At 42.4% G+C, this 576,716-nt stretch overlaps 6 protein-coding genes, 1 long non-coding RNA gene, 1 other non-coding gene and 4 pseudogenes across 14 annotated transcripts; 4 read left to right on the forward strand and 8 right to left on the reverse strand.

Moving 5' to 3' along the window:
- Window positions 1-21,350: 21,350 nt before the first annotated feature.
- VTCN1 (V-set domain containing T cell activation inhibitor 1) lies at window positions 21,351-105,859 on the forward strand. Its single transcript, XM_077119764.1, has 6 exons — window positions 21,351-21,725; window positions 77,069-77,133; window positions 94,704-95,051; window positions 98,213-98,491; window positions 101,963-102,132; window positions 104,240-105,859. Exons 1-5 carry the CDS (start codon window positions 21,694-21,696, stop codon window positions 102,085-102,087), a joined length of 849 nt encoding a protein of 282 aa, XP_076975879.1. The 5' UTR covers window positions 21,351-21,693; the 3' UTR covers window positions 102,088-102,132; window positions 104,240-105,859.
- Window positions 45,630-46,679, reverse strand: LOC143649357 (alpha-ketoglutarate dehydrogenase component 4-like; annotated as a pseudogene).
- LOC143650902 (pro-neuregulin-1, membrane-bound isoform pseudogene) lies at window positions 75,189-82,478 on the reverse strand (annotated as a pseudogene).
- On the reverse strand, window positions 99,860-147,668 carry LOC143649794 (uncharacterized). Its single transcript, XR_013159189.1, has 3 exons — window positions 146,738-147,668; window positions 132,663-132,795; window positions 99,860-109,228 (listed from the first exon to the last, which is right to left on the reverse strand). It is a non-coding gene; the product is annotated as an uncharacterized LOC143649794 (long non-coding RNA).
- TRIM45 (tripartite motif containing 45) lies at window positions 147,065-162,681 on the forward strand. Of its 6 annotated transcripts, none has more exons than XM_077119759.1 (7): window positions 147,592-147,706; window positions 148,318-148,853; window positions 150,316-151,049; window positions 152,380-152,509; window positions 153,151-153,265; window positions 155,383-155,509; window positions 162,394-162,681. In XM_077119759.1, the coding sequence occupies exons 2-7, from the start codon at window positions 148,363-148,365 to the stop codon at window positions 162,540-162,542; spliced, it is 1,746 nt and encodes a 581-aa protein (XP_076975874.1). In that variant the 5' UTR covers window positions 147,592-147,706; window positions 148,318-148,362; the 3' UTR covers window positions 162,543-162,681. The 6 variants fall into 6 exon arrangements, with proteins under 6 accessions (XP_076975876.1, XP_076975874.1, XP_076975873.1 ...); XM_077119758.1 differs by lacking the exon at window positions 147,592-147,706 and adding an exon at window positions 147,771-147,851; XM_077119760.1 differs by lacking the exon at window positions 147,592-147,706 and having other exon boundaries at window positions 147,978-148,650; window positions 148,738-148,853.
- Window positions 162,682-170,766: 8,085 nt separating this feature from the next.
- TTF2 (transcription termination factor 2) lies at window positions 170,767-217,564 on the reverse strand. Of its 2 annotated transcripts, none has more exons than XM_077119767.1 (23): window positions 217,497-217,564; window positions 217,311-217,413; window positions 215,223-215,309; window positions 200,254-200,320; window positions 198,090-199,061; window positions 197,657-197,771; window positions 196,739-196,921; window positions 194,697-194,824; window positions 193,248-193,329; window positions 190,938-191,054; window positions 189,592-189,742; window positions 187,305-187,410; window positions 185,421-185,602; window positions 184,548-184,701; window positions 184,156-184,247; window positions 183,356-183,438; window positions 182,719-182,852; window positions 181,726-181,896; window positions 178,168-178,226; window positions 177,223-177,376; window positions 176,472-176,554; window positions 175,017-175,091; window positions 170,767-171,965 (listed from the first exon to the last, which is right to left on the reverse strand). In XM_077119767.1, the coding sequence occupies exons 1-23, from the start codon at window positions 217,522-217,524 to the stop codon at window positions 171,821-171,823; spliced, it is 3,471 nt and encodes a 1,156-aa protein (XP_076975882.1). In that variant the 5' UTR covers window positions 217,525-217,564; the 3' UTR covers window positions 170,767-171,820. The 2 variants fall into 2 exon arrangements, with proteins under 2 accessions (XP_076975882.1, XP_076975881.1); XM_077119766.1 differs by having other exon boundaries at window positions 170,768-171,965; window positions 198,090-199,064.
- Window positions 217,565-234,791: 17,227 nt separating this feature from the next.
- Window positions 234,792-278,917, reverse strand: CD101 (CD101 molecule). Its single transcript, XM_077119768.1, has 9 exons — window positions 277,961-278,917; window positions 269,358-269,738; window positions 267,606-268,022; window positions 264,124-264,516; window positions 257,959-258,342; window positions 256,885-257,289; window positions 253,003-253,413; window positions 250,039-250,434; window positions 234,792-239,450 (listed from the first exon to the last, which is right to left on the reverse strand). The coding sequence occupies exons 1-9, from the start codon at window positions 278,001-278,003 to the stop codon at window positions 239,209-239,211; spliced, it is 3,072 nt and encodes a 1,023-aa protein (XP_076975883.1). The 5' UTR covers window positions 278,004-278,917; the 3' UTR covers window positions 234,792-239,208.
- On the forward strand, window positions 242,538-242,643 carry LOC143651034 (U6 spliceosomal RNA). The gene has a single exon (XR_013159780.1). It is a non-coding gene; the product is annotated as a U6 spliceosomal RNA (small nuclear RNA).
- A 7,582-nt stretch (window positions 278,918-286,499) lies between the features above and the next one.
- On the reverse strand, window positions 286,500-372,886 carry PTGFRN (prostaglandin F2 receptor inhibitor). The gene is made up of 9 exons (XM_077119769.1): window positions 372,481-372,886; window positions 337,785-338,153; window positions 334,867-335,280; window positions 329,681-330,061; window positions 313,604-314,029; window positions 307,233-307,652; window positions 297,228-297,335; window positions 291,512-291,817; window positions 286,500-290,081 (listed from the first exon to the last, which is right to left on the reverse strand). The coding sequence occupies exons 1-9, from the start codon at window positions 372,527-372,529 to the stop codon at window positions 289,915-289,917; spliced, it is 2,640 nt and encodes an 879-aa protein (XP_076975884.1). The 5' UTR covers window positions 372,530-372,886; the 3' UTR covers window positions 286,500-289,914.
- Window positions 314,938-322,179, forward strand: LOC143650903 (double homeobox protein A-like; annotated as a pseudogene).
- A 103,730-nt stretch (window positions 372,887-476,616) lies between the features above and the next one.
- Window positions 476,617-477,340, reverse strand: LOC143649358 (large ribosomal subunit protein eL37-like; annotated as a pseudogene).
- A 50,214-nt stretch (window positions 477,341-527,554) lies between these two features.
- CD2 (CD2 molecule) lies at window positions 527,555-541,774 on the reverse strand. The gene is made up of 5 exons (XM_077119770.1): window positions 541,574-541,774; window positions 541,140-541,430; window positions 535,783-536,016; window positions 531,578-531,700; window positions 527,555-528,335 (listed from the first exon to the last, which is right to left on the reverse strand). Exons 1-5 carry the CDS (start codon window positions 541,632-541,634, stop codon window positions 528,031-528,033), a joined length of 1,014 nt encoding a protein of 337 aa, XP_076975885.1. The 5' UTR covers window positions 541,635-541,774; the 3' UTR covers window positions 527,555-528,030.
- Window positions 541,775-576,716: the final 34,942 nt, after the last annotated feature.

Here is a 576,716-nt window from a genome sequence, read left to right on the forward strand (position 1 = left end):
TTCCCCCACATTAGACTAGGAATAGATCCAGTATTTCTTAAGGAACTCAATCCCTTTGATTGCTCAATCACAATTTTCTCAGACTTGGAATGTGTAGGGTATCTGGTTAGTAGACAAGGAACTAAGATGAAGATTAGGTCCCAGCAATGGTCACTGTTCGATCAGCCTGAAAATCAACCAAACCATAATGGTAAATGTACTGGTTTGAATCTGTGGTGGGCCCCAGAAAAGCCACGTCCTTTAATCCTCATTCGATATTGCTGGGTGGGAGCATTTTGATTGTTCCCATGGAGATGCGACCCACACAATTGTGGGTGGTAACTTTTGATTAGATGATTTCCATGGAGGTGTGTCTCCACCCACTGAGGGTGGAGTTGCTTACTGGAATCCTTTTAAAAGAGGAAACATTTTGGAGAGAGTCCCTTTTGTAGATCCAGGAGACAGCCAGCAGATGCTGCCATATTCACCATGTGCCCTTCCAGCTGAGAGAGAAACATTGAACATCACTGCCCTTCTTGAACCAAGGTATCTTTCCCTGGGTAGCTTAAATTGGACATTTCTATAGACTTGTTTTAACTGGGACATTTTCTCAGCCTTAGAACTGTAAACTAGCAACTTATTAAATTCCTCTTTTTAAAAGCCATTCCATTCCTGGTATATTGCATTCAGGCAGCTAGCAAACTAGAACAGTAAAGGACACAATTAGAGATTAGCCTGAAAGGTCTGATAAGCCCATATGTGAAATTATACAAAGTATGATCCCAGGCTTCAAGAAAATTAGAGAATCAGGTAAAGGACATAAGAGAGGAAAGCCCTACAACCCTAATGAGAAATGTTTACTATTTATTTCAAATGTAACAGCTAATTAACTAGTGCAGAGGGTCTTAGTTTTTTCTCATTAATAGACCACATATCATAAGTCCCTGGGTGTGGGCCCTATACATTTTTATTCATAGTTATTGGAAATTCGAATGGTCCAAGCATGGCCTAAAAGTTCTGACAGGGACCAAGTCCAATAGATAACTTGTTCATATCTATGATTCGATTTTCCAGGATTCTCCATATACCCAGTTTCAAGATGAAATTGGGGTTAGATGAAATATTAAAGAATTGCATTGTTTCATTCATAAATATTAATGGGAAAAAGCCAGTTAGTGTTAGAGCAGGCAACAAGCAGTCACACAGCTGTTAGTGATGGAAATTATTAGACAGATTTGCCCTACTAGATTGAACTTTAGATAATGAATAAAAATACTTTTGTTTTCCCAGAGTCTTAAGCTTGCTATTCCCAGGCTATATTTTGGAGGCTAGAGAATCGGGGTTTCACATGTCAATCATCAACCCCTCCAATTTCCATTCTTCCCTGTCATTTACTTCTTTACACCTGACTTTTGTCAAATTATCTTGTTCAAAGATGTATTAGCCAGGCAAGTGGCTTGGCCCTTTCTATAAAATAAGTATTTATTTCTATAGTTTTCTTCCTGGCTATAAACTTGTTCAATTTAATCATTTCTTAATATTCAGATTCAACTAAGATGTGCTATGATGATGGTGGCAGCAGTGATGTCTGTGTGTAATATATATTGACTTACTTCATCCTAGAAACCATCACATTATTCCCATTTTACAGACACGGAAATGAGAGGCCACTATGAATTACACTGGTAGGCATTCAGCAGATGAATGCAGAGTTCAGAGACAATGATAGTCCAGTTGCAATGGGAAACTATTGAAGGGTTCCCAGCAGAGAAGTGACATAATCTGATTTTTGCTTTCGATCACTCTGTTTGCTGCTGTGTGAATAACAGACACAGGGGCAAGATGGCAGCAGGGGGTCTGAGAGGGTTCTTTGGGAGAGAACTGATGGCTTGCAGTTGCTAAATGCTACTCTTCCTTCAGCCTGAGAGTGCTACAGAGAAAGTTCTGATGCTGCTTGGGTTAGCTATATGCCAGTTCTTCACCCACATCTCCTCCATCAATTTCTGTCCACCCCAGGGTTGCAGTGGTTGGAAGCAGAGTCAACAGGACCACCTGCTGCTGACCTCTCTTCCCTTCCAGACCTTGGTGACACTGACAGCACCTCCTAGAGTAACCCCTGGGCTAAATATGTCCCTCCCAGCTGAGTTGCTATATAGCCTGCTGTTTTAAGGGTAGGGTGATGGGGTACTGGAGAGGGATGTGGAAAGTGGCGTGTTGGGAGCCAAACTGGGGTAAGAGTTAATTGTTGAACAGTGGAAAAGAGGAGAAGAGAACGGAAGAAGTCACAGCGAGGGCCCAAATCTACCAAATATTCTCATAATGCCTCCAGTTCAGGAACTGTGAAAACAATATAAAGATGGCTTGGGGCTTCACCCTATTTTCCTAAGTCTTTGGGCTGGTAGATCGTGCTTTATCAAAGAAGGCTGCCAAGCTACACTCCAACTCCTATTTGCCTTCATTTCTCCCTCTCTCCCTTCTTTCAGCCTGAGCAGCTTTTGATAAGCAGTGCACCTGATTTTAGGAAAACTATTTTTTTTTAATTTGTATAACTCACTTTCCAACTACACTGGACCTTCCTGAGGGCAGCGACCGACTCTTACAGTTGTAACCCATGAAGGGCTTGGTGCATGGTATATAGATGCTTGATAACCCCCTAAATGATGCCAAGTCTTCCCATCTATAACATGGGGATGGTCGTTCTGACCTTAAGGCTAATTTGGAACATTAACTTAAATAGCATTTTGAGAATCTCTGACACACAGTAGAACTCATTCAATCAGTTTATGAACCTGAATTCACAGGGGTCTCTCCACAACTGCTGGGCTACACGTGCTGTAAATTACTTGGGTTAGCTAGATGTGGCTGCAGTCAACTATTCCCAAAACTCTCCTCTGGGAAGTAGGTACATTGCTAGTTATTGTAGGCCATGGCAGAATGGGACAGCCTGGTTTTCTGTAGGGCCATTGTGCCTGTTTGAAAGGAAGTTTGTGCCCTAGAAAAGCCATGTTTGAATCCCATTTTGTAAAGGCAGCCATTTCTTCTCATTTCTATTTGGTATTGTATGTTTGGGACTTTAGTTAGATCTTCTCCCTGGAGATGTGACTCAATCAAGAGTAGTTGTTAAAAACTGGATTAGATGGAGACGTGTCTCCACGCATTCTAGATGGGTCTTGATTACTTTATTGGAACCCTGTAAAGGGAGATTCAGAGAGAGCAGAGAGGAATGACAGAGCCACGAGAAAGCCACAGCAGAGGACGCTGTAGAACCACAAAGCAGGGAGTCCACCAGCCAGTGACTTTTAGGGAAAACGCCTCCCAGGGAGCTGGAGAGGAAGCTAGCAGATGATGCCTTGTTCACCATGTGCCCTTCCAGCCAAGAGAAGAACCCTGACTATGTTTGTCATGTGCCTTTTCACTTGAGAGAGAAACCCTGAACGTCACTGGCCTTCTTGAACCAAGGTATCTTTCCCTGGATGCCTTAGATTAGACATTTCTATAGACTTGTTTTAATTGGGACATTTTCTCAGCCTTAGAACTGTAAACTAGAAACTTATTAAATTCCCCTTCTAAAAAGCCATCTTGTTTCTGGTTTATTGCATTCAGGCAGCTAGCAAACCAGAACAGCCATGAACTCTGGAATTGATAACATGGGGCCAGAACTTCTTAATCCTGCTAACTGCCTGTCTCTTCCCTGGATGTTTAGAGCCTTACCCCTAACCCTTTACCTCCCCCCAACCCCCACATGGGCTCTTAGGATGACTATACTTAATTAGCAATCATTTGTGGAACAGATAACCAGGAATAAGGTATTTTCTCTGGAACTGTGAGGGAGACCCAAATAATCACTAACTCCTGAGTATTTCCCATGCACCAAGCCTGAGCTCGGCCTTTTATATGCTTTAATCCATTTCCAAAGATGAATAAGGCTCTGACTTTGACCATAAGGAACCAGACATCATTTAAGAAAAGCAAGACATACACATTCAAAAAGACAACACACTATCCTGATGTAAGGTACCTAAAAATCAAGACATTAAGGGCAGTGAGAATTTAGAGAAAGGAGAGGTCACTGCTCAGATGGTAGCCATGAAAGGCTGCAGTGGGAAGGATGGATTTGAAATGGGCCTTGAAGGATGAGCTACATTTGGGCAGGGAGAGAAAAGAGGAGACCACCCACTAAGGGAATTGCATGAGCAAATCCAAACATGGGAATGAAACCCAGGCGTGTCCATTTAGACAGTAGGGACAGGACAGTGGTCCTGTCCAATCACTGAGAGGAAACTGCCTCAGTTCCAGACAAACTTGGGTTCAAATCCCACTTCTGTCACTCACTAACTAAAATTAATAAACCTCTCTGAGCCTCAATGTCCTCATCCCTAAAATGGGAATAAACTACTACTCGCCCAGAGTTGTCCAAGAGAATCAGATGAAATGATAAATTTTATAAAGGATCTAGCCCTTCACACTGGCAATTGCAAGACCAGAAAAACAGCTGTACAGCACCTGGTATATGGAAATCAATTGAGCTTTCCTGGTTGGAGCCCTCGGTGGTTTGCAAAGCATTCCCACAAACACAAACTCAGCCAGGTGAGCCTCCGAATAATCCTGCGGGTAGGCAGGGGAGGCAGTACTGTGATTCCCATTTTACTGCTGGGCAAACTTCAGTTCAGAGAAGCCGTAACTGTCCTCAGTTCCTAACTTTAGAGTCAGAAAGCTCCAAACCCAGAACCTGGCTCTGCCTCCTTCTAGCTGGGGCCCATTTAAACACTTGATCTCTCTGATTCTCCGCTTCTCCATATTCTTTGGTCAACAGTTAACGTCTACATCTAAATTCTTTCTGAGATATTTAAGTTGCTTTTTTAGATTTTTGAATAGATAATGCTTTAAAAGGTTCAAAAGATTTTTAAAGTACGAAAAGCTGTTCAACAAAAAGTCTCGTTACCATCCTTTCCTCCATCCACCCTGCTCCACCACACCCAGTAGGAAACCTGAGTGTATCCTCAGTGTTTCCCGTGTATCCTTTCCCCATTATCTTTATGCACATAGAAGCAAATCCACATGTGTATGTATGTATTTCTGCATCTTGCTTTGTTATTTATTTTCTCATAATATATTTTGGGTATTTTTCATATTAGTGTATGTCACCTTCCTTATTCTTTATTGCAGTTGCTTATTATCCATTGCAGGAATGTACTATAGTTCATTCAACCAGTTTTCTATTGACAGACTTTTAGTTGTTGCCAGATGTTCTAGCTTGTTAGCTGCTGGAATGCAATATGCCAGAAATGGAATGGCTTTTAAAAAGGGGAATTTAGTAAGTTGCTAGTTTACAGTTCTAAGGCCATGTAAATGTCCCAATTAAAGCAAGTCTATAAAAATGTCCAAATTAAGGCACCAACAAGAGGTTACCTTCACTCAAGAAGGGCTGATGAAGTTCAGGGTTTCTCTCTCAAGTGGAAAGGCACGTGGCAAACATGGCAACGTCTTCTAGCTTCCTCTCCAGGCCTCTTGCTTCATGAAACTCCAGGGGCGTTCTCCTTCATCTCCAAAGGTTGCTGGCTGATGGACTTTGTAGTCCTTGTGTCTCTTCTGCTCTCGTCATTCTCAAGCTTTCTCCAAAATGCTCCCTCTTTTAAAGGATTCCAGCAAAGTAAGCAAGACCCACCTGGAATGGGTGGAGTCACATCTCCCTCTATTCAAAAGTTAATACCCTAATTGGGGAGTCACATCTCCATGGATGTGACTAATCAAGTTTCCAATCTATAGTACTGAAATGGTTGCTCCCACAAGATTGATTAGGATTAAAACATGGCTTTTCTAGGATACATAAATCCTTTCAAACCGGCACACCAGTCCTTTGCTATTACAAACAATACTGCAGTGAATAACCTTGTATATCGTCATTTGTGTGTGAATACATTCATAGGATAAATTCCCAGAAGTAAAATTACTGGGTCAAACAATTTGTGCATTTGTAATGTTCATAGGTATTGCCAAATTGTCCTCCATCAGGTTATGCTCCCACCTGCAGTATACGAGTGCCTGTTACCCATTCTCTTGTCAGCACAGTGTGCTATCAAAACCTTGTATTTTTGCCAATCTGATAGGTGGAAATAATTATGTCAATGCAGTTTTTTTATTTGTTCCCCCTATTATTTATTTATTTTTAATCCATATGTTTTACTTGTCCATTGATAAGGTAGACAAAAGGAGCATCAGACACAAGGTTGTCACAACCACACAGTCACACTGCAACAGCCATATCATCATACAATTATCTTCAAGAAACATGGCTACCAGAGCACAGGTCCACATTTTCAGGCAGTTCCCTCCAGCCTCTCCATTACACCTTAACTAAACAGGTGATATCTATTTAATGCGTAAGAATAACCTCCAGGATAACCTCTCAACTCTGTTTGGAATCTCTCAGCCATTGACACTTTATTTGGTTTCATTTCACTCTTCCTCCTTTTGGTTGAGAAGATTTTCTCAATCCCTTGATGCTGAGTTCCAGCTCATTCTAGGATTTCTGTCCCACTTTGCCAGGAAGATCCACACCCCTGGGAGTCATGTCCCACTAGAGAGGGGGAGGGCAGTGAGTTTGCTTGCTGTGTCGGCCAAGAGAGAGAGGCCACATCTGAGCAACAGAAGAGGTTCTCTTGTGGGTGACTCTTAGGTCTAATTTTAAGTAGGCTTAGCCTATACTTTGTGGGATTAAGTTTCATATGAACAAATGCCAAGGTTGGATGTTCAGCCTATTGCTTTGGCTGTCCCCACTGCCTGTGAGAATATCAAGAATTCTCTACTTGGGGAAATTGAATTTTCCCCCTTTCTCACCCTTCCCTGGAGGGACTCTGCAAATACTTCCCTTTTCACTGTTCAAATCACTCTGGGATTTATCTGGGCATCACTTTGGACAAACCTACAAAATCTCATGCCCTGCACGAGGTTCCAAGTACTATGGTGTTCGATTAAGCTGTCTACATAAGTTATATTAGTAAATGCACTAGTCGAAATGTAAATTTTGTACCAGATGTAAATTTTGTACCAGATAATCATTTTTTGCTTATCTCACACATACGTTAAAGTTTTAAAATATTAATTACAATCTATTTTCAACACCCTGCATTATTGACATTCCTTTGTTCTTCCTCATGCAGAAACATTTTAAAATTTGCACATTTAGTCACTATCATTATACACTCTAGGCATTCCTAGATTATACCATCTCAGTTTTTATCGTCTATCTTTCCTTCTGATTTCATTTGTGCCCCCAGCCCTCCTCCCTCTATCGTTCTCACATTCAGCTTCACTCAGTGTTCTAACATTATTGTATCACCATTAGGTAGTATTGTGCTATCCATTTCTGAATTTTTACAATCAGTCCTTTTGCATAATCTGTATCCCTTCAGCTCCAATTATCCAATATCTACCCTATTTCTATCTCCTGATAGTCTCTATTACCACTTGAAATTCTCCAAGTTCATTCACTAACATCAGTTCATATCAGTGAGACCATACAGTACTTATCCTTTTGTTTCTGGCTAATCTCACTCAGCATAATGTCCTTAAGTTCCATCCATGCTGTTACATACTTCATGACTTTATTCTGTCTTAAAGCTGCATAATAGTCCATTGTGTGTATAAACCACAGTTTGTTTAGCTACTCGTCTGTTGATGGACATTTTGGCTGTTTCCATCTCTTCAAAATTGTAAATAACGCTGCTGTAAACATTGGTGTGCAAATGTCCATTTGTGTTCTTGCCCTCATGTCCTCTGAGTAGATACCTAGCAATGGAATTGCCGGATCATATGGTATTTCTATACTTAGCTTCCTGAGGAACCACTACACTGCTGTCCACAGCGGTTGTACCATTTGACATTCCCACCAACAGTGGATAAGTGTGCCTCTTTCTCCACATCTTCTCCAGCACCTGTTGTTTTCTGTTTTATTGATAATGGCCATTCTGGTGGGTGTGAGATGATATCTCATTGTGGTTTTGATTTGCATTTCCCTAATAGCCAGGGAAGTTGAGGCACTTTTCATGTGCCTTTTGGCCATTTGTATTTCTTCTTCTGAGAAGTGTCCGTTCATGTCTTTTGCCCATTTTGTAATTGGGTTGTCGGTCTTTTTGTTGTTGAATTGAACAATCTCTTTATATATTCTGGATTTTAGACCTTTATCTGATATATTGTTTCCAAATATTGTCTCCCATTGTGTAGGCTGTATTTTTACTTTCTTGACGAAGATCTTTGATGCACAAAAGTGTTTAATTTTGAGGAGTTCCCATTTATTTATTTATTTCTTCGATGTTCATGCTTTGGGTGTAAGGTCTAGGAAACCACCTCCTATTATAAGATTGATAAGTTATTTCCCTGCATTTTCTTCTAAAAGTTTTATGGTCTTAGATCTATTGTTTAGGGCTTTGATCTATTTTGAGTTAATTTTTGTATAGGGTGTGAGATATGAATCCTCTTTCATTCTTTTGCATGTGGATATCCAGTTCTCTAGGCATCATTTATTGAACAGACTGTTCTGTCCCAGGTGAATTGGCTTGACTGCCTTATCAAAGATCAATTTTCCATAGATGAGAGGATCTATATCTGAACACTCTATTTGATTCCACTGGTCAGTATATTTATCTTTATGCCAGTATTATGCTGTTTTGACCACTGTAATTCATAACACACCTTAAAGTCAGATAGCATGAGGCCTCTATCATGGTTGGGGGCATATGTCAACTTGACCAAGTGGTGGTACCAGTTTATCTGATTGGGCAAGTGCTGGCCTGTCTGTTGCAATGAGGACATTTCATAGGATTAGGTCATGATCACGTCAGCTGCATCCACAGCTGATTCCATTTGTGGTCAGCCAGAGGGAGTGTCTTCTACAATGAACGATGCTTAATCTAATCACAGGAAGCCTTTTAAGGGGGACTCAGAGGGACAGATTCCATTCCTGCTTCGGCTGGTGAGCCTCTCCTGTGGAGTTCATCCAGACCATCCACTGGAGTCGTCAGCTTCACAGACTGCCCTGTGGATTTTGGACTCTGCGTTCCTGCGGTCATGTGAGACATTTTTATAAATTTTATATTTGCAAGTGTTCCTTGTTGATTCTGTTTCTCTAGAGAACCCTGACTAATACAGGCTCCAACTACATTTTTCTTTCTCAGGATACTTTTAGCTATTCGGGGTACCCTGCCCCTCCAGATAAATTTGGTTATTGGTTTTTCTATTTCCGAAAAATAAGTTTTGGGGATTTTAATTGGTATTGCATTGAATCTGTAAATCAATTTAGGTAGAATTGACATCTTAACTATATTTAGTCTTCCACTCCATGAACATGGTATGCCCTTCCATCTGTTTAGGTCTTCTGTGATTTCTTTTGACAATTTCTTGTAATTTTATTTGTATAGGTCTTTTGTATCCTCAGTTAAATTTATTCCAAAATATTTTATTCTTTTGGTTGCAATTGTAAATGGAATTCTTTTCTTGATTTCCCCCTCAGATTGTTCGTTACTAGCATATAGAAACACTACAGATTTTTGAGTGTTGATCTTGTAACCTGCCACTTTGCTGTACTCATTTGTTAGCTCTAGTAGTTTTGCTGTGGATTTTTCAGCGTTTTCAACATATAATATCATATCATCTGCAATCAGTGAGAGTTTTATGTCTTCCTTTCCAATTTTGATGCCTTGTATTTCTTTTTCTTATCCAATTGCTCTGGCTAGAACTTCCAACACAATGTTGAATAACAATGGTGATAGTGGACATCTTGTCTTGTTTCTGATCTTAGGGGGAGGTTTTCCCCACTGAGGATGATGTTAGCTGTGGGTTTTTCATATATTCCCTTCATTATATTGAGGAAGTTCCGTTCTATTCCTATCCTTTGAAGTGTTTTCTACAAGAAAGGATGTTGAATTTTGTCAAATGCCTTTTCTGCATCAATCGAGATGATCATGTGGTTTTCTGCTTTGATTTGTTGATATGGTGTATTATATTAACTGATTTTCTTATGTTGAACCATCCTTGCATACCTTGGATGAATCTTACTTGGTCATGGTGTATAATTTTTTTAATGTACTCCCGGATTCAATTTGCTAGAATTTTGGTGAGGATTTTTGCATCTATACTCATTAGAGAGATTGGTCTGTGGTTTTCTTTTCTTGTAATATCTTTGTCTAGCTTTGCTATGAGGGTGATGTTGGCTTCATAGAATGAGTTAGGTAGCTTTTCTTCCTCTTCAATTTTTTTGAATAGTTTGAGCAGTATTTGTAATAATTTTTTCTTGAATGTTTGGTAGAATTCATATGTGAAGCCATCTGGTCCTGGATTTTTCTTTTTGGGGAGCTTCTTAATGACTGATTCAATTTCTTTACTTGTGTTTGGTTGGTTGAGGTCATCTATTTCTTCTCGAGTCAATGTTGGTTGTTCATGCCTTTCTAGGAAGTTATCCATTTCATCTACATTGTTGAGTTTATTCGCATAAAGTTGTTCGTAGTAGCTTCTCATTAATTCCTTTATTTCTGTGGGGTGAGTAGTAATGTCTCCTCTTCCATTTCTCATTTTATTTATTTGCATCCTCTCTCTTCTTTTTATCAACCTTGCAAAGTCCATCAATCTTATTGATTTTCTCATAGAACCAATGTCTGGTTTTGTTGATATTCTTGATTGTTTTCATACTCTTAATTTCATTTATTTCTGCTCTAATCTTCATTATTTTTTTCCTTTTGCTTACTTCAGGGTTAGTTTGCTGTTCTTTCTCTCATTCTTCCAAGTGGACAGTTAATTCCTTGATTTTTACTCTTTCTTCTTTTTTGATATAGGTATTTAGGGCAATAAATTTAGCACTGCCTTTGCTGCATCTCATAAATTTTGATATTTTATCTTTTCATTTTCATTTGCCTCAAGATATTTACTGACTTCTCTTGTAATTTCTTCCTTTATCCACTGGTTGTTTAAGAGTGTATTGTTGAGCCTCCATATATTTGTGAATTTTTGGCACTTTGCCTATTATTGATTTCCAGTTTCATTCCTTTATGAACTGAGAAAGTGTTTTGTATTATCTCAATCTTTTTAAATTTATTGAGACTTGCTTTGTGACCTAGCATATGGTCTGTCCTTGAGAAAGATCCATGAGCACTTGAGAAAAGTTATATCCTGCTATTGTGGGGTGTAATATTCCATATATGTCTGTTAAGTCTAGCTTATTTGTTGTATTATTCAAATTCTGTTTCTTTATTGATCCTCTGTCTAGATGTTCTGTCCATTGATGAGAGTGGGAATTGAAGTTTCCAACTATTATGGTAGATGTGTTTATTTCTCTTTTCAGTGTTTCCAGTGTTTGTCTCATGTATTTTGGAGCATTCTGGCTCAATGCATAAATATTTATGATTGTTATGTCTTCCTGTTGAATTGTTCCTTTTATTAAAACATAGTGTCCTTTTTTGTCTCTTTTAACTGTTTTACATTTGAAGTCTAATTTGTTGGATGTTAGTATAGCTACTCCTGCTCTTTTCTGATTGTTATTTGTATGGAATATCTTTTCCCAACCTTACACTTTCAACCTATGTTTATCCTTGGGTCTAAGATGCATTTCCTGTAGACAGCATGTAGATGGGTCCTATTTTTTTAATCCATTCTGCCAGTCTGTGTCTTTTGATTGAGGAGTTTAATCCATTAACATTTAGTGTTATCACTGTAGGGCAGTATTTTCTGCTACCATTTTGCCTTTTGGATTTTATATGTCATATCTCATTTTTCTTCTTTTTACTTTTACTGATTGTCTTCATTTCTATACTCTTCTCCACACCTCTCTCTCCTGTCTTTTCTTATCTGTCTTTAGTGCTCCCTTTAGTATTTCTTGCAGAGCCAGTGTCTTGGTCACAAATTCTGTCAGTGATTTTTTGTCTGAAAATGTTTTAATTTCCCCCTCAGTTTTGAAGGACAGTTTTGCTGGATATAGAATTCCTGGTTGGCAATTTTTCTCTTTTAATATCTTAAATATACCATTCCACTGTCTTCTTGCCTCCATGGTTTCTGCTGAGAAATCTACACATAGTCTTATTGGCTTCCCTTGTATGTGATGGATTGTTTTTCTCTTGCTGCTTCAAGATTCTTTCTCTTTGACCTCTGACATTCTGATTAGTAAGTGTCTTGGAGTACGTCTATTTGGATGTATTCTGTCTGGGGTACACTGCGCTTCTTGGATCTGTAATTTTAAGTCTTTCATAAGAGTTGGGAATTTTTCATTGATAATTTCCTGCATTAGTTTTTCTCCTCCTTTTTCCTTCTCTTCTTCTTCTGGGACACCCACAACATGTATATTCATGCACTTCATGTTGTTATTCATTTCCCTGAATTCCTACTCATATTTTTCCATTCTTTTCCTTATATATTTTTTGCTTGTGGGACTTCAGATGTCCCATCTTCCAGTTCACTAATCCTATCTTCTGCCTCTTGATATCTGACATTGTAGATTTCCATTGTTTTTTTCATCTCTTCTACTGTGTCTTTCATTCCCATAAGTTCTGTGATTTGTTTTTTCAGAATTTCAATTTCTTCTTTTGGTTCATTGCTTGCCTTCTTTATATTCTCCCTCAATTCATTGATTTGATTTTTGATGAGGTTTTCCATGTCTGTTCAAACCTTCTGAATTAATTGTCTCAACTCCTGTATCTCATTTGAATTGTTGATTTGTTCCTTTGACTGGGCCATTTCTTCAATTTTCCTAGTGTGATTTTCTGTTTTTTGCTGGCATCTAGATATTTAACTACCTTAATTAGTTTATTCTGGAGATTGTTTTCACTTTTTTCCCCCTAGGATTTTCTTGCTGGATGACTTTGTTGTCTACCTGTTCTTTGACATTCAGTTCAACTTATTCTAGACCTCTAGCTTAGGTTTTGTTTAATAGATCAGAATTTTTCAGTTCTTGTTTTCTTGTATCTTGCCCTGCTTGTATGGTGCCTTTTCCCCCCAACCTTTTGGAGGGTCTACTTAGGTATTATAGACCCCAGTCATATTTTCCCAGACCAAACTGGCCTCCTGTCAGCAGGAAAGAGTCACCTGCATCAGGTTTCCCTGAGGGTGAGTCCCAGCAGGTTGAAAGACTTTCCAGTGAAGTCTCTGGACTCTGTTTTTCTTATCCTGCCCTGTGTGTGGTACTTGTCTGACTGCAGGTCCCACCAGCATAAGATGATGCGGTACCTTTAACTTTGGCAGACTCTCCTTGCTGGGGACGTGGTGGAGACAGAGGAGAGGTTGTAGGCTGGTTTTAATTGCTTCAGTTTTCCAGACCCTGGGGTCTGAACTCCTTGAGGGAAGGATTCCTCCTGAGCTGGGCCCCAACCCTCTCCTGGGGAAGGCACAGGCCCCAGACAAACACTTAAAGAAGTTCAATTCTGCCTATGCCTGGGGCAGTGAAGCCAGAGAAGCCTTGCAACTGTATCCAAAGAGTAATCAATCTGTAGAAACAAAGCCACAAAAGAGAAAAAGATAAATCCTTTTCAGAGCAGGACCACATTCCTCAGGTTTGCCAATCAAGAGCTTATGTTGGTACGTTGCTCTGTATATCTCCAGGTCCTATGTGCCCCCTCCTTTCCTGCAGGGCCCAGACCTTTTCAGAGCCAAAAATCCTCTATTTCTTTTTTACTTTCTTTTTTTTTTTTTTTTCTGTTAGCCCTGCCCCCTCTGCACCAGGGCAAAAACCAGCAACCTCCACTTTGACTTGAGGTTCAGTTGAGCTGGGGGCCAATTTTTAGTAGTCAGAATTTGTGAATTAATTCCACAATTGGTGTTTGGTTGTGCTCAACCCGTGCTGCTGGTAAAGTCCCTTTCCTTTCCCCTCTGGGAAGCAGCCTGTGGGGGAGGGGCACTGGCTTCTGCCACTTGGGGAACTCACGGTTCTGGGGGGCTCGCAGCTGGCCCAGCTGGTCCAGAATTGGGTACGCTGTGTGTCCGGTCACTGACGTGGCTCCAGGAGCTGTTCTGTACTGTTTCTGGTTATTTACTAACTGCTCTGGAGGACGAACTAAATCCCACACCTTGCTAACCATCTTGGCTCACTCCCTGTCAATGTAGTTTTAATTTGAATTTGTCACGTAATGAATGAGATTAAATGTGCTTTCATTTATTTAAAAAGCTATCTGTATTTTCTTTTCTGAGAACTACATGTTCACACCCTTAGTCTTTTTTTAATTGGGTTTTGATACTTCATTTTTATTCATTTGTTGTAAAATTTTATATTAGAAACATTAGCCCTTTGTGTCTGATATGAGTTGCAATAACTTCATCAACCTGTAATTTGTCTTTTGATTTTGTTTATTGCAACAGTTTGCTGTTTTTTTTATTTTTTTTTCAGTACAGCAAACCACCCCAAAACTTAGGGGCTTGAAATAACAACCATTCATTTGCTTTTTTTGGTCAACTTTTTTTATTGTATAATATATATACAAAGCAAAGAAATAAAAAACCAATAGTTTTCAAAGCACTCTTCAACAAGTGGTTACAGGACAGATCCCAGAGTTTGTCATGGGCTACGATACGTTCCTCTCAGATTTGTCCTTCTAGCTGCTCCAGAATATAGGAGGCTAGAGGGCTTAAATACTTTTTTATCATCACAATTGACTTTTTTCCTTCTTCTTTTTTGTGAAAAATAACATATATACAAGAAAGCTATGAATTTCAAAGCACAGCAGCACAATTAGTTATAGAACATATTTCAGACTTTGACATGGGTTGCAATTTCACAATTTTAGGTTTTTACTTCTAGGTGCTCTAAAATACTAGAGACTGAAAGAGATATCAATTTCATGATTCAGCATTCATATTCATTTCTTAAATCCTATCTTCTATGTATAATTTCAGTCACCTTTGATCTTTCCATACCTCTCATTGGGGTTGTTTGGGCTATGGAAATTCTAAATTTTTCCTATTGTCACTAATATGGGGTAGGGAGATGGAACTATCTGATGTTCTGGAGAGGCTGGGCTAGGTTTCAGGACTTATCTGGACCAGGGACCCATCTGGAGGTTGTAGGTTTCTGGGAAGTTACTCTAGTGCCTGGAACCCTTGTGGAATCTTATATAATGCCCTAGGTGTTCTTTAGGATTGGCTGGAATGGTCCTGGCTGGGGGTTGTCAGGTTATGATAGGTCGCAAGGTCTACCTGAAGCTTGTGTATGAGCAACCCCCAGAGTAGCCTCGCGACTCTATTTGAACTCTCTCTGCCACTGATACTTTATTAATTACACTTCTTCATTTATTTTCTTTTGACTGCATTGCCTGGGCTCAGCTGTGACATTTCATTTCTTTTCCACGAGGTGTCAGTGGGTCTCACTCACGCGTTTACAGTCAGCTGTGGTGGGTGGCCCCACCCTCGTGTCTGGTGGTTGGTCACCTGGCAGTACAGGACACCCGTGTGTCACTCATCACCCAGGAGGCCTGTCCGGGCTTCTTCACGTGGTGGTTATAGGTTCCAAATTAAAAAAAATAAAATGGCAAGAGAGCAAGCACCAATATGCAAGTGCTTTTAAGCCTCTGCTTGCATCACATTTGTTATTGTCTCAGTGGCCACAGCAAGTGACATGACTAAGAGCAGAGTCTGGGCAGGAAGGGAACAGCGCCTGGTAGGAGGGAAGGGAATTTATGGCCGTTTTTTTTGCAAATGGTCTACTATACTTACATTTGTTTGGTTTTAGTTTGCCTTTGGTGTTGTCGTTAGTTTGCTTTGCTGCGCAGTTTTTATTTTTATATAATAAGATTTGTCAATCTCTTCTTTCATAGATTCCAGATTTTGGGTCACAATTAGAACGCCTTTTCCCAGTCTAAGTTTATAAAGGAAATTTTTGCATTCTTCTAGTATTTTTATGGGTCCATTTATTACATTTAAATCTTTCATCAACTTGGAATTTTTCCTTGTCTTTGCGCCTCCTCTTTTTTTTCACACCACACTTATATTCTTAAGTCGATCTCGTCCTCCTCCCTGTGGGTGGGTTGTTATATTTGTCAGGACAGACCAAAATATGTCACAATAGCAAATAATCTCAAAATCTTAGTAGTTTTTAACAAAGAAGGTTTATCTTAAGCTCATACCACATGTCCAGCATGGTTTGGCCAAAGCTCTGCTGTATGTCCCCCTCACTCCAAGAGCAGTTTCCACTCTGGAACACTGCCAGAGGAAAGGAGCGTGGTCCGGCATATGCTGTTTCTGATAGCTCCTCTCAGAAGTAAAACATGTCCCCACCACACACATCTTGTTGGCTAAAGCAGGTCACACAATCTACCCTGACATGGATGGGATGGGGGTGCATCATCCTCCCCTAGGGAGGGGCAGCAATTTTGGGGGGTGATAATTCAGCCCTCCATCATTGTCCTTTCTGCTGACGGCTAACTTCAGGAAAGGACACACACGGGTTGGGGACCCCATCTAAACAGCCAGGCCCCGGACCTGTGCTTATACATGTCAGAACCATATTAACCCCACACTCAAATCTTCTTCCCCAGCTCTTGTGTCCTGTTCAGAGCAGAGGGTATGTCATTCTGGAGCATCAGGTGGTTGAAAGGGAGGAATTGTGGGCCTCATCTAGGACATATTGTCGTATGCGTGCATGTGTGCATGTATTTGTGTGTATGTGGTGTGTGTACCATGTTTGTAGCACAGCGAGTGCTCCATGGAACACCTTTCCAATTTGAAAGCATGATATCACTCTTGCTACACATATTAGGGTTGACTTAGCAGGCCCAACAGTAGTTTTAATGGTGAGATATCATCTCACATGGCTTTAGAAGCAGTGTCCATCAGAGAAATATGGAACAGAATAAGATGAAAGGACAGTGTATCAGTTATCTGTATGTAATAAACCACTCCAAAATTTAATGGCTTAACTTGGCCACTATTTTATTTTGCTTATGATTATGTGGGTCAGTAGTTTGGGCTGAGCTCAGCTGGGTGGTTCTTCTATTTCTCCCACATGGGGGTTAAATGTATGACCCCATCTATGGCCACAATCAGCAGGCAGGTTTGGCTGGGGGCAGGTTGATAGAAGGGAGCTCACCTGGGACATCTCATCTCTGTTTCACAGGTTTTTTCCCACATTGTGGTAGGAGACTTCTCAGAAGTGAAAGGGCAACCCAAATGCAAGCTGCTGCTTGCATCATATTTGCTAATGTTCTAATGACCAAGCCCAGATTCAACAGTGGGAGAGAATTACGCGAAGACATAGAAACAGGATGTCATAATTCACTGGGGGACATCAATAATCTCCACAGTTCATTTTTCTGAGAACCTTTGTAATAGGCCCAGGGATTCCCAAAGACAAAACTTGCAGGTGAGCTGGAAATTCTGCCTTCAAAGGTGGGCTTAAGAACTAGTGAAATCTTTCTTATTTTCATTACTATGACCCCAATTGCATACTCAGGCAAGAAAGACCTGAGGAAATTCAAATTAGTCAACCTTGAGTAAATGCTTTGACCTCTCTGAGACCCAGTTTCCCATTTACAAAGGTCACCTCATAGGGTAATGATAAGGTCAGATGAGCTCATGGCCTTTTGTGAAGAGTGTGAACCCCCCGTATATGCGGGTGCTCTTCTGTCACTTCGAGGAGCTAGTGCCCAGGAAAGCGTGCAGGTGCAGAGTGGAAAAGCTGGGAGAACTCCAGGGGACTGCGCTGTTCAAAGAACTTCTTTCTAAATCATGAAAAGACCTTCTGGTTCCAGATACATCAAGCTTCATCTCCTTCTTTCTCTCTGCCCCCCAAGATCAATGAGGAAAAAACAGATACTGTGTTTATTTTACATACCTGCTTTACTTTTGTCCTAACCACAAATTGTTTCTCCATTTCAGATGCAATGTGTTCTCTCTTGCGCCTGATAGTGTCAACCCAGCTCACAAGACATTTCCTCCAGAAAGCGTTTGATTAATCACACCCAAGTTGATCGCTGCTCATCCATTCATCAAATGATACCCAGTCCTTTCTATGTGGCTGGCATGGTGGGCCTGGTGACACAAAGATGAATGAGGCATAGCCTTTTTTCCCTCTAGTAGCTCATGGACTAGTGATAAGATAGATGTATAAACAGTAAATAGCATTAATATTGGGTTCTGTGAAAGAAAAATGCATGTTCATTCAACAGACATTTAATGATCACTTACTTTGTGTGCGTCTTATACTGCTGTGAAATACAAAGATGAATAGGACACTTTTCTATTTTGAAGGAGTGTCTAGGAAAGGAGACAGATAAACCAACAGTCATAATTTAGGAGCAGAATTAGGCATGAGTTTCATTGGGTTGCCCAGAGCTGGGGTGCCAGCCAGATTGAACCGGGAGGACAAAATTTCCTATAGGATTTATACAAAATAAGAAAAACGGCAGAGGGTGGATTCCCATCAGAGAGAGCAACAGTTGCAAAGACAGAGTAGCTTGGGTGAGCGTGAGCATGGTGTTTTGGGGAAACTAAAAGCAATGGAGCATGGTTGGCACACAGAGTGAGAAGAGAGAAGACATGAGAGAAACCTGGAAAGGTGAGCAGAGACCAGAGGCCCTGGGGAAACACTGATGGTTTAAGCAAGAAAGTGGCCTGATCAGATTTATGGTTTAGAAAGATGAGCCCAGCAGCAGTGGGGAGAATGATTGTCACAGATGGGGGCAAACTGAGGGCAGGAAAATGAAACAGGAGACTTCCATCATTTGACTCATGTGGGAAATGATGGCGCAATAGACTTAAGATACAGTAGTGGGGATAAAGAGAAGGATACGGATTTGAGAGGCAGAAAGGAAGAAGTACCAGTAGGACTTGGTGAGTGCCAGGATGCAGGGAGTGAGGGGAGGAGAGAGTAAAGGTTGACCTTTAGCTTTCTGGTTGGAGCAGTCTGGTGTATACTGCTGCTGTTTTCCAAAAACTGTAACCTACAGCAGCAGCAGGGCTACGGATAGAAGATGATGAGTTCCAGTTTGGACATGTTCGGTTTTGTGATCCCTACAGGACAGTCTGGTGGAGATGTCCACTAAATAGTTGGATGTATGGGGCTAGAATTCAGTCAAGAGACAGGCTGTGGATGAAGACATTGGGATCTTCAGATACAGGGGCAGTTGAAGCAGTCCTCAAGAAACTCAAGAGAGGATCACAGGGCAGGCCACAGTGGATCAGCAGGCAGAGTTCTCACCTGCCATGCTGGAGACCCGGGTTCGAGTCCCAGTGCTTGCTTATGCAAGAAAAAAAAAAGAGAGAGAGAGGCTCTCAAATGCTAAAGAGAGAAATATTTCACAGTTTCACTCTTCTCTCTGAATAGATATAGATACAGTCAATCATTATTTGCAGAATCTGTTTCTGTGAATTCACCTACTTGCTAAAATGTACTTGTAACTCCAATATCATACACAGACATTCACAGAACAGCAAAATTTTGAGCTGTCCAACATACACATTTCTAGCTAAGGTGAAACAAGAGCTTTTTGTTTCAGTGCTCATACTGAAACAAGTGTCCTTTTCAAGCTCTAGTTTGTGCCACGTTTTTTTTTCATATCTTTATGTTTTTTGTTGGTGATTTTGCTATTTAAAATGGCCCCAAGTGCAATGCTGAAGTGCTGTCTAATATTCCTAAGTGCAAGATGGCAGTGAAATGATTTTTGGAAAATAATATGTGTTAGGGAAGCATCACGCAAAGTACTATTTGCAATGAGTTCAATGTTAAGGAATTAGCAATATATATCCAATAAGGTGTTTTTAGGCAGAAACACACATAAAACAAGTTTATATACTGATAGGTGGATGGAAACTTTGTGGTGAGAGGCTGGCAGGAACCTAACCCTTTATTTTCCCTTGGGGCAATTGTTCGGTATTTTCCAATTCAGTGTTTGTGACTTTATGGAACATAACTACTGCAAATCAAAAGAACCAACTGTTGTGTATGTTTGTGTGTTGTGTGTGTGTGTGCATGCGTGTGTGTCCATACCTACACACATACAGGTACACACATGCGAGTTTATAATATCCTACCATTTTGCGATACTGGTCTATTGGTTTGCAATGACTTTCCCCATCCTTTTACGTGTATTGATCTTCAGGTTTTGGACTGAGAAGCACAGCAAAGTCTGTTTGTTTTTCCAGAGGCAGCAGAATGTTTTTGAGCTTTATACTCCTGCCAGATAGTACTGCTGCAGCCATCTTCTCGACAGAAGCTGTCGCCTGGTCACTTTATCTTTAACTCTGAGAATTCTCTGCTGTGTTATCTTGGTTTTCCCTCCAGAGCTTTTCTTAGACCCATCACTCAGTGAGCTCTGTGTTTCTACTCCAGGCAGTATGAGATGGGGCCGCCTCTTTAGACTCATTGAGGGGTTGCACAGAAACTCTGTGCCCTTGGGGTGGGGTCAGAATGTATAGGAAATACGGGAATAACTGCTTCCACTTCCCTCAGCCTTCCCAAACTCGGGATCCAGTTATCTCAGGCACTTCATAGGTTCCTTGTTCTGGGAAAAGGGGAGGGATGTGGACCCCCTCTTATTTACTGCTTACTCAGAAAGGCTTTTAAAAAAAGATTAAGTAATTTCCCCAAAGCCACATCACTTAAAGGATCTAAGATTTTGACTCTAGAGATCTTTCTACTATTGTCTTCTCTCTCCACCTCCCAGTTCTTTCTTCCATTTGCCAGCTCAATTCCATGCTTGCTCCAGAAACCCATGTACCAACACTGGAATAATTCTGCCCCAATCCTGGAGCACCTTTCCCCCCAAATAAATGTAGTTTGGTTGGCTCATAGCCAGTCAATCAATCAATGGAGGTTTACCATCGAAGGCACTCTTCTGGGGAATAGAGGGTATGGAGTAAACAATGCTGAAAGAGTGAGCTTGGTGCCTTAATAGTTTCCTGTCTGGTTGGAAACCTGAGGGCTGGATGAAATGCCAGAGATCATTCTTTCTAACCCACTCACCTTCAACAGTAATAGCTGCTATGTAGTGCACATTAAGTGCATTTTGGGGGTGCATTTATTGTCTTTCGGGAGTCTCAGAAAAATTGTGAGGGGAGCAGGGTGGCCATTTCACCCCTTCCCACTGAAATGAAACCAGAAGATGGTTTTCCACTCAGCTGTGCAGTCTCAGGGGCCCAAAGCAAGCTGTCTTGAGTGACAAACTCAGCCCTTCTGTCACTTCAGCAAACGGCCCTTCCGAGGTCCCCCAGCATGAATCTTCACCAATGACCTCACCAGTGATGGTTCAGCCTCTCTGAACCTACCAGCGGGAATCAGCTGGGAACTCCCAGCCTCCCAGTTTCCCGGCACAGCCCTGACACTTTGAACTATTCCCAGTTTCCCGGCACAGCCCTGACTATTCCAGTCCTTTCTTAGTTCGAGATTAAATCTCTCCCTGGAGCTCCCTTCCACAGATTCAGGAGGAAAAGACTTGTGCTGCATATCAGCCTCCAAGCAGGAGGACTGGGAAGCTTTCCCTTTTCACCCTCTCAACCACAGTCAAGCTAGAAAGACAACTCTGAGCCCTGGTCTCACCAGCTTGCTGGGAGCAGGCAGCCACTGCGCCTGCAGGGAATTGTGTGCAGCAGCCCTGTTTCCTCATACCTGAGCCGTCCACCAGCCCCAGCGCACTATTTAAGGCCAGCACACCTGAGCCGGCAGTGAGTCACGTCACCTGTGAGGGAGGGCAGCGGCAGCTCCATTCACGCCCGCACCCAGCCGCGCCGTGGGAAGAGACCCTTCCCCTCGCCATGGCTTCCCTGGGACAGATCATCTTCTGGAGGTATGCTGCTCCTCCTTTTATCCTGCCAGGTGAAGGGACCAAGGGAAAAGTCTTTCGGGGCTGCTGAGGGTTGTTGGGTTGTCCCCAAGGGGCCCCACCTTTACCCTTATCTGATCCAGCATTGAGCTGGACAGACAAGATCCTAACTAGACTCACCTTGGCATTACACACTGGGTGCTTGCGGCACTCTTTCAGGATGTGGGATGTTTTCAGGTGGTGGCCTGGCATGGAGGGTCAGCACCTGTGGGCACAGCTCTGGACCCAGAAGACTGAGTGCCAGGCTGGAACTCCACAGAGACACGGAGGCTCTTGAGGGACTGAGCAAGGTGGCATGGGGTCTGCTTGGTGGGTGGAAGGGAACCAGGGACTGATGATGTTCTGCCTCTCCCAGGTGGGATTCAGGGGGCTCTCTGTGCAGCCCCCAGGGTGAAGGAGGTGAGCATGCTCTGGTCCTGCGTTGGTGTGGTCCCTCGGTACTGCTGAGTAATTCATTCCAACGCCTCCGCCCAGACACACACAGCTGGATGGACTCTCGTTTTCCTGGGGGCTTCTTGGGGAGGGCACTCTTGGCACTGCTGCTATTGCTGCTGAGGATAAAAAATATATATACCTTTACTGAAGGCTAGAGCCTGCCCACGTGGGGCTGGGCTGGGAAGGGCGGTAGAGATCCCTACGGAAACAACAGGAGAAGCAGGAGCAAGCAAACTGGTATAAAATGCTGCTGTTCAAAACTATTGACTAGAATCAAATTAGGAGAGTTAAAAGCTGAGAGCAGGATGTTTTACAGGACTAGTCTAACTCCCCAGAGGTGAAGAAAGACGTCCCCTCCTCTACCTTTGACTCTTCTCAGGCATATTCTAGTTGTCTTTTATTTTTTTCTGAAGGCATCATTTGTCTTTCTGAAAGGAAAGAGTTGAAAAGTGAAGGAGCTTCTCGAGGTGGTTGACAATTCAATGTCAGTCACAATTCATGATGGTGTTTCTGAAAACTGGCACTTGTTGGTTCCAAGGGTTGTTTGAGGGACTGAGCCTCTAACTTCTAGGTGTGGTTTCCGACAAAAGAAAGAAACGAAGGGAAGGAGGAAGAGAGGGAAGGAAACCTCAGATTAGCAGTGAAAAGTTTGTGAAGACTCAGTAACAACATTGCTTCCCCAGAGGCAGCCGAGAAAATTCTCTCCCTTAAAATATAATCTCAGCTCCGTCACTCACGCTCATCTGAAGTCACCAGTCTCGAGCAGAAGCAGAGGGACGGGGACTGCTTGGGCAGCCCTCCCCTTCCTGGGCCTGGCAAGGACACTGTCAGCTCCCTGGAGAAGCAGCAGGTGGGGTCAGGGGCTGGGAGCGACCTCCACTAGGAAGACACAGCTAGTCCTCTGTCGAGGAGCTGGTGTTTTGCCTTCTATCTACCATGCTCCATGTGAGGTGCTTTACACCTTTAATCCTCACCACAACCCTGGGTGGTCTCATTATCACCCCAGAGAAGCTAAGCCCTGTGCTTAAGGCCACACAAAGTGTAAGGAGCAGGGCGGCATTTCAGCCCACTCTAGCTGCCTCTGAAACCCCACGCTCTCTCCACCGGGTCATGCGGGCCCCACTCCCTGCAGCAGCCCTAGCTCCCCTGACCCGCATTCCTCCAGCTTGTTTCTTGGATGTGAAACAGACCTCATGCAACAAATGCCTCTGTTGTTCCAAGGATGGACGTGTGGGCTTTCTAATAATACATTACAACCAGACTGACTGGTTTTGCTGGAGGATTAGAAGGAGGTGGGTGTTCAAAATGTGGATTCCCCCACCCTTTGAAGACCCACTGGAATGAACAGAGGCTCCTCTTGTTGGCCCAGCATGCCTCATTAGCTATTCATGCTCTGTAGTTGCAACAGCAGTGACAAGCCACTTGTGGGGCAGATCTTTGTGCCAAAAGGCCACCAGGAAGAGGGTCAGTGGCCAGCCTTGGTGGGTAGTAGGCTGTGGAGGGTTTGTCCCAGGGTTGCAGGTGTAGCTCACTTGAGGGGGACATTGTGTCCATTCTTGGTCCTAACAAGCCTTCTTTCTTAGCCATAATTTACTTAATTAATGACATTACCTCTTACTGATGGTTGGTGATATGGGAGAGCTTGTGAGAGAGTCTGCCATCCTCAGCATATGCTGTGAGATATTCTCTTAATTACCAGAGAGCTTAATACTCTCAAATGTCACCCTCCAAATGCATGCTGTTCAGGGATGGAGTGCTGTTGGGCAGCTCCTACCATGCCTGGCATCTTTGGCACCTCTAGAAGCTGTGAGACCAGAACTCTCCCCTTCTCTTCCCATCATGGCACTTGATGGCTGAAGCAGTCATCCCTAGAACATTTCTCGAGTGCCTGCTATGAACCAGGGGCTAGGAGTCCAAGGACAGAAAAATCACAATCAAGCACTGGGAGGGGGAATATTCTGTCCAACAATACTAACTAACTGAGCACCTACTATGTGTTGGGTATTGCACAAGGCACTAGGACAAAAGTCGCTAAGAGACTGACAAGACCATAGTCTAATGGGGGAGAAAGACTCCTAAACAGACAATTCCAACATGGCGCCCATATCCTGTGACCATGACACAGAATGCAATGGGAGCACTTCCCTAACCTGAGGTTTTGGGGAAGACTTCCTCAGCCTGCTGATGTCTGGGTTGAGTCTTTGAAGGGTGAATTGGTGTGAGCCAAGTGAAAAAGAGTTGGAAAGCCACTCAAGGCAGAGAAAACAGAAAAAATAAATCATCAAACAAACTCATAAGGGAGCACGGTGTATTGGAGAGCGGCAAGCTGCTCTGTGGCATTGCTCTCCTTCCTCCCTTCCGTCCTGTGTCTTGGATGGCTCATCTGCCCCATTCAGCTCTTCCATATGAAAAGAGCTCTCTGGAGCATTTAAGTTTTGGGGAAATCACCAGAGACTATGGATTGTGAAGACATGTCAAAGGAGGGAAGTAGTTGAAATCTTTTACTGGAGGAGGGTGGATGAAACAGAATGAAGGAGGCTGGAGCAAAGGAGGTTCAGAGAGCTTTATCTGGAGTCTTGGTTTCCCACTGCCACCACGTTTTCCAGCTGGTGCACAGCTCAGACATCCCAGATATGGAGGAGAATGTAGTGGTTAGCAGCACCACGAAAGCTGCATGGCAAGAAAACCTTACTGACGAGCACCTGACCTAGGGAGGATCCTGGTCACAGGGAACGTTTGCACTTCAAACCCCACTGAGATGTGAAAGGATGGGCCAACTACCAGATTTCCTGAGCCTGTAAAATCAAAGGCTGCAGGAGAACAGAGCCCATCCCCATGAACAGGACAGAAATCTGGAAGACGAAATAAATTGCATGCTGGAATAAAAGGCTTAAACAGGTGTCAAGTGTCTTCCTGCTCCCTCAGAGCTACCTTCTCTTTTGAGCATGATGCTGTTTATGCATCTCTACCTGTTGAAATGCTGCTTTTTCCTTTCAACGTTCAGCCCAAATGCTGCTTCCACTTTGGAGTCTATCTGGATCTTTCTAGTTGCAATTAATTGCTCCTTCTTGTATGTTCGCAGATGACGAATGTCTGTTCCTGGTACCTATCTGAGTCTCTCCCTGGCGTTAGCTCCTTGGGGGCTGGGCTTTGCTTTGCATCCTATGTGGGGAAGCAGGAAGCGTAATGGTTACACACTGGGGCCCTGGAGTCGGGCTGCCTGGGTTCAAAACCTCCTGGGACCCTATCTCCTCACCCCTATGAGCCTCAATTTCCCTGCCTATAAAACGCGTTGACCTAACCTTTAGGGTCATGTCAGTGACATATGATAACCATTTGCCTTGCAATATAGACTAAGAACTCCATAAATGTGAGCTATTGCTATAATCATTGAATCATTATTTGCAACTTCCACCACAGTACCCTGGGCATGGCGAATTCTGTTAAGCTCCACCTCACGGCTCCTGTTTCTGAAGCGGGCATTCCAGTGAGTGTACACCCTGGACAGACTGGCCTGCACCCGCTCAAAGACGGTGAACTCTAACAGAGCTACAGAGAATGTTCATAGAGTCTAGATTCTTGTTTTGAAAAAAAAAATCACTCCCCTCCACTTTTGTTGTCTATGAATCTGGGACAACATCCGTCTCTAGGCCTGAGGATGACCAGGGTTTAGAATCCTCATTAAATGTCTGGCTCTGACAGTATAGAGCATTAAAGGACATGGTGAAGGACTTCAAAGAAGGTGAGGCAAGTCTGAGCTCCTGGTGTGCATGACCTCAGCATCTAGATCTTTCTGATGACACACTGCCGACGTAATGAGCAACAACTTTTAGCAGGCAGTTGGAGCTACAGGCCCGTGACCAAGCACTGGGTAATGGTTAATTAGTCAAACCACCTCACACTCTTAGTTACCTCCATTTCACAGATGCAAATGTTGAGGCCAGATGACTCGTGCAGGGTCTCCAGGCTAGCCCATGGCAACCCCAGAGACAACCAAGTTCCTACCTAGTCCTCTATTTAGGACCAAGTTCCTACCTAGCCCTCTATTTAGACCTCTTATTAGAAACTTACCTTTCTTATCAGCTCAACCTCATCTCCTGCCCCTTAAAGCAGACTGCCACTCGTTACTAGCAAATGTTCACTTCCTCGGTGAACCAGGACAGGCTGGAGCCGTGGATGAGAGCACCCCTGTTGTTTCAGGATGAGTGCAGGAGTAAGAAATGACTGAAACTCAGGGAGAACTATATACTTTAAGAGTTAGAAGGAGTTTCAGAAATTCACACAGCCCCTCATCTTATTGATGGGGTAATCAAAATAAACTGTGCAACCTGTCCAAGGTCATACAGCTGAAAAAAAATGATAGAACCATTTCAATTATCCTAAATTGCTCAGTGACCCCATCTAAAAACTGAAAGGCAAACTCAGCAAACTCACCAGGAATGAGGCAGGGGACAAAGGATTTCAGGCAAACGCTTTATTTCAGGGAGAAACAGAGCTGCCCAGGCAGCATTTCAAGAGAGAGAAACAGCTGCCCCAAGGTGGTGGGGGATGGGTTTTTTAAGGCTTAGGGAGCTGGGGAGTGTTCAAGTTTGCTAGCTGCTGGAATGCAATATACTGGAAACAGAATGGCTTTTAAAAAGGCAAATTTAGTAAATTACAAGTTTACATCTCTAAGACCATGAAAATGTCCTAATTAAAGCAAGTCTATAGAAATGTCCAGTCTAAGGCATGCATCTTGATTCAAGAGGGCCGATGAAGTTCAGGGTTTCTTTCTCAAGTGGGAAGGGACATGGCAGGCATGGTTAGGGTTTCGCTCTCATCTGGAAAGCATGGGGCGAACATGGCGTCATCAGCTACCTTTCTCTCCTGGCTTCCTGGTTCATGAAGCTCCCCAGGAGGGGTTTTCCTTCCCTTCTCCAAAGGTTGCAGGCTGGTGGACTCTCTGCTTCTTGTGGTTTTGACATTCTCAAGCCTTCTCCAAAATACTTCTTCTTTTATAGGATTCCAGTAAACTAATTAGACCCACCTGGATGGGTGGAGACATGTCTCCATGGAGATAATCTAACCAAGTTTCCAGCATACAGTGTTAAATAGGGTTTAAGAGAGACAGTTGCCCCCACAAGATTGGATTAGGATTAGAGAATGACTTTTCTAGGGTACATGAGTCCTTTCAAATCAGCGCAGGGAGCAAGGGTTAGGCAGGTCTCTACTGGCTAGTTTTCAGAAATGGGGGCTAAGTTAGGAGTTGGCAGCTTTCCACTGGTAAAGTTTAAAATTGAAATGCTGCCTTAGGCACACAGGGTTGTAAATGCCAGAGGGCGGACAGTGTATAAGGGGAGTTTACACAAGAGTGTATTTGCACCTCTGTATAGCTCATTTGAACAAATGAAACACAGGAAGTACAGAATAAGAAAGAGGTCCTTTAATCCTGTATAGATTATTCTAATGCCTGGAAACAATACAGTATATTAAGCAGATAATCAAAAAGTATTGGCAAAGTCCCCTGAGAGAGGGGAGAAAGACTAAGGAACTATTAAACATCAGGGAATCCCCTGATACTGTGTCAAATTTAAGGGACACCCAAATCAATAGGCCAAGCCCTTGATCATGAGGTTTACTCTTGTGAAGCTTATGTAGGGAGTGGAGAAGCTTAGACTACCTATAGGTATACCTAAGAGTTACTTCTGGAGGACCTCTGTTGTTGTTCAGATGTGGCCTCAGTCTCTCTAAGCCCAACTCTGCAAGTGAAATCATTGCCCTTCCCCCTACGTCAGACATGACATCCAGGGGTGAAAGTCTCCCTGGCGACGTGGGAGATGACTCCCACGGATGAATCCAGACCTGGCACTGTGGGATCAACAATTCCATCCTGACCAAAAGGGGGAAAAGAAGTGTAATTAATGAAGTATCAGTGACAGAGAGAGTTCAAACACTGTCGAGAGGCTACTCTGGAGGTTGCTCTTATGCCAACTTCAGGTAGACCTTGCTACCTATCACAACCTGCCAACCCCCAACCAGGACCATTCCAGCCAATCCTAAAGAACACCTAGGGCAATAAGATTCCACAGGGGTTCCAGGCACTAGAATAACTTTCCAGAAACCTACAACTTCCAGATGGGCCCTGGTCCAGATAAGTCCTGAAACCTAGCCCAGCCTCTCCAGAACATCAGATAGTTTCATCTCCTTACCCCATATTAGTGACAGACCCTTCCAATATCAAAAATTTGGAATTGCCATAGCCCAAATAACCCCAATGAGAGGTATGGAAAGATCAAAGGTGACTGTGAAATTATACATAGAAGATAGGACTTAACAAATGAATATGAATAGTGAATCATTAAATTGATACCTCTTTTAGTCTATAGTATTTTAGAGCAACTAGAAGTAAAAACCTAAAATTGTGAAACTGTAACCCATGTCAAACTCTGAAATATGTTCTACAACTGATTGTGGTGCTGTGCTTGGAAATTTATAGCTTTTTTGTATATATGTTATTTTTCACAGAAAAAAGAAGGAAAGAAGTCAATTGGGATGATAAAAATGTATTTAAGCCCTCTACTCTCCTATATTCTGGAGCAGCTAGAAGGGAAAATCTGAGAGGATGGTATGGTAGCCCATGACAAACTCTGGGATCTGTCCTTTAACTACTTGTTGAAGAGAACTTTGAAAACTATTGCTTTTTTCTTTCTTTGCTTTGTATATATGTTATACATACAATAAAAAAAGTTAAGAAATATATATATATATATCACAAAACAATAAAAAAAAAAGAGTGCATTTGCCAGAGAGTGGGAAGCTGAGTAATGGGAGGTTATCTCAGGAGGGCAGCTGATGGAGGGTGAAGGAGACATCAGGCTGGTGCAGTTTGGGGTAAGAGAGACTTTCTGAGATATTTGCCAGGGGTAGGTTATATCCTGGGGCGAAAGAATCCTGTCTTCCAGGCCTACTGAAAACTGTTGGATTTCCATTGGCCATGTTTTATCCAAGTACCAAAAAGCCCCAAATCTGAGAGATCAAAGCCTCAACCAGTTGTTGCCTTTTGACATATGAAGAAATGGAAATCATTAGGATTCTGGAGTTAGTCTGACCTGTGTTCAAATTGCAACCTCTGTTTCCTAGCTGTGTGACCTTGAGTAAGTTACTTAAGATCTCTGTTCCTCCATTTCCTTCTCAGTAAATTGGGGGTTGATAATAGTACCTACCTATAGGTTTGTTGTGAAGACTCATTAATACATGTAAAGAGCTTACTTAGAGCAGTACCTAGCGTATATTTAGCCCTTAATGTGCTAATTACTTTTAAGTTATTCCCTCCCTTTGTTTTTACACAATAGCAGAATGACTTGGAGGGAGGGAGAGGAATGATAAAAAGTCCAAGAAGAGCAGCTGGATTTAAGGAACCTTTGTATCAGGAACCTTCTGGGATTTTAGTGCACTCAAAAGATGTGTCATTCTGTAAGACAGAAATCCTCAAGCACCCCCCCCCCACCACCGCCGAAGTGGCACCAGCACTCACCTAGTCACTTAATGTGACTGTGGACCAGCAGCTTTAGAATCACCGGAATGCTTCTTAGTAAGGGAGAACCTCAGGCCCCACCCCAGAGCTGCTGAGTCAGAATCCGCATTTTCACCAGTTCCTGGGTAATTCACATGCACATTAAAGTCTGAGAAGAGCCTTGGAGCAGTGGTTCTGGAAGTATGGTCCCCAGATCGGCAGCATTGGCGTCACCCGGAAATCTGTTGGCAATACAAATTCTCAGGCCCCGCTCCAGACCTACTGAATCAAAAACTCTAGGAGTGGGGACCAGCAGGCTGTTTTAACGAACCCCACCAGGTTATTGTGATACATACTCAAGTTTGAGAAGTTTTCTCTGGGCCCATTGATTCTTCAGAGAAAGCATTAAGGATTTTATCCAGATAGATACACATTTTACTCGGGACCATTCATCATTCTGCCTTCCTCCTTAAGGAATTTTCTAAAGAGTAGCAGATGGACTTTGATGAGAAAAGGGAAAAAACATCAAATTTCTAGAGGAAAGAAACTCAGGTTATATTTCTCTTTGTATGAGCTTTCCACGATCCCAAACCATATGCCTGGAATGCTTCAGATTTACTATCACATCACTTCAAATGTATTTCTGCGACTCCCAGCACAGCAGTAATGTGAGAAAGGGCAGACAGTTTTTCCTACTTCTTTTTCTGCAGATTTAGAATGAAAAATCTCATAGAATAAAAACCATGAAAGATATGAGAAACAGAGAGCATCCATAAAATTTAGAGGTTTAGAATAGTCTCTTTCGGCTTCAGATCTTGGCTCCCCATCGTGACTCCTCACCCCCTGCAGAATGGCCCTGCCACACCTCTCTTCAATCCTCTTTCCGTTCCTCCCTCCTTCCCCAGTCTCAGATGATTATCTTGCTTCAAACTTCACTGAGAGAGAAGTCAGCAGATGGATGCTCCTTCCTCTTCTCACCTCTGCAGATAAACACCTGCCACGCTCATCTGGGTCCTTGCTCTCTGCCTCCTGTCCTGGCACTGAGAAGGACGGGCCCAGCTCCTATCACAGATCACTCCGAACCCAGTGCCCTGGACCAGCTCCTGCCTAGGAAGTCCTCCTGCGAGCCGGCACCATGCCCACCATCTGTCCCTTCTCTCCACAGTTACCCACATCCCAGGACCCATAGACAACTTTTCCAGCTACCACCACATTTCCCAGCAAACTTGTTGAAAGAACTGTGGATTTACTGATCTTGCTGATTTACAGGCATTGCAGAGGGAGTGTAATTTTGTGGTTCTGAGCACAGATTGGAGCCAGGTTGTTTTGGTTTGCTAAAGCTGCTGGGAAGTAATATACCAGAAATGAAATGGCTTTTTCAAGTTTATGGGTCTAAGGCCATAGAAATGTCCAAACTAAGGTATCCAGAGACAGATGCCTGAACTCCAAAGAAAGGCCCATGCTGTCGTAGGAAGGCATGTGACTGGCGTGTGCTGGTCCTTGTTCCCAGTTCCATAGCTTCCAGCTTCTGATGCCAGTGCTTTCCTCTCTAAGCATCTGTGGGCCATCACTTAGCTTCTCCAGGACACAACTCTGGATTCTGGCTTGCTTACTGTCTCATGGGAAGTCATGTGGCGACATCTGTTGGGCTCTGTATTTTCAAACATCTGGGTCTTGTGTTGCCTCTGTAGGCTCTGCTCTCTAAGCGTCTGCATCTGAGGTTTCTCCAAAATGTTTCCCTTCTAGAGGACTCAAGTAAACTAATCAAAACCCACTTTGCATGGGTAGAGTCATATCTCCATCTAACCCAAAGCTCACACCAACAACCAGGTGTGTCACACATCCAGGGAAACAATCCAATCAAAGTTTCCCACCCTAAACAATAGGGCTGGCCCCACGAGATTGGATCACGATTCAGACATGCGTTTTCTGGGGTACATAATAGTTTCAAACCAGCACACAGGCCACCTGGGTTCCCAGACCAGCTCTGTCACTTTGTAGCTGTGTGGCCTTGGACAAGTTATTTATTCTCTTTATGCTTGGGTTCCTAATCTATAAAATAGGGATGACATTAGAATCTACATCATAAGGTTACACTGAGGCTATGTGAATTAATACACATATACATAGGCACTTATTGTTAATCAGGTATTGTATTAGTACTTTCTCTTCAGCTCACTCCAGTTGGATTTTGTTCCCACAATACCAAAGGTATTACTCCTGTCAATGTCTCTGATGGCCTCCATATTGGTAAATTTAATGTTACTTCTCTGAGGAATTGCCTCAGGCAATGACAACTCGCCCTTCACCGACAGACTGCTGAGGGGCTGTTGGGCAGCATCCTGTGCTAGATTAAGAGAGCATTTTCCCATGGACACAGCTTAATAAATTGGAGCTGGATTCCAAAGTTAGCCCACATAAGTCTGTGCATTTTCTCTTGAAAAATATTCTAGACACATCTTTCAATTTGTAATGAAGCTACCTAGGTAAATAAATATAAGTTTTAAGTGGTCAAATATCTTTATCTACAGAGAATAAGTACAAGACTCCAGTTACATAAGTAAAAGTGCAAAGGTGCTAAGGGAGATTTATTACTACTAATAAAAAAAAAAGTCTATGCAAACCATACCTTAGCAGAAAGTGTGTTTATAACAGGAATGTTTTCTGTTTTCATTATAAATGTACATTATTTCTGAAGCATTAGGATTCAATAGGCTTTTGAGGCCTTACTGAGAAAATGAATCATCATGTATAAATAATGTTGCTATAGGGAGGGTTCTGTTCAAAACTTCAAATAACCAACTGTTCTAGTTTGTTAGCTGCCGGAATGCAATGTACCAGAAACAGAATGGCTTTTTAGAAGGGGAATTTAATAAGTTGCTAGTTTACAGTTCTACGGCTGAGAAAATGTCCCAATTAAAGCAAGTCTATAGAAATGTCCAATCAAAGGCATCCAGGGAATGATATCTTGGTTCAAGAAGGCCAATGAAGTTCAGGGTTCCTCTCTCATCTGGAAGGGCGCATGGCGAACACGGCATCATCTGCTAGCTTCTTCTCCTGGCTTCCTGCTTCATGAAGCTCCCCAGGAGGCATGTTCTTTCTTCTCCAGAGGTCGCTGGCTGGTGGTCTCTGCTTCTTATGGCTACGTCATCCTGCTCTGCTCTCTCTAAATCTCTTTCATTCTCCAAAATGTTTCCTCTTTTATAGGACTTCAAAAACTAATCAAGACCCACCCAAATGGATGGAGACACACCTCCAGCTAATCCAGCTTAACCACTCTTGATTAATCTCATCTCCAGGGAGATGAACAAATTGCAGTTTTAAGCATACAGTGCTGAATAGGGATTAGAAGCAGCAGCTGCCTTTACAAAATGGGATTAGGATTAAAACATGGCTTTTCTAGGGGACACACATCATTTCAAACCAGCATACCAACTTAGATGCAGATCTTTGGAAAGTAGATATGGGTGTTGGGAATGCCTGTAGGTTTGGGGATCTGTTTAGATAGGAGAGTCCTTCATTTGGGTGGGGGAGTCAGAGTGCTTCACAAGTCCCTTAGGTCTTTGAAGAGATGGCCGGAGAGATGTAATTTACCAAAGTGCTGGCTACTTGTGTTCAACTTCTCCTTGACACCTCTCTCCCACCTGGAAGGAATGGTGGGAGGTGGATAGGGGGTGTATACATTGGAATTTTCCCAGAGGACATTCTGGTGTGGACTTTAGGGAGTGTTCTAGTTTACTAGCTGCCGGAATGCAGCATACCAGAAATGGAATGGCTTTTAGAAGGGGAATTTAATAAGTTGCTTATTTACAGTTCTAAGGCTGAGAAAATGTCCCAAGAAAAACAAGTCTATATAAATGTCCAATCTAAGGCATCCAGGAAAGTTACCTTGGTTCAAGATGACATTCAGTATTTCTCTCTCAGCTGGAGGGGCACATGGCAAACATGGCAGCATCTGCTGGCTTTCTCTCCAGGCCTCTTCTTTCAGGAAGCTCCCCAGGAGGCATTTTCCTTCTTCATCTCCAAAAGTCACTGGCTGGTGGACTCTCTGCTTTGTGGTTCTGTAGTGTTCTCGCACTCTTCTCTGCTCTCTCTGAATTTCCAGCTTTCTCCAAAACGTTCCTCTTTATAGGATTCTAGTAAACTAATCAAGACCTACCTGAATGGGTGGAGTCACATCTCCATCTAATCAAGTTTAATACCCACAATTGAGTCATATCTCTGTGGAGATAACCTAATAAAGCTTCCAACCTATAGTGCTGAATAGGGATTAGAAGAAACTGTTGCTCCCACAAGATTGATTAGGATTAAAATATGATTTTTCTAGGATATATAAATCCTTCCAAACTGGCACAAGGAGTAACTGGTATGGTTTTTAATCGAGAAAAAAGTATATTAACACTTAAGGAAATTTTGAAAAGAGAAAACAAAAAGTCACCCATGGTTCCATCATTGTAAGTAACTATTTTATTTTTGTTGCTGCCCTTTTCAAGTCTGTAACCAAACACAAGTGATTTTTACATAGTTATTAATATGGCATATTCCCTTTTGCAGTCTACTTTTTCCATTGAATATTTGTATAGTAAAACCAAATGTTTATATGACTTTATAGTGTTAAAAAATCCTTTCACCTTAGCACTGCAAAATTTGTAACTTTATATAGTAATCTGCATTTGTGCACTTTTATTGGGTTGGGAAATGCCATATTGGGCCAACTCTTCTTGGAAACGCAGCCCTGAGGCTGGGTGGGCTTCCACCATCTGCCTTCAGGAAGACCTCCCCCTCTGCTCTCCCATTGTCTTCGCATCATCAGGGTCCCAAGCCACATGAGTAGGTCCAAGCACCTAACAGTTTTTAAGTACCCAAGATATTCGTTCTCAAAGTGAGTTCTAAGGACACAGATCATACAAGAAAGTGTCCCCAAGAATTCTCTAGTCAAGCAAGCTTGGAAGTGCTGAAATAATATTAGGTGGGATCATATGAAATTGCCAATGTTCAAGTGTTTCTGGCCTTTGTAAACAGTAATTTCAAATGATTCACTATACATATTAGTACAGTAAAGACTTTGAAAAGTCCAATATAGTTAAAGGAATCTTTTTCTGTGATTAATCCATTGTTATGAAAATGTATTTGACCACATAAGCCTTTTTAAAATAATACTCGTTAGCCTACATCAGGACATGCTTTGGGAAACAAGGGGCTAGAGTAATTACAAAAGAATCTAAGACACGACTGACTAGGAGAAAACCACACTTGTGTGGGAGCCTGGTGAAGCTCGAAGCCCTGATCTCTCCATTGAAACTGGACACAGGTGGTTGACTGAGCAGAAGCCCAGAGGCTAAGGCCAGGCTGATATTTCATTTCTCAGGAATGCCCACCATCCTTGACATCCAAAGTCATCACATTCTTCAGATCTTCCCCTTTTACAGTAATTCCTTTTTTTTAATGTTAAAACATATTATATTTGAAAAATGTTTTCCAGGAATTGTAGTGCTATCAAACTTCACCATACATCAATCGTAGCATCAATTAAATGACAGTAGTTAGACCAAAAGGAGAAAAACAGAAATTGCTTTTAAGGAGAGAAAGCTTGGGTAGATGTCTTCCTACGGTTGTGGATGTCGTGGGCAAAGGCTGTAAAGTTGAGTCAAACTTTCAAGTCCATGCAGGTGGCAGTAGTGAGAGCAGGAGCAAAAGGTTGACCTAAGAGGACCTTGGTCCAGCAGGAAAACTTGGGGTTGTGCCTCCACGGGACATGAGGACATTCGAGATCACCTTTCCATAGGGAGGTGATTTACAGAGTCTCAGTGAATACCAAGGGCAATATATATGACTAAAAAATGAAAAAGCAAACATAGAAGACCCTCGGTTCTTATGTAAAGCTGATTTTTAGTCTCAGTGCAAACCTGGGTAAGCAACTGAAGGAAAGCCCAGCAAAGAGACAAACTTCAAAGACTGGCGAGGTGTTTTTGTTTGATTCATCTATTAGTAATTCTTTCTTGATTAAACTTGGTCTGAATTGGCTTTTTCCTATCTGCCCTTTCTGCCTTCACCTCCCTCATGAAAGAGCAGGGAGGATTCAAGAGATGGCATCAATAGCTTGCCTCATGTTCCTCAACTGACAATATTAAATGCTCATGGCATGTTATTTTGTTCTCCCCTTCTCATTATTATAATTATTTAGTTCATCTTTTCAGGGTATTGTTATCATCCCAGTTTATAGGTGCTATCTAATTTGCTTCCACTTGTGAGTTGAGCTAAGCTAACCTGGATGCAGGAGAGAGAGCACTGGGCACTGGTGCCTCCGGGGCGCATCTCCCAAAGGTCACACAATGTACAGCAGGGATGCTGGGGCACAGAGAGCCAGGATTTGATTTTTTTTTTTTTTTTTCCTTTCAGCAACCAGAGCTAAAGGTCTAAGACAGAGAAAGGAATTCTTGGCTGGGGTAGATTCGGAAAGTGTACAGTGAAATAGGGGCCTGGCTACAACTAAATCCTCAGTGGTTCCACTTTTTTTTTTTTCCCTCCACTGTCCCACTGTCTCCAACCCTCCCTGTGAGAGAGCCTTTAACAGGGTTGTCTGTCTTTCACACACTACTGAATGGTCATCTGTACAAACTATCTGTGGGCATTTTGACATCTCTCTGCAGATCTGGTCCTCCAGCAGCTGTGAACTGTGTTAGCAGCAATTATTGTAATACCTGGGGAAGCAGAAGAGAGTGGAAAAGCCGGGTGTTGCTTCCCTACGAGAGCCCAGAGTTAATTTAACAAAGCGGTTAATTGTAGCTGGGTGGGGTTAAATGACTTTAAATTGGGCTCTGACCGCTTTAGGCCCCTACATAGAAAGCACTACCCGGACTGTGCCTGTAAAAGAAATCCTTGGGCTCTCAAGGGCATTGCCTCAAACAAGCAATCACCATGAAGAGGGAAAAACAAGCCTTTTTTACTTGTCCTCATGAAGGGAAACTAAAATGTTCAACCTAGAAGACTCACTGAAAGGGTGAACACCAGTGAAACCTGAATGGGTCACGTCATCTTTCAGATCCTCGGTCTCATTTACCCTGCAGCCGTACAACTGCAATAATCTTAATAATATGCACCGAGTGTTCTGAGAACAAAGGAAAGGTAGTGGTGGGGGGGGAGGGGGAGGGTGGGCGTTGCTACTTGTATTCAGCTGCACCATAGATGGGAAAAGGATGGGATTTGGAACCAGAGAGGCCTGGTCCAGTGTCCTCCCCAAATTTGCTGTGTGTCATCTGAACCTTTCTTCTGTTAAATAAGGACAGTGAATGGACATCCTGGAACTACTGTGAGGGTTAAAGATGATGAAGGGCAAAAGATGATCATAACGGTGGCATCAATGGCTCTCTTGCATTGCCAGACTTGCCTATTTTTAAATTGAGAAACTGTTCTTTTTAAAACAATGTTTTTATTGCAACATCTTCTCACACATCCAGTCCCTCCACAGTATACAATCAGTGGCTCACAATGTCATCACATAGTTGTGTCTTCATCACCATGATCATTTGCATCACTCCAGAAAAAGAAATAAAAAGAAAATACACATATATCCCATACCCTTACTCTTCCCTGTCATTGGCCACTAGTATATTTCAATCTAGCCAATATTATTTTTCACCCCTTATCCCTTCTTCCTATTAATTTATTTATTTCTCCTTATTTTTTCACTCATCTGTCCATACGCTGGCTAAAAGGAGCATTGGACACAAGGTTTTCACAATCACAGACAGATAAACACTCAATTACAGTTTGGTGGAATGAGTGTCTCCATAGGGCAACTTCAGAATGCTTTGCCATCACTTCTAACCCCATTCTGGTGGTGGTGATGGTGGCGGGACGGTTGTGGTTAGAGAGCCTTTCTGTAGGAGATGGCTTCTTATCGGAGTTGGAATTGGCGAAGTAAGGACACCTTGGAAGAACATGCAGTCAGACGGAGATGCCTATCAGGTGGGGTATGGATGGGAAGAGAAAGGCAAAGCAGTGACCCGAAGTTGGAGCTGGGGAGATATGCACGAACCTGTTTTAACTTCTCAGCGACTGAATGGGGTGGGTTTAGCGTCCCATTTTTCAGCTGGAAAAGCCTTAAATTAAGGCTTTAACTGAAATGAAAAAGAGAAAAGGAATGATTAGAAAGACAAGTCGGAAGTTGTGCAAAACCAACAGATGACATCAAATTGCTTTTAAGAACCATTTTCAAATGAGCATGAAGTAGAGATACTTCTAGACACCATAACATTTGTATGTGGTTAATGGCAGCACTCTGCTTGGCACACAGTTCCCTCTACTTGTAATTTTCTCCCAGGGACCATCAGCTTCACTGTCAGTGTGTTACAGCAAGTTTAATACAATTCATAGAAAGGGAATAAAAAATAAAGTCTAGGTCTGTCTACATATAAAAGTAGTCGTAATAAACTATTAATTTGCCCATTATATCAGCACCTGTGAATATTTGACTAGCGCCATTCTCTCATGGCTTGATGCTGATCTTAGCATAATTTTCTTAATGTGTTCTGTTGCTTCTGCTTCTGTTGGACTATTCGCGCAACTGTCAAAAATAATACTTCATAGCCACAGTTTCATCAAGGTATTAGCAGCATCTCCAGCAGAGGACCAGGTACCTGTTTTTATTGCTGCTAAATTTGGTAAGGGTTACCTTAATTTCCAGGCCCCCTAGTGCCCTATTTTCCCCCAAAGTTCTAAGTCTCATTAGATATTTTCCTCATTGTGTTAATTCATAGCCTGTTAATGGCACATTATATCCCCCTTTGGACCATAGATTTACTGGTGTTTCAGCTGTTTCTCCATTTTGTGAGAATTCTTGCCTTAACTGTATGATCTCTTGTCTGGTGCATGCCCTTTGCTGTTACTGCAATAGGATCATCGTCATTACTGTTCTTGGTTGTTTTAACTACAGCCCTGGGTCTCACTGCCCATCCGTGTGGGTTGTGACCTTCATCTGGACAGTTGTCACTGCCGGGCAAGGGACCCGGGCCAAGCACTTGGAGCGAATGGGCCGGGATTCGGGGTTGGCCTTTTAGATCTCCCGGCCGCATTGTGCCCTTTATTTCTATCTTTGTCTGTGTTGCTTATTGCTGCTGATCATAAAGAAGTTATTTGTTCTTCTTAGCACTTTCAACTATAGGCTGTCAATCTTGGGGGGAGTGATTAGACCGACATCTGGAGCATCTTCTAATACTAAGTTTTTGTCTTGTGAGGTGCTCTATTGTCTCATTTTTTAACCCATTGTTTTGCCTTTTTTAGTTGTTTAAAAAGATTTTCCCACACCTTGGGTATTCTCCAACCTCTTGCTCAGGGTCCCCACCCCCCTCCCAAATGAATGAATGAAGAACATGCAACATTCCAAATAGGTTGCGAGAATTGGTCTGAATAAGAATTCTACATCCCACTGATTGATTCAGGTGTGATGCTGCTAGTTGTACCCTTCACGGGATTCTTCTTTATACTCTAATAGCACCTCCATCCAGATTGTGACCAGGGTCCCTTTCACAGGATTCCTCATTAAACTGCCATGCACCCTTGGTGGCGTGTGTGCACAACCTGTGACCAGATTTACTGTTGGCCGGGAGACCAACTAATTATCACCTCCCATGAGGTTTTTATTTTTAGAATTTAAAAAACATATTGTAGTCGTGGTGCCCCAACGAGGCATTTGCCTTAGTACTGGAATCCACCCAACTATGCCAATTGCCGTATAAATGTAGTTGTCCTAAGAAACTGAAAGTAAATCAAATCAAAACTAGAGATAGAACATGAAAGTGGACCCAAAACAACTCTAGTTTGAATGCTCAATGCAATTTATTTGCATGCTTTATCGCAAGCTGCCGATAAAACCAAAGCAAATAGCCAGGTCAAGGACACCAGCATGTTTAAAGGTAGAGGAAACCAGAGTCTCCCAAGCCTGTCAGCCTGAGGTGCCAATAGAAAGCAAGCATACCTTTAACAAGGGTTCTCGGGAGCCATGCGGCGCTCAGCAGACAGCAGGAGGCTCTGGTCTGCTCGCAGTGCATCAGTGAGAACCACAGCAAGTCTTGCAGCGAAGCACAGGCATTGGAGCAGTCAGAGGGACTGGATGCCAGCTGGCCCCGAACTGATGCTTACTGAAGCGGTGCCTGCACTGGATCTTATAGGAAGTGCTCCTATGCTGGCATCACTTGTAACAAAAACATGTTTCCTCTGCCCATACCAAACTCTGAAATCTGTTCTACAACTACAACGACAACAACACGTTTTTCTCAGTTTGTTTACATTCTGATTGTGGTCAACCCATTTACAGGTTTGGGCTTTTTTGGGGGGAAGGGATTCAAGTTCATTAATATCAGTCTAATACACAACAGGTCTGCCTCCAAAAATCTATGTTCTTAGGTTACTTTCTGGTTTAGGAAAAACAAATATTTTCAGTAATAAGATTAAGTATTTGGAGTAGCTGGAGAAATTGGGGTTCCTGAGCTGGACACATGTTTGATCTTATAAGGCAAATCTTAGGTCCAAGGGCTTGATAGTTGCACTTTGTCCTGAGCCTAGGAGCCTGGCTTCCAGGGGTCTCAGTGCCAACAGCCCAAAGTGCCATGTTCCACACCTTTCTTCAAAAGCCTTTAGAAATGAAACACTGAAATGTAAGCAGAGAGGAATATTGGTAGGAGAAAGAAGGTGTTTTGATATTACAAAGCTGCCAAGATCTTGGCGCTTTTGAGTAACCAGGAAAGGCTTTTTTTTCCTTAAAAAGTCCCCCCTTGAACATCTGTGCTTATGCTGTAAGATAAGACAAAAACTTTGAAAGCTTTAGGATAAAGCCACAACTTCAAAAAAATAGATAGATTCTGGCTCTGTCTTTCCCCACCCCCCATTTCTAGATTCACATCTTCTATTAGACAAATTACTAGACCAACATTTATAGATTTAGCAAATAAGTAATTATAGTTTCACTAATATTGACACCAACATATTCCATTTATTCTAGTAAATGTTTTGTCTGGATGCAGATACTCATTTTCTGGGGCAGAAAGGATGATATCCACAAGAGAATCTATCTGTGATGTGTAGAGGATCCTGCTGGCGTCACAGTTTTCTATCCTTAAGGCAAATCAGAGGTAAAGAATTGAGTTGCAAGATGGGGGCTTTCGTTAGATTTCCAAAAGGTGCCAAACTGTGGAGGAAGTGTTCTGTTTATCTGAATATTCTGGGGGCTCCTGTCGGCGCTCACCTGAACTCCCCGGAACTGAGGCTGCTTTCTAATCATTGCCGGGGCAGTGTTGTGAGCAGCTTATGGAGTTATATGAAAATACCACTTCACTCATTTAAATGAACAAAACAAATGATGTATAATTTCTAGCACACATTCACTTGGGTACAGGCTCTTACTGCGAGAGGGCTACTGAGAGTGCAAACCATTCACCCAGGCAGCAGTGTAAGCTAACAGATTCATGGAAGCAACACATTGAAAGATGCCCACACACCCGCCATCTAAGAGAGCGTTAGGTCAGACCTAAAGAAATTAATGTTTATTTTTTAAAATGTGTTTTTCTTTTTGTTTTACAAAGTAATATGTGTGGAAACTGGAAAAACAGAAAAGAATATATAAAAATCTATATCATCCCTAATCCAGGGACAACTACCCTTAATATTCCCTTCTAGTCTTTTCTCTTTGCATGCATATTTCATAAAATGGGATCATACAGTACATATTATTTTAGAACCTACTTCATCTATCAGTTTTGTACTTTTAAAATTCTCATGGTAATAAAAATTCTTCCATGATTTAATTTTTTATGACTGGGTAGTAATGCCTTGTATTATAAACCTTAATTTACTCACTCAGTTCTCTCATGGTACACATTTAGTTACTTCCAATTATTTGCCCATAATTATTATGTTAATTATAATCATTATAATTAACATCCTTATAAATGTATTCTGTTGGTTCTTTAGAATGAATTCTTAGAAGTGGAATTACCAGCTCACAGTGCATACACTGTAAACCTTCTGATATGTGCAGCCACATTGTTCCCCACGTGAAGTTAGCAGCAACTCGAACTCCTACTAACCATCTAGACTTCCCAAAGCAGTGATTTCTACTTAAACCTTTTTCCAGGACCAACACTAACCCCAGCTGACGTTTTGGAGAAAAAAAGAATGACAAATTTTATATCTAATGTTTCCACCGCTCCTGTTTGTATCTTTTTTAATTTTTCTTCTCATATCTTAGCCTTCTTCTTTTTAATTTACCGTCCAAACCTATTTTCAGGAAAGTAGCAAAAACGCTCATTTACACCCAAGTATCAATGACTAATGACTATATGTATTATAATATACACTTTAATAAGGAAAAAAAAGGAATAAATTTCTTATAATCAAGCCATAGATAGGAGTTATTGTGGGGTGCAGAGAGGTCCCCTCTGCCAGGGGCCCAGAGGTAGTCATACACAGGTCAGTTACTCTTGCCAACTCGTCTTTGCAAAGTCTCCTGTTTAAGTAGTGACATACAATGAAAATATTCACAGACCCTTTCTTTTCTCGCTGGCTCCTTAGGAAAACCTGGTATTTTCTATTAATCTTCCCCACCCTCCAACTTGTGATTATGAGTTCAGTGGAACAAACCAGGCAGAGAGGACTGAAAGAGGTACAGGAAAAAAGAGAGAGAAAGTGGGTTGCTGATAAGAGTGGGAAAAATGAATTTTAGGCAGCCAGGGAAGCTATGAGGGAGAGGAGACTGAAAAGTGGATTTCAGAGAGAGTTTTGGGGAAATTTCCAGAAGGAAAAAGTTTGGAGACCTAATGAAAGGGATAGAAGCTGGAAGAGGATTTTTTTGAAAAGGGGTTTTGCTGCGTAGTATCCATGTAATAACACCTTTTGACATTTTCCTAGGTATCTACTAGTCTCTGTTAAACTTTCCTAACAAATTGACTTTTCTTTGCCTGTGACTTTACCAAAATCTGGACTGTAAGACATCTGGGCTTTATATGGCTGACAATAGGATCATATCTCTGGGGCTTGAAAACTATTCTCTTTCTACTTATTTATAATAAGAGCTAGTTCCTAAATGTGTATTTATATTTAGTTAACTTCAATTATTCACATAAAACTTGTCCCAAAGTGTAATTTAATGAGACGTAACCCTGAAATAAGAATATGGATTGCCATTCAGTTGGGCTGTCTCATGGATATGTTTTGGTACTGTAGTAGACTATGTTACAAAATCAGGTCAGCTCAACTCAACATTTATCAAGTGCCTAGGATGAGTCAGGCCCTCTGTTGGATACTTAGGGAAATAAATGTGACTAATGTATTGATTCAGCATACCCATAGGTTATGAACATAGCAACATCTTAGATTTATCTCCTCCTGACATTTATAATTATATTCAGTAGGGAAATACATGGTGAAACTTGGACTCTCATGAAAACCTGGCATCTCTTTCATCTGCTTGGTATCTTCAGAGTTCCTGGTTCCCCAAAGGTCCACTTCACACGTGACGGTCACTGCTCAGGCCCCTTCTCTCAGGTAGCCCTTCTGGTAAGGACCCAGCATGGCTCTAGGATATCTGGTCTACTGGAAAACACACGCGTTCCTGCACCCATATAAGAGCTGTGGTGTCCTAAGTTCAACTCTACAGTCTCTTTCTCTCTCTGTCTAGTTCTAGACCACATTAAGTTTCTCAAGCATGATTTAGGCTCAAGTTCATGGTGTCCCCCACCTTACCCCAGCAGGGACCACATAACCAGCTCTTCAAAGTTAAACTTTGTATTCATGTGTTGTGGGTAGTGGTAAATGTCCTCATAGTGCAGGAAAAAGAATATTCAAAGAAATATCTTCACAAATCCTCTCCCCTTACCCTGAGCCCTTTTTATATCCCTGATCTAACTGAAGTGACTAAAAATCATGTCAAAATTCTCCTCCTAAGCTCTGCATATTATAGGGACCTCACTAGGGCATTTGGCATCTATCATATCTTAGAGGTTCAGCTGAAACTTTTAATTTAATATCCTATTACCCGAAGATAAACAGATACATCCCCATTCTTAGAAATCTAGAGGAGACACAACTGTGTACACAGATCATTTCAGTACAATGCGGCAAGCATGAGGGAGAAACCCACTAGGCACAACGAGGACAGAGCCAGTCTGTGAGCACAGTGCCATGAGTTTCTTCCTAGAGTGAAGGCCTACAGTAAAGGCCGACAAGCTCAGTCCTTACAAGTGAGCTGAAAGGATGTGAGATCTTTTGGGAACTTCATACTTCAGAACAAATGCTATCAATTTGTCCACCCGATTTAAGTGCCTGGAGGAATTACTAAATTCAGATTCATGGTGTTCTAGTTTGCTAGCTGCCAAAAGGCAACACACCAGAGATAGATTGGCTTTTAATAAAGGGGGATTTATTTAGTTAAAAATATATAGTTCTTCAGAGGAAAGGCAGCCAACTTTCAACTGAGGTTCTTTCTTACGTGGGAAGGTACAGTGTGATCTCTGCTGGCCTTCTCTCCAGGCCTCTGGGTTCCAACAACTTTCCCTGGGGTGATTCCTTTCTGCATCTCCAAAGGCCTGGGCTGAGCTGCGAGTGCTGAGATGAGGTATGCTGAGCTGCTTAGGCTGTGCTACATTGAGCTCTCTTCATTTAAGCACCAGCCAATTAAATCAAACGTCATTCCTTGCAGCAGGCACGCCTCCTAGTCAACTGCAGATGATGTTCATATGCCATTGACTCATGTCCACTTGGTAATACTGTAAATTGTAAAAGTGGTTAAAAGGGATAGGAAAAGGATCCTTTTTAAAGCATTTGAAGGAGGCCCAGAAATCCTGGCAGCCAAATGTAAAAGTAGTAATCTTCTCTGAATTTGCTCTGAGGTATTAGGAACATGGCCAGCCCGGGGCCTAAAGGATTCTAATGTATTAAGGACAATGCTCTGGGCTTCTCAGATACCAGGGAATGTATAGAAAATATGTGGGCAGACAGAGCCCCAGATATCTGAAGAGGAGAGGGAAAATAAGGGGGCCCATCCACTACTCCCAGCTCTCATTCTCTGCAGTCCTCCTCCTCTCCAGTTCTTCTCCTCTGCAATACATATCTCTTTTCACTTTCCAAACCCCCAGATCCAATATAAAATGTGGCATTAAAGTATCTCATAGAAAATGCAGAAAAAGTCTAAGAATGAGCTAACTCCTCTAAACACTACCAAGGCAGGGAAGGATGAAGCTGTGACCAGTAAGGGCCTTGATTGAAGTTGTGCTGTTGAGCCCCAGAAATCTAGAGGTGTTTCCTTTGGCTGCCCAAACTGGTTCCATCCACTTTACTGAGACAAAATGCCTGCTTGAGGGTCCGAGCATCCCATGGTGTACCTCAGATTTAGCAAAAGTGTGCTAATTTCCGTTATTTTACCTACTGTCCCTCCAGGACATCAGAATATTCCAGAAATTCAAATAATTGTGAAGCCAAACTACACCTTTCAGATCTCTAATACCTGGGAGTACATGTGACCATTGTCAAACCACATTTCCCCATTTTGGGAGAATATAGCTCCTATAACCAGGGACCACATTTCAGAGCAATGAAGGAGAATTTCACATAAAAAGCCATTTTGGCCCAATGCAGCTTGATTCTGATTCTGATGACAGTCCTCAGAAACTTTCTCTGGGAGAACGTGGTTGACCTTCATGAAGTAGCAGGAAAATTACCCTGGTAGGAAAGGACCAATATTCCCCGTTGTTCCTGCCTCTTTTTTTCCTAGGACTCCCTACTCTGTACTGCCCCCACCCCACTGGGGCTTTCTGGGTTTCTTAGCTCTAGTAACCACCAAACCGTTATATCTGAAATGTGGGGGAAAAAAAAGCCTTTCTGTCCTTTGGGGAAGATCTATCTGGACTACTTTTTTCTTTCAGTTTTACAGAATATTTTATTAAGGTTGTTTAAAGTATAATAGCTCATTTGTCATTTGGAAATCCCTTTATTGTAATGATCATTCTTTTGCCTGATGCTAAACAGCAGCCCTATCAGTGATTATTCTGGACCTCTGTGTTGGATATTTTTTATTTCTTCTTGAGATGTAGGTTTCTTTCTGTATTTCTGAGGTAATCGTATTTTTTCTGCAGTCTCTGGAGGACTCTGATGCATCAGCAAATCTGGTGATTTACTTCCAGAGAACGTTATGAAATTGCAGAAGTGTGACATGGTATCCTGCTGTTCTAGTTTGCTGGCTGCTGGAATGCAATTTACCAGAAACAGAGTGGCTTTTAACAAGGGGAATTTAGTAAGTTGCTAGTTTAATGTCCCAATTAAAGCAAGTCTATAGAAATGTCCAACCTAAGGCATCCAGGGAAAATACCTTGGTTCAAGAAGGCTGATGAAGTTCAGGGTTTCTCTCTTAAGTGAGAAGGCACATGGCGAACACAGTCAGGGCTTCTCTCTCAGCTGGAAGGGCACATGGTGAACATGCTGTCATCTGCTAGCTTTCTCTCCTGGCTTCTAGTTTCATGAAACTCCCCAGGAGGCATTTTCCTTCTTCATCTTTGAAGGCTGCTGGCTTGTGGACTCTCTGCTTTGTGGTGCTGCAGCATTCTCTGCTCTCTCCAAATCTTTCATTCTCCAAAATGTTTCCTCTTTTATAGGACTCCAGTAAACCAGTCAAGATCCACCCAAATGGGTGGAGACACACCTCCCCTAATCCAGTTTAACAACCACTCTTGATTGGGTTGCATCTCCAGGGAGATGATCTAATCACAAATTCAAACATACAGTATTGAATAGGGATTATTCTGCCTTTACGAAATGGGATTTTAATTAAAACATAGCTTTTCTAGGGTTCATACATCCTTTCAAACCAGCACACCTGCTGCTCTCAAAGCTTCTGATACATTGAGTTTAGGGTTGTCTCTTCGGTCAGGAAATCTTATTAATGGAGTATGTGGCTTGACTGCCTGAACGACCCTGCTGGTAGATGTCGTCTTGCTGCCTATCATAACCTCTGACGAAGCAGCAGCTCTTTCATACCATTTTTAAAGGTGTATCTCCTTGACTCGACCCTTGCCTGTTTATTGCAATCCTTTAACTGTTTTCTGGATTTTGGAGGAAGATGACTGAAATTTTTTGCTAGTTGTTCAAATATTCTGAAGGGGAATGGCACTCTGGAGCATCTTATGCTCCTCTTGGTCAACCAGACTTCTCAAACATCCTTGTTTCAGTTTGCTAAAGATGCCAGAATGCAATATACCAGGAATGGATTGGTTTTTACAAAGGAAATTTAACAGGTTAAAAATTTACTGTTCTAAGGCCATGAAAATGCCTGAATGAAAGCATCCACAGAGGATAACTTTACTCAGGAAAGGCCGATCACAACTGGGGTTTCTCTGTCACAGGGGAAGGCACACGGCAGCACGTGCTGGCCCTTCTCTCCTGGGTTGGTCTTCAAAATGGCTCTTTAAGCTCCTGTGGGTCCTTCATTCCTGGGCTGTCTCTCTTTTTTTTTTTCCCCCTTATAAACGTTTCTGACTTTCTTTCATAAAGGGCTCTAGGAAGGGATCAAGATACACCTTGAATGGGTGTGGTTATCTCTCCAAGGAAACCTAATCAAAAGTTGCACCAAATAATGTGTCTGCCCTCACAAGATTGGATTAAAAGAACATGGATTTTTTGAGGTACATGACAGTTTCAAACCAGCCTCTGGACCTCAAAAAGACATGTTCTTTCCATATACAAAATTCATTCATTCTAATACAAAATCACAAAAGTGTCAAACCATTTCAGTAACAACACAAATACAATACGAAGTCAAAAAGTTCAATGTTTCATCAAAATCAGCTACAGACATGGTCTGTCCTAAGGCAAACTTCTCCTCTGGCTATAAACCTGTGAAAATTAGAAGTTATCTGCTTCCAAATGGACAGACATAGGATAAATGTTCCTATTTCCATAGGGAGAAATTGGAAGGAAAACAGGGGTCACAGGACCCAAACAGACCTAAGAAAACCTGAGGGGCATACTTCATTAGATTTTTTTTTATTGTGCTATTTTTTTAATGGGAAAAATAATATATATACAAAAAGCAATAAATTTCAAAGTACATTTTAACAGTCATACAACAGATTTTTTCATGTCTGGCTGGGTTGGGTCAGAGGCAAAGCTAAGTTCGTTTCGAGACCAAGGGAAAATTGGAAAGGAATTGCTTCCAGGCTTTGTGGAATTCTCAGTACCTAAAAGAATCTGCCTCTAAGCGTCTCTGGATGAGATTCCCTTCCCACCTTCACTCCCACCCCTTCAGTTCTGAAATTCAACACACTTTGTATCTATAATCACACTGGTTTTTGCTGGGTGCCTTAGCCTCTTAGTGGCAGGAAAGGGAACTAACATTTTCAGTGCATTTGCTACATGCCAGGCACCATCCTACAACTATAACATATGTCATGAAGAAAGGTAGCCAGGAAAGAAGGAAGTTCCTTCCCTGGTCCTCAAGCATTTCTCTGCTTAGGAAAGATGTCTAGACATTAAAAAAAAAAAAAAAGTGATAGCAGGAGTGCCCACCAATGCCTCTACCACCAGCATGTAATTCAAAGTATAAACAAAATGCTAAACCATAAAATAATATATACACAAATTAAAATTAAAAACAAAACAAAACAAAAACACCTTGTTTTCCTGATTGTACACTTCTAGATAAGTTCATTGAAACTTAACTTTTCATCCTGGCCTCCTGCTGTGCTAATGCCGGTATTGTGGAAGGGAACGGCATATCCCTGCTTTGCTAATGTAAGCACAAGCTTAGTTTTCCTAGTCTATTTCCTGGTGCAGCCTGGGCTTCAGGTCACCTAAGCTGGTAGTGACTGCTTACTTTCACCCCCTTTGAAGCTCCTGATAGTGTCAAACCCTCCATGGCAAAGCTTTGTCTTTGACTTGTTTCTCCAACTTGTTCAAAATGCCTGGAACAAATTTTCTAATTCACCGTTGAAGCGGATTCTACCATGTCGTGAAGGTATGGAACTAAACTTCCAGCTTTTTATAGCAGCATCTAGTAGTAGCCTTAATGGATATATGAGGCCTTAGCAGTGGGTACCATAGTCTCTCTGTATCATATCAGTGCTTGTAATACTGCTGAGTACTTTACACCTTTGATTCTTTTAGCTGGTAAGTCTAATTGCCACTCCTTTCTGGGTAATCTGTCTTTACTCTTTTGCTGCATTTCAGATCTTGGCAGTCTTTGTTCTCAATTTTACCAGGCAATTTCTGGAAGTTTTCTTATCGATCTTGTTTGAATTCCTTGGCGTTTCCTAAAGCTGAAGATTGGAGTCTTTTATAAATAATGGAAAATAGTCTTGATCTCTGAATATTGCCTCTCCCCCATTCTCTCCTTCTGGAATGCTAATATATATTCAGATGTCTCACTTTGGTCTTCACATGTTTTGCTCTGTCTTTTACATCTTTAAACTGTGTGTTTCTCTGTGCTGTACCGTGTAATTTCTTTGACACTTCTGCTTATTGAATTCTCTCTTCCAGTTGTATCTAATTTACCACTTCTGATGGTCAATGAATTTTCAAATTCAATTATTTTATTTTTTTCATATCTAAATGCTCTGTTTGGATCTTTTTCAAATCCACTTGGTCAGTTTTTTTGTTTTGTTTTGTTTTTTTGCATGGGCAGGTACCGGGAATTGTACCCAGGTCTCCGGCATGGCAGGTGAGAACTCTGCCTGCTGAGCCAACGTGGCCCGCCCTGGTCAGTTTTTAAAATCTCTCATTCCTACTCAACTTTTCATTCCCTTGTTCATTTATTTTAACATACTAAAATGGCTTATTTTATATTCTTCATCCGATGGTTTCAACGTTTGATTTTTTTAAAATCTCCTAATCTGCCTCTTGTTTCTATCAACTCTTGCTTATGTTACTGTTCTCTTGTATACGTTGTGATTTTTATGATTAGCTCATATTTGGGGGGATTTTCTTCACTGAAATTCTATGAGGCCTGGGTTGTGAGTACATTCCTTCAGAGAATGGTTGCTTTTACTTCTGTCAAGCACTAGAACTTAACCAAGTACAGGCAACTTTAGACTGAATTCTCAGCTTAGGGTAATTTGGGGCTGAAGGCAGTGTGAATGTAAAACTGCGTGATGACTGGCTTGGATTTATGAAATCCCAGGAGAGTAATTTTTTTACCTTTTCAACCAGAACCAAGAAAAAATTACCGTTATTGTTGTTTCGAGGGGGAGGGTGTCCCGGTGTCTGTGAGTCTTTAATTAGAGTTTCCAGGTTTGTCCCTAGAATCTTGCATGCCCTTAAGACAGAATACATATTCTATGCATGCAGCATCATCTACCTGTCTGGATTCATATTTTTGCTTCATTTTTAGCCTTTTGCAAATCTCCCTTATTTTCTTGCCTGTAAAACCAAGTATTCAAAATATGTGTATGTGTGTGGTTTGGATTTGTTTTTATTCAGCATTTTAGATGTTTTTTAGTGAGTTTTTTTAAAAGATATTTAGTATGTACTGTTGCTAGAAATGTAAATCTTCATTCCCTTTTGCGTCAACTACAAAGTTCCTTTTACTTTAAGAGAGACTTCTCTGTTTAGTTTAGTTTTGTTTTTTTAACAAGTTATTTATATATAATAAGTTTTTTCTGCACAGGTGTTATCAATGTACTTCCTTCTCCAAGTTTCCTTTATGAGCCCAACCAGGTCTTAACCTATTCCCAGCCCTCTAAGGCATGCTGCTATAATTTAATAGCATCAATAAGATTTCACACACACCAGTTAAAACACACACACAATTCTTTTCCCTTAGGGAGAAAGATAAATTATAATTTTTTCCACAAATGGCCATTCAAAAGCTGAGCGTGTATTGGTTTCTCTTAATAGCACAGTATGGTTATTTATTTATTCATTAATTCAACAGGCTTTAAACACTATGCACTAGACACTGCTAGGATTTGAAAATACAACAGGGAAAACTTCCTTTTCTCAAATAGTGTAAACTCTAGTAGAGGAAACAAACCAAACATAAAAATGAATAGTTATGTGAGGAGAGCAGTCCCTAAGGTGGAACATTTATTTGATAAACATTTATTAAGCTCTAACCATGTTCCAAGAACTGGAAAAATCACCACGAACAAAGGCACAGAAGCAAGACATGCTGGCATGTTTCGGGAAGTGAAGTCGTTTAAAACAGATGGACCACGGAGATGAGGAACCAGAAATGGGACAAGAAATGTGACAAAGCATCCACGGGTCTATGTAACCTCTTCTTGAGGTTCTGTTGGAGCTTGGATGTTTTAACCTTTCGGGATTAGTATGCATTCTTACATTCTTATGCTCAAATCAATACTTTGTATTTCGATCTTAAGCTTTTGCTAAAAAGTGGTATCTAAAGGCATAGAAGTCTTCATCAGAAGATAAAACTAAAATAGTGTGTTTCATAATAGTCTTGTAACCATTTCCTGGGTTGGTGCCAGGCCCTGGGCTGCAGTGGGTTGGGTGGCCCCGGATGGGAGCTACAGGTGGATTCAGGAAGGCATAGCAGGGCTTTCGGACACATGGCATCAGGCAGGGAAAAAAGGGGAACCCTGACTCTATAAGAGAGAACTGAGATCTGTGCCCGGAGGTCAGGCTGGACCACAGGGAACAGACCAAACAGTCTGAGGTCACAAAATCAGGGTCTGTACCCAGAGGTCCCGCAGGAATGAGCGGAGTCTGAACTCACAGGGAGGACCCTGGGTTCAAGCCCTGCTCCGGAGGAGAGGCAGGCTATAGATTCCAGACAAGAAGGCTATAGATTCCAAGGAAGATTCCGTTGTGTCTGCTACAGAGTGACAGGGCCACGGAAGAGTTCAATTCAAGGACAGCTATCCGAGCTGGGCCAGGGAGTGCCTGCCCCTGCCGTGGGTTTCGGAACCTTCCTTGGTGTGCGTAGGCAAGGGCTGTCACTGCAGACAGGGTGGTCCTGGTGCCTGTGCTGGTGACTGAGGCTCAGGCAGGCCAGGCCCCAGAGGGATGGGTCTGGTGGCCTGATTTCCACCCCTTGGGTCTCACAAGCTTTGCCTGGCAATGCTTCCAGAACCATGTCCAAGTCTATACATGAGACTGTGTGGAGGTCTTGGCAGGTTAGGATTTGCAGGTGAACTCCTTGGTAGGACTTTAGGAAGGCATGAAAATATATCTACCATGGGTTTCCAAGACGCAGTGGACTGCCCTTCATTGGAAAGATTTACTGGCATTACAAAAATAGAGTGAAGGACAGAAGCCTTGGAGCATATAAATATAACATGGTCTTCTATTTCAGGAAGTGGGATAATCAAACTCCCTAAGACCAATGTAAGTTCTTTGGCAGAGAAAAGCTCCAGGGGTGATAGATATGCTTGTTTCCAGCTTTATTTATGGTAAACAGACTGATCCCAGGACTAGGCTTTGTGAGAGGGGACTAACCCAAGTACTCTTCTGAATGTTTTCAGTGGCAGGCCCAGGTTTCTTGAAGGAACAAAAAGTCAAAATAGCCACCGTGGCCTTAGGATATTGCAAAGGTAGTCAAGTTACAGAGATTACAGATCACTCATTATCAGGCCATCGATATTCCTGAGGCCCAGATTGGGGTGCACATGCTAAATGGAAACACACTCCTCCCAGAGGGAGCCTGCCTGGTCCTTTCCCCCCAGACTTTCTCGTTCCAGCTCCCACCCTCCCGACCTAAACCCCAGTGCCTGCCCCAAGACCACCCAGGGCAACTGCCCTTCCAACTTCTCCTTTCCCACAGGCTCAACCTTCTGAGGTGCACCTTCCCGTCCCACTCCCTTAAACCCATTAAGGAAAGAGAAGAGAGGGTGTGCTCTGGGCCGGACTTTCTGGAAGGTTACCAGAGAAGTCAGATCTGAGCTGGGCTTTGCATGGGATCTGCTTTTGTTGGAGGCAGAGGAGAACAGGGGGCAAGATCAGAACAGTTTGACGAGAATGCCCAAGTCCAGGAGAAAAGGGTTAGAAAAACAGTTTGGGGCATTTTAGGAAAGATTTTTAAATTCTAGGCTCAGTTTGAATTTTAATCTGTAAGCAACTGGAAGTCACTTAAATCTGGGAGTGGGGAGAAGAGGTAAAAATAAGAATAACTTTTAATTAACAGCTAATCCTTACTTACACTTTACAAAGCATGGTTTGTGTCTTTGGGCCCTCACAGCAATCCAGTGGGGAGCAGCAGTGTTTAATCTAGATGCAGGGAGAGGATGGATTGCAGCATTTCTAGAGTTTTACGTGTCTGGTGGACAGGGTTTAATCTAGATGCAGGGAGAGGATGGATTGCAGCATTTCTAGAGTTTTACGTTTCTGGTGGACAGGGTCTCCAGCTGCCATCAAGCCTTCGATTAGGAAAAGAATGATAAGTTCTCTGCGAAGGTGATAGTAGGAAAGGGATTTGTGTCACTCATTTCAGAAACAGTTGGAGTATGGATGAGCGCTGTTGCTGTCTTTCTCTATTGCTGGGTGGGAAGTGGGGAGGGGTGGAGGTACAGGAGGAGGCCAGAGGTGAAGAGAAGAGCAGCCAGGACAAAGCAGACACCCATGAAAAGGAAGCGTTTATTAGCAGCTAAACCTCAATCTATGTGCTGTGAGTGCCTCTGGAGATCTCTCCTAAACTCCAGTTTGGAAGTCTTTACCAATAGACTGTTTTATTTGGACACCCAGCTTTCCTAACCCTACACACACTTTCTGGGAGGGTCATAAGAGGTTTGAAGTGTGTTTGTTATCAAACACAATAGGATCAGTTATACTGCTGAAAGAATCTTCTGGATTCTCTGCAGTGACAACAAGGAGGAACAGGAAATACAGGTATTATTACTAAGCAAGGGCTCACCACCCAATACACACAGGAGCCAATTCTATGACATTGGGATTTTGAGAAAAGAAAGAGCTTTATTGCAAGGTCAGTCAGCAGAGAGAGAAGGCAAGGCTCAAATCTGTCTCCCTAACAGGAGGGCTAAGGGAGAGTTTATGGGAGTGGAAGGTGGGTGGTGGTTGTGGTTTGATTGGCTAGACATAGATTTGTCCAGATATATATATTAAGGCAGAATTTCCACCAGATTTTCCTTGTTGAAGCATCTGTCAAATTGGATTTGCCTGGTGTTCCAGTTTGCTAGCTGCTGAAATGTAATATAGCTGAAGTGCGATATACCAGAAATGGAATGGCTTTTAAAAAGGGGGATTTAATAAGTCGCTAGTTTACAGTTCTAAGGCCAAGAGAATGTCCCAATTAAAACAAGTCTACAGAAATGTCCAATCTAAAGCATCCAGGGAAAGATAACTTGGTTCAAGAAGACCGATGAAGTTCAGGGTTTCTCTCTCTAGTGAGAAGGCACATGGCGAACAGTCAGGGTTCCTCTCTCATCTGGAAAGGCACGTGGCAAACACAGCTTCATCTGCTAGCTTTCTCTCCTGGCTTCTTATTTCCTGAAGCTCCCCGGGAAGCATTTTCTTTCTCCATCTCCAAGGGCTGCTGGCTGGTGGACTCTCTGCTTCTCTTGGCTGCGTCATTCTGCTCTCTCAGAATCTCTCTTTCCTAGGATTCCAGTAAAGTAATCAAGACCCACCCAAATGGGTGGAGACATGTCTCCACCTAATCCAGCTTAACAACCACTCTTGATTGAGTCACCTCTCCAGGGAGATGATCTAATTACAGTTTCAAACATACAGTACTGAATAGGGATTAGAAGAAATGGCTGCCTTTACAAAATGGGATTAGGATTAAAACATGGCTTTTCTAGGGTACAAACTTCCTTTCAAACCGGCACACCCTGGGGTCTCGGAGGTCATCCAGGGATTTCAGTCTGGGTTTCTGCACATGCTCAGGTTACATCAGCCTGTAAAACAAGCTCAAAAGGAGAAGAAGCTGAAGAGGAGTTAAAGAGTAGCTAACAGGTTTTGGGCAGTTTTACTGTGATTAGGAAAAGGACTAGTAATCAACCTTGTATTGACTTTTGTCTTGCTCTGGTTGTGCCACTGGAAAGCAGTAAGCACAAGATGATGAAATGCTAATTCGAGCTTCATGGGCAATCAGGGGGACAGTTATAAATAGAGCAGTTTAGGAATAAAACAGGATGGTTTTGCTGTAAGCTCAAATATTGTTAAGGGAAAGGAATTCATTTAGTAACGTACTGAAATTTTCCATCTGATTTCCCCTTCCTATTTTCCTTCCAGAGCCACAGACAAAAGATACCTCTGAGGGGCATGAAGTTTTCTGTTCTGTGTAAATCTGTACAAATGGTCATCCTTTAGGTCACAACTGTTTGATATAATACATGAACTTTTTTGATTTGAACCCTGGTGTTTATGGAAGTTTGGGTTTATGTAAAATGCAGAATAATAATTAAGACCATGGTCAAGAAAGTCCAGACCTGAATCTAATCCTGTTCTAATTTCTCATTTCTCAGGGAGAGTTCATAGTGGAATTACTTAACACTGGACCTCAGTTTCCTCATTTGTATAGCAAGGATAAAATTGTACCCACCTCATGGGGTTCTTGTGGGGATTAAGTGAGATACATGAAGCAAGAAACTTGCTAAATATGAGCTGTCACTTTAACAAAGGTCTCAGGAGGCCTTACCACATAATTGTAGTAAGGTCAAGGTCAGACCAAATCTCAGGGGATAAGCATCATTTAATAACTATTTGAAAGGGATTTTCAAAATTGTTCCCTTATCTGGTGCTAGAAACCCTTCCCTACACCTAACTTCCCATAAGTGGTTGCCCAGCCCCAGCTTGTACATCGTGTCCAGTGACCGGGAACCCCACAGGCTCAGCTCATCCCAGAGAGCTGGCTCTGTTGGAGGTTTTCTCTATACAGAGTCTACATCTGACCTTCTAGAACTTTCATCCACTGGCTTCACTGTTTCTTCCTGAGTCACTCTATTGGGTTATGAACCAAGTAATATGTTTGTCGGAACTTTATTTACTCAAATATTCTACTTAGTATGTTTAATCCAAAAGTCGAATTATTTCACATTAATAGCCAATTTGCTAACCTAGCTTCCAGAGTTTTAAACACTGGTTAATTACACCAGCAGAGCTAAACTGCTGATCTATACAGAATGCAGTGGCCCTCGGCTTTGTCATTATTTGAGGAGGCAGAAACTCGAGAACATAGAAACTATTAACGCTTGAGCAAAACAGAGAGCATTTTGTTTTCCAGACTGAGCACTCTCTACCCTGTAAGGCAGATCCAGAGAAGCCCTTGTTGTCAGAAAGGGAGCTCAGGAGAATAGCTGGGTGGGGATGAGAGGAGCCTTCCCAACCTGTACCCTCCTGCCACTTGGGACTTCATCTAAGAAGTATGGCATGCACTCTCAAGACAGGTTGGAAACCTGGCTCTCCTGCTTTCTAGCTGTGAGCGCTGGGCCAGTTTCTTGACTTGTCTATGCCTCAGTTTTCCTATATGTGAAAAATTAATAATGTTCCCTTATAGGATTATTGTAAGGATTGAATGAGATGCAATATGTTTAGGATTGGACATTGAGAACATGCCCCAAAAGCTTTAGTTATTGTTTTATCACTCTCACAGACTTCCGATACAGTGAAAGTTGCCCTTGATAGATCTCTTCTCTAGTTTATTTCTTGGCGTGTAATACCGTTTGTTTGCTGCAATATGAGTTTCTACAGCACCAGTGACCTCATATGTGCAGAGGGGAATGATGGCAATGTAACACGGAAATTGTGTTGGTTCATATGCATTTCTTCTGAAGGAAGGGGAGTTGAAATATTTATTGTAGAATGACAACTTCAGCAAGAGAGAGGCGACCTCAATGTGGCTTTCAGCTTTATATATATATATTTTAAATTTAAATGAACACCTATCCTCGGGTTCCCTCCCACAGAGAAGCCTTGCACAGAAACAGGTTGGACTTCCTCCTGTGCCCATTTTCACAGCAACCCCACTGGCTCACACGTTTCCCTCAGGCTGAGCTCTCCAGCCACACTGCGCCATCATGTATCCCCTACAAGCCAGAGTTTCACTCTATTGTTTTTGTGCATTTTTAATACCCCTTTAGGTAGCTTCTGGCTCCACTGAACCACCTGCCTTGACTGTCCAAATTATCTTCCAAAGTACCAATTGCAAGATTGCATAGATTTTGACTGGTCTACCCTTAACCTGTTACTTTCACTGCGAGATTGAATAGAATGTGAGAATTTTCAGGAGCATGCATATCATGTTTTAGCAGAAATGTTTAATTTCTTACAAACGATGCAGAAGGTAGCAGCAGCTGAAGAAAAGACATGTAAAGGAACTGAATGAGGCTAAGAGAGGTTTTGCCATTCTCAGGTAGGATGGATGTGTTTGGCAGAATGCCAGGCTGCAGAGCCAGCTCCTTACCTGGAAGGCTCTGAGTTCTGCAGCATCTGGAAGCACAATCCCATCCCAGAGCATAACAGGGAGATGCTGAGCCACAGACCCAGTATAGCGCAGTGTAAACAAAGTATCTCTGTTTCTTCAGAATGAGAAGGTACAGCAGCATGAACTAGCTAAATATAGTTCTTAATAAGGTCTTTCTTTGAAATTTGTCTGTGGAAATGCACTTTGATTCCCCTCCCCACCCCACCCCCACCCCCAGACTTAAATATGTCCTACATCCCTAGAATTCCCATGAGAATTTATTCCTCCCTGTACTGAAGCCATCACCACATTCTGCCTTCTATTATTAGTAATGTGTGTGTGCGCTCATGTATATTTTATCTCAATTAGAATAAAAGCTCCTTGAGGTCAGGGATTTTGTTTACTTCATCTCAACTTCTTCAATATTGCCTGACCCGGTGTCTTTCATAGAGTAAACACGTAACAGATGTTTACTGAATGAATGAATTTTCCAAAGGAGTTGATTTGTACCTGAGCCCTTTTGTAAGGAGGGTCTAATAAAAGTGGACTGTGAATTCCAATGCAGGGATCAGAATAGATGGCTTTGCACTGAAAAGTTCCGGTAGCATAATTGTTGGAAATTATTTTTCTTTTTTGGGGGGGAGATCAGAAATCAATGTAAGAATAGCTTGACATATTCATATTAAAAAAAAATTAATAACCAGCAGACAGGAATTGCTTAACTTGGCTCTCCTGATGGTTCCTGTTGCTCTTTTCAAGGCTCTGGAGGTTGAGTCATTTCCCAAGGGAACAGCAGTTCAGAACAAACCTCAGGGTGATTCCTGCGTAGATAGGAAAGCTGCTGACAGATGGCAGGGGCACTTGGCATGGCAAGGGACCCTTGTGGGCCTGGAGGTAACATTGATGGGCTCAGCTGCTTTGACCGAAACACACAATCTTCAGTGTCTTCTTCTCTTTGGTGAGCATCCAAATATCTGTTCAGTCTCTTTTTTGTCCAGGCCCCTCCTTTTAGTGAGTAGGGAGCAGCATATTTGATGGCCTGTAGCAGTGGAGGAGACATGGTGGCTCCGTGTGGCTACAGAGCACGGTCCGAGGGGAAGTGTGGCGAAAGGGAAGCCTGAAGAGAGAGAACAAGACTCTTTTTGAAATGAATCAGGTCAGAGTTGGAATTTCCATCATCAGGGAAATGGGAAGCACTTTTAAGTGGTCTTTTATGAGCCATTTTTCAATCAGTCTTACCAATAGCTTAGTAGCTGAGCCAAGGAGTGCTCCCACACTAAGTCCCATCAGTACCCCAAGGAAACACAGATGCTCAGTTAGAAACATGTCCTTGTTATATAACTGTGGCAGAAAAACAAGAATGAGAATAGCTAATATTTATTGCAGCTTTCTATGTTTCAGGCACTATTCCAAGTGAACTTTTTCAATGTGTTAACTCCTTCACTCTTCACCTCCTTCACAAGGAAAGTAAACTTGAGGTCATACAGCTAGTAAGTGGTGATGTTGGGATACAAACCTATGCAGTCTGGACCTAGAAGCCATGTTTGCATCCACAGCATTATACTGCTTCCCAGGACTACCCCAACCTCTGCTTTCATCTAGGAAGCAGGCCCTAAATCCCTCATCTGTAGAAATCCTGAAGTCACCACTGATTCTGGAAGTGGGAAGAATGGATTAGAGAGGTCCAGACCAGGGGTAGCAACAACTGTTAGGGAAGGGTTGCAATAATGCTGATGAGACCTGATAATGACCAGGGCCAGTGGAGACAGAAAGAAATGGAGGAATTTGAGATAAATTTATGACATAATGAACAGGACTTGGTGATTTAGGCAACTGAGCTTGCAAATGCCGAGCACTTAGCACCAAGCATGGTACACGGTACTTTATTTTTTATTTTCACTGAGATATCTTCATGTACCATTGAGTACATCAACAGTATACAATCAGTGGCTCACAATATCATCACATAGTTGTGTATTCATCACCATGATCATTTGTAGAACATTTGCATCACTCCAGAAAAAGAGATAAAAAGAAAAAAGAACACCAAACATCTGCTATTCTTTACCCCTCCCTATCATTGATCACTAATATTGCAGTCTACCCAATTTTTTACCCCTCACCCAACATTATTTATTTAATTTTTTGCCCTTATTTTTTACTCATTTCTCCATACCCTGGATAAAGGGAGTGTCAGGCACAGGTTTTCACAATCACATAGTCACACTGTAAAAGCTATATAGTTATACAATCACCTTCAAGAATCAAGGCTACCGGAATAAAGCTCAGCAATTTCAGATGTTTCCTTCTACTATTCTAATACACTAAAAACTAAAAAGGGATATCTATATATTGCATAAAATAACCTCCAGAATAACCTCTTAACTCTATTTAAAATCATTCAGCCACTGAAGCTTTATTTTGCCTCATTTCTCTCTCCCCTCTTTTGGTCTAGAAGGCTTTCTCAATCCCATAATGCTGGGTCTCAACTCATATCTAGGAGTCCTGGCCCACGCTGCCAGGGAGATTTGCACCCCTGGGAGTCATGTCCCACGTAGGGGGGCAGGCAGTGAGTTCACCTGCCAAGTTGACTTTGAGAAAGAGGTCACATCTGGGCAACAAAAGAGGTTCTCTGGGGGTGACTTTTAGGCGTAATAGTAAATAGGCTTAGCTCTCCTTTGCAGAAATAAATTTCATAGGGCAAGCCCCAAGATCAAGGGCTCAGCTTATTAAGTTGGTTTTCCCTACTGCTAGCAAGAATGTCAGGAATTCCCCAGGGTGGTGGGGGGAAGTTTAATATTTCCTCCTTTCTCCCCAGTCCCTCAAGGGGACTTTGCAAATACTTTTTTATTCTCTATCCAAATTACTCTGGGATGTATCAAGGCATCACACTGACCTATACAAATCAGCAAGGTCTCACTCCTATTCAAGATTCTATGTAATTATGGTACTCAAATAAACTGACCAAACTAGTTAAATTAGATAGTGTACTACCAAGAATATAAATTTTGCACCAAATAAACTTCATAGAAGGTGAAGTTTTAAAATGTAGATAATATCATTCTTTACCCAGTATTCTGTTTTATCTTAGTCCTATCCAGATCAGCTTCATTCGTATCTCTAGTTGAAGTTTGATCACTTTTTCAACTTTTTTAACAGTTGCTGTATGGGGTATGGCTGACTTTCATAGCTTCAGTGCACTAACTCTTGAATCTCAGGTGTCACACAAATATCTGAATTTCCAGGGAACAACGAGGTTTTAAACGAATAGCTCAGCATCTTAGAATTTAGAAATAACAATTATAACTTCAGAATAGATGTGACTGTTGTAAGAGCTTACAGCCTAGGAACCTTTACAATAGGCCTTAACCTGATAACCCATGCTCTCAATTTCAATTCTTGGAGTAAGTATACTATAGTTAGTCCATAGGAGTGAGGCATGATAATATTTGTTTTTTCGTTTCTGACTTATTTCATTCAACATACTGTCCTCAAGGTTCATTCACCTCATTTCAAGCATCACAACTTTATTCCTTCTTACAGTCACTCAATAGTCTCTTGCATGTATACCCCACAGTTCCCCTTTCCACTCCTCAGTACTTGCACCCTTAGGCCACCTCCATCCATTGAGAATTGTGAACTCTGCTGCCATAAACACCAGTGTGCAAATGCCCATTTGTGTCCCCACTCTCAGTTCCTCCACCTATACACCTAGCAACTGGGTTGTAAAGTCATATGGCAGCCCCACCCCTAGCCTCCTGTGGAGCCAGCACTCTGCTTCCCTACCAATAGTGACCAGGTGCATCTCTCTCTCCATATTTTCTCCAGCACTTGTATCTCTCTTGTTCATGTTTAAACAGTTTTATTCGCACATCATACAATCCAACCTCAGTAAAGAATCATTGGTTCCTCGTATAATCACACAGCCATGTTACATGGTACTTACGATGAACAAAAATACTATGATATTTTAATTATTACCAGTTGGATCATTCTCTGGGCTTAAGTCAGTTTTTAATAGAAAACTTACAGCAAATAAGTATAGGTAAACTTTATTTATAGTAAAAAGCAATCTATGATATATATAATACAAAAGGCAAAATGGTAGAGGAAAGTATTACCCAAATAGTAATAACACTAAATGTTAATGGACTGAATTCCCCAATCAAAAGACATAGACTGGCAGAATGGATTAAAAAACAGGATCCTTCTATATGCTGTCTACAGGAAACACATCTTAGACCCAAAGATAAACATAGGTTGAAAGTGAAAGGTTGGACAAAGATATTTCATGCAAATAACAACCAGAAAAGAGCAGGAGTAGCTATACTAATATCCAACAAATTAGACTTTAAATGTAAAACAGTTAAAAGAGACAAAGAAGGATACTATCTACTAATAAAAGGAACAATTAAACAAGAAGACATAACAATCATAAATATTTATGCACCGAACCAGAATGCCCCAAAATACATGAGGAATACACTGCAAATACTGAAAAGGGAAATAGACACATCTACCATAATAGTTGGAGACTTCAATTCCCCACTCTCATCAATGGACAGAACATCTAGACAGAGGATCAATAAAGAAACAGAGAATTTGAATATTACAATAAATGAGCTAGACTTAACAGACATTTATAGGACATTACACCCCACAACAGCAGGATACACCTTTTTCTCAAGTGCTCATGGATCATTCTCAAAGATAGACCATATGCTGGGTCACAAAGCAAGTCTCAACAAATTTAAAAAGATTGAAATCATACAAAACACTTTCTCAGATCATAAAGGAATAAAGTCGGAAATCAGTAATAGGCAGAGTGCCAGAAAATTCACAAACACGTGGAGGCTCAACAACACACTCTTAAACAACCAGTGGGTCAAGAAAGAAATTACAAGAGAAATCAGTAATTATCTCGAGGTGAATGAAAATGAAAACACAACATATAAAAACTTATGGGATGCAGCAAAGGCAGTGCTAAGAGGGAAATTTATTGCCCTAAATGCCTATATCAAAAAAGAAGAAAGGGCAAAAATTCGGGAATTAATTATCCACTTGGAAGAACTGGAGAAAGAACAGCAAACTAACCCCAAAGCAAGCAAAAGGAAAGAAATAACAAAGATTAGAGCAGAAATAAATGAAATTGAAAACATGAAAACAATAGAGAAAATCAATAAGACCAGAAGTTGGTTCTATGAGAAAATCAACAAGATTGATGGGTCCTTAGCAAGACTGACAAAAAGAAGAACAGAGAGGATGCAAATAAATAAGATCAGAAATGGAAGAGGAGACATAACCACTGACCCCACAGAAATAAAGGAGGTAATAACAGGATACTATGAACAACTTTATGCTAATAAATACAACAATGTAGATGAAATTGATAAGTTCCTAGAAAGGCATGAAAAACCAACTTTGACTCAAGAAGAAATAGATGACCTCAACAAACCAATCACAAGTAAAGAAATAGAATCAGTCATTCAAAAGCTTCCTAAAAAGAAAAGTCCAGGACCAGACGGCTTCACATGTGAATTCTACCAAACATTCCAGAAAGAATTAGTAGCAACCCTGCTCAAACTCTTCAAAAAAATTGAAGTGGAGGGAAAGCTACCTAATTCATTCTATGAAGCCAACATCACCCTCATACCCAAACCAGGCAAATATATTACAAAAAAAGAAAATTACAGACCAATCTCTCTAATGAATATAGATGGAAAAATCCTCAACAAAATTCTAGCAAATCGAATCCAGCAACACATTAAAAGAATTATACATCATGACCAAGTAGGATTCATCCCAGGTATGCAAGGATGGTTCAACATAAGAAAATCAATTAATGTAATACACCATATCAACAAATTAAAGCAGAAAAATCACATGATCATCTCAATTGATGCAGAGAAGGCATTTGACAAGATTCAACATCCTTTCCTGTTGAAAACACTTCAAAGGATAGGAATACAAGGGAACTTCCTTAAAATGATAGAGGGAATATATGAAAAACCCACAGCTAATATCATCCTCAATGGGGAAAAATTGAAAAATTTCCCCCTAAGATCAGGAACAAGACAAGGATGTCCATTATCACCACTGTTATTCAACATCGTGTTGGAGGTTCTAGCCAGAGCAATTAGACAAGAAAAAGAAATACAAGGCATCAAAATTGGAAAGGAAGAAGTAAAACTATCACTGTTTGCAGATGATATGATACTATACATCGAAAACCCTGAAAAATCCACAGCAAAACTACTAGAGCTAATAAATGAGTACAGCAAAGTAGCAGGTTACAAGATGAACATTCAAAAATCTGTAGTGTTTCTATACACTAACAATGAACAAGCTGAGGGGGCAATCAAGAAACGAATTCCATTTACAATCGCAACTAAAAGAATAAAGTACTTAGGAATAAATTTAACTAAAGAGACAAAAGACCTATACAAAGAAAACTGCAAAAAACTGTTAAAAGAAATCACAGAAGACCTAAATAGATGGAAGGGCATACAGTGTTCATGGACTGGAAGACTAAATATAGTTAAGATGTCAATCCTACCTAAATTGATTTACAGATTCAACACAATACCAATCAAAATCCCAACTTATTTTATTTTTTTTTATTAATTAAAAAAAAATTAACTAACACAACATTTAGAAATCATTCCATTCTACATATGCAATCAGTAATTCTTAATATCATCACATAGATGTATGATCATCATTTCTTAGTACATATGCATCGATTTAGAAAAAGAAATAGCAAGACAACAGAAAAAGAAATAAAATGATAATATAGAGAAAAAATAAAAATAAAAATAAAAAATACGAAAATATATAGAAAAAAAACTATAGCTCAGATGCAGCTTCATTCAGTGTTTTAACATAATTACATTACAATTAGGTAGTATTGTGTTGTCCATTTTTTTTTTTTTTAGAAATCATACCATTCTACATATGCAATCAGTAATTCTTAACATCATCACATAGATGCATGATCATCGTTTCTTAGTACATTTGCATCAGTTTAGAAGAACTAGCAATATAACCGAAAAAGATATAGAATGTTAATATAGAGAAAAAAAATAAAAGTAATAATAGTAAGAACAAAACAAAACAAAACAAAACAAAACAAAAACCTATAGCTCGGATGCAGCTTCATTCAGTGTTTTAACATGATTACTTTACAATTAGGTATTATTGTGCTGTCCATTTTTGAGTTTTTGTATCTAGTCCTATTGCACAGTCTGTATCCCATCAGCTCCAATTACCCATTATCTTACCCTGTTTCTAACTCCTGCTGAACTCTTTTACCAATGACATATTCCAAGTTTATTCTCGAGTGTCGATTCACATCATTGGGACCATACAGTATTTGTCTTTTAGTTTTTGGCTTGACTCACTCAGCATAATGTTCTCTAGGCCCATCCATGTTATTACATGCTTCATAAGTTTATCCTGCCTTAAAGCTGCATAATATTCCATCGTATGTATATACCACAGTTTGTTTAGCCACTCGTCTGTTGATGGACATTTTGGCTGTTTCCATCTCTTTGCAATTGTAAATAACGCTGCTATAAACATTGGTGTGCAAATGTCCGTTTGAATTTTTGCCCTTAATTCCTTTGAGTAGATTCCCAGCAATGGTATTGCTGGGTCGTATGGCAATTCTATATTCAGCTTTTTGAGGAACCACCAAACTGCCTTCCACAGTGGTTGCACCATTTGACATTCCCACCAACAGTGGATAAGTGTGCCTCTTTCACCGCATCCTCTCCAGCACTTGTCATTTCCTGTGTTGTTGATAATGGCCATTCTGGTGGGTGTGAGATGATATCTCATTGTGGTTTTGATTTGCATTTCTCTAATGGCCAGGGACATTGAGCATCTCTTCATGTGTCTTTTGGCCATTTGTATTTCTTCCTCTGAGAGGTATCTATTCAAGTCTTTTTCCCATTTTGTAATTGGGTTGGCTGTCTTTTTGTTGTTGAGTTGAACAATCTCATTATAAATTCTGGATACTAGACCTTTATCTGATATGTCGTTTCCAAATATTGATTCCCATTGTGTAGGCTGTCTTTCTACTTTCTTGATGAAGTTTTTTGATGCACAAAAGTGTTTAATTTTGAGGAGTTCCCATTTATTTATTTCCTTCTTCAGTGCTCTTGCTTTAGGTGTAAGGTCCATAAAACCGCCTCCAATTGTAAGATTCATAAGATATCTCCCTACATTTTCCTCTAACTGTTTTATGGTCTTAGACCTAATGTTTATATCTTTGATCCATTTTGAGTTAACTTTTGTGTAGGGTGTGAGATATGGGTCTTCTTTCATTCTTTTGCATATGGATATCCAGTTCTCTAGGCACCATTTATTGAAGAGACTGTTCTGTCCCAGGTGAGTTGGCTTGACTGCCTTATCAAAGATCAAATGTCCATAGATGAGAGGGTCTATATCTGAGCACTCTATTCGATTCCATTGGTCGATGTATCTATCTTTATGCCAATACCATGCTGTTTTGACCACTGTGGCTTCATAATATGCCTTAAAGTCAGGCAGTGCAAGACCTCCCGCTTCGTTTTTTTTCCTCAAGATGTTTTTAGCAATTCGGGGCACCCTGCCCTTCCAGATAAATTTGCTTATTGGTTTTTCTATTTCTGAAAAATAAGTTGTTGGGATTTTGATTGGTATTGCATTGAATCTGTAAATCAATTTAGGTAGGATTGACATCTTAACTATATTTAGTCTTCCAATCCATGAACACGGTATGCCCTTCCATCTGTTTAGGTCTTCTGTGATTTCTTTTAGCAGTTTTTTGTAGTTTTCTTTATATAGGTTTTTTGTCTCTTTAGTTAAATTTATTCCTAGGTATTTTATTCTTTTAGTTGCAATTGTAAATGGGATTCGTTTCTTGATTTCCCCCTCCGCTTGTTCATTGCTAGTGTATAGAAATGCTACAGATTTTTTAATGTTCATCTTGTAACCTGCTACTTTGCTGTACTCATTTATTAGCTCTAGTAGTTTTGTTGTGGATTTTTCCGGGTTTTTGACGTATAGTATCATATCGTCTGCAAACAGTGATAGTTTTACTTCTTCCTTTCCAATTTTGATGCCTTGTATTTCTTTTTCTTGTCTAATTGCTCTGGCTAGAACCTCCAACACAATGTTGAATAATAGTGGTGATAGTGGACATCCTTGTCTTGTTCCTGATCTTAGGGGGAAAGTTTTCAATTTTTCCCCATTAAGGATGATATTAGCTGTGGGTTTTTCATATATTCCCTCTATCATTTTAAGGAAGTTCCCTTGTATTCCTATCCTTTGAAGTGTTTTCAACAGGAAAGGATGTTGAATCTTGTCAAATGCCTTCTCTGCATCAATTGAGATGATCATGTGATTTTTCTGCTTTAATTTGTTGATATGGTGTATTACATTAATTGATTTTCTTATGTTGAACCATCCTTGCATACCTGGGATGAATCCTACTTGGTCATGATGTATAATTCTTTTAATGTGTTGCTGGATACGATTTGCTAGAATTTTATTGAGGATTTTTGCATCTATATTCATTAGAGAGATCGGCCTGTAGTTTTCTTTTCTTGTAATATCTTTGCCTGGTTTTGGTATGAGGGTAATGTTGGCTTCATAGAATGAATTAGGTAGTTTTCCCTCCGCTTCAATTTTTTTGAAGAGTTTGAGGAGAGTTGGTACTAATTCTTTCTGGAATGTTTGGTAGAATTCACATGTGAAGCCGTCTGGTCCTGGACTTTTCTTTTTAGGAAGCTTTTGAATGACTGATTCTATTTCTTTACTTGTGATTGGTTTGTTGAGGTCGTCTATGTCTTCTTGAGTCAAAGTTGGTTGTTCATGTCTTTCCAGGAACCCGTCCATTTCCTCTAAATTGTTGTATTTATTTGCGTAAAGTTGTTCATAGTATCCTGTTATTACCTCCTTTATTTCTGTGAGGTCAGTAGTTATGTCTCCTCTTCCATTTCTGATCTTATTTATTTGCATCCTCTCTCTTCTTCTTTTTGTCAATCTTGCTAAGGGCCCATCAATCTTATTGATTTTCTCATAGAACCAACTTCTGGCCTTATTGATTTTCTCTATTGTTTTCATGTTTTCAATTTCATTTATTTGTGCTCTAATCTTTGTTATTTCTTTCCTTTTGCTTGCTTTGGGGTTAGCTTGCTGTTCTTTCTCCAGTTCTTCCAAATGGATAGTTAATTCCTGAATTTTTGCCTTTTCTTCTTTTCTGATATAGGCATTTAGAGCAATAAATTTCCCTCTTAGCACTGCCTTTGCTGCGTCCCATAAGTTTTGATATTTTGTGTTTCATTTTCATTTGCCTCGAGGTATTTGCTAATTTCTCTAGCAATTTCTTCTTTGACCCACTCGTTGTTTAGGACTGTGTTGTTGAGCCTCCACGTATTTGTGAATTTTCTGGCACTCCGCCTATTATTGATTTCCAACTTCATTCCTTTATGATCCGCGAAAGTGTTGTGTATGATTTCAATCTTTTTAAATTTGTTAAGACTTGCTTTGTGACCCAGCATATGGTCTATCTTTGAGAATGATCCATGAGCACTTGAGAAAAAGGTGTATCCTGCTGTTGTGGGATGTAATGTCCTATAAATGTCTGTTAAGTCTAGCTCATTTATAGTAATATTCAGATTCTCTATTTCTTTATTGATCCTCTGTCTAGATGTTCTGTCCATTGATGAGAGTGGTGAATTGAAGTCTCCAACTATTATGGTATATGAGTCTATTTCCCTTTTCAGTGTTTGCAGTGTATTCCTCACATATTTTGGGGCATTCTGGTTCGGTGCGTAAATATTTATGATTGTTATGTCTTCTTGTTTAATTGTTCCTTTTATTAGTATATAGTGTCCTTCTTTGTCTCTTTTAACTGTTTTACATTTGAAGTCTAATTTGTTGGATATTAGTATAGCTCCTCCTGCTCTTTTCTGCTTGTTATTTGCATGAAATATCTTTTCCCAACCTTTCACTTTCAACCTATGTTTATCTTTGGGTCTAAGATGTGTTTCCTGTAGACAGCATATAGAAGGATCCTGTTTTTTAATCCATTCTGCCAATCTATGTCTTTTGATTGGGGAATTCAGTCCATTGACATTTAGTGTTATTACTGTTTGGATAATATTTTCCTCTAACATTTTGCCTTTTGTATTATATATATCATATCTGATTTTCCTTATTTCTACACTCTTCTCCATACCTCTCTCTTCTGTCTTTTTGTATCTGACTCTAGTGCTCCCTTTAGTATTTCTTGCAGAGCTGGTCTCTTGGTCACAAATTCTCTCAGTGACTTTTTGTCTGAGAATGTTTTAATTTCTCCCTCATTTTTGAAGGATAATTTTGCTGGATATAGGAGTCTTGGTTGGCAGTTTTTCTCTTTTAGTATTTTAAATATATCATCCCACTGTCTTCTAGCTTCCATGGTTTCTGCTGAGAAATCTACACATAGTCTTATTGGGTTTCCCTTGTGTGTGATGGATTGTTTTTCTCTTGCTGCTTTCAAGATCCTCTCTTTCTCTTTGACCTCTGACATTCTAACTAGTAAGTGTCTTGGAGAACACCTATTTGGGTCTAATCTCTTTGGGGTGCGCTGCACTTCTTGGGTCTGTAATTTTAGGTCTTTCATAAGAGTTGGGAAATTTTCAGTGATAATTTCTTCCATTAGTTTTTCTCCTCCTTTTCCCTTCTCTTCTCCTTCTGGGACACCCACAACACGTATATTTGTGCGGTTCATATTGTCCTTGAGTTCCCTGATACCCTGTTCAAATTTTTCCATTCTTTTCCCGATAGTTTCTGTTTCTTTTTGGAATTCAGATGTTCCATCCTCCAAATCACTAATTCTATCTTCTGTCTCTTTAAATCTATCATTGTAGGTATCCATTATTTTTTCCATCTTTGCTACTTTATCCTTCACTTCCATAAGTTCTGCGATTTGTTTTTTCAGTTTTTCTATTTCTTCTTTATGTTCAGCCCATGTCCTCTTCATGTCCTCCCTCAATTTATCGATTTCATTTTTGAAGAGTTTTTCCATTTCTGTTCGTATGTTCAGCATTAGTTGTCTCAGCTCTTGTATCTCATTTGAGCTATTGGTTTGTTCCTTTGACTGGGCCATATTCTCAATCTTTTGAACGTGGACAGTTATGTTCTGCTGCTGGCGTCTGGGCATTTATTCAGCTTTCTCTGGGTGTCGGACCCAGCAAGGTTGTAAGATTTTTCTGTGAAATCTCTGGGATCTGTTTTTCTTATCTTGCCCAGTAGGTGGCGCACGTGGCACACGTTTGTCTCAAGTGTTTGGAATGGGTCTCCCCCGGTCACCGATCTCCGCGGCCTGGGGGTTTCCGATCCAATTCTCTCCGTTGGTTCAGGGGCCGCGCGTGGTGGGGGCGTCAGCTGCCGCGGCTTGAGGGAACCCTGTGGCTGGTCGCGGGCCACAGCGGGCCTGGGGGATTCCCCACCGGACAAGGAAGCCTCTCGCGGGGGGGGGGGGGCACCGCGGCTTGGATAGCCCTCTGATCCGAGACTCGTAGCCGCGGACTCGAAGTCGAGACTCGAAGCCGCCTGCAAAAGAGGGGCGCCAGCCGCCTGGCTTGGGAAACTTGCCTCTCTGAGACTCTCAGCTGGCCCGGGAAGGAGGGAGGAAGTAGCTCCAACCGCCGCCACTGCCACTGCTCGGGAAATCGCGCGCCGCTCGGGGGTCTCACCGCAGCCGAGTCTCGCAGTCAGACTAGGCAGTCCAGACTTTGGATAGCCCTCTGATCCGAGACTCGTAGCTGCGGGCTCGAAGCCGAGACTCGAAGCCTCCCGCAAAAGAGGGGCGCCGGTTGCCTCTGCTTGGGAAACTTGCCTCTCCGATACTCTCAGCCGGCCCGGGAAGGAGGGAGGGAGTAGCTCCAACCGCCACAGCTACCGCTGCTCGGGAAATCGCGCGCCGCTCGGGGGTCTCACCACAGCTGAGTCTCGCAGTCAGACTAGCCAGTCCAGGCTTTGGATGGCCCTCTGATCCGAGACTCGTAGCCGCGGACTCGAAGCCGAGACTCGAAGCCGCCCGCAAAAGAGGGGTGCCGGTCGCCTTGGCTTGGGAAACTTGTCTCCCCAACTTATTTTTCAGAAATAGAAAAACCAATAAGCAAATTTATCAGGAAGGACAGGGTGCCCCGAATTGCTAAAAGTATCTTGAGGAAACAAAAGGAAGCTGGAGGTCTCACGCTGCCTGACTTTAAGGCATATTATGAAGCCACAGTGGTCAAAACAGCATGGTACTGGCATAAGGATAGATATATCAACCAATGGAATCGAGTAGAGTGCTCAGATATAGACCCTCTCATCTATGGACATTTGATCTTTGATAAGGCAGTCAAGCCAACTCACCTGGGACAGAACAGTCTCTTCAATAAATGGTGCTTAGAGAACCGGGTATCCATATGCAAAAGAATGAAAGAGGACCCATATCTCACACCCTATACAAAAGTTAACTCAAAATGGATCAAAGATCTAAACATTAGGTCTAAGACCATAAAACAGTTAGAGGAAAATGTAGGGAGATATCTTATGAACCTTACAACTGGAGGCGGTTTTATGGACCTTACACCTAAAGCAAGAGCACTGAAGAAGGAAATAAATAAATGGGAACTCCTCAAAATTAAACACTTTTGTGCATCAAAAAACTTCATCAAGAAAGTAGAAAGACAGCCTACACAATGGGAGACAATATTTGGAAACGACATATCAGATAAAGGTCTAGTATCCAGAATTTATAATGAGATTGTTCAACTCAACAACAAAAAGACAGCCAACCCAATTACAAAATGGGAAAAAGACTTGAATAGACACCTCTCAGAGGAAGAAATACAAATGGCCAAAAGACACATGAAGAGATGCTCAATGTCCCTGGCCATTAGAGAAATGCAAATCAAAACCACAATGAGATATCATCTCACACCCACCAGAATGGCCATTATCAACAACACAGGAAATGACAAGTGCTGGAGAGGATGCGGAGAAAGAGGCACACTTATCCACTGTTGGTGGGAATGTCAAATGGCGCAACCACTGTGGAAGGCAGTTTGGCGGTTCCTCAAAAACCTGAATATAGAATTGCCATATGACCCAGCAATACCATTGCTAGGTATCTACTCAGAGGACTTAAGGGCAAAGACACAAACGGACATTTGCACACCAATGTTTATAGCAGCATTATTTACAATTGCAAAGAGATGGAAACAGCCAAAATGTCCATCAACAGACGAGTGGCTAAAGAAACTATGGTATATACATACGATGGAATATTATGCAGCTTTAAGACAGGATAAACTTATGAAGCATGTAATAACATGGATGGACCTAGAGAACATTATGCTGAGTGAGACTAGCCAAAAACTAAAAGACAAATACTGTATGGTCCCACTGATGTGAACCGACATTAGAGAATAAACTTGGAATATGTCATTGGTAACAGAGACCATCAGGAGATAGAAACAGGGTAAGATAATGGGTAATTGGAGCTGAAGGGATACAGACTGTGCAACAAGATTGGATACAAAAACTCAGAAATGGACAACACAATACTACCTAATCGTAATGTAATTATGTTAAAACACCGAATGAAGCTGCATCTGAGGTATAGTTTTTTTTTATTATTATTATTTTTTATTTTTTAAAAATTTTTTTAAAAATTTTTTCTCTATTATCGTTTTATTTCTTTTTCTGTTGTCTTTCTTTTTCTAAATCGATGCAAATGTACTAAGAAATGTGACTATGCATCTATGTGATGATATTAAGAATTACTGATTGTATATGTAGAATGGAATGATTTCTAAATGTTGTGTTAGTTAATTTTTTTTAATTAATAAAAAAAAAGTAAAAAAAAGCAATCTATGAAGAGCCCTTTACGGATGATGCCACACTCTTTTTCTAATGTAAGGTTAAAACAACCCATTATAGTAGGTAAAGCAGGAATTACTCTTGCTTTTGCATTTTACAGTTGAAGAAACTTAATTTCAGAGAGGTGAAGTAAAAACCCTGGGTCACAAATGCAAGTCTACTCTATGGCACTGCGTCACAGAATGCCAAACTGGGCCTCTTCTTTCAGTGTGTCCAGCTGCTCATCAGTTTGCCCAGGTGTTTTCACATTTGGACCAGAAGAAAGCACCGAGGTGTGTACAGAGAGGGGAAATATCAAATGTCATCTCCTCTTGGAAATAACTCTGCAGATGGAAAGTTTTCCTTGCTGCCTCTACCGCTGCATCTTTGGAGAACTTGGCTCCCAGGGACCTGTGTACTCAAAGTGTTTCTTCTAAGTCTGTTGTTTCTCTCTGGTGGGCCCATCCCTGAGCCAAGGGGAGTTGGGTACAATGAGACTATTCACAGCAGAAAGTAAGGCACCCTGTGTACGCTTCCTTTTTCTCTCTATAGCATCACTCTTTGCCTCCCAGTGGCTTTCTTTTGTCCTGCCTATTGAGAAACATCAGCGTGGGCGTGGATAGTGTGTGACTTGTCAGCATGACAGAGTGTGGCCGAGGACACCTGCCTGGTGCTGTGTGCCCCAGAGCAGCAGCAGTGGGCAAGCTGCCCAGAAACTGCTTTGCCAGCACGTTGGCCCCGCCTGCGTCTCTATTCTGCCTGAGCCACTCTCACCAGCTAACGCTCGTACCCCGCAAAGGGCTCCCGTGGGCAGAGAGACGGGACCCATCCCATTTGTGAGCCCCCACCTTGGGAGGCACTGGAGAGAAGTAGTGCTGAGTCTGGAGAAAGGTTCTAATCCCAGTTCTGCCACTCACCAACTGTATGACTTTAGGAAAGTTACTTAACCTCCTTGTGTCACTTCCTCATCCATAAGATGGAGATGATAAATCTAGTTACTGCATAAGTTTATTGAAAGGCTAAATTATATAATCCATAGATGGTGCGTGGAACCTCATGCCTGGCACATAGCAGTAGCACTCAGTGAATGTAAGCAATTGTTGCTATTTATTTGTTTAGCCGTTTGTTTATTTATGGTATCCCTTAAATGTCACTTGCTAATTTGTTAATTAAAAACTGGCCGGAGAGGAATAGAGAGAGGTTTCTGCTTCTTTTGGGAGACAGACTTTTGCTGTTGTTTTTTTTGTGGAAAGGAAAAGAACATATCTCTGATAAAGTAATGGGAAATAATTGCAAACTAAGATTCACTTCATAAGGAACTTGGCACTACAGTTCATATCGAGCTCATTCAAAAGGAATCGTGTCCGCATCAAAAGTGAGGATGAATGGAGGATAGCATAACTTGTAGAATTAAGTAGCCTTTATTTTCCCGTTGAATGACTAGAGCTTTCTTTTTGTCTAAAATGCTTACACGTTGGGAGTGATTCCAATGTTTTAGAAGTGGGTAGCGGTGATGGTAGCACAACATTGTGAATGTAATTAAACACCACTGAGTTTTATATTTAAAAGTGGTTAAAATAGGAAATTTTATGTTGTATACATATTAGCACAATGAAAATTTAAAAAAAATACCTATGGAACTGTGCAACATAAAGAGTGAGACCTATTGTAAGCAATGGACTTAATATAATTACAACTGGTTCATCAGTTGTAACAAAGATATCAAACTACTGCAAAATGTCAATAATAAAAATGTGTGAAGGGGCATATAGAAACTCTGCATATTATGCATAATTTTTCTGTAAACCTTCAACTTTCTAAAAGTAAAATCTATTAAAAATTGTTTTAAATGATTAAAAAAAAAAAAGAATGAAGGGAGACCCCTCTCTGACATCATATACAAAAATAGACTCAAAATGGATCAAAGACCTGCATATAAGAACCAGGACCATAAAACCCCTAGAAGAAAGCATAGGGCCCCAACTTCAGAGTCTCGTGTCTGGCGATGGTTTCTTAGACCTTACAGCAAAAGCATGAGCAACAAAGGGAAAACACAGATAAATGGGACCTCATCAAAATTAAAAACTTCTGTACATCAAAGGATTCATCATTAAAGGAAAAAGACAACCTGAAGAATGGGAGAAAATATTTGGAAACCAAATATCTGATAAGGGTTTAATATCCAGAATTTATAAAGAAATCCTACAATTCAACAACCAAAATGACAAACAACCCAATTTAAAAATGGGTCAAGATTTGAATAGACAGTTCCAAAAAAAGAAGATATTCAAGCATGTATGTTCAACATCATTAGCCATTAAAAGAAATGCCAATTAAAACCACAGTGAGATACCACTTCATATCTACTAGGATGGCTATTACAAATGTCGGTGAGTATGTTGAAAATTAAGAGCCTTTATTTGAATGTAATGTATTGTGAATGTAATTGTGAATGTTTTCCACAGTGCACCCACTGTGGAAAACAGTTCGGTGGTTCCTCAGAAAGTTAAACATAGAGTTACCAGATGGCCTGGAAATTCCATTTCTAGGTGCCCCAGAGAATTGAAAGTAGGGATTCGGGAGATATTTTCACACCAGTGTTCATCACAGCATTATTAAGTAGCCAACCCAAGTGTCCCAAGTAGAAGCAACCCAAGCATCCATCAACAGATGAAAGGATAAACAAAATGTAGTATATCCATTCAATGAAATATTAATTAGCAATAAAAAGTGAAATTCTGATACTGCATCATGGATGACCCTTAAAGACATCATGCTGAGTGAAATAAGCCCACCACAAAAGGAAAAGTATGAAATGCAATGGGCAAACTCATGAAGACAGAAAGCAGAACAATGGTTATCAGAGATGGTGGGGGAGGGAATGGGGAATTGTTACTATTACCACATGAGCATGACTTTTGTTTGGGGATGATGAAAATAGTCTGGAAATAGTGGTAAAAGTCTACAGTACTGTCGATGTTCTTAATGTGAAAGAATTTTCCACTTAAAATGGTTAAAATGGAAATAAAATTCTAAGTAGAGAATAATGAAATATTTTGCAAATTTGTAATTCAAAGAAGGCATTTCAAGAAAAAAATTAAAAAGAGACATTTCATATGGGGAAAGCCAAAAAGTAAAAGGGAAACATTTGAAAATAAATGAAATACTTTAGCTTTTACATTAAAAATTTATAATGAAATTACTTCTTAAAATGAAATTGTGTGTGTGTGTGTGTTTGTATGTGTGAGTAGGGGCAGGGGATTGGGAAGGGCACAAGAGAGCTTAGTGGGAAGTGCAATTGTTCCCCATTTTTCTAGATAGGGTGACTCAGGGGAATACCTATGTAAACAGTTAAGGGGCGGGGTTGGGTACAAGGGTGGCTCAGTAGTAGAATTCTCGCTGGCCATGCAGGAGACCCGGGTTCAATTCCTGGCCCATACACTTCCCCAAGCAAACCAACAAATGAACAACGACAATAAAAACAAAAATATTCACATGGAAAAAGAATGAAATGTGACCCCGCCATACAGCATACAAAAAAGAAAGCTAATGAGCAGTTCATATAAGAGCTGTGTACTTCTCTGCATGTGTGTTATACCTCAATTAAATACAAGAAATCTTTACCAAGATAATGCAAGTCAGTTGGCCAAAGATGAGGCAGCACCTGTTATTAAAAATGGATTTGAGGGCAGGCCACGGGGGCTCAGTGGCAGAGTCCTCACCTACCATGCTGGAGGCCCAGGCTCGATTCCTGGCGCCTACCCATGCAAAAGAAACAGTAGATTTGAGGCCCAGATGATTCTCAAGGTAGTGATGGCCCCTCGTGAGCCATTGGTGGTGTTTGCTGACGACCACATCAAACTCCTTACAGACTGCAGTGCAGAAACCTTCCAGACGACACTGGACATGGAGGGCTGAAGAGGAGAGAGCCGAGCATGAGCTGGAACTCTTCCGCCAGAGGCTCCCCCCTGCCTTCAGGGCCAGAAGACTCTAGCTCCCTGTCCCTCACGGATCCAACTTGTGAGTGGGAATCATCTCGCATCGGAAACTGAGAAAAACGAATTGAAAAGGGACCGTAGGAGCATAGGAAGGACACTTTTCTCCCCCTGGCAGATGACCCTCAGCATCCAGCTCCCTGGAAGCCCTCTGACTTCTCCTGTCCTCCCCACGACTCTTACAGACTGTCAGTCCCCAAATTTCCTGCGACATTTGGGTTGTTAATGTTATCTTTAAAAAAAAAATGGATTTGATGTTGTTTTTTTAAAGTCTTGAAAATTGTATTATGGTTGCGTTTTCATAAAAGAGTCCATATGTTGTAAAGATGCATGCAGATATATCTACAGGTGATTTGGATTTGTTTAAAAATCATCCCAGAAGGAGTGGTTAGGGCATATAGAGATGACCCACGATTGTCCATACATTGATAATTGTTGAAGTTGGGTGATAGTTACATGGAGATATGTTATACTATCCCCTCCACTTTTGTGTATTTGAAAATTTTACAAAATAAAAAAACAATCTGCGGATAAAAAAAAAAACTGGCAGAAGGTGGTGCGATGGTGGCTCAGTAGCAGAATTCTCACCTGCCATGCCAGAGACCCAGGTTCAATTTCCAGAGCTTGCTCATGCAAAAAAAAAAAACAAAACAAAAACAAAAAAACTGGCAGATACATATTAGGAAGTTAATAGTGGTTGTATCTGGATGACAGAATTACAGGTGATGCTATTTTCCTATTTTCTGAATTTCCCACTGCCTTTCTTGGAGTTTAATGTCTACCGAGGAAGACAAGACAGGCAGACAAATGATACAGGAGGGATGCACAGCAATACTTAGGGTGGGCTGAGTATGGAACAGGGTCCCCTCAAGTGGCACCTGGCAATTCAAAGATGTCAGCCTGTATGTGACCTTCCCTGATCTGGAAATAGAAAGGTAAGGTGACACACAGTTAGAGGAGAGGCCTCTCCAGCACCCCAGAAGAGCCGAGGTTTCTTTCTCAGGTTCCTATTTGGAAGGGGCTTATAGCGAAGAAAACATTGAGATGCCTTATTAACACTTGTACATGACCAGATCACAAAACTGCATTTCCAGATGGAATGAAAAAGTAATATCCTGTTTCTTTATATCTCTCTCCATAGCATCATTAGCATCATAATTATTCTGGCTGGAGCGACTGCACTCATCATTGGCTTTGGTATTTCAGGTATGTGATTTCTTCTTTCTCTCTTTCTCTCTCTCTTTCTTTCATTGCGGTGAAGTTTACATAACATAAAATTAACTTGTCTTACCACCATCCAGTGACCCCTCACCATTAAGCTCCCAACTCCCCAGTCTGATGGCATGGAATAAGCCCAGGGCTTGGAGCCAGAAGACTTCAGAGTAGAACACTGGTTCTTCTACTTGTGTTCTCATGTTCATCATTTAGCTCCACTGGCTTCAGTTTCCTAATTTATAGAGTGGAAAAACAGCGCCCACATCACTGGTAGTTGAAAGAATCAAATAGGATGTGTTACAAAGTGGTCTATATACCAGGCAGTGCTGAAGATATCATTCTGGGATTATGGGTAGATGTGGCAGCTAAGCTATTCTGTCAGTGGTTGATCGGGTTAGTGAATTATTTGCAATGAAACGTCAACTGAAATCTTTAAGGCTATCAAGTCTTCATACACAGGGGGCTCAGGTAAAGAGAAGACTGACCATGACTGCTGTACCACACAGGAAGCAGATGACCATGTAGAATGGATGGTTAATTTCTGAATGCAGCCAACCAATGTCAGTTGCAGGAATCCTCTGCCCTGTAGGCCCTTTCTCTGAAGCATCTATTATATCCGTCACTTTAATTATGGCATGAGCAGCTGTCTTCTGTGAGGCAAGGTGTTTGCTCTTTTCCCTTAAACTGCTGGACTTGGGCCAACACATTTATTTTAACTTAGTCTGACCAAAGCTGTCACTTCATAACATTAGTTTTTATAGTTTCAGAACACAAGAAGCTGGCTTTTTTTTCTGTCACTCCTCCAATGTGGTTGCGCTGCCACTAAAAACTGCTGGTCACAGGACTAAATTAAGGAAATTAGCTGTAGGTGTGTTTGCCTAGAAAAGAGGTTAGCATACTTCCCCTCTTTCTTTTACCACCAAAAAAATTTTTTTCTCATGTTCATTTTTCTCTTGGTTTGTCTGTCTTTTTCTTTTTGATCTGAAGGAGTATTTATATATTCTGGATGTGAGTTGGTTATATGTGTTGCAAAATATCTTCTCTTCTATTGCTTGCTTTTTCACTTTCTTAATGATGTCTTTCAATGAGCAGTTATTAATATATTCAATTTATCCATCTTTTCCTTTATCCTCAGAACTTTTTGTAACCTACTTACAAAATAGTGGTTAATCCCAGGACTATGAAGATTTTCTCCTATGCTCTCTTCTAGAAACTTTACCATTTTACCTTTCACACTTATATTTTATAAGCCTGCTAGATTGTTTTGTACATGGTACAAGATAGGCGTGCTGCTTTGAAACTGCTATGTACCTCAGAAAAACCATGTTCTTTTACTCCTGATCCAGTATTGGAGGTTGGGACCTCTTGATTAAGTTGTTCCCATGGAAATGTGACACACTCAATTGTGGGTGTGACATTTTGATTAAGTGGAGATGTGATCCTGCCTATTCAAGGTGTGTCTTAATTAGTTTACTGGAATCCTTAAAAGAGCCAACACAAAGAAGCATTTTAAAGAAAGCAGATACAGACATTTGGAGATGTTTCAAGACAGACAGAAGCTCAAGAGGAGGCCACTGGAACCAAGAGCTGAAAGCAATAAAACCTGGGAGCAAAGGGCCAGTAGGCATCACCATATGATTTTCCATGTGACAGAATCCCTGGATGGAAACCAGCCTTTCTTGAGTGAAGGTATCCTCTTGTTGAGACCTTAATTTAGACATGTTTAAAGCCTTAGAACTGTAAACTTGTAACCTAATAAATCCCCTTTATAAAAGCCAATCCATTTCTGGTATACTGCATTCCAGTAGCATTAGCAAACTAAAATATATTTTGGTCCCAGAGAAGTGGGGTGCTGCAACTTGCAAATACCAAACATGGTGGTTTGCTTTTTACATGGATAAGGGGAAGATTCTAGAAGAATTGTGGGGAGGTGAATAGAAAGGCCTGAATTGCTTTGAAGAGATTGTTCGTAGAAAGATGGATGCTAAAGTTTCTTTTCACAAGGCCTTAGACAGAAATGATGAATGTGTCATTGCAAACTGTAATGAAGGTGACTCTTGTTTTAAAGTGGCAGAGAATTTGGCAAAATTGAGTACTGGTATTAGATGGAAGGCAGAAATTGAAGGTGATGAATTGGGAAAATTAGCTGAGGAAATTTCCGAACTAAATGTTGAAAATACAGCCTGGTTTCCCCTTATATCTTAAAGTAAAATGCAATAGGAAAGGGATAAGTTGAGAACTGAATTCTTGGGTACAAAGAAACCAAGAGTAGCCTCCAAAATAGCCTCTTGTCTCTGTTTGAACTCAGCCGCTGATACTTTGTTTTGTTACATTTCATTTTCCCCCTTTAAGTCAAAAATGTGTTGTTGATTTCATGGTGCCAGGGCCAGGTTTGTCCCTGAGAGTCATGTCCTACATTACCAGAGAGACTTTCCCCCCTGAATGCCATGTCTCAGGCATATAAGGGGGAGGGTAAAGATTGTACTTGCAGAGTTGGGCTCAGAGGAAGAGAAGCCACATCTGAGCAACAAAAGAGGTTATCTGGAAGTGATAACTATGAGGCATAATCACAGGTAGGCTTAGGTTCTCCACTACAGAAATAAGATTAATGAAAGCAAGCTTTAAGATCAAAGGCTTGACCCACTGACTTGGGTCAAGCCTAATTTTTGAGACAGTACCAGGGGTTTCCCAGGTGGTAAAGCTTAATAGTTCCATTTTTTTTCCTCCTGTTCCTCAAGGACTTTGCCAATACTTTTTTTTTTCTTGTAATACATGGGCAGGCACGGGGAACCAAATCTGGGTCCCCGGCATGGCAGGTGAGAATTCTGCCACTGGAGCACCACTGCACCTACCAATATTTTTTAATTAGCTGCCCAACATACTCTGGGATAGTATTCAGGTATTAACCTTAAGCTATACAGAACTACAAGTAATGTTTCCCATTCTGGGCTCTATGTGTTCGGGTTGTTTAATAGGCTATCCAGAGAGGTTAAGTTAGATTACATGCTACATAAAATTTAGATTTTGGAAAAAATAAAGCTTTCTTCCTTTATATACAGTAGGCAAAGTTCTAAAATACAGACAATATCATCCTTTACCCCTGTATTCTGATTCACCTTAGTACTGACCCAATTGACTAAGTTCTTATCTCTAATTGAAGCCTGATTTTTTTTAACAGTTGTTGTATGTAGCAGTACTGACTTTCAGAGCTGCAAAAATCCAACTCTGAGTCTTAGGTATCACACAAGTAGTCAAAGTTCTAGGGAGATAGCAGGTCATACATATATAACACAGCATCTCAAAATCTAGAAATAACATTAACAGTTCTGGAGTAAATGTGACTGCCATAAGAACTTACAATCTAGGCCCCAATTTTCTTATAGTTATTTTCTAAAACAGACCATCAAATATTTGTTCTTTTGTTTCTGGCTTATTTTGTACCATATAATGTCCCCAAGGTTCATTAACCTTGATGTATGCTTCAAGACTTTGTTCCTTTCTGTAGTCACACAACATTTCATTATATGTATATATCACAGCTCACCATTCTACTTCTCAGCATACCCTTCAGCCACCTCCATCCACTGGGCATCACGTATAGTACCCAAAGTCAACAATCCATGCCCCACATTATCCTCTTGTAGCTGTACAATCACTCTCTCATTTTTAGACAGTGTTCTAATAAATTGACCATACAAGCTAAATCAGATAATGCACTACCCAAAATATATTTTTTGCACAAAATAAACAACTCTTCCTTTGCCCTCACACAGAAGTTGAAGTTTTAAAATTGGACCATATCATCCTATACCCTGTATTCTGATTTACCTTAGTCCTATCCATGTCAACTTCATTCATATCTCTAGTCGAAGTCTGATCACTTTTTCAACTTTTTTTAACAGTTGCTATATGGGGTAATGCTGACTTTTATAGCTTTAGAGCTCTAACTCTGAGTCTCAGGTGTCACACAAATATCCAAAGTTTCAGGGAATGACCAAGTCATACACAAATATCTCAGTATCTCAGAATTTAGAAATAAAAGCTACAACTCCAGAATATATGTAACTTCTGTAAGAGCTTACAACCTAGGAACCTTTCCAATAGGCCCCAACCTGATAAACCATGCTCTCAACTTCAATTCTTTGACTTTGTGTATTATAGCTAGTAATCCATATGAGTGAGGCATGATAATATTTGTCTTTTGTTTCTGCCATTTCATTCAACACACTGTCCTCAAGTTTCATTCACCCAGTTGCATGCCTCATCCTTTCACTTTCAATCTATTTTTATCCCTGGTTAAGATGAGTCTCTTGTAAGCAGCATATGGATGGGTCATATTTCTTAATCCATTCTGCCAGTCTGTATCTTTTAATTGGTGAGGTTTGTCCAAATAACATTCAAAGTTATTACTGTAAAGGCATTTCTTGAATCTATCATCTTATCCTTTGCTTTTGTTTGCATATTTGTTTTTTGAGACTTTTTAATGCCCTTAACATAATTTCACTGCTTGATGTTGACTCTATCATTTTGTATCACATAATTCAATATCAACTTCATAAACATCTGGAGCCTCACCCACCCATTAGTATTCAGAACCAACTAGTCATAAACAGAGGAAGTGATACAATTGCTTGTGTTAGTGCTCTCATGAGACAGCCAGAGGCAGTCAATATTAGACGTGGTAAAGCACATCTTGCTCTAGGTGGAAGCTGAGGGGAGAGGCAGCAACAAGAAAGCAGCACCAACTATACATGCTCCTATTCGGGCAGCGACAGAAAGGGAGCTGAGGTCCTGAAGAAGCTGGCCATTATGTAGTTTTGGCAGCCATCACCAGTAAACTCATGTGGGCACTTGCATAAGTATCTTGAAGGGTTTGAAAGGTCTTTCACCATGAAGCACTTGCCTCCATTCACACAGGAAGTTTTCTCCTTCTCTGCACATTTTACAAGCTGGCTTGTCCAGGGTAGATGTAGACGTAGATGAAGAAGTATTCATTCCTTCTGTTGACATTGAAACTCTAATGCTGGGCTCTAAAGACACATATGCTCTTTCAGTTGAGGCTGGCATGCTAGCAATGATCTCATCTGAATCCACAATGGTGATATTGGCAGAGGTATGGTCATTTCCTAATTTGCTGATCACTTTGCACATATATTAGAATCAGCCAGTGACACTTTGTTAATGCGAAGTTCTGACTTCCCTGGCTTTTTTTGTATCTTGATGTTTTGTGGTCTGTGTCTTCTGTTTAATTCATTCCCATTTTTGAACCATTTGAATATGATAGAGGAGTATTCTGAACTGGTCTCACACCGCAGCACTTGTTTGGAGCCGGCTTTTTACCTCTTTCAACCTGGGGGTGTTCTAGTTTGCTAGCTGTCAGAATGCCGGAAATGGAATAGCTTTTAAAAAGTGGAATTTAATAAGTTGCTAGTTTACAGTTCTAAGACCCAATTAAAACAAGTCTATAGAAATGTTCAATCAAAGGCATCCAGGGAAAGATACCTTGGTTCAAGAAGGCCGATGAAGTTCAGGGTTTCTCTCTCAAGTGGAAGGGCACATGGTGAACATGGTCAGGGTTCCTCTCTCATCTGGAAGGGCACATGGCGAACACAGCGTCATCTGTTAGCTTCTTCTCCTGGCTCCCTGTTTTGTGAAGCTGCTTCATCTCCAAAGGTCGCTGGCTGGTGGTCTCTGCTTCTCATGGCTATGTCGTTCTGCTCTGCTCTCTATGAATCTCCTATTCTCCAAAATGTTTCTTCTTTTATAGGACTCCAGAAATTTATCAAGACCCACCCAAATGGGTGGAGACATGTCATCACCTAATCCAGCTTAACAACCACTCTTGATTAAATCACATCTCCAGGGAGATGATCTAATTACAGTTTCATACATAAAATACTAAATAGGAATTAGAAGAAATGGCCGCCTTTACAAAATGGGATTAGGATTAAAACATAGCTTTTCTAGGGGACATAAATAATTTCAAACCAGCACAGGGGGGTAAGGCTGGGCTTCTTGCCAAGAATCGCGGTCCTTCGTCTTGCCTTTGTGCTCGGACGTCTCGCTGGAGAAGTGCACACTCTACACTGACAGCTCCTGAGAAACCAGGTCTGAGGGCCTGCTCCAGGTTTGGGGAAAGTTTGTCCCTCAACGGGGAGGGTGAGCACTGGGCTGCAGCGCATCCCCCCTCGCCTGGCCGGAGCTGTGCGGGCACGGCGTGCGCTCCCGGCCACCAGAGACTGCCGGGTGCTCTGTCCTCCGGGCGCCTTCGCGCCTGGGGTGGCTCCTGTCACCCAGGGGAAGTCCTCGGGCTCTCGCCGCGCTGGGCCCCGCTGCTGCCAGCTCCTGCCGGGGCTTCTGTCCCACGTCGTCACAACGAGAGGAGGAGAGGCGGTCACCGGCCTGCCCAACCCCCATCACCAGGCCCCTGCCGCCTTTCTGCTTCTCTACCCTCTGGGTTTATTTGTCAGGTCGATGCATTCTTCTTCCTCTTCTCTTTTTATTCTTCAAGTTACCTTTATGTTACTCTTCAATTCTGTTCCCTCCTCCAGACCTCCCTCTCCTGTCTTTTGTTTTTGAGCTGACAGAATTCCCTTTAGTACTTCTTGTAGGGCTGATTTCTTGTTGACAAATTCTCTCAGCCTTCGTCTGTGACAGTTTTAATCTCTCCCTCACTCTTTTTTATAACTGAGAAATCTTCACACACATACATTCTATATAATCGATGGCTCACAATATCATCACATAGTTGTATATTCATTACCATGATCATTTTTAGAGGATTTGCATCACACAAGAAAAAAAAAGAAAATGAAAAAACTCATACATACCATATACCTTATGCCTCCCTTTCATTGACCACTAGTGTTTCCAGCTACCAAATTTATTTTATCCTTTGTCCCCCTATTATTTATTTATTTACCCATATTTTTCACTCATCTGTCCATGCCCTGGATATAAGGAGCATCAGACACAAGGTTTTCACAATCACACTATCACATTGTAAATGTTTTATCTTTATACAATCGTCTTCAAGAATCAAGGCTACTGGAACACAGCTCAATAGTTTCAGGTACTTCCCTCCAGCCACTCCAATACACCATAAACTGAAAAGGGCTATCTATACAGTGCATAAGAATAACCTCCAGGATAACCTCTCTACTCTGTTTGAAATCTCTCAGCCACTGAAACTTTACTTTTGTCTCTTTTCTCTCTTATCCTTTTTGTCAAGAAGGCTTTCTCAATCCCTTTATGCCAGGTCCAGGCTCAACCCTGGATTATTGTCCCATGCTGCCAGGGAGAATTTACATCCCTAGGAGTCATGTCCCACATTGGAGGGAGAGCAGTGAGTTCAGTTGCTGAGTTGGCTCAGAGAGGCCACATCTGAACAACAAAAGAGGTTCTCTGGGGGTGACTCTTAGGCCTAATTTCAAGTAGGCTTAGCCTATCCTTTGCAGGAGTGAGTTTCATAGGGATGAACCCCAAGATTGAGGGCTCACCCTATTAATTTGGTTGTCCCCACTGCTTGTGAGAATATCAGAAATTCTCCAAATAGGGAAGTTAAATATTCCTCCTTTCTTCTCATTCCCCCAAGAAGACTTTGCAAATACCTCTTTATTCATTGCCCAAACCACTCTTCTCCCTCACTTTTGAAGGACAACTTGGCTGGATAAAGAATTCTTGGCTGGAAATTTTTCTCTTTCAGGACATGAAATATATCATGCCATTGCTTCTCATCTCCATGGGGCCTGTTGAGTAGTCTGAACTCAGTCTTATGTGGTTTCCCTTGTATGTGGTGAGTTGCTTTTCTCTTGCCACTTTCAGGACTTTCTGCATCTCTTCAACATTTGACAGACTGATTAATATGTCTTGGAGTAGTCCTATTTGGGATTCTTTGGGGCTCTTCGATTTACATATTTATGTCTTTTATAAGTATTGGGAAGTTTTCTCTCATTATCTCCTCAACTAATCTTCTTAGCCCTTTACTCTTCTCTTTCTGGAAAATTGATGATTCTTTTAGTTGCATGCTTCATGTTGTTCATCATTTCCCCGAGATCTATTTAAAATTTTTCCATCTTTTTCACCTTTTGTTTTTTTGTGTGTTTGATTTAAAAAATTACTTAATCTTTCTTCTGCCTCTTCAAATCTGTTATGTTTCTCTAGAATATTTCTAATTTGGTCTACAGTATCTTTCATCTCTGTGATATCTACTATTTTTCTACTTATTCTTTCAAATTCTTCTTCATACTCTTCTAATGTCTTCTTGAAATCCTTTATGTCATTAGCCAACCCATTGAATTTATTTAGGAGAGTTGTATGAACATCTTTGATTAGTTGTTCCAAAGCATGCATCTCCTCCAGTATTTTAATTTGGTCATTTGGTTGGGCCGTATCTGCCTGCATCTTCATAAGCTTTGTCGTTTTCTGTTGGCTTCAAGGCATTTGATTACCTTGAAAGGGTTATTTGAAAGTTGATTTCCCTCAGTCATCTAAAGTTTTGTATTTGCTTGGGTTTGCATTGAAGGTCTCCATTTACCCTTGGTTTTCCAGTAATTTCCCACCAAACTAAGGCTGGACATCATGCAAGGGATGCAACTCTACTTGAGGATCTGCTTAAAGCTAGACAGGCAGTTTGTCAGGCTGCACGTTCCATCACTTCCCAGCAGATGGTGTTCTAGGTCCCCTTCTTCCCCTCAGGCCCACCTCTCTCCAACTATAGGAGCTGGATGAGCTGGACGAGCTGGACAATTCCAGTACAATTCCAGGCAGGTCCGCTGGTCCTACTGCACACTGAAGGCCACCAACCCAGGGCTAGAGGTTGGGAAATGTGCAACTCAGCAGAGATTCTGCTTGTTGGCCTGATGGGACTGGTGGCCCCCAGTCTCCTGCTTGGAATGACCTTGAGCTGTAGGACTGGGTATATTAGCTGCCTCTATTCAAAATCATCTTGAAATACCTACCAGCTAGGTGTGGTAGAGTTTGTACATGGAATGGGGACACAAAGATACAGAGTGTGGGGAGTGGGGGTGCAGGATGTGGTGTGGCATAGGGTGTAGCACAGGTGCTGGGGCACAGGGCATGGGATGTGGGGGTATAGGGCAGTGTGCCGCATGGAGTGGTCACGGGGTGGGAGGCAGCATGGTGGCATGAAGAAAGAAAATGCAGATATTTGAAGATGGTTGGAGACAAACAGAGGCAGGGCATGTGGAGCAGGTATGCAGGGATGCAATATGCAGTGTGAGGGCATGGGACAAGGGGGTGGCTTGGCTTGCTTCTTTGCCCTGGCCTTTCTGTCCATGTACTCCTAGGGCTCTTGGCCTCCATATGGAGAGGGGAGCGGTATGTTCTATGCAGTAGCTGGATGGACTCTATGAGCAGGGAAAGCAGGTTTACTAGCTTCTGGGTTCCTCAAGGGAGCTGTAGGGTGCAGAGCTGAGGAGGCTGATCTCCTGAACTAGCTGTGGGGACAGGCACTTTCCTGGGCCTGCTATCCCTGGTGGAATCCCAATGGAGCCCACTTACCCTGTTCTCTGCTACCCAATGCTTCATGCTTTTCATCCAGGACCTCCCTCTATAGTGTAAAAGGCCTTCTCATGTCACTTGCACCCTGGAACTGCTGTCTGGTCATTTTTTTCTCTAATTGTTCTTTGTAATAGGGGTAAACTCAGCTTATCCTATTCTGTCATCCTCCTGGAAGTCCTGAACGTATTTTGCCTATGGAAAGAACATGTCTTTTAGGGATCCGGAGGGTGGAATGTGCTGGTTTGAAACTATTATGTACCCCAGAAAAGCCATGGTTGTTTTGATCCTAATCCAATCTTGTGGGGGTAGAGCTTTGTTTAGGGTGGGACCTCTTGATTAGGTTATTCCCATGGAGATGGGACACACCCAATTATGTGTGACATTTTGATTAGGTGGGGATATGACCCTGCCCATTCAAGGTGCCTTAATTAGATTACTGAAGTCCTTAAAAGAGCCAACACGAAGAAAGAAAATGCAGATATTTGAAGATGGTTGGAGACAAAGAGAGGCTCAGAGAGGTGGCCACTGGCATCAGGAGCTGAAAGAAACAAAATCCAGGACAAAGGGCCAGCAGATGTAGCCATGTGCCTTCCTGTTTGACAGAGAAACTCTGTGTGGGAATCAGCTTTTCCTAAATGAAGGAAAAGCTTCATTTATTGAAACCTTAATATGGACATGTTTAAGGCCTTAGAACTGTAAACTTGTAACTTGATAAACCCCCTTTATAAAAGCCAGTTCATTTTAAGGAATTCAGTAATCTAATTAAGGCACCTTGAATGGGCAGGGTCATATCTCCATTTAATCAAAATGTCACACTCACAATTGGGTGTGTCCCATATTTGTGGTATATTGCATTCTAGCAGCTTTAGCAAACTAAAACAATAGGGGGTCAAGATTTACATTTTTACATGTGAATACCCAGTTGACCCAGCACCATTTATTGAAAATACTGTCCTTACCTTACTTCTCTCCATTGCCATCTTTATCATAAGCCAAATGTGTGTATCTGTTTCTGAACTCATTATTCATTCTAATATTATTTTCTAATTTGTTTTATCTTTTTTAGTGTTATTTTATCTCTTTTCTCATTCCTAATCATTGGCATTTTGCCTTTCTCTTTCTCTCTCACTCTTTCCCTGTCTTGAAATTGGCTTACAAGGTATTCTTAGCTTTACAGTATTTTCAACACACTTTTGGTTTTATTTATACTTTCTCTGATTTGTTTTCATTAATTTTGGCTTTCATCCTCATTAATTTCCTTCTTCTTACTTTATTTTTTTTTTTGTCTTTAATTCTTTTTCTAATATCTTACCACAAGCCTGTCACAAAAGAGTCTGTCCAAAAGCCAATACATAGCTTGTAGTAGATACTGCCCTTGTAGTAGATACTGCCCTTGTAGGAGACACTGCCCTTGTAGGAGACACTGCCCTTGTAGGAGACACTGCCCTTGTAGTAGATACTGCCCTTGTAGGAGATACTGCCCTTCAGTTTTCTGGAGTCATTCACCAGTTTGTCCTTCACTGGAAGCAAATGAGATCCAAGAGTCACATCTTCACCAGCATTGGATATTGCGGAATCTTGTTGTGGTGTTTGTTTGTTTGTTTGTTTGTTTTTGGGGGTGCATGGTCCAGGAATCGAACCCGGATTTCCTGCATGGAAGGCTGGTATTCTATCACTGAACCATATTCTATCACTAAACCACTGGTGCACCCTGTGGTTTTAATTTATATTTCCTAATGACTGAGGAGGTTGAGTACATTTTCATATGAAAAACAATGTTATGACAGAGCCAAATGCAAAAAGCGTACATCCTTTATATTCCATTTCTGTAAAGTTCCCAAAACAAGCATATAGATCTCTCCTGCTAGAAGGTAGAATAGTGGTTATTATCTGTGGGGGAAAAGGAGGAGGTATTAGGAGATTTCTGGGGGCTGGTAAAGTTCTATTTCTTGGTGTGGTGGTGGTTACATTGGATGAATTTGTAGCAGTTCTTTAAGAGGTGCGGTTTTGATGCATGCGCTTTTATGTGTGTATGTATACTTCAATACAAACATGTATATAAACAAACATATACATATATGCATTCTTCATAAGAAAGTAAATATTTATTGGTGAAGCAAATATTTTGGAATAACTTTTTTTTTTTTTTTTACATGGGCAGGCACGGGGAATAAAATAACTTAAAGATATTAATGCTAAGGTACATTTTGGTGCCTTCCTCACTAGTACGTAACTCTTGTTTATTCCTAATGTATCTTATACCTAATCTTATGCATCACTTTGAATGGAGCCCTAATGTTTGTCCCTCAGTCTAAGTCTTGGCGGTTAAACCCTCTTGGGCATAGGGATAACTGGCTTGGCATTAGAGCCCTTATAGAGTTGTTCATCTTTTGGTTGAAAGTGGAACTATCCTAGTGAGAATTCGTTTTATCATGGCTTCCCTGTGGCAATCAACATTTTCACTACTTATACCTTTTCCTGTTGCATATCTAGAGTGAAAAAAACTGAAGGTTTTGTGAATTCTGAGGGTGCTCCTTTAATGCTTTTGGAATGAACACATGGATGGATGCATGGGGAAATGAATAAATAAAAGACACTTTCTACTCAATCCAGTAATGGACCACCAATAATATTAAACTCCTACTACCTTATTGGTAGTATTATTGAAGAGGTTTTATGCCTCCTTCCTATTTCACAAAGTGAAAGCTGGTTATTTTGGATAAAATGGGATGTTTATTAATTTAATCCTATTTAGTTGTATGTTTTTAACTGCCTCTATTAAGAGTACCATAACCCTCATCAGAGAATATTGTATTATCACACATCAAATAGATTCAATGAATGTTACTTGGTTTACAAGACAATAAGATTAGGCAAAAAGTTTTAAGTTGATGATAATAAGTAACGTATTTTGAATCCTTTCTGTGTGTGCCTCACTGTACTAACTTTACATTACTTGATTACTACACATTATTTGATTTACTATTCACAACAACACAGGAGGTAGATAGTATTATGTTCATTTTCAGATAAGAAACTTGTCCTATCTGACAAGAAACATACACAGCTTGCGTGTGGGTAGAGCAGGTATAGCCATATTTCAAGAGCTGATAATTTTCTTCCAGCACTCACACTCCTACCCACCAAACTTTACTGATTATAACATTCATATAGCAGTATGGTGGAGAAGAATGTCTTCTGGTTTGCCTTACAGGCATTATTCCTGAGGCTAGAGCTTTTAAAAATTTAAAAATACCCCCAAATACAAACAAAAAATTCAATTTCTTTGTAACTCTCCTGAGTTCACCTGTGCCACATCCTTATAGCCCTCCTACTCTTTACCAGTTGTAAATGTGAACTTACAAAGCATAAATGCACACCCCCTGGTCATAGGACAGACTTCTTGGATGGCCCTTCCAGAAGGCAGGAGATAGAGTAGAAAGACTCCTGACTATGTTTAGCCCAGTCCTGAGCTCGGTGACTTTGAGCAGCTCAAAGTGGAAGTGCTTTGGAATCAGACCGAGATGCTCCAGTCTCAAGTCTTATATCATCCATCGGTATGTCCTTTGGAATGTCACTTAACTTTCTAAAATCAGTTTCCTCACTGGTAAAATAGGCAGAGTCGTTGTGAGAATTAAATGAGAAGAAAGTGTTTTGTCTTTGATTTTTTGCATGAGCAGGCACCGGGAATCGAACCCAGGTCTCTGGCACGGCAGCACGGCAGGCGAGAACTCTGCCATCGAGCCACTGTCATACCTCCAGAAGAAAGTGTTTTTAAAGTGCCTGGGATATATATGTAACAAATGACTGTCATTGTTATTTATAGTGATACCATCCATGTTATGCATAGTAATTTACTGTGAATAATGCATTCATATAGCACTTTGTATCAGGCCCTGGACAATTTCCTGGCTTTACAAGGGAAGGCCTCCTTGGAAATATGGAGGTTCATGACAGGAAGCAACAGGACGCTGCCTCCTGATAATGTTTCATCTTCGGACACATCATTTCAGGACTGGACAAACCAACAAGTGGATGAGGCCTGGGCCTATGGCACCAAAACAGGAGCATGGGCACAAATCGTTTGGAAAGAATTTGATATTAAAAAAAATTGTAGTCATCCCAGAAAATTAACCAAATAGCTGTTGCCCTTTCTTACATTTATTTTATGGTTTTTAATTGCTTTTATTTTTAAGTGAGGTGGGGAGATCTTTGTTGGGGGTAGGCTCTCAAAACCTCTCCATCTGGCCCTGGATATCAGCAAATTGTAGTAGGAAGGGCATGGGGTTGGTGTCCAACAGTCTTGGGTTTGATCCTTGTTTGCTGCTTGCTAGATATGGGCATCATTAGGAAAAGTCATTTAACCTTATGGAGCCTCTTTGTCTTCATTCATAAGATGGGTACAATAGTAACTCTTACTTCTCATGGTTGTTATGCTTAAAATGAGCCCCTCTAAGTAAAGCATTTAGCAAAGCATCCCTTTCCTTACCTGCTGGGTCCTGATCAGCACTACCTTTCCAAATGATTCCAGTCAATGTTGGTAATCACTGATCACTTATTTAAGGCTTAATGTAACAAGTTAGGTATTACATTATGCTCTTCACCTGCATTGAGTCATTTGGTCCTTTCAGAGATCCAATGAGGTAGCTACTATTATTAGCATCCCTATTTTACTGATAAAGAGGTTTGAAAACTTGCCCAGCATCACATATCCCATAAGTGGCAGAGTGGGCTTTAAACCCAGACACCTCATACCATGTTCCCAACCCCCTGCTCTGCTACTTCTCTTCGTTGCTCCTTAATCTGACCTACTCCAGCCTCCTTTCTAATTTCTTCTCACAGGAGCAACTGCTACCCTGAACCCCACCGTCTTCTCTGGCAAGAGTCACATTCACAGGTGCTACCTAGACCCTAAGTTTAAGCTCATGTGCTTCCACCTTTAAGCCATGGCTATGGTGCCCATCTGGACAGCTGGGTTTCAGCAGACACTGTGTGATCTTCTGCTCAACTCTTCTAGTATACTCTCCACTCTACTGGAATTAGTCTTACTGACTCATTTCAAAGGGCAGTTCATTTTCTAGGGTTTCTTCCTGTCATGTTGGGCACCCCAGAGCGATAATTTCTGTTAAGAAGCCATAACTCCATGCTTCACTATATTCCTGCTTCTACAACGGAGGGCCTAACTGAACAGCATTGGCCCCATGTGAAAACAGAGCTGCTCACATTTTAGGTTGCTTTTCCCTTTGATGGATGCCTTTTCCTTATGCAGACCAGAGCTGTGGGAGTAATTAATTAGCCCTCACAAGCTAGGTAATTTATTTTCAGTAAGTGGCTGGGCCTTCCAACTTTAAAGGAGGCTGATGGAATCTCAAAGGTCAACGAAATCCTTAGCACCTGTGCCTTTTAAAATTAACAGAATTATATATTAATAGATAGCCACCACTAACTCATCTCATAGGGCCCTTTCACCCTCTGGCTCACTAAATAGCACAAGGGCTCCTGCTGGTCATTAGGTCTGGAGGGTTATATCAAGCCAGACTGCATTCCTTAGATCGTATCTCCTTGAATCAATATTTGTTTCCAAGTTATAACACAGGTTCCTTTTGAGAGAAGTAATATTTTTCTAATCATTACATTTGTATATGCTGTTACTTGCAAATTAATTTTCATTTTATCATTTTTAATCTTCACTTATTCACTCAGCAAACTCTCATTTATCAAATACTTCCTGCACAAAGCAATGGCTAGATCCTCGTGGTTTTTAAAGTTTTCACTGGCTATTATTCCTCCTATTGTTATGCTATTGTGGAGGAGGGATTTAGTCAACATTACACTCATCCCGTCTGTCACACCATTAATGAAACCTTAAGTGCGCTGGAGCCTACAGCCCGTCCTTATGGCACTCCACAGCTGCCACATTTAAACATCAAGTTCTCTAGGAGATATTTCAACTGATTTCCTACCTATGGGCTCAAGGCCAACACATTTAAATTAATTCAGCAACATAATTACTGAACTAAGATATGTCATTACCAGTTCATTCTCTCCATATACTGTGCTAACCTTGTATTTTTCTAAAAAGTAACTTTTCAATTAAACTTTAATGGCATTTTATAAACTACAAATTTATCCCTGCCGTAACATAGTTAAAATTTTTCCATGATTTTATTTTACTTTATTGAATCTCTGTGGATTTTTATTGCCTTCTCTTTCACTTGCTTTCATTTTTCCAAAATTTAGGTCAGGTAACTTGTCAATGTTTCTCAGTCCTAAGATCATTTTGGGTAGAACCATTATCTCAAGCACTGCCTTAATTTCTACTCATTTCTCTCCATTCATTCATTTACTCAACAAATATTTTTCTCTGTAGATTTACAGCATTAGGCACTATAGGAATTACAGATATAATTATGGCAGTTTCTGCCCTTGAAAAGCTTACAAATTAGTGCCAGATGTAAATGTGAGGTATATGACTATTACAATAAAGGCACAGCAAAACGTTAAGGGGGAGTAGAGAGAGAAGCTACTAAAGAAAGTTTCACAGAAGTGCTGACATCTGAACAGCCTTGAATAAAGTAGAATGTGGATATCTGGTGATAAGGGAGAGGAGGGTACTCTGAACTATTGGTGCAGGGTGAACAGGGATGTAAAATGCATAGTGCAATTCTATAACCTGTGCTAGCCTGAGAGGCTGTAGAAATCAGTTTGTCATATAAAAATACTTGAAAAGCATATTACATCTTTGAAGTGGTTTTCAAGAAAAATGCCAAGGCAGGGGTGTGTTGTAATCATACACAGGGGTGTGTTGTACTCATAATACACAGCAAAACTTGATATCATTCTAATTCCTCTCCCAAATGTCCCACATGGATGGCTATGCATGGCAGCTGCCTGCAAAGTCTCTTCTCCCATGCTCTAAAGCCTCCAAAACATCGTCCCAACCCAGCCTAGACCCATGATTTCCTAGCTATAATTTTTCTTCCATAAGGAGCTCTCTGCTCTACTTAGTGTCTCCTGGTCCATTCTCTCATCCATTACTTTCATCTACTGTATAACAGCCAGGAGTCAATTAGATAAGACAAAATTCTTCCTAATAGGCTGAAAGAGAAGAGAAGCCTCTCCTGGATTTCATATCCAAATGCCAGGAGCCTCTCAAGAAGATTTGGTTAATTAAATCACCCTTGTAGGCCTGCCCAATCAGCAGCCTCCACTGCACCAAGAACAGCTGATGGCTCCTTCCCTGGAGAGCGGCTATAAGCTGGGCAATTGGAGAAGGACAGTTGGATATGGCTGGTACCATAATTAACATTTCAACTAATGGTATGTTTGGAGAGGAGGGGGTGGCTTCTATCTTAGGCCAAAATTCAATTGAATTAAGTACCATTTTTCATTATGTCAAAGCCAGCACTGTAACCTTGACCACGTCACATCTCCAAGCCTTAGTTTTGTCATCTTTTGAATGGAGATGAAAAGAATAACAACCTTGTAGAAAAACACTTCAGAAGCACTAGCCACATTTAGTTAACATGAAGTTTCACTTCAGTGCCACTTCTGCCTATCTAAGATAACAACACCTTCTGTGTGTAATTAGTTTGCAAATCAAGTTCACATCCATTATTTATTGGATTCTCATAAGAACCCTTTAAGGTAGGTAAGACAGATATTATTACCTCCATGTTCCTGAGATCGAGAGAGGTTACATGTTTTATTCAAGGTCACACAACTATTAATGACAAAGCCAGTACCTGAACTTTCTCGTTCTCAGACCATAAGTCTAATATGTTCTCCTGCTACTTCTCACAGCTTGTGCTGCTTGGTCTCATCAAAGCCATTATGTATGGCAGATCTGCTGTAGATACCAAAATCATTGTCTTCCTGTTTGTTCCATTCTTCTTAGCTCTTCACTTTTCTTATGCTTCTCCTGTCCTAAATTTCTCTTTTGTTTCAGAAGTTTCTGCTCTGACTTTTATTAATGAAAGGCATGGTTGTGGAAGTTCCAAGTCTTCCCTTGGCATTGATCCTTGTTTCCTGAATTGCAGGGAAACACTCCATTGCAGTCACTACTCTCACTTCAGCTGGAAACATCGGGGAGGATGGAATATTGAGCTGCACTTTTGAACCTGACATCAAGCTTTCTGATATTGTGATAAAGTGGCTGAAGGAAGGTGTTATGGGTTTGGTCCATGAGTTCAAAGAAGGCAAAGATGACCTGTCAGACCAGGATGAAATGTTCAGGGGCCGGACAGCAGTGTTCAATGATCAAGTAATAGTTGGCAATGCCTCTCTGAGGCTGAAAAACGTGCAACTCAAAGATGCTGGCACCTACAAATGTTACATCATCACCTCTAAGGGAAAGGGGAATGCTAACCTGGAGTATAAAACTGGAGGTGAGTTTAACTTTTGGAGAGAGGAAAAGAAAGCACCAAAAGATATTTGAAGCCAAAGGGCAAGAAATGATGATGAAATATTCTGGTATATTCATGAGTGACCAATATCAGACAAAGATCCTCCCAGCTCTGCTAGCAGCCAGCCTCGCCATTCTATGGCCGAGACAGGCACCAAAGTATCTCACCACGATCCTAGGTCTTGAAATCTTTTGTTTTGGGCTCTAACATCTTACGATTTTTTAGGTCCATTCTCTGAAATAGTTTGCCAAAATAAATATAGTCTCTTTATTTTAATCCCTGGTATTTCTGATAAAAGAACTCTATAATCTGGCCTGGAACTTTTCTATGGGTCCTAGCCTAAGGACTGAAATCAGTTCCTCCAGGGACTCATGACAATGCGACCTATTTTAGGAGAAGTTTAAATAGAAGTCATCAAAATAATATTAATCCTCTCCCAGCAAAATATGCCCTTCCTTGCCAAACCAATTTAACACATATTTTCTGACTTTATGAGCAAGAGACTCATCTAGATACTGTGAGGAATACAAAGATGATTAAGGAAATAAAGATTATTGCTCCTTCTCTTACAGAGCTTATAGTGTAGCACTTATAGAATTGAGAGTCATGGTAGGGATAAGAAAATTACATAAATCCTGAAATAATTGGTAAAGTGTAACAAATGCTTTAAGAGAAATCTAAATAGAGTGATTTTGGAATTCAGAGGAAGAGAGAGAACATCCAGATGCATAGGGAGGGAAGAGATAAGAAAGGCCCCATGGAGAAGTTGGTATCTCAGAGGAGCTCAAAGGATAGGTAGAAAGTGTCCAGAACCCTCCTAGCCTAAGTTGGCCCATTCAGTCTTCTCTTGGACTCCTCATAACGTGTAGTGTAATGGGTAAAAGCACAGACCTGAACAAGTACAATAGCCTGGGCAAGGCAACCTCTCTGAATCCCAATTTCTTCATCTTAAAATGGGGATAAATAGGGTCATAAAAAAAGGGACATAGACGCCAACTGACAGAGCGTTTGATGGGAAAGCTGCAACAACTTGAGTAACAAAATCACATCATGTTGAATTATAATTCCAAGTACAAAATATACATGAGACCACAGTGATATGTGGGAGAAGAAACATCTTTACAGAATAACTTCAAACAATTTTTGTAGTTACCTCCCCTTCCAGGAGGGGGCGCTTAGTACCACCTACCCCCTACCCTGAGGTGAAGACTAACTTCCAAAGGAACCTGGCAATCATGACTACGGCCAGGTGATCAAGGCTAACATGACAGTTAACTTCAGTGAGAAGTCATGTTGATAGTCTGTCTCATGTGATGGGAAGGGTGCTTTGCCACTGTAGTTTTCCTCTCCAAAACCCATTACCCCAGTTTAATAATAAGAAAACAGACCAATTCAAATTGAGGGATAATTTACAAAACATCTGACCAGTATTCCTCAAAACTGTCAAAATCATGAAAAACAGAAAAACTGATAGTGTCGTAGATGAGAAGAGCCTAAGGAGACATGACGACTTGATGCAGTGCGGTATCCTGAATGGCATCCTGGAACAGAAAAAGACATCAGTGGAAAAACCCTGGTGCTTATATAACAATCATGTGCTAATGATGGTTTCTCCGTTTTGACAAAAGCACCGTGATTCTTTAAGACGTTGCCAGTAGGGAAATTTGGGCTAAGGAAAAATGGGAGTTCTCTGTACTCTCTCTGCCAGTTTTCTGTAAATCTACAATTATTTCAAAGAAAAAAAATTATTTAAAAAATAGGGATAATAATACATATCCCTAGGATTGTTGTGAGGACCAAATGATGCCTGGCAGGTATCCCTACATAGTACCTGGCACAGTATACTTTCCATAAATGGTGTTCCATTGTCATGTAGAGCTTGTGCCCTAACTGCTCCAAACCTCTTGTCTCCCCGTTAGATTATAGGCTCATTAAGGCTCATCTTCAAAAGAAGATGGTAAATAAATTAATAAATATACCTTATTTTGGCATAAGCATTCTACAGTCAAAAGTCCAGACCTTACTGTTTTCCTACAAGTGTCTCTCTGTCTAGATACAGGAGAAAATTAGTCTTAATTTCAAACTACAGGCCTCTTCCAAAGTGAAGAATTATCTCAGAAGAAAATAAATGCCTGTATTTATCCCTGGATGCAAGGACTGGGCATTCTCCACCCAAATGAATTCCTAATCCCAGTGATGATGAGGCTTGTGTGGTGGTTTGAAATGCTTTGTAACCCAGAAAAACATGTTCTCAAATATAACCCATTCCATGGGTGTGAACCCATTGAGAGTAGGGTCTTTTGATGGTTTACTTCCCTTAAGAAGGTATGGCCCACCTCAATCAAGGTAGCCTTAATCCTTTATAAGCAAAGTGAAATTCAGACACAGAAAAAAAAGCCACAGGAAGTAGGAAGCTGAAATCAACAAAACCTGTAAGAGAACAGAGAGGCCAAAAGAGCCTGCCATGTGCCTTGCCACGTGACAAGCTGGGGAACAGGAATCACGAGCAGCCAGTCCCAGAGTGCCATTGTCTTCGAGGAGAAATCCTCACCTTGATGATGCCTTGATTTGGACTTTCTTTTAGCCTCAAAATCGTAAGCTAATAAATTCCCATTGTTGAACCCAACCCATTTCATGGTATTTGCTTGAGCAGCCTAGAAAACTAAAACAGTTGCGTTTGGAATTTCTGTGGATGACAGGTGAATGCTGTTTATTTGTTCCTTTTCCCTCTCCCTCTCCAATCTAACTTTATCCTCCTGGCAAAAAAAGCATATAAAATCCTGAGGCTTCAACAGGTCCCTTAGAAAATATACAATGTCTGTCTGTGATAAAGCTTTTTTGTGATCACCAAAGATCCTCTTACTTTGGGAGAATGTTTGTTTTGACAATAATATATCTAGAACTTAGGTCCCTGGGTTTGTGATCTTACCCAAAGGGTTGTGATGTATGACAATATCATAAGCAAATCATTATTTGCATCTACTACACAATGGGTCATACACAGACAGTCCTCTGGGGAAGAGCTGAGTCACCTCAGTGGTGGAACTGTTTACTTTTAAGGCCAAACACTTCAAAGTTTGTATTGTCTTTATCTGTCTTACCTTGACAACTACCCTTTTTTTTCCTGACCTTTGGCTCTGTAGCTTTCAGCATCCCAGAGGTGAATGTGGACTATAATGCCAGTTCAGAGAGCTTGCGGTGTGAAGCTCCCCGATGGTTCCCCCAACCCACAGTGGTCTGGGCATCCCAAGTTGACCAGGGAGCCAACTTCTCAGAAGTCTCCAACACCAGTTTTGAGCTGAACTCTGAGAATGTGACCATGAAGGTGGTATCTGTGCTCTACAATGTCACGATCAACAACACATACTCCTGTATGATTGAGAACGATATTGCCAAAGCCACAGGTGATATAAAAGTAACAGGTGGGTTCTGCCAGGCTTTTTGTGTGGGTTTATTGTAGCAGAGAATCAAATCTAAACTAAAATCCAATGTCTTTAACAGACATGTTATAAACCAGGGCACAAAAAACTATACAGTTCTCTCTCGGTGAGACATTGATCACAATTCCAGTTGGGATTGCATACCTAAGAGGAAGCCTAACATAAAACAATGTTTATAGCATATAGATCAAAGATGACAAGTAGACTTCATCTTGCATGCCTTCACATTGATTGGGCATTTTGTTGTGGAGAGGGCAGTATTTAGGAATTCTAATGCTTCATGTGACTCAGTAGGAAGGACTGCTTTAGTGGAATGAGTAGTGGAGAAGTGGTAATCATTTGACATCTCGATTATATTCAGTTGGTGGTCAGTGTCTCAAGACCCCCAAAACTGGATTAGTTTTAGCCTACCTTTGGGAAGTCTTTAAATCTGAAGATTAGAGGTCTTGGAGTATGATTTAATCTTATTTAGCTCTCACAGGGCAGGCTCATGAGCCCACTAATATCGGCCTAGGATTAATTTGAAAGCTCTAGATTTCACTGAATTCCCAGAGCCCAGAAGCTCAGTCTGGTCTCCTTGCAGTGCTTAAGTGCATATAAGGTCTAAGGTTGAGCTAATGCCAGGAAACTGTATGGACTGAATTAAGACTTTTAAGACCAACATCCTTCCTGGGGCTGTATTGGATTCACAGTGTAGTGGAAGGAGTACATCAGGACAACTGTTCTCTATTAGCAAGTCTAGTATGAGAGAAAGAGAATTCTTCCAACATCTTGACAGACAAACTGGTGACTGTATAGTTTTGTACTCTCTTAGTTGTATCCCTAACAGAAATCAATTCAAACCTAAGCTTAAAAGGGCACCAGAATGTCTCATACAACCAAATCAATGGCAGGGCAAGCAATTTGATTTTTGGATCAGCTGGAATCCATTGGGATTTTTTGCCTCTCACTTCTACTTTACTCTCTTTTGCTTCAGACTGGCTTTCTATGCTTCTTAGTCTATCTGGCAGAATGTGGTTACCAAGTGTTCCTAAGTGGTTACCAAGTGTTCCTAAGCTGCAAACATCTTTCACTCAAGAGACTAGCCAAGTTGAACTGTAATCTTTCAGTCGTCCCATTCTACATTCACAGGAAGGACAATAATTGGCTCAACTTGGGTCAGCTGCTTACACCGAGATCAATGAGGCAATACCTGATGGGAAGGAAAGGCATTTTCCAGAGAAGAGGTGAATGAGGGACTGCTATTTAAAACAATGGGTACTGACAGTATCTCAGTTCAAGTCTGAATGAAAACCTCCAAACTGCATAACTAATGCTTCTAATAGAAAGGGCAGTAACTGACTAAACCACAGACACCAAACACACCTTTTATTTAGTAAGCAGATTTTTTTTTCATATGTGATTATACATCAGAACAACTGGTTCAGGTATCAGTACTAAGTTAATTGCAAATTTTGGTAGCTTAACACACTCAAAATTAAGAAAACAGAATTCCTTCATGCCTTACAAAAAGTGTTACATACATGTTTTTAAAACATTGAATGAGGCCATGGGGTTTATTTACATCCTGTGTTCTCTGACTATACTGCTAATTTTGGTCATTCATTCAATAAGCATATAATCAGATACATATAGAGCACTCTTTTAAGTCCCATGAGATACTGAGATAAATAGCACAAGTATCATGAGAAGTTAATCACGCTATAGATTTGGTGCCTAGGGGAAAGAGTTGTTAATTATGACTGGAATGAATAAGCAGATAAGGTAGAATTCAAGCTGGGTTTTGAAGGAGGATGGTTTTGATAGAACAGGAAGCCAAGAAGTCAGGAGTCTATGGCAATAGTCCAGGGGAGAAATTATGAGGGTCTTAATCGGGCCAGAGGCAATGGAAAATAAGTGAAAAGAATTAAAACTTACTTGAAGAAAATAATCTACAAGCTTTGGTGATACAAATATGAGGACAAGAGAAGAACAAGTCAAAATCAGTCTAATACTTCTACCCAGGATGCTTAGGAGGTTTACATGAAAACACAGGAGAAGCAACATGTTTGGGGAAAAGATGAGGGTTTTAGAGATGTTGACTTTGATATACCCACCGGTAGATGTATCCAATGCTTAGCACATCACCTAGAATATTACCTAAGCCACATATAACCTTCTATGGGAAGGGAGCCCACCAATAAAACCCTTCTAATCTTTCTCCCTCTTGCACCCCTTCCCAGGGGAGGAGGAATTAGCCAGAGGAGGAATTAGTTTATCTGATTAGGGAGTTTAACAGAAGTTGAGCATAAGTTGCTCAGCTCCTTCTTTCCCTTTTCTCTCTAGCTGCACTTGGGACATACATTCTACTCTGCTCCTCCAAGCCATCAGCTTTTCAGGGGTAGAATCTGCCTTTGCAGGGTGTAGCCTGTCCCAATCTGATGCTACCTGTAACTGGTCAAGTTGGATGCAGCCCACTTGCCTGCATACAAAGCTTCATCTTTTATTATCAGAATTATCTGTATTATCAGATCTATCCATAGTAAAGTGATATTTTGGTCTTCTGGTTGCCTTTATCTTGCTGCTTTATGAGTTCAGAGCTCAGCTGGAGAAGATGGGTGTTGTTAGACTCTTTGAACCCCAACAATATATTATGTTTTTAGTTGAGATAGCCACTAGTAACTTTAAATTCAGATGTTCTCAGGAAAGAGTTCAGATTAATGAGGTAGATTTGGAAGTAATCAGCATGGAAATAATACTTATAGACTTGAGTGTGGCTACTGTTGTTTTTATAGCTAATACTTGAGTACTTATGTGTCAGGCACTGTCCTAGGCACTTTACATGTATTAACTCATTAATCCTCATAAGAACCCTATGAAGTGGGTTATTAACTCTATTTTATGGATAAAACCGAGGCACATATAGATTAACTTGCCTAGAGCCACACAGTAGTAAATGCTGGAATTGAACTCAATGAAATTATCTAGGAAGAAAATAAAGCAAAAGAAGAGTGAGTGATTTCATTTCTCTTCACTTCCACTTTTCTATACTTTAAAATGAGAACAATATTTTCTTATCACTTTCTAGTGCTGTACTGAAAGCTGAAGACATAGAACGTGTAAAGGTCCCTGCCTGGAGGAAAAATATGTCTGAACCCAAGGACTGGCTATGGCTGTTTGTTTAACCTATTTTTTGGTAAACAATAATAATGTTATTGATATAGCTTTTCATTTGGCTCAGTGCTCTGGAGTGGCTCACAGAATGAAACTTCTTTTGAAGAAAGGGAAAGCTCTGCTTTTAAACTAGTTACAAGAAAGTACAGAATGAGGTAACAAATTGCCTGTATTAGGAACAACTTATTCTGTTTTTCAGGTACTTTTTTTTTTTTTTTTTTACCTTTTTTGCTAACCAGCCATGTGAAGAAGAATCCAGCTTCTCCTCCATAACTCAACGTTTTTTCTCTCCCTTTTCAGACTCTGAGATCAAAAGGCGGAGTCATTTACAGCTGCTGAACTCAGAGGCTTCCCTGTGTGTCTCCTCTTTCTGTACCATCATTTGGATACTTCTGCCTCTCTCCCCTTATTTGATGCTAAAATAATGTGTCTGGGCCACACAGAAATATGCAAAGTCATTGGTATGACAGGTGAGAAGAATCACAAATGGTTTGGGAGACAAGTTTTTTGTGCGTTTGTGCTCCTAACAAGAGTCAAGTAGCCCCCAGCATCAGCCTCAGAGAGAAACATTTAATAATGCCAGGACATCGGGAACTCTTTCCATTGATATTGTGAAAGGTAATAATTTGTTAGCTTAACAAAGAGCATATACTTCATTGACAGACTTATAGGAAAAACATCTCTATATCATGCAAATATTTGTATAAATTCAACCACCTTTTCACTTAGAGTCAGCAATTAAGGCAAAAAAATAATAATCTTTTTTTGAAAAAGAACTGTTAATCCCTGACTAGTTACTTTGGATTTCACTGTTATTTATGAAGCACTGTGACATGCACATAATCACTCGTACAAGTGATCTGCCCCAACAAGGCCCCTATTGACAGATTTGGCAGATGACTCACAAACTAGCCCCCTTCTACCAAGACTTTCATTCTCATTTTAGTCTTCTGGCTCCAGTTATTGGCAGGACATTGCCTTCTGAATATTCTTTGGCATATGAAATTTGTGAACATGGAGCTCATGAGATTTGAGTCAACATCTCCCACATTATTCAATGGCATCCCCACCAAGCCTCCAGGCTCACAACATTTGATATACTTTTGTCTCCCTCTGTCTTTCATGTCAATCTGTTATAAAGCTCTGAATTTTTTCCTCTGTGTTCTCTCTCAGATTGACCCTAATCCAGCCTTCATCATCTCACATGGAGACTGGCTTTAGAACCTTGTACTTGGACTCCTCCTTCTCTCTGAGAGGAAATAAGGTGCCAGAATAAAATTTTTCAAATACTGTTTTCATCACAACACTCCTTTGCTCCGGAACCTAAAGTGGTTCCCTCGGTACTATTATAACAAAGTTAAAGTCTTCAGCTATGCAGTCACAGCCCTCTTCCTGAACTTCCTTTTTCCCACAACTACTACCTCTTTCTCTACTGCTCTCTGGCCTTGCTTGCCCTCTCACAGCCTCTGCCTGGAAGTCTTCTCTACTGCAAGATCATTTCATATCTACCACTTCCTTCATCCATTTCAATGAAGTACTTCCTAGCATCTAGCACCCTTTCTTGATGGTCTTTTTTTTTTCATATCTCCTTGGCATGCATGTGTAATTTATATATTATGTACTATAGTCACCTAATTTCTGTGCCTAGATTAAGTTCTTGAGAGTGGAAGAGCTGCTCATCTGTGACTACTCACTCTTCCTCCTGTTCTACAAACTCTTACTGCAGTACAATGTATAAAATAGGTTCTTTGAGAAGGCCAAGGAAATCTGACAGCTCCCATCATTTCCAATACTTCATTGTTGACAATCTACAGATTTCTCTGAAGAATTTCCCTTGGGGATCTCACTAGTAGAAGAAAGGACACTTTCTTTTTTCCTTAGTACCCTACAACACTGTAAATGAGGCTTTAATAACCTACAACTAGATAATCTGACCTACATAATATAGCTTATTTATCTTTGTCATGTAATTTGCAGGCTTTTTTTCCTAAAGCCATGACACATATGTAACAGATGATGCTCACAGGCAGTACACAGTGGGTTACATGCTGTTACCAAGCTGCAACTCCACCTCTTTCTCCCTAGAGATCACATGGGGATAACTTTAAATCAAGTCATTTGTTTTAAAGTAAATGAACAGACACACCTCATAAGTGAGCATGACATTTTAGGTATCACACTCCCTTTTGAGAAATGAAGCAGAAATCATTTTTCCACTTCTACCCAGGAGCAACCTCAAGCACATCTATATGTCTGCACTTCCAGACCCAAGGTGTGGGGCAGAGATAAGTGTTTCTTCTCATGACTTCCCAGAGTTCATCTCTCAGTTCCTGTTTGCTCTCTGAGGGCCTGTCCTTTCCCTGAGACTGTCACTAGGATGACAGTGAGTGGAGATTCAAGCCATCTCTTCTACCCTAGCAACCCATAAGACCATGTGGCCTCAACAGAACATAAAAATGCAGAAAAATAGGCCCCATTTTTGAACAGAAGATACACTCATATAGTGGCAGGGAGACTCAGTTCTCAATAATGCTTGCTGAATGGATATGATGGCATTTTATTGTTGTTATTTTTCAGAATCCCAGGAATCTGCAGAATTTCACCACAAGATATGACCTAGTTTTGCATTTCTGTGGAGAAATGAATTCATATCTAGAACTCTGGAGTGAACAAATAAGATCAAGCAAAAATAAGCCAAGACTCTCAGAAGACTCCAATATGAACAAGATAAATTTTCAAAGACATATTAAAATTTGAGAAAATAATTCCTCTGAACTAGAGAAATGCATTAAGACTGCTATGTAAAATGCATGTTGAAGACAAGTATGTCCCCATATCTCAGGGAACTCCCCTTACCTATAAACTCCTGGGGAGTGAGAGGATAGAATATTGCATCTCCCTTATCTCAGAATCCTTAGTTTTATGTGCTGTAATGTTGCTCTTAGTAAGTTCCTAGAAAAATTTCCATTGCACTATAAATACACCTTATATTCTACAAATTTAACTGCAGAGAATTCCATAAGAAGCTGCTAATCACTTGTCTCTTCACAATTCAGAGGTGTCTGCATTTTGAGGGTCAAATGAGTTATTTTACGATGATATTTCCAAAAGTGCCTTGGCTTCTCCTCCCAACTAACAAATGCCAAAGAAATGTGAAAAACAATCATAATTTTAATGTAAAAGTAGTTGGGTCACACTAATCTTCTAAATAACCCAAGTACATTCTTTTTAAAATAAATGCTATTTTATTTCTCAGTTGATTTCACTCTTAAATGGTCCAGGGAAGGACCTCTCACCCTTACTATATGGGACAGTATGTCATCCCAAGATTTCAGAGGCTTCTACTTTCTATTCTGCAAGGACAGCTATGACCTCAGCCTTCAACAGCATCTATCTAGAGCAGCAGGACTCAAGGGGGGATGACTTTGCCCCCCAGGGGACATTTGGTAATGTCTGGAGACAGTTTTGGTTGTCACAGCTTGGGGTGTAGTATGCCACTGGCATCTAATGGATAGAGCCCAAGGATGCTGCTCGACACTCTACAATACAAAGGACATTCCCCATAACGAAGTAGCATCCAGCCCAAAATATCAATAGCGCCGAGGTTAAGAAACTCTGATTTAGAGTAGAAAAGGATGTAGAAAAGAGGGGAGCAAACAAATTTGTTAGCTTCCTAACAGTGAGCATTAGCCTCTGTCTCTTTGCTACCTCAGCACAAAGAATCAGAACTCTGATGTTAAGCAGCCAACATAACATTTTGCAGTGAACAGTGTGGACAAGGCCTGTGGGGAACCCTTGATGGGATTATCTATAGCTAGTTGAGCTTCTAAATTACTTTTACTTTATTTTACCCTACCAACCAACCAAGCATGTTCCATCACAAATGTCCTCAAGTTGAATCTAGGTCTCAGAACCCTGACTAACCAAAATTTAAATTAAGACAACAAAGATGTACCTTCCTTGAAACATAGAGACTTCTAAAAGCAGGGGCATGAATCATTTGAAACAAAACCCTGAGGAGTGAAGCTTTGCTAGAAAAGAACAGTGTGTTTTCAGCCCCTTTCCTATACCACTTTCTTCACACGTTGCCACTGTCTCCTTGGCACTTTGTACCCACCATGACTGTTTTACATTTTGTTATAGAAAACTTGATGTCAGCATTATGACCATTCAAGAGAATGATTAAATATACATTTCCCACACGGCTGTCTGCCTGATTTGTCACAGAAAGTGAGTGAAAGGGAAGAAGAGTAAAAAGTCATAGACCATGTTCTAAAGAGGACCACCAGGCACATAACAGGTGTTCAATAAACGCGTGCTGGATGAATGGATAAACGGATGGAGGAAATGTGTGGACTGGGCGGCTGGGTCCAGTTTCTTAAGGGACTTTCCTCAGCTTGTCCAAGCCTGGCATGCCTGGTAGGACACTGGTGGCTGTACTAGTCTGGTTCTACCTGGGAAAACAGTGCCGGCAGCAGGCGGGAGGAGGATCAATGTGGGAAAATAAATACAGGTTGACAAACTGATCACTCTATGTAAAAAAATCCAACTTTTGCTACTGAGGAATTATGAAATTCTCAAATATTAGTGCTAGAAAAACCTAAAAAATAATCTCTTTTAGTCCTTTCATTTTTCAGAATGAAGACCCAGGGGCCCAGGGTAAAGTGTGGGTCGTTACCTATCCTTAGATTATATAGCATGCCACAGATAACACGGGTGTTGATGGAGGGATGAAATCTACTGAAAATTTAATTAACAGAAGAGAAATTCTCAGGAGCTTTCAGAACAACTCTGCACTACTGCATTCCCATCTTGGTTTCAGAAGACCTTTTGCAAAAAGAGACCAATGTTGAACTAAACTGAGAAAACAAACTGTGAAAGCATAAATACTCCCAACCCAGATTCTTTCACTTTGTCCATGAGCGCACAAAGGCTGCATGGGACAAGACGTGCCCATATCGGCTCAACTGCAAGGGCCAGAGCAATGTGGGTTACACCACAAACATTGGGGGAAGCCCAAACCTACATGACAAAGGCTAAAACATTGTAGAAGTATTAACACATCTGAGGGTACAAACATATCAAACTTCAAAGTGAAGTGTGGATTATCAGCTACTCCTAGGTATGAATACTTGTTTTAAGTGCACAGTAACCTCAGTCTGTTCATTGTTAGTTGAGGAAGCAGGACAAGGGGTCCTTACTGAGTAATAAGGCTTCTGTCCTATAGAATAGGTTGTGTGCTTTGGGTCTATTGATAAAACTTGTAAATCCCAGTCTCCTTTCAGCTGGTGAAGTTTCCATACATCCAACTGTGTGCTCCCATACAGACTGTCTTAGTATGTGCCTGAGCTGCTTGCTCCTTCCAGCCTCGGCTTATTTCCTCTTTCACATAGGCCATTCCCCTTACTCCCTCCCAGGATTTTCAATATGGGCCAACAGTGAAAATTAAGTCAGAGAAACGGGCTACTCTTCCTGTCTTTCTTTAAATTCTACTCACCCTTGAGGCCCAGCAAAAATTCTGCTTTCCCCATGAAGCGGTCTCCAAGTGGTACAAACTACCATTAGCTTATTCTCTTCTTTAGTCTGTACATGCAATTCAACACAAAATAATACTGTTTTGTATGCTTTTTTCCCCTATTACTGTGCACTCGGACTCCCCTGAAGATAATTACAAAATAAGGATGGGGACCCAAGCAGCTCTTTGAAGTTTGCTCTGTGTAATAGTTGGTCAAGTAGATACTTCCCAGGAAACCTTGTTTACTAAAAGGTATCTGCTAGGCCAAAGCGGTTAAGTCACAGCCTGGAAGGGGGATCTGTAGTTATCATCCTTCTAACAATCACTCTAGGAGCCCCTGTATACTAGAAGGCATGGTTCCCCTAAATCATGGTATGCCTGACTCTTATCAAAGTCATAGCTTTGAATTTCAGAATTATATTTTCAGTCCAAATCTAATTAATTGCCTGGCCTAAGAAGTATTCTTAGCATTTTAAATTATAAGGCTTCTTACCCAAAACTCTAAACATTATTTTAAATAAGAACTTTATGGACACCTTGGTCCTATATCCCTTCCTTAGAACAAGCCAAATTTATGCCTAGTTAATCTAGTCTGTGATCTATTGAAAGGAAAAGGACCATTTCCTCTCTCCCTTGTCTTCTACATTTGCAGTTACCAAACTCTATTTATAACCATTCATGAATCATTACAGGGAAAATTATTTAGGTTTTAACAGGTAAAATTCTAGGACCTTATGGTACTTAATATGACCTTGATAAGATGGGTCAGTAGTCATATAAGATTCACGGGGTAGGTCCAGATCTAATACCTGGGAGAGGTAAGACTGGAAGTGTGACAAGGTTATGATATAAAGATAGTTTATGCCAGAACATTTCTATTGCAAGGCAATAAGTGCCCAAGAGAGGTCAAGACACAGCCTACTAAATGGGGCTCTATGAAAAAAATGACATTTATCTTCAGTTCCTCTCATTTTCCCTTTTAATCTTCTTCCATATAATCCAATCAATTTTTCTCTAGATTCTGAATACTCTCAACCGCTCCACCATTCTTTTCATCAAAACTCCCTCCCCCCATAAAAAACCTCCCTTGTATCTAACTACAAGAGAAAAGGTAGTTTATTGCCTATGTTTTTCCATCAGCTTAATACATTGCCTTCCCATGGAGGCAAACCCTTACTTCATGGAAATAAAGCTATAGGAGTAGAGCATCAGGTAACACAAAAATATCAAGCTAGTCAGAGATACCATGTAGACTAGTGATTCTCAGCAAGCGGGTAGAGAGTACTTTTTTAATAATACAGCCACCACTACTTCTATCCCCACTAATTGCTGGGATTAAGAATTACTCAGTAACATAAGACACGTTCGAAGAGAGATGTTACCTCCATAAATATGTAACTATTATGAGACTTGAGGTGCACTGATACAAATACCTACTTTTATAGAAAGAAACTGAGTATCTCTGATGTGTCAAACATCATTTGCTTTGTTCAATCCAATCCTGTAAGGTGGGTATCACTGTGACCCCAGCACCGCTACCATCACCATTTCAGAGGAGAAAACAGGTCCTGGGAGGGCCTCACAGTCAGGATCACATAGCCAACAGGTTGGACCAGAAGCCACAATCCAAATCTATCATCACAACCCACACTATTTCTGAAAGGCATGTAGGAAAGTACTATACAATCTTTAAAACATTATGTAAATATTGGCTATTACATTATTTGTATTAAAGTATGATTCATTAGGCGCTTTCAGCTTCATTGCTCACGACGATCTTCAGCTGCTTGTGAGGCTTCCTGGAGAGGGCTGTTACGCTTCCTCAGCATTTTCCACCCCAACCCTTCCCTGACTCACAAAGGAGTCGGCAGTAAAACTGTAAGCCTCCTCCTAAGTTGCTCCATAGTTACCATCTAGTTTTCCCAGCAGTTCCTGTCTCCAAGACTTCAGAAGATGTTTGCAATCTACTGAGGTGGGTATCTTTGCCAAATGCTCCAGAAAGCCTCCTGAGACCGGCTTATATGTTCCTTGCTGTTCAACCCCAAGGATACCTGGAAAAAAACAGATTCAATTATTGTAAAATCCTCCTTGAATCCACTGATGTGAGGAATGGGTCATATATGGTCTCATCCACTCTGCCATGCCCAACCATATTGTCTTTATGTTGTCAGATGTATCAACGTTTCCATTTTTATTTCTTCCTTCAGTATTCATGTTTACTTATGTTTGTACATGCCTTCTGCAGTCCTAGATTATATATATAAAACCCATCATTATATTTTAATACTTCCATGCTTCTTTTTAAACATTTAAATCTTTATTCTATCTGAAATTAATTTTTGGTATATTTTGTGAGGTAAGGATGTTAACTATTGCCTTTTCAAGTGATTCCTCAATACTACTTTTTAGTAAACTAATCCCTACCCCACTGATTTTTAAAAAAATATTTTATGTTATTTTATATACTTAGTTCTTATTTATACTTATGCTCTTATATATACTTAGTCTGTTTCTAAACTTCTGGTAACCTTTGAGACCTATAATTTTAGCCAGCATATACAGGAAAGGACAAAATAGCTATATGCAAATATAGTCACTCAGCTATTCCCTAGAAATGGGTAATAAAGGGACTAAAATAATGGATAAACTAGAAATTAATAGTGAATGATTAGACAGGAGTTATTAGTTCAATAAGTAACTTGTATGAACTTGCCCTGGTATAAATTAGGGTATTGCCATTCTCTTTTAATGTAATGGGCAAAAAGTAAACACAGGTGGACATAATCTGGGTAAGGATCTACACAAGTGGGGATAAATGCTTAGTTCAGTTTAATTCCTCACCCTACCTACTTACCCACTTTCAGGGTACACTTGAGCATGCTCTGAATGGAGCTACTGCCCTGGGACAAACTTACATTGGGGGCCCCTGTCTCAACATTACCCATCTCATTTGGTTATTGTGACAATTAAATGAGATAATCCATTAAAAGCAGTTGTTACATTACTGGACATATTTGACAAAACTAAAATAATTAGTTATTATTAAGTGCATATGTTGAGCAGGGAAAGTGAATATCAAGGCTTCCATAACAATAAAGAGATGAACAATTTTGCTTTTTCCATCTATTTGACCAAGAATAGATTTTTAATGTTTGAACAGTTGGGACACAATAGAAAACTCTGTCCAAACAGCTACTGATTCAAACAAGGTCAAAGTACACTTGAAGACTGAAGCACAACGGCTCAGCAGGTGGATGCTGTTAAGGGAACTGAATTGGCTAATGGTGTCCCTAAACCACAGGTTACTATTTTAAAACTTACAAAGGACCATAGAGCATGAAAAGATGAGAAATAAAACCAGTGTGGGTCTAATCTTCAAAGAAGAACAAGTGAGTGATAAGGGGAGTTTGGCTCCAGGTACCTAAATTGCTAAATACAAGGGCTGTCTCGATAGAAACTGTTTTTTCTTTCTGTTCTAGTTTGCTAGCTGCCGGAGTGCAATATACCAGAAACAGAACGGCTTTTAAAAAGGGGAATTTAATAAGTTGCTAGTTTACAGTTCTAAGGCCAAGAAAATGTCGCAATTAAAACAAGTCTATAGAAATGTCCAATCAAAGGCATCCATCCAGGGAAAGATACCTTGGTTCAAGAAGGCCGATGAAGTTCAGGGTTTCTCTCTCAAGTGAGAAGGCACAAGGTGAACAAGTCAGGGTTCCTCTCTCAGCTGGAACGGCACATGGTGAACACGGCATCATCAGCTAGCTTCCTCTCCTGGCTTCTGGTTTCATGAAGCTCCCCGGGAGGCATTTTCCTTCTTCATCTCCAAAGGTCGCTGGCTCGTGGACTCTTTGCTTCATGGCGCTGCAGCATTCTCTGCTCTCTCTGAATCTCTTATTCTCCAAAATGTTTCCTCTTTTATAGGACTCCAGAAACTTACCAAGACCCACCCAAATGGGTGGAGACATGCTGTCACCTAATCCAGCTTAACAATTACTCTTGATTAAATCACATCTCCAGGGAAATGATCTAATTACAGATTCAAACATACAGTATTGAATAGGGATTATTCTGCCTTTATGAAATGGGATTTTGATTAAAACATGACTTTTCTAGGGGACATACATCCTTTCAAACCAGCACACCTTCCTTCTCACTAAACTTTTTATGGTCCTTAGACACGTGTTAGTCAAAGTCATGCAAAAGGGGCACAGAAGACACACTTATCACTAGTACTATATAGTATAAACATAAAAGAGGGCTTATTTGGGGGAAAATTTGCAAGTAGATTTGAAAGAGTAGGCGATCTTCTAAACTTTCGTTAGAGTGGTACGCTTAGGTTGGGCATAGCTGCACTGGACTCATCAGGGCCAAGTGTTCCAGTAGGGGTGACCCCTTCCTGCAGGAATGCTCTACATATTTGTAGGAAAAGAAGAACAAACAAGTGTGACACTGTGGAAGCCCCCATTTGAGGAAATGGCATTGTTAGAAAAGGGGTGGGGTAAGCTCAGCAGCTGGTATTTGGTTGTTCTTCCAAGAAAAAAATCAGCTTCCAGAGCACTCCAGATGTGTTATCTGCCTTGTCAAGGATAAGGTATAATCAGGTGATCACCCATCAATCAGCTACTACAGGGAGGGGCAGGCAATCCTCACTATATATAAATGTCACTGGACTAATGGTCAATTGTAATGGCAGCACAAAAGATGACAAATTTTCTTTAAGAGCTCTCATAGGAGCGTGGCCACAATGCAGAGTGTGGGAAGAGGATTCTGTCTGATTAGCAATACGACCTGAGGTCTGATTTAAAAAAAAAAACAAATAAAAAAACAGGAAAGAGAGTCCTTTAACTTTGCCCTCTGGAGTTATACTGTCAGAAAGGACCTTGAAAGAGGATCTCTAAGTTCTTTTTCAGTTTGACAACCACCCACATCTCTAAATCCATTCATAGAATACAGCACCTGAGTTCACTAAATAATCAAGCCTTTCTCTTGAGCTTACCTCTCTGCATCAAGTACTCACTTGCTCTCAGGATGAATGGTTGTCCAGAATTCTATCATTAACAGTATTTGAAAACAGTAAAAACGTCTCATATATATATTATGGGACAGATGTAATTGACACGAAGGGAAGGGGGTCACTTAGACACAAGGATTGCATACATTTTTGGTAGTTATAAAAAACACTGATGATTCCCACATTTTCATCTCCAGTCTTTATCTCTCTCTTCAGATTCAGACATGTTTCCAACTACCTATCAGGCACCTCCATCCTTATTATTATTTGAATAAAGTTATCTTATTCAAAACATGTCCAAACAAATAATTTTTGTGAATTGTATTATCTACTCACATTATCCAAGCTAAAGCTTTGAGAGTCATCTTCTTTTCTTTTTTTTTTTTGGCATGTAAGTACCTGGTTTCTTTTATTATTATTATTATTTGCATTTTTTACTGTGAAAAATAACATACAAAAAAGCAAAAAATTTAAAGCACACTGGAACAATTAGTTGTAGAACAGATTTCAGAGTTTGGTATGGGTTACAATTCCCCAATTTTAGATTTTTACTTCTAGTTACTCCAAGACAGTAGAAGAAATATCATTATAATGATTCAGCAGTCATATTCATTTGTTAAATCCTATCATCTCTGTATTACTCCACCATCTCCTTTGGTCTTTCTCCCAATCTTTAGGGATATTTGGGCTATGCCCATTCTAACTTATTCATGTTGTAAAGGGCTGTCAATAGCATGGAATGGGGCATGGAACTAATTAATGTTTTGGAGGGGCTGGCCACTCTGGATTTCAGGACTTATCTGGCCTAAGAGCCCATCTGGAGGTTGTAGATTTCTGGAACGTAATCATAGTGCATGGAACTGTTGTAGAACCTCAGATAAACCCCTAGGTGTTCTTTAAGGTTAGCAGGAATGGCTTTGGTTAGGGGAGAGTCATCTTTGGCCCCTAACATTTCCTAATTAATTGGTCCTCAAATCTTATCAATCATATTGCAAAAATGCCTCCAGAATCTATTTACTCCTCTTCATGGTTATTGTTCCTTCCTTAATTCAAGTGTGCACTTTCATTCAAGTGAAAATTGCCCAAGGTTCTCAACTAGTATCCTGCCTCCAATTTCATTTTGATTTTTGATCCAAGAGTCACCCTTTGAGTCCACAGTGGGAATCCAAGCTTGACCTCTCCTGGACAAAGTAGTTATTTTCTTCAGGAGAGAAAAGCAAGAATTCATTAGGCTTGATTCACAACAGAAAAAATCACGAGGCTGAGAAACAGAGGAACATGTCTTTCCTCAGTGAGGCACAATGCTATGTTCTGATCCAGTCATTCTGGTGGAGTCCTGTTCTTGTTCTTGAGAGGAAAAGTAAAGCCAGAAGGTAAATGGCTACCCAACTAGCAGGGTAAGTACGACGAGCATCTATTAGGACTCAAGATGGTGAACTCTCAAATTTCCTTAATTAATTTATAAAAGAACATGGGTATGTAATACTCTAAAATAATTATTGAAAAATTTTAATTTATAGAGGAAAACTTAGTCCTAAGTCTACTATTCTTATAATGATTATCATGTCTGTGCATGACATTACAGTCCTTGTCCAATTGCACACGTATTTTATATAACTGCAATCACAAACTTGACCTAAGTAAATATGTAAAATTATGTACCTAAAGACATGTTAAATTAGAAAGACAATTGATTTTACCTAATCCCACATACCACATTTAAGGAATTTTCAATCTTGAATATATCATTCATTAGACAATGGTTACTGCTGATGAAAGATGATGTTGCAGCCTGGACTGTAGACGCACAACTTTATATGAAGGAGGAAGCATGGGATTTGGTAAGGAGATGTAGATTTTAAAACGGTAGACCCCAAATATAGGGAAAATGCCTAACGTCTAGAGAACAACAACGAAAAAAGAATCTTTTACTTTCATAGATATTCTGGCTTATATTAACAGCAGGCTTTAAATGGGGACAATAATTCCTACTACACAGAGACTTTGTGAAGGCTAAATATGTGAATTGCATTGTAAACCTATAAAAAACACACAATACAAATGTAAGAAAAAGCTACTAGTATCACTCACAAGTTCAATTCTCTCACTAAACTCTGAACTCCTGAAAAACAATACCGTTGCTTCTTATCTTCGTATCTCTCATTTCATCCTCCAGAGGGCTATACAGAGGCAGAAACAGCTCTGTTGGAGCTAAGAGAAGCAATCAACCAATTTTTCTGAGATTGTCAGAGGTGTTTCATCAAGGGTTTTAATAAGGGTAATGATGGGTATCTAGGAACTACTTTTAATATTTCTAAAAATCTAACTTGAAATTATACAGTTATTAACAATAAAGCTTAACAAGCTAAATAAAACATTAGGGCTTTGCTTTGTTTTTTTCCCTTTTGAATGGAATTATATAAAACAAATACGCATCTCACAGAAAAATTACATTGTATAAGGCCCTGTTGTAGCTGCAGAGGACAAAGAGGTGAATAAACAGGCCATAATCCCTGCCTTTAAGGACCTCACACTTCAGTGAAGACAGACAAGTTTAACGTGCAGGTATAATATTGTATGACAAGTACAATAAGGACAATCATAGGGTGCAAAGGGGTCTATATATAGGGCTGTTAACGTAGACTTGTGTGGGGCTGAATGGTTACAGAAGGCTTCTTGGAGGAAGCAAAACCTTAAAAGACTTCTGGGAGATTTCCAGGTGTGCTGGTTTGAAAGGATTTATGTACCCTAGAAAAGCCATGTTTTAATCCTAATCAATCTTGTGGGAGGAACAGTCTCTTCTAATCTCTATTCAGTACTATAGGCTGGAAACCTGATTAGGTTATCTCCATGGAGATGTGACTCAATCAACAGTGGGTATTAAACTTGATTAGATGGAGATGTGTCTCCACCCATTTTAAGTAGGTCCTGATTAGTTTACTGGAGTCCTATAAAAGAAGCATTTTGGAAAAAGCTTCAGAATGCCACAGAACTATGAAACGGGGGGTCCACCAGCCAGCAACTTTCAGAGATGAAGAAGGAAAACGCCTCCCAGGGAGCTTCTTGAACCAAGAAGCTGGAGGAGAAAGCTAGCAGGCTTTGCCATGTGCCCCTCCAGCCAAGAGAGAAACCATGAACGTCATTGGCCTTCTTGAATCTAAGTATCTTTCCCTGGATGTCTTAGCTTGTACATTTCTAAAGACTTGTTTTAATTGGGACATTTTCTTGGCCTTAGAACTGTAAACTAGCAATTTATTAAATCCCCCTTTTTGATTTTCTGTTCCTGGTATATTGTATTCTGGCAGCTAGCAAACTAGAACACCAGGCAAAGGCTGTGTGTGGAGGAAGAAGGAGGAGACCAGAGGTATGCTCCAGGCAGAAGAAGCAGCATGTGCAAAAAGACCAGAGGTAAGAGAAGACAATTTACAGAGAAACTGGAGTTGACCAGGGCCCCAGTATAGAACTGGGGTTCAGGCATGGGTGGAGAAGGATGTCATTTTACCTCAGAGTAATTTACACCTCGAGAACATCTGAAAAAATAATACAATGAACATCTATATACACTTCAACTAGATTACACACACACACACCCAGGCAGCACTTCAACCAGATCACACACACACATATACACCCAGGCAGCACTTCAACTAGATTACACACACACACACACACACACAGGCAGCACTTCAACTAGATCACACACACACACACACCCAGGCAGCACTTCAACTAGATTACACACACACACACACCCAGGCAGCACTTCAACCAGATTACACACACACATATACAACCAGGCAGCACTTCAACTAGATTACACACACACACACACACCCAGGCAGCACTTCAACCAGATTACACACACACATATACAACCAGGCAGCACTTCAACCAGATTACACACACACATATACAACCAGGCAGCACTTCAACTAGATTACACACACACACACACCCAGGCAGCACTTCAACCAGATCACACACACACACACACACCCAGGCAGCACTTCAACCAGATCACACACACACACACACACCCAGGCAGCACTTCAACTAGATTACACACACACACACACAGGCAGCACTTCAACTAGATTACACACACACACACACACCCACCCAGGCAGCACTTCAACTAGATTACACACACACACATATATACACCCAGGCAGCACTTCAACTAGATTACACACACACACACACACACAGGCAGCACTTCAACCAGATTACACACACACACACACCCAGGCAGCACTTCAACTAGATCACACACACACACACACCCAGGCAGCACTTCAACTAGATTACACACACACACATATATACACCCAGGCAGCACTTCAACTAGATTACACACACACACACACACACAGGCAGCACTTCAACCAGATTACACACACACACACACCCAGGCAGCACTTCAACTAGATCACACACACACACACCCAGGCAGCACTTCAACTAGATTACACAACACACATATATATACACAGGCAGCACTTCAACTAGATTACACACACACACACACCCAGGCAGCACTTCAACCAGATCACACACACACATATACACCCAGGCAGCACTTCAACTAGATTACACACACACACACACACACACACCCAGGCAGCACTTCAACTAGATTACACACACACACACACAGGCAGCACTTCAATCAGATCACACACACACACACACACACACACACACACACAGGCAGCACTTCAACTAGATTACACACACACATATACACCCAGGCAGCACTTCAACTAGATTACACACACACACACCCAGGCAGCACTTCAACCAGATCACACACACACATATACACCCAGGCAGCACTTCAACTAGATTACACACACACACACACACCCCCACCCAGGCAGCACTTCAACTAGATTACACACACACACACACACACACAGGCAGCACTTCAACTAGATTACACACACACACACACCCAGGCAGCACTTCAACCAGATTACACACACACACACACCCAGGCAGCACTTCAACTAGATTACACACACACACCCACCCAGGCAGCACTTCAACCAGATCACACACACACACACACCCAGGCAGCACTTCAACTAGATTACACACACACACACACACACACACCCAGGCAGCACTTCAACTAGATTACACACACACACACCCAGGCAGCACTTCAACTAGATTACACACACACACACACACACACACCCAGGCACCACTTCAACTAGATTACACACACACATATACACCCAGGCAGCACTTCAACTAGATTACACACACACACACCCAGGCAGCACTTCAACCAGATCACACACACACATATACACCCAGGCAGCACTTCAACTAGATTACACACACACACACACACACACACACACACCCAGGCAGCACTTCAACTAGATTACACACACACACACACCCAGGCAGCACTTCAACCAGATCACACACACACACCCACCCAGGCAGCACTTCAACTAGATTACACACACACACACACACACACACCCAGGCAGCACTTCAACTAGATTACACACACACACATATATACACCCAGGCAGCACTTCAACTAGATTACACACACACACACACCCAGGCAGCACTTCAACCAGATTACACACACACACACACCCAGGCAGCACTTCAACCAGATCACACACACACACACACCCAGGCAGCACTTCAACTAGATTACACACACACACACACACACACACCCAGGCAGCACTTCAACTAGATTACACACACACACACCCAGGCAGCACTTCAACTAGATTACACACACACACACACACACACCCAGGCAGCACTTCAACCAGATCACACACACACATATACACCCAGGCAGCACTTCAACTAGATTACACACACACACACCCCCACCCAGGCAGCACTTCAACTAGATTACACACACACACACACACACACAGGCAGCACTTCAACTAGATTACACACACACACACACCCAGGCAGCACTTCAACCAGATTACACACACACACACACCCAGGCAGCACTTCAACTAGATTACACACACACACCCACCCAGGCAGCACTTCAACCAGATCACACACACACACACACCCAGGCAGCACTTCAACTAGATTACACACACACACACACACACACACCCAGGCAGCACTTCAACTAGATTACACACACACACACCCAGGCAGCACTTCAACTAGATTACACACACACACACACACACACACCCAGGCACCACTTCAACTAGATTACACACACACACACACCCAGGCAGCACTTCAACTAGATTACACACACACACACACACACACACAGGCAGCACTTCAACTAGATTACACACACACACACACACCCAGGCAGCACTTCAACTAGATTACACACACACACACACACACACCCAGGCAGCACTTCAACTAGATTACACACACACACACACACACCCAGGCAGCACTTCAACTAGATTACACACACACATATACACCCAGGCAGCACTTCAACTAGATTACACACACACACACACACCCCCACCCAGGCAGCACTTCAACTAGATTACACACACACACACACACACACAGGCAGCACTTCAACTAGATTACACACACACACACACCCAGGCAGCACTTCAACCAGATTACACACACACACACACCCAGGCAGCACTTCAACTAGATTACACACACACACCCACCCAGGCAGCACTTCAACCAGATCACACACACACACACACCCAGGCAGCACTTCAACTAGATTACACACACACACACACACACACACCCAGGCAGCACTTCAACTAGATTACACACACACACACCCAGGCAGCACTTCAACTAGATTACACACACACACACACACACCCAGGCAGCACTTCAACTAGATTACACACACACACACACCCAGGCAGCACTTCAACTAGATTACACACACACACACACACACACCCAGGCAGCACTTCAACTAGATTACACACACACACACACACCCAGGCAGCACTTCAACTAGATTACACACACACACACACACAGGCAGCACTTCAACTAGATTACACACACACACACACCCAGGCAGCACTTCAACTAGATCACACACACACACACCCAGGCAGCACTTCAACTAGATTACACACACACACATATATACACCCAGGCAGCACTTCAACTAGATTACACACACACACACACCCAGGCAGCACTTCAACCAGATCACACACACACATATACACCCAGGCAGCACTTCAACTAGATTACACACCCACACACACACACACACAGGCAGCACTTCAACTAGATTACACACACACACACACAGGCAGCACTTCAACCAGATCACACACACACACACACACACACACACACACCCAGGCAGCACTTCAACTAGATTACACACACACACACACACAGGCAGCACTTCAACCAGATTACACACACACACACACCCAGGCAGCACTTCAACTAGATCACACACACACACACCCAGGCAGCACTTCAACTAGATTACACACACACACATATATACACCCAGGCAGCACTTCAACTAGATTACACACACACACACACCCAGGCAGCACTTCAACCAGATCACACACACACATATACACCCAGGCAGCACTTCAACTAGATTACACACCCACACACACACACACCCAGGCAGCACTTCAACTAGATCACACACACACATATACACCCAGGCAGCACTTCAACTAGATTACACACACACACACACACACACACCCAGGCAGCACTTCAACTAGATTACACACACACACCCACCCAGGCAGCACTTCAACCAGATCACACACACACACACACCCAGGCAGCACTTCAACTAGATTACACACACACACACACACACACACACAGGCAGCACTTCAACTAGATTACACACACACACACACCCAGGCAGCACTTCAACCAGATTACACACACACACACACCCAGGCAGCACTTCAACTAGATTACACACACACACCCACCCAGGCAGCACTTCAACCAGATCACACACACACACACACCCAGGCAGCACTTCAACTAGATTACACACACACACACACACACACACCCAGGCAGCACTTCAACTAGATTACACACACACACACACCCAGGCAGCACTTCAACCAGATTACACACACACACACACCCAGGCACCACTTCAACTAGATTACACACACACACCCACCCAGGCAGCACTTCAACCAGATCACACACACACACCCACCCAGGCAGCACTTCAACTAGATTACACACACACACACACACACACACCCAGGCAGCACTTCAACTAGATTACACACACACACATATATACACCCAGGCAGCACTTCAACTAGATTACACACACACACACACCCAGGCAGCACTTCAACCAGATTACACACACACACACACCCAGGCAGCACTTCAACCAGATCACACACACACACACACCCAGGCAGCACTTCAACTAGATTACACACACACACACACACACACACCCAGGCAGCACTTCAACTAGATTACACACACACACACCCAGGCAGCACTTCAACTAGATTACACACACACACACACACACACCCAGGCAGCACTTCAACCAGATCACACACACACATATACACCCAGGCAGCACTTCAACTAGATTACACACACACACACCCCCACCCAGGCAGCACTTCAACTAGATTACACACACACACACACACACACAGGCAGCACTTCAACTAGATTACACACACACACACACCCAGGCAGCACTTCAACCAGATTACACACACACACACACCCAGGCAGCACTTCAACTAGATTACACACACACACCCACCCAGGCAGCACTTCAACCAGATCACACACACACACACACCCAGGCAGCACTTCAACTAGATTACACACACACACACACACACACACCCAGGCAGCACTTCAACTAGATTACACACACACACACCCAGGCAGCACTTCAACTAGATTACACACACACACACACACACACCCAGGCACCACTTCAACTAGATTACACACACACACACACCCAGGCAGCACTTCAACTAGATTACACACACACACACACACACACACAGGCAGCACTTCAACTAGATTACACACACACACACACACCCAGGCAGCACTTCAACTAGATTACACACACACACACACACACCCAGGCAGCACTTCAACTAGATTACACACACACACACACACACCCAGGCAGCACTTCAACTAGATTACACACACACATATACACCCAGGCAGCACTTCAACTAGATTACACACACACACACACACCCCCACCCAGGCAGCACTTCAACTAGATTACACACACACACACACACACACAGGCAGCACTTCAACTAGATTACACACACACACACACCCAGGCAGCACTTCAACCAGATTACACACACACACACACCCAGGCAGCACTTCAACTAGATTACACACACACACCCACCCAGGCAGCACTTCAACCAGATCACACACACACACACACCCAGGCAGCACTTCAACTAGATTACACACACACACACACACACACACCCAGGCAGCACTTCAACTAGATTACACACACACACACCCAGGCAGCACTTCAACTAGATTACACACACACACACACACACCCAGGCACCACTTCAACTAGATTACACACACACACACACCCAGGCAGCACTTCAACTAGATTACACACACACACACACACACACCCAGGCAGCACTTCAACTAGATTACACACACACACACACACCCAGGCAGCACTTCAACTAGATTACACACACACACACACACAGGCAGCACTTCAACCAGATTACACACACACACACACCCAGGCAGCACTTCAACTAGATCACACACACACACACCCAGGCAGCACTTCAACTAGATTACACACACACACATATATACACCCAGGCAGCACTTCAACTAGATTACACACACACACACACCCAGGCAGCACTTCAACCAGATCACACACACACATATACACCCAGGCAGCACTTCAACTAGATTACACACCCACACACACACACACACAGGCAGCACTTCAACTAGATTACACACACACACACACAGGCAGCACTTCAACCAGATCACACACACACACACACACACACACACACACCCAGGCAGCACTTCAACTAGATTACACACACACACACACACAGGCAGCACTTCAACCAGATTACACACACACACACACCCAGGCAGCACTTCAACTAGATCACACACACACACACCCAGGCAGCACTTCAACTAGATTACACACACACACATATATACACCCAGGCAGCACTTCAACTAGATTACACACACACACACACCCAGGCAGCACTTCAACCAGATCACACACACACATATACACCCAGGCAGCACTTCAACTAGATTACACACCCACACACACACACACCCAGGCAGCACTTCAACTAGATCACACACACACATATACACCCAGGCAGCACTTCAACTAGATTACACACACACACACACACACACACCCAGGCAGCACTTCAACTAGATTACACACACACACCCACCCAGGCAGCACTTCAACCAGATCACACACACACACACACCCAGGCAGCACTTCAACTAGATTACACACACACACACACACACACACACAGGCAGCACTTCAACTAGATTACACACACACACACACCCAGGCAGCACTTCAACCAGATTACACACACACACACACCCAGGCAGCACTTCAACTAGATTACACACACACACCCACCCAGGCAGCACTTCAACCAGATCACACACACACACACACCCAGGCAGCACTTCAACTAGATTACACACACACACACACACACACACCCAGGCAGCACTTCAACTAGATTACACACACACACACACCCAGGCAGCACTTCAACCAGATTACACACACACACACACCCAGGCACCACTTCAACTAGATTACACACACACACCCACCCAGGCAGCACTTCAACCAGATCACACACACACACACACCCAGGCAGCACTTCAACTAGATTACACACACACACACACACCCAGGCAGCACTTCAACTAGATTACACACACACACACACACACACACCCAGGCAGCACTTCAACTAGATTACACACACACACACACCCAGGCAGCACTTCAACCAGATCACACACACACACACACAGGCAGCACTTCAACTAGATTACACACACACATATACACCCAGGCAGCACTTCAACTAGATTACACACACACACACCCAGGCAGCACTTCAACCAGATCACACACACACATATACACCCAGGCAGCACTTCAACTAGATTACACACACACACACACACACACCCAGGCAGCACTTCAACTAGATTACACACACACACACACACACCCAGGCACCACTTCAACTAGATTACACACACACACACACCCAGGCAGCACTTCAACTAGATTACACACACACACACACACACACCCAGGCAGCACTTCAACTAGATTACACACACACACACACACCCAGGCAGCACTTCAACTAGATTACACACACACACACACACACACCCAGGCAGCACTTCAACTAGATTACACACACACACACACACACCCAGGCAGCACTTCAACTAGATTACACACACACATATACACCCAGGCAGCACTTCAACTAGATTACACACACACACACACACCCCCACCCAGGCAGCACTTCAACTAGATTACACACACACACACACACACACAGGCAGCACTTCAACTAGATTACACACACACACACACCCAGGCAGCACTTCAACCAGATTACACACACACACACACCCAGGCAGCACTTCAACTAGATTACACACACACACCCACCCAGGCAGCACTTCAACCAGATCACACACACACACACACCCAGGCAGCACTTCAACTAGATTACACACACACACACACACACCCAGGCAGCACTTCAACTAGATTACACACACACACACCCAGGCAGCACTTCAACTAGATTACACACACACACACACACACCCAGGCACCACTTCAACTAGATTACACACACACACACACCCAGGCAGCACTTCAACTAGATTACACACACACACACACACACACCCAGGCAGCACTTCAACTAGATTACACACACACACACACACCCAGGCAGCACTTCAACTAGATTACACACACACACACACACAGGCAGCACTTCAACCAGATTACACACACACACACACCCAGGCAGCACTTCAACTAGATCACACACACACACACCCAGGCAGCACTTCAACTAGATTACACACACACACATATATACACCCAGGCAGCACTTCAACTAGATTACACACACACACACACCCAGGCAGCACTTCAACCAGATCACACACACACATATACACCCAGGCAGCACTTCAACTAGATTACACACCCACACACACACACACACAGGCAGCACTTCAACTAGATTACACACACACACACACAGGCAGCACTTCAACCAGATCACACACACACACACACACACACACACACACCCAGGCAGCACTTCAACTAGATTACACACACACACACACACAGGCAGCACTTCAACCAGATTACACACACACACACACCCAGGCAGCACTTCAACTAGATCACACACACACACACCCAGGCAGCACTTCAACTAGATTACACACACACACATATATACACCCAGGCAGCACTTCAACTAGATTACACACACACACACACCCAGGCAGCACTTCAACCAGATCACACACACACATATACACCCAGGCAGCACTTCAACTAGATTACACACCCACACACACACACACCCAGGCAGCACTTCAACTAGATCACACACACACATATACACCCAGGCAGCACTTCAACTAGATTACACACACACACACACACACACACCCAGGCAGCACTTCAACTAGATTACACACACACACCCACCCAGGCAGCACTTCAACCAGATCACACACACACACACACCCAGGCAGCACTTCAACTAGATTACACACACACACACACACACACACACAGGCAGCACTTCAACTAGATTACACACACACACACACCCAGGCAGCACTTCAACCAGATTACACACACACACACACCCAGGCAGCACTTCAACTAGATTACACACACACACCCACCCAGGCAGCACTTCAACCAGATCACACACACACACACACCCAGGCAGCACTTCAACTAGATTACACACACACACACACACACACACCCAGGCAGCACTTCAACTAGATTACACACACACACACACCCAGGCAGCACTTCAACCAGATTACACACACACACACACCCAGGCACCACTTCAACTAGATTACACACACACACCCACCCAGGCAGCACTTCAACCAGATCACACACACACACACACCCAGGCAGCACTTCAACTAGATTACACACACACACACACACCCAGGCAGCACTTCAACTAGATTACACACACACACACACACACACCCAGGCAGCACTTCAACTAGATTACACACACACACACACCCAGGCAGCACTTCAACCAGATCACACACACACACACACAGGCAGCACTTCAACTAGATTACACACACACATATACACCCAGGCAGCACTTCAACTAGATTACACACACACACACCCAGGCAGCACTTCAACCAGATCACACACACACATATACACCCAGGCAGCACTTCAACTAGATTACACACACACACACACACACACCCAGGCAGCACTTCAACTAGATTACACACACACACACACACCCAGGCAGCACTTCAACTAGATTACACACACACACATATATACACCCAGGCAGCACTTCAACTAGATTACACACACACACACACCCAGGCAGCACTTCAACCAGATCACACACACACATATACACCCAGGCAGCACTTCAACTAGATTACACACACACACACACACCCACCCAGGCAGCACTTCAACTAGATTACACACACACACACACCCAGGCAGCACTTCAACCAGATCACACACACACATATACACCCAGGCAGCACTTCAACTAGATTACACACACACACACACACCCACCCAGGCAGCACTTCAACTAGATTACACACACACACACACCCAGGCAGCACTTCAACCAGATTACACACACACATATACTCCCAGGCAGCACTTCAACTAGATTACACACACACACACACCCAGGCAGCACTTCAACTAGATCACACACACACACACCCAGGCAGCACTTCAACTAGATTACACACACACACACACACCCACCCAGGCAGCACTTCAACTAGATTACACACACACACACACCCAGGCAGCACTTCAACCAGATTACACACACACATATACTCCCAGGCAGCACTTCAACTAGATTACACACACACACACACCCAGGCAGCACTTCAACTAGATTACACACACACACACACACCCACCCAGGCAGCACTTCAACTAGATTACACACACACACACCCAGGCAGCACTTCAACCAGATTACACACACACATATACTCCCAGGCAGCACTTCAACCAGATCACACACACACACACCCACCCAGGCAGCACTTCAACTAGATTACACACACACACACACCCAGGCAGCACTTCAACTAGATCACACACACACACATATATACACCCAGGCAGCACTTCAACTAGATTACACACACACACACACACACACAGGCAGCACTTCAACTAGATCACACACACACACACACAGGCAGCACTTCAACCAGATTACACACACACACACACACCCAGGCAGCACTTCAACTAGATTACACACACACACACACACCCAGGCAGCACTTCAACCAGATCACAGACACACACACCCAGGCAGCACTTCAACTAGATCACACACACACACACACCCAGGCAGCACTTCAACCAGATTACACACACACACACACCCAGGCAGCACTTCAACTAGATTACACACACACATATACTCCCAGGCAGCACTTCAACCAGATTACACACACACACACACCCAGACAGCACTTCAACCAGATTACACACACACACACACACACCCAGGCAGCACTTCAACCAGATTACACACACACACACACCCAGGCAGCACTTCAACCAGATTACACACACACACACACACCCAGGCAGCACTTCAACTAGATTACACACACATATACACCCAGGCAGCACTTCAACTAGATTACACACACACACACACACCCAGGCAGCACTTCAACTAGATTACACACACACACACACCCAGGCAGCACTTCAACTAGATTACACACACACACACACCCAGGCAGCACTTCAACTAGATTACACACACACACACACCCAGGCAGCACTTCAACTAGATTACACACACACACACACACAGGCAGCACTTCAACTAGATTACACACACACACACCCCCAGGCAGCACTTCAACCAGATTACACACACACACACCCAGGCAGCACTTCAACTAGATTACACACACACACACACCCAGGCAGCACTTCAACTAGATTACACACACACACACACACAGGCAGCACTTCAACTAGATTACACACACACACACACCCAGGCAGGAGGGTGAGAGAGGGAAGGAGGGAAGGAAAGACTTTGGCAAAATGTTAACAATTGGTGATCTAGATTATTTGGTTTTAGAGATTTCTAACATTCCTCAAAATGTTCTTTCTCACAATCTGTAACTGCAACTATATATCTTTCTTCTATTTCTGCCTCCTTTCCCTCGTTGGGAGATTAACTGATAGTAAAAGACATTCTGTTGTTATGTGTACAGTGTAGATATATCTAGTCTGGATAAACTGGTTTCCTAATCTGTTTTTCATTACCATCCACCTAAGGAAACCTTAAAGTCATTTTTTCCTATTCACCCCAGTCCATGAAATGTTAATACCACATATACACTATATATCTGTTTTTGTACTGTATGTACATCTGTACTTCATACATTAAAAGAGTAATATTTTTTGTTCATCCCAAAAAGCAATTTTTGCTGCCTTAGGGGCAATAGCAACCCTATTGAGAATGCATGAGATAAGGGATCCAACACAAAAGAGGAATAAATTAGATTATAATAGAACTCATTCCCATTCCAATCACTTTTTAGAAACAATATTAATATGTTAATCACTTAAACAGTTGTGAAGATAAATTCTAAGACTTCTAAAATAATTTTATTTAAGTCCTAAAGCTTTGTTTTGGTTTGACTAAGAAAAACTTTCCTGTTACAAACAACTTAGGCACAGAGATCATTTTTATAGGCCCTCAGAGAACCTAGTAAAAGTGGTAAGGCACCTAATTAAATTAGTCATTTGTTATTTGATCCTGACAAAAATTACTTAAATGATTGTGCTGGTTTGAAAGGATGTATGGACCCTAGAAAAGCCATGTTTTAATCAAAATCCCATTTCGTAAAGTCAGAATAATCCCTATTCAATACTATATATTTGAATCTGTAATTAGATCATCTCCCTGGAGATCTAACCCAATGAAGAGTGGTTGTTAAACTGGATTAAGTGGAGGTGTGTCTCCATCCATTTGTGTGGTCTTGATTGGTTTACTGGAATCCTATAAAAGAGGAAACATTTTGGAGAATGGGAGATTCAGAGGGAGCAGAGAATGACATAGCCACAAGAAGCAGAGTCCACCAGCCAGCGAACTTTGGAGATAAAGAAGGAAAACGCTACCCAGGGAGCTTCATGAAACCGGAAGCCAGGAGAAGAAGCTAGCAGATGATGCCGTGTTCGCCACGTGCCCTTCCAGCTCAGAGAGAAACCCTGACTGTGTTTGCCATGTGCCTTCTCACTTGAGAGAGAAACCCTGAACTTCATTGGCCTTCTTGAACCAAAGTATCTTTCCCCGGATGCCTTAGATTGGGCATTTCTATAGACTTGTTTTAATTGGGACATTTTCTCAGCCTTAGAACTGTAAACTAGCAACTTATTAAATTCCTCTTTTAAAAAGCCATTTTGTTCCTGGTATACTGCATTCTGGCAGCTAGCAAACAAGAACAATGATACAAGTATCAGTTGGGGGGTGGGGTGGAAGCACATGGTAAGGCCAAGTATTGGGCACTGCAAATCAAATCAAGGCAGGCAAGTCCTGGAGAGGGAGAATGCCCATTGCAGGATAGAGCAAAAAGCAGATATGGTTTGGAATGGGAAGACCGTACTGAAGATAAACTACTAATAGTGCTATTTTGCCAAGGTCTAGAGCAATTTTTATAATTTTAAATTTTCCAGTGGCTACATTAAAAAAGTAAAAGACCAACAGAGGTAAGCTAAAATAGCATCACTTCAACATATAATCAAAATAAAACATTATTAATGAAATATCTTACATTCTTTTTTTTTCGTATGTTTTTGAAAAGAAGTGCTTATTTTACACTTACAGCACTTCTCAATTCAGAGTAGCCACATTTCAAGTGCTGAAAAGGCACAGGTGATTAGTGGCTACCTTACTGGACAGCACAGGACTAGAGCAGTGGTCAAAGGTGGTTTGGGAAGGGCTTTATTTACCCTCTATTTTTTCTATCTCAGCATTAGATACACATATAAGGAAAAAGTGTTTTTGCTATAACACTTGCAGCTTCCAAATAAGTCTCTTAACCTTCCTTCTACCCAGAATGCTGCCTCACAGTTCCTCACATATAGATATCCAGGAGCATCCTTCCTGCCTCCCCCACCAGCTCTCAGGCCAGAGCTCCAGAAACATCACTCCAAAAACATTCTTAATGGGATTCTGTCTAAATGAGGGGTATAAACACTGGAGAATAGATAAGTTTTATCACACCACAACTTCCTGAAAATACCATTTATCCATCACCAATAACAAGAGAAAAAGCCTTAAGGTCGTGCATACTGTGCATTAAAATGCAGTGAATTAAATGCTACCTAGAAAAACAGGTACTTAAGAAAAAATAGTTTCTGTCAATATAGAAGCAAATAACTAGGCTTTGTCTTAGTTGATAGGGATTACTCATATTTCCCTGCAACGAGGAACATTATTTATTTATATTTCCTAGCAACATTCCTGGAACTAATGTATAGGCCATGATATATTATAATCTATTTATGCTCTAAATGCTATTACCAGGATGTGGGTGCACTTTAGATCAGGAATCTTAGCTGTAGTTTGGATTAGAAAAGGCATAACGTTAAATCATATTCTGCCCTTTTATATTACTCGTTTTCAGGTCTTGTCACTCAAAGAAGGAAGAAAAAGCCCTTTATTTGCTATCATTTTCAACATTTCTTCCCAAAGAAGGGAAAGGAAAAAAAAAAGAAAGTAGACTTAACTATAAAACAAAAAGATATGCAGTCCCACAGAATCTCGCAAAGAAAACAGCATAACATGAAGCGAGATGCATACATAAAAACTTTATGTCACAAAATCACCATCTGAAGTCGTCTTTGAAACAAAGGAAGAAATTAAAATATTAAATAAACAAAATTGGTATTTGTTCTAGTTTGCTAGCTGTCAGAATGCAATATCCCAGAAACAGAATGGTTTTTAAAAAGGGGGGCTCAATCAGATGCTAGTTTACAGTTCTAAGGCCCAGAAAATGTCCCAATTAAAACAAATCTATGGAAATGTCCAATCAAAGGCATCCAGGGAAAGATACCTTGGTTCAAGAAGGCTGATGAAGTTCAGGGTTTCTCTCTCAAGTGGAAAGGCACATGGCAAACACAGTCAGAGTTTCTCTCTCATCTGGAAAGGCACATGGTGAACATGGTCAGGGTTCCTCTCTCATCTGGAAGGGCACATGGTGAACACGGCATCATCTGCTAGCTTCTTCTCCTGGCCTCCTGTTTCATGAAGCCCCCCAGGAGGCATTTTCCTTTTTCATCTCCAAAGGTTGCTGGCTGGTGGTCTCTGCTTCTCATGGCTATGTCATTCTACTCTGCTCTCTATGAATCTCCTATTCTCCAAAATGTTTCTTCTTTTATAGGACTCCAGAAACTTATCAAGACCCACCCAAATGGGTGGAGACATGTCATCACCTAATCCAGCTTAACAACCTCTCTTGATTTAATCACATCTCCAGGGAGATGCTCTGATTATAGTTTCAAACATACAGTATTGAATAGGGATTATTCTCCCTTTACAAAATGGGATTTTGATTAAAACATGGCTTTTCTAGGGGACATACATCCTTTCAAACCAGCAGAGTATTTAACTGTATATGTCATTTTTTTAAATTAAGAGGTCTTCACTGAAATGTCAAAGTATTTCCCATTTTTAGCCTTAAACTTTTACAAATAAGTATCTTATATATAACTGTCTACAGAAAAATTACATGATGCCTGGGATTTGTTTTAAAATACCCCAGTAAAGAAAAATAAAAGTAAAATTGGGGAAATATATTAAACAAGTAAGGCAAAATTGCTGTTAACTGGTGATGAGTACTTGACAGTTCATTATAACATTCACACCACTTGTATATATTTTATACCTAATGTTTTTCAAATAAGCAAGTTTAAAAATTGTTGATTATATGTTTTAAAATACATATTTTTTAAAACAAAAAAATGTTAATTGATCGTCTCTGACTCAGGGTATAGCATGAGAGATTAACTTATATTCTTTTAAGTTGTTTTGACTCTGTATCAAACATTTTCTCAATTAAATACATACACATATATATATACATTACATATAATAATATATGCGTATGTATTAGATTTTGCTAAGTTTAGAGCACTTATTTCCTAAAAATACTGGTTATGCATTTAGCTCTGTACCTTATTAGTTATATGTACCTGGACAAGTCATTCTTATATAAGGATAACATTTAAATGAGATAATGATTTGAAATATACCTAGTAAAGTGTCTGACACAATAGAGATGTTCACTTAGTACTGGTTTAAATAAAACTACATAAGTGAGGAGAACTAGATTTATTATGAGACAGGCCCACTGCTGATATTTGAGGGGCCATGAGCAAGAGGATAGAGGCACCCAGCCCATAGCCTAGTCTCCCTCTCTTTCCATTCTGCCCAGCGGCCTCACACACATGTGTGTGGACACCCCAACTGGCTTGATCAAGCACCACCACCCCCCAACAGCTGCCCTTTGACCATTCTTAAGATCTAGGTGTGTATACCCTTATCCTATAGTCCACATCTGGGAAAACACAGGTAGACTCCTGGTTATATGTCAGGGAATTTTAGCATCCCAGGTAGCTAGAACCTAGTCTAGAAGGGGGAAGGCAGGGAAGGGATGAGTGGGATGGGGGGAAAGAGATGGACTCCTGAAGAGTATGTACCCTTAGTTTTGGAACTCTTTGGCTGATGGGAAGAGATGTTTCTGGAGAAGTGCCAGTGTGGGTCCTTTCAAAGCAAAGGGCTCAGGACAGAGCTCCAGGCACGTGGATCTAAAAGCAATGCTCACCAGACGCAAAGTGTTAGGATGACCCATTCAGTGGAGGAGGGGTCATGGAATCTTGCCACAGTTCCGGCGGTAACTTCATGAATGACCTTAGGCCAATGTCTTTACCTCACTGTGCCTTAGCTTTCTCCTAAACGTTTATTGACCTACAATTATGAGCCAAGTATGCATCTAGATAACGAATATACAAAATTCAACAGGCAAAATCCTTATTCTCAAAGACTTACCATTCTGGTAGAGAACAGTCATGAAGATATCCAGGACAAACATATTCCAAACAAAGGGACACTTCTAAATAAAAATTTTCATGATTATTCTTGAAAGTTGACATGTTCATTAAATTTAAGTAGTGAAAGACTCCTAAAAGGAAACAATAGCATATAATATAATAGCATATGTTACATTATACAAAGCACAAAAATGCCTTTTATGATTCATTCTCTAATACAACAGTATGAGCACTCCATAACTGCTGCTTTAATTTTTATCACAAGCATTATCACCATATGCAGCAGAAATCCAATCTCAAAATGTGTCATTTTCTATATATGATTACCCATTTTATTTAATTAAACACATCCATTTTTAAAAATAAAGTACATTAATATAATATTTCAGGTGCTTCACAAAACATTTATTTCAAAAAAGATTTCTACTGATATACACAGAAAAGAGAATTCACAGAAAGAGATGAATAAACTGTGCAATAAAGGGTAAAATAGTCTAAGAACTACTTATGTTTATACCAAACCAATTAAGACTGTATGCCACTCCCAGACTACATCAATTATAATGTAGTCAGGGTCACGCCAGATCATTTGGTCAAAAAACTAGGGGTCAAATGAGAAGAGCTACAAAATCTTGTGTAAGACAGGGGAGAATTTTTTCTGAGACGGTAGTTGGGTTATATAGAACTGATGTCCCATGTAGTTCCTGAAGCCAGTCTGCCCTAAAAGCAGAAACACAAAAGGGCTCCAAAGTTCAGATCATTTCAGCCATTTCATCCTGTACTTTCTCAAAGTTGAAGAACTGTAAAATATCAGTTATCTCACAATTAGATCCAGCTTAGGTACAGTGAATTTCTAGATAAAATCAAAGCACCCATATTCAGTGTGTGCTGGAGACTATACAGCCAGTCATCCCTTCTCTTTTCAGTTCAAAACAAACAAAATAGAACCCAAGACTGCACTGTCCAAGCTTTATGAGTATAGCTTTTTTTCACAGCTATCTCCACTAGATGGCACTAAACACACTCTGTGTTTTAGGAATTGGTCCCATTTAAAAAAGGAACTAAAAAAGACAAAAATGGTCTATCTGAAACAAGAAATAATCAGTTTCCTGGGTCATCTGACTTGTCAATACGGTCATTCTCTTAAAAATAGAACATGAATCTTGGCCATTTATTCACCCATCAAACATTTATTGAACCATAATATGTTTTGGATCTTGTGCCCAGCAGTGAGGCAGTAATAAGATGTGGTCCCTTGTCCTCTTAAGGACAAGGGAGGGAAGGAGTATAATGACGCCAGCGGGCAAAATCAGAAAAGCGATAGAAACCTGAAATGCAGAATGTTGAAGACTTGATAGAGGCCGTCCCAGGGCACCACAGATAGCCCATAAGAGAGGTTCATAATGAAGACTTGGTCAATGGAGGCTTTTTAGATGAGTTAATGTCTGGACTGAGTTTTGAAGAATAAGTAGGAACTAACTAGGTAAAGAGTGTGTATGACAAGCAAACTCATTTCCCTCCGCCTGTCTACATGGGACATGATTCCCAGGGGTGTGGACCTTCCTGGCAACGTGGGACAGAGATCCTAGAATGAGCTGAGACTCAGCATCAGGGGACTGAGAAAACCTTCTCGACCAAAAGGGGGAAGAGAGAAAAAATGAGACAAAATAAAATGTCAGTGGCTGAGAGAGTTCAAACAGTCGAGAGGTTATTCTGGAGGATATTCTTACACATTAAATAATATCACCTTTTTTGTTAAGGTGTAATGCCTGAAAATGTAGAGCTGTGTTCCAGTAGCCACGTTTCTTGAAGATGATTGTATAATGACATAGCTTTCACAATGTAACTGTGTGACTGTGAGGACCTTGTGTCTGATGCTCCTTTTAACTACCTTATCAATGGACGAGTAAAACATATGGATTAAAAATAAATAAATAATGGAGGAACAAACATTAAAATAAATTTAGTAGATTGAAATGCTATTGATCAATGAAAGGGAGAGGTAAGGGGTATGGTATGTACGAATTTTTTTCTGTTTTCTTTTTATTTCTTTTTCTGAATTGATGCAAATGTTCTAAGAAATGATCATGATGATGAATATACAACTATGTGATGATATTGTGACTTACTGATTATATATCAAGAATGGAATGGTCATATGGTAAGAATGTTTGTGTTTGTATGTGGTTATGATTAATAAATTAATTAATTAAAAAAAAAAAGAACAGTGTGCAGGTTTTCCTAAGCAGAGCAAGTAGAACGTTCAGTCATCAAAGAAGGATAAAGCACTGGGTGAATGCTAGGGTAGGGTAGCGTAAGAAATGAGGCTGGGCAGACAAGCAGAGGTGGGGTCATGAGAAGTCTTACATATATATATCACTCTAAGATATGTGGAGTTTTCTCCTGAAGGCACCTCCTACGACTTTACCCCTTGTTCCTGCTGCTCTAGCCACACTGGCCTGCAAGCTCGTGCTCAAACATGCTAGGCATGCTGCTGTCTTAGTAAGCGCTGGCTATTCCTGCAACTGAACCACCTGTGCCCCAAACATCTGCTTGCATCATTCCTTCATCTCTGCAAGTCTTTGCTAAAATATCACCTTCTCCATGATATCTACCCTGATCAATCCATTAAATATGCAACACTCCTTCCCCACACTACTACTGCTCCTCACTCTGCTTAATTTTTCTCCATAGCACTTCTCATATTCTAACATACTATTTTACTTAGTTATTACGTTTACTGTTTATTATTTCTCCTACTAGAAGACAAGTTCCATGAGAGCAGGGATTTCTGCTGGTTCTGCACAGTGATGCCTCCCAGTGCCTGGGGCATAGCCAAAAGTTCCTGTCCTCATGGAAATTACCATTCTAGTGGGGAGGAAGTCAAAAAAATATCTGGGGAGAACATCTTCCAGGTGCTCAAAGAATATTTTGATAAATAAATGTACTTAAGAGCCAACGAAGACCATAATTGAATTGGAATTTCAGAAAGATCACTAACAGTAATATTAGAGAATAGACTGGAAATAGAAAACTGATTAGTAATCCAGGCAAAATATGATAAGAACTTGAGTTTATCAAGCAGGAATCATGGGGATGGAATTGAGGTAGTAAATTTGAGAAACATGACATAGGTTACAATGATGACAGTAACAGGAGCCACCATGTACCAAGTGGACTGGTGCTTTACATAAATTCCCTTCAACCCCCACAACGACCAGAGAAGGATGAAGAGTGAGGAGGAAAAAGAGGACTAAGGACCCTGGGGAATAGCTGACATTTAAAAGCCAGCTGGAAGAAGTGGTACTCTGTAGGAAGAAAAAGGAGTGTCAGAGGAACAAGAGGTAGAAGGAAAAGGAATAGTGTTATGGAAACCAAGGGAAAAGAAAGTTTTAAGGAGATGTACCAAAAGCTAAATTCGATTCAGACAGACAAGAACTGAGAAGTATCCTTTGATTTAGGAAGTAAGAAGTAATTGGTGACTTTGGCAAAAGCAATTTCAGAGGAATGGTTAAGAGCAAAAACCAAACTGCACTGCATTCAGGAGTAAATAAGAGATGCAAATGTAGACTATTCCTTTCAAAAGGCTTAACTAGAAAGAGGGAGAGAGAAGTCAGGAGTTAGACAGGGGTGTAGGGTAGAGAGAGACTTAAGTATGGTTATGAGCTGAAAGACTGATCCATCAGAAAGGAAGGGCTGATGACAGAGGGGTGAGAGGAAAGCAGGAGGAAGTGGAGGCGGGTAGGGCTGGGCTTCAGAGCACAGGTCTTAGGAGAAAAATTTTTCTTCCTTTTAAATAAGGGAGGAGGAAAGATAGTGACTGATGGAGAGAGGTATGATGGTGAAAGATAAGTCTGACACAGCTCTCTGGTTCCCCCTCCATATATTCACTCGCTGTCTAGTTGTCCTGATCAAGGAAAATGTCCAGTTGAGACCTGCCTGATCTTTCGATGGACCATCCCCCTTTCCTTAACTGCCTTCTTCTTACACAGCAAGGATAGGCTGATGCTCTTTACCTCTTGATGAGCCCTGGTGGCTTTCATCAGCCCTGTTCCTCTCATCGAGGACTTCCGCAGTTCCCTGTAACCACCCGCTGCCTGGAGTTCCCAAAAAATGTAGCAGTGGGTGAGCAGAGAACAAACGGTAAACTAATTCTGGGAAAGGAGCACCCTTAACAAGTTCTCTCTCGACCTGTGATCTCATCCCATAGTGTTTATGGTCTGTACTATCCACAACATTCTCGATTCTATGTAGTCCTGTACTGTTCTCTCATCATTTGAGATCACCATTCTCTGCCTCATTAATAATAAGCCTTTATTAGAAGCCTAAGAAACACAGAAGATAGACAGACACACATACATACACGCATATATACATATATACACATAAGAAATAGAACACAACAATAGTACAAGGCAGAACTCCAAAGTGAGTAGTATAGACAAGAGCTACTGAGTCTCAAACAAGGAACCTTGAAGTAACAGGGAAAGTGCAAGGTAGCAGTGTGAAGCAGGTCTGATGAGGAAGGAAAGGTAGATTTAAACAATAAAGAAAAGAGAATGTGGACAAACTGGTAAAGATCAAGAAACGTACTTATCAATGTTTATGACATGACTAAAAGGCCAATTTTAAGGAATCTAGATTTTATCCTATGGAGATAAGAGTTTTTAGAGTGGACATTGACTTGTACAGAACCACGTTTTTACAACTTATCTGGAAGAAGTATGTAGGGTGCATTGAAAGAAAAAAGTGGGAGGGTAAGGAATAGTTTAGAATACTTGAGGCAAGGGTGATAAAGACCTATCTCATTCTGAAAATACAATGCAGTAAGGTACTGGCAGTGGGAGTGGAAAGAAAGAAATTGGTGCTTGCTTGGATGTGGAAAAAGAGAATGCAGGCCAGGAGCACTATACAGTTTCAGGTTAGAGGGAAGTGAGAATAATGATACCTTCAAGAAAATGCATTAGGAAAATTCAAATAGCACAGTTTAGTGAACAAAGAAGTTTAAGCTATGTGGGGCTTGAGGTGAAAGAGACATATTCGGTGCACAGATATAGAAGATGGCTGTGAATAAAGCTGAGGGAAAAGATTGGTACTGGAAGTACACAGATCGAGGAATTATCTGCAGAAGAAGGAATGCCAAGAGAAAAAGTAGGGAATAAAGCGAATGAAGGAGAACCAATGAAGAAAGAGAATATGAGAAGCAGCCCAAGAGATTAGACAGCCTGGGAACATTTCATAAGTTAAGGATGAAGCAAGTTTTAAGGATGAGGAAGACACAGAAATGGTGAATACTAAAGTGATTGTGTATTGGTTTGATCATTAGAAGGTCACTCGTGATCTACAAGAGAGTCAAAAGCCAGTTTATATGGGGGAGGAATATATGGGTGGTGAGAGTTGCAAAGTTCAATAACTTGAAGGGAGCTAGGTCAAGGGAGGGTTTATTGATTTAAAATGTGGGAGGAGCAAGGTTTCTAGGATGCAGGAGATACTAGGATAAAGAGTAAACGTATTGGGGGAGGGGCCAAGATGGCGGCTTAGCAATGTGCGCGTTTTAGTTCGTCTTCCAGAACAACTACTAAATAACCAGAAACAGTACAGAACAGCTCCCGGAGCTACGATAGTGACCAGACACACAGCGTACCCCAGTCTGGACCAGCTGGACCGGCTGTGAGTCTCCGGAACAGTGAGTTCCCCAAGTTGCAGCGGCCGGCGCCCGGCGCCCCTCTCCCAAAGGCGGCTTCCCAGAGGGAAACAAAAGACACTCTAACAGTAGCAGGGACTGAGTCCAACCAAATACCAATTGTGGCATTAATAAACAAATTCTGACTACGAAAAATAGGCCCCCAGTTCAGGCGAAACTGGTCACAGCAGAGGTCGCTTATTGGGCTAACCCATAAAAGAGGAAAGGGGACGAAACAGGTTTTTGTGGCTGTTTCTATGGAAGCTTGGCTGCTTCTGAATTCAGCTGTGGGACTACTCGGGCTGCAACTGCCCCAGACATAGGCAGAAACAGACTGCTTTCAGGGCTGTCTCCCGCCTGTTCCCCAGGGGAGGGGTGAAGCCCAACTCAGGTGGAATCCCTCTCTCAAGGAATTCAGACCCCAGGGCTTGGCAATTTGAAGCCATTAAAACCAGCCTACAAGCTCTCCTCTGTCTCCACCATGCCTCCAGCAGGGAGAGCCTTCCAAAGTTAAAGGAGCCACAACATCTTTTGCTGGTGGGACCCGCAGACAGACAAGCACCACATACTGGGCAGGATAAGAAAAACAGAGCCCAGAGACTTCACAGGAAAGTCTTTCAACCTGCTGGGTCTCACCCTCAGGGAAAACTGATGCAGGTGCATCTTTCTGCCTAATAGGAGGCCAGTTTAGTCCGGGAAAACCCAGTTGGAGTCTGTAATACCTATGTAGACCCTCCTAAGGGAGGGGAGGAAAAAGGCATCTTACAAGTAGGACAAGAAACAAGAAAACAAGAACTGAAAAATTACCCTCTGTTAAACAAAACTTAAGCTAGAGGCCCAGAAAAAGCTGAACTGAAGGTCAAAGAACAGATAGATAACAAACTCATCTAGCAAGAAAACCCTACGTAAGATAAGTGAAAGCAATCTCCAGAATAAACTAATTAAGGTAATTAAATGTCTAGACGCCAGCAAAAAAATAACAAATCACACCAGGAAAACTGAAGATATGGCCCAGTCAAAGGAACAAACGAATAGTTCAAATGAGATACAGGAGCTGAAACAAGTAATTCAGAATATACGAACAGAAATGGAAAACCTCATCAAAAACCAAATCAATGAATTGAGGGAGGACATGAAGAAGGCAAGGAATGAACAAAAAGAAGAAATGGAAAGTCTGAAAAAACAAATCACAGAACTTATGGGAATGAAAGATACAGTAGAAGAGATGAAAAAAAACAATGGAAACCTACAATGGTAGATTTCAAGAGACAGAGGTTAGGATTAGTGAACTGGAGGATGGAACATCTGAAATCCAAAAAGAAACAGAAACTATAGGGAAAAGAATGGAAAAATATGAGCAGGGACTCAGGGAACTGAATGATAATATGAAGTACACAAATATACATGTTGTGGGTGTCCCAGAAGGAGAAGAGAAGGGAAAAGGAGGAGAAAAACTAATGGAAGAAATTATCACTGAAAATTTCCCAACTCTTATGAAAGACCTAAAATTACAGATCCAAGAAGTGCAGCACACCCCAAAGAGAATAGATCCAAATAGACATTCTCCAAGACACTTACTAGTCATAATGTCAGAGGTCAGAAAAAGAGAGGATCTTGAAAGCAGCAAGAGAAAAGCAATCCATCACATACAAGGGAAACCCAATAAGACTATGTGTAGATTTCTCAGCAGAAACCATGGAGGTGAGAAGACAGTGGGATGATATATATTTAAATTACTAAAAGAGAAAAACTGCCAACCAAGAATTCTATACCCAGCAAAATTATCCTTCAAAAATGAGGGAGAAATTAAAACATTTTCAGACAAAAGTCACTGAGAGAATTTGTGACCAGCTCTGCAAGAAATACTAAAGGGAGCACTAGAGATAGATATGAAAAGACAGAAGAGAGAGGTGTGGAGAAGAGTGTAGAAAGAAGGAAAATTAGATATGACATATAAAATACAAAAGGCAAAATGGTAGAGGAAAGTACTACCCAAACAGTAATAACACTAAATGTTAATGGACTGAACTCCCCAATCAAAAGATATAGACTGGAAGAATGGATTAAAAAGCAGGATCCTTCTATATGCTGTCTACAGGAAACACATCTTAGACCCAAAGATAAACATAGGTTGAAAGTGAAACGTTGGACAAAGATATTTCATGCAAATAACAACCAGAAAAGAGCAGGAGTAGCTATACTAATATCCAACAAATTAAACTTCAAATGTAAAACAGTTAAAAGAGACAAAGAAGGATACTATCTACTAATAAAAGGAACAATTAAACAAGAAGACATAACAATCACAAATATTTATGCACCGAACCAGAATGCCCCAAAATGCGTGAGGCAAACACTGCAAATACTGAAAAGGGAAATAGACACATCTACCATAATAGATGGAGACTTCAATCCCCCACTCTCATCAATGGACAGAACATCTAGACAGAGGATCAATAAAGAAACAGAGAATTTGAATATTACAATAAATGAGCTAGACTTAACAGACATTTATAGGACATTACACCCCACAACAGCAGGATACACCTTTTTCTCAAGTGCTCATGGATCATTCTCAAAGATAGAAAGCAAGTCTCAACAAATTTAAAAAGATTGAAATCATACAAAACACTTTCTCAGATCATAAAGGAATGAAGTCGGAAATCAATAATAGGCAGAGTGCCAGAAAATTCACAAATACATGGAGGCTCAACAACACACTCTTAAACAACCAGTGGGTCAAGGAAGAAATTACAAGAGAAATCAGAAAATATCTTGAGGTGAATGAAAATGAAAACACAACATATAAAAACTTATGGGACGCAGCAAAGGCAGTGCTAAGAGGGAAATTTATTACCCTAAATGCCTATATAAAAAAGAAGAAAGGGCAAAAATTCGGGAATTAACTGTCCACTTGGAAGAACTGGAGAAAGAACAGCAAACTAACCCCAAAGCAAGCAAAAGGAAAGAAATAACAAAGATTAAAGCAGAAATAAATGAAATTGAGAACATGAAAACAATAGAGAAAATCAATAAGACCAGAAGTTGGTTCTATAAGAAAATCACTAAGATTGATGGGCCCTTAGCAAGATTGACAAAAAGAAGAAGAGAGAGGACACAAATAAATAAGATCAGAAATGGAAGAGGAGACATAACCACTGACCCCACAGAAATAAAGGAGGTAATAATAGGATACTATGAACAACTTTATGCTAATAAATACAACAATGTAGATGAAATGGACAAGTTCCTAGAAAGGCATGAAAAACCAACTTTGACTCAAGAAGAAATAAATGACCTCAACAAACCAATCACAAGTAAAGAAACTGAATCAGTCATTCAAAAGCTTCCTAAAAAGAAAAGTCCAGGACCAGACGGCTTCACATGTGAATTCTACCAAACATTCCAGAAAGAATTAGTAGCAACCCTGCTCAAACTCTTCAAAAAAATTGAAGTGGAGGGAAAGCTACCTAATTCATTCTATGAAGCCAACATCACCCTCATACCCAAACCAGGCAAAGATATTACAAAAAAAGAAAACTACAGACCAATCTCTCTAATGAATATAGATGCAAAAATCCTCAACAAAATTCTAGCAAATCGAATCCAGCAACACATTAAAAGAATTATACATCATGACCAAGTAGGATTCATCCCAGGTAGGCAAGGATGGTTCAACATAAGAAAATCAATTAATGTAATACACCGTATCAACAAATGAAAGCAGAAAAATCACATGATCATCTCAATTGATGCAGAGAAGGCATTTGACAAGATTCAACATCCTTTCCTGCTGAAAACACTTCAAAGGATAGGAATACAAAGGAACGTCCTTAAAATGATAAAGGGAATATATGAAAAACCCACAGCTAATATCATCCTCAATGGGGAAAAATTGAAAACTTTCCCCCTAAGATCAGGAACAAGACAAGGATGTCCACTATCACCACTGTTATTCAACATTGGTTTGGATGTTTTAGCCAGAGCATTAGGCAAGAAAAAGAAATACAAGGCATCAAAATTGGAAAGGAAGAAGTAAAACTATCACTGTTTGCAGATGATATGATACTTTACGTCGAAAACCCTGAAAAATCCACAGCAAAACTACTAGAGCTAATAAACGAGTACAGCAAAGTGGCAGGTTACAAGATCAACATTCAAAAATCTGCAGTTTTTCTATACACTAGTAATGAACAAGCTGAGGGGGAATTCAAGAAACGAATTCCATTTACAATTGCAACTAAAAGAATAAAATACTTAGGAATAAATTTAACCAAAGAGACAAAAGACCTATACAAAGAAAACCACAAGAAACTGTTAAAAGAAATCACAGAAGACCTAAATACATGGAAGGGCATACCATGTCCATGGATTGGAAGACTAAATATAGTTAAGATGTCAATTCTACCTAAATTGATTTACAGATTCAATGCAATACCAATCAAAATCCCAACAACTTACTTTTCAGAAACAGAAAAACCAATAAGCAAATTTATCTGGAAGGGCAGGGTGCCCCGAATTGCTAAAAGTATCTTGAGGAAAAAAAATGAAGCTGGAGGTCTCATGCTGCCCAACTTTAAGGCATATTATGAAGCCACAGTGGTCAAAACAGCATGGTACTGGCATAAAGATAGATAAATTGACCAATGGAATAGAATAGAGTGCTCAGATATAGACCCTCTCATCTATGGACATTTGATCTTTGATAAGGCAGTCAAGCCAACTCATTTGGGACAGAATAGTCTCTTCAATAAATGGTGCCTAGAGAACTGGATATCTATATGCAAAAGAATGAAAGAGGACCCGTATCTCACACCCTATACAAAAGTTAACTCAAAATGGATCAAAGATCTAAACATTAGGTCTAAGACCATAAAACAGTTAGAGGAAAATGTAGGGAGATATCTTATGAATCTTATAATTGGAGGCGGTTTTATGGATCTTACCCCTAAAGCAAGAGCACTGAAGAAAGAAAGAAATGGGAGCTCCTCAAAATTAAACACTTTTGTGCATCAAAGAACTTCATCAAGAAAGTAAAAAGACAGCCTACACAACGGGAGACAATATTTGGAAACGACATATCAGATAAAGGTCTAGTATCCAGAATTTATAAAGAGATTGTTCAACTCAACAACAAAAAGACAGCCAACCCAATTACAAAATGGGAAAAAGACTTGAACAGACACTTCTCAGAAGAGGAAATACAAATGGACAAAAGGTACATGAAGAGATGCTCAATGTCCCTGGCCATTAGAGAAATGCAAATCAAAACCACAATGACATATCATCTCACACCCACCAGAATGGCCATTATCAACAAAACAGAAAATGACAAGTGCTGGAGAGGATGTGGAGAAAGAGGCATACTTATCCACTGTTGGTGGGAATGTCAAATGGTGCAAGCACTGTGGAAGGCAGTTTGGCAGTTCCTCAAAAAGCTGAATATAGAATTGCCATATGACCCAGCAATACCACTGCTAGGTATCTACTCAGAGGACTTAAGGGCAAAGACACAAATGGACATCTGCACACCAATGTTTATAGCAGCATTATTTACAATTGCAAGGAGATGGAAACAGCCAAAATGTTCATCAACAGACGAGTGGCTAAACAAACTGTGGTATATGATGGAATATTATGCAGCTCTAAGACAGAATAAACTTATGAAGTATGTAACAACATGGATGGACCTAGAGAACATTATGCTGAGTGAGACTAGCCAAAAACTAAAAGACAAATACTGTATGGTCTCAATGATAAAAACCGATATTAGTGAATAAACTTGGAATATGTCATTGGCAACAGAGACCATTAGGAGATAGAAATAGGGTAAGATAGTGGGTAATTGGAGCTGAAGGGATACAGACTGTGCAACAGGACTGGATACAAAAACTCAGAAATGGACAGCACAATACTACCTAACTGTAATGTAATTATGTTAAAACACTGAATGAAGCTGCATGTGAGAATGATAGAGTGAGGAGGGTGGGGACATAAATGAAATCAGAAAGAAAGATAGATGTTAAAGATCGAGATGGTATAATCTAAGAATGCCTAGAGTGTATAATAATAGTGAAATGTACAATGTACAAACTTTAAAAATGTTTTTGCATGAGGAAGAACAAAGGGATGTCATTATTGCAGGGTGCTGAAAATAGATGATAATTAATATTTTAAAATGTCACCTCATGTGTGAGACAAAAGCAAAAAATGTTTATTTGTTACAAAATTTAGATTTTGACTAGAGCATTTCCTAATATAACTCATGTAGATAGTTTGATTGAATGTCATGAGTACTTGGAATCTCAGGTAGCACATGAGATTTTGTTGGTTTGTCCAGAGTGATTCCCCGATGAATCCCAGAATGATTTGATCAGTGACTGGAAAAGTATTTGCAAGCCCCGTTCGGGGAATGGTGAGAGCGGGGAGAAATTTAACTTCCCCAAGTTGAATTCTTGATATTCTCACAAGCAGTGTGGACAACCAAAGCTATAGGCTGAGCCCCCAGTCTTGGGGTTTGTTCACATGAAACTTAACCCCACAAAGGATAGGTCATGTCTACTTAAAATTTAGGCCTAACAGTCACCCCCAAGAGAGCCTCTTTTGTTGCTCAGATGTGGCCCCTCTCTCTAGCCAATAAGATGAGCAGTCTCACCATCCTCCCCCTCTCTGCGTGGGACATGACTCCCAGGGGTGTGGACCTTACTGGCAACGTGGGACAGAGATCCTGGAGTGAGCTGAGACTCAGCATCAAGGGACTGAGAAAAACCCTAGAATGAGCTGAGAATTAACACCAAGGGATTGAGAGAAACTTCTCGCCCAAAAGGAGGAAGAGTCAAATGAGACAAAGTGTCAATGGCTGAGAGATTCCAAACAGAGTTGAGAGGTTATCCTGGAGGTTATTCTTACGCATTAAGTAGATATCACCTTGTTGTTCAAGATGTAGTGGAGAGGCTGGAGGGAATTGCCTGAAAATGTAGTGCTGTGTTCCAGTAGCCATGTTTCTTGATGATGACTGAACAATGATACAGCTTTCACAATGAGATTCTGTGAATGTGAAAACCTTATGTCTGAGGTTCCTTTTAGCTACTGTATCAACAGAAGAGTAGAACATATGGAATAAAAATAAATAATAGGGGGAACAAATTTTAAAATAAATTCAGTCTGAAATAGTGGTAAATGAAAGCAAGGGGTAAGGGATATGGCACGTATAGTTTTTTTTGTCTATTATCATTTTATTTCTTTTTCTGTTGTCTTTTTATTTCTTTTTCTAAATCGATGCAAATGTACTAAAAAATGATGAATATGCAACTATGTGATGATATTAAGAATTACTGATTGTATATGTAGAATGGAATGCTATCTAAATGTTTTGTTTGTTAATTTTTTTTAATTAATAAAAAAAGAGTAAATGTATTTTGGGTTTAACTTTGGAATAGGAGACGGTTGGGACAGGTATAATGTGTGAAGAATCACAGAGTTTTAAATAGAAAGGTGAGGGAGTTCTCTAGATAGCCTGGTTTTTCTCACCTGCATAGTGGCAGTAATCTGCTCAGTATGTGAGGGATTCTGTGCTTAGATGGGAAAGGAGGGGTTGGGGTGTCTGGTGTAGAATGCTAGACCTGGCATCATAAGATTGAGTTCAAGTTCCAGATTTGTTACTTTGGGCTGGCCCCCAGGCTTTTGAGACCCAGTCTCCCCGCCCCCCCCCACCATAAAATATGGACACTGCTTACTTCACAAAGCTGTTAGAAGATTAAATGATTAAATGATAACGCACATGTAAATTATAAAGCTCTTCTTAAACAAGATAAGCTTGGAACAGCTCCATGGGGAATGTGACAGAGCATGAATAAGAGATGAAACAAAACATCCCCAACACCAGGGAGCAGCAAGGTGAAGTTCAGAGCAAGAATATACAGCAAACCCAAAGCCACACAGTTGTGACTTTCTCCATGACCGATCCGGAGAAAGCAGATTCTGAGTCAGGGTAGGTATGGAAAAGGACTGGAGGCTGAAGAAATGTACGTAAGGGTTTTTTAAGATCCTTGTAAGCAAGCTGACTTTTGGAAACTGAATTTAATTTGTATGTAAAGATTAAGTGCCATTATACTCATTGGCCTATTATATTTGGGAAACAGTCAAACCTTCATTTTTAAGATTATATTGTTTTCTTTTCCTATTTTGGAGTCAACTTTTTTTTTTAGGGCACCTTTTTTTTAAAAGCTTAGGTTCTAGGCCCTGTGCCTGTAGCATGAAATGGATAATGAAGACATCCATGAAATCTGACTATTGGATCCAAACCAAGTAGGGAAGGTCCCGAACAAAGAAGGCAGTGGGTGAGCTCCCCCTGCTAGAAAGACCGAAGGCACCGAAGATAAAGGAATTACCTTTTACTGGGCTCCTGGAGACGCGGCTCCCAGGTCACAGATGCAATGGGCCCCTGCGTGGGCGACTCGGGAGACTCCTGGAAAGACCCCTTCCGCTAGGGAGGCGAACAAACTGCGACGTGCAGGGCCACCGTGTTCCTCTTCCCCGCTGGTCTGTGAACCCACAAAGGGCTGATCCCTCCTTGACGTCCTCCACTGTCCTACTGTGACCGGTCCGGCGCCGACAGCAAGGCCTCCTTGAACGACTGATAAAAAGAGGCCAAACCTGCTCCGTTCTGGTACGTAACCGGTGAAATGCGGGTGACGCACTCTTCACCCCTGCGGCCACCTGCTCCGGCACCGCGTCCCCCCGCCCCGCACGGGTGCAGTCACGGGTCCCAAGCCCTGGGGGTCGAGAGCTGAGCTCCTGCCAGCGTCCAGTCCAGGCCTCGCTTCAACCCACGGCCTCCCTCACTGACCCCCAAACCAGAGCCTGAGGGGTCCTGACCCCGGAAAATGCCAGGAACGAGCGAGGAGCGAGCAGCAGGAGGACGCCTTGCAACCAGCACGCTGGGCCTGAGGAATTCCTGAACAAATATCAGCTCGCATGCCAAGTCAAACCGTCGCGCGTGGACACCAGCGTGGGAGAGACAGCACTGTGGGATCCCGGGTGAGGGCGGCGCCTACAACTCCCAGAAAGCTCTGGGCGAAGACGAGCAACTGACAATGCCCCCCGCCAATGGGAGGGCCCGGTCCTGGGGCTCGTGGGCCAATCCGAGAGCGGAAAGGAGGCTGTCCCTGGGAGGAAGCGCCGCGTTTTAAGGGGACCGGAGGCCTCTCTGGTCGCCACAGAGACAGAGAGCGGCGCCGTCTTCATAAAAATGATGACGCTCGTTTCACCACACACCTCACCCTCAACCTTGCTCTTTTCCTCGCGAGGGAACTGAGCCGCCCCGCCTTAGCCCGCAGCTCGGTCCCTCCCCCTCTCACGTGAGTGGACAGCGAAGATGTGGAGTCTCCAAAGCTTATTGGCTGGCGGTGCTGTCACTCTGGGGGGCGGCGGGGTCCGAAGCAGCAAAGGCTGCCGGTCTCGGACGGTGATTGGAGTCGCCCGAGTAGATCCGGGCAGGGTTTGGTGCGAAGAAGGGCGGGAGCTTTCGGGCACCTCGGGCGGCGGGAGGCGGGCGGCGGGGCCTCTGAGGAGTCGCGGGCTCTCGGGGAGCCCTCGTTCCGCGCGTGTGCTCCGCGGAGGGGCGGGTCGAGGGAGGGAGAAGGAGGCCCCCCACCTCCTCGCGCGGGGAACGCGGCGGGGGAGGCCGCGGCCACGAGCGGGGAGTGTCGGGGTCCAGGCGTCGGCAGCAGGGCCAGCTCGGGGCTTGCGCCTCAGGGAGAGCCGCCTCGGGGCAGAGGAGGGCGTGGCGCGCCTGGTATGGGATGCCATGGAGAGGAGGGGACTCTCCTGAGTAGATCTGAGGGTGGTTTCTTGGAGGAACCCTCTCTTTTGCTTTTTCATTTGCCGACGAGGGAGTCCCTATGGCCTCTCTTGAAGTCCTGCAATCTTTCCCTTTGGGTGGGCTTAATCACCTACTACTTTATTGTAGAGCTGTCCAGGACCTCTTGTGATCCTGGGCACAAACGTGGGGAATATGTCAGGAAACAAGAAGCATCCGCTGCCGGGCTTCGTGAGCAAACCCTCCAGCGGGACTGCACTTGGGAACTCAGGCAAGACCCACTGCCCTTTGTGCATGGGGCTTTTCAAAGCCCCCAGGCTCTTGCCTTGTTTGCACACGGTTTGCACCACTTGTCTGGAGCAGCTGGAACCCTTCTCAGTTGTGGACCTCCGTGGGGGAGACTCTGACACAAGCTCAGAGGGGTCAGTGTTCCAGGATCTGAAGCCACGCAGTCTGCAGCCGCAGATCGGCATCCTCTGTCCGGTATGTGATGCTCAGGTGGACCTGCCCATGGGTGGAGTGAAGGCTTTAACCATAGACCACCTGGCCATGAATGATGTGATGCTCCAGAGTCTGCGTGGAGAAGGCCAGGGCCTGGCGTGTGACCTGTGCAGTGACAGGGAAGTGGAGAAGAGGTGTCAGACCTGCAAAGCCAATCTCTGCCACTTCTGCTGCCAGGCGCATAGGTAAAAATGGGATTCCCCACCTGATGTGGCTAAGAGAGGAGTACAGAGGTGTCAAGGCAGAGCTGGAAAAGAAAGCTTTCTCAAATAGCATTGACGGTCAAAGAGCAGTATAGCATGCAATAGCAATTACTCTAGAATAGTAAATCCCTGCAGCTTGATATCGTGCCTATAGTAATAATAGCAGTCAAGGTTTGCATAGACCTTTTCACTTTACAAAGCGCATTGACAGTTTCCTTCATCATTTGTATAGTGAGTAATTATACTAGTTGTTGGAATTCACAGGAGAATGAATAGCATAGCCCCTGCCCTAGATCTCATTTGATCCCTGCAACTCTTTTGGAAAAGCAGGCACTGTTATTATTGAGGAAGCAGGTACTGTTATTATTATCAGCAATGAGTGATTTGCCAAGGTCTCACAGCTGCTAGGTAAGTATAACAGAGTTGAGTTTTGGATCCAGATCTTCTGACTGCATTCTCTGCCCTTTTTTCTAATCCATGCTGCCTTCCCAGTGTAGATGTTGATTGGCTAGACCCCATGTTAGCCTTTGCCTTGTGCCCTAGGAGTCTTAGGATTAATCTAAATTAGTTTATAAGTCCTTCCTTCCATTTGTTTTCTGGTCTGACCAACAGAACAAATTAGTAGTCTTTGGCCTTTCCTTTCTATTTTTAGCATGCAATTATAAAATAGTCCCTGTGGCTGTCTTGCTGCCAGCTAAACAGCTGACAGAACATTCTCTATGAGCACTCTTCTGGTGCCGGAATAGGGATATGAGTTTCAGGTTGACATAATGCTAAAGGGGGAACTTGAATAGTCACCATCATTTCCTATAGGTGTCACTGAATCTCTAGAGGCTAGAGAAAAGGGTATTAAAAGAGAGCTTTGATTCTAAAGACCATTGATTTCATTCTTTTTTATAATACTGATGATTCTTGAGGAAGAGTTTAGCCTGCTTCTTTTGATGATATAGGTGCCAGTCAAAGGAAAGGCCTTACCAGAGTCTTAGAGAAGAGCTAGATGGGGCTTTTTCTCAGGGCTGACTACTTTTTAATTCCCTGGGGTTTATTGCTGTGCAATCAGACACCATTTTTGTCTCTTGGTGCTGGGTTTCCACTGTGCTGTCAGCTTTAGGAGCAGGCTGTGACTCCTGTCTAAACTTGGCCACATTAACTCTTTGGGAATAGTCTTAGTGTTGCAACCTTTTCCAAATTACGTCCCAATCCAGGGCTGTAGACTACCTTCATTTTATTCCATTCAGCAACCCTTTCACCTAGATATTATCCCTGTTGTACAGATGAGGAACTGGAATCAGAGAGGGTCATGCACTTGGGAAGAGGTTAGGGCAAGGATTCAAACTCAGACTTGTTTGATTTCAAAGCCTGTGCTCTTAAAAGCTCTCTGCCAAACTATTTCCCAACTAGAGTTGTTCCCTAATTTCCTGTTCTTGACTCTACTTGCCTCTAGGCGGCAGAAGAAAACGACTTACCATACCATGGTGGACCTAAAAGACTTGAAAGGCTACAGTCGAATTGGAAAACCCATCCTGTGTCCTGCTCACCCTGCAGAGGAGCTGAAGCTGTTTTGTGAGCTCTGCGACCAGCCTGTGTGCCGAGATTGCGTGGTGGGGGAGCACCGGGAGCACCCCTACAACTTCACCAGCAATGTTATCCATAAGCATGGGGACGCCATGCGGGAGCTCCTCAAGGACACCCAGCCCCACGTAGAAGCCTTGGAGGAAGCCCTGGCTCAGATCAAAGGGATGAACAGTTCCCTGCAGGAGCGAGTGGAGTCTGTGGCAGCTGATGTTCGAAAATTCTCAGAGGGCTACATCAGGGCCATTGAGGAGCATTGTGACAAGCTGCTGAAGCAGCTGGAAGACATTCGGGTCCAGAAGGAAAACTCTCTGCAGCTGCAGAAGGCACAGCTGGAGCAGCTGCTGGCAGACATGCGGACCGGAGTGGAGTTCACTGAACATTTGCTGACCAGCGGCTCAGACTTGGAGATCCTCATCACCAAGGGGGTGGTGGTGGAAAGGCTCACAAAGCTGAACAAAGTCGAATACAGTGCCCGTCCCAGTGTAAATGATAAGATATGCTTCTCTCCTCAGGAGAAGGCAGGCCGGTGTCATGGCTATGAAGTTTTTGGGGCCATCAGTGCCAAAGAGGTCGATCCAGCCAAGTGTGTTCTTCAGGGAGAAGGTAGGATGGTATTTCCCTTTGGTGTCGAGAGGGCATTAGACAGAGCGACATGATGTTTAAAGATTTGTGGCTTGTGGGCCTTCATTCAGCCAGGAAAAGCTCCCCTACTGACCATTTTCTAAGGCAGAGGGCAGTGGGAACTACCCCTCCAACCCCTTACCCTTTTCTTTCTGATTTATCCTGGTCAGGAGTTGGAGGGTTTATTTAATACCAATACTAGGCTGAGGCTTGACCCTATTCCAGCTGAGAAAAGTAATAACTACCAAGGAACTCAGGGATCATACTTTGTTTCTGTCAAATGAGAGAAGAGAGACAGTGTCTATAAGAGATTACAGCATTGACTTTAGAGCGGGGCAGATTCTTCCTAGATCAGAAAGGATCATGGTAGGCCCAGATTGCTTGGTCAAGTTCTGAAGGGCATTCCAGAGGAGTAAGGGAGATGAGATTATGGTTTGCTTTTGTCTGTGTCCTCTTTGGATCACATAAATCACTTATATCATTGGCATTTAGGAAAGAGATATGGTAGATATTTCATCCTGTAGGGGAAATACTGTTTCTTTTGACCACAGTGTTCTATTCCAAAAGGAAGCATGTTATTCAGACATATATTTCATGGATCCATCTGGACAGGAAGATTGTATCTTGGATGCATCCTGATTCTGGCATGGAAATTCCTAACCGTTTGAAAGTCAGATCCCTTTGAGAATGATCTTTCCCCCAGAAACATCTACTAACGGCATATGATTTCACAAGATTCCTAGAGTCTTCAGAAGCCTCTCCGTAAACCAACTAGTTGTTCAGGAACCCCTGTTAAAAAACCCACTTTCATCTGAATCCTGGCCTAAGGGCTGTAGCTATTGGTTGTTCCCCCCAACACCTTGGCATGAGCCACCAAGCTATGGAGGGTCTCAGACAACATAAAGAGTCCAAACTGGTCAACTGTACCTCCAGCCTAATCCAGCAGTATCTGGAGCTTGGGGAGGTTTTGCGGTCACCTGCCTCTTTCCCAGGGTCTGGAGGTTTTCTTCTCTGAACACTTAGATCAATACTGAGAATTTGTAAAGGTTCCTTCAGACTGAAGTTAAGGTCCAGGATCCACTGTGACAAGGAGCAGCTGCTGCTAAGAGATACCATGGGTCAGGAGGGTCTCCCAAGAGAGACGGTCTGGGAGTCAGAAGGGGAAGAAGAGAAAGGGCGTGGGAGGTTACAGTGGACAGGAAGCATAGTTTTTTTTTTGTTCCAAGAAGAAAAAGGAAGATGGTATCTGGTTTTGGGATGTAGCCACTGCAATTTGTCTTTGAGGTGGGTATTGAGTGTTTATCTTTTGCAGATCTCCACAGAGCCCGAGAGAAACAGACAGCCTCTTTCACCCTGCTTTGTAAGGATGCAGCAGGAGAGAGCATGGGCAGGGGAGGAGACAACATTCGAGTCGCTGTTGTCCCTAAAGATAGGAAAGACTGGTTCGTATTACATAATTAGGTGCCATGAGTAATAAGCAGTGATCAAACTGAAAACTGAGGTCCCTTTCAGTATTAGAGCTCTAACTGCAGTGGTTACAGCTTACCTACCCATGATGCTATTAAAATAATGTGATACAACCAAGTGGACCAGATATGTTTTTTGTGTGTGGGTTTTATACCTATTTTCAGTTCTTTCTCTCAGAGGTATTATCTGCCCCTCACATTTTTTTTCATTCCAAGCTTTGAATAGATGGAAAAGTCTTCTGTGGAAGATTGAATGGTACCCTTCTCAAAATTTAACCTCATTTTGCTGCTAAATTGTTTTGGAAATATATTTTATATTTTTCTGGAACTGGAGTGGAAAGGTAGGAGGGCGAAGAACAGAAGAATAAATTGATGCCCATCGAGGAGAACACAATAGTATTTTCAGGGACTCCATCTGAATATTAGATTATATTAGGATTTATGTTGCTTACCTGATTGTAAAATTTACTTCTGAGTCAAGTGGAAAAAGCATCCTGCTTGGGGGACGTTTAAAATTAATATTGAAGGGACTGGCATAGAATTTACATCCTAAGACCATAGGCCCCAGAGGCACACTTAGGAGAATGAATGCTTTTTGAATTCTTGTCTCCATCTAGTCCAGTCAGAACAGTGGTCCAAGATAACAAGGATGGAACATACTGTGTCTCCTACACCCCCAAGGAACCCGGGGTCTACACCGTGTGGGTCTGTGTTAAAGAGCAGCACGTGCAGGTGAGTGAGATTTGTGTGCCTGCTTCACCTTGGCCACACTGGGTTCTGTCTTAGGAAGTGAGACATTCCTCATGGGATCAGCTGTATTGAGGGGCTGAATAGGATTCTCATCTCGTCTTCTTTCTTTTTCCCCTTCACTTTTTTTTTTTTTGAATAATTCAAATGAATTTATTGTAAAAACATACACAAAAAAGAAAACGAAACATATTTAGTCTTCAGGATAAAGAATATAAAGGGAAAATGAAATTCTTGTTCATGTTTTGGAAAAAGTTGCAATGTCTAGCGAAACTTGTAGCTCCGCTGGGTCTGACAAATGGACAGAGGCATGAAGGAGAGTGAGAAAGCCAGATGGAGTGAGAGCCTTTTGGGCAGAAAAGACACCTTGATTTTTTTTTTTCTCCTTCACTTTTAAAGTGGCCCACATTTTGCTATTCTTATTCTCACTAGAAGGTGCTGCTGACCATAAGAACTCTCTCCTGTTTCACCTCCTGTAGTTATGCTTGTATTTTATCACTCTCAGTTTATTTGAATTTTTCATTTTGGGAAAATGCATTGTTCATAGGGGGGCAGGCAAACATATACGTTTAAGAAAAATAATCTAGTTCAGAATTTCCCAGCTTTGTTCAGACTATGATCAGACATGGACTTGGTGGGATGCAATTGGGGAGCTTGTGACCCCTCCTTTCAGCTGAGCATTCACCTGTCTAACCATCTGTCCATGTAATCTTCTCCTCTGCTTTATGTGTGTGCTCATCCATTACCATGATTACTTTACCACCTCCACCAAGCAAGTATAATGCTTTGTTATTTAGAGATTATGAATTTTTAAAAGTTGCATCATACATGTCAAACAGAACGTCTCTGCTGACATTCCAATAGTAAGAGTTTCCCTCAGCCAGAAATCAACACTGACAAAGCCAATAAAACTCCATGTAGTGTTGTGATACGTTAGGCCTATAGTCTGGGCACTAGGAAGACTCATATTTGATGGCTGTTTCTTGCTTACCTGTGTACCTAAGCCAGGCACTGGGTTAGGTATTTTTGCTTATTTTATTTCACTTCACAACTACCGTGGGGCATAAGGATCATCTGCATCTTACCAACTACACTGAAAACAAAAAAAAGTGCCGTAAGTCACAGTCTGCGTGTGACAGAATTAGAATTTGAACCCATTTCTTTGAATTCCAAATCCTCTTGTTAGTGAATTTTAACTCTTTAACAAAAGGACAACTTAAGCTTTGAAAGGTTTCCAAGCTGCCAGGCTCTCTACTTTGTGTTTCTCAGGCTATGTGGCTTTAACAAAGAAATAGGCACATAACACTGTTCATATATTTATTTTTTAACATAGAACAAAAATTGGTGAATGGAAGTAACCCTTGAAGGAAAGGGGGCAAGTGGGGGAATTACTAATTCAAAAATTACTAGCCACACACAGTTAACTTCTTCTTTCTATAGGTCTACACAGCTGCAGAATAAGTAGGTGGTAAGCAGATATGATAAGAGTGGAGGGCTGGAAGGAAAGGGGCTAGCTTGGTATGCGAGGAGAGGAGATATGTGGCTCAGAAATTGGAGAAAGGATCACAAGATGCCCTCGCCTGGTGGTCATGGCATTTCACAACTTGCGAGATTGCTCAAGAATTGAGAAGATGAGACAGAAGTCAGTCCCATAAAAGCACAAATTGTGCAGCGCTCTGCATGCTTCCACACTGCAAGGCAGAATAAAGTATAATCCATGAGGAGAAACTGTGCTGTGGACTTCTGCTTTTTCTCCCAGTTTTCCAGAACAAGCCCCAGGTGACACGGGTGTCATTGACCATGGTGTTGATTCTGTGTGACATTAGTGTTCCCCCACACGGAGATCAGTGCCTATGGCAAGTTCTTAGCATCTGGGATGAAGTACATGCTAGAAATGCCTCAGTTCTTTGAGTGCATTTGTATCTCTCCTCCCCTGCTGAGACCAAGGTTAGTTTGTGGCCCCCTAGTCTGTTTCTCTGGTGCTGTCCTTGCCCCTTCAAAGGCAGGCCGTGTGACTGGCACTTTTCTTAGCACAGAAAGATGCTCAGCACATCCCTCTTAACTCATAAGGCTGTTCTTTGCTCTTGGTCTGAACACTGAAGGGCTCACCATTCACTGTGACTGTGAGAAAAAAGAGCCGCCCACACCATGGTGTGTTTCACTGCTGCGCATTCTGCTCCAGCGGAGGCCAGAAAACTGCTCGCTGTGCCTGTGGCAGCACAATGCCAGGTAAGGAGTGCCAGGCCCTCTTGAAAGTCACTGTGCTCTGGGCTTGTCCCCCAGCAGTGGGCATCCAATGATGACCCCTCCACTGCCTCCTAGGATCCTCAGATCTAGGCTTAGTCTCTAGGAAGTACAGTCTGTGCATATAAACATACCACTGTGCTCAAAGTGTCGTTTAAAGCTTCTTTGTTACGAAAATTGCAATTGAAGTCTTAAAAGTTGTAAGTTCTTTTCACTTTGATACAGCTCACCAAATCTGTGAGCCCTGTACTCCTGTGGGATTCTTGATTTCAGTCTGTACCCTTTCCAGCAGCCTGAGCAATGTGAAAAATGTAAACCCATTCTACACCTTTTTTTTTTTTTGTAAGCTATATGGTGGGGTTTCATTCTACCATTTGTTGATTTTTTTTTTTTTTGAGTGGGGAGGTACACAGGCAGAGAATCTCAGGTCTCCCTCGTGGCAGGTGAGAACTCTACCACTGAACTACCCTTGCACCACCGACCCCCATACTTTTTTTTTTTTTTAAACACAGACAGGCACTGGGAACTGAACCCAGGTCTCTGGCATGGCAGGCAAGAACTCTGCTACTGAGCCACTGTTGCACGCCCCCCCCCCCCCCATGCTTTTTAAAACATTAAAGAATTGAAACAATTGAACCAGATCTGTTTTTTCTTTTTCTTTTGACAGCTTAGACAAAAGATCTAGTTTTTTTTAATGATTCTGTTGTACCCTTTTATGGGCCATAAAATAAGCTTTTGAACTCTTTCTCTTAAACACTTAAAGATCCACCTTCTCCCTTGTTACCACTCTCCCAATCTATCACTCTCTCTTTTTTTCATTTATTGTTTTAAATTGTGGTAGCATATATAGCATAAAATTTTCCATTTAAACCATTTAAAAGTGTATGGTTCGGTGGCATTAATTATATTCACAATGTTGTGCTCCCACCACCACCATCTGTTACCAAAACTTTCCTCTCCCGGAACAGAAATTCTGTGCCCTTTAAGCAGTGGTTCCCCATTCTCCTCTCCCTCTAGCCCCGGAAGCCTCTAACCTTTCTGTCTCTCTACCATTCTTTTTATTTCAGTCATTTTCAGGTAAACTCCAAATCAGTTCTTCTTTAGTTGGGAAATTGGAACACTATCCATAGAACTTTGGCTACATTAATTGAGTTGCTGTGATCAGTATTGAGAGACTGCATTATACAGGAATCAGCTTGTTCTTCTTGCCAGGTTTTTCTTAAGATATTTTCTCTTCCAGAATGTTGCCAGGACATTTCATTTCCATTGCACCTGCTGGATTCCCTTTTTTTATTTGATGCACAAATGCTTGTTTTATTTATTTTTCTTTAACTTTTTTATTGTATGATATAACATTCATACAAAGTAAAGAAAGGAAAAAGCAATGGTTTTCAAAGCAGTCTTCAACAGGTAGTTACAAGACAGATCCCAGAGTTTGTCATGGGCTGCCATACGATCCTCTCAGATTTTTCCTTCTAGCTGCTCTAGGATATAGGAGGCTAGAAGGTTTAAATTTTTTTTTATCATCACAATCGACTTTTTTTCCTTCTTTTTTTTCTGGAAAATAACATACATACAAAAAAGCTATAAATTTCAAAACACAATGCCACAATTAGTTGTAGAACATATTTCAGAGTTTGAGGTGGGTTACAATTTCACAATTTTAGGTTTTTACTTCTACGTGCTCTAAAATACTAGAGACTGAAAGAGCTATCAATTTGATGATTCAGCATTCATATTCATTTCTTAAATCCTGTCTTCTATGTATAACTCCACCATCACCTTTGATCTTTCCATCCCTCTCTTTAGGGGTGTTTGGGCTATGACAGTTCTAAATTTTACATATGGGAAGGGTCTGTCACTAATATGAGAAAAGGGAGATGAACTATTTGATGTTCTGGAGAGACTGGGCTAGGTTTCAGGACTTATCTGGGCCAGGGGCCCATCTGGAGGTTGTAGGTTTCTGAAAAGTTACCCTAGTGCCTGGAACCCTGGTGGAATCTTATATATTGCCCTAGGTATTCGTTAGGATTGGCTGGAATGGTGCTGGTTGGGGGTTGGCAGGTTATGATAGGTCACAAGGTCTACCTGAAGCTTGTGTATGAGCAACCCCCAGAGTAGCCTCGCGACTCTATTTGAACTCTCTCTGCCACTGATACTTTATTAGTTAGGCTTCTTTTCCCCCTTTTGCACAGGATGGAGTTGTTGATCCCACAGTGCCAGGTCTGGATTCATCCCTGGGAGTCATCTCCCACGTCACCAGGGAGACTTTCACCCCTGGATGTCATGTCCCACAGAGTAGGGAGGGCAATGATTTCACTTGCAGAGCTGGGCTTAGAGAGACTGAGGCTACATCTGAACAACAGAGGTCCTCCAGAAGTAACTTTTAGGCATGCCTATAGGTAGTCTAAGCTTCTCCACTACCTACATAAGCTTCACAAGAGTAAGCCTTCTGATTGAGGGCATGCATTGATTTGGGTGTCCCTACAGTTTGACACAGTATCAGAGGATTCCCTGATGGTAAGGTTTAATAGTTCCATATTCCTTCTCCCCTACCTCAGGGGACTTTGCCAAGACTCTGATTATCTGCTTAATATACTCTAGGATATTTCCAGGCATTACAATAATCTTTACAGGATTAAAAGACCTCTTTTTCTGTGCTCCCTGTGTTTCATTTGTTCACATGAGTATACAGATAGGTTGAATTTGATTATGCACTACAGAAAATTTCAGTTCCAGATCAAATAAAATTTTCTTCCATTGGTCTCAAAGAGTGTGTGTGGTTCTAAAATATAGACACTGTTTTCCTTACCCCTATGTTGTGAATTACTTTAACCCCAACCTGTTTGGCTTTGTTCTTACATCTAAATATCACGTTATAAATATAAAACAGCCTCTCAGAATCCAGAAATAATAATCGCCACTCCAGGCTTAATATGTCTACTCTAAAAGCTTACCATCTAGGCCCCTGTTTTCTTATAATCATTTTCTAAAGGTGACTATACCATTGTTGTTCTTTTGTTTCTGGCTTATTTTGTCTTACTAAATGTCCCACATGTTCATTCATATCATTGCATGCTACGACTTTGTTCCTTTTTGTAGTAGCACAACCTTCATTCATAAGTTTACACCATTGTTCGCCAATCTACTTCTCCGCCAGTGCATCCTTCAGCCACCTGCATTCATTGGGCATCATGTAGAGGGCCCAAAGTCCACAGTCCATCAACATTCTCAATTTTAGATAATTAATTATTCTCAAGAGAAATAAAACCAATAAACACACCCTTGCCAAATAGGAAATCTAAACCTCCTAACTCTTGTCCCTGACCCCATTATTTATCTCTGCTGTTGCTGTGTTAGTGCTGAAGGTTTCTTTTTGAACATAGCTCATAGCATGCAATAGCAGTTTTCCCCGTGTACCCTGGACTTAAACACTCTTTATACAAGAATCATATCTTTGATGTAATTCTTACAAGAACTAATTCATATTCTAGTGTTAATCAGTGGGACACGTAGGTCTGTACAACCCCTTTCAATCTTGTTCATCTTCAATGTGGTAATATTACTTATATACCCACTAGAGAATCACCTTTGCTCCTATCCCCTTCATTGGAGTTCAACCTCATTAGCTAACAGTTCACCCAACTCTAGCTTCTATGTATGTCTAAGTCCCCTATATTCTGTATTATAAGCCTCTGATTATACCTTTATGCTGGTCATAAAAGTGGAGTCATACAGTATCTGTCCTTTTGAGTGGTTAATTTCACTCAGCATTATGTCCTCAGGGCTCATCCATCTTGTCATGTGCTTCAGGACGTCATTTTGTCTTACTGCTGCATAATATTCTATCATGTATATACCACATTTTGTTGATCTACTTGTTTGTTGATGGGCAGCTGGTTTGTTTCCATCTTTTGGCGATTGTGAATAATGCTGCTATGAACATCAGTGTGCAAATGTCTGTTTGTGTCGTTGCTTTCAGCTCTTCTGGGTATATACCAAGTCGTGCTATTGCTGGGTCAACTTGATATTTAGTTTCCTAAGGAACCACCAAACAGTTCCATAGTGGTTGCACCATTATACATTCCCACCAGCAGTACATAAGTGTCCCAGTTTCTCCACATCCTCTCCAACATTTATAGTTTCCTGTTTGTTTAATAGCAGCCATTCTTATAGGTATAAGGTGGTATCTCATTGTAGTCTTGATGTGCATTTCCCCCCCTTATAGCCATTGAAAATGAACATCTCTTCATATACTTTTGAGCCATCTGTATTTACTCTTCAGAAAAATGCCTATTCATATCTTTAGCCCATTTTGTAATTGGGTTGTTTGTTCTTTTGTTGTTGAGTTGTATGATTTCTTTGTATATACAGAAAATCAAATCTTTGTCTGATATATGATTTCCAAATATTTTCTCCCATTGAGTTGGCTGGCTCTTCACCTTTTTGACAAAGTCTTTGGAGGTGCAGAAGCATTTGATTTTGAGGAGTTCCCATTTATTTTTTTGTTGTTGTTGCTTGTGCTTTGAGTGTAAAGTTTAGGAAGCTACCTCCTATTACTAGGTCTTGAAGATGTTTCCCCACATTTTCATCTAGAAGTTTTATGGTGCTAGTTCTTATATTTAGATGTTTGATCCACATCAAAAATTTGTTAATTTTTGTGTAGGGTATAAGATAGGGGTGCTCTTTCATTGTCTTGGCTATTGATATCGAGTTCTTCCCTGCCCAATTATTGAAAAGACTATTTTGTCCCAGTTCAGAGGATTTGAGAGACTTGTCAAAAATCAGTTGACCATAGATTTGATGGTCTATTTCTGCACTCTTGATTAAATTCCATTGCTCAGTGCTTCTATCTATGTGTTAGTACCATGCTGTTTTGACCACTGTGGCTTTATAATGGGTTTTAAAGTCGGGGTGTTAATCTTCCCACTTCGTTCTCCTTTTTTAAGTTGCTTTTAGCTATTTGGGGCCTCTTTCCCTTCCAGATGAATTTGGTAGCTAGCTTTTCCAAATCTTTAAAATAGGTTGTTGGAAGTTTGATTGGTACTGTGTTGAATCAGTACATCAATTTGGGGAGAATTGACATCTTAACTATATTAGCCTTCCTATCTATGAGCAGGGAGTCTTTCCCAACCTATTTAGATCTCCTTTGATTTCTTTTAGCAGTATTATGAAGTTCTCTGTTTACAAGTCCTTTACGTCCCTAGTTAAGTTTATTCCTAAGTATTTGATTCTTTTAGATGCTATTTTGAATGAAATTTTTTTCCTTAACTGACTCCTCAGCTAGGTCATTGCTTGTGTATAGAAATATTACAGATTTTTGCACATGAATTTTATACCCCGTCACCTTGCTGAATTTATTTATTAGCTCAAGTAACTTTGCTGTAGATTTCTCAAGATCTTCCGAGTATAGTATCATATCATCTGCAAATAATGAGAGTTTTACTTCTTCCTTTCCAATTTGGATGCCTTTTATTCTTTGTCCCACCTGATTGCTCTTGCTAGAACCTCTAGTACAATGTTGAATAGTAGTGGTGACAGTGTGTATCCTTGTCTTGTACCTGATCTTATGTGGAAAGCTTTCAGTCTCTTTCCGTTGAGTACAATGTTGGCTATCATTTTTTCATATATTCCCTTCATCATATTGAGGTAGTTAACCTTTGAGTCCTATCTTTTGGAGTTTTTTTATCAGAAGAGGATGCTGAATTTTGTCAAATGCTTTTTCAGCATCACTTGAGATGATCATGTGATTTTTCCCTTTCTATTTGTTAATGTGCTGTATTACATTAATTGATTTTCTTGTGTTGACCCATCCTTGCATTTCTGGTATAAACCCCACTTGGTCATGCTGTATAATTATTTTAATGTGTTGTGGGATTTGATTTGCTAATACTGTAGTGAGAATTTTGGGGTCTACATTCATGGGAGATGGCCTGTAGTTTTCCTTTCTTGTAGCATCTTTCCCAGTTTTGGTATTAACATACTAGCTTCATAAAATGAGGTAGGCAGAGTTCCTCTTCCCTCAATTTTTTGGAAAAGTTTGAGCAGAATTGGTGTTAGTTCTTTATGGAATATTTGATAAAATTTCCCTGTGAAGCCATCTGGCCCTGGGCTTTTCTTTGTAGGAATATTTTTGATGACTGATTGACTCTCTTTACTTGTGAATGGTTTGTTGAGATCTTCTATTTCTTCCAGAGTCATTGTAGCTTGTCTGTGTGTTTCCAAGAATCTGTCCATTTCATCTAAGTTGTCTAGTTTGTTGGCATATAGTTGTTCATAGTATCCTCTTATGATTTCTTTTATTTCTTCAGGGTCTGTGGTAACCCATCCCTTCTCATTTCTGATTTTGTTTATTTGCATCCTCTCTCTTTTTTTTTTTGTCAGCTTTGCTAGTGGTCCATCAATTTTATTGCTTTTCTCAAAGAACCAACTTTTGGTTTTATTGGTTCTTTCTACTGTTCTTTTGTTCTCCCATTCATTTATCTCTGCTTTAATCTTTGTTAATTCTCTTTTCCTATTTGTTTTGGAGTTAGTTTGTTATTCTTTCTCAAGTTCCTCCAGGTATGCTATTAAGTCCTCAATGTTTGCTCTTTCTTGTTTTTTAATATAGGCATTTAAGGCAATAAGTTTCTCTCTTAGCAAGTCTTTACCACATCCCATAAGTTCTGATAAGTTGTATTCTCATTTTCATTCATCTCCAGATGGCTACTGATTTCCCTAGCAATTTCTTCTTTGACCTACTGGTTGTTTAAGAGTGTGTTATATAATCTCTGTATATTTGTGAATGTTCTTGTTCTTTGGTGGGATTCCATTTTTTTTTTATCCTATTTTAATGGTAATTTTTTCCCTTTTCTCCTTGTACCATGCAGGTGGATATCTAGGCTGTGGCCATGGACACAAAGGCCACCCAGGCCGTCCCCACTGGTCTTGTTGTGGAAAGTTTACTGAGAAATCTGAATGCACGTGGACAAGTGGGCAGAGCACATCAAGGAGTCTACTCAGGACTGTGGCACTCTGACGGTTTTCTGGACGCAAGGTCAGCCTGTTAAAAGCTACAACCAACATGGCTTCAGATCACCACAAGAACCCAGGCCTTAATTAATTCTAGCTAATTCTGAAGAAACTGGTAGAATTAAAAGCAAAGTGCCTTGTCTTAACATTCTAGTTTGAGCTTTTTTTGTGAGTTGCTCACTGACTGTGCATATGGCTGATTCAGCATAAGAGACCACAATTACATATCTCCTAGAGGTGGGTTGGCAATGTTCTTTCCATACCAAGGGAGGCTCCTTTCTATTTTGTACAGGTTTGGAGATATCTCTGCTGTTGGAACTTAGAAATTATGGGGTTGTTTATTCCCTACTTTCTGACACATTAAAACCTTTTTTTGTGGGGGGGTGCATGGTCCAGGAATCAAACCAGTAATTCTAACCACTAAACTACCCAACACCTTTTTATTTAGATATTTCCCTCAGAGAATTTTTTAATCCTGTCCACTTATGCTAGTACACTCTAAGTGGATTGACCTATATGTGTTTTATGACCATTATAATGTGATCTCTCTGTTTAGGAGGGCATACACCCTCTCCTCTGTCTGTACCGTGTTCATCCTGTGTCCCAAAGCCTGGAAGATGACTATGTCGTCAAGGGCATACACTTAGTAACTTCATAAAGGTGAAAGGTGTTGAAATAGAACCTCATGCATTTGTTGCAGTTCTACACCATCAGCCCTCTCCGTTTTTTAATAAGTAGTCTTTACTTTTGCATATATGCCTAAGAACTTAATTAGAAACTTTGGCTCTGATAACATGACCTTTTAGCTGTTAGAGGCTGAAGAGAATTTTTGAGAGAGGAAGTACAAAGCACTGGTGTCTCAGCCTGCCAAGGTCCTCACGTCTATAATTTTGTGTGCTCATCTGGGAATCTTTATTTCCTATATAGCAGTAAACTCAGCATGTATTAAATATAATTATTGGAATCTGCACTGTAATATCCCTTAAGAAGTAGATGACTCATTTGAGTGGTGAATTGAGTCAGGCAAAGAAAATGAAGTCATTAAATGAAACACATTGACTGTCAGGTCATCAAGGACTAGATTTCCTCCTTGATACTGATTGAAATGGGCTACATTGTAGCAGTAAATACTAAGATATTTGTGTATCTTATTATAATTCCTATATTCTTGCCCTTTTCTGAAAATGTTCTCTTTAACCTCTTTCTCTAACCAAATCTGACCTTCTCAGAAGACATTGCTTACCCTGTAGCCTTGTAAATTATTAGCTATTTGATTTTGCCCTTCAGGGAACGTTGGAGAAATGTCTGGAGACATTTTTGGTTGCCACAACTGGGGGCAGGGTGCTGCTGGGATCTACATCCTATAATGCACAGGACAGCCCCTTTTACCTCACCCCACCCCAGCATACACAACAATGTCCATAGTGCGAGGTTTGAGATATCCTATTCTACACTGATATCCCTCCTTCCTTTCGAAAAATGGCCATTTCCCCTCAGTCAAAGATTTTATCATCCTTACTGTCATTCCTTTACTACTCCTCATAAACCTTGGTGGATTCTGTATCCACACAGATTTCTTAGTTGGTTCTTCACCAGTTCGCCAATGTTCTTTTTTTTTTTTTTTTTTAACCTACCTTAGCCATTTAGTCCTGCAGTAGTACCTGAAACCTTTATTCCATTTTCACCCTCTACATAACCTCAGTCTTAAGCATCCACGGCTATGACCCCTCATCTTTCCAGCTCACTCACTGTAGCTCACACACTCATGGTTGTAATTTGATTCCCATAATTCTTCTACCTCACTGGACTCACAATGCAATGCTTCTGCCACCTTCTCACCGTCCCTCTTGCCCTCCTTATGTCCTCTCCTTCATTTGTCATTACTCCCCTTAGATTATATACTTCGCTCTAATCACTCCCTTGTAGGTAGTCTTTCTTCCTCTATCATTCATGCTTGAAAAAATTCCTACCCTGTTTTTATTCAGCTCTCCATCTAATCCAACTGAATGATCCTGGAGAAAAACTCAAACACATGTTGACTAGTCCTACTTTAAATTTACAAGTACTAATCTCAGTGGACCCTTAGCATTGCCCAATACTCCAACTACATTTTCCTAGTCTATTTACTCTTATATTCTCATAGAGAGTTATTTCATACTTTCTTTTCCTCAAATCCAACTTATATCCTATTACTGAAGTCCTTGGTTCCTATTCAGCCAAGAAAATAGGATTAAGATGAGAACTTCTCCACCCTCCTACCACATCTACAAATCTACCTGTATTCCTAGCAAAAGCCAACTTCTCCACATATGTACTAGGTCCTATCCCATTTTACCACTCAAGAACATTGCTCTAGTAGTTTCACCCTCTACTGGGTTGCTCATTTTAAACGTTAACATGCTATAAATCTGTTTCCCCACCTTAAAACACAGATTTCCCTTGATTTCTCATTCCCCTTCAATGGTCATTCTATTCTCTACTTCCTTTTAAAAAGACCTCAAAGTATTATTTGCTATCTCTGCTTCCTCTCCTTCTATTCTGTCTTGAATCTGATCCAGTCTTTTATCCTAATCACTCCACTGAAACGGCTCTTGTCAGAATCACCAATAATATCCATGTTACCAAATCCAGAGTTACTTCTTGATCTTTATCCTTTTTGACCTGTTAGCAGTGTAGTTCATAGAAACACTTTCTATGAGACACTTTCTTCATTTGGTTTATAGGGTATCACTTCTCTTAATTCTCCTTGTAGCTCACTGGTTGTTCCTTCTCAGTCTTTACTAATTCTTCTTTATATCCCCGAAAACACTTGAGACCCCGAAGGTTCAGTTTTGTGGGGTTTTTTTTTTTACTTTTTTTATTGTATAATATAACATATATACAAAGCAAAGAAAGAAAAAAGCAATAGTTTTCAAAGCACTCTTCAACAAGTAGTTAAAGGACAGATCCCAGAGTTTGTCATGGGCTACCATACCATCCTCTCAGATTTTCCCTTCTAGCTACTCCAGAATATAGGAGGCTAGAAGGAATACTTTTTTTTTATCATCATAATCGACTTTTTCAAGGGTCAGTTCTTGTATATCTTTCTATATTCCCCACTCTCTTGATGATCTCATCCTCTCATGACTTCAAATACTATTTATACATTGATGACTCCCAAATTTATCTCCAGTACAAGCTCTTTACAGTTATATCCAATAGCTTATTAACATGCATTTGGATGTAGAATAGATGCTTCAAATTTAAGAGTTCCAAAACTCAACTCCCAATTTCCAATTCCCACCAACTATTACCACCAGACTGCTTCTCTTACAGGTTTCATCACTTTAAATGGAAAGTTCAAGTCCGGCCTTACAGTTCATTGAGCCAATAGCCTTGGAGTCATCCTTAGTTTCTCTCTCACACCCTACATTCAATCCACTGGTAAATCCTATTAGCTCAACCTTCAAAATACACCCGTGCACACTGCTGTCCACCTCCACTACTACCGTCCTGCTCTATGATACTATAATTTCTCACCTAGAGTTGTGTAACAGCCTTCTAATTGATCTCTGATTCCATTCTTACCCTTTTGTAGTTTATCTTGTACCAAGCAACAAGAGAGATCCTTTTAAAATAGATTATGCCATTCTTCTGTCCACTCTCCAAATGACCTCCCATCTTACTCAGACTAAAGGTCAGTCTTTACATCAGCATGTAAGATCCTGTGTGATCTGGACCCCTGTTCTTCTCTCATTTCCTCCCCATTCACCCATCCCTTCATGACTATTCTGGCCAAACTGGCTTCTGCTGCTCCTCAAACCCTCCAGATATTCTCTGGCTTGGGGTTTTCACAATCACTGCCCCACCAACTGGACTGCTCTTCTCATGGATACCTACATTACTCACTCCTTCATCTGCAGGTTTCTGCTCCCATGTCAAGAATCACCTGATTAGAGGTCCCTAACTACCCTATATAAAAGAGCAGTGCCCAGCCCAGTACTCCCTATTCCTTCACCTGGCTTTATTTTCTTCCATAGCACTTGTCACCATTGAACATATATATTCAATTTGTTGATTGACCTTTCATACTAGACTGTAAGCTCTCTCAGAGCAGGGGTTTGGCATTTATTAACTACTATACTGTCCCTATGTAGAACAGTTCCTGGCACATAGTAGAAGCTTAATATTTTGTTGATTTAAGTAAATGAATAAATATCCAGTTGGTAGACTTTTTACTTTGGACCTTAGTGCCCACTTCTGCAAGGTAAGTTTCCCTTCATCCTTTGACATTTAGCTAAATATCATTCTGAAAAAATCTTGGCCTTCTCTGAAACCAGTTGGATAAAATATTTGTGCCTTAGGGACCAGCTTTGAATTTTCCAATTACCTCAGACAACTAGGGAATTGCTTGCTGTGAAGAAGACTGTTACATTACATCATTTTTTCCCCTTTCCATGTGGCTTTTAATGAATCAGATTTCAGAACTGAGGATAAAAAAGAAAAGCTTAGCATTTATTTTAGTTGGAGAAGGGTCTTGGTAATTGGACATCTTTGCTGTAGATGAATTTATATTGCAACAGAAACTCTCTATAAGACATCTAGGTTCTGGCTAATACCTTTATCCTTTACGTAATATTAATGATAATTCTGTTACAGATATTTTTAAAGTGTGCATGTGTTTTGGAGGAGGAGCAGGAGTGTTCCTTGGCCTGTGCTGTAATGGAGTATAAACTTAATTCAGTTGCCCTACCACATGGAAGACCCAGCAAAGTAAGAGTGATCTGCAGACAGCAAGACTCCAAGGTGAGGGAAAAAAGGGAGTTTGAGGATTTAGAAATTGTCTCCAATGTAATAAAGTACTTTGGAAATTATTTTTGAGTTGTGAGCACTGAAGCATCAACAAGTTGCAGCATTATGATGTAAGTTATACCTCTGGTGTTGCAGGTAATAACCACAAATTAGAGCTTCAGTTCTCTGGGGTATTGTAACAGGATAAACATCTTGGTGTCTTGGATAACAAGCACACATATACCTGTCAGCTCTTCCATTCTCTAATTCTAAAATGCAATAATCACTTGATTTTATTTCAGAGGATGTCTACATGAGTGCTTGCCCCAACTAAGAGGTGGTTGGGTGAAGTAAATGGTAATTAAAATAACACAGGAAGAGCTCTTCATGAAGACGGTGCTGAAAGCAAAGCAGGAAGCCCCTGCCCCTCCCAAAACAGAAGCCAAAGCAGTGGGTTTGAAGGCCAGTAAAGCAGAACTGAAAGGCATCCACAACCACAGCACACACAAGAAAGAAACTTCCCGCAGCCTGAGACAGCCCATATATTCTCAGAAGAGCACCCCAGGAGAAACAAGCTTGACCACTGTGTCATCAAGTTCCCCTTGAGCTCTCAGTCAGCCAAGAGGATAGGGACCACTTTTGCTTTGCTTTCCATTGTATTTCCAGTATTCAGCAGTACCAGGCACATTATATGTTCAATATATATATTTAAATTGTGTAAATAATTAAGCAATGAAAGTATTCTTTCCAGGCGGGCCACGGCAGCTCAGCAGGCAGAGTTCTCATCTGCCATGCCAGAGACCTGGGTTTGATTCCCAGTGCCTGCCCATGCAAAAAAAAAAAAAAAAAAAGTATTCTTTCCATCCCTCATTTTATACGTAGGGGTTATGTTGCTTTTTTATTTCTGTCTTTATATCTTAGCTACTGACTCCTGCTATATACCCTAATTTCTATAAGAGTCTTGATTCCTAATATAATTCTCTTTGGACCTGCAGCTTTAAAAAGTTTTCTGCCTTTTATTAGGGCTAGACACTATGTTACAAGTAGCAGCACAACATCTCACTTTGCAAACCCAATTCTCTCAAGGTATCATGGCAGATATCAGGATTCAGACAACCAGAGGCCATGCTTAGCACTGACATTACAATGATTATCCTATTAATGCAGGATAATCTGGCTTCCCCTCTGAGCCTTACTGAAAGCCGATCCATTAGGTAGCACAATTAGAGGAAACAACCCAGCATACAAAAATACTCATACTAAATCACTACATAAATTGCTAGAGAAGGGCCATATCCCATGAAGATACTGCTGTTCATGATTGCATGGCAATATAAGTCCTTGACAGGGTCTTTGAAAGGCCTGGGATCCCATCCACCTATGGCGTGTTTGATAAAAACTGCTAAAGAAAACTAAAACTATAAACATTGTCTGAAGGCAATTCTGCTACAAAAGAAATAGCTTATAGATTTGGTGCTCAGAAATGTTGAGTGTAGGTGACAGATGTTCACCGTCTGGTTTTCACCTGTAGCCATGCTGCCATTTTATTCCCTTTTTGCCAGACCTGGTCCCATAGCAGTGATCCTCTGACATTTGTATGGTGCATCACTTTATTACGTCATTTCATCCTTGCTCAAGTCTGGTGAGGTTTTAGGCTCCTAAAACAAATCTGGAAGGAACAGTGGTCACATAGAAGGGAGGGAAGGACTTGTAGAACCTCAAGGCAGCACCTCAGTGAAGTCACTACATTGCAGAATGTTGCTCATTGCTAGAGGTTCCGAAGGCCCACCTTGCCATGCCCAGACCTGAAGAAACTGACATTAACTAAAATGCATGTGAACCTGAGATAAACATCTGAATGTCAATTATATTAATTCATGAGAAACTTCCATTTGGGGACTAGACATTTTTTTTTTTTTTTTTTTTTTTTTTTTTAAGGAAAGACAGAGAGAAGGAAGGAAGGATAGAAGGAAGGAAGGAAGGAAGAAAGGGAAACATCTTTAAACATTTTCTTGTTTTATTGTATTCTGTTTCTCCGTTTTTTGTTACATGGGCTGGGGCCGGGAATCGAACCGAGGTCCTCCGGCATAGCAGGCAAGCACTTTGCCCGCTGAGCCACCGCGGCCCACCCGGGACTAGACATTTTAAGAGGACATGTTTAATACATTTGGTATATCCCATTAGGACAGTATTTGCAGTTTTTCCTGCAGTCACATCAGTAGCATTTCCCTGTTATAGGAATACTCACCCAAGACATTAGTGGCTTTGCTAGCTTAGAATCAGAACCAGGAAAACTGGAGTGTTTATGATACCAGGAAGAATCTATTTTATGACAGATGATATTTGTCACTGGGTTATGAGTATCAGAGGACTGCATTCATTTCCAAATTAAAAGCAAGAATGCTTGAAGCCAGAACAGCTCCTGAACAGTGCGTGGGACGGACACTATGTTCATCTAATACCGCTTCCGACAAGACCAAGTAATGTGTATCATCGTTTTTAGCCAAGCAGGTTGGAGTAGGTATATTTGTTAAATTCCTGGTGGAGCATAAAGGGGTATGTGCTAATCTACACATTTTACAGATGAAAACTGAGCTCGCCAGGCAATCTGTAACCAGCCTAACCTAATGTCAGTAAGCAAACGGCAGAGCCAGGGTTTGCGTATTTTTGCTGGCCTGGGAGCCCCGGCTCGGGCGACACTATCTTTGCCCTGACATGTTGCTCTTATAGCATAACTCCCTAAGGGGGATCTTATTTCTCTCATTTTTCTGGCTTTTAGTCAGGGAACTCATTGTAGCTACTTAATTCTGAAAACCATGCCCACCCTACAAATGAGGAAACCAAATTATAAAGAAGTTGATTTTCTTTTCAAGGTTACAAACCCAAAGGTGAATACTATGGTGAACCTGGTATTAGAGTTAAGTCCAAGTTCTAGACTAGAACTTTTCCCACCAGGCCACCCTGTCTTGTTGGCCTTTAGACCTTGTCCTCGGAGGACACCCTTGTCCTTGATCCAAACTGTGACTGAGCTAACACTGGGTTCCATCTCCTAATCCTAACTCCAAGGAGAACTACAATTCTTTCTAGCAGACATTAAGAGAATGTTTTGGAAAAGACTTCTAAATGGAAAGAAGGAAACATGAATAGCTTCTGAAGTATAAAACTCAAGTGTTTTTATCAGTCAGGGAACTAACTGCCATGTAAACAACCCCAAAACCTAGTGGCTTGAAAAAAGTTTATTTCTTGCACATGTCGTGGTTCAACGTAGGTGATCCAGGGCAAGGAGGGAGAGGCACATGGGGAAAGAGGTCTGTTCCACACTCAGGGGCCCAGGGACTAGACTGCCGAAAGTGTCCATGGCACAAAAACAAAAAACTCAGAACTCCTGGACCTTGTGGCTTTGCCACTCCCTAGGGCTCTGCAGTCTTCCATCAGTTCCTCCATCAGTTCCTCCAGCAAGCCCACGAGGGAAGAAATGCACAAAGAATCACTTAGAAAGTTCAGAGGATAACCTAGATATGACTTACTAACTTCTCTTCACATTCCATTGAATAGAACCATGTAATATGGCCCCATCTAACTGCGGTGAAGACTGGGAAACACAGTGTCTCTGTCCAGAAGGAAAAGAAAATGAAGTCTGGCAAACACATAGCATTAATATATCTGCTACACTGCTATAGCATCACTAGGCACATTTATTAGATGATATCAATGATAGCATAAATACTAAATGATACAGTAGAAATACCAAATGATACAATATACAAAATGATACAACTGCTGTGAAGCTTATAAAAAATACAAAAATTTGTCAAATTAAGTACTGCAAACAATGATATTACAAATACCAAATACAAGTACTAGATGATGCAATACAAATACTAAATGATATGACAGAAATGCTAAAAAAAACTAAAAGAACTATTAAATGATACAATGATGCAAATAATAAATTATACAATATCAAATGATACTATGATAAGAATGCTAAACAACTGTTTATGTACAAAGCATCTCCCTGATCTTAAGGCTGAGAGGCAGAACTGCCAGAACTGAGACAACGGCAGAGAAGCTGCTGCAGGGAGCTGCATTCTGCTCCACGCATAGCAACGGTGACAAAAGCAGCCTCAGTAGCAAGAAGCAATGGAGAGATGGGACACAGCCTAGGTAATGGCACTGGCTCTCTGATCAGGTAAGAGAAAGGCCAGCATAGGGCCTTTTGAGCTTTTACGAAAGTTTATGTACCAGAGTTGTTGTCCAAAATCATCTATCCCCAGGGCATTTTCTTATATCTGAAATTATTGGTTTCTAAACCACTCAATCATTAAATCACTCAACCACTTCATTAACATGATATCCAATCCTCAATTTGGGGGCAAGATTATGTCTCATTTTGAGGAGGACGTATGGCTTGACAATGAAATGGAATGCCAAGAACAGAGTTCATGGATGGCTTATTATTTTCAGAACCTGATTCAAACCAACAGTGGCATAATTCTGAGCCCGTTAAGCAGGTTAGATGCCAAAAAGAACTTTGAGGTCAGCCAAGGTGAGCTTGGTGACAGATTCTCCAGTTCCTGAGAGGACCTGCTTGGCCAAATCTTTCTTTTTTTCTTGGAGCTGTAAGATCTTCTCTTCCACTGTTCCCTCGCAAACAAATCTAAAAAATAAACAATCAAAATCTCAAAGCAGTGTACCTAATAACCTATTTAAACTTCTACTATGTTTAGTTTTTAAATGAGATTTCTTCCTTTGTTCAGGTTTTCTTAGGTTCTGTTAAGAACCCTCTGTTCAGAGGATCCAAACAGCCATGTTTAACTATATGTCCATTTAAAATGATAACACTCAAATTGACTATTTCTTTCTGAAGCTAAGATAACTGGGGAAGGCCAAAATCAACAAAATATATCCCTTATCTGAAAAAAATAAGCAATCCAGCTTTTACCCAAAAACTCCTTAATAAGGTCTGAAGACCTGAAAGCTTACCAAATGTATGCTAAACATTTTGTGTTGGTTTAAGTACAGTGTCCTATTTCTTGGCTAATACACATGAAAACAAGGTTTTCAAACTTAGGAAATGCCACTGTGTTCATTCATTCCTGCATTATTAGGTATTTATTAAAGATTCACTGTACACTACATTAGGTGTGGGTATGGAGAAATGAATATAATCTTGCCCTCAAGATAACAGGAAAGCAAAACAAATAAATAATAACAATAATTATATAACTCAGTAAGTGTATGTTCAGTGTACAAAAAGGGCAGAAGAAAATCTGTCGTTCGATTCCCGGTGCCTGCACATGCAAAAAAAAAATCTGTCCGGAGTAGTCAAGGAAGGCTCCATTGAAGACTTCACTCTTACTGTGCGACTTGTAGGATGAGCAAGGGTTTGCCAGATACAAAAATGGGGAGGGCATCTGAGGAAATGGGAACAATGTGTACAGCCATGGAGGGGTTTTAGAGTAAGGTACGTTTGAGGAAGATCTAACCCATCAGTTCAGCCATGGCAAAAGTCACAAAGACGCAACTACGCTGGAGCACAACGGCAGAAACTCAGGGATCTGGCAGGGCCAGATGATGGGTAGTTTTATGTCAAAACCTAGAGGTAGTTTACTTGTTAAAATCCATATTTTACCCTATAACTACTTATAGCTACTGAAGAATCTGAGTAGAATAGCAGTCACATTTATTAGTTAAGAAGAGCCCTCTGGTGGTGTGCTGGTTTCTGAAGCTGTTATGTACCCCAGAAAATGCTACATGCTTTTAATCCATCCCTGTGGGTGCAGATCTATTGTGGTTGGGACCTACCGCTTAGATCATTTCTTTTGAGATGTGACCCACCTTGTATGAGGTGGGTCTTAATCCTTTTTATTGGAGTCCTTTATGAGAGGATAAAGGACAGAAGAAGCTGAGAGAGTGTAGAAAAAAGCCCCAGAGAAGCAAGCAAGGACCCACAGAAGCTGAAAGCAACAAAACCAGGAAAAAAGTACCAGCAGACGCCGACCATGTGCCTTCCCACGTGACTCGTGTGCCAGAGGCCAGACTTTCCTTAGAGAAGGTATCCTCCTGTTGATGACTTAATTTGGATATTTTCATGGCTTTAGATCATAACTTGCAAACTAACACGCCCCCCTTGTTAAAATCCAGTCCACTTCTGGTATATTGCATTTTGGCAGTTTTAGCAATAATGAAGTACAAGACGGCAGGAGTACGTGAGGAAAGGGTTAGGAGACTTGGTTACTAAAAGAGAAAAGGTGAGAAACAAGAGCTTGAAAGAAGAAAGTGGCGGTAGGAATGACAAAGAAAGGATGGTTATGAGAAACGTTTTGAAAATAAACTTAAAGGACTCTATGAAAAGTGAGAAAAAGGGAGGAATCCAATTTCTGGCTATGATTAGATGAATGGTGATACTGGTCATAAGGACAAGGAATCCAGAAGAATAGATTTGAAGTGATGGGAAAAAAGAAGCAAGTTTAGTTTGTGACACTTGAGTTCCTGGAACATGCAACAGTACTTGCTATGCAGTGGTTGCTCAATGGGTATTTTGTGAATGAGTTGAATGAAATAAATGAATGAATAATGGATGTGTATGCAAACACATATAAAGATACCTAGCAGGAATTTGGATATGCAGGTCTGAGGTTTAAGAGACCTTGGAACTGAAGATAACAGATTCTGGACTTACTAGAGTGGACGGGAGTATTAAGGAAAGGACATACAGAATGAGCTGAGAAGAGGGCTAAAGACGGAGGAAAACTAATATAATCACCATATTTGGCAAATCTGGGGAGTCCCTGGTGTCCCTTTCAGTGGAGCAATGCAGAGAGGTTAAGGTAAGTAAGTAAAGACAGTGATCTGTAATTCTTCAGGCAAATTTCCCATGAAAGGAAAGGGAAATACAGCATTGTAGCTGAAGTGGATTACATACAGCATTAAGGCAGATTTTGTAATCTGCCTTACAAACAGGTGGTGTTTAAACAGGAAGATCCCAATCAGAGGGACATTCTACAAAATAACTATCCTATAGTCTTTAAAATTGTCAATGTCACGAAACACAAAGAAAGACTGAGGTCCTATCTCAGATAAAAGGAGACTGGAGAGTGTGACAACTGCATGCTGGGCAGGATCTGGGGTTTGCATCTGCTATGGAGGACATCACTGGGAGAACTGGCAAAATCTGAATATTGTAGAGCAGCTAACACTATTACACCGATATTAACATCCTAATTTTGATAATATTACTGTGGTTAAATAAGAGAATACTTATTTTTAGGAAATAGACCAATATTTGGGGGTAAAGGAGTATATTGTCTGCATCTTATATATACATATACATTTATCCATCTCTTTGAGGAGTTTATAGGAATTTCCTGGTGCTGTTCTCACCAACTATAATGAAGTATGAGGTAACTCTGAAATTGTGTCAAAATAGAAATTAAAGGAAAAAAATAAAGGAGAACCTTTTCACAGGCAACCTTGACTGAGAAACGCATCACCATTATACACAAGCTTATTTTTCTTCTCAAGGACCAATTCCAAGGCTTTCCCCAAACTGCTTCTGTTCCTTTCTCAACTCTGAGTACCCAAGGTGTGCCTCAGGAGACTCCCACAAAACTGAACACCGAATAATGTCCTCTGAAACGCTGCTGGAGAAAGACTGACGAAAGCAGAAATTGGGAAGGCTTCTGGGTGCTGGGAGGCCTTTTCTTACCTGTGTATGACGACATCCTTCTGCTGCCCGACTCGATAAATCCGGTCACACGCTTGATCTTCAAGGGATGGGTTCCTGTTAGAGGAGAGGGAGAGCCCAAAGGGGTTGGCATCTAGATCAGGGGCTGGCAAATGACAGCATGGACCAAGTCCAGCCCACAGCCTATATGGCTTGTGAGCTAAAAATGGTAGTTCTATTTTTAAGGGGGTTGTTAAGAAAAAAAAAAAAGGAAACAAAAGAATATGTAACAGAGAGAATATTTTGCAGAGAACTGCAAAGCCTAAAGTATTTACAGGAAAAGTTTGGGGACCTCTGTTCTAGGTTATACTGGCCTATTCCAGTATAGTACCAGACATCTGCTTGCCCTCTAATGAAAAACTGGGGTCAGATTGCTAATGACACAATCATCAATTGATGACTATATGTTATCGAGGTGAATCATACACTCAAATTCAGTCTCAAACTGGATGACCATGGGCAAGTCATTTAACCTCAAGTCTCCAGATAGGAAGTTGGAAAATACAGGGCCTGGCTAAATGATCTTGAATACCTTTTTCAACTTTAATAGTCATTGACTCAACTAAGGAGACTACATTTTTCTTCCTATAAATGCTCATTAAAACTTCAAACTATTTTCTCATCTTACCTCTTAAAAATCTTGGATAATGTTCTCCATTTCAGAAAACAGCATAATTTCCACTGTAGAGTCCCAATATGCTTTCCTTACTAACATGGCAGGGAGGCCCAAGAACGGGAAGGCCTGAGCACAACCTCCCAGAAGGTAACAGGTTGGCCTGTTTGTACATCTGGGCCGCATGGAAAACTAGGCAAACAGCAATCTTATCAGCATGCCTGGTTCAGTGATCCCCGACTGGCAAAACTGGAAACCGAAATATCGGGACTAATTATGAGACTGTCTCCTAGCAACACAATAACTCTTTTGTATCTAGAAAGGATGCTGCTTTGCTCCTGGTGTTGACATGCAGCAAGTCCAGAGGTGATGTGTTAAGTGTAACATAATTAGATCTTTATTTGCCTTTTTCTTTAGGAGTAATGTTTCCTCTTCTTTTCCAAGGTTGAGATTTTCTTGGCTCTCAACAAATGTGTTTCCAGAATGTGGTATTCTGGAGAAGAGGTAAAACTTAGAGGTGTTAGCTCTTAGCTAGGAGGAAAAGCTGTGCTCCCAGTTTCCATGGAAACAAATGTGAGATTAAAAATAAAGTGAGAGGACTATTTTAAATAGTCATTTGAAGCCGTGCTTGCACAGGAATTCAGGGAAGTCAGCTAGCCCTACAGCCTGTTTAGATCTGTGGCTAGACAAATAGATGTGTGGAACCATCTCTATGAGAAAAAAAAAAAAGAAGTGCACACGACTTAAGTAGTAAGTCTTACTGCCCCTCTAACCCACTGGTCTCCCAACTGTGCTGGGATAGTGTAAAAATCCAGAATAGTTACCAGTGCATGTCCAGAAGAAAAAGATGGTTTCCTCCAGTCAAGTTCAGACCAACACCTCCAGCCAAGAGAGAGATCAGCATAACCTCCGAAAGGAAGCACCCCATTAACTTTATACAGACTTGGTCTCATAAAGCAGCTCCCCTTCTGTCTCAGGTGAAGCCCATACTCAATACAGACAAAGCACCGAGTTCCTATTACATTTCCTTCTGCTGTAAACACATGCCTCATCTTTGAGAAAATTCTTCCTTTTTTGTGTGTGTGAGTCAACCTCAAAAAAGTAATTGTGTCCTTGCCAAAATATACAAATACTATAATTTAGAGCTCTGAGCGCAGTTAGCTTGATAAACTTTGTTAACCAGATTATGTCTATCCCATCAGTCCTCCCCCCACATTGCGATAATGATACTCCTGCCTATCACTTTACTAATCCTTTCCAAATTCTTGTTATCCATGATTTCCCTCTGTATAATTCATATCAAGACCGCACCTATCCTTCAAGTCTTAACTCGAACGCTGCCTCCTTCACAAAGACCTTCCTGACCCTAACCAGCTCTGATTTACTCCCCTTAGAGCCCTCATAATTTCATTCTTTTCAGAATATTTGTACATTTTGATATGTGCTCCAATAAATGTCTAATAAATTATGAACCCTTGGAGGGGTCAAGACTCTAAATATTTAAAATGAGTTCTCTCTCTAGAATCAAGACCAGTTTGCTCTTTGTTACATAGCTCCAATGTGAACAGCTTGTACCTGGGGGCCCCTGGATTTGCTGTTGAATGCCTCTACCAAGTCCATCCTCTGCTTGGGGTTGACGGAACCATCAATGGTGGCATAAGTCAGCCCATGCCGCTTAAGGTGCAATGCCACCACTCTCAGCATGCAGGTCCACTGGGAAACAATGACACTGGACGGAAGAGTCAAATGAAAATCCAGACACCACCAAAATAGATTAAACTAAACTCATCTGCAGGGCTTCAATGTCCCTGCTAATCTTGAGATTCAATCATCAAATGTAGGGGAGGGAAGATTTTCTGCTAAGGGAAAAAGGCACATTGGTCACATTATGAGACTAAACTGCTTCCAGTTATTTCCAGCTCCATTTTACAACCTATCTTGTGCTAAATGAAGTCAGAATAAAGTGATGGCCAGGCTAAAGTAATGACTTTATTATTTGGGGATATAGTGCTCATTCAGAGATGACCTGTGCTCCTGCAGTAAAGGGACACAGGCCACCCTCCACCTTGTGAGCCTGAACACCATGCTGTGTGGTTTCTCTACTCCTCCTGGTAGGTTTTAATTAGAGTTTAAAATTTGTTTTAGATTTAAATCTATCATATATACAAATACAGGTGTACAGCCGATATGTAAGGTGTAACAAATAAAATGAAATTCCTTGCATCATGCATGCAGCGTAAAAACATCACCAGCACTGCTAGAGCTCCCTGATTAACCACACTTTCTCCCTCCCTTTTGCATTTGTCATTCCCTTGCTTTTCTTTATATACTTCTTTACTTTTAAATGTATACAATATTGTAATTAGCAATCATTGGGAATTTGTGATATAACCTCAGTGCTTTCTGCTGAGCACAGCTCAAGACCCATGATACAAAAAGCTGAGATTTATGACTATCAGTAATAGCAAATTTTCTTGCTTAATTACAACCATTATTTAGAGAATGAAGTAACACATTTACCTCTTCTGGGAGCCTGAATTTCTTTGGATTGCCTCCAGTTCTGCCAACAGAGACGATATCTGGGAAAGTATTACATTAAAATATGTAGGTTTAAGCAAATTCACTTTTTTGCATCTTCTCTTACCCGAAACACCACTGTAGTCTCCTGGATGTCTGTTTCTAGTCTTACCCTTTCTATTTCCACTCTCCTCTATGTGGCCCCAGGGCCATTTCTACAATGTAAGTGTCATTTCATTTCCTGGGCAGAAGCCCCTTCAGTGGCTTCCCATTGAGCATAAAGTCTAAACTCCTTAAAATGACCTACTGGGTCCTTGCTGCTCTGGCCTCTGCTTGCTTCTGTAGATTCGTGTCTCCCTGTGCCCTCCTCAAACTCTACGCTCTAATCATGCCAAAATCCTTCCTCCAATGAGCCACACCCTCATCTATGTCCAGATTGTTCCCTCTGCCTAGGGTGCCCTTACCTGCCAGCTAACACCACTTCTCCTTGGAGGTCGTCTCCAACCCCAGAGTGTGGACGAGGAGCCCCTGTCTACGCGCTACTTCAGCACCTGTCGTTGCTACTACCGTGGTCTTCACCACACTGTGCACTGACCGCTTATTAATCATCTCCTGGTTCCACTGAGGTGCTCCAAGAGGCGGGACAGTGCATTCTGGGTTCATTTCTGTACTCCTAGCACAGCACTAGAAAAGAGAAGGTACTACCCTATCATTTGCAGGAGATGAAAGCACCTTACCAACTTTAAGGCCTCCTCCCAGTGTTGTTGAAAAGGACCTGTCCATTCTGAGGAACACTTCCTAAAACTCCCAAACAAGCCCTCTTTGTATCTACCAAAGCTCCTCAGGGCACATGTGAGTCCATATAGTAAGAGACAGTAGGAACAAGGGGGGAATGACTTGGGAGAGAAACTGGTTTCTTTCTTCTGAACCACTGACGTGAAAGACTATCCGAAGCCTGTAAAAGCCTTACTTCATCCCCAGAATGTAGGCGGAGGAAGAAAATTGGATAGGGAATCAAGAGGTGATTATAGTTCTCGCTCTGTCATCAAATGGTGGTACCACCTCGGAATCCCAGTTAAAGCTCAGAGCAGTAAGCAGGCAGGCGTGGACCAGATGAACCAGGAGTGCCCTCGGCTCGGACATTCTACAAGTCTGCTGGTACAACCGCAATCTGCGGGCACCGTGCACTATGCGTGAGGCTGCTTTTCCATCATGACACACATTCTGAAGCCTGGGTCGGAAGGGAGTCAAAGGACGCTACTGTTTTCAGTTAGGAGGGAGAAAAGTAGGTAGACTTGTTTTTTAGGTTTTTGGTTTTTTTTTTTCTTTTAGTTTAGAGAACAGAGACACTGAATTTCCTGGTGTCTTGGCAATTCTAGGTGGTGGAAGGTATATCGATTCAAAGCTAAAGCTCATGAAAAAGCCAGCAATAGGTATCTTGAGAAAACTGTAAGGTGGGAGGGTTGGAACCATGGTCCAGGAACTGGGTTGACCCCAGAATGTTACTACACCCCAGTTCCAGTTCCATGCTACGTGAGTTTAGCTTGGTGCTCCCCAAGGAGACTTTCTTCCCCACATCAAACAATTGTGAGTGGTTTGAACGACTACTAATAGGCTTACATTAAGAAGCTTTGTGAATTGATATTATCTGAGTATAACAAACACAAATTATTAAGAATATAAGTTTTGCCAAAAACTAAAGGACAAATACCGTATGGTCCCACTGATGTGAACCGACATTAGAGAATAAACTTGGAATATGTCATTGGTAACAGAGACCATCAGGAGTTAGAAATAGGGTAAGATAATGGGTAATTGGAGCTGAAGGGATACAGACTGTGCAACAGGACTAGATACAAAAACTCAAAAATGGACAGCACAATACTACCTAATTGCAATGTAATTATGTTAAAACACTGAATGACGCTGCATCTGAGCTATAGTTTTTTTTGTTTGTTGGTTGGTTCTGTTTTTTTTATATATATTTTTTGTATTTTTTATTTTTATTTTTTTCTCTATATTATCATTGTATTTCTTTTTCTGTTGTCTTGCTATTTCTTTTTCTAAATCGATGCAAATGTACTAAGAAATGATGATCATACATCTATGTGATGATATTAAGAATTACTGATTGCATATGTAGAATGGAATGATTTCTAAATGTTGTGTTAGTTAATTTTTTTTTAATTAATAAAAAAAAAAAAGTTGAAGGACTCACACTTCCTGATTTCAAAAGTTATTACAAAGGTATAGTAACCAAAAGAGTGTGGTATTGGCAAAATCACAGACATATAGTCCAATGAAATAGAATTGAGAGCACAGAAACAAAACCACACATACATGGCCAGTTGATTTCAACAAGGGTGTCAACTCCATTCAGTGGGAAAGAACCCAGAACACCCGCAAGCAACCCAAATGTCCATAGACAGATGAATGAAGAAACAAAATGTGATATATATATATATATATATATATATATTGTTCAGACTTAAAATGAAGTAAAAAGCTTAAAGTAAATGAAGATACATATTACAACATGGATGAACTTTGAATACATCATGGTGATGTAATAAGTCTGGCACAAAAGGACAGTTATTGTAAAAAAAAGAATATACGTTTTAACCCAATACCTGACATGATTCTAGCCACACGATACCCCTCTTATGCGTCTCTCTCAGTTCTTGGTGGTAAAGACCTAGGTAAATGTGTTAACATTTTAATGTAGGGGGATGCAAGGGTAGAATCCTCGCTTCCCATGTGGGAGACCAGGTTCAATTCCCGGCCCATGCAGCTCCCTGGCCCCCCCAAAGAATTAATTTAAAGGCAACAATTCATTTCTCTTCTTAAATAACATCACTTCATTGGCTGTGACCTCCTGTCAAGTTACAATTTTTTTTTAAAAGAAGAGAGAGCTTGAGACTAGGAATGACAACTTACGTTAGCTGCAGAGAGTAATAAGCTATACTTTCAGGGTAAGAAAGACGATGGCGCACATGCCAAGCCAGCTAATAGAAAGACAAGGTTCAACTTACAGCATATCTCCCCCTTCTCTAGCAGAATTCTTTAGCCTTAGAAAGCTTCAGTGAATTTAGAACAAAATGATAAATGAAGATAGAAGGGTATGTAAGAAGCATTATTTGACGATGGGAGACTTTCAGCAAGTTAAAGCAGCTGGTTCTCAGATGTGTTATAGTCTCTGTGGACAGGACTTTGTCGCTTTCCTTTAAGCTTTTCCTAAACAAACCGCTCACTTGCTTGAGCCCTGTCCACAGCATAAACCTGAAATGTTTCTTTTCCACCAATCCACAACAGAAAGCCTGCCTCAATGCTGCAGCTGTTCCAAATCACTCTCTGCAAACCCACTATATTAGGGTTTTGGCTTTAATTGTGAAATAAAATGAGACCTTATGATTGGCAGGAGAATCTGACCAGCTGAAATCTAATAGCTCTTCCTGCTCTGGCATCAAGATGGCTCTATCAGTTTGGACAAGTGAGGTTCTCTTGTACAGGAAAACATGTGAAGAATCTAAATTGCTACCAGAAGGGAGGAGACAAAAATACCTTAGTGCTCTTTCTTGTATCTTCGAAAAGCTCCACCTTGAAGCATGTGCCATTAAGGGAAACAGTGGAAGAGGACTCTGAGCTCTGGAGTTCAGACAGTGTCAAAGCGCTGAGCTGCTCTTCCAGGGAAAGGACGAGCCCTTCACTCTTCAGTTCCGTGGGGTCCAGGGCCTGACAGAATAAAGATGGGACAGGAACAGAAAAGGTTTCAGGCAGCTGAGACAGCCACGTTACCAGCTAAGGCAGTGTTAACTGCTTAACACTTCACACGGCAAAATGTTTTGTAATTTATCATGAGTTACTCCGCAGAGAAACTGATTAAAGTGTTATTTTTCAAGTTTTATTTCTTACCAGATTAATGAGAAATCAAATGCTGGAACTTTTTTCTATTAATTTTTTATTTTTGGCCTGGGCAGGCTCCGGGAATCGAACCTGGGTCTCCATCATGGCAGGTGAGAACTCTGCCACTGAGCCACCATGGCCCACCCCAAATGCTGGAACTTTTTAAAGACTTCCCAAACAGATTACATGATTGTTCTATTGCTGGAGCAATACTTAATTAGATAAGTGATAATCAAAATAAAGTAGCATAGCTCCCCCCAAAGAGTAGCATACTCTCTTAATTATGGATGGGCCTCTATCCAATGTAAAGATATCTTTTCAAATTGTATTAATATCTGAGTTTTCATACCTAAACTTAAAAGTCTCAATACTGCCTGAAAGCAGATAGCACCAATATCTAAATTAGCTTTATGACATTCTGAAATACCAAAGCATTCATAAATGATATCCTTTTGAACAACAGGCAAAAAAAAAATACTGACCAAGCCACTATGGGACTATCAAGATTAATAGAAAACAAACTAAACAAGCCCCTTCCTCCTTCTCTCCACCAAAAACCACACCACCATTTTCTCTGACCCAGCAGATGAGATCACAGTAGCAGAGCGAAAGGAGCTGCTCAGATGACAAGGCGCTGAGGGCTCTTCTCACCGACTTAAGTAAAGAAAGATGACAGCAACACTGGCGGAGTCTCAGCAGCTGTGACAGGATGTGGGCAGTGCTGGATCTCTGAGAGTCTGAGGTCACTGGGTATCCAGGCCCACTGGGTCCAAATTCCTGTGCCACTTCCAAGAGGGCAAACAAACCACAAAGAACAGTACAGGATTTTAGAAAGAGAAAAATGGAGAAGAATCAGGAAGTAAATGAGCCTGTTCTACTGTTTGGTCTGAGATTCAACAACACAGTTATAACTCACTTCTAGGCCAACAAAGAATTAAGTCAAATGAAAGGCTGGTTTTCTTCATAGGCCTAACTACATTCTTTTTTTGGCATGGGCAGGCACTGGGAATCAAACCCGCGTCTCTGGCATGGCAGGCGAGAACTCTGCTACTGAACCACCTTCGCACACCTCCAATTGCATTTTAAGAAAGAAGATTTAGAAAACAATTAAAAAGTTTAGATCACCAGGTTTGGTGCTGGCAAATCACTGTAGTTTACTTTGTTTTGAGGTGCCTAAGGTCAAGCCTCTGATACCAAGAATTTCATAATTGCCCAGTTCTGTTATTTTACTGAATCTGAATGCCCGTTTTCATTAGTTACATGTATTTATAAGTATCTCACTGCTTACCTCTACTGAATGGATTACTGGGGCTTTGTCCAGATTGGTTGTATCCATTTGTATGTCTTTTTAGATAGGACTGCAGAGCTGACCTGCCTCAGATGAAAAAGAAAATGCATATATTAGACCAAATAAGTTTTACAGTGGTTACTGCTTAACTGTGCTTGCAGTAGGACCTTGGTAAATTATAGAAGTGAACCTGTTAAACAATGCTAAAATCATAGCAAGCATTGGCCAAAGGCGATGAAAAAGTTATTAAAAAAATCATAATGAGCCAGTAATAAAGAGGTACAAAAAGAGAAAAATGTGTTCACATTGGAAATGAGAAGCACCAAGCAGTGGAGTCAATCTGCAATTCAGAGAAGGGAAGGATTTCTAAAGATAGTGCAAAGTACACATGACACAAAGGATTATAGAATCTTTTTGTTCTTTTTTTTTTTTTTTAAGTTCCAATGAGGTGCCAAAGAACACAAATTAAGTGGCAGGACAAAGACATGCCATTTCCCAATAAAACTCCACAAGGACCAAACAGGTCCAGTCTACAGTGACCACACCCTAGGACTTCTATGCAAGGAAGCCCATGAAAAGAACAGGTCCAGGAGCCTTCAGTATGTACCTGAGCTAGAGAGGGGTACACAGGAAGGGGACATGGAGAAGGGGACAAAAACAAAAAAGGAATGCAGATAACCCAACTAATCAATAATACCATAAATACAGTTAGAGGAAACTTGACCCTCAACTCACTCCCAAGCAAGGAGAGGGATAAAACCAACAATGCAAGTGAGGAGACACTTATTCATTGCATATACCTTGATCTGGCATAAAAGACATTATAAACAGACTCTTCATCTTCTGAAAGCTTTAAATGGTGCAACTGGAATTTACGCTGGGGCAGCATCACCTTGAAGAATAAAAGAAAAAAGAAGCTTGCATGGAGCTATCCAAATAAACTGAATATTACAGAGCTAATTCCCCAAGGTTGACACTGGAAATCTGGTCAACCCCTGAACAGCAGCGTCCACCCTTCCCTAAGAAAAGGATGTAACACATGGCAGGGACAGCGACCCTAGGGCTTCCCCTTGAGGAAAATGGATCACTCAGAGGTTCCTAAAGCGAAGGAGATGGCTGCTCAACACAAGACAAGGCCAAGGCCATCAGCCTTCCCAGGTCTCCCCCAGGGACACACTACAAAGGAGATTACCAATGGTTTGCCAGTAGGGTCCAGCTGGTCTTTCGTTCTCCTCAGCAAAAGGCTCCTGATTAAAATGCTGAGCCTTTCTCCACCTTTCTTTGTACCGTTGTCAACTTGACTCTTCCACAGATTGAAGTCATCAAATGGAGAACAACGGAGAAATCTTTTTTTCGGTCAGGAAAGAAAGGCAGAATGGAGGAAAGGGAAGGTACAGGAGGATGGAGCAAAGGTGCAAATAAGACGTAAGGTGAAAAAACAAACCAGATTTTCTGTTGCATCTGTCACCCGATCATTTTTAAAAGTGAATTTCATAGTAAAGCTCTGCTAGACAGATCAAAAGGATCCAAGTCAGGAATGAAAACCACATTGTACAAATGTGAATTTCTCCACTAACAATATCTACAACAGGTAAATTATGTCACAACAAGACATAGGACCAATAGCTAGAGTTTATTCCTAAAGCTTCAAAGGCTAAGCAAAGAAATTTTGTATCTTCTTATCTGATTAGGATAAAAGGATAAAGGAAGCATTTTAAAATCAGCATTCTTTTCTGTTTGCTTCAAATAAAATTGGAGTCCTGCCCCCCCCTCCCCAGGGCATATGTTTGGAAGCAGAAGTAGCTCAAAACATTTCATCCGACCTGCCCTCTATTTCTGCACAAGTACAGGCTAATGCAATCAAATCAAAGTTCTGTACCAGCCAATTGATCAACAGAACTTTTCTCATAAATATTCATTCTTTTGTTCTCTACAGGTTGACAGGCTCATCCTCTGCTATAGAAGAAAATCTGGCGCACCCTGGGGCTTTACCATGAGATGTGAAACAATTATGAAGGGTTACCAAAAGGATTCACATTGACATAATCTCCAAGGGTTTACTCACTTCAGCAGCGAATACATGTCCAGCAAGTTGTTTTGAATGGGGGTTCCCGTGACAGCCCAGCGGGCACGGGCTTGCAGCTTACAGGCAGCTATGGAGGTCTGCACTCGGGGATTCTTAATATTGTGAGCTTCGTCTAATACGATTCGAGCCCAAACTATTCGAAGCAAAGGTGTTGAGATGCTCTGAAAGAAACACAAGTGCAATCCAACAGTGTGGGGAAATTACATGTCCTCAAGAAGAGAAGGGGAAATAAACCAATATTGAGAACCTACTCTCATCTTCAAATTTGAGGGCTGAAATAAAAGTTTAAGAAATCCTCAACAAGTACAAATAAACAATTCCACTTCAGGGTTCAAGTGCTTGTGCTTAAGGAGCCTAACGTTTTCTAATTTTAGTTTTCATGTATTCTTTCAACATACTTTTGAGCAGTGTCTGTGGGCTAAGTCCATATTAGGTGTTCAGCCTACAAATGCAATCATTTAATAAAATATTTATTAGATTTTACTCACATACTAATTTTACTAAAATTCACCAAAAATATACCAAAAGTCTACTTTTATAAGTGATACTAAGCCAGAAATAAAGGAGAGTTTCTACCCTAAGGGACTCATCTTCTAGTTGGGGAGACAAGTATAAAGATAATTATAACATGGTGCATGTCTGTTAGTCCCACTGGGTTATTTAATATATAACAGTAGAGCAGTCCATCTTAAATCCTCTAACGCTTATGATAGCATCTGGTATGCAGCAGATACTCAGTACTGGCTGAATAAATGAAGTGCTATGACCTAAGTAAACAGAAGGTGCTACAAGTGGCATTCAAACAAATGGAGAGAAAATGGGAAGGGAGCGGTCCGGGAAGAATCCTTGGAGCAGGGGATGGGGTGGGAAGCAACCTGGGGAAAGGAGTAGAGGGCAAGCCTTTCATTCAGAGAGAACAAAAGTACAACGTTGTGACCAGGCGGCAGGAAACTCCAACTCCCTTGGCTTGACTAAGCTTGAGGTGCCATAGTATGGGATGGAGTATATGGGTGAAAAGGAACTTGCAGGTAAGGCAAGATTATACAAAGCCTAAGATATCAATCATATAAAGGAATCTGGATTTTATCCCAAAAGTAAGGGGGAACCACTGAGAAACATGAGAAGTTTATCTACAAGAAGTCCAACTTGCTCATAAGATGGAAAAATGTTCTAGAGAGGCCTACAAATACAGAAATCTGTGAATATCCTGGTATTCTAAAAACAAAAACATATGCAAAAGATTAGGTCTTAGAGCACTGCATTTTTAGGTGGCAAAAACCCCACAAAATTATGCAATAAGACCTCCACACTATAAACCAAAATTACCCTGGGTCCACTGAGGACGGACCCACTAAGTGATTTCCCATGGTTGTCACTTAGCTCCTGGCCCATCTGCAGCCCTGGTATCTGTAACTGCTTTTTCTGAGGGGTAAAAGGGGATGTGGAGAGTGGGGAAAGGAGATGGGGAGGGATGGATTAATACCAAAATGTCATTACTAAAAACTTATCTGCATGCGAACTATAAAAAATACCATAAAAGTGTACCTCCAAATATTCTAAAATAAAATTGCAACAAATGCGCTCTTCCTATTCTCATGTGATTACTGCAACTGCAACGTGACTATCTTTAGTCCTAAAAATCAACTAAAGCTTGTGCCAAATCTCAGCCTTTATCACAGAGGTGGTGGCTGGAATTAACAAGAGATGCAAGAGAGGACCGAGCTCTTCATTTTGACAGGTGGAACATTCGGGGCATTTCTGACCTCACAGGAAAGCATCTTTGCTATTTCTAATCCTGTAAAAATATTCCCATAAAATGATGAGTGGAGCAAATCTATCGCCAGGGCAGTCCCCAAGCCTCACCTCCACAGTGAGGTTTGCTCCTGGGATCTCTCCCTCTTGCTTTTTTGTGGGAATCTCCTTGGCCACGAGGCTATAGGTTGTGATCACGATGTCATATCTGGAAAGTCTGCATAAATAGAAAACAAAGCAAACAGTAAAAGATCCCGCTTTGGACTCTGATAATGCAGAGAAGCAGAGTTGATCTCGTTATAAAAATGCTACGGCTAGGGCAAGGAGCAGAATTCATTAACTCAGGTCCTTCATCTACACACAATTTTGGAGGGGTAAATCTCTTTTTTTTAAATTAAAAATATATAACAGCAAAAAAACATAAACATCTTAACTTATGATCATTCCGTTTTACATATATAATCAGTAATTCACAATATCTTCACATAGTTGCATATTCATCTTCATGATCATTTCTTAGAACATTTGCATCAATTCAGAAAAAGAAATAAAAAGACAACAAAACAAAATTCATACATACCATACCTTTTACTCCTCCCTTTCATTGATCACTAGCATTTCAATCTAAATTTATTTTAACTTTTGTTCCCATTATTTACTTTTATTCCATATTTTTTACTCATCTGTCCATAAGGTAGATAAAAGGAGCATCAGACACAAGGTTTTCACAATCATACAGTCACATTGTGAAAGCTATATCATTATACAATCATCTTCAAGAAACATGGCTACTGGGGCACAGCTCTACATTTTCAGGCAGTTCCCTCCAGCCTTGGAGAGGTAAATTTTATTCACTTGGTTTCTTCCTTTTACCGCATGGGCAGGCAGGCACCAGGACTCGAACCAGGTCTTCAGCATTACAGGTGAGAACTCTATGTGCTGAGCCACTGTGGCCCGCCCAGTGAATTAACATTTAATAATGTGAGATGGATGATGTTAAAGTTCCAGGGAAGCAACAAATCCTCGACACGTGTTTGCATCAAGGATGTTTCCGCCCGCCCCTCCTCTCCACTGTGTAATGTATTTGTGAAAATCCATTAATCTAGCTCCAATGGGTATAAAAAATATGATGTGCTGTGAGTTTTGTTCATCTTGCCTACATGTATTCCATGTGGAGAATTTTAATGAAATATTAAGTTCCCTGTGGAGCTTAAGATTGTGTACCTGAAAGAATTTCAATAAATGTTTTTGATAAAAATATTATGCCTAATTCAGAAAAGCAGCAAGTCCACATGCTGCCTTAACATCATATAAAGATGTATAGTTGAGAATGATATTCCAGTTAGTCTGTTAATACACTCTGAATACCAAACCAGGTAAGATCGAGGTACAAATCAAGTGACGCCCTTATTATTTCTGAATAACAATCTGGAACAAAGGCAGGCAACATAAAATATTCTATACCAGAGAAGTCAGGCAGGTCAGCTTCTGCTGCCCTGATATTGTCACCCCACTGCTGTGACAGTCATGAGATCTGGTGTGTTATAAGACTGAGGGTCACCAGTTTGGCAATTCATTCCAGAAAACTGCAGCCTCGTACTTATAGGAGATAAAATATCCAGTACCGGAGGTCGGGGAAAGAGAATGCGTGGAAGCAGATATAACTTTGTTCTCATCTTGGGATAGATCAGCAGCATTCAACCCAGATCTTCCTGTCACAATTAGAACTGGAACAATTTCTTTAAAAACCAAAAGACAAAGACTAGGACTAAAATATTACCATCTGGGGGAGTATCCTCATTCCTCTTTCCTAAGCCTCCCCCTTCAGGAATATATTACACTTAAATCTAGTCTTCTTAAACTCTTGAGTCTAAAACTTCTTAGATACTTCATCTATGAAATATACAGCCATGAAAATATAATGAGCCATTTTCAACTAATCAATGCTTTATATTGTATGCTTTGTAAGCCTGGACTGGTTCCACTGATAATAAGAGAAGACAAACATGAAGCTGGAATCAGAAATTCAGCAACCAGGAAATACTGTGGCTTAGCTTCTTTTGCCAGGGGAATGCTGCCGCCACCTGGTAGACAACTCAGGTACTTCGGGCCTTCACGCACAGCAGCTTTTGTTGGACAGTGGCAAGGATACATCGAGAGAACACCCATCTCTCTCAGGATGTATCTCTTAGTACAGGGTAAAGGCTGTTGGTGTTGAGAATGAAAATCTGCCTGTGGTCTTCAAAAATAGCATGAGTCCTGAGTAAATGAAATTTCAGGAAGAGGAGGTAGGTTCTGGGTGGTTTTCATTCCTTCCTATCCCTACCAATGAAGCTCAGTTTGGTTCCTAAAGCCAAGAAGATGAGCATCTGCAAGATGTGACGATTTCTGCACTTACGCTTCCGCGTGCTGGTGCCGGTTTGGCCCGTGATAGAGGTAAACCCTTAGTCTGCTGTTGCTCACGTGCCTCTCCACCTCCTTCTTCCAATGGTGGATTAGGGAAGCCGGGCAAATAATGAGCGTTCCATGGGAAGCCACGTCAGAGGACACTTGAGGGGAGAGAAAAATAAAGACCTCGTTATATTCCTTAAATAGCCTTTAGACTTCCTTAAAGGCATTAAGTCTTTCTCCTGACTGGCTTCATTACTCCTTCAATCAATATTTCAACAGCTGTCGCTCTTATTTCCTCACACAGCCTACAGCAGAGCAGGAGCTAGAAGAGATGGTCTTTCAAAGCAAACCACTTAATTATTTATTTTCCCTTATGAAAGTGCCAGACGGAGAGACAACAGGCTAAAGAGGGAGAAGGAAGAGTCTAGTGGACGACCTCAGTCTAAAAAAAATAAAGCAATGCATTTTCACAGGGTGCAGAAGGCAGAAGCCGGCTTGTTTCTGAGCTAACACATTCTGAGCGGATCTATTATAGGCTGGAACAATTTTTTTTTCTGAAAAGCGTAAGTTAATCTATATCCACACTAAACTATAAGTACAAAAACCCTTTCATAAGATAGGCAAACATTGTTGTACTGCCAGTTATGGACAGATTACTTGCCCCGTGCCCCTCCATTACACGCGTGTACACCCACACACACTGTCCTTGGGCACAACAACACGCGACACAGCCACAACAGCGTCCAGTAGAGGCCCAGAGAGCAGACGCCACAGACTGATGCTGTAGCTACTTAACGGAGAACGTGTTTGCACACAGGACAACCTCACATATGGTGTGTCTACACATAACACACAACAGCTTTATAAAGCATAAATACAATTACTACATTTTAAAAATTTAGACGGAAATGGTCTATAACCTTTCAGATAATCTTCTTTTCACAGCTGATAATGGAAAACAACTTCTGTCGTGGTGGCCAAAATCTGAACTTGTGATAGATCTTCCTTAAAAATAATACCTTAACTATTTTGGATCTACCATTGTAGTTATAGCCTCAATATTAAACAAAATAATCATTATTATGCTTAAACAAAGTCTTCTACAGTCTTAACTTTCTTCATAAGTTTTTTTCTAATTTCAGGTCAAACTAAATTTATATTAAAGGGGAAGAAATATCACTCTAATTAGCATACTCAGCATCAGAAATGATACCATAGGAAAGTTATCTAACACTGATTTTCTACTAAATTAATTACATACAACCCAAGGTGGTCTTCTCCAGCTTAAAAAATTCCCCATCAGGGGGCTCAAATGATTTAGGAAATGGTAGACTATTAATGCACTTCTTATACCATCTTTGGAAAGCCATGTAACTGAGTTTTTGTCCTTTTCTTTGTTTTTCTCTTGATTCTTCTGAGTCAAGATGAGAGCAATCATTGTCAGGGTTTTTCCTAAGCCCATATCATCCGCTGGAAAGCAAAGATGGGAGAGTTAATTACTTAAGACAAAGAAGCACTCAACTTCAAAAGAAGAAAACCACTGCCAAAAACAGTAATCCCAAGGCGGGGAGATAAGAGGTAAACAAAAATTGGGTAGATTAAAATACTTGTGGTCAGTGAGAGGGAGGGGAAAGGGGTATGGTGTGTACGAGTTTTTCCTTCTTATTTCTTTTTCTGGAGTGATGCAAATGTTCTAAAAATGATCATGGTGATGAATATACAACTATGTGATGATATTGTGAGCCACTGACTGCATACTGTGGATGGACTGTATATATATATATACGTGAAGATTTCTCAACAAAAATATTTTTTAAAAAATCAAACATTTATCCCTTGTTCTCTTTGCCGCCAGTCGCTATTCTTTACCTATAGTGAGGATTCCTTCATCTTCCATACTAACATGAACCTTAGCTACTGCTATTTATTTTGAGATCTGGGTTAAAGACATTTATTGCAACTCTACTAAATTTTAAATTACTTGGATCTCTCTCCAGGCTCCATGTCATACTGTTATCTATCTCAGTTTGATGATTTTTTTTATGTTATCCTCAAAGCGAAAAGGTCTGTTAGGTATATATCCTACTACCTACTTTACTGTGTTATCACATTCCTGGAAATGGAGTAACTCGAAACAGCTCTCTACTCCCTTAATTTACCCTCCTTGGACCAATCCATCACAGAGGGGTGTGTATTAACATATCTTGGGTACTCTCATCATGCTAATCACTGAGCTCGTTTCATTTACTATACATGCTATTATCATCTTAACAGATTAAGAAACAGACTGCCATCAGGCTACTACATTCATTCAAAATAATCACGCTGAGAGAGCACAGGTAAAGCAACCAGAGTATAGGCTATGGTTCAAATTCTGGCTCTGCCACTGTGCAAAAGAGTAAACGTGGGGCAGGCCACGGTGGCTCAGCAGGCAGAGTTCTCGCCTGCCATTCCGGGGACCCGGGTTCGATTACCAGCGCCTGCCCATGCAAAAAAAAAAAAAAAGGGAAACATGGCAGGCCTGATTTCTAGCCTTTCAAAGGCTTGCTCTCAAGATTGGCCTTGACTGGTGTCTGGGAACTTGGGATTCTGGTAGGGTTCCCACCATTTCCAGAACTGAGAAGAGTGGCTCACTGTACCTAAAACAATGTGGTTAATGCTAAACACCTGCTTTCCTTCTGGGAGTCTGGAATTTTGGTGTATGCCACACGTGGGTTCCCCACATGACCAGCCCCAGTAAAAACTCTGGGCACGGGGTCTCTCACAAGCTTTCCTGGGTGGTAACATTTCACACCAGTTGCTGCAGCAACTCTCTGTTGGGGGAATTAAGCACGTCCTGTGTGACTCCACTGGCAGAGAACTCTGGAAGCTCATACATGGTTTTCCCCAAACTTCACCCTTTGCTGATTTTGCTTTGTGTCCTCTAGCCATAACAAATCATCGTCATGAGTGCCTATATGCTGTAAGTCTTGGGAGTTAATCATCAAAACTGGGAGTGGTCCCAGGGACCCCTGACAGCCATTTACTAGCCATAGTGGACATCCGCCATGTTTTCCTGAAGTTGAGCACCTTTGAAAATTTTAACTTGATGAGTCCCCAAGGCAGAGCCTGGAAAACTTGTTTTCTAACCTCTTTTGCATCTAAGGTCCAGGCAACATGACCTGGCTCTACACCCCACATGTATTCACATTGGGCTTCATTTCAGATGTAATCAATTTGAGAGGCTTCCTATGGAATCCTTTCTACAGGAAGAAATGGAAACAAGCATCTTGCTTTCCAGGGGCAGTGCTTTCCCCTTGTGTCTGGTGGAACAAAGCAGCAGGGATAGTTTCCACAGCACACTCAGTTTGAGACTTGGCTCTGGCCACTGCTCTGGAAGTCTGGCCTCTGGTGTGGCTCTCCACATCTCCCAGAGCTTCTGGGGGAACAGACTCCACGCCTGTTTAATCAGGCAGAGTCAGCTTCACTGCCCGCCACCAGGACCTCCAGGTGTTCCTCTGCTGTGCACTTTAGAAACTGCTTACCTTTCTATACCTGTTTCCTCCTCTATAAAATGGGGATTATAGTACCTGCACCTATAAGGTTGTTGTGAGCCTCAAACAAGACAATACAAAGTAAGACATTTAGCGTAACGCCTAGGCATTCAATAAGTACTAAACTTACCCAGAATTCCTCCTCGCGGTTTCTGACTTTCCCGCCACAGTAACCAGGCTAATGCTTGCTTTTGGTGCAGTAGCAGAGGGACCTAATAAAGGTGATAACCAAATGTTATACAAATTGTCTGATGAGAGCCTATGCTGGTTCCTGGCTACATGGACTTAGCGCTTTTATTTTCTAATCTTCCTTTGTAATTGATACCTCCAATACTCTAGTTGTTGTTATATAAGCTGCTCATTTCACCTTGAAGTATTCTCTCTTTTACCTGGGGTGGTCACACATGCTGGCCTGCCCAGGATGGCTCTGGTTTATGCCTTTGTCCAGCGTTACTATGGAGAGCGCCCTCTTCCACTCTCATGGGATGCTCTGCCTGCTGAACTGACCAAAGTCCGTGTCTACTGTTCATGAACAAGGCCCTCCTCCTTTCACCAGCCATTCCATTGGATCTTTCTCATTCTCTCTTAAATTGGGCTCTCCCACTGTAGCCAATGTTCCAAATCACACTGCTAGTCATAAACTTAATAGCCTTTCAGTTGGAGCCCCCTTTCTTCCTCCAGTTTATCTTGTACTCTGTGACAAAAAAGTCTTCATAAAAACAGCCCTGCTCAAAAGTCTACAGTCATTCCATACTATCTCTTGAGCGATTTCAATCTAAGTCCCTCTGTCAGTGTCAGGTTCCACAGCCGGCAATTCTTCCTATCAATTACACCCCTGCCACTCCCCAGCTCAGGGACTGTTGACAATTGATCATCATTTATTAATACCAATCTCTAGATCTTCTGTCTCACCACTACTCGCTCTAATGGGACTGTTTTATTTCTATCTTCTCTGCTATCTTTACGTTTGCAATTTCTTTCTAAGCATAAAGTAGGCAGACAAAAGTAATTATTGACCTTATTGACCCAGAGACTTCCTTTTTTTTTAATCTCTTGTGTACCTCATATAGAAGTACCTTGTATACACTGTAATAGAGTTACAAAGCCCCTTTATTGTCTTAAAGTCATTCTCCAATTGTTTTATGTCTTTCGCCCCACCTAATAGCGCAACAATTGCTTTGCAGTCTCATGGCACCTACTAAAACTCAATAAACAAATCATTTACTATTATATAGAAGTAGGTAGCTTTACAACTTAAAATTTTTTTTCCACTGCTAAGCATAAAAGGAGAAAATACAGCAAGAGAAGCCACTAAAGCATCTCCCTGTAGAACAGATAAGCTGAAAGACAGATAGAATAAAATATATGTGGCAAAAGGTTTAAAGTCAGTAAAACTGAGTATCTGGGTAGGAGGTATGCTGGGCTTTTCTGCATTTTTTAAAAAATTATTTTGCCATTTATGTTTGAAATTATTTCAAAGTAAAAGTTAAAAAAAATTATTTTTGGAATAGTGCTTTGCCAGGGAGTCTCCTAGTGGGTGCTGCTTCCCAATCTGCCCTGGGAGTCTTCGCTGGCTCACCTTCAACTCAGCTGGACCTTCTGCCACTGCTGTCTCACTAGGACACGACTCAAGTGATCGATGCAGCTCATCAATGGCGTCACTTATGATCTTCCACTTTGCATTAAAATGACTGTGGTCTGTATGGCCTGCACACAAATAGGTGTTACCTAAGTGCCACAAGTTCTATGTCCTGGCTAAAGCTGCAACTGCTTGCCAGGTGATGTACTATGTACTGATTAGAAATTCTTGCCTCCAGAATTGCCTGAAAATGTAGAGCTGTGTTCCAGTAGCCATGTTTCTTGAAGATGATTATATAATGATGTAGCTTTCACAATGTGACTGTGTGAATGTGAAAACCTTGTGTCTGATGCTCCTTTTATTTACCTTGTCAACAGATGAGTAGAACATATGGAATAAAAATAAATAATAGGGGGAACGAATGTTAAAATAAATTTAGTTTGAAATGCTAGTGATCAATGAAAGGGAGGGGTAAGGGGTATGGTATGTATAAATTTTTTTTTCCATTTCGTTTTATTTCTTTTTCTGAATAGATGCAAATGTTCCAAGCAATGATCATGATGATGAATATGCAACTATGTGAAGATATTGTGAATTACTGATTATATATGTAGAATGGAATGGTTAAAATAGGAATGTTTGCATTTGTTTGTTTGGTGTTTTTTGGTATTTAAAAAAATAAAATTAAAAAATTAAAAAAAAAAAGAAATTCTTGCCTCCATATTCACCTAGCCTCACTGTTCTCCATCGTATTCTCTGTTCTTTTATCATATGAACAATTATTATACCAAAGTACAAAAGAATAGAAAGTACAATAAAATGTAAGAGAATAAAAAAATACTTTCAACAGTTGTTTTTTCAGCTGTGAAGAGGTGGCAGAGAAGGCAGGTGACACCTTAGGTATTTTAGGGGAAAGAAGAGCCCTGAGTCGGAGTTGGAAGGAGAATCAGCAAGAAAAAGGCCAGGCAAGAGGGAGTCTGTTGAAGTTTAGGCAGACAGGGAAGGACAGCCACCAAAGTACTGGGAAACACTTCAGTACCGCGCGCCCACTTGTCCAACATAAGTTTTACAAAAGTTAGTTAATAAAGAGGGCACCTCAGCTGTTTGAAATGTTAGCAATGAAGTGTTCCCAATAAGACATTTCCCGACAAGTGAAAATTAGCCATCTAAATGTCATGTTCTCAAATGAAAAACTCCTTTGATGGACTTCTTCCTGAAACACCTTACATACCTTCTTATCTTAATAATCAGGCTAACATAATCTATGTTTTCCTAGGGGACTCAGGCTTCAATGTTCTCAAAAGGTCCTTCTCAGCACCCAAGTCTGTCAGGCTACTGTTCCCTTCAGAGTGAGCCTCAGCTCTGAGTGTGTCTATTCCTTGTCCCCACCCCCGTTAACAACTATTCTGCCTTTCTGATCTTCCTTTTCTCAGGTTTCCTTTCTTCCCTCCTTCTTCCTTTCTATATCTCTGGCAGCTCTCTACTGCGAGAAAACTGGCTTTAGCTTTCCTAGTTGCTGCCAGTCAACCCGAGCTTGTCTCCTCATCACCTAACTGATCGTGTTACATATTGAATGCTCCACTCGGGATCTTCACTCCGCAGTCACTTCTGAATTCAAAGCTCTTCTGGAAAGTGCATGCTAGAAACACAGCGAAATAAGGTGTCACTGCTTGCGTGGGTGTATTCGTAGGTCTTCACTCGTGACGCTCCTCTGCTCTGCCTTCACACACTCACACTCAGGAAGAAATAATAATGTACCGGTCGGTCCACCTACCTCATGATGATGTGAGTTAGTGCCTTGACGCACAGCATGCACTAGGCCTGGCCGCCGCGTGCCGGGCACCAATCCGACTAATGAGTACACAGTGGACAACTAAATAACACTGTGCCAAGCCCCACTGAGCATCACAATCTTTATTATATGGGCAGCTTACCACGGAAGAATGACTTCTCCGTTCACACGGGCACCGAGCCCTCTGTGAGGGAGCATTTAACTTGCAGAGCGCAGCAGTGTGGGTCAGGGCCAGCCCCTTGGATCTCACCTCCATTGCGATGACTGGATCCCGCAGCAGGGACCTGGCAGGCGGCTTGCAGCCCTAGAGAACTCTGAGGCTGAAGCTCCTGAGGATGCAGGGCTTTGGGCGGCACCAAGCGAGGTGGCTCGCTGGTAGTTTTGATGACGCTACACTGTTGTGGAGCTTGTGCATCACTCTCCGCATTAGTTCCTGCTCAAAAAATAAAATAAAGTAAAACAATAAGCGAAGAACAGATTAAAGTTGAGAAAAATAAGGACTAGAACTGTATGTACGGAGATGATGTCAGGAGAGGGTGGACCACCCCCGTTGCAGTAGGTGGGGAAGGCTTCCTAGAGAACGCAGGGTCGGGTTTTTTTTGTCGTTTGTTTGTTTTGTTTATTTTTTACATGGGCAGGCACCGGGAATCAAACCCCAGTCCTCTGGCAAGGGAGGCAAGCATTCTTGCCTGCTGAGCCACCGTGGCCCACCCAGGGTCGTTTTTTTTTTTTGTAAGTTGTACAGCACGGTCACATTTCATTATCTTTCCATGTGAGTATCCCGTTATTTGCAGCACCACTTGTTGAATTTCGGCGGGTTTGTATTTTTGGGTTTGTTTTGCTTCCTTGCTTGTTTTGGGGGAAGGGCATGGACTGGGACTCGAACCCCGGTCTCCCGCATGGCAGGTGACAATTCTACCATTGAACGACCCTTGCACTCCCCGAGAACACAGGGTTTTTAATAGTTGTTGAAACAATGGGAAAGAGAGTTAACATGAAATAGGAGAAAAAGCTTTCTAGAAATAAAAAGGTACAATTTAAAAGAAAACTCAAAAGCAGATAATAAAGGGAAAGCAGAATGAAGAACCATATACTTTATCGATATGGCTTCCCAGATATCTCCTAAAATCCACAGAAACTCTGCATTCTGGGGCTATAACCTTTTTACCTTGGTCTGGGCAGAGGGTGAGAGCGCTGAGTGCATCCTCCAACACCTGAATTTGCTTGAACAACTTCTGCCCTTTATCTGGGAGAGCCTGGATGTTCACCGACGCCAGTGTGGTCTGAAAAACAGAGTGTGTGAAATTCATCCCTCTCCCTGTCAGAAGGATAGTTTCATATTAAAAGATTCTAAAGTGCTAAAACTCTGAAATGATGGTCTGTTAACTTGGACTTTTAATTTCTTTAACCCAGCTGATTTCCCAATCCTGAAAATAGAAACAGAAGGAAAGACAGAAGGGAACACCCACCCACAATTAAACTACTAAAAACTGTTAAAACCTGTCTCACATGAACGTATTTGACTCATTTATGGGATCCCCTATCTGTCCAAAGCCAAGTGAGGCTCTGACTTTAGAAACTCAATACAAGTCAAGAGCTACCTTCTTTTGTTTCAGTTGGGTTGTCAGGTATGCACGGTGGGCTGCCGAGTCTGAAGATTCTTCCTTTTTGGAAACACCCGAGGCAGAAGTTACTTCTCTCTGCCCACTCTGAGTGGGTAATTTAAGGCTCTCCTTCTGTGAACCCAGAGTCAGGCCAGAGGCAACAAAAACAACATCCTCCTCCTTACTGTCCTCACTGCTCGCAGCAGCTCCTCGCCGCTCTCCTAGGGCAGGTCCTGCGGCTGGAGGCGCAGACTGCGGGGCTGGTCCCTTGGGAGCCACCATCCCATCGGGAGGTTCTAACTGCGCCTGGAAACTCAGCGGGGGCAGCTTCTCCTGGACGGCCTGTGTGCCCGGGCCATCCACTGCCGGGGGTTCTCTAGTCTCCCAGTTCTTGGGATGCTGCGTGCTGACTTGTCCCTCTTTCTGGTGCTTGCTTATTGGGTTCTGACTGTGAACATTCAGAGGCAACAGCTTGGTCTCCTTTTCTCTTCGAGGCTCTGATTCTTTGGGGATATCACGACTCTCACCATTTGCTTTCTCCTTAGGAGACACAGATGGTTTTCTCAGCTCATTGCCATGGCACTGTGCCGGTGTAGTTCCAGGGAGGTCTCTGCTGTGTGTGCCTTCAGCCTCCTTTGCCTCACCCCGCGGCTCTGTTCTCCCCGCTTGCTCCTTCTCTTGGATTGTCGACTGTTTGCTCTTTATCAACACGTGGGATGGGAGCCCTTTCTCCTTCCAGGGTTTAGATTCAGGCTTCCGTTCCTTCTTTTGTTCGGAGAGCTGATCTTCCCTTTCCTCCTTATCAGCCGTCTTTTCCTCCCCTTCTCCTTTGATGAACTGTTTCCAGAGAGAGAGCTCTTGATTCTTGTCCAGAACCTTGAATGGGTTTCTCGGCCGGTTGGAAGGATGGTGAAATGGCTCAGGTGCATCCTGCAACTTGGTGGTTATAAAATGTTCTTTGGAATCGGGCTCCTCAAGGACAAAGACAATAATTGATCTTAACATATAATATAAAATATTAATCAATGTTTATATCTAGAATGCCTTTCTATCTCAAAGGAAACTGAAACACAGTAAAAGCAGCCTACCATTCCTGAACATTCCTGGGCTAATTTCTGCCTTTAGAAAAGTCTACATGCCAAACTCACAAAGGAATAGTTTCTTAAGGAAACTTCCAATGCTCGGTTCCTTTAATTTAAATGATCACTGCATTTCTAGGCCTCAAGGAAACATAGTGAACAAAGCAAAAAAAAAAAAGATAAAGCTGCACTAAGATGAAAGCTCTTTAAAATGAGCTGTCTTTAAATGCCAGGTAAGATAGCCCTTCCTCAGGGCGACTCAGTTTTGGCACTATTAACGTCCCTGCTGGATGACTCCTTGCGGTGGCGGGCTGTCCTGTAAACCACAGGATGGTTAGCAACACCCCGGCCTCTTTCCCTAGAAGCCAACAGCATTCCCACCCCCAAGCTGTGCCAACCCAAAACTACTCCAGACGTCACCAAGTACCTGGAGTGGGAGATGGTGAAGAACTGCTACCAGTTGAGAGCCACCACTCTACAGACATGAAGTCATTGACCAAAATCGTTTAGACGTGGCAGCATGGCTCACATTCACAACAATATACACTTTTCAGGAAAAACTGTTCTTTCGATTGCACTTTTCCCCAAACCTCAACAAGCTCCTTCTCAGCCATGCCTAGGCCGGAACTAATCAGGTCAACTCCCAAGGTCCTCACTGAGATGAGAGCCTCACCCCGGATGACTGTGCGACCTCTCCTAGTCCTAGCTGGGCGCTTCCTGTTCTACTCATCCATACCAATGCCAGTACACGTCAGTCTACAAGGAAATGTCGACATTTGTCAACTACACATAAACTTGTCATAAACAGGAGAATACTGACTGCATGCAATTCCCTGAAAAATACTTACTTAAGTGAAATAGGAAGCAAGAAGCAAATGATTAATTCTTGAATATAATCAAATGCCCTTTGAACTAAAAGTCCCAACAGAAATTACCTCATTTAAAGAAAAGAGCTCTTTCTTTCAGAGACAGTTTGATGAAGACCAACCAGTCTATCCTGGGACTTCAAGGTCTTTTTAGATTATGTTCCAGATTAAGCAGACTTGACATAGCAGGTTTAAAAGCAGACGAATAATTCTTACCTGCCATGGAATATTTCCACACCAGTGCTTCCCCTCTGCCTTACTTCTTGTGCATCTGAAAAACAATCTAACAGAATACAAAACACAAATAATCGAGGTGGTAAAAATCCATTAAAATAAGACAAATTTGTTTTTTAATATATATATCTGGGGTGCGGGGGTGCATGGGTCTCCTGCATGGAAGGCGAGCATTCTACCACTGAACCACCTGTACAACTGTAAAGTCTTATTTTACTTTATTTTATTTTACTAATTTTTTTTTTGCATGGGCAGGCTCTGGGAATCGAACCCGGGTCTCCAGCTCAGCAGGCAAGAATTCTTGTCACTGAGCCACCACTGCACCGCCCATAAATTTGTTTTTGGTTTTTTTTTTCGCATGGGCAGGCACTGGGAATCAAATCCGGGTCTCTAGCATGGCAGGTGAGAACTGTGTCTCCTGAGCCACCGTGGCCCATCCCCCATAAATTTGTTTTTAATACAAGGAAATATCTTGCAACTATCTGACACTAGCTTTGGAAGGTCATTTGAAACCAATTATTTTAATATGTACATTAAAAATCATTTGCTGACAGGGGCCTAGATTGTAACCTTTTAGAGCAGACACATTAAGTCTGGAGTGGTGATTATTATTTCTGGATTATGACAGGTTGTTTTATATATATAACTTGATATTTAGAGATAAGCATGAAGCCAAACAGGTTGGGGTTAAAGTAATTCAGAACATAGGGGTAAGGAAGACAGCGTCTATATTTTAGAACCACACATACTCTTTGAGACCACGGAAGAAAGGTTTATTTGCTCTGGAACTGAAATTTTCTGTAGTGCATAATCTAATTCAACCTATCTGTATAGCTCATTTGAACAACTGAGACACAGGAAGAACAGACTAAGAACGAGGTCCTTTAATCTGGTATAGATTATTGTAATGCCTGGAAACATCCTAGAGTATATGAAGCAGATAATCAGAAAGTACTGGCAAAGTCCCCTGAGGGAGGGGAAAAAGACTACGGAACTATTAAACCTTACCATCAGGGAATTCCCTGATAGTGTTTCAAACTTTAGGGAAACCCAAATCAATAGGCCATGCCCTTAATTAAGAGGCTTACTCTTGTGAAGCTTATGTAGGTTGCACAGAAGCTCAGACTGCCTATAGGCATGCCTAAGAGTTACTTCTGGAGGATCTCTGTTCTTGCTCAGATGCAGCCTCAGTCTCTTTAAGCCTAAGTGTGCAAGTGAAATCACTGCCCTCCCCACTAAGTGGGGCATGACATCCAGGGGTAAATATCTCCCTGGCGACGTGGGAGAGGACTTCCAGGGATGAATCCAGACCTGGCACCGTGGGATCAACAAATACATTTTGACCAAAAGGCGGAAAAGAAGTGTAATTAATAAAGTATCAGTGGCAGAGAAAGTTCAAATAGGTCAAGAGGCTACTCCCGAGGTTGCTCTATACAAGCTTCAGGTAGACCTTGCTACCTATCATAACCTACCAACCCCCAACCAGGACCATTCCAGCCAATCCTAAAGAACACCTAGGGCAATCTATAAGATTCCACCAGGGTTCCATACACTAGAGTAACTTGCCAGAAACCTACAACTCCCAGATACATCCCTGGTCCAGATAAGTCCTGAGACCTAGCTCAGCCTCTCCAGAACATCAGGTAGTTTCATCTCCTTACCCCATATTAGTGACAGATCCTTCCAATATGAAAAATTTCGAATGGCCATAGCCAAACACCCCTAAAGAGAGGTATGGAAAGATCAAAGGTGTTGGTGGAGTTATACAGAGAAGATAGGATTTAACAAATGAATGTGAATGCTGAATCATTAAATTGATATCTCTTTTAGTCTACAATATTTTAGAACAGCTAGAAGTGAAAACCTAAAATTGTGGAATTGTAACCCATGTCAAACTTTGAAATATGTTCTACAACTAATTGTGGTGCTGTGCTTTGAAATTTCTAGCTCTTTTGTACATATGTTACTTTTCATATGGAAAAAGAAGGAAAAAAGTCAACTGTGATGATGAAAAAGTATTAAGCCCTCTTGTCTCCTATATTCTGGAGCAGCTAGAAGGAAAAATTTGAGAGGATCATATGGTAGCCCATGACAAACTCTGGGATCTGTCTTGTAACTACTTGTTGAAGAGTGCTTTGAAAACCACTCCTTTTTTATTTCTTTGCTTTGTACATATGTTATATTATACAATAAAAAAAGTTAGAAAAAAATCATTTGCTGAGAAAAAATAAAGTCTCAGTGGCTGAGAGATTTCAAACAGTCGAGAGGTTATCCTGGAGGTTCTTCTTATGCATTATATAGAAATCCCTTTTCAGTTTAATGGTGTATTTGAGTGGCTAAAGGGAAGTACCTGAAACTGTAGAGCTGTGTTCCAGTAGCCTTGTTTCTTGAAGATGATTGCATGAAGATATAATGTTTAAAATATCACTGTGTAATTGTGAAAACCTTATGTCTAGTGCTCCCTTTATCTAGGGTATGGACAGATGAATAAAAATTATGGATATAAAAATAAATAGTAGGGGGAACAAAGGTTAGAATATATTGGATAGATGGAAATACCTAGTGGTCAATGAGAGGGACGGATGAAGGTTATGGCATGTACAAGTTTTTTTTTTTCTTTTTATTTCTTTTTCTGGAGTGATACAAATGTTCTAAAAAATGATCATGGTGATGAATAAACAACTATGTGATGATATTGTGGGCCACTGATTGTACACCATGTATGAACTGTTTGTATGTTAAGAACGTTCGTGTTTGTATATTGTTTATCAATAAAAATGCTTTAAAATATCGCAATCAGAGAAAAAAATCATTTGCATATGGTCTTAATGTTTCAGAATTTAAAAAGAACTTTTAAAATATAACAACAAAAAGATAAACAACCTAAGTAAAAAACAGGCAAAGGTCTCACATTTCTCCAAAGAAGATATACAAATGGCCAATCAGAACAAGAAAAGGTGTTCAATATCAGTAGTCACCAGGGAAATGTCAATCAAAACCACGATGAGATACCACTTCACACCCACAAGAATGGCGATTCTTACAGAAATAGAATATAACAAGCATAGGAGAGGATGGAGAGAAATTGGCACTCTAGTGCATTGTTGGTGGGAACGTAAAATGGCACAGCCACTGCAGAGAGCAGTATGGCAGTCCTCAAATATTTAAATATGGAATTACCATATGGCCCTGAAAATTCCATTTCTAGGTATATAACTAAAGAAACTGAAGACAAGGCCTCAGATGCTTGTACATCAATGTTCGCAGCAGCATTATTCACAATAGCCAAAGGGTGGAAACAACCTAGTGTCCATCAACAAACAGTGGATAAACAAAATGTGGTGCAGACACACAACAGAATTCACCTATTCTATTTCACCATAAGAAAGAATGACGTTACGAGGCATGCTGCAACATGGAAGAAACTTGAAAACATTATGCTCAGTGAAATAAGCAAGACACACAAGGTCAAATATTATATACCACTTAAAAGAGATGACTAAAAATAGCAAATTCAGAGATAAAAAGCAGCTTAGGTGCTGGGGTATGGGTGGAGGGGGGAAAGAGTACTGCACACTACACTTATAAGAGCTAGGAAGTAAAAGAATAAGGAGGGCACAGCAACCAAAGGTCACGCGCAGGCTCACTCCTTTACTCTGTAAAGCATGGCGGCATCGTTCTTCACAGGCAATGAAAATCAGAAAAAGAGACAACAAGACAACGTTTGTCCTTGACGAGAAACCACAATACCACGTACAGTGGATGTTGCAAAAACACTAAACCAAAACAAAACACAATTTTAAAAAGCACAACAAAACAAAACATAAAGCTAATCTGAATCTGGTCTAACTTCTAGATCCACTTACCCATTTACAAGAAATGCAAAGGCCATGGGGATGTAATCAGCAAAATCTCATAGTGGGAAAAACAACCTGAATCCTTCAACAAATTAATGATAAGGGGGAAAAAAAAAAAAGATGGAGAGGAAACTTAAGAGACAAATGACACATGAGTCAATTCCAACTTATGATCTTATTATTTGGGTCATGATATCAACTAATAAACAAAAACATCTCAAAAAGAAGTAACCAGACATTAATGAGTCCATTGGAAATTTGTATACCAACTGGATTTTTAATGATAAAGAAATATTATTAACTTCTTTAGGTATAGTACTGAATTGTGATTATGCTAAAAAAAAAAAAAAAAAGACTTCACATCGTGTAGAGTTGCATACCAAAATATTTTCAGATGAAATATGCTATGTGGGTTTTGCTTCTAAATAATATGGCCGGGAGTGCACTGGTGGCTCAGTGATAGAATGTTTGCCAGCCATGTGGTTGACTCAGGTTCAATCCCCAACTCATGCACCCCCTAAAAATATATAATAAAAATAACAATAATAAGGCAGGAGCTGGGGGGTTAGAGTGGGAAAAAAATTAGCCATGAGTTAATCTTCACTAGCCATGAGTTGGCAAATGTTGATGTGGAGCATTATTATATTGTGCCTACTTTTGCATTTATTTGAAATCTTCCATTAAAATAAAACAAGACAATAGAGACTTCCATGCCAGTGCAAGGCAGTCCCCGCACACCCAAACAGCCCACCCTCCAGCTACACTAGCGATGTCGGCATTGCTCCCTTCCCGAGTTAAACCATGCACTCTCCATCCCACCAAGACTTTGTACAGGTACTTACCTTCAACGTAAGGATGTCCTCTTTATCCCTATTTGCCCACCATCTCCTCCATCTCTATCCGTCAGAGTCCTACCTGTCCTAAAAGGCCCAGCTCAAGGGACCTCCTATGCAAGGTTTTCCTGCATCACCCCCTCCCATTCATCCATTGTCTTGTATCTGAATAGTTGCTGTATTTTCCATTTGTCTTACACTTGTAGATGCCTGTCTGCCCGACTGCACTGTCAGCAACTACAGGACAGTAACTACACACGATCTCTTTATTTCCATTCCACAGAGCATGACTATGCTTTGTCTTTTGTGCCTAACCATTTAGTGATGGTGAATGAAATAGAACTGAGGGATTTGTTTTTAATTACCTAAAACGACTCCCTGAAAAATTTTAATCCATTAAATAAGAGCTTTTAAAACTACGCACTTTATTTAACTGTGTAAATAGTTACATAGGTCACATTCAAGTCCTAACTCTTGTGATTGTTAATTTATTTGTAAATAAGGTCTTTGAAGATGTTATGAGTTAAAATGACGCCAAACTGGACAACTGTGGGACCAAATCCAGTAAGGCTGATGTCCTTGTAAGGAGAGGAAATTTAGGCATACAGAGATGGAGACAAAGAGACAGCCAAGTGACAGAGGCAGTCAAGTGACAGAGGCAGCCAAATGCCAGAGGCAGTCAAGTGACAGAGGCAGTCAAGTGACAGAGGCAGTCAAGTGACAGAGGCAGTCAAGTGACAGAGGCAGCCAAATGCCAGAGGCAGTCATGTGACAGAGGCAGCCAAATGCCAGAGGCAGCCAAATGCCAGAGGCAGCCAAATGACAGAGGCAGTCATGGGACAGAGGCAGAGATTGAATTATGTGACCACAAAGTCAAGAAACACCATGGAACTTGCTAGTTATTACCAGAAGCCAGAAGAACCATGGAATAGAATCGCGCCTTTAAGAGGGAAGATGGTCCTGCCAACATCTTAATTTTGGACATCCAGCCTCCAGAAGGTTGAGACAATAAATTTCTGTTATTTAACCCAATTAGACTGTGGTACTTTGTGGCAACTAAGACTGTGAGGCACTCAATCAAAATATAAAAACTTAATGAAAAGTACCTCCCCACTATTTTCCCAGCTTCCATCCCTTCCAAGAAGTCATCACTGTTATTAGCTTTTTGTTTGCCTTTCCAGAGATTATATACCAGATTCAAGTCAATATAAGTATATATTCTTTATTTCTTCTTTTTCTACACAAATGGGTCCAGCCCTTCTTGTACAAGTTTACAATTTTCCCACATGAGCTCACACTACTTTTTTTTAAATTTATTTATTAATTAAAAAAATAAAGAAACAAAATAAAACATACATAATCAGTAATTCACAATATCATCACTTAGTTGCACATTCATCATTTCTTAGAACATTTGCATTAATTCAGAAAAAGAAATAAAACGAACACAGGAAAGAAAAAAAAAAAGATTATACCTACCATACCCCTTACCCCCTGCTTTCATTGATCACTAGCATTTCAAACTAAATTTATTTTAACATTTGTTCCCCCTATTATTTATTTTTATTCCACATGTTTTACTCGTCTGTTGATAAGGTAGATAAAAGGAGCATCAGACACAAGGTTTTCACAATCACACAGTCACATTGTGAAAGCTATGTCATTATTCAATCATCCTCAAGAAACATGGCTACTGGAACACAGCTCTACATTTTCAGGCAGTTCCCTCCAGCCTCTCCATTATATCTTGAATAACAAGGTGATATCTACTTAATACATAAGAATAACCTCCAGGATAACCTCTCGACTCTGTTTGGAATCTCTCAGCCATTGACACTGTCTCATTCTCCCTCTTTCCCCTTTTGGTCGAGAAGGTTTTCTCAATCCCTTGATGCTAAGTCTCAGCTCATTCTAGGATTTTTCTCAATCCCTTGATGCTGTCTCCATTTATTCCAAGATCTCTGTCCCACGTTGCCAGGAAGGGAGCTCACACTTCTTAAAATGTACTGGTCCCTTAAGTTTTCCAAAGAGTTAATAATGTAACATGTGCAATAAAATTTCGGAAATGCTTTGATGTGTACATAAATTCAAATTACTGTCTATTATTAGAACTGCTACCTATAAAAATGACTCTAGAATAAATTGATGCTTGTTTAAAGCGTATCATAGGGTGCACGGGTAGTTCAGTGGTAGAATGCTCGCCTTACATGCGGTAGACCCGGGTTCGATTCCCAGACCATGCACACACACAAAAAAAACCACAAAGATTTTTGGGGCGGTACAACGGTGGCTCAGTGGCAGAATTCTCGCCTGCCATGCTGGAGACCCGGGTTTGATTTCTGGAACTTGCCCACGCCCCCTAAAAAAGGTGAATTTAAAGCGTTTCAAGTACTTGAAATCTTTACTGAAGGAATTTTTCATAAATAGTAGCTATTTTAAAACCCAAGCCATGGGGACTCTTAGGAGAAGGCACAGTGCTAACAGCTTCTATTTAATATTGTTAATTGGAATCAATCTGAATGGGTTTCTTTATTCTTAGGATAGAAAGCTTCTGTTTGTTACATTTATTAAGTAACAACAAAGAAGGCAGTGGAAATAAAGTCCCACGCAAAAAGCAAAGATTGATTCCACTGTGCTGAGGCAAGACATAAACTGGGCAGAGTATCAACGAACCGCTTTCCAGGAAAATAGGTGTGCTGGTTTGAAAGGAATTATGTCCCCTAAGAAAAGCCATGTTTTGATATAAATCACATTTCTTAAAGGTAGAATACTCCCTATTCAATACTGTATATTTGAAACTGTAATGAGATCATCTCCCTGGATGATGTGATTTAGTCAAGAATGGTTGTTTAACTGGATTAGGGGATGACATGTCTCCACCCATTTGAGTGGGTCTTGATTGGTTTATTGGAGTCCTATAAAAGAGGAAATATTTTGAGAGATTCAGAGAGACTCAGAGAGAGCAGAGAATGCTGTAGCACCACAAAGCAGAGAGTCCATGAGCCAGCAACCTTTGGAGATGAAGAAGGGAAACGCCTCCCGGGGAGCTTCATGAAACCAGAAGCCAGGAGAGTAAGCTAGCAGATGACGCTGTGTCTGCCATGTGCCCTTCCAGCTGAGAGAGAAGCCCTGACTGCGTTCGCCATGTGCCTTTCCAGATGAGTGAGAAACCCTGAACTTCATCGGCCTTCTTGAACCAAGGTATCTTTCCCCGGATGCCTTTGATTGGACATTTCTATAGACTTGTTTTAATTGGGACATTTTCTCGGCCTTAGAACTGTAAACTAGTAACTTATTAAATTCCCCTTTTAAAAAGCCATTCTATTTCTGGTATATTGCATTCTGGCAGCTAGCAAACTAGAACAATAGGTTACAAACAGCAATGAGGAATCCAGCTCCAGGGAGTCAGCCCTGTTCAATCCTGTCTTCTCCAGAAGTCAAACCCTCCCTTCTTACTAAATGCAGCCATCCACTCAGGATCGCGTGTCACAGCACATTCACTGCAGCCAGGCTGGGATCCTCTCGGGCTCTGGAAGCTTCTCCTCATGCTCGGAATCCCAGCCTTTAACTCACACAGCAGACATCTGACCCGATTGCCCCTGTAGCAGTTTTCTCTTCTGTAATACCGTAGCAAAAACAGCAGAGCCTACCTCATACGGTCATTGTGAAGATGAAATGTGCTCATTCACGGAAAGATAAAAAACAATCAGAGCAAAACCTGAGCCACATTAAGGACTCAGAAAATATCAGCCATCATTACTTCACCCTTGCCAACCAGCTGGCTGATTCCTCTATCTATACTTGAGCTTATATTGCTCTGCCCAAAACACTTCCTTGTCCTTCGCTCTTTCTAAAATGTAAAGGTCATTCAAGGCCAAGTTCAAGTTCAAGTCCCAACTCCTCTCGACTTTCTCAGCAATCCTCTTCAGCCTTAATCCTTCACTGTAGGTTTTATAGTCAAAGACCCGTCTGGTATTTGAACACCTTCAATTCAGCTCCGAGGGCTTGCCACTCTTCATATGCTTAACTCTTATCCCAGTTCCCTCCTGGGGCCCTTAGGAGTGTAACTTCACTTCTTTATATTCTGCAGCACTGGGGCACACTATACAGGTCGGTGGGGCCTGAGGTCCTTCTGCATGGATCTGTGTGCTGGCCTGAGACTATTACGTACCCCAGAAAAGACATGTTCCTCTAACCCAGTCGTGTGGGTGCAGACCTACTGTGGGTGGGACCTTTTGATTAGGTTGTTTCCATGGAGGTGTGAGCTACCCAGTTCACGGTGGGGCTGGATCCTTTATTGGAGTCCTTTATGAGAGGACACAGATTGCCCAGAGATATTCAGACAGAGAAAGACAACACCCCGGGAGAAACAAGCAAGGACCCAAAGGGGCTGAGAGAGAAAGAAACACCCAGGGGCACTTCAGAGACAGCTACTGAAACCAGAACCAGAGAGAAGGGCCGAGAGACGTCACCATGTGCCTTCCCCTGTGCCAGACAGGCCACCCACCGGCCTTTCCTCAGACAAGTATCATCCTGCTGATGCCTTAATTAGGACATTTTTATGGCCTTAGAAATGAAAACTCGTAACTTAATAAATCTCCTTTGTAAAAGCCAACCCATTTCTAGTATACTGCATTCCAGCAGCTTTAGCAAACCATAACAATCTAGTCCATACTCAAATACCTCCCTATCATCAGCCTGTCAATTTTATTATAACTAGATAAAAGGCATGCAAATTTCACCCAATAACTAACTAAGTACACAAGGAGTGGTCCAGACCTGCAAAGACTCAAGAGTTTTTAAAAACATTTTGAACATTCCACTACAATCACTTATTTAAAAAAACTACAGGGCTGGCCACGTGACTCAGTGGCACAGTTCTTGCCTGCCATGCCAGAGACCCGGGTTCGATTCCCGGTGCCAGTCCATGCGGGGAAAAAAAGAATGGAAATACTCCTTTGCCTTAAATGGCTAAAATAAGTTGTAGTTTTTTGGCTTGGGCAGGCACAGGGAATCGAACCTGGGGCTCTGGCATGGCAGGCAAGAGCTCTGCCTGCTGAGCCACCATGGCCCCCCCTATTTCCGTCTATTTTGACCCTCTGCGGGACAGAGGGAATGAGCATGAACTCAGGGACTAGATGCCAATGTTCATCATCTGTATGTCATCAACATCGTTCTTGTCAGGGCAAGATTTCTTCCCTTTGATTCTACTGAGATACTATCCAGGTTTTGTTCTACGGTCTGAAAACAGAGGGCGTGGCTGAAGGCCAGGCAACTGCTGGTGAGTGGTGCCATCTGGTGTCTAAATTGGAGAACTGCACACAAATGCAGTTAAACTCCAAGGTATAAAAAGCGGAAATCTTCCCCTCTGCTCACACCCCTCCTCTATTACTGGGCAGCACCTGTCTCCTAGCTATGTTAAGCTTTAAACACAATAGCATTAGTTAGATGTAAAGTGCCTTAAGTTCTTGAAAAGAAAACTCAGTTTGTGGGAAGGAAATCTGTATCCCACAGCAGGAGGCCCAGCTAACCGGCAGTACTGCTAAGGAAGCCTTCCTCATGCATTTATTCATTTCTGCTTTAAGTTTCAGCCTTACCACTTATCCCGGCAACTGCTTTTTAAATTTGTTGTGCGTTTAGAACTGTGTTTTATTTGTCCTAAAACAACCTTTTCAAGTACTATTAAGTGTCTACTAATAATAGTGTTCTAGAGTTGGGCTGGAATACATTTGGCATACTTTGATTGATTGATCACTATTTTAAAATAATGACAACCTTTCAGCCTCATCTACCTAGTTTGAGAGATGTTAACCAGAAAATTTTAAAATTCTATCTTTAGCCCAGATCTTTCTCCAGAGCCATACACTCAACTTTTCTGGCTCTTTTTACATATACATATGGCATGCCTATGTCTAAAGCTGTATGGATTAGCCACACACCCGAATCTCCACTGAGGTTACTTTTCCTCCCTTGCCCTGTTTAATGGTAAGTTCGTAGCCCACAAACCCCGCTTAGCACAACATGCCCAGTATCAGACAAAATGCACCACACAAGGCATCTCACAGAATCCTCACATCCCAGGGCAGCTGGGACTTCCAGGATCACCGTTCATATAATAAAATGGAAGGAACACTCTCAGCAAGTTTCTTCCAGTTTAACCACACCCAGCTCCGGCGCTGCTGCCTCCTCAATTCAAGCCCATCATCTTTCCCTTACAGAAAGCTGGTGTGTCTGGAATCAGTCAGACCTAGGCTGGCATCCCAGCAATGCCACTTAATACTATGGGACCTCAGATTCTTCTCCTAACCTCTCTAAATCTTAGTTGTTGGGTTTTTTTAACCCTCTAACACAGAGATACTGAAACCTGTCACAAAAAAAATTATACGAGGAGTAAATAAACATGCAATGCAGTAGGCATTCAATGGAAGCTATTATTTCAGCAGTCTCCTCACCTCCACTCTTCACTTTCTAATCTATTTGTGTTGGCTTGAAAGGATGTATGTCCCCTAGAAAAGCCATGTTTTAATCTAAATCTCATTTCATCAAGGCAGAATAATCCCTATTCAATAGTGTATGTTTGAAACTGTAATCAGATCATCTCCCTGGAAATGTGATTAAATCAAAAGTGGTTGTTAAACTTAGGTGACGACATGTCTCCACCCATTTGGGTGGGTCTTGATAAGTTTCTGGAGCCCTATAAAAGAGGAAGCATTTTGGAGAATGAAGGAGATTCGGGAGAGCAGAGAATGCTGCAGCAGCATGAAGTAGAGAGTCCACCAGCCAGCGACCTTTGGAGATGAAGAAGGAAAACGCCTCCCAGGGAGCTGCATGAAACAGGAAGCCAGGAGAGGAAGCTAGCAGATGATGCCATTTCGCCATGTGCCCTTCCAGATGAGAGAGGAACTGAACTTCATCGGCCTTCTTGAACAAAGGTATCTTTCGCTGGATGCCTTTGATTGGACATTTCTATAGACTTGTTTTAATTGGGACATTTTCTCAGCCTTAGAACTGTAAACAAGCATCTGATTATATTCCCCTTTTTAAAAGCTATTCCATTTCTGGTATATTGCATTCTGGCAGCTAGCAAACTAGAACACTATTCTCCACAGTTCTCCTTTTAATGGAAATGGAATCCAAAATCCTTTAGTGGCTTCTCACCACCTAGGGCAGAGTTCCTGTATGGTAGACAGTCCCCAGTAGTATATAAATGATTTTCAGTGTCAGGAGGACATCCTGACCTCAAGCACTAGAGGCTTCTCAGCTCTACTCTAACAGCAGAAAATAACCGAAAAATGAATTTCTTTAATTCCACTTATAATAGCATTAAAAAACATAAGTACTGAAGAATACATTTTACAGAAGGGGTATAAGATCTCTATAATATAAACTACTAAACAATGCTAAGAAAAATTTTTAAGTCGTAAATAAATGCACCATGCTCATGGATTGGAAGACTCAAAACTGATTAGATGTTAATTCTCCCCAAATTGATCTATATAGATTTGATGCAATCCCAATATAGTTTTCTGTGGAAATTAACAAGTTGATTCTACATTTTATATAGAAAGGCAGAGGATCTAGAGCAGCTAACAAAGTCTTGAAACAAAAAAATGAAGTTGAAGACCCACATTATTTTCTCTAAGTAATTGCACAAAGTCAGGAAAATGGATCAATGGAAAGGATTAGCAAGACCAGAAACAGACTCACGCATATACGGCTATCTGATTTTTTTAATGGCGCTAAGGCATTTCAATAGGGAAAGTAAAGTCTTCAAAAAAACAGTGCTGAAACAACTGAATAAAATAGGGGAAAATAAATGAACTTGTACTCCTATCACATATGATATATGAAATTAATTCAAGCTAAATCTCAGAGCTAAATGAAAAAGGTACAAAAAAAATAGAAGGCTTCTAGAAAAAAACATTGTGAACTTGGGGTAGGCAAATACTTTTTAGAGAGAAAGCAAAAAATCATATATAAAAAATGATAAAAACTGAACGTCATAAAAATTAAAAACATCTACTATTTAAAAAAGCAATTAAAATGCTCAGTGGGTACAGAGTTTCTGTTTAGGGTGATGGAAAAGTTTTACTAATGGATGGTGATTGCGGTATCACAACACTGTGAATGTAATTAACATCACTGAACTGTACACTTGAAAACAGTTAAAATAGGGAGCTCTCATGTTATGCATATGTTCCCATGATAAATATTTTTTAAAAATGAAAACCACAGACTGGGAGAAAATATTCACAATATGTATCTTTGCCAAAGGACCTGTATAGAAAATATACCTCATTTTATTGCACTTTGCAGATAATTGCGGTTTTTACAAATTGAAGGTTTGTGGCAATCGTGTGTCAAGCAAACCTATCAGCATGATTTTTCAAATAGCATGTGCTCACTTCGAGTCTCGCACATTTTAATTCAGGTATGTACACTGTTTTTCTAGATATAATGCTACTGCACAGACTACAGTTTATGTAAACATGACTTTTATATGCACTGGGAAACCAAAAATTCCGTGTGACTTGCTTCATTGTGGTGGTCTGAAACCTAAAAACTGCAATACTTCCAATGTGTGTCCACACCCAAAGAACACTTGCAACTCAATACTAAAAGGACAGACAACACGATTTTAAAAATAGAAAAATAAATCCCCAAAGTTACACCCCATGATTCCATTCATGTGACATTTCTGAAATGACAACATATTACAAATGGAGGATAGATGCTTGACTACGGATGGGGTTGGGAGAAAGGGATGGCAGGGAAGGGTGGATGAAGTAAGGAGGTGGATGTGGTTACAAAAGGGCGACTCCAGAGAATCGGTGGTGATGGAAACTGTTTCAGAATCTTGATTGTGGTAGAGATACACGAAACTACAAGTGGAATAAAACCGTATAGAACTAAATACACACACATACAAATTAGTACAAAACTATCTTTGCAAATAAGATCAGTGGGTTGTATCAATGTGTTTTGCAAAATGTTCCACTGGGGGAACATGTTCAGGGGATCTCTCTGTGTTATTTCTTATAATTGCATGTGCAGCTACAATAATCTCAATAAAAATTTCGATTAAAAAAATAGGCAAAAGATTTAAACAGATATTTCACGAAAGAAGATAAACAGATGGCAAGTCAACATGTGAAATGCACTGTGGTACATTCATAAAATGGAAATCGACTCGGCAATAAAGAAGAATGTACTACTGAAACACATGATATGAACGGATCTTACACACTGTTAAGTAATAAGTAAAAGAAGGCAGACACAAAAGAATATATACAATACGATTTCATTTACATGAAGTTCAGAAACAAGCAATGCAAATGTATAGTGATAAAAACCAGAACAGTGGCTGCTGCCTACGGGGGGAGGGCTGACTGGAAGGGTCCTGATGGCACTCACTGGGGGACAGCCACCTTCTACATTTTGACTGGGGTCTCAGTTTTATGGGTGGGCGTATATTTCTCCAAACTCAATCGGTTGAACACCTGAGATCTATGCATCTTACTATATGCAGAAATCAACTGAGAATAACAGTAGCAGCAACAGTATTTAGGTATGCAAAAATTGCAAAGATGGTACTCAGATGCCGGTAGCTTTGGAAAAAAAAAATTATCTAGAATATATACATCTCGAATTGCACAAAAAAAATCATATAAAAACCTTTACATCCTGGCTCGTGTCCTTCTGGCCAGCCTTATCTCCTGAAGTCTGTGCTTAAACATATACTAAACTATTACCAAGTCAAATGCTTGCAATTTTCTGAAGATGCCACATAACCTCTGTATCCTAAGGCAGGGCATTAATCCATCAAATGGGACGCCTCTCTTACCCCTCCCTACCCGGCCTCTGAATTCCTAAAAAAGAGGGAAAACTAACACTTATTGCATACCTAACATACGCTCAATATTTTTACACATTACCTCATTCTGTTACTGGAATGAGGAGATCAAGAGTTCAAATTAGTGATAGCTGGTGGGTAGATGTTACCAGCTACTTAGAGGTGGAGAGGGACAATGGTAGAGCAATTTATCCTGAAATCAACCAGAGGCCAGGCTTCTAAGATTAACCAGCTGCTTGGCAATTAATTAGGGAATCATCATAGCCCAGAGATATTCAATAAATACAGAAATAATTTTTTTTTCCAAAATGATTTTTAAAGAAGTCTATCTTAAGAAAACATATTTGGCTGCAACTCTTTCAGGAAAAAAAAAACAAGTACATTTAGATGTTTCTTTTGGACACTTACTTGTATTCTTTCGTGCCTTGAGGTGAAAACAAACCCTGAAGCTCTACCACAAAGTCTTCGTGCAATAAACAATGAGAAACAGGAATGCTAGAGGAAAAAAATTGAAAATTTTTTGTTTCAGGAGGCAAGAAAAAGAGTCAACGTCAGATCCGAACTATGGGTTTTTAACTGGAGTCCAGGTATGTCTTCCACTGAGTTTGTAATGCCCACTCATTTATATATCTGTGTGCATTCGTCTGGGGAAAGGGTCCATAGCTTTCATCTCTTTCCAATCCCTCAAAGCATGGCACTAAATTCATCTTTTCCCTGATGATTCCAAAGCTTAAAATTTACTGGGCTAGGTGAACTCGATACTGTGATACCCCAGGAATGACTGAGGTATCTCAGGCTGGCTGGGAGGCCCTAGGCGAATTTTCCCCAGGTCCTGCCATCATCCTTTTTCTAATAACCTATTAGTTGTCACCTAGTGGTATTTACTTGTTTGCGTTTAACACACTACCAATTTGATTCATGTTGTTGTAAATAAGTTTTTAAACCCCTCAACTTATTACAACTTATTAAAAAAAGTAAATATATAACATTTGAGAGAAAATAGGCCTCAAGTACTTTTATATGAGCTGTGGCATTTTTTTTCCCTCGTATTCTGGTTACCAGACATATTCCAAATAGGTGTCTACCAAATAATTGTCCTCAGGTCAAGTATTATTTTACTAGCAGTATATATGCATAAATGGCACTCTGCATATAAAGGTGTGTTTCTTTTAATATAAAACCAAGTCTTATGCCACCATTCGTACTTAAGTCCTGTGAGTAAGAACATGCTTTCGTGTCTCGTGAAACTTGAGCTGGGTACTGAACCTAAGAAGCTCAGTAAACTCAGAAATGAGAAATAGAAAACCCTGGTATCATGGCATGTTAATCCAGATAACTGGGGCACTGTAGATTGGTCCCTCCTATCTTAACATTTGATACTTTTACTCAAAATCTCAATAATTTCTTTCAAATAAGGAAAAAAAACTTATTAGAGGGCTTAGAAAATAATGTCTGTAAGAATTTATTTTCCAGGGCAGTGTGACAGTGGCTCAGAGGCAGAATTCTCGCCTGCCATGCAAGAGGCCCGGATTCCATTCCCGGTATCTGCCCGTGCCGATAAATAAACAAGTAAATAAAAAATTATTTTGTAAACCCGAAAAACAACGCGAAGCCTTTCATTTAGTTTCAAAGCATAACAAAGACACGAATCATCTAAATCACTTAAGTGAAGCATGAGAAGTTAATACACATGTTGAAAGGACACTTTATTTTCTAGAATCGATATTCGTGTGCCTTACATATGCTAGGGAAAACCTCTGTCAAGTTCAGTTAAATAGAGAGCAAGAAAAAAATTGCTTAATGACCTGGCAGTTGCAAAATGTGCATAGAGAATGTATGCAGTGAAATGGGTGGTACCTGTTATTGTGAAAGCAATAACTGGTGAGGTCAGCATCAACTTTGATCCCTTTAGAAGAGATGCTTTAGGTTTCTGGGCTTCAGCTTTGAATTCTGTGAAACCAGAAGGCTAGATCAGATGTTTCTCTCAGCGCTAATTCCTAAAGCAGAAGTTCCTAGGTATTATGAACCTCACCACTCAGATGCACAGAATCCTAGTAACTCAAAAAGGGAATAAATAAATAAAAAGGCTGACGCTCGGACCACCAGAGCGTTCCAGCCAGCGTGAAACAGCAAGTGAACTCCCCTAGGCCTGGGGGCCGTAAACGGGAGGGCCAGTCTGGTTAAGAAATGGGAGTGATCAAAACCTGCCATGTGAACTGTGACTCAGGGCTGGAAGGGACTGGAAGGATCCCGACCCTCCATGATACGGAAGGGGGTTGGCGGCCCGGACAGGGGGAAATGACCAGCCTCGGGCCAGGCCGCCAGCAACGCCGGAGCCGGGGTCCCACGTCCAGCACCGCTTCCCTGGCCAGTGCTCGAAGGGCTGCCCTGGCTCCTCAGATCCATCACCCCTGGGCCCTGCAGCAGGGGCCAGCGTGGAGCCGGCCTCTCCTCCGGAGGCCCCAGGGACGCGCGCCCGCCTCGCGATCTACTCACTCGGCCGTCCGCACGAAGCCGCACGCGTCCGCCCGGCACACATAGAAACTCCTTCCTTTACTGGGGCCATCGCGAACGCCGGTCTTCAGAAAGCAGAGGCTTCCTGAGGAGACATGGAGGTCAGCAACGACTGCGCCGCCGGCCGACCGACCGACCCTGGGGAACGCAAACGCGCCGGCGCCTTACCGTGCTGCGGGCACCGAACTCGTTCCATCGCGCCCTTCCTCCCTTCTTCCACCCAGCAGGCTCCCCAGGGCCTGCTTCCGCCTTTGGCCCCGCCCTCCTCACGCAGAAACCAATCACCATTCGTCTCCTGCGAGCTTAGCCCCTCCCCGCGAATTCGCTGGCCGCCTAGCTCACTATCAGCCAATCATAGAGGAAGCGTCGCTCGCTTATAACCAATCAAAGTCGCCGTCACGCTTGGCGCGCGCCGAGAAGAAAAGTTAGTGGGCGTGAGAACCTGGCAGGGGCGGGCGATCGGACAGCTCTGGAGGACTCTCTGGGGCCCCGCCGCGGCTCCTTGGTTTGCCCAGCCCCTGTAGACCCGGCCCAACAAGCAGGTGAGATGTGCAGCATCCCGTGGACTCCTGGACGTGGGGTCACCCTCCCGAGGCCACAGAGTGAGCGAGCAGCAGGTCTGCGGGCAGGTGCACAGGTGTGCTCTCCAGGTCAGCACCGACTGGACCTCGCAGCTGCGTCCTGGGGCGTGTTCTCCAGGCACGCGCCTTGAAAGCCCCGACTTGGAAGTGTCGAGGTGGAAACCACAGGGGATAAAATACATTGCCTTGGGCGAAGGGGAATTTCGCTCTGTACGTTTTAGATCTTCTAAAGTTTTCTACCAGCGTGCCTTTGTAACTTTAAAAATCCAGGATGAAGTTAAATAAAAGAAAGGGGACTATTTGAAATCGTCATCAAATCTATTAACTAAAAAGGGCATGGAGATAGAAATCGGAGATTTATTGCAATGGAGATGGCTTCCTATTACAGCTAATGAGGACCATATGCCCAGACATATGGAGCGGCATGTGCAGCTGTACTTACGGGGGCAGTAGGAGAGAAAACTGGAAGTCTTGGAAATCTCAGCTACGTGATAAATGTGAATGTCACGGAGGGTTTGGAGGAGAGGGGACAAAACAAGTATGTATTAAATAGGTTTTCTGTGTTCCAACTGTGGACTAGGTGCTTTAGGAATGTAAAATTAATGTATTCACACACACACACAGGAAAGTTTAACACAACTGTTCTAACCACAAGGAACTTACTCAATAGCAGAAGACATGGCATTTAAATAACAATATAAAATACTATTTAAATACCAAGATGAGTGGAGTTAGCAGTAAACTCTGTAGGACTAGAAAAAGATGAGACTGGTGTTTCCAAAGTAGAGTTAGTTTATGCCTAACTATCCCTCTGAAGCCCCTATAAATAAATTTAAAGATCAGACAGGAACAAAAGACAAATCAACAAATGGAGAGGCAGTTTCAATATCTCCAGGTTATAATACTTTCGTGGAAATATTTTATATACATTTTAATTAATTAATTAATTAATTAATTTTGGCATGGGCAGGCACCGGGAATCAAACCCGGGTCTCGGGCATGGCAGGAGAGAACTCTCCCTGCTGAGCCACTGTGGCCCGCCCTATACTTTTTTTTTTTTTGGCTTTTAAAAAGTGGAATTTTATAAGCTGCTAATTAACAGTTCTAAGGCCGAGAAAATGTCCCAATTAAACAAGTCTACAGAAATGTCCAATCACAGGCATCCAGGGAAAGATACCTTGATTCAAGTAGGCCGATGAAGTTCAGGGTTTCTCTCTCAAGTGAGAAGGCACATGGTGAACACAGGGCTTCTCTCTCATCTGGAAAGGCTTATGGCAAACATGGCATCATCTGATAGCGTTCTCTCCTGGCTTCCAGTTTCATGAATCTCCCCAGGAGGCATTTTCCTTTTTCATCTCCAAAGGTCACTGGCTCATGGACTCTCTGCTTCGTGGTGCTGCAGCATTCTCTGCTCTCTCTGAATCTCTTTTCTCCAAAATGTTTCCACTTTTATTGGACTCCAATAAACCAATCAAGACCCACCCAAATGGGTGGAGACATGTCGTCACCTAATCCAGTTTAACAACCAGTCTTGACTAAATCACATCATCCAGGGAGATGATCTGATTACAGTTTCAAACACACAGTATTGAATAGGGATTATTCTACCTTTATGAAATGGGATTTTGATAAAACATGGCTTTTCTAGGGGGCATACTTCCTTTGAAACCCAGCACATTCCACCCTCTGGCCCCTAAAAAAGGCATGTTTTTCCCATATACAAAATACATTAATTTCATAACAATATCAGAAATCCTTAAACCTTTCCTGTAACATTTCAAATACAAGATTAAAATCAGTATAAAGTCTCATCAAAGTTAGTTAAAGGCATGGACAGTCGAAGGCAAAATTATCCTGTCTTGAACCTTTGAAAACTCATAACAAGTTATTTGCTGCCAACATACAAAGGAGGAACAGTCATAGGATGCATATACACATTTCCATAGGGAAGAAGGAACACAGGGGTCACTGGACCCATAGTTTCGAAAACCCTCAGGGCAAAGTCCATTAGATTTCAAAGTCTGAGAATCATTTATCCTCTGGGCTTCTGAAAGCGGCAGTCCCACCCTTTCCAAGGGCCTATGCAGAGGCCTGCCTCTCTTCGAATTCAACCTTGGGGGGCACTGGGGAGACCACCTTTTTCTAGGCTCCACCCTCTCCAAGCATCAGGGCTGCACCTGGGCTCTCTGCCATCTCTGGGGCATATGCTCAACCCCTCCATGTGGGCAGCCAGGCTCTCCCCAAACCCCAAGGAATGTGCTTCACCCTCTCCAAGGCCTGAGGCAGCATGACTCTTCCACTGAAACCAGGTGAAAGGCCCATTCTCTGCCTTTGGGGCAAACTCACCCTCTCCACGGGCTTGGGTGGGTCCACTCTCCTGGCCCGAGGCTTCTTGACTTCAGACCTCAGCCTCCGCGGTTTTGCCTCTGCAGTTATTTTTCCTCCAATGAGTCCCTTCTCTGAACCCCCCAATCCAGACTGGCAGCGGCTCTGTTTATACAGGTCCCACAGCATTCTCGCTGACTTTCTATGCAGTAGCCTTGAATCATGACCATCAGACATAAGGAGTTGCCACAAATCCTTCCTGGATAACTCCATGTCTGATCCTGGCTTTCTCTGAGATGGCTGACAGTTTCCACATCTGGTTAAATCCTCATGTAGAGCACTGTTCTCTAGTGTCTCCCTTCCAGGAAGCCCAGAATTCTCCAGAACATCAACTTCTGGTTTCTTTGTACCCAAGAGTTCAATTCTCAGTTTATCTCTTTCCTGTCACATTTTACTATAAGCTGTGAGGAGAAACCAGGCTGCACTTTCCAGACCTAATTTGGAGATCTCTTCTGCTAAATATCCAAGTTCATGGCTTTTAAAATCTGCCTTCCAGCCAAAGCCACTAGTCAATTTTGCCAGATTATCTGCCATTTTAAAACCAGGCTTGCTTTCCTTCCAGTCTATAATAACACGTGCCTCATCTCTGTCTAAAGCCTGGTCAGAGGTATCTTTAGAGTCCACATTTCTACCAACAGTCTCTTCAAAGCATTCTAGGCCTTCTCTATGAAACTTCTCACAACTCTTTCAGAATCTGCCCTTCATCCATTTAAAAAGCCGTTCCAACATGTTTGATATTTGCAAACCACAGCAGCACCCCACTCTTTGTTGATTGTAGATGTAATCACCCACAGATGCAATGAATTCATGGATGATTTAAGTCCATGAAATAACCTCACAGTTACAGTGAGGCCAGTGCTTGTTTGACTGGACAACTGTACATCATCAACTAACCAGTTGACACATGCACCTAATCACCACAATGCCGACAATATGTCCACAGAAAAACTTGTACACTGATATAACAGCATTATTCATGATAGCCCCAAAGTGGAAACAATCCAAATGTCCATCAATTGATGAATGAATTAAGCCACAAAATGTGGTGGTATAGCCATACAATGGAATATTATTCAGCCACAAAAAGGAGGGAAGTACTGATACATATTACAATGTGGATGAACCTGAAGAACCTAATTGTTCTAGTTTGCTAGCTACCGGAATGCAATATACCAGAAACAGAAAGGCTTTTTTTTTTATATGGGCATGGCAGGCAAGCACTCTTACCTGCTGAGCCACCGTGGCCCACCCTAGAAAGGCTTTTTAAAAGGGGAATTTAATAAGTTGCAATTTTACAGTTCTAAGGCCGAGAAAATGTCCCAGTTAAAACAAGTCTATAGAAATGTCTAATCAAAGGTATCCAGGGAAAGATACCTTGGTTCAGGAAGGCCGATGAAGTTCAGGGTTTCTCTCTCATCTGGAAGGGCACATGGCGAACACAGTCAGGGTTTCTCTTACATCTGGAAGGGCACATGGGGGAACATGGTGTCATCTGCTAGCTTCTTCTCCTGGCTTCCTGTTTCATGAAGCTCCCTGGGAGGCGTTTTCCTTCTTCATCTCCAAAGGTCGCTGGCTGGTGGACTCTGCTTCTTGTGGCTATGTCATTCTGCTCTGCTCTCTCTGAACCTCTCGCCCTATACATTTTTAATAAATGCTATGCTGGAAGAAGTAGAATATGAATACTGAATTTGCAGGAATAGAGGGGCATGGTAATTTAATTCTCTCTTGAATAACCTCTGTTTGGAACAATTAAGACAAAATCAGGTCCTTTTAGATATCTTCCTCTGCAAGCACCTAAGTCAATATTTCAAGTCCAAACCCATCTATGTGTGCACAGCCAAATCACAGAAAAGGGGACTATTCCCCAGTGAATTTGGCCTATGCTTAGACCTTGCATGGCCCATCCCATCTAATCATATTCATAATAGTTAATAAAACAAATAGGTTGATGTTGCTTTTCTTTGTCACAATTGGAAACATTTTTTAAATTAATTTTTATGCCTGTTTGGCAAAAGTTACAATGAATATACAATATACACTTTTCAAAAGTGCACATGTATTTGTTTTCATTTATATTAGCCTGCAGATCATTGGAGAGACAGACCTTCAGAGAATGTGCTGTATCGACCTCTATTTTAAGTCAAGTGGAGAGGGGAGTTTGAGCTTGTTTTTCTTTAAAGCTTAATTTATTCCAAATGAATACCTAGGCCACGTCCTAGAGCCAAATGGTTTAAATTCACTGGTTAATGGTCTGATAAATTATTTCAGTATGGGGCTGGTCAAAATCAAAGTATATGGTGGAATTATTCTAAAACTGGATTGTTGTAATGGTTATGCAGTCATATAAATTTACTAAAACTCATAGAACTGTACATTTTAAATAGGTGAATTTTAAATTGTATAAATTATGACTTGTAAGGTGGTGCTGAGGGGATCACCTATGATCCCTTAACGTGGCTGTCACCATCAGTTTAGTTTTTAAATAGCCAATGATTCAAAGTTTTCTGTTATTTGTAAACATCCAGCTTTTATGCAGCCTTTATCATTGACTCACTATTTCAAAAAATTAAATTTCTAAATGTGTGTTTAAATCAGCTGGCTATTCAAAGAATCATATTTTGTTTTCTGAATTTATATCCCTCTGGATTTTTTGCTTGTTGTTTGGAGGAGGTAGCTCATTTTCAATGGCAGATAAAGGGTTTTTCACCCATGAGACACAGTATTAGACACCCATGAGACACACAAATCCTAACTTTCTCTGAAATAACTGCTTTTGCATGCATTGTCACATTTAATTCTCAAACTACCCTGGCAGTGGGTATTCTTTTGTCCCTTAAAGCAGTTAAGGAGCTTGCCCAAAGGCAAACTTCCTAGAACTTTAGAACGAGTCTGGACAGATCAAGGACTGGAAGCCATTTCTCGAAACTTCCAATCTAGTTCTTTCCCCACATGTATTTTCATGAGGCATAAATCATCCAGTGATTCATTCAGAAATTTAACTTACACATAGCCAAGTAGATATTTGTTGTGGTATAAAAAGACGGGGCTCAACAAATCCAAGACAAACACAAAACCAACAAAACATACCAAGTTCTGTCATTTTATAAATGATCACTAGGTGGCAGTGTATCAACATAAAAACCACAGACATCTTGCCCTCTACCGCGGTTTCATTCCCTCTGCTGAAAGATACGAAATGATAATTCAATTTCATTTCATTTTATGCCTTTCAAATGTATGACTATTTTTAACTCATCCTTTGACAAAGACACAGTCAGGATATTATTATAATGAGCACCAATCTGGTTATGATTTCAAAAGCCAAGACACTTTACACGTTCTTTTGATGTACCTGTATTTTGTAGTATTAGATTCTGAATTCCACTGGTTTAAAAATAGTATGCCAAGAGTGGTCAAAAACAGGGTCTTCATCTTCTTTTTGAAAGTGAACAGTTCAATAACCTTTTAGTAAATGTACAGAGATGTGCAACCATTACCACAATCCAGTTTCAGAACATTTCTGTCACCCTCCAGAAAAAAATTTCCTGAAGGCTGTGTATATTAATCCAGCAACCACCCCCAGCCTCAGGCAATCACTGATCTCTTTGCTGTCTCTCTATGTTTTCCTTTTTGGAAAGTTTCATCTAAATGGAATCATAAAACATGTAGTCTTTTACCTCTGGTTTCTTTCACTTAGCATAATGCTTTGGAGTTTTGACCATGTTGTAGCATGCATCAGTCTTTCACTCCAACTGCTGAATTGTATTCCATTGCATCCATTCACCAGTTGATGGACATTTGAATTGTTTCCTGTGGGGTTATTATGAATGATGTTGTTATGAATATTAATACAATTCTTTACATAACTATTTGATTTCATTCCTTTTGGGTAGATATCTAGGAGTGAAATTGCTTGGGCTGTATGGAGAGGTGTAAGAAACTGCCAAACTTTTCCATAGTGGCTGTAGCTTTTGCGTTCTCACCAGCAATTGTGAGGGTTCCCTTTTTCCCACGTCCTTAGGAGTTGTTAGTCTCTGTTATTATTATTAGTGACATTCTAGTGGGTGTGAAATGGTTTCTCACTTCGGTTTTAATTTGCATTTCCCTAGTGACAATTGGGGCTTATGAAGCCATCATCTTCCTCTTTTTAAGTGGACATGAAAAGGCTTTTTCCCTGAAAGCTTGGAGGGAACTTACACCAAAATTTAAGTTAAAAAAAAAATGACATTTTATTGTTACTTATCCAAGAAGATCAAAGAAATGTTAATGGCTGCGTAATATTAAGAAACAAAATTGTACAGATACTATGGTTACAGTTATTATGTCAAGACTAAATTTAACTACAACAAATGATTAACTATTAGGACTACATATCATATGATTCCATTTGTATACCTCTGGGAGATTGAGTTGGGAGATAAAATTGAGTTATGATTTTCATTTTCTATAAGAATGCACCGAAATGCTAATAATGCTAATTGAAGATGGTAGATTATTGGTGCTTTTTTCTTTTCCCCTACTTTCCTATAAAATGTGCAATGTCATTATACCATCAGCTGTAGAGTGACCGTACGATCACCGTCTCCACATTTCACCATAGTACCTCTTCTTACACTTGCTTAGTTCCCAACTTGGCTATTTAATCCTGACTTTCTTCCTGTAGTTACTCCTCTGTTAAAAAGTCTTCGGTGGCTTTTGATTCAATTTAGAATAAAAGTTTTGGTGTCAAATTTCAAAATTTATACCAAGCGATCATTTTCACTTTTACCTTAACCCTACACTAATTATTTCGTTTACTTCTAAACTTCACCTTAACTCCAATTCCAAATATTACTAGACAGCAAAGACACTTCACATATGTTCCCTAAAAACCTTTCCTCTTGACAAATTCCAGATGACTATGTGCTTATTTTCCAGCAACAGCCCTGGGGACCATTTCTTCCATTAGGCAACAAATGGCCCTAGGTAAATTCTGGGTCCTGGAAGTTGCAAATGAATGCACTGCCCAGCGCTCCAAAGGTTTGTGCCATGGTGCTGCACCTCCTTAGATGCTGGGATCCCAGACCTGGGAAAACTCCAGCAGATTCTAGATAGTTCTCTCTGTATTTCCTTTCTAAGTTAGCTGAGTTGCTGAAGCAGAGCAGCCTGTTTTGTGCCACCAATTTTCAGTCTGAAAAACTCAACCTTTTGAAAGCATGAATCGGATTCTGTTACTCCTCTGCTTGAAACTCTTCTGTGGCTTTTGATAGAATTTAGAATAAGGTGTTAATCCTTACCTTGGTCCAGACAAGGCGCTATATGACCTGGCCTCAACTTCTGCCGCCTCCCATCCCCCCCACCTTCTGCCATCTGTCATGGTCAGGTTCATGTGTCAACTTGGCCAAGTGGTGGTGCCTGTTTGTCTGGTTGGGCAAGTGCTGGTCTGTCTGTTGCGATGAGGACATTTCATAGAATTAAATCATGATCATGTCAGCTGCTTCCACAGCTGATTCCATTTGTAATCAGCCAAGGGGAGTGTCTTCTGCAATGAATGATGCTCAATGTAATCATGGGAAGCCTTTTAAGGAGCATTCAGAAGAGACAGGCTCTCTTCCTGCTTCAGCTGGTGAACCTCTCCTGTGGAGTTTGTCCAGACCCTCCATCGGAGTCGTCTGCTTCACAGTCTGCCCTGCCGATTTTGGACTCTGCATTCCTGCAGTCACATGAGACACTTTTATGAATTTTATATTTGCGAGTGTTCCCTGTTGATTCTGTTTCTCTAGAGAACCCTAACTAATACACCCTCCTACTTGTTGCTTATTTTGTCCCAGCCACGCTGACCTGCATCTGCTCCTCAGTGTGTCCCAAGCATTGTCTCACCCTAGGACTTCGCTTATTTTGTGCGTAACCCCCATCAACTCTCAGGTCTCAGCTGAATTATCCCTCAGTGAGACTCTCCCTGGCTCTTCTATCTATCGAGGTCCTTCCTTGTCATTCTCTGTCTCAGCACCCTGTTTGCCTCCTGCAAAGCATTTCGTTTGTAGTAGTAAGTTTTCGTCTGCTTGCTCGTCCATTGCCTGTCTCCTCCATAGACTGCGTGTAAGTTCCAAGAGAGCAGGGAACTTCTGTTCTGTTCACCACTCACTGTATGAACTCACTCAGTACACGCCTATGTGAAATGAGTGAAACCACAGAGTGCAAGGGACCCTAAAGTCATCTAGTGTATCTTCCCAACTGATGAAGTTGTCCCTTCCCCATCATCCCTAAGGGGTTCAGCACGGGAACTCCCGGTCGTGGGAAATTCTCTGTTTGGGTGTCTCAGAATGTCGGTTAACTCGAATGTACATTGAGTAGAAATCTGTCTCTCTATCTGAAGCTTACCCTTGTCAACTTCAGTTACATGGGATACCTAATCCTTTTCAACCTTACAAATATTTAAATATGGCGATCTCCTCTCTCCACCCTCTGTGTGCTCTATTTTCCCAGAGAAACAGCTCCAACTGCTTCAATTATTTTCTCCCCTCCAACCCCCCTCACTAGTATTATTCAGTGAATATTTTTGTTTAATTTGGGGCATCTCAAAGGAACTGTAAAGGGGGGTGCAAGGGTATGCAAGAGACCCGGGTTCTATTCCTGGCCCATGCATTTCCCAAATAAGCAAACAAGCATACAAATGAAAAAACCAACCAAACAAAAATTCATCAAATGATGCTGCAATAAGGGGATACTCACACTGAAAAAGAATGAAATGTGACCCCTGCTTTATAGCATACAAAAAAAATAGAATGCAATGTGAAAAATAGAGTAGGGTAATTATCCTCTTTACTTTGGAAGAGGCCACTTTGTATACGCAATATAAAGCTGCAAATCTTGTTTCTTTCTCTCTTTTAACAAATATGTCATGCTAGTAATTCATATGCAGTGTGCAATCAGGCAAAACCACTACTTCCATTTTCCACACATGAACTCAAGGCTCCTTTACCTTGTGCATCTCATCGCTTGACTTTTACTATGGGATTCTGTATTTTCAGCCATCATTCTATCCTTCTAGATCTCTTTGAATCTTGTTCCTATCAGCTGACCTATTAATAGTATCTCCTGACTCTGGGTCAGCTGAACCCTGGGCAAGCCTGCCCTCTTCGCCTTCACCCAAGTTGCCAGTAAAGATGCTAAACAAAGCAGACCAGAGCGCTTTAACACAACCTAGAGACCCCCTACAGGGAAATGTGATCCATCAGTCACCAAGCTTTGGGCATGGTCGTTCCCTCAGATATGGTGCCACATAAATGCCCACCTTTCTCACTCTTGTCCAAATGCCTTGCTGTCGTTCATGCAAGCTGTACGGCTGTCCCTTGACTTACCACACTGCAAAGCATGGCAGAAAAGGAAGTGAGGTCAACCTGATGTGGCTTATTCTCGGTGACTAGCACAGGAAGCAGCCCAGAGGCCACAGGCGGATGTGGTTCTTTAGGACAAATGCTCTTGCTCGGCACCGACGGGTCGGTGGTTCATGCAGTCACGCCATTTCCCTGCTCATCTGGCAATGTCTGTCACTTCTCACTTAATACTCTCCTGCCTCCTTCCTCTGCCTTTGGTCGTCTCTCCATTTGGAAGAAGTCTAGGGAGTCTCTAAACTGTATGTGAGGGGTTTGCTGTGATCCTACACTGAGAGGAGGAATAGTTTGACTCCTTTGATGGGGATCTGAGGCTGCCTCCCTGGGTCGCACATTAAGAAGCCCAGGACAACTCTTTCAAAAGGTCTGGCTCTTTCTAGCTCTCCAGTTCCTCCTTAGTACTTTCTCACCCTCCCTTTCCTGGACTGAACTTCCACCTTACTTTAAGCAGAGGCCTACAGGCATATTTCCACACTCAGTAGACAGAACTTACTCTGTTCCATTGTACCACAGAGGTCTGCCTGGGTGCTATGGGATATGCTGTCTCATCTCCCCTGGTGTCTAAAGGACTTCCTCAGCAAGCATGCAGCCTTCTTATTTCTCACAGTTGGCGAGGTCCATCAGACAGGGCCAACACAGCTTGTGCGGGCCATCAGAGAGACCCACTTGAGCCCAAGAGAAGAGTTTGGGTGCGGTGGGAGCTGTGGGGTTCTTTCTGTGGTTGGCTGGCTTTTATTTCTGCTTTCTCACTGTTATATGCTAAAGGCTCTTGCTTCTTCTCTCCTATTCCTCTTTTTTCTTGCTTTCCTCACTACTCCCTCCCCACAACCCTGGACACTTCTCCTTGGGGCCGGGGGAGCCAAAAACAACAGTACTGGTTGTGGTCAAGGAATCATCCAGGTTCTTTGTAGTCCCACCCAGAGTTCAGCATGCATGCTTAAGCAATCCCTTTTCATCCTGCCCCTTCAGGAATCGCCTGCCTCTGATAGAAGAGCTAGAGCAGGGCTGAGTGGCAGGTAGGGAAATTTTGCTCAGTTCACTTGGCTGGTTTTGCTTTTACGTTGTTTACACCTCCCCAAGTGTGTGTACATGCACAGTAAAAACACCAAACATGCAGCACTCACATAACTCACTCCACCTGCACCATGCTGGTGGGCACGAGGAGTGCACCTTGGACGAGTACAGGGCAAACTACCCTTCAATCCATCACTTGTGCTATCAGTTCCCAAGCTGATTATTTGCTATCGGCCAAAACAAACGTTTTCCAAATGTGCCATTTCACTCAAGTCTACAGGCAAACTGAATTGCTTAATTAACACACGTATAAAGTAAGTCAGGGTAGACATCTCTGGTGACTCCATTTCCCATTCACTTCCCGGATATTTATAGATATGCACTTGGAGCTCCTGGGTTAAATTACCCTGGATCCTCATTTAACAGCAAAGCACTCAAACAATTTTATCCAAGTGTTCCTCTGTCTACACTGTCTTGATATCCTGACTCTTTCCCCAAACTTGACTCTTAAGCTATCCTTAAATTAGTGTCTCGAGGTGAGAATGGGGTTCACCTTCCACTCCCCTGCCCTGTTCTCTCCTCCAGCCTATTGAGAATTAGGAAGCAAAACTCAGGTAGCTGGTTTCTCTTCCAGAGGTGGCAAGAAGACTTAGAATCACTAGCCTGTCAATGATGATAACGATGATGCCTAATATTTCTGAGCTTTAAGTCCTTTACATGTACCATCTCATTTAATCCTCCCAATAACTTTATGAAATAATAGGCATTATCCCATTTTATGGATGAGGAAAGTGAGGCAAAGAGAGATTGACTGCCAAAGATGACACAGCCAGTGGATGGTGTGGTCAGGATTTGAACCCCAAACGTTTAAATCTAGTTCCCACATTCCTGACTATGAAGTTGCCAAAGTATTCATTGGGCATGCCATCTAAGAGGGGCACGAAGTAAAAGGGAAGACCCTAGAAGTGAGTAATTATCAGCCACAGTTTTATCCTGCTGAACTTTATGAAGGCTTATATGTTTACTAGTTCTTTTGTGCAGAAGGATTACTATGAACAGTTGCCATTTAGCCATCTGTTGCCAGGTGGAAAATCTTCCAGTTTATTGCATTTGAATAATCCACATTTAACCCTGCAGGGAACATCTTTTCTCCATCAAGAAAATGGTTTCAAAGAAGGTCGTTAGAGATCTGCGCGTGTTAGGAGCTGATGTTGGATGGAGCCTGTAACCTTCTTTCAATATTGAAGCTAAGCCTAGCCACTTCAGACTCCTGGTAATACCACTGAATGCTCTGCTTCAGTAGTGATGCTTTTTGCACATAGTATCCCCCATTCGTTAATTTTAGGGTTAGAAAGTATTTGGTCCGCATTTAAGGGATAAAAGCCATTCTGACATGGGCCCCCTTTTATTGGGCTGGTTACATCTTGGCTATTGAGAAAAGAAGCCTCGAAACAATTTCCTGCTACCAGCTTGGAGGTGCAAATAACTGCTGTTGGACAGACCATTAAACAATACGGAGATTCCCTAAAGACAGACTTCAGAACTTGTAGCATCTGTCTCCAGGAATGGGAGGCCATTGCAAAACATGTTTTCCTGTGCCTATTTGAACAGCATCATAAGGCAGCATGGAGTAGCCATTCAGTCAATATGCATCTGCCTGAAAAGAAATCCGTGGGAACCAGGGGTTTGGGGGACAGTGTGTCTCCTATCCAAATTCACCCTCCCCCTTTTCAGAGCAAACAGACACTTAGAGATCATGTGCAAAACAGGCACTTATCATCATTTTCTGTCCCACGTGTCCTCTCAACACCTTTTTGCAACTGGAGGATGCATACTGTGATGGAAAGAGAATTGCTCTGGAGTCAATAGACCTTGGCTTAAATGCTACCTCTACCAACGGATCAGCATGAACTTAGGCACGAAACCTAACTGGTGCTCCCTGATTAATGGTTAATCTCAGCGTCTTCACGTGGTCATTCCAAAGATTCCGTCCTTAGAACACGTGATAGCTGCTCAAGAGTTAATGTTAACCCCATTTTACTTTCCTCTTTGAGGGAAGCGATTATGTTGGTTACTTCTGCATGCCTCATTCCCAGCATATGTCTTTGCACATTCTAAACATCAGCAACATTCCTGCTATATAAATAAAACTTGTAATTTCTCTTGTGTATTATCATTCCTAGCTCAGTACTAATCATCTAGTTGGTTGTCAAATCTTTTTTCATAGAAAACAAGAGATGCTTTAAAAAAACCATTATCTCATTTCTGTTACTATGAATAGTTTTGCTGGTTCTTGAACTTCAAATAAATGGAATCATACTGTACAAACCTTTTTTGTGTCAGACTTTTTTCACTCAACCTAATGCTGAGAGGTTCATCCATATGGACATGTATAACAATGGTTTGCTCATTTTAAATTACTGTATAGTATTCCATTCTACGAATGAATGAATAAAGTACAATTTATCCATTCTCCTGTTGAAGGACATTGGTTTTCCCCCCAGTTTTAGCAATGATAAGTAAAGGTACTGTGAATATTCTTTTACATATATTTTGGTAGACATAGGCATCATTTCTCTTGGGTACATATCTAGGACTGGAGTTGCTGGTTCACAGGGTAGGGGTATGTTTAACTTTATTGGAAACTACCAGATTATTTTACAAAATATTTGAACAAATTTACCCTCCCACCAGCAACATATTAGGATTTCGGTTACTCCAAATCCTTATCCGTAATTGATACAGTCAGTTTTGAAGCACCTGAGCTGACATCTAAGCTTATTGGCTGTTCGGATATATCATTTGGTGAAATTATGGTATTTTGCCAACTTTTAAATTGGGTTTTGTGCCCTTGTTTTTTTACTGATTTCTATACGTTCTAGACATAAGTCTGTCAGATACATTTTGTGAATATCTTTCCCATAGTCTGTGCTTGTGCAATCACTTTCTTAATGATGTATTTTGATGAACATAAATGTTTTATTTTAATCATATCCAATTTATTAATTTTTTCATTTTATGACCTAAAATATATGGTGCAGGTCAAGACACATTTTTTTAAAATACAATTATCCAATTGCACCAAAATCATTTATTAAAAGAGACCATCCATCCTTTCCTCACTGCAGCGGCATCTAAGCGTACGTTAGGTGAAGGTATACATGTGGATGCATTTCTGGGCTTGTATTCTGTTGCCTGGTTTCACTGTCCCACACTGTCTTAATTATTAGCTTTATAGAAAGTTGTGGAATCTGACAGTGCAATTCCTCCAATGTCTTCTTGAATATTGATCTATCATGGATAATTTGTATTTTCAATTAATATTAGAACGAACTTGCCAATTTCTAAAAATACATGGGATTTGGACTTGGATTGCATTAAATTAAACTTTCTCAACCTTGGCACTACTGAAGCTTTGGACCAGACAATCCTTCGTTTTGTGGGAGGGACTTGTCCTGTGCATCATAGGGTGTTTCATAGCATCCCGGTTTCCACCCGTTAAATGCCAGTAGCATCTCTTCCCCTGCGCCCCCACCCCAAGTGTAATGATAAAACATATCTTCATACGTTGCCAAATTTCCCCTGGGGAGAAAAATTGCCCTCTTCTCCCTGCATTAAATCTATAGAGAAATTTGGAGAAAACTGACATCAGAACAATGTTAAACTTTCAATTCATCTCTCTGTTTAGTTAGGTCTTCCTTATGACAACAATGTTTTGTAGTTTTCAATATAGAGCTCTTGTACATCTTTTGGTGAATTATTTCCAAGACATTTCTATGTCTTTATGCTATCATAAATGGTCATCTTCATACTTAATTTTCCAATGGTTTATTTTTAATATATAAAAATATAATTCTTTTATACTGATCTTCCAGCTGGCAATATTGTTTGAAGGTACTTTGGATTTACTACACATGTAATCATATCTTTTGCAGGTAGACCACTTAATTTCTGCCATGCCAATCTTTTTACCAGTGATTTCTTTTTCTTCTCTTTTAGCATTGGCCAGGACCTCCAGGACAGAGTTCAATAGATACAGTTATAATTGGCATCCTCATCTTATTCCTAACTTCATGGGGAAAGCATTCAATAGTCCATCATTGAGTATGATATTCTTTCTCAAATTTAGAAGGTTCCCCTCTATTACCAGTTCAGAGAAATATCATCATCAATAATGTGGAACATTATTAAATGCTTTTCTACATCTATTGAGATGATCAGGATTTTTTTTCTTCTTTATTCTCTTAATAGAGTGAATGACATAGATTGATCCTCAAATGTTAAGCCAAATCTGCATTACTGTAATAAGTTCCATTTGATCATGATTTAATATATCCACGGAACTCTATTGAAGATTGGCAAGGATTTATTAAGTTGTGCATAAAAATATATACAGTCACTTCATTTACATTATGGATGCCAGTGCAGTGGGGAAAGGATGCATTTTATAAAAAATAAATGGTACTGGAGCAATTGCATAATCATATGAAGCAAAATGAAACTGTACCTCTACCTCACATTTTATGCAAAGAATTAATTTAAGATGTATCTCTACCTCCCATTTTATGCAAAGAATTAATTTGAGATGTATCATGGACACTTTTGAATGGTTAGACAGTGAGGCTGCAGAAGAAAACACAGGCAAATAGTTTCCTGACCTTGAGACAGGCATAATCTTGCAATGCTATCTTTTTTTTTCGCATGTGCAGGCACCGGGAATCGAACCTGGGTCTCAGGCATGGCCGGCAAGAACTCTGCCACTGAGCCACCATGACCTGCCCTTGTGATGCTATCTTGATGTCAGAGTTTATAGTTTCTGTTGGTGGATTTGGGATCTGATGCACGTATTACACAAGACAGAATTCCTCCTCCAATGTGTTTAGTCTCTTGCACCGTGTCTTAAATGTTGCATTAGATAAATACACCTGCTCCAATTGTGCTAGCTGCCCTCACTTCCTAAGAACTTTCCCCAGATTGATTAATTTTCTCTTATTTGACTTGCCTGGATCTTGAAGACATTTAATTTTCTGATCCCTGGTTTATATTATTATTGAACTCGAAGAACTATTACTGATCTGTTTTAATTAGGGACCCACTGCATATATACATATGCATTTTATCAAAGGATATTTATTGCTATTACCAGAGCATGCCTCTGTTCTATCGGCCTGGGCTCTCTGTGAATCCTATTATAATTATGACAGTGTGGCTGAAGACCCCTCATTCTGAAGAGGTATTACTAATTTTGTACATCATAAAAGTAAGGTAGGAGGCTTTAAACTTGCACTGGTGAGATATAGCAGGCTTCATATAACCCTGTCTCTCCATGCGTGTGGCGTGCACACACAAGTCAGGGAGCAGTGCCTCCCAGCAGAGCGTGCTCTGGAAGACTGGACCCAAAGAAAATCAGAAAACTTGTAATACTATAGCTATCAAAGGGCATGGGGTGAAGATAGGGGGACTTCTGAGATTTTGGCTTGCATTACAACACTCTCCACATGAACACGATCTAGTCCAGTGCAAACAAATCAAAGACACTTGGGTTTTCATATACTAGTTATTTTCAACATGTGCACTTAGTAATCAGTGTGCTTATCCAATGTTGTCTTTCATCTCAGAAAATGGTTTAATGTGATAATTATGCTTCTAGTCAAAACATCTCCACTTGGCAGTCAGAGCTGGTCCGGAATGCGCCTTGGATTCAGAGGTGATATGGTACAACTTCGAATTTTTTAATGAGCAGATTTGATTTAAAAGAAAGCATGAAAAAGATAGAGTAAACACAGAGCGGCAGTTAAGATAGTGAAAGGATGTAACTCTTATCTTTACACTCATCTGTAGGAAATTAGGTTAACAAGTACTTATTAAACCAATAAAGTATCTTATGTATCATTGTGTTTAACTAGAACATATTAGCTACCTCTATGACCTTGATGAGATGCCTAATCAAATATCATGTTTCTGATCATTTTATTCAATCCTCAGAGCACTCACAAAATTGGTATTACCACCATACTGCAAATTGGAAAAGTGAAAATAATTTCTCAGCTGGCTGCCTGGCCTAAACTTGATACCACTACAACCCTCACCCCATCATTTATTCTGCCCCTAAAGCACAGCTATCCCCTCACTACAAAATAACATTCAGTGGCTCACCATTGTCTGCCAAATAGAGTCCAAGTCCTTACGCTGCGTTCGGGATGTGTCCCCTGTCCCTTTCCCAGCAGTCTTGCTCTCCCTACCTTCCTAGACTTCTCTCTTATTGTTCCCCTCCATAGGTCTAACACTGCACATCAAACCAACTTATTCTCTGCACTGTGCTTTTCATGGGGCTCCCTCTGCTCCAAGAATTGTTCTCCCGTCTTCTGTCCTGACTTTCCAATCCCAGTTCAAATGACATCTTCTTTGTGAAGATGTCTTGGGTCTCAAGATGCCCACAGTACTTTGCTGCATTAGAGTTAAAAATTAACAGCCAGGGTAACAGAAGTCCCAGCGAAGCCTAAAGGGAACGTAGACTTCTCTGGACCTGTCTGTGGCAAGTGGCAGAGCCTCCCCGAAAGCACAATTTGCATGGCCCACGTGCAGCAAAGAAAGGGGCCTGTGAGAAAGAAGTCAGTGCCGAGGTCCCAGGGAGCAGAAAATGGGACAGGCTGGTGTCTGCACCCTATGGACAAAGGAGATTCTGGGCAGGAACTGATGGAGCTGTTTTCATAAAGGAATCTAGAGATACAGGGGCACAAACAATCTTGGATTCTAACCAAATAACACAGTGTAGCACCAAGAGAGAAGGAAAGCAGGGCGCTTCTCCTTGCTGAACCCTGAGTACCACCCAGCCTGGCATCTTATGTGCTCTGATGTCCCTGCCACAGTAGGGCTCACAGAGCTGAACACACAAGCAGGGAAACATGTGGGAGTCGAATCATTTGTGAGCTCATATGAAATCACAAGATCCTGGGCAATTCCTGGAAATATTTGAAGGATGCTTTAAATGGCCAAAATTCTGCAGAATTTTGATTATTACTATTCATTTAATTTCATTTATGTGCACAGACATAAACAAAAAAGGAGAAGCCTGGAAAAAATTGGGCTATACATATATTTATCTATTACTTGAATGGTTTAAAACTTGCTCACACGAAGCCTCTGATTTGGTTATCATACTAACCACGTGTACTAGCTAGGGTTCTCTAGAGAAGCAGAATCAGCAGGAGATATCTGTCAATATAAAATTTATAAAAGTGTCTCACATAACCATGGGGATGTAGAGTCCAAGGTCTGTAGGGCAGGCCACAAGCTGGCAGCTCCGATGAAGGTTCTAAATGAACTCCACAGGAGAGGCTGGCTGGCTGAAGCAGGAAGAGTGACTGTCTCTTCTGAAGCCTCCTTAAAAAGCCTTCTGGTGATAAGATCAAGCATCACTCACTGCAGAAGACACTCCTCTTAGCTGATTGCTATCAGCTGTGGATGCAGCCAACATGGTCATGATTTAAGTCCATGAAATGTCCTCACAGCAACACACAAGCCAGCGCTTGCCCGATCAGACAACAGGGCACCACCATCTGGCCAAGTTGACACATGAACCTGACCATGACACCATATGAGGTTGTTATTATTATTATTATTGCCAGATTTTCCTTCCACCAATGGATTTGAGCAGGATGCTTTTATTGTGGAAAGAAACCAGGACTTGCTGTCAACAGACCAAAATTTGATCTCTAATTCTTCTGCATATGACTGGGTGATCCCAGATACATTCCAACCTCTCTGAGCTTTGGTTCTTAGAAGGGGGATAACAATCCCTTTTGCATGGGACCAAAAGGATGAACAGATTTTATACACTTATAAGGAGTTACTATATCACATCACTTTTTACCAATGCATTCACCTGCTGCCACAAATAGTTATTCCTGTTCGTGTCTGAATAGACTGAGAATAACGAGGGGAAAGACCAGGGCTTATTCTCAGCGTCAACTTGTCATGCACAGAGTAGGCACTTACTCCGATGGACTAGAATACCGTAAACATGATGAGTTTCCTACCTATGGTACAAGGGTGGTAGAGGGCATTCAAACTTCAGAAGACCTTAGACTAGACATTGATCCTGAGAGCCTAAGATTGTTGATCGATCAGATAGAACAGATTCTGATAGGTCAAATCATGTTTCCCAGGAACATGAGACAGACAGAACATTCACTATTAAAATAAAGCAGAGGTCAGCAATTTTTCCTGTCAAAGGCTAGATCATAAATATTTTAAGTTCTGGGGGCCATGTGGTCTGAGTGACAACCTCTCAGCTCCTCCACTTAACTGTAAAAGCAGTCATAGACAGTGCGTGAGTGGGCATGGCCGTGTTCCAATAAAGCTGTATTTACAAAAACAGGCAGTGGTCAGGATATGGCCCAGGGGTCAACCCTTGACATAGAGGTTTGTCCTATTGCCAAAGAGGATTTATAACACCAACAGTTGAAACTAAAACCAGGTGGTAACATAGAATGGGGAAGTTGAAATCAATGAGCAAAAAAAAATAAAAGTCCTCCACTAAGTTTCAAAAAACTAACATGGACAAGTACATAATTGGAGAGTCAGTTTAATGTAAAATGCTTGCTGAATCAAATTAGAACAAAGCTTATTCTAGAAGTTTAAAAAAAGGAAGAAAAGAAGACACGGGGGTTTTAATTGCATGAAAACTCATTATGCACAAAATAGTGTGCTGTGGTTGCCTGGAAAGCCTGAGGTGCTCCAGGTTCCATCAGCAGGACACTCAGAGCAAACACGCCAATGATCCCAGAAGAGCGAGGCTGTGTCTCATCAAATCACAACGGAACCCTTGCATTACCTAGTGTCTGATGCACAGGGTGAGAATGATTCCCATGTTTTGTCTTGGTTGAAGAGTCTGATATCTGAGTGCCTCCTCTGAGCAATCTCTGTGCCAGATTCGCATGGGAAGTAGGGCCTGAGCTAAGAGCTGGAAGGGGTAGAGAGAGGTTGAGGGTTTGGGGGAAAGGACTCCAGGCAGTGGGGGACAGCACCAAAATCTACTCTACAAATTGCTGATAGGGGCTGTGGTTCCTTTCTCTGCAAAATCCCAATTAAAACATACATCTCTAAAAAGTGGGTGGCGGTGGGGGAGGGCAACCTACTTTCCTAAAAAGCCTTAACTTTAGTTTTGTTATCTATAAAATATGCCCCCTTGCCTGGAGGGAAGAAACCCATGTGTTGACATATTTAAGGAAACATTGGGAGTCTTTCAAATGAGGCTATAAAAGGGAGATGGTAGGTCTATAGAGGAAGCACTCACAGCCACCAACAAAATCCCCTTGCAGAGGAACTAATTACATTTGGAGAAGACGTATGTGCCTGATACAATCATTTAAAATAAACTGCTCTCTTCGGAAATGCAAATTACCGGGTGTTAAAGCAAAACTTTTGGTCACACAGACCATAAATAGATGTGTCTTCTCGAGTCTGTTGGCTGGCACTGATTGACTTCTAATTCTGGTTATGATGGGACCTGAGCAGCTTTTGAGATGAAAGCGAGGGAACCTCAAGCCCAGTGGGGACAGTTGTTGAAAGCCTTAGACCACGATGCTCCCCGGGTCTCGCTCTGACTTAGGGGACCCTGAGGAGCAGACTTGACCCGCCACTTTCCCTGGCACTCCTTAGTCCCTGCTAGGGCCTCCCCCCAAGAACTATCACAATAGCCTTTTCAGGATCCAGCACTGTCAGGTCAAAGAGAAGGCCCTGGCTTCACAGCAGCCAGGTGGGCCTTTGGTAGGGGGAGAGAGGGGTGAGCCATGAGGCCTAGGATGGGGGGGGCTGGCTGGAGCACTGCTGCATGAGATAAAAACAAGTTTTCCCTCAGCACTGACACAATAGATGAGAGAGGGCAAAGACGTTCAGGCTACAAAATGTTTCATCATTTTTGTCAAAGAACTCGATTAAGCACCTACTATGCAGAGCTCACTCTTGAATGGGCATTTGTGGATGGGATGGGGAAGAAAATGGGATTTCTGCCTTCAAGGAAGGGACATTCTCGTTGGGGAGGCAGATTTTACATAAACAGTGTGTGTGTTTTCAACTCTTTCTGCCTTGCTGACGTCAGGCCATTTCTTATACCTCTTATTGAGAGGAAAAAGATGAGCTCGAGCCTTTGTGACTGGACCATTCCTGGAGAAACAGAGGCATAAGAGAGGGGGAGAGGAGAGGGAAGCCCCCTCCAGGGCTTTGCTGGATAAACTACTTTCATCCTCACCGGGCTGTGCAAGGAGGTACTTCCAGAAGGTGTGGGCGATGTAAAATGGGGTGCTGCTGCTACCATCCATCACATGGGGGAGATGCAAGGGGTAGAGGAGGCGATGCACAGAGTAACACCCATCAGTGTTCACTGTTCACTCTGATGCTTAGCTGACCTGTTCAAGGCTGCAAACAAGGTAAAGCACAGAAGCAGGAGTTATCCACTTCCTGGTCAGGACTGTACAAAAACCTGCATGGCCCGCTTTCCATCTGGCTACAGGCGCCTCCCGGGATTCAGCTGCCTTCATCTCCATCTTCTTCTCCGCTCCTCTTTGAGATCCCGTCTCCAAGTTCTTTCATGTCCACCCAGAGATCCTTTTCTTTCCGTGCATTTAAACTCAGTGTTTGCAGCTTCCTGGCCTTCCAGAACAGGCAGAGGAGGGAAATGAACAGAAGAATCAACATCACGAAGGGGCAGATGAACAGGAAATAGAGGAGAGGCACCGAGGAGCAGATCCTGGATGGAAATGTGGGCTCTGCAACCAAAAGGAGACACATAAAAGAGAATAATTAGCTTCCAACTGATTTGCACTAATCACTCATAAACAGCTCTTGGGATTTATTTTTACAGGCAAATACACGTGTGAAAAATGAGGTCACACAGCAGTAGTCGCCTTAAATCACATGAGGGGAGCAAAGGAAACACAGTGCTGGGAGAAAAGAAGTCCATCTTCCCGGAAGGGTGCTCTTTCCATGGACCCTACCCCACGCCCAGCAGTGTCCAGCCACTGGAGGTCCCAGTGACCTACTTAAAATGAACAGTCACAAAACAAAACAGAACAGAGCAAAACCTCTCCTTTAATCTTCTTTCCTCAGAAAAGAGATCTGGAATTCAACCCTGGTTCTCAGGCATGTGGCCAGTCCTGAATTTTTACATCATTCCCACAGCTGCTTCTGAACCAAACCAAACCAACCCACTGCACTGGCCTCATCCTGCAACTGCAGCCACTAGGGAACACCTTCCCTTCCTAACCCCAGCCCGCCTCTCCCCATTGATTGCCCAGTCCCCAAGGACCCTTCATTTCTGCTCCTTCCCTGCGTTGCTCCCACTGTCACCATTACCTGACCTGCTGCTCCCTGAGCCCTGATCCTCCACATCCTTTGGGATCTAGTCCAACTCACACTCCCTCCCTGAGGTCTTCCTATCTCACCCCAGGTCCCATTTTCCCCTTCTCCCCCACTTCTCAGGCAGCAGCCTGTTGCTTTGACCTCCTTCCTTCCTGCTGAACCATCTCCCTTGTTGCATTGTAGTTTCTCAGAATGGATCATACGCCTTTCGTCTCTGTGGCCTCCACAGTGCCTGGCACATGTGCTCCATAATTTTTGCTGATTGGAATTAAATTGGATTGACTGCAACCACGTGGGCAAAAGAGACCATATAAAGGCATGTGGAAGCGTAGGATGAACCAGCAGCTGCAATCCACCAGCAAGCACTATCAGATACATGGGGCACACACAAGCAGTCCCAAAGTGGTTCCCACCCACACAGTCGGGGAAGTGAAGGTGGAGGGCTGCAGACACCACCAGAACCAGGAAACAGCATCATTAGCCATTGGCCAAAGGACTGAGTTTATGGTATCTTAATGCAGAAAGGCATATGCTTAAGGGGACACCAACCACTCAACATAGTCTTCTAATGACATTTATTTATGATAGGATATTTTTAAATTCAGAGCTGTTCTGAAAAATCTGTTGCTAATAGTAGCTGTGCTTCTGTGGCCAAATTGTAATGACATAAGCAATTTCCTTTTCAAAGATTAACATACAGGATTCACAGGATTATAGACTCTTAGAGATGAACACGGGTTTAGAGATCATGATGGCCAACCTCCTGCCACAGGTAAGAATTCCAATTTTGGCATTGCTTTGATTCATTTTACACCTTGATGAATGTCTCTGTGATGGAAGTTAAGAACTAATCTGGACATTCGTTGAACTCTTGAATTGTAAGGTCTTGAGGGTAGGGCGTGTAGTCATGCACCTTTTTACTTTGTGCAGTGTGTGGTCCACAGAGCCTCAATGGAGACTAATGAAAGAAATGCACAATTGAATTCTACACATGGGAACCCAGAGGTCACAGCCACCGTGTTACACAAACTAAAGATCATCCCTGAATATTAGGCTGGCAGCTCCAAGCAGGACTGGCAAAGATCTGCAGGGGTTGTTGTCTGGATTTTCTGTGGTTTCGTTTGTATTCTCCATCCTCAATTTTTTGTTGTTGTTGCTGTTCCTGAAAGGGTGAGCAATAACACTAGATTTCTTTCTCGTCTTCTCTCCATAGCTATGTAACACTTCTCCCAAAAGGCCCTTCTTAACTACAGTAATTCTCCCAGGTCTTATCTAAAGGTGTGTGGTTAAGAAGGAGGCATATAGACTGTAATGCTGAAAGAATGGAGCTGTAGACTCCAGTGATGAAGAGCAAAGAGTAATGAATGTGTCTCAACTATGTCTCAAGGACTGAGCTCAAACACTGACTCTTCAACTTACTAATAGTGACACTGGGCAAGTTTTACTTCTCCTCATCAAGCAAATGGGGATAATAATAATTTCTAGAGTCATGATGAGCTAACGCATAATAAAACACTTAACATAGTATCTAGCACATTTGTTGAATCAGCAAACAATGATAGTAGCTAGAATGCTACTGAGAAACCTAGGAAAATCACAGGCAACCTTTTCTTGAGAGACCAGGCAGTAGATAAGGCTAGCACCTGCTGATTTCTCAGGCTAGGGCAACTGGCTTGACCATGTTTCTCCGCAGACCACGTTGCCCCCTTAGATCTCTGACAGTCCCAAGGACTGGATGACATTCAACCAAAAGTCACGTGACTACTTGGGAGGCTTTGGCTTTCTTTTCCAGACATGGGAGCTAGAGAGATACTAGATCAGATCAATGACACATTTCTGGTGTCATTGTTAGGATGGTGGGGTGATGATGGGGAAGTTGGGGGTGGGAAGAAATCTGGTACCTGGCTTTTGTGGCACCCAGACTCTAACACTCAGCATGAAGATACTGCCACTAGCTTTGGCTATCTTAGAGAGGAGGAGCTCCTCTGCTTTAGAGTGATCTGCTATCAAAGGATGACAAAGTACAATGCTGATTTGGCCAAACCCTAGGAAATTTCTAAATTACCTCTTTTGGGAGGGCAGTGTTTGCTCAGGATCCCACAATTACCATTCCCTACCATCTGCTTCTTACACATAGCTGGATTAGAATTGGTGACATTCAAACCATTAAGGTTTGGCATTTTGATTCAATCCAAGTAAGTGCCCAGTGCTTAAAGTGAAAGCCCTGCAAAACAGAGCCAAAACTCTAATGAGGTCACTTCATCAGGAGAATTAGTTTCTAACTTGCTTTCACCTACTGCCAAACAATCATGAAGTGTACTCCTTTTTTATATGACCTCAGATATACTGATAAGTGACAGACTACAGAAGAGGAGAGGTATGGGATGATAAGGGGGCTACCAACTCCTCCCAACCCCCAAGCCCCCAAAATGGGCAACTGACTATGCCATGTGTAGCCATGTGGCAGAGTTGACTCCTATCAAAAAATGAAAGCAGTGCTCACTTCGGCAGCACATATACTAAAATTGGAATGATACAGAGAAGATTAGCATGGCTCTGCACAAGGATGACACGCAAATTCGTGAAGCGTTCCATATTTAAAAAAAAAAAAAAGAAAGCAGATTAAGGTAATCTGCTGCAAGTTACTCTACAACAAGTGAACCCCTGACAGCATTCTGTTCAATCCAATTAAAGACCTGCTTGGTCATTCTTTCATCAAATATTTATTGAGTTCTATGTGCCAGGCCTTACTGGGGGCACTGGGGAAGCACAAATAAATGGGAGAGTCTCTCTAGAATCTCCAATGTGGCAGGACACGTCTCCTCTGAGGACTCATTTTCTAGTTAGACCCTCACTCAACAAAAGCTGGGAAATAGTAACAAATTCCACATAACTCCAAATAATTAGTTACCTGAAAACCTTACCACTTGGCCTATTATTTAGTCACACAGAATTTTCTAGGAGAAGACATTTTTTATCTGGGATCTAAGGCTGAGGTAAGAAACACTTAGGCGGCTGTAGTCATTGGTAAGGAAGCAAGAAGGAGAAGGAAATGCAAGGTCCATACCCCCAGTGAAATGCTCAACTTTTCTACCTTCACTTGAACCATGTGCTCCACCACCCTACTATGCATCCTGTCATGGTCAGGTTCATGTGTCAACTTGGCCAAGTGGTGGGACCTGTTTGTCTGGTTGGGCAAGTGCTGGCCTGTCTGCTGTGATGAGGACATGTCATAGAATTAAATCATGATCATGTCAGCTGTATCACAGCTGATTCCATTTGTAATCAGCCAAGGGGAGTGTCTTCTGCAATGAGTGATGCTTACTCTAATCATGACAAGCCTTTTAAGGAGGATTCAGAAAAGACAGGCTCTCTTCCTGCTTTGGCTGGTGAGCCTCTCCTGTGGAGTTCATCCAGACCCTCCATTGGAATCGTCAGCTTCACAGCCTGCCCTGCAAATCTTGGACTCTGCTTCCCATGGTCACCTGAGATACTTTTATAAATTTTATGTTTGAAAGTGTTCTCTGTTGATTCTGTTTCTCTAGAGAACCCTAACTAATACAACTTGGTACCAGGAGTAGTTCTTAAGAAACAGAATCTTAAAAATGGGTTTTTATGAATGGTTTTCTTCATAAAAAGAAGAAAACTGGACTCAAAGGCACAAGTAAATTACATAAAGAAGTGGTCCAAATGCCTGTGGTCTCCACTCCTGCCACATTACCTTCTCTTTCCCAGACCAGAGTCATGGCTTCTTGGGGAGTTCCTTACAGTGAATTGACTGAGGAAGAGAAAACTCGGGCCTGGTTTACAGATGGTTCAGCACGATATGCAGGTACCACCCGAACGTGGACAGCTGCAGCATTACAACCCCTTTCTGGGGTGTTCTTGAAGGACAGTGGTGAGAGGAAATCCTCCCAGTGGGCAGAACTTCGAGCAGTGCACCTGGTTGTTCATTTTGCTTGGAAGGAGAACTGGTCAGAGGTGCATTTGTATACTGACTCATGGTCTGTTGCTAATGGTTTGGCTGGATGGTCAGGGACTTGGAAAGACCATAATCGGAAAATTGGTGACAAAGAGGTCTGAGGAAGGAGTATGTGGATAGACCTTTCTGAGTGGCTAAAAACATGAACATATTTGTGTCCCATGTGAATGCGCACCAGAGGGTGACTTCAGCAGAAGAAGGTTTTAATAATCAAGTGGATAAGATGACCCGTTCTGTGGATACCAGTCAGCCTCTTTCCCCAGCATCTCCTGTCATTGCCCAATGGGCTCATGGACAAAGTGGTCATGGTGGTAGGGATGGAGGTTATGCATGGGCTCAGCAACATGGACTTCCACTTACCAAAGCTGACTTGGCTACAGCCACTGTTGAGTGCCCAATCTGCCGGCAGCAGAGACCCACACTCAGCCCCCGATATGACACCATTCCCCGAGGTGACCAGCCAGCTACATGGTGGCAGGTTGATTACATTGGACCACTCCCTTCATGGAAGGGGCAGTTATTTGTTCTAACTGGAATAGACACATACTCTGGATATGAATTTGCTTTCCCTGCATGCAATGCTTCTTCCAAAACTACCATCTGTGGGCTACAGAATGCCTTATCCATCATCATGGATTCCACACAGCATTGCTTCTGATCAAGGAACACACTTCACAGCAAATGAAGTGTGAGAATGGGCACATGCTCATGGAATTCTCTGGTCTTAATATGTTCCCCATCATTCAGAAGCAGCTGTATTGATAGAATGGTGGAATGACCCTTTCAAAACTCAATTATGGTGCCAACTAGGTGGCAATACCTTGAAAGTCTGAGGTAATGTTCTCCAGGAAGCTGTATATGCTCTGAACCAGTGCCAGCTGTATGGTGCTGTTTCTCTCATAGTCAGGATCCATGAGTCCAGGAACCAATGGGGAGGGGGGAATACCACTCACTATTACTCCTAGTGACCCATTAGGAAAATTTTTGCTCCCTGTCCCTGCGACCCTGATCTCTGCTGGTCTGCAGGTTTTAGTTGAAAAGGGGGAGTGCTTCCCCCAGGAGAAACAACAATGATTCCATTGAACTGGAATCTAAGATTACCACCTGGTCACTTTGGGCTACTCATGCCCCTGGATCAACAAGCCAAGAAGGAGATTATATTATTGTCTGGGGTGATTGACCCTGACTATCAGGGGGAAATAGGACTTCAACTACACAATGGAGGTAAAGAAGAGTTTTCTTGGAATATAGGAGATCCCCTAGGGCGTCTTTTAGTACTACCATGCCCTGTGATTAAAATCAATGGAAAACTGCAACAACCCAATCCAGGCAGGACTACCAATGACTCTGAAACTTCAGGAATGAAGGTTTGGGTCACCCCACCAGGCAAAGAACCATGGCAAGCTGCAGTGCTTGCTGAGGGTAAAGGGAACATGGAATGGGTAGTGGAAGAAGGTAGTAGTAAATATGAACTATGACCACATGATCAATTACAGAAACGAGGATTGTAATGCTGTTTTGTTCATGTTATACTATTCAAGTTTTAAGATATCAAGTTTAAGAATGAATATTACCCAAGGATTTGCACCCTATTCTGGAGAGATTTAATGTGTTTCCAGTTATGTGCATGACAATTGAGTATTGTTAGGTGAAAGAAAAAAATGTGTGTTTTATTGTTTTTTATTTAGAAATTAGGTATGGTTTAAGGTGATATGTATAGCTGCCAAGTTGACAAGGGGTGGACTGTCATGGTCAGGTTCATGTGTCAACTTGGCCAAGGGGTGGTACCTGTTTGTCTGGTTGGACAAGTGCTGGCCTGTCTGTTACAATAAGGACATTTCATAGAATTAAATCATGATCATGTCAGCTGTATCACAGCTGATTCCATTTGTAATCAGCCAAGGGGAGTGTCTTCTGCAATGAGTGATGCTTAATCTAATCACTGGAAGCCTTTTAAGGAGGATTCAGAGGAGAAAGGCTCTCTTCCTGCTTTGGCTGGTGAGTGTCTCCTGTGGAGTTCGTCCAGACCCTCCATCAGAATCTTCAGCTTCACAGCCTGCCCTGAGGATCTTGGACTCTGCTTTCCACGGTCATGTGAGACACTTTTATAAATTTTGTATTTGCGAGTGTTCCCTGTTGATTTTGTTTCTCTAGAGAACCCTAACTAATACACAGCCCTAAAACTAACCCAGCCTTGGAATAGTCAAATAGAGGTGGTGAAAAAACATTTGAGAGGCAAGAATTGGTAGTATGTTATTGTTGGCCTGGCTTTTGTTAATGCACAGAACTGTTCTCACCAGCAGTGTAGTTACACTGTGATTCAATAAATATTGAGCATCTTCTATTCCAGGAGCTGTGCTAGTATGCTGGGAACAGACATTCAGTCTCTGCCTTCTCAGAGTGTATAGGCTAGGAGTAGTGATGGATGCTAAACAGGTTGCGGCAGATGTGAAGACTAAGAGAATAAGGTAAGCCATTGATGAAGTGATAGTTAATTAGTAGATGTTAATCAGGTAAAGATGACAGGAAAGAACATTCTTTTAAGGAGGTAGCATGTTCACAGCAAGATATTAGATGGTCAGTTGTATCTACTCTCGTCTGCCCTTCATCTGCTTCTCCACTAGCTCTCTTCCCTATAATGTAAATGTACCCAAGTCTCTACCATCCTCAAACCAAAACAGAGCAAAACAAAACTAAGCATTTTCATTGATACCTCTTGACATCTATTTATTGTTCCCTCTCTTTCTGGATACATCAAAGCTCTTTAAAGAGTAATCTGAATTTGATGTGTCCACCTTCTCACTCAACCCACTGCCAAATGACTTCTACCATTACTTTTCCTGAAATTTCCCTCTATTATCAAGTTCAAAGGATACTTTCCCATTCTTATCTTATTTGACCTCTTTGCAGTATTTGACTTTCTTGACTCTTCCTTCCTTCTTGATATCCTCTGCTCCTTTCAGTCTCATTCACAGGCTCCTCTTCTCCACTTCCCAGCTAAATGGAGGTGCATCTCAGGTCCCTCCTTGGGTATCTGCTGTCTACAGTCTACATTTCCTTGATGACCTCTTCTGAACTATTGGCTATAGGTCAGATTCCTGATTTGCTACTCTGGTACAGATCCCATTTGAAAGTCCAGATGTCTGGATTACTGAACAGATATCCCAAGGATTCCAGTTCAACTTTCCCAAAACTTATTAAAAATTGAATTATCTCCCCCAAACCTTTCTCCTATATTTCCTCTCTTGGTGAATGGCCCCACTATTCACGTAAACCAGAAACCAGATAATTAATTACCCTTGATTTTCCCCTTCTGCTCATTCACTCCCTACCTCTATCTAATCAGTCTCTAAGCCCTGCAGATTATTCCTCCAGATACGCATCCCTTTCTTCTCCCAGTCCTCACTGACACTGCCTGATTTCAGCCTTTCATCCTGTCTCACATGGATCCCTAGAATCAGTGTCAAATAGTTCCCCCTGCTCCAGGTCTGTCTCTCCTCCAATTCACCTTTAATCCTGCTCCCAGTGGGAGCATTCTAAAATGCAAATTGGAGGTTGTCGCTCGCCTGCTTGAAATTGTTCAGTGATAAAGTTCACCTTCCTTAGCTTCGTATAAAAGACACATTTGAGATCTGAACACACCTCCCCACCTCACTAGCCTCATCTCATGTCATACTTCATCTCATGTCGTGCTTTTGTCATCCCCAACTCCTGGAAGTTCCCTGACTATAACATGAGGTTTCACATCTTATTATCATCCCACATGCCATATCCTTTTCCTAAAATAGGCTTTCTCCTTTTCATAGGCCCTACACTCTGGGAAACCTTCTCAGAGCTTCACTCCACCACCCTTTATCCCAACCCTGCCTCTGATGCTCCCCTAGCATCCTGTGAATACTTCTTTCATGGCACTGATCACACTGGATTTGATTATCCCCACGAGACTCTGACTTCTGTGGGAACAGACTCTGTCATACACATTTTTGTATCCTCAGAATCTCAGTAAACACTTATTGGTTAAATTAAACATCTATTACATAGACAGATGTGTGTGTGTGTGTGTGTGTGTGTGTGTGTGTGTGTAGCATGCTTGTAGGCATAAGGGAAAAGGGAGTTGTTAACCTTTGCTGAACACTTACAATGTGTAAGGAACTGTGCTAAATACTTCATATGCATTTAAAATATTATATCCTCATTTATGAGAAAGCTGAGGCTCATAGAGGTTAAGTAACCAGAAGGTGATCCCATCCTACTAGGTGGTCCAATTTAAGCCCAGGCTTATCTTCCCCCAAACCCTGGATCTTTTTTATCTCACCACACTAAAGGAACCTGGATGTTTTATTACAGGGATTTCCTTGGGAGTTCTTGACTTTAGTTACAATGAAAAGAAGCCTGGTCAACCTTCAGGTCATGGCACAAGGCTTTGAGTGTCTTCAATTCTGCAGGATACAAATGCAACTCAATTTTTAATGATTTCTTCCCAGAATTCATCTTTTTAAAACCTTACACCTGTTTTACAAGAACTCCACAAGGATTAACAGTATATGTGTGCTGTAATGGAGCCTGACTGCCTCAGAGGAGAATATGTCACAGAATATACACTTTTTACAATTACTATCCATTTGCTCAACTGAAAAAAAAAACTTCCAATTCTACAGAGCCTGTGAATTCCAGTGAGAATACACACACACACACACACACACACACATATGCTCAGGGTATGGGACTTCCTCTAATTGTTGGAATGGAAGAAAGGTTGATAAGAAAAAAAAATTTCTGCTTGGACACTTGGGAGGAAGGTAGAATGGATAGGGGAATAGGACAATGAGATTCCAGGGACCAAATCAGGTCATTTTTGACTTCTACTCTAGAAGCATTGCTAGGGCAAGGAGGAAGCTGTCCCTACTTCTGAGAGGTTGCCATATAATTTCTATAGCACTGTTACCTTTCTAAGGAGACCCACCAAAGCTAGCCACTGTCTTAGGGATGTCACCTTTATTGATTATTTTCATTTATCTTTGCTGGTGAGGGGCACCAAGGTCCCAACCTATCTCTCCATTGACCTTTTCCACAGTAAGTTAGAGTTTACAGTTCACGTCTCACCTTCTCCTTAAACCCCACCAGGGAAGTGGCTAAGAGAATGATCTGGTTGTAACCTCTGCCAGCTCCTTGAACACCAGGAACATTTCAGCTGATCTGGCTGGAGAAATTTTTACTTTAACAATTGCTTAATGAAGGCCTATCATGTGCCTGTAGTAGGGTGGAAAGATGCCCTCTCTTCTTTCATGGCCTCTTGTACCATATCCCTCCAGAAGCCCTGCAATCCAGTTCACTGGGATGACCTTCCCATAGAAAGAAAGGTTACCCTTTGGCCAATGATTTAGCTGTCCGTCTGGCTGGGGCCTGGAAACAAGTTATGTTTGGATACACTTCCTTGTCTGATGCTGTTCGAGGTGCAATGGCAGAGGCACACCAAGTGGCCATTGTCATCAAGTCCTTGTTTGCTGAACACATAGAGTGATAAAGGAGCTTGGCACTAATTCATTGAAAAGGGCTTTTTGACTCGGAGCATTTAGATGTTGCTGCTTTTGGTTCAATTAGATCAAATATAAAGTAGCCCCAGCCACCTCCCTATCTCTCATTCCATTCCACCCCACACCCCACCTCCCACCCCAGATCAGCATTTTCAAAGTAGAGGGTCAACCAAGAGATAACAATTTCTACTTTGCACATTATTTGGTTATTTTAAAGGGCACAATGCTTTTTTTTGTTTGGGAGAGGAGGGAGGGAGCAGATCAGATGCCCCTGACATTTAAATGGCTATTCCCAAACCTCAGGTATATCTTGTTTATTCAAACGAGTTACTATGGAGAGAAATGGCAAAGTCATCCTCTTTAGGGAGTCTTTAAATCACCTTCAGACTGAAGAAGTAGAAAATAGCATGGAAGGAAGGCATGAAGAGGGGAACCAAGATTCTCCTGACATACGAGCTGGGTTTGTTAACCCCTAGTTACCTGAAGGCAGTACTGTGAGTACCATCTGCCCCGATTCATCTGATTCTTGGCTGACCCACTTGCTTGGGCTTCCAAGTAGCTGCCATTCTTTCACCCTGCACCTGTAGACTCCAGCATCCTTCATTTCCACCCGATGGAGCTTCAGGACAAAATCTTTAGGGGATGAACGATAACAGTGCAGGTGCTTTCTGAGCCCCTCTTCGCCATACTCCAGCAAGCCATCGTGCTGCAGGTGCACCAGCAATTTATTCACGGAATTTTCTCTGCTCCAGAGCCACATCACAGAGAACAGGGAAGCCGTGCCAACTAAACTCTCCAGGCTGCAGTGGAGGGCCACCTCTCCATGCTCAGTAGTATTTTCTATACTATCCACTTTGGAGACGCCTATTTTACTTCCTATGAAACAAAATGGCAGTAAGTTAGGAAAGAACCCAAACTTTCAGACTGGGAAATTTAGTTCTTTTTGGGAAGACCCCATCTTATATTCTTTAGACATCCAGTCCTTCTTCATCTTTAACACTTTCCCTTGACCCCTTGTTCTTCTTTCATATTTGCATAGAGAATTCTCTGCTATGAATCAGTCTAGCCAATTGGCTTCTCTAATCCTACCTCCTGTCAGCAGGGCTCTGCCACTGAAAACAACTCAGCTTCAACTGGGCCCCCTGCCCTGATGCTTTTACTTCTTCCTGGTCAATGCCCTCTTGTCCTCCCCAGAGGGACTATTCAAAACTTTCAGTCCTCCCTTCATTTTTAGCAAATTATCCCCCTCCCATCTACCCATATATCATCTCAGGCAGAGACACTTGGAAAAGGAAGCTATCCAGGCAGTTGAACATTTTTATACAAGTGTTTGAATATTAAGGAGATCATTTAAATGGTTGAATCAGACAAGTTTCAAACAGATTTTGACATTTATTCATTACTTTCCCTCATGCTAACCAGCAGGTAAGGACTTGAAAGGAAGACCAGAGCAATTACAAACGAAATAAAGAAATTGTGGTGTATGTTTAAATTTTTTATTCTACTCGAAACATTTATTAGTTCATCTTTGAAAAAACAACTTTCTCCAATCCTGGATTCTTTTTCAGTCACCAACCTTACTCTCTCCTTCCCTTTATAGTGAAACAGGGGAAATATTAATTTATAAGATACTGTCTTTGCTCCCTCGCCACAAATTACTCCGTCCTTTACTGAAATCCAGCTTCCAACCCCATCTGTTAACGGTCCTAAGCAAAGGGGCCCAATTTCCCAGTCTAAGGACCCTCTCATCTTCTGTGTCCTCGCTGTGGTTTTGTCACTGAAGTTCATTATCTGCTTGAATCTCTCTCCCCTTTTGTCTTAGAGAAAATTTCCCTCCTACAATTCTGACCAGTCTTCTCAGCATCTTTCCCTGCTGTCTCTTCTTTAACTCACTCTTTAAACTAAAGTTCATAACTGGCAAGCTACAGCCAAACCCAGCCCACAGGTATGTTTTGTTTAACCTACCTGATATTATAAAAGGATGTGAATTTGTTGTGAATATTCTCAAATTGGGAGATGTCACAAAAAGGGATTCTAGGCATCTCTTGGTATACTAAATGTTCTGATGATACCAAACCCTCATTTCTACGTGGGAAGCACTGGCTTAAGCTAGAAGTTGTTGCCCTCTTTAAAAAGGCACATACATACTATCAATATTTTGTCTTGGACAATTGAGGGACAGTGATGCCGGTCACACAAATGGGGAATTCAGTTGTAGGAATGAGTTTTGCGGGATGACAGAGATGAGGGAAAATGCAATTTCATTTAGGTTGAGTTTGAGGATCTATGGGGTATCCAAGTGCAAATGTAGAGCTGACATTGGGTAGGAAGGCCTGAAGCTCAGTATATCTGGGCTAAACATAAAGGCTTAGCATTATCAAATTGAAGGCAGTGGCTTACACCAGGGCAATATTTTAAAAGGTCTGGGGAGAGCAGAGAATAATAATAATAATAAAGACCAGATATTAGTCCCCGAGGAAATTCCACATTTAGCAAGGAGAGGAAGAGGAGATCTGAAGAACGTGGGGAAGGCAGACCAGAGGGACAAAAATGTGATCCTCCCTCTGAGCTACTTATTTTGTCCCTGATGTCCCAATAGAATGTAAGCACTTAAGGGCAAGAACTGTGCCTTATTTATCTTTACAGTCCCAGTGCCTAATGCATAGTAATGTTCAATTATAATCTTATTTTTTGAGGTTCCATTGAAAATAGAATATTAAGTACCAAGCCAGATCAATTTATTTGCATTGTGCTCTTGGACCCAGGCCAGTTGCTGAAATTTAGCTGTGACATTCATTTAATTTTAATCAACATTGGAGGTGACCTAACTAATGCTGAGAGACCTAATCAACCCTGCCCACATTTAGACAGCAGCACTCTTAGACCTATGCAAATGGATGGAACTTCTATTACATTTTTAACGATCTCCTGAGGAAGAGGAGATTCCCTCAGTAAGCCATTCCAACAGTTAACTACTCTTCTTTGCCTTATGTTTAGGCAGCCAAATGTTGAAAAGCAATTTCTCCACACATCCCTATAGAGTTGTACAGTTTCTGTTCACAGTGGGAGAAATATGCTTCGTATTACTCTTTTTCTGCCAAATTACAGTAGAGCCCCACTGGAATGACACAGCTTGTTATTATAGAGATCTGGAGATACGATACCCCAGGTAGCCGCACAGACGAGGCGGCCAAGCTGATAAACAAGCCAATCAAAGGTGCCTTGCTCCCATCCCAGCTCCTTGAAACCTCATAGCAATTCACTTGCAGTGACCTCCCGTCCTCAGGTGGGCCACCAAGTTCTGCAGTCATTGCTTAAGTGGATGCTATTCCTATGACTCTATGTTGTATTTTTAGCCCCACTTAGTCACTTCATAGAACAACTGCCCGAGAGAAGCTGAGAACCCTACAGAAAGCTGTGGGAGAATACATTCACAAGACTTACCCGTGGGTCTGAGTTTCAACTCTGTTGGTCCAGATTTCTCTTCTCCAAGCTTGTGCCAAGTGCCGTTTGTAGACAAGAGCCATTCTTCCACGGTGCAGTGATATCTGCCCTGATCGCTATGATCCACATTTAGAATATGCAGCTGAAACAAGTCTTGGGAAACTTTTTCAGTGTGAAATTTTTTCTTTGTCTTTGGAGTATGAAATTCATCCCCATATTTAATAACATTGGTTTGATCCATTTCCAGGATCCTCAGCCAGGATGCATTAGTGGAAATGGGGGAATAGTACCAAATAATGGCTAACTGGAAGTTTCCTGTGGACCGGGACAAGATGCTACAGTCTATTTCGGTGTTGGAGCTGACGGGGATCTCTTGAACTTGGTTGCGTGAATTCACTTTTAGTCTGCTCTCTAAATGAAAAGAATGGAAAAGGTTACTTTTGCTACTTTGCTAGAAAATAAAGTTTTAAGATAGGAGGGACATTAGAGGTCAATGAGGGCAATACCTCCTATGTCGCATTGTATGTGTGAATTCCCTCCACAATAGTCCCACTGACTATTCACTCAGCCTTTGAACAACTCACTATCTGACAAAGCAATCTATTCCATCTTTGGTAAGCTCTGCCACTAGAGACTTCTTTCTGATATAAAGCTGAATTTGTTCTCTCCAGAACTTCATCCATTGCTCCTAGTTCTACTCTGGAAGGGTGGGAGACGGGTCCTAAAGAAAAGCCCAGTCTCTTTCCACATAATAACCCAATATTTAAGCACAGACATCTCTTCTGTAGCATTTTTAAGAATCAAATTGAGAGAAAGTGGCCCTTTCAATGCTTAGTGTGTTCACACTCCAGAATATCTCTGGATTCACAATTTGCCAAAATCCAGACACATCTGCCTTCAGACATAGGTAAACAAAAGGAAGTGCCATGTGGGCTATTAAAATTGTGTTTCTCTTTGCAGCCACTCAACTCTGGACATTTATGTGGAATTATAGTCAACTACCCTCTAACCCCAGCAGTTTTTCTGCTTTGTCAGAAAAACGAGTGATAAAAATTTGTTTCTAAATCTTATTCTAACTTCTTGCTGACATCACCGATTCTACTTTTGTAACCGCTTGTTGATGTTGCCGTTTGCTAAGCACCTACGATGTTATGTGTCAGAATATTTTAGATTCTTTGGCTACTCACCTCCCATGGGTTCACAGTTTAGAGGGAGCGCCAGGTACAGGGGCAAAGGCTTAGAGATTACAGCACAGCGTCACACATGTGGGACAAAGATAGCCGCGGTGACTATTACAGCACACGGGAGGACCACCCACCCAGATACCGGAGGGAGAGAAAGTTTCTGGAAGGGGGTAACTCTGAGCTAAGTCTTAAGGGTAAGGAAGAATTAGGCCAATGGAAATTAGGTTAAGGAATTCCAGGCAGAAGAAGCAACTTGAACAAGGACTTTGAAAGGGAGAGAGAATGTGAATTATTGAGGAGCTATAAGTAGTTCAGTGTGGTTGGAACTCAAATTCAAGATTGAAAATACAAGGAGATGATACTGGAAAGACATAAAGGCACTAGAATATAAATGACCTTGCATGCCATGCTTTATTTGGACATGAGGTGAACATGGAGGAGCAGAAGGGAGGAACTGTGGATGATCCAGTACAGTAAATTGAATTATACACCCTAATTTTGATGTTTTAAATCTTAATCCTCATTCATGAGGGTGTGAACCCATTGCAAACAGGATCTGTTGAAGATTTTATTTTCAATTAATAAAATGTGGCCCAACTAAATGAGGTTGGATCATAAGTCAGATTACTGTAGGTCTTATAAAGAGAAAGAAACAGAAACAGGGACCAGGAAAGCAAGCTGGGGGCACAAAGTCAGTGGGAACCCAAAAGAGAAAGGAGAGGACATTGCCATGTGACAGGAAATCCTAAGAAACCAAGGATTATCAGCCAACCAGAATGCTACTAACCCTGAGAGAAAACAAGCCTTTAGCTTCCAAAACCATGAGACAATAAATTCCCATTGTGTAATCCAACCAATTTTGTGGTATTTGTCATAGCAGCCAGGCAAATGAAGACATTCAGTCTTCCAAGTTGGGTCACTGGTGAATGATGGAGACATAGAGAACAATTGAGGAGGAGTAGCTTGGAGGGATAATAGCAATGGATTATTATTTTGATATGTTGAATATGGACATGACCTGGAGGCAGTTGGATATATGAGTCTGGAGAGAAGGAGAGAAGGCTTTGCAGGATAATGGATTGGGAGTTGTCAACAAATAGTTATATCCATTGGTAGGTAGGGATGAGTTCATGTCAGGAAAGCGTTTAGAATGAGAAGAATGCAAATGGAAGATGAAACCCAAAGGAACATTGGGGAAAAAAAAAAACAATCAGTGGAGGAGAAGGATTCTGCAAATGAGAATGAGAAGTAGTCAGAGTATTAGGAAGAAATGGGGGTTGTCATAGGTTGAATCATATTGCCCCAAAAATATGTTGAAGTCCTTACCCCTAGTACTTCAGAATTTGACCTTCTTTGGAAATAGGGTCTTTGTGGATGTAATTAAGTTAAAATGAGGTCATCCCGGAGTAGGGCAATCCCAAATGACTGGTGTTTTTATAAGAAGAGGAGAAGAGACCCAACTATAGACAGGAGAAGGCCAAGTGAAGACGGCAGCAGAGAATGGAGTGTGGATGCCTCCCCAAGCAAAGGAGCACCAAGGATTGTGAACAAATACCAGAAGCCAGAAGAGGAAAGGAAGGATTCTTTTCTACAGGAATCAGAAGGAGAATGGCCCTGCCAACAACTTGATTTTGGACTTGCAGCCTCCCGAACTGTGAGACATTTCTGTTGCTTTAAGCTACCATGTTAGTGGTAATTTGTTATGGCAGCCTTAGAAAACTAATACAAGGGCCAAGAAAAAAAAAGAAGTTTCAAGAAGCAAAAATTGAGCCAACAATTTTAAATATCACAGAAAGGAAAATAAAGTAAGGCATAAATTAATCAATAGGAGGTCATTACTATCACTGGGCAGCAGAGAGAACAATGATGCTGCCATGTTGGAACATGGCTCAGTGGGCCAGGCATGGCCATAGGCACAGTATTACGTGTCACCACCTTTTTTGTGGCATGAGCAGGCTCCGGGAAATGATCCCGGTGTCACCACCTTTAAATGGCACATGAGTAATTTATAGACGAGGTAACTAAGATTTGGAGAGATTATGTAATTTGTCCAAAGCATGCTGATATCAAGTGCTTGCCAGATCTAAATGACTTCAAAGTCCCTTGAAACTCTTCCTGTCCTAACAGAAAACAAGTTATGAGAGAGAAAAAAACGACACAGCAGAAGTCTGCCTAGATGTATCTTACTTATAATCTTCACGTTGTATTACCAGTTGGCAAGGTATACCATATTTGACTATATTCATAACTTCTCTATCTCTTATATTCATTAACACATTAAAAATAAGTAGGTAAATACCACTAGGGGACAGAGTCCAAACATTTATTAACTGGTGAGGCCCAGGCAATGACCAACCAGAAAGGAAGACTTGCCTCGAGCTGGGTCCTAGGGGCCCCCCTACTGTGCCACAACCCTTTAGTTGCTGGGTTGTGGGAACTTATGGGGAGGCAGGAAAGGGACATGAAGCAATGGTTATTACTTGCCAGGGCAGAAGTATTTCAATGTTTCAACAACCAGTTTGGCTATTTCATGCAAATGAACTCAGCAGTACCCTGGAAATCACTCTTCATATGGTACTTACTTATACACTACATACATGGGAGTGGGTATTTTATGTTCTATTTCTATAACATACCCAAAATTGAAGAACTCCTAATAAAAAAAAAAAAGCAAGGATTAATTTCCAATGGAGCTTACCTGGTAAAGTAACGGCTATTCTCAATGGGTGAGAGGTGGCAGATGCCTTCACGGGACTGTTTGTGCATAAGGAATTTCTGTCATAAACTTGTACTTCACACTGATACACTCCAGCCTCTTCTTCAGTGGCATCATGAATTAGGAGTTGAGAGTAAAATGAAGAGCATGAAACCTTCATCTTCCTTTGGAAGTAGGACAGGAGTTCTCCCCATTCAATGGTGCCATTGTAGGTGATTCGAACAAGCTGATGAAAGACTTGAGACTCAGCTGGCTGGAACTGCCATGTCACAGTGAGTGGGACATTGAGGTCAGAGTAGCCAGCTGTCACTACGCAGGACAGGTCAAAGGTGCCCGTTAACTTCACCTGTGGTTGACGGCTCATCAGACTAACTCGTAAACTTGAATCTGCAGACAGAAATGCAAGATACAATTTCTAAGATGTTTACCAAATTATAGTACAGCACTTTCGAGTTTTCCTAGATGCCACTTCTTCACATTGAACCATGTATTTGTAAATTTGGAGTGTCATATATTTTGGGGGTAGAAATTGATTCAAAGTATAGTCTGTCCTGAATTCTGACCTCAATTTTCCAAAGTTGACCCTTTTCTGAGACTGTTCTCACCAGCGACAACAAATAGGCAGTGTTTCTCGAGTCTTTTGCTTGGACAGCTGCAGCTGAATGGGTGAAGCACTCCCAGCCCCAGGGGTCTGGCCTCCTTCCCTTACCCCCGCTCATGGGTTCAGTATCTGATCCTTTCGCACATGCTACAAGAGACTCTGCAATTTCAGGGCTGCAGCTGTCAAAAGCCAGAATGTGGAGAGCTTAGCTACAAAACACACCCGGCCTGTCATTTCTATGTCACCTCCAATTCACAGGACTGTGTCTTTAGTCAAATACAAATTGTATTCTAAAGATGATCTTTATGATGAATAATCTTTAGGGAGTAATTGATAGATGTGGTAGCCAGAGACTCTGCTCTGTGTCCTGGGGTGCACATATTCAGGATGATGACAAACAAAATCACAATTCCCTTGCAAAATCAGGTTCAGAAAGGGATTTCTCTGTCACTTACCCAGAGGTTTTACAGCGACTGAAATCTTCTGAGTCCAGCTCCGATCTCCTGCCTGGTTCCGGGTCTTCTCGGACACTCTGCATTCATATGTCCCGCTGTCTGTAACGGCGGTGGAAGTGATCTCCAGCTGGAAGGTGGCCCAGTCCACTTTCTCCAGCCTTATGTTGGCATTGTTTCTGGGCCCTCGGTAGGAGGCTCCCAGCTGCATGGTGCCATCCTGTCCCATGCTAGCCACAAACTCTAGCTGCGTTTGATTCTGCGGGATGTGCCACCAGCTGACAGATAGAGGACTTTCAGTTCCCCCTGCCCTGCAGAGAAGGGTCAGTGCCTCTCCTTCCCACACTGCTTGCTGCTTGGTCTTGGTAGACACATCTACATGTCTTGCTGTGGATTATAGAATTCGGGGAAAAAGGTATTTCAATTAAATGAAAATTTTTCTAAAATATAGCTAATTCTCCTTAATAAAGATTTGATTAGTTTGTGATGAATCAGGTCAGGCTATTACCTCTCTACCACTCCCAGCAAGAAGTGCTCACAAGACAGCAGGAAGAATATCCAGAGAAATTGTTTACCCTTAAAGAACTTATACTTAGCATCTATTTATATAGATTTGTTAAATCAGCCCCCTTAAGAACATCTGGTTGGCCCAACAAAGAAAAGCCCAGGACCAGATGATTTTCCTGGTGCATTTTACCAAACATTCCATGAAGAATTAACACCAATCCTGTCAAATGCTTCCCAAAAAACTGAAGAGGAGGGAACACCTTCTAACTCAATCTATGAGGCCGACATCACCCTGATACTAAACCAAAGATACTACAAGTTCACGGTTTCTCTCTTAAGTGGAAGGGCACATGGGGAACACAGAGTTTCTCTCTCATCTAGAAAGGCACATGATAAACACGGTGTAATCTGCTAGCTTCTTCTCCTAGCTTCCTGTTTCATGAAGCTCCTGGGGAGGCATTTTCCTTCTTCATCTCCAAAGGTCGCTGGTAGGAGACTCTGCTTCTCATGGTTATATTGTTCTGCCCTGCTCTCTCTGAATCTCTTTCATTCTCCCAAATGTTTCCTCTTTTATAGGACTCCAGAAACTTATCAAGATCTGCCCAAATGGGTGGAGACATGTCATCACCTAATCCAGCTTAACAACCACTCTTGACTAAATCACATCCTCAGGGAGATGATCTGATTACAGTTTCAAACATACGGTACTGAATAGGGATTATTCTGCCTTTACGAAATGGGATTTAGATTAAAACATGGCTATTCTAGGGGACATATATCCTTTCAAACCAGCACAAATGGCTGTGATTAAAAACTGAAAAATAAAAAGTGCTGTAGAGGATCTGAAGAAATAGGAACACTTGTTCATTGTTGGTGGGAATATTAAATAGTATAGCCGCTGTTGAAAACAGTTTGTTGGTTCCTCAGAAAGTTATATATACAATTACCACATGGCCCAGCAATCCCACTTCTAGGTATATACCCAAAAGCACGAAAGCAGGTACTTGAATAAATATTTACACAATGATGTGCATAGTAGCAAAAGATGGAAGTAACCCAAGTGTCCATCAACAGATAAATGGATAAGCAAAATATGGTACATACATTCAATGGAATTTATTCAGCCATAGAAAGGAATGATGTTCTGATACATATGACAACATGGATGAACCTCAAAGATATCACACTGAGTGAACTAAGCAAAAGGACAAATATTCTATGACCTCCCTTACATGAAATAATCAGAATCTGCAAATTTGGAGAGTCAGAAACTAGAATACAGGTTACCAGGGACTGGGATGGGGGTAGGAGATGGGGAGTTAATGCTTAATGGTACAGAGTTTCTGCTTGGGGTGATGGAAAAGTTTTGGTAATGGATGGTGGTGATGGTTGCACAACATTGTGCAAGTATTAAACACTACTTGAATTGTATATCTGAATGTGGTTAGCATAAGGAAGTTTGGATGGTGTCTATGGCACTAGAATACGCATTTTAACCAGTCATGGAACCTTACAACACAAACTGTGAACCCTAATGTAAACTATGGACTATAGGTAATAGTGCAATGATAATAATATTGCTTCATCAATTGTAACAAAGTTCCAACACTAATGCGAAGTGTTAATAACAGGGAACCTGTGTATGGAAGGGCGGGAGTACCTAGGAACTCTCCACTTTCTGCATGAGTTTTCCATAAACCTTCAACTTCCCTGATAAAAAAAAAGAACATCTATTTGGGAAAACATCTGGTAATATTTTGCTAGATTAATTAGAGTGGGTGTATGAACTTGAAAGTAATGAAGCTGTATTTATACACATTTTTAGTTCTTTAAAATTCAGACTTTCACAGTTCAAAATGACCTTCTTCTCCCTACTTACATTTCCCTAATCAATCTAAATTAGTATGTGTTTTGAACAATGAAGAAACGTTGTTAATTAGATCTGTTCACAGTATTATCATAAAAGACAATTACTTGGGATGGATATATATTTATATGTTGGCTGAAGGGAGGTTCTTCCTAGATCTGAAATACAGTGTGTGGGAGCCTGAATTATGTACCCCAACAAAAGAAATGTTCTTCTTAACCTGCTTTCCTGTGGATTTGGACCCATTTGTAAATAGAACATTTTGAAATGTTGTTATTAGTTAAGGTGTGCCAACAGAATCAGGGTGGGTCTTCAATCCATGTCACTGGAGGCCTTATAAAGAGGAGCTGGAAGACAGAAGTCATCAGAAGCCAGGAGAGCAGACGCAAGGAGGGAGAGAGCTAGCTATGTGATGGGAGGCAGATGCCAGCCAAGAAACCCCAAGGATTGTAGCCAGCTAGCACCAGAATGTCACAGACTTTGGGGGAAAAAACACTGTCTTGCCCTCACTTTGATTTTGGACTTCTAGCTTCCAGAACCAGAAGACAATAAATTCCTGCTAGGAGATTTCCCAGACAGGAATTCAAGAGGTGTAGAAATGCGAACATTCAGTCAACAAAACACTTACGGTGCAAGGCCTTGTCCTGGATGCCTTATGGGTGATGCAAAGATCAATCAGGTCTCATGTGTCCTAGGCAGCATGGCACCAGGTTTAAGCTCTAAGCCTCCAAAGTCAGAATGACCCTGGATAACACATCTGTTCTCTTTGAGCTTCACTTTTCTTTCCTGCAAAAATGTGGGCCATACATGCCTAACAGTTACTTCTGGAGGACCTCTTTTGTTGCTCAGATGTGGTCTCACTCTGTCTAAGCCCAACTGCAAGTGAAATCATTGCCGTTACGCCTATGTGGGACATGACATCCAGGGGTGAAAGTCTCCCTGGTGACATGGGCAATGACTCCCAGGGATGAATCTGGCCCTGACACATTGGGATTAACAATTACGTCCTGACCAAAATGGGGGAAAGAAGTGTAACTAACAAGGTATCAGTGGCTGAGAGAGTTAAAATAGAGTTAAGAGGCTACTCTGGAGGTTTCTCTTACATAAGCTTCAATTAGACATTGCTACCTATCATAACTTGCCAAACCCCAACCAGGACCATTCCAGCCAATGCTAAACAACACCTAGGGCAATATATAAGGGTTCCATGCACTAGAGTGACTTTCCAGAAACCTACAACCCCTAGATGGGTCCCTGGTCCAGACAAGTCCTGAAACCTAGCCCAGCCTCTCCAGAACATCAGATAGTTCCATCTCCCTACCCCATATTAGTAACAGCCCCTTCCAATATCAAAAATTTAGAATTGCCATAGCCCAAACACCCCTAAAAAGAGGTATGGAAAGATCAGAGGTGATGGTGGAGTTATACAGAGAAGATAGGATTTAACAAATGAATATGAATGCTGAATTATTACATTGATATCTCTTTTAGTCTCCAGTATTTTAGAACAGCTAGAAGTAAAAACATAAAATTGTAGAAGTGTAACCCATGTCAAACTCTGAAATATGTTCAACTAATTGTGGTGCTGTGCTTTGAAATTTATAGCTTTTTTGTATATATGTTATTTTTCACAAAAAAAGAAGGAAAAAAGTCAATTGTGATGATAAAAATTATTTAAGCCCTCTAGCCTACTATATTCTGGAGCAGCTAGAAGGAAAAATCTGAGAGGATGGTATAGTAGCCCATGACAAACTCTGGGGTCTATCCTATAACTACTTGTTGAAGAGTGCTTTGAAAACTATTGCTTTTTTCTTTCTTTCTTTGTATATATGTTATACTATACAATAAAAAAAGTAAAAAATAAAAGTGGGCCCTAATAGAACCCACCTTATTGCACTGCTGAGGGGAGAAATGAATGACACATGCAAAAGGCTTAGCCTGGCTGGTTACAGGGAAAGAACTCAGTGGAGGTTAGCTAGTAGCATTAGTGCTTAAAGATGGGCATTACTGAAAGTAGAGGTACTTCTATGCCACAAAAGAAAAGCAAAATAAAAGAATAATAAAAAAGAAAAGAAAAGAAAAGTAAAATACAACTGGCATTAGAAATCTAAATAAGATCTAAATGAATTTGCAAATTGTTCTTCCCTGCTGAGGAAGGTGTTTAGTCTTTAACTTTTTTATATACACAAATACACACATTACAAAGACAGGACAAAGGCTAATGTCTGCAAATAGGGACAAAAGAAATATTAGCAAATCTGCTTCCAAGTTTTGGATGTTCAAGGCATGATTATGCTTTAAAAAAAAGATTTTTTTATCAAGATAAAAATAGACCCACATAACTGGAGTTTAGAAATTAGAGGAAAAAATTATTACTCACAATCCAGCCATATTAACATAATCATTATGATTAGTCTCAATTAACACCATTACAAAAATCAGTTTCTTCAGTTCATTGTGCTTGTTACTGCCTCCTGGTAAGAAGTAATAAACTTACCAAGTGTGTGTAATGTATCCATTCATACTGGTGGTGGGTACTACCTTCTGTTAAAATATTCATAGAATGAAAAAATCTGCTCATGCTTTAAGTAATGGTTTGACTTTTCAAAGAGAATGCTGAGCAGGACCCTTAATAAATTTGGTGATAACTTTTCCTGTTTCTACATATTAGGTTGAGTCTGGGCTCCAGCCTCTGCAGAGAATCGCTTTCAGTTTTGGAAGATGACCTTCCTGATGGGCTTATGCTCAGAGCACTGTGTGGCATTCCTTAGGCACAATTTCCCACATATTGTGCTTAAGAAAGATTGTAGCAATGTTCCAGGAGAGACTGAGATACATGAAGCAGAGGTTTTTCTCTGCGTAAATATGTAAACACGCCTACACAGTTTTTTCTGAATCCTGGAACGTTCCGCCAAACGTACAGTGTGAAAAACAAACACCAACACACTTCTGAGTCTGCTACTCTGGGCCAAAGCTCGTGCATCTTCATTTCTGGCAAGCAGTGGATGGAAAAGAGTATGAAAGGGAAATTTCAGAGATGCCTCCAATAAGCAAGAGCAACAAGGATTTCTTTATATTTTGTCTTTTTTTTTCTACTTTTGGGCAATTCATCTTTATAGACTGACTTTAATTAACACCAAGCCCAGAAAATCCTAATATTAATTGTGGATTTGTTTGTTTTCTCTCTCACAAAACCAATGACTATACAAACATATTTAAGAACAACCAACCTTATCAAACTAAAGGACAGCTGAGTGGCTTTCCCACTTATGCACTGGCATGGTCAGGTCCATGTGTCAACTTGGCCAGGTGGTGGTGCCTAGTTGTCTGGTCGGGCAAACACTGGCCTGTCTTTTGCTATGAGGACATTTCATGGACTTAAATCATGATCACATTGGTGGCATCCACAGCTGATCAATCAGTTAAGAGGAGTGTCTTCTGTAATGGGTGATGCTAAATCTAATCACCAGAAGACTTTTAAGGGAGACTCAGAAGAGACAATCTCCCCTCCTGCTTCAGCCAGCCAGCCTCTCCTGGGAGTTTGTTGAGGACCGTCATGGAGCTGCCAGCTTGTGGCCTGCCCTACAGACCTTGGACTCTACATCCCCATGGTTATGTGAGACACTTTTATAAGTTTTATATTTACAGATATCTCTTGCTGGCTCTGTTTCTCTAGAGAACCCTAGCTAATACACATGCATATGAAATTTCAGAAACATATGGACAGGCATCTCACCATATCACAGCAAAATCTGAAAGCAGTACGATTCGTGTCTGGTCCCGACGCCACCTACCTGCTGGCTTCCTCAGCTTCACGTGGCTGTCTAGTGACCGTCTTCTCTGAAGAGCCTGCCAGGAGCCCCTCTGAGCTCTCATCATCTCAGTGACTTCACATCTGTAGGTCCCTTCATCCTCTGGGCCTGCGGAGAAGATCTTGAGAGTGAAAGCCTTGGGGCTTAACTTAGAAACCTGGAGCTGCCCTTGACTCGCTCTCTCCTGGTAGTCCTTCTTCAGGCTCAGTGTTCCACCAGCACCAACACGGGCAACTTCAGTGTCATTGAAGAACCAAACTCCCTGAAGCTGTGGCTGCTGATCCCGGCTGCTGCCCACCACCAGGCAAAGCAGTTCTAAAGGGGTCCCTTCAGCGAATGTACTTTCAGCCGTAAGGTTGACTTGAAACTCTATCCCTGGGAAACCAAAATAAGGCAGGTGTTTAGAGAGATCACTTCATCTGTCCTTTCAAGAACAGAGAGAGAGAGAGATGATACCTCTGTAAGGCTACTACAGGGAATTACATTTCATGTGGGAGTTCACTTCTGAAGAGGCAGGTAAGCCAAAAAAAAAAATATATATATATATATGCACTGAGTAAAAATGCCCTGGATTGGTCTTTAAAGCACCTAGGAAGAACAAATACATAGTTTTCCAAATGCAACCCTATTAAGCAATGTGCATACACAGATATGTAAAGTGCGAAGTCATGTACAATCTTTCATTGAAAAAATATCAAATATTTTTCACTATGTTAAATTACTATAAATTGTGATTTTTTTCTTTTGGCTGAAGATATTCAGTGGAAGTTTCCCAAGTTAAAAGCAAATGTGAGGGTGGGCCACGGTGTCTCAGCAGGTGGAGTTCTCACCTGCCATGCCGGAGACTCGGGTTTGATTCCCGGTGCCTGCCCATGCAAAAACCAAAAAACGAAAAAAAAAAAAAGCACATGTGATACGTCTCTACAGGACTCACTGAGTTGTATCTTGGGCACTTGAGGCCAACAGGACAATTTAAAAAAATTTCTTTTATTAGAGAAGTTGTGGGTTTACAGAACATACATGCTTAAAATACAGGATTACCATACACCACCCCATCACCGACACTTGCATCGGTGTGGAAAAGTTGTCACAATTGACGATAGCACTTTTTTTGTAATTCTATTTTTCTTAACAGTAGTTACATTTGTTAACAATTGATGAAAGATTATCAAAGTAGTACTATAACTATGATCCCTAGTTTACATAGGGGTATTTCCCCCCCATATTCCTGACCTATAATTATTATTACTTTTTCAGGCGTGTCTCCGTTTTATTGCCTATTTCCCCATACACTCAATAAAGGGAGTGTCAGTTACAAGGTATTTACAATCACATGGCCACATGATAAAGGCTATATAGTTATACATCATTAGCAAAGATCAAGGGTACTGGATTATCGCTTAACAATTTCAGATATTTCCTTCTGGCTATTCTGATACACTAGAAACTAAAAAGAAATATCTACATAATGATTCAGTGGTCATAATCATTTGTTAAATCCTAATTTCCCAATTATACCTCCTCCTTCTCATTTGATCATCCTTTCCATCTTCAGGGATATCTGGACAATGAACATTTTAGCTTCTTCATGCTGGAAAGTGGTCTCAACCTTAAGGGGTAGAGGAATGAAATTATTTGATGTTCTTGGAGAGATGGTACCTCTGCATTTCAGAGCTTATCTGGCCCAGGAACAAGCTGGAGGCCTTAAGCTTCTGAAAGAATAAACTTACTAAGTAAAAATGTATACAGTCTTAGATAAAGCCCGGGGTATTCTTTAGGGTTTGCAGGAATCCTGTTGGTTGGGGTTTGGAATACTGTGGCGATTTGCAATATCTGGCTGAAGTTTGCACAAAAGTAAACTCCAGAATGACCTCTCAACTCTGTTTGAAATCTCTTAGCAACTGAAACCTTATTTTGTTTCATTTCTTCAAGAAGGTACTCTCAATCCCACGAAGTCAGGGATGACAGGGCTCATCCTGGGAGTCATGTCCTATGTGCCAGGGAGAATTACTCCTCTGGGAGTCATGTCCCATGTAGGGGGAAGGGTAGTGGGTTTATTTGCTGACTTGGCTTAAGGAGAGAGAGAGGCCACATCTGAGCAACAAAAGAGGTTCTCTGGGGATAACTCTTAAGCATAATTACAGGTAGGCTTAGCTTTGCCATTGCAGAAATAAGTTTCATAAGGGGAAGACCAAGGACTTGGTTTATGAAATTGGGGGTCCCTAATGTTCGAGAGAATGCCAGGAATTTCAAGTTTTAATGGAACAGGAAAATACTCTTCTTAAAAAAGAAAGAAAATGATCCACCGTCTATGTGCCTTTAGTACGTCCTGATTGGACTAATGCCTGCGTGCTGACACCAAGAATCACAGCTGAGGCCTTTTTGCTTACTTTGACGGAATGCCAATGGATTGTGAAGAATGACATCTTTCTGAGTTGGAAAAGGGGTCCGATGGAGGGAAACATCAGCACTTGACAAAATGTCAAGTTGGAAACCTGAGCTCTTTTGAGGGCCTGATGTCTGCAGTGAGTGGGCTTTCCAGAGAGAGGACCAGCTCCACCACTCACCAGCTGGGAGAGCCTCGGCAGGGCCTTGAGCGTGTGCGGCTCAGGTTTCTTTTTAAAACGGTAAGTCGGCTACTTGCCTTATCAGGTGGCTGTAAGGACTGGAGTCAATAATACTGATGAAGCATGTTTTAAACAGAGCCTGATGAGAAGAGGGACAAAATTCACTTCCGTCGCTGACTTTGGAATCTACTAACCATTCAATAGAACTTACCCCTGTAAAGCCTCCCATGGAGGTGAGTCCCATGGACAACAGAAAAGTTTTGGTAATGGATGATGGTGATGGTAGCACTGCATTGTGAACTTAATTAACAACACTGAGTTATATATTTGAATGTGGTTAAAGGGGAAATTTTAGATTGAATATATATATATTAGAATGATTTTTTAAAAAATCCATGGCACTGCACAACACAATGAAACCCCTAAGTTAAATCACAGACAACAGTTAGCAGCAAAACTATAAAAATGTGCTTTCAGGGCGGGCCATGGTGGCTCAGCAGGCAGAGTTCTTGCCTGCCATGCCAGAGACCCGAGTTCGATTCCCAGTGCTTGCCCATGCAAAAAAACAAAAAAAAGTGCTTTCATCAATTGTAACAAATGTACACACCAATGCAAGGTATTAACAATAGGGTGGCACATGGGAAGCCTCTGTTTTATGCGCAAATGCTCTGTAAACATATAACTTCTCTAATCTAAAAAACAAACAAAAAACCTCCCATAGACAGGGTCAAAACTGAATGTCCTTCTTCTTACTGATATTGCCAAAGTGGCAAAAACAAAACTTACTCAAATTTTCCAGACAATTATTTAGAGCCAACAGAATATTAGAAGAAAAAATAATATCCCATAAATACCCAGCTACTAGCCTATTAATGAATTTCATGAGAAGATAATCACCTGCAGACTGAACGCCCAGAGTTGTTTGATTTGTCCGCTTCTTAGTGATAAAAGTCCAGGTTGCATCCGGGTCCTGGATCCATTCAGTTGCCTCACAGAACAGCTGGCCTTGATCTGAGGACTGGAGGCTCGCTATGGAGAGCCTGAAGGAAGTGGCACCAATCCTGTCAAGCCGCACATCGCCTGTGGCAAACCTCTCTGTGAACAAGGGCCCAGGAATCAACATAAAATCTCTGGAGAAGGAGATAATGTCGGTGGCTTCGCTTCCTCGTCCATCTTGCATCAGGTACCAGGTGACCGAGAGGTGGGTATGTTGAGTTGTGGCTTTGGAGACCTCACAGGTAAGTTCCAGTGGCTCCCCCTTCTCTTTCCTGAGAGTCTGGGACATCATGGTGGCCGAGAGTGTATCTGGAATAACTGGCGACAAAGGAATGATGATAATCTGGCTGGCAAAGGACTAACCAGACTAGCATATACTTTCAGTTAGTTTTCTGCTAGACATATGTTTTCCTACCCATATGCTTTCCCCATCACCAATGGGGAAATTGACATCTATTTACAGTCTATGGACTTCATCAAAGCTAATGACTCACTGATATATTGATCTTGACTTTATTTCATTAACCTGCACTGTATCCAATTTAGCTAATGAGACACAGAGTGTCTGCAAAGCACTGGGAGCCCGAAGAGCTAGATTCTAATCCTAAATCTGTTTCTATCGGACTACATAAACTTAAGTTTTCTGGCAAGTCTCTTAACCTTCCTAGGCCTTATCCTGCTTCTTTATAAAATAAAGTTCATAAATAATCCATTATAATCTATCACAGCCAAAAATACAATTTTTACCAAAGGTTTGGTAACCTACCAATCTCTCCTTCCTCCACTGAAACCACAGAGCCCAGGCTTATGTTAAAGAAATACTTGGAGTCAGTCAATGAACATTTACTGAGCACCTAATCAGTGGTAGGCACTTTGCTAGGAGCTGAGATAAGCTCTCAAAAGCTCAGGGTTTGGTAAGAGAGAGGTATATAAATAGCCAGTTACCATATACCTGGATGAGTGCTAATAGTGGTGTGAGTGGAACAGTAAGAGGAAACAAAGGAGGGAATGCTGTCTGAGACAGTCAGGACAGGTTCCTCACAGAAAGGTAATATCTAAACTGGGTTCTGAAGTATACATAGGAGTTTGCTAGCCTGAAAAAAGGGTGATAGATATTTGAGGTAGAGGAATAAAATGACAGCAGGAAGGACCCTGGCCCTCTTCTAGGGCTATACTTATTATAGCATACATAGGTAAACATGCTATAAAAGGGTTGTCTGAGAATGACCATTTCCAAGTGAATGACTTATTGTCTAGGTCTCTCATTGAGTCAATATTCAGCTCCTAAGAACAGACAATGTGGGAAAACCCTCAAAACTTCCTCTAATGCGGTTGCCATTATCAGTCTGTCAGCTGTGAATAAGGCCTCGGGAAGAGTACACACCACCCAAATCTCCATGGCAAAGATGACTGGTAAAAATAACATGACACAGTCACATGGAAAAAGAATGAAATGTGACATACAGCATACAAAAAAAAAGTGACAGTTTTGCAATCTATGCGATACCTATTTGTAACAGATCTCCAAAATATACAGAGGGGTCTATGGGCTCTTTTATCAAAGCACATGGGATGATATAAAGTCACATCCCATGGCAAAGTATCGTGACAGCAGAAACTCTGGCTTCTCAGGGAAAAGGGCAAACCGCTTACCAATTAGATCAGTCTTCGCACTGTAACTCCCATAGTACCTTTCATCCGTGCTTGGTGTGTGACACTCATACTTGCCCGCGTCCTTCATCTGGAGCTCTGAGATGTGCAAAAAGACTGAGTCTCCCTGGACCCTCTGCACGTAGATTTCCTTCCTTCGCACCCGTGGTGCATACATTGCATAAGAGAAGGTGGCGTCCTTGGTGCTGACAATCTGGATTTCCTGTGCCGGCACCGGCGGCAGGTAAACGGACCACTGGAAGTCCTGCTCCGAGGGGCCCTGGTGGCCAGTTACATTGCAGCCGATGCTGACGGGGTAACCTTTGGCTCTAAACAGCGGTCCTTTCTGAATCGTTACTTGTCTTTGGCCAAGGCTGAGCTCAGCTTGCAAGTAGGAGAGAAAAGAAAGAGGAATAAAAATAGATAATATAGCACACCCGTTCCCAATGTAGCACAGTCTGTATTTCCCTTGTATTACAATTCTGGTAAATGAGATAGCAGGTTATCAGCCATCGCCAGCTCAGAGGGCCAGTGGCTTCTTTAGGCTGAGCAGTATGCAAGGGCTTGATGAGTTCATTGTTCTTTTTTATAGCTTTATCTTTCATAGTAATCGCTAGTCTCTTAGAAAAAAAAAGCTCAGCTTTGTCAATGTATCAAGCCTGCTTCCATAGAATATAGCTGTTTATCTAAGTGGCTGGATTTTCATGTAAATTCAATGCATTCAAGTTTACCTTGTACATTACTTTTAGAGTGGGAAAGTTCAACATATACTTCCTCAAACCTCAAATTCCAGGGTACCTGGCATCGGGGCTGTTTTACAGAAGTCATTGCTAGAGAGGGAAAGTCTTTCGTTCTCCTCCTGTGCCTCTCCACGGTTGGTTGGAAGTCTTTGTAGCCCTTGGCCAGGTCTGACGTGGGACTAGTTAAAATTAGCATCTGAAGAGGCAGCGGGTACTTCCTTTCTATATATTGGAGGGGTTTTTTTTGGTTTTGTTTGTCATTTTAAAAAGAGAGACGGCAGCTTTACTAAAAAGCTTCATCTTAAATTGTTAAGTCCAACAGGATCTGGAAGCAGAACTTATTTTAGCTTTTCTCTTACCAAAAGTTTTCATTGGGGACCGCTGTGGGATGCTTTGTGTTGGAGCACATTTTAAGGGTTATATCTAAAGGAGGAAACACTGATGAAAGGCTGACATGGCCAAAGTATTCAAAAGCAAGCATTCTTCAGAAATAAAACAGGATATGCTAAAACAACAACGACAAAGTATATGTTTATTCAGCATGATTAATATTGAAAGCTAGTTTATTTTGTGTAGCAGAAAGAACAAAGAACAAATGGCAGAGATCTTTTTCTGGAGGCCTGGGGCCCACGGAAAGGGAGCGTGGAGTTGAGAGACATCAGGAGGGCTCAGGCGGGAGGGGCCTGTGTGGAATGAATGGAGTCGAGTTCACAAGAAGACAGGAGAGACACAGAACATCTGCTAAATTTGGTGAATCCACGTAGACGAAAACTAAAGTTGACCAGAGCAGGGGAAAAAAAAGTGAGGGAAAGAAAAACAATTCTGAGATGAAATTGGATGAAAACAATTCTGAGAACTAGAAGAGGGTCGTCAGAAGAGGGCAGAAAGGACCAACAGTTTCCCGATGGAGTCAACTAAAACTCACATATGTGTATGCTCAATCGAAATTGGTAAAATGGACAAGCACCCAAATTACCGATGAACCAACCAGCAATAGTATAGAATATTCTAATTTTTCATGAACTGCAGTTAATGGGCTATATTTATATTATGCTCTTCTGTAATATACTTCTATTACAAAAAATCAATAGAAGAACAATAGTTAGACTGCTTTAGAAAAGTTTAAATTATTATCTACTTTGGTGATTGGGAGCTGTTATGTACCCCAGAAAAACATATTCTTGAATCTAATCCACTCCTGTGGCTGTGAATCCATTGTAAGTAGGACTGTCTGATGAGGTTACTGTGGCTAAGGTATGGCCCACCTCAGTCAGGTTGGGTTTAATCCTATTTCTGAAGTTCTTTATGTGGATGAAATTCAGAAAGAGAGAAAGCCACAGAAGGAGCAGCCAGAAACCACCACCAGCAGAATCCAGCAGTGAAGGGAGAGACCAGGAGACGCTGCCTTATGACAGGCTAAGCAGTGAGGATCATTGTCAGCCAGCCCCACAGTGACAGGGAGAAAGCATCGTCTTGATGACACCTTGATTTGGATTTTCTCGTGGCCTCAAAATCGTGATAATAAATTCCCATTGTTGAAGCTGAACCATTGCGTGGTATTTGTTTGAGAAGTCAAAGGAAACTAAAACTGCCAGGGCAGTTGAAGACACTTTCAGTGATGCTGACATATGTCTTAGAAATATAACCCTTTGAGAAACGTGCACTGCATACTAGGAAAGTGTTCAGAGCAGCGCAGCTCAGTACTGTCCCAAACCAGAGGTAGTCCATATGTCCATCAACAGTAAAATGGACAATGCTGGTATAGTCATCAGATGGAATACTATGCAGAAATAAAAATGGCTGAATTTCACCTACTTGCAGTAACATGGCTAATGAAGCTTAATGAAAGATGCAAAACCCCTTTGAATCCCTTTGACTATATACAGAATGGATCTACCCTTTAGAAAATTTTAAAACAGACAAAATCACACGGGATTGTTTGGGGGACACACATACAAGGGGCAGAGCCGAAGAAAAACAAAGAAGCAGTTATCAGGAAAGTGACTGTGTGTGGGGCAAGAGGGAGTTTGTGATGTGGCGAGGGCACATGGCACCAGGTGGGAGGTGCTTTCAGGTCCTGGCAACGTTCTATTTCTCGACTTGACCAGTGATTACACCCATTTTACTTTGCACTCATTTGCCAAACTGTACACTTATGTTTTATTAATTTTTCCTTACATTTTATATTACAAAACAAAAAAACTTTTTTTAAGGATATGGTCTCTAAGGTACCACTAAGCCTGTCTCTCAGGGCGTGTTTCCCCAAACGATATTATTTTGGGTGGGTTGGCAATACTTCCTTTTTTCCATCACTTTTCAGAGAGATGGTGGGCACATCTGAAAAAAAGTTAAAAACCAACACTTCATTTTAGACGTTTTATTTGCCAATTCAATAAATAATTATTCAAAATTTTATGACGTTTTTTGGTGCTTGGAAATTTTCTGATCTAGTAAAGCAGAGATGGTAGTTATCGCTGTCTGAGAGAGAGAGAATAAAGGGGCTGTGAGGAATCGGATGAAAGGAGAGGTCACATCTGTTCGGGAGGTTGGGAGAGGTCTATGGAGGACAGCACCGGAGGTGGGCTTTGAAGGACTGGAAAGATAACGGAAGGGCGAGAAGAGGCTTCTTGACTGACTGTGTGGGTAGAGAATCAAAAGATTGGTGAAGAAATAGGTGATGGCTTGGACTCGGGGAGGGATGGATGAAGGCTAACAGAAGGAGATAAGACAGGATAGGAGATTTGAATCAGAGCATGAAGGACCTGATTTTTCATGTTTAAGTGTTTGGACTTGATTCATTAGGCAATGGGAAAACCATTGGAAGTTTTTGAGCAGGGAAATTAATTAATCTGTAAGATGATGGAAATCAGAAATGGGGGGTGACAAAATCAATAGGGATGTAAAGAAAGGACTACAATTTAAAAGCCACTGTGGAAATAAAATTTATAGGATTTTGCAGGGTCTTAGATGTCTGGAGGTTGTATGGATGGATGGAGAGGCAGCAATACACACCTGGCAATAAATATGTCTTCATCTTTGTCTGTCTGCCTCTATCTATCATCTATCTATATTGTAAAAGTAAATACAAATCTAAAAAGAAAAAAAAAGACTTAATTTTCCCTGGTGCAAAAAGAGGGAGTCTTCTCTCCTGCTCCCATTCCTTTCAGCATTTACCTTAGAAAACTTGTAAGTTCTTTCTCTGTCCCTTTGAAATGCATGAAAATCTTTTTTAAAGGTTAAATAAGCCTTTTGCAAATTTCACCACCAGAGAAGTTTTCCTCAAGGAAGGAAGTCATTACTTTGAGATCAGGAAAATATCTCCCGGTTTCCTGGGAAGAGATGAGGACAGCACCAGAGACATCCTAGCTCCAAACTGCAAACCAGCTTCCAGCCCTAAAGCTGTGAGAAATATCTTGAGAACACGCATGTCAATTGGCTGTATCTGCTTAGCAACACAAAAGGGGGAACTTTCTGTTTCCGCCTTCTCTTTAGCAGATTGCCTGCGATGCATCACATTCTGGTTTAATGCTTAGTCAATAATAAGATGCGGTTTTCTGTCTGTTCTACCTTTTTTGGAGAGATGTTCTGGGTTGTGGGAAGATTTGGGGATTTTCTTTTGTTTTGTTTTTTTTTTTTACATGGGCAGGCACTGGGAATCGAACCCAGGACTCCAGCATGGCAGGTGAGAATTCTGCCTGCTGAGCCACCGTGGCCCGCCCAAGATTTTTTGTTTTAAATACCAAAAAACACCAAACAAGCACAAACATTCTTAACTTTTGATCATTCTGTTCTACATATATAATCAGTAATTCACAGTATCATCACATAGTTGCATATTCATCATCATGATCATTTCTTGGAACATTTGCATCTACTCAGAAAAAGAAATAAAAAGGAAACAGAAAAAATTCATACATACCATACCCCCCACCCCTCCCCCTCACCGATCACCAGCATTTCAATCTGAATTTATTTTAACATTTGTTCCCCCTATTATTCACCAAGATTTTGTTCTTGATTGTATTTCCTCAGTAGTACTTAAACATCTACTCAACTCTGAAAACATTTGTGACCTGACCCTCTCAAGAACTCTGTGATGTTCCCATCTTTAGCAATGTCAAAACTCCTAAGTGGCTGACCCAGACTTGAACCCAGATCTGAAACTGTCAAGTACACGGTCGTCCTCCTTGTTTCTCATCGCCTCCTGTAAACGCCTGTTTGCAGGGGGAGCTCTGCACGCTAGAGGTAGATCGGGTCAGTTATATGTAACTGTTGGGAAGTGTCAGGACCTAAGGAAGAGGGCTAGGAAGGGATTACTAGAGAATCTCTGTATCTAAGGGACAGCTCGAGGAAGAAAACCCAGGAAAGGAAGAGGAAGGAAAGTGGGAGGGCAGCCAGAACAGCGGCTTAAAAACCAAGGGAAGCAAACGTTCCAAGAAGAAAGGGCTTGTCACAGCACTGCCAGATGCGGCTAAGGGGTTAAGAGGTCAAGGACCCCAATGGCAGAGGAGAACCCATTTAGTTTGATGACGGAGATGTTTGTAAAAGAGATTTCAATAGAAGAGAAGCGGGAAGTTTCGGGGGTAAGAAGCAGCGGCAGGAAGTGTCAACTACATTGAGAAGTTTCAGGGAGAAAGGAAAAAGAAGAATGAGATGGAAGCAGGAGAGACTAGCTGGATGGAGAGAAGCAGCAGAGGCCGAGGATAGGGCACTGCGGCGTGTTTATAGGTGGAATGAAGGCAGAGGTAGAGGAGTAGACGTGGCTGAAGCCAGAGAGGGGATGATTACTGGAGTCAGGTCTCAGTAGAGGCATAGGGTCAAAAACATGGTGGGGAGAGCAGTGCTTTCTCAGAATAGTGAAAGAAATGTTCACTAGCCTTTCCATAGGTGGAAAGGATTTTTTTTTTTTTTTTTTTTTTTTTTTTGAGGTGGAAAGGAATAATGACAGACAGAGGTTGATTCAAATGGCCATACACTGGGATCCCACAATGAAGCATTCTACTATAAATCTATTCTACCAATTGTTTCAAGTACATATCTCTCCAATTCCTAAAGAGTAAAACACCTCGGAGGGCAGTCCCACTGCTTTTTCTCTGAAGGACATAGGGTTAATTACCTTTCTTTGCACAACAGCTCAAATTTTCGTTGACTGGCATACAGCTCAGCACTCGCATACTAGCATTGCGGTCATGCTTTTGAAACACTAAAAATTCCTTGATGGTTCGGGCTTTCTTAAAAATATATCATTGGAATTGTCAAATTTACCATTTCAGTGTTATTTGAATGGAAGCTATTACGTTGAATCATACAAAAGGGCCAATATCTGACCATTCTTCATACACAAAAGCAGCAATTTCAAAACCTACCTGGCAGACAGCAAGCATAGTAAGCAACTTCTCTTCCTTTACACATTCAAAAACCCTAGATACGGCCACAGTGGCTCAGCAGGCAGAGTTCTCACCTGCCATGCCAGAGACCCAGGTTTGATTCCCATGTGCCTGCCCATGTAAAAAATAAAAATAAAAAAATCCTGGATAGTTGGAGGATAAGCCAAGCTTCCATTCACAATTAAATGGAATCTTTTTATTTTTTTCCGAGAATTTTTTTCCCCTCCCATGTTAACAGCCTTTATTCGTAAGGCAGCTGGTCAGGCTGTGGGGTGACTGATCAAGCAGGCAAAGCTGAACCCCAAAGCTGATTTACCTTTGGCCTTGACCTCATCAGCCTCATATCCTCATCAGCATCAGCTTCTTATAGGATTAATCAGTCTTTATATATATATATTTTTAATGAGACTAGGACAAAGAATGCATCTGCTAAACAGTGTAATTTATCAGTTGGGCATCATTTAATTAATTTCCTTCATTTCCCCTCTGTATTTGTCATGCCAAATAGCAGGCTTCCAAAGCTTTCCTAGATTACTTCCTGATTTATGTAACCGCCACATTAAAAACTGTGGTTCTATACAAGATTAGCGCTCAGAATAAGTCAGAATTTGGAAGAAATAAATAAACAGTTACCAGTTTAGGTAACTGTTCAAATGGGTTAAGGAAAAGCTTCCAACTTCCTCTTTTGGCACCTTAGTGGCTAAGGTTCCTTCCCCTTAGGCCTTCCAGCCTGCTCGCCAAAAAAAAAAAATGGAGAGAGAGAGAATTTTTAATTCTCTTATTGCATAATTTTAAGTCCACAGGCAAATACAGAGTCTGAAAGCAAGAAGCACAAACCCTTTAGAATCACACTCAGACCGCAGGACAAACAGAAACATGCCAGCCGCCCCGGATACCCCACCAGTCCACCCATCTGTCAGAACCTGCCAAACCTGTCCGGTGGCACCGGTCTGCCAGCCGCAGGCCGAGGAACTTCCTCTGCAGGGAGCTCTCCCCACCCAAGGCCCTTTCAGAATCTGATCCTTACTTCCAACTATCCGAAGTCCCTTGAGACCTGAACCCAGTTTAACTCAACCAGTGTTTACTAAGCAACCCCTTCGTGTCAAGTGCTGTACTGCTTACTTTTGCTTCTTTAGCTACAGCCCTGGTCAATGCTGATTACAGTTTATTTACTTCCTTTATTGTCCCAGCTATTCAAGTCTCTGCACAGACTCAACCCCGTCTCTGCAAAGCGGGGGTTCAGAATCTGGGGTCCGCACATAAGATCAAAGTGTACATGAACGCGAACGAAAAAAATCACGCTTATTTTCACTAACCTCTAACGAAAATTTCCTTCAGTATGAATGCAGACAACAAACCCAAGTATTAGGAGCAATGCCTGTGTCTTTGCCACCAATAGCAATCACAGATGTTTTCACATCCCATTACAGCAGTTGCAGATATCTTGAAATGCTGTTCCTATGCATCATTACTTTGAAATTTGTTAATGAAGAGACCCACCTTTAGAGCTTTTCTAATGCACAGAGAAACCCACACATTTATAAAATATTTATTTTAAAGTATTTTGTTAACTGCAGTTCAATCATTTATTTCCTCTGTAGTCTTACATATTCTGTGCATTTAAGAAATTATTCTGGGGTGGTGCACAGTGGCTCAGTGGCAGAATTCTCACCTGCTATGCTGGAGACCCAGGTTCATTTCCCGGCACCTGCCCATGCCCCCCACCCCCCCAAAAAATTATTCTGAAATATTATCCATAACCGTCATCGGATGCCAAAGGAATCTATAGCACACACAAAAAAGCTCCTACTACTTGCTCTGGAACTATTTCATTCCCTGAACAGTTCATCTGATTCTCCAGTCCACCTCCAAAACTTCCTCCACCCTATTCTAAAACGTGTAAATGCCTCCACTTAAACGCTGTGTCATGTGCCCCTCAGCACAGCCAAATGGATCTTCCTGCCAGCTTATGAATCCTCGAGTAGTCAATTCCCACGTCAGCCAACAGGGGAAGTCCAGACCTTTTAGCTTAGCCTAAAACCAATTAAGTCCTCTTGTAACCTTTCCTTATACTCAGCCACATCCCCAGAGAACACCCTAACATCAAGCAAACCTTAAAATCTTCTCTCAGTCTGGGAAGCAAAGCCTCTCACTCTCTCTTAGGATGGGTTATCCAAGGAAGATGGGGTCAAAGGAGGGTAAGACAAAAATTGGTGAATATTCATAACTACATGTTCAAAAAACAAACAGTGGATCAGGTGCCTGGAACCTCTATAAAGCAATTTTGCCTCCCTGGAACTCAAGGACATCTAGGCAAGCCAAGAACCATGATCATTAAAAGTAAACAATTATTACCAACAGCAGAAATGTGTTGGTATAGTTTCTCCTATAGAGACCAAATTGTCTTGCTCCATCACCCAACCACCTCTAGGGAACTAGCTCCAGTGATAATTGAAACATGCAGAATTATGAAACTTACTCAGAAAGAGAATGAAAGGTGCCACACATCGGATGCAGGCCATTTGGACCAGTACAGACTTTCCTGGCAGCGCCACTGAAGTTGCCTAGAAGCTCATGACAAATGCTATGTTCTTGCTACAAAGTCAAAGAGGAAGCAGCGGTGTGGTTTTCAGCCCATTGAGAAAGAGAAATGGCTGCCAAAAGCAAAACTATTTGCTTTATATGGCTCTTTGCTAATCATTCAAGTTGGGTAGGAAAAAATTATCTTTGTGGTCAGGTAGGCATATAATAGACACAAAAGAAAAGACGAGCCTCATCCTGGCTAAATATGTATCGTTAGGCAATCATGGGGGAATTAAACTGAATAAATAAAAAAGTGAACAGAAATGTTCTCTTCTTGGCCCTTACCTCTCCTTCTGTCTTAGGATGGAAATGAGAGAAGGGAATCTGGAAAACAGGAACATGGGATGACACAAGGGAAGTGGTTAAGACAACAGGTCCCATAGTCAGATTTCCTGGGTTTGCACACAGACTCTACTTTCAGTCTCTGTGTGACCCTAGAAGTTAATGAACCTTTCCTAACCCTCAGCTGTAAGTGGGGATACTAATAGGATGTATCCAGAAGACTGCTGGTGTGCGGAAGAGAGAGTTCATTTAAAGCACTGAGAACAATATATGAGCACTGAGAAGTGCTCGGTGAGTACCAGCTACCATCATCCCCATCACGGGACATTTAGGTAACTCTTCATCTGCAAAGAATGGGTCTGTGACATCAAGGATGGAGAGGGGATGGCACCTAAATGCAGCAGTTGGTCCTGAACACATGCCAACCTAAACCTATTCTATTCCTAGGAGACAAGACCATGCAGGGGATGAGCTCACTGAGGACAACAGCTCTCTAGGTCAAGTCTGGATCTAGATAGGTCAGTAACAAACTGGTCTGTTTTAGGCCGATTACGGGCAGATCCTGCTTCACCCATCCATCCATCCATCCATCCATCCACCCATCCATCCATCCATCCATCCATCCATCTATGTGCTGGGTGTTGTGGCAGTTATTGCACATAGAGACACGTCTACAACCTGGTCCTTCTTCTCAGGAAGCTTCTGCTTAATCAGATAATCACAGTCATACAGTGTGGCAAGTCCAGCAATCAGTGTGGCATCTAAAAGGGTTGGGGGACGTTGGTAGCTAAGGAGGGAAGATTAGGATGGATTAGACTGGGCCAAATGAGACAATAAAGGAGGAAGGTGGCTGTTCTAGTGTGCTAGCTGCTAGAATGCAACACACCAGAGACAGATTGGCTTTTAATAAAAGGGGATTTATTTCCTTAGTTCTTCAGAGGAAAGGCAGCTAACTTTCCACTGAGGTTCTTTCTTACGTGGGAAGGCAGAGGATGGTCTCTGCTGGCCTTCTCTCCAGGCCCCTGGGTTCCAACAACTTTCCCCGGGGTGATTCCTTTCTGCATCTCCAAAGGCCTGGGCTGAGCTGCGAGTGCTGGGATGAGGTATGCTGAGCTGCTTGGGCTGTGCTACGTTGGGCTCTCTCATTTAAGCACCAGCCAATTAAGTCAAACTTCATTCATTGCAGCAGACACGCCTCCTAGCCAACTGCAGATGTAAATCAGCAACAGATGAGGTTCACGGTACTGTTGGCTCATGTCCACAGCAACAGAACTAGGTGCCTTCACCTGGCCAAGTTGACACCTGAATCTACCACAGTGGCCAAAGTTCAATCTAGCACAGAGAGTGACATAAGGCAGTTCCCTCCCATTGGAGCAGATAAAAATGTGCGGCTGGAGTGAAGGGAGTAGGGTCTGTAGAGTAGCTTTGACTGTATCTTAGTGGACCTTGCATGCCAGGCCTAAAGTCTTGGCATCTATCCAATAAGAGCTAGTAACAAGACCACGGCCTGGCTAACAGGTGGTCATGAGAAACAGGGCTAGAACTGATAAGGCCAGTTACAATGTTTGCAGTTATCTGAGCAATGATGAGGTCCTGAATTTGGAGGGATAGGTGAAGAAATAATAAATTATTTACTAAACACCCCTTTATGAAAAATACCCTCCCGAGTACTAGAGATCTATACATAATTATGGTATCTGACCTTAAGGAACTTGCTTGTGATGATACGGCAGGGTAGAGATAAGCAGGAAACAAATAAGAACATGTGAGGGTGTCACACAAGGTGAAACAGGTGAGGTCCCCTGGGAGAAGTACAAGTACTGTCAAGGAGATGGATATTTGGAGGAGGGAGAGAGCTTGCCTTAATACAGGGGGAACAGGAAGTCAGAATCATCTTCAGGGGAAAGGTGGCATTTTAACATAGAACTTATTTTTGGGGTGGGAATGGGAGTGAAGTGGGGTTACATTGTACAAACTCAGGTCTGGAAGTCTCTAAGGTCTATCCTTTTAATTTTCCTTTCTTTTTCTATGGTTTTAGTCACTTGCAATTACACTTCATCTTGGGCTCCAAGGTCAGTCCACCTACAAATATTAATCCCTCTAGTGAAAGGCCCTGCATTTCCCTTTCCAAGGTACAATGCAAGATTTGAGGGATAACAGAAGTGTGAAAAGGGGCCCTCTGCTCCAGGAACTTGGAATCTACTTTAATAAACAACTGAACATAAGAAACAGCAGCCATGTAAGGCAGCAGGTATCAGGTATCCAATTCATTGGCTTAGGCAAGAAATATTCTAAGAATCGGTAGGCTGGAGAGACCAATGTGGGCAGGGACAGCTCTGCATCCGCTTCAGAAGAAGCTGGTTTTACATCCTTGGAGACCAGCTGTGACTCAAGCAGAGAGGAGAAGGACATCCGGAAAGGAGAAACTAAACGTACAAAGGCCCAGAGAAAAGGATGCGGGGGTTGCATTTAGGGAACAATAAAAGTGAAGCTTTATTTGAATGGGACCTTCAAACTACCTCTCCACGCTGTCAGCTCTAAAACCAGTGGGACCCGAGGTAAAGGAATGTGTTCACATTTCAGATGGAAAAGTTATGGCTCACTCCCCTACACCAACATTTTTGGCAAATGGACTGTATCAGTTAGTTATTGCTGTATAATAAACCACCACAAAACTTCAGTGGCTTGCAACAATAAACATTTATTTTTGTTCATGAGCCTGTAGGTCAGCTGGGCACTTCTGCTAATCTGGATGGGCTGGCTCATTTTACTGTGGTCAGCTCAGGCCAGCAGGATGGTCAAGGCTGTCTTTAGCTTGGACGACTTGGCTCTCTCCCTCATGTCCCCCACCTCTCTCTAGCAGGCTGGTGTGAGCACAATTTCATGGGGGTATCAGGGGTCCAAAAGAACTAGTGGAAACACAGCAGCACTTTATAAAGCTCCTACTTGAATCATGATTGCTAACATCCCACAGGCCAAAGCCAAGGCAAATCCAAGAGATGGGGAAATAGAACCCACCTCTTTCATGAGGGGAAACAGCTAAGTAAGAAGGCAACGGGAGAGGGAAAGAGCGGGGCCATCAATACAATCAATCTACCAGAGGCACTGAAAAGAGAATTATTTTAGAAAAAATGCTGGCTATCATTGCCAGTAATGCAGAGAGTCCTGCATGCGTGGAATGCTGTGCAACCTCTCATTCCTGCCTGTTGTCAAAATATATATATTCTTTCTTTCCATTTTAGCGGCTCCATTTCTGCCAGAATTCAACATTGATGGGGTGATGCTGCTTCTTTTCTGGAGAATGAAAAAAAGAAGCTTTCTGTTTTCAAGGAAAAAAAAAAGAAAGAAAAAACAGAGCCAGCAAAAGAGACAGTTATTCAATTACCTTGGGAATTGCAATTGTACCTGTTGAAAGGAATGTAAAAATGTATTTCCTGGTTCAGTTGGAAGTAGAGTGCCAGTACTGGACAAAGCAACAAAAGAAATGTACTAAAGGAAAAATTTTGTTCCAGCTCCTGAAAGAGTAATGAAAAGAGATGTATTTTTTCTAGGTTTGACATACTTGAATATTAGTTCCACAGAATCATAGGAATTGCTGGTTTTGTGGACATCTATATAAGCATTCACGCCCCCAAAATATTTAACTGGGATCTTTACCAATCATGATCTGTGTAAGACATCTCCAACATACAATTTAATCAAATAAGTCACATTCCTGTGTGGTAGTTATTACTAATTCCATTTTACAGATGAGAAAACTGAGGCTCAGAGTTATCAACTAACTTATTCATATGGCTAGAAAAGCGGCTGGATTCTAAGCCAGCCTTCTTATTTTTGATTCAGTGTTTTATTACACCTTCTAGATTGTCACTCATAATTTCCAGAAGGCACTGTGTAGTTGGGGAAAGGGTTAAAAAAAAAAAAAAATCCCAAGGGGTTAACAGGAAGCAAATCATTATTTTGTCCTTTCTCCACTTGGGTCTTACAATTCAGGTCAAACTGAGGCCCTGAGACTCATATCTGTATGTAAAGAACACCAAGGAGTCATAGCGGAAGAGGCGAACAGTATCTCAGTCAGCTCCTTTATCTAAGAGAGGAGGGAACTGAGGTCTCCCACAGGGAAGCAAACTGGCCTGGGGACAGAGAGTGACACCCAGGTCTCAACTCACAGCCCCCACACTCTTCCTTCCCACTGGCCGGCTTCACCAGGTGACAATCCCCAGGAACTGACAGCAAACCAAGGCTACAGAGGTTTAAGCATGACCTCCGTTTCTAAGGACAGAGGCCAAGGCCAAGGCACGGGGCACTGGGGAGGATGGGATTAGGGAGCAGGGAACAGGAGATGTGTTTCCTGGTAACAGAAAAGAAAAAGCAACAGACAAGATTCCTAGGTTTATAAAGGAATACTCCCGGGGGAGGTCTATTTATTAAATTTCCTACCAGGGATTAGCTGACAACCATCAACGATTGATTGATGATGATGATGATGATGATGATGATGATGATGATGATGATGATGATGATGATGATGATGATGATGATGATGATGATGATGATGATGATGATTGATGATGATGATGATGATGATGATGATGATGATGATGATGATGATGATGATAACAACAATAAAGGTACAGAGTCGGCCCCGAGGAGAGAGAGAGAAAGAAGGTATGGGAACAGAGCCCTTTTCCTGGCCTCTGAGTCCCTACTACCCCTCTTAGAGAAAGACACCCATTCACTGCTCAACTGACCTGTAAAGAGACCCAAGTGTCTCCTATGCTCCTGAATAGTCTTCTATATACCATAGCTCCAAACCACCACGCCTTCCCTCTGCTCTGCAAACTCTTGTCTGCGTCACCTAGTGTTCTGCATTCTTTGGTTGAAAGCTACTCATAGGCACACGGGTTCTCCCAAATCTGGGTTTGGCTCCACTCAAACTTCCAGGGTCACGACAGCGGCCACCACCTGGTCCTCAACGGACCCAGCTTTGCTGCGGCATCAGGTATGGCTGGCCACTGGGACACCTGCTGGAATTCTTTCTACTTCCTGATACCACCCAGCATTTTCCCCTCACCCCTTTGGAAGTTTCTTCCCAATCTCCTTACCGGAGCGTCTCCTCGAGGCTGTCCCTTAAGTTAAGGGCTTTTCCAGGGCTCTGTCTTTGGCCCTTCTCGCCTCAAAGTCCTGCCTCTCAAACCCCACCTCACAGATATACCTCCAACCCCAATCACCCTTAAATCCTGGCTCCAGACCAGTGATCTAGCCGGCATGGAACACCTCCTCTTGATTGTCTCCAGGACTCTCAAACTCAAGTCTAAAACTGAAACCACTGTATTTTCTGTCACTGGCATTGTCCTTCATAGTTGAATGTGCCAATATCCACCACAGTTCCACAGCTGACCTCCAAGCTGACTTCTAAAGTCCCATCAGTTCTTCCTAAAGTCTTTGGTGAATTCGTTCTATCTGTTGCTGTTACAACTGAGAGCCTCAATTTTTCACCTGGACTAACACAGTCCAATCAATCCTCCAGCCTTGTCATGCCTCACCTCCAGAGTAACCTAAAACTCAAATACATCCATGCGCTTCTTGATTAAATTCTTAAATGCCTTCCCCTAACTATTTCTAGAGGATCAAGTCCAAACTCCCTGCCACGACCTTGATGAGCTGATCCTCGTGAACTCTCCCATGACCCCTGTCCTTTGACTTCTAACCTTCAGAACCGCTTGTATTTCTCTGAATGTGTCTTACTGAAGTCTCCTTTTTTAATTTTGCAAATGCTGTCCCCTCTACTTAGAATCTCGCTCCATCTCCACCTGGTAAATGCCTATACACCTTAAAGTTCTAAACTCCAGGTTTGCATTTCCTATCTGACACCTTGAAGGCGCTTGTTTAATTTTACTTATTATATGGCAATAACATGAATTCTTTAAATCCCTACCTCTCCTACAGAACCATGAATTTCATAAGGGAAGGGTCCAGTTCTTACTCAGCTTTCTATCTATTCAATAAATACTGAATGAATGCCCAAACTGTCCAGGTACCAGGGCCGGTGTAGTGATTTAGAATATGCATAGGCTTTCAGAAAGATCTGGGTTCAAATCTTGAGCAAATCATTTAATTTATTTAAGTCTCAGTTTCCCCATCTGTTAAGAATGGAGACAGTAACAGGAGAGACCCTCTTATTGGACATTTAGGGCTGTTAGTGTATCAAACAGAAAATGTCAGGTAAAGTAGGGAATCATATATACACATACGGATATTCTTCCCCCATCCTGCCCCGCATGGGCAGGCATTGGCAACCGAACCCGGGTCTCCGGCATGGCAGGCGAGAACTCTACCTGCTGAGCCACTGGGGCCCACCCTACATACAGATCTTAAACTCTTTATTTTCACTTACACCACGTCCATTGAGTCACCCATCTCTTGACACAGGCCCACGTCTTTCCTCAGAGAATGGGTCCTGGAGTCCTCTAACGCTTCTCTTGCATAAACCAAACTTACAATGTCTTCTCTACATCTTCCAGGTTTGCCATCTTTCAAATGGAGTAAGAACTTACAAAATATCTGTGAGACCAACTGAGTGCAGAATCCGTCCATGTTTTTGTGATTCTTTTCCCCTTCAGTCTTTCACAGTTGTCTTGCCTGTACCTAAATTAATAGCATTTTTTTAAAAGCAATTTGCCTCTATTGAGTCTTTCCAGAGAATTTGCCTTAGTTTTTATTGACACGTCTTTTTTTGGCACACACATCTCACTGTTTTGAGCACGATTCAATTAACTTATGGCCTCACAGTAACAACTACTGCAGCATAAATAAGCTGCAGAATAAACGGAACGGGAGGGCTCACCTCCCTGCGGAAAGGGACGGGCAAAGGAGCAGAGCGACCCAGGTATGTCAGGGCCACCTGCAAGCCCAAGGTGGTGACTTTGGTCTTTGGATTAGAAGAAATGGAACGACTGTTATTTGGCAGGGCCAGGTCCACGGTGAATGGTAACAGTCTTTGCAGAGCCACCTCGGGGTGACCTGAGGATTGTGGTAACATCTATAAGGCAGTCCCAGTGAATGCAATGCTGGCTGTCACCCCGGTCAGGCACTGGGGCCACAGGTGGCGAACAGACCCTCCCTGCACAGCACGCTCAGACCATCAGAGCATCTCTTGGCGGGGAGCTTTGCCTAGGCCTAGCCTAGAACAACCTAAACGGTAAGCAGGAGTTAGATAAGTGGAAAGAAGTTTCTAGCCAAGCCAACAGCATGTGCTGAGGTCTACGGTCAAGTAAGAGGCACGTTTATGTGTGCTGAGCACGAGGCCTGGCGTGCCCAGTAGGCATGCAAGGTGTGTAAATTTGTCTTGTTTGAAATTTACATTGAGGCAGGCAAGCGGTCAGGAATAAGTAGAGACGCGCTAAAGACCACCTCTGACTATGCCAGCGTGCGGACGTGAGCAGAACCCTCCTGCCAAGCTGAGGACCACGCAGAGGTAGGTCAATCCCACCACTCGTCAACCCCAGGACTTCCTCCAGGCCGGGTACAGAGCCAATCACTGGGCAGTGTAGTGACCGGGACACAGACCCAGCCCTCGAAGAGGTCACAACGTGGGGAGGTCCCTGCTCAGGACGCAGAAGGCACAAGAGCCTGGACGAGGCGAACGGGAGGGGCCCGCAGAGGCTCTGCGACGGCTCCAGCCAGCCCGCCTGGTCAGGGCGGGGGGACCTGATCGGGGTGGGGGGACTTGTAATAGCACAGGGGCTGGTCCCCCTGGACTGTAATGGACAGGGTCATGAGTCAGCAAAGCCGCTCTGTTCCATCACTATCTGGCCACAGAACTTCCATGTGTGTTTCTCCTTCCGCAGAGAGGAACGACATCTAACTTCTCTTTCCTGGCAGGACACCTGTAAGGTCACGAGAATTCACTGAAAGCCCGAGAGAACTTCCATACACAATAAGATTGCAGACCTCACCTTTCCACTTGGTGGAAACGTCAACGGACATCCATCCCCAAGAAATCTACCTGTTCTTTTATCTGTAGTGAAAACCTGCAATGCATTTATAGGGCTCAAAGAGAGCTAAAGGTGCAGGTGAACGCTCACAGACCTTCATGGAGAACTGAAAGAGCGATAACAGAAGCCGATACCAAGTTCCTCACACAACTTCCATTTAAATTAAACTTCCTTTAATGAAACAAAAAAAACAAAAACAAAAACAAATGGTGCATTGCATAATATTGGTGGTCACAGTATAAAACAATACAATTAGTTCATATAACATTGGATATGGACAAAAATACACAAGACCCTTTCTCTGTCTACGTAAAATTCTCCAGATTCACATGTGCCACGCTGTAAAAGGAAAGAAGTCAACTTTTTTCTCCTAGCGACCTGCACGCGATTATTTATCACTGAGAATTCGGTCAAACAGCAGAGAACTTACCCAAATCCCAGTTCCCCTCTTCCTCTGCTGTCACTGGCGAAGCTAAAAAAAAAAATTTTCTGAAAGTAGCAAGTCGTGTAGTATTGCTTTTTATTCTTGCCTAAAAGGCTCAGTCTTTGGCTCACAGATGTCAGTGGCAGAAATCATGGCTGCAGGCAGTCTGCAAAGCAAGAAGCAAGAGCCACCAGGGAAAACAGACACGGGACTGGGCAGGAGGGGCCTCCTTACCAGGATGGCAGAGGAGGGAGAAAAACACGTGAATAAATACACCCCTAAATTAAGATTTAATTCCAAGTCGGTGAGTCCGAGTTCCACTGTCCCGTGCAAAATCTGAAAAGGTGTTAAAAACAGAGTTCGCCTTTCTTCTTCTTTTTTTAAAAAAGGGAAAAGTTCATGTAAACATTACAAAGTAAACAAGTGAAAGCAATTTCGAGGCTTCTATGTCAACACAGGTTAGGCTCCTGCTGGGGGATATTTTTATGAGTAGGAAAAAAAGCCAAACGTTTATCAAGTTTCCTTTTGCTAAGAAGTGCGATTCCACCCGTGTGAACGGGGCCACCATTCACACCAGCGCCTCTGGCAAGGAACATCTTCCAGGAGAGCACTTTGTGGGGAGCCCCATTTGGTACAACCAGATAGTGTATCTTACACTTTAAAAAGACACAAACTCCAGGCAAGTTCATTTTCCTGGAAGAACCAGATCATCGGTGAAACGCCCTGGACCCTCTACTCTAACTCCCTCTTCCTCCCAGCTCCCAGGTGACTTGCAGTTTTGACCAGGCCAGTGGACTTAGAATGGGGTTGCGGGGAAGATGACCTAACAATTCCAGCCACGGGCAGCAGGGATCAGCTTGAAGGAATAAGGTGCTGACAGGGTGCTGAGCACGTGAGCTCGTCAACTCTACCACCATCAAATGCTCAGCGTGCCCCAGTTCATGGCTTTACATCCAGCTGGGGCCAACCTGATCACACCCAAAGCTAAGTACCTTTTCTCCTCCTGGGAAGGGACTGTGCCACAACCATCCAGAATCTTCTTTTAATAAAATGCGGTAACTGCGAGAGTTCAAAGGGCACTGGCTGTCGTTAACACAGCACCTGTTTATATGCGTTCTCTTCAATTCCCATTTGTACCATGACCTCTGACCCGCCTCCTCTGAAATAGTGCACGCGGGAAATGACACGGGGAAAATACCAAAACCTAATGCTGTCAGGATGCCCTCCTCTTCCCTTAGCCGTCCACTGTCCGGTGGGCATTCCTGCTGCCAGTCTCCTGGTCACAGACCGGACCTGGAATTCTTCTGTGCCGTAGTTGGCACAGAATCTGGAGCTTGTGTCACATGAGCAGTCCCCGTCGGTGGACCAAATGAAAGGGGGGGACTCCGCGCCAATCTGCCTCCTGGGAGCAACTTGGTGAAATGCACAGAACTAGTGGCAGGCAGCAGAGGGAGGAAAACGAGCGGGGAGCAAGGGCTCATCCGGCCAGTCATGACAAAAAGCTGCACATGGATGGCCATCATTTTGTATGACTTTATTGCTCAAAACACAAGAATCCTTTTCCCCTTTGGAAGACAGAGCAGTATTAGATCCTTCAGAGCCAGGATAAAAGCACAGACGGCTGCAGTGGGGGGCGCTGAGTCACCAGCAAGCCTCAGGGAGCCCCTGGAGAATGCTCCCGGAAGGCTGGTGCTGTGCAGCGAGATTCAGGGGCAATTCGGGGAGCAGGAGGCTCCAAGGGGAGCAGCTGGCAAAGCAGAAGAAGCCAGGGACAGGGAAAGCTCTCCTTCTGCCCGCTGTCCTATTTCCCGATAGGAGCAGCCAGGTGAAACAGATTGTCCCCAAGTCTACTTCGTAGGCTGTTCACACGGCGACACATCGCTAGGTTTCATTCATGTTCCTAATAAGAAAGCAAACACACCACAAAACATACCCTTTCTCACTAACCCCCTGCAGGGAGTCTTTATAGGACCTGAAGGACTGAAAAGGTCATAGGAAATGTGTGGTTCTGCTACGCGATTTCTGATCCCCTGAAATTAAGTCAGTCTTGCAAGCGCCCAAGCAGCACATGAAGGAAGTGGGGTACCCGTGGGCCCTCCTGGAAGTCCCCTCGTGGCCAATGCCTTTGCCTTCCAGAAAGGACAGCAGAGGGGAATGGAGGTGTTTTCCTCGCCCACCAGTGCCCCAGACACCACTGATATATGCCTGCCATGACCTGCATAAATCCAACTTCCCAGAATCACTCTTCTGCCCTCCCTGGGGTTCCCTGAGGCACAGGAGCCTCGGAACCATCGGGGTGGACATCTGTCCCTCTCCTTGTCCTCAACCTCCTTTTCCTTCCAGACCTTCTCACTGCCCTGGACAGAGGCGGCTGTGTATTTTCTTTGTATTCATTCTTAAGGCTAAGGTGGCAAGATAAGGTGCTTGGTGGAGAGCCAACTTTCAGATTCCAGGGCCGCCATTTCAGCACTCTCACATAAAACAAAGAAGGAAGAAATGGAAAGGGGGCCCAAAAAGAAAAAGCATTTGGGCTCAATAAGAAGTTACACACTGCAAGTTTAGATTTCAAATGTAGTCTAAACCCCTGAAAATAGGGGTGGAGTAGGGTAATCAAAGCCACAAATGAGCCTTTGGCATAGGCCTATGTTGTGTCTGGGCTGGGTAGAGTCGCCCTCAGCAGCTTTCTTAACACGGTGGCCCCCTGCAACATCGAAGCCGGCTCTGGAGCAGGCAGTGACCTTCTCACCCGACACAAAAGAACTCCGAATGCCATCACCCCTTCCTCACCACAACCCCTTGAAACCAGAAGATATAAACACACAGAAATCAGAGGGTCTATAAACCAGTCGGAGGGAAAAAAAAAAAATTAGACCCAGGTTAACCATTAAGAAGCGGCAGTTGGGAAAACACACACTCGGTTGTTATCTAAGAAAGTGCCGTGGGAAGAAGAGCTGTGTGTGCTGGTAAACGCATCCGCCCTCAGTACGTGACATGCAGCAAAGGGAGAGCGCCAAGTCCCACCTGAGATTAGAGAGGACTGGGTTTAGTGTAACACACTTCGCTTTAGAAAAACCAATCACTGTCCTCTTCTCGCCCCCACTGCTCCTAGAACGTCCCCCTGCCGTGCCTGGCCCCCGGCCCTGGGCCTTAGTCCATCTCCATCGACATCAGCCGGCGGCGCTCACGCCTGGTCTCCTGCACTTCCTTCTTACAGCACCAGTGGGAGCTGCAGTATCCGATGAGGCAGGACAGGAGCCCAATGGCCGTGGACAGACCAACTCCGATCAGCAGCGGGTACTTGAAGGCATTCAGCACTGGGCGGGGGAAATCAGAGGGGAAGAGATGTTAGTGTGGCCGCGGGTGGCCTCAGGCTAAACCCCTGCCTCCTGGCCCCACTGGAGCGGGAACTCCCAAAGGATTGAGGCTCATCCGCCCTGCATTCAGGGTCTAGCCCAGCACTGCAGACAGGAGAAGTTCACCCGTATGTTGGGAAAAGGAGCAACTATCTCTCCTGCCAGTTCTGTGGGGATGGGGGAAAAAAACCCAAACAAACACAGAATAGATTTCATGTGATGCTTTCAAATGCCAACTTGCTTTTTGGGGTTTTTGGCAAGAGAATGATTTTTAAAAGTCAGTACAAGGGTGTGGCACATTCAGCTGCAGATGCATCCTTAAAAAAAAAAAATTGATTCTACGCATCCAACAACTGAAGTGTACTGGGGAGCTATTTTAAGGAACACTATAGTAAATTAGCAAGCAGAGTGAATAATCACCCGCTTACTTGTTTGGTAAATCTGGGTCTTCATAAGGAGTTACTTCAAGTGAGAAATTTCTAAGACATGCGTAAGTATCAGAAACCTACCCACACCATTTAGAGCTCACAACCCACAAATCCCATCTCCCATTCCCTCTAAACACTGACACTCCTGTGGCTGGAAGCCGGGCCCTGTGCTAGGTGTGGTTTAATTTGCACACCAGCCTCCCAAGAGATTATTATCCCTGCCTTACAAGAGAGGATCTAAGGCTCAGAAAAGCTAAGACATCTGTGGAAGAGCTGGGGTTCTAACTCGGGTCTCCTCTAAAACCTATTTATCATGAGCAAACCAAACTAAATATTCTACTAATCTTAGCTGGCATCATTGCAGAGGAGAGATGTTTCTTGTTAACCAAGGAACTACTGCCCCCCTCTGGGATGCTCAGGGAAAAGAGGGATGAAGATGACACTGGTGGTCAGAGTGGGCCAGTGAGGCAGGAAGTACACTCACCATCTCAGGGCTTTATGAAGTATCTACTCTATGCCAGTCACTAAAGGACAAGCCTCCCTCTTCCAAGCAGCAAAGCAACAGGCATATAAGAGTGACAAACACTCATTCTACAGCCTTGCCTGGAGGCCTGAACCCTTTCTCTCAACCTTCTCTCCGCCTCTGCCTGACAGAATCCATGCCAGCCTGAGCACACAGCAGAGTGGGTTTGCATAGAACTTACAGAAGAGGCAAGGCCTCAAAGAGTTTTCCAGTAAATCTTGAAAGATCATTTCCTGATGATGCCAACAGAACACAAAGCCAAAGCAAAGGATGCCTGCACTGTTTCTGGGACCAGGTCCAGGCCAGGTCTAGAGAGAAAGCAGGACACACTGTGGCAAAATTCCTCAAACTGCGGAAACCTGGATCCTATTAGCTGCGGCGAAAGGCAGAGAGAAAACGTTTTCCAAACAGCGAGGGAAACATTTGTGTGTCGCTCTTACCGTCCATCTTCACAGTTATAAAGACGGGCTTGGAGTGGATCTCTGCCTCCTCCTGCCAGGACCCGGTCGGCGCCTTCACCCACGGCGTCACGGCGCAGTGGTAATTGCCGAAGTCCTGGTCCTCGGCGCCATGCACGCGCAGCAGGAATTCCAGCACCCCCACGCGCTCCAGGCTGAGGTCGCTCCTCCTGTCCCTCTGGGCTGTGGTCACAATCCCCTTCCGATCCAGGCAGGACAGGAAGACGGGGGGTTTGTCCAAGCCAAAGGAGTGCACTGCAAACCAGGACACGTCGAAGCCCATGTTGTCTGCAAAAGACACGTAAACCCAAACCCTGAGATCAGCGCAACTTTGTGGGTGCCTGGTCCTCACTGCGGGCCAACGCGGCCCCCTAGGCCTTAGGTTTACATTCCATCCTCACAACAATCCCGTGGGGGTTGGGGAGGGACAATCAGAACTCCCGCTCTACGGCGAGATTAAATGTCTTGCTCAAGATCACGCAGCTGGGAAGTGGCCGAGTGAGGAGCTTACCCCAGGGAGGCCAACTGCAGTGTTTGCCCACCTAACCACTTGGTGGCTGCCACCCCGCCTAAGGAACCACAGAAGGAAGGAGCAGAGCCAAGCAGAGTCTCCTACAGGTAACACGGTACGTCAGGCGGGCCCGTGGCGGCATCGCCTGCCCTGCTTCTCAAAGAAAGCAGGGTCGTTTGACGTTTCAGGAAGAACCCAAGACTAGAAGGAGACAATCCTAAAGAACAAAATGTAAATAAAATGAATTGTACAGAATTTTAGGAATTATAAACAGTTTAGGTTTTATTGCTCACTGCGGTTTTTTTCTTCCCCCTGCAGAAGTGCTTAAGTTCGAAACAAGAGGAAAACAACATCAAGCTGAGAAAATTGAACACAGTTTAACAGTCCCGGAGAGCGACGCTGCTGAGTCGTAAAGTACTCTGCAAAATTAAGGTTCTAACAGTCTCAAATAAATATGGGCATGAGAGAAAGAAGGCTTTGGTGCAACTGGTAATTTCCACAGAAAATAAAAATACATCAGGAGCTTCTTGACCTCTTCTCTTTGCCGGCACCGACGGACAATAGTTGTGTCAGGCCTGAGATACAGCCAGCAGCCAAGGAAGGATTATGGGGTCCAAAACATTGTTTTATCTTAAATTCCCTTGCCGGAGCTTTTCATGTGAATGTTAAACTACACAATTCTTATTAAACAAACAAAAACAATTTATTCACTTAGTAAAAATACACTAATAACCTCAAAAAGCATATTGCAAGGCCAAAACATCATCTTCAGATGCTTAGTATTAAAAAAAGAATGTCCGTAAAAGTAACAGCAAGAATCTTGAGCTAAATCACCTAAATGATTCCTTTTTAGCTTACTCTAAAGACATGAAAGGCCACAGGCAAATTTCCACATCGCTGATGAGATGACTATTCTCTACTCTGATGCTCAAGACATCTTATTTTTCTCCCCATCAACCCGCAGCACGTAGCATTTGATTTGTACCACTGTGGCACCCGAGCATAAAATTTTATTGTCCCTAGTGTGTAAGTCCTCTCTCTCCAAGAAGACAAACTCCCAGGGGCAGAGGGTGCGCTGTAAAGGACTTTGTGTGCTCACGGTGCCAGGCCACCTGACCACTCTCATGTAACTCTGCAAAACCCCTAGATCGGTGCGGCTGTCACCTCCTTGTGCCTGGCACAAGGAGGAATGGAAGAAGTCACAACTGGGCTTCCTGTGACTTGTGCCCAGGCTCTAACCCCCTGATCCCCACTGGGCTGCAGAGTGTAACAGGGCCAGACTGCCTGGGCATTCCCGTGCTACCACTTACTGGCTGTGGGACCTGGGCGAGTCACACGAGTTCATGGGAATTTAGTTTCCTTACCTGTAAAATGGAAATAGCAACAGTATCCATGATTAAATTGACTCTATTCATAAAATGCTTAGAATGGCACCTGGAAAGCAGGACATGCTCAGGAAATGTTGGTTGCCACGGTTCACCTACCTTCCCTCTGCAAATAGATGCTGCTAGCAGGAAGGGAATCACCTCCTGCAGCAGACGCTCTTGGTGCCCGCCCAGACCAGCTGGGGTGCTGAGCCCCAGCACTGACAGGTGTAGTTGCTGTGTTCATTTGAAGCTGTTATGCACTCCAGAAAAGGTCATGCTCTTTTAATCCATTCCTGTGGGGGCAGACCTATTGTGGGTGGGACCTTCTGGGTAGGTTATTTGAACTGAGATGTGACCCATCCCATTCAAGGTAGTAGGTCTTAATCCTTTTACTGGAGTCCTTTATGAGAGGATAAAAGGCACACCAGAGGGCTCAGAGGAGCTCTACAAGAGCTAATAGGCAAGGTCACACCTGCAGAAACTTGAGTGAGGAAGCCAAAGCTGAAAGTCACAAAACCCAGTAAAGAAGGGCCAGCGGACACTGGCTGTGTGCCTTCCTAGTGACAGAGGCATCCCAGATGCCAGCAGCCTTTCTTCAGAGAGGGTATCATCCCTTTGATGCCATCATTTGGACATTTTCATGGTCTTAGAATTGTAACTTGCAAGCTAATAAATCCCCATTGTAAAAGTCAACCCATTTCTGGTATCTTTCATTTTGGCAACTTTAGCAAACCAAAGCCACTGCTAACACACCCACCCCCTGCACCCTACTCTAGAGGCTAGCCTTAGCTGACAAACCTGGAGGTTACAGAACTCCTGTGGCTAATGGCTGATAAATGTGGGGATATATAAGCCCAGCCCTCTTGCCTCAAGGTGAGTGTTGTACTTGGAAAGCTGCCAGAATACTACAAACCAGAAATAGAATGGCTTTTTAAAAAGGGGAATTTATTGCAAGTTTACAGGTCTAAGGCTGTGAAAATGTCCAAATTAAGGCACCAACAAGAGGTTACCTTCACTCAAGAAAGGCCAATGAAGTTTGGGGTTTCTCTCTCAACTGGAAGGGCACATGGCGACATCTGCTAGCTTTCTTTCTCTCCCAGCTTTTTGTTTCATGAAGCTACTCCGGGGGGCATTTTCTTTCTTCATCTCCAAAGGTCTCTGGCTGTGTGATCGCTAAAGCTTTTTCTAAAATGGTGCTCTCTTAAAGGACTCCAGTAAGCTACCCACCCTGAATGGGTGGAGACACATCTCCATGGAAACCATCTAATCAAAAGTTACCACCCACAACTGGGTGGGTCACATCTCCATGGGAGCAATCAAAAAGGTCCCACCCAGCAATACTGAACGGAGATTAAAGGACATGGCTTTCCTGGGGTCCACCACAGATTCAAACAGGCACAGTCGAACGTCCTCGGTGGTACAATTACCCTCCAACACTCCCCGTGGGAATGAGACTTGCTTTGAACTCCCACTTCTGTCTGACTTTCTGTTCCCTTGCCGTCCTCTGGTTCTCTCACCCCCTGGAGCACACACCCTCCATTAATCACAGGCCTGCCTGTCTCAGGCTGTGCTTCTAGAGAAGTCAGCCCGAGGCACCTCCTAAAAAGGGCTATGCCCCACCCCCACCCCTCCACACTCTGGCACAGAAGTGCCCTGGCACTCGGCCCTCTTATGCAATATGTCCCTTCAAAGGGAGAATTCCCTCACAGCCCCTAGGATGCGCGAGGAAAAACAAATTTACAATTTGTTTTTAATTATTCAGAACCTCCCACGCACACAGTCCAAGAGTGCAAAGTTCTGGAAAATTGTGACTCCCAAGATAAAAGCTACCTATAGCTTTTGCAATTCCACTGGAGGAAAAGACTTTTATATTAAGGCCAAATTGGTGACCCATTAATTTACTGAGAAAGAACTTTTAAAGGATTTATTTTGGTATATATCATAAAGGAGCTTTAAAGGTAAAAATGCTATTACACTATTCCAACTTTTTAAAGGAATGTCCCTCCCTATTCCCGGCAGCCTCCTCTCCTTTTACCTTCATTTTCACTTCTGAAACCGGCTCTGCGTCCTCATCCTTCACATGGCAGGCACAATGTCTGGGGTTCATTCAAGACCTGGGGCCCTCATTCCCTATGCTACCACCAGAGCTGAACAACCAAGTGTTTGGATGTCTTTCTTTCCCTTTTCTTACATCTTCCCAAAACCCTTCTCTGTTTTCCTACCTCTAAAACTCATCCATGTTCAGCTTCACCAAGAGAGCCAATTTTGAATCAATCAACTAGCCTGGCAGTTGGCAAACTAAGGTCTGCAGGCCAAACCCAACTCACTGCCCACTTCTGTAAATAAAGTTTTATTGGAAGACAGTCATGCCCACTTATTTTCATATCATCTGCAGCTGTTTTCACATTATACAACTGCAGAGTTTAGTTGCCACAGAGACTGTGTGGCCGGCAAAGCCAGAACTAATTTCCCACCTGGAAACATTTGCCATCCTCAAACCAGTCACCACCTGAACTGCTTCCCCTCACTTGTGACCTTCACTGAAGGTTCTGTGGGAACCAGGCTTTGGCGGCAGTCATTCTAGTCTCTGCTCCCAAGACAGCAGCTCTGTCCAGTCCCCTGCTCACAGGGCTCACCTGGGCTTCACTGCAGGACACCCCAACTTTGCTTTCTAACCATACAGACTGAAAGCCTGCTTCTAGTTGCTTCCCCAGAGCCATACTTCCAGCCCTCTGCCCGCAGAATTTTGTGAACTCTGCCAGATTTGGCCTTTTCAAGATATGAATCTGTGAGAAGCCACAGTTGTGCTTGTTATGGGGTGGGGCAGTGAGAAGAGAGTCCAGGATCAAAGCACACAGAGGAGAGACGGGTAGTCTCGAGAGAATGAGTTGGGGTCTTCACGGGGACTTGGGAAAAGGCAGAGATGGTGCAGTCCTGCTCAGCAACAGAGACACACTATTTTTGCTCCTGCATTTCCTTTACCCTTCTCTGATGACAATGACAGTCTCGTGAAAACACTAAGTGCATCAAATGGTCTTCAAGCCCTAAAAGTCGAAGGGCATAAGACTGATGACTCCACAACTGTCGGCATCCCACTGGCATGCTAACCTTTTATGCAAAGAAAAGATTTACTTACAAGAACTTTCTAAGAATTCTAATTACAACAGCACCCCCCGGTCACTTGCTACTCCTTTACTCTATTCTGCATTTCTTCAGAGCATTTATCACCATAAAACATATTTTATAGTGATTTATTTCTCTTCTGTCTTACTATATTGCAAGCTCCACATGGACAGACATTTTAAATGTTTTGCTCACTCCTCTATTCCCAGCATCTAGAGCAGTCTAGAGCAGCACCTGCACATAAAAGGAATTCAATCAATATTTGAGTGAATAAGGAATGAATGAAAGGAACTAGTGAGGACGGTGTGATAGTGGCTCGGTAGCAGAATTCTCACCTGCCATGCTGGAGACCCGGGTTCAATTCCCGGTGCCTGCCCATGCCAAAAAAAAGAAAAAGAAACAAGTGAAAATGCTGACTCTCCTGGTGGGTTCCAAACCAGCTTCTATCAGCCCCTGAGTCTGTCCACTGATCACCCTGACAACTGAGATTCAAATGTTTGGACATGTGCCCAAATCATCTGACAGAGAGATGCATCCATTCGACAAGTAGCTATTAAACACCTACTGAGTAGAAAGCACTGAGCTACGCAGTTTGGGGGTAAACGGACAATCCAAAGCCTGTATCTATGTAACACAGTGGGGGATGGAAGTATTTATGAAAAGCAACATGGGAATGAAAAAGGATGGAGAAAAGTACCTGGATCCAGTGCTGCTCCCTCAACAGTGATGATACAGAACAATTTGATCTGCTCTCCCCGGATAACTGATGGTGTATCCGAATGCACAGAGGCATTAAATATAGGACCTGCAAGAAAGTAACGTCAGCTTCATTATTCTCTTTCACAATTTTGTTCAATATTCCCTTCTTCTCGGCACTCTAATAGACATGTAAATGTGGCTCCCTTTCCTCAAAACTGATCAGGCAACTCATAAAATAGAAGGTGTTCTACTGCCTGGAACACTGATGCAACAGCTGGAGTTCCATTCACTATCTTGGGCCATGAGGACAAGGACCACGTTGTAGGAATGGGAGAGCAGAAAGCTGGAAGGATCTGGGTCCCTGATTATTGTGTTATTACCATACCAGTTCCAGGCTGCCTACCTCCGAATTTCATAAATGAAGTAAAAATGTGAGAAAATAAGCCTCTATCTTACTTAAAAAAAAAAAAGGTATTCTAAGGTGGTCTTTTCTTCTGTTTAGAGAGACATGCATTAGGTATATCTAAATGAGGTTCATGTTAAAATTATAACCAAATAAAATTATATCCAAAATAGAAGTGTTTCAGAACAGTTACAAGAGTTATTTTTGCTTCTGCATTTCCTTTACCCTTCTCTGATGACAATGACAGTCTCATGTGAAAACACCCCCCACCCCGACCCTGGCCATACAGCTGAGGGGGCTTCTAGCTCAGGGTGGCTCACTAGGAGATCAGACAGAGCGGGACTGAACCAAGGATGCCTCCAGTCCCGATGGAGTGAGTGACCTCAGTGTGCGCTGCTAGGTGCTGGCCACAGGATCCCTGCTGTAAAACTGCTGAAATACAATAAGGAAACAGACACACTAAACCTAACAGCTCTTTCCATAAAGTGTGGTGGGAACACCGAAGGCATGGCTCTAGTATGCAATGGGGAGATCAAGGCAGCCTGGGTATTCCCTAAAAAAACTATCCTGGGCAGTGTGATGGTGGCTCAGTGGCAGAATTCTTACCTGCCATGCCAGAGACATGGGTTCGATTCCTGGTGCCTGCCCATGTTAAAAAAAAAAATCCAGCAGGCATCTTCAGGCAATGATTTCTTAGACTTTACACCCAAAGCATAAGCAATGAGAAAAAAGTAGAGAAATGGGATCTCATCAAAAGTTTTAAACTTTTAGGCATCTAAGGACTTTATCATGAAAGTGTAACAACTTATACAGTGGGAGAAAATATGTGGAAACCACGTATCTGGTAAGGGTTTAATGTCCAGAATATATAAAGAAATTCTACAACTCAATAAAAAAAAGATACAAACCGTTTACAAAAATAGGCAACAGACTCCAACAGATATTTCTCCAAAGAAGAATACCCCTAAAAGCCCATGAAAAGATGCTCAACATCATTAGCCATTAGGGAAATACAAATCAAAACCACAGTGAGACACCATTTCACACCCACTAGAATGGCTACTATTAAAAAAAATGGAAAACTACAAGTGCTGAAGAGAACACACAGAAATAGGAACACTCACTGTTGGTGGGAATATAAAATGGTGCAGCTGTTGGGCAAAATATGCTTACCTTTCCGAGGAACAGAAAGCTTAGTATAGAATTACCAATGGCCCAGCAATCCCACTTCTAGGCATGCACCCAAAAGAACTGAAGACAGGAGCTAGCACAGAAACTTGCACACCAGTGTTCATGGTGGCATTATTCACAATTGCCAAAAGAGGGAAGCAACCCTGTGTCCATCAACCGATGGATGGATAAACAATATAGGGTATATACACATAATGGAATATGTTTTTAGCCATAAAAAGGAATAAAGTTCTGATACATGAACATGCATAAACCTCGAAGATGTGATGTTAAGTGAAATAAGCCAGACGCAAAAGGACAAACACTGTATGATCTCACTGACAGGAAATAATTAGAATAAGCAAACTCATTCAATCAGAACTTATAATATAGGTTACCAGAGGCCAGGGGCGAGGGCGGGAAACAGGGAGCTATGTGTAAATTGTCCAGCTGCTATTGGGGATGATGGAAAAGCTTTGGTCAAGGATGGCGGTGGTAGGAGCACAACACTGTGAATGCTAATTCACAAACTGAATTATACAATTGAACATGGTTAAAAGGGGAAATTTTAGGTTGCGTTACTAGTAATTTATAAATTACCAGAATAAATTTTTTAAAAAATCCATGGAACTAACTCTGCAAGTGAAATCACTGCTTTCCCCCCTGTAAGGGACGTGACATCCCATGGATGAATGTCTCCCTGGCAGTGTGGGAGAGGACTCCCAGGGATGAGCCTGGCCCTGGCACCGTGGGATCAACGATTCCATCCTGACCAAAAGGGGGAAAAGAAGTGTAACAAATAAGGCATCAAGGCTGAGAGAGTCAAGAGGTCACTCTTACGTAAGCTTCAATTAGACATTGTCATCATAACTTGCCAAACCCCAACCAAAACCATTCCTGCCAATCTTAAAGAACATCTAGGGTATTACATAAGATTCTACAAAGGTTCCATGCACTAGAGTAACTTTCCAGGAACCTATAACCCCCAGATGGGCCCCTGGACCAGATAAGTCCTAAAATGCAGAGGGGTCAACCTCTCCAGAATGTCAACTTATCCCATATTATCGACAGTCCTTCCAATATGAAAACATTGGAAGGGGCATAGCTCAAATACCACTAAAGAGTGGGAGAAAGATCAAAGGTGATGGTGGAGTTATACAGAGAAGGTAGGGTCTAATAGATGAGTATGAGTGCTAAATCAGTATAGTGACATTTCTTTTAGTCTCCAGTACCTTACAGCAGCTAGAAATAAAAATATACAATTGTGGAACTGTAACCCATACAAAACTCTGAAATCTGTTCTACAACTAAATGTTGCGATGCTCTTTGAAATTTATTGCTCTTTTGTATATATGCTATTTTTCACAAAAAGAAAAAGTTTATTTTGCTGATAAATGCACAGATATATGATGATATTGTGAACCACTAATTGTACTCTCTGGGTGATTATATGGTATGTGATTATATAATATACATCAATAAATAAATAAATAAATAAAAATCCATTGAACTGTACAATACCATGACCCGTAAGTTAAATCATGGACTACGGTTAATAGTATAATTATAAAAATGTACTTTCATCAATTGTAACAAATATACACACCAATGCAAGGTGTCAGTAACAGGATGGTATCTGGGAACCCTGTATTTTATGCACGAATTTTCTATAACTCCCAACTTCTCCAATTAAAAAACTAACCCAAAACAAAAACCTACCCAGCTAGATTTGTCCGGCACACTGCCCTGAGAACACCCTCCCCAATACCCAGTTTAACTTTCAGAAAATACCTCTTTCCTTTTTCCAAAGGCCAAAAAATGTTTCTACCCAGTCCTCACTGTATCCCCATTGCGAGGAAGAGATGCTCCTTCTAAGGTTTTGAGTTGTAAGGTAATGAGCATACATGTAACAACAAAATGTGGGGTATGAAGATTGAACACACGGAGAATTTAGGATTAGAATTTGATAATATTTACCATACAGCAGATCATATGCATTGGACCACAGGCATAATTATCGTACTATCTGATCACAAGACCTGTTAAACTAAAAAAACAATAGTACGTCTTACATGAAAGGCATCTGAGGCTCCTATCTCCTTCCAACTGAGGAGGGCCTAAGCACTGCTGTTTTGTTTGTTTGTTTGTTTGGCATGGGCAGGCTCCAGGAATCCAACCCGGGTCTCTGGCTCGGCAGGTGAGAACTCTGTCACTGAACCACCACCCCACTGTACTGCCCCCTTTTTTTTTTTTAGCCCCCTAAGACCCCTTTTAGGTGAGAGTGTTACACAGCATCAGGCCAAGCTGATTCTAAGGGCTCAATGTTTACCTTTCCCAGTGCCTTATATCTAGGAAGCAGCAAACCTGGAAAAAGCAGTTTCCAAAATACCAATGCGATGGGATTTCCCTTGGGTTTCTTAGGAAGCAAAGATACCCGGCTCTGGACACTGATTCTGAACCTCGTTAGGTGAGAACAGAAGTGTTAATAACTTCTTAATTAGGTAGTCAAAAAGTACCCCAAAGGCCTTTTAAAAAATATCCAGAAGAAAAAATGATCACGTGAAAAAGACTAAAAGGTCATGCAACCAATGAGGCAAAGAACTGAAATGCCTGTTTGGTAGATTGTATCATGTCTCCCCAAAAACATGGTCAAGTCCTAACCCTTGGTCCGTTGCATGGACTCATTTGTGAATAAAATCCTCCAAGATCCTATTTAGATGAGGCCAAATGAATCAGGGTGGGCCTTGGTCCACACGACTGGAGTCCTTATAAGAACAGGAAATTTAGACACTGCCAGTCAGCAGAAGCCAGAGAGGGAGACAGAAAGTGACAGGCGACCCGTGACAAAGGCAGAGACTGAGCCGCCAGCAGGAAACTATAGACCCCGGAGGAACCTCGGCTTGCCAAGACCCTTACTGTTGGACTCCTAAGCTCCAAACCTGAGAGACAATAAATTCCTGTTGTTTGAGCCAACCCATTCTGTGGCATTTGTCATAGCAACCCTGGCAAATTAAGACAGCTATTTTCATTTCAACATGATGACGAATAAGACGAACTCACTAAATTGCTTTGGTAGAGCCAAGCATACCAATAATCTGTGTGTTTTTTAAATTTAATTTAGTTTGTACTATCAAAGCAAAACCACATACAAACATTCCGTGTATGCTATACAATCAATGGCTCACAATGTCATCAAACAGTAGCTTATTCGTCACCATTATCCTTATCTAGAACATTTGCATCACTCCAGAAAAAGATAAAAAAAGAAAAAAGAAAAAAACTCACACATACCATACTCCTTACCCCTCCCTCTCCCAATCAACTGTGATCTGCTGAGAGAAGAGTGAAGGAGGGTGGTAGAGCATGGACTATTAAAGGGCTTAGGTAGGCAGGGTGGTGATTAGTTCTAATTAGTCAGAACGGTAGGAGGCACTTAATTCTACAGGGACAGAGACCATTAAGGAATGGCAGTCTCATGGAATGGGGCCAGGGACGAAAGGAAAGAGGACAAGGGAACTTCACCTTTTGGGCAGCCCTCCCTTCAGCGGCCTCGGCTCTCAGCCACAGTTCCCTCAAAAGTTCTTACGACCCTGGATTCGCTCTCCCTGTGGCAGTGGGGTGGGCAAGGAGGGAGCCGGGTGTTCCACACTGGAATCTATGCCTTCTACAGCCATCTATGGGCACAGGTCAGCAGCACCCATGGAGAGGAATGGAGAACACGCTTCTTTTCTTTGACTAGGAATCTTATGGTAAAAACAAGTAGACTAGAGGCTTTCTTTTTGGGGGGGGGGGGGTGCATGGCTGGGAATCGAACCCGGGTCTCGTGCACGGCAGGCAAGCAGTCTACCTTGGAGCTACAAGTGCGCCCCAAACTTGGGGCTTTCTTAAAGTGCTCAGCCCCCTTCTAGTAGAAAACCAAATGGCAGAAAGTAAGAAATCCTCAAACTGGATTTGCGTTTCTTCTTCTGAATTTGAAATGGTAAAGAAAGACAACTAATTTGGACAAATTTCACTGTCTCTCCTAGTTCCAAAGGAAAGCCCTACTGCTCCCTGGGTCTCCAGTTACACATTTCTCTTCTCCCCTATTGGCCCCAGCTGTGGGAAACAACAGGGCATTTATGTCGTGGCTCACAGGCAGGACAAGGACTGGACAGAAAGACCTTCTTGTGGGCAGTGATCCACAGGAGTGGGTTTCCTGCTAATGAAATCAACAGCACGCTGTTAAATATGGGTCATTATCCCAGGCTTGGAAATATTTTCATTACGGTCAATTTCTGCGGTAATGCTGCTTTTGTGAGGAGATTGATCTGGTTAACATCACAGATGACAGACCATGGCACAGAGAATTTAAGTGAACAGCCAGAGTCACTAGGGCACCCAATTTCTAGTCTGAAAGAGCACACGGCCCACTTAGCTTTTAAATAAAAACATTGACGCAAACCATGCCCCAATCCCAATCGCTGAAAAAGGTCATCAATTGCGGTGTTTTTTGAAAGCAACTCCACATCCATCGATATGATTAACAGGTAAACGGAATTCTAGTGCATACCATCATTAGAGTTGGTATTTATCTCAAGTTTGTGGTAACGTGGCCAACGCTCATAGTATCATTTTAAGGGTGGGGGGAAAGCAGGTCTTCAACTTGTATACACAGCCTGATCTCAGTGTCAAGAAGAAAACACGCAAAGGAAGACAAACCACACAAATTAACAGCCTAGCTGTTAGGATTATAGATAATTCTCTTTTCTTTCTTTTCATTTTGCTGTGTTTTCAAATTTCTATATTAAGGAGAAAATAATTTAGTATTTTTTTTTAAAAAGCTGGAAAACCACACTTCATCACATTTTAAACCATCTTTTTCCCACTGACACTTTTGAGTCAATAAAAACTAAGACTCGGTGGGCCCCGTCCCGGGAAATACCAAAAGGAAAGGGTGTGAAATCAGAGGACAGGAAGGCGGACACCAGCCAAGGACCTCTTTTTAATATGTATCTTGAAGTCTGCTGCTGGTTTTTAGGAAGGAAAGGTCCCTCCATTTCAAGTCATTCCAAAAGTTTCAAAATAAAATAAATAAAAAATCATAATGAAATGTTAAAGAAAAAACCTCTTTATCAGGTTAAGGAAATTCTTTTTATTTCTAGTTTATTAAAGTTTTTTAAAAAATCATAAACCGGTACTGAATTTTATTGAATGCATTTCTAACAATTATACCACTGAGATAATGATATAATTTTCTCCTTTAATTGATGTATATGATGTATCATATCATTAAATTGTCTAATATTAAACTCAATTTGCATTACTGAGATAACCTCCCCTCCAAAAACAAAAAACAAAAACAAAAAAAACTACAAGCCATTGTGGATTGGGTGTTACTCAGAGTGTAATGCTGAGGACTGGATTCAATGACAGGTTCTTCTAATTAAATTGTGAACTGGCCCTAACAGCTCTTGTTGGTTAAATAAAATTTAAACCTCAGACCTTCTGTTCATTTCTCACCCAAAAATACATACAAAAGATTTTGTCTCCCCTCTTCCACAGAGTTTAAAGGGAACATCAAATACCAAATGTAAAATACAATGGAACGTATTCCTACAGGCAGAAAACAGCCAAATAAAGGATAAAAAACACATGGTAATCTAATCTCAATAAACAGAAAAGGCATTTGACAAAAGGCAATTCCTCTTCATGATGAAGCACACTCAATAAACTCAGCCTGACCAAAGGCACATACGAAAAACCCATAGCCAACATCATACTTAATGCTGGAAGAATGAAAGCTTCTCCCTAAGGTCAGGAACTGGACAAGGATGCCTCCTTGTACAATTTCTATTCAGCACTGCACTGCAGGGTTCTAGCCTGGGCAAGTAGGCAAGAAAAAGAAATAAAAGGTATTCAGTTTGGAAAGGAAGAAGTAAAACTACCTCTCTGCACAGACGACATGCCCTTCCATTTTAAAAATCCTAAGGAACCCATGAAAAGACTATTAGAACTAATAAGTTCAGCAAGTTTACAGGATATAAGATCTATAATTTAAAAAGACACAGTAACAGGCATTGGCCAGTATGAGGAGAAACTGGACCCCTCATACACTGCTACAGGGAGCAGTAAAATGGTGCATCCACTTTGGAAAACAGTCTGGCAGTTCCTGAAAATGCTATACATTTGCCATATACGACCCAGCAATTCCTCCTCTAGGCACATATCCAAGAGAACTGAAAACATGTCCATGCAAAAACTTGGACGCTAATGTTCATAGCACAATTATCCATAATAGCCAAAAAAGTGGAGGCATCCAAATGGCTCTCACTTCATCAGCAGATAAACAAAACGTGGTATATGCATACAATGGAATATTATAAAACCATAAAAATGAATGAACTATTGACACCTGCTAAAACATTTATGAACCCTGAAAAATTTTTGCTAAGTGAAAGAAGGCTGATACAAAAAGTATTATAAGAAATGTCGAGAATAGGCAAATTCATAAAGACCAAAAGTAGATTACTGGTTGCCAGGGGCTGGGAGAAGAGGGGGACAGAGAGTCACATGAATAGGTACGGGGTTTCTTTTTCAGGAGACGAAAATTTTCTGGAATTAGATAGTGGTAATGACTGCATACTCTGTAAAAATATTAAAAACCAGTGAATTGCAAAAGGGGAATTTTATGGTATGTGAATTATATCTCAATAAAGCTGTTATTAAATATTTAAAAAACCCAGACTTACCAAAAAAAAGAGTCTTGTACTTTCTCTGCTCTTTCTAAATCTAAGGGTTTAAATCAGTATTTATCATTTATTAACTTTAAGATTAAAAGATTCTAGATTATTTCACTATGTATTACTGAAAGGTTATAGTAATTCAAAATGCTATTCATAGGAAACAAACTTTATTAGAGTATAATTGACCTTTATTATAAATGCTAACAATTTAATTCAACAAATATCTTGCATTCATTATACTGATTAAATTGATTCTTGAATTTTTGCTGGTGAGTATTCAGTAATTTCTAGCTGGAACCTAGAAAAGACCTAATGAAAACATCTGGTATTAAACTTACAAATAATAACATTTCACAATGATATTCTAAGTAAGATCGAGGATTCTAAATTTTTTAATCATCTCGTTGGGGAAACACACAAACCAGACATACACACATGGAACTTTATCAAAGGATCTTAATGAATCATGTGGATGAATAAGAAATAGTTCTATTCGAGATGATGTACCTTGTTTCTACAGCATTAAAAAAAAAGTGGCTCTTTCTTCCTTATAGCATAAAAGAACCTGTTTCCCAAAGATAAAATCAATTCAAAATAGGCACAAAAATGTCCTTGTTTTAATGAACTTTCCCCTAGATAAGCATTTGCTAGTAACTATTTAACAAACACAGGCATCTATACCATGCAGCTCTGGGGATGTGACGAATTTATAAGAAATCTTTTTCCAATCCAAAAGCAGGGTGAGGAACAGGGATGGGATGGAAATACGGTTCTGATAAGCTGGGCTAAGAATAGCAGCATCTCCTTCAGCTCTGGATTCCACTAAGAGTGGTATGTCACAGGGTTGGACAGACTTAAGTCCTATCTCTTCCCCTTTTGGCAGTCCATCTAACCCTCCAGAAGCTTGATTACCTCCTGTCTTTATTTATTTATACCCCACCATGTTCCCTAAAGGAGCTGAAGAAGTGAATTTCAGTTCATTTATTAGGAAAAAAAAAAAAAGAGAGCAAAAATGAAAACAGATGTTCATGCAAAAACTTGTATAAAAATATTCACAGGAGCATTATTCATAATAGCCAGAAAGTGGGAGTATGCAAAGATGACTGGATAAACAAAATATGGTAGATAAATATAATGGAATACTATTCAGCCATAAAAATGAATGACGTACTGGGCGGTGTGATGGTAGCTCAGTGGCAGAATTCTCACCTGCCATGCTAGAGACCCAGGTTCAATTTCCAGAGCCCTGCCCATGTCAAAGAAAAAAAATGAAGTACTGATACACGCTACAACAATGGATGAACTCTGAAAACGTTATGCTAAGTGAAAGAAGCCAGTTACAAGGACCACATACTGTAGGAAACAGAGTAGGCCAACCTGTAGAGACGGAAAGTAGAATAGTGGTTCCTGGAGCGTGAGAGGTGGGAGGTGAGGGGTGGCCTGTGGGGAGGGCATGGTGGGGGTGACAGATGAGGGATACAGCGTTTCTTTGGGCGATAATGAAAATGTTCTAAAGTTGACTGTGGTGATGGTTGCCCAATTCCGAGAAAGCACTAAAAGCCACTGATTTATATCCTTTAAATGGATAAATTGTATGGCGTGTGAATCATATCTCAATAAAGCTGTTAAGAAAAAGAGGAGGATAGCGGCTCAAAACCCTAAGGGGTCTTCTACCCCAATCCAGCCTTCCTTGTGGCTCCCTGCTCACCTGAGGTCTGGAAGTCGATCTCAATAGGATTGGAGAGACTGGTGGCTGCTTCTCGCCACAGGCTGCCCCCGACAGGGGACCAGGCCGTCACCACGCAGCGGTACAGCCCAGCATCCGAGACCTGCGTCTGGTACATGCGATAGCGAAATTCATCCTCCTGCACTTTCTCCAGCACAACGCCATCCACCCGCGAAGCGTCTGTCCAATTCTCCAGCTTCACCACAGAATCCTGGTCCAGGGAGATGATATATTTGGTCTCGTTGGGACTGGAGACACCTCCAACAGGCTTCTCAGCCGTGATGAGAACGGAGTAGCGAGGCGATTTAATGTTCTTGGAAGACACCTTGCAAGTCATCTCAAAAGTATTTCCTGCAGCAAAGAAAGGCTTTGGCTGCCTCGCCTTCACCACGAGCACAGAATCTGGAAGGAAGTACCAAAAGGAGGTGATTTCCAATGGGATTAGTGAAAATGGATGCACTTCTAAAAGGAACATGCCAAGAAAAGAGTAATTTATTTGCAAATTGCCACATGACAGCACTTAAGAAAATCTGGAAAACAGAAAAAAAAAAAAAAGCATTTGTATTCGTAAGCAGGCTGAAAGCTACCGCACTGGATTAAGCAGAGTATCTGAAATGACTTAACAGGTGCAAGGAAGGAAGGAATCGATGGGTTGAGCAACTGGGAACTACAGGTTTCCCTGAGGTGCAAGCTTGAGCCTACTCTAAGTGAGGTGGGGAAGATACGGTTGAACATGACGCTGATGCCAGCTTCCGGATGAGTCCACCTGGCTCTCCTATTCCATGGTTCTGCTGGGCAAAGGGAAAGGCGCTCCCAGCTAAACTAGCCTGCTGGGAGGAGCAGAGCGAAGGAGAAATGGGTTCTTTCTGTTTAATCATACGATGGTTGCATTACAGAACAGGTTTATTACTGAAATGATTGGAGTATATGCATTTGTAGAATCTGCTCATTTCCATTCGGTTTTACCTTTAATTTCAGAGATGCCATTTTAACACCTTGAGCAAGTGTTTACAGCTGCACCAACTGTAGGATTAAGTGTGCTACTCCCTATTTCTCTTTCAAAAAATAATCCCTAAGCATATACACAATAAGATTCATCCATATTATAAAAGCACAATGTCAGGAACTTGGAAGGTACTTAAATATTTGTGCAATAGACAAGTAAATAAATTAGACACATTCTATTCTTCAATAAAATGATGAACCCTTATAATCTACTCAATTATAAAATGAGATTTTTTTATGCTGGGTTTTCTTGAATACTTGTTCTACCAAACCCATTAGCAGAGCACATATGTTAGTTACACTGCCTCTCCCGAATCACTTATTCCTGAGGTTCCATTGAGCTACCTATACTCTTTCTTGATTCTATATGTTTGGTCATCCATTCATTATTGAAACAAGTAGTTACTGAGAATCTTCCATATTTTCAGGTACTGAGAATATAACAGTGAACAAAATAAACAGAAATCTCTGTCTTTATGGGTTAGTGAAGGAAGGCAAACAAAATGAGTAAACTATTTAGTATCTTAAGAGAAAGTAAAGCAGAGAAGGAACTGAGGCAGAGAGAGTGTGTGCATGTGTATGTAGTGGGGGGAAGGAAACAATTTTATATTGACTGTCCAGGGACAACCTCAGTGAAAAGGTAACACTCTTGAAATAAAGACTTGAAAGGGGTAAAGGAGTGAGCCCCGTATCCACCTGGGGGAAAGGCATTCTAGGCAGATGGAGCAGCAAGTAAAAGCCTTAAAGTAGAAGATGCTGATATTTGAACAACTGTGGGAAGGGCTGAGTGGCTGAAACGGAGTGAGTGTTGGGGAGAGTGGCAGGAGAGGTCAGAGGGTAACAGGGTCAATTGGCACAGGGCATCCCAGTCCGCTGAGAGGACTCTGGGTTTTGCTGTGAGTGAGAATGGGAGGCTCTGTAAGGTCAGAGCAGAGGAGCTTCATGATTTACATTTTAATGACTTTATCCTGTCTGCTGTACTCAAGGGCGAAAGTGGAGAGGTAACGTATTACAGGTAAGAGATGACAGTGGCTTGGAAACAGTTCCATGTGAGAAATGGTTAGATGTTTAATAAACTTTGAAGAATGAGGAGTCAAGGACGACTTGCAGATTTCTGATGTGAGCAAGTAAACCGCGGAGCCAGAGAAGCTTGAGAGAAGGAAGGTTTGGCAGACAAGACCAGAAGGCCCATTTTGATAAGAAGTGTGAGATGCCCAGAGATGCACAGAAATGTCAAGGAAGCAAGAGAATACTGAGTAAGGAGTTCAAGAAAGAGCTACGGGCAGGAAATGTAAACTTGGGAGTCACTGGTGCATCTATGGCAGCTAAATTCACTAGAGAATAGAAAGAGATCACCAAGAGAGATTAAATAGGAAAGACGTCCAAGGGCTGAGTCTGGAGGCAGTCTAATGTTTGGATGTCCAGAAAATGAACAGGAATCAGCAAAGGAGGCTGAGAAGGAACAACTAGTTGAGTTGGAAGAAATCCCCAAGAGGGTGGGGTCCCAGAAGCCAAGTAACAAAATGCTTCCAGGAAGAGGGAATGATCAATTGTGCTAAATCCTGCTAAGCCAAGTAAGATTCTGCTAATTGGATTTAACAGTGTGTTAGCTGCTGGTAATCTTAACATAAGCAGTGGGGGCAAAAGCCTCATTGGAGGAAGTGCCAGAGAAAATGGAAGGGGAGAAAGTAGAGACATCAAGTATGGATAAATTTAAGAAGTACTTTGGCTACAGAAGGAAAGAGAGTAATTAGGTGGACAAGGGAGAGTGGAGAACAGATAAATTGGGGGGGGGGGCAGGGTTGTAAGTGAGATCAAGATAAGTTTGGCATTTATTATTTTATTATTATTATTTTAATATAGGAGATCTAACAGCATGTTTATATGCAGAGGGGGAAAATCCAGTGGAGAGGAAATCCTGACAATGAGAGGAGAATGGCTGCAGCCCTGTGCCTGAACAGTGAGACGAGTTGACCTCTGCTAAATGATATGGTCAAGTAATGTAAGCTCAGTAGAAGGATAGAACATGTGAGAATTCTCCTCTGACAGTTTCTATTTTCTCAGGGAAAAAGGAGGCAGGACCAACAGCTGAGAGGGAGGCTGGGGAAGGAGGTGTTAGAGATTCTTTTTTTATTAAAAAAGGACTAAATCTTATTGACAAACTACTGCAGACATTTGGACATAAGTTTAAGCTACCTAGTTCGGCAGACTCTCACTTGTAGCATTTAATCTTCAAGAACAAAATGGAAGGATGGTACAAATCCAATTAGGGCTTTAACTTCTGCACAAAAAGGATTTTGATTCCTTTTCCATTCAGCTGCAGTGCCCCTTTCTATATCATGCTAGTGTTGACATGTACTTGACTATCTTGGAACAGTTCAATATCGACAACCAACTCATGAAAATCATCAGCTTTTGGCTCCAGTGTCCAAGTGGGCTTTTCATCAAGTGCAGAACCTCAGATGGACACGATACGTTGCTTTCTCTTTTTAAATACTGAAATTTTCGTTATTAGAACTATTACTTAAAGACTGTTTTCTTGGCTAAAAAGCTCTGCATTCAATTCAATTCAGGTGGCCCATCCCTCTCTCCTAATCAACCTCTTACAAACCAGTTCTCCCTCTACATCTAAGTATCTCTCAACACTCTGTCTGGGGCAAGATTTCAAAACCCACATCACGAAAAACTCAGTTTTACAGACCTCATTTTGTTTTTGTTGTTGTTTTTAAATCAATTAATGTTAAAAATTGCATCAGCTATTTAATTCATGAGGATTTTTCATATTAAAATTTAACCTTGAGATTCAACGGCCATGTGCTTTTAAAGGAAACATTTTGTTGAGAGTCTGAGCTCACTTCTGCATGGTGGTGCCTACTGCTGTTTGTTTAAGTTTGTGATTTAAAATCTTAAACAGGCCTGAATTTTGAAAGGGAGCCTAGTTTGGGATTTTGCAACTACAACGTTATGGGATACCTCAAATCAAAACTAAGAGAAAGTTAACAAGCCTTAAATTAACTTCAGAACTTTTAAGAAAGCAATGTCACTTTTGAAACTAACAGATTTGTGTTGTTTTTTTTTTACTCAAATTCTTTTTTTTATTATAAAAGGTACATTTCTGTTTATATTTAACCAACAAAGAGAAAAGCACCTGTGCGCTTTAAAAATTAATGGAATAGTCCTAAATCTATGTTAATGCACTGTAAAATGCTACACAGGAGGCCAGAATGCAGCGTAAGGATGGAGTAGGAGGAGTAAAAGAAGGCGAGTATGAAGGAAAACACTTGGACAATTACTTGCCTGTTGTGGGTAAAGCAACAGAAATCCTGGGAGATGGTGCAGAGATTTGCAGAGAACAAAGAAGGTTAGAAATAATCATTTAGAGAGAGGTGGGACGTAAATAGGTGATGGAGATGCAGAATGATTCCCAAGTAGTACTGAGTCCCCACGTGGGTCAGTGATCGCGGATGTAGAGGAAGGCCAGTCAATATGTTGGAATGTTTTTCTACAACCACAGTTAGCTCAGCAGATGCAGGTAGGCAGGGAAGAGAGAGCTGGATTTAAGTGAACTGTGATTGAGTCGATGAGTATTACAAGGAAAAAAAAAGAAGGGGCAAGGGAGGGTAGAATGTAAGTGAGGGAGTGATTTATGATGGACTCAACACAGGCAACATAACAGGAGAGGGATAACACAATTTATCCCCACTCCCCTCCGGACATACCTGAGAATGAAAGAGGACACTATTAAGAATTTATACCTGGACAACAGGTATACCTATAAATAGACTACCCTGGGCAAACTAAAGATGAGATGGGAGGAAAGGACACAGGGGGCTTTGCTACAGCCCCATGGTGGGGGAATCCACCTGGCCTTGGCTGGTATGGGTGGAAATGGGGACACAGTTATTTCGGTGAGTTTGGCTGAATAAAGTAGTAATTGTCTAAAAGTGCTCTGTCCCTTCCTGGTCCTTTGGCTTGAGAGAACGGGCATAGTTATGTTGTTCCTTGGCATGTAAGATGGTGGACTGCTGGACTGAGGTCCTGGTAAGGCTGAAGGGTTGTTAATGGAGTACGAGAGGGAGTGATGGAGAAAGAAGATTCGGATGCTTGAAATTAAGATTATGGAGGGGTTTCAGGGATCAGAAGTGAGATGATCTAGAATGGCCAATAAGAATGGGAAAACAACCAAAACAGGATGGAGGTCATGGCGGCTGGAAACAGGAGGGCAAGGAACCGAAAACAAGAAGATGGTCTACATTAGGGTTCTCAACCTTGACTGCACGTAAGAATCACCTCAGGAGCACTCAAAGATTCCAATGCCCTAACGGCACAGACCTCAGACCAACGAAAACCTAATCACTGAGTGAGACCCAAGCATCAGTACTTTTTCAATGTTTCTCAGGCGATGCCAATCGCCAAGGTAAGAACCAGTGCCAGACACGGAGAGTAAAGTGAGTAAGACAGGAGCAGAAGCGGGGAGAGCGACCATGAAACAAATGCTGCCATCTTCCAAGAATGAAAGGGGAGAACCTAGGAGCCAATAGGCGACGCCAATGAAAAGAGGCGGCGAGCTTGGAGACATGAGATCCACGCTGGGCATCTTTAGGGGGGAGGGGAAAGGTCTGGAAGCTGCGGTGAGAAACAAGGAGGGCACCTGCCCTACCTCTCGGTCCAGTGATGAGGGAGCACAGGAAGGAAAATGCCACCACTTCCAAAGGTTCTAGGGGTGAGGGAGGCCGGGCACGTCTAATGCCAGACAGATAAAGGCATATTCAGAGCTGAGGTTCAGGGTACAGACGTTCCTGGTGACCCTGAGCGCTACAGGGCGCTATTTAGGGTTGGGATGTACAAGGGGGGTGGCAGTGGGTCAAAACAGGTGTGGACGATCATGTGGTACTCGGTGGCCGAGGCACGAAGGAGAACTGAGGAGTCCTCGGGCTTCAAACGGTGAAGGGCACAACCAAAGTAAAAGACTTGACGAGACTGGCCTGGCTCCCAGGGCAGTTGTTTCCTTTGAGTTCTTGTCACCTCACCTAGAAATAACCTCTCCAGATTAACGACTCTGTGGTGTCCAGTGGGAACTCACAGACACTGTCATACACCAAGAGCCTGTGCAAGGCTTTGCTAAGACACCCCCCCCACCCCAGCCGGGCACTCAAGTGTCAGAGGCTCAGCCTCTGCTAATACAGATAAAAGTCATCATCATGAGCACCCACTCCTGAGAACGCATTCTTGGATCCCCAGCGTTAAGTGGAAAGCTTGCAGGGTGCCGGTACCTCTGAAAACACCCGGTGAGATGACAGAAGCAAAACAAATGAGAAACAGCTAGAGAGCAAGAAAAAGGCTCCCACCTTCTGATGCCCAAAAAATGTTGACAGGCTTGGAGAGGACATCCTTGCTCTTTGCCCAGCTGTTGTTCTGCTGTCTGGTCCAGGCAGACACAGCGCAGTAGTAACTGCCTCTGTCTTCCTCCGTAGTCCTTTGGATTCGAAAACTGAATGTGTCTGTGTGCTCCTTCGAGAAAATAAAGTCTCCAGTCTGGGCCCGTGGCTTGCTCCTCTCGCCGTACCTGAGCGTCCAGTCCCCATTCATGGCGGCCAGGAGCTCGCTGGTGGCCGTGTCGTCGCTGCGCCGGTGGACTCTGTAGTACCACGACACCGTAAAACGGACGTTGGCCTCTGTGCCCTTTGCACCCACGATCCAGCATTCCAGCTCCGTGGGGTCGTCCGAAAACTCAGGGACCTTGGAAGCATTCAGGTACACTTGATAATTTGGTTCTGAGCAAGAGACAGAAGTGAGAAGAAAAAGTCAGAACATCATCACGAGTTTGCAAAAAAGAAGGAAACACTCCTCTTGGTCTGACAACTAAATGCCTATCCCACCGACCACAGTGATAGAAATGAGTCTTTGCAATGGATGGGAAGGATCCTGTAAGAGACGTTTTTGCCAGACTTGTCAAACAAACAGTTCCTCCCACTTCCCGGGACTCCCCAAGGAAACCTCCCAAGACCAGAAGCCAAATTTCCTTGATCAGAAGTCTCAGAGTCATGATCATTCCACAATATTGGAGATAGCTGTTGGTTTCCCACTCGTTCTTTAATGCCACTTCCTCTGGGCAGCAGTCTTCCTGGATGCCCAGGGTAAGGCACACTTTCTCTGTTCCCCCCTATGCCACGTATGTTCTCCTACACAGCAATTACTGTGCTGTTATTACGCCTTGTTTGAGTCTCATCTCCACCCACCAAATACAGTGCCTTGGATGCAGCAGGCACTCAATAAATGGGTACTGCACTTATGCTAAAGCCTAATTTTCCTTCTGCAGAGCATCAGCTTCCAAGAGAAAAACAATTCCACCTAAACAGAACTATCCATTGGCCAACACTAACTTTATTCGCATCACCTGATCAAAAGGTTTAGTTTTATTTAACATTGCTTTTATGTATGACTCACACAGATTGTAAACTGCGAGGGTCAAGGAACTGTTCTTTTGTGATTTACACTCCTGATGAAATTTATAACATCATGACTTCTCCAAGACTGAGTCAGTGGCCAGGAAATGGAAAGAACTCAAAATCCTCATTCCCTCAAATGTCATCTTCTTCACAAGCATTTAATTGCAAGTGAGGATGGGCTCTGCGCCATACAAAGTTAAACCAACGTGGCTCCCGCTCGCCCTGTGGTGCACATGCTACGGTAACGTGGACTCTTTGGAAGAGGGCCACACACAGGGAGATGTCAGAGCTGGAAAGGTCCATCCGGCCCCTCCCTTAGCATACCAGTAGGCTCGGGTCACACAGCTGGGAGATTTCCTGCATCCTGGGCAGAGAGGGCGAGCACACCACACCCCCTCTCCAGCAATGCCTGACTGTGGAACGAATACAATGGAAATGTACTAACAGCATAACAGGCCTAAGAAAAGCAAGTCACAAATCACCCCGTGCCCAAGGTTTCCGACTTCTTCTCCTGTCAGTCTCTGAAACTTATTTATTTTTTATTGATACATAGTATATATTCACATACCATGTGATCATCCAAAGTGTGCAGTGATTCACAATATCATCATATACCTGTGCACTGATCATCACAATCAACTTTTTTCTTTTTTTGTGAAAAAATGACATACAAAAAAGCGATAAATTTCAAAGCACATCGCAACAATTAGTTGTAGAACAGATTTCAGAGTTTGGTATGGGTTACAATTCCACAATTTTAGGTTTTTACTTCTAGCTGCTCTAAGATACTGGAGACTAAAAGAAATCTCAGTACACTGATTCAGCACTCATACCTGTTTGTTAAACCCTACCTTCTCTGTATAACTCCACCACCACCTCTGATGGCTCACCTCCCACTCTTTAGGGGTATTTGGGCTAGCTCATGTCAATTTTTGGCCAGGCAACCGTGTGCACACAAGGCCAGCTAAGTTCATTTAATGTGGGAAGGACAGATTGGAAATGCACCGTCCTGTCAAGACTGACCCCAGAACATCACAACAACAGTCCCTCCCCACGAGAGGCGGCTGTTGCTTACGGAGCCCCAGCTCCATTTCCAGCACAGTGTGGAAGACCCTTCACCTGTCATCACGTTAACCAGAACAACAAACTGTGGCATATTACCAAGCAGTGGGAAAGAGCCAGGGGTCTGCAGCCAGACTAAGAAGGTTCAAATACCGGCTCTGCCGTTTACTTGCTGTGCCATGTTGGGAAGATTACTTAACTGCTCTGGTGCCTCATTTATAAAAACAGAGATAATAACAGTAACTACTTCACTGTGTTATTGAGAGGGTTAAAAGTTAAAATGTACATAAATGTGCTAATACTGAGTCCTGGTGCATGGTATTGACACATGTGTGCACGTGTATACCCAGACACATGCACACACATCTGTGCGTGTACATAAATGTATATATTTGTAAACTGCTATTCATAACTCCCATTTCCATTTGAAGAGATGGAAGTTTAAAGAGGTTAATAACTTGCCCACAGAGCTCAAAAGTGGCAGATTTGTATGCTTTCTACCACCTTTCAACGTACATATTCATCTCTTCAATGAGCCAAACTTACTATCTTCTAAAACTTTGTATTTTTCCAAGCACCACAGACTGAGACGATGATTCTCAGGAAAACTGAATGCCAACACTAGCAATAGCATTGCTAAGTCCCTGCCACAGGGAATGAGAACCAGGAAGAGAGTTTCTCTATCTAGGGCCATCATTTTCATCTAACCGACCAGTGCAATTTAAAAGGCTACAATGGGCTCAGTGGCAGAGTTCTTGCCTGACATGCTGGAGACCCGGGTTCGATTCCTGGAGCCCGCCCATGCCAAAAAAACAAAAGGCTACGACACTACCAGTGGGGCCTGTCTTCGGTCTCCTATGTGATCACAGGCTCTAAAAACAAACCCTACATGCCTTCACGGTCACGTCCATCCCTTGAGCATACTCTTCCCAAGTGGTCTCTCTTCAAAGGCCGCTGGATGGAAGACGTTTGAGACGCAGTGGTCTGACGGAGCTGGTCAGGGAAGCAGTGGTCTGACGGAGCTGGTCAGGGAAGCAGTGGTCTGACCCGTGGATAGGGAAGCAGCGGTCTGACGGAGCTGGTCAGGGAAGCAGTGGTCTGACCCGTGGATAGGGAAGCAGTGGTCTGACGGAACCGGTCAGGGAAGCAGTGGTCTGACGGAGCTGGTCAGGGAAGCAGTGGTCTGACGGAACTGGCCAGGGAAGCAGTGGTCTGACGGAACCGGTCAGGGAAGCAGTGGTCTGACCCGTGGATAGGGAAGCAGTGGTCTGACGGAGCTGGTCAGGGAAGCAGTGGTCTGACGGAACTGGTCACGTTCTGACCCGTGGATAGGGAAGCGGTGGCCAGCACTAGCTCCTGCACTGACCAGCAGCAGCTCTGTCCCTCTCCTCCGACCTCCTGGCCTGGCCACCGCACCCCATAGCTCACCCACCTGGATATCAGAACCCAGCTACGCGCCTGGTCTGGCCCCAAACACTGGTTCAGAGCTGTGCTCTGGGCATCTCAGCTGGATATCTCTAGAGCATCCCAACCTAATTCATCTCGCTCCCCAACCCCCTCTGCCAACAGATACACACACGCACACTCACAGTCACACAAAATCCCCACTCCAAACAAACACAACCAGCTCCTCCGAACCAATTACCGCTCCTGTGATCACACTCCAGCACTCATTCCCCCATCACCTTAGCTTGAAACGTGTGTCATCTCCTCTTCCTTTCCCTTACCCCCTCCACTCTGAGGACCTAAACCCCACACATTCTACCTTCTTAGAGTCTCTTCCTTTTTTCCCCTGGCACACAGGTGCCCCACACATGTCTGGGGTTGAATAAAAGCGAGAAAACATACAAATGTAACACTCTCATCCTGGCCCTCGCTGCCTCCAGCCAAGGTTATTAATTTGCTAATCCTACTTCCAGGAGGAGCAAACTATCGCGTCATCGGTTTGATAAACCTTCCATGGTTTTCTCCTCTCACCCTGAGTCAAGCACACACCCCCCAGCCCGGCCTCACCACAGTGGGAGTCCAGCATGCTTGTGCACAGTCTAGACCCCATTCCAACAGCAGCTCTCGCCATTCCCTAAATGCCCCCTCTGTTCCTAGTTCCGTGGCCCCTTCTTCCTGCAGTTCCCTCTGCCTCTGCATTTTTGGTACGCTGCTGAATAAATGATTGGGTGGACTCTCCCATTCTACTCCGCTCCCCACCCTGAAATCTCATACGGCAAACACAGAGAACTGAGTGCCCAGGGCAGTTGGAGGATGGTCCATCAACTGGTAGGCACCCCAGGCTGACATGAGAGAAAATCCCTTCTCTGACCTGCTTGGTCTCCTCACTCTTCCTTAAAAGTAAACCTTAGACTTCAGAAAAGGCGGCATCAGCCCACATGCCATGTCAAACAAAAACAAGCGGATTCTTGGCTTGTGGGCTTCAAAGTTCACGTTCTCAGGATGTAAAGGCTGTTTAAAGGTCAGGGGAACTGCCTACCAGCTTTGTAGTCCACTTCAGGCCTGAACTCCTCAACACAGGTTTCCACTATGCTAGAATGGTAGAACAGATGGGTTCTTGTTTCTTCTTGGTTTTTGGTGCATGTGTAGACATTTTCCTGCAATGTTGGTTTGTTTGCTTTTCATATGCCATATGGCAGAGTCACATTTCATTATTTTTCCAAGTGAGTATCCCGTTATTGCAGCACCAGTTGTTGAATCCTTTGGTTTGCTTGTTTGTCTGTTTTGTTCTGGGGGAAGTGCATGGACCAGGAATCGAACCTGGGTTTCCAGCGTGGCAGGCAAGAAGTCTGCCTGCTGAGCCACCGTGGACCGCCCTGTAATGTCGTGTTACAATTAAAAAATTGTTTATAGAGATCGTAGACCTGTTTCTCAAGGCCTATCATACACATGCCTATCTGTGTAGCTTCTCCTACTTTGAACTCACTCAGCATCACAAATGTCCACAGAACTCTACCACCCGCCAGCCTCACTGCTCTCTTAAGATTTTATTGAAACTGTGCTTTGCACTTTGACTCTTCCCAGGGTCAAGGATTACATACCTCCTCATTTGGATGTGCTACCCTACCCATGCAGCGCATCATATGTCAAAGATACTGACAGACTTGCTGAATTGAACTAAATTGACTGTTTTGCATAAAAATGCTCATTTTGACATAAGCCTTCCACAACTGATTACTGCTACATTTTGTTTTATTGCATCAAGAAATCAGCTAAAGATGCAATAGCAGTTATGTTTTAAAAATGCTTATAATTCAAGATGCATACTAAAGCACTTACCGGTGAGATGAAATGATGTCTGGGCTATGCTTTAGATTCCTCCAGAAGAAAAAGGTGTGTGTGTGTGTGTGTGTGTGTGTGTGTGTGTGTGTGTGTGTGTGTGTGTGAGTGTGTGTGGTGTGTCTGGGGGAGGGAAGAGACATGAAACCTAGTTGGCAAAACTTCAGTAATTATTGAAATAGGATGGTTCTTTCTATTTCTGTGTATGTTTGAACATTCTCATTCAAAAGTTAAAAAAAAAAAAAATCACCGACCCCCACTGTGAGCCCTTTCTCAGAATCCTGGGGCTGGCCCAAGCACAGCAAGGCCAAATTCTGAAGAGCAGGGCGGCATTCCCTAACCTGGCTCCCAGGCTCGTGTCTGCTCGTGTGGGTACCACCTCCCGAGCTTCAGACTCCAATAAAAAGACTTTGTTCTTTGAATACAGGTTATAACACTCCTTTGTTACAACTTCCAAAACCACGAAAAGCTTTCAGAATCATTGGCTAATATGACAAAAAAAACATTGTGCCCACTGCATGTAGGGACCTGACGGGAAACCTTCACACAGTTCACCTTCTTTTGCTCTCACATCAGTTCATTGAGGAAGGTATTATGATCCCCATTCTACAAAAAGGAATAAGGATAACGAATTTACTGAGAGGCTTCCATATGCCAGCCACCATGCTACTCATTTTCCTTGCATTCTTGCTGAATCTTCAGAACAACCTATGAGATAGCTACCCCTTTCATCTATGTTTCCCAAATAAAAAAGAAAGACAAAGCGCAGGAGCTCAGTTAGAAGACTAAGGTCTTGCACAGCGTGTGTGAGCAGAATCACACAAGAGGCTTTGGCTTCACGGCCTGGCCCAGCCACAGACCAAATGCATGACCTCGTTACTCACCCAGGTCATTAACGCTTTCTCAAAGCCTGCTACATCCAAGACAAGAGTGATGCAAACTGAGGGCACTAATCATGAACCGTGTAACATGTTCTAATAACCCCTTTGAAACTTGGTTAACTTGGTACAGCTAATGAGATGAATGTACCACGTGTGCAAGTTGGAGGACACAGGAAAAGAAGTGTCCCTTCCCTGCTGAGGACTCGGTTTTATTTCGTGAATTGTGGATGTACTTTTGAGGCACCTGAACATGCTAATTGTCAAAAAGATTTGCCACTTTGACAAGCTTAGCCTACCTATAGGTATGTCTAAGAGTCATCTCCAGAGGACCTCTTTTGTTGCTCAGGTGTAACCTCTCTCTCTCTCTAAGCCCAACTCTCCAAGTGAAACCATTGCCCTCCCCTCTATGTGGGACATGATATCCAGGGGTGGGTGAAAGTCTCCCAGGGATGAGTCTGGCCCTGGCACCATGGGATCAACAATTTCATCCTGATCAAAAGGGGGAACAGAAGTGTAACAAATAAGGTATCAGTGGCTGAGAGAGTTCAGAGTCAAGAGGTTTCTCTGGAGGTCACTCTTATGCAAGCTTCAGTTAGACACTGTTACTATCATAACTTACCAACCCCAACCAAAACCATTCCTGCCAGTCCTAAAGAATACGTAGGGCATTATATAAGATTCTACAAAGGCTCCATGAACTACAGTAACTTTCCAACCTTCAGATGGGTCCCTGGACCAGATAAGTCCTAAAACCTAAGGGCCCAGCCTCTCCAGAACATCAGCTAGTTTCATCTCCCTACCCCATATTTTTGACAGCCCCTTCCAACATGAAAAAGTTAGAATTGCCATAGCCCAAATAACCCTAAACAGTGGGATAGAAAGATCGAAGGTGATGGTGGAGTTATACAGAGAAGGTTGGATTAAACAAATGAGTATTGGTGCTAAAGCAGTATACTGATATTTCTTTTAATCTCCAGTAGCTTAGAACAGTTAGAAGTATAAAAACCTAAAATTGTGGAGTTGTATTCCATACCAAACTCTGAAATCTGTTCTACAACTAATTGTTGCAATGTACTTTGAAATTGATTGCTTTTTGTATACATGCTATTTTTATCCAAAAAAAGGGGGGAAAAAAGAGAAGGAAGAGTATAATAGGAAAGATAGAATTTAATAATGACTATGACTGCTGAATCAATATATTGATATTCCTTTTGGTCTCTGGTGTCTTGGAGCAGCTAGAAGAAAAACTAAAAAATTGTGGAACTGTAGCCCATACCAAACTTCAAAATCTGCTGTATAATTTCTTGTTAAAATGTACTTGGAAATTTATTGCTTTTTTGTATATATGTTATTTTTCACAATTGAAAAAAAATTAAAAAAAAGTAAAAGGACAAAAGAAACAGAGACAATGAAGAGAGGGTCCTGTTTTTAGCTCTGGACACTGATGATGCAACCATCTTTCAACCCAAGGAAGCTAACCTGTGTGCTGAGGAAGGAAGAGCAAAATCAGTGAAAGAAGCTGGACCCTTGATGTCAATGAACTGCTGAACCAATCAACCTTCTCAATGGATTTTTTACGTGATAATAAATTCATTACAACTAAGAAAAAAAAAGATTTGCCACTATGACCATTTATTTAACAAATATTTTTTAACATTTAAAAAGAGAGAGTTCGACTCCTGGTCACATGTTTGAAAAGCCAGGACTCTCTTTCAACATGGCCCATATTCTCTGCAACAGGATCATCACTGCACATCAAAGGAGCAGCTGCACCAAATTCACAGGGGATCAGCTGGAAATCCTCATCGACACCTTCAACCAAAAATCTTAACTGGGGTTATGCTACCAAACAAAAACTTGCTTTAGAAATTAACACCGAGGAGTCCAGGATCCAGATGTGGTTTTAGAATCAAACATTTAGACACTCATTCTGGAGAACAGAACCTGGGCAGATCTTAGAATCAAACCAAATCCACAGGCAAGATCCTTCTGCAGAGATTCAAGTTAGAGAAGCCAGACGGTGCTGTAGCTCCTATATCTCTTCCCAATTATGAACTCTCATGAAAGCATTCAAGAAAAACCCTTACCCTGGAATTGACTCCAGAGAACTACTTGCTAAAGAATCTGGGTTCAGAGTCAAGAGTCCAAATTTGGTTTCCAAATCAGAGATCTATATTCCATGTTCAGAGAAAAAGAGAACCGGGTGAAATCTCAGAACAAATACGAGACAAGGCACAAGATCTTTGAGATGAGAGAGTTCAAGGCTTAGAAGCTACACAAAATATCACCAAACTCACTGGCAACTGTTTTATTTCTCTGGAGCCAGAATGTGGGGGCATAGAACAAGTTCAATGTATCTGATATCATCACCCTCAGCCCCCAAATCTATCTCACTCTTCCTGGGAATGAGCTCTTCCTCTGCGACTGCAAGTTGAACACTGTGGAATGTGGAAATGGAGGCAAGATTTCAGGAGGCAGAGACAGGCTCAAGAGGCACTCCACAGTGCTACTTACCTAGCCTGGATTTAGAGTTCAGCAGAGCTTAAGGAACAGTGAAAATAAAAGTAACACATATCATTTTAATCATCATGGTAATAACTGATTCAGGCAAAAATCATCAGTGCATGTAAAGCCCTCCAAGTGAACGTTTTATGAAGAACAAGGTATGCATTATCTCAAAAAATTACTTATTAATTACAAAAGGAAAACTGGTAAATTTGTATTGGAAAGACCTGACAGACTCCACCTTAACCAAGTACTCGAAATCTGCTTTGCCAACAGTAACAAGGACTGACGAGGTGCCTCCTGATATGAAGCATCTAAGAAAGATGCAATATCCCTTCTGTGGCACTGCTGCCAAAAGTGCATGCTGAATTTAATCATAAGGAAACACCAGACAAGCAAAACTGAGTGAAATTCTACAAAGTAAGAGACCTGTACTTTTCAACAATGGACGGAATCATTGCAACAAAGATAGAGCAATAGTACACTAACCCAGGAAGTTTCCTGAAGAGTTGCCTTCTACTTGTAGAATGTGTTACCATTTATGTGGGGAATGGACACAAATTCAGAGACATGTTTATACCTACAACTTCTCTCCAAAGATGCTCAAGAAACTGGTAAGACCAGTTATCTCTTTTTTTTAATAAATGTAATTTTGTTGAGATATATTCACACACCATCCAGTCTATCCAAGATATACAATTGATGGTTCACAGTGTCATCACATGGTTGTGCATTCATCACCACAATCATTTTGGGGACACTGGCATTACTCCAGGGAGAGAAAGAAAAAGAAAAAAAGAAGACCCCAGACATCCCATGCCTCTCACCCGTCCCTCCTATTGACCACTAGTGTTGCACCGTACCCAATTTTGAGACTTAAAATATGGGAAGGTTAACTAAGAGTGTAGTACTGTCAGATATATATATATATATATATGACAGACACCCAATGATATCATTATAATATATATATCAGTGGAACAGAACAAAACATTCAGAAGTAGATCCATGCAAACATAGGTAATTGACTATTTCTTCTGCAGACTATTGTACATCATTATCAAGGGTCAGGACCACTGAAATACAGTTCAGCAGCCTAAACCACCAGATGCTAAAAAGAAACATCTATATAATGAGGCAGAAGTCACAGTCATTTATTAAATTCTAATTTCTCAGTTATACCTCCTCCCTCTCACTTTAGTTACCTCTTGGGAAGAGAGGTGGAAAGTTGAAAATAGAAATTTTTTTTACTTTACTCTTTCTTTAAACTTTTCATTGTCATACCAAATATACAACTCAAAATTTCTCATTTTAACCCCTTTCAAGTGCACAATTCAGTGGCATTAATTCTATTCACAGTATTGTGCTGCCATTGCTAGTATCCAGGCCTCAACTTTTTCATCATTTCAGACAGAAACTCTGTACCCATTAGGCAATAACCCCCCTTTTGCCACACCTACTATCCCTCTCCACCGCCATGGCCGCTGATAACCTGTAATCTGTCTATCTCTATGACGTTTGCTTATTATATGTATTTGCTTATCATATGTATTTCATATAAATGAGATCATACAGTGATAAAAAAAAGAGAGAGAGAGTGAGAGAGAAGTCTACATTGAAGACATCAAGTTGAGTCAAATAAGCCACACACAAAGGCACAAAATGCTGTCTGATCTCACTGACATATAGATATTATTAGAATAGGCAAATTCAGAGAGCCAGAAACTAGAATACAGGTTACCAGGGACAGGGTGTGGAGTAGGGAATGGAGGGTATAATGTTAATTGGTACAGAATTTCTGCTTTGGTTAAGGATTACGGCGATGGTGGCATAACATCGTGAGTTACATATTTGAACGTGGTTAACAGGTGGACATTTTAGGCTGCATATGTCACTAGAGTAAAAATTTCAAAAACAACAACAGAGGACTGTACGACAACAGTAAACCCTAGTGTAAAGTATGGACATCAGCTAATGGAACAGTAATAATAATATTCTTTTACGAATTATAACAAAAGGACCTGAGTAATTCCCAGTGTCAATAACAGGGAAAACTGCATGTGTGCGGCAGGTATACAGGAACTCTGTACTTTTTGCATTATTTTTCTGTAAACATACAACTTCCTTCATAAAAATCCATAGGGCGGTACAACGGTGGCTCAGTAGCAGAGTTCTTGCCTGCCATGCCGGAGACCCGGGTTCAATTCCCAGAGCCTGCCCATGAGAAAAAAAACAAAAACAAAAAGAAAGAAAAACCATACAATTTTTAAAAGAGAGAGGCAATAAATAAAAAGCTATCGTTTCCGGAGGCACTTATTCCCCTCCCCCCCCACACTTGGTGGGACCACCATTATGAGGGTATATTTAGCATTAGCTGATTCAGAGCAACAAAAATAATATCATTAGAGTGGAACACCCATGCCCCACACTCAAGGTAACCCTGATGGTGTCTCACTTCATCCACACTCATTCTTCCCCCAGAGAAGGAAGAGTGAATTACCAGATTTGGGGGCAGGGGCAGGAAAAGAGCTGGGTGAGGTCCTTTCAACCCCCTTTCCTTGTTCTCCTTAGGGATAGCATCTTCAAGGACACACAGATTCCTAGTCCCTCCAGCCTGGGCTCCTCTGTGCCCTGCGGCAGACTCCGTAGGTCTCGAATGTTTAAGAAGAGGATGGTACCCATTCACTCCCTCAAACACCACTAAATCACCATCACTACCACAAAAATAGAAGAAGCACTTAGTGCCAGGCACTGCGCTAAGCACTCTACATGCATTACCCCATTAAACCAGGAAAACCACAGCTCACAATCTTCCGGCGACAGAGCCAAGATCACATCCCTGTGAGGCAGTGGAGCAGGCCTCCAAGCCTGTGCTCTTAACCGCATGCTCTTCCTTCCGCCTTCAGAAATAATCCTGGACAGATTGCTCGTAAGAGTTCCCCTTAAAATTCTACAGATCTAGAGCGGGCCAGGGTGGCTCAGTGGTGGAGTTCTCGCCTGCCATGCCAGAGACCAGCGTTTGATTCCCAGCGCCTGCCCATGCAAAAAGAAAATTTACAGATCTAAATCTCATCATCCTATAGATAGTACAGAATCCGAAGTTTCTACCAAATACTTAGCAGATTAACAACTCCTTTAAAGAAAAAGAATGAGCCTGCTCACTGGCAAGCTGCTGGAAGAGGGGCCACCTTGCAGTAGGGAAGAATGCAAATCAGGTTCTTAAGCCTTAGGGCAGAACTCAGCTCTGCCTCCCCTCCTGCAGTGTCAGAAGCCCGTGGAACCCACTCCAATTAACGCCACAGAAGTCCAGCACTGCAGGCAGAGAGCTCAACCAGGAACTGATTATTATCCAACTCTTGCCAAAGGCTCATTTAAGACATTTGATAATGGGGAGAGATGGCTTAATGGGCAGATTAACTAGCCATTTCTCTAGATTCTCTAAGTTTTAGCCACATACTAAATCAGATCAACACAAAGCAACATTTGTCCCCCACAGTAATTCAGCTTCTTACAGAAACTCCTTCACACACTTAAGATTTATGCCCTCAGCTTTTATAGAGGGTGGATATAAGAAACATCCATTTAAACAATCATTTAGGGCCTTTTGTAAAAGAACAGTGAAAGCCCTGTCCATTACATTATTCAAAGCCCCTTAAATGAAAAAGTGCAGGATGAATCCAGTGCCAAGAAAAAGTTTGTCTTTCGTAATGAGTTTATATGTTTTCTTTCATCAGATGAGAACTGTATAATCAAATCTTTTTGCCTCAACTCTTCAAAAATTTGGAGACAAATTCAAGGCTCAAATACAGTAACTAATTCAGCCCAACCACCTTGTAATATCTGTTCTTTGATTTTTTTTCTTTTGCCCCTTTTGATCCTGATTTTATTTTCATATCTCCGGATTTAAACTGGGCTTCATTTTGCAAGCTAACTTGAATCTGTTCCCCACCTCCCCCTTCAAACGAGGGCAAAAATCCTAAGTAAAGGAGGCTTTTCCTTACCCTTTAAAAAGCAAAGTGGTTCTCCCAACTACTGCAAGCAGTCTGAGACTTGAGAGCCCAGTCACCTCACTGCCCTGACCTCTGGCTAACATGATGGAGCAGGAGGAGACCCCAGCTGGCTTCAACCCATCCAACCACCTCAGTGCCCCAACCCCTAGCTAAGAGGACAACTTTTAGGATTCTAAAGTTTCAAGCGTAAAGTTTATCCCCAAGGTCAAAATGTTTCCATGTAAGAAGATGACAATACTCGGGACAAACTCGACTCTGAACCATAATTGTCTCTAAGCCAACAGGAACATCTCTTTTGAAAATTAAGATCAAAGAAATAAGCATTAACCACTGTGGGAGATTCTGTTTTCCAAAAATAGCCACCATAAATTCCCCATCCTTCATGACCCTTCTGCAATGTGAACTTGCTACTCTCTCATTAAGAGATGGGAATCTATTTCTTCACTCCCTTGGATTTGGGCAAGTGATGACTTTGACCAATAGAAAACAGTAGAAATGACAGTGTGTCAACCCTGGAAATCAGCAGCCCTGTAACACAGGTGAGAAGACCATACTGTGAGAAGCCCAAGACATGTGGTGATGTCATGGAGAACAAGATGTCATGCAGTGAGGGAGAGGTCCAGGGACATCAAGCCGTGTGTGAGGAAGCCTTCTGGGACGTGAGAGTCCAGCCCTGGCCACCCTAGCTATTGCCCTGCGGATCAGAGATTAACTCCAGTTGAGTCCTTCCCTAATTCCTAACCCTCAAAACCATAAGCCAAATAAAAACTCTTCCGGGGCAACAGCATTCCATACTCGCACACAAGATGAACTATATAGATAAAGTTCTTGGCACGTCCCCTGTCTTCTAGACTTTTTTGGCCACTTCTCGGTGACTTCAAACAGGTCCAGCCCCAAGCTGTAATTGGTAGGATAGCCACATATACATAAGCAGATCTAGAGACAACCATACAGTGTGAGGCAAGACCCACAGATTTCTGGGCAGACAACCCAACTGGGGAGGTCCTGGAGAAAAGATCTGCTGCTGTACTTGTGCCCGATTCGCCTCCTGACAGCTGCCCAAGCAGCTGTAATGGAGTGAGTCACAGGCAGGGAAGGCGAAGGCTGAACAGGAAGAAAGGAGAAGGATGCAGTTGTTTTCATTCTACTTATACTCCCAGTAGGTTTATTCACGTGGGCATGTCGGCAAGAATATTCTGAATGGAACATTATCGCTCTCTTTGCAATACTCACTTTTTCCATGCACATATTTTAATGTAATCCATGTTCTGGTGCTGGATTATTGATCCAATCAACCCGTATTTACTGAGTGCCTACTTTGTGCAAAGTGCTATGCAAAGTGGAGTTATACACACTTTCTCATCTGTCAGAGAAGAGCATGAGGATGATTTTCACGGCAATGGTCCTGGTGTTTCACAGGAAAACAAATGACAGGCTCTTTAGGATAATAACCGCGCCTTTTTCACAATTTAGTCTCTTCACTATTTCTCAGTCTCGGGAGAACACAGCCACCAACAAATCCCTTTCAGTTAAAAGAGCCCATTTCCTCCCACTTTCTGACAGTCCCTGCATCTTCCCCAGGATATGCCAGGATCAATGCATCACTACTTCAAAGAGGCCCTGCAATTGGAGTGCAGGCAGCACTTTCTAAAAAACAAAAAAAAAGGCTCGAGCTGTGATTCAGAAGTTGGGGGCAGGGGACACCCGGAGTCTGTGCTGGGATTTGACAGCACCACACAATGCACCGAGGATCCGAGCTGGGAAACAAATTCAGCTCCAGAGATGAAAAATCTTCCTTTGGTGTTGACAACATCTGTTTTATTTTGAAGGTTGCTAAGGAGCATTCTAGCTGGGCCAACATTGTTCCAGCACAGTACTTCATAGCAAGCCCCTCGCACGAGTTCAGAAGGCAGGAATGAAAACTCGCCAGATAAGCTGTGATCCTTTGCTTTCAGACGTCAAAGAACTGCTTTGCTAGCAGGGATGACTATCACCCTGCCTGGTCCCAATCTGAAGGGGACCATACCTCCTGCTTGCTCCCTTATTACTGTCCTTCTCCCTGTCCCTCCCTTTCCCCCTTGCCAACTCCCTTAAACGCTAGTTAGGGAGAAACAGTGAACACCCACTAACCCAAAAGAAGGCGAGGAGGAGCTGTGGGTCAGAGTGGGAAGATCAGCATCATACAAAATGGGAAATTATTTCCTGGCCTTTAAAGAGCTGTTTTATCTCCTCGTGATCACAGCACTGCAGAACACGAGAGCTCAAAACACTCATGGAGGGCGGTGCAACAGTGGCTCAATGGCAGGGTTCTCGCCTGCCACACCGGAGACCCGGGTTCGATTCCTGGACCCTATCCATGCCAAAAAACACCCAACAAAACAACTCATGGGACAGTAGAGAGATCAAGCTCCAAATAGAGAAGAAATTGACTGGTCGGCCCATCACCCATCCCATCTTTATGATAAGGGAGGTGGGAAGCAAAGCACGCCACACCCCACTTGTCCCCATCCTGCCTGAGTTCACTTGCAAATACAAGAGACTGACAAAAAGTTAGGGTCAATTTTTCCCAGAGGGGAAAAAAAGAGCTCGGGGAAGATGAGGACATGACAAAGACCTTCGCCTATATGCCAAGTTGCTATGAAATGGATGACAAGGCAGGAAACACCTGTTCCTCCACCCAGGGAACTGCACCTGGTAGGGGAGAGCTCTCCAAAAGAGACAGGGGAAGTGGGATGGTTCCTGCCTTTAACTGGTACCTACAAATGAAATCATTTGGGGATTCCAGGGCATTCGGTGAAAAAGAACGCCTTCTGTTAACTGAAGGAATTTCCTCTCTCTGAGCTGCGCTTTGGAAAAAACACCAGCTCCTGCTAGAGAAGACCTGGGGGTCTAGGAAAAGGGCGGGACGAGTGGCAGCTTCTCCCTCCAACGAGGACCGTTTCAAAGAGCCATTCAGCTGTGCTCCTGTGCGGCAAATCTTCACAAAAGCAAACTATGTCCCCTCAAACGAGGGTATTGAGACAACTGAGGCCACATTATTTAAACGTTTCCCTTGTCTGCCAGATTCTCTTTCAGCCAGTTTTGCCTGCAACCCCCAGCTTGGGATCTATCCAGGCTAAAGTGCACTTGTGCCTTATAAGATAAAGAAAGCCAGAATAATGCAAAATACACAGCGCCCTGAGCTCCTCCAGACATTCCAGAGGAGGGATGAGGCCAATGCCCCAACCACTCACCTAGCCATGTCACATCCACGGCACAGGGGGAAGACGTGCCCTCGGCCACCTTGTGCCAACTCCTGTTGTGCCCGGGTACCCAGAGTGCCACGTGGCAGAAATAGTAGCCGGAGTTCTCTCTGCTAATGTCTCGAACCAGCAAATGGTAGGCGCGTGCATCCACATGACTCAAAGCGACGTGAGGAGAGCTGTGCACCAGACTGTCGCGGTCCAACCGGGCCAACACGTGGAGGCCGGGCGCAGTGCTGTCGGGCGTCCTGCCGAAGTACCACATCACCTCGGGCCGGATGTCGTCCGCTCGGTCCGTGGTGACGTTGCAGGTCAGGTCCAGGTCCTTCCCTTTAGCCACAGACACATTCCTGGCCACAGATGCTCTTAGAACTGGAAAATGAAAAACAAATACATCTTAGGAGTCTGGATTCTGTTGTTCCTTCCACATCCTTTCCTTTAGATCACCTCCTTTTCGGGTCTTAATGGAAATAAACTCAGAAGCCTAAACAGCTGTAAGTGTGTGAGAAATATTTATTGGATAAATTAATGAAGCTCATGGCACTTCTTTTTATTTCATAAAAATAATAAGAGCAGCAAATAATTATACATACTTAGTACAGGCCAGCCACTGTTTCAAGTGTTTCATAGACACTAATCTTCAAGATAAACCCTAGGAGATAGGTTCCATTAGTATCCCTTTTACTTATGAGAAATTTGAAGCAGAGAAGTTAAATAACTTGCCCAAGGTCACACAGCCAATAGATGACAAAGCAGGGATTCATATCAAAGCTGTCTATTTTTAACTGCTACCTTATAGTTTAATAGGAAGTCTGTTAAGCATCCCCAAACCAAAAGCATACATTTTCTATGTGACTTGGGAGATTTTACAGAGAAAGGACAGCTCAATTCTAACAGGTATATATTGCGAGTTAGGGGTTGGGGACTGGAGGCTAGGAGGTGGGAGTTAAAACCGCCTCCAGGAGAATTTCTGATATTCTCGCAAGCAGTGGGGACAACCAAATCAACAGGCCGAGCCCTTGACCTTGGTTTTCGCCCCTATGAAACATATTCCTGCAAAGGAAAGGCTGAGCCTACTTAAAATTAGACCTAAGAGTCATCCCCAGAGAACCTCTTTTGTTGCTCAGATGTGGCCTCTCTCTCTTCAATCCAACTAGGCAGGTGAATTCACTTCCCTCCCTCCTATGTAGGACATGACTCCCGGGGTGTAAATCTCCCTAGCATTGTGGGACAGAAATACCAGGATGAGCTGGGACCTGGCATCAAGGGATTGAGAAGGTTTTCTTGACCAAAAGGGGGAAGGGTGAAATGAGACAAAAGAAAGTGTCAGTGGCTGAGAGATTTCAAACAGAGTTGAGAGGTTATCCTGGAGGTTATTCTTATGCATTGTATAGATAGCCCTTTTCAGTTTATGGTGTATTGGAGTGGGTGGAGGGAAGTACCTGAAACTGCTGAGCTGTGTTCCAGTAGCCTAGATTCTTGAAGATGTTTATATAAAGATATAACATTTACAATGTGACTGTGTGACTGTGAAAATCTTGTGTCTGATACTCCTAACATCCAGGGCATGTACAGATGAGTTTAAAAAAAAAAATGAATAAAATACCAAATAAATAATAGGGGGGACAAAGGGTAAAATAAATTGGTTAGATGGAAATACTAGTGATCAATGAGAGGGTGGGGTAAAGGGTATGGTATGTATGAGTTTTCTCTTTTTCTGGAGTGATGCAAATGTTCTAAAAAATAATCATGGTGATGAATACACAACCACGTGATGATATTGTGAGCCACTGATTGTACACCATGTATGGAATATATGTGTGTGAAGGTTTCTCAATTTGAAAGACAAAACAAAACAAAACAAAAAACTACCTCCAGGGTAAAAGAGGGGAAAATGCTAATCAGAAGGAACAGGAAAGTGAAACCAGATAATTTTCCCAAACTGAGCCAAGTCTTCGAAATATAATGTACTTAGAGCATCACTTATTCCATTAGACATACCCACCTTAAAATCCAGTGTAAAAGATACACTCTAAAACTAGACACAATGGTTTTTGGATTATCCATGTACTGCCCCACCTCATTAGTGGATAATGAAATGCTGCTATATTTAGAAGTGGCATTGAAGTATTTCATGTTACAGTCCCAAGACAGATCTAGTTTCAAGCACTCTCCTGCCAAGGTTCTCTACGTAGAAATATTTTACTCTATTCAGGGGATTTTTAAAAAGCAGCTGGACATCTGTAACCAGAGTAGAAAAACATTCAACTCGTGGCAATGCTCTCGGCACAGTTACTTAGGTGATACAAAACTAACATCTCCCCGGGAATTCAGACGGAGGGACAGCCCTGAACTTCTCAGAAACAGTCGCTCAGCATCAACTACAGCCCGCAGTAAGCTCAGCAAGAAAGGTGAGTGCCTGGTTCAGAAAAGATCCAAACCAATTCGGAGTAGATCACTTTCATATGAAGAGTTTCAAAGCCTGGCAACATGTGAAACAAGCATTTCAGGCCAAGTTCAAGATCCATCTTTACCGAAGACAGACGATTAGGTAGGCACGGAATTAGAAGAAAGAATTTAAAAGCCTAGTTTCTTACCTCCACCCACCCTCCAAATTCTTCCTCCTCCCTAACCCCTTTGCAAGGGCCAAAATTCACTGAGGGTATCATTTGAGAGGATTCAGTATAGAAACTGCTGCCCTTAGCCGGGCTCTGCAGGTTGAGCTCTCGGTCAGAGACTTCACAACACTGCTCTCTGTCAGCCAGCCAGCCGTCTACTGGATGTGGAAAGAGGCTCTAGGGGCAGCCAGGTCAGTGAAGAAATGGTCGATACACTGCTGTGGACTACGCTTAAGGAGAATGTGGATTCTTTGGTACTAGAAATATTGGCAGGGTTGCTTCTTCAATTGCATAGTTCCCTTTGTAATTTTCCTCTCTGCAAGTGGATCGATATCTTGTCACATCACTGACCGCAGGTCCCACATGGCCAACCTCCTCTTCTCCTACACTTCTGGACTTGGGTTAGGGGGTCGCGGGGGGAACAGGATAGAGCAAGATGAAGGGGAAAAAAACAACCAGCTCTAAGGATGTGCAACGTAAGAGGGGACCTCAGACACGGCCTTGGGTGGTGCAGGCTTCCTCCTACCGGATATAACTGAACCCATAAATTAGACGCCAAGAACTGCATCAACTGGACCACTCCTATCGTAAGGGAAGAATGTTTCTGTACTCGTAATACAGCTGCATTGTTGAAATTGCTTTATGCCATTCATCATAACAATGCGATAAGAATATAAATAAGAAGCCAGCTGTGGAGAGTGCAGGTGTTGACAAGAACTAAAAGAAAATCCCAAAATTCAGTATCTCCCGCCATTATGGAAGTAAGTAACAAATCAGGGTTGTATGGCATAGGCCTTTGCCCCCAACAGAAATGAAAGATATTTCACATCACGTTATGGTTGTTGCAGTTATCTTGAAAGAGCATCTACATTCACAGCCACTTAGAAATTATAGTAGATGTTAGAGCTACCACTAGAGCTTAGTATTTAATGCATTAAGAAAGAAGCACAATTATCACGGCATAACAAATATTTTAGAAATATTTTGAAACTTCAATATGGCTGTTTTCCTTTTCCTTCTATGTATTGTATTTTGTGCATTAAAGCATGTTAATTCTGAGAAAGGGCCTGTGGGCTTCACCAGACGGACAAAGAAGCCTGTGACACAAAAAAATCATGAACCTCCATGACAGTGAGACCCAGATAAAAAAATTGCCTGCCTATTGGGCTCTGAGTATTCAGGTCTTATAACAAGATATAATGGGATTCCTGGCTTGTTTGACATATATATATATATATATATATATATACACACACACACCTTTGTTTAAAAATTCTGAAGACAAAGGAAACTTGCTGCAAATCTGAAACTCTTAACTCTCCTGCCCCATAAGAATAATTGTTTGATGCAAGTTGAATATCTGCAGGTTTCTCAGGACAACTTCTAGGCAGATCAGTTCTGATGAAGAAGGTGGCCTGAGTTCATCCGGTGAGCGATTTCCGTAGCCCAGGGAACCAAGACTGCCCAGGAGGGGTCAGCCCCTCTGCTGCAAGAGCAGCTCCCACCTCATTGATGGTCACAGCTTGAAAAGCAAGAAGCAGCTGCAATGGCAGCAAAGTACTCTGGGGCTGACGTTAGACTTCCATAAAACCGAACACGTCCATCCATCCACAGCTACTCCATCACCCTGAAATGGTATCTACACTTTGCTGCTGCTGAAGCTGAAAACTCCACAGGGCCCGGGAAATACCCTCCACCCCCACCCCATCTCTGACCCCAGGACCCAGTACAGAGCTGAGCACCTGGGATGTTTTCTGTCGGTTCTGACCGAGCAGTGAGTCAACAATGGCTTGGTTTCCTTTCTTGTTAATTTTTTTATTTTGTATGTCTATGGGTTTTTTTAAAGATACTTTATATATTCTTAATTACCTGTATAATTGGAATAGTTTTCTGTTTGCTTTTAAAGGTCATGATTCACACATGACAAGAAGAAGGGCTTTCCATATAGGAAAGCAAGAAGATGCTCAGTCCTAGAGAATGTTTCCCCTAACAGTGAATGGTGGACCTGAGGGGAGCTGAGAGGCAGGCCTAGAGGATCCAACCGCCATGGGGTCGAGAAAGGCAGAGCCAGGGATTCAAGAAACGCTACCCAAGCTAAAGCTCAGGGAGCAGGATGTGGGCAGCTCCACCCCAAATCCCCTCTGACCGCCAGGCCTGGCCTCATGCCAGCGCAGGATGGCTGCAGGTAACCTTCCGGTGAAAGCACTGTCTTAGCACTACAGGCATGCTGCAGCTCCCCATGAGTACACATTCAGATAAGAAGAAGCTGCAAAGCAAAACTACAGGTACTGGGTGGGCCACGGTGGCTCAGCAGGCAGAGTTCTGGCCTGCCATGACGGAGACTTGGGTTCGATTCTGGTGCCTGCCCGTGCAAAAAAAAAAGGTACTGCTCCCCAAACTACCACCCTTCTCCCACACCCCCAAATGGTCAGGCTTCACACGAGGGGCAGAAATTATTCTTATCCGAGAACGATGGGGACCCCAGATGTCGTTCTTTCCAAACCCCAATGGTCAGAAAATAAGACACAGTCTAAAATCTGTGCCCTCCAGAAAACTCACGGGTTGGCTGGATCACGAGGGTAGCAACCTCCACCGCTTTTTCTTGGATTTCTTGCCAGTTGCCCTGATCACCGATCCACTCACTGACCACACACTTGTAGGAGCCCTGGTCGGCGGACAGGGCTCTGGACACGGAGAGGCGGTACCCGTCGCCGCCCACGGTGTCCAGGCGCACGTCTCCGCTGCGGTAGCGAGCCTCATACCCAGGGCCCGCGCGGAACCGGCTCTCGTGGGTGAGGGTCAGGACGGTCCTCCGGCTGGGGCCGCGGGCTAGCTCCCACTGCACGGCCAGGTGCGTGTGCACCGGGGAGGCCGTGGCCGCCGAGCAGCGCAGCTCGAAGGGCTCCCCCTCCCGCAGGCTCAGGGGCGCGGAGGGCTGCGGGCCGGCGCTCACGTGCAGGGCATCCGGCAGCACTGCAGAGAGAAAACAGCTGTTCAGCCACACTGTCCACGGTCGTCCGGACCCGTTCGGCAGCTTCCTAGGACTTTCTGACCTTGGACCCCCGCCCCTGCTGCTGCTGCTACCAGAGACGATTTCCCTCTCCCTTTCCCTGTCCTAGTGCCTAGTTGGCACCTTTTCTCGTTTTGATTCATCGACAATTGCAATTGACCCTCTGACTTAAAAGAGGAGATCAACGTCGAGGCTAATAAAACTCCTGCTGGAAATGCGAGGATAATGCGAGGATCTGTTCCCAGTGCATCGGGGAAGTGCCCCTGCCATTCTTAGACAAATTACTCTGCCCCTCTCTGCCTCAGTTTCCTCACTCCTTAAAAAAAGGGAGTGAAGCAGGGACCTAGCTCACCGGGTTGAGCCAGTGAGATGGGGAAAGTGCCCAACACAGTGCCTGACACTTCGCAATCACTAAAAATGATCTGCTTCTGTTAACCGGCACTCATTGGGGTGGGGTGCAGAAAGGGAAGCCAGCAAGGCCTGTGGGGAAAGGAGGGCATGAGCTGCCTGCGGTCTGAGGCCTGGGAAATGCCCAGGAATGAGTAGGACGACCAGAGTGTATCCACAGGACGGAAGTGTACCAAAGAGAGCTGACGCCGGAAGAAGCCGGGGCCTTCTACTAAGCTTAGGAAAGGGGCTTCTGCAATGAGGGCTGCTTAGGAAGACAAGGTATAAGGAACAAGCCCTGGAACACTGGTTACCTGAGAGAGGACCTCTGCCAATGGGTGGGGAAAATCTATTCAGGCTCTCCTATGGGCTGGATGAGAAAATCCTCCAGCACCACTATGTACCATCTCCTTGGTTTTCCCCACAATCACACTCCCAGAAATGAAGTCAGCGTTCTCGAGGAGGGATTATTACTCTGGGTAACAGAAAAGACAGACTCCATCCTTAGGAGGATTCAAGACCCATCCCTACTGAAAAATGACTGCAATGCCACTCCAGTATATATACATATTCCAGTCTGTGAGTGTGACTAACGTGATTCAATTCTCAAGGCCAGCTCATCCATCAGGGCGCAGATCAACAGTTCAGGACTTGTGGAGCTGAGGCCAGGGGGACTGTGGACCATGTGTGGGACCAACCAGGGTCCAGCTGAGCTGCCAGCTAGTCCCTTGCTCTCCTGGGCACCCATCTGCTTTCTGGACCCAAGGAGAGCCGCCCCTTAATCCGCCTTCCAAAGACTGGAGAAGAAACAAAAAGGCACGGGCAGGTGGGGGGCAGCTACCCTACCTCTTCAAGATGAGAATTCTAAGGGGAAACAAGGGTACATGTTTCATCTAACCTGCGTGGGAGGAATACAAAAGTATCACATTATTCAACTCAAATGCAACAGTGTCTTATATGGGACCGGCTTTAAGAGAACATATTTGGGATTGTCTATGTGAGTAAGGAAGAAGTAACGGAACAAGCAGAAATTTGATGTTTTAATATCTACATAATGGACATGGTTCTTTTCTCCCCCCATCCCCATGAATCTATGAGACAACGATATCTGACATACAGTTTCCACCTCTACTCCTCTAGGTCACCATTACACCTTTAAATACATTCGTCCCCTCATGTAACCTTTTTGGGAAAAAGGCATGATACAAATAAGTATATAATTAAGTAGCAATAATAATAGCAGCAATAACAATGTTTCTATTTGGTTAACCCCAAACTAAAATGGCTTGTTCCTGCTGCCCTACTAATTAACTTTTTTAGGCGAGTAATTAACCTATGCGCTTCTATTTCTCCATGTGTAAATTGGGGAACTACCTTGTCCTATCTTCTTCACTGGGTTCAAATAATAGAATGTGCGAAAAAATCTGGATGAACTTGGAAAACTAAAACAAAACACAACATTCCAGACATAAGTGCACAGCTGGGTCAATTTTGTGTCCCATCATAAGCAAGCAGTGACCAAATCATTCCTTCTCTTCACAGAATCCATAACCACTTCCGATACAAACAGTCACTTAAGTCGTGAGAGGCACACAAAAAGATGTGTGCTTTAAAGTATCTCTTCTTCCCATGAATGTGAACATTATCATCACGTCCATCCCCTTCTCATCACTAACCCTCACTGAGGGGTCACTATGGCACTGTCCTGAGGCTTTGCACATATGTTCCCAACATTTAAGGGAGGTGCAGGGGGGGACTGTGCAACGTGCCCATGGCTGCACAGCTGCAGGAGAGCAGAGCTGGGGATGTTCCCAATTGAACTCAGCCACCTGGCTCCAGAGCTGGGCTCTCTACACCACCCACGCTGCCTCCAACTCACAGGCTCACAATTACGCCCGAGTGAATCGGGAGGACCCCACCCCACCCCCCAAGAGGCACCCAGCCCAACCTCTGCCTTTCACCAGGTGAGCAATGACGACCCCCTTGGACAGGTGAAGGGAGCCTGACCAGGTCTACCCACAGCTGAGTGGCAGAGGAAGGCCGGGCCTCCTGGCCTGGCAACCCCACGTGGGGACGGTACCTTTAACCTGCACGGTGTCTTCGTAGTTGCCCTGGACGGTGGCGTCGGTGCTGGGGGTTGAGCATTTGTAGCGTCCTTCATCCGCCGGCTGGACGTTCTTGATGTGGAGCTCCACGGCATCGTTGGCCGTGCGCCTCAACAGGATGTCGCCGCTCTGCAGCCGCTCGCGGTACGGCTGGGCTGCGAAGCCCGCCTCCCAGGTGCTGGCCAGCTCCACGAAGCTGCCCCCTGAGGTCGAGACGCTCCAGTCGAAGTTCTGCTCGCTGGGGCCGTCGTAGTCGCTGACGTTGCAGGGAATGACCAGCTCGGTGCCCGCCACCCGGACCAGGGTCCCCGCGGGGACTCTCACCACACGGCCCCAACAGAGAGCTGCAACAGCGAGACGGGAGAGGCGGCTCTTTACTTACAGACGGGCTTTCCGGCCTAAGTGAGGCCAGCCCCACATTTGCACCAGCCCAGGGGCAACGAGGCAGAAACAACGACCTGAGGACCAGCAGGGAAGCGGTGTCCGACCTGGGTCTCTGCAGGAGGTTGAGCCCATGCCCAGAACTCGCCCACTGGACCCCTAACACGATTGCTTCTCACACAGCCAGCGCCCCAGGATTGGCAGGGAGGAAGAAAAGTATTAAAAGTTGGCTAACCATAGACCTGCATAGCTTCTTCTCGTGTATGACTATGCAACAGACCATTATCACCCAACGTGATGCAGAAATAGTTTAGGTTTCCCGTGAAAGAAAAGGACTCAGCTAATCAAGTATTTACATTTCTGCCCAGCCCGTATCACCCCTCATCCCAAGAGACCATTCCCTGGGGCTCCTGGGACCTGACTTACAATGACGGATGCCAATTTTTAAATCCTAGAGCAGCCTGCTGATAAAATGATTCAACTCTGGTTATCTGACATCGCCTATAAATTAATTTTAAAATATGACGACTCTACAAGTATTAATTTTCTATTTTCTGGCTCATTTCCTTCTCTCTACTCTTCGCCCTGATCTAAATTCAGAATGAGGATGGGGAAGCAAAAAAGGAGAAAGTGCTTTTATCTGGCTAGTTGCTGGGTCTTGTTAAGAATGCAGCAGCTTGCTACAGGGGAAGCCAGCACAGAAGGAAGCCCACTGTATTCCTTTCCCTCCGGGCACGCAACTCATTGGTCCCGGGGAGGGCCCTTGGAGACCCTCACCTGTGAATTTTGCCCTTTAAGAAGTCTTCACTGCAATAAACCTCAGCACAATTTTGGAGTGCATTCACCACCTGTAAATGCACTCAGCATTTCAGTTCAGGCCAAGTGAACTTATATGGCCAGTTCTTGATGTTCTATGAATAAAAGCAATAAGGCATAACAGGAAAAAGCATGGCCTCTGAAATCAAGAAGACCAAAGCTTAAATCCAAGAAATTTCCCTTAGCTTTGGTTTCCCCACATATAAAATAGGGCAGGAGAGAGTCAATGAGTTAATGAAATAAAATGCCTCACTGAGAGTCTGCCATGTAGTAAGGGATCAGTAAAATAGGAACTTCTATTATTTATTTTCAATTTTGTATTGCTCATTTTTCACTGGTTTAATTTGTGCTTTTCAAACTCTGGGTTGCCATGCATTAGTGGATTGGAAAATGAATTTAGAGTGTTTATGACAAATGTGTGTTTTTTGTTTTTTTTTTTTAATGAAATTAAAGGTGTTTTCATGTCAGGTTATGATGAAAAGCATACCTTAATTTGGGCCAGGGTCAAAAAAAGTTGAGAAACATTTTTTTCAAAGCTATCTCTTGCTTTCTCCACCCTTTATCATTTACTTTTTTGGGGGGGGAGGTGAGGTGCATGGGCTGGGAATTGAACCCGGGTCTTTCACATGGCAGGCAAGCACCTAATCATTTACTTTTAAAAGGGAAAAAGGAAGCAATCATATGAGAAGTATTGCCAGCACAGTGTGGGATCTGAGCAGGGAGCTAAATGCCTTCCCCTAACAGTAGAAGAGATGGAGGGCAGTGCAGGAAGCAGAGGTGAGAAAACATGCCTTAGTGACCTGGTGGCATCACCAGAGCCTCTGGACCTGGCCTCACCTTGAGTTATACACACACAGGCATACACACACACACACACTCTCTCTCTCTCTCTCTCTCCACACACACACACACACACACACAAACACGCATACACAGTCCTTCCCCTGGACATTTCAGTTTCTTGCAATTCCGCTCACCCCCACTTACATTTCTTAAGACAATTTCTATCACTGGCAATTCATAGGTGTTGACTTCATAACATAAGTACCCAGCAGTGACCAGCTCTCTGAGGCCATCATGACCACAGCTTGAAAAAGGAAATAGGTGGTCCGTTTTTTACATTTCATTTTAGAGACTAACCAGATCATTCTGACTCTCCCGATGAGACTTTTCGAAGGGAGTGGCAGGTGGAGGCTCCGGAGAGGCAACCAACACTAGCACTCACCTTCTTCGTGCCGCGCGTCCTCACCGACAAAGCGGGGCTGACAGCCACCACACCCCTTAGAACCCTGGTAAGGGTCACATGAATTGATGCATCTACAGCACTTGTGACAATGCCTGGCACAAGGTAAGGTCGTGCCACTATCACTATGCAGGCTGCCTCTACAACACACCTGGCCATGCGCATTCATTCCCCTTGCTTCCTTGCAAAGTGCATGAAGGAATTCCCAAAGCTGCAAATCTTTTCAATGCCTATCCCTCGACAAGAAGTTGGCCGGGACTGACAACCTGCCACAAGGGTCTTCGGGCACGACACCGCATCCCTTGTAAGGCCTCCTCTGTCTTTACCCTAGTGGTCAGGGCTCTGGAAACCAGTCCCACTCCTTGTCTTGTCTCTCCAGTCCTTCTTTCATAAGGCTTCCACAATAATCCTTTCAACATACAAATCATGCCACTTCTCTGATGAAAACCCTTTAATGGTTCCTCATCACCCACAGGATAAAATCTAACCTCCAAAGCCCAACTCTGCAAGTGAAATCATTGCCTTTCCCTCTACGTGGGACATGACATCCAGGGGTAAAAGTCTCCCTGGCTGTGTGGGAGAGGACTCCCAGGGATGAATCCGGCCCTGGCACTGTGGGATCAACAATTCCATCCTGACCAAAAGGGGGAAAAGAAGTGTAACAAATAAGGTCTCAGTGGCAGAGAGAGTTCAAATAGAATCAAGAGGCTACTCTGGAAGTTGCTGTTATGCAAGCTTCAGGTAGACCTTGCTACCTGTCATAACCTGCCAACCCCCAACCAGGACCATTCCAGTCAATCCTAAAGAACACCTGGGGTAATACATAAGATTCCAAAAGGGTTCCAGGCACTAGGGTGACTTTCCAGAAACCTACAACCTCCAGATGGGTCCCTAGACCAGATAAGTCCTGACACTGCAAAGGCCAAGCCTCTCCAGAACTAACAGACCCTTCCAACATGAAAAAGTTAGAATGGGCATAGTCCAAATACTCCTGAAGAGAGGGACAGAAAGACCAAAGGTGATGGTGGAGTTATACAGAGAAGATAGGATTTAACAAATGAATGTGAATGCTGAATCATTAAATTGATATCTCTTTTAGTCTCTGGTATTTTAGAACAGCTAGAAGTAAAAATCTAAAATTGTGGAGTTGTGACCCATGTCAAACTCTGAAATATGTTCTACAACTAATTGTGGTGCTGTGCTTTGAAATTTATACCTTTTTGGTATATATGTTATTTTTCACACACAAAAAAAGAAAAAAGTCAATTGTGGTGATAAAGATAGATTTAAGCCTTCTAGACTCCTATATTCTGGAGCAGCTAGAAGGAAAAATCTGAGAGGATCGTATGGTAGCCCATGACAAACTCTGGGATGTGTCCTGTAACCACTTGTTGAAGAGTGCTTCAAAAATTATTGCTTTTTTCTTTCTTCGCTTTGTATATGCATCATCCCCTCATCCCCTCTCAGCAGGCTCCTAACTGGTCTCCTGGCTCTACTCTCGCCTCCTATTCTCAATGCAGCAGCCAAAGGGATCTTTTAAATATTTATATTGGATTACTCTGCTCAATATTCTCCGTCACCCCATCTCACTGAGCTAAAAGTTGAAATCCTTGTGCTGGCATCAGGCTCCACAGGATCTGGCCCCTTCGCTTCTGGGACCTCATCTCCTCTTGCTCTGGCTCCCTCCACTTGACTCCAGCCATGCTCTGCTCCTGATGTCCCCTTGAACAAACCAGACCCCTTCAAACCTCAGGGCCTTTACACACACCTCAGCACAGAACACTCAGATATTTACACTGCTGGCTCCTTCACCAGCTTCAACCTTTATTCCAGTGTGCTGGTCTGAAATGATGCATGTACCCTAGAAAAGCCATGTTTTAATCCTAATCCCATTCTGTAAAGGTAGCCGTTTCTTCTAATCCCTATTCAGCATTGTTATGTTTGAAACTGTAATCAGATCATCTCCCTGGAGATGAGATTTAATCAAGAGTGGTTGTTAAACTGGATTAGGTGGAGGCATGTCTCCATCCATTTGGGTGGGTCTTGATTAGTTTCTGAAGTCCTATAAAAGAGGAAACACTTTGGAGAACAGGAGATTCAGAGAGAGTAGAGAATGCTACAGCACCATACCAAAAATCATGGATTCAGAGAATCCATGAGCCAGTGACCTTTGGAGATGAAGAAGGAAAACGCCTCCCAGGGAGCTGCATGAAACCAGAAGCCAGGAGAGAAAGCTAGCAGATGATGCCTTGTTTGCCATGTGCCCTTCCAGATGAGAGAGAAACCCTGACTGTGTTCACCATGTGCCTTTCTCACTAGAGAAAAAAACCTTGAACTTCATGGCATTCTTGAACCAAGGTATCTTTCTCTGGATGCCTTGGATTGGACATTTCTATAGACTTGATTTAACTGGGACATTGTCTCAGCCTTAGAACTGTAAAGCAGTAACTCATTAAATTTCCCTTTTAAAGAGCTATTCTGTTCCTGGTATATTGCATTCCGGCAGCTAGCAAACTAGAACACCTTCACAGTGAAGCCTCCCTGACTACCCTAAAACTGCAACCCCTTCCTTGATCCTGCCAAGTTTTCTTCTTAAGACTTCTCACTAATATACTTTGTATGTGTATTTATATTTTCAATAATATTTATTGTCCAGCTCTTCCCAATACCATGTAAAGTCCCATATAAGCAGTCATTTTTGTCTGTTTTGCTCAATGCTGAATTGTCAGTGCCTGGAACAAAGCCTGGTACATAGTAGTTGCTCAATAAATAGCTGCAGAATAAATAACATACAAAGTATTTGTGATCTGGCTGAGGTCTACCAGTCCAACGTCATCTCCTACCATTCTCTCCCTCTCCCCAATGTCTATACTCCAATGAAACAAACCACCCTTAGTTTTCTGAAAATGCCCTGCTCTCCTGGGCTCCACTACCTCTGCTACATGCTTCCTTCAGTTGCAATGTCCTCCCAGCAATCTCAGATGAGAGCAACACTGGCAAGAAGAGCTCCAGCACTACCTCCTCTGGGCAGCCTTCCCCCATCTCCCCTTGTGATCATTTAGGCACTCCTTCTTCCATGTTCCAACTCAACCTGTGAGCGTACCTTCAACATCAGCTATGTTATCATGCCACTGGGAAAAGCAACGCAGATATAAGCAGATGCTTGCAAGATCGAATTCTAATCGGAAAAGATACAAACCCGAGCAAAATCTTGCATGCAGAGCTGGGATGGCCCCTCATCCGTGCAAATCAAGATTTCAAACTGTGGTTACAGAATTTCAACTTGCCACCAGCAATCTGGTATTTAGCAAAGATTGCCTTTAATATTGTTAAATAACAGCTAATGATATTTAAAAATAAGTATAACTTGTAAAAAGTAAAGCATATGGCTCTTTTCAAATAAAAAAGAGTATCTACATAGCCACGCATTGCCAATTTTTTGTCAAAAGCTCTCACTGTAACAGTTGATAACTGAGGATAAAAAGAACAAAATTTTCCTCTGGTTTTCCAAGTTTCCAAGTGTTTCAAATTCGAGTCTCAAACACTTCTGTGCCTGAACTGTATTAGTTTAGCGCTCCATAAAAATGTCTTTACTAAACCATACCTTAAAATTATGACTTCATTTTTTTTCAAGGGTCAATATAGAAACCTTCATATGAAAAAACATTTCATTATTAGCCTTTAAAAGTACTATTGAGGATACTATTGTGCTGCTCAGTGATATAAGAAGCTATACGATAAAAATTCCCTTAAAATTTAGTATCAGAAAAAAATGCCTGTTGATGGATCACTATGAGTTCTTTCCCCAGAAAATAACCACAGCCCCAGAGTGCCTTGGATGCATTAAATATCTTTTTACAGAGTTATTACAGTTTCTATGCCAAACCATTAGTAATCCCAATTACTAATGTTGCAATGCCGTGATTAGATCAGATACCTTCTTAAAAACAAGTCTCTACCCTCTACCCTCTACCCACATTACCTCCTGTAATGGTAAATTTCATGTGTCAACTTGACTAGGTTATGGTGTCCATATGATTGTGACTGATTGTTACTGTGTGGATATTGCAGGGATTTTAATCATTACTCAGTTGACTGCATCTATGGCTGACTGCATCTACAATCAACAAAGGGCTGCCCTAAGCAATGTGAGAACTGTTCTTCTTGTCCAATCAGTTGGACGTCTTAAAGGCAAAACTGAGGATTCAACAGTAAAAAGAGGAATTTCTAGCTCTACTTCAGACAACCTAGTCTAATCAGGGCATTGCAACATGGTGCTGGAACAATTAGTAATCGGGATTACTAATGGTTTGGCATAGAAGCTGTAATAACACTGCACAAAGATGGTAATAAAGTACACTTATTTAAAAATGGTGAACTCAATATCACCTTCACTGAGTTTCCAACTTTCAACCTATCCTATGGAATTCAGACTTGCCAATCCCCATGGTCACATGAGCCAATTGCTATAATAAATCTCATCCTATCAGTTCTGTTTCTCTGGAGAACCTAATACACTTACCAACACCCCTTTTTAAAAATTTCTAGGCAGGCCATGGTGGCTCAGCAGGCAGAATTCTTGCCTGCCATGCTGGAGACCCGGGTTCGATTCCCAGTACCTGCGCATGCAAAAAATTAAAAAAATTTGCCTAAGCCTTCAAAGAAAAAAATCTAATACACTTGTTAATGCTAACTTCACCTCTCTTTTCTCCCATCCCAGCTTCTGAGACCTTCTTTCCTTAACATATATAAAATTCATGTTTCCTTTTATGCCTTGGCTTCAAGAAAGTTCCATGCTGAATCAATTGTGGCAATCATCCATAGTTTAAGTTTCTAAGAATTATCTCCTCTCTCTACCTCTTCACCTTCCTCTGCTATTCCTCTAGTCCTTGCACTTTTGATCTTTCCTCCTCATTTTAAGGTTTTCATTGCACGGGGATGTATATTTCATTGTAAATTGCCTGAAATACTTTGTGGGAGGTGGGGTAGAATTGAGTAGGGTATACATTTCAAAAGACCCAGAGAACTGAGAGTTCCACTCCCAGGAGACTTTTGCTTTCTGTTGTCACAAGAGTTTCCCCCACCCCTGCTCCCACCTAGAGCAATGACAAAAGACGGAAGAATGTAAGAAAGAGCTCAATGAAGGCACTGAGGAGCAATTCAGGCAGCCAGACTCAAGAAGACAAGATCATGAAACATACTGATGTGGGCCCTACACCGTCCATTGCTTTTTCTAGAGACAATCGCAAATTTTTACGTGGTGTAGGCCAGAAGCTAAGTAGAAATTAGTAGCTCAGAGCTTTCAGCAGCTTGTGAGACCAAGGAGACAACAAGCAAACAGGACAAAAAGTGAGAGTGTAGGTGGGATAGATGGAGCTGCAATGTTCTAGGTCTTGTGTTATGCAGGAAGTGGAAAAAGTACTAACTTGCAAACAGCAATAAGTGGACACTGCATGTTCTAATCACAAGATGACCGCACCAATGAGCGAATGCTTTAATAGCAAACTAATGGGGATGTGGAATAATAAAAAACACTTGATGAATCAAAGAACCCATCATTTCAGCTAGAACTATATAAGCATTTCTCAAATATTTATTCTGTAATGTATTTACTTTGCTTGATTAGCAGATCTTCAGATTTCTCTCAACAACAAGACTGAGATTCCTAAGAGTGAGAATAACAGCACGCCACGTACCTACTCCATGGCATGCACTGAGCTAGGCATATTCATAAAGCGTCTTAATCCACAGAACAGAACCAGGAGACCTATTTTATCATAGATACTCTATACTTTCTGCAAAAGTTTTCTGTAAACAAACAGCTTCTCTAATAAAACAAAACACACACATAATACACTATGCAAATACGAGAAAACTAAGACCGAGAAAAGCTGAGCTGAAGGTCATTCCAACTATGTGTGAAGGACCCAAGCACAGGTTTCTCTGGCCCCCGCACTGTGCTGTCAAGCCAAGGAGGGCTGGGTTGGTTCGCCTTCAACTGCTTTGTGGCTGCATCCACTTTCTGTTGTTGTTTTCTTCTTTTCATTTATTCTGAGTAGGAAGAAGAAACAGCTTGCGAGTCTCTACAAAATACTGCAAATCCTCCCAGGGAAATAGGAAGCAGACAGGGAGCAGAGTAACATAAAAGTGTTCACTTAGAACAAAAATATGACATTTCCTCAATATGAAGCAGAGAAACAGAAGAAATGGTTGCTAAAAATAATTTCCAGTTTCTTCAAAAAAATCTTCTGGCATAACTACCTTCATTATTTTAAGTGATACCAACTCTCACATCACACACATGCATACTCAAAAAAAAAAAGGTAAGGTGAACATTATTCTAAAATTATATGGCAGGTGCAGGGGTGGTTCAGTGGTAGAATGCTCGCCTTCCATGCGGGAGACCGGGGTTTGATTCCTGGATCATATACCCCCCCAAAAAGAAAAACTTATATGGAAAGGACTTCTGGAAGCACTGTGACCAACTTCTCAGTTAGACAGACAACTAACTCAGACAGATAACTAACAACCAAGAGTTAACTATTTCCAGATTACTATTTCCTCTCCCTTGGAGGACTCAGAGAAGGTTCAACTTTCTTCTATCCATGTGGAATGAATGATGGGAAAGTCAGGCAGGTTTTTTGAGGTAAACAGAGAGACACCCCACCAGTAACGACTACACTTTATTTACCAACCCTCTTCTACCTCCACATGCTATCCATGGGAAACAGATTTTATTTCTCAGGTTATCATCACCATTTTTAGAAATCAAGTCTGCAGAGTAGAGCATATCTGCAAAGGATTTTGGTAATTGTTTCTATGACTGCTCAAATGTGATCTCACAAGCTGCCTGGAAGTAAATCATCTGACTTTCCAACCTGAACCATTTTTAGGATAAGTACCAGTAGTTACTGAACCCAGCGGTACAGGTAGAATTGAGATACTGAAACTAAAAAACTTATGGTGTTTCAGTTTGCTTTCTAAATGGACTCCCAAATCCCTCTTCCTGGTTTCTTACAAGGTCTTTAAGAGAAGCTACGGGCTGTGGGTTTCCACATGGAATTCCCAGCCCATACGTGAGCTTGCTCTACTATGAAAGAAATCCACACACTGAAGCTCAAGCATGTAAACTCTTACAGAGCCTTTACTGAACTGCCTGACTCAACAAATTCGAAAAACCTTTGTCCCCTCAGGTCTGCCACTGAGCGATCTGGAAGGAAGGGAGCGGGCTAAGCTTTCATCTAGACAGTCCCTAAGTGACAAAAATGCAGCAATGTACACATTAAAGAAGTTACAGCCAGCAGAGAATGTGTAATGAAGTCACATATGGCACCACTGCAATTCCATCTGAAAGCAAATAGGTTCTGCCAGAGAAGCCCTCATAATAATTAAAAAAAAAAAACTGTGTTCAGCTAAGACCTCACCAAGATACATTAGACAAATATAAGATGATGTTACTCACTCAGCACGTATTGTGCAAGACGCCCCTGTGCTGAGCAGTATGTGAGAAAAGTAAACTAGTCTCTGGATGTTCTTTTAAGGCATTTATGGATTAGGAGTCATAGGTATACAGGCAAACTGTTCTAGAAAGAAGGATCTAAGTAACCAGAGAAGATTCTGGTCTCGTGGTCTAACGCTGTGCATTTGCATTTAGTGCGAGAATGTTAATTATACCAAGTAGAAGAAATGTCTCCTTGCCAAACTAGTCCTTAGAACTTTAAACAACAAAACAGTTCCCACTTTGGCAATGATGTCACAGCACTAGAGCCTTTTACAAGGAAGACAGTTAGAGCGTGTGGTGTGCCAAAACATTGATTTGTTTTGGCATCCGGAGACTTTTGAGGGCTTTTTTGTTGTTATTTTTTCCTATTTAATTTATTTTGTATTATCAAACCAAAACAACATACAAACATGAAAATTCTTAGCATAGAAACATTCCAGGTACAGTGTACAATGAATGGCTCACAATATCATCACATGGTTGTGTATTCATCATCACGATCATGCTTTAAAACATTCGCATCATTCTAGAAAAAGAAATAAAAAGAAGAAAAAACTCACACATACCACACCCCTCACCCCTCCCTCTCACTGACCACTAGTCTTTCCAACTACTCAACAGATTTTAACCTTTGTTCCCCCTAGATTTTTTTATACCCCTCACCACTCCCTTTCATTGTTCACTAGTATTCCAATCTACTCAATTTATTTTGACATCTGCTCCCCCTACTATTTTATTTATTTATTTATTTACTATCTTTTTTTCCTTGCAAGGGCAGCACTGAGAAACAAACCGGGTCTCCAGCATGACAGGCAAGAACTCTGCCTGCTGAGCCACCATGGCCCGCCCTACGTATTTATTTTTAATTCATATTTTTTACTCATCTGTCAATATCATAGATAAAAGGAGCATCAGACACAAGGTTTTCACAATCACACAGTCACACTGTGAAAGCTGTATCATTATACAATCATCTTCAAGACACATGGCCACTGGAACACAGCTCTACAGTTTCAGGCACTTCCCTCTAGCCTCTCTAATACACCTTAAACTAAAAAGGGAATATCTATATAATACATAAGAATAACCTCCAGGATAACCTCTTGACTCTGTCTGAAATCTCTCAGCCACTGACACTTTATTTTGTCTCATTTCTTTCTTCCCCCTTTAGATCAAGAAGGTTTCCTCAATCCCTTGATGCTGAGTCCCAGCTCATTCTAGGATTTCTGTCCCACATTGCCAGGGAGGTTTACACCCCTGGGAGACTTTTGAGTTTTAAACAGTGTGAATATATTCAAAGTTGAAAGGCTGCATTTGAGGTTATGATCATTTAATATATTCATACTGCAAAAACTATTATACTAGAAGTAGTTTCTTTTCTCATTATAAATGCTTAATTTTACATAGGCAGTTATTTGATGTGATTTTTAACCCTTAAAAAAGAAAAGGTGGAGATGTATACAATTATAACAATGCCATGAAAGCATTTCAGTGCTCCTAACAAAAAAGTGAATTTCTTATCAGAAAATCTGGCTGGTTCTGTAATTTAAATTAGAATAAAATTTGGTGAAACAAAAACAAAGAATTTCCATCCAAAGGGATTAGTGAAAGCTCCCTGCAGTTTCAAAAATGGAGCCTTTGAAAGATGGTGAAACCAGAGGGGTTGGAGAGGGGACACCGAGGAAGAAGGTGTTTAGAGATGGAGGGAAGCCATAGGAGGGGATATGTGCAAACAGAGGTGGGGAGTTGTAAAAACTTGGGTTATGAAAGCAGAGTGTCTAGAAGACTGGAGCAGAGATTACGGGAGGCCCAAGAACCAGGTGTGGAACCTTCTATGAGATGACAAGTAAGAATCGAAACAAGTGTGCTATCAGGAATAGAAAGATAGCACGTTTGAGGGTCCTGCTTGAGAAAACACAGGTATGCGAGGTGAGGTGAGAGAAAAGTCAAAGGAAGGCTAACAGCTGATAAGGGAACTTGGGGGAAAAGCATAGTTGGTGAGATTCAGACACGTTGAAATGTCTACCAGGCAGCTGGGATGTAAGCTCCCAAAATGAATGTGGAGTCACATGCGTAGAGGGCAATGGATGAAGAGAACCACCTAAAAGTGAAGTTGTGGGACCTGACTAGGTCACTGAGGGATAATGAGAAGAGAGGTGGGGACTAAAACCACAGAATTCCTGAATTGAAGGTACAAGCAGAAGAAAAAGAGTTAGCAAGCAAAACAGGAAAGGAAGTAGCCACTTAGGAAGAAAACCAGAAAATTCTTATGTCTTTGCAGCTTGGAATTATGAGAATTTCAAGAAGGAAAGGGTGACACCTGCTTCTCTTGGTAGGCTGAGCTCCTGTGAGGCAGGTCCTGCTTCGTACTCATATCTGCATCTACAACGTCTACAGCAGATTCTCAACATATGTTTCCGGTTGAAAAAAAGGAATCAGCAGGTGTCAAACCTGCAGGGAAGTCAAGGACCTCAGGTGCTAATGAAGTAATGGCTAAATGATCACCAGTCACCTTCACAGAAGGGCACTTTCATCAAGTGGAAAGGAAGAGCCTGGAAAAGGGGGCGTCCAAAGGTGTGAGGAAGAGAGGACAGAAGAGTCACAGAAAAGATCTCAAAGCAGACAAGAGGAGATGAAGGGCACAAACGAGAGGTTTATCCTGGAAAGCCAGCTGGTCAATCCCTCTGAGCACCTTCTAGGCACTCGGGACACGTGGCCAAGAGTCACTGCTCATAAAGGACTTGCCTTTTATTAAGAAGTAAGTGGGCTGATGATATTGTGAATTACTGATTATATATGTTTTGTTTTAGTAAACAAAAAAATAAATTTGTTTATTTTTAAATAAATTTTAAAAATAAGGATATAAAAAAAAGAAGTAAGTGAACACTGATAAATGCTATCAAGATAAACTATGACAATATGGTAGTGACAGGGGTGAGGTGGGGTGGGTAGGGCTGCTTTAGCCAGCATGGTAAGGAAAAGTCTCTCCTGTTTGAGTTCAGAATCAGAATGAGGAGGAGGTAATGGTTATAAATTCTGGGATAAGACTGTTCCAGGAAAAGAGAATGGCGAATGCAAAGGCACTAAGATGGCGCAAGCTTGGTGTGTCCAAGGGACAGGAAAATGGTTAGCGCTGTTGGTTATAATGAATAAGGGAGAGAAAGGAGGGGCACACGTTAGAAAGACATGCCAGACCTTTGCGTTCTGGTTGAAAAGGGAGGCACATAAAACTGAGGAAAGATAGAGCCTGATTTATTTTTAGAAAGTTGAGCCTGGTTGCTATGTGGACGATGGACCACCACGGGGCCAGTATGGAGGCAAGGACACCAGGATGGAGCAAAGTTACGGTTGACCAAGCAAAAAGATGATAAAGCCTGGCCTCGGACTGCAGTGGTGGTGATTCTCAGAAGAAGTCCGATTCAGGATCTGTCTTGTACAGAAAAGGAAGGGCTCACTGCCATTTTTAAAGTGGAGAGTAAGACAGAAAGGAATCAAGGGTGACCCAGGCTTCTGGTTTATATCTGGGTGAGTGGTGACACAATATACTGAGCTAGGGAAGTAACTAGAGGAAAGCAAATTTGTATCAGGCAAAGCTAGAATTCTCTTTTGGCCATTTGAAGCCTGAGGTGTCCACTGGACATCTAAGTGGAAGTGCAATAGAACAGGGAGTTGATACACAAGTCTGAACCTCAAGGGAGGAGGTCCAAGCTGGAGATATTTAATGAAGAGTCATCAGTACACATAAAATAATAAATTTTGTGTGATTCCACTTTATGAACTATCCCAAATAAGAAAATTCAAAGAGAAAGAAAGTAGATTAGAAGCTACCAGGGAGTGGGGAGAGTGGGAAGTAGGGAGTCATGGTTTAATGGGTACAGAGTTTCTGTTTGGGGTGACGAGAAAGTTTTGGTAATCGATGGTGGGGATAGCGACACAACACTGTGAATATAATTAATATCACTGAATAGTACACGTAAAAATGGTTAAAATGGGAAAATTCATCTTATCTATAAGTTACCAGAATACAAATTTTAAAAAATCATCGGCACAGAGGTGGTATTTAAAGTTATGTGTTGCATGGGGCCACATAGGCATATACATATAGAGGAGAAAAGAGCCCAAGATAGAGCCCTACCCCTCACTTTTCTCAGAGATTAGAAGGAAAAAAGGATGGATGAAAATAGAGAAAAGTTCTCAGATGAAAAGCTAGAAGACCCTCATGTAGATTGGTCTCCACTGTCTTGGTAATGTGGCAGAGAAGATTCTGAAGATCGTGGAAAAGGTCAGATAAGCATTAGAGGGAATACAACCAGCAACTATCACAAAATGAACACAGAGTGCCGAGACACTGAGAACATCACAACCTTGTTGGAGACTCAGGTGGGCAGGTTTAGAGATTTCCTTCAGCAAGATTAGAAAACTCAGGCTCAGAGACTGAAGTAGGTGAGGATTACTCACATATACTCCAAGGACTGGCAAAGCAAACCTGCAAAGGGTCCTCAGATGTCAACAAGCTCACTTCTGAAATGCTGACCCCCGGGGTCTATGCTGGATTCAGACCAAGTAAGGTGAGGTTGGCCTGGGGGGCTGGAAAAGGAGGCAAAGCTCAAAATCAAGGACGAGTAGGTTCAACAGAGATGAGGGAATGTGAAAGGAGTAAAGGGAAGAGGCTGTGATCACAGAGGGAAATATCAGAGTTGACAATCAAAAAGTTGAAAGGATACAGAATACAGAATACAGCACAAAGGATGATATTGACTTTATTTTAAAACTTCGACTTCTGGATGAGACCATTATATCTCACGATATCTGTTCTTTTTCCCAGGGGCAAAGATCACCATAGAAGGCACTTCCCAAGTCCCAGCTGCCCTGTGGCTGGCTGTAGAAACACGAAAGAGTGGTGAGATAACTAACAACAGGAAGTGGCAGGCCACAGGGTTCACCAAGGGCAGGTCCAGTGATTTAAACTATGCTCTCAATTAACATTTAAATGACAGTTTCTACCTCTAATGTCATCTGGAATCATTTATACACAGTGTGGTAGTTAGATTCAGGTGTCAACTAGGCCAGGTGAAGGCACCTAGTTCTGTTGCTGTGGACATGAGCCAATGGTACGTGAACCTCATCTGTTGCTCATTACATCTGCAGTTGGGCTAAGGGGCATGCCTGCTGCAATGAATGATGTTTGATTTAATTGGCTGGAAGCTTAAATGAGAGAGTACAAGGTAGCACAGCCCAAGCAGCTCAGCACACCTCATCTCAGCACTCACAGCTCAGCCCAGGCCTTTGAAGATGCAGAAAGAAGTCACCCTGGGGAAAGCTGTTGGAACCCAGAGGTCTGGAGAGAAGACCAGCAGAGATCACCCTGTGCCTTCCCACATAAGAAAGAACCTCAGTTGAAAGTTAGCTGCCTTTCTTCTGAAGAACTAACGAAATAAACCCCCTTTTATTAAAAGCCAATCCGTCTCTGATGTGTTGCATTATAGCAGCTAGCAAACTAGAACATCCAGTAATCTCCCTTCAGCTGTCATACAGGGGTAAGAAGAAGGGAAGTATCTGTGCTCCTCAAATCAAACAAGAACTTGGCGATAGAAAGGAGATTCTGCACTCCAGTGGAACCGAACGGCTCTTCGTGACCTATGCAACTCTATTTAGCTTTTGCTGCCAAGATAACCCTTACCTCCCACACTCTAGACAGGTATGGCAAGGATGACAGGAGGAGATGCAATGTCACCAGCACCTGAGGAATACAGCCACAGGTCACTTCCTAAAGACCGGGTCATTATCTAACCGAGCACCTTCTTACAGTGAAGTGCTAGATCATATAACCATGACTTCATAGCCACTTCTGTGACCTTTGAGATGTCCTGAGAAGCCAGAGCCAGGCTGTATTAGCTAGGGTTCTCTAGAGAAACGGAATCGGCAGGAGGTATCTGTAAATATAAAATTTATAGAAGTGTCTCATGTGACCGTGGGGATGTAGGGTCCAAGGTCTGCAGGGCAGGCTGCGAGCTGGCAGCTCCGATGAAGGTCCACAACGAACTCTCAGGAGAGGCTGGCTGGCTGAAGCAGCAAGAGTGATTGTCTCTTCTGAATCCTTCTTAAAAGCCTTCTGGCTTCTGAAGCCTCCTTAAAAGCATCACTCATGCAGAAGACACTCCCCTTAGCTGAAATGCAATCAGCTGTGGATGCAGCCCGACATGGTCATGATTTAAGTCCGTGAAATGTCCACACAGGAACAGACAGGCCAGCGCTTGCCCGACCAGACAAACAGGTACCACCATCTGGCCAAGTTGACACATGAACCTGACCAGGACGCATGCCAAATCTATAATTCTACACTACGGAATTGTGGGATTTGTACTGCCAACTTGGCTAAGAGGAACTAAATTCCCCAGAATCCTATTCCCTGTACAGTTCTGGATTAGACTTGGACAAAACAGAAAGTCATGTGAGATTTGGGAGATGGAAGTGAAGGAGCAGACATTTCTACTCTGGAGGTCATCATAGTTAAAGGTGATGAGAGACAGATGCAGAGGTGCTAGCGGGTATCAGTCTGTCCTCACTTTTCTTTATGTTCCTGTTTTCCTCCTTACTGATCAACATGACCCCCAAGACCACCAGAGGTTTGACTACAGACTCAGAGATGGTAGGTAAGAAGAGGCAGTTACCCTTCCATAGAACCTACACCAGCCTCCCTTTGCAGTCTCTCTCTGCCTGGTTTCCAGATTCCTCTCCACACTCAGACTTGTCCATCCCCACCATCCTCAGGACAGCCTTTCCCTGATTCTCCAACTCCTCATTTTAGACCTTCACTTCCTCAGCTCCTCCCATAATTGTGTAAAGTCTAATTCCTCTAAGAAATTTCTTATTCCATAATATCTATAGTGGTTCTAATTCTCAGATGGAACCCTGATACAGTAAACTAAATATCATGCAGACAACTACGCCCACAATGACTCAGTAATTGACAAAAAGGACCCTTACATTTATAGTTTCACTTTATGTTTCAAAAACCACGTTCACATGATTTAATACATAACCTTGAGAGGATTAAATAAGGAAACGGAGGTTCCAAGAAGTGATACAACCAAACAACAATAAAAAAGAGATGCAAAAACCACTTTGAGGCAATCTGTACTGACGACTGGCCAAAACAACGCAATAACCATGAAACAATTCAAACAATCCTCTGTCCAAGGACCAGCGACAGAAAAAGCTGAGGCAAGATCTATCTACAAGGCTTATTTTAGAGCAATCTATAAAATTAACAGCTGCTAGAGGCTCAAGCACTGCCCAGCATCCCTCGCTACTTAGCCATTTTCTATCCTCTCCATGTTATATTGGCCAACACAGTCTGCCAAGTTCTGTGTGAACACCTGGTCCTCCTTTAAGCTTCTAGTTTAAAGAGAATAGGGAGGGGGAAAAACAACTTGGTAAATAGATTAAAATTGGCTTTAAACTCACATATGGGCATGACAGGCATCTGAGATATCTGCTGGTGAAATTCTCCCCCACTTCCCATCTTGGACAGCTTTGTCATTTCTCCCTTATCTTCCTGTTTCCTAGAGCCATTTTCTGTTCTTCCTTTTCCTCAAACATCCCTCTTCCCCAATGGTGCGTTCAGCCTGCCCTTGACATTTGCAGGCATTGCCAGTTACCATGGTGGCATAGAGTATGTGCTCAGCTTTCCCAATGGGGCTCACTTGCACTCAGTAAAGGGTACAACCTGATAGAGTTTGACTTGCAAGGAACTGAACAGAAAAAAGCTCTGGGTCCACATGCTTTTTGAGGAAAAATTTTTATATCAACCTGACATTTCATTCCTGCAATCAGCAAGCCTTTATTGGACAACTACTGTGTGCAGGACCACATCGTCAGGTAAAGGTGAGGAGGCAACTCCTAGCAAAGTGCCAAATGGATGAGAATGCATAAGCTTGGCCACTTCATTGAAAAGCTGGAAGGAAATTTGGGGAATCTCCTAAACCACCATTAAAGGAAATAAGGCATTTAAGAATATTCCAGACTCAGAGTTAGAGCACTGAAGCTATGAAAGTCAGCATTACCCCATATAGCAACTGTTTAAAAAGTTGGAAAAGTGATCAGACTTCAAGTAGAGATATGAATGAAGCTAATCTGGATAGGACTAAGATAAATCAGAATACAGGGTAGAGGATGATCTTGACTTTATTTTAAAACTTCGACTTCTGGGTGAGACCAAAGGAAGAGATGCAACATTTGCATTTTTGGCAGCACATGATCTAATTTAATTTGTATGGTCAGTTTATTCAAATACCATAATTACATTTAATCTTGAATAGGGAGTGAAATCTTGTTGTTTTGTACAAGTTAGTGTGATGCCCCAATACGTCGCACAGTAATCTGAGCAGAGAATTAAAAAGTATTTGCAAAGTAAACTTGGGGAGCTGGGGAGAAAGGAGGAAATAGTAAGTTTCTCCATCTGGGAAATTCCCCATATTCTTGCAATCAGTGGGGACAACCAATGCAATAGGCTGAGCCCTTGAGTTTGGGGTTCACCCCCATAAAACTTATTCCTTCAAAGGAGAAGCTAAGCATACTTGTGATTATGTCTAAGAATCACCCACAGAGAATTTCTGGTTGCTCAGATGTGGCCTCCCTCTCTAAGCCAACTCAGCAGATGAAATCCCACCTATGTGGGGCATGACTCCCAGGGATGAGCTGGAATCTGACATCAAGGGATTGACAAAGACTTCCTGACCAAAAGGGTGAAGAGAGAAATGAGACAAAAGAAAGTTTCAGTGGCTGAGTGATTTCAAACACAGTCAAGAAGTTATCCTGGAGGTTAGTCTCATGCATTATATAGACATCCCCTTTTTAGTTTATGGTGTATTGATTGGAGTAGCTGGAGGGAAGTACCTAAAACTGTTGAGCTGTGTCCCAGTAGCCTTAATTCTTGAAGACAATCATATAACTATACAGCTTTTACAATGTGACTGTGTGATTGTGAAAACCTTGTCTGATGCTCCCTTTATCCAGAGTATCAACAGATAAGTACAAAAATAAGGATAAAACATAAATAATAGTAAATGTTCTAAAAGTGATGATGGTGATGAATGCACAACTATGTGATGATATTATAAGCCACTGATTACATACCATTTATAGACTGCATGTGTGTGAAGATTTGTCAATAAAAATAGTTTTTTAAATTAATAAATAATGGGGGTAAAGGGTATAAAAAATTGGGTAGATTGCAACACTGGTAGTCAATGAAAGGGAGGGTATGGGACGTACAGGTTTTTTCTTTTGTCTTTTTCTGGAGATGCAAATGTTCTAAAAATGATCATGATGGAAAATACACGACTATGTGATATTGTGAGCCACTGATTTTACTTTGGATGGACTGTATGGTGCATGAAGATATCTCAATCAGAGTTTAAAAAAAATATTCCAGAGAAAGTAGACCAGAAAATAATACACAAATTCACTTACCATGTGAGACTTAAATTCCTCAGGTGATATTCAAAGGCATTCACAGTCTTAGAACTTCCTCTCTAGCCTCAACCCTTTCCTTCTAAAGTTCAAGCAACTCAACCCTCCACTCCAGCCAAAAGCAAGTTATCTTTGTTTCTCAAAGACCATCTGTGGCAGTTAGGTCCAGGTGTCAACTTGGCCAGGTGAAGACACCTAGTTCTGTTGTTGCGGACATGAGCCAATGGTACATGAACTTCATCTGTTGCTCATTACATCTGCAGTTGGCTAGGAGGTATGTCTGCTGCAATGAATGATGTTTGATTTAATTGGCTGGTGCTTAAATGAGAGAGCTAAGGTAGTACAGCCCAAGCAGTTCAGCATACCTCATCTCAGCACTCGCAGCTCAGCCCAGGCCTTTGGAGATGCAGAAAGGAAATCACCCCGGGGAAAGCTGTTGGAACCCAGAGGCCTGGAGAGAAGGCCGGCAGAGACCACCCTGTGCCTTCCCATGTAAGAAAGAACCTCAGTTGAAAATTAGCTGCCTTTCCTCTGAAGAACTAACGAAATAAATGCCCTTTTATTCAAAGCTAACCCGTCTCTGGTACATTGCATTTCTGCAGCTAGCAAACTAGAACCCCATCATATTTTCATAATTTTATATTTCTCTAGCCGTGCTGCTCTCTCTGCTTGAAACAAATTACCCACTCCTTCTCTGCCAGACCTTCCCACCAGCCCAGGTCCCAACCCCAAGTCAGAGTGTGCACCCCAAGGGTCCATGTCACAGCCCTGATCACCCTGAGCTGCCCGGCGTGTCCATCTCCCTCACTGGGCTGTGAACCCCTTGTGGGGACAGACTGCATCCCACCACCCCGCACCGCTCACTCAGTACATGGTGATGTGATGACTGCGGACTCCACAGGCCTCTGCAAACTGGAATTTTAGAACTGCTATCGATCTTCAGATCACCATCTAGGTGGGTTAACAGGAGTCACTTACTCTCACTTATTTCAAAAAATGCCCCTTCATCAAGTTCCCTGTACCTCGGGAAGTGACACGACCCCAAGAGTACCAACCCCGAATACTGCCACAACAATTTTTGCTACCATTAGACTTTGCAGTTAGAGAAAGCCAACTACCTGAGTGTTTTGGGTCCTCACAAAAGGTTTCTAATCCAGACATGGCACCAAAGCCTTTAAAGATACTGAAACAGATAGAGAGGAGACACAGAAAGGTACAGCAGAGCACATCAGTTGTCTTACCTTTTCTGCAAAAGCCCCTCTGCCTGAACTAGCCAGAATGCTCTCCCCTTGCTCTAAACCCTCAGTATTTTTTTGCATGTGTTTCCCTAACATTTGTTGGGTACTTCTCCCACGCTACACCTCTCCTCCTGTGCATATGTCATACCTCCACGCCTAGGGTGCAAGCTATGGGAGTCGGGAGAGTGTGTCAACATCTCCACGTGCCCAGAGCTCTAAACGCATAGCTGACACCGGGAAGACTGTACATACGCCTCTGAACGGGGCAGACAGCGTGAAGAGGCACATGCTATGGGCAGCAGCTCCTTCCAGACATGGGTCAGAGCGTGCTGCCTGCTAGAACAGCAGCGACAAGAGACATCTGGGGTTTGAACTAAGCCAGCTACCCCAAGGCGCCCGAAACATGCATTGGAATTGAAGAAATGTGCTTTTCTATAACATGGACACCCAAGATGACTCCCAGGAAGGGAGAGGATGCCAGCTTGGGATGGGAGAGGTTGTATCAGCCCACAAAGAGAGGAAAGGGTGGAGGGACTGAGAGACAATAATGAGAACCCACGAATCGTCTGTTTTCCACACTAGTTGCCAAGGGGAAAAAAAAATAAACGAAGAAAATCCACATGAGGAAGCACAGAGACTTTCTCATTCCTTCTTTTGGTGTGTGCAGACTCTGTTTTCTCCTAACTTACCCCCCAAACCTCGGTCTCAGAAACGAAGTCACAAGGAATTCTTTTTGACATGCTGGGATGGTCATTAGAAAAGAAAGCACATGTGCAGTCAAGGCCAGCGCACACACAGACAACATCAGCCCCTTTCTGATTTAAGGTCCAGAGGACAGATTTCAGACGCATACGTCACATACGTGTCGTACATGTGTGTGTGTGTGTGTACGTATGTACATGTATACATCCTCACACAGGTTTTCCAAGCACATAAATTCATCACTCACAGACGGGATCGCATACACGCTGGGGCAGGTAAGCAAGAACATGCCCCGCTTGCAGGGTGAGAAAGACAATCAAATATGCATCCTAACAAACAGATCATAAAAGGGAAAAGGGAAAGGAATGTGGCTCGGTGACAGCTGACGACAAAGGAACTGACCCAGGCTGGCCCCATGCAGGCAGCTGCACCTGGGGGCCAGTGCGTTCCTCACCTCTCCAGGGAAGTGGCGCTTGACTTGACAGCAACAAGAGCAAACGGTAGGGAATGATGCCATGGAAAAACAGAAACAAGTGAGGCAAGGGACAGGCCTCGGTGGCTCAGCAGGCAGAGTTCTCACCTGCCATGCTGGAGACCCAGGTTCGATTCCCAGTGCCCACGCCAAAAAAAGATAAAAATTAAGAAGTGAGGCAAGGTGAGTAAAGGTTATAGATGTCATGTCTAAGGGCACAGAGTGAGGGATGCTGGGGAAAACCTCACAAAAGAGGAGCTATCCAAACTCGATCACGGGCTCCATTTTCACAAAGTGTTTAGAGGCCCAAATGCCTTCAATACACACATTTAACAGAACCCAGAGCTTGCACTGTGATGGCCATTTTCGTAGGCCGGCACCCACATCCTGCAGAGTAATCACCGCCCTTAGGCCTGTGGGTAAGTTAACTGGGTCTCAGCACATGGTTCGCTGAGGATACAAACGGCAGCAGATGCCACCTTTTGCTACACGTGCGACACTCCAGGGACGCAGGTGGCAGCGACTACCTAGCGACTACCTTCCCCAGCCACTCACAGGCCAGGTACGCGCCACGCTCCCTGGAACTCACACTCACGTTTCAGATGAAGCTTATTTGCCAGCTAAATTGCTATTAAAGCGGGACTCTGATGAGTAGGCCACATGATGGCTTATAACCACGTTTCCATGGGAAACCAGCTAAGAATCCCCATCCTTCCCCTAAAACTGGTCTGCAGCTCCTATGGGGGATCGTCCTTTGAAGAAACGTTCCAATAAACTACCTAAGGGGAGCATCAGTAATTGTTCTGTGAGCTGTTTTCCTTGGAAACTCACAGTCAGAACTGGGATTATGGCCTGAGTATCTCCTAATTCCGCAGGCGGACCCCACCATGGCATCCCAGCATGCACGCTCTTAGCAGCTCTGTGGGATCTGAGGAGGCTGCCCACAGCACTGAAGGCAACCTGCTCACACTCTTCCTCTCCAGCAACCTCCCTCCCCAGAGTCTAACATGCATATCCCCAGAGGCCCCTCTCTGTCTTTCCCGGCTCAAGCCAGCTAATCCCCACACAGGGAAACAACCCCAACCCATCACGCAACTTCATCTTCCCCCATCACTGAGAAACTGGGCCAGTCGTTTTCAAACCTGAACTGCCTTTCCTGCTCCTTGGCTAAAGACGCTCTCCTGTCCCACCCGCTCCATGGAGCTTCCCCATAACAACAGTTCCTGGCCACAATTTCCTGTAATTCCAGCAGTGCCCATCTGAACAGCCATCTCATAATTCATCCGCTCAGACCTTTACACAGCACCTACAGTCCATTCTGCTGTGCGGTTACAGCTGGTTCTGCTCCCACTTTGGACTCGATCTCCTAATCCCTCTGGACCCTCCCAGAGTGCAGGGAACACAGTAAATATTCCCTGAATGTGATGCTGAGTTAACAAAAGATGAGACCAGAAGGAAAAGTGGGGATGTTTTTGTCTTGCAGGGTAAGGTAGCAATTGGGCACAAATTATTCAGTCCTTCGAGAATCACAGCCTTGTTCACTTTGCCTAACATTACAAAGCACCTACCATGTGCCAGAATCTGTGCTGGGCACTGTGGTTTTTTTTTTCCTTCCTGCTGTGGCTTTTCTATGCCTGCAATAATAAGTATATTCTATTTCTTGTTCCCTCAACTTCAGCTCTATCTCTTGACTCAATATTATGTAAGATGGCGATGATAATAAGATGGTGATGATAATACCTGCATCGTTCCTCTGCTCTCCTCTCTCTCACCCTTCCTCCAACTCCAGAAGCTATCTTTTATTCCACACTCACATTTTGTTCTGTAAGTGCAATTAAGTCATCTACAGATTGACTCTAAAGCCAATCAAGAGTTTTGTGTTTTTGTTTTTTTTTTTAAACCACATAAGTATTGACCATTGGGGACCAAAGAAGGGCGCTAGATTATAATTCCTTTTTTGTAAATTCAATGTTATAATCCCTGGCCACTCGGACGGCAGTGTTCGGCCCTGTGTGCTTAACTTGGAAATCACTGTATGGATTTCTCAATTAAAGATGATGGGCTATAATGTCTTCTAATAAATAAGAAAACATCTGGATGTGCCAGGCTTCAGTAAATGGAAAAATGAATATCTGTGCCAAAAGCTGTGTGTTTTTTGTTTTGTTTTGTTTTTTTACTTCCCACTGCAATATAAGTAAAGTTGCAGTAGCAGCATACTGGACAAGCACTAAATTCGCTAACATTCTGCCCTCAGTACATCCTAGAGAGGGAATGCATTTATGAGGCATTGCTATCACTCTTTTACCTCCAGAATAGCATAAGATAGGAAGCTCTTTCAAATGCAGCCCAGAAGTCACTCCTAGAGGATTTTATGTTAAGCCTCAAAGATACAAGCATCCAAGACAAGGGAGATAACATCGCTGGGCTCAGCAGAAGCCTTGGTAGCAGCACCTCAAGGCGCCATGGAGAGCTGGGCAGCAGCCAACATGCATTGAGGACTGAGGTTGTAAATACAGACGCCTACCAACCATTTGTAGGTTTTCCAGAATGTGTCCTTTTAGCTGGTATTGTACACAACATCAATTCAAACTTCCCCTTTCAGACTAAAAGGAATGAAAGGAAAGGAAGTCCCCAAACACTGGGAATGCATTTCGTAGTCAATAAAGGCTATTGATCAGAGATATGTGAATTTCAACTTGCTCAGCCTTGAGGAACGGTGTAAAATCCAAAGTCATGTCAATATTTGGACACAGATATCTGTGCCTCTTCTTGCTGTGCTCTGGAGTGTTTAGGAAAAGCTGAACCTGTGGCACAGAACCATCTACGAGGCTCTTCCCTAGACTTAAAGGCTAAATGTGGAAGAAGCCATGAGCCGTATTTCTGAGGATTGAGACCTGATTACTTAGCTCTAACTTTCTTGAGGCTGACATCCTCAATCTAAACGTGCAAACACAGCCTGTCAACTAGCAATGCTTTATTGGTTTTACTGTTTCTGTGGGACCCTGACTTTTTTCAAAAATCTGTCTAAAAGCCCAGTTAGCCTGGTATGGAGGACATGTACCAGATTCAAGTATATACCCAAAAGTCACGTCCTTCCCAGAACCTGTAATGTAAACGTATTTGGAAATAGGGTCTTTACAGATATAAGTAATTAAGATGAGGTCATACCAGATTTATAGTGGGCCCTAAATCCAATAACTGGTGTCCTTATAAGAGAAGAAGAGGATGCACAGAAATGCGCACATATGGGAAATGCCATGAGAAGGCGGAGGCAGAAGTGATACAGCTACAAGCCAAGGGTCACCAAGGATTGCCAGCAACCACAAGCAGCCAGGAAAAGGCAAGGAAGGATTCTTTCCTACGGCCTTCAGAGGGAACATGGCCCCACTTACATTCTGATTTCAGGCTTCTAGCTTCCCAGAACTGCGAGAGAATGAATTTCTGTTGTTTTAAGCCACCCACTTTTGGGTACTTTGGGATAGGGCTCTAGGAAACTAATACAGGATACTCCCACAACCTGGAGAGCTGTGGGGGAAACGCTCCCATTTCCCAGCACAGGAAATGAGCTGGAATGAGGAAGTAGTTGGTGATACAGTAACAGAATGAACACTTCCCAGAGCCCTCTGTGCACCAACCACTTGGTGGGAGAGAAGTGTCAGGCAGGTGAAAGAGAGCGGAGAGGGGGCTGCAGATAGGAAGAGTGCTCGAGAAAATGGGCGAGAAGCCAGGGAAGCCAGGGCTGGATGGAGCAGCCCATATGGCCAACAGCAGGGGGTCAGCATGGACTCAAAGAATTCTGGAGATGGAAGGGGGCCTTTGGGATCAGCGAATCCAACTCCTTATTTTTACAGGGGCTAAGAGCTACTCGGCAACTTGCTCAAGGTCACAAAACCTTGAGTGGAATAGCTAGGGCTAGAATCCAAGCCTCCTTCTTAAAAGACAAGGGAACCAATGTTACCACATTTTTTGCTAATTTGTATCAATTTCCTTCCATGCTTTCAAAAGATACATTTTGACACTGAATGATCTGGATCAACACAGGCAGAATAGTTTGTGTGGTTAAGAGCCCAGACTATAGAGCCAGACAGTCTGGATTTGACTCCCAGCAGCTCTGCCCCTTACTGTGTGACCCTGAGCAAGTTATTAACCTTTCCGTGACTCAGTTTTCTCTTCTATCAAATGGGGGTAATACCAGGACCTGTATCATGGGGTTATGAGGCCCTCTAAATGAGTCAATCTGTGGAAAGTGAGATGCCTGGCATCAAATAAATGCTGTTACAGGTTGCTATTACTGAGGGAGGAAATAACTCCCCCAGTTTGCCACCTTCCCAGCATACTTGTCCCCCAAACCCCAAGTCACTTTAGTCACGGGTTACTACCGATTTCCTGAAACACCTGGGACTAATGCTTCTTAAAAGTCTCCCTGTCGTCTCCTAATCCTCTCAGGCCCACCCTAAACAGATGTCATGGCTAAATTTGCCAAATGGCAGAAGAGGCAGAAGAAAACTCTGGTTTCCCCCACCCCCAGCCCTGATTTCACCTTCCAAGAAGTCAGAAGTTATGCCTTTTGAATATAATCACTTACTTTTTTCTAGCTTACTCATTCCCATGTCCCTTTGGATCTGACTTTTGACTCTTCATGTCCTCTAGTCCTTCAACCCTCCAGGTTCATCAACCCCATGGCTTCACTCATTCCTCCTCACCTGCCTATCCCACCGGGACTCCTTGGCCAACTTCTCTGTGACGGTCTCACCAGCACCTTAAATTCCTTTGTCCCCTATCCTCCCACCTTCGTCCCATGGAGATACGACACCATGTCCCTCCCTCTGCTCCCAGGCTGCCAAACTTGGTAGGCTAAAGTCACAGGACGGGCAGACTGGTTCCACTGGACCTGTGCCATCCCCAGTGTTTCATCGCTAACTGAACACCTGCCATATTCCCACGGTGCACTCCTCTAGCTCTCACTCTGCCCACGGCACCTGCCTCAGAGGCCTCTGGGAAAGCCTGGGACGCCGGCAAACCTCTGCGCCTAGCACCCTTCCACACGAGGACTTCTCACACTTCAGTGTGCATTCCCACCCCAGGGATGCTGTTAGAACGCAGACTCTGAGTTCAGGTGGTTGGACTGGGCCCTGACATTCTCCCAGGGGCTGCCAATGCCGCTGGTCCCCAGGCTGCACACTGAGAAGCAAAGTTCTAGGAACTTAACGTACATTATTTTTAGTGAGAACAAATTTCTGTTTTTCTAGACTGATGTTTTTAATTTTCACAACAAAATCTACAAAAGAGACATTATTTCAATTTCACAGATGTAGAAACTGAGGTTCGGAGAAGTTAAGAAATGTGTCCAATAAACAAAATGTGCTGTATACACACACTGGCAAAGTACTTGGCTGCAAAAAGGAGTGAAGTTCTGATACCTGTTACTCTATGGATGAACCACGCAGGTATCAAAATTGAGTGAAATAAGCCAGACACAAAGAACAAATATTGTTATGATTTCACTTATACGGAATACTAGAATATGTAAATTCGTAGAGACAGAAAGGAGATTAGAGGTTATCAAGGGCTTGGAAGGTGAGTGAACAATGAGGAAATATTGCTTATCAGGGACAGAGTTTCTGTCCAGTGTGAAGAAGAAGTGCTGGCAATGGATGGTGGGGACAGTAACACAATATGGTGAATGTAACTAATACCACCGAACTGTACACGAGAGTGGTTTAAAATGAGAAATTTTATATTGTGCATATATGGGAGGGAGGAAGGAAGGAGGTGAGAGAGGAATGAGGCCAGGTGCCCCAGGTTTCCACCGCTCAGAGACAGGATTCAAACGGAGGGTTGGTGTCAGAGCCTGAACCCTATTTTTTTTTCCCAACACAGTGATTTTCAATTCCAGGTTCGGTGTGGGGAGGGTATGGAAAGCCCAGTTTTAAAACACATGCAATGGTTTATTATAATTCAAACTATTGAAATCATGCAATGGTTTATTATAATTCAAACGACTGAAATCTTAGCTGAAGCGGGTGGGAGAAATGTAGGCTCTAAAAAGGTCACAAAATCCCTGCACTAGAGACTCCTGACAGCTGAAGACTGAGAAACGGCTCTTCGGATGCAGGTTAATTCCACATCGACATAGAAGAAGTATCCAGAGGAACACAGGGGAAACTTTAAATGTGTGCGGAGAATGAAAAGGAATACACAGATGACCTTGAACTGGCGTCCAGCGACTCTGGGATCACTCTTGGGGCTGAAGACACTTGAGAGCCCTACAGCGACTGCTTACCATCCCCCCCCCACCCACACATGCTCCCCTCCGCATCCTTCCCCCTCTCCCTCCTCTCCTCTCTCAGGAGAGGGCTCAGCGCTCATACTCGCCAAGGCCAGCCACTCCATCTGAGCTGCAACCACACTGTGGCACCTTCATCTCAATCACCCAAGTGGGGCTGGACTTTCTGAGCACTGTCCCATCCACAGCATCTAACGTATCCTTGGAGGGCAGAGCTGAGCCTGCTTCATTCACTGCTGAACCCTCAGCACTTCTGGCATGTAGCAGTGTGCACTGGCTCAACAGGTGAATGAATGAATGAGCCACTCATTCTGTCAACTGAGCTTCTCAAGCTTCCATCTCCAAATAGTTCATTCCAAAGCTGGGGGGAAGGGCTATGATTCAGCAGGTGAAAAATGGGACTGCCAACCTTCATCAAACCACAACCTACACGAGAAACGATAGTACCAGTCGGGGTCTCTGGGTAAACAGGGCTTCTGGTTTAGAGGCAGCGCCTGGCTTGTGAGCCCAATACCCAGGGGCCGAGGGCATCAATTTGGTAACATTTGTACAACCCACCCAAATTCAAAGCGGGTCCCCACTGGGAAGTGCTGGTGTGGTCCAGCTCTAAACAAGGACAAGGAAGAGCCATGAGCAGGACATTCTTGGCTCAGTCTCACTTTTAAGGTCGGAGAAGCAATCCATCTGTCCACACACTGCCTCTAGTTCATTAGGATTCAAAGGTAGCACCCATTCTGAAATGCGTCCTGAACCCCTAAGCACAATTCTGTTCTTCACGCTTCTAAGTCGAATTCATCCTAGACAGAGTAACACCAGCCACGCACGGTACTTCTCCACCCCCCTAAAATATCCTGAGTGATGTAAATGCCTTCACGTTCCAGCTGCTTATCAAGGTGTGAAACAGGATGCAATTAAAGTCCCAGAACATCATACTTAAACTTGAATCATGCTGCTTAGTGACTCCATAATCCAGCACAAACACTTAGGGAGTATTGTGGAAAAATCAGCATTCAGAGAACACAAACGGATGCACGGTGCCATTATCTGTAGACTACTGGATGCCACGCTCCTGCCACACCACAGCACTGACTACTTGGTATAATGCTCTCGCTTCCCAAAGGCTACCGTTGGTGTGGGGAAAAATATTCCAAGATCAAAAAACCACTGACTGTGCCAACTGCAGCACTTCACCTTTTCCATAAGATAAACTGCAAAGAATTTTTGCCAGTCCGAGCTATTTTCCCAAAGCAGAGAGTCAAATGGCCTTGCTGCCCTGCCTTTAAGAAACCAATGCAATTAAACTGAATAGCTATGAACTGCACTGACAGCTTCCCCCACACACACCCAAACTTCATTTGAAAAAGTGAGACACAGACAGACAAGCACACACCTTATTTAACTGCCAGACACAGCGCCAATATGAAAATGTGCATTCGGTCTATGGAGGAAACATAGGCTCAGCAGGTCGTCACTGAAACAAAATAGTCATATAAACGCCGACCAGCCCTACTGCCTTGTAAGGGATGCTCGCTGACAACTAGAGTTCCTATTCAGCAGGCTAATAAGAATAATTATAGCCAGGGCAGGCATTAATCAGCTTGGCAGCTACAGGAATTCTGTTAACAAGGCTAAAATGAGTGCCAAGGAATCTCTGAAGGCCACAGCACTTCAAAGGCCGTTAAGCCGGATGGATTCACGAGGGTTCCGCCTGGGAGCCCACCTCCTCCTTCCTTGCTTTCTGGAGAAGGCTGCATTCCGCCCCTGTCCCCAGGGCTGACATGGTGAGGAACCCCGAGCAGGGCTGCTAGGGCTGCGGAGCTGCTGCTTCTCCAAGAAGCATCCGGCAGGGCTGTCCCTTCAGGAAATACAATTAGACTGTGGTCCCCTCAGACCCTCCTCTTTAGAACTGTGCTTTTGCCTTCAAACCACTATAACCGCTTCCCTCCTAAACTGCTCTGAAGCAGCACATAGGATAACGTTATGGCAAGCAGCACTCAACAGTTCCTCAGTAGAAGCAAAATGGAATCCTGGAAACAAATCCTGGCTCTGCTATGGATTAGCTATATGATACTGGATAAGTCATTTAACTTTTCTGGGCATCAGTTTCCACATCTGAGAGAGTAACAGTCCTTTCTCCAAGGGTTACTGTGAGGATTAAATCAGAGACAATGTATAAGAGCCTGTCATTCCAGATGCACTCTATAAATAGTAGCTATTATTACTCCATACCTACCAGGTACAGAACCCTGTGTAGAAGTTATGAGGAAAGAACAAACAAAATATTCAGTATACAGACACATGCTCGTTGCATATGAATGGCGATGCCTGGGAAGTGGGAGGGTGGGGGGCATTTTTCTTTTTACCTTATATCCTCCATCGCTGACACAGAGACTGCTGGCTGTCAACCCAATTCTTCCCTTCTTCAAAGCAGCTGGCACATGGCTGCCTGGCTCCTCTGCTTCCCCTGTGGTTAGTGTGGCATGGGGGCCAAACTCTCTCCAGCACAGCGTGTGCAAAAATGATGCATGCCACTTCCAAGCTTGGTCCACGAAACCTGCCACATAATTTCCCCTATGCTCCTGCTCCCTTCTTGGGGTTGTAAGATGACAACCAAATGGTCTTGGAAGACACAGGTTGAAGCCAGCAGAGCTAAGCCTGGGAGCCCGGATGAGCCTGGGAAGCACGGTTCCCACCCAAAACTTCATCTGAAACAATCCCTGGGGACTGTTGCCAAGACTCCTATTCTTTGAATCACTATACTTTGAGTCTATTAAAACAGTTTAGCCTCCACAATTAATACAATACCCTTTTACAGTATCATAATTTAAAAATAAAGATGCAAGACTTTCGTAATTTAAAAATTATGGTGAACGATTTGCAAAAATAAAGAAGAGACACAGATTAAAAGAACATCTTACTCTCTTTGCCATCTCCATAACATCTACTCTCCAATTCATGTTTTACACTAGCACCAAAGCTGTCCTCCTCAATTTAGCCTCCACAATTAATACAATACCCTTTTACAGTATCATAATTTAAAAATAAAGATGCAAGACTTTTGTAATTTAAAAATTATGATGAGTCACAGTGTCATGTTAACCTCTGCTCCCCTGGAAACTTTCAGTGGCTACCTATTGCTCACAGATAAAAGAATGTATACTTATTTAATCAGCCGGCCAATATTTATCAAACACCTATTACGGGCCAAGCATCTTATTAGTAATAGGGATACTATCGTAAGACCAACATAGTCCCTGCACCAAGAGGATATAATCTGGGTGGGGATTTAAATGAGGGAACAGACAATTATAATACATTGAGATAAAGAAATACCATGATGGGAGAAGCCCAGACTGCCTGCAATACCCGCAGAGCCAGCAAACCCAGCTCTCAGGTTCAGACTTCTCAGCACAACACACAGAGCCTTCAGATCCACCCCAAACCCACATTTCCAGTTTGCACTCACTGTATCCTTCTCTTCCCACCTCCAGTTACAAGAACATAACTACCATGTCTGAATAAACCATGTACTTTCAATACTCCATGCTTTATGTCATTCCCCAGAGCCCGGAATACTTTCTCATTCTTCCTTTCAAAATTCTAATTATTTTCAAGGTCCAGCTCAGAAGTCACCTCTTCAGCAGAACCAATCTCAATCTTCAAGTCAAAATGAGCCATCCTCTTCTTCACTTCCTACCCAAACTTGGTTTCTAAGTCAGGTATTTCCTTCTGTCTCACAGTCAGCTGTTTCATTATCCACCCACTCAGTGGGATATTGTGTCCTGGTCACTTGTCTAAGACTCCCAGTACTGAACACACTCTTACAGAGAAAGTGGACACTTGAGAAATACTGTATTGGATGGATGGACCAGACAGGGCAGGCACAGGAAATAGAAGTGAAAACCTGCTCTATGAAGCTGGAGTGGGTACTAGAGTGATTTTAGTAGGCAGACTTAAGAAAGCTTCATGGAGGAAATGAATTTTAGGGAACAAAAGAAATGCACAGACAAGAATAGAGAAGGAGGAGGGAGTATGCCAAGACCACGGGAAATGGAAAGGCCAGGAGGTACAAGTATATTCTATGTAAAGGATAGTAAACCTAAATGAAGCATCTAAACCAGAGAGAAGGATGGGAGTGGCAGAGAGAACACAACGAGCAGCATTCCTTGGAAGAAAAACCTAAGGAACCAATGAACAAAAGTGGAACCCCCTTTAGAAAAATGATGAACTTAAAAAACACCAACCAGGAAGATGGCAGAAATTATCTGCGTAGGGAACCACAAGGACCTCGGCTGGGGCGGTAGCTGTGGAAATGGAAAGGGAGGGAAGAAGCATGAGCATTGCTCGGAGAAAACCCGCAGCTCTGAGGGACTGCGTGAACATGGTAATCGAAGGACGCAGTGACACCAAGATTACGCCCAAGTTGCAATACAGGAGGAAAGATGATCTTGTTTATCAACATATTAAGTTTCAGGAATCAGTACAGTGCTGGAGGGGTGTAAAGTAAGAAGGGCTTCCTAGAGGTCAACTTAGAGTCATATCGAGTGAGATTCTATGGGGGCAGTTATTACATGCAACATCCAATTCAGAAAACAGTTGAAGGAAAAGGCATCCGCTAGCTGGTTGACACTACAGAAATTCCTTGTGTGCGGTTAACCTGAGACATCTAGCCAGGGCAGGACACACTGGTGTACAACCAATACTTCCCCAAGCTGTGACTGCCTCACTTCTGTTTTGCTTTTTCCAGTTTCTCTTTGCTCCTGTTCCCTTTTCTTTCTTACCACAGTTATTCAAGAGTATTCTTTCCAAACTTCTACCTCACCCCACACTACACCAGTTGCAAACTGCACAACTCTAGGGGAATCATTCACACAGGCCGCTCCAAGATTTGTGCAGTGTACAACTTGTACAGCCACAGGCTGTGGCCCTTCTTGGTTGAGATGCCTAAGTTCATTAATGGGTGTGGACTATCTCCAGCAGTGTGCAAAAGACAAACTTACAAGGGGTCTGGGATGAAAGGGGAAGATTAAAAGCGCTAGGGTTAGAGGGCAGGCAACGGTGGCTCAGGGGCAGAATTCTCTCCTGCTGTGCCAAGAGACCCAGGTCCGATTCCTGGAGACTGCCCATGCTGAAAAAAAAACCACTAGGGCCAGAGACCTTAGAAGAGATAGTACAAAATTAAGTGAAAGATCTGGATGCTTTCTGCACACAGGTTGCAGGTGAAGGAATGTGGCTAGATGAGATTTTAGGGAGTGAGTGCAAGAAATATCCTCAGAAGTGAAGGAAGAAAACACAGTTGCAGCTAGAAAGGCTGGTACACCAGCAGCAGGACTCACAGGAATTGGGACACCGTGGGCCTGGGGTCCAGAAGGAGGAAAGTGGCCATGGAAAGCCTCCACTGGGCCCCTATGGCCATTAAGTGGAAACAGTCATTTACCCTGGGCCCAGCTGTGGCCTGCCTGGAGTGGACACCAGGCACCATGCAATCTGTAAAAGATTCAGATCTGCCTTCCCTGGGGCTGGAAAGAGAACCTGAGGTCAGTTCAACCAGCACTCATTTTGTCCTGGCTGACACCAACCAAAAGGGTCCATGAGTGTCAAAGCAATTAAAGGTCAGCCCTCAAATACCATGCTGGCACTCAATAAATGGATGTATTTCTGTGGCTGATTAAGATAATCTTAATATCCACATGCATGGAGTGAGATGGAAACGGAAAAAAAAAAAGACACGAAAGATTCCTTGGGTTGGGAGAAGGGCACTGGGCCACATTATCGAGTGGGCACCAAGGGTTTCAGAGCTCGACAGACAAGGGACGATAAGGGAGGAAAAGTAACAGGTAGAAAAAGTTGGAGGAGGCAAGGCTCTCAGGTCTTTGTGTGTAAATTTGCAGCCAGGCAGCTTCAAGCACAGCTATTCTTACGGCAGAAGATCCAGCCACAATCTGAACGTGGGGGCCCGGGCATCCCGATTTTTATGGCAACGCTCTGGGGACACCCCGTGACCTTTGCAGAAGGAAGTTGGTGGATTCCCTCGCTTCCCTGGAAAGGCAACTCAGAGTGGGCTGACGTGTATGCAGAGAGGGTCGGTCAGTGGCGGTGATGGCGGGCAGGGCAAAGGCTCCCGTTTCCGCTCTCAGGCTGGGGACGCCGACCAGGAACCGCAGGCACCTACTGGGCCGCGAGTTCAAGGTGAGCCGCGTCCCCGGCGGCCAACAGGTAGCGGGGGGGGGGCTGGAGGGAGCCACGCGCGGGCCCCTCCCCCTCCGCCACCAACCCCCCCCCCCGCCCCGGTGCACGCGGGCGGCGAGGCTCGGCCTTGCAGAGCGGCGACTGGCACCCCGCGCGCGGGGGTCGGGGCGGGTTCGCGCCCCGCTCAGGACAGCCTCGCGGCCGTCCCCACCCCGCCGCGCCGCCCAGCCCAGCCGAGGCCGAGGCCCCCCCACCCCGGGGAGCGGCCCGGGCACCCTCGGCGCTCCAGGCCGCGCGCTGCAGCCGCACCCCGCCGGTCGCCTCCAACCCCCCCTCCCCGGGGCCCTGCCGAGCCCCGCGCGCACTCACCCAGCCACAGGAGCGCCAGCAGCAGCGGCCTCGGCGCCCGGCGCCCCATGCTGGCCGCGCGGGCGCGACTCTCGCCGTCCTCCTCCTCCTCCTCCTCCTCCTCCTTCCCCGCCGCCTCTCCTCGTCCTCCTCCTCGTCCTCCTCCAGCTCCGACTGCTCCGGAGACCGCGCTCCTCCGCCTGGGCCGCGCGCCTGCTCCGCTGTCTTCTGGAGCCGAGGAATCCCAGCGCTGGGGCCGACGTGCGCCCCTTTTCTCCGTTTGCCCCCTCCCTCCCTCCCTCCCCCTTCCCTCCCTCCAGCCGCCCGGGACGGGGATCCGGGCTCCGGAGCCGGCCCGGCGGACCCGAACGTGCAGCCCCGACCGCTTCCCGAAAGCAAAAGGGAAGAACCGCAGCGCCCGCCCGCCCGCGCCTCCCACCCGGCGCTTTGCCAGCAACAAACACAAACTTTCCCAAGCCCCTCCCCGCTCCAGGTAACGGAGGAGGCGCCCGGCCACCCGCTTAAAGGGGAGGAGGCGTCGGATCCCACCCTGCTCTCCCGTTGGGGCCCCCACCCCACGATAAACTCTCCTCCGACCTTTAAAAGTTGGCCTTGGAAAGACTTGTCTGGAAATCCCACCCGCTCAGTGCGGTCCCGGGACGCCCCTTTGGAGTCATCGACAAATCCCGCAGCCAACTCCCCACCGCCTCACCCTCTCCTGCTCGAGCTAAGCACCCCACCATCCAGCCATCGGGTTCTCACGAAGAGTTGCTTAGACAGCACTGAAAGGAAAATACTTTCAAGGCCGTGGATTCCAGCTTCTTTATCTGAAAGGGGCCTAAAGTGCTCCCCAGTGCTTCGCAGCAAAGTGGCAGGACCAAACCAAGGATCTCATTGACACTTTTCACTGCCTGGTGTCTGGGTGGGCCTCCCCTCCCCGCTTCCCACTATGCACTCATTTTCTTGGGGCTATGGAACGGATTAGACCAGCTTCCCACAAATGCACTCATTTTTTAAAGCCCTAAGTGTATTAATAGCTACAGGACTTCATGTGGGTGTACCCTTAAGATTCTACATGCATTGCTTCAAGTGGCCACAACTGGTTGCCAATAAAAACTGTCAGCCCCCCCACACGCCGCCCCCAAGCCCCGCCATAGGGTTTTGTGCTTTTGATTTGAATACAGAAGATCGCACAGCATTGGGAAAATAGTTGGTGTTCATTGTCTGAAATTTCACGAGCATGATTCATACATACAGAGAGCTGCCCTCACCCCCAGTGCCCCCTCACCACAACTTTTCATTAATATGTGCAAAACAAATCACAGATGTGACTGGGGAAGCTACCCAGATGAGGGGAGAGCAACACTGCTTCTGCTCTGAAGCATCATTATTTCCACTCACAGACATGTGATTTAGCCAGGTGTGAACCCCTCTGAAAGAAACTTAGAGTTCATTCCGGCCTTCCAGCTTTCAGTCATGCTATTTACCCGCCCTGCACCCCTTTCCCCTCCCATCCCAATCCTTCCCTAGAACTTCTCTATGAAGTTTTTCAGTTTTACTTAACCAACTTTGAGGGCAAGCCTAATGCTAGACCCTGAAAGGTGCTGGAGCTACAGAGCCCAGTAAGGCCTGGCTCCCACAGGAGCTCAGATTTCAGCTCATCCCCATCATTTCCCTGTCTTCAGCCCACACAGTGGCTTCAAGTCTGAACCACACATTTTGGCCCTTGATTGTGTTCGCTTTAGTAGCACATGGGCACTGTGTGCTCCCATCCCTGTCTAATAATGGAAGGGCCTTAGAGATTGTCCCATCCGCTTGTATCCCCAGTGTTCTAATGGTCCTTGCTATAAATTCTCGTTTAACACACAAGTGCAAGTCTGGGAGCACGCCAGGCATGTAGTAGGGCGTCAATAAGTATTTACAGCATGAATTGATACGGGGCATTGGGCTAGACCTGGGACTACAGAGAACTAAGACAGTACCTGCCCTCAAGGTAATTACAGTCTAGAGGGAGGAGGGTGGGAAGTGTGTAAAATCAATTAAGTACATCACAACTTAACGTGTAACAGCATGTCCAAGGTACAACGGTGACCAAACAAGGGAGTGGTGAGTCCCGGGGAAGGTTGTCAGAAAAAGCTTCGAGGACGTGATAACTTTAAAGTGAGCCCTGAAAGATTAGCAGGTCTGTTGCTGGGAGGTGTAGAGGTGAGCCTTACGTCATCGTCTAAGGAGATGTGTGTCCTTAATCGGACGGGCTTCCCCAGGTGTTATTAAATTAAGTAGGTGCATCTTAGAATCTTGGAAATAACCGCTAGTGGTTGCGATGGAAAGAATAAATAAGACTGTTGAGGATGAAAAGAGGAAGAAGGATTGGAGCGGAGAGTCTGTTGGTGGTGGGCAGTCAACTGGGTCACAAAAGTCAACCAGAGAGAGCCGTTCTTTAGAGCAGAAAATGAGTGTCAGTTAGTAATTACAGACAGTTGGCCGTAACCACCACTCCCTTTACCTGGGTCTGACTATTAAAGCATAAAATCTTTCTCTGGCACCCCCAGCAGAGCCCAGCACAATTTGTTCACTCATGACTCTGCAACCTGATCATGCTTTTGTTATGAAAGATATTTATTTGCCAGAGTGAGTAACCTCCTATTTGCTAAGGCTTTTGCCCCAAACCAGTTGTTCTCTCTTTGGTTAATCTGTGTGGCCAGCCTGGGGCAGGAAGACTCACTCTCTAGCAATCCTAACCCATCCCCACCTCCAAGGAGCGCCAATCCCCTCTGCGGTTTTCTTTACCTAATCACCATGTCACTCAGGAGTGATGGTCACAAGTCCTCATCTCTGGATGGGTGTTTTGTGGCACTGCCCCTGACAACACAATAAGGGTGTACATGCCCCCTCACTCAAACAAGCTTTCCTGCTGAGGTTAGGCAAAAACACCTTATTATTTAACATCAAGAATGAAAATGTTAAAAAGGCTCCCAATGACTGAATGGTTGATTATCCTGATATTCGCCCAGGCTTGCTGTGTTGGCTCTGCCACCTCTACCACCCCATACACGAAAAGGCAGAGGCACGAACTGACCTTGACCCCTCCTCCTTCAGTGGAGTCATGGGGGAAGGTGTGGGCTCAACAGCAAAGTTCGTTCCATTTTCTTCTTTTCTTTCATTCACTATATTCCCTCTTTTGTGTCCAGATATATATTTCCCCCATTGAAGTTAAACAAGGGACTATTAATCAAAAAGAAACTTAAGATTTAACAATAGAATTGGAGAATGAAATTGAGTTAAAGGGGAAGAGAAAGGGAACATTTATTTTCCAATAAGTGGGAGTCATTCAGTATTGGGGGGCAGGGGGCCACCGGAAAGTCATGAGGGGCTTTGGTGAGGAGCTGCAACACCCACGGGGGGTCTCATCCATCTGGAATGGGTTGAACACTCACTCTCTGTGACCTCCCAAAGCGCTTTCCTTCCTAGAAGGCTGAAACAGGACATAGGAGAGAAAGTGTTCTCAGAGGACTTAGAACTCTACCGGACTCCACTTCCGCCGGCCCTGACTGTCTCCTGGCACCCACCCCGCGGAGACTTTACTTCTACAAAGGACACCCAGGTGGAGGGGTGTGAGGAGAAAAGAAGAAAATGGAACGAGCTGGGGCTTTTGCAGCGACAGCTCACCACAACAGGGAGGGCATTATTATTTTGTTAAGAGTATACAAGACCTTTTTTCTGGAAGAGCTTGTAAGCTAATTTAATGTATCAAAAGACCTCAAATGCTGGCGAACGATGGGGAGAAGATTGACGCCAACAGAGCAAAGGAAATCAAAAGGAAGGTTAGTAGATAAGAGAGGTACAAGCCATTATGTGTAGCGTTCTGCAAATATGCCATCATCTGAGCTGAAAATGTCTCCTAAAATGAATAGAGACAGCAGAGTCTACTGTGAAAGTATTAGCAATAGTTGGAGGAAACTGCAGGGTGTAGATGGAGTAGATTCTTTACTGTGGGTCAGGAACACCCCAGGTGGTAACACCCACAGGTGTTTGTCTGGACTGACTTTCCCTTATCCAGTCTTGTGCCCTGGCACAGAGCTGGGTGTGCTAGTGGGAGGGGCTCTGATGCCAAACGGGAAGGCACATTACCCCTGTCTTCGCACACTTACGTGCTTGGTCTCCTCTTCCCTTCCCTCTACCATTTCCCCACCAGCCTTTCTCACCGTACTTGAGCTCTATTTCTGTATTCAACAGTAATATTATCTTAAGTTCTAGGCACTACATTTTCAAATGCATCCAGAGTAAGTTGCTAGTTAAAAATACAGGACGCCCAGTTACGTTTGAATTTCAAATAGATGGCGAATAATTTTGAAAAATTACTCACTGTTTATCTGAAATTCAGAGTTGGCTGGGTATCCTGTATTTTTATTTGCTAAATCTGGCAACCCTCATCCAGAGAGGAGCTAGCCTATCTGAAAATAGTTTCTTCTGGAAGAGTCAGAGAAGACAACAGGGAGAGCTGAGTAGTTATCTTCAGATATTTTTGGAAGTTTTGCATTTTAAACAAGAATAGACTTGCCTTGGGGTGTTACTTTGAGCCACTGCATAAAAATTGCCAAGAGACAGAGTTGGCCTTATTTGTAATAAATAGAGTTAGCTCAGTGATGAGGGGCATGCCATTTTATAAGGGTGGTACTGCTCCTCTCTGAAAAGCATTCAGTCAGAGCTTAGATGTCTCCCTATTTACTGCATTAGGTGGGGCCTGGACAAGCTGATCTCTGATGAAAGACCTTTCCAACCTCAAGAGCGTGTGATTTATCAGAGTCCAGACAACTCTCTTAGCTAGCTGCACTTTCCAGTTTCCTTGTCCCCGCTGCTCCTACCTGTTCTCTAACTTCTGTTCAGTGAGTGGATACCCCTTTGGGCTGGGCTGGATGTGTATGTGTACGACCACAGGCTGTGGCCCTTCTTGGCTGAGATGCCTAAGTTCATTAATGGGTGTAGACTATCTCCAGCAGTGGGCAAAGTAAGCAAGTACAGTACAAGTTCCTTCTACTGGAAGGAAGGACAGGTCAATCTTTCTAAAATCTAAGTCATCATGCCCCTCATCACTGAGCTAACTCTATTTATTACAAATGAGGCCAACTCTGTCTCTTGGCAATTTTTATCCAGTGGCTCAAAGCAACACCAGGGAACTTTCATCTCCAGGGAACATGGTTTTATTACAAAAACCTAGGATGGGGGGCAGGGGTGCAAGTTCTGTAGTAGAATTCTCGCCTGCCATGCAGGAGACCCGGGTTCGATTGCCAGCCCATGCACTTCCCAAAAACCAACAAACAAGCAAACAAAGAAAAAACAAACAAACAAACAAAAATTCTGCAAATGGTGCTGCAATAACAGGATACTCACATGGAAAAAGAATGAGGTGTGACCCCAGGCATATAGCACACACACAAAAAAAACCTAGGACAGCTATCTCTTCCTATCTACTTACTCTACTGGAAGGAAGGACAGATCAATTTTTCTAAAATCCAAGTCATCACTTTTGAGACATTGCCCAATTTCTAACCACTTTGTAGTTTATAATCCCCCTAACAAGCCACTTAGGGAAATAGTATATTTTGCAACTTCGTATTTGTTGGACGGTACACAGGGAATGGTGCTAGCAGGTTTGTCACACCTGCTTTAATTTTTTTCCTAGGCTAAAATCATTGTGTCCATGCTTTATGACGAAGTTCACCCATTTACCTGAGTTAGAAAGAATTACTTTTGTTTTTTACTTTTTAGTTTGAAATAATTTCAAACACAGTATAGTTGCAAAAATAATACAAACCCCATACAGAGAACTCAAACATACTCCCACTCCACCCGAGATACCCAAATCTACCAATTTAACAATTTGCCACTTTTGCCATATCATTCTGTCTACCATCTATTTTTTTTTTTTTTTTTTTTTTTGGCATGGGCAGGCTCGGGGAATCGAACCCAGGTCTCCGGAATGGCAGGCGAGAACTCTGACACTGAGCCACCGTGGTCCTGTAATTGACTTTTGAGAGCAGGTTGCATATATTATACTCTGTGTACACGTGCTGCTTGTACATTTCCTACAAACAAAAGATATTCACTTATGTAGTTAGCTTAAATGCAATTGTCAATTAAATGCGGAAATTTAACATTGACATAAAGCTTACAGTTTCTATTCCAATTTTTTCTTATGTCCCCATAATATCCTTCAGAGCCTTTTCTTCTCTATGCTTGGATCCCATCCAATATCATGTATTACATTTAATTGTCATTATTTCTTTAGTCTCTCTGTCTTTTTTTTTAATTGTGGAAACATATATACAACATAAATCTTTCCATCCCAGTACCTTCCAAGCATAACGTTCATAATGTTACAGTACCCTAACCACCATCCTTTACTAGAACTTTCCCTTCACCCCAGACAGAACGCTGTATTTTCATTTTGCATCACCTCACCCATTGCCCTCCCTCTCCACCTCTGGCAACCTGTACCGTACTTGCTGTGTGCAGGGGTTTGCATACTCTCTGATATTTTCTCTGTGGTTACCATGAGGCTTAAATTTAACATCCTAAATCTGTAACAATTTTGTTTGCTTTGATACCAATTTAACTTCAATAACCTATAGAAATTATGATCCTTTAATTCTCCATCCTTCCCCCCTCTAGGTAGTATGTTTACACATTGTGAGTCCAGAACCATTGACTAACGCTACACTTTTTAACATTTGCCTTTTAGATCCTGTAGGAAATGAAAAGTGGAGTTACAAATCAAAAGTACAATACAGTGCCTGCCCATGCAAAAGGGAAAAAAAAGTATAACAGTTCAGGCATTAATATTTACCACATCTTCACCAGACATGTTTGGTTCTTCGTGTGGCTTCAGTCTTTTGTCTAGTATTTTCCTTTCCTTTCAACTTGCAGAACTTCCTTTAGTATTTCTTGTAGGGCAGGTCTAGTGTGACAGAGTCCCTCAGCTTTTGTTTCCCTGGGAATGTCTAATCCCTCCCTCATTTTGAAAGAAAGTAATGCTGGATTCAGAATTCTTGGTTGGTAATTTTTTTTGCCGTACCTTCCCACTGCCTTCATGCCGCCGTGGTTTCTGTGCCAGTTTGAAAGGATGCGTGTCCCCTAGAAAAGCCATGTTTTCATCCTAATCCCATTTTGTAAAGGCGGCCATTTCTTCTAATACCTATTCAGTACTGTATGTTTGAATCTGTAATAAGATCATCTCCTTGGAGATATGACTCAATCAAGAGTGGTTGTTAAACTGTATTAGGTGGAGACGTGTTTCCAACTATTTGGGTGGGTCTTGATTACTTTACTGGAATCCTATAAAAGAGGAAACATTTTGGAGAAAGGTGGAGATTCTGAGAGCAGAACAATGTAGCCACAAGAAGCCGAGACTCTACCAGCTATGACCTTTGGAGATGAAGAAGGAAAATGCCTCCCGGGGAGCTTCATGAAACTGGAAGCCAGGAGAGAAAGCTAGCAGGTTATGCCGTGTTCGCCATGTGCCCTTCCAGATGAGAGAGGAACCCTGACTGTGTTCGCCATGTGCCCTTCCACTTGAGAGAGAAACCCTGAACTTCATCAGCCTTCTTGAACCAAGGTATCTTTCCCTGGATGCCTTAGATTGGACATTTCTATAGACTTGCCTTAATTGGGACATTTCCTCAGCCTTAGAACTGTAAACTAGCAACTTATTAAATTCCCTTTTTAAAGCCATTCTGTTTCAGGTATATCGCATTCTGGCAGCGAGCAAACTAGAATAGTTTCCACTGAGAAATGGCACTTAACCTTATTGAGGCTCCCTTGGATATGTGACACATTGCTTATGTTTTGCACCTTTCAGGATTTTCTCTTTACCTTTGACATTCAACAGTTTGATTATAACATGGGGTGATTTATGTCTATTTGGGTTTATCCTGTCCTGTTTAGAATTCATTGAGCATCTCAGATGTGTATTTGCATGTCTTTCATTAAATTTGGGGAAATTTCAACCATTATTTGTTTGAACATCTCTCTGCCCCTTTCTCTCTTTCTTCTTCATTTGGGGCTCCCACAATGCATATGCTGGTATATTTAATGGTTCCCACAGTTTCCTCAGACTCTGTTTACTTTTCTTTATTGTTTTTCTTTCCGTTTTTCACACTGGATGATTTCAGTGGTCTTATCTTCAAGTTTCAGTGATTCTTCCTTCTGCCAGCTCTAATCTGCTGTGGAATCCCTCTAGGGAATTTTTAATTTCTCTTACAGTGGTGTTCAGCTCTGTTTGGCTCCTTTTATAATTTTCATCTGTAGTTTTCCTGATTTCCTTTTGTTCTTTGTCCATGTTTTCCTTTAGCTCTTTGAACATATTTAGGATCATTTAAAAAAATATTTGTGTAGAATTTCCCAGGTCTGATCTTATGATGGTTTCTAAAGTTTTAATTTTCTCCTTTGCTTGGGCTTTTGCCTGTTTCTTTGTATGTTTTGTAATCCTTTATTAGAATCTGGGCATTTTAAAGTCCTCCTGGGGAGAAAATATTAAAACTTCCTCATCTGAGAAATTCCTGGTATTCTCACAAGCAGTGAGGACAACCAATTCAATAGGCTGAGCCCTTGATCTTGAGTTTCACCCCTATGAGACTTACTCTTACAAAGGAGAAACTAAGCCTACTTATCATTATGCCTAAAAGTCACTCCCCAGAGAACTTCTTTTGTTGCTCAGATGTGGCCTCTCTCTCTAAGCCAACTCAGCATGTGAACTCACTGCCTTCCCACCTACATGGGACATGACTCTAGGGGCGCAAACCTCCCAGGCAACATGGGAGATGACTCTCAAGGGGGATGCCATCATGGGATTGAGAAAGTCTTCTTGACCAAAAGGAGTAAGAGAAAAATGAGACAAAATAAAGTGTCAGTGGCTGAGAGATTTCAAACAGAGTTGAGCGGTTATCCTGGAGGTTGTTCTTAGGCATTATATAGATATCCCTTTTTAGTTTATGGTAGATTGAAGTGGCTGGAGGGAAGTACCTGAAACTGTTGAACAGTGTTCCACTAGCCTTAATTCTTGAAGACGAATGTATAACTATATAGCTTTTACAATGTGATCATGTGATTATGAAAACCTTGTGTCTGATGCTTCTTATATCCAGGGTATGAACAGATGAGAAAAAAAAGGATAAAAATAAATAAATAATGGGGGGGGATAAGAGGCTAAAAAAATTGTGTAGATTGCAATACTAGTGATCAATGAGAGGGAGGAGTAAGAGATATGGGGTGTATGAGTTTTATCTTTTTTCTTTTTATTTATTTTTCTGGAGTGATGCAAATGTTCTAAAAATGATCATAGTAATAACACAATTATGTGATAATATTGTGTGTATACTATAGAGGGACTGTATGTCTGTGAAGATTTCTCAATAAAAATCTGGCATTTTGCTATTTTAATGTGTTATCATTGGAATTTACACTCCTAGGTGTTTATTCTTTAAGCTTGTTTCCAACTGGTATTATGACAGAGCTTTTCTTGAGTGCCAGGAGCTCACCAAATAAAAGGAGAAAAATAGAACACCTTTTCCTGGCTTTGCAGATTGACTTGTGTGAGTGCTACCCTGCAGAGCTATTCATACAATGAGTTTGAAGAATAGCTCCAGGCCAAAGCACAGGGTCCTCCCTGGTCCTTTCTGTGCATGTGTCCTGTCTGGGGCATGAATGTTCGGACCTAGGAATCCCCTGTTTACACAGTTCTGAATGTCCCTTCTACACCAGGACAGCTTTCTCCCAGTCCCAGGCACTGCAACGTGTGTAGTACAGCCAGCAATCCCTTGCCCTAGATGGCCACTCGACTGCTCTCCACAGTGTTCTTTAAGATAGCTCTGTGAGATGCCTTCTACACCCAGGGCAAGTTCTGGAACAGCAAGTCCCTCAGGCCACCACTAGACAGATTGGGCCAGACACTGATGTTCCTAGTATATGCACAAGGGTTACTCTGCTCCCTCCAGAACCAGCACCAGGGATCTGCACTGACATCACACCAAGCCAGTGACGGGTGGGGAAGGGGCCAGCCAGAGGGCCACAAGATCCTTTGACTTTCAAGTAGGCTTTTCCTTGATGCGGTGCTCACTCTGTTACTGTAATCTTCTGACTGTCTTCTTGAAAAAGATGTATCTGCCAATTCTTGCTGGTTGTTCAAAGCTTCTGTGGGGCAACAGAGCCCTGAAACTTCTTATCACACCATTTTGATCCCACAAGTTTTGAGGAGAGTGGTGGGCCCCCTGTCTATGAAAACACTGGAGTCCCATTTCTGAGCAGCAGTGGCTGTCTCAGTGTGGTTCCAGCATCTTCACTGGAAGATATCAGACCTGCCCCAGCTGGGCTGATCGATTCCTAGAGCAAGTGGTTTTGTGCGTAACCAGCCACCTCAAACAGATAATTTCAGATGATAATTTCAAACATACTGCCCCACAATATTTGTTAGAAGCTCAGCCAAGGGAAACGATATTTATGGAAGACTACCTGAAGTAAATGCACTCTATACATTCTTCTAGGTACCCTAAGGTCTATCTATGAATTATGAATTAAGTAAGCCATCAGTGGGCTTGATACCTAGATATATCATATCGGTCTCCCCATGAGTGGCTTTTACTGAAGTGCATTTTGTCATGATGCCATCAGCCCACATTGAAGCATGTCCTAAAAAATAGCTGTACTCGCTTTGTCATTGTGTTCATTAGAAAGATGGGTTTACAGGTACTGTTCATTATATCAGGAAACATCCTCTCCATTTAGGACCCATGAAACAATTTTACTCTGGTCTCAGTACTGTAGATGGTTGTGCTTTTCCTTAGCAACTGGTTTGTGTTTACCTATCAATTCTGTAAATACTCTAACTGGCAGTGCTTTCCTTTTCATCTCAGTGATTGAAAAGCTTAAAGTTGAATCTGTGGCCTTCCTCATGCAAATGAACAGGACTTAACAGCGCGAATGTTGTGCAACCTCACTCCTAGCTCCTTTGCACCTTGTCACCGTTATTTTCTCTTTGCCGCGGTTTGCTTTTTTCACTTTCATTTCTTTTATTACATCCATGCAGTTTCACAACACTGGAACCATTTTTCCTACAGTCCCTACTGTAAAATTCTAGTCCATACCTCCTGCCCTTCAAGAGACATTTTAAATGCTAACTCCTCATTTGCAGATTAAGTAGAATGAGGTAATAATCACAATGAGCTCCACTTCCAGGGAAAGGCTGGAATGTCATTAGGCTGTGTCAGCTGCCCTAGACCACGAGGCCTAGCAGGATGGGAGGGTGCTGTGACCCACCAGTCCCACAAGCTCCCGAGAAAAGCTCCTCAGCAGTGGGGACTGCCTTTCCTCCCTTCCCCCGGGGAAAGTGCACTCAGCCTGCACTGGATTAGCAAATAAGAGAAAGAGTTTGCTTTCTGCGAGCACACAATGGTTGATGGGTTGGAGTGGGCTGAGAGTGTCTTGGGGAGTTTGGAAATCTGAGATGGATGGTTGTTTACCCCCCATTCTCCAGTCAGTCAACAAGCTCACATCTTACAGTCCAGCCAGCCCTGACTGCTTAGCACTCTCACATTCTCTCTGTTGCTACTCACTTTGGGGCATCTGCTCCCATTCAACGGCATCCTGCTCTCTGAAATGCCATTCTCACTGGCCCATACAGAACTACTCTCTCCCTTTCGGTTGTCTTGGAAGCAAACTTGGGTGTAGTCATTTATTCAGGAAGTCATCTGAGAAAATAGGGATGACAGAACCAGGGAGATCAAGTCAGGGAATGAGAGACAACCAGTAAAGGGCAGGTTGCCAAGGTGGGCACCACTTTGGGCAAACTGTAGAAGGTGCATTAAAATAATCCTCAGGGGATAGGAGGTTCAGGCATTTACCTCTGATTCTCCTACCTTAACAGTTTTATTGGCTCCCACACCTCCAGTCTGCACTTGCCCGAGCCTAGTGCCCCAATGCAGACAAATGGAGAGACACAGGTGAGCTCAGGGTGGGCCACTGACAACACACACCCAGCTATCGACTGAGGCTGTGCAGAAGCTCCAGCCCTCCAGAGCCTCCCCTGTTCTCCCGACAGTGGCGTCCCGCCATGTCCCATGCATTTCCCCATCTCTGCATCTAATGTGTGTGTCGCACAGTTGTGCATCTGTCTTGCACCTGTGTATTTATCTCCCCCACTAGAGGATGAGCAGAGGCTGTGTTCTACTCAGCTTTGTACTCCCACCACCCAGCACAGTGCCCTGCACACAGTAGGTCTGCTCAACAACTGTTTCAGCAACAGATAGAGCACTTCTGCATTTCTCTCTTTTATACACTGGAGTACCTTGTAAAGTTTTATTTCGGGATGAAATAGTCCCAAACCACTAGTCCAACCCCCCCACTTTACAGATGAGGCATCCGAGGCCCAGAGAGCCTAAGTAACTTGGCCAAGATGACACAGTATATTAAAGTGATTGTGGAATATTAAAATGACTCCACAAAGTATGCCAAATGCAGGCAAGGGAGCAGATTGGAGTTACAATGTGAATCATTAGCACTTCAAATGGTGGGTATGACCACCTCTGTGCTGCATTTCAGTAGGAAATTGCTTAAAATAAATTAAGTTGGAAAGTTCTTGAGCTCTGATTAAAGAGGTGAATGGCTTGAGCGAGGCTCTCTCTACGAGGGGAAGAAATTCACTCTGTAAACACATTTTCAGGTAATATAGCAAAGACTTTGAATGAGAATGAGCTCATTTGGCATCCTCTTTTTCCAATCTGTTCAGTTTATAATGGCAGCTATAAGTGAGAGTGGCGTTTTTGCTTTTAATTTTAAAAAGGAGGTGTGGATTACACTATTATATTAAATTGTAAAAGCCCTCTCCCAGCACTCCCCTCTTCTGGGTTCCCCTCCTGCCTCTGTACTACCCTCCTGCTATAATCTTTGGTATAGGTGTGGTACACAGAATGCCAGGGACAGCCAGCGATACATGCAACGACAAAAACAAAATAAATAACGAAATAAACATTTCCACCTTCACTGCATGCTAGGATGAAAAACCAGAGAAACATTTTATATTTTTGGAGGGAGGGGGTTTGTCATGTGAGTCATGGGAATTAGTCATTCCTGGCAAATGAGAGAGTTTAGGTTTTATTTGAACACACATACTAAACTGTTTTTATTTGCCCAGACATGGGTCAACATTACTCAGGAAAAGAGGGGCTGGAATAGCATTTCCATGAACCATGATACTGTGACAATAAAACACTTGGAGAGTGTGAGGCAGACAGACACCTGCATCTCATCTGTATGGCCCCTTTCACAAAAGGCGTCCCTCTGGTACTTGCTGGAGCCAGAAGCCCCAAAGTCAAGTGATGAACAAGGGCTCAAGCTTTAGCTCAGGTAATTTAGAATAAAGGTCACGAGAACCAGGTGTAACGTCACACTGCCAGGGCATGCCTCTGGCTCTGCCACTTGAAAAACCTACCTGACCTTGAGCAAATGATTTAATCTCTCTAGGTCTCAGTTTCCATCTCTATAAAATGGGCACAATAATAATATTTATGGAAAAGCATTGTTTGGGGATAACTGAGAAAGACCAAATAAATCATTTATGTAGTAGATGCTGTTGGTTTGTCATTCAATATTTAGTACTCCTGCTTCCATCCCCACCCCTGACACAAAGCCAGGGCTCTAGAAAAATGAGTGTTTCATTGCACAGTATGCAGTTATCACTGGGAGTCAGCACTCCTGCCAGGCCCTGTGTTTTCAGCTCCCTTCCCATCTAGATGTGACCACATGACTGGTCCTTGTCGGTGAGTGTGAGCAGAAAAAACAAGTATAATTTGAAAGAGATGGGTTAATACACAGTGTGTGCTGATGTTTGTAGGGGAGTGTCCCCAATTTACAACAGATGGAGGTGGCCTAAGGGCACATCAACTGAGGGATGGAAGGGGGAACTGTGGGGTAGACACACAATGGATACTGAGTAGCTGCAAGAAAGAAAGAAGTTTTGAGGCATACGATTAGGTGAATGAACATTGAAGGCAGTACGTTGAATGAAATGTCAGAAACAAAAAAGACAAATATTATCATGTCTCACTCACATGGACTAACTATAATATACAAACTCAGAGAATTGAAGTCAAGAGCATGAGTTTTCAGGTTGGGGCTTATTGAAAAGGTTCCTAGATTATTAGCTCTTTCAGCAGTCACATCTATTCCTGAGTTGTAACTGGTATTTCTAAATTCTGAGATGCAGGTTGTTCCCTGGAACTTCGGATATTTGTGTGAAACCTGAGACTCAGAGTTAGAGCTCTGAAGCTGTGAAAGTCAGCGCTACCCATACAGCAACTGTTCAAAAAAGTTGAAAAAATGATCAGACTTCAACTAGAGATATGAATGAAGCTGATCTCGACAGGACTAAAGTAAACCAGAATACAGGGTAAAGGATGATATGGTCTATATTTTAAAATTTTAACTTCTGTGTGAGACCAAAGGAAGAAATGTTTATTTGCTGCAAAATTTATGTTTTGGGTAGTGCACTATCTTGTTTGGCTTGTATGGTCAGTTTGTTAGAACACCATGATTTCATGGGTCTTGTTGGTTTGTACAGGTTAGTGTGATGCCCAAACACATCCCAGAGTACTTTGGGCAGAGAATAAAAAGTATTTGCAAAGTCCCCTTGGGGGACTGGGGAGAAAGGAGGAAATATTAAATTCCCCACATGGGAAATTCTTGATATTCTTGCAAGCAGTGGGGACGACAAATTCAATAGGAGCCCTTAATCTTAGGGTCACCCCAATAAAATTTATTTCTTCAAAGGAGAAGCTAAGCCTATTTATGATTATGCCTCAGAGTCACCCCCAGAGAACCTCTTTTGTTGCTCAGATGTGGCCTCTCTTTAAGTGAACTCGGCAGTTGAGCTCACTGTCCTCCCCTCTACATAGGACATGACTCCAAGGGGCATAAATCTCCCTGGCAATGTGGGACAGAAATCCCAGGATGAGCTGGGACACAGCGTCAGGGATTGAGAAAACCTTCTTGACCAAAAGGGGGAAGAGAGAAATGAGACAATATAAAGTGTCAGTGGCTGAGAGATTTCAAACAGAGTTGAGAGGTTATCCTGGAGGTTACCCTTATACATTATATAGAAATCCCCTTTTTCAGTTTATGATGTATTGGAGTGGCTAGAGGGAAGTACCTGAAACTGTTGAACTGTGTTCCAATAGCCTTGATCCTTGAAGACAATTGTGTAACTATATAGCTTTTACAGTGTGACTGTGTGATTGTGAAAGCCTGTCTGATGCTCCTTTCATCCAGGGTATGGACAGATGAATAAAAAAATAATGACAAAATAATTAAATAATGAGGAGGTGTAAGGGGTGAAAAAGAATTCGGTAGATTGCAATACTGGTGGCCAATGGGAGCGAGGGGTAAGGAGTATGGGATGTATGAGTTTCTTCTTTTTGTTTATTTTTCTGGAGTGATGCAAGTGTTTTGAAAATGATCATGTTGATGAGTACACAACTGTGTGATGATAGAAAAAATGAATGGTGGTGATGAGCTATGTGATGATGCTATGAGCCTCCAATTGTATACTTTGGACAGATTGTATACTGTGTGAGTGCAATAAAATTGCATTAAAAAAAGAAATAGTGTGTGTTAAGTAGAAGTGTGGCTGCTTTGCATTCTCTTCCCCCGTCTGGTCACTGGAGGTGAAGACTAAGATGATGGAGCTGCAAGATGGGGGAGAAACATGAGTCCCAAATCCCCACGGGGTAAGAGCAGCCCCCACTCAGGAACACCTGCCTGTCCTGAGAGGGAGAAGTACAACCAGGCACCTTGAGGGAGCTGCCAGCATCCCGGTCCCAGTAAGTGATTTCTCGTTGCTGTAAGCATGAGCTCTCTAAAGCTCCAACTCTAGCCTATGTAAGTTTCCTTCTCTCGTCAGAGATTCATTTAAGCATGAACATGTGAGGAAATTCTGACCAATGAGATGTGAGGGAAAGCCTGCTGGGAGGCGTTTTGGGAAAAACTTCCTCTTTCTTAAATTAATATAACCACGAGAGTTTCCTTATGATTAGTGGTGGTTTTTGGTTTGGGGGTTTTGTGGGATTTTTGGCATTTTTAAAGCTTTCTTGCAATATCATTTTCATATAATAAAATTCACCAATTTCACATGTACAGTTTGATAAGTTTTGACAAATATATGCAGTCATGTAACCACCAACACAATCAAGATAGAGAATATTTCCATCTCCCCCCAAGATTCTCTTGTTCTTCTTTGGGTCCATCCTCTTCCTCTACATTCACACCTCTCCAATACCGATCTGCTTTCTATCACAAAAGCTTTGTCTTTCCTAAAGTTTTGTATAATTGGAATACAGATACAGATACTGATATCTGACTTCTTTCACTTAGTGTAATGTTTCTGAGATTGCCATGTTGTTGTGTGTACCAGAAGTTGGTTTCTTTTTATTGCTGAGTAGTGATAGTCCATTGCATGCCACCATTTGTCCACTCATCAGTTGATGGCCATCTGAATTCTCTCCAGGTTTTGCTTATTATGAATAAAGGTACTATGAACACTGAAAAGCAAGATTTGCATGGACATATGCTTTCATTTCCCCTGGGAAAATAACTGGGTGTGAAATTGTTGGATCAAATGGTAGGTTTAGGTTTAAATTTATAAGGACCTGCCAAATTGCTTTCCAAAGTAACATTTTGGAGTATATTATTTTTGTATTCCTACCACAAACATGGGAGAATTCAGTTCCTCCACATCCCTGTAACACTTGATGTTGTCAGATTTCTAAATTTTAGCATTCTAGTGGGTGTGTGGTGGTATCTCATTATATTTTTAATTTGCAATTCCCTAATGACTAATGAAGTAGAACATCTTTTCATGTGCATATTTGCCAGAGGTATTTCTTTTTTGGTGAAGCTTACATTCAAATATTTTGCCCATTTTTATTAATGAGTTGTAAGAGTCCATTTTATATTTAGAAAACAATTCCCTTATCAGACACATCTTTTGCTGACATTTGTCTAGACTTGTGGTTGATATTTGTATGGTATTTTTTTTCTCATACTTTTACTTTTCTCAGTGGTAACTTTATATTTTAGCAGACATTATATAGTCTATAGAATTATCGAGTATCCATTTTAACTACCTTGACGTAATGGGGTATTGGAAACATTTACATTTAATATAATTGCAACATGATTGAATTTAAGTTTACCATACTATTTTTCTTTTCATTTCATCTGTTTTTTCCCTCACTTTGTAAAAAATTAATGTTTTGTTTTATCTTGTTTTTTAGTATTCCATTTTATCTTTTCTTTTGGCTTTTAGTTTTACCTCTTTTCTACTCTTTCTTTTATTGGTTTCTCTGTGATTATAATCCGCATCTTTAACTTGTACTTCAAGTCATATTATGCCAGGTCACGGGTAAAGGCCTCTTGAGGCTCTGTTTCCATTTCCCCTTTCCCGCCTTTGTGCTACTGTCTTCATACATTTTGCTCTACATAAATTATAAATATCAGCACATTATTGTTATTTTTCCTTTAAACAATCACTTACCTTTTAAAGATATTTTAAAATAAGAAAAGAATGCCTTTTATCTTTACCCACATGCTTACCATTTCTGGCATACTTCGTGTGTGTGTGTAGATCCCAATTTCCAACTGTATTATTTTCCTTCCACTTGAAGAATTTCTTTAATATTTCTCATAGTGTAGGTCTGCTGGCAGTAATTTCTCTAGGCTTGTGTTTGTCTAATATTGTCTCTATTTTGCCTTCATTTTTGAAGGATATTATTTACCCTGAATTTAGATTCTATGGTGTGAGGCTTTTTTTCTTTCATTCTTTCTTTAAGCACTTTAAAGATATCCTTTCGCTATATTTTGGCATACGTGTTTTTTGATGAGATATCAGTCTTTTATGCAATGTGTGACTTTCTCTGGATGCTTTTACAATTTCCTTTTTATCACTGTTGTTTACCAGCCTTATGATGATGCGTTTTATTGTGATTTTCTTTGTATTTATCCTGTCTGAGATTTAGTAAAATTTTAAGTTCTGTGAGTTTATAGTTTTAATCAAATTTTTAAAGTTTTTGGCTATTATTTCTTCAGTGTTTTTCTGCCCCCGCTCTCCTTTTTCTCTTCCTGGGACTCTGATTACGCGCATGTTAGCCCACTCGATGTTATTCCACAGGTCATTTCATCTCTGTCCATTGTTTCTCAGTCTTTTTTTTCCCCTATCTGCTTCAATTTGGACAGTTTTTATTACTATATCTTTGAGGTCACTGATATTTTCTTCTGCAGTATTTAATATGCTGTTAAGTCCATCCAGTGAAATTTTCATTTCAAGTATTGTATTTTTTCAGCCCTGGAAGTTCATTTCATTATTGTTTATAGTTGACATTTATCATTATTTTCATGTTTACCTTGAATTATTGAGCATATTTATAATAGCTATTTATGTCTCTTCTTTGATGATTCCACCTTGGCTGACTTTTTAGCCTGTTTACATTGATGATTTGTCTCCTTGTTACAGGTCACATTTTCCTGTTTCACATGTTCACTAATTTTTTTATTGGATTCTAAGAATTATAAATGTTACCTTGTTGAGTATCAGGATTTTGTTGTCTTCCTTTAAAGAGTGATGGGTTTTGTGTGGGAGGCAGTTAACTTACCTGCAGATAAACTTGATTTTGTGAGTGCGATTGTTTTTAAGCTTTGTTAAGGCAGGTAGCCTTTACTCTGGGGTTAGTCTAAGCTTATCTTCTAAGACATGACCTTTTTAAGGTCTCTATTTGCTGTGATTTGGCGCTATGGGCCCCAGAAAAAAACACCCTTTTAAACTTAATCCATTCCTATGGGCATGAACTCGTGTAAATAGGACCTATTGATGAGGTTACTTCATTTAAGATGTGGCCGAGTTTAGGATAGGTCTTAATCCCATTACTGAAGGCCTTACAGGAAAGGACACACACAGTGAAATCCAGAGAAAGCAGCCGGAAGTTGAACGTCAATGAACCTAGAAGAGAAGGGAGAAGCCAGGAGAGGCTGCCAAGTGCACTGCAGGTGCCAAAGACCGAGGATCACTGGCAGCCAGCCCCACAGTGCCACCGTCTTCTGGAAGAGCACATAACCTTGACGATGCCTTGATTTTGGACATCTCCTAGACTCAAGACCCTGAGCCAATAAATTCCTTTTGTTTAAGCCAACCATTGCATGGTATTTGCGTTAGCAGCCAGTAAGCCAAAGCATTATTGAAGGCCTAGGAATTCAGTAAAGACTCTCCACTCTGATGGTTGGAAAAAAAAACTCATTCCTGTGTGAGTGCTAGGTATTGTTCAGCTTAACAGGTCTTCAGAAGTTGTTTTATTGCTTGGTTTATGGAGTTTTACTCTGAACTTACATAGTTTAATATTCAGCCAAAGACTTAAAAGTTCCCCTCATATCCACTGCTGAGGATTCTTTCTCTGTGTTGCTTTCTCCTTTCTGGTACTCTGCTCTAAAAATTCCAACCTTCACCCCCCACCCACCCAAACTCTGATCTCTGCCTCCTAATCTAAGACAGACTGCCATGCTCTGCTGGGGTCCCCTTCCTGCCCTGTGATCCAGAAAGTTTCTCCACGCAGAAAGCTAGGACAATTGTAGGACTCGCCTTATTTCTTTCACTTCTTTCAGGGATCATCCTGCATTACCTGTGTACAATGCTGGAAAATACTCATTTCACAGAGTTTGTCCAGTTTCCCAGTTATTTGTGATAGGGGGGCTAGTCTGAAACCAGCTACTATTTCTGACCAGAAAGTCTCTTTTTCCTTAAAAAGACACATACTCATGGTGTCTTGTTCTTTTGGATGCTGTTGTGACTTGTTGCAAGTTGATTATATGTGATCATTTTATACACATGAGGGGAAACGACTTGTAGACAAAACTAACATGACCAGAATGACAAGGAACAAAGACAGAAGTAACTTGGGTCCTTAGTGACACTGTTAATCCACTGAGCTAAACAAGCCAGAAACCACATTTCCTTGGGAACTTATTGCTATGAGAAAAAAAACATTTTTTTAAAGCAGTCAAATTAGGGGCTTTTGTTAACTGCAGTCAAAAGCACAAAATCAGTTGTTCAGTGGTAGAATGCTTGCGTTCATGCAGGAGACCAGGGTTTTATTCTTGGAACATGTACCTCCCCACCCCACCCCCCAAAAAACAATCAATACCAATTAGTCTGCTAGTACAATAGCAAGTGTTAGTAATTGTTCAGTAACTTAGTAATTATTAGCAAGTAATTTAAAAATACACTTGTAGAGCATATATGTCACATAGCGTGCTAAGAGTTTTATATATACATATATAAGCTAATTTAATATATATGTTATCTCATTTAAAATCATAGCAAACCTAGGAGGTAGATTGTATTAACCCCATTTTAGAGGTGCAGAACTTGAGGCTGAGACAACAGCACTTTTTCCAAGTTGACTAAATTTAATCTATGGCACAGCCAGAATTCAGTCATGAGACTATCTAACTTCAAAGTTAAGCTGTTATTTCACCTTCACTGGACTTAATCTAGACGCTACTTCTTTACACTTAGAAGGATAAAATGATGGATGAATTTTTAAAAAATTGAGTTTGACAAGAAATCTGAATGAGAGTCCAGTCTTTGTGGGAAGAGGGGACATACTAATCCCCGCCTCTGCCTCTTTCCGAGGTGAGAGGTTTGCACACTGTCTGCTAAGTCATCATGCCAGCTTACTCATAATAAAGAATACCTCTATGAAAAACCTATGCAGGCGAGCAACTGGGAACTAAGACCCCAGAATCAAGAAATCCAGATGTGGGGCAAGGTTGAAATAGCAGCTGAGAAGTAACATCAAGGCCACCTGACCTGAAAGATGTTTTCCAGTCTGAGTTAGTGGCAAGGAGTTGGGAAGCAAGAGCAGCTGGAAAAAGCCTCCAAGACCACATCATGGTCTTGCTATTTTAAAGGTTGCTGGAAAGAACTCACAATTCCTGAAACCTTACGTCTCTGCTTGGAAAGCCACAATCATGGTGTTACGACTTTAAGAGATGTAAAAATGGAAGTACGTAATGGTGGTAAACAAACACTATAAATCCTTTAAACCCTTACCTTAGTCAGTTAGTTTAAAGTGAAGTTCCTGAGATCTATTATCAGCGGAGAGGAAGGGAGGAGAGAGAACTCAGGAGAAGGAAGAGGGGCATGTTGAAGTAAGGCAAAACGGGCAGCAGAGCTCATGTTCCAGAAGATAAGCATCACTTAGTAACCGTTTTGCAATGATCACCTCTAGTTAGAGCAAGACAGGAAGGAGCATAAGGCTGAAAAACGACATTTCTTCTCCCAGTTGGTCTCTTTCCTGTAGATGTGGACAAGAAACCTGGAGTGAGTGTGGAGTTAGAAAAAGTGAGTGACCATGGAGTGAGTCAGTGAATGAGTGAAAACTCATCACCAACAAAGAGAAGCACCAGGAAGATGTTACCAGACAAAGGCCACGGAGTTTTTGTTATTAAATAAGATAATAACCAATTCCTGAGACACCAGGGTTTCAAAGAGAGAAAGAATTTATTACTAAGTGTATTGTAGGAGAGCAGATAGCCTAGCGGCCCCAAATCTGTCTCCCGAACTACAATAATTCTAATAGTTTTATTAGAGAAAAGACGGGCAGACTTTAGGATAATGAGTACGGTGGCCCCAGTTGATGTAATTTGAGGTGATCTGATTATTGAGCATGTGCAGGGTGATTCCATGCTTAGAGAACATATGTAAGCAAATGGCAGAATGAGGTCTAGGTAACTTGTAGGTTAAAATCAAAGCTACTGCACATGTCAGGCTGGCCCACTTTGGTTAGATCCAGTCTTGGTCATCAAGATAACTTTAGATTTGGGGTGGGTTAGTTCTGGGCTGACCCCAAGACCCTTCATTAATAAACATTAGGGGCTGTCTTTGGTGATTACTGGACTCCAAAGTTGAAAAACTGGATAACTGGGTACAAATGAAGGTTAGTCACAAGGTTTTTACAATCACAGGGGCAGAAGATAAAGGTTATAAAATCATTATCAGAGATCAAGGAAGCTGGGTTACAGTTTAGAGATTTCAGGAATTTCCATTTGTCTACTCCAATATACCAGAAAGCAAAAAGGAGTAGCTAAATAATGATTTAGTAATCAAAATCATGCCTTAAGTCCTGATTTCCAGGTTACAAAGGTGTCGAGGTATGCACTGGAGTTATGGTGAGCAAAGAGACAGAGGGAGGGAAGGTTCATCTTCTCCTCACCAATCCCAGAAACATAAAAATGGCAATTAATTTGGTAGAACCCGCTTCTTGAAGTGGGAAGGAGACAAGAGAAATCCAACCATTTCTGATGGAGTAAAAAGAGCAACACAAATTGCATTAGATATGGACGAGAACATGGAAAAATGAAAACAGTGAATTTGATAGCGTTAGATAGTGGATGACTTTTTTTAAGTCTTTTACTTCAATAAATAGCTTTTAAAAAGACATCCTGTTGTCGAAAGTCAGAATTCTGTCTTGATATTCTAGAGTTCCCCCTTTCCTGGGATTTAACTCCCTGCCCTAGGGGCTGGTAGCACTTTAAATTGATCCTGAGAACACAGAAGTAAGACTTGGCCACATTTTAATGGCCTCCAGCTGCCAGGCCAGTCCCTCCCTGGCCTTAGCTGCACCCTGGGAACGCTCAGCTTTGGGGCTGCCTGTGCTCCCAAGCTTTGGCTGCCTCCTAATTAGATCAGCCCTCTGGAAAATGTTACTGCAAGTGTCGCCATACGTAGAAACCATCCATGCCTTTGCCTGAGGAGCCCGCTGACTTTGCTCTACCCAGGTTTGCCTGCCGGGAGGAAGCCACGAGCTGACTTGGGGCCTTCTCTCTTTTCTGCAGCTGCCGGGTCAGCAGAGACTTCACTGAGAGGTCTAGACTAACTGGCCAGGAAACTCAAAGACCTGGTGGTCCCCTGGCCAGATTTTCCATGTGGGGGTGGATGAAACGATGGGACACACAGCCCTCCACCCCCACCCATCATCTCCCTGCCAGCTTCACCCTCACAATGTCCCGCGGGGATTGGGAGGACGGTCACAGAAAGGATGGCCCATTTCATACATCACCAGATTGGAAGATCAGTTTCCCCTCCTCCCCACGGGGGAAATCGAGAGGCTTCAATTGCTTACCTCCTGTAATTATAAATTAAAGTTTTAAAGATTTAATTGAAATGAAATGTAATAAGTAATTGAGTAACTCATTCAGTGGACAGCATGTATGGAGGACTGATATGTCAACACTATACTAGGTAGAATCCAAAGATGAGTAAAAAACAATACTACTGCTTCCTGAAAGATCACCCTCCTAAGTCCTAATACAGTCTTACCAGCCTAGTATTTCTTTCCTAGACAGAAATCCACAGATTTTTGCCTGAACTTTTTGTTTAAAAAATAATTCTTTAACTACTCTACTTAGTCCCCTTTCCCTCTGTTCTTATAGACATTTATATGTGCCTTTATTAACATTTACAGCCTTGTAATGTGATCACTTGCCTGTATATTTATCTCCTCTTCTAGACTCTGAGCTTCCTGATTTACCATTATCCCTAGACTTCGAGGCAGCGGATGCCGTGTTTGTGTGCCAGATGGAGGATGTGGGGTGAAGCCTCACTCCTCAGATTGTAGTATGAGGAGCAGTGATAAAACATCACCTAGAAGCTTCTTAGCTGTGCAGACTCTCAGATCTATTTAATCGGAATCTGCGTTCTAACAGATCCCCAGGTGATTTTCATGCACATTCAAATCCGAGAAGCCCTGGATTAGAAGCCCATATAAATGGATGGTGAGCACATGTGTGTGTGTGTGTGTGTGTGTTCACACACACTTCTTATGGAGTCTGACCACCCCCCAGAGGAGGGCTTAAATGCCCTCTGGAAACATCCTCGCTGAACTCTCACTCTGGCTCTAAACAACTTTCCTCCAGAATGGTGGCTGAACAGGGCTTATATAAGGAGAAGAAAATGAGCTGTAATAAAGAGGGGATTCCAGCCGGCTTGGGTATGGCTCCGTTGAGGACAATGCTCTCTCCTCAGATCAAATCTTGTTACCACAGCAAAATCGTTGTGGCAGAATCCTTCTGCATAGTAAAGATTTCTAAATTCTGGCTGCCTGTCTACTTCTTTCAAAGAAGAGTCTCGAAGAGTCGTATGACTTTAAAGGTACCAAGTTAACAAATATTTGCTAAGCTTCTACTTCAATTCCTTCATTTCACAGAGCAAACCAGGACCCAGTGGGGCTGGAGGGACATTTCTCACTATACATAGAATGGTGGACTTGACCCAGAATAGCTCCGCTGTTAAAGACTGAAGCTACCAGCCACAGAGCAGCAGGAGGCTTTTTATAGACATTAGTGGGCAGCAGGGGGACATGGCTGGGACCAGGGAAGGAGAGGGGAAGGACAGGATGTCACGTGGCCACTGAAAGGCCATGCTCGCGAGCACACATGAGTCCTCTTCTGGGCGAACAAAAATAGGGAGAGACTTTGAGGCTGACTGAGAATCAATACCACTATCCGGTTATTCTGTTTATATCCTAAAGCTGGTTTGTTCTGATGGAATGAACAATAAACTAGGAGGAAGGACCTCTGCTCTTTCCAAGTTGAGTGACCCTTGGCAAGTCAGTAAACCTCTCTGAGCCATAGATTGTTCATATGTAAAACATGGCAATAATACTGCCTAACCTCTTAGAAGAGTGTATTTCAAGTGATAAAAAATACTTGAAAGTGCTTTGTGAACTATAAGTGAGAATAAGGTATTACTATTAAATAGAAAAAATGCCAACTCCCAAGGTCAGAGCCTAAAAGGGGATGTCGAATAGGAGGAAAGAAACAAATAAGAAACCAATATTAGAGATTTTACATCTGTGGCAAAAGAGTTAAGAAACAAGGTGAGACAGTCGACTGTTAAGTTGCTCCTTGAACAGCCATTTGTGAATGGCGCCCCCTGGAGTTGAGCAACATGGCAGCTCAGGTTCTTTGTAGGTCCACATTTCTTCATATTTTACTATAACTAGATTGTGGGTTTGAATCACCTGTACTAGACTGTACTGGGCAGTACTGTAAATGGGGAAACCTATTGGGTGGAGAGAACTAAGGAAGGCTTGGAAACCATGGCACTGTCTGTGAGCGGAAATATCTTAACCTTTTCATTACCCTGGGTAGCGGCAGAAAAAGTTTAACCCACGATCTCCCAGACCAGTATGTCATATCCTGTCTAGAGGAAGCCTTTCCCAGGCAGGGAGGAGACCCATCAGCATCCTGAATATCACTGTCATTACATCATAGTGTTGAATTTTTTTATCACAGGCAGGTAACCCATGAACAGGTTGTGGCATGCGGTGCATCAGCAGGTCTGGACACACCCACCGAGGTGGAGCCTGGGGTGCCAGAAACCCTTCTGTGGGAAACTAGAGTGGCCTCGGCTATGCTACAAATTGCTGTTAGCCTCACCTTAGTGGATCTCATCAAAATGGAAACTTGGGGTGTTTTCCCAACCCATATGGGGTGTGCATTCCTTGAGAAGGACTATGACTGAATGCTGTACTCATCACAATTGGACAAAAAAATATTGCAGATATTTCCTTATTCCATACAGAAATCCTGAGTAGCTAAACCAGAAAATGCAGTCTTGGCAGGGACTGCATGGGGTTCCTGGAAAGTCATTCAGTGCAGACACCGTGGGTCAGATCCTTTGAGCACCAAAGAGGTATTCCCTGCTTCTGGAAGCCAGTGGCAGCTGCTTTGGGAGCCACTCCCCAGGGTCCTAAATGGCTCAGTTTTCAATCAAGCAGTCTTCAGCCACTCATCAAGGTCCCTTTCAGCTCCAAATTTCTATGAGTAACTCATCAAATATGCATTGAGCAGCTAAGTATTCAAGGCACTATCCCTGGCACTGTGGAAGTTATGTGGTTGCTTCTTCCCCTCCCCCGACCCCAAGAGTTTATCTATTTCAGAAGCCAATGAAAAAGCTAGAGAACAACACTCTCATTTATTTAACATCTTCTACAAAGCACAACAAGCAAACTATTTTTCCAGATAACTGAAGCTTACTCTATCAGGTGCCAAGATTTTACTGGAATCTGTTTTGATGGAAATCTTTTCAAAATGTATTATGCAGGTCTCTGTTTTCTTAAAGTGGTACTACTGAACATTCTGTAACCTTTCTTTAATGTTTTAGGGTTACTATTTGTATTAGTCAGTGTTCTCTAGAGAAACAGAATCGATAGGAGATATCTGTAAATATGAGATTTATAAAGGTGTGTCATGCAACCATGGGAATGGAAGAGTCCAAAATCTGTAGGGCAGGCTGTGAGGCTGGCAGCTCTGATGAAGGGTCCTGATGAACTCCACAGGAGGGATTTGCTAGCTGAAAAAACAGTGAAAAAATCTTCTTCCTTGAAAGTCTTCAACTGATTAGATTATCTCATCGGTGGGAGACACACCTTGGTTGATTGCAGATATAATCAGCTACAGATACAATCAACTAACCGATGATTTAAAACACAAGCCTTCTGGTTTATCAACTGGCCTCAAAATATCCTCGCAAGCAATGGTTAGGCCAGTGCTTTCCTGACCAGACAACTGGGCATCATCACTTGGCCAAGTTGACACCAGAATCTAACCATCACAGTCCACCCCTTGTCAACTTGGCAGCTGTACACACCACCTTGAAACAAACGTAATTTCCTCATAGAATGTAATCACACGCATATATTTTGCCTAACAATACTCAACCGTCCTGTCCTGTGTACAACTGAAACACACTGCATCTCTCCAGAATAGGGTACAAGTCTTTAGATAACATGCACTCTTAAACTTCATGTCCTATGACTTAACTACTATAACATGAACAATACAACTTATGTCACATGATAAGAGGAAAAAAATATTTGCTTATATACAAATGCAAACATACTCATAACAAAACAGGGAGGAAATATTCATACAATCACAGTCCTCATTTCTGTAACTGGCCACATAGTTGTCATTTATATTTATTACTACCTTCTTCTACTCCCCATTCCATGTTCCCTTTGCCCTTAGCAAGCACTTCAGCCGGCCATGGTTCTTTGCCAAGTGGGGTGACACAAACATTCATTCCTGAAGTTTCTGGGCCATGGGTAGTCCTGCCTGGATTGGGTTGTTGCAGTTTTCCATTGACTTTAATCAGAGGGCATGGTAGTATTAAGAGATGCCCTAGAGGATCACCTGGACTCCAAGAAAGCTCTTCTTTACCTCTGTTGTGTAGTTACAGTCCTATTTCCCCTTGATAGTCAGGAAGAATCACCACAGACAGAACAGTAATCCCTTTCATGCCTGTTGATTCAATGGTATGAGAAGCCCAAAATGGCCAGGCAGCAGTCTTAACTACCAGTTCAATGGAATCATTGTTGTGTCTCCTGGTAGGAGCACTCCTCCTTTTGGAACTAACCTACAGACAAACAAAGCTTAAGGTTTCAGGAACAGGAAGCAAAAATTTCCCTAGTGGATCAATAGGGGTAATAATGAGTGGTGCCAGTCTCATTTCCACCCCTTGATTCCTGGACCCATGAATCCTGGCTATGGGAGACACAGCACCATAGAGTGAACGCTGATTCAGAGCATACACAGTCTCCTGGAGAACATTGCCCCACCCTGCAAGCTATTGCCTCCAAGTCAGCATCATAACTGGGTCTTCAGAAGGCCATTCCAGTGAAACCTATGTATGTAGCGTAGAAGCTCAGCCTACCTATAGGTACGCTTAAGAGTCACCTCCAGATTCTTCCATTGCACAGATGTGGCCTTTCACTCTCTAAGCCCAACTCTGCAAGTGAAAACATTGCCTTCCTCCCTACATGGGACATGACATCCAGGTATGAAAGTCTCCCTGGTAGCATGGTAGATGACCTCCAGGGATGAGCCTGGTCCTGGCACCATGAGATTAACAATGCCATCCTAACCAAAAAGGGGAAAAGAAGTGTAACAAATAAGGTATCAATGGCTGAGAGAGTTCAAATAGTCGAGAGGCTACACTGGAGGTCACGCTTATGCATGCTTCAGTTAGACATTGCTACCTATCATAACTTGCCAAACCCCAAGCAAAACCATTCCTGTCAATCCTAAAGAATACCTAGGGTATTATACAAGATTCTACAAAGGTTCCATGTGCTAGGGTAACTCTCCAAAACCTGCAACCTCCAGTTGGTCCTTAGCCAGGTAAATCCTGAAACGCAGAGGAACCAGCCCTTCCAGAACATCGACTAGATCCATCCCCCATCCCATTTTATCAACAGCCCTTTCCAATATGAAAAAATTAGAATGGGAATAACCCAAATACCCCTAAAGAGTGGGAGAGAGATCAAAGGTTATGGTGGAGTTATACAGAGAAGGTAGTGTCTAACAAATGGGTATGAATGCTGAATCATTATATGGGTATTTCTTTCAGCCTCCAGTACCTACAGCTAGAAGTAAAAACCTAAAATTATGGAATTGTAACCCATACCAAACTCTGAAATCTGTTCTACAACTAACTGTTGTGATATACTTTGAAATTTATTGCTTTATGTATATATGTTATTTAAAGAGAAGGAGGAATATAATAGAGAAGATAGGATTTAACAAATGAGTGTGACTGCTGAATCATTATATTAATATTTCTGTTGGTCTGCAGTGTTTTGAAGCAGCTAGAAGAAAAAACAAAAAGTCATGGAAGTGTAACCCCCATACTAAACTTTAAAATTTGTTCTATAACTACTTACTAAGAAGTACTTGGAAATATATTGATTTTTTGCATATATGTTATACTTCACAATAAAGAAGAAGTTACAAAAAAATGAAATGTTCTATCAACCCAGCAGCTCTGGATGAGACCAGAGAATGGTCAGACCAGAGAATTCCATGAGTATGTGCCAATTCCTGCACTTCTTTTGCTGTGAAGTGGATGTTCCTTGATCAGAAGCAATGCTATGTGGAATACCATGACAGTGGTTAAGGCATTCTGTAAGTCCACGGATGGTAGTTTCGGTGGAAGAACTGAGTGAGAGATTGCAAACCTATATCTGGAGTATGTGCCTATTCCAGTTAAAACAAATTGCTGCCCCTTCCATATGGGAGTGGTCCAATGTAATCAACCTGCCACCAGGTAGCAAGCTTGTCACATCAGGGAATAGTCCCATATCAGGGACTGAGTGTGGTTCTCTGCTGCTGGCAGATTGGGCACTCAGCAGTGGCTGTGGACAGGTCAGCCTTCGTGAGTGGAAGTACATGTTTCTGAGTCCATGCATAATCTCCATCCCTATCACCATGACCACTTTGTTCATGAGCCCATTGGGCAATGGCAGCAGTGGCCAAGGAAAGAGGATGACTTGAATCCACAGGACAGGTCATCTTATCCACTTGATTATTAAAATCTTCCTCTGCTGAAGTCACCCTCTGGTGAACATTCACGTGGAATGCAAATATCTTCATGTTCTTTGCCCACTCAAGGTCTATTCACATACCTCTTGCCCAGACCTCTTTGTCACCAATTTTCCAATCATGCTCCATCCAATCCTTTGACCATCCAGCCAAACCATTACCAATAATCCAGGAGTCAGTATTCAAACACACCTCTAGCCAGTTCTTCTTTCAAGCAAAATGCACAACTAGGTGCACTGCTCAAAGTTCTGCCCACTGGGAGGATTTCCCCTCAGCACTGTCCTTTGAGGACATCCCAGATAGGGATTGTGGTGCTGCAGCTGTCCACTTCTGGGTGGTCCCTGCATACTGTGCAGAGCCATCTGTAAGCCAGGCCCCATGTTTTCTCTTTCTCAGTCAACTGACTTTAAAGAACTCTCCAAAAGGCCATGGCTCTGGTCTGGGAAAGAGAAAGCAGTGTGCAGAAGTGGGGACCACGGACATTTGGGCCACTTCCTCATGTAACTTACCTGTGCCTTCAGGACCTGCTCAAGCCCTATCTTTATATACCATTTCCATTCTATGATGGAGTGCTGCTGTACACACCGGTTTATCAACTAGCCACAAAATATCCTTGCAGCAACAGTCACGCCAGTGTTTGCCTGACCATCATTCCAAGTTGACACCAGAACCTAACCATCACACATTCATTTGCAATCATTTGTTCAACAAGTGTTTATTGAGGTATTATTTTGGGTTGGACTTTTAACCACCAGAAATACAATGGTAAACTGTAGATAAATCCAGCCCTCCAGAGCTTCTAGAGAAATTAGCATGCAATTTTTTTTTAATTTCTTAATTTTATTTTTTAAATACCAAAAAACACCAAACAAATGCAAACATTCCTATTTTGATCATTCCGTTCTACATATATAATCAGTAATTCACAATATCATTACATAGTTGCATATTCATCATCATAATAATTTCTTGGAACATTTTCATCTATTCAGAAAAATAAATAAAATGAAAATAGAAAAAAAATTTATACATACCATACCCCTTATCCCTCCCTTTCATTGATCACTAGCATTTCAAACTAAATTTATTTTAACATTTGTTCCCCCAATTATTTATTTTTATTCCATATGTTCTATTCGTCTGTTGACAAGGTAGATAAAAGGAGAATGAGACACAAGGTTTTCACAATCACACAGTCACATTGTGAAAGCTATGTTATTATTCAATCATCCTCAAGAAACATGGCTACTGGAACACAGCTCTACATTTTCAGGCAGTTCCCTCCAGCCTCTCTGTTACATCCTGAATAACAAGGTGATATCTACTTAATGCATAAAAATAACCTCCAGGATAACTTCTTGACTCTGTTTGGAATCTCTCAGCCATTGACACTTTGTCTCATTTCACTCTTCACCCTTTTGGTCGAGAAGTTTCTCTCAATCCCTTGATACTGAGTCTCAGCTCATTCTAGGTTTTTTCTCAATCCCTTGGTGCTCATTCCAGGATTTCTGTCCCATGTTGCCAGGAAGGTCCACACCCCTGGGAGTCATGTCCCATGTAGACAGGGGGAGGGTGGTGAGTTTGCTTGTTGTGTTGGCTGGAGAGAAAGGCCACATCTGAGTAACAAAAGAGGCTCTCTTGGGGGTGACTCTTAGGCCTAATTTTAAGTAGGCTTGACATATCCTATGTGGGGTTAAGTTTCGTATGAACAAACCCCAAGACTGGGGGCTCAGCCTATAGCTTTGGTTGTCCACACTGCTTGTAAGAATATCAAGAATTCAACTTGAGGAACTTGAATTTTCCCCCGTTCTCACCATTCCCCGAAGGGGACTTTGCAAATACATTTTTATTCACTGTTCAACTCACTCTGGGATTTATCAGGGTGCCACTCTGGACAAACCAACAAAATCTCATGTCCTACTCAAGGTTCCACGTACGTATGGTGTTCAGTTGAGATTAGCATGCAATTTGCCCTGTGATAAGCTACTGCCATAAAAGGATAAGCAGAAGAGGGTGATTTATCTAGTCTTGAGGTCAGGAAAGGCTTCCAAAGGGGCGCCCTCCAGTCTAAGTACCGAAGAACAAGTAAAAATCAATTGAAAGGGGGAATAAGAAATTGAAGGGAATCCTCAAAGCTGAGGAAACTGTAGAAGGAAAGGCCGAGAGGCAATGCAGAGTGTGAGGAAAGGTTCAGAGAAGATCGGGGCAGCAGGCGGATGGGCGAAGGAGGTGTGGTGGCATGCACAGGGCAACCGGTAAAACAAGACTTGAGGCTGGAGACATTATGGACACAGAATAGGAAGACCCTTCTAGGCTGTTTGATACAAACTGGATCTTTTATTTTTAATGCAATTTCATTCTTGTATTATGTATTCACCTACCATATAATCATCTAAATTGTACAATCAGGGCAGGCCATGGTGGCTCAGCAGGCAGAGTTCTCGCCTGTGATGCCAGAAACCCAGGTTCAATTCCCAGTGCCTGCCCATGCCAAAAAAATTTAAAAAATAAAATAAATTGTACAATCAGTGGTTCACAGTATCATCAAATAGCTGTGCATTTGTCATGACAATAGATTTTTATAACATTTTAATTACGCTATAAAAAAGTATAAAAGTAAAAATAAAAGTAAAAAACAACACCCAAAACATCCCATAACCCCACTCCCCCATTTGTTTGATTAATTTTTGCTTTTTTTTTTTTTTTTAACTTATCTGTCCATGCACTGGATAAAGGGAGTGCCAGGCACAAGGTTTTCACAGTCACACAGTCACATCTTAGAAGCTCTATAGTTATTCAGTCATCTTCAGGAATCAAGGCTATTGGATCACAGTTCAACAGTTTCAGGTATTTCGCTCTAGCTCTCCAGTACCCCCAAAACTAAAAAGGGATACCTATATAATGCATAAGAATAACCTCCAGAATGACCTCTCAACTTTGTTTGAAATTTCTCAGCCACTGAAATTTATTTTGTCTCATTTCTTTCTTCCCCTTTTTGGTCAAGAAGTCTTTTTCAATCCCATGAGAAGATAATCTCATCCCAGGAGATCCGTCCCACGTTGCCACGGAGGTTTACACCGCTGAGAGTGATGTCTCATGCCAGGGGTGGGGGAGGGCAGTTCAGTGACATCAACTGCCAAGTTGGCTTAGAGAGAGAGGCCATTTCTGAGCAAGAAAAGAGGCTCTCTGGGGTTGACTCTTAGGCATAATCATAAAGAGGCTTAGCTTAGTTTCTCATTTGCAGGAATAAATTTCATAAGGGCGAGCCCCAAGATCCAGGGCCTGGCCCATCAAATGGGCTGTCACCAACGCTTGCGAGAATATCAGGTCTTCCCCAAGTGGGGAAATTTTAAAGTTCCACCTGTGCTGGTTTGAAAGGAAGCATGCCCCCTAAGAAAAGCCATGTTTTAACATAAATCCCATTTCATAAAGGTAGAATGATCTCTATTCAATACTGTATGTTTGAAACTGTAATAAGATCATCTCCTTGGATGATGTGATTTAGTCAAGAATGGTTGTTAAACTGGATTAGGGGATGACATGTCTCCACCCATTTGGGTGGGTCTTGATTGGCTTATAGGAATCCTATAAAAGAGGAAAATTTTTGGAGAATGAGAGATTCAGAGAGAGCAACACTACGAAGCAGAGAGTCCACCAGCCAGCAGCCTTTGGAGATGAAGAAGGAAAACGCCTCCCAGGGAGCTTCATGAAACCTGAAGCCAGGAGAAGAAGCTAGCAGATGATGCCATGTTTGCCATGTGCCCTTCCAGATGAGAGAGAGAAGCCCTGACTGTGCTTGCCATGTGCCATTCCACTTGATAGAGAAACCCTGAACTTCAACCCTTCAAACCCTGAACCCCGGCCTTCTTGAACCAAGGTATCTTTCCCTGGATGCCTTTGATGGGACATTTTGTAGACTTGTTTTAATTGGGGCATTTTCTTGACCTTAGAACTGTAAAGCAGCAACTCATTAAATTCCCCCTTTTAAAAGCTGTTCTGTTTCTGATGTATTGCATTCTGGCAGCTAGCAAACTAGCATACCACCTTTGTCCCCAGTCCCTCAAGGGGACTTTGCAAATACTGTTTAAACTTCTGCTCAGATTACTCTGGGATATATGGGGGCATCACAACCAACCTGTCCAAACCAACAAGATATCACTACCTGCAATTATGGTGTTTGAAAACACTGACCATACAAATTATATTAGATACTGTGCTACAGAAAATCTAGATTTTCACCCAATAACTTCCTTTGGTCTCACACAGAAGTTGAAGTTTTAACATATGATCAATACCATCCTTTACCCATTAGTTTGATTTACATTAGTCCTACCCAGATAAGCTTCATTCATTACTCTAATTGAAGTCTGATCTCTTTTTCAGCTTTTTAAATAGTGGCTGTATGGCTTAATGCTGACTTTCACAGCAGCAGAACTCTATCTCTGAGTTTCAGGTGTCCCACACATATCCAGAGTTCCAGGGAATGACCAGGTTATAGACAAATAGCTCACCATTTGAAAATAACAGTTACAACTTGGGAAGAGATGAGACTTCTGTAACAGTTTACAATCTAGGAACCTTTACAGTAAGCTTTCCCCTGATAACCTATGCTCTTGAATTCAATTCTCAGAGATGCACACTATAGTTAGTCCATATTAAATTGTGCATTATAATATCTATCTTTTTGTTTCTAGCTTATTTCATTCAACATACTGTCCTCCAGATTCATTCACCTAGTTGAATGCCCCACAACTGTCATCCCTTTTCAATAGTCCATTGTCTGTATATGCCAGAGTTCCCCTTCCGTTCTTCAGTCAAGGTACCCTTAGGTCACCTCCATCCACTGTAAATCCTAAACTCTGCCACCATAAACACCAGTGTGCTAATGTCCACTCCTGCTTCTGCTCTTAGCTCCTCCAAGTATTCCCCTAACTACAGGGTTGCCTTAGCCTATGACAACCCCACCCCTAGGGTCCTGTGCAGCCACCCCACTGCCTTCCAGAGGGGCTGTACCACTCAGCTTCCCTACCAACAGTGAATATGTACATCTCTCCACATTTTGTCCAGCACTTGTTTCTCTCTGTTCAGTTTTAGTCACACATCATACAATCCAACCTAAGTGAAAAATCAGTGATTCCAGGTAAAATCACATAGCCAAGCCTTCACCACCACAGTCTATATGAGGACATTTCCATTTCTTCCACAAAGAATCCTTTATCCCTCGCCCATACCCCCCACTTTTTTTTTGATATTTAGCTTTGGCATATCACCTTTGTTACATTCAATGGAAGCATACCACAATGTCACTGTTAAGTACTTTGCGTTGATTGTATTCCCCCACCCCATACCATCCCATTTTCAACATTTTGCAATGTTGACATTCATTTGTTCTTCCTCATTCAAAAACATTACAAATGTATACATTTTATACATTTAATCATTATCCTTGTCCATGCTAGGCATCACTACATCCCAGTCCTTATCTTCTGTCTTTCCTTCTATCTTCATACACGCCTCCAGTCTTCCTCCCTCAACCATGCTCACTCCCAGCTTCATTCAGTGTACTAACAATATCGTGCTACCATCGGGTAGTTTTGTGCTGTCCATTTCTAGATCTTCACAATCACTCCTGCTAAATATTCTGTATTCCTTCAACATCAAATGCCCAATCTCTACCCACTTTTTATCTACTGATATAACCTGTGTTCTAAACTTTAATTCTCAAAGTTCACTCGTTAATGTTAGTTCATATTAGTGAGACCATACAGTATTTGTCCTTTTGTTTCTGGCTAATTTCACTCAGCATAATGTCCTCAAGTTTCTTCCACATTGTTACATGCTTTGTGACTTTATTCTGTCTTACAACTGTGCAATATTCCATCATATGTAAATGCTTGTTTAGTCACTTACGCATTGATGGACATTTGGGCTGTTTTCATCTCTTGGCAATCATGAATAATGCAGCTATAAACATAAGTGTGCAAATTTCTGTTTGTGTCCTTGCTTTCAGTTCCTCTGAATTTATTACTACTAATGGGATTGCTGGATCATACAGAAATTCCATACTTGGCTTCCTGAGAAGCCACCAAACTGCCTTCCAGAGTAGTTGCACCAGTCTACATCCCCACCAACAGTGAATAAGTGTGCCTCTTTCTCCATATCATTTCCAGCACTTGTAGTTTTCTGTTTTTTTTTTTATAATGGTCATTTTAATAGGTGTGAGATGGTATCTCATTGTGGTTTTGTTTTACATTTCCCTAAAAGCCAGTGAGGTTGAGCATGTTTTCATGTTTTTGAGCCATTTGTATTTCCTCCTGTGAGAAATGTCTGTCCATGTTTTTTGCACATTTTTAAATTGGATTGTTTGTCTTTTTGTTGTTGAGTTGTAGAATCTTTTTATATATTCTGGATATTGAATTCTTATCTAATATGTGGTTTCTAAATATTGTCTCCCAATGTGGAGACTGCCTTTTAACATTCCTGACAAAGTCCTTTAGGGCACAAAAGTGTTTAATTTTGAGGAGATTCCATTCATCTATTTCTTTTTTTATTGTTCACACATTGGGTGTAAGGTCCAGGAAACCACCTTCTATAACAAGATCTATAAGCTATTTCCCTACATTTTCATCTAAAAGTTTTATGGTCTTAGCTCTAATGTTTAGGTCTTTGATCCATTTTGAGTTAATTTTTGTATCAGGGGTGAAATATGGGTCCTCTTTCATTTTTCTGGCTATGGATATCCAGTTCTCCAAGCACTATTTATTGAAGAAGCTGCTCTATCTCAGTTGACCACCTTCTCAAAGATCAATTATCCATAGATGAGAGGGCCTATTTCTGAATACTCAATTTTATTCCATTGAACAGTATATCTGTCTTTATGCCAGTACAATGCTGTCTTACCACTGTAACTTTGTAATATGTTTTAAAGTGAGGCAGTGTGAGACCTCCCACTTCATTCCTCTTTCTCAAGAAATTTTTAGCTATTGGGGTACGCTGCCCTTCCAAATAAATTTGGTTATTAGTTTTTCTAATTTTGCAAAGTAAGTTGCTGGGATTTTAATTTGTATTGCACTATATCTATAAATTAGTTTGGGTTGAATTGACATCCTAGCTATATCTAGTTTTCCAATCCATGAACATGATATGTCTTTCCATTTATTTAGTTCTTCTTTGATTTCTTTCAGTAATTTCTTGTAGTTTGTGTCTTTTGTGGCCTTGGTTAAGTTTATTCCTAAATATTTGATTCTTTTGGTTGCTATCATAAATGGAATTTTTTTTCCTGATTTCCTCCTCAGATTGCTTATTATTAATGTATGGAAACACTACTGATTTGGGGTGTTTATCCTGTACCCTGCCACTTTGCCATAGTTCTTTATTAACTCTAGTAACTTAGCTATAGATTTTTCAGGATTTTTGACATATAGTATCATGTCATCTGCAGACAGTGAAAGTTTTACTTCTTTTCAGTTTGGAACGCATTTTTCTTCTTGTCTAATTGCTCTAGCTAGTACTTGTAGCACTAACAGTGGTGAGAGTGGGCATTCTTGTTTTTGTTCCTGATCTCAGAGGGAAAGCTTTCAGACTTTCCCCATTGAGTATGATGTTAGCTGTAGGTTTTTCACATATTCCTTTCATTATGTTGAGGAAGTTTCCTTCTATGCCTATCTTTTGGGGTGTCTTCATCAGGAGAGGATGTTGAATTATGTCAGATGCCTTTTCTGCAACCATTGAGATGATCATGTGGTTTTTCCACTTTGATTTATTGATATGGTGTATTAATTGATTTTCTTGTGTTGGACCAGCCTTGCATACCTGGAATAAATCCCATTTGGTTATGGTCTATAATTATTTTAATGTGCTGCTGGATTCAATTTGTGAGTATGTTGTTGAGGATTTTTGTATCTATAATCATTAATAAGATTGGTCTGTAATTTTCTTGTCTTGTAGTATCTTTGTCTGGCTTTGGTATTAGGGTGATGTTGGCTTCGCAGAATGAGTTCGGCAGCTTTCCCTCCTCATCAATTTTTATGAAGAATTTAGGTGGGCTTCATACTAGTTCTTTCTTGAACACTTAGTAGAATTCACAGGTGAAGCCATCTGGTCCTGGACTTTTCCTTTTTTGGGAGCTTCTTGATGACTGATTCAATCTCTTTACTTGTGATTGGTTTACTGAGGCACTTTATGTCTTCTCAAGTCAATGTTGGTTGTTCATGTATTTTTAGGAAGTTGTCCATTTCATCTACATTGTCTAGTTATTAGCATACAGTTGCTCATAGTACCCTCTCATTATCTCCTTTATTTCTGCAGGGTCAGTAGTTATGTCCCCTCTCCCATCAGCCTAGCTAAGGGTCCATCGATTTTATTGATTTTCTTAAAAAAACAGTTTCTGGTTTTGTTGATATTCTCTATGATTTTCATATTTTCAATTTCATTTATTTCTGCTCTATTCTTCATTATTTCTTCCCTTTTGTTTGCTCTGGGGTTAGTTTTCTATTCTTTCTCTAGTTCTTCTAGGTGAACAGTTAAATCCTCAATTTTTGCTCTTTCTTTTTTTAAAATAAAGGCATTTAGGATAATAAATTTCCCTCTCAGCACCACTTTTGCTGCATCACATAAGTTTTGATATGTTGCCTTTCCATATTCATTTGCCTCAAGATATTTACTGATTTCTCTTGTAATTTCTTCCTTAGCTTACTCGTTGTTTAAAGTGTGTCGTTTAGCCTCCATATATTTGTGAATTTTCCACCTTTCCACCTGTCATTGATTTCCAATTTCATTCCATTATGATCCAAAAAAAATGTTTTAATTTATTGAGCCTGCTTCGTGACCCAACATGTGGTATATATTGGAGCATGATCCATAAGCACTTGAGAAAAACGTGTATCTGCTGTTGTGGGATATAATGTTCTGTGTATGTCTGTTAAGTCTAGTTCATTTATCATATTATTCAAAATCTCTGTTACCTTATTGATCCTCTGTCTAAATGTTCTATCCATTGATAAGAGCTGAAGTCTCCAACTGTTATTGTAGAATAGTTCTCCTTTTAGTGTTGTAGTATGTGCATCATGTATTTTGGAGCACTCTGGCTCAGTGCATAAATATTCACGATTGTTAAGTCTTCTTGATGAATTGTTCCTTTTATTAATATAGTTTCCTTCTTTGTCTCTTTTAATTGCTTTACACTTCAATTCCAAGTTGGATATTAGTATAGCTACTGTCACTCATTTCTGATTGCAGTTGGTGTGAAATATCTTTTTCCAAACTTTCACTTTTGTTTTGTCCTTGTGTCTAAATTTAGTCTCCTATAGATGGCATATAGATGGATCCTGTCTTTTAATCCATTCTGCCAGTCTGTGTCTTTTGACTGGGAGTTTAAACCATTAACATTTAAAATAAAGGCAGTACCTTCTTCTACCATTTTGTCTTTTGGATTTTATATGTCATATCTTTTTTTCTCTCTCTCTTTTTACCCTTACTGATAGTCTTCATTTCTCTACTCTTCTCTAGAATTCTCTCTCCTGTCTTTTCTACCTGCCTGTAGTGCTCCCTTTAGTATTTCTTGTAGAGCAAGTCTCTTCATCATAAACTCTCTCAGTGTCTATTATTTTGAGTATATTTAAATTCTCCCTCATTTCTCAAGGACAGTTTTGCTGGGCATAGAATTCTTGGTTGGCAGTTTTTCTCTTTAAGAATCCATTTCAGCACCGTGTTTTGGAAACTTTAATTAGATTATCTCCATGAAGATATGACTCAATCAAGTGCAGCTTTTAAACTTGTCCCATTCAGGTGAGACTTGATTAGTTTACTGGAATCCTATAAAAAATGAAACATTTTGGAGAAAGTGGGAGATTCTGAGAGAGCAGAGAAAGATGACAGAATGCCACAGAATGATGAAGCAGAGAGTCTACCAGCCAGCAACTTTTGGAGATGAAGGAAAACGCCTGCCAGGGAGCTTCATGAAACAAGAGGCCTGGAGAGAAAGCTAGCAGATACTGTCATGTTTGCCATGTGCCCTTCCAGCTGAGAGAGAAATACTGAATGTCATCGGCCTTCTTGAACCAAGGTATTTTTGCCTGGATGCCTTAGATTAGACATTTCTATAGACTTGTTTAAATTGAGACATTTTCTCAACCTTAGAACTGTAAACTAGCAACTTTTTAAATTCCCCTTCTTAAAAGCTGTTCCATTTCTGGTATATCGCATTCCAGCAGCTAGCAAACTAGAACAAGGACTAATTAAATTCCACACCTCCTTATGCCACCATCTTGCTCCACCTCCTGCTCAGCCACCAGCCAAATTGGATCTTTATCTACTTTTCAGGCTGTGTAAATCACAATTTGATTAATCAATAGGCAAATATTTAATGACCACCTACCAAATGACAGGTAGTGATAATAATATATAACATATATTAAGTGCTTACTATATTAAGTGCTTACATACTGTATATATAAGTGATTACACTAATCATGTACCTTACTCAATCCTCACCATGAGTCTATGAAGTAGGCATCAATATTATCCCCATTCTATGGATGAGATAACTGAGGCTCCAAGAGCTTGGGTAGCTTGTCCACACTCACACAGCTGGTATATAATGTACGCTGTGCAAGGTGCCATGGATGATGAAGCCCTTTCTGGGGAGATCCTCATAGATATGCATGATATTTTTATGACCTAGCTTCAGAAGTCACATACCATCATTTCTGCCATAGTCTATTGACTGAAGCAATCCAAGATCCAAACAAGTTTAGAGAGAAGACGTTCTTCTTCCCTTGATGAGAAGAACGTCAACATCATATCATTAGAAAAGCATGCAGGATGGGAGGTATTGTGGAAAACACAACCTGCCTTGGAGTATCGTGGAAAAAGATCAGTAGGTGGAAAGTTTGGCCCTCTGCCTGTACCTTTGAGCAGCGCACAAGCTTCAAGAACACATGCAGTAGCCTCGGTTCCAGTAGTTTTGCATTGGGAAACCATGAGTGTTTTCTGGATTACCATACCATACCTCCTGGAGTCATCTTTGTCTTGCTTTGTCAAGGTCAACAGCACCAAAGGTGGCTGGGTATACAGCTAGTAATAATCCCAATGATGTTGATGGACTCTAGCCCACCAAGCAGTGGCAGCAGCTGGGTGCTGGGGATGGTGGGCAGTTGCAGTGGTAGATGTCTGGCTGTGAGTGCAGGAGGCAGTAGCTGTAGTATTTGTCCATGAGAGTTGATTGCATCTGAGTCACCATCTTTCCCTGCCAGACAGCAGTAGGCTGTGTTTTAATGAAAATTACAAACATGGTGTGGTTACCCCTGAAGAGCTTATTTAGGAAAGGGTACCCTGGCAAGGACTGGGATTTCTGCTAGTAAAGTAACTGGAGGCTAAATATATTCAGCTAGAAGTTGACTTCTTTTGCTTTTCTCATTTGCTGGTGTTCTACCAAAGACTCAGAAGCGAGAAGGTATGAAAAAAAGAGCAATCGCTGGATGACCAGGTCCGTATTATCACAGGGGTGGCCTGAGAGCGAAATAGTAGAAGAGGAGGTTAACTTGGGAAATTGCAGAGGACCTCAAACATACAACTAAAGGATTTCACTTTCTTGCTTGGACCTGTGGCTTCCAAATATTTTTGATCATGCAATCCAGTGGTATGAAATTCTTGAGCACAATGCAATCCATTGGTATAAATTTTTTAATATTAAAACATATTCACTACTAGAAATTAAAGCAGATGCAGTCATAATTTTTAAAGAAAATTCTAATATTTTTTCCTGTACCCCTGTAGATCAGTGTGCATACAGCCAATGTTGTAGACCCCTTGCTCAGAAAACGAGAAAGCTTTGTAAGTTCTTGCTCCTGGGAGAGGCAAGCTCAAAGTGGCACATGAGGAAAATGAAGCTGCTGGAGGCTGAACAAAGGGTTCCTCGGTATCTCTTGACCTGGGCAGGCCTACCTCTCTCTGTAGTTTTGTTGCCAAGAGAATCTATTATTCAAGTGTGAACTTAACCTGGCTCCCTCCTCATTTTTCACATCTCTCTCCTTTCCCAGCTATTTGTGTTTGGAACACACCTTGCATTGTATCATATACTGAACAAATTGCACCGAGATCTGTAGACCTGCAATGCTTCAAATAAAAGAAAATCATGACTCATTCTGTCAAAGCTTTTTCTTGATCCAGCTTGAAAAGACACCCCGTCTGCCGATCTCTGTTACCAAGTGCTACAATTTCTCTCATCACCCAAATCTCGATAGCTCCCTTTCTCTGGCGGCTTGTGTTGGAACCTCGTGAATCACTCGATGGGCCAATACTGCCGGTCCACACAGGAGAATGTCTGATAATATTGTGTAATATGCACTCAGCAGTGTGAACACGCACAGCTGTTGAATGTTAATTCTCTCGGCAGGCTTAAAAACACAAGCGTCGGTCCAGTCTGAAATTTTGGTTTGGTTGTCCTGTCTTTTTGTTTGTTGACGAAGCCCTCATTGGCGGTGGGTTGGAGCACACCTTCAATGGATGCTGTGGGCTTGTCCCCTGCCATTACTGCCTCCTTTTAGAGTGCACGTGGCCCATTGGTTTTGCGTGCCGAGGTTGGGGCCCCAGGTGTAACTCGTTATTCAGAGTTTGATGGGTGGGGGACCTTGAGAAGGGCGGCCACAATCACGTCTTGCTTGTGACGTGAGGGTGCATCCAGGACTAGGGACTCTTTTACAGAGGCACACTCCCAGAGTCGTGTGTCTCCTTATGTTTTGTGGCTGTAGACACCTCACTTGCCTCACCCTAGCCCTGGCCTTGCTTTAGGGAGCCCCGTTACCTCATTAGACTGGCTTAGTGCTCAGAAGTGAGCTTTTAGGATTTGGGGAGAAGGATTTTACCCAATCCCATCTGTTGTAAGCATACGCCAGATTCTGAGGTTTTCCCGTTAGTTCAGAGGGGCTGAGGCCAGATGGAGCTGGGAATGCAGTCTGTGGTGATTCAGAGTTTCAAAATTCTCTCTCTTAAGAATAGGGAAATGAAATCGCAGAGGTTAGGGGAGACGCCTTCATTGGCATCTCACACACATTCACGCATGTCGTTGTGACCCTTGGTGAGTGGATGGTGGCAGTCCCTTTGGTTATTGAGAGTGTTTATATCATACCTCTGTGCCCTGTTAGTTTAGGGACCCCTAGCCTATTTGAACTCTGACCAATGAACCATCTGTTTTCAAGTAAAAAATGTCTCTGCAAGTCTGCTGCTCAGCTGAGTGTTTTACCTATTCCATTTCTACAACAATGGTAGTGATATTTTGAGTGTAATTCCATTCCCCCTTTCATTCCATCTGAGTCCTGCAGAAAAAATTAGGGTTTAATGAAATTCTTCCAGCTCACACACGTCTGACCTTTAAATAAGTCTTGGGTGTAGGCCAAAGGTTATCAGAATAGTTCCAATTGCCCAGGTTAAGCAGCTCTTGTCTGTCTGGACACAGTAAAAGCAGTCAATAAAAGGGAAAAATGAGGACAAACTGGGTTTTTTCCCTCGTTAAATGGTGGCAAGCTGGAAACAATCTAAATGTCCAAATAGTGGACTGGCTAAATCAATTATGACAAATCCACATGAAGGAATGTTATGCAGCAATTATAATAAGTAGAAAATAACTTTAGGAAAAAAATATGTTTATAGTATAATGTTATACTAGGGAAAAAAGGCAGAATACAGAATTATATGTTCACTATGTGAAATATGACAGCACATGGACAAAGACTGGAAAACTACGCGTCAATGAAATCAGTTGTGTTGAGATGCTTTGAGTTTGGTGGTGACTTCTTTTTTCTCCTTTAAACGTGCCTGTAATGATGCTATTTATATGAGCGCATTGATGTTTTTAAAAATTCCTAAGCATTGTAAAGGTAAAGATAGAGAAGAGAGAAATTGGAAGGCAGACAGGAAGGTTGGAGCGGAGGGAAGTGCAGACAGAGGGGAAGGATGGGGTGCTATTTTTTTCACTTTACCTGGTATGGAATCGAGTTACTACCTACACTGAAGGAACAAGAATTCAAATTTTAAGAACAGTATTTGACTTTGTAATGATAACCAAAAAAGAACCAGAAGAATTGAAAACCATTAATTAGCAAAATATACAAAGAGGGTAGGAAGTGGCGAGATAGTCTAAATGAGCTGTATTTATCATCATTCCTGGCGTGGGATTAATAGACACAGAATAAAGTAGGTAAATCAAGAAACAGTGGTATAAGTATAGAGTTTATAATTACAATGCCATCTATGAAAAGAATTAAAAATAAATTCATGAAAATGGTTGCCTTTGGGCGGTAAGATATGGAGGTGGAAGAGAGTTTTAGGCAATGAAGCAGGAAACTTTTTTCTTTTCCATTGAATACTGTTCTGTACCTTTTGCATTTTCTAACCAAGTTCATGCATTATCTTTACAATAGGTATTCCTTATGCAAGTAAAAAAATTCCTAAGCACTTTGTAGAGAACTAAAGATGATCTGATGAAGACTGGAGATTTGTGTTGTCCAGTGAATGAACAGATCCCATTTCCAGAGGCTGGAGTGTGAGCTCTGGATTTAGACTGCCACTTTGCCATTTTCTACCTCTATGAACTTGAACATATTCATATCTCGCCATTGGCTGTTGTGAGACTAAATGAATTAGTAGTATGTGTGTGGTGCTTGGGAAAATTCTTAGCATAGAGCAAGCACTCAGTAAATATTGGTTTTCCTAATTATACTGTGGGTGAGTCATGTGCCCTAAGCCATTTGTGTCTGGGCAGAAAAGAAAAGCCAGGAATTTCTCTGGTTTGATTGCAACCCCTTCTGGAGGGTCTTCTCTGATGATTTCAGGGATGCCTGGCAATCAAGGGGTGGGTGCCGCCTCAGCTGGCTGGTAAGAGAAGTGGGTCATCTCTTCCAAGGACACAGAGGCCCCTGCAGCCTCAGCTGGTGGAAGCTTCTGCTGATGCCCCAGCTGGCACGGTTTCCTGCAGCTGCCTGGAGTCCCACTCAGCAGCCCCCGGATGCCCCACCTCAATCAACTCTGTGTCCTCTGTACCATCCTCTCCTGTGGGGCAAGGCCTGCCTTGCACTTCTCACGTGTGTGCAGCCCTCTCCTGCACTCACGCTGAGGCAGGAGGCCACGGGGACGCAAGGCAGACGTGAGCGACACATGCTGCCCTGCTCTTCACACTGCCCCCCGCCACCGCCGAAACATCGGACTGGTGGAGCTGACTGTCCCTTCTGTCCCACGAGACCCCCCCAGGCCTTCCTGCCCCCCCCTCCGCCTCCCCCTTGTCCATAGGACAAGCCCAGACCAGCCTGAAGCCTCATGTGGGGATAGCTCTGCCCCAGCCGGGACGCCAGACAACGCAAAGCCAGACTGACATCCAACCTGGGTTAAAGCACCTTTGGGTGCAGGAGTAAGGAGCAGGTGCCCAGGCAGCCCAGGGCGGGGATGAGGAGAGCCTGGGGCACAGGGAGGTGCCTGCGGCTGCTGCTGACACTGAAGGTGGGAGGAAGGCGGAGGAAGGTCAGCGGGAAGGCAGCTGCTGCGAAGGAAGAAGGGAGGTCTCCAGCAGATGCTAAAAAAAGACCTGAGGCTCCTTTTGAGCAAATCAGCTTCATTCTCCCCAGAGTGTCATCTTCAGGCCTTACCACCGCCACCCCCCTCCTTTGCTGGTTTCTAATCTAGACGAAAAAGGGTGTTTGAGGTTGGGAGGCGGGGGGTGCTATTCACAAGTGTGATCAACTCTGGGCACCTTACTCTAGAGACAGACCTATTATCTCAGGTAATACTTTCTTTCTCCCCCTCACGGGAGTGGGGATGGAAATGGGGACAATGCTCATTAATAAGGGGTGGAGTGGGGGGGGGGGTGTCTGAGGGAAACTGGATGTTGTGCAGAGGGAAGAAGATGCAAAGTAAAAAGCCCTGGTGGAAATAAAGTGCTCAACCAGTCCTCTAGGCATTAAAGTAATAACATTGTTGCATGGTAGGTTTATCACTCCCAGGCAGCATCTCAGTGTGGGGGTTGTGACACTTTTTAAAAATGAGTACAGAGTTGCGCCACGCTGCTCCAATGTGGACGGGTGAGTCTACCTGTCTCTTCCTCCAGCGCAGCTTCCTCTGTCCTGCCCTCCCCCTGCACCCCACCCCACCCCAATCTTGGATTTCTCCTAGCCTCTAGAACCATCACTAAAATCCATTTCACTCTGTAATTAGATTTCATGGAGTAAGGGATTGGGAGGGGTGCTGGGAAAGGCTTTCGTATGACCTCTTTCTGTAGAGGGGGGTATTGCTGTTGACTGGGGAGATGGGACAATGGTTGCTATGGAGACATATTCCCAGACATACAGACACACACTCATTTTAATGCCCCTTTTTTTTTTCCAGCAGAGGAAGGATCCGGTGCCCTATTTTTAGTGTCAGATTTCAGCAAAACAATTCACTTTCATTTCCTCACACACATACTGCTGGGTTTTAAAGTAGGTCACATTTTCTAACCATATCAAAAGCTCGGATCTGTCTTGCTTGAGCAGTGCAAGGCTCCCCAAAAGACTGTACTGATTGAGGCGAAGATCTCAGCCTTGTCTTGGTGCAGCTTTCTTTCATCTTTGTTTGACAGGCATTAGAACAGGCAGAATGAATAGCTGTAGGTGAATTTACATTTTAAAGACTAATGCAAAATGTCTAGGCAGTGATAACAGTAAGGGGAGGTATAGAAATTTAAAATGACAAATCTGTCTGTTATTGTGTTATCAGATTATCAGTGATTATAATAAAAATATTCCTTGAGTTCCAATACTACAAGATAAATCGGGAAAGAAAGATATCCTGACTGGTAGCTGTCTGCTTTAAATTTTTGATCTTTGTTGTAGACTGACTGGGCATGTCAGACTATATGAATCCAGAGTTTGGGGTTTTATTTCTGCATTTTTCCAAGTTGCAGTTTTTTTTAAGTGTCTCTGTCTGCATTACTTGCTCTGTGATCTTTGCTGAAGCTTGCCATCTTTCTGCAATAGAATATCCCATTGACTGAAATTAGCACTAGATGTTCCCCCAGCAGAAAGCCAGTTGTAAATTGGCCAAAGCCTCTTCAGTAGTCCTAGACACACACCCCTGGATCTGCCCAGCGCCTCCTATTTTCTTGGGGTTTGGTCCCTTTTCCCAAGATGGCAGCAAATCCAGACTAATTTAGGAAAAGGTACCTTCTCTCCCCTTGACCCTTGGTGTTTATTAGTTGGGCCCTTCTGATTCTGGTGGAAGGGTTATTTTCACACTGGCAGAGACATCTGGCTTCCCTTTCAGAACAGAGTAGAGAACTGTCTGTGTGTGGAATCAAAGGTTACCCCATGTTTTGCAGCTTTAAAAAATAATAGCCTAATAGAAAAGAAAGACTGATATGAGATGCATCTAGATATAATACTGACATGAGTTTTAACCCAGGTAGTGAGAGTTCAGTAGATTTTTATTTTCTCCTTTGTAACTTTTTGTATTTTACGAGCTTAGTTTAGCATACACTGCCTTCTTGATCGGAAATGAAAATAGTTAAAAAAAAAAAAAAGAAAACCTTGTATTAAATAGCTATTGTGTCGATTGTTATGCTAGCAGCCTTTTGTGTATAATCTCCACAACTACACTGTGAGATAGGTATAAAGATTTCCATTCAACAGATGAGGAAACTGTCAAGGAGAGAGTTTGTCCAAAGTCATGCAACTAGCAAGGGATAGAATGAGGATCCAAACCCAAATCTGTCCACATTCAAACCCAAGTTCTGACATCCTAACCACAGCCTCTACGAATAATTGCCGCTACCATTTACTAAACACCTACTAAATGCCAACCATTATACATATAATTGATACATATTCTATCAATCCTCACAACAGGTAATTGTGTGTGTTTGGGGGGGAGTTGTTTTGTTTTCTTACTCTTCATTTTACAGTTTAAAAAAAAAAAAAACACCCTGAGGTCAGAAAGGTTAAGTAATTTCCCCAAAGTGATATAATGGAAGTAGGGGAAAATTGAATCCAAGTTGGTATAAAGCTCATAGCATCTCCCTAGGGCTGGGGGGTTGACATTGGGGGATTCAGAGAAGCTTTTAAAAGGTGCTCTATAAAAAAAGTTGCCCTACTGCCATACACACAAAGCTTTATTAGTTGAAAATCCTGAGTTGTGGCTATCTAGTAAAATTTATTTTCTTGACTGTGTAGATTCCAGATCAGCTTTAGCAATATATCTGAACAGGCAAACTCTAAGACAGGAGACCCTTAGTCAGATGATTTACTGGCATGCTTACAAAGACATACATAGCCTCAGACAATGTCCACCTGACTCACCATTAAGATTTTCCAGTTCTCAGCACTGACAGTGACTGTAGCTGTCACTGCACTTTGCCTCTTAACAGGGTTGGTGACTCTTCAATCAGTTAGAACATAATATCTAGATTGGATGTATTGAACTCATTCCAAAATCTTAAAATAAGTTTTCCCTTCTTTTTCAGGATATACTTCTGATATTCGTTGTAGTTGAGTAATACAGAAGAGTTGTTTCAGACATTGTATTAGTTCTCTAGGGAAACAGAACCAACAGGAAATAACTGTATGAGATTTTATGAAAGTGTCTCATGCAACTGTGGGAATGCATGAGTCCAAATTCCACTGGGCAGGTTGCAAGCAGGCAACTCTGATGAATGTCTTTGACAAATTCCCTAGGAGAGTCTGGCTGGCTGAAATAGAGAAGAAAGTCCTCTCTTCTGACTTCTTCTTTTGAAGCCTTTAACTGATTGGATTAAATGCCTCTCATTGTTGAAGACATTCCCCTTAGCTGATTGTAGCTATAACCAGTCATAGATGCAATCAGCTTACTGATGATTTAAGTCCATGAATATCCTTGCACTGACAGTGAGGCCAGTGCTTGATTGACCAGAAAACTGGGCACCATTACTTGGCCAAGTTGACACATAAACCTAACCATCACAGACATCATCCAGATATTTTTTCTCTTTCTTTTCGTAATTGTTTAACCTTTATCCTCAACTCCCCAAACAATGGCAAGTTTCAAAGGATAGTGGACTCATAAGACTTAAAGGATAGAAAAAGCCTGTGTCCCTGAATTCCTGGAGGGTTACATGAACAAAAGATACATTTCTTTTGTATTAGAGTAACTAAATTTGTAGGTCTGTTTTTTGGTAGTAATGTATTTATCTGGTTCTAGGGAACACATAAATTAGTACCAGGAGTGGGGACGATCACTACAAAATCATAAATCCCTGAGCAACCTCAGAGTAGGAAACTCAAGCTAGACCTACCCAATTTTCAAGATGTCAGGGAAGTGGTAAGTGACATGTTCTCTGCCTTTGGCCTGACATCTAAATGGACTAGCAGTGTTTGCGGAAATTTAAAGGTGAAAAGAGAAATATTCTGACTCTCAAAAGATACAGTCAATAAGACTATGTTCCCAACCAAGTAATTCCATTAAAAGCTCTGTACTAGACAATGAGTGATAGCTTAGCTGCTATTATCTAATTAAAGATGTTGCTTTCCCTCAAAATGTATTATTTCAGATGGCCTCAAGTAACTGTCATTAAATTAGGAGGAGGGATGGGCAGAGAAGAAAAAATCTATAAGTAAAAGACCAGAGCCTTCGAGTTTAAAAACTGTATTTAAAGAAAATCTTTGCTGTAGTTACTTGTGCATGGAACCAACAGAAGGCAAGTGGAACAGATGCCTACTGAGTTTTACCAAAGAAACTGCAAGTCTGACCTGTAAAATTCTGTGACTATTAAATTCCTAAAGCAATCCTTGTGCCTACAGATCTGCATCAGCGAGAAGGAGACTATGAAAAACCTGTTCAGCCTTCCACAGGGGCACCCTCAGACATGCAGGATAATAGCACAGAAAAGCCTCTCAGAGAGTAGTGGACGGATCCCTTCTGTGACTTCTGGAGACTTTCCATTTTTTGAATGATAGTTTTTAATTATGTAATTCCTATTTTTTCTCCATCACTGTATGTGTTGCATAGTGGAGAACAGATAACCTGTCTTTTTTTCTTTCCACATGGACAGGCACTGGGAATCGAACCCAGGTCTCTGGCATGGCAGGCGAGAACTCTGCTTGCTGAGTCACCGTGGCCCACCTGATAACTTGTCTTACAATTTGTGGTTCACGAGACTATGGAACAACATATCTGTCTTCAAGATCACCCCCAAATCTTAAACTAGATGCAATCCTTCGATAAGACCTCTTCTCCTGGGGAGAGAGTAGGTCCTGCATAAGGGAAGAAGGATACACGTGTATATTTGGGAGGTTATGGGGCAAATTGTGGCAGAAACTGCTTAGAAAACATTTGTTTTCCTTTTGTCTAAACTATTAGTACCCTTTCTTTTGATCCAGGCCTATGGCTGCTGGTAGACTCCATTTCCCACTTTCCTTGAGTTAGGTAAGGTCATATGACTAAGGTCTGGACAACCGGATGTAAGTAGAAGTAGGATGAACCACTAACAAGTTTTCTTAAAGAGAGGGCAGATGCCTTTCTCTTTACCTTCTCCATCTTTCTCTTGGCTGGAATTAAGATGTAAAGGCTGGAGTTAAAGCTGCCATCTTGAATCTTGAAATGATGTGGGAAACAGAGACTATGTAAGGCAGAAAAATAAGAAAAGAGAATGGGAGTCCCTGACACTGTGGAACACTTTACAATCTGTGGACTACCTATCCAGTTACATGAAAGATAAATAAGTATCTATATTGATTAAACCACTCCTTTGTTGGGGAAGGGTGCGTGCAGGAGTTGGGACAGTATGATTGAGAAGAGTTCAACCTCCTGCTGTCAAACCTAATCCTAATTAATACATGAGAAGTTACTTTTTTGAGTTACCCCAGTTTGCCTAAAGTAAACAGATTTTGGAGGCTGAAGACCAAACATGGTTTAGAGAGGCCATAAGTTAAAGCAATGCTACCTTGTCCCCTGATACATCCATTAGAGGAGAATCCCATGCTCATTGAATTTGCATTTTGTTATATCACAGTTTATATCATCAGTAGCACCTCTAGGAAACAAAAATATGTACCCTTCTATGTATTGAGACTCTAGATATTCAGAAACACAAATTCATTTACCTCTCTGGGTTTTAGCCAAAAAGCTTGTCTGCAAAGCCTCCTTATTAGACAACCATCTGCTAAGTTGGTTTAGAAAAAACTGCCCATTGGCTCGGGATATCTGTGGCTCTGGAAAGTGACTAAACTATTCCAAACTATTTTAAAAGTAAATCCATTCTTCATATCCCAACAACTGTTTAAATTCTGTTTCACTTAGTTTGGTATGAATCTATTTTTTACTTTTTAGCTCCCTATATCCTCATTTACTTCTGTTTTTATATGGAAACTTTTACATTTTATTTCTTCCAAATTATATTTTATTAATTCATTGCAGTTGTAGTTTGCCTGTGATTCTCTATAATTACTCAATCACATCAGTATAATATTGATTCGATGATTTTGCTATTGGTGAACTAAATATTACCATTTAACTTTCCGGTTCCTTTCTTATACAATAATAAGGCTTGTTTATAAAACTGCTTTGAAATTACCGAGAGGAAAGAGCTACATCAAGATAAAGTGCTGTGTTGTTCTTCCCTTGGAAAGATGCCTTGGCTCAAATTTGAACTTGGGATATAAATTGTAAAAGATTTTGCCAACAGTGCTCCACTTCTGATGTGCAGTGTTGGATGAATTTCTGCTTCCCAGCCAGGTCATTATGAAACTTGAGGGAAAGGGGGGCTGGGCTGGGCAGAAAAAGGATGGGTTTTATTCCAGGGCTATCATGCTGCCATCACACTTAGAAATGGAAGCTGAGATCCATTTCTCCTTCTTTCCCTTCTTTCTTCCTCCTGCCTTCCCTTCCCCATTAACTTCTTCCTAAATTGTCCAATCCCCTCCCTCCTTCCCTTCCTCCTCTCTCCCTATCTGCTTTCTTCTCACAAATACTTATTGGGCTTTGTAGGAGCTAATCTTCAAAGACAGCACCCCCAAAGAACATGGGAAGGTCACATGTGGGCGCACCCGACAACAGCCCCAGCTAAGCTCCTAGCCAACCACCAGCACCATGAGCCCTTTGGATGGCACTGGTCCCAGCTGCCATTCGATTCCAAACACATGAGAGACCCTAAGGAAGAACCACCCTGCTGAGCCCAGTCAACCCATGGGATTGTGGGAGATTACAACCGCTTTAAGCTATTGCGTTTTATGATGCAGCAATAGATCATTTAAAAAGGCACTATGTGCCAGGTGCTGTTCTAGAATCTGGAGCATGAACAAAGCAAATAAAAAGCGTCCTCATGAAGTCACATACTACTAAGTGAGACAGTCAATAAAAATGATAAAGAATAGTTATACGAGCCAAGGTCAGAAATTGAAGTAGAAAAGGAGAATATGAAGTAGGTGGGGATGGTAAAATTTTGGTGAGGATAGCCAGAGAAGTGGTCACTGAAAAGATTATATTTTTAATGGTAGTTACTTGTTTAATTTCATAAGAAACTGTTAAACTGTTTTCCAGAGTGACTGTACCATTTTAATTACCACCAACAATATGTGAATGATACAGTTTCTCTACGTTCTTGCCAGTATTTGGTGTTGTCGCTGGATTTTATTTCAGCCATTCCAGTGTGTAAACTGATATCTCATTATAGTCTAAATTTACATTTCAATGATACCCAATGATCTTGAACATCTTGAAAAGATTATTTTTGAGGAAAGCAATGAAGAGAAATGAAAGAGTTAGTCAGCCATGTGGATTTCAGGGAGGGAGAAAGTTCTGGGGAGGGGCCAATGGAACTGTAAAGGCCATAAAGTGGGAGTTTTCCTTGTATATTCAAGGAACAGGAAAGGGGCCAGGGTAGCTGGGGCAGAGTGAAGGAGGGGGAAGTGGTTGGTGATGAGGTTAAAGAGTTTGGGGCTACAGATCGGTAGACTCTTTTAGGTCAGAGGAAGAACTTTGGTCTTCATGCTGGGTGAGATGGAAACCACTGGAAGACTGAGCAGAGGAATGAGCTCATATGGCTTGTGATTTTGCAAGATCACTGTGGTTGCTATGTTGAGAGTGACAAAGAGTAAGCAGGGCAGAAATAGGCTGTGAGAGTGCAGGAGAGGATGATGGTGGCTTGGATTGAGGAGGCAGCAGTGGTAGTGGTGAGAAATAGGTTAAATTCTGGGTTTATTTTGGCAGTGTAGTTGATGATGGACCAGATTTGTGTTGGGACAGAAAGAGATGAGTCAAGGATGGTACTGAGATCTGAGCAACTGGAAAAATGAAGGTGCCATTCATTGAGAAGGAGAATATGTTAGAAGGGACAGTCTGAAGGAGACTATTTTGTACTTCTTCCTAGTTTCCTAATTGATTTTCTCCTTCCTTCCCTCCCTCCCTCCCCTTCCTTCCTTCTTTCCTTCTTTCTTTCCTCCTACCAACAGGGATGCCTCCCTGTCCAATTTGAGATGCAAATAATGCACGCATCTGATGCCTAGAATGCACCACTCAGAAATGCACATGTTGGCAGCAGTGGGAAGTCCAATAGGTCGGTCTTCCTCCTGCAAATCCATAACCACCTCTCTATTTTATGACTAGGAATCCCAGTGTGCAAACTAGTGTCTAGTCCAGTGTGGTCCCAGCTTAGCCTGCTGCCTGGGCAGAGAGAGGCTGGCTGCTGACAGAAATTGGCCAACAGGGGTTGTATTCAAATATGGAAGCTGGGCAAAGTCCCCTCCTCTTCTAACAGCCACTGATGCTACAGTAGGGTACCTTACCTTGGTGGCAGCATCTTTCCAGGGCACTCTCTAGAGTTATGTTCAGTGACAGGTACTCCCAACCAAACTACCAGGACTGCTCAGGAAAAAGAGCCGTAGGTTTCCTCATTCTATTGCTTTCTTAAGCTTTAGGCTTCTCCAGGGGATATAGTAGGTATTTCATGGGCATATGACAGCAGAGACTGGGGCAGAGGAGAAATATTTCCACAGTGTGAATTAGAAACTTGGTGGAAGCAAAGGTGCTCTGAAACTTCTTAGCAGATGAGCCTTTCTGGTGGAAGGCAAGAATTTCTGGAAGTCAAAGCAATTCCAGAATCTTTCAAACCTGGAGAAGAGGGGCAGTGTCTGAGTCCCCTGCTTCAGCTACTTCATGGTGGTTCTTTGAGGAAAGGGGATCCACCTATGTTATGCTTTCTTAGTACACTTGTCATGAGGGCCTCACACCCTAGATAGTTTCAGCCAGTAAATACTGAATGAGGAAGACTCAAGGGTCACAATCAGTGGAGTGCTGCCAAATATTTTTTTAAAACTGGCTTTCCTGGGGAAGTAGCATTTATTGGTAGCATTTTCCAATTACTGTGGAGCAAATATTTCCACAATGAGTGATTTCAAGTACCAATGTGATATCACTAATGCAGAGTTGGGAATGCACAGGAACTTATCATTACATACAGAATTTTCACCGTACAGGTACAATATACACCCCAAGAGCAAGATAACAGTAATATGTGTTAAAATAATTTGTAAGTACTGAATTTGAAGAATTCTTACCTTCATTTTTAATACAGTTTACTTAATTGGAAGTTTATAATTTAATATTTATTAATGGCTATGCTTAACAACAGCTCGCAAAATTCCTGGGACTTTAGCAATCAGTTCCTGTTCTTTCTTTTTTTTTTTAGAGAAGTTGTGGGTTTACAGGACAATTATGCATCAGATAATAAAATACAGGATTCCCATATACTACCCCTTGTTAATACCTTACATCAACATGGCACATTTGTTACAATGGACGAAAGCCATTTTTATAATCGTACTATTAACTATAATCCATGATTTAACATAGGATTTATTGTTTGTGTTGTGCAGTTCCAGGAATTTTTTCTTTCTTTCTTTTTTTTTGCATGGGCAGGCACTGGAAATCGAACCCAGGTCTCTGGCATGGCAGGTGAGAACTCTGCCACTGAGCCACCGTCGCACCACCCAATTTTTTCGTTTTTAATGATCAGTTCTTGCAAGCCAGTAGGAGCCATCTCCAGGACACCATGGCTCCTACTAGCCAACTCTTCTGTCCACACACACAGCCACTTCCCTAGTGCCAGGCTGGCTAAACGTGGTGGGTTTGGGACTGGAGCCAGCCTTTGCCACCTGGTGGACCCATCTGACTTGATGAGGAGCCAGCTCACTAGTCTAGTCACTCACTAACCTCATGGGAATTTCATTACCCAGCCTCTAAGTCATGCCACCTTGCTGGATTGCTCCTAACCTTGAACCTCATAGGGGGTTGAACTTTAATCCCTTCCTTCCCACGAGGAACTGGGCTGACAGGCAAAAAAGAGAAGGAGAAGAAGAAAAGAAATCATTACACCTTCTCCAGAACAAAGGGCCACTTGCTCTGTATCACATAACTAAGAGACACCGCGAGTGACGTGTCACTGAACAAGGAATATCTGCTTCAGGATGATTTACTCTTCTACAGGAAAATGGTACCAGCGCTATTGCATTTATGTAAGCAGCTACAGGAAGCCACTCAAGAGATTCTTCAGAGAACAAGGAAGATAGATTTAAATGTGATTTTCTGTCCTTAACTACAGAGAGCAGCAACTGCCATTACCAGAAAAACACAGGCTTAATCTCTCCGTGCAGCTTTCCAGGGAGGCCTCTGGTCTCTCTCCTTCCCTCATCTCATCTTATCTCCCCCTCGTTCTGCCCTCTTCCTTCCTCCCCTAACCATTTATATGCACCTTCCTTAAAGCATGCTACAAGTGCTAGGAATGCCAAGATGATTAAGAGGATGATCCACTCTTGTTCTGCTTCAATTTTATCTCCAAATCTGCCAGAGTGATCTTTGAAAAATGCGGATCCATATGTGATCCGGCTCGCCCTCCTCCCCCTTCCCTTGCCTTCCTTTCACCTTCTGTCCTTGGAAAATATTTCTCGGCTTCCTTGCTTTCTTCATTAAAAACAAAATTGGGACTTCCGGAGAAGATGGCGGCTTAGTAAGACGCGCGGGTCTTAGTTCCTCCTCCAGAAAAGCAACTAAAGAAACAGAAACAATACGAAACAGCTCCCGGAGTCACGACAGAGACCAAAAAGACAGCGTACCCTATTCTGGAACAGCTGAACGGGCAGGGAGAATCTGCTGCGGTGAGCTACCCGAGGGGCGCGCGTTTTCCCGGCCGGGGCGGCTGGCGACTGGGGTCCCCTCCACGCACGTGGCTCCCCGGTCTGACTGGGAACGTTGGATAGCGGGGCCCTCCCGTCACACTTGGCGTTTCGGGCCAGCTGGGCAATTAGGACCTGCACTCTCCCAAGCCAGGGCGGCCGGCGACACCCCCCGCCCTCCACGCGCGGTTTCCCGGGCCGACTGCCGTGCAGACAGACGAGCGCCACGAGCGCCACCTACTGGGCAGGAAAAGAAAAACAGAGCCCAGAGATTTCACAGAAAAAGCTTTCAACCAGCTGGGTCCCACACCCAGGGAAATCTGATCAAATGCCCAGACACCAGCAGAAAATAATGGATGACGCTCGGAAAATTGAAGATATGGCCCAATCAAAGGAACAAACCAATAGTTCAAATGAGATACAGGAGCTGAGACAACTAATGCTGAATATACGAACAGAAATGGAAAAACTCTTCAAAAACCAAATCAATAAATTGAGGGAGGACATGAAGAAGATATGGGCTGAACAAAAAGAAGAAATAGAAAATCTGAAAAAACAAATCACAGAACTTGTGGGAGTGAAGGACAAAGAAGAAAAAATGGAAAAAACAGTGGATACCTACAATGGTAGATCTAAAGAGACAGAAGCTACAATTAGTGAACTGGAGGATGGAACAACTGAATTCCAAAAAGAAACAGAAACTATAGGGAAAAGAATGGAAAAACTTGAGCAGGGAATCAGGGAACTGAATGACAATATGAAGCGCACAAATATACGTGTTGTGGGTGTCCCAGAAGGAGAAGAGAAGGGAAAAGGAGGAGAAAAACTAATGGAAGAAATTATCACTGAAAATTTCCCAACTCTTATGAAAGACCTAAATATACAGATCCAAGAAGTGCAGCGCACCCCAAAGAGAATAGACCCAAATAGGCATTCTCCAAGACATTTACTAGTTAGAATGTCAGAGGTCAAAGAGAAAGAGAGGATCTTGAAAGCAGCAAGAGAAAAACAATCTGTCACATACAAGGGAAACCCAATAAGACTATGTGTAGATTTCTCAGCAGAAACCATGGAAGCTAGAAGACAGTGGGATGATATATTTAAATCACTAAAAGAGAAAAACTGCCAACCAAGACTCCTATATCCAGCAAAATTGTCCTTCAAAAATGAAGGAGAAATTAAAACATTTATAGACAAAAAGTCACTGAGAGAATTTGTGACCAAGAGACCAGCTCTGCAAGAAATACTAAAGGGAGCACTAGAGTCAGATACGAAAAGACAGAAGAGAGAGGTATGGAGTAAAGTGTAGAAAGAAGGAAAATCAGATATGATATATATAATACAAAAGCCAAAATGGTAGAGGAAAATATTATCCAAACAGTAATAACACTAAAAGTTAATGGACTGAATTTCCCAATCAAAAGACATAGAATGGCAGAATGGATTCAGCTTTAAGACAAGATAAACTTATGAACCATGTAATAACATGGATGGACCTAGAGAATATTATGCTGAGTGAATCCAGCCAAAAACTAAAGGACAAATACTGTATGGTCCCACTGATGTGAACGGACATTCGAGAATAAACTTGAAATATGTCATTGGTAACAGAGTTCAGCAGGAGTTAGAAACAGGGTAAGACAATGGGTAATTGAAGCTGAAGGGATACATACTGTGCAACAGGACTAGATACAAAAACTCAAAAATGGACAGCACAATAATACCTAATTGTAAAGTAATCATGTTAAAACACTGAATGAAGCTGCATCTGAGCTATAGGTTTTTGTTTTGTTTTGTTTTGATTTTACTATTATTACTTTTATTTTTTTCTCTATATTAACATTCTATATCTTTTTCGGTTATGTTGCTAGTTCTTCTAAACCAATGCAAATGTACTAAGAAATGATGATCATGCATCTATGTGATGATGTTAAGAATTAATGATTGCATGTGTAGAATGGTATGATCTCTAAATGTTGGGTTAATTTCTTTTTTTCCGTTAATTAAAAAAAAAAAAAAAAGAGAAGGGATAATTGGAGATGAAGGGATACAGACTGTACAACGGGACTGGATATAAAAACTCAGAAATGGACAGCACAATACTACCCAATTGTAATGCAATTATATTAAAACACTGAATGAAGCTGCATGTGAGGTATAGGTTTTTTGTTTTTGTTTTTTTTTCTTTCTATTATTGTTTTAATTCTTATTCTGTTGTCTTTTTATTTCTTTTTCTAAATTGATGCAAATGTACTAAGAAAGGATGAATATGCAACTATGTGATGTTATTAAGAATTACTGATTGTACATGTAGATTGGAATGATTTCTAATTGTTTTGTTAATTCTTTTTTTAATTAATAAAAAAAAAAAAGGCAAAAAAAAAAAAAAAAAATTGAAGTAGGTAGCTGGCTCCAGCGGTTGTGACCCTGAGATCCTGGGAAATTGGCTACATACAGGCAGATTGAGAAACAGGAGCAGCAGCTGGAGAAGAGAGGACAGATATGGAAAAGACGGAAGTGAGAAGAAACTTTGTGGTGTTGGAGTGAAACTGGAGTTAGTGTAAACTATGGTTTAAATATATGTAGGAGATATAGACATGAAAATGAATGTAAACGTGTGTGAGTACACACATGCACACGTATTCTAGGTCTTTCCACTGAAAGAACCTAAGAGGGTTGACAACTCAGTAGCAATGAGGACACCTAGCACTCAGGCCTTGGCTTCCGACACCCACCTCTGCTTCAAGAAGCCAGGTTTCCGGGGCCTGGGGGAGGTAAAGGACAAAATGGGCCTATAACATCTTATTGTACCAGAATGTAAGGGATTTTTCCAAGAATGATGAAAACATGTCGAAAGGACACAGAAACCAGCTTGAAGGGGCTTCAAGTCTGGGGTAACTTGAGCATCACAATAATGGTGTGGTGATCAGGTTCATGGGTCAGCATGGCCAGGTGGTGGTGCCTGGTTGTCTGGTCGGGCAAGCGCTGGTCTGTCTGTTGCTATGAGGACATTTCATGGACTTAAATCATGACCACGTTGGCTGCATCCAAGCTGACTGCATTTGCAATCATCTAAGGGGAGTGTCTTCTGCAATGAGTGATGCTCAAGCTAATCACCAGAAGGCTTTTAAGGGAGATTCAGAAGAGACAGGCTCTCTTCCTGCTTCAGCCCATGAGCCTCTCCCGTGGAGTTCATTCAGACCCTTCAATGAAGCTGCCAGCTCATGACCTGCCCTACAGACCTTGGACTCTACATCCCCACAGTTACATGAGACACTTTTAGGAATTTCATATTTACAGATATTTCCTGCTGATTCTGTTTCTCTAGAGAACCCTAGCTGATACATATGATAAACCACAGAATAAAATAGGAGCCATGAGCCCACATAGACATAGTCACATAAATGAACAAATGGGAAGAAAATGACTTCTTATGTTAGGAAGTCAACTAATAAATGTAGAAGAAATTGTGGTATTAGAAAATCATCTGACAATCATCAGTGTAATAATTCAGGCAAGAAACAGCAATGGATGGCAGTGACCACGGGTAGAAGTGGGTGAGGAATGGAATTTTACATGGCCTTAACTTCAGCATCCCCATAATATATGTACTGATTACCAACTGGGAATTTCCCAGCCACACCCAGAGTCTTTGGGTCACACAGTTTGGGGCCCAGGAATATGTATTGGTAACCTGCACTGCCTCCCCCACCCCTCAGTGCCTCCACCCCACCCCGTCCTGCTGCAGGAGGTTTCCGGACTGCACGCCAGAGACACATTTTAGGCTAGCTGCAGCACTTCCGGAACTAGAAAGAGCTGATGAATCACCTGGGTGTCTGGTTAAAATGCAGATTCGGATTCAGTTACGGGGGGAGCAGGGCCGAGATGCCCCGTTTCTAACCAACTCCCAGGTGGCACAGCTGCTGGAGGTCCGCAGACCACATTCTTTGTGTAGGGGAGTGAAAGTATCCTATTTGAATTTTTTTTTTTTAATTTCCTCACATGTGGCAAGTGCTGTGTGCTAGCTATTACTATTGTCATAGCTTTTCAAGTGACAGCATTTTTCTCTCTGTATGTTGTATGGCAGGGTCACATTTCATTCTTTTTCCGTGTGAGTATCCCATTATTGCAGCACCAGTTGTTGCATTTTTGTTTGTTTGGGGTTTTTTTGTTTTTGTTGTTGTTAGTTTCTTTGCTTGTTGGGGAAGCGCATGAGCCGGGAATCAAACCCAGGTCTCTGGCATGGCAGGCAAGACTTCTACCACTGAGCCACCCTTGCACTCCCCCATATCTTTGAATTTTAGAGAACTATTTGCAGCAAAAGCTATGAAGACAGAGGCCCAGAGATAGGCGTCTTGTCTGGGTCTCGCAGGTTCTCACTGCTGGTTGTGGACAGCTGGGTCCATGACTCCCAGGTCTGTCTCTCCCCTGGAGGCCTAAAAGGTGCACCCACAGCCTCGTGCACTGTGGGTGGGCAGGGGTGGCAGCACTGGTGGCGTCCAGGCAGGTGTGACCCTCGGAAGCACACCTCCATCTCTGTGGCTGGCCTCAGGACACACTCTGTTATCTCCAGTTCTGCCTCTTTCGTTATCTCTCACGATCTCTCTAATTTGAGAGCTTGAACAGAATTTTATGGAAAGATCTTTAAGAATTATTTCTGGAATTAAGCACAGAACTGTAACATTTTCTAACGGGATAATGATGTATCTTTATATAATGATCTGATGGCATAAATGATATATAATAGCAGCTGAGATGTGAAAGCACTCAATATGCTTTTGCTGTGAGTTGCTTTATGCGTACTATTCCATTTAATCCTTATGATACTCTTTCCTGGAAAGACTGTTCTTTATACACACTTTATAGATGAGGAAATCAACGCTCAAAGACGTGAATTACCTTACTGAGAAAAAGTAGGTGACGAAATGCTAACGGGATGCCAGGATCTGTGCGTGTGGCCAGGACACTGCACTGTGCCCGTCGAAGGGTAAGCCTGTTCTTCACAGGAGCTACCTTGGGGAGGGGTACCCCAGAGAGGCCCCCCCAAAGATAAAATCTAGGCTACTAAGATTGGCATTAACCTGCTAGTGGAGAGTGTGCCCGCTGAGCTTTGGGCACTTGGCTTCTGGTGGCTTCTATGTCTTCAAATGTCTTGGTTTTGCTTCTCGACCTATTCAGAGTCTGTGTGATGGCATCAAGTGGGAGGGTGGTTGGGAGCAGTGGGAGAGGAGAGGTGGGCAGTGGGAAAAGGCAGTCTAGATGCAGACAATAAGAGAGTGGATTAGTCTGCAGAGAATTTTAAAAATAATAATACAACCAGCTAAAAGCCATCTAGTTTCATGATCCCTATGAGCCAGGGTCATTCTAAGCCATGTCAGTGACAAAATGCTGATCCCAGCCAGTGGCTGACTCCCCCACTTCCATCCAGGCCCTTACAATGTCACATTCCTACCAGATTGTGAGCTTTCTCCAGTTTCAGATTCCCAGCATCTGCAGTGCCTTGAACATGAGAGAGGCTCAGTAAACATTAAGTTAAGAAAATATAAACTCAAACTCAGATGTTAGTTGTGGGTCTCTTAAAGAAAGTCATACTTTAAGGCTCTGGAGGGCTGGAGCTCTCCAAAGACTTGCCTGCATGTCACCCACCAAGAAGGAGCTTTGTAGCCAGGAACACAGGCCCACGCTGTTAAAACACAGAGGCAAACTGAGGCAATCACCCAAGAAGTGTGGGCGAAGTTGGCGACTTGCTGGAATGAAACAGACAGCTGCCTTCATTTTTTGCTCTGCTTTGGCAGTGAGTTTCAGGCATGCCACTGAGTGATTTTATTTATATATTTTCTTTCCTTTTTTTTTGGGAAAACCAGCAAAAAGTCATCTCATCATTCAGAATATTAAAGGATCCATTAGTTATACTTGGGCTTGGAATCCTAGCGGAAGCTAAGTGCTTAGAAAACACACCTCCTCTTACCCACACTCTCAAATTACCCAAACCAGCCCATAATTGGGACCAGCTGGCAGGATTGAGGGACCCAGACCTCTGCACTGAGCTGGGAGTCATGTTACAAATTTCATCTCTAGAAAGAGGCTAGTCTTGCTCCATTAAGGGTTAAAATGTGGGAGGTCAAAGGAATAGTGCTTAGGAGCTGGAGTTTAAATTGGCTAAATGGTACCTGGAAACAGAGGGTATCGGCATCAGAAGTGCAGCCACTCGCTTTGTCTAGGACAAAGGTTGTAGGAAATAACTGAATTGGCTGTACAGAGCCACTTCCTCAGCGGAGTTTCACTTCGTAGTTTGTCTTTCCAGAAATGGTATAATTGCTTTGTATTCAGCCCAAATACAAAGGAATGTTTTCTTTTCCCAAAGGTACTCCTGCTTAAGTTGGAAGAGACCTCCCCGACATCTGTGGCGGTATCTGCACCGGGGTACCTCTGACACCAGGGGTTCCCTAATCACTGACACACAAATGCTCCTGTGTCAATGGATGGACTTTCTCCTATTTCCCTCCCGGGCCCACTCGGGGGCTTTGCTTTGGCCCCTGCCCCCTTCGGCCTGCATCAGAACAACTGCTCTGCTCTTGGAGGGCTCCCCGGGATGCCTGCTCATCTGGCCTGGGCATCGGGGGTGCCCACTGGGACTGGGGATCTGAGGGGACGGAGCAAGCCCTCAGAGGCGGTTGAGGGTTATGCTCAGCAGAGGCTGTGGAGAGTCACCTGGCAGCGGTGGCTGTGAGAGTTTCAGTGGTGTGACCTTGCTTGTCTTCTCTGGTGCCAGCTTCCTTCGGTTCTCACCTGTTCTCTGAGCCAGCTTCTCCAGGTTTCCCGTCGAAAACCAGTACTTGCTGTTCCAATAATTTTTTTTTTATTATTATTAACAGAGTCAATTTCTAGCGTCAGAAACCAGGAACCCCGACTGGTGTGGCATCTGTCCCTCCAAGACTCAAGAAACCAGGTTCAGTTCTCGGGAGGAGGAAGGAGACATTAAAGAAAACAGCAGAAACAGAATAAAGGACAAAAAGAATGAAAATTGGGAAGCCGAGAAGGAAGCAGCGCTCTGGGGGAGTGTTCTGGGGAGAAGCAGTGCTCTGGGGAGAAGAAGGGAGGTGAGGAAGACCCCGGTGGAGGGTGGGGATGAAGGCAGGGACAAGTGAGACAGAACGGCTGGAAGGGGTCTTTCACTTGATAATGCGTGTACTAGGAGTCTTGAAGGGAACTGCCAAAGCGGCCTCCCCAGTGTACTTCCGCGCTTCTAGTTCCGGCGGACAGTGTGCTTTCAGGAACAGCAGTCCCTTGATTTGGATTCACGTCTAGAGATAAATGAAGGTGTTGGCTTTTACTTGATGCACTTATCAAATGTGCTGCATGCTTGGAAGCACACGCATCTATGGGCATGCATATGCATACTGTGATATGAGAAATATATGCATGAGGAAAACGGGCTTTAGGCTGGTTATGGAGGTGGGGAAATTTTATGTAACAAGCCTATTTCATATCTCAAAGGGAAAACATTACTTACTATGCCGTATTAGCATATCGTTTATCTTCTTGAGAAGACAGAATGAAGAATACTTAACAATTAATAGAAATCATAGGAAAAATTATGATTAAGTGCCATCTGCTGGCTTCTGTGAGTTTTATTTTTATGCAGCTTCAAGTCCTGTCCTCATAATTATCGAGCATCTCTCTCTCGCTGGGAGTGAGTTGCCTGGTCCATGTTTGGTCCTTAATGAATGCTGCATTTTTCAGGTATGTATGTGTGGGTGTATGTGTGCATGTGTGTGAGGGAACACTAATTTGGGAGAACAAATTCACCCTACCAAAATGCATTTTCTTCTAAATTGTGCTTTGAGAGAGTAGACTAGGGTTTATTTTAAAATTCTGTTTTAGCAGCAGATTGCAAAAGCTCTCTGTGTGCTTAGCATGTGGATAGAAGGGGGAAGCTAGGGGGATGGTTCTTTGAAAGTGGCTTCCCTCTTCTGATTCGGTCCTGTCCTCTGAGAATGGATACGGTTTACATCTCAAAAGCTCTGTACAGCTTGTGGCAGGTCAGGAATCTCCATGCCTCATTTTGATGACATTGTAACTAGCAAGCCTCTAATTGCCCCGAAGTTGGTAGAAAGGAAAACAGAGTCCCGGTGAATATATTTGACCCCATCCTCTGTGTTTAGCTCTGGAGCCCGGACGGGAAGAGCTCTGCAGGAAATATGTCTTGCTGTTAGTAAATTACCATGACTTGTGTTTACATGGTGAGTCAACAGCATAGGTCAGCTTTCCCTCTCTCCAAGTAGACCTTCAAGCTGATTATTTCTCTGGGTAACTCACATTCCAAATCCATTTTTGGGCCACGATTAATGAGATTGATTGTCAGTGGGTCCCAAGTAATACTACTAATAGTTGCCAGTGCCCAGTAGGTTTTAGGAACTCTGATTGTTTAAAATTTTTTCTTAGCATTGGTTTCTTTTTATTTGAAATTAGTCTTAAAATTTCAACAACTCAATGTCAAAATAGTATCCCTTATTTATTATTTTAAAAAATTTGATACATAAGGAGAATATGGGTAGCGTTTCTGTTGTAATGCATAATAATAAAATGAAGACTTGTTCACCTTTCGCTGGACTCAATATCAGAATCAGAAGGTCACCAGGTACTGTTGCATGATGGTAGATTCTTTACATGTCAGTAGTTACATTACTCACACTCCTATGAGATAGGTACTATTCTCCCTATTTTAGATTAGTAAACTGAGGCTCAGAAAGATAAAGCAGCATCTCAATCTCACACAGCCAGTAGGTAGGAGAGGTGGAATGGGAGACATTGACAGGGCTCAGCAATATCCATCACTCCTTACCACCTGGGGGGCAAAGGAGACTCCCCTGTTCTCAGTCCTAGTACAATGAGGTGGACCATGTGCCACTATCTTTGGCAAAGGGTGAGCCAGCTTGCCATTTCTGTGCTGAGGCCATGTAGCATTCTTGAGAGATTGTCCAACCTCTCTCCTCCCTGGTATAGCAGACCCTGCAGTGTTCAACCCACATCCCCTTGCTCTCTCCATTCCCATTCACTCCAGTGGTATATAATTAGTTCATCTGTGATAAATACTCCCTGTGCCAGTTGGAAAGTATTGTGTAACCTAGAAAAGCCATGTGTTAATCCTCACCTATCTTGTGAAGGCAGCCGTTTCTTCTAATCCCTATTCAGGACTGTAGGTTGGGAACTTGATTAGATTATCTCCATGGAGATGTGATACACCCAATTGTGGGTATTAACCTCTGATGAGAGGAAGATGTGACTCCACCCATTCCAGGTGGGTCTTGATTAGTTTATTGGAACCCTTTAAAAGAGGAAACATTTTGGAGAGAGCCATGGAGCCCAGGCATCCAGGGACTTTTGAAGATGAAGAAGGAAAATGCCCCTGGAAGAGCTTCATGGAACCAGAAGCCTGGAGAGAAAGCTAGCAGATGCCACCATGTCTGCCATTGCCATGGGCCTTTCCAGTTGAGAGAGAAACCCTGAATGTCATCAGCCTTCTTGAACCAAGGTATCTTTCCCCAGATGCCTTAGATTGGACATTTCTATAGCCTTGCTTTAACTGCGACATTTTCACGGACTCAGAACTGGTTACTTGCAACTTAATAAATTTCCATGTTTAAAAGCCATTCTGGTTCTGGTCTATTGCATTCCAGCAGGTAGCAAACTAGAACATTCCCCTTGAGTGGGACAACTGGGAGGCGCGTTCTATACTGTCTCACAGAGAGCCAAGGCTCACCCCTTGTTGGACATGAAGGTATAAGGGTCCAGGTATCTTGGCCCAACTCGGGACATCTAAGGGGCTCTTCAAGCTGCAGGGCTCCCCATGGGGTCAGCCAAGGCTGTTGTTGAGCCTGCATCATAGCTCAGCTTCACCGCCTGCACAGTCCTGTTCCCTTCCCTGCTTTCTCACAGGCGTCAATCCCAAGGGTCAATCCTGCCTGCCCATGTGCTTTGAGCGCCTGCTTTCCGAGGATCCTGACCCGCTACCCCAACACGGATCCCATCCCCTCTGTTGGATATGATCTGTGGGTAAAAATTCAACCTTTGTTGTATGAAGTCACTGGTATTTCGGGATTGACTTGTCACCACAGAAAAGCATGGTCTATCCTGGGTGACAAAGGGGGCTTTGAATTTAAATTCGCCTGACTCCAGTGCCTGCCTTCTTTCCAGATATCACTTCATCTCCTACAAAGGAGGACTCCTCCCCCGGCTTTGCTGGCGATTCTAACATCTGCTCGCACTCTGACGGCACCTTGGCTTCCTGCGTCTGTCCTGGCCTTTGATCTTCTTGCGCATCCAGGAGACAGATGTGGCCAACTCTGCAGACTTTAAAGGGAGGTTTCAGAAAGTTTACGAGGCTTGGCCAAGTTCAAGCGGGAGGTCCCGGAGGCAGAGGGTGGGAACTGGCCTCCCGCCTGCGGTGCATTCTCCTAGGACTGCGGGCTTGGGTTCCCCTTCTCCACAGACAAAGTGCTGGAAGAGGGGTGGGGGTGACAGCTGTTCTCAACACATGGAACGCGTTAATTCCACACATTTTTAAGTCACCTGCTGTGCCTTAAAGGATACAAAGGTGGATGGGAAAGAGCCCCTGTTCTTAGCCTTGTCATAGAAACAGGAAGGTAAACAATTACTTGTAAGAATAAATAAAGGGGCTCGGAGAAGGGGCTCAGGTACTTGACCTGAGAAGTTCAGGCCTGTTCTTCTGGTGGAAGTGGCATCTGAGTAAGATCTTGAAGAGTGGAAGGTGCTCACAGGTGGAGTAAGTGGGGTGGAAGGGGAATTGTAGCACGTGCCATCCATGCAAAGGTGATGAGACTTAAAGAGTGAGGAATTTGGTATGACGAGAACCGAGGATGTGAGGCAGGCATAGGGAAGGTAGGAGGGCCCAGCAAACCACTGAAACTTCAGACTTTATTGCACGATTTTAGAAACTTATTTTCGTCAGGTTTATATTTTAGGAGGAAGGCAGGATGCCTAACCTTCGCTGAGGAATTAGGATGAGCTATGTATTTCCCAAAGATTGTTTCATTTATTCTTCATAAGAGCCTCAGAAAATAAAGAACATAATCTTCACTTACAGGTTATTATGCTTATTTGAGGAACTACAGCTGGCAGCAGAGAGGGGGATGAACTAGTATGTGGAGTGCCCGAGGGCAGGGAGAACAGCTTAGAAAGTGTGTGATGTCCCAGGCCAAGAAAATGTTGAGGCCCTGAGCCAAAAGGCAACAGAAAGAGTGAGAAGAGTTCAGATGCTTGAGCTACTTCTACAGGATTTGGTGAACTGAATGGCTCAGGCTAGAAAGCTGGAGACTCCATTATCCATGAAAGGAAGTTCCTACAGATGGTCCAGGTAGAGATTTCTACTGAGGAATTGGGGGTGTGGGTTTGGAGAACAGGAGAGAGGTGTGGAGTGGCAATATAGAGTTGGGACTATCTCGCTATAAATGAAAAAGGAGGACACAGCAAGCTGAGTGGTAGAAAGAGCTTGGGCATTGGAAAGGAATTGCATGAATTCCAGTTCTATCTGTTCCACATTTGTGGTACTACCTTAAGCAAATTTTTCTGTGACCTCAGTTTCCTCGTTTATAGAATCTGGGATGGCATTACTAACCTCCTAGGGTTACAATAAGCATTTAGAATGCTTAGTAGAATGTCTGGAACATAGTAAGTGCTCAATAAAAGGTAACCGTTATCGGATGAGTGGAATAGATCACAAGAGAAGAGAAGGTGTAGTGGAAAGGAAGCAGGATGAGGTTAGAACCCTGGAGAATAGTAACATTCAAGGGGAAGGTAGAGAAAAAGAAACCAGAAAAGGGACAAAGGAAGAGCAGCCAGAGAATCAGAAGATGGTAGTTTCCTGGAAGCAAAGAGAAAAGATCCTCTGAAGAAGATGTTTCCTTTTGCTTGTATCAATACTTCGACGGAGAACCAGCAGTTCATTGAAAAAGAAATACAAGTGGTAAATAAACATATGAAGGTATGTTTAATCTCATTCACCATTAAAGAAGTGCAAATTCAAATAAATAATGAGTGTGCTGGTTTGAAGGGAAGTGTGCCCCCTAGAAAAGCCATGTTTTAATCAGAATATCATTTCATAAAGGTAGAATAATCTCTATTCAATACTGTATGTTTGAAACTGTAATCAGATCATCTCCCTGGATGATGTGATTTAGTCAAGAGTGGTTGTTAAACTGGATTAAGGGACAGCATGTTTCCACCCATTTGGATAGGTCTTGATTGATTTATTGGAGTCCTATAAAAGAGGAAATACTTTGGAGAATGAGAGATTCAGAGAGAGCAGCACCACGAAGCAGAGCCCACCAGCCAGCGACCTTTGGAGATGAAGAAGGAAAACACCTCCTGGGGAGCTTCATGAAGCCGGAAGCCAGGAGAGAAAGCTAGCAGATGATGCCGTATTCACCATGTGCCCATCCAGCCAAGAGAGAAGCCCAGACTGTGTTTGCCTTGTGCCTTCTCACTTGACAGAGAAACCCTGAACTTCATCGGCCTTCTTGAACCAAGGTATCTTTCCCTGGATGGATGCCTTAGATTGGACATTTCTATAGACTTGTTTTAATTGGGACATTTTCTTGGCCTTAGGACTATAAACTAGCAACTTATTAAATTCCCCCTTTTAAAGGCTATTCTGTTTCTGGTATATTGCATTCTGGCAGCTAGCAAAGTAGAACAATGAGGCACTACTTTTCACCATTAGGAGCATGGTAAAGATGACAGAGATTATTAATATTAGTGTTGGGCAAGGTGCAGGCACTACCATACCCAATGGTAATGTACTTTCATGTCTTTTTTTGGGGGGAGGGGGTTGCATGATCCAGGAATAGAACCCTGGTCTTTCACATGGGATTGAACCAAATAAAATGTAGTCTGTCCTTATAACTGGAGTGATTAGGAGAAGGGAAGGTTGGGGAGGAGATGTTGAGGCCTTGGACATGGTGGAGGCAGGTGTGTGTGTGTGTGTGTGTGTGCGCGCGCGCGCATCGGTGTGCATTGGTAGGATCAGGTGAACAGGGACCAGAGAGGAGCATGCCAGGGCTGGAAAGATTTTAGGGGAGAGTCGTGTCAAACAGAGTTTTGTTTTGCTGTGTTTGAGAGAGGAAGAGAAAGGGAAAGAGAGAAATGCTGATAGTGAGCAATGCAGAACTTTCTTCCCAGCTCGACCCATCTTTAATCATACTTTAAAAATCAAGACCTGTTGGTGTGATTGGATTTCTCATGAATGCTCATCTAGGGGCTGAGTTTTGTGTTAAGGAGGACATGGGGCCAAAAGAGAGTGGGCCTGGCCCCTTCTGGTTGAGAGAGGCCAGGGTCCCTATTTAGATCTGGTTTTCCCTGCAATATTTGTTGAAGAGACTATTCTTTGTCCGTTGAATGAACTTAGCACCCTTGTTGAAAAATCAATTGGTCATGGAGAAGATGGCGGCTTAGTAAGATGCGTGGGTCTTAGTTCCTCCTCCAGAACAGCTACTAGGGGAGTAGAAACGATACAGAACAGCTCCCGGAGCCACGACAGAGATCAAGAAGACAGCATACCTCATTCTGGAATGGCTGACTGGCTGGGAGAAACCGCTTCGGTGAGATCGCCGAGAGGCATGGGCTTCCCTGGGCCGGGGCGGCAGGCGGCTGGAGTCCCTCCCTCCCTCCTTCCCGGGCTGGCTGGGAGAATTGGACAGGCAATCCCCTCAAGCCGTGGCGGCTGGTGCCCCCCCCCCACGCACGGCCCCCCGGACCAGCTGGGAGAATTGGATCGGAAATCCCCAGGCTGTGGAGAATGGTGACCGGGGTCCCTTCCAAACACGTGGCTTCCCGGTCCGGATGGGAACGATGCACTCACCCGGGCCGCGGCGGCTGGCGCCTTTCCACCACGCTTGGCGCCCCGGGACTGGCTGGGAGATTTGGACGGGCGCTCTCCCAGGCTGCAGTGGCCGGCGACCCTCCCCGCGTTCAGATCCCCGGGATGGCTGGGAGATTCGGATTGGCACTCCTCCAAGCCGCTTCGGCTGGTGAACCTCCCCAACGGCGAGAGTCTTCCAAAGTTATAGGACCCACAGCACCTTTTACTGGTGGGACCCGCAGACAAACGAGTGCCACGAGTGCCCCCTCCTGGGCAGGATAAGAAAAACAGAACCTAGAGATTTCACAGAAAAATCTTTCAACCTGTTGGGTCCAACACCCAGGGAAATCTGATTAAATGCCCAGACACCAGCAGAAGATAATGGATCACGCTCAGAAAATTGAAAATATGGCCCAGTCAAAGGAACAAACCAATAGTTCAAATGAGGTACAGGAGCTGAGACAACTAATGCTGAATATACGAACAGAAATGGAAAACCTCTTCAAAAACGAAATCGATAAATTGAGGGAGGACATGAAAAGACATGGGCTGAACAAAAAGAAGAACTAGAAAAACTGAAAAAACAAATCACAGAACTTATGGAAGTGAAGGACAAAGTAGAAAAGATGGAAAAAACAATGGATACCTACAATGATAGATTTAAAGAGACAGAAGATAGACTTAGTGATTTGGAGGATGGAACATCTGAATTCCAAAAAGAAACAGAAACTATCTGGAAAAGAATGGAAAAATTTGAACAGGGGATCAGGGAACTCAAGGACAATATGAACCGCACAAATATACGTGTTGTGGGTGTCCCAGAAGGAGAAGAGAAGGGAAAAGGAGGAGAAAAACTAATGGAAGAAATTATCACTGAAAATTTCCCAACTCTTATGAAAGACCTAAAATTACATATCCAAGAAGTGCAGCACGCCCCAAAGAGAATAGACCCAAATAGGCGTTCTCCAAGACACTTACTAGTTAGAATGTCAGAGGTCAAAGAGAAAGAGAGGATCTTGAAAGCAGCAAGAGAAAAACAATCCATCACATACAAGGGAAACCCAATAAGACTATGTGTAGATTTCTCAGCAGAAACCATGGAAGCTAGAAGACAGTGGGATGATATATTTAAATTACTAAAAGAGAAAAACTGCCAGCCAAGACTCCTATATCCAGCAAAATTATCCTTCAAAAATGAGGGAGAAATTAAAACATTCTCAGACAAAAAGTCACTGAGAGAATTTGTGACCAAGAGACCAGCTCTGCAAGAAATACTAACGGGAGCACTAGAGATAGACACGAAAAGACAGAAGAGAGAGGTATGGAGAAGAGTGTAGAAAGAAGGAAAATCAGATATGATGTACATAATACTAAAGGCAAAATGGTAGAGGAAAATATTATCCAAACAGTAATAATACTAAATGTTAATGGACTGAATTCCCCAATCAAAAGACATAGACTGGCAGAATGGATTAAAAAACAGGATCCTTCTATATGCTGTCTACAGGAAACACATCTTAGACCCAAAGATAAACATAGGTTGAAAGTGAAAGGTTGGACAAAGATATTTCATGCAAATAACAACCAGAAAAGAGCAGGAGTGGCTATACTAATATCCAACAAATTAGACTTCAAATGTAAAACAGTTAAAAGAGACAAAGAAGGACACTATATACTAATAAAAGGAACAATTCAACAAGAAGACATAACAATCATAAATATTTATGCACCAAACCGGAATGCCCCTAAATACGTGAGGAATACACTGCAAATACTGAAAAGGGAAATAGACACATGTACCATAATAGTTGGAGATTTCAATTCACCACTCTCATGAATGGACAGAACATCTAGACAGAGGATCAATAAAGAAATAGAGAATGTGAATATTATTATAAATGAGCTAGACTTAACAGACATTTATAGGACATTACATCCCACAACAGCAGGATACACCATTTTCTCAAGTGCTCATGGATCATTCTCAAAGATAGACCATATGCTGGGACACAAAGCAAGTCTTAACAAATTTAAAAAGATTGAAATCATACACAACACTTTCTTGGATCATAAAGGAATGAAGTTGGAAATCAATAATAGGCAGAGCGCCAGAAAATTCACAAATACGTGGAGGCTCAACAACACACTATTAAACAACCAGTGGGACAAAGAAGAAATTGCAAGAGAAATTAGTAAATACCTCGAGGTGAATGAAAATGAAAGCACAACATATCAAAACTTATGGGACGCAGCAAAGGCAGTGCTAAGAGGGAAATTTATTGCCCTAAATGCCTATATCAGAAAAGAAGAAAAGGCAAAAATGCAGGAATTAACTGTCCACTTGGAAGAACTGGAGAAAGAACAGCAAACTAATACCAAAGCAAGCAAAAGGAAAGAAATAACAAAGATTAGAGCAGAAATAAATGAAATTGAAAAGATGAAAACAATAGAGAAAATCAATAAGACCAGAAGTTGGTTCTATGAGAAAATCAATAAGATTTATGGGCCCTTAGCAAGATTGACAAAAAGAAGAAGAGAGAGGATGCAAATAAAGAAGGTCAGAAATGGAAGAGGAGACATAACTACTGACCTCACAGAAATAAAGGAAGTAATAACAGGATACTATGAACAACTTTATGCTAATAAATACAACAATTTGGATGAAATGGACGGGTTCCTGGAAAGACATGAACAACCAACTTTGACTCAAGAAGAAATAGATGACCTCAACAAACCAATCACAAGTAAAGAAATTGAATCAGTCATTCAAAAGCTTCCTAAAAAGAAAAGTCCAGGACCAGACGGCTTCACATGTGAATTCTATCAAACATTCCAGAAAGAATTAGTACCAACTCTTCTCAAACTCTTCAAAAAAATCGAAGTGGAGGGAAAACTACCTAATTCATTCTATGAAGCCAACATCACCCTCATACCAAAACCAGGCAAAGATATTACAAGAAAAGAAAACTACAGGCTAATCTCTCTAATGAATATAGATGCAAAAATCCTCAATAAAATTCTAGCAAATCGTATCCAACAACACATTAAAAGAATTATACATCATGACCAAGTAGGATTCATCCCAGGTATGCAAGGATGGTTCAACATAAGAAAATCAATTAATGTAATACACCATATAAACAAATCAAAGCAGAAAAATCACATGATCATCTCAATTGATGCAGAGAAGGCATTTGACAAGATTCAACATCCTTTCCTGTTGAAAACACTTCAAAAGATAGGAATACAAGGGAACTTCCTTAAAATGATAGAGGGAATATATGAAAAACCCACAGCTAATATCATCCTCAATGGGGAAAAATTGAAAACTTTCCCCCTAAGATCAGGAACAAGACAAGGATGTCCACTATCACCACTATTATTCAACATTGTGTTGGAGGTTCTAGCCAGAGCAATTAGACAAGAAAAAGAAATACAAGGCATCAAAATTGGAAAGGAAGAAGTAAAACTATCACTGTTTGCAGACGATGTGATACTATACGTCGAAAACCCGGAAAAATCCACAACAAAACTACTAGAGCTAATAAATGAGTACAGCAAAGTAGCAGGTGACAAGATCAACATTTAAAAATCTGTAGCATTTCTATACACTAGTAATGAACAAGCTGAGGGGGAAATCAAGAAACAAATTCCATTTACAATTGCAACTAAAAGAGTAAAATACTTAGGAATAAATTTAACTAAAGAGACAAAAAACCTGTATAAAGAAAACTACAAAAAACTGCTAAAAGAAATCACAGAAGACCTAAATAGATGGAAGGGCATACCGTGTTCATGGATTGGAAGAGTAAATATAGTTAAGATGTCAATCCTACCTAAATTGATTTACAGATTCAATGCAATACCAATCAAAATCCCAACAACTTTTTTTTCAGAAATAGAAAAACCAATAAGCAAATTTATCTGGAAGGGCAGGGTGCCCCGAATTGCTAAAAACATCTTGAGGAAAAAAAACGAAGCTGGAGGTCTCGCGCTGCCGGACTTTAAGGCATGTTATGAAGCCACAGTTGTCAAAACAGCATGGTATTGGCATAAAGATAGATATATTGACCAATGGAATCGAATAGAGTGCTCAGATATAGACCCTCTCATCTATGGACATTTGATCTTTGATAAGGCAGTCAAGCCAACTCATTTGGGACAGAACAGTCTCTTCAATAAATGGTGCCTAGAGAACTGGATATCCATATGCAAAAGAATGAAAGAAGATCTGTATCTCACACCCTATACAAAAGTTAACTCAAAATGGATCAAAGATCTAAACATTAGGTCTAAGACCATAAAACAGTTAGAGGAAAATGTAGGGAGATATCTTATGAAACTTATAATTGGAGGCGGTTTTATGGACCTTAAACCTAAAGCAAGAGCACTGAAGAAGGAAATAAATAAATGGGAGCTCCTCAAAATTAAACACTTCCGTGCATCAAAGAACTTCATCAAGAAAGTAGAAAGACAGCCTACACAATGGGAGACAATATTTGGAAACGACATATCAGATAAAGGTCTAGTATCCAGAATTTATAAAGAGATTGTTCAACTCAACAACAAAAAGACAGCCAACCCAATTACAAAATGGGAAAAAGACTTGAACAGACACCTACCAGAAGAGGAAATACAAATGGCCAAAAGGCACATGAAGAGATGCTCAATGTCCCTGGCCATTAGAGAAATGCAAATCAAAACCACAATGACATATCATCTCACACCCACCAGAATGGCCATTATCAACAAAACAGAAAATGACAAGTGCTGGAGAGGATGCGGAGAAAGAGGCACACTTATCCACTGTTGGTGGGAATGTCAAATGGTGCAACCACTGTGGAAGGCAGTTTGGCGGTTCCTCAAAAAGCTGAATATAGAACTGCCGTACGACCCAGCAATACCATTGCTGGGAATCTACTCAAAGGAATTAAGGGCAAAAACTCAAACGGACATTTGCACACCAATGTTTATAGCAGCGTTATTTACAATTGCAAAGAGATGGAAACAGCCAAAATGTCCATCAACAGACGAGTAGCTAAACAAACTGTGGTATATACATACGATGGAATATTATGCAGCTTTAAGACAGGATAAACTTATGAAGCATGTAATAACATGGATGGACCTAGAGAACATTATGCTGAGTGAGTCCAGCCGAAAACTAAAGGACAAATACTGTATGGTCCCACTGATGTGAACCGACATTCGAGAATAAACTTGGAATATGTCATTGGTAACAGAGTCCAGCAGGAGTTAGAAACTGGGTAAGATAATGGGTAATTGGAGTGAAGGGATACAGACTGTGTAGCAGGACTAGATACAAAAACTCAAAAATGGACAGCACAATAATACCTAATTGTAAAGTAATCATGTTAAAACACTGAATGAAGCTGCATCTGAGCTATAGGTTTTTTTGTTTGTTTGTTTGTTTGTTTGTTTTACTATTATTATTACTTTTATTTTTTTCTCTATATTAACATTCTATATCTTTTTCTGTTGTGTTGCTAGTTCTTCTAAACCGATGTAAATGTACTAAGAAACGATGATCATGCCTCTATGTGATGATGTTAAGAATTACTGATTGCATATGTAGAATGGTATGATTCCTAAATGTTGGGTTACTTTCTTTTTTTCCGTTAATTAATAAAAAAAAAAAAGTATATATTAAAATTGGACCAGGATGCATTTTTAAGAATGACAGAAAACTCTAGGGACACCACTACAGAATTAAAGCAACACAATTTTTATTAGAAACCTAAAGGTTTTCAACTACTTTGGGTTATCTTAATCCATAAAATTTTGTCATTCACTATATTGGCAATAGTGACATTCTATTTTAGTACATTTTATTAGCAAGTATTAAAGTATATTTCTGTTTGATGAGTAAAGACTTGAATGATTAAAAGAAACAATGTATCTTATAATCCCATTGTATGAAGATCTTATTTTCCTATTTTATTGCACACTGAAACTTTCTTACCCTGTTAAAAAAACCATAAAACAGATTTTGTAAACATATGTTTTATGAGTTAGTGCCAAGATAAGAGTGGTAAATCCCTCAATCACAGACATAATCTTTAGACATCAACACTTAATTATTCAGCCTGTGACTCTCCATGCTTTTTACCCCTCCTCTTTTTTCATATTTAGATGTCTCTTTACACACAAACATAGAAAACTGAGACAAAAGAATTAGAGGAGATGAAACTCAAACTTGATGACTTGGATACTTCAAACATCCCTTTGAAATGTTGTGGTCAAGGGAAAAGAAATGGAAAATAAAAGATGATCAAACACTGGTAAAAAAAAAAAGAAATCACAGAAGACCTAAATAGATGGAAGGGCATACCGTGTTCATGGATTGGAAGAGTAAATATAGTTAAGATGTCAATCCTACCTAAATTGATTTACAGATTCAATGCAATACCAATCAAAATCCCAACAACTTTTTTTTCAGAAATAGAAAAACCAATAAGCAAATTTATCTGGAAGGGCAGGGTGCCCCAAATTGCTAAAAACATCTTGAGGAAAAACGAAGCTGGAGGTCTCGCGCTGCCAGACTTTAAGGCATATTATGAAGCCACAGTGGTCAAAACAGCATGGTATTGGCATAAAGATAGATATATTGATCAATGGAATCAAATAGAGTGCTCAGATATAGACCCTCTCATCTATGGACATTTGATCTTTGATAAGGCAGTCAAGCCAACTCACCTGGGACAGAACAGTCTCTTCAATAAATGGTGCCTAGAGAACTGGATATCCATATGCAAAAGAATGAAAGAAGACCTGTATCTCACACCCTATACAAAAGTTAACTCAAAATGGATCAAAGATCTAAACATTAGGTCTAAGACCATAAAACAGTTAGAGGAAAATGTAGGGAGATATCTTATGAAACTTACAATTGGAGGCGGTTTTATGGACCTTAAACCTAAAGCAAGAGCACTGAAGAAGGAAATAAATAAATGGGAGCTCCTCAAAATTAAACACTTTCGTGCATCAAAGAACTTCATCAAGAAAGTAGAAAGACAGCCTACACAATGGGAGACAATATTTGGAAACGACATATCAGATAAAGGTCTAGTATCCAGAATTTATAAAGAGATTGTCCAACTCAACAACAAAAAGACAGCCAACCCAATTACAAAATGGGAAAAAGACTTGAACAGACACCTACCAGAAGAGGAAATACAAATGGCCAAAAGGCACATGAAGAGATGCTCAATGTCCCTGGCCATTAGAGAAATGCAAATCAAAACCACAATGACATATCATCTCACACCCACCAGAATGGCCATTATCAACAAAACAGAAAATGACAAGTGCTGGAGAGGATGTGGAGAAACAGGCACACTTATCCACTGTTGGTGGGAATGTCAAATGGTGCAACCACTGTGGAAGGCAGTTTGGCGGTTCCTCAAAAAGCTGAATATAGAATTGCCATACGACCCAGCAATACCATTGCTGGGTATCTACTCAAAGGACTTCAGGGCAAAGGCACAAACGAACATTTGCACACCAATGTTTATAGCAGCGTTATTTACAATTGCAAAGAGATGGAAACAGCCAAAATGTCCATCAACAGACGAGTAGCTAAACAAACTGTGGTATATACATACAGTGGAATATTATGCAGCTTTAAGACAGAATAAACTTATGAAGCATGTAATAACATGGATGGACCTAGAGAACATTATGCTGAGTGAGTCCAGCCAAAAACTAAAGGACAAATACTGTATGGTCCCACTGATGTGAACCGACATTCGAGAATAAACTTGGAATATGTCATTGGTAACAAAGTCCAGCAGGAGTTAGAAACAGGGTAAGATAATGGGTGATTGGAGCTGAAGGGATACAGACTGTGCAACAGGACTAGATACAAAAACTCAAAAATGGACAGCACAATACTACCTAATTGTAAAGTAATCATGTTAAAACACTGAATGAAGCTGCATCTGAGCTAAAAAAAAAGAGAGTGGGCCTTGTGAATAAGGAAGGCAGCAACATCTGCTCACATGTAGCTTGTGTATGTGTAAAAATCTTCTGTAAATGCATGCAAAAATCTGTTACCAGATTTCTCTCTGGAGGGTCAGGCTGGGGTGCTGGGTGGCAGTGGACTTTTATTATTCGGTTTCTATCCTTCCAAACTGTCATCATTTTTTACTTTAAAAATTTATTTTTTTTTCCGATATCACGCAGACAAATCAAAAAAGAGAATAATGATGAGTCCTAATGAGAAAGAAACTTTCCCATGTAGAGTCTCAGCATTGCCACTGACTTGATACTCGAGTGGCTAAGACTGTAATGGTTCTCACAGAGAAGTCCCTGTGAAGAGATCATGTTTGCAAAGGGTTTGGATTTAGCACACCTCAGGAATTACAAAAATTCACACATCATTGAAAAATTACTACCTGCTGTACTTTGTACATTTTCACACTACATAAGAAAAGCTCAACAAATGTTCACTGACTTCAGCAATATTTGAAATAGTTAGGCCTTTTTCCAGAGTTAAGATGTCCAGGTATACTGTCATTGGGTTGAATTTCAAGAGAACCAGACCTTAATTAATTGTGAACTGCTACTATGCAGAGCAGCCTCCTCTTCTGAGCTTGGCACGGGCGCTGCGCCATTCTCTTCTAACCGATGTGCCATGCGGTCTATTACACTGAAACAAGACATCCAAGTCCAAATGAATCACCCGCACAATACTCAGTCGTCACAGACACGTTATTTTCAGGAGATGTGAGATTTACACAGCGATTCTGCAAGTTTACCATTCATTCAGCTCTCGAGAAGCGGGGCACCTCGCAGACGCCAGAGGTTCCTGTTGAAATCCAGGGACTGAACATTTTCCATTCTGAAAGCAGTGTAATTGTTTGTAATGCTGCTCCCCTAGGCAGGCTGGAAGCAGAACTGGAAATGATCACAGCCTGTCTGGTGAGGAGGTCCTGCACAGATGTTCCTAGTGATGCAAACTTTCCTGGCTGCTTGAGCATGGCGCTCTGTGAGCGGGGTGCCAGGGCTGCGTCCACCCCTCCAGGAAAGAGCTGCTTCCTTTGCTCCCCCCTCACCACCACCGCCCAGGCACCCCGTCCTTTACTTTCCCCTCCCTGGTGCCCAACATGGGCTCATTTGACCTGCTCAGTTGAGGATAATCATGACCACAAAATTTTTTTTTTAATTTCCCAACATTTTGCTAAAACAGTTTTGAAGCATTCAGAAAAGTTGAAAAATTGTACAGCGACCACCTAAACATATCTCTCTGCCAATATTCTAAACTTGATTTTTCCCTCTATCGGCTTCATCACATGTCCAGGTTCCAGTTTTCAGACCTCCTATTTTCACTTCCACTAATGCTCAGCAGCCATTGGTCCTGCCATATCCACAAAACCCTCCTTCCTTCCTCAGCCTGCACTGAAATCCTCCTTCTTTGAGCTGCTATGGCAATTACAGATTTAAGTGCATGATTTAGTAATTACTTATATTCAAAAAGGCACTCGCCTTTGATACCTGTTTTGTTCCAGGCCCTGAGCAAGGTATTTTTATGCACATGATCTTATTTAATTCTTATCCAAGGTGATAAATATTATTATTGTTTCTAATTTCTGGATAAGAATATCAAGACCCAGAGAGGTGAAGGGACTTGCCCAAGTTATGTATGGCTAAAAGAAAATTTAAAAAAATGTATACAAACATAAAATAATAGTTGTGTTTGAAACATAAAATATATGGTTATATTTAAGTGCCCTTGTTAGTATTTAAATCAGACAGTGGCATTACTATGCAATCATCAGATGTGCGCTTCAGAGCAAGCTGTTGACATGATTTTTGGATGCTGCCATTGTGAGATGGTTCTAAGTATCTATATTCAATTCCAAAAGAGACTTTTGTTATTGTTGTTTAATGTCAACCATTTTGACCGATCGGCTCCATTTTCTTTCCCCCTGGGAAAATTCGAAGTTTCTCATTTGTTTTCCACTGTTGCTTTAATGAAAACTCATGAGGACTGACCGACTCAGTGTAAATGATCTAATAGAGGATTCTGGACAACAGCAGAAAATACTGCACAGTTTCATACTCATTTTACTATCCTAAAAACAAGCCATAAAACTTTCACTTAACAGCAGCTGTTGTGGAGACTCTAACAACACTGTGCCCAGGGACGATGGCAGCCATTCAAACACACCCAAGGAAAAGCGTCTCAAGCATTATCAGTTAATGTTGATGTAAAGGATGGATTTTTGAATGTGAAAAGGTCTATAAAAAGGGGATATGAGGGTCCCAAGAGCAAACTTTGTTTTGCCCAAGATCAACTCCCAGAAACCCACCATCCTCTTCTTTTTTGTAGGGATCTCCTGCTAGAAAACTAGGCTCTATATGTTGATCTAAATGTATAAGGCGTTTTACCATTTACAAAGCACTTCTCTAAAAATTTTCAGTCTAGAGTTTTCCAACAAAGAAGAAGGCAGACTAAGGATTATTATTCCCAGTTGTTTAGGGCTCGTACAATTTAACCAGGATCATCCAGGTTGAAGTGGGGCTTGGATTAGATCACCAATATTCTGATCTCTGCACAGCTTTTCTCCCACCCTATCAGGTAAAGCATGGGATCTGGAAATCAAGGACTTGCATCTGAATCCTATCTCTGCTTCTTACTGGCTCTTTGCCCCTGGGCCATTGACTCAACCACTCTGAAACTGTTCCCTGTGAAATGAAGATAGTAAAACCTACCTTGGAGGCTGGAGGTAAGGATTACATTACATTAGGTATGAAAAGTGCTCTGTAAACTACAATATACTTTGTGAAATTTATTATTTCATGTATTTGTTATTAATACGCAGGCAACGCTCACCTGTGGTAATATTTATTCTTATTATATTTTTATGATGACATTTTCAAACATATGCCTAAGTGCATCTGAATATAATGAATATATGTATAATGAAGAGCTGGGTACTCAGCACCCAGCTTCCCCCATTTACCAACGTAAAGCCAATCTCACTTCATCTATAATTGCCTACCTTTTGCTGACAATCCCAGATACACACCCACAGGCACACACGCACACACACATATGTAAGAGATAAGAGATCTTTTTAAAATATGTCCACAATACCATTATCATATCTAAAATAAATTAACAATAATTCCTAGACCATCTCATATCTAGTCAGCATAAAAATTCCCTGATTATATCATAAGTGTTATTTTATCTGACTCAGGACCTAAAAAAAGGCTACATATTGCTTTAGGTGATGTCTATAAAGTCTTTAAAAATCTCTATATTATCCCCCTCACTTCTGGCCTTTTTATTAATTTGTCAAAAAAAAAATGAGTAATTTATCCTAAAACATTATCCGTAGGTTGGATTTGGCTGTTGTATCCTCAAAGTGTCTTTAACCTGTTCCTAGATCCTCAGTGCTTGTATAAACCAAAGACTATGTCTACAGGCTTAATCAGTTTGAGATGACACATTTGTCAAAATATTACCTGGATGGTGCTATTTCCTACTTTATCTTATCAAAAGTACATAATGTTTCATTGTCTCTCCTTGTGATCTTAAGAATGATCAGAGGAGTCACACACTGCATAAATGCAGATTTTGTGGAGACGGACTCTTTTACATTGTGAAGGACTTTCCTTAAGAGAAAGAATACACAATCATAAATATAAAATTAGCCACTAGGCTTTGGAAGGGGCCTTTGCAAGAGAGGGAGGCTAAGGCTTAAACTATATCAGCTCATAGTAAATCCCTCTTTGGGTTCAGGTGAACAGGTATTTTTTTTTCCTTAATTTTATTACGCATACATATAAAATAAATTTTGCCATTTTAACTGTGTTTAATCCGATGCCATTCATTATATTTACAAAACTGTGCTGTCAGCATCATCATCCATTACCAAAACTTTTCATCACCCTAAACAGAAACTTTGTACTCATTAAGCAACAACTCTCCTTCCCCCTCCTCTCTCTGTACTCATAGTAAACTGTAATCTATTTTCTCTCGCTATGAATTTGCTTAACCTAAAGATTCCATATAAGTGATATTCTACAGCATTTGTCCTTTTGTGTCTGACTTATTTCACTCAACATGATGTCTTCCAGGTTCATCCATGTTGTGGCATTCATTGGGACTTCATTTCTTTTCATGACGGAAAAATATTCCATCGTATGTATATACCACATTTTGTTTATCCATTTATCTATTGATGGATAAACTTGGGATGTTTCTACCTTTTAGTTATTGTGAATAATGCTGCTATGAACACTGTGTACAGACATCTGTTTAAGTCCCTATTTGAAGTTCTTTTGAGCATTTACCTAAAAGTGGAATTGCTGGGCCATAAGGTAATTTTATGTTTAATTTTTGAGGAACCACTATATTGCTTTCTACAGTAGCTGCACCATTTTACATTCCCATCAGCATTGCATGAGGTTTCCAATTTCTCCACATCCTTCCTGACACTTGTTATTTTCCATTATTTAATTATAGCTATAGGAGTGGGTGTGAAATGGTATCTCACTGTGGTTTTGATTTGACTTTCCCTAATAGCTGATGATGTTGAGCATCTTTTCATGTGCTTATTGGCCTTTTGTATGTCTTCTTTGGAAAAGAAATGTCTATTCAATTCCTTTGTGCATTTTTAAATAGGGTTATTTGTCTTCTGTTGTAGAGTTGTAGGACTTTGAACAGGAAAATTGTAATATGAGAAATCATTAACTAGCAATAGAGAATTTACAAAGTGTAGTGGCTTGGAGCGATGTACCCCAGAAAAGACATGTTCTTAAACTTAATCCAGTCCTGTGAGTTTGGGCCCATGTTAAATAAGATCTCCTCAAGATGTTACCTCAGTTAACACTTCAGCCAACTGAATTAGGATAGGTCTTAATCCTATTACCAAAGGCCTTATAGGGAAGGCTACAGAGAGAGAAAGCCACAGATAGAGCAGCCAAAAGCTGGGAGTCAACAGTACCCAGAGAAGCCAGGAGAACTGCATTTGTATTACCATGTGACAAAAAAGCCAAAGACCAAGGATCACCGGCAGCCAGCCCCAGAATTTCAGTCTCCTGGGAGAAAGCATTGCCTTGATGACACCTTGATTTTTGGACCTCTTCTAGCCTCAAAGCCATGGGCCAATAAATTCCAGTTGCTTCAACCCACCCATTGCATGGCATTTGATTTAGCATCCAGGAAACTAAAACACTAAGGGATAAGTGAAACTCTCAAGAATAGAGGAATAGTAAATATGGAAATGGTCCCTACCTCTAGGACTGAGTCAGAACACCCAAAGAAGGGACTAACCTGGAAGAGGATCATCTGCACCGAAGGATGAGATTCAGACCTCACTGGAGAAGGTGTGGTTGTAGCCAGCGGGATGATGTATAAGATTGCTGAAGTTCTGCAGGCTAGTGCAGGCAAGCAGGAACCTGAGGTACTGACAAAACTCAATAGGAAGCTGCCCATGGGGATGCTGCTAAGATTCAATGGGGTGTCCTCCACCCTGTTGGCCACTGTGCACTGCAGGAACAATCCAGAAAGCTCACTGGAGATAGGAAAGGAAACCCCTTCCTCTTGCAATTTCCCACCAGTACCCTCAGCTGACAAAAGCTATTAACACTGAGCTGGCTGGCAAAAGGAGAAATGTTTTCAGGGTCTGGCACTGCTATCATGAAGAAAAGCAAAGAAGGGTGGATTTGGAGCTGAGACACCATAACCTGATACTCAGCATCCTGGAAATATAGTTCATATACAAAAAAAGATAGATGCATGATTCTTTCCCATTATTGACCAGTTTTCTGAATGTTAGTGCTCTAGAATCCTCCAAAGGTTGCTCTAATGATTTCCATTTTCATCATTGTTGTTTTGGAAAGATTATGAACTAATGATTTTTAACATATTTGATGTGTCTGATCCAATATAAATATTGGATATTTATTTTATTGGTGGCATATAATTTAGACTGATCTAATGCGTGTTTTCTCTCCCTGAATGTTTATGGGAGATAAGATGAAAAACCATCTCAATGCATTTGGGCAAATAAAATCCTTATAGCAGAGATCTCTATAGGTGGAGGAATCAGAGCTGGGAGTTTCATTTCTCTTGGCTCAAGAATTACTCTGAAATATGCAGGAAGTCTTGCTCTTGAATGTATGACAGCGTAAAGTAGGAAAAGAAACTTTATTAATCATGGATGGCTAAACTTCCAAAGCTTCCCAACTGCTGTATCATGAACCCCATGGGTTAATGCCTTCTGTGTGGGCTATGAGTTGAAAAAGGTTGGGAACCATTGGATTAAATAACTGCGGCGGATTTTATTTTCTAAAGTTTGCTGAAACGTGCTCTTCTACAATGTGAACTTGCCAATCCCCCATTAAGAAGTGGAGTCCAAAGCCACTCTCCCAGAATTTGGTCTGTCTGATGACTCATCTGTAACTAATAGAATGTAGTGGAAATGATTCTACATAAACTGTGAGGCTAGATCACAAAAGACCTCACCCCTCCTGCCTGGTTCTTTTGGGATGCTTACCCTGGGAGAAGCCAGATACCCTTTATGAAGCCCCACTGCGCAGAACCAGCTATGCTGGAGAAGGCATGGGGAGTCTGCAGGTGACAGCTCAGGCAACCAGGATCAACTGCCAGCCCTGGGAGTGGGCCGTCTTGGACATCCAGCCAAGTCGAGCCTTCAGAAGACTGCAGCCCCAGCCAGCATAAGACAGCTACTGAGAGTGACCCCAAGTGAGAGCTGCCCAGCCAAATTCTTGCTCCACAAAATCAGAAGTAATGTGGTTGCTTTAAGGTGCCAAGTTTTGGGATAATTTGTAACTAAACAATCGTAACTGAATTAAAGGTCTTGAAGACCTTTCCCACCCAGTTGACCAACCCAGATTGCACGTAGTCCTGTGGATTATAGTTATTCTGCAGAGGAGATTAAAAACAGGGGGTCTGTTCCTAAGCTCTGATTTGTGGCCCACAATAGACATCATTGTCTCCTGAGTCACCTGTCCCCAGAGTCTGATATGGCCCAGTGCCCTTCACTGGGCACTCACAGGAGTTTGTAGCTGTCCTCCTCATTCTGCTTAACTGTGGGAGAGAACTGGTGTGGCTCTCCTTCTAATGTATCCTGTGGTTTTAACTGTCAGAAAAATTTAATGTTAATGTCTTTATTTATTTACTTTCAGTTGTTTGTTTTTTTAAAAGAAATGCCATTTTATTGTGTTTGAAAAACTGAGAAATATTATATGTTTATTACAAATTATTTATTCATGTAGAAAACTTCTTCCAGATATGGAATATTTCATAAGATGCATCTTATTCAGGCCATGATAATATTCTCTGTTTCATTCCAGTGATTAATATCTGGGATGCTCCCACAGGCATCCTGGTATAGCTTTTCTTGTTTGCACAGGCAGGCACCGGGAATTGAACCCGGGTCTCCGGCATGGCAGGCGAGAACTCTTCCCACTGAGCCATTGTTGCACCGCCCCCTCATATAGTTTTAAATACTAAATTTGTAATGATACATGTGAAGAAATTCATTTGTACCTATTGTCCCTCCCCTGGTCTTTTGGCTGTCCTTTAATCTTGGATAACTATTGAGAAAAACCAATTACTGCTCTGGTTGGACACTCATGTCTTTGGAAGGTGATATTCTCTATTGTTCTAGTCAAAAGGAGAGCTTTCTTTGCCACCACCTTCTCCCTTACAATTTTTTTGCAGCAAAGTGTACTCAACTTGAGCCCACATCTCATTGTCTGCTCAGGTCCACATTCCTTCTCACTAATGATTGTGACTACAGACTATCTTGTTGGCTGCATCAGAAGCAAAGTTTACATTTGATCAGAACTTGGTGGCACAAGTGTGAAGGGTGTACGGTATTCCAGTGCTCTGTGGCATATTGGCAGAAATTTCTGTCCTATGGTTTCAGAGTACCCTTCAGGTGTGGGCCATGATGGCGAGCCACCACCACGTGTTCGGCTCTGTGCTTGTCTTGACAAAATCCTCCTGCCAGCCTTTGTAACCTTGCAACCTCTTGACAAAAGGCTTGGCTTATCCTAACAAAATTTACCAGGTGCTTCTGTGGAAATTGGGCCTGAGTCCCAGCAGGTAGTTGAAGACAAAATGGTGCTGGTTGCATAAAGGGTAAAGTAGGCCTCTCCTCTCATTCCAAGCTATTCTTACAGCTTGGTTTTCTTCTATCTAACAGCTCTGTACCTCTCAAAATTAAAAGCATTTTCCAGATTTAAAAAAAAATGACCTGCAAGTTACTTAGCTCTGCTTATCTTTCAGTGCGCGTTTTCAGAGTTCCTGCTTATTTCTCTTCTAGTCTTTTCCAACACCCCTCTCCCCTATTCCTGTGGCTGCCCAGCAGACTGGTACAAACTACTTCAAAAGGCCCACTTTAAAGCCATACCTTTACAATAAGGTAGCTCTCGGGAGCTAAACTGTGTTGCATAATAATAATAAAAAAATTTTTTCTTTTTTTTTTTTTTGTGGGAAGAGTTGCATCTCTACTGACATGTTTGTGATGGAAAAGTGTTTCTTTCCTAAATGGGGATTTAGACCACCTGCACTGTTTATATATTATGACTTGTCCTGGTGGAGCTGTGAGTGTGCTTTGTTGTCCCAGCAGTTGTTCACAGGAGGCTCAGATGATGGCAGGTGGCTGGGCCAGCCCACTTCACCCTAAGCCAGGGACAGATGAGACTCTACGTCCCACTCACTTTCCAGAAATGAATGAGCTAGACTTGGGGACAGTACTGATGCAGAATATTTAGTTTCTGATGGATTCATCTGGAGACCCTATGTTCTATTTGCTAGCTGCCAGAATGCAATATACCAGAAATGGAATGACTTTTAAAAAGGGGAATTTAGTAAGTTGCTAGTTTACAATTCTAAGGCCGAGAAAACGTCCCAATTAAAGCAAATTTATAGAGATGTCCAATCAAAGGCATCCAGGGGAAGATACCTTGTTTCAAGAAGGTCGATGAAGTTCAGGGTTTCTCTCTCAAGTGAGAAGACACATGGTGAACACAGTCAGGGTTCCTCTCTCATCTGGAAGGGCACGTGGTGAACACGGCATTATCTGCTAGCTTTCTCTCCTGGCTTCCTGTTTCATCAAGCTCCCTGGGAGGCATTTTCCTTCTTCATCTCCAAAGGTCGCTGGCTGGTGGACTCTGCTTCTCATGACTGTGTCATTCTCCACTCTTTCAGAATCTCCTCTTTCTCCAAAATGTTTCCTCTTTTATAGGATTCTAGTAAACCCAGTAGACCCACTCGAATGGGTGGAGACATGTCTCCACCTAATCCATTTCAACAACCACTCTTAATCACTCAAGATCACATCAAGATGTGACTCCCTAAGTCACATCTCCAGGGAGGTGATCTAATTACAGTTTCAAACATACAGTACTGAATAGGGATTAAAAGAAACAGCTGCCTTTATAAAATAGGATTAGGATTAAAACATGGCTTTTCAAAAAAGGGACAGGGAGGGGCCAAGATGGCGGCTTAGCAATATGCGCGTTTTAGCTCGTCCTCCAGAACAACTACTAAATAACCAGAAACAGTACAGAACAGCTCCCGGAGCCACGATAGTGACCAGACACACAGCGTACCCCAGTCTAGACCAGCTGGAACGGATGCGAGTCTCCGGAACCGTGAGTTCCCCAAGTTGCAGCGGCCGGCGCCCGGCGCCCCTCCCCCACAGGTGGCTTCCCAGAGGGAAATGAAACACACTCTAACAGTAGCAGGGACTGAGTCCAACCAAACACCAATTGTGGCATTAATACACAAATACTGGCTACTAAAAATAGGCCCCCAGCTCAGGAGAAACTGGTCAAGGCGGAGGTCGCTTATTGGGCTAACCGAAAAAGAGGAAAGGGGACGAAACGGAAGTTTTGGTAGCTGTTTCTATGGAGGCTTGACTGCCTCTGGATTCAGCGATGGGACTACTCAGGCTGCAACTGCCCCAGGAATAGGCAGAAACAGACTGCTTTCAGGGCTGTCTCCCGCCTGTTCCCCAGGGGAGGGGTGAAGCCCAACTCAGGTGGAATCCCTCTCTCAAGGAATTCAGACCCCAGGCCTTGGCAATTTGAAGCCATTAAAACCAGCCTACAACCTCTCCTCTGTCTCCACCACACCCCCAGCAGGGAGAGCCTTCCAAAGTTAAAGGAGCCACAACATCTTTTGCTGGTGGGACCCGCAGACAGACAAGCACCACATATTGGGCAGGATAAGGAAACAGAGCCCAGAGACCACACAGGAAAGTCTTTTAACCTGCTGGGTCTCACCCTCAGGAAAAACTGACACAGGTGACTCCTTCCGCCTGATAGGAGGCCAGTTTAGTCCGGGAAAACCCAGTTGGAGTCTGTAATACTATGTAGACCCTCCTAAGGGTGGGGAGGGAAAAGGCACCTTACAAGCAGGACAAGAAACAAGAAAACAAGGAATGAAAAATTACCCTCTGTTAAACAAAACTTAAACTAGAGGCCCAGAAAAAGCTGAACTGAAGGTCAAAGAACAGATAGACAACAAACTCATCTAGCAAGAAAACCCTAGGTAAGATAAGTGAAAGCAATCTCCAGAATAAATTAATTAAGGTAATTAAATGTCTAGACACCAGCAAAAAATAACAAATCACACCAGCAAAATTGAAGATATGGCCCAGTCAAAGGAACAAACCAATAGTTCAAATGAGATAGAGGAGCTGAAACAATTAATTCAGAATATACGAACAGAAATGGAAAACCTCATCAAAAACCAAATCAATGAATTGAGGGAGGACATGAAGAAGGTAAGGAATGAGCGAAAAGAAGAAATGGAGGGTGGGCCATGGTGGCTCAGCAGGCAAGGATGCTTGCCTACCATGCCAGAGGACCCGGGTTCAATTCCCGGTGCCTGCCCATGCTAAAAAAAAAAGAGAGAGAAGAAATGGAAAGTCTGAAAAAACAAATCGCAGAACTTATGGGAATGAAAGATACAGTAGAAGAGATGAAAAAAACAATGGAAACCTACAATGGTAGACTTCAAGAGACAGAGGTTAGGATTAGTGAACTGGAGGATGGAACATCTGAAATCCAAAAAGAAACAGAAACTATAGGGAAAAGAATGGAAAAATATGAGCAGGGACTCAGGGAATTGAATGATAATATGAAGTGCACAAATATACGTGTTGTGGGCATCCCGGAAGGAGAAGAGAAGGGAAAAGGAAGAGAAAAACTAATGGAAGAAATTATCACTGAAAATTTCCCAACTCTTATGAAAGACTTAAAATTACAGATCCAAGAAGTGTAGTGCACCCCAAAGAGAATAGATCCAATAGATGTTCTCCAAGACACTTACTAGTTAGAATGTCAGAGGTCAAAGAGAAAGAGAGGATCTTGAAAGCAGCAAGAGAAAAACAATCCATCACATACAAGGGAAACCCAATAAGACTATGTGTAGATTTCTCAGCAGAAACCATGGAGGCGAGAAGACGGTGGGATGATATATTTAAATTACTAAAAGAGAAAAACTGCCAACCAAGAATTCTGTACCCAGCAAAATTATCCTTCAAAAATGAGGGAGAAATTAAAACATTTATAGACAAAAAGTCACTGAGAGAATTTGTGACCAAGAGACCATCTCTGCAAGAAATACTAAAGGGAGCACTAGAGATAGACACGAAAAGACAGAAGAGAGAGGTGTGGAGAAGAGTGTAGAAAGAAAGAAAATTAGATATGACATATAAAATACAAAAGGCAAAATGGTAGAGGAAAGTACTACCCAAACAGTAATAATACTTGTTCTAGTTTGCTAGCTGCCAGAATGCAATATACCAAAAACAGAATGGCTTTTAAAAGGGGAAATTTAATGAGTTGCTAGTTTACAGATCTAAGGCCGAGAAAATGTTCCAATTAAAACAAGTCTATAGAAATGTCCAATCAAAGGCATCTGGGAAAAGATACCTTGGTTCAAGAAGGCTGATGAAGTTCAGGGTTTCTCTCTCATCTGGAAAGGCACATGGCGAACGCAGTCAGGGCTTCTCTCTCGGCTGGAAGGGCACATGGCAGACACGGTGTCATCTGCTAGCTTACTCTCCTGGCTTCTGGTTTCATGAAGCTCCCCGGGAGGCATTTCCCTTCTTCATCTCCAAAGGTCACTGGCTGGTGGACTCTCTGCTTTGTAGTGTTGCAGCATTCTCTGCCCTCTCTGAGTCTCTCATTCTCCAAAATGTTTCCTCTTTTATAGGACTTCAGAAACTAATCAAGACCCACTCAGATGGGTGGAGACATGTCATCCCCTAATCCAGTTTAACAACCGTTCTTAACTAAATCTCATCAAACAGGGAGATGATCCCATCACAGTCCCAAATACACAGCATTGAATAGAGACTATTCTACCTTTAAGAAATGGGATCCATATTAAAACATGGCTTTTCTTAGGGGGCATACTTCCCTTCAAACCAGCACAATACTAAATGTTAATGGACTGAACTCCCCAATCAAAAGACATAGACTGGCAGAATGGATTAAAAAACAGGATCCTTCTATATGCTGTCTACAGGAAACACATCTTAGACCCAAAGATAAACATAGGTTGAAAGTAAAAGGTTAGGAAAAGATATTTCATGCAAATAACAACCAGAAAAGAGCAGGATGAGCTATACTAATATCCAACAAATTAGACTTCAAATGTAAAACAGTTAAAAGAGACAAAGAAGGACACTATCTACTAATAAAAGGAACAATTAAACAAGAAGACATAATAATCATAAATATTTATGCACCAAACCAGAATGCCCCAAAAATACATGAGGCAAACACTGCAAATACTGAAAAGGGAAATAAACACATATACCATAATAGTTGGAGACTTCAATTCACCACTCTCATCAATGGACAGAACATCTAGACAGAGGAACAATAAAGAAACAGAGAATTTGAATATTATAATAAATGAGCTAGACTTAACAGACATTTATAGGACATTACACCCCACAACAGCAGGATACACCTTTTTCTCAAGTGCTCATGGATCATTCTCAAAGATAGACCATATGCTGGGTCACAAAGCAAGTCTTAACAAATTTAAAAAGATTGAAATCATACACAACACTTTCTCGGATCATAAAGGAATGAAGTTGGAAATCAATAATAGGCAGAGCGCCAGAAATATCACAAATACATGGAGGCTCAACAACACACCCTTAAACAACCAGTGGGTCAAGGAAGAAATTACAAGAGAAATCAGTAAATATCTCAAGGCGAATGAAAATGAAAACACAACATATCAAAACTTATGGGATGCAGCAAAGGCAGTGCTAAGAAGGAAATTTATTGCCCTAAATGCCTATATCAAAAAAGAAGAAAGGGCAAAAATTCGGGAATTAACTGTCCACGTGGAAGAACTGGAGAAAGAACAGCAAACTAACCCCAAAGCAAGCAAAAGGAAAGAAATAACAAAGATTAGAGCAGAAATAAATGAAATTGAGAACATGAAAACAATAGAGAAAATCAATAAGATCAGAAGTTGGTTCTATGAGAAAATCAATAAGATTGATGGGCCCTTAGTAAGATTGACAAAAAGAAGAAGAGAAAGGACACAAATAAATAAGATCAGAAATGGAAGAGGAGACATAACCACTGACTTCACAGAAATAAAGGAGGTAATAACAGGATACTATGAACAACTTTATGCTAATAAATACAACAATGTAGATGAAATGGACAAGTTTCTAGGAAGGCATGAACAACCAACTTTGACTCAAGAAGTAATAGATGACCTCAACAAACCAATCACAAGTAAAGAAATTGAATCAGTCGTTCAAAAGCTTCCCAAAAAGAAAAGTGCAGGACCAGACGGCTTCACATGTGAATTCTATCAAACATTCCAGAAAGAATTAGCACCAACCCTGCTCAAACTCTTCAAAAAAATTGAAGTGGAGGGAAAGTTACCTAATTCATTCTATGAAGCCAACATCACCCTCATACCAAAACCAGGCAAAGATATTACAAAAAAAGAAAACTACAGACCAATCTCTCTAATGAATATAGATGCAAAAATCCTCAACAAAATTCTAGCAAATCGAATCCAGCAACACATTAAAAGAATTATACATCATACCAAGTAGGATTCATCCCAGGTATGCAAGGATGGTTCAACATAAGAAAATCAATTAATGTAATACACCATATCAACAAATCAAAGCAGAAAATCACATGATCATCTCAATTGATGCAGAGAAGGCATTTGACAAGATTCAACATCCTTTCCTGTGAAAACACTTCAAAGGATAGGAATACAAGGGGACTTCCTTAAAATGATAAAGGGAATATATGAAAAACCCACAGCTAATATCATCCTCAATGGGGAAAAAAAACTGAAAACTTTCCCACTAAGATCAGGAACAAGACAAGATGTCCACTATCACCACTGTTATTCAATATCGGGTTGGAAGTTCTAGCCAGAGCAATTAGGCAAGAAAAAGAAATACAAGGCATCAAAATTGGAAAAGAAGAAGTAAAACTCTCACTGTTTGCAGATGATATGATACTATATGTCGAAAACCCTGAAAAATCCACAGCAAAACTACTAGAGCTAATAAACGAGTACAGCAAGGTGGCAAGTTACAAGATCAACATTTAAAAATCTGTAGTGTTTCTATACACTAGTACTGAACAAGCTGAGGGGGAAATCAAGAAACGAATTCGATTTATAATTGCAACTAAAAGAATAAAATACTTAGGAATAAATTTAACTAAAGAGACAAAAGACGTATACAAAGAAAACTACAAGAAACTGTTAAAAGAAATCACAGAAGACCTAAATAGATGGAAGGGCATACCATGTTCACGGATTAGAAGACTAAATATAGTTAAGATGTCAATTCTACCTAAATTGATTTACAGATTCAATGCAATACCAATCAAAATCCCAACAACTTACTTTTCAGAAATAGAAAAACCAATAAGCAAATTTATCTGGAAGGGCAGGGTGCCCCGAATTGCTAAAAGTATCTTGAGGAAAAAAACGAAGCTGGAGATCTCACGCCGCCTGACTTTAAGGCATATTATGAAGCCACAGTGGTCAAAACAGCATGGTACTGGCATAAAGATAGATATATTGACCAATGGAATCAAATAGATTGTTCAGATATAGACCCTCTCATCTATGGACATTTGATCTTTGATAAGGCAGTCAAGCCAACTCACCCGGGACAGAAGAGTCTCTTCAATAAATGGTGCCTAGAGAACTGGATATCCATATGCAAAAGAATGAAAGAAGACCCATATCTCACACCCTACACAAAAGTTAACTCAAAATGGATCAAAGATCTAAACATTAGGTCTAAGACCATAAAACAGTTAGAGGAAAATGTAGGGAGATATCTTATAAATCTTATAATTGGAGGCAGTTTATGGACCTTACACCTAAAGCAAGAGCACTGAAGAAAGAAAGAAAGAAATGGGAGCTCCTCAAAATTAAACACTATTGTGCATCAAAGAGCTTCATCAAGAAAGTAAAAAGACAGCCTACACAATGGGAGACAATATTTGGAAATGACATATCAGATAAAGGTCTAGTATCCAGAATTTATAAAGAGATTGTTCAACTCAACAACAAAAAGACAGCCAATCCAATTACAAAATGGGAAACAGACTTGAACGGACACTTCTCAGAAGAGGAAATACAAATGGCCAAAAGGCACATGAAGAGATGCTCAATGTCCCTGGCCATTAGAGAAATGCAAATCAAAACCACAATGAGATATCATCTCAAACCCACCAGAATGGCCATTATCAACAAAACAGAAAACAACAAGTGCTGGAGAGGATGTGGAGAAAGAGGCACACTTATTCACTGTTGTGGGAATGTCAAATGGTGAAACCACTGTGGAAGGCAGTTTGACGTTTCCTCAAAAAGCTGAATATAGGATTGCCATATGACCCAGCAATACCATTGCTAGGTATCTACTCAGAGGACTTAAGGGCAAAGACACAAATGGACACTTGCACACCAATATTTATAGCAGCATTATTTACAATTGCAAAGAGATGGAAACAGCCGAAATGTCCATCAACAGACGAGTGGCTAAACAAACGGTGGTATATACATACGATGGAATATTATGCAGCTTTAAGACAGAATAAACTTATGAAGTATGTAACAACATGGATGGACCTTGAGAACATTATGCTGAGTGAGACTAGCCAAAAACTAAAGGATAAATACTGTATGGTCCCACTGATATGAACTGACATTAGTGAATAAACTTGGAATATGTCATTGGTAACAGAGACCATCAGGAGATAGAAATAGGGTAAGATATTGGGTAATTGGAGCTGAAGGGATACAGACTGTGCAACAGGACTGGATACAAAAACTCAGAAATGGACAGCACAATACTATCTAACTAACGTAATTATGTTAAAACACTGAATGAAGCTGCATGTGAGAATGACAGAGGGAGGAGGGCTGTGGACATAAATGAAATCAGAAAGAAAGATAAATGTTAAAGATCGAGATGGTAAAATCTAGGAATGCCTGGAGTGTATAATAATAGTGAAATGTACAATGTACAAATTTTTAAAATGTTTTTGTATGAGGAAGAACAAAGGAATGTCATTATTGCAGGGTGCTGAAAATAGATGATAGTTAATACATTGAAATGTCACCTTATGTGTGAGACTAAAGCAAAAAATGTTTATTTCTTACAAAATTTATATTTTGACTAGAGCATTTCCTAATATAACTCATTTAGATAGTTTGATTGAATGTCATAAGTACTTGGAATCTCAGGTAGGACATGAGATTTTGTTGGTTTGTCCAGAGTGATGCCCCGATGAATCCCAGAGTGATTTGATCAGTGACTGGAAAAGTATTTGCAAGACCCCTTCGGGGAATGGTGAGAGTGGGGAGAAATTCAACTTCCCCAAGTTGAATTCCTGATATTCTCACAAGCAGTGTGCACAACCAAAGCTATAGGCTGAGCCCCCAGTCTTGGGGGTTGTTCATATGAAACTTAACCCCACAAAAGATAGGTCAAGTCCACTTAAAATTTAGGCTTAGGAGTCACCCCCAAGACAGCCTCTTTTTGTTGCTCAGATGTGGCCTCTCAACGTGGGACAGAAATCCTGGAATGAGCTGAGACTCAGCATCAAGAGACTGAGAAAAAACCTAGAATGAGCTGAGAATTAACATCAAGGGATTGAGAGAACCTTCTCGACCAAAGGGGGAAGAGTGAAATGAGACTAAGTGTCAATGGCTGAGAAATTCCAAAGAGAGTCGAGAGGTTATCCTGGAGGTTATTCTTATGCATTAAGTAGATATCACCTTGTTGTTCAAGATGTAATGGAGAGGCTGGAGGGAACTGCCTGAAAATGTGGAGCTGTGTTCCAGTAGCCATGTTTCTTGATGATGATTGAACAATGATATAGCTTTCACAATGAGACTCTGTGAATGTGAAAACCTTGTGTGTGATGCTCCTTTTAGCTACCATATCAGCAGAAGAGTAGAACATATGGAATAAAAATAAATAATAGGGGGGAACAAATGTTAAAATAAATTTAGTTTGAAATGCTAGTGGTAAATGAAAGCGAGGGGTAAGGGGTATGGTATGTACAATCTTTTTTTTCTCTATTATTGTTTTATTTCTTTTTCTGTTGTCTTTTTATTTCTTTTTCTAAATCGATGCAAATGTTCTAAGAAATGATGAATATGCAACTATGTGATGATATTTAGAATTACTGATTGTATATGTAGAATGGAATGATATCTTAATGTTTTGTTTGTTAATTTTTTTTTAATTAATAAAAAAAAGTTAAAAAAAATACACATGGAGACAACTCCCAGTAATGGAAGACTACTCCATCTGGGCAGTTGGACAGGGCCTTCCACTAAGCACAACTTAAAAAAACTGTATCAACTTAAAATATAATAACAAAAATAGAAATCTGAGTCCAATGCCTCAAGTTGCTTTGGTCCTTAGGGCATTTTTCAATCTGGAAGAAACATCAAAACTGAGCTAGCTTTTGAGAACCTCTCAGAATAAAAAGCCAACATCCAATCTGAGGTAAGACATGAGATTTTGTTGGTTTGTCCAGAGTGACGCCCTGATGAATCCCGGAGTGATTTGATCAGTGAGTGGAAAAGTATTTGCAAGCCCCCTCCGGGGAATGGTGAGAGTGGGGAGAAATTCAACTTCCCCAAGTTGAATTCTTGATATTCTCACAAGCAGTGTGGACAACCAAAGCTATAGGCTGAGTCCCCAGTCTTGGGGGTTGTTCATATGAAACTTAACCCCACAAAGGACAGGTCAAGTCTACTTAAAATTTAGGCCTAAGAGTCACCCCCAAGAGAGCCTCTTTTGTTGCTCAGATGTGGCCTCTTTCTCCAGCCAACATGACAAGCAGTCTCACCACCCTCCCCCTGTCTACGTGGGACATGACTCCCAGGGGTGTGGACCTTCCTGGCAAAGTGGGACAGAAATCTTATAATGAGCTGAGACTCAGCATCAAGGGATTGAGAAAACCTTCTCGACCAAAAGGGGGAAGAGGGAAATGAGACTAAGTGTCAACGGCTGAGAGATTCCAAACAGAGTTGAGATTTTGTCCTGGAGGTTATTCATATGCATTAAGTAGATATCACCTTGTTATTCAAGATGTAATGGAGAGGCTGGAGGGAACTGCCTGAAATTGTAGAGCTGTGTTCCAGTAGCCATGTTTCTAGAGGATGATTGAACAATGATATAGCTTTCATAATGTGACTGTGATTGTGAAAACCTTGTGTTTGATGCTCCTTTTATCTACCATATCAACAGATGAGTAGAATATATGGAATAAAAATAAATTTTTAAAAAACATGGCTTTTCTAGGGTACATGCATCATTTCAAACTAGCACACCCTATGACAGTGTGTCTCAGAGCCTGGTCCAAGGATTGATACATTCAATCTAAAGAACTATAAAACAAGCACCTGTGTAATCAGTCACTATCAGATTAGAATCAGAACGGTGATTTCACGGCCACATACCCTGTAGGTCTCCCCAGAAATCTCCCTTCTCCATAGAGCTCACCACCAGATGATCTTTGTGATTTTCATTCCCCTGCTTTTCTTTATAGTTCTAACATCTGTGAATCCCACAAAACCATTTTTAGTTTTGCCTGATTTTTTTTAACTTCAATTAAATCAAACCATTTTCTTTGTTTCCTTCTTGAATTTGCTATCTTCACTCTTGACTCATCCTGTCTTGTTGCCATTTTTGTTCCTTTGTAGTGTTAATTAGTATTCTGTATACCAGAATTTATTCGTCAATTTAAAAATTTATGAATGATGGATGTTCGGTTTATTTCCAACTTTTTGTTATTATGAACAATGGTGCTATGAGCTGTCTAGTACATGTCCCCTAACATCCTAGAGGGCAGTGGTCCTCAAACGTGAGCCCCAGCATCAGAGACCCCGGAAACTTGTTAGAAATGCAAATTTTCAACTTCCACTCCAGTCCCTTCAATCAGAAACTGGGGGAGAGGCCAAGCAATTTGTGTTTTGTCAAGTCCTCCAGGTGCGCTAATGCAGGAGAACCTTTAATAGCACTGCTCTAAGGTACACACAGTCAGTCCTTGGTTCCTGTTAATTGCATGCCCTATGTTCCATAAAGTCACCACGAACACTGCATCAGTGAATAGTGAACCGCAGGCCAGAGGAAATTCAGCGCCGGCCCCTCATATTCCTTGTCCTTGGGGTCCCACTCGCCCCACTCGGGGAGGCCGCAGGCTCCACGCCCACCAGTCCTCTTCCGGCCCGCAGCACCACTCCCAGCCACAGCCACAGTTGGCCTTTCATGGGATGGAGCAGTCCGAGTGCGCTGCCCATGGGGCAGGACCAGGGGCGCGGGTGCGGGCGGCGCGGGAGCGGGCACCAGTGGGGACAGGGCGCAGGAGCGGGCGCCGGCGCGGGGACAGGGCGCGGATGCGGGTGGCGCGGGGACAGGGCGCAGGAGCAGGCACCGGCGGGGACAGGGCATGGGAGTGGGCACCGGAGGGGGACAGGGCGCAGGAGCGGGCGCTGGCGCGGGGACAGGGCACGGGAGCAGGCACCGGCGGGGACAGGGCATGGGAGTGGGCACCAGTGGGGACAGGGCGCGGGAGCCGGCACCGGCGGGGACAGGGCGTGGAAGCAGGCACCGGCGGGGATAGGGTGCGAGTGCGGGCGGGGCCGATCCAGCCCACCTGCCGAAGATGGCCTCCCCTCTTCTCTTTTCAATGTTTGCAGGATCTGTAGTGATGCCCCCTTTTTAATCCCTGACATTGTTTATTTCTATCTTCTCTTTTTTTTCTTGAACAGTCTTGCCAGGAGTTTATCAGTCTTATTAATCTTTCCAAAGACTTGACATTTGAATACACTGATTACCTTTATCCTGTGTTCTTCTTCATTGTCTGTCTTCTATTTCATAAATTTCTGCTTTTTGTCTTTATTGTTCTATTTTCTTTAGGTTCAATTTACTGATCTTTTCCTGCTCATTTGGGATGAATGCTAGCCTTCCTTTTTTCCTAATGTATGCATTAAAATTTATAAATGCCGTCACGGATGGCATTACCTGTTCCACAAATTTTGAGGTATAATATTTTTATTACTATTCTGTTGTAAAATAGTTATGTTTTCTATTATGATTTCTTCCTTTATGCATGGGCTGTTTATTTATTGATTAGTTTTTACTTTTTTGTGAAAAATAGCATATATACAAAAAAGCAAGATATTTAGAAGTACATCGCAACAATTTGCCCTAGAACAGATTTCAGAATTTGGTATGGGTTGTAACCCAATTCCGCAATTTTAGGTTTTTACTTCTAGCTGCTCTAAGAACTGGAGACTAAAAGAAATATCAATATAATGATTCTGCAACCAGACTGATTTGTTAAACCTGACCTTCTCTGCATGACTCCACCGTCACCTTTGGTCTTTCTCCCACCCTTTGGGGTATTTGGACTATTCTAACTTCTTCATGTTGGGAGGAGTTGTCAATAATATGGGGTAGGGGAGATGGAACCAGCGGATGTTCTGGAGAGCCTGGCCTCTCTGCATTTCAGGACTTATATGGTCCAGGGACCCATCTGGAGGGTGTATGTTTCTAGAAAGTTACCCTAGTTGCATGGAAACTTTGTAAAATCTTATATAATGCCCTACATATATATTCTTTAGAATTGGCAGGAATGGTTTTGGTTGGGATTTGGCAGACTATGATACGTAGCAATGTCTAACTGAAGATTGTGTGAGAGTGGCCTTCAGAGTAGCCCCTCAACTCCATTTGAACTCTCTCAGGCACTGAGACCTTATTTGTCACACTTCTTTTCTCCCTTTTGGTCAGGATGGCCTTGTTGATCCCATGGTGCCAGGGCCAGACTCATCCCTGGGAGTCATCTTACTCATCGGTTATTTAGAAGCAAAATTTGGGGGTGTGGGGGATTTACCCCCAAACATTTGGTAGATGCACTTGGGAGATTTTTGTAGCTCTATTTTTGTTACTGACATTTTACCTAAATTGCATTTTGGCCGGAGAGCATTCTCTGCAAGATTTCAGTTAATTGCAACTTGTTGAGACTTGACTTGTGGCCAAACATATGGTCACTCTTTTCCAAATATTTTATGTACAATTAAAAAGAATGTGTATTCTGCAGTTGTTTGGTGCAATGTTCTAGATACATTAATTAAATCAATTTGCTAATAGGCTTTTTTCCCCCATATATTCTAAACCCTTACATTTTGTTTTTATATGCTTGTTCAAACAGTTGCTGAGACAGAGTATATTAAAACTTTCAATTATCATTGTGGGTTTATCCATTCTTTTATTCTTCTCAGTTTTTGCTTTATATATTCTGATGCTATATTAACTGTGCATACAATTTTAAAACTCCATATTTCTCTGGGAAATGGCATTTTATTGTTATACAGAATATCTTTTTTTTTCTTTTTTGCTGGTAATGCTTTTTGCCTTAAAACTTATTTGTTTTGATTTTAATAAAGTATGCCAAGTTTTTTTGGTTAGACTTCACATGGCATATTTTTTCCATCTGTTTAATTTCAAACTTTCTGTAGGCCTTATGTTTAAATGGTCTATTATAAGTACTCTATTAAAACAGGCTGGCAGTCTTTGTCTTTTAATTAGAACATTTACTCCATTTAAGTGAATGTAAAATGTTCTGATATATTTGTCCTGCCAGCTCCGTGTGCCTTTAAAACTTATTACTAGATAGTTTATATATATATTGATACTGTCTAAATGGTATTGTTCACCTACGATTTACTCTGTGTTCTCCCAGTCCCATTCTTGGGTAATTCTGCACAGAAATGCATGCACAAGCCCAGAGGGGCATGCGAAAGGGGATATGCATTACACCATTGGGGCAGGAATTTGGTAGCAATTGTGGAAGCAAAACTACGTCTTTGTCTTGATGCCATTATGTGTGTGTATGTCACATCCCATGGTTGGTGGGACACTTTGCACCCTGAGATAAACAGAAAAACCAACTTAAATGACAGGATGATCTGTCTAGTTCTGTTCCTCAAAATAAGTGAAAACCTTAAGCACATCCCATATGTTCTTGTCTAACTGAAGGAACCAACTCTCCCCCTGGTTTTTGCAGTTCTAATATCTGAAGACTGCTGATGATAAGTTCATGGATAGGATAATCATGTGAAAAAGAAATGCTGCTTTTGCACCATGATCACACAAATGAAAGCTTGGTGATACTTGGTAACTTTGTAAATTTTACCTTAAATATCTGTTATGTTTTTTCTTTGAGAAACCAATCCTTCCACAGCCTGACTCCTTTGTCCTCTTTGCATGTAAAAATCTGCTTTTCTTTCCTAAATACTTTTGTCTCAGTGTTCTCCCACAACCCAGGTTTCTATCACTAGAGAATAAGCAAGTAAAATATGCTGGGTGCAAACCATGGAACACTACCAACATTTCTTTTAAAAAGGTGAGGATATATACAATAATGTACACAGATATTTAAAATATGATATTGAGTAAAAAGCAAAAATGTAAACATAATAAAAATTAAAAATTGCTTCAAAGCAGTTATAGAATGTAAGCTTCATGAAGGCAGAGAGCTTTTCTGTATCCCTGATGCCTGGAAAAGTGCCTGGCACACAGGAGACTCTCAAGAAGTATTTGAGAATGTTTGTTGAATGAGTCCTCATTTTACAAACCTGGAACCAAGGCCCAAGGAGTAAGTAACTTGCTTAAGATAAAGTCACCCTGTGAGTAAGTGGCAGCGCTAGGATTTCCCCAGTCTTACTTACCACTGTGCTTCACTGCTGCTAAGTATGTTTAAAACCCAGAAACATGAAAAGACACTATCATATTTCACAAATCATGCAGGTTCAAGATGTTATGCAAGACATATTGAGTGGCGTCTACATGGTAGGAGGTGAAGAAAGTATTAGGAGCAAAAGGAAGAAAACAAAACACAAGGAGCCTTTTTTCCCATTAAAGATGACAGTAGTAAGTTGAGAAGTATGAATAACCCAACTTGCATTTACGGCCCAAAATAAATAAAAATGATCTTATCATAATAAAGAATGAGAAGTGAGAAAGGAGAGACAGTGGGTAAAAACAACGCTTCTGAAACTTTTGCTGTCAGCTTCAGGTAGATAATGCTAATGGCCAGGGTATGCCAAACACCCAAACAACAGTATTCCTGAAGACCCAGAGTATACCCAGGGCTCTATCTGAGGCTCTATAAAAGTTTTATTTACTAAGTTCATATTTTCAGAAACTTAAAACTTCCAGAATGTTCCTAAGCCAGCTAAGCCCGGGAACTCAGTGGCATCCGTTTCTTCAAGAAAATCAACTTGTTGTATTCCCCTTCCCCATAATATCAACACCTCCTTTCAACAGGAAGAAGTTAGAATGGTCATTGCCCAAATATACCTGAGATTGGGAGAGGGCTCACAGGAGAGTGAGGAGTTGTAGCAGACAAGATAGGATCTAACAAATGATTGTGAATACTGAACCACTATACTGATACTACTTGTCAGTTCCTAGTGTATTAGAACAGCTAGAAGGAAATACCTGAAAGTTTAAACTGCAACCTATACCATCCTGTGAAATCTGTTCTATAACTGCTTTTTAAACAGTACTTGGAAATTTATCATTTTTCTGCATGTATTTTGTATTTCACAATGAAATCATTAAAAATAAAAACAACAACACAAAATTTTGCTGTGAAGGAAAAGAAAGAAGATGGCAGTAGCTAGAGGGGAACAAGGATTTAACGGAAGCTCCCCCCCCCCCTTTCTTTATAAATAGCTTTATTGAGATACAATTCACAAGTCGGCCAATTTATTCATTTAAAGTGCACAGTTCATTGGTTATTTAAAAACCTCATATTCATCGAACTGTGCAACCGTCACCACAATCAATTTTAAAACATTCTTACCACCCCGAACAGAAACCCTGTACTAATTAGCAGTCACTCCCTATTTTCCCCAACCTCTGCAGCACTATGCAATTAATACTCTACTATCTTGTTTATATATTTGTCTATTCTGGCCATCTTGTAAAAATGGAAACACACAATATGTGAACTTTGGAGGCTGGTATCTTTCACTTAGTATGATATTCTCAAGGCCCATCCATATATATTGTAGCATGTAACGTACTTCATTTATTTTACTGCCAAATAATATTCATTGTATGGATATATGACATTTTATTTATCCATTTGGAACATTTGGGTTGTTTCTACCTTTTGGCCATTATTAATGCTGCTGTCAACGTCGTGTACGTGCATTGGTGTGGACATGTGTCTTTATTTCCCTTTGGTATACATCTAGGAGTGGAATTGCTCCCTCAAATGGGAGCTCTATATGGAACTTTTCTTAGGGACTATCAGACTGCGTTCCAAAACAGTTGCAACATTCTCAGTTCCTACGAGCATTGTATGAGAGTTCCAGTTTCTCCACATCCTGGTCAACACTTGTTGTTATCTGTCCTATTGATTGTAGGCATCCTAGTGGGTGTGAAGTGGTATCTCACTGTGGTTTGGATTTGCATTTCCCTGATGACAATTAATGTTGAGCATCTTTCATGTGCCTTTTTTTTAAAAAAGTAGGTGAAAAGAGAATGTTTGTAAAGTGATGCAAATGGCCTAGTGAAGAGAGAGCTTCATGATGCAGGAGATACTGAGGCTTCAGGAGCAAAGTCCTTAAAGAGGGGAGAGGGAATGAGATCTAGACTGCAAGTCAAGGAAGGACGCTTCAGCCCTTGTAAATGGAGTGAAGACAGGGAATTGGGGAGGGTGCAGGTATAGGTAAAAGGAGAATGAGAGTGTTCCTTCTGATAGCTTCTATTTTCTCAGTGAAGTATGGGGTGAGATAATCAGCCTGAGGGAGTGTTTGATGATAGAGTGTGGAAAGTTTGAGGAGAGAACAAGAAGATATCAAGCAGTTATCCCAGAGGGTGTACGTCAGACCTTCCAGGCACCCACAATAGGCACTCCAGGCAGTTTTGAATACCCCATTAAGGCTTGTGATCATGAATTTAAAGTGTGGCCAGTCACCCTGGCGTCAGATTGTGTCCAGAAACATTTAGCAGGTTAGGTATAGACAGCCGTAACTGAGGTTCAGTCAGGGAGAAAGTGGCAAGAGCGGTGAGGGTATTGGCAAGGGAGTGTTTGTCGGGATAGACTGGGCAGTCTAAGCTGGACAAGGAGAGAGGCAAAGACAGAAAGTGCTGCTAAAGGGCAAGACATGGAGGTCTCCATGCAGTTAAGTAATTGTAACCACAAAGATGCTACAACAAGTGAACGAGAAGGACAGGAAGTTAGTGGGAATGTTTGAAAGGGAAATTTCAGCACTGGTGGAGTGCCTGGTGATGACAAGCTTTAAACTGGCTACAAGAATAAATGGCTGAAGTGAAGTGGAGGAAAGGTAGTTGGAGGTGAGCAGATGAGGCACTCAGAGGCCAGGATGTTGGCTGACTCATACAGGTGGTCCTGGGAGGGGTGGACCGTCTCATCATCAATCATTCTAGGCTGAACCAGGAAATGAGAACTGGAGGAAGAATGAGGAGAGTTGCAGTTTCCTTTCCCTGGACCTTAAGAGGTAGAGCCCAAGGCTGTATGAGGGGATGAAGGGTGATGGGCATCAGGGGTTGTAAATGATTTCAAAGCTCAGATGGGGGAAGGAAAGGATGGCCTCTTCCTGAGTGAAGCAGACTAGGAGGTGGGCAGGTGGCATCCAATAAAGGATACCTGTGGGTTCTCTGGTTCCCTGTATATCACATGGAGGCATATGCTATTTTTGTGTATGTACTGTAACACCCTTTAGACAACAGTCTTGTTGAATATAGTCTGTTTTTGCTTTCACAGTGGGTAACTGCAGGAAGAGCCTATGCCCATGCTTGAAGGAGGGAGTCAGGAGAAAGCAGCCACCGAGGGTGGTGGCCAAGAGGACTAGCCATGGAGCAAGCAGTGGTGGGAGACAGGGGAAGAATCCCCTGGGGATTCTCAGCAACAGATGGGGACAGAAACTTGGAGGAAAAAACAAGTTTTCTGTAGTCGAAGTGGATTAGGATAGGTTCCATGGCTTTTTTTTTTTTTTTTTAATTTTTAAAACCAAAACATTTATTGCACAACTAACTAGTGAAATCCTTAAGATGAACTGGATGCTGCAACAGCTGCCCTCTTGGGTTTAGAAATTGTTCCTTCCTGGAGTCCATGCCTGAATCCATGCCATGGTATAAAGTTTTTAGGTGCCTCATTTGACTAGTACTGGTGGTATTTCTTCTTTTAGCCTTGGCACTCCAGTTATACTTTCTCTTGCACTTGGTAGGTGTACTAGCTAGGGTTCTCTAGAGAAGCAGAATCAGCAGGAGATATCTGTAAATATAGAATTTATAAAAGTCTCTCACGTAACCGTGGGGATGTAGAGTTCAAGGTCCGTAGGGCAGGCCACAAGCTGGCAGCTCTGATGAAGGTCCCAGTGAACTCTCAGGAGAGGCTGGCTGGCTGAAGCAGGAAGAGTGACTGTCTCTTCTGAAGCCTCCTTAAAAGCCGTCCAGTGATTAGATAAAGCATCACTCACTGCAGAAGACACTCCCCTTAACTGATTGCAAATGCTGTGGATGCAGCCAACATGATCATGATTTAAATCCACGAAATGTCCTCACAGCAACAGACAGGCCAATGCTTGCCTGACCAGACAACCGGGCACCACCACCTGGCCAAGTTGACCCATGAGCCTGATCATGACAGCAGGGTAGCCACATTTCCCACAGGTGACCTTCCCAAGGCGGTAGGCCTCTGAGCCACAGCAGTGGCACAAAGTGTGTGTCTTAGTGCGACGCTTTCCAAACAAGGATGTCCCCTTTGTCATCTCATTTCTGTCATCAAGACCAAAGAGCTTTGCAGTTTGTTTTTAAATAGAAATGTGACGTTTTGTTTTGGACAGATGCTGGTGTAGCCCTACTTTGGGTTCCACTCACAATAAGTCCATCCATCCACCACTGCAAACACACCCCTCTCCCTGCCCATGCCCTCTTCTGGTGGCTTATTTGGTGGTCCGTCCCATGCCGAGGCTGCATGCCATTTCTCCAGTAGATGGAACTTGGGGGTTAGAGGACAACCCCACTGGTCCCCGATGGCACACCTCGGAGGTGGTTTGTGTGCCTACTTTGTGACCCTTTGCCCTCAATGTCCACACCTGACAGTTCGGCGTGTAAGGACCTAGGTGTGTTGAGTCTCAGTGTGTATGGATCTGGGCATGCAGAGACCAGATGTGCAAGGACTGGGAGTGCAAGGACCTGGGCATGCACAGACCCCAGAGCTCAGGAACTGCGTCTCCGTAGCATCTGTGACTGAGCACCCCATGTTGGTGAAAGTTTGGAGACAAACAGCAGACGGGGTGCTCTGTAGTGGGGAGGCAGGTCCCGGGCCAGGAAGTCACATCTGCCCTTCGCCATAAGCCATCAAACCGCACTTTGAACAAAGTTTATGGCTTTGGCTGAGCTCCAGCCTTCTGAGGTCTCGGGCTGTAAATTATTCCAAAACCGTTGATCCTGCTAACTGGGCCCAGGGGGGAGGGAATCGCACTGTGGGGATCTCCACCTACACCCCCCCCCCCAGCTTCTTTGCATCTGGCAAAATCAAATTAAAATGGACAACCAGAAGGGCCCTCCTGGAGAAAGGAAGCACACCGTGGCTGTCTGGTTTGCAGTTGGGTTGCTCTGGAGAGGTGGTAGGAAAGGAAGCAGGAGAAGGGTGGTCCTGAGCTAGGGAACATTTGGATGAGGCCGGGTCTTTTTTTAGCCTCAGCTGGTGGCGCTATCTCGTTCTTCCCCTCCTACTCTTAGCTCAGTCACTCGGCAGCTGGGTCCCTGGGCTGGGGGGCTTTCCTGTCCCCTTCTCCAGCTCCATCTGTCCACCGGAGGGACTTGTGGTTACCACCCCCAGCTGCCCCCACCAAGCTGGGGGAGAAAGTCTGAGGCGGTTTGGAAGATCTGCAGAAAGCAGAGCCCGGGAAAGGAATCGACTGCATATTAACATAGCAGGGAAGATGGTCAGGGATTGCTGCTGGAGAGAAGCGCTGCATAAATCTGCATGGCTAATGAACTCAGGAGAGAAAGGGCTGGAAGCCCTGGGACATCAGGTCAAGGACAATGGGGAGCTGTGAACTCGAGGGGAATACGGCACAGAAAGGGAACTACTCTGTCATTTAAGAGGAAGAGGAATTGGGAAAGGAGGGAGCGGGTGGAGAGGGCAGATGTGATTTTCTAAGCAAGTGAGGAGACAATGAGGTCATTGTCGGCCAATCAGAGTGAAGGCTGGAATTTGAACGGAGAAAAGGGACTATAAAAGACCCCTGGGGAATCTGGAGTGCCACATTCTTGAACCTTGCTTGAGGCTCTGTGAGGGGACTCAGGAGACCAGGAAGGTCGACAGGAGGCAGTGCTCCTCGGTATTAATATGTGTGCTCTGAATTTTCCCTTTGTGCTATTTTCAGTGTGAGGAACTGTGCTGGGAAGAACGTCCGCTTCAGCCTGTCCTGGCCTCTTGGTGCAGGTGACCCCTCCTCCTACAGGTCCCTGGCTCCCCAAATCCCATCCTGCAAGGGCAAGTTTCTTGGCTGACGCCTCAGTTACCTTGACAGGTGTCTCTCCCCTTCCCTCACCACCTGGCTTCCGTTTCACAAAACCTTGACTCACAGGCAGATGGGATTTCCGAACTCATTCCGGAAGCCCATTTTTCACATCCCTGACAGGTGGCCATTCAGTCTCGGGCCTGAACACTTCCAAAAACAGGGAGCACGTGACCCCATGGTGCATTCATAATAATTGGGGGCAGCTTGAATTCGCAGTTCAGTTTTTCTTTCCACATACTAAGAAAAAAATCTATTTCCCTGTAACTTCTGCTGGTTTTACTATCAGATAAATGCAACCTGTTTCCAATATGATAATCCTACAAACATTTTTCAGATTGCTTTCATCTCCCAGTATGTCTCCTGCTTTTTAAACAGTTCCAGTTTCTTCAGCCATATCTCTCGGGAACACTTTTCTGATCACTTGTCTTCCCAATTGCTCTCCTCTGAATATGCATCAGTTTTTCACTTAGTTATTTTGGTTTTTATTCACTCATATCCCCACTTTATTCTAAAAGAGATTTGATGGAGCTTGCAAAAGCATAAACCATACAGCAGGATTATAGAAGTAATGAAAATGTTAGTAAAGGGAAAATAAATGCAAGATATATTGATACAGGGTAAGAGAAGTATGCAAGTGCATGCCATACGGATCTCTAAAACTTGCTAGACATAGGTCCTAAATTTGCCTTTTGAACTCACCAGCAGCCAAGGCAAAAAAGGGAAACATGGACAGTTATACAATTCAGTGTCTTATTATAACAACAAACTGAAAGCACAGCTTTCATGGGTCTGGAAATGAAAGAAAAAAATTCCCGTGTGTCCTCTGAAAGAAGGACAATTTTCTTAACGATAAATTCAACAACACCTTTACTCAAGCTGTTTTCTAGAAAGCATCTCTCCACGTAAATCTATGTCTAACTCCAAAGCCCAATTTCAATAAAATCATATGATCCAGTTTGTTAATGTGTCTCTCAAAATGTGGCAATAGATACAACATTTCAGACTCTATCTGATCAAAGAAAATTTCAGTGATTTACAGTTCTGCCTGTGTCAGGCCACTCTGTTTCTATTAGCCCAACCTGGAATTCATTAGCTCTGCGGGCAGCAACACTGCCATTGACTCTTCATCAGCATTTTACTCAAACCTATTCCTGCTGTTGTGACAGGAGCTGAATTTAAGCCAAGCTGTCTTCATTTTTCACATGCGCAATTGATTTTTTGAACTTAAATCTAGGACTGTCTGTTTATCACCATAAAATTCCATCCTGTTAGGGTCACCCCTGTTTGTTCTCTCTTTGATAACAGCTTTTGGTTTGGATGACGTCAGCCAGTACACCATATTACATCAAATACAAATCTCCTTCAATTGTAAGATGCACTGTTTTGTGTAGGTTACTATGAAGGAGAAAGAATCATTGCCGATTTAAACCATGGCATGCAGTTGATCATAGGAGTCATCTGATTTCAAAGATATTAAAATGCTCATCTTAGAATTGGTGAAATATGGTATTAATAAACTCCCAAATTCCATCATGTGCGATTTTTAAATAAATCTTCTATAACACTCTGCATTCAACAATATTTATTAGATATCCACAAAATGCAGCCATTGATGAAAGCATCAAACTGACAGGGCCTGGAGAGAGAGTCCAGTAGGCTTCTATTGGGGTGCTCCCTTGAGTTCTTTTGTTCATTTGTTTGTACATTCGTTCATCAAATAAACATTGATGCATCCAGCGAATACACAAAGGACTCAGGGTACAAACGTGAAGAAGACCCGGTTCGGTGCCTTCAATCCCAATCTGGAATTCACATATTAATCCGTAACCAATACTCTCTGGGCCTGGTTATCGAAGCCACTCCGGATCCTCTAACCAAACCAGCATCCACATCAGAGTGAAGCTTGGTCAGGAAAGGTGAACAAAGGAGGACAGGGAAGAGCGGGGAAGAGGCCAGGAGCTGGGAGGGGGCCTGAGAGGAGGACTTTACAGGAGCAAGTCAGTCACCATGCCTGAAAGGTGGGGTACATTCAGGTGTGATGAGGAAATAGATGGATTTGGGATTTTCAGTCAGAAGGAAATAGCAGCTAGACCAGAGGAGAGGTGGGTAGCTGACATCCAGAGGGTCTGGGAATGGGCACCTGGGCCCCTCACCAGTTCCCATGCTGAGGAAGGGCCTCAAGGACCCCCGGCCCTCACTTTGCTTCTGAAGGGGACCAGGGAGCCAGGAGGCATAACCAGTCTGATTGAAGACCCAGGTTCCAGGAATGTAGACTGGTTTTGTTCTCTGAGCTTCCATGAGGGTGGGGAGGGGAGGAGGCGGACAGATGTGGGAAGGGACTTCCTCCTCACGGGCAGTGAGAGTCCAGGCCTGGCCTTGCAGGGGAGCAGGAAGAGCTGGACCCCTGGGCTGCTAACATCCAACGAAGGAGACTTGGGGAGCACAGGGTAGAAACAAAGGTGGGAGCCAATACCTGCTTCTGAGATGAGTTGTTGGCAGATGAATAAATCGGTATCCCCTTGCTCAGGAGACATGCAGAATGCTGAGGTCTGTGACACAGGGAAAGCTCAGTCAAGAACTGGGCTCAGGAGCCAGGGCAGAGTGGGCTGGTGGGTGGCAAGATGGACACACGCAGCTGTGAGGCGCTAGGAGAGGCAGAGGTGGAGGGGATGGGAAATGAAGTTCCCATTTCTCCTTTATTTAATGCAATCACCCTTTCATTCATGCTTTAAGGTAACCAACAAAAGTTGCTTTATTAAGCCTGCAAGGTGTAGGATGGGTGCAGGTGATGGAAAGGGGCTTAAGAAAATCAGTGTCTAATGAAGGCGATACACACAGACTCAAACACTTTAGCATTTAGGATTAACACTTTGGTGGCTGCAATATAGAAGGTGAGTCAGCAATTTCTACAAAGGGCCCCACATTGTGTGGGATGAGCCTGCAGCCTTCCTTTGTCCTAACCTCATGCCTTCCCGGGGTCCTGGCCTGCTTCTCTCACCTGCTTCTTTCAGGACCTCCTCTGAGGCTCTGCTCAATGCCTGGAAATTTTAGTAATGGTTGCATGTGAGCCACAGTAAGCCAAGGAGCAAATTTATCAAGCATTTATTATATTCAGCACCCCAGGCTAAGGCGCCAAGGGGGTACAAATATATGATAGGCAATGTCTGTGTGCAGTAACTTATAATTAAATAGACCTTCTTTCCATGTTTAAACATATTAAATCACCCTTAATAGGACAGATGAGTTAACTTCTTCTTTAGTAAGAAGTAGAAATGAGTTCATAATGGGGGCTCAGAAAAACAATTATAGATCTAATGCAAAACATTGGTTTATTCCAATGTCAGGGTGAAACAGAAATATAACCGATTTTGGCCAGTTGAAACTCATTTCTGAATGAAGCCGTGGTGTCCACTGCCAGAGTGTTGGAACAACTTCATTTTTCCCATGAGCTCATTTATGCAGCAGGCTCATGTGAATTGGTGGTGCCCTCTCCCTTTGAAGGAATTGGTTTATTAACACTGCCTCCTTTGGGTTTGGGGAAGGAGAAAAAGATAGAAGTCCTAATTACATTGAAAATTTAAATACAAACTTTAAAAGAGTAAGGATTCCTACAGTTATATTAAGGTCTTTCTAGTATTAGGTAACCCTGCAACACCTGAAGCATTTTCTCTGCTGGACTAAAACTTAGATCGAAATGTGGTCATAGGTGATCAAGATTTGGAATTTTGTGCTTTTTCTGAGGGCAGACCCAGGCCCCCAGCCCGAGAAATTCTTCACCAGGATCTCACAAATCGTAACTCTGTCAGTAGTGAAAACAGTAACATTGGTGACAAGAATTTGTTGGACATCTACAGACACTAGGAATGCAGAAATAAATGACAGCCAACGTCTGATTGCTGGGTCCTGTCCCCAGCTCCTAATGTTCTAATACATCCAGGCCTTACTACAGCCCTGTGGAATAGGTATTATTACCTGCCCCTGGAACTTGCCCAGACCCAGGCTAGAGTTAGTAAACAGCTGGAATTCAAACTGGCTCTAGAACTTCCACTTTCAACAAGTAGTTTAAAAAGTCTTTCTTGGGTGGTGTGAAGGTGGCTCAGTAGTAGAGTTCTCATCTGTCATGCCAGAGACCTGGGTTTAATTCCCGATGCCTGCCCATGAAAAAAAAAAAAACAAGAAAAACTAAAAAACAGTCTTTCTTAAAACCAACTTTTCCTTTCCTAGATTTTCCATTTCCAACTCAAGGCTTTAATTTTCAGGGGCAATGAGATGAGATGATGGGCCTCATCCATATTTTCTGACCCTGGTCCAGGCCTCCGCTTTGCAGCAGATACAAAAGTCACCAGGGGATCATTTCCCTAACTTATTCTGCTTAATAGTATCAGTGAAGGAGTTGGAAATCAGAGGGGCGGGTCCCAGGAATGGGAAAGATAGGGTATCAAGGGTTGCCACTGGAAAGCAGGCAGAAGCATTTAGGTCTTGTTGAAATGTCCTTGAATTTTTTTGCTTTTCTTTGCCGATTTAGATACTGTCCTCATTCCAGACCTATTATGCTCAAGATGCTAGACAGCAAACCAAGACAGAGATGGAGCCCACTGGGCTTGTTCCTTCCCTGGCTCCTTCCCCAGGAGTGCTGACATTTGGAAATCATAATCCCTTGATAAACAAGAAAATAATCATTTAAAAAGCAGCACTTGGTGTGCAAAGTGTTAGCAGCCTTATGTAATGGGACATGACTGGCTGGGGCTTAGCGTTGGGGGCAGTAGTTAATTGCTGTCCTTCCCCCAATATAGCCATGGGTGCTTGGTGCTCCCATGCCTGTCTTTGCATCTATTAATTTATTTAGGTATGGGAAAGTCATCAGAAGATTGGGACCTTGACCTGTCCCCCAAGTCCCTACTTTGAAGTTCAAAAATTAAACACATGGACTTCTGGGGAGGTGGTTGAATAGAGTAGCTAGAGATCAGCCCTGCTCCACGGGAAAGTTAGAGAAGGGACAGGAGGGCGACGGAGGTGGCGATTCAGGAGTGCAGCTGACCTGGGGGAGCCTTCTGCACAGAACTGAGAGGCAGAAAGCTGAAGCCTGGCGCAGAGTCATGCAGCCCGTGGGAGAGCGCAGACAGGAGCTGGGGACTAAGAAGTAAGCCAAGCTGCGTTCCTTGGGTGCGGTAACCTCACCGGCGCAGCCCCGTGACCGGTGACTCACCCTGCACCCCACATACCTGAACCCTGTCACCCGCTCCCATTTCCCATGCTCCAGGCGCCCCCACCTCACCAGTCCCCAGCGTACACACCTGCCCCACATCCCCACCCTAAGTGCAGCCCAACCCACCTCTCCTGCACCCCTCCCGAGCACTACCTCCCCCTCCCTATTCCATGCAGGCTGTTGCCAGCACATAAAGGCTGTGGGCAGCTACCCTCCATACCCAGGCTACCCCTGCCCCCCTGCCCATAGTGTTTTGCAGCCGACCCACGACCCCCCACCCCGAGCTCTGGACATCAGTTTATGGCACTCCTAGACCTAAACATGTGTACGGGCCACCGATCACATCATTCAGCTCTGTGAACCACACTTTACAGGAGTCCTAGAACCACACATGCACAGCCCTCAGCCTCACTTCCCAGCTCTGAGAAAGTGCTGACCTGCACAGCTGGGTCACACCTGCCCCCAATCCATGAAGGTATAATGCCAACTTGCTGCCACAGCTCTACACATGCACACAAAGAGCTCTGTGCCTTAGATCAGTGCACACTAGGGATATACCCCCCAGATGGATGCACCCACGTATCTACAGCCTCCCTGGCCACTGGGTGCCCACGTTCACAAGCATCAATGTAACATCCCCATCCTGCATCTATACATACCCTGAAACAAATCATCACACTGAGTGCCCACCTCATGCCCTGCTCCCTGATGTACATCCAGCCCACAAACACAAGGCCTTAGACTACTGAAGTAAATCAACTTGCAAAGTAACTCACTCATGATATTTACATGCCATGAGGACAGCAGAAAATCACTATGCATATCACAAGCATATGGGCAGGGGGGCAGGGGTAGCCTGGGTATGGAGATATAGCTGTGCCTAATGGCCAAATAAAAACACCAGAAGAGACACCGATGTTGGAACAACTAATCAAAGATGTTCATACAACTCTACTTAATAAAATAAGTGGGATAGCAAATGACATAAAGTAGATCAAGAAGACAGTAGAAGAGCATAAAGAGGAATTTGAAAGAATAAATAGGAAAATAGTGAATATCACAGAGATTAAAGGCTCTGTTGACCAAATAAAAAGCATACTAGAGGCACATAATACCACACTGGAAGAGATAGAAGAAAGAATAAGTGACATAAAGAATAAGAAAACTGACGTTGAAGACTCAAAACAGCATATGGCAAAAAAGACAAAAAAACTTGAATCTCAGGGAAATGATAGACAAAACAAAGCACACAAATATAAGAATCACTGGTGTCCCAGAGGGAGAAGAAAGGAGTAAAGGGCTAGGAAGAGTAGTTGAGGATATAATGGGGTTTGAAAACTTCCCAATTCTTATAAGGATATAAATATACAAGTCAAAGAAGCCCAAAGAACTCCAAACAGAATAAATCCAAATAGGCCTTCCCCAAGACACATACTAATCAATCTGTTAAATGTTGAAGAGAAGCAGAAAATCCTGAAAGCAGCAAGATGAAAAACCATCTACTATACAAGGGAAACCAAATAAGACTGAGTTCAGACTACTCAACTAGCACCCTGGAGGCAAGAAGGTAGTGGTATGATATATTCAAGATCCTGAAAGAGAAAGACTTCCAGCCAAGAATGCTGTACCCAGCCAAACTGTCCTTCAAAAACGGTGGGAGTTTAAAGTTTTCACAGACAAAGAAGTCCTGAAAGAATCTGTCAACAAGAGACTGGCCCTACAAGATATACTAAAAGGAGTTCTGCCAGCCAACAACAACAATAAAGGACAGGATGGGGAGGTCTGGAAGAGGGCAAAGAATTGAAGAGTACCACTAAGGGTAATTTAAATAATACAAAAAGAAAAGAGGGAAAAGAATATATAGATCTGACAAACAAAACAAAAAAGATAAGATGCTGGATTCAAGAAATGCCTTTTCAGTAACAACTTTGAATGTTAACAAACTAAATTTACCAATTAAAAGATACAGATTGGCAGAATGGATTCAGAAATATAATCCAGCTATATGCTGCTTAGAATAGACTCATCTTAGACACAAGGATACAAATAGATTGAAAGTGAAAGGATGGAAAAAGATTCTCCATGCAAGTTGTAACCAAAAGAAAGCACAAGTAGCTATACTAATATTAGACAAAACAGACTTTAAATGTAAAGACATCATAAGAGACAAAGAAGGACACCATATATTAATTAAAGGGTCAATTCACCAAGAAGATACAACGATCATAAACATTTATGTTCCCAATCAAGGAGCTCCAAAGTACACGAGACAGATATTGGCAAAACTGAAGGGAGTGATAGATGTTCCACAATAATAGAGGGAGACTTCATCACACCACTCTTTTTTTCTATAGATAGAACAACCAGACAGACGATCAACAAGGGAAACAGAGAAATTAAATAACTTGATAAATGAATTAGACCTAACAGACATATATAGGTCATTGCACCCCAAAACACAAGGATCTACATTCTTCCTTAGTGCTCATGAGACATTCTCCAGAATAGATCACATGCTGGGGCATAAAACAGGTTTTCATAAATTTAAAAACACTGAAATTATTCAAAGCACTTTCTCTGATCACAGTGGGAGAAAGCTGGATCTCAATAACCAACAAAGAATGAGAACATTCACAAATATATGGAAATTAAATAACACACTCTTAAACAAACAGTGGATCAAAGGAAAAAATGCTAAAGAAATCAGAAGAAAACATGCTAGAGAATACAATTTATCAGAACTTATGGGATGCAGCAAAGGCTGTGCTGAGAGGGAAATTATTGCCCTAAATGTCTATATTAAAAAACAAGAAAGAGCAAAAATTGAGGACTTAACAGCACACCTGGAGGAACTTGAGAAAGAATAGCAAACTAACCCCAAAGCAAATAGAAGAAAAGAAATAATAAAGATTAAAGCAGAAATAAATGAATGGGAGAAGAAAAGAACAACAGAAAGAAACAATAAAACCAAAAGTTGGTTCTTTGAGAAAATCAATAAAATTGATGGGCCACTAGCAAGACTGACAATGAAAAAAAAGAGAGACAGGATACAAATAAACAAAATCAGAAATGAGAAGGAGTGCATTACCACAAACCCTGAAGAAATAAAAGAAATCATAAGAGAATACTATGAACAACTATATGCCACCAAACTAGACAATGTAGATGAAATGGACAAATTCCTGGAAACACACAAATAAGCTACACTGACTCAGGAAGAAATAGAAGATCTCAACAAACCAATCACAAGTAAAGAGATTCAATCAGTCATCAAAAATCTTCCTAAAAAGAAAAGCCCAGGCTAATGGCTTCACAGGGGAATTTTATCAAACATTCCATAAAGCATTAATACCAATCCTACCCAAACTTTTCCAAAAAATTGAGGAAAAAGGAACTCCACCTAACTCATTTTATGAAGCTAATATCATTTTAATACCAAAACCAGGTAAAGATGTTATAAGAAAGGAAAACTACAGGCTAATCTCCCTAATGAACAAAGATGCAAAAATTCTCAATAAAATATTAGCAAATTGAATCCAAAAACATGCTAAAAGAATTATACACCATGACCAAGTGGGGTTTATACCAGGAATGCAAGGATGGTTCAACAAAAGAATTAATGTAATACATTAATTGAAAGGGAAAAATCACATGATCATCTCGATTGATGCTAGAAAAGCATTCAACAAAATTCAGCATCCTCTACTGTTAAAAGCACTCTAAAAGATAGGAATCAAAAGTAACTACCTCAATATGATAAAGGGAATATATGAAAACCCGATACCCAGCATTGTACTCAATGGAAAGACTGAAAGTTTTCCACCTAAGATCAGGAACAAGACAAGGATGCCCACTGTCACCACAATTATTCAACATTGTGCTAGAAGTTCTAGCTAGAGCAGTTAGGCAGCACAAAGAAATAAAAGGCATCCAAATTGGAAAGGAAGAAGCAAAACTCTCATTATTTGCAGATGATATGATACTATACTAGGATGATTCTGAGAAATCTACAGCAAAGTTACTTGAGCTAATAAACAAATTCAGCAAGGTGGCAGCGTACAAAATTAATGTTTAAAACTCAGTAACATTTCTATACACAAGCAATGACCTAGCTGAGGAGTCAGTTAAGGGGAAAATTCCATTCAAAATAGCAACTAAAAGATTCAAGTACTTAGGAATGAACTTAACCTGGGACATAAAGGACTTGGACACAGAAAACTACATAACATTACTAAAAGAAATCAAAGGAATCTAAACAGGTGGAAAGACATTCCCTGCTCATGGATAGGGAGGCTAAATATAATTAAGATGTCAATTCTCCCCAAATTGATCACAGATTCAACATAGTACCAATCAAAATTCCAACAACCTATTTTAAAGATTTGGAAAAGCTAGCTAACAAATTTATCTGGAAGGGTAAGAGACCCTGAATAGCTAAAAACATCCTTAAAAAGAACAAAGTGGGAGGATTAACACTCCCTGACTTTAAAACTTCAAAACAGCATGGTACTGGCACAAAGATAGAAGCATTGGCCAATGCAATAAAATTGAGAGTGCAGAAATAGACCACCAAATCTACAGTCAACTGATTTTTGACAAGGCCCCCAAATCCTCTGAATGGGGACAAAATAGTTTTTTAATAATTGGACATGCAAGAACTTGATGTCAATAGCCAAAAGAATGAAAAAGGACCCCTATCTTACACCCTACACAAAAATTAACTCAAAATGGATCAAACACCTAAATATAAGAACTAGTACCATATATCTTCTAGAAGAAAATAAGGGAAACATCTTCAAGACCTAGTAATAAGAGGTAGCTTCCTAAACTTTACATCCAAAGCACATGCAACAAAAGGAAAAATAGATAAATGGGAAGTCTTCAAAATTGAATGCTTCTGCACCTGAAAAGACTTTGTCAAAAATGTGAAGAGGCAGCCAACTCAGTGGGAGAAAATATTTGGAAATCACATACCAGACAAAGGTTTGATTTCCTGTATATACAAAGAAATCATACAAGTCAATAACAAAAGGACAAAGAACCCAATTATAAAATGGGATAAAGATATGAATAGGCATTTTTCTGAAGAGCAAACACAGATGGCTCAAAAGCACATAAAGAGATGCTCATTTCCATTGGCTATAAGGGAAATGCAGATCAAGACTACAAGGAGATACCACCTCACACCTATAAGAATGGCTGCTGTTAAGCAAACAGGAAACTATAAATGTTGGAGAGGATGTGGAGAAACTGGGATACTTATGCACGGCTGGTGGGAATGTATTATGGTGCCGTCACTACGGAAGACTGTTTGGCGCTTCCTTAGAAACTAAATATCGGGTTGCCCTATGACCTGGCAATAGCAGTACTTGGTATATACCCAGGAGAGCTGAAACCAATAACACAGACATTTGCGCATCGATGTTCGTAGCAGCATTATTCACAATTGCCAAAAGATAGAAACAAACCAAATGCCCATCAACAGACGAGTAGATCAACAAAATGTGGCATATACATACAATGGAATATTATGCAGCAGTAAGACAAAATGATGTCCTGAAGCACATGACAAGATGGATGAGCCTTGAGGACATAATGCTGAGTGAAATTAGCCAGACACAAAAAGATAGATACTGTATGATTTCACTTTTATGACCAGCATAAAGGTATAATCAGAGGTTTATCATACAGAATATAGGGGATTAGAGATACACAGAAGCTAGAGATGGGTGAACCGTTAGCTAATGAGGCTGAACTCCAATGTAAGGGAATAGATAAGAGTGAAGATGATTCTCTAGTGGGTCTATAAGTAATATTACCATATTGAAAATGAACAAGATTGAAAGGGGTTGTATAGAGCAACGTATCCCATTGATTCACACTAGAAATATGAATTAGTTCTTGGAAGTATTACTTCAAAGATAGGATTCTTGTATAAAAAGAGCTTAAGTCCAGGGTCCAGGGGGAAAACTGCTATTGCATGCTATGAGCTATGTCAAAAGGAAACCATCAGCACTACCACAGCAATAGCAGAGGTAAATAATGGAGGGGTGGGACAAGAGTTAAGAGGAGGTTTAGATTTCCTATTTGGCAGTGGTGTGTTTATTGGTTTTCTTCCTCTTGGGAACAATGAAATTATCTAAAGTTGAGCATGTTGGTGGACTGTGGACTTTGGGCCCTATTCATGATGCCTGATGAATGAAGCTGGCTGAAGAATGCACGGATAGAGAAGTAGATTGGCAAACGATGGTGTATACTTATGAATGAAGGTTGTGCTGCTACACAAAGGAACAAAGTCTTGAGGCATGCAACCATGTGAATGAACATGCAGGACATTTGGTGAGACAAAATAAGCCAGAAACAAAAGAACAAGAATGGTATGGTCACCTTCGGAAAATGCTTATAAGAAAACAGGGGCCTAGACTGTAAGCTTTTAGAGCGGACACATGAAGTCCAGAGTGGTGATTATTATTTCTGGATTCTGAGAGGCAGTTTTTTATATATATATAACCTGGTATTTAGAGGTAAGAATGAAGCCTAACAGCTTGGGGTTATAAGTAATTTAGAACACAGGGGTAAGGAACACTGTGTCTGTATTTTAGAGCCACACATACTCTTTGAGACCAATGGAAGAAAGGTTTCTTTGGTCTGGAACTGAAAATTCCTATAGGACATAATCTAACTCAACCTATCTGTATAACTCATTGAATTGAAACACAGGGAGCCCAGAATAAGAAAGAGGTCTTTTAATTCTGTATAGAATATTGTAATGCCTGGAGACATCCTGGAGTATGTTAAGCAGATAATCAAAAAGTATTGGCAAACTCCCCTGAGGGATGGTAGAAAGAAGATGGAACCATTAAACCTTATCATCAGGGAATCCCCTGATAACTGTTTCAAACTTCAGGGACACCCAAATCAATAGGCCGAGCCCTCGATCATGAGGCTTACTCTTGTGAAGCTTACGTAAGATAGCAGAAAAGCTTAGACTACCTATAGGCATCCCTAAGAGTTACCTCTGGAGGACCTCTTTTGTTGCTCAGATGTGGCCTCACTTTCTCTAAGCCGAACTCTGCAAGTGAAATCATTGCCCTCCCCCCTACGTGGGACATGACATCCAGGGTGAAAGTCTCCCTGGTGATGTGGAAGATGATTCCCAGGGATGAATCCAGACCTGGCACCGTGAGATCAACAATTCTATCCTAACCAAAATGGAGAAAAGAAGTGTAACTAATAAAAAATCAATGGCAGAGAGAGTTCAAATAGAGTCGAGAGGCTACAAGCTTCAGTAGACCTTGCTACCTATCATAACCTGCTGACCCCCAATCAGGACCATCCCAGCCAATCCTAAAGAACACCTAGGGCAATCTATAAGATTCCACAAGGGTTCCAGGCACTAGGGTAATTTTCCAAAAACGCACAACCTCCAGATGGGTCTCTGGTTCAGATAAGTCCTGAAACCTAGCCCAGCCTTTCCAGAACATCAGATAGTTACATCTCCCTACCCCATATTAGTGACAGACCCTTCCAACATGAGAAATTGAGAATGGCCATAGCCCAAACACCCCTAAAGAGAAAGATGGAAAAATCAAAGGTGATGGTGGAGTTATACAGAGAAGAAAGGATTTAACAAATGAATCCGAATGCTGAATCATTAAATTGATATCTCTTTTAGTCTCCAGGATTTTAGAGCAGCTAGAAGTAAAAACCTAAAGTTGTGGAATTGTAACCCATGTCAAACTCTGAAATACGTTCTACAACTAATTGTGGTGCTGTGCTGTGAATTTTATAGCTTTTTTGTATATATATTATTTTCCACAAAAAAAGAAGGAAAAATTGCCAGCTGTGATGATAAAAAAATATTTAAGCCTTCAAGCTTCCTATGTCCTGGAGCAGGTGGAAGAAAAAATCTGAGAGGATAGTATGGTAGCCTGTGACAAACTCTGGAATCTGTCTTGTAACTACTTGTTGAAGAGTGCTTTGAAAACTATTGCTTTTTTATTTCTTTGTTTTGTATATATGTTATGCTATACAGTAAAAAAAGTTAAAAAAAATAAAAAATAAAAAAAGTTCATGATGTGGAGGTAAAAAAATCCATATATAAATATATATTAAAATTATATATATATATATATATATCTGAAGATGTGTTGATGGGCTGGGGTGGCCCTGATTGAGGCTAGAGTGAAGGAATAAGCTGTGTGGGCTCCTGAGGGTGAATGCTTCTCCAGGGAAGGGAAGATGTAGACCCAGAGGCTAGAACCTCCCCTGTCCCAGTATGCCTAGGAGGAAATAACTCCAAGGCTACAAAGTGAAAAAAAAAAGCAGGTTTAATAGTGCAGAACGTGGGCATTGGAGACTCTGAAGTTTCATCCACAGTTCTGGGGTTTTTTGGCACATTACCTACCCACTCTCTCTCATCCTCACCTACAAAGTAGGAGTTGATGAAAATGTGCCCACCGCATAAGTTTTTATGAGGAATAAATATGAAATAATTAATGTAAAGCACTGAGCACCATAACTGCACATAGTAAAGGCTCAATAAATGCTTTACATGAAACCACTAAGGATACCTAGGTCACCAAAGAGCCGAATCACATGGCACTGTGGCTGTCTCGTTGTGGGATTACCCTACCTGACCACTGTTCTCATCATCTCTTGCAGATCCATCTCTGCCCTGGAAAGTTGTCCAAGTCCTGTCCCAGAGACAGGGTAAACAACAGTCTTAGGAGAGCTATATGAGTTGCCAAGCAGGGCCCCATCTCTACACCAGTGCCCACCACCAGGGGAAATGAGGCAAATGAGACCATCGGGTAGCGCCATCTAAGAAAGGTATAGTAGAGTCATCAGCTGATTGGCCTCGTCATGCAGCCCCTCTGGGGGAGGGGGAATGCAAGTTCCCACTCTACCACCAGGGGGCAGCAGTTGTGAGGGCAGGCATGGGAAGGGGTGGTACATGGGAACTTTGAATTTTATGCATGATTTTTCTGTAAACCTACATCTTCCCTAATAAAATTTTTTAAATAACTCAGGGGGATCACAGTAACACTGGGGAAGAACAACTCTGGGAAAAGAGTGAATTTCCTATTAATTTGGGTTGTAGTGGCTCAGAGTGATAATTGGGGCATTAAAGTAAATGTGACTTTGTTTTGTAGTCACAAACTGGTGAGGCCAGAGCATTTGTGTTATAATAAACACATAACATCAATGAATTTTAATGAAGGATTTAAACACACAAATCACAGTAGAGTTAATGCAAATTGCAAAACAAACATATGAAAATATTTCACCCTCACCAGTAGAAAGATATGTGAATTGAAGGAGACAGCATTTTTAACTAAGTTATCAAAAAATGTTTTTCAAATTATAACTTCTGACTAGATTTGAAGAATTTTTGTGCTTTTGACCTTGTTCATTCATCATCTCCTTTAGTCCTAATAACAGTCTTAAGTATCAGCCCATTTTATGAATAGAGAAATGGCATCTCTGAGACTGAGTGATGTGAGGATGTCAATTTGAATATATATGCTGAGCTCCTTTCTTTTTAGATGCTACTAAAATGATAAATAAAAGTGAGAAAGTAACAGAAAAATATCCACACAAATCCACTACGGTGAAGAGGATGGGCTAGGGCAGGGTTTCTCAACGTTGGCATTAATGGCACTTTGAGCTAGATAATTCTTTTTGTGGTGTTCTGTTCTGTGCACTGCAGAATGTTTAGCAGGCATCCCTCTCCTCTACCCACCAGATGCCAACAGCAACTCCCCCCACCCCGAGTTATTATAACCCAAATGGTTTGCAGGTGTTGCCAAATGTCCCCAGGGGCAAATCTGCCCCGCCAAGAACCACTGGAATAAGGGCTCTCTGAGGTTGAGGATCCACAAAATTCTTGAAGAACGGTGTTGGTTGGCACAGGCTGGAATAAGTCACCTCTTAAAGTGTCCACAGGGCCACCAGAGGCTGCAGAAAGGAAAAGAGTGGTTGGCCCTGCAGTACCTCTGGGCTCAGAAGTCCCCGCCAAAAGCAGAACAGAGTTGTAGGATTAAAATACAGAGGGTTGGGTGGGCCATGGTTACTGAGCAGAGTTCTCGCCTGCCATGCCAGAGACCTGGGTTCGAGTCCTGGTGCCTGCCCATGCAAAACAAAACAAAACAAAGCAAACAAAAAACAACTAGAGGGTTCATGAGAAGTCTGTTTAGAGAACATGATTCCTGGTCCATCTTGGAGTAGGAACAGAATGACTCTGGCAGAGAAATCCTAGGAAAACGGAGTACTTACTGGAATAACTGATACAATGATAAAAGAAGACTATACAAAAAGGAAGACAATTGGGACTATCAGCTATAACTCAGCAATGTAACTATTGGAAGTATGTGGGAATGGAAGTTAAGGAGAGAGGAACTGGTGTAAGAGAGCTAAATTTTAATATGTCACAGCAGTAAATAAACAGATAATGCCTAAAATTTTGAAATTGTAGAATAAATGTATCATTGAAGGTAAGTACCTAACTGAATAGCTAATAAAATTAGGAGTGTTTGCATGTGAGCTGTGGATGCGAATATAGAGCACAGAGAGCCAGGGGACTGGGTTTTCTCATTATAAGTCTTTGGATACTAGTTATTTTTTAAACAAGAGCCATGCTTTTTTTGTTTTGTTTTTTAACTTTCTTTATTGTATAATATAATATATATACAAAGCAAAGAAATAAAAAAGCAACAGTTTTGAAAGCACTCTTCAACAAGCTGTGACAGGACAGATCCCAGGGTACGTCATGGGCTACCATACGATCCTCTCATATTTTTCCTTTTAGCTGCTCCAGAATATAAGAGGCTAGAGGACTTAAATACTTTTTTATCATCACGACTGACTTCTTTTTCCTTCTTTCTTTGTGAACAATAACATATATACAAAAAAGCTATAAATTTCAAAGCACAGCACCACAATTGCTTGTAGAACATATTTCAGACCTTGACACGGGTCACAACTCCACAATCGGGGGCTTTCACCTCCAGCTGTGCCAAAACACTGGCGACCCAAAGAGACGCCAATTCACTGACTCAACGGTCGCATTCACCTGCCAAGCCCCATCCTCTACGTGCAATCCCACCATCACCCTCGATCCCTCCGTATCGCTCCCTGGGGTTGTTTGGGCCATGGCAACTCCAAATCCTCGATACTGGAAGGGTCTGCCACCAACCTGGGGTTGGGAGATGGGACCACCTGATGTTCTGGAGAGGCTGGGCTAGGTTTCAGGACTTATCTGGACCAGAGACCCACCCAGAGGCCGCAGGTCTCCGGAGAGCCACTCTAGTGCCCGGCACCCCCACGGACCCACGTATTGCCGTAAATGTTCCCCAGGACCGGCGGAACGGTGCCGGCTAGGGCGCGGCAGGCTGTAATAGTCAGCAAGGGCCACCCAAAGCCTGTGTAAGGACACCCTCCAGAGCAGCCCCCCGACCCCACCCAAACTCTCCCCGCCACCGACAACCCCTCAATGACACTTCCCTTCCTGCCCTTGGTCAGGATGCAACCGCCGACCCCACGGTGCCAGGTCTGAACCCATCCCTGGGAGTCCCCACGTCACCAGCGAGACTCTCACTCCTGGACGTCATGTCCCACGTAGGGGATGGGGGGATGATCTCACCCGCAGAGCCGGGCCCAGGGAGGCCAAGGGCACCCCTGAGCAATGACAGAGGCCCTCCACAAGCAACTCCCAGGCACGTCCACAGGCAGGCCAAGCTTCTCCACTACCTCCACGCATTATTTTGGTTAAGAAATAAACATAATATTTAGAGCTGTCAAAGCTGTGGGAAGAAGAGCCCTCTCATACCTTGCTGGTAGGAGTGTATTTTGAAACAACTTTCCTGAAAAACAGTGCAACAACTTCTATCAAAGAGTCTTAAAATATCCATAGCCTCTAGGAAAGAATCCTTAGAGGGGACCAGAAATATGGGCCATAGTTTATATGAAGCTGCACAGCATAATGTTAAGTGCAACAGAAAATTCTGTTTTCTGGAATGGCTAGAAATAAATGTACATACAGTAAAGTGCCATACAACATTTAAAAGTGTTTATGAAGAATCTTAACTATGTGGAGACAAGTTTTAAAAGTGTGAAGTGAGAAAAAGCAAGGTACACACCTAGCTAAAAGGCCTTTTCTCAAGTGCAGAAAAGACACTAGAAGGAAATATACTAACATATCAACACTCGTTATCTCTGGGATGGGGATAAATTTTATTTTTTTCTCAATGTTCCTCAGTTCTCCAATTTTTCTTCAACTGGCATATATTATTTTCATAGACAGAAGTCACATTAATGTTATTATTTTTTAATTATTTGAAATGAAAAAAAAACCAAAAAAAAAATATTTGAAATGAAATGGAAATAACCTGGAGTAGAAAAATATCTTTCTATAGAGCAAAACCTGCCACTGTGTAGCTAAAACAAGCTGGAGGTTGCCATCACCTGCTTACAGCTTTCCTGGAACTGCTGAATGCTAATTTCCCACTTTACAGTCACCTAGAGATTAGGAATGGAACAAAATACAAATGCAGGGTTTCACTTTGCGTAATCACTGAGCTCATTGAGGCCTTGGAACACGCATTCATTTTTACCCACAAACTCATGGAGGCAGTGACATTTGTCGTCTTTTCACTAGTCTTAATCTGCAGAGCTGATCCACAGGGATCTATGAAATTCTTAGATGACTCTCCTGACATTTCAGGTAGCAATCCATACATGAATGACGGTACTTAGACTTATGGCTATTTAGACCAACCAATGAGGCTTAACCAGGTATGGAAAAAAAAAAAGCAAACAAATGGGACATTTTGTATTTGAGTCATTTTTTTTCATCTTTTTCCTAATAAAATATAGCTTTTCATCAAAATGCCAAATAAAAATTTTCCATCACTCATTAATATACAATGCAACACCAATTCTCAAACTTTAGAATTGTTAATCATCTGAGAAATGGTTTGAAAATGTAGATTTCTTGACCCAATCATCAAAGCATCTGATGCAGAAAATCTAAGATAGGCTCAAGGTTCTGCATTTTCAACAAACACAGTAAGCTGATTTTGATTATTGTGTCTGGGACCAAGATTTGACAGTTTTAGAGTGAGGCTTAAAGAAAAAAACACCCACAGACACAAATTAAATAGATTCCAAACTAAAATCACATTGATGTGATCTCTCGTCAACTCTGCAGGTGCACTCACTGTCCTCTCCCCAACGTGGGACATGACTCCCAGGGGTGGAGACCTCCCGGGGAATGTGGGACCTGACTCGGGGGATGAGCCTGGCCCTGACAACATGGGAGTGAGAAAGCTTTCTTGACCAAAAGGGGTAAGAGAAATGAAACAAAACAAAGTCTCAGTGGCTGAGAGATTTCAAATAGAGTCCAGAGATGATTCTGGAGGTTATTCTTATGCAATACATAGATATCCCTTTTCAGTTCTCAGTGTATTGGAGTAGCTAGAGGGAACCGCCTGAAACTGTTGAACTGTAACCCTTGATTCTTGAGGATGACTGAATAACTATAGAGCTTTTAAGGTTTATGTGATTGTGAAAACCTTATGACAGACACTCCCTTTATCCGGTGTAAGTACAGATGAGTAAGACAAATTCAAAAACGGGGGAGGGGGCAATACACCGAGTGTAGTGAGGGACCCCTCCACCTTCTGCGCCCCTCTGCACCTGTTGGTTTCCTGCGGGAGCAGAGGAGCCCGGAGGTCCAGGTGCCCAAGCTGACCTGCCAGCTGGCAGGCTGCCTGCCGGGTGCCATACCTTGGCGCCCTACCACCACCCCTACCACAAGCCTGCTCCTTTTGCAAACGGGCGTTCCCCTCAGCACACCTGCTGGGACAGCCGCCTCCTGGAGCGGCAGGACACGCGCTTCCAGATCCCGTCCGGGAGACGGGCCTCGTGGGAGTCTGCGCCGAGACGTTCCAGCACAGCCCAGCCCAGCCCCGCCGGGAAGGACCTCGTGGCGCAGCCCCATCTGTCCCCTGCACACTTCGTCCCCGCCACGCCGGCGCCACGTGCACCCGCGGCGGCTGAGCCCTCGGCGGCGGTCGGCGCGCGCGGTCAGAAGGGGACGCCACGGAGGGTCCGAGCCGACGAGCGCTTAGCGGTGCCCCGGGGAGAGCTGGGCCCCGCGTACCTCCCTTCGTGTGCTCTGGTCAGGGAGTGGAAAGCACCGAGAGCCGAGACCAACGCCCTCGACGGACGGAGGGAGGGGCGAGCCCGCTGCCCCGAGCCGGGAGGGTTCCCGGAGTGGCCTCTCGTCCGGCCTCCGGAACCGGGGCTGGCGCGCAGCCCTGGGGCGGCGCCCGGGAGCCTGGGCCTTCGCCGCCCCGCAGGCCGCGGCCACTCGGCGGAGGGACTCGGTGTCCGCCCCGCCGCAGACCCGAGCACCGGCCCCGCCGGGCAGCTTTGCGACTGGACGCCACGGGCCCCGGCGCGCTGCCCCTTGCCCCTTGCCCCGGGCCGGCCGGAGAACGGTGTTTTCAGACAGGTGAGATCCATTTTTTCACTCGGTGGTCTCAGGTTGCCGTTTCCGCGTGTCTGAACCGACGGGGACGCGGGCACCTGTTCCCCGTGGGTGCTGTCGTTTCCTCGGTTCGGTGTCCGTAGGGATTCCCGCAGGCCCAGAGGCCCTTAGGGGCGGCCCGAGGTGCCGCCGCGCCCACGTGCAGGCCCCGAAGCTGATGTTCCGCGCTCCTCCCGCCGTGCCCGGTCCCTGAGTCCTTGGCTCTGGGGATGCAACAGGGAGCAGAGCCACCTGGGGGGAGACAGCAGAGAAGACGCCGGCACAGGGCCTGGATGTGGGCGGGGTGCGGGTGGGGGCTGGGAGGCTGCCCCTGGAGGGGATGTTTGAACCAAGCCTGAGGGCAGGAAGGGGACGGGGCAAAGGAGCAGGAGGCTCGCAGGGTGCGTGTCTGAACCCAGGAACTGAGAATTCTCATTGATGACAGTGAAATAGCTCAAGGAGAAAAGCTTCGGCGGAAGGAGGCTGAGCCTGTAGCAGGAAGAGCCGGTGGGGAAGTCGGGGCAGGCAGGGCCGGTGCCCACCCTCCCCTGGAGCATGGCGAGGCTGAGGCAGCTTGGCAGTGTGGAGAAACCCTGAATCGGCTCTGCTTTCATCAAGTCAGGGTTCCGAGGACCAGACCTGGAAAGTGGGGACCCACTGGGGTGCCCCCTCCAGAGGCCCTGTCCTGCCAGGCACCATGCCGGGGCATGCCAGCTGGTCGGGCCAGCCCTGAGGGTCCGTGGCCTTCTCCCCACGCCACCTTCACAGCCCTTCTCTTTCTCTCTGTCTCTGTGTGTCTGTCTGTTTCTCTCTCCCCACCCCCCACCCCCCACCTCAGGATTTGGTCAGAGGCAGCAGGGTGTCCTCTGACTGTGGACACCACAGCTGCAGCCCTACCCCTACCTGAGCCAGGTTTGGAGCTTGGGGTTCTGGGGCAGCAGGCTGGTGTCCAGAGAGCACACTGCACTAGCAGCTTGAGGCACTAAAAACTAAAGGCAAAAGACATTGAAACCTAAAGTACAGGTCCTGTTACGGTGATAAGAGACTTCACGCACATGCTCCTGTGGTGGGAAGTGGCCAGGATCAGCAAAAGGCCATCAGGCAGCTGTGCCTGGGTCACAACAGGAAAGGGCGGACATGCGGAAGCCTGTGCTCCCTCCATCTCGCCTGGAGGCCCCCATCTGCTGGTCCTGACCTCTCTCCCTCCTGCGTGTCTCCCCTGGATGCTCAGGAGCCCAGCGCCCAAGCCCTTTTAGATGTCAGCATGGGCTGCTAAATTTCTTCTGTCTGCAGTGTTAGCCATCATGTCAGACTGTGTTTTATAGTTCAAGTTTACAAAACTTCATCCCTGCCTAGGAAGTTTATTGTTTCTTCTCCTGCAAAAAGGTGAAATGTAAAACTTCTGTGTGAAGAATGCTGTTGGTACAAAAACAAATAAATAATCAAGACCAGCCTCAGGTTCAATGTGATATGGTCTTCATCAGCCTCTGGGGAGAAGATCACATTTCTGCTGCAAAATCTGGGCATGGTTCCCAGGAAGACCCCGAGTCAGAAGTGTTTAACAAGTAAAGGAGGAATTTACTTGCAAAGAAAGCCTGGGAGGCAGACTTCAGGCCTGTCCCACTAGATACAAAACCATATTTAAGGGCGTGAAGTTGCCATTCATCTATTCATGGTGAGGAGACACGTTTATTATACTCAGATTTACGTGAAATGTCAGCATTTTATTATGAGGAATCCAGAGCCTGTCTGGGTGACCCTTGCTGAACCAGTGGGTGAAGGGCTCGTTCCCCTCAGCTGTGGATCCACGTGTCCTTCAGCTGTTATTTTAGTAGCTCTAAAAAATTTAATGTAAATACTCACCTTGCTCAGGTCTAAGATTAACCAGTATCTTTCCCTCAGGGGCCCTGGACACTTAAACCCCAATCCCTCATCATGGGGTGCCCCTGGTGTAGGTGTACAATTGAGCCTTCCGGTCTTTTCATCCTGTGAGGTGCCATCGCAGGACTCTGTGTGGTCGTGTCTGTAAGGTCACTCCAGGGCCTCACTTCTTTTGCTCAGCACTTCTCCTGGCCTCCCAGACCCTCCATCTGGGAACACTGTCCTTCCGCGTGAGCGTTTTTGGAATTTCTTTAATGAGGGTCTTGGTAACGAAATGTGCTCAATATTTGTTTTCCTGGATGTGTTGTGATTCTTGAAAGATACCTTTGCTGGACTCTAACCTTGGTTGGCGTTTCTTTCCCCTTCGGCATATTGAGCATATTAGCCTGCTCTGTCTGGCTTTCGTGGCTTCTGTTGAGAACTCAGTTGTCATCTAGTTGTTGTTCTTTGGAAGGTGGTTTGTCTCTGCTCTCTGGCTGCTTTTGAGACCTCTTCTTTGTCTTTGGTGCCTCTAGGATGTGTCTGGGTGGTGAGACCTTTGTCCCCTGCTGTGTACTCACTATGTTATTTGAACCTGGGATTTTATCTCTATAAATATTGCCTCTGCCCCATCCTCTTTTCTTTCTCCTTCTGAAACTCCAGTTAGATGTATGTTAGACTTTCTCATGCCATTTGTTTCTTTACAGCTCTTTTGTATTATCGATCTCTTACCTGTCTGTGCTACGTTCTGGATAATTTCTTCAGATCTACTTTTCAGCTCACTAATTCTCTCATAAAATGTATCAAATATGCTATTAATCCCATTCAGTTTTAATTTCAATAATTATGACTTTTAATTCTTTAAATTCAATGTTGCTTTTCTACTTTTTTGGATCTTTATACCCCTCATTCATCACATTTTCAATCCAACCTTTCCATTTTAAAACATACTGAACTTATTTTGTATTCTGTGATTGTAATAACAATCTCTAAATATTCTGTGGATCTAATTCTGCTGTCTGTTGTTTCCGTGACTCACTCTCAGTGCCTTCCTTCCTGCTGTATTTATTCTGTGATTTTTGACTGAGAATTTGTCCTTCTCAGAACTTTACCTCTGGGATTTCTCTGAGACTTCTGAATTCTTCTAGAAAGAACTAGCTCTCGTTTCTGCCATTGGACTAGGTCCACTACCAATCTAGGACCACTTGAAAATAAATTCTTGTTTTGAAAAAAAAGAAAAAATCAATCAATCAATAAGCAATCCTTCTAGCCCCTCGCCAGGTTTCACCTCCATGGCTGTATCCACAGCCTCGTGACTAACGTGTCTTTCCAACAGGGGCCCAGCCAACCTAAGCACAGGGAATTTCAGAGCGCATATGTGCTCAGTCCTCAATCCCATCACGTTTTCTTCCTTACTGATAATCGTGTCAATGCAGGCAGGAATTCCCATCCAAAATGCAATAAAAACACTCTTGATACAAAGGCTAAAGCAGGAGCAAGTATGGAACATACAAAGAGGCAGCTGGTTCTACAGCTCAGGCTTCTAACTCTCCTTTTCATTAGCTGTGTGACCTGGGACTCCCTTCTTCCCTCTTTGACTCACTGTAAATGGGGATGACATTTTTGTATCAGTCAGGGCTCCTAGCGGCAAGCAGCAGAAACAGACTAGCTTAGTTAAGCGGAAAGCAATTTATTAAAAGGATACTGTATAGTTCACAAACTCACTGCTAAAGTTGGACAACCCCTCTGAGCTGCTACACCGTAAGAGGCAGTCCCCCAAATGAGGTGGCAGGGCTAGTCTGGTCAGGACACTGCTGCCACCTTACCAAGACTAGATGCTGTACTTGTGCTGCCAGTTCTGCTGACACCAGTCCTGGCATTTCAGCCTTGCTGCAACTCCTAGCTCTGCCAGGAAGCCCTCGCTGCGCTCCTCACAGCCCCTACCTCTTTGCTTCATGAGCTCCCATTTCAGAGTGGGAAGGCAAGTGTCTGATGTTCCACCATCTATGATAGGAGGTGGGCTCTGATTCTGAGACTCATAAGTGGAGAGTGCTCCCCCTCGCAACCCCCACTGCTGCACATAGGAAGGAATTTCAGATATCCATGTGCTGGTCCGACCAAAAGAATGAGAAGGAGAGCAAGAGAAAGATTTCTGTTTGGGGGGATATTTTCTATACCGTAGCATGTTCTGAGGATGACATGAGATAGTGAATATGAAAGTATCCTAGAAAATGTAAAATAAATGCATTCTAAATGTAATTTTATCATTCAGTTTAAGAATTCTGCAGCGCTGTTATTAAATGACGATGATTTTCCCAGAGAGAAAGTGCTTCCCTGATGATCTGGATAGGGTCACAGAACCCTAGAGACTTCATACCTGGATCATATTCCAGGCTTTTCAAAGGTTTTTACCAGCAATAAACACATTTTATAAAATTTAAAATCTTGGTCAGAAGCCCTAATATTTTACTGGTTTAATTTTTAAATTCAGCTTTATACTATTTACTAATTACGAAGTCTGTCAGTTAAAAGGGAGGCTATTTTGACTAGCACAATAACTTTATTTTTATTTTTTTTACATGGACAGGCACCGGGAATCGAAGCCGGGTCCTCAGCATGGCAGGCGAGCATTCTTGCCTGCTGAGCCACCGTGGCCCACCCAGAGCACAATAACTTTAAATCAAAGGTTATAAATGACGGTTTGAATCTTATGCTAGCCAGTTGATGTCTGTGTTTTGAAAGCATAGCGTTGAGAATATTCTAAACCATAAGTTTATAAAAGGTGGCTTATCTTAAACCTAACAATACTCCTCAATTAACTGCTCTAAAAGTTTGGAAAGGGGACGGAAGAATGTCCTGTGTTTGTTTCAAAGTTGAATCATTAACGGTATCTAGTAATTGCTGTCATTACTTAATTGGTCAATATTCTATGTGGAGTGCGAAAATAAATGGGTTTCTCAGACAGTGTAAATCGCCACTATTTGGAAGAAAATACATTTCAATTGCAAGGTCACTTTTGATATTAGAGTATTTTAATCTATGCCCTTTTACAAAATTTCATGTAGCTTTTTTCTTAGTTCTTGCCTCCAATAGATGTACATTCAGTTTCAGAACAATAAGTCTAATTTTGTTTTTCATATTGATGTCACACTTGTGTTTCAGTTTCATCTCTGATCTGCAGTTCAAAGCACGGTGACATTGCTTTCTGTATTTTACCATAATGAGTTTATTGACTTTATTAAAAATATCAGTACGCTATGCAAGCTTGTACAGCCATGATGTATTTGAGAGCTATTTAGCTAATGGAATCTTTATCAGCTTCCTTCAACATGATTTCTTGCCTCATTTGAATCATTGTACAGACACCCTACCTCAAACTTTACCACGAAAAATATATCATTTGGAATTCACAGTCTATAGGATTACAAATAATTCTGAAAACTCCACAGTTTGAAGAATATACCTCAGTCAGGGCACACAATATGTGTGGAATTTCCCAAGACTGGAAAGGTCCGGCATCTTCTTAGAAGCTACTGCCTGTCCCTGCTGCACAGTGATTCGTTGGGCACATGTGGCAGCCGCATCTGTGTGTGCGACAACCTGTGCTCTCAGGACATACGGCAGTGCATTTTTGCCAGTTTACTTAATAGAGCATTAAAACAGATCCCGGGCGGGCCACGGTGGCTCAGCAGGCAGGAATGCTTGCCTGCGATGCCAGAGGACCTGGGTTTGATTCCCGGTGCCTGCCCATGTTAAAAAAAAAAAAAAGAAAGAAAACAGATCCCGACAATTGCAAGTGTCTTCTCCTGCTGTGTATTGAATCTTTCTTCTGTGTACCTGCCTGATCCCATTGCATAAGGACAAACCAAAAAGGAGAGACCCCTGGCATTACTCCTGCCCAGTTACCTTTATCACTTCAAACGAGAAACAGCCTCTGACAATATTTAAATATCCCATATCAGAATGTGTTTGAGGGGCTTAGGTTTACCTAATAATGGAGACACTGTCACTGTTGTAAACATCTACAAAGAGTGCTTACAGGAGAAATAAATCTTGGGGTCAACTTCCTTTAAGAAGTCAGAAACAGGATGCAGGGGACTTTCAATGAGTCATTAATTTGATATTCATTGGCCCTTTTGTGGATAGAATCTAGAAGAAAAGTGGGTTTATTTTCATGACTGCACTAGGGCTAATGTCAGGGATAGCATAAAATGCAGGGCAGCTGCCTGGAAATCCTGTGCCCTCTGTTTACCAGTGTAGAAAGGGGAAGGTGGTATGCAACTGTAAATCCAATGGGCTCTCAAGACGTTTGAATTGACCCTCAGTCCTGGTGTCTGGAAATCCATCATTCTATATAGACACAGGGATTTGAGCTGAATGGATAATTAGTGTGCTCTAGAGAATTCAGTTCAACAAGTATTTATTGTGTGCACTGTGAATATGCAGTGTTCAAGACCAGGTGCCGGAGGAGGGAAGAAACAAGGGTGAGAGAAAATATGCAGCAATCTGTACAATGGTTTCAATCCTCGGGAGCGCTTGGTCTTTTATAGAGAAACGAAACACACTTAGGAAATATGGAGAAAATATTAGAGATGGTGGTTAATATTTAAAATGATAAACTGAATATGGATACATGTCAAGAGCAGACCTAAGGCCTCAGCATGGAGGATGGGTTGCCAGGGACTGGGGAAGAGAGGAAGCCAAGAAAGGATTCCCTGGAGCAGAAAGAGGTGGTGGAGGTCTGCATTTCGGCTAAGGCAGTGGAAAAGGGCAGGATGAGGAAGCGTTGGCTGATACATTGAAATCAAACTCATGTGTTGATAACGTAGATGTCTGCAGATCTTTATAAAAGCATATTGTGAAATTGCTGAAGACCTTTTTGGTTCTAAAATAATTGTTTGTTCTAAGCCAATTTCAACTTCACTGACTCTATCCAACGTTTCTCTAAGAAAAAATAAAATACAGGGCTTCTTTTTAGGATATTTCTGGAAATTATGGGATTATCGCAGAAAATAAATTTGACTCCTCCTGAAATGTATACCTGCGTTGAAAGCAGTTATGTGTTTAGAACAGGAGTATGAGGGAGAAGAAGAAAGAGGGAGAGGACATTTTAGGGATTAAAATCACCTTCTCAATATGAATGCTGTTTTAGTAAAGTGCTTGTGGTATCGTGCATGTCCACGGATATAGCTGGCTGTCCCAGCATTCTGGTCACACGGAAGATGGCACTTTCCCAACCTTTGGAATTAGGCAGAGCTACAAGACGGTCTTGGGCCACAGCGATGTGGATCATTTCCAGAAGAATGCTTTTAAGAGCAGGTGCATGACTCTTCATGTTCTTTCTCCCGTCTCACTGACCAAGGAGGTTGGTGACCAGATGGAAAAGCTAAGGGTGGTGGCGTCTCCGTCAGCGTGAGTCACTGAGGCATCTCATTGAGGACAGTTGCCCTGGAGAGTCAGCATGACCTCAGTGGGCGTTGCATGAGTGAGAAGTAAACCTTTACTGCGTTAAACCATGAGATTTCATAGGAGAGCTTATCCTATTCCGATTGGTACAGTGTTTGACTTTTCCTTTAATTTTCAATTTAAAAAATCTTCGAATCTTGCTCAGTTAGCTCATTGGTTACAGAACAGTTCCAGGTAGACCAAGGACACAGTTTTAATCTACATACGAATCAGTTAACTTCGTGGAGGGAAAGGCTGTTTTAGGAGTCTATGGAACTCAAACCTGGCATGCCTTCTTGGATTCTTTTGATTGCCTCCCAATTTCCAAAGGCACTTCTTGCCTCCTGGAGTACCCCACCACCGCCGCCACGCTGCTGGCACCCTGTCAGGATTCCTGAGCTGTCTAGAGAATTGGTTTTCCCGAATCTCACACACCAAGCCCTATTTCTCACTCCTGAAACTTGAATGAAATGAACACCTGCTTTAGGGCATGTGATCGCCTTTCTGAGCCACCACTGAGCAGCCGAATGATGTCTCCCAAAAGTGTGGTGATCTGCAGGGAGTACGCTTTGACCTGCAGGGAGTACGCTTTGACCGGTGGAAACCAGGAGATGGGGAGCACCAAGCAGATAAAATTTCCCTCCCTTTCTCCCTTCCATACAATTACCCTGAGGCATGGACTTTTTTTGTGCAGCATAGCCAGAGAAAGCCCCACCTGCAGGGTGGATATGCCTGCTGAGCAAACTGCTGTGTCTTCATGGCTTATTAGAAGCTTTAGTTACCTTTATAATGCAACCCATCACACCACTCCACCTTTGTCCTTGTCTCATTGCCCTATGTCCTCGTCCTTACCACTGGCTTGTACCTTCTGAAAAGGTGGCAGCACCTCAAACCTTCTTGAGGCTCTATAGAGAACCTGGATTAAGACCATGAATCAGACTTCAGACTCCAGATAACAAACTCACAGAATTAAGCTTCACACTTCACACGTCGCAAAAGGCCTGAATTTTAAAAAGTGGAAGGCTGAAGAGTCTTCTTACACTCCCTTCCTCTTACACCTCTGATTTGCCTCTAGTGTATTGTTTGCTTCTTTCTGAAATGAACACATTTTATTAGAAGCTCTCATAAATAGTTTGTCTGAAAAGTATTTGCCCTTTTTCATTTTATTCCTCCTCCCTCCCTCCCTTCCTTCTTTCTTTCTTGCATTCTTTCAGGAGGTGTACGTTTAAATCATGCAGAAAATAGAGCTCCCATATACCCTTCTCTCACAGTTTTCCCTATTATTAACATTTCACACTAATCCAGTAGTTTTTATGATTGATGAAACAACAGTATAATAATGCTACTATAACCCACTGTTCACACTGAGGTTCACTCTGTGTACTATACCGTTCTATGGGTTTTTTTTGTGTGTGGTAACATATATACAACCTAAAATTTTCCTTTTCAGCCCTTTCAAATATACTACTTAGTGGTGTTAATTACATTCACAGAGTTGTGCCTCCATCACCATCATCCATTGCCAAAATTCTTCCATCACACTTAACTTCATACCAATTAAATAAATATTAACTCCCCACTCACCTTCCTGATCCAGCCCTTGGTAACAAGAATTCCAGTTTCTGACTTCATGAATGTGCATATTCTATTTCATATACCTGAAATCATACCATATTGGCCCTTTTGTATCTGGTATATCTCTCTCAACTTGATGTCTTGAAGGTTCATTTATATTGTCATGTGTATCAGAACTTCCTTTTTATGGCAGAATAATATTCCATTGTATGTAGATGCCACATTTGGTTTATCCACTTATCTGTTGATGGACATTTGGGTTGCTTCCACCTTTTGGCAATTTCGAATGATGCCTTTATGAACATTGGTGTGCAAATATCTGTTTGAGTCCCTGCTTTCGATTCTTTGGGGTAAATTCTGTTAAGTGGAAGTGCTCAGTCATGGTAATTCTATACTGGGGTACCACCAAACTGCCTTCCACAGAGGCTGCACTATTTTATATTCCCACTAACAATGAATGTTTCTGTTTCTCCGCATCTTCTCCAACACTTGTTATTTTCTGTTTTTTTTTTCTTTCTTAATAGTAGCCATTCTAGTGAGTATGGAATGGTATCTCATTATGGTTTTGATTTGCATTTCTCTGATGACTAATGATGTTGAGCATCTTTTCATTTATTTATTGACCATTTGTATTTTTCTTTAGAGAAATGTCTACTCAAGTCTTTTGTCCATTTTAAATTTGATTGTCTTTTTGTTGTTGAGTTGTAGGAGTTCTTATATATTCTACATATTATACCCATATCAGATATATGATTTCCAAATATTTTCTCCCATTCTATAGGTTCTTTTTACTTTTTTGATAAAGTCCTTTGATGTACAAATGTTATTTTTTATGAAATCCCTTTTATCTATTTTTTGTTTATTGCTCGTGCATTGGATATAAAGTCTAAGAAATCACTGCCTAATACAAAGTACTAAACATATTTACCTATGTTTTCTTTTAGGAATTTTATGGTTTTAGTTCTTATATTTAGGTCTTTGATCCAATTTGATTTAATGTTTGTAGGTGGTATGAGATCGGGGTCACCCTTCATTATTTTGCATATGGCTGTCCAGTTTCCCCTGCAGCATTCATTGAAGAGACTATTCTTTGCCCACTGAATGGACTTGGCACCTTCTTCAGAAATCCATTGGCCAAAGGTGTAACAGTTTATTTCTGAACTCTCAATTCTATTCCTTTGGTCTATATGTCTGTCCTTGTGCCAGTAGCACACTATTTGATTACTGTAGCTTTGTAGTAAGTTTTTAAGTCAGGAAGTGTAAATTCCAACTTTGTTCTTCTTTTTCAAGATGTTTTTGGCTCTTCAGGGATCATTACCCTTTCATGTGAATTTGACTTTTGGCTTTTCTATTTCTGCAAAGTAATCTTTTGAAATGTTGATTGGAATTGTGTTGAACCTTTGTATCACTTTGGATAAAAGTGACTTCTTGGAGAAGATGGCGGCTTAGTAAAACGCGCGGGTCTTAGTTCCTCCTCCAGAAAAGCAACTAAAGAAACAGAAACAATACGAAACAGCTCCCGGAGTCACGACAGAGACCAAAAAGACAGCGTACCCCATTCTGGAACAGCTGAACGGGCAGGGAGAATCTGCTGCAGTGAGCTACCCGAGGGGCGCGCGTTTTCCCGGCCGGGGCGGCTGGCGACTGGGGTCCCCTCCACGCACGTGGCTCCCCGGTCTGACTGGGAACGTTGGATAGCGGGGCCCTCCCGTCACACTTGGCGTTTCGGGCCAGCTGGGCAATTAGGACCGGCACTCTCCCAAGCCAGGGCGGCCGGCGACACCTCCCGCCCTCCACGCGCGGTTTCCCGGGCCGACTGCCGTGCAGACAGACGAGCGCCACGAGCGCCACCTACTGGGCAGGAAAAGAAAAACAGAGCCCAGAGATTTCACAGAAAAAGCTTTCAACCAGCCGGGTCCCACACCCAGGGAAATCTGATCAAATGCCCAGACACCAGCAGAAAATAATGGATGACGCTCGGAAAATTGAAGATATGGCCCAGTCAAAGGAACAAACCAATAGTTCAAATGAGATACAGGAGCTGAGACAACTAATGCTGAATATACGAACAGAAATGGAAAAATTCTTCAAAAACCAAATCAATAAATTGAGGGAGGACATGAAGAAGACATGGGCTGAACAAAAAGAAGAAATAGAAAATCTGAAAAAACAAATCACAGAATGTATGGGAGTGAAAGACAAAGAAGAAAAATGGAACAAACAATGGTTACCTACAATAGTAGATCTAAAGAGACAGAAGCTACAATTAGTGAACTGGAGGATGGAACATCTGAAGTCCAAAAAGAAACAGAAACTATAGGGAAAAGAATGGAAAAACTTGAGCAGGGGATCAGGGAACTGAATGACAATATGAAGCGCACAAATATACATGTTGTGGGTGTCCCAGAAGGAGAAGAGAAGGGAAAAGGAGGAGAAAAACTAATGGAAGAAATTATCACTGAAAATTTCCCAACTCTTATGAAAGACCTAAATTTACAGATCCAAGAAGTGCAGCGCACCCCAAAGAGAATAGACCCAAATAGGCGTTCTCCAAGACACTTACTAGTTAGAATGTCAGAGGTCAAAGAGAAAGAGAGGATCTTGAAAGCAGCAAGAGAAAAACAATCTGTCACATACAAGGGAAACCCAATAAGACTATGTGTAGATTTCTCAGCAGAAACCATGGAGGCAAGAAGACAGTGGGATGATATATTTAAATTACTAAAAGAGAAAAACTGCCAACCAAGACTCCTATATCCAGCAAAATTGTCCTTCAAAAATGAAGGAGAAATTAAAACATTTATAGACAAAAAGTCACTGAGAGAATTTGTGACCAAGAGACCAGCTCTGCAAGAAATACTAAAGGGAGCATTAGAGTCAGATACGAAAAGACAGAAGAGAGAGGTATGGAGTAAAGTGTAGAAAGAAGGAAAATCAGATATGATATATATAATACAAAAGCCAAAATGGTAGAGGAAAATATTATCCAAACAGTAATAATACTAAAAGTTAATGGACTGAATTTCCCAATCAAAAGACATAGAATGGCAGAATGGATTACAACCCAGCAATACCACTGCTAGGTATCTACTCAAGGGACTTAAGGGCAAAGACACAGACGGACATTTGCACACCAGTGTTTATAGCAGCATTATCTACAATTGCAAAGAGATGGAAACAGCCAAAATGTTCATCAACAGACGAGTGGCTAAACAAACTGTGGCATATACCTACGATGGAATATTATGCAGCTTTAAGACAGACTAAACTTATGAAGCATGTAATAACATGGATGGACCTAGAGAACATTATGCTGAGTGAGTCTAACCCAAAACTAAAGGACAAATACTGTAAGGTCCCACTGATGTGAACCGACATTTGAGAATCAGCTTGGAATATATCATTGGTAACAGAGACCAGCAGGAGTTAGAAACAGGGTAAGATAATGGGTAATTGGAGCTGAAGGGATACAGATTGTACAACAGGACTAGATACAAAAACTCAAAAATGGACAGCACAATAATACCTAAGTGTAATGTAACTATGTTGGAACACTGAATGAAGCTGCACCTGAAATATGGTTTTTTGTTTGTTTGTTTGTGTGTTTGTATCTTTTGTTTTTGTTTTTTTTCTTTTTCCTTTTTATATATATATATATTATTAGTATTATTATTTTAATTCTCTTCTCTATATTAACATTCTATATTTTTTTCTGCTGTTTTGCTAGTTCTTTTCCTAAATCGATGCAAATGTACTAAGAAATGATGATCATACATCTATGTGATGATACTAAGAATTACTGAGTGCATTTGTAGAATGGAATGATTTCTAAATGTTGTGTTAATTTCTTTTCTTTTTTTTTGATTAATAAAAAAATTTAAAAAAATAAAAAAATAAAAAAAAAAAGGAAAAAAAAAAAAAGTGACTTCTTCACAATGGTTAGTCTTCCGGTCTAAACACAGAATGTCCTACCATTTATTTAGGTCTTCTTTAATTTCTTTTAGCAGTGGTTTATAAGTTTCCAAGGGCAAGTCCTTTACATCCTTTAATTGCCCTTATTCTCGATAGATAGTTTTGCTGGATACAATTCTAAGTTGACATTTATTTTCTCTTAGGAACTTGAAGCTCTTGTTTTACTGTCTTTACTGGTTGCATTCTTGCTAATGATAAATCTTTTGCCAGCCCTTAGTAGGTTTTCTGTTTTTACCCTCTAATTAATTTTAAATTCTCTTTGTCTTTGGTATTCTGCAGTTTCACTACAGTGCACCCAGGAATAGGTTAATTTTTATTTATTTTGCTCAGGATTTATTTTGCTTCTTTGATCTAAGGATTTTTTTTTTTTGTATGATTGTATGATATCTTTTCATATCATATTGTATAATATCTTTTCAAATGTCTCCCCTCTGATAGGGAAAGACTTTTTGAGAGTAATACTCCTGGTCTCTGTCTGCTCACTCTTCCATCCTAGGGTGGTAAGATGACTTATCCAGTGGATGAGTTTAGGCTAAATATCTGAGCATGCTCAACTAAGCGTTGTCTTCTTTGGGAACTACCTGTAGGGATTATACATTCCTCTCGGCCCCTCTATGCTAAAATTGTCCAGGGAAGATCCATGGGGGATGGGGGAAAAGTGATAGGACTTAAATTGTCCAGTACTGCCAATGTTGGAGTAGGTAGTTTTGCTTAATTCTAAGAATATTCAGAAGGCTATTATTAATCATATTTATTCAACAGTTCTATCAGTAGTAAAGTGTGCATTTGTATCTCCATTCGCCTGACTCCCATGTACATTTTTTCCTTTAGTTCTAAACATGCTGGAGAATGCAATGTCATTAGTGAACTTCCCCTTACACTCCAGTATCCCTGAGTCCCTCCATTCTCTTATTCCGACATTCAAATCAATCATATCTTAGACCTCATTCTATTTCATGTCTCTTAACTTCCCTTTTATATTACCTATCTATCTGCCCCTCTCTTCATTCTGAGTAATTTCTTTTAGCTCACTAATTCTTTCTTCAGTTGTATATAATCCATTGTATAACCCATCTCTTTTTTTAATTGCACGTGTTTCCTTGCTTGTGATTTCACTGCCTTTTCTTTCTTTTAGCATTTTAAACTGTACTGCACTTCTGTTATCTAAAATCCTAGATGGTTGTTTTTTGGTTTTACTGACTCTTGCTTATGGTGGCTTGTTTCCTTATATCTTTTGTAATTTCCTGATGTGACCTTGTGTTTGGGTGAACATTATTTGTGGGGATCCTGAGAGACCTGGTTTCAAGATGTGCCTTCTAGAGGCAGTTAGTGTTTTATTCTGCCACCATCATGTACACTACCAACGTGAAGGCACTTCAGTGAGCTTCTCAGCTTGTGGTTTCTTGAGCTGCTTAAGTAATAAAAATCAAACCAAAACCTCAAGATTTTAGGAGTGAATTTTTTTCCTAGCCTGAGTCTGGGCTGAAAAATTCCCTTGATATATATTTTTTCTGTATGCTATATGGAAGACTCACATTTCATTATTTTTCTGTGTGAGTGTCCCATTATTTCAGCACTATTTATTGAATTTTTGTTTGTTTGTCTTGCTTGTTTTGGGGGAAGTGCATGGACCAGAAATCGAACCCAGGTATCCCACATGGCAGATGAGAATCCTACAACTGAGCCACCCTTGTACCTACCCCCTTGACATCTTTCTTTGCTTTTGAGCAGCTTTTCTCTAGACCACACTTTCACTGAAGACCTTTGACTATATCAACTTTAGATGAGGGTCTTAGTTCCAACTCCCACCTTGGTAAGGGCCCATTTTGGTAGAAATTTCACTATCTTTTTGTCAGGATCTATTATGCCTTTCAAAGGAGATGTAATATATTTTATCCAGAAATTCTAGGTATCTTTTAGTTATATATATATATATATATATATATATATATATATATATATATATATATATATATATATATATATATATATATATTTCAGGATTATGTCCGTGATGTTGTCCATAAAATCTCCTGAATGCTAAACAAATTGAACACAGAGATTAGCGTTGGTTGATTTAGCACCATGGCACATGGCCCCTTTTACCATGCTTTTTTTGCTGTTTGGGGAATGTCCCACGTTAGGACTTGCACTTCCCAAGCTGGAAGGCAGAACTCAGCTCCCCAACTTGCCATGCAGGGGTAGAAGGCAGGCATGCGACCCAAACTGTGCCTATCAGATGCACCAGGCTGAGACTTTGATTTATAAAAAAGAAACATGAAGAGCAGGCACACATGGGACCTATTTATGCAAGAAGAATATCTGGCTTTTGTGAGGAGCAGTGACAGAGGTTCTGACATATGGTGTCCCTCATCCCCACTGGGCACTCCCTACTGCCCTGTGTGGTCCTGGCTGGTACAGTCCTGGGACAAGTGTTACATTGACTGTGTCGCTTCCAAGCCTTGCCTTCGGCCTTACTAGAGAGTCTCTGTGTTACCTGATATCCTATAATTCTCTTTAGCAGAAAGCTAAGCGGGAGATGGTGTTTTCAATTAGGGACTCTGACTGATGCCCTGTGGATATAGCAACGTGAAGAGGTTTAATTATGAAGAGTAATTCCACAAGCTACATGTAGAAATCAATAGCATTACTTATAATCCCACCTCAGTGGATTCTGTGTGCTAACAAACTCAGATTATTAGAATGTTTGGTATTTTATTTAGAAGAGAAAAATAACTTGAAAGCATATCTTTCTTATCAACAATTTTAGTTCAAAGACTTTAAACAATATGCAGGATTCTGTCGTGTGGTTCAGACCTACGGTGTGTGTGTGTGTGTGTGTGTGTGTGTGTGTGTGTGTGTGTGTGTGTGTTTGTTTCACATTTGGTTTGCACTGCAGCTGAGTTAAAAGTAAGAAATTAATATTTGGGATTTCATCTGAGTTCTTGCCAAGGTTATTATTACAAAGATGCAAAGAGGTCAGCATCATGGAGACAGATAATCACTATGACTTTCCGTATGATATCCCACGACACCTCTGATAAATACAGACGACATATTTCATTTCAATTCCCATTTCACCTCTGCTCCCTCTGCTTGAAATTTCTTCCCCTTCTGTTTCCAAAGACCTAGATTGTATCTGTCCTTTAAAGCTCCCTTTTGTTACCACTTACTGCATCAAATCTTTTTTTCATCAAAATGGAAGTAATTAACCTCTCTCCTGTTTGGACTCACAGAACAAGTAAGTTCTACTTATTATTTGTGTATACCTGGTGTGGTAGTTTGGAGGTTGTCTGTACTCCAGGAAGGATCATGTTATTTTAACCCATTTCTGTGGGTGTGGACCTGCTGTAGGTGGGACCTTTTGGTTAGATTGTTTCAGTTGAGGAGTACCCCAGGGTGGGTCTTAAGTCTCTTAGTAGAGTCCTTTAAAAGAAGATAAAGGACAGTGTGGGCCACGGTGGCTCAGTGGGCAGAGTTCTCGCCTCCCATGCCAGAGACCTGGGTTCAATTCCCCGATTCCCGGTGCCTGCCCATGCAAAAAAAAAAAACAAACAAAAAAAAGAAGATAAAAGACATTCTACATGAAAAAGAGATGTAGAATCTACGAGATGAAATTAAGAGAAGCTCACAGAAAAAATTTCCAGAGACGCTAAAAAAGGACCCACAGAAAACAGAGAGGAAGCCATTGAAGCCAAAACCTGAAAGTAACAAAACTCAGGAGAGAGAAGGAGCAGCAGACACTGGTCATATGCATTCCCATGTGACAGAGGAGCCATAGATGCCAGCAACCTGTCTTCAAAGAAGGTATTGTCCTATTGATGTCTTGAGTTAGAAGGTATCAACAGGACGATACAACTGGAAACTGTAAGTTAACAAATCTTCATTTCTAAACCTTAGGGTCCACCAGAAAGAAATCACTTTGAGAAGGCATAGTCCATTCTTTGGGTTGTCTTCCTGCTGCCTTCTTTTCCCCTTCTGTGCAGTTATCTTAACCCTTTCTACCCACACCAAGTCCTCCTACCTCTTCTTGTGTCTAAACTTCTAGATGACTCATCAGCTATTCTCTGTTTTCTCTCCCTCTGCCCTGAGATGGAGGAGGAGGCCTTTTAGATGCTGAAGTAGAAGAAAGAAGAAAAACCTTCACAGGAGGCTGACCATCACACGGAATATTTAAAATTAATAATAAGATCTTTCACAAGGCAAATGGTAACTTACTGACACATCTCCTGTATCTTGTAGTTTGAGAAGATTGTCTCTTTCTAAGATTTAGTTTCATAACAAAAAAAAACATTCGTCTGTTATTGTATCCCTGGGAAATTTACTTTCTGGAAAGGGTAAGGGGTGATGAGGAAATAGAGTGAACTATTCTTACACCTATCACCTCATTGGCTAAAACTTAAGCATTTTGAAAGAATTAGCTGTCCCTTGCACATTTCTTAGACTTTGTACACAGTAAATCAGCAAATATTTACATCAGCAGAGCTAATGTAGTAGAAAAATCTTCATGTTTTGATGTCTGATAGTACATCTCATATCTTCGAATGATTGGGCTTTTTTTTTATTATTATTCTTGAGGACAAGAAAAGTTCTTGCCATGATTTAAATCATCAAGAATTTTATACCCACCGTTGTGGGTTGAATTGTGCCCCTTCAAAAGATATATTGATTTTGTTGCTCAGATGTGGCCCTGCTTTCTCTAAGCCCAACTCTGCAAGTTAAATCATTACCATCCCCGCAACCCCCCGCCATGGGACATGACATCCAGGGGTGAAAGTCACCCTGGCAATGTGGGATGTGACTCCCAGTGATAAGCCTGGCTCTGGCACCATGGGATTGACAATGCCTCCTGATCAAAAGAGGGAAAATAATTGTACCAAAATGAGGTATCAGTGGCTGAGAGAATTCTAGTGGAGTCAAGAGGCTATTATGGAGGCTATTCTTACACGACTTCAACTAGGTACTGCTGTGTACCATGGTTTGCCAAACCCCAACCAAAACCATCCTGCCAAACCTAAAGAATACCTAGGGCTCTCTCTGAGATTCTATGAAGGTTCCATGCATTATGATTACTTTCCAGAAACCTGCAATCTCCAGATGGATTCCTAGGCCAAAGAAATCCTGAAACCCAGAGGGCCAGCCTCTCCAGAATATCAACTAGTTCCATCCCCCTATCCAATATTGTTGACAGCCCTTTTCAACATGAAAAAATTAGAATGGACATAGCCCAAAAGATTGGGAGAGGAGATCAAAGAAGGTAGAGTTAGAACAGAGAAGATAGGATTTAACAAATGAGTATGACTGCTGAATCATTATATTGATATTTCTTTTAGTCTCCAGTGTCTTGGAGCAGCTAGAAGGAAAATCCCAAAATTGTGGAACTGTGCCCCATACCAAACTCTGAAATCTGTTCTATAACTAATTGTTGAGGTTTGCTTTGAAATTTATTGCTTTTTTGTATATGTGTTATTTTTCACAATAAAAATAAAAAATAATAATAAAAGATATGTCGATGTCATAACCCCCAGTATCTCATAATGTGCCCTTATTTGAAAATAGGGTCATTACGGATAGAATTAGTTAGCATGAGCTCAAACTGGTGTAGGATGGTCCCTTAATCCGATCTGACTGGTATCCTCATAAGAAGAAGACATTTGTACGGACAGACTGGAGAACACCATGTGACAACTGATGCAGAGATTGAAATGCCACAGCCACAGGCCAAGGAGTGCCAAGGATTGCCAGCAAGCTATTAGAAACTAGGAAGAGGCAAGGAAGGATTCTTCTCAACAGGATTCGAAGGAAGCGGGGCCCTGCCAGCACCTTGCTTTTAGACTTGTAGCATGTAGGACTCTCTAAGACAATACATTTCTGTTGTTTTAGGTCACCCAGTTTGTGGTACTTTGTTATAGCAGCCCTAGGAAACTAAGCCACCCACCCAAGGCACTCCTCTATTGTCCTAAAAGGACATTGAACACCTTCCGCCTTTATTTTTCCCATGCAACCCAGCTATACGAGCCCCGCTCAAGGAATGAAGTCAGGAAGTTTGGCCTTGACTTTTCTGCTTTTCCTCCCCTGCAAGGGACTCCCCTCTCCCTTCACCTTCTTTTCCAGCCCAACACTTCCCTACTCTAATTTGCCTACCAAATAGGAAGGTGTCTGATATCAGCTATATTCTTATTGAAACTGCTTCAGATAAAATAACTAGATAATTCAAAGAATTGTAGACGCTTTATTTGAGATACCATGAAAGAGTGACAGCCTAGATTAAAAGAGATTTTAGAGTGCCAGGGCTTTATCTGAGGGCATGGAAATCCCAGGATACAGGAGATTCCTCAGAAGCTGTTTAATGAGCCCGCCAAAAGCTCCCACGGGGAGGTATTGTCCTGTTCTTGCTAAGGTGACAGGAGCAGCGGGAACGGGGACGGAGGGCTTTTTCCGGGACAGGGCAGTAATGCTGTGAGGGAACTGGCAGAAAACAACTGTAGTTCCAGGGAGTATTTGCCTCTAGGACTCAGAGTTGGGCTTGGAGTTGAGTAATTGCTTGTGAGTGCTCAGAGACAAACACCACTGCGTTTGTCACTCACATCCTTGTTTATCCCCAAGGCCGATGAGACTTGGAGAATAAATGGTGTGTGCACCTGTCCTGTAGATGGTGCCTGTTTCTAAGCCTGCTGTACTTTTCACCCTTCCAATCCCAGTGCCTAATGCAGTCCCAGGCACAATAGATGTTGGCTGTCTTACTAAAGGAATGGGTAAACGAGTGAATGAATAAATGAACAGCACAATTTACATTCTCTTGGACTTCTGAACTTAAAAAAAAAAGAGGTTAAAGAGGAAGGTAGCAAAGGAGCTTCTCGAAGGGGCTCAAGCAGTTTACTGAACTTTCTAAGTGATTTTATATGCTCATTGTAAAAACAGAAATTCAGAGCTGCTTCATGTTGCCCTCCCCTACATTTCAAGGTCTGGCTGTATTTGTGTGGCCTATGGGCTGTCTTTCCACAACATTTGTGTGCTCCATGTGGAGGCTGTATTCAGGGGAAGGGTCTGGGGACATGGCCTAAAGAAAGAGATGGACCCATACTCTCTCCAGTCCCTCCTTCATTGCAGATTTACTGAAATCACTCAAAGAGTGATCAAAGACTCATCAAAGTCACTCAGAGAGCCAATTGTCTCTCTCCAAATACATGTAATGTCCAAGGTATTCATCATGATTTGTGCAGAGAAGTTTGATTCCTGGTGAGTATCTGAGGTAGAGGACCTAAGGAATGAAATGGGGCTCTCTTCTTTGTAATATATGTTATAATAGGATTGTATCGAAAGAATGTACGCACCCAACATAACAATGAATGGAGTGGTTATTCTCCTTGTGCCCAACACCCCAAATCCATTGTCCACCCTTCTCTGCCTTTCTGCATATCCCAAGAACCCTTGTGGACTGCATTAGCCCCTGCTTCTGGTCGGGTTGGCCAAGGAGGGGCAACAGCAAGCAGGAAAGAGAGATTGGAAATGTTTCTTCCCCACTGCTTCTCTGGTTCAACGCTGCATCTGTGACCGTAGCTGCTTCCTTCTGGGATGACAATTCCGTCCGGGTGACCCCATCTCCACAGCTCCAGCTCTCACTGGACCCCCGTCCCTTCTGGCCTGGGGGTAGGGTCTTCTGGCCTAGGGGTGGGGTGGGTCATGGCTCCCTGCGGTTCCCGGTTTCTCTGGGCATCAGCACCCAGTTGTTTCCCGTGACCTCGCCCACACACCTGTAAGTGCGCTCTTCATTGAAGTCTCTTTGGCTGAACCATCTAAGGGGAATTCTGCTTCCTGCCAGCACCCTGACTAGTACAGAGGAACGTACAGACGTCATGTGAGGAGTCATTTTCCACTAAAAACAAGAACTTACACTGTACTTGTTTTTCATTATTTGGTGAGAGATTTCTGACTTCAACACTTCCCCGCACATGTTTCCATGAGCTTGTTTCACAGTAACACCAGTGCTGACAGCAGATAAAGCACACAGGGCTCACGGCAGTGGCCTTGGGTCCCTGTGCTGAACTTATAACAATGCAATTGTGCGGGACTCCAAGGTAGGAATCCTCACATCGAGGGAGCAGGCAGAAGCAAGGGCCTATCTATCCCCAGCCCCTCCAGAAACCCTAAAAGGATGCTACGCTCAGGAACAGCCACAAACATAGTTTGGTTCCAGGCGCTAGGAGAGGGTTCTCAGCCAGCCCTTGCCATGTTCCTTACACACTTGTTGAAGTTCCTGGAGGACACTAGGTTTTTCCATAAATCACACATGGCCTGGGAAGGCAAAGCAGCGGTGTGAATGTGTGACTGCCTTTCCTGGGATGGTTGAAGTTTGGTATCGGATCCTGCCCTGTTGAGAAGCAGATAAACATCTGGTGCTGGGAGCCCACGAGAACCCACCCTACAGGTGAAAATGTAAATGGTGGGGAAACGAAGCTGAACTTCCAGACTTCACTGTCCCAATGCTGGTTTCTTTTCCATGGTGGTGAGCACCTCCGAAGCGGACAACAGAAGCTGCTGCCCTTGCTTAAGCGTCAACATTACACCCAATTGACATTTATTGAGCTAGGCCCCGTGTGATACCTGAGCTAACTTGTTTAATCCTTATAAACCCTTAACATAGGTGTAATTCTTGTCATCTTAACTGTGTGGCTCAGAAAACCTAGTGTCAAGAGAATTAAGTCATTTGCCCAAGATGGATGGAGCAGTGCACTGACCTCCTAACCTTTGCATGCCATCACCCCCCTGGCACACCCAGCATCTTCCACCGGGTGACCCCCACGCTCCCTGCACCTGTGAATAAATGAGCACGCAGCCTGGACAGAACAACAAAGAGGTGTGCTAAAACAGAGCGCCTGCACCTGCCCTCCTGCCTCCAGAGGATGCCAGCACAGCTTCCCCTGCAGAGGGCTCCCCCTCAGTCTCTGCATTCCCTCTTGTGCCAATTTTGCCTTTTCTATTTTTCAAGAAATGGAGCAATTTTCCTTGGTGTTCAAAATATATTAGTAACGGTTGTTCAAAATACTCCTGTTAATTTGTAAATCTCTACTGTGTCGTAGGTATTTTCCTTCTCTTCTTGTTCGATTTGTCTTGTTTGTATCTTCCAGCTCTCTTTTCTCTTTAAGGCAGCTTGAAGAGACTGATGTATCTTATTACTCTCTCTAACACTTAAGCTTTATTAATCTTCTTTAGTTTTTTTTTGCTTCTCTAGTTCATTGATTTCTGTATAAACTTTATTTTTTTTATTTCTCTTTCTTTTAGGTGCTCTTTTCCCACCTTCTTGAGTTTTACTTTGTTTGACTTTCAACTTGTCTTATATCTTGATAAATGTATTTAAAACTACGCACTTGTCTCTACCTCAGCAGATGGGGTCTACAAATTTTGACATGTAGGGCTTTCATTAGCATTCAGTTTCAAGTATTTAATAATATCCCTTGTGATTTCATTTTTAACCCAGGTGTTGTTTATTAATGCATTATTTTGTTGTATGAGATAGGTTTTTTTCACTATTTTTTTTAAGGTTTATTTTCTCATTTAATAGTTTAGATTGGAAAATGTAGGCCAAATAATATTCATTCTTTAGACTTCATTACAGTTTCCTTTGTGGCTTGGTGCATAATTATTTTTTTAAATAATTTCATGTATGCTCAAAAGGAACATATATTCTCTGTTGAATATAGATAAATTGAGCTTATTAATTGAAATGTTCAGATGTCCTCTGTCATTGCTCATTTTTTTCTCTGCCTAACCCATTTCATTCTGAAGGAGTAGTTGAAACCTCCAACTAAAGTTATTGATTTGTCTATTTCTTTCCAAGTTATATCAGCTATTATTTTATGACTTTCAGGCAATATTGTTAGGTGCATGTATGTTCTGAATTAGTTGGATTTTAAATTTGGGTCCAGATGGAGGTCAGAGACGACACAATGGGAAACGGAGGCCGTACTGCATGAGAAAGGAAAATTTGTTACTTAAGTTCCCGGGGTGGGGGTGGGGGCCGCGAGGGGTCAACAGAAAGTGTGATTGGCTCAGGTGGCTCACAACAAACAGAGCCAGAGCAACCCGTGGGCTTGGCTGGGTCTTTATTGTGGCCCAGGTGGAGGTTAGTCGACCTCCCACGACAGTCAAGAATTGGTTAGTTTAAAGCAATTGCATGTGAAAAGGGAAAGGGACTAGGGGTCTGAGGGTGGAGGGATGGCTAGTGTATCATGTGTATCATGTGGGTTTTGGGTGAGGTGCACAGGTGATATGGGTGGTGGCTGCAGATGTGTATTTGAGCCCTGGGGGAGTTTATTCCCCAGGGTTGGAAAGCTACTTATTACCTCGGCCAGAAATCAGTATTGAGACAATTGTTTAGCCAAACTTGGATGGATGCCCAGGCAGCTCACATCAAATTTTGATGGTTACAACCATATATGTTTGCTCTTTTATTATTTTTACCAGTCTATGATTTCCTTCTTTGTCCCTAGTAATATTTTACCTTTGAATTTTCTTTTGTCAGATATTAAGATTGCTGCCTCAATCTTAATGGCCTCAGAATTGTTTCATATCATATCTTGCTGATATGATTTTAGATATTGAAACCCATTTATTTTAAATTTTCCATACTCCTTTGTTGTAAACATGTCTTCTGTAAACAACATATTGTTGGATGTTTGAACAATTTGAAATGCTGTTATTTTGATTGATGGTTTAACCCATTTACATTTATTATAATAACTTTATCTTAGAACTTATTTCTGCCATCTTATTTCATATTTTCCACTAATTATATCTTTTTTTCTCTTTCAACCTTCTTACTCTTTACTGAATAGATAGGATTTCCTGCTGACTTAAAAAAAATGCATTTCTTTTTGTTCTTAGAGTGGTTGCCCTCATCTTAAGACACATAGCTGCTTATTTTTTTATCCTGATTTATTAAACTTATCAATATATTTTCTCCCCCTAACAAGATGAAGTTTAGTATGTTTCCTCAGTTCTTTGGTCTCTTCTTTCCTTCCCCTCTCCCACATACAACATACAAATATACATGCAAACACAATGCTGATATAGCAGATAGAATTTTAGTTCTGGGTTCTCATGGATATAATTTTTCCTTTGTATTTTCTTTGACCTTTGCATTTTTGGACAATCAGTTTTGCTAAATTATTTGATCCACCTAACTTTGCATTTCTCAACAGCATCCTGTTGGATTTATTTTCCTCTAATTTGAAATGTATTCCAAGGGTGTTTTCAAGGTGAGTCTTTGTGTGGTATATTTCCTGAGGTTTTGTATACCAGAAAATAGTTTTGTAATATATACAATATATTTTTATATCCCCACATTTCAATGTCAGTTTGGCGGATATAAAATTCTATGTAGAACTTTTTTTTCTACCCTTTAACACTTAAAAAATGCTACTTCTTTGTCTTGCATTTGGGGTTGCTACTGAAAAATTTGATGTCAATCCATACTTGTTCCTTTGTATGTGAGCTACTTTTTCTCCCTGAAAATATTTTTAAATTTTTTCTTAGTCTTTGATGATTCTAATTCACAGAAGCATGTCTAATTTTTGGACTTTCTCTCCTTTTAATTATAGGTTCCCTTTTCTCCTCTATGATTATTTTTTTCTTCTCTGGGATTCCTATGATCTGAATAGTGGAATTTATTCTTCATACCTCTTAGCGCATATATGCATATATATAAAATATATATGTTCCCCCGCCTTCTAGGAGAAGTCTTCCTGATGATCTCATATGCCCTTAATTCATTCTTCATCTGTATTTACCCTGCCACTTATTCTAACTGTTGTGTTTTTTATTTCAACACTCATATTTTTCACACCTGAACTTGGTTGTTCTTATAGTATATAACTAATCTCCTCCCTGATTAAGTTCCTGACAAGCCAGTGAACCAGCTTGTGCTGTTGTTCCCTTCACTGAAATTAACAGTTGGGAAACTATAGAAGAGAAAAATGCATGGATATGGGAAACTGTGCTGGTTTGAAAGGATGCATGTACCCTAGAAAAGCCATGTTTTAATCCTAATCCCATTTTGTAAAGGCAGCTGTTTCTTCTAATCCCTATTCATATTACTGTATGTTTGAAACTGTAATCAGATCATCTCCCTGGAGATGTGACTCAATCAAGAGCGGTTGTTAAACTGGATTAGGTGGAAACATGTCTCCACCTATTTGGGTGGGCCTTGATTGGTTTACTGGAGTCCTATAAAAGAGGAAACATTTTAGAGAAAGGGAGATTCGGAGAGAGCAGAACAACATAGCCACGAGAAGCAGAGAGTGCACCAGCCAGCGACCTTTGGAAATGAAGAAGGAAAATGCCTCCCGGGGAGCTTCATGAAACAGGAAACCAGGAGAGAAAGCTAGCAGACGACACCGTGTTCGCCACATGACTTTCCAGATGAGAGAGAAACCCTGACTATGTTCACCATGTGCCCTTCCACTTGAGAGAGAAACCCTGAACTTCGTTGCCCTTCTTGAACCAAGGTATCTCCCTGGATACCTTAGGTTGGACATTTCTATAGACTTGCTTTAATTGGGATATTTTCTTGGTCTTAGAACTGTAAACTAGCAACTTATTAAATTCCCCCTTTTAAAAGCCATTCTGTTTCTGGTATACTGCATTCCAGCAGCTAGCAAACTAGAACAGAAACTAACATAAAAACTGAGAAGTGCCTAAGCATACTGAAAGCTCTGTGAAGCAGACTATGTGGAGGAAAGTTGGAGGGACAGGACATCCACCATCTAGGGTGGAGAGCAACGTGATGTGCGGTGAAAGTGTAGGTCAGGGCAGAGCTTGTAAACTTTGCCTTTCCCTCTACCCTGCCTTGGCTATTGCTGTCTGTCTCAAAGCCACAGCATTCAACAGCAACAGCCCCGCTGGCCTGAAGGAGGCCCTGGGGAAGGGAGGTCACCTGAAGACAGTGCAAAAGCCGTTGAAAACCGATGAGAGTGAGCCACCCTGGCCTTTATCTGCATCCACACCAACCCTAGTTATTGGTGCAGGCGGGCAAAGTCTACCATAAATAAATATCCAGGACTCCCTGACCAGAGGGATTGCCTAATGGGATAGCAGCAAATAGGCATGGTCGAAAGGAGTTCTGTGTTTCTGTCCTGTGATTCATCTTTTTTTTCCTTCCTAAACTCATCTGACAGGACACAGACCAATCCTGAAATTAGGCCCATCGAAAACACATCACCAGACAGGATGGCTGATTCCCTCAGGCAAACCTTGGGCTCACAGTCTCAAATAATGTCACACCTGAGGAACGCAACCACCATATGAGACTAACACTAGAAGCCATACAGCACACAAAGCAGAATTTCTGGGACACATAACCCAAGAACTTATAGTGGGCATAATAAGTATGTTTTTTGAAAGCCTCTCTGAGGAGATCGACCTGCACCTGAAGGAAAGGTTGGTGGTGTGGTAAAGAGTGGGAGCAGTGGGGACAGCATGTGCAATGGCCCTGCGGTGGGAAACATATTGGTGAGCTGAGGAACCAGACTCAGTGGCTTCAGCCCACTGAGCACAACATAAGAGGTTGAAGAGAGAAAGGGGAGCGGGAAGCCAGAGATGAAGTTGCCTGTTCACTGCTGAGACTCTGTTGGAGCTAAGCTAGCCCAGCTGCAAGGATTAGACTGCTTTTTGGGGTGGGCAGATAGGCTATTGAAAAGACCAGAACTTCCTGTCTTCCCTCTAGCATGTTCCAATCCCTCAAGCTATGTGGATATATTTTCCAATATACCTGACTTCTTGACTGTTTTTCATAAAATGCTGTATTGTCCATAATGTCCCTAAGTTTGACTGGCATTGAGGACTGATTGACTTGTGGTTCCCCAGCTCACATGCCCATAACAATCACCTGGAGAGGTTGTTAAAAATACAGATGTTTGGGCTCCTATATTACCTGCCAAAGCATCTGTATTTTTTTTACCGGCTTTAAGGCTATTCTTATGGAGCTGACCTTTCCATGGCTCAGAGGGTCCATGGGGGGCATACAGTTTCAGGGGTGGATGAAGGCAGCACAGATCTCAAGCATGGCACATGTTTTCCTTGGGGTTGCCACCTCCTGGTGGAGGCTTCAGCAGGGCAAAGAGTGAGCCTAACGTATGTAGACGCCATATATATTTACTTCCTTTCATCAGGATGATATTTACATATTGAGTCAACTGGCTGTGATATTTTTCTATTAAGTGCTATGAGTGTTACTGAGAAGTGATCACTGACCTCAAGAAGCTTATTAACTATACATTTCATCAATTCTAAAATGCCCTTTTTTTTCACCTCTTAACATCTTTGAAATGGGATTGTGCCTAAAATTGTTTGTTTTAGCATTTGTTATAATGTAGTTGAATGGTTTTTTTTCTTTCATAGCAGTATGTAAAATGATGGTGCCACTTACAATCGATGAAACGCAGTATTTGAAAAAGGAACAACATACTTGTGGAAACTGAGAGCTAACAGAGCCTTACGCATTTTCTGTCCCTTACTGGATAGTTCAGTACCTCTGTGCCACCACTTCTACTAATCTCCTATGACTAACTCAGATGTCACTGCCTCTAGAAATCCTTCTGTGTCATTGTAAACCCACCCATCCAGTCTGGATTCGAAGTCTTTCCTCTGAGCCCCTATGCTTGCCTCTGTCCTACACGTAACACACTTTTACATTTGTCCTATAATTAGTCTGCTCCCCCTCTACACAGTGAACTTCTTGAAAGAAAAGACACACCCTTTCACCTCTGTGTTGCCAGTGCCTACATAGTAGAGGTTCAATAGATGTTTGTTGAATGAGTGAATGTTGACATAGCGAATAGTTACAGACAGTATATGTTTCTTGGACCATATGGGATCTCAGGACAAAGGCAGAGCACAGGGTGCCAGAAAAGGTCAGGAGAAGCTTCATGAAAGGAATGGGATATGAGCTTTTCTCGCAAGACAGAGATGGAAAGGCTCCAAACTGTCATGAGGAACGAGGAGGGGCAGCCCTAAGACCTTCATGCCTCCTACTGCAATGATCATTATCTCTCTGGATTTGTATTTGAATTTCAGGAGGCTAAGAAGCTTCATTCATCGTTGTCTGTAATAATTAACTCTGGGTGCTAAAACAATAGATGCTGAGGTTCAGAGGAAAAAGCAGTTCGACCTTCAGTGAGCTCTCACAGGAAGTCCTGAATACACTTAATGTTTGTGGTTTAGACCTCAGAGCTTCCTGTCAGAGCTTAACAAGGTTTTAAAAAGTCGAGAAGGCGGGCTGATGGGACCACAAACATGGCACCAACCTTTCAAAGCAGGTGCCTTCTCACTGTGTATTGTTTTAGAACTTTAACAGAAAACTTTTTTTTTCTCCCTACTTCCCCAAAGTACAGCTAGCATGACAGCTACTGGAGATGGGGTTTAACCTTTAAGACACTTAGGGACTTGACTTAACTGAGTTCTCTCTGCTACCCAGTTGTATGTTGGCTGATGGGTTCATGGTTCCTGCAGGATTTGTGGATTCGATTCCCTTCTTTTCAAATGTGACTGTGTGGATCATTGTGACCATGCCAAGGAAGTGAGACCTAAAGGGTTCAGTGTCCTCGACCCTCTTGTTGACGTTTGTGCACAGAGGTTTCAATTCATCATGCAAATGTACAAACATCTCAATAGGTTGTCGGACCTGGCCTGGTATCTGAGATCTGAGGAGCATGCTCTGGTTATTTGGGTGGAGATAAAGGTGGCAAACGTAAATTGGGTTGACCAAATTTGACCCTTCTGTCATGCCAACCAGCTTCCTTATCATTCGGCAGCTTCCTCTCCTCAAGGTTGGGTTCCTTTCTACAATGAGAAGACACTGAAGGCAAGTCAACACTTTTATTTTGTTTCTACTTGCAAAACAATGGGCAAGTGTCCACGAGGGTGTGTATGAAACCTCGAGTCTCTCAAGCTGATAGGTGGCTTTCAGTTAGACTGAGTCACGGCAATACCTGCCTCCTCAAATCTGCAGATGACCTGAGATGGAGACAAAAATCTGTCTAGGGTTTTTGGATTCAGTAACCCAGCATCCTACTGACCCCTCTTTAATTGTTCTTGCCTTCCCGGTGTGACGGAGTTCTAGGAGGAGGCCAGCAACTCCAGATGTTAGACTGCATGGAGAGAGAGAAGGTTTGCACGTATCTGTGGCTCATGAGCCTCTGGAGGCCGTGATGTTCTACACGTGGAGAACACGTGACAGTAGGGCAGGCGTACACACCCTGAGTGGAGAAATTCCATAGTGCTCTTTATAGGAAAAGATGGTCTCCATCTCTTCATAATTAAAGAAAAGGATCACCTGTTTCAGGCGACAGAATTATGAGTTTTCTTGAGCTCTGTGGGAGGTCTCTGTTGCACACGAGGTCTGGGGAGAGGAGGCCCCTTCTGCTGGGGAACTTGTGGGCCCAGAGAAGGAGGGGGCTTCTTCTGCTGCTGGAATTGGCCATGGGGGCCGGGAGGCAGGAGACGCTGCCCAGGTGCCTGGGAACGATGCCCAGGTGGTGGGGGAGGTTGGGAAGCTGCTGGCTTTTGAGGGGTTGAGCTTTGTTGGGGTCTCCGGCCCCTTTCCTCAGCAGTTACTCTGTGAGCTCGTATCTCCAGCTCTTCATCTGCAAAATGAAAGCTCTGAAGAAGTCACCTTTGCAAGATAGAATCACTGTAAACATTTATGGAGTACCTCCTGTATGCAAGACGTCCCGCTAGCCACTCTGGGGGACGTGAGGAGGCAGGAGCTGCCCTCCCCTCTCAGAAATGTGGGTCTTGCGGGGGAGGCAGAAATGTTCACCACTAAAGGAGAGCGAGATCCCAGGGCTTCAGAAAACCAGAGGAAGGAAGACACGGGTAGTGGGCTTTGTACCTGGGTCTCCCAAGAGCCGAGTGAGCATTCACCCCAGACACCTGCCTCCCTGCGGCCCTAGAGACCAAGCCTGAGAGTGAGCACCTGGTGGTTAGAGCACCTGATTACAGGGCATTAGTAGTCACAGAGGATGTTAGTGACTATATTCATTTAAATGGGTTTCCATGTTAGAATTTTCACCAAAGTTTGTTTCAAAGTAACCCACATTCTGGTGAGGGATTGGAGTCTTTTCAAACGGTATTTTAATTTCCAGAAATTACTAACTGCTCAGAAATTCATAAGCAAGCCCCATCCCATTGAGCTTAGGAGGGAAAGAAACCCTTCTCTCCTCAGCCCCTCTGGGATTTTCTGCTTCACGTGACTTACGTCCACGAAGACAGAGGCCCGTGACTAACAGTAATGCAGTTTTTCTTTTGCTTTTGAAAAATCACACGGGAAATTTGTGAGGTTGCTCAGCTGCTCTCTGCCTGGAGGACCCTTCTGGGAGCCAGTGGCCTCCTTTGTACAGGTCCCAGGGCCCAAGGCCATCTTTGCAGCAGAACTCCAGAGGGAGCTACGAAGATGGAATTCCCCCTGGGGTAAATTAATGACCTCTTACATCTTTACAGGGATGTGCAGCTTAGGAAACAGTCTGTCTCTGAGCATGACTACAATGTCAGGGCAATGATGCCGATCCAACCTGCCTCCTCTCACCCTGGAAATTAAAGCATCAGGCTGCTTTGAATGTTAAGGCTCAAAGTCACACAGTGTGGTTTTGGCTGGTGAGTGACTGGTGTGCTCTAGACATGACAAGAAAAGGGCACAGAAAGGTGAGAGCCATCTTTGGTGCCCCGAGACACCTGAGGTTGTGCCTGGAAAGTCTTGGAGAGGCCCTTGACCCCTGAGCCCAGTTCCCAGCTGTGGGGTAGTGGAAGTCACTCTTCCCTCCCCAGATGACAAGCTTGGGCTGGCCATTTGTTTACTTTGTTCATGCACCATTTTGTTCATTTGTTCTTTTGACATTTATTCCCCATCTTCAACTTGCCAGGTAGTGTGCTAACTGGCAAGGGTGACTCAGACACAAATACTCTCCTCAGGAAGCCTAACATCAAGTCATTGAGATGAAGCTGGACTGCAAGTCACAATGTCATCTCCTGTTAGAGCCCGGGACCACCGGGGAGGGGCAAAGAGCCACAGAGATCCGGAGAACTTGGGTGATGCGGTCACGTGGCTGAGACTTTAGGCCAGGTTGGAAAGCCCAGGTTAGTTATGGTTCTAGACAGTCTGTTCAGAATAGGACTGTGTGTCTCTGCTCTCGATGTAGGCCCCTACAGCCATGTCTAAGCATGCCCACACCAGCGACTTAGCCAATACCTAACCATCTGCTCCAAGGAAATCCTCTAGGCTCATTAACCGTCTCCCTTATTTGCACCTCTTGGCTACTCAATCCAGGGCAGGACTAAGGTGTGGCAAGCAAGGTAGCTTGGGTACAAAATGTAAGGAGGCACTCACTTTCAGGGTCATCTAAGCACAGGGTTAGCCCTGAGAGTGAGTGCCTCCTTAAATTTTGCATCCTGTGTACCTTGCTTTCCTTATCCTAGACGGGATTCAACCTACTGACCATAGGATTTGGGACAAATAATTTAACCTCACTGAGGTTAGATTTACTCATTCGTATTAATATTATGTGTCTCATGAGATTGCTGTGGAGATTGGACGAGAATTAATACAAAGCATAGGTACTAAGCACAAGTGACTGCTTTGTCAGCATGGACTAATCACAATGATTGTCCTTTCAGCTTGAGGAGAGCAGAGATTGCCTTGTCATGGGGTGGTATGAGGGATGCACCTTAGAAGAATGGTTTTGACCATTAGGTGATGGAGAAAGGGCCTTGGCAGTGGAAAGGTGAGGGGCAGAGCAAGGTACAGAGCTGAGGAAAACACAGGTGCCTGTGGGGCTTGGCAAGCAATTCTACTTCATTGTCTATGAAGCGTGGTGGTGGGACACATGGGCAGTAGGTTTAGAAATATGTCTTAGGGGCCATGCTGGGGACAGTGGTAGGGCAGGACATGGCCTGAAGGGGTGGCTGAAGGAGAGCTGGGTAAAGAAGTCTGAAGCAAGAGAGCCCCATCTGAAGGGAATGGGGCCCAAAGGCATGGGCATGCTGGGCTCACTCCAAGGAGGGACCCGAATGCGGGGACCCCACCCTGCTGTGGGTGTGCAGACTGCAAAGAACACAAGGGGCCAGCCCCCCACCTGCAGGTTCTACCACTGTCTGGACCTCCCCTGCTGGGCTGGCCTGTGGGGTAGTGTCCCCAGACCCCCTTTCCACTGCCTGATACAACACCCGAGTTTACCATTCTCGGAACACATTGCTCTGGGTGGTCCGGAAGCTTCCTGAGTCTGATCCCCACTTATGAGTATAATGTTTTCATTCTTAGTGGGAAGTACAATAGGCCCGATAAAAGGAGAAATCACTCCCAGCCTTAATATATTCTCCCCTAAACAAGCACATTGGAAAGGGATGCATAACCACCCTAGGGTAGAACAGCTGATTTCCTGTAAGTGCCCAATGCCCTGGAATTACTGTACCTGTGTTCCTAGGGACCTGGTCCTCGACACCCTGTGGGTCACCCTCTCAGGACGGACAAGAATGTTTGCTAACAGAAATGGGTCTTGAAGCTAATCTTTCTACCTATGTAGAAATGTTCGGCTCATTCAAAATATTCCCACACAGCTTTACCCCAGGCTGGCGCCAGCAAGGGGGTCAACTCCAATGAGGCAACCTGGATTCGGCTTTGCAAAAGTCCTTCATTGTCACCACAAAGCATTTGTTTTTTAAAATCAACCAAACCACAAAAATGGAACACATTATAACCACTGGTTACAACCCTGACATTGTGAGCTTGCCCATCTCGGTCACTCTCTTTCCAAACTCAAGATGTTGTCACTGTGACTTGTTTCGATTGGGATTTTGCCTGCGCCTGTGGTGGGACAAAAGAGGAGGAGCTTACCATTTCTCCTACGGTTCTGTTTTCCCCTTCTGCTGATGAAGAAAATGAGCAGCGCCACAAAGAGGATGAAGAGGATGCCTCCTCCACAGATGCCGATGATGAAGTAGGTATCCAGACCTTTTTCTGCAAGAAGAGAAGTGAGAAGAGACCTGATCACTCTGGCCACGCCCCATTCCTCTTGGACTGAGCAGATAAAAGAGCTTTATGTGGCTTTTCAACCCCATAAAGGGCCAGACTCATGGAGGGTCATGAATGGTGTCAATCCCCTCAGAGGCTCCTTTGGAAACTGTTCCCCTGGAATGGAAAAGCCTGATTCTTCATGTACCAATGTGCTGTCCGTTATCCCCATCACCGAGAGCATCACGGAATTTTAGATCTGAGAAGGAGTTCAGAGACAATCTAGTATAGCCTCTAGTTTCATAGATGATGCCCACAGAGCAGGATGAGTTGCTCAATGCCTCACTGTGACCATGCCCTCTTAGTCCCTTTAAACAGCCCCTTTGTTTCTGTACTATTTGTTCAACTCTCGTCTTTGGCTGCCGCCCTCCACCATGACTTTTTCTCATCCTCTTGATCAATCAGCTTCCAATAATTCAGGATAAATGCACCACTTGTCCAGCCTAGCCCGCTGACCTCACAACCAGTACCTCTCCCAGATGGTCCCTGGCCCCATGAGAGAAACTCAGACACACATGAGTAAGCAACTGCCCAAAGATCTGAACTTCGGCTCCCAGACCTTCTGCTGCTGTAATGGAAAGAGGAAAATAATGACCTGGTATTGAAAGAAATGAATTTAAGTCCGGGCTCTTTGAAGTAAGAGCTGTGAAACCTTTGGCAAGTTACTCCACCTCTCTGAACCCATTTCCTTCTTTGTAAAATGAAGATAATGAAACCTACGTTACAAGGTGGCTGTTGAGAGCCAATCAGATAATGGATGTGAACGTGCTTTGTAAACTGTAAAATAAAACGAGTGTGAGGTCCTGCCCTTAGCACTCTGCACTGGCATTACTGTGGGCTGTTCCCCAGGAGAAGTGCTGGGCTGTCTGCCCTTTGTGGGTCAATAGAAGTTAGAGAGGCAGCAGCTGGTGCCGGGGGTCCAGGGGGCAGGTACATCTGGAGAACAAGCTAAAACTCGGCCTCAAAATCACAAAAGAAACAAATTCTTCTGCCAAACATTTTCTAGGAATATACTGTCATACACAAAGTCCAGGATGGGACCCAAGCCAGAAGGTCAGAAACCAAATTTAACAGATTTTCAAGTTGCAGCAGTTTGCTAGTCGTTGGCTTTCTTGACCCATTCTTTGTCTGCCAGTTTCAACATTTCTCTATGCTCTACTGATAATGAAGTTTCCATTGAACAGCAGACATATTCTAAGTCACGGTGAGCCTGGTACAAGAAAAGATTCAGGGTCCTTCAAGTTCCACAGGCTTGGAGGAAGGGGTTAGGAGGGGACAGCTGCTGGAGTCATCTCATGCTGAGCTGAGAGATTCCCAGGATTTGGCCCAGGGTAGGACAGGGAGGGACTGGGAACACATCGAAGAGCACATAGCTACAACTATGCTGCCACAAGCTCCCCTTCCCTCAGACTCCATTGGCAGGGCAACCACACACGTATCTTGGGCACACTTAGGCAATGCCTTGCAAGGTCTGCTCCTAGGTTTGTCCTGGTAAGCATCTGATGGTGCTCTCTGGTGGGGAACATTCCAGCTTAACTCAGAGGCAGTTTGGGCTCTGTCATTCCAAAATATGTCTTTTCATTGTCTCCTTCTAACTACACTTCCTTCCTGTACTTCCTCGTGGAATAATGTGTCATAAGTTTATGTGATGGAGTGCTGCTTCTCTGTGTGGAAACCTGCTCCTTGCTCCTAAAATTTTGGCTTTAAATACAGACTTGCCTAATCTGGGTCAGTCGTGCAATCATTCATTGCATTCATTTGGGAAGAAATGTCTTGATTCCCTTCAGGGTCTTCAAAATCACCTCCCCTCTCCTAAACTTCCCCCAGGCGTCCTTCCCATCTCTTTACTGGCCCTTCTCTGGACCAGCTACTGCTCTGGCCATAAAGTAACACGAATGTTTGAGCCTTGGAACCCTGGCTTCTCCCAAGGCCTGCCTACCCTCCTTCTCTAACATACACTCATTATATTATTATTATTTCACATGGGCAGGTGCTGGGAATCGAACCCAGGTCTCCAGCATGGCAGGCGAGAATTCTGCCACTGAACCACCATTGCACACTCCACACACTTATTTTTATATTGGTGGGATTTAGTTAAAATGAACATAAAGAGTAGGGTTCCTGTAACAAAAATTTAAAAAAAGATAGTACAAAAAATAATAACAACAAATAAATGAAATTAAAAAAAACAAACAAAAAAGAGTAGGGTTGCCAGATAAAATATAGATGCCCAGTTAACTTTGAATTTCAAATAAACAATGAATAATTTTTCGTGTAAATATATCTCATGCAATATTTGGGATATACTTATACTGTACTTGTATTTGCTGAATCTGGCACCTCCAATCAAGGGCCTACAGAAAAGTTGAAGGAGATGTGATGTTGAGGCAGGACAGCTTCACTCACTGTGCCTTCGTGATGGGCAAACGTAGGGAGATGGCTGGTGGGTAAAATGAGGGGATGAAGTGATGGTGGTCTGAGCATGCGGCTGGCAGTTTTTAGCAGGGCCCCCAATGATCCCTGCTTACTGGTACTTACGCCAATGGGTAGTCCCCTACAATTGAAAATGGGCTGGACTGATTAACTTGCTTCTAACAAATAGAATACGGGGGAAATGTTAGCATATCATGGCCGAGATTAAGAAATAAAAAGACTGTGACTTCTGTCTTGGGCACTTTCTCTCATTCCTCTTCTCTAAGGGAAGCTAGCTACCATGTTGTGAGGCAGCCCAATGGAGAGGCCACGTCAGAGTGCTGGGAAGAGGATCCTCCCCACAAAAGAGCCTTGGCATGACTGCCCTGCCTGCCAGTGTCTTCTCTGCAGCCTCATGAGAGACTGAGCCAGAACCACCAGCTAAGTCACCCCCAGATTCATGACACACAAAACTGTGAGATAGCAAATGCTTGTTCTAAACGACTCAGCATGGCAGCAGGTAACTAATACGAAGTACATACTAAAAAAAATGCCATCTTCTCTACTTCCTGCATGATTTTTCTGTAAATTCTCAATTGCTCTGCAAAAAAGGGGACTTCCCTCTGACTTCATACCAACTCAGCACTGTTTCCAAGTATCACTGACAAGCCATTAGCCACTGTAGAAATTTAGGGACTCTGACCGAGTAACTTTTTTGTTGGTGTTTTGTTTTTTTTGTGTGTGTGCTCCATTTCCCTTCAAAGTGGTTAACCAGCCAGAACTGGAAAGAACCACAGAATATCAGATGAGGAGGTTCTTGGACATCATGGAGCTCACCTTTGGGTAGACCAGGAGGCCAGAGCCAAGAAAGAAGGAAATAACTCTATTAAGATCATCCGGCTAAATTGGGACAGACTCAGACTAGAATCTAGACCTCTGGACCCCAAGTCAGTGGTCGAGCACTTGAGCAAGCTGCCTCTCAAAAACTTTTTCTGAAGAGCATGTCGAGCTGAGACTCTGGAGATGGACGACGATTTCTGGGATTTCAAGACTTGCTGGTGCTGGTCCAGAAGTCCGGTTGTCCTGCTCTGTGTTGGGAGGAGATCACCTCACTGTGTAGACCTCCTCCCTGACCTGGAGTTCTCATTCTCCCCATCCCTCTGACTCCCAGGGTTTCTACAGCCTTAGCTCGCACTTCTAATATGAGTTGCTAACTATCTCCCCATTTTAAAAAAAGCATCTTTTTTGTTCACCTCTCCACCAGAATCATTGTCACTAACTAGCTAAGAGTCTGTGGGCAAGTTAACTTAGCTTTCTCTGGGAAATGGGGATGAGAGAACCTCTTACAGCCCCTTCTCCCTCTTCAATCTGCAATTCTTTCTCCCAGAAGAGGATTTATTACTTGCCTAAGGTTAAGTTGTGCTCCTTGGAAGGAGAACCACCGCCTTGAAGGCTTCTCTTGAAGGTTTCCTGGAGGAAAAGGTATGTTCTCACTTCTCCCAAGCCAAGGTTGCCCCATGGCCCGCACCCTGCACCCTGCGGGCCTCTGCCGTGGGCCTGGAAAGTTGTGTTTGTGATGTCTATTTGGGATATTCTGACCGGTGCCAGCCACACACCTGTACACATGATGGTTGCCTCACTGGTCTCCTCACTGGCTTTGTTACTTGCCGTGCACTTGAACGACGGATTCTGGTTGAGCATCCAGTTGTATGTGATGAGCTTCTGATGAACTTTCTTGATATCTCTATTATTTTGAGACAGTTTTAATTCAGGATCAGTTCCATTCATCACCTCGCAGATCAAAGATTTGTTGTGACAATTCCAGGAGACCACTGGTTCTGAGACCCCTTCTGAGAAGAAAATAAAGATCTGATTCACATTATGTCATTTTCTGATTATACTGGACTTACCTATTTATAGAGAGGGGAATGGAGGGAATTTGGGACCAAGCAACTACTTCAAAGGCCCCTGGGTATCTCTGAAAGTAGTTTATATTTTCTTTTCAGAACAACTTTATTTCTCATAAAGTTTATCGCTGTAATAGTGAAAATGTGTATAGCTTACATTTGTGTGTTGTTTATAGCTTAAAAAATTTTCACATACATGAAATCATTGAATCCTAACAAACTGAAAGGCTGTCTTTCTTCCCATTCATTGATGAAATATCCAAGGCTCTGGGAGGTTAAATGGGTGCACTAAGGGCACCCACTGATAAATGGCAAATCAGAATAAAAGCACACTCGTGAGAGTCCACATACTATCGTAAGAATAAGAGAATGTGCTGGTTTGAAAGTGTTGTGTACCCTAGAAAAGCCATATCCTTTAAGCCTGATTCAATATTGTAGGGTGGAAACTTTGATTGGATTGTTTCCCTGGAGATGTGACACACCCAATTATGGGTGTGGATATTGATTAGATGGAAATGTGACCCTGCCCATTCCAGGTGGGTCTTGATTAGCTTACTAGAGTCCTTGAAAAGAGGAAACATTTTGGAGAAACCTCAGATGCAGATCCCCGCAGACATTGCCATGTGCGTTCCCATGAGATGCTAAGCAAGCCAGAACCCAAAGTTTTGCCCCAGAGGAGCTAAGCGAAGGCTCACAGATGCTCAGAGAGAAAAATGATGGAATCAGAAACTGTTTGAAATCAGAAGCCATAGGACCAGCAGACATCAGCCCCATGACTTCCCAGGTGACAGAGCTGTTCTTGACCCACTGGCCTTTCTTGAGTTGAGGCATCTTTTTCCTGGATGCCTTAGTATGGACACTTTTATGGCCCTAGAACTATAAACTTGTAACATAATAAATTCCCTTTTTAAAAGCCATTTCATTTCTAGTATATTGCATTCTGGCAGGTTTAGCAAATCAAAACAGAGGGTCACCATGTCTTGATCCCCTCCTGCCTCAGAAACTTGAGCAGGGAAATGTTTCACAAGCAGCCAGGAACCCTGCCTCAGAGAAGTCATTACATGTAGGGTCTGGGGCCTTAATGATAAGGGGACAGGTCTTAGGAGCAGAGTGGTTGAGTGAGTGCTTGAATGTGGGGGTGCTTCAAGGAGCTCAGGGCTCTAGAGGGAAAGGGCACCAAGAATCAGGAGACGTGGCTCTATCCTTTCTCAGCCCAAAGCTGCATAGCCACTCACTGTACCTGTCTGGTACAGTGGCCCTCTGAGGCCTCATCCATAAGAGAAGGTTAAGAAAATCATTCCCTGACAGTCATGAAAGAAGCCACATGTGCCAAAGCCCTGTGCAGATCATCAGGCACTGACCTGAAGGGGGGTGGTCTTGTGTTCAGAATCACAAACTCCTTACTTCTCGTTTTCTGACATAATATTTAAAGGCTGCATCATAAGAGGGAAAAAGCCCAGGCTTTGGCATGAAATGGGCCAAGTTCAAAGCTCCCCCACTTCCTTGTTGTAAGACCTTAGGCAGTTCATTTAAGGTCTCAATTTCTTTATCTACAAAATGATTGTACTGATCTCTCCCTCCATGGTGGTGAGTGAGGAGCAAATGAGTTAATTAAATGCATGTGGGAAATCTAGCTTTAGTTCCTGGCACACAGGTTCTGGCTGGATCTGAAACTTGAGTGGGTTTGGAATTCTGGTATGAGCTCCACCGGAGTTTCTTCTTCAAATGCTTACAGCAAGGTCACCCTTGGGACACTACTGGCTGGGTCATTCTAAAAAGGAAATGCAGGACTGACAGCGTCATCTGCAGGTCCCTTCCCAGGCCCCAGCTCCCCTTGCTGGTTGACCCCCCAGCATAGCCGGCTCAGAGAATCTCTTTCTTCAGAGACCACAAGTCATCAAACTTATTTTCTCTTTCTTCCTCCTCTTCTTCTCACCAGGCTCTCCTCCCATCCTTCTTTTTCTTCTCTTCTGTTCTTCTTTTGATCCTTTACCTTAATCTCTTTCTCCTGCCTTGCTGCCTTACTCTTTCGTTTTCTCTCTGTTCATTGTACAGATTGACAACTCAGTTCTTCAATGATTCCCACCTTCCCTGACTCCCAGTCAACAATATCTTCCCCAGAAATTTCTCAGTCAACTATCTTTGCTGTCCCAATACACAGGCATGCAGAAATTAAGTGTTCTTCTCATCCCAAGATTGTATGTGACCCAGAATGAAGAAAATGGAGAAATACCAATTTACAAGACAGGATCAGTGCCTTGTCAAGGAGTTGCATAAAAGTGTTAACTGGCTTTCAAAATGAAAACATCCTTTTTTCTGTTTGTGGCAGTAACATGCAATCATTGCAGACATTGAGTAAAATATTTTAAAAATTTAAAGAAGATTCAAAATCCATTGACATGCTATTACCGAGTCAATAATTATTAGCATTTGTATGGATGTCCTTACCAGATGTTTTCTGTGCATATAGACACTCATACATAATACTAAAAACAACAACAAACTGGACTGTGATTTTGTAGCCTGCCTTTATTTCCTTACTAATAATTTATAAACCTCTTTGCTTTATAAACATCAATAAATATGACGCCTTCTTAATTTAATTAATAAGTCCCTAGCTGTTGGGGACTTTTAAATCCTTCTTGGCATTTTATTAATATAAACAATGCAGTGATGAACAATCTCGGGAAGTTATGTCTTTGTTCATAGCCTCCCTGTAAGGGGGCTCCCTAGAAGAGGCATGGATGGGTCAAAGGGGAGCACTTTATTAAGACCTTCCCATGGCTGAGCATACCATTTACCTGTAAGGTGCCCTCCAAGACCTCTTCAGCAAGAAACTATGAAGCCCATTAGAGAGGGGCAGGGAAGCTGGGGTCTGTGACTAAAGCCACAAGAGGCATGGAGAAACAAAGAGATGGGGGAGGGCACTCTCGTGGAGCAGACACGTCTCGTGCCCCACGCATGGCAAAGCACATTTACATACGTTGTCTCATTAAATCCCTTAATGTCTTTTGCAGTATTTTTTTTTTTAAACCACATTCAGAGCAGATCAAGAATTCCGCTCAAGCCCATGAGCAAGTATTGGCGACAGGACCCCATACCGAGTTAAGATATTGAGGGATCTTCATGCACCCCCAGCAAACAGCAAGGTGCTCATTACGTCATGGGAGAGTCACTCCTCTTCCGCCAAAGGGTATGAGGTTTCTTTTGGGGGTAATGAAACTATTCTAAAATTGATCGTGGTGATGTTCTCACAACTGTGTGAGCATACGAGAAACCACTGGATTGTACACTTTAAATGGGTGAATTGTATGGCGTGTGAATTCGAGCCATACAATTATATAAATAAATAAAGTTAGAAATAACCATCCCTGCCAACAGGGGCCCTGGGTTTGAATCCTGGCTTCGTTCTTTGGTCTTTATGAGACCTTGGGCAAGTTGCTTCTGTCTGAGTCTCTGCTTCTTTATAGGTAATAAGGGATAATAACTATGTCTTAGGGTTGTTGTTGAGCTTTAAATAAGATGATGTACATGAAGCCCCTGACATCTAGTGGCATCAACTACTGGTAGCCATTGTGGTCACTCTGATATGAAATGAGGCATGAATTGGACAGCACCAGCATGGCTCTGGTTGATTTAACAGGGCCCTTGAGCTCATGCTGGCTGGAGGTGTAGGATCTGTGGCTCCCAGAGTCCTAAACAGGAGCCCCTTCTGGCTCCATTCTCAGCCCTACACCATTTCTAGATTATATTTCCATTCGAGGGGGCAGGACTAGGGTTTCAAAAGTTGCCCTTTGCTTGGGTCCCAACAATCTCTGGGATTGTCGGAGTGGGGCTGCTGTTAAGTCCCCAGGCTGAGCCCTGGCCTGAAAGTGTTACCCCAGAGAAGAGGAAGGGCCCCTGCCTTGGGTGGCATTTCCTGTGTGAAGTACAGAGCTGTTTGTTTGCTCACTGAATCACAGTCTTTGCTGGGGCTGGATTCCTGCCTTCCTCTCCAAGCCAAGTGTCGGGTCATCTTCTCATTTCCCCTTACTGCTCCCTACCCAGTGTCCCTTGGACTTTCAGCCTTGTTATCATTTCAATTCCTCTTTCTCATTCCTCAGTTTATCCTGCAAAGCATCTTGTCCATCCTTTTTCCATTCCCGACCCTCAGTAGGCTCATTCTTCCTCCTTTTACAGGCACCCAAAAAGTAAAGTCTAAGCCAGTGGTTGACAACCTCGATTGCTTATGAGAATCCCTCGGGGACATTTTAGAAATGCGCCCAAGCTGCACATTGAGAAATTCTGATTTTACCAGACTGTGGTTGGGCCTGGGTGCCGAAAACTTTTAACGGCATCCCAGCTGATTCTAAAGGACATGGTTAAGAAGCACTAGCCAGCCCCTCCTCATTTCACTTGGATTATAGCAGCACCTTCCTGGCTGGTCTTCCTCCCTCATCTTCAGTGACCACTCCTGCCCTCCCAAAACGCAGACATACAAAGGCACACCCTGTGTATTCTTTTTTAACACGCATCAGCAAAAATCTCTGTCCACCTTCAACCACTTTGATGCTGGGAGGACAGCAACAAGGACCTGCCTCCTCAAAGTCATTGTTTCCAGCCCTTTCCTGCCATAGAACGACTCCTTTTAGGGCACCTGGCTTGAAATTTTCTATCTGAAAATTTGCCGCTCTCTACCGAGCCGCTCCTTCCCTTCCCCGCACCCCTAACTGCTTGGCTCATCATGCACCTGGGACGGCCACCTTTTTCTCTGTTCACTTGTTCGCTTCCTTCTGATTAACGCCACCTTAATCCATGTTCTTGAACCAGTCCTGCATCCCCGTAGGCACCGGAGAGTTTTAGGCGGCTGAACTTGAAGGCCCATCAACTGTTTATTTCCACATGGGTGGATTCCATCTCTCCCACCAGCCTGTGGTCCCCACTGGGACAGGAGACGTACTTTAGATTTCCCTTACAGCTCCCCAGGAGGCCAAGGGAAGTGCTGGGGACATTCCATAAACATTATTAACCAACTTGCTAAACGGGACCCTTGCTGAAATGGAGGAATTTAAAAAGCAAAGACTTACCCAGAGTCTTCAACGTGAATGCTTTTTCCAGCACATGTTTTCCATTCTCATGATATACATTTACTATGTAGGTATTGCTGTAATTTCTCATCAGATTTTTAATTTTCAGAGTTCCATTCGGGAACACCTCGTACGGGTACGTGCTAGTTATTTTACTTTTCGTGAATCGTGCAATCCTGGTATTTCCAATTTTCCACTGTATATCACCCGTCGGCTGATTTACTAGAGAATCAGGAATGTTCAAGTAGAACTCACGGCCGAGGGCACCCCAGACCTCTTTAGGGACTGCACCTGTGAAAAGCAAGAAAGTTCCTGAGATCTGAAGATCCACTGCCAACACAGGTTGGGCTGTGGTCTCTTCAACTCTTGCACACGCCACAGGGTCTCCAAAGAGGCTTTTAGCTGTGACGATAGACACCCACACAGTAACTTACCTTTGGCAGAAACATGGAAAATCAGAAGGAAGCTGGCGAAAATTTCACATGAGAGGTTCATCTTTGGGGTTAGTTTCCTTGTTGTGATTCTAAGCTCTTCTTGCAAAAAAAGAATTGAAGCAGGACTGGTGGAACCCACGCCCTGAGAGCTTAACCATGTGCCCCGCTTTTTTTAGGTCCTTTTACAGGAGTGTAGAACAAACACACACACACACACACACACACACATACACGCACGCAGGCGCGCGCACACAAACAGAATCAGCAAAATAATGTGTCTGACGCTCTCCTTTGCTAAAGCAGGTGTGTTCGTGAATATGTGTTTTCTAATCATGTTGGGAGCTTCACAAAAATCTTGGGTGGGTTTCATTATCCCCACTGAAGAAAAGAGGAACCGAGAGGCTAATAAATCACCCAGGAGCAGCCTTTAGTAAAGGAGGGATCACATTCTCCCATCCAGCCCGTCCTCTATCCACTTTACTGTGTTGTCATTTAAATATGAGTAAATGTTTGTCAGTGACTAGCAGAATACAAGCGAGTATCCTACGATGTTGGAGTGTTCTAAAATTGTTTTTGTGATTTAAAAAAGGAAACAAATATGACTTGATTCTCAGCTATAAATGCTTGGAGTCCCCAAATCTTATGTTGCACTATACATTTTACAACTCTATTGTAATTTCCACAGTTAAGTAAACAAAAACTTGTTCCAAAACAACCAAAGAAGCATAAAAACTATGAAATACTATTAAACAACCCGAACTAATGATTTAAAAACGTTTACGACAATTAACATTTTAGATGGTTAAGAGAAAGGGATGGATATGGAGAGAGAAAAACAAGTGAAAGGGAACTGGGAGAGAGAGAGAGAGAGAAAGGAAATTTGTAATACAAAAAAGAGAAACAGTGAGACAGAGATGGATGCTCCCGGCGAAAGATTCACAGATACCCCAGTCATGGGACATCAATGACAGATTTCCAAAGTAAAAACGACACATTTCCAAAGTTAATATCCAGTTTTATAATTCTTTAGGATACAGTGAGTAAAATCTTAAAAGTTGTGCTTTTTTTTTTGTCAATTTCAGGTAAACTATGGATATTATCTCTGAAAAAGTCCAGGAAATGAAATTAAGTCGAAGGAAAGGATCTCTACCATTGGGTAAAGGGAAGCCTAACTGAAATACTTACCTCACGGTTATGTGAAAATTCCTAACTGTCAAATCACCCACAGAAAAACAGTTGGATTAAAGTTTTAAATGTTAAGAAAACAAAAAAACTATAAGAGTGCAAAAGAAATATAGAAATCCATTTTCATTTCTTTGCATATGGAAGGTCTTTCTATAAAAAATTAACTTTCTAGAATTAATAAATACAGACATGAAAATTCAAAGTGTATGTAAGCCAAAAATATAGTAAACAAAATGAAAAGACATGACAGAAAATATTTTCTGTCTATGTGAAAAATTATTACCTAAGATATAGAAATAGTTCCTTATCAATCAGTAAGAAAAAGAACCTGGTTTTTAAAATGGGCAAAGGACTTGAATGAACAATTTATAGAAGAAATATAAATAGTTAATAAACATACAAGAAGTTTAACCTCACCTATATTTATGTGTCTAATAGTACAAAATACCATTTTTTTAACCATCAGATAGGCAAACTGAGAAGATCATTTACATTATGGACAAAAATATGGGGCAAAACAAGCACCTTCATACAATATTGGAGTGAGTGTAAATCATTATCTCCAGGGAGGGGTCAGAATTTGACAATTTTCACTAAACTTTAAAATATATATATTTTTAAATTACCCAGTAATTATATATTTAAAATTACCCAGTAATTTTAGTTCAAGAAATCTGTCCTATACAAATGTTTGTGTAACATGCAAAAGTTTCGTTCAAGGATGCTTGTTGTAGCATTTTTGAGTAACAAAAATTTGCAAACAATTAAATTATGGTATATTCAGTTTATGAAATATTCTATAACAGTTCAAATAGAATGAAGAAGAACAAAATTAAGACATGGAATGATACCTTTGATAAATTACATGATAATACATAAAGTTATCAACTTCTGTGACGTTTGAACACATTTTTTTTAAATTGTGAAATATAACATACATACAAAAAAGCCATGAATTTCAAAGTACATTGTAACATGTAATTATAAAACAGATTTCAGAGTTTGGTATGGGATATAATTCTATAATTTCACAATTTCCCTTCTAGCTACTCCAAGATACTGGAGACTAAAAAAAAAAATGTCGATATAATAATTCAGCAGTCATACTCATTTTCTTAGCTCTCATGGAATAAGTGGAAAACAGCTTTCAGTTCTTCTTTTAGAAATATTCATTCTGTCCCTCTCATATCTAACTCAAAACAGCATGAGGTACGTGGCTTGGAGAGGAGAAACCATGAATAAGAAAAGGATTGATATAAGTCTGATTACATAAAATTGCAAACCTGTTTGTAAAAAAATTAATGCTTAAACTGTACAGAGTTTCTATTTGGGTCGATTGTAAAGCTTTGGTAATGGACTGTAGTGAAGATAGCACAAAATTATGAATGCAATTAACAGCGCTGAATTATGTATTTGAACGTGATTAAAAGGAGGGAAATGGTAGGTTGCATATATATTATTAGAATAAAAATTAAAAAACAAACATAGAACTATAAACACAAGCAATGAGCCGTGTATAACCAATGAGGCTTTGGACTATGTTTAATGTACAATTGTTAAAATGTTCTTTCATGAATTACAACAAATGTACCACACTAATACAAGTGTTAATAATAGTGTGCTATATGAGAACGCTGTATTTTATGCATGTTTGTTTGTAAACCTACAACTTCATTAATTAAAAGAAAGTCATAAAAAAGATTAAGAGATAAAGTACTAACAGGGACAAATTTATTTGTGGGATATGTGATAAAGGTTCATATCCTTCAAATTAAAATTCTGTTATGAACGTAGAAAGAAAAGACGATAACTTGATGTGGTGAAGATCATGAAAGGAACATTCACAAAAAAAGAAAGACAATAGAAGTATAAATCTATGAAAACATACTCAATTTATTAATAATCGAAGAAATGTAAATTTAAACATAGATGTCATACATTTTTCATCTTTCATAACTTACAAATGAAAATATACAGACAGTGCTGATGATTGCGGGGAAAAGGGCATTCTTAAATACGGTCAGGAGAAATGCAAATAGGGACGCAGTTTCTGGCTGCCAACTTGTCAGTCTGAATCAGAAGCATCAAAAACATTTTATTTAAATTTTGTCCTAACAAATCCACAACTATGATTTAATCCTAAGGAAATAATGATGGAGACATCCTAAGACTTGGTTATAAGTTTATACACCGCAGCATTTTTTGTATGTCAAAAATTGTCAGCTTAAATAGTCAATAGAAGGAAATTGGGTGAGTAACTCACCATATGGACAAACTGGGATGTAAAAAAAACAGGTTACAAAGAAAAAAACCAAAAAACAGTAAAGTCACTTTTTTTTTTCCTTAACAAGTGTGTGTGTGTGTCTGTTGGAAGGATTTCCTCCAGGCATTGATCCCTGAGGGATGGATAATGGTTACTGTTTTGTTGTTGATATTGTTATATTTTTCAATTGAACATGTGTCGCTTTTTAATGCCTTTTAAATTCTAAGTGGGTCCCCCAAGCACTGAGGGAGGGTGCAGTCCCTGATTTAGTGTGTGTGATTTCCGGGAAAAATCTGGTCCAAGACTCATCCTCCCTTACCACCCTCACTGCAACTGAAGGGGCGTGTCTTCACTTAGCATCTTGAACCATTTTTCTTACCCAAACTAACACTCCCGGTGAAACAGAGTAAAGGGACGAGATTAAGCAGCAGAAGAGGGAAGAAGGGCAGGTTCTTAGAGGTCTTGCTTCGGGGCAGCTTCCTGTCCCCTCAGTAGCAAAATCGTGACCCCCAACTCCTGTCTGCCTCCCTGCGTGTCACCCTAAAGTACTAACTGAGAACCAGGTCCCTCGCTCAGCACTGTGGCCACAAGACCCGTTTTCTGTAGTTCTTACCCAATCGAATGTCCTGAATCAGGAGCTTTTAGAGCAGAAAGACCCTCAGGAAGGGATCGGATTGCCTCTCCATGCTTCCCTGGGGACCCTGTGGCCAGAGAAGGTCCTGGGCTGTGTCTGTCCACCTCAGTCAAGCCAGCAGCTGAGTCCCTCCCTGCCTTTCCAACCTGAGGCCCAAATGCTAGGACACAGTGTACTTCCCACTTAAACCTCCCCCACCCCATGAGCCCCCTAAATTTAGGCAGTCACCAAGCCCAGACTTGCCCTCCTCTGTCTTCCCTCTAGCATCTCCTTGCGAGCCCCACACACTCAGGTGAGAACAATTGAAAAAGGAGCCCTGGGTCTCAGACTAAAATTCGCCATCCATTTTGGCTCCGTGGTTACTAGAAAGGCCCCTGGCATGGCTGTCTGCAGCCCAGACTCTGCTGACGCTGAGCTTGGGCCTATCTGGGAGGTCCCATCAGCGTCAGATCCGAAGTCATCGGTTTAGGGTTAGGTGTCTGCCAGGCAGTGGGCTGGGCCTCTCACACAAACCACTCCCACATAGCCAGCGGCTGGGGTGCCTTCCACCCGGAGACATGTGCTCTTTCCCAATTAGGAAAGCCAGTCTCCAAGAACCTACTCCTTCGCCAGGCACTGCTTCCTTCGGGGGCCCAGACTGGGTTTGCTTTTCCTCTTGGGCTTCCCGCCCACACAGCCCAGTGGGCAGAACCAACCCACGATGATAGCTCGTGTGCAAAGATGCATGGATTCCTGAGATGACAATCACCAGCCTGGAAGTCCCCAAGGGGGAAATGCCCCTGAGAGAAGATGGGGTGAGTGATTGCCTGCCCCCAGTTTTATATACTCATGTGATTAAAGAGAAAAGTTCCTTGGGCCAAACAGCCCCAGCGCAGCACTCACCCGGCATGCAGATGGAGCTGTGTCAGTTCACGCCTCCATCCTCTTCCCACATTTGCGAAAAAGGACAGTACTCAGTTCAAGAGGTTCTCCTGAGAACACAGGAGTCTCGCACGGTGCCCAGTCCTTAGGAGACCCTCAGCGAGCATCAGCTTTCTGTCCCCTTTTTCACTCCAACAGGGGACCTATTGAAGAGAATAAAGGAGGGGACAAAATCAATAAGCTTCACCTTCAGAAATAAGCTGGGAAAGCTTGAGGCTCTCCGGACTTCTGAATACTTTCTAGCCCTTTAGACTGACAAGGACTGGGACTCTTTATCTGATTTCTTTAGCATTTATTAACTTTTCTCTGCTGTTTATTTATTTATTTATTGGTATGTTGTGTGGCGGGGCCACATTTCCTTATGATTCCATGTGAGTATCCCGTTATTGCAGCACCATTTATTGACTTTTTGTTTGTTTTGCATGTTTTTTTCTTTTTTTTTTTTTTTTGGGAAGTGCATGGACCAGGGATTGAACCCAGGTCTCCTACATGGCAGGTGAGAATTCTACCACTGAACTACCTTTGCACCCCCTGCCTACTTTTGTCACCCTCCTCTCCGTACTTACTTCTCAGACTTGCTTAGCTATTAAATCAGCACGACATGAGCTTGTGATCAAGGATGGGGCAATGCAGGCTACGGGGAGACAGAGCACTGTTCAGCTGCTGGGCTTGGGGGCATGCGCCCCAGGGAATCTGTGGGGCCAGATGCAGGGGTTGGAGGGAAATAGACTGAGGCTGAGGGGGAGGGAGGGAGGACAGGGCTGGGGACGTGGTCACGCCCAGGTCCGCAGGAGCCCAGCGGTCTAATTGCCTGGACGTCTACACAGCTCTCCACTGGACAGCAAGAGCCGAAGGAGTGAGTGCTGGTTGTATGAACAACTGGACACAGCGGGTGAAAGCAGCATGGTGTCACAGAAAACGAGCTAGGCAGCCCAGGTGTAAAATGCGAATCCTGTTTCTGCAGCTTGCTAAGCTGTGTAACCTTCAACGTCATCCTTCTGAGCCTCCGTCTCATCATGTGTAAAATAGTGAAGTGAGGAGGGAAATAAGCCTGCATGCCCGCTGCAGCTCTAAAGAAGACCATCGTGAGAAAGCTATACTGTACACCAGAAATGCGGCAGTATTGTGATGTTGAGGGCAGTGATGAAAAATGTCTGGGGAAATCACTCAAGGGAAGGCTTCTGGGGCATGGTTACCCCACGGCCAGACCCCGCACCGGGAGAGAGGGGTGTCTCTATAGCTTCAGGGTCGGGTGAGCTGGGCAGAAAAGAGAACTATCAACTCAGGGCGAGCCAGTACAGCTATCTCCTTCTAGCAGCTTCCAGTGTGGCTCCAAGTCCTTGCCTGCTGCTGCCACCTTCTGGCCACAACCTGAACTTCGCCCTTGCCAATTTCGCTGTAGGTGATTTAGAAAACCTAACAGGCACATTGTTTGCATTTGCCTAATGTTTTACAGTTTACAGTTTTTTTTCCATTCATGTGTTCTTTCATCTGTGTGATACCCGTAGGGCATAAGAATTTTTGTAGATGAAGAAAGCGAGGCTTAGAGATGTTAAATAAATCCTCTACTGAGACTTAGCCAAGACCTGAGCCCAGGCTCTTTGATTTCAAAACCCACGTTCTTTCCACTAGCAACCCATTGCACAGGTTAGTTCTACTGTTAATCTAGTAGTTCTCACAATCCAACAGACTCTGACCCGAGCTTGGCGTCCTGAGCTCCTCCCCTACCCCACCACTCCACCCAGCTCCAAACTCCCCCATTCCCCGCCTGTAACTGTGCCTGCCTCTGAGTGAGACGTGGTAGGGACTACAAAGAAGAGCAAGGCACCCCGGGGATCGCATGTGGATGAGGGAGGTAAAGCAGGCACCCAGGAACCATGGTACCAGTGAAAGAGCACAGACAAATTCAGGTGTAATTCACTGGAGACCAGAGGGGTTCTGGCTGGGACAGGTGGTGTCCCAGCCTGTTCCAGAAAGACAAACAAATAGGATGTAAGTTCCTTAAAATGTAGACGGAACACAACCCAGCAGAGAAGCCCACAGGAGCAAAGCACAGGCACAGAAAAGCTTCAGTATGCTTGAGGATCACAGGCCCCAGTTCAACAGAGAAGAGAGACAGGCGGTCCATGGAAAGGGAAGTTGGGAGAAATTACCAGAGGAGGAAATTCACATCACTACCTTTTTTTTCTGAAAACAGTGATAAGCATGCATTCTTCATTTCTTCCGTTTATTCATTTACCAAATATTTATTGAGGGTATTGTGTCCGGCACATACTTGTGTGTTTATTGGTTTCTTAGGGTAATAGCAAAACCACAGCTTTTTACATTGGATTCATTTATTTATTCCATGCATATTTATTGACTGCCCGCTTTCTTGTGCCAGGTGCTCCTCAAGGCACTAGGGATGTATCCCTGGCCACATGAAGCTTACATTCTGAGGGTGAGACAGATAATAAGCAAGATAAATAAGTATCTCATATAGTACCCAGATAGTGAGGGGTAGTAAGAAAGGAAAAATCATTGAGGGAAAAGGAGAGTGCAAGCTGGGGTGGGGCATGTGCACTTTCAGAGACGGTGGTCAGAAAGGTCTCAAGAGGAAAATAAAAAGGACTCCCGGAGGAAGTGGCTTTTCAGTTAAGACCTAATAGGACCAAAGGAGACAGTCGGGTAAGTACATGGGAGTGGGGAAGCCACGTAGGGGGGGCAGCGTGAGTAAAGCTCCCGCGTTTGGGGGACAGTGAGGACGCCAGTGTGGCTGCACGGAGCAATTAAAGGGAGGGTAGGAGGAGAAGGGAGAAGAGAGGGGAGTAGGGGAGGAAGACTGCCCAGGAGGCCACTGGAGGCTCTGTGCAGAGTGGGTGCGCCTGGCGCTGCAGCGGCAGCAAGCCTGGTTGCTCAGACTTCCGAGGTGGGAGGAGGTGAGGCCGGGGGTTCCCGGGAGGTCTAGCTCTTGGGATGCGCGCAGGCCCCAGAGTCTCTGAATTATTCTCCGGCTCTTCACTGCTGTGGGTTCTGCCTCCAGCTGCCCAACCACCGCCCCACAAATGCAGCGGCGTCCAACCACCACCATTATGCTCCTGGACTCGGTGGGGGTGGCTTCTCCCGGGCCTGCCGCGCGTGGAGCGTCCCCGGCGAAGACTGCGATGCCCGGGCGAGGCGAACGGAGGGGAGCTGCAAGGCTCAGGGCGGAGGGTGCGCTCTAGTCTGCGGGCCTGGCTCACCCTGGGGCGGGGGGACTCTGAGGCGCCCCCGCGTGGCCGCTCGGGGACGGGGCTTCGCGCAGCTGGGGGCTCCCTCCAGGGGGTGTCCGAACCCGGTCTCCAGAAAGCAAGCGTTCCGGGGGAAGCAGGCGGGCGGCAGGGCAGGCACCGGGAATCGAACCGGGTCTCCGGCATGGCAGGCCAGAACTCTGCCTGCTGAGCCCCCGGGCCCGCCCTGCTTGGCCTTTTAATAATGACCTAGTCTCGGAAGTCACATGGCGTCCACCCTCCGAACTCAGTGGATTGGAGCCGTCGCAGACCACGGATTCGAGGAGAGGGGCTCTGGGCGGAAGTGGGTCAAAGAATTTGCAGCAATTCTTTTTTAAAGCCATCACAATGTGCCTTGGGACAGGCCAGAGCAAGGGCAACTGTAAATCTGAAATTTATAATGAGAAAAAAACCAAAACAAAACAACCAAGCAACTTTTTGCAGTGCACCTATGTAAAGAGATAAAGAGATCTAATACCTGTGTGCGTGTGTCATTCACATAGAAGAATGAGCTCTCCCAGGAGTCCCTGGAAAGGAGGAAGTTCTCCCTGTCTCTCTCGCCTCCCCCCCAGCAGGCAGTGTCTGTGAACACATAACTAACCCCTCCTCCCTCCCCGTGGGGACAGAGCAGTGGCGTGTGCCAGACTTGTGCCAACTGCGTATTAATAAACTCTGAACCATCCTGGCAGTTTTGTGGCCTTCTCCAGCCTTTTGCAGCCTAGGAAACATTTTCTGATTAGAAGCCCCTGCTGTTTTATCTATTACTCGTGAAACCAAATAAGTCTCTGCATATCCACTGGGGGGTTGGTGAGGAACATCTGAGCGTGCAGCGAGGGGAAAGGAATTAAAAAGGGAGCTAATGTCATCCGTGGGGAATAGCAGGGGAGGGAAACAAAAACACTCTGCTAGAGAAGGGCTGTGGGGGAGCGATGGGGGAGGGGGGCAGATTGACTGATTGATTTGCCATGTATTACGGCCACTCCAGGCACTGGCACACGTCTGTCACCCACGTTCCCAACATGTAAAAGGCAGCTGTGACGAATGTTGTGCCATGGGCTGACTTAACAGGGAAAATTTTTATCTCACGAGACAGACTTGATTTCCAGAGAGCCATATGCTTGCTTTTCTCTTTCCCAAAGACCCCACAGTCTCATGTGGGAAAAATTCAGAAATGTATTGGCTTTCAGAGAAGAGGGGATTGGAAAAGTTAGATAAATAGAGACCAAATGGAACAAAATTTTATAGCACTCCCCAGGAGCTGTGGGTAACTGCCACGTTAGAAAGCTGCTGAGCCGTGGACAAAAATGCAAAACCAAAATGTTTAAAAGAGCTGTGGGCTGGGAACAAGGAAACATGTGCTCTGTCCCTGCCTTGTTGCTTAACTCCTCCAAACCACATTTGCTTTCCTTGTCTTGTGAGAAGAAGGTACTATTTGCTCTGTTTATCTTGCCAGTAAACCGATTTGAGTGTCCAAAGGGATGTGACAATGCCTTGGGATGCAAAAAAAGGATGCCGTATGTCAGATGTTATTACAGCTCTACGCAATTTACAACTTGACCAAAACTAAGTGATTCATTTGTCCACTTTTTAGGCAAATATTAGTTGAACACTATGTTATGACATTCAGGCTGCAAGTATATAAACCCAGCTCAAAAAACCTTACTCAAAATATGGAATTGCAACACAGCAAGAGAACTCACTGCCCTCCCCTGCTCCGTGGGACATGACTCCCAGGGGTGTAAACCTCCCTGGCAACATGGGATATGACTCCCGGGATGAGCTGAGACCTGACATCAAAGTTTTGAGAAAACCTTTTCGACCAAAAGGGGGAAGAGAGAAATGAGACAAAATAAAGTGTCAGTGGCTGAGAGATTTCGAACAGAGTCGAGAGGTTATCCTGGAGGTTATTCTTGCATTATATAGGTATCCCCTTTTTATGGTGTTTTGGAGAGGCTGGAGGGAAACTGAAGAGCTGTGTGCCAGTAACCATGTTTCTTGAAGATGGTTGTATAATGATATAGCTTTCACAATGTGACTGTGTGATTGTGAAAACCTTTTGTCTAATGCTCCTTTTATCTAGGGTATGGACAGATGAGTAAAAAATACAGGAAGAGCGGGCCACTGTGGCTCAACAGGCAGAATTCTCGCCTGCCATGCCAGAGACCTGGGTTCGATTCACGGTGCCTGCCCATGGGTCGGGGGGGGAAATATATATGTATATGGACAAAAAATAAACAATAATAAAAATAATAGGGGGAACAAATGTTAAATTGAGTAGATTGAAATACTAGTGGTCAATGAAAGGGAGAGTATGATATGTATGAGTTTTTCTTTTTTCTTTCTTTTGTTGGAGAGAATTACATGTTCAAAAAAAACTTCATGATGATAAATACACAGCTATGTGATGATTTTGTGAGGCACTGATTGTATACCATGTATAGAATGTTTGTATGCCAAGAATGTGTGTCTGTTTAAGTTTTGACAATAAAAATATATTTTTTTATAAAAGGAAATTGATTGACTCATTTATTCATTCATTCGTCAGTAAACCGACAACATTTTGTTGAGCACCTAATACGTGTGCCAGTTGCTTGTCTAAGAATTGGAGATAGAGCAGCAAACAAAACAGCCTAAGCATATTCTAATTGGGAGACACAGACGACAAACACATGTAAATACATAACTTTCCAGGTGGTAGTAAGTGCTGTAAAGAAAAACAAAGCAATGCAAAGGTGTGGTGGCTATTTAGGGCGGTATGTACTGAAGGAAAACATGTTCTTAAACTTAGTCCTGTGGGTGAGAACCCATCGTAAGTAGGACCTTTTGATGAGGTGACTTCAGTTAAGGTGCGGCCCACCTCAGTCACAATGGGTCTTAGTGTTATTCTTAGAGTCCTTTATGAGCAGGATGAAATTCAGGGAGCCAGAGAGAGGAAATGTCATGTGCGGTACCAGGGGGCAGAGGAGCGAGGGATCAATGGTCTCAGGCAGCCAGCCCCAGATGCTTCAGGAAGAAAGCATCATATTCGTGATGCCTTGATTTGGACTTTCTTTTAGCCTCAATATCGTCAGCTAATAAATTCCTGTTGTTTAAGCCAGGCCTTTGCATGGTATCTGCTTAAACAGCCAAGGAACCTAAAACACAGGGATGCAGAGGGAAAGGAAAGTCCTGTTTTAGGTAGGAGTGGTTAGAGAAGGCCTCTTTGAAAGGTTAACAGTTGAGCAGAGTCCTGAAGGCCAGAGGGAGCTAACCATGCCTGTATCTGTTAGAAGAACCTTCCAGGAAGAGGAAACAGCAAGTACAAAGGATGAGCAGTAGGAGTTGTCCACTATGTCAGGGAACGTTTGAGATCCTCCAGTACTTAGAAGATGCAAATTGGTGAACGATTACGTATGAAGGCTGAGGGAGAGGGGGAACTGGAGATGGTTCTGGAATAATTTAGGCTATGATGTCAATAGAAATGGGAACCACAGCATCCAAAGTATGTTTAAGTTGTAAAGGAGTGAGATAGAGTTAGATTTTGGACATGTGAGAGTGTGGACATGTAAATCACTAACTACAAGTCAGAGCAGAATGAAAGTTAAATGAAGCAAATAAGCAAAATACCCAGGGGAAGCTATAATTGTAGTGCCTGCTGGTAATAGATGGAAAGATGGACAAAAGTCCGGTGGACATTTGGATCTTGCCCTCAAAAGACTAGGGAGGGGTGGAATTTCACTGTCTGGCAACAAGTGCTTGGTTATCTGTGGTGGTCACTGGATGTCCCCTAGATACTGACTTTCAGGCTGTTAGCTGTTAGCTTCCCAGAGGTTTGTGTACCAGAGCTGCTCACAGGTAGACCAGCTAACCACACAGCTTCCATTGTTCTCCATGCCCTCGGTCTAGCCTTCTACTCAAGCAGTAAGACAGCCAGGGGAAGGAGTGCTTTGAGTCTGCTCAGCCTTGGCTGAAAATGGAAAACTGGAGAATATGGGTGATTTTCAGAGGAGGAGATGGTGGGGAAGGAGGGCACCTGCCTGGAATTAATGCCCAGCCAAACTTCTTCTAAAGGAGAAACAAAATACAATCCATGTAACTTCCCCAAGGATTGGTGAGAGATCTATGGAGAAAGAAAAGCATTCCTGTCTGTGGAGAAAAAAAAAAGAGAATTAAACAAGAACATGCTGCATCAGTTAAAGCTTCCTGGGAAAAGATAAGGGTGGAGAAAAATCAGAATGAGATCACACCAGCCAAAGCAATTAAGGAGAGTAAGATGTGCTTTTACAAATATCAGGGGGAAAGGAGATTATAGAGAGGAAATAAGGCTTAATAAATGCAGAAGACCATGAAATTAATGATGACCACAGAACGGCTGAAATACCCAATTCATTCTTTGTTAGCCTTAACTAGGAAAACAAAGAAAAGAAATGTGAGCAATTAAAAAGAAGAACAATTTGAGAAAAGAGTTAAGTGGATCCAGGCAGGGAGGATATGTCTACCTCACCACTTTCCTGGGACCCAAACACACCAATCGCTCATGTCAGCAGCCCCAGCCCCACCCTCTCACCGGGCTGGTGAGCAGGACGCACTACCCTCCGTCTCCTGAGCTTAACCATGGAGCAGGGAGGGGAAATGGGAGGGAGGAGCCCAGACCAAACCCTCTTAAATGCTTTGAGTTTGAACCCCCATAATGGCTTCAATCTAAACTGTAAAGAAGGTTCAGATGGTCTTCCTAGTTGCTCTTCCCACCTCATTCTCCTTCCTCCTTGAGCGCCTACTGTATGCCCTGCTTACTGCACATCTGTTGGGTTGTTGATGGGAGGATCACCCAGATTGTCATGTTTTTGAGCAATGGAAAGAAGCACGGAGTGACTGTAGATGATGAGTGAAGAGTAGCTTCTCCTTTACTCTTTAAGTTGGTAAATCAAGTTGGTTTCTTTAGCTTGCAGCCAAAGTCCCGACTCGTAGAACCAGATACTACACCAGATGTAAAGATGTGAAGGATGTGAGGCTTCCTTTCAAAGAGCTCGCAGCCCCAAAGGAGACATGCACACAAGCAAATGTTTGCCGTGTGGTGTGTGAACACAATAATGGTGGAAGTGTGGCCAAGATGCCCTGATGGAGCAAGCAATCCAGCTTGCATGGGCCAGTGAAGGCTTCCAAAAGTCTCTTGAGCTTGCTTCTAATGGTTGACCGGGATTTTGACACATGGGAAAGGAATCACACATTCAAAGGCCAAGAATCATAACCTGTGCATGGAATCTATCTGTGTACAAAGTCATTCCTTTTCCTTTCTAGATCTTTTCACTATCCACACCTTCCAGCTGCCTAATAGCTTGTTTGGTTTTTTTGCCTGATATTCTTTTGTAACTCAGATATTTCTTACTAGAGAGAGAGTTTTAGAAATAGATTTAGTTCTGGATGAACTTGAGTGTTAGGGACATTCCCATCCCCTTAATTGAATTAAGCAAGAAGACTAAAATTTGAGGACAATACTTAACCAAAGCAGTAGGTAGCTGCTGTTGGATTTTCTGACATTAGTGGTTGTCGAGATTTCAGGGTGGTAAGGGGACAGCAAGGGTTGCAAAGCACCATATCGATGACCACTTCCTGGGTCTAGCAGCAATTCTAGCGCACAAAGAGCCACTCAGACTCAGCGTCTCACAAGCCTCCACATTCATTCATTTCACAATGATGCAGGGACTCTGCCGGCAGAGGACTCTTTGCCGAGGACACTAGACATGGTTTCTGTTCTTCTGGGGATGACAGTCCAACAGGAAAACAAGTTGTTTTAGTTTAAATGCTGCAGGAATGCAATGTACCAGAAATGGAATGACTTTTAAAAAGAAAATTTATTACACTACAAGTTACAGTTCTAAGGCCATAAAAATGTCCAAACTAAAGTATCCAGAGAAAAATACCTTGACTCTAGAAAGGCTGATTCTGTTACATGGGAAGGCACATGACTGATGTCTGCTGGTCATTGTTTCCAGTTCTGTTGCTTCCAGCTTCTGATGCCAGTATTTTACTCTCTAAGAGTCTGTGGGCCTTCACTTAGCTCCTCTTGGGCAAAACTCTGGGTTCTGGCTGCTTAGCGTCTCATGGGAAGGCACATGGAGACATCTGCTAGACTCGGCATCTCCCAAGCATCCGTTTCTAGGCGTCTGCTCTCTCTGTCCACACTCCAAGCATCTCCCAAAATCTGCACCTCTTTCGGCTCTCAATCAACTGTTCTCCAAGTGTCTGAGCTTCCTCCAAACTATTTCCTGTTTTAAAGGACTCCAGTAAACTAATCAAGACCCACCTTGAATGGGCGGAGTCACATCTCCATCTAATCAAAAGGCCACACCCACACCTCCATGGAAACAATGCAATCAAAGTTTCCACCCTAAACAATAGGTCTGCCCTCAAAAGATTGGACCACTGATGTGAGATCTGAAAGAGGGGTAAGCCTCAGCTAGGTAAAGAGAGAGCGCGGGACATCTGGCTTCTGAGCTGGGACCTTCGTGTCACGCATGACGAGAGAGCAAATTCAGAATGGGTGATGTTGACAAGGGCAAGAAGAGTTTTGTTCAGCAAGCTGCCCAGTGCCACACCATGGAAAACGGAGGCCAGGACAAGACTGTGCTGTATCTGCCTGGTCAATTTGGGCAGAAGACAGGTCAGGCCCCTGGATTCTCTTACACAGGTGCCAACAAGAAAAGGCATCACTTAGGAAGACACAGATGGAACATTTGGAGACTCCCAAGAAGTACATCCCTGGAACAAAAAAATGATCTTTGCTGGCATTAAGAAGAAGGCAGAGGGCAGGCCACAGTGGCTCAGCAGGCAGGAATGCTTGCCTGCGATGCCAGAGGACCCGGGTTCGATTTCCAGTGCCTGCCCATGTAAAAAAAAAAGAAAGAAGAAGGCAGAAAGGACAGACTTCATAGCTTATCTCAAAAAAGCCATAATGAATAACAGTTGGTCACTTCATTATTCATTGTAAAACAGAAGATGTCTTGTGACTTTTTTACATGGACCATGTCTACATTTACCTCATATACCAGAATTCAGATCATGCATGGTTAACAGGATATATATTTTTTAAATTTATTTATTAATTTAAAAAATTAACAAACCAAATAACACATTAACATATATAATCAGTAATTCACAATATCATCACTTAGTTGCATATGTATCATTTCTTAGAACATTTGCATTAATCAGAAAAAGAAATAAAATGAAAACAGAAAAGGAAAAAAAAAAGATTTTACCTACCATAGCCCTTACCCCTAGCTTTCACTGATCACTAGCATTTCAAACTAAATTTATTTTAGTGTTTGTTCCCCCTATTATTTATTTTTATTCCATATGTTCTACTTGTTTGTTGACAAGGTAGATAAAAGGAGCGTCAGACACAAGGTTTTCGCAATCACACAGTCACATTGTGACAGCTGTATCATTATTCAATCATCCTCAAGAAACATGGCTACTGGAACATAGCTCTACATTTTCAGGCAGTTCCCTCCAGCCTCTCCATTACATCTTGGATAACAAGGTGATATCTACTTAATGTGTAAGAATAACCTCCAGGATAACCTCTTGACTCTGTTTGGAATCTCTCAGCCATTGAAACTTTGTCTCATTTCTCTTTTCCTCCTTTTGGTTGAGAAGGTTTTCCCAATCCCTTGATGCTGTCTCAGCTCATTCTAGGATTTCTGTCCCACGTTGCCAGGAAGGTCCACACCCCTGGGAGTCATGTCCCACACAGAGAGGGGGAGGGTGGTGAGACTGCTTGTTGTGTTGGCTGGAGAGAGAGGCCACATCTGAGCAACAAAAGAGGCTCTTTCGGGGGTGACTCTTAGGCCTAAATTTTAAGTAGAGTTGACCTATCCTTTGTGGGGTTAAGTTTCATATGAACAAACCCCAAGACTGGGGGCTCAGCCTATAGCTTTAGTTGTCCACACTGAGAATATCAAGAATTCTACTTGGGGAAGGTGAATTTCTCCCCGTTCTCACCATTCCCCGAAGGGGGCTTTGCAAATACTTTTCCACTCACTGATCGAATCACTCTGGAATTCATTGAGGCATCACTCCTAACAGGATATCTTTATTGGATAGTCAGTCCTGAGATAAATTAGAAGAGCTTGTAGTTAAATGAGTATGATCAAGCTTTTTGAATGTTGATAGTAATTCTGGTTCAGCAAGTGCCATCACTATATCCCCCTTCTAAAGATATCACTGGACTTGAAGCTAGGTTGAAATAGTAATGTTCAACTTTTCACAAAGATGGTGAATGCCAATTCATAACTATAGGAGATTGGTTTTATGCTTAGATTTATATAACTGATTTCATGCATATATGCAAATACTAAGGAAATCCCTTCACTGTGTCAATGAACAGAGCTCATCTGAGTTTCAATTGATGCTCTTTAAAGGCAAGTTTTGAAAATAAGGTAGCTATGGCTGCTTTGTGTTTTTGGTCTTAACTGTACCAATCTAATTCTTTATATCTGAAATGTTGCCTTCTAATGAACAAAAAGCATTTTGGTGTGATTTAGGTATAATACCAAATAAAGAATGCTGGACACTTTCCACATATTATAGATAATCTATAAGGTTGGGTGCTTTCAAAAGTCAGTGTCACAAGATATAGTAGCAAGTTCAATTTTGCTTTTAAACTCTTTACTGTCTTCAATCAGACTAAGTTGTAATTCAGGGTTGTCTTTCAGTTGCTATTCAAAACCACATGAAATTGTAGAGCCACTGAATTATATGTGCTCGGTCATGATGCTTTTGCCAACTCATAAGGAGTTAGGTGGAGACAGACCGTCAGTACACGTTTGTAAATTTTGTTATCATAAGGCTTAAGATGATTTTAAAAACACATACAGATTAAAAACAGTAAACTGAGTACATTGAAATGCTAGTGATCAGTGAAAGGGAGGGGTACAGGCTATAGGAAAAAATAGGGGGAACAAAGGTTAGAATATATTGGGTAGATAAGAATACTAGTGGTCAGTGAGAGGGAGGGGTAAGGGGTATGATAAATATGAGTTTTTTCTTTTTCACTTTGTATTTCTTTTTCTGGAGTGATGTAAATGTTCTAAGAAATAATCATGGTGATGAATATACAACCATGTGATGATCTTGTGAACCATTGATTGTACACCAAGTATGGAATGTTCATACGTTGAGAATGTTCATGTTTGTATATTGTTTTGTTGTATCAATAAAAGAATGCAAAAAAAACACCCCAAAACCCACATACAGTTAAAAAAAAAAAAAAGGAGGTGTGTAGGGGGGAGAACAGTGACAAGAGCATGAGCAAAGGCTCTGTGGTGGGGGAAGATGGGTGGAAAGGTCCATGTGACTGGAACCAGAGAGCCAGTGGCAGGGCAGGCGGTGAACAGAAAAGGGAGAGCTGGAGAAATATGTGGGCACCAGAACAGGCAGAGTCAAGGCCAAGCTGTATTCTTCATCCTAAGTGCAACAGGAAGTCACTGAGAAGGGTAAGTAGCAGCGTGACAGGATGGGTTCTAATTTTTTAAACAAACCATGCTGACTTCAGTGTATAAAATAAATTGGCGTGGGACCATATGACATAGCCCAGGTGACAGACGATGATGGAGGCCTGAGTTAGTGCCAAGACAGTGGAGATAGGGAGAAAGTGGACAAGACTCAGTCATGGATTGAATAGGGTGGTATGGGGTGGGTATAGGGAAAGGATGTTATCAAAGGGATAAGTTGGGATTCTATATCTGGTTGGAAGGAGGTGTCATTAACCAAAACGTAGAACCCTAGGAAAGGACCTGTGGAAGTCTTCACTCCACCCTCAGCTCACTTTGTTTTTGCACGTGGACCTGCTCAGGGGCCGTTTGGGAGGTGCCAGTAGGGTCACTGTCACCCTAGTTGGTTTAGAGACCTCTGCTTTATGAGTCACCAGCCCACACTGTGTCCAACTTCCCCAAAGAAGGAAGCGTGACATCATCAGACAACAATTTAAGCTTGGCATTTTAATTGTTGTCATTCTATATTGTTTTGCAAACATTTTTTAGAGGGGGGTGGAAGAAGGGAGGTTAATTATCAAGATAAAATAACTATAAAGGAGCTATCATTTTGGTAAAACATACTGAAGAGTTCTATGATCACCAACCCTAGTGTTGAAATTAGAAAAAATATTAGTTCCTCCCCCCAGAAAAACAGACAGAAAATGTCTTCCAGAGCAACTTTGACAGATGTTCAAATACCCTCATTTCCAATCCCTAGGAACATGTGGTCTCAAAAAAAAGCCAGTTCCTTCGTCAGAGGGCTTTGGTAGCAGGAGATAAGGTTTTCTTGCATCGGGTCAAAATGTATCTCTGAGCAACTTCTACCCATTTGTCTTGGTTCCGTTCTCTGGAGGAGAGCAGGTCGGTGCCCCTTTTAAAATGTGTGCCCAGGGCGGGCCGCAGTGGCTCAGCGGGCAAGAATGCTTGCCTGCCGTGCCGGAGGACCCCGGTTCGATTCCCGGCCCTAGCCCATGTAAAAAACAAACAAACAAACAAAATATAATAAAACAAGAAAATGTTTAAAAATGTTTCCCTTTCTTCCTCCCTTCCTTCCTTCCATCCTTCCTTCCTTCTCTGTCTTTCCTTCCCTTCCTCCCTAAAAAAAAAAAAAATGTGTGCCCAGAAAGCAATACAAGACTCTTAGTGGGGTCTGATTTGGTTAAAGCTCTGTGGGGAGTTTCGAAGAATAAGGAAACAAAAGTCACCAAGTTAAACGGTTTAAAAAAAAATGACAGTCCGAGAAAGCTCCCATGAGGGGAATCTTGGAGTCATAAACTAAAGGGAGCCTTTGAAAACACCCAGCTGGCCCCTTTCCCCACAGAGGCAAATCACACCTAAACCTGTCCAAACCAGATACGCTGACCTATTTTATAAGATCTCTGAAAGCAAAGAACCCAGGGATGTATATACTGCAGAGAGATTTCTTGCAAATCAATCATTGTAAAATATTTTCAAATCCGTGTTTTCTAGTAGAGTAATTTGTTTTTACATTTCCTTCTCTCTTGCTATTATCTCTCCTACCACATAAATTGTCTTCCTAATGAAGCTGTATATTGTATCATATTCTGGGAGCGAATGTTCTGCTCCTGTAGTGTTTCAGTTCCTACTGCCTTAATTAACCACACTTCCTCTATTATTTTCCTCTTTTCTTTCCATGGGATCCACGCTATTTATCCTTACATTGTTGCATAATGCTTTGCCAACGGATGTGTTCTCAGAATTGTGTGCAAATCTAATCTTTGTCAATTGAATCTCTTCAATTAGAAATGCTTTCCAAATGCATTTTGAGTGTTCATTATTTAAAGGCGCCCTGTGGGGGCAGCTTGGGAGAATGAGGTACACAAAGGCTTTGGAGCTGGATGAAACAACACCCAAATCTGGGCTCTGCCTCATACCTGATCTTGACAGGTTACTTAATCTGTAGGAGCCCTGTTTTCTAACCCATGAAATGGGGATAATAATGTCTCCTCAAAATGTCGTTTCAGAGAATAAATAAGCCAGGCAAAATTCCTGCAACTTAGGCAATAGATGTAAGTCTTCCTGTCGAGAAAGTGAAGAATTATTTTTTTAATGTGAATAAACCTCTCAAAAATCTATTTTGCAAGTTCAGACATTTCTGCATAATGTGCTCTTAAAGGAGGACACAAGAATATGTTAATTTGACTCTCTGACTTGCTGAAGCTTTCTGCCAAACCTCATCCTGGCTCCTCCTAGAACCACACCCTGCTCTTGGCAGGGCTTCTCATCTGGTCATAACTGCAGTTAGCATCTGTAGGGCTAATGGCTTCCCTGGTCAAATCCCTTGCTTTTACTGACCATTCTTGGGTTCTTGATGCTAAGTCACATTCTTTCTATTCTCACTATCATTTACATTTTTCCTTCTTGATAGCCTCGCCTGCCCTTTTCAAGTGATTTGGGTCTATTTGGTTACCCCAAAGCTTTTTTGAGAAGTGGGGAGATTTCACATCCACTTGAATCACTCATCTCTCCTACCTTACTATGAGTTCCAGAGACTGCGTCCACTGGTGGAACACAGTGCATTGAAGGTGCTTGGTGGGTGTTTGTTGACTGGCTAACTGACTGACTGAAGGCAAGAATGGCTAACAATCCTCACCGAGATGTTGTCTTTTTAGCCTGATGTAGAGAGCAAATCACTTCAATTCGCTGACATACCATTTTCTCATCTGTAACATAATAATATCAATGACAAGTGTTCATGCTTTTATGTTGTTTTGGTTTAATAATACAAAATAAATTTAAAAATAATAATAATATCAACGGTAACCAGACTGGAGTTCTTAGTGATTGGGGATCCCCAGTGGTAGAAATGGAAAATTGGAGACTATCCCAAATGTTTTTAAAAGCCCAATTGTTTTAGTTTGCTAATGCTCTTGAAATGCAATATACCAGAACTAGGTTAGCTTTTACGGTGGGGATTTATTAGTTCGCAAGCTTATAGTTCTGAGGCCTTGAAAATGTCCAACTCTAGGGCATCATCAACACAATATCATGTGCCTTTGTCAGATGGCGAGGCACATGGCCGCATCTGCTGGCCTCTCCCTTCTCTTCTGGGGTTCATTGCTCTCAGCTTCTCGTATTTGCGACTTTCTCTCTGAGCTTCTGTGGTTTTCTCTCAGCTTCCATGTCTTTCTTTCTGAGGAATTTCACCCTCTTATAAAGGACTCAATAAGAGGTTTAAGACCCACCTGGCACGCCTCAACTGAAATAACCTAGTCAGAAGCTCCCACCCACAGTACATCTACACCCACAGGCATGGGTTAGCTTTAAGAACATGATCTTCCAGGATCCATAAAGTCTCCAAATCATCACCAACAGAAAGTGTGCATTTGCCCAGTTAAGGCTGCACCGGTTTATGGAAACACCATCTTTTGATCTAGTTGGTACTTTGTCAATTCCATGTGATATCACAGGTTAAAAAAAAAAAAAAAAAATCGTGTTCCTCAGCATGTGTATCAGTCAGGATTCATGGTTCCAAGCAATAGAAGCCAACCCTGGATGATTTAAGAAAATAAATAAATAAACACATGCATTGGAAAGATGTCAGCTAGCTCCAGAATAAGTGGAAAGGCAGGAGGACTAAGCTTTGGAAATGGGCATAACCACGGAAAGCTGGGTGATGAGGGGTTCAGCCGAGATCACATCATGGGAGCAGCCTGGTTGGGTACCACTGGGTTCCAGTGTCATCTCCAGGACAAAGATGCTGCTGCTCCGGAGGAACGAACACCAAACCATGGCTGGTATTGTGTCACTCATTCTAGATCCAAAGTCCCAGGCGACACCATCCAGCTGGCTAACCATAAGTCTGTGTGCTCGTGCTCAGCTGCCGCAGGGCAGGGAGCAAGGCCTCAGGAGAATCTATTCTGTCAGGAGAATTCACTGAATACAGGAAGGGGATTGATCAGATGCTGGACAGTCAGAAAATGACAAATAGCCACTGTGGTTGTTACCTATTTTTTATGATGAATCATCGGCTCATAACTTAATAGATGGTTCAACTTTTTTTTTTGAAACTTGGGATCCATGAACGAAAAACATAATAAACAGGCTTGATGGCATAGCAATAGATGAGAATAGTTGATCTCCATTGTTGCTTCTAGGCCAATGTGCCTCCTGCAACAGGATGGAGGAAGAAGCACTGAGCTGGTTTTCATAAACTCTTTCTTTCATCCAATATGTGCCACAATAAACCAGATTTGTAGAAGTAATCACTGCTCAAGAATAATTAGCCACAGTTTCTATTAGATTCTGCTCCATGTAAGAGAAAACAAAGGGAACAATGGCTTAAACATGACATGGTGTTATCTTTTGAATAAAACATCTGGAGATGACAGTCCTGGGCTGGTATGATGGTTTCATGGTGCTAGGGAGCCCAGGCCTCTTTTATTTTCCCCTCTGCCATCCTTAGCAAGCAAGGGTTTCCATCCTCATGGCTCCCTCCTTGAGGTTGCTGAGGCTCCAGTCATCATGTCTTCATTCCAGATAGGAAGTAAGAAGAATAATGAAGGGAGAAAGGCAAAAGGGCACATATCTGTCCCTGCTTGTCCAGATTGGAAGAACAAAATTTTAAAAAATGATATATGAAAGGGCACATGTGAGCCATCTGGCCCTCTTAAGAGTCTTGAAGGTCCCAATCGACAGCATGAGAGTACGTGTCATCAGTCACGCCTAGCTGCAAGGAAGTCTGGGAAATGTGCTCTTGTAGTTGAATAAGTTACCACCCAAACAATGAGCAGGAAACTATTTGTCTTTTCCTCCCCGCCAGGGAGTCTCAAAGGTGACCATGAGTCATCAGAGGTCAGTTTGGTGGTCATTGGCTCTCTTTCTGCTTTCTCTCTTTATCCCTACACCAATCAACTTTATGCGCTACCACTTAGGACCAAGAGAGCACTCTGTGAGCAAGACTGGCACAGATGCCATAGTAGCCACAAGTGTGAAAGCAACAGAGAGTGGTCAGGGGCCCCTTGAGGAGCTTCCCAGAGAATAGCAAAAGCACATATTGAGTTGTCTGGCTCTAGCCAAGTGCTTTATCTCCTCTCTCACCTCATCCTCGCCAACTGCTCCACGATGCAAGCACCATTGTACCCACCCTGCAAGCGAGGAAACCAAGGAATTGCGCCTATCAGTAGCTCACCCAGGTCACAGATAGTAAGTGGGGAAGCCAGGACTGAAACCCAACTCTGTCCAACTCCTGAGCCCAAATTCTTAATCAACATGCTGCAGTTTTGTTGTCTCAAACAGTGGTTACCAGCCACATGTGGCTCTGTACATACATGTTTAAATTCATCAAAATTAAATTAAAAATTCAGTCCCTCAGTATTCTAGTTTGTTAGCTGCCAGGATGCAATACACCAGAAATGGAATGTCTTTTAAAAAGAGGAATTTAATAAGTTGCAAGTTAACAGTTTTTAGGCCATGGAAATGTCCCAAGTAAAGCAAATCTATAGAAATGTCCAATCTAAGGCATCCAGGGAAAAATACCTCGATTCAGGAAGGCTGATGAAGTTCAGGGTTTCTCTCTCAAATGGAAAGGCACATGGTGAACATAGTCAGGGTTTCTCTCTCGGCTGGAAGGGCACATGGCGAACATGGCGTTATCTGCTAGCTTTCTCTCCACCTCCCTGGAAGGCATTTTCCTTCTTCATCTCCAAAAGTTGCTGGCTGATGGACTCTCTGCTTCATGGTTCTGTGACATTCTACTCTCAGAATCTCATGGCTTTCCCTCTAGTTGTTCTCTAGCTTTTTCCAAAGTGCTTCTTCTTTTAAGGGATTCAAGAGAAACCAATCAAGACCCACCTGGAATGGGTGGAGACACGTCTCCACCTAATCAGGTTTAATACTCACACTGGTTGAGTCACATCTCCATGGAGATAATCTAAGTAAAGTTTCCAACATACAGTACTGCATAGGGAATAGAAGAAGTGGCTGCCTTTACAAAATGGGATTTACAGAATGGGATTAGGATTAAAACATGACTTTTCTAGGGTCCATACATCCTTTCAAACCTGCAAACTCAGCTACACTAGTCACAGTCCAACTACTCAATAGCCAGATATGACCAGTAGCTACCACATTGGACAGTGAAGAGGTAGGTAGGACATTTGCACCATCACAGAAAGTTCTAAAGGACAATGCTGTGCTAAAGGAATGGATCATTTCTAGCTTCCATTTTCCATCATGAATGAAGTGATGAGAAACATTTTCCACTTCTTCAACCTCGTTCCCTATTTTCCAGTTTCTCTGTCTTGCTACACTATATTGTCCAGACATGCACAAAGGTGGAAGAAACTCTGAGGAACAAAGCACCCGTAAAAGTTAAGAAAGTTGCAGCTTGTTATGTTTCTGCTGCTCCAGTCCTTTAAATTAGAGCCAGGGGTGCCACCATGGAGGGCGGAGCTGGTGTGGCTGGAAGGAGGCTGCCTGGTATCGCTGTGGGCTCGGCTCCCAGTGGCCGGGAACCTAGCAGGAATTCCTGAACACTAAACCCCATCCCCTTATCTTTTCATTCCTTTCTTTAGCTTTTATTCCCTCCTTTTCCCATTTTGGCACCTGCCAAATGTGTTTCAGTTTAAACTGGCTTTTAAAGGGTAGGAAATCTCCCAGCTGCTGCGAAATCAGATTTTTAAGAACACATTTGCATTTTTCTCAGTTCTGCCTTAATTATACATAATAAAGGTATTTTCGTTATAGAAGAATAGCTGATGAGCCTGAACTATAATAAAAAGGTCTTGCCAAAAGTCATTTCCTTTGTCAAGAGAGAACTTGCTCAAAGCAAGGGGGAAGCCATGATTCATTCTTATGCCACAGCGTTACTACAAGGATTTCAGTTCCCTGGGAGTGACTGTCTCACAGGCTTTAAGCAGGGATAGTCCCAGAGCTCTCGATCAAAGTTCTGCAGCCACTACCGATGCCTCGACTAGAACTGTTTGACAAGAGAAGACCAGCACAGCAAACTACAGCTTGCAAGCTGACCACCTACTTTTTGTAAATAAAATGTTATTGGAATATAGCCATGCTTACTCATTCTTATATTGGCTAGGACTGCTTTTATGCCACAACAGCAGAGCTGAGTTCTTGCAGCAGACATCATATGGCCTGTAAAGCCTAAAATATTTACTACCTGGCCCTTTATAGAAAAAAGTTTGCCAGAGGCTTAGAAGACTAGAGTTGGAGTAGATCAGGGATCCTCAGTCCTTTCCTATTTGCAAATCTCTGTGGGAGGGTTTGCATGGTCCTGTCTCCCCTGCAAGTCTGCTCTAGCCTCCTTCTTTCTACCTGTGTCCACTCTTGACCCCGTTCAGGCTATTCTCTGCACAGCAACCAGAGTGTTCTTTAGAATCATAAGTCATGTTACGTCATCCTCTTGCTCCAAGCCCTCCTAGGGCTTTTCATTTCATACGTTGCATTCCATTTCAGAGTAAAATCCAAAGTCTTTAAAATGACCCATGGGGCCTTACATCATCTTTCTGTCCCCACCCCATTACCTCTCTGACCCGTCACTCCTCGGGACTCCCCTGGTCCAGCCACACCAGCCCCCCTTACTGAGCTTTGAACTGCTAAACATGGCTGCCTTGTTGAAGGGGAGAGGTGGCTAACCGGCCACCAGAAGTGCCCTTTCACTATGCAGCATTATTGCTGGGAGCAGCTGCCCAGCCAGCAATGACATTTCCCAGCCCCCTGGCATTCAGATGCGGCCGAGTGAATGGTGCTCACCAATGGAACCTAACAGGAAATGGTGTTTGCCCTTTCTGGCTGGGGTTTCTGCAGACCATGCCTTCCTTCTCTACTCCCTGTCTGCCCATTTAATGGAGGGGAAGAGGACTTGGAGTTCCCTGGAAACGGGAGCACACAAGACGGACAGCACTTGGGTCCCTGTATCACCAAAAGGAGGGTTGTCACCCGTCAATCAGAAACACCCCAGCCCAGCTAGACTGGAACATGGGCATGAAAAAACTTTTAGGGCATCAAAATTTTGTTGTGAAGTTTTGGGATTTTGTGCGGCCCCACAGTACTACCTTAACTAGCACAGAGCCTTTGCACATGCTGTCACCCCTGCATGGAATGCGCTTCCCGAAACATCTGCCAAACTTTTCACATCCTCCAGGCGTACATTCAAATGCCATCTTATCAGAGAGGCCTTCCCAGAGTCCTCTGAATAAATAGCAGCTCACCTCCGGCCCCCAGCCCTCCCTGCCTGTCTGGCACTGCTCTGCCTTTCTTCATCAGACACATCAGCTGTTGTTGTCGTCACTGACAAGCTTGCTGTTCAGTGCCTGATTTCTTTGCTCTCTTTCTCACTCCACTAGAATGTAATCTCCATGATGCCTGTTGTTTTTGCCAGGCTTATTTGCCACGTGTCCCGTTGTTTAGCAGAGGGCCTGTCCCAGAGTAGTGGCCCAATAAATGCTTGATGAATGAATGAGCACCCCAGCCATTCCAAGACTGCCTTCCTGATTGTGTATATAAGAATTAATGGGGGGTTGGGGGGTGATGCGAGGGTAGCTCAGTGGTAGGATTCTCGCCTGCCATGCATGAGACCTGGGTTCGATCCCCCATCCATGCACTTCCCAAGCAAACAAGCAAGCAAGCAAACAAAAAACCAACCAAACAAAATTTCAACAAAATGGTGCTGCAATAATGGGATACATACATGGAAAAAGAATAAAATGTGACCCTTGCCACACAGCATACAAAAAAACAAACATAGAATTAATGGAGAAATAATAAGGTCTGGGTTAGAAGGTGGGCTGGGGGAAGAAAGCAGGATGACACAAGCGAGATGATTCTTTTTGTGGTTTTTAATATTAAGCAAAGCAGTATTTCATTCCAGACACAGTAAAGAGCAGGCACATGGAGCCCTGCTCTCAAGATGCTTTGAGTCCGATGGGGGGCCAAGACCTGGACGTGTGGGGCAACTCAGTGTGAGGACTGCTCTGTCCCGGGGAGCCCAGCAGGTTGGGGGCTCAGGGGATGGGCATCTAAATTAGCCTGAAAGGTCAGGGCAGGCAACAGCTATAGAGAGTTCCAGCCAGCAGGAACTGGCTGGAAGAAGTCAGAGAGTTTCCAGAGTAAAGAAGAGCATGAGACGTGACACAGTCTGGTGGATATAAGGAACCCTGAGCAATCTGATATAGCTTGAGTCAGGGGTAGGCACGGAGGTGGGGGCAGGGCCCAGAGAGGCCTGCAGGACCCAGATTGTGGACAGACTAGCCTGTTACGTGAAGGAACTTGAACTGTACCCTAAAAGCAATGGAGAACCAACAAAGAGAGGCCTACGCAGGAGAATGGCATAATCAGCTAGGCATTTTCTGAGGCGTCAACCTATGAACAGGATTGGCAGGGGTGCAGAAGTAGAGGCCAGGTGAGATAAATGTAGTGAAGGGTCCCGGCGGGTCGCTGGAGATCCCAGGCACGAACTGTTGGAAGACAGCACAAGCCACTTGGCTCAACACCAGCCAGTGGGTACCTGGCGAGCTGTTTCCATGTCCCTCCTCCCTGCTCCACGTGAGGGAATGGGTGCCAGCTAGGTCTAGTCTTACAAAACCTAGGGCTTCAGGAAAACGCAATGCCTTTGCAAGTAGTGACCTCTTATAATACTGGTCGGGATTCTCTCAGCATCCAGCAGGGATGGTAGAGACTTAGTGAACTGCTGCCACAAACTGGAGGCCATGAATGTGCCAAAGGCCTTGAGGTCCGGCTAAAAGCGTGGATATTTATTTGGCAGACCCAGGCAGCAGGACTGTCATGCATCTAACCTGAGTGTTGAGGATCTTGGCACCTGAGGGGCAGCCAGAGTGGGGAACATCGGGTGTGTAGACAACGCAGCTGCTTTTTGGATGTGTGGAGTTGATATTTTCCAGTTAGTGGAGGCAAAGGCATATAAAGGAGATGTCAGAACTGGGTAGCTGCAGCTACCCAAATGTCAGCAAAGGATCTTCTAAGATTCTTGGTTGACTCTCCACGCCTGACACTTGGTAGCTGCCATATGACAGAATCCACACCATAGCAGAATTCTATGACAGTTCCATGTCCGTCATCTCCCTAATCCAGTGGTGAGCCCACGCATCCATGGAACACTGGTTGTCGATTTCAGGAAAGGGAGGAATAGAGTAGAGGCCTTGTGGAGGTAAAAGCCAAGCAGAGGGTGAACTTAAGGGGTCAAGCTTCTCAGAATGACTCATGAAAGCCAAGAAATAGTCAAGACAGCCCATGTTTCTCAACAGTTTTTGCAAGCAGCTGTGCTGTGAGAGAACATTCTACATTCAAGGACCTTAGAGAAGTTCAGAGTGGCTGGGGTGGGGAATTCAAGAGGGTGGGTAGGTTTGTGAGTGAGGTTGGATGCAGAGGCCGGATGATACAGAGCCTTGTAAGGATTTGGACAAGTGCCTGAATCACAGGATATCCTTGCTTCAAAATGCCCTTTACAGGGTGGGATGGATGCATTTAGAACAGGGGCTGGGAGTCACAAGTTTAGATGGGTAAGACGAGCTATGCAAATGAGTAAAGTGGGCCAGTGAGGCTTGGTGATTCAGAAAGCCTACATCCCATCTGTGGTAGTTTGGAGGCTGTATGTACCCGAGAAAGGATCGTGTTCTTTTAATCTACCCCTGTGTGTGCAGACCTGTTGTGGCTGGGATCTTTTGATTAGGTTATTTCAACTGAGATGGGACCCAACTCATTCAAGGTGGGTCTTAATCCTTTTACTGGGGTCCCTCATAAGAGCATGAAGGACACAGAAACTCCAGAGCAGCTCATGGAAAAAGCAGCAGAGAAACTGGGAGACGAGGACACACCCACAGGAGCTGAGAGAGGAAGCCACAAAGGCCAGAAACTGGAAGCATCAAAACCTGGGAGAGAAGGACCAGCAGACCTTGCCGTGTGCCTTAGTATCTGACAGAGGCGCCCAAGCCTGCTCGTAACTGGTCTTCAGGGAAGGTATCATTCTGTTGAGCCCTTAATTTGGACATTTTCATGGCCTTAGAATTATAAACTTGTAAGCTAATAAAATCTCCCTTGTTAAAAGCAGCCAGTTTCTGGTATGTTGCATTTCATCACCTTAGCAAAACAAAACACCACCTAAAGGGGGAACCCGCCCCTCATCTCCAGCAGGTTGGTGCCATGGTGTCATAAGGGTGTTGTTAGATCTTCTGACTTTTTAAGGGAAGCGAAAAATGCAGATTCTTGTGCGATGCCTCCTTATATCAGTCAGTTTTACCAGGTTAGGTTGTAGTAACAAACAACTCCAAATTATCAGTGGCTTAGAGCAGCAAGGGTTCATTTCTGTTCATGTTACATATCAGTGGCTGTGGCCTAGAGCTGCATGATTTCTCATTCCAGGACCCAGGCTGGAGAGCAGATATCCTGGACATGCCTTTCCTAGGACAGAGGAAAAAAGAATCTGCAGACACATGTGATGTCTCTTTAAGCTACTTCTCCAAGTTGGCATGGGTCACTTCTGCCCACATCCCCTAAGCCAAAAGCAAATCCCACCGCCAAGTCTGAGTGAGTTGGGGGAGGACAAACGCCCCTCCCCTGGGAGGCGCCGCACCTCACATGGCACTAGTGGGCAGGGCAGGAGATAATTGAATACGATCTGTCATACTCCCTGTTTTTAAATATTGGCAGCAGAATGAAAGTGTTTAAAAAGCTGGGCAGAGCCAAACCAAACACAGGAGTCACAGGCCACCGATTTACAGCCTCTAATTTAAAAGGCCAGAGATGGAACAAACAACTTTGTTCTCTTCCTAAAATACACACACTGTCTCAGAATCCTCTGAGTTTGGTAGTCCTCTCTAAAACGGAAAAGTGGTCACTGTCTCTTTTAGTTCCGGGAATGCTCGAGCAAAGACCATGCAATGTGTTGGTTTACATGGTCAGGATTTATTAGCTCTCGGTTTGGAGGCTAAGAGAGAGTGCAAATCAAGGTGCTACCCAGGTGGCGCTTTCTTCCTGAAGACCAGTGTTCTAGGGGTCCTTGTCCTTGGCTCCACGACAAGCTCTCCTGACCTCTCTGTTCTTTTCTGGGTTCCTTTGAATTTCAGCTTCTGGTTCTCATGTCTTTTTTTTTGCATGGGAAGGCACTGGGAATCGGACCCAGGTCTCTGGCATGGCAGGTGAGAATCCTGCCACTGAGCCACCGTGGCCCGCCCTCGTGTCCTTTTCTCTTTCTGTCTGAATTACATTCTGCTTATGAAACACTCCGGTAATAAGACTAAGACTCATCCTGATTGAGGCTGGCCACACCTTCCCTGAAAAGTAACCTCATAAAAAATTCATCTTTACAATGGGTTCACACCCACAGGAATGGGTTACGTTTAAGAACATGTTTTGCTGGGGTAAATAGCTCCAAACCACCACACTATCTCCTAACATTATGGGCAACTCTATACTGGCTACCAACAATCACTACTTCCTTTTTCAAGTGCTCATAAATTCCCTTTTAAATAATCCATTCATAGATATTACCTGGAATCTAGGTTGTTTGTCATTGTGTAATTTTCAAAATTCCCCTGCATCCTGAATTTTCTGCATTCAGGATGACATTTGCCTGGGTCTGATCTTATGGAAACAGCTTTTTGTTTGGTTGTTTTGTTTTGTTTTTTTACCATAATCCCTTCAAGATGATTGACAGAAGTTCAGCAATCATATTTGCAAGATCTATTAGAATACAAGGGTACAAAAAGAAAAATATTATTATGCCTCACTCATATGGACTAACTATAATATACAAACTCAGAGAATTTAAATTGAGAGCAGAGGTTATCAGGTTGGGGCCTATTGTAAAGGGTCCTAGATTGTAAGCTCTTACAGCAGTCACATCTATTCTGGAGTTGTAACTGTTATTTCTAAATTCTGAGATCCCAAGCTTTTGTGTATAACCTGGTCATTCCCTGGAAATTCAGATATTTGTTTGAAGACTCAATTAGAGGACTCATAATTTGAGCACTGAAGCTATGAAAGTCAGCAGTACCCCATACAGCAACTGTTTAAAAAACTGAAAAAGTGATCAGATTTCATCTAGAGATATGAATAAAGCTGATTGGGATAGGACTAAGGTAAATCAGAACTCAAGGCAAAGGATGAAATGGTCAATATTTTGAAACTTCAACTTCTATGAAAAGAACAAGATAATTTACAACCCCAAAAACCTCTCCCTTTGCTGGGATGGCAAACCTATTCCCTACTGGCTATATAAGCTTCATGGCCTAAATATCAGCTACAACTGTGAGATATGTAGAAACTACACTTACTGAGGACCCAAGGCCTTCCAGGGATCCTTGGCTGAATGGCATCATGCCCATGGCATGAGGTGTTTGGGCGTCCCAAATGCATCCACTTTGCTAATGCGACACAGATTGGCCTTGTAGGCCAAGCTGAAGCCTTGGAAGCCATCAGAACAGTGGCAGCCTGACACTGAGGAAGCGTATGAAGACTCCAGTGGGCTTATGAGGCTTATGAGGACCTGAAAAGCAAAGATTGGTTTAGTGTACAGGGATGTGTCTCATCTGCTGGGCTTGACCAGGCTTCCTTGAGATCTACTTTTTCTACTTCTTCCAATTAAATGCTCCTAAAGACTCTTTGCTACATGGTCTTATGGCCTGGCATGTATCTTATAGAAACAAGGCATGCTGGCAGACTGCAGGGTTGAGATGTGTTTTAACTTTGTTTTGTATTTTAAAAAGATTCTAACAGAAAATAAAGCCAGCCCTTGTTCTGAAAAAGATAAATAAAATAAAACGAAACAAACAAACAAAAAACTTCAACTTCTGTGTGACAGCAAAGGAAGACATGTTTATTTGGTGCAAAATTTATATTTTTGGGAGCATATTATCTAATTGAACTTGTACGGTCAGTTTCGAACATCATAATTACACAGAATCTTGAATAGGGAGTGAGATCTTGTTGGTTTGTACAGGTTAGTGTGATGCCTCAATACATCCTAGAGTAATTTGGGCAGAGAATAAAACAGTTTTTAGAAAGTCTTCTTGGGGGACTGAGAGAAAGGAGGAAATACTGAACTTCCCCACCTGGTGAATTCCTAATATTCCTGCAAGCACTGGAGACAGCCAATATAAAAGATCGAGCTCTTGATCTTGGGGCTCGCCCCTCTGAAACTTATTCCTTCAAAGGAGAAGCCAAGCCTACTTATAATTATGACTAAGAGTCACCCTCAGAGAACTTCTCTTATTGCTCAGATGTAGCCTCTCTCTCTCAAAGACAACTTAGCACGTGAACTCACTGCCCTCCCTCCTACGTGGGACATGACTCCCAGGGTGTCAATCTCTCTGGCAACATGGGACATGACTCCTGGGCATGAGTGGGGACCTGGCATTATGGGATTGAGAAAGCCTTCTTGACCAAGAGGGGGATGAGACAAAGTTTCAGTGGCTGGAAGATTTCAAATAGAGTCGAGAGGTTTTTCTGGAGGTTATTCTTATGCAATATATAGATAACCCTTTTTAGTTTTTAGTGTATTAGAATAGCTAGAAGGAAATATCTGAAATTGTTGAGCTGTGTTACAGTAGTCTTGATTCTTGAAGATGATTGTAGAATTATATACTTTTACAGTGTGACCGTGTGATTGTGAAAACCTTGTGGCTAATGCTCACTCTATCCAGGGTATGGGCAGATGAGTAAAAGAAAAAAGGAGAAAAAGGTAAATAAATAATAAGGAGGGGATAGGGTGTAAAAAAATTGGGTAGATGGTGTCCTCTCTCTCCAGCCAACACAACAACCAAACTCACCACCCTCCCCCTGTCTACGTGGGACATGACTCCCAGGGGTGTGGACCTTCCTGGCAACGTGGGACAGAAATCCTAGAATGAACTGAGACTCAGCATCAAGGGATTGAGAAAAACCCTAGAATGAGGTGAGACCCAGCATCAAGGGGTTGAGAAAACCTTCTCAACCAAAAGGGGAAAGAGTGAAATGAGACAAAGTGTCAATGACTGAGAGATTCCAAACAGAGTTGAGAGGTTATCCTGGAGGTTATTCTTATGTATTTAGTAGATATCACCTTGTTATTCAAGATGTAATGGAGAGGCTGGAGGGAACTGCCTGAAAATGTAGAGCTGTGTTCCAGTAGCCATGTTTCTTGAGGATGATTGAATAATGATATAGCTTTCTCAATGTGACTGTGTGATTGTGAAAACCTTGTGTCTGATGCTCCTTTTAACTACCTTGTCAACAGACAAGTAGAACATATGGAATAAAAATAAATAAATGGGGGAACAAATGTTAAAATAAATTTAGTTTGAAATGCTAGTGATCAATGAAAGTGAGGGTTAAGGGGTATGGTATGTATAATCTTTTTTTCTGTTTTTGTTTTATTTCTTTTTCTATTGTCTTTTTATTTCTTTTTCTGAATTAATGCAAATGTTCTAAGAAATGATGAATATGCAACTATGTGATGATATTGTGAATTACTGATTATATATGTAGAACGGAATGATCATATATTAATGTTTTTGTTCATTTGTTATTAATTTTTTTTAATTAATAAATAAATAAATTTTTTAAATTGGGTAGATGGAAATACTATTGGTCAATGAGAGGGAGGGGTAAGGGGTACGGGATACATGGGTTTTTCTCTTTTTTCTTTTTATTTCTTTTTTTGGAGTGATGCAAATGTTCTAAAGATGATCATGATTACGAATACACAACTATGTGATGATATTGTGAGCCATTGATTGTATACTTTGGATGGACTGTATGGTGCATGAAGATATCTCAATAAACATATTTAAAAGTAAACAAAAAACACAAGGGTAAAGTATTTGCAGGGCAAGAAACTTGACACCACCTCAAATAGCATGATATTTATTCAATATATTGCTATTCAAAAAGCAATATATTTGGGGTGCACGGGTGCTTCAGTGGTAGAATGCTTGTCTTTAATGTAGGAGACCCGGATTCAATTCCCGGACAATGCATACCCCCCCCCAAAAAAATATATAAATATATTCATTTGGTTGTTTCTTGGTAATAGGTCTATCCTGAAGCTGGACCCTATGACTTTCTTTGAGAACCAAAATTGGTAGACTCTGAGGAAACTGTCATTCAATCTTCCATCAATCTTCGTCCAGGAAAAGAGTTTGCTTTAGTTTCTTTAGATACTCAAGCAAATACCATTAAATGGGTCAGTTAAACAATGGGACTTTATTAGCTCACAGTTTTAAGGAAAGAATTCCAGATCAAGGTGTCATCAAGACAATGCTTCCTCCTTAAAGACTGTGGTATTCTGTGGCTGAGCTGCTGGTACTCCTTGCTCTTTGCCTTGTCACATGGGAAGGCACATGGAAGTGTCTCCTGGTCTTTCCATTCTTTTCTGGGTTCCATTCATGTCCAGCTTCCAGCTGGTCCCTCAGTGCCTTTCCCTCCTCTGTCTGGACTTCATTCCACTTACAAGGACTCCATTAATTGGATTAAGACTCATCCTGACTGAGGTGGGCCACACCCTAACTGAAGTGACTTCATCAAAAAGTCCTACTTACAATGGGTTCACATCCACAGGAATGGATTAAGTCTAATTTTTAAATTTAAGAATGTCTTTTCCTGGGGTGTATTCAGCTCCATCACAAAGGTGAAGATTTGAATTCATCCAAAGAGTCAACTCTGTTCATACATTAGTGGGTTGGTTTGCTGTATACACGTAAAGCAAGGGCTCAGTCTGTGCTCTTTGGGACAATTATAAAGTCATCATTAACCTGATTTGAGATTTAGATGATAAATGTTTCATTTTGGTAGTAGACATCTTTGGATGGTTGGGCTGCTTTTAAATCTTTATGATTTTCTTGCTTTGGGAGAAGAGGAGAAATATTCCTTCCTTCTGTAAGAATGAAGTGAGTTACAATGTTTGCTTATTCTTGTGGAGTGGAGAGTATTTTTACCTGAGCAATTTATTTGCAGGAGCTGAGAGTCCAGAGGACTGCAGGAAGGATCTTCTGAGGCAGAATACTCAGCTCTTGCTGAGAAAGAGATTATGAAAGAGAACTAAGGGTGCTCAGAGCAATGTAACTCAAACTGGGCAGTTTCTGTCCTTCACATGGATTTACTGAAGACTGAATAACCCAAAGCTCTTTGAACCATGTCTTCATTTTCTAGGGCAGCCATAACAAAGATATGCATCAACTCACAGTTAAGTTTTTAAGATATGTATCTTAAAACAACAGATACGTATCGACTCACAGTTCTGGAGGCCAAAAATCCAACATCTGTAGGGGACAATTCTTGCTGCCTCTCTTCTAGCCTCTGGTGGTTTGATGGCAATACTTGTGCCTCAATCCTCAGTAGTCACATGATATTTCTCTCTGCCTCAGTCTTACTGTGTCCAAATTTCCTCTGCTTATGAGGACAGCAG

The sequence above is a fragment of the Tamandua tetradactyla genome, chromosome 11 (assembly GCF_023851605.1).
Source record: "Tamandua tetradactyla isolate mTamTet1 chromosome 11, mTamTet1.pri, whole genome shotgun sequence".
NCBI lineage: Eukaryota > Metazoa > Chordata > Mammalia > Pilosa > Myrmecophagidae > Tamandua > Tamandua tetradactyla.

Coding starts and splice junctions, on each gene's coding strand:
- TTF2 (XM_077119766.1), bottom strand. CDS start 217,524: ATGGAACGAGTTCGGTGCCCGCAGCACG. Junction 197,772..198,089: donor CCCAACTGAAACAAAAGAAG/GTAGCTCTTGAC, acceptor TCTGTTTTTCAG/ACCACACTGGCGTCGGTGAA. Junction 183,439..184,155: donor GTCTTTTATGCCAGATCAAG/GTATATGCAATG, acceptor CATCTGAGGCAG/GTCAGCTCTGCAGTCCTATC.
- VTCN1 (XM_077119764.1), top strand. CDS start 21,694: ATGGCTTCCCTGGGACAGATCATCTTCTGGAG. Junction 21,726..77,068: donor GGACAGATCATCTTCTGGAG/GTATGCTGCTCC, acceptor CTCTCTCCATAG/CATCATTAGCATCATAATTA. Junction 95,052..98,212: donor CCTGGAGTATAAAACTGGAG/GTGAGTTTAACT, acceptor TTGGCTCTGTAG/CTTTCAGCATCCCAGAGGTG.
- CD101 (XM_077119768.1), bottom strand. CDS start 278,003: ATGGCCTGCATCCGATGTGTGGCACCTTTCATTCTCTTTCTGA. Junction 268,023..269,357: donor TGCGAAGACTGATCTAATTG/GTAAGCGGTTTG, acceptor CTTTGTCGCCAG/TTATTCCAGATACACTCTCG. Junction 239,451..250,038: donor ACTCACAGTACTGCCTTCAG/GTAACTAGGGGT, acceptor TTTTGGTTGCAG/AGCCCACATTTCCATCCAGG.
- TRIM45 (XM_077119759.1), top strand. CDS start 148,363: ATGTCAGGAAACAAGAAGCATCCGCTGCCGGGCTTCGTGAGCAAACCC. Junction 148,854..150,315: donor TTCTGCTGCCAGGCGCATAG/GTAAAAATGGGA, acceptor ACTTGCCTCTAG/GCGGCAGAAGAAAACGACTT. Junction 155,510..162,393: donor CTGTGGCAGCACAATGCCAG/GTAAGGAGTGCC, acceptor TGTACCATGCAG/GTGGATATCTAGGCTGTGGC.
- PTGFRN (XM_077119769.1), bottom strand. CDS start 372,529: ATGGGGCGCCGGGCGCCGAGGCCGCTGCTGCTGGCGCTCCTGTGGCTG. Junction 335,281..337,784: donor AGACACCGTGCAGGTTAAAG/GTACCGTCCCCA, acceptor TTCTCTCTGCAG/TGCTGCCGGATGCCCTGCAC. Junction 291,818..297,227: donor GGGAGCAGCACTGGATCCAG/GTACTTTTCTCC, acceptor TGTCTTTTGCAG/ACAACATGGGCTTCGACGTG.
- CD2 (XM_077119770.1), bottom strand. CDS start 541,634: ATGAACCTCTCATGTGAAATTTTCGCCAGCTTCCTTCTGATTTTCCAT. Junction 541,431..541,573: donor TTTCCATGTTTCTGCCAAAG/GTAAGTTACTGT, acceptor TGCTTTTCACAG/GTGCAGTCCCTAAAGAGGTC. Junction 528,336..531,577: donor ACAGAACCGTAGGAGAAATG/GTAAGCTCCTCC, acceptor TTCATTTTGCAG/ATGAAGAGCTGGAGATACGA.